Here is a 504,618-nt window from a genome sequence, read left to right as displayed (position 1 = left end):
AAAAGGGATCTCAGGTTGCAAGGGATGGGATATACTTCTGCCTGAGACTCTGGATGGCTGCTGCCAGTCAGAGGCAAAGAGAGGTCATAGTCAAGAGACCGAGCACCACACACCCTACCAGCCACTTCTCTGATGAGCAGAGAAAAGTGACATAAATATGTATCAACAGTTATAGATAGAGCATTTCCATATTAAAGTTCTGATCAGCTGAGGACACATGGAGTTCCACACTCATGCATCTGTGTATGTACACTCACCCACACCAAATATACAGGGGTGCAGGCATGTGTACCATGTGTGCTGGCCCACTGTCTCAGTCATGCTTTTAACTTATGAGGAGGTTCGGGTGAGTAACCAGAAGAAAAGGGACCCAGATGGAGGGGGTGGGGAAGCTGGCAACATGCAATATAGCAAGTGTTAAACTCACATATACAAACCAGTTCCTATCTACCCTTCTGCATCCTCAGCCTCAACCTACATGCTGCACAGATGATGCCCTGCCCCTCAACCTCCTCTTCCCCAATTTCTAATATTTAACCTACAATTTTTCGCTAGTATCATGAACTACAAAGAACACACAGGAGGAAACATCCTGGGATCGTTGTTATTTAATTATTTTTTTAAAAAAAGAAAACATAGAAAGTTCTCTCACTACCGTAACTTGGGGTTTTTACTTTGTTCCTCAAAGAATTCCACCACATTCCTCTTCCCCTGCTCCAAACTATATAGCCTTGCAGTTGTATTTATTTATTTATTAAATTTATACCCTGCCCTTCCTCCAGAAGTTGCTTCCCCTATTTTCTTTTGAAATGTTCATTTACTTTACTTGCTGAAAATCCCCTGTACAGGATTCTCAGTGTTAATGATCTGTTTCCTTGCTTCCTATGATGTCAAGGATGTTGCTCTCCTTCCAAAAAAAGAAATGTATCAGGAAGATCTTCTATTGTTTCCACTTTTATCTTTAGATTATTGCAATGTGGTGGTCTGGGGGTTTAAAATATTTTTTTAATTGAAACAACTGCAGACATCTGTGGGATGCCCAAATATTGTATTGTATGCATCCAACCTTGTGTCTCTATAGATTAGGCATCATCATTCTGCTTTCATTATAAGCCAGAGGAATATTTCCTCATATTTCCTGTTCTCATTCAGATTCCTGCAGAAAAAGAAAAGTAGCCCCTTTCAAAGCTATGTGTGTTGATTTGAGGGTCTAAATATAGAGCAGGGTTGGCTAGCCTGATGCTACTGACTGACAGCTCTCATCATGCCTGTCAGCTGGGGCTGATGAGAGTTGGAGGACCACAGATTAGCCACCTCTGATACTGAGCTGATGAACATGGTGCCATAGGAGGATAGAAGGAGCCCCGATGGATCAGACTGAATGCCTATCTAGTGCAGTATTCTGTTTCCTGCAGTGACCAATCAGAGGCCCTTAGGAAGCCCACAAGCGAGAGAAGATATCTCTGATCCTACAGCATGGGGAGGCAACATGGGGCTTGTTAATTATTGTCAAAATGCAATTCCCATAAGCTCCATCCAGCATGGCAAAATGTAAACAACTGCCCTGTGATTTTCGGTTGAAGGGTGGTATAGAAATTTTCATAAATAATAATATTATCCACAGATGGATTTCAAGGATGTGTGTGTGTGTACGTACTCAGGCTGGACCTACAACAAAATATTGCAGTGTTCTCTTCACCACCTGAGTGGTACTAGCCCCAGCCAGCCAGCCAGCCAGCCATGCTTACCTAAAACAATATTAGCAATATGGAACCAAAAGCAATATAAAATGCTCATTTTAAAAATACTGATAAAAATTGAGCATTAAGAACACATTGAAGTAAAATTTGTGAGAATATAAATAAAAACCAGCAGGTTGGGTTTTTTTTATGAAAAAGATACACAATAAAATTACATGCCTGAGAAGTTTTGCCTAAACAAGCACAGTTTTTAGCAGGTGTCAAAAACAATACAGTGTTAAGCTGGGGTGCTGCATGGTGACAGGACTGTCAGAATATAGTTCTTCCCCAAAGGTGTTATGTCACTATCATACAAATGGCTACTTTAGTCTCAACTCCTATTCTGCATTGTATATTGTACTTTTGGGAAGGGCTGTAGCTCAGTGGAAGGGAGTCTGCCTTGCTTGCAGAAAGTGCCATTTTCAACCTCCATCTTATTCAGGTAGGGCTGGGAAACCCTAAAATCTCTGAAACCCTGAAGATCTGCTGATCAATATAGGCAATGCTGAGCTAAATAGACCAATGGTATGTTAAGGCAGTTTCCTGTGTTCAATCACACTGCTGTATTAGCTGCTTCTAGACCACTTACTGCCTCTCATATTCCTACCCTTTGACTCTACACACTGATTCAAACTGCAACAGCAAGATGGTCAAATACCTTGTGCAGCTGACACGTCTTTGTTGTTTTAGAGCACCTAGAGCCGGTTGCAGTATCTAAATGCCGGTAATAAAACCCTTGAATTTATAAGTTAGTGGAGGAATATTGGTATTTGAAACTAGAGAGCGAGTGAGAGCGCCAAGCCACAAATAACCACGTGATGCAGATTCTTTTCTGCAAACAGTTCACAAATCAAAGGAATTTATCTAGCCAGCATTGAGAACCTCAGAAGGCAGAGGCAATCCCCACCCCCACCCCCACCCCCCACTCCCACAAACTGAAGATGAAATTCCAGTCTTGCCGCAGAATCTGTGAGGTTTGTGAAATTTAGGCGTCTGTGGAAGGATGGGTTCTAGCTTGAGAGAAGCAGTTTGTGACTCACAGGCTTTAATGCTGAGGCATCAGCTTTGGCATTTTCAAGCAAACTCAGTTGCTAACATGATCCTCTGTTTTAATGTCACTTTGCATATGTAAATATGCTTGTTTTGGTTTTCAGAAAAAGTTTAGCCAGTAGGTTAAAAGATGGTAAAGAGAAGCAAGTCTCCCTCACTATTTATGTACAATCAGCTACATTATGTGTTTGCTTCTCGTGCTGTGAGATGTCTCTCAGCACTTCATTTCAGGAGCTCTGATCCAACTCAGTGACCAACTTTATTCTCCTTTACGGGTCTACTCAGCCCCCACTGAGTTCAAGGGGGCTTACTTCCAGGGAAGAGTATAAAGGATTGCAGACTATGTCCCACTGAAACCAATGGAATTTTAGCTAGTTCCTGTTAATCTCTTCCACTAACTCCAGTGGGATTTAGTAATGATCAAATGGATTAAGGACATCGGAAACTGCCTTCCTGTATACTGAGTCAGGCTATTGGACCATCTAGCTCAGTATTGTTTGTAATGAATGACAGAGGCTCTCAGGGGGAGGGGTCACATCCCATCCTACCAGAGACCTTCTGCATGTAAAGCCGATGCTCTATCACTGACCTACAGACTGGACTCCATCTATAAATGTAGTTTGGGAAAGGTTTATGCAGGATATATATTGACCTCAGTCCAGGGAATGCTGGTTGCATTTAAACCCCCTGGAGATAAGTGGGATTTAAATATAGAGTTAAACTCTTAGGCAGGGATCCAAATATCTATATTAGGTACAACAAAATGAATGGGGCTACCCTTCTGTGTTTTGCCTTTTGACAGCTCACCCCGGTGCGATGCTACAAACAATCTGCCTTTGAAAGTTCTTTTTAAAAGAGATTTGCCTACTAGGATTGGTTACACTCAGAAGTTACTGACTGGATCGCCCACATGGAACTGATCCCTGCCAATATGGGGTTTGCAGCCCGCCCCAATTAACTGAGCAGTGGGGGCTACAAACACCACATCCCTCAGGGCTCTTCCTTTGCAGTCTAGCTTGAGTTTGCCATTGCAGCCTGGCTGCAAAGGCATAAAGGAAAGGCTCTCAATTCTTTCCTTTGAAATAGGGTTACCTCAGGTAAATAATCAGGTGGTTGGCAGGTGGGCTTTCTCACCTACCTATCAAAGTGGCCCACAGGGTGTGGGGGGCGGAGCTTACAGCTCCAGGGTGGAGTGAGATCTTGTTCACCAAGCCTGGCCTGAACTGACCAGAAGTGGGTCTCCAGGGTTTCAGACAGGAGGCATGACCAGCCCTAGCTGGAGATACTGGGGATTGAACCTGGTGCCATCTGTGTGCAAGGCAGATGTGCTGCCATTGAGCTACAGCTCTTCTCCCTGCTAACAAGCAGCTCCACTGATGAGGAACATCTATTTTTATTTTTTTTACTCAGACTTGCATTTGTTCTCTATTCCAGAAAGCTGGCAGAAATGAAATTCTATACAACAGAGATGGCCAAGGAGCACCTGCACAAAATTTACTCTCCTCCCCCACAATCAGTGCCCTTAGCAAATTTTAATCTATGTGTGGGGGTTTTTTTATGCTTCTGTTTTCTTTATTTCATTTTTGTTTTGTTTTTGTTTTTGTTAGCTATTAGCTTGGGTGGTTTGCATCTGGAAGTTTACAAAATATTGCAGAGGAGACCACATTTAAGCTGAACTTGACCCCATAAGATCTACTAACATCATACTTAATTATGCCCAAGACATCTAAATAAGTGGTTAAAAAAAATCTCAGGGGGATTCATTCAGTGCTCTCATGTGCACTGCATTTCATGGTATGTTACAAGTTTAAACAAAACCATATTCCATAACATACTGTGCTGACATCTTTCTTCAGACTGGGTACTTTGGCCTGGGAGCCATTAGTTCCAGTTTCCCTACTGAACGGTGTTTGTGTTCTTGCGCATTTCCCCTACTCACCATGATTTCACATTCTTCCTTTGATTCCTTCAGGATTCAAAGTGTTGTGCCGGACAGACATTTTTATTTTACTTGGGGGGGGGGCAGCAAGGAGGGTGTTGGGGAAATGTGAGTAAAAATAGCAGTTGTGGGGAACCTTTGGCTAACTACAGCTCCCATCAGCACTTGCCATTGACCATATTTGCTACTGTTGATGGGACTTGTAGTTCAGCAGTATCCAGCAAGCCAAAAGTTCCTCGCACCTGGTGTAGGATGTTATTGATACCTTTCCACATCAGCTCCCTAGTGGTAGCATTTTGCCGCAGTTGACATTTCTGAATTTCATAGGGAGCACATTTTTACTTTTCTCGGTTGAAACTGTGTTTGCTACCACAATACCCAATTTCTCTCACATGCACTGACAGCTTACTGTTGACACTTCACCCCAAACCTCCCAATGACCTTACTCAGGAGCTTCAGTAGTTCTTGAAGAGCAAGTAAAAAGTAGATCTCTGTACAACACCAGATTATAAATACTATGGAGCAAAGCAGCAGTTTCTCAAATGACTTGTCAAGTAGCACTTGAACCCCCAGAGCATGGTTCCTGTTTCCATTCTAAGGTGTGGGTCCAGAAAGATACCCAAATGATGCTGGGAGAATTAAATTTAAAAGCAGTGTACACATTGAATGGCTAACTTTGAAAATGTGGACCTGTGACCATAGTACATCTGCGTGGGCTGAGCCTTGCAGTTTCTAAACAAAACCTTGTCCATCCATGCTTAAAATGAATTTGCCAGGAAAATACTAATAATTGCTTTCTTTTCTTTCTTTTCTTTTAAAAAGAGAATACTTTGGGCAAATTTAAAAATAAACCACCCAGAGTGAGGAGGAAAAACAACACAGTTTTCCAAATCTGCATGAACAGTCATTTGGAGAAAGACCACTCCATCTTATAAATGACACCACTCAGCCAGGAATCAGCCAAGCTGCTTTGTCCCCCTCAGCCATATGGCAGCAGAAACTAATATTTGAGTCTGGCATCCGGATCAGAAAAGCAATTTGAACCTGCTCGCTAGGCATGGCTGGGATAATTCTGCATTTATGACCTTTAATGATGCATACCAAATAACGGCAACATAGATTGCTATACAGACACACACACACACACCACTTTGTTGATGTACATGATGTACACATATCTCCTAGCACTTGACTTGTATGGAAGACACATATATCTAGGTTGGGAACATTCTAGGTTGGGAATATATTCTAGTGAAAGGGGGTTCTTGATGTAGAAAAAAAAGGGAAGAATGTAGTATCTCCAACTTGTCAACTCTGCACCCTGTGGGCTTGGAGGAAAACGTCCTGAGCAAAAATATTATAAGAATCCAGAGAGAATCATAGTTTTGGTCATTTTAGTTGGATTGGAATATAGTTATAGTACCAAGCACTTTAATGATTTTTGTGATCCAGTCTTGGCCAATTTTTTTTTTAATGCATAGTAGGGAAAATGAATACACAAATGTATATTTTAAGGGAAATTCATACCAAGTACATCCTTTAGGAGGAATGAATACAATTCAAATGCTATTTTTGTGCAGCATGGCCAATGGTCAGGGCTGATGAAAGCTGTAACCCCAAGAACATAGGTTACCCCATCCTTGCCCTAGTAGTGAGCTGTCAATCTGACCACTTGTGTGCCTGGACAGAGAGATTTTTCCAGACTTGTCCTGCTCAGGCTGTGCTTTTGCCTTTTACAATGATAAAATTGGCTCCAGCTCATTCTCTTGCTTGTTCCTGGTCTCTGCTTAGCAGCTGCCTACAGCTTAACCCTGACACTCTGCATGGCTCATTCTACAACATCTCCTGCAATGCCTTTACACGTTCTTTTCCCTTGTCCATCCCATCCTGTGCACAATTGCATTAACTCAATCTCTGCATCTTCTTGTGATGAGTTACATAAATTAATGATGCCTCGTGTGAAGAAATACTTTTTTGGGGATGCCCTGAATCTCCTACCATTCAGTTTTGCTGGACAGCCCAATGTGTACAGCTTTGAGAGAATATTTCTCTCTATCCTTATCTTCAGAACGTTCAAACTTTGCAGAATTTTATAAAAGGATGTCCTTCCTACTTAGTCATCACTGGAACACTGCAAAGATTACGCCCAGGACTACTCTCAAGGATTTGGCCAGGACTACTTTCAAGGATTTACACACTCTCTCTCTTTGTAAATTAATGATCTATTCTGCACATATTGGAAGCATTGTGCCAACAAAAGAAAGTCTTAGGGAGACAAAACATTGCAAGAATAAGCTAATAGAATCCTATTCTTTCCATGATTGGGATGCAGGTGGCACTGTGGTCTAAACCACTGAGCCTAGGGCTTGCCGATCAGAAGGTCAGAGGTTCAAATCCCCGCGACGGGGTAAGTTCCCGTTGTTCGGTCCCAGCTCCTGCCCACCTAGTAGTTCAAAAGCATGTCAAAATGCAAGTAGATAAATAGGTACCACTCTGGCAGGAAGGTAAACGGCATTTCCATGCGCTGCTCTTGTTTCACCAGAAGCAGCTTAGTCATGCTGGCCACATAACCCGGAAGCTGTTTGCAGACAAACGCCGGCTCCCTCGGCCTATAGAACGAGATGAGTGCCGCAACCCCAGAGTCGTCCGCAACTGGACCTAACAGTCTTTTATTCTTTCCATAATTCTGTTAGCTTTTCAGTGTGTCAGGACAACAGAGCCTTGGCAGCCCAGTTCCCCAAAATAAGCTTCTGCAGCGCAATGTGGCTTGCATATAATAATGTGGTAAGCGAATGGTAAAATCTGGAGTGAGTTAAGAGTGACTGTGGATCTTGCAGAAATTCCCTTGGCTTGAACAGGCTGCTTCTGCCGTTTCTTCAGTGAGTCAGCTAAGAAGATGCCAAGCTAAAAGCTTGCTATCACCCAATGAGCAGCAGCTGGCCAGTGTCTCCAATTATCTCCTCTTCTTTGGCAGCTGGGTTAGGTTGCAGACACAGAGCCAATGGGAAGCAATGAGACCTGAGAGTTTTTAAAGCCACAGTCCCAGGACATACATTCAACCATAAACAAAGTAAATTGACAATTCTGCCTGGCCTTCTACCCCCACTAAGCCTCCCAGATGGATCACCTTTTATGCACTGCATTGAAAATATACCAGATTCTTCACAAATAATTATGCAAACAGCTTTGAGTGCAACAGTGTTTGTGCAGCAACTTTTAGAGGCGCAATGTAACTTCCCTGCCCTCTCTCCTCCCTGCATGTTTTCACGGGTCTCCTGAATCTGCTCCCTAAACGTGTGTGAGAAGAGACTGAATCTGGAACCACAGATAGGAAATAAACTTGAGGGTTACCCTACGAATGCCACTTTGAGTTCCATCATTGAAGAAAGGCAGGAGGCATACCCAATCCAACAAACTTGGAGATGTCTTAAGCCTCGGTGAGCAGATCAGTGCTCAATGAGCTCGCCTAACTTTCTCTATATAGCGTACCCATTCTCATTTGCAGGCCACTTTCTCATTCATGAAAACAACTTTTTAATCCTAGCACTGTATTTTAAAGTGCAGTAGAAAGGTGGGGGAAGATTAAAAAAATAAATTATGGGCAGTTTCCAAGTAGCTCTTTCCATCAATGCAAGGATTTCCAGTTGGGCAATAGAAATCCCTCCACTTCTGCTCCCCTTGTCTACTCCCATAAATATATTCTGAGGTTTTTTCCCTAACCCTCTGGAGCAGATTTGGGGAGGGTGCACACAGGGAGAGGAGGGAAGTTCCTTTGTATGAACAGAAACCCCTGTACTGATGCAACAGCCTAGAGCCAGTGTGGTGGAATGGTTAGAGAGTTGGACTAGGACCTGGGAGAACAGGGTAAGTAATCCCCACTTGGTAACAAAGTTCACCGTCCTTGGGCCAGTCACCAGCTCTTAGCACAACCTACCTCACAGGGTTGTTGTGAGGATGAAATGGGCAGGAGGAGAACCATGCACACTACCTTGAGATCCTTGGAAGACAAAGATGGTATATAAATGTAATAAATAAATGAATTGCGGGATACTGCCCTATGACACCCAGAGAACCTTTTTGCGATTGGATAGCTCCTCAGTTGGATAAACAATAAATAACTCATCTTTTGCTAAACCATTCTATCCCACATCTTTCTGTCTCCCTCTTAATAGAACACTTTTCAATTAAAGGAATGAGACTTTGGTATGACAAAGTGGCCTCTAATGGTGAATAAAATGAGTATCATTAACAATAGTTCCTGGGCACAATTTGTATGATAAAATGCATTTTTGTGAAATATGCAGCATGGAAGTGTTTGATGCTTCTTCTTCTTTTATTATTATTTCACCTAAATGAAGTAGACGTAAATATTTTTTTTGTGTGTGCATGTGTATTTTAATTTAAAAGACACTGGATTTCAAGACGTGATCTCAAAATCAATCTAGGAATAGCATCTTGGTCATATTCACCCTAGAGATGTGTTCTGCCCTGTCAGACAGTTAATTAATATACTTCAGTTCTGCTGTAAAGTTAATCTCTTTTCCGTATTTATCTAGGCTGATGCTGAGGAAGCATTTGACAGTGAATGGTGCTTTTCTATTTATAACTTTTTAGGCCATTTAATTTCAGAGAAATGTTTTGTTACATGGAGGGCAGGCCCATCAATAGCTGCTGCAGACAGCTGGCCCTGAGTCCCCATCTGTTATTCAGAATTTACGTTCTTGGTGTCCGAATGCCAAAAATACCTGGGCATATAATATTCCTTAACTTTTTGGGTTTTCCCTCTGAAACAGCCAATGCTGAGATGTTTGATGAATATATAAGAAAAGCCCTACTGGATCAAACCAAAGACTCATCCAGCCCAGTACTCTGTTTCTAGCAGTTGCTAGTGAAATGCCTCTCAAATGCGTAGAAAATAGGCCATGAAGGCACTAACTTTCCGCTTCTTCTTCTTTCATTTGTATACTTCTCCTGAACGTGAAAGTTCAACATAGCTTTGATAAGTGATAACTACTGAGAGGACTGTCATCCATAAATTTCTCCAATGCCTTTCCCCCAAAAATATATCCAAGTTAATTACACATTGTGTAAGGAATTACTCTCTTGTCCTAAATGTTGCCTATTTCATTGGGTAATCATGAGTTCTAGGATTCTGAGCCATTCATTATTCTATAAACCTCTATCGTGTGTCTACTCCCTCCGCCTTAACTACCTTTTATCCTAAACTTAAATACCCTCAATCTGTTCATCTTTCCTGAAGGAACCCTTTAATCACAACAGTTGCCCTTCTCAACCTCTAGAATATGGAGATGGGATACTGAACAAGACTAAACTTGGATGAACAACATCACAGGGTCCCCCACCCCCCTTTCTTGACTTGCTATTTAAAATAAATGATTACCGGTAATCTATCTTTGAATTATATCTTGAGCATCATCAGTTGATCCAGATATCACAATGAAAGAAATGTTCAGAACGATAAAACTTGTTTTATAGCAGATCTTCTGACTGGGGTGCACACAGAAAGGCCATAGGTCAGTGGTAGAGAGAGCATTAGCCTCACATTTAGATGGTTCCTGTTTCCTCAACATCTCCAAGTAGAGTTGGGAAAACTCCTTACTGAGACCCTGGACAGCCTCTGCCACTCAATGTGGGTAATAATGAGGTAGGTAGACCAATAAAAACAGCCTCCTCTGTTCCAAACCTAACTGATAAGATGAGGAATCATGAACAACTAGAAAGCTAGGAGTGCCATATGCTTAAAAAAATTAGAGCTGAGTCAGGATAGTTAGATGTGTTTGAATAACCCTGACTTCTTCTGTTCATTGAGTAACTAACTTTATTTTGTTTATTTCCTGAAGCTGGTCCCTGTAGAACCTTTCATGGTCTGATTCACTATCTAAACCTACATTTATGTATGTAGCATAATTGACTATACCCATGTCAAGCAATCTGCTGTGTAATGCTTAAGAGTTTGGCTGAGGTTTTTAAAATAGGTGCAGCAGGGGAAATCCACAACTGTTCTTTATGCTGCAAAATATGTGGCTAGGAGCAGTTATAAGAATGTTGATTAGCTCTCAGGACTATTCCATTTTTCTTCATCAAAGGGGGATATTCACTATACGGATCCTACCTACATTAGCTTGAAGCAAATATTGGCAGCAGCATGAGCAGGTGATTTTAAGGAAGGTTGATTGACTGATTAGGAAACACATGAACACAGGTTGAAGAGGCAGCTGGATGGATGCATGAATGAATGATTAGTGGGATGGAAGAAACTGATTTGGGAAGTGGCTCTTCAGAGAAACACCACAGAAAGTTTTACTTGTTTTTATTCAGTGAAAATTTGTAGGCAATCCCAGGCTGATCTGTGAAAACAAGAAATAGAAAAAGCGGAAGTAAGAGGATGTAGATATCTCTATGGCAGGTGTGTGTGGAAATTGCAGTCTATAAATATTTCAACTTCTTTTTTATTTTAACTTCTGTTGTTTAACTTCTTTTGCTAACTTCTTTTTGTGAAATGTGGATTGCATCCCAATAGATACTTACCCGAGAATAAATCTCACAGAACTTATCATTTGAAAGCCACCACCTTGGGAGGGCTTTGTCCTGAAAGGTAGTATAAGAGCAGGGCTGGTCCTACCATAAGGTAGAGGAAGGCAACTGCCTAGGTGACAGATCAATCATTTTATTCCAAAGCTACAACCATGCTCAAGGTGGCTTACAACGTATTTGAAAAATGCATTAATACAAACATATCAAAAGTAGTAATAAACAATAAGCAAAACTTCAAAAAGCCCACAATGAAATGGAACAATTTTCATATAGATCTTAAAATCCAAACTAAAGAAACTAAAAATTAACAGCTACAACAGCAGCAACTCGGTTCTTCAAAACCCTCTCTAAACAATACCCCAAGCAAATAGTCTGCTCAGCAGCCTCAGGTTTTGCAGCTGGAGTCAATCAGGGCCCTGCCCTCCTAGGCCAGGTGGAAAAGGCAAGGAGCAGGCCTTGCTGTTCTCACAGCCAAGATGGTCTCAGATGCTCAGGAGCAACTCCCACAAATTGCCCTCTGCTGCCCCATCGCCTGCCAGGAGTACTCTGGTCTGGCCTGCTACCTCTGATGTGGTGGAGAATATCATCCCATCACCAGCATTGAAGTAAGATTTAAATGTAATGCTTTGTGTTGAGCTTATTATGTATGGGGATGTTTTTACTGTTTTAATTGTGTTTTTATATGCTTTAAACACATGTGACCTTCAGGTGCAGGTCAGGTAAAAAAATACAAAATAATAATTATTAACTCCAGTCTGGCTGGCTTTTGTACATGAAACTAGAAGGCAGAGCCACTTTGTCCTTTGCGTCAGGCAGCAAAATGCCTTGGGCCAGCCCTTTATTTTTTTATTTATATAGCAATGAAACCTCTAAAGTGGTGTCTTAAACCAATAATATAAACTCAGTGGGGCGTATTTCTGAGTAGACATGTATAGCATTGGTAGAAAATTAAAGGATTCCATTTTGGAAGAACAAAACCCCAAAGCTTTAAAGATCAATAAGAGCAAGGTAACTTCCAAGCATTGTGAATAAGAGAATTGATGGTCTCCTTCAGATAGCTCAGCAGGCAATTAGAAATCAGTGGAAGAGTACACTCCAATAGTACATAAGTTGAATTTATTTCCTGCATCTATGTTCATTGCAGAGGTTTCTAGAGAGTCTTGTTCCAAGGGCACACACTATGAGAAATCAGTGTCTGGCCTTGAGAGAGAGAGAGAGACTGAGAGAGAGACTGAAGTCTCTGTGGAGGAATTAACTTGAGAAAGTAAAGAGCAGTAAATTGCCAGGAGCATATGGTATTCATCTGAGGACCCCGAAGGAAATAAAGTGTGAAAGAGCCCTGGGATTCTGATGAGCCTGTACAGTGTATGTCAGCCATGCTAAAGTGATGTCTATCTTCCAGAAATCAAAGGAGATACCTGGAGAGGCTCTGCTCCAGCTTGGCATTTTCAATCATTTGAAAGCCTGAACGAAAATTATCTATGAACGTAGGGCACTTTCCCCCACCCCCACCCCACACCCTGGGAAACCTGGAAAAAGCCAAGTGAAATTTATGAGAGCCTGAGAGGGCTTGAACCATCTCAACCCAGAAATAAGTTTCACAGTTATCAGTGTGGCTTACTTGCAGGTACGTGAGCAAAGGGTTGCAGGCTAAGGGAATCAATACCAATAAAAGTTTGTAATGTAGTTCACTTCCAGCAAATTTCATGTAAACTTTTTGAGGGGAAACTAACATAGCAGCACAAGTCGCTCTTCACTCTCCACTATGCTTGCAGTATTCATGAGAACTAGCCCCCATGAGAACTGCCATCAACCTCCCTTGCGATCACTACAATAAGACTCTCTTGGGATTGCGGGTTCAACCCCTTGAAACTCTGTAAAAAAAAAATAGCATACCTCAGTGGCTTGTCTGGAGTGAGGGAACTTGGAAAAGAAAAAATGCACAACAATGACCCTTCCCTTCATCCGTCTGTCATTTCCTGTTATATTAATGTAACCTTGGCATTCTCACAGATCATTTTTGCATAGTTGCTAATGTCGCAACACCCTGGCAGGGAACATCACCAATGCCTGCCCTGTGCTCCTTTAAATATGATGCTGCGTTCAATGGCATTGTGGGAAATTCAACTGGCAGGTGCCTGGTGCTGCCAATCAGAAGAGCACTAGTGCCATTGCTCTATAAGCCACCAGGAAATGTACTGGCATAGGAGCTAGTCCACCAGGGCACTTAGACAAAGGTCCCTGCCAACCTGAGACTACTACCTGTTCCATCTTTGCCTGAATCATTACTTTAGGCACACCTGCTTGGAAGCAGGACAATGCAAAAACTAAACTGGCAGGTTCATTTGCATGTGGACAGTTTTAATATTTCACGCTATGAAAACCAACTTTTTCAGGTGCAGGAGTGATGAGTGCTTTCAGTTATAATTCAGAAAAAGTATCATAAATGTTATGTACTGAAGTTCTCACCCTGGGCCAGCAGGCTTTTTTGTGCCTAATTGAACCATTACGTGTAGTGTTGTATATAAGGAAACCATTACGATTGTAACTGACGTCTTATTTCGGTGGGGAGGGGTGTTATGTACTGAAGTTCTCACCCTGGGCCAGCAGGGGGATACTGTAGATAGTTATGCAAATGAAGGATCGAAAGTGACGTTCAGTGATTGGATAGTTTTAGAAAGTTGCTACAGTAACGTTGTACTGGAACTCTATATAAGCAAGCTGACTGAGCCCTTCAGTTCAGTTCTGTTCTGGCCTTTGAATAACCAAGAGCTGTTTGAAGAATCGCTGTGTCGTCTGATATGTTCACCCACTACTTAACAATAAGATTACCCTGTTCCATAAGAATTCCACAAACACCCAAAGAACTTCATCAGAGCCAAGGCAAATATTTTTCTGGCTCTAGTCTGGACATAACTAACAAACAAAAGTGAAGTTAAACTAAAGCAACATGTTCAAATTCCCAACTGCCAAGAACAAATATCACCCACACTATAACACATTACTTGTCTCCTGGTACTACCTTAAAAAATAACTTGACTGCCTGCCCCACATTGTACTTGATAATGCATTTTTGCAGAACCATATTGTCAGAAAAGCAGTGTTTAATGTCTGGACAAAATATAAAGACCTACTGGAAAATAAAACTCCAAGGTGGCTTTCACCGCTGGAAGCTAAGGCCCGAAAAAGACCCAATATGGAGGCCAAATGGCCAAAATATTGGGAAATATTAGAAAAAGATGGAGACAATTGGAAATTGCAGAGTTTGGAGAAAATTAAGGACAAAGTGCGAGACTGGTTACATTACGCTCAGATTAATGAAGTTTTTAAAAATGACAAAAAGTTAGGGTTCCAGGTGGAGAAATCAAAATTGGAAACAGAACTGTTAGAACCTAAGACTAAGATACTTTCAAGAATGTACAACTTGCTGTTAAAATGGAATACACAAGACGAAATGGTTAAATCGGCCATGATAAAGTGGGCACAGGATATTGGGTATAATATTATGTTTGAGGACTGGGAAAGGTTGTGGACCAACGGGCTGAACTTCACTGCATGTAATGCTTTGAAGGAAAATGTAATGAAAATGATATATAGATGGTACATGACCCCAGTTAAACTTGCCAAAATATACCATTTGTCTGATAACAAATGTTGGAAATGTAAAGAAAATGATGGAACATTCTTTCACCTCTGGTGGACCTGCCCGAGAGTGAAGGCCTTTTGGGAAATGATATATAATGAGTTGAAAAAGGTATTTAAGTATACCTTTACTAAGAAACCAGAGGCCTTCCTTTTGGGTATTGTCGACCAGAAGGTGTTAAAGAAGGACCGAACACTTTTTATGTATGCAACAACGGCAGCAAGGATACTCATCGCCAAGCACTGGAAAACTCAAGATCTACCCACACTGGAAGAGTGGCAGATGCAACTGATAGACTATATGGAACTAGCCGAGATGACCGGCAGAATCCGAGACCTGGGAGAAGAGAAGGTTGAAGAAGACTGGAAGAAATTTAAGATTTATTTAAAAAAGTATTGTAATTTGGTTGAATGTTAAGAAGGATGCTAGATCATAAATAATTGACCACCACTAAATTAGATGGAATTAGGATGACAAGTAGATCGAGGAAAATATAATTCATTTGGAGAATGATTAGATTATGTTTAAAAGAATGGGACAAAAGAATTTAAATAAGATGATAATTTGCTGGTTAAAATTTAAGACGATGTAAGTGGGAGCGGGAGATGTGAGGGAATCCAAAGAGGTTTTGAAAATATGTTATGATATTTGCTATATTGTTGATTATGTTTGCATTTGTTTTTTAAAAATCTTAATAAATACTTATATATATAAAAAAAAGATAATGCATTTTTGCTTTAGAGAGCTGGTGGGGGAAAATGGCAGAAAGGATGTGCTAATTCTACCCCAGGAATGTTATTTAAATGATACAGTTCTTAAGGACTGGCAATTTTTCCAACCCTTCTATCCAATCTTAGTGTTTGCTTTTTTAAAGAAAAAATATATCTAGCATCAAAAAATAAATAAATGCTTGAATATGTCAAGAAAGTGGCTTTATTGTTGCTACAGATGATATAAAGCATCAAGGATGTGAGTAAAGCTGAATTAAGGATCCTGCAAGCGACGCTGCACAGCACAAACCAGCAATGTAGATTCGTAAGCCTGTACCTTGAACTCTAAGTGGCTGCCTTGTAAACCTCTGGAGTAAGAGCTGACCTGAGGCTGGATGCTGTCACTGCCACAGATCTGGTTGAATGAGTTCCAATTTGACCCTCAAGTGACAATTCTACAGGGAACGGCAGTGAGAAATGCAGGAAGACAACCATTTTAATATAGTTCTCTTGGACACAGGCAGATCTAATGTGCTGGTGTCACAAGAAATAAAAGATGGATGGACTTTCTTAAAAGGCTTTATGTTCTCTGGATCAAAGCTAAAGACCTGTTTAGATGCCATTGGAGACGGAAGGAGCCATGTGAGCTACACAAAGATTGTTTGGGAAGGGCTGGGATAATTGTCGGAATTGGAAGTCCATTTCTGTGCATTGTGCCAGCACGCCAGGTTCAGTTACAGCCCCCTTGTTAACACTGTATTATTGCTAATCTCGCAGTCCCTCCATGGCCTCCAACCTTCCCACTAATCTCTTTTTGGTAGCCACAAGTGTTAACTTGCTGTGCGAATGTTGACAGAAGCATCACTGCCATCATATTGAAGGACCACTCACTGGGAGTGCAAAAAAGAAAAGAGAAGAAGTAATAATATCACAATTCCCCTGGAGTCGACTGTATTGTTAATATCTTAGCAATTTTATCAGTTACCGCCTCGGGAAGCATTTGGCCTGAGATCAGCATCAAATCCATATATTCCTCCTTGCACTGAATAGTATATAGGTGCAATGAAATCTGGACAGCCATTCCCGCTGCACCTGTTGTCAAAGAAATGTCTGGTTAATGGCTCGAAATGCCGGTAAATGTTTCCAGTGGGAGTTAATGGTAAGGAGAAGGTCACACAATTGCCCACCCCTGTGCATGAAGAAAATGCACACAATTTTAATTTATTTACATACTTAAAATATTTACAAGGTAGCTGATTCTTTTTTGGTAACTACCCTCACAAGGCTGCTTCCAGACATTAAAACGCAATTATAAATCCAGTATCAAAAAGCGCTTTGCAAAAATGATAATACCACATCAACATACAAACCAGTCTTGGCAATAAAAGTATAGTATCAAGCTTCTAAAGAGACCCCTGACCATTAAGTCCAGTCACGGATGACGGCGCTCATGTCGCTTTACTGGACGAGAGAGCCGGCATACAGCTTCCGGGTCATGTGGCCAGAATGACTAAGCCGGTTCTGGCACGGAAATGCCGTTTACCTTCCCGCTGTTTATCTACTTGCACTTTGACGTGCTTTCAAACTGCTAGGTTGGCAGGCTTCTACAATCCCATTAAAAACCAGCTAAGCCTTAACAAATTTTCATTAAAACAAAACAAAAGAAGCTGCCAGCCAGTTAAAGCCCCAATAGATGCACAGCTTCTTTTTACAAAGAAGCCATTGGAAATAGGTGAGTCTTAAATGCCATAGGAGAGTCTTAAGGCATGGGGCCAGCACTGAAAAAGCCCTCCCTGCTGTACTCCGTGGGCTAATTTATCTCATTGTTGAGTGTACAAGGAGGGCCTCCTAGGCCAATCTAAAGACATGGGCAGATCAGTCTTTTGAGGCAGAGAAACAAAATAAAAAAATTCCTTCCAGTAGCACCTTGGAGACCAACTAAGTTTGTTGTTGGTATGAGCTTTTGTGTGCATGTACACTTCTTCAGACATTGAGGCAGAGAGTTAAGTGAAGACTCAATGCATCTTTGATTAGAGGATGTGTCTCCCTTTCACGCTCAATGATGCAGGGCAATGGATCATTTGCCAGGCAGGAGTGTAGTGCTATCAGGCTTGCCTCCACTTATGCTCTATTCTGCATATTTGAAAATGAGACAAACATTGTAAAAATAAAAGCTAGAACAGGGGTCAGCAAACTTTTTCAGCAGGGGGCCGGTCCACTGTCCCTCAGACCTTGTGGGGGCGGACTATATTTTTTTGGGGAAAATGAACGAATTCTTATGTCCCACAAATAACCAAATGCATTTTAAATAAAGGACACATTCTACTCATGTAAAACCACACTGATTCCCGGACCATCCGCGGGCTGGATTTAGAAGGTGATTGGGCCGGATCCACCCCCTGGGCCTTAGTTTGCCGACCCATGAGCTAGAACATCTTCAGTGTTCAGTCTCCAAAAGAAGCCAAACCTTAGTAGTGTTTCCCCACGGCATGGATAGCCAATGTGCCACCCTCCAGATGTTTTGGATTATAATGCCCATTGGTGTGGCCAATGGTTAGGGATGAGGAGAGATGTTGTCCACAACATCTTGGTGGCACCACATTAGCTTCCTCGGCCCTGGAACTTCTCACTGCTCAGGGAAGTGAGGCAAGGTTAGCATAGGCCACTTTGTGGCACTGAGGAATTCAATACTTTGGCCACCTCCTGAGAAGAGAAGACTCCCTGGAAAAGACCCTGATGTTGGGAAAGATTGAGGACACAAGGAGAAGGGGACGACAGAGGACGAGATGGTTGGACAGTGTTCTTGAAGCTACGAACATGAGTTTGATCAAACTGCGGGAGGCAGTGGAAGACAGGAGTGCCTGGCGTGCTCTGGTCCATGGGGTCACGAAGAGTTGGACACAACTAAACAAAACAAAATAACATAATGAGAGAAACTAAATACAACATGAGGCAAGTAACAAGGAGAGACAGTTGGTTCCTCTTAACGGAAACGTAACGGAACACACACTGAAGGAAGGGGCTGATTCCAGAGCAGACACAAGCCACACCCACCAGATACCAAGCACTCTACTATTCAAATTAGGGCCCAGTGTTTTTCTTATAATCACAGCCTTCCCTATTACGGTGGAGTAAATCTTATTTCTATTTAAAATATAGCAGTTATTTCTAAATTTCCACCTATATATAAAAATTTACATATGCAACAAAAGTATTTCCTCATTTTGTCCTCTGTATAGTGATCAGCTTCTCCTAAAACAGAGAAAAATGTAAGTTGTCAGCTAATGTTGGATGAAAATATTGCTTCTTATTAGACACTAGGCACTAAAACATCAACCCTGTAGCATTTCAATTATGTAATTGTATTTTATTGTAATTTCTTACTGTAAAGCTTCTGGGATATATTTGTATGACAAGTGGGATGTAAATATCTGAAATAATTAAAATTAAATAAAAATTGCAGTACCTTGGTCAGATGAAGTGGGAATACTGAGCTGAAGTTAATTAGCATGTTGACAATAGATATTTCATTGTCTACTTTTGTTGTTGTTGTTGTTTAATACCCTGAGGAGAATTCATAGAATCATAGAATCATAGAGTTGGAAGAGACCACAAGGGCCATCGAGTCCAACCCCCTGCCAAGCAGGAAACACCATCAGAGCACTCCTGACATATGGTTGTCAAGCCTCTGCTTAAAGACCTCCAAAGAAGGAGACTCCACCACACTCCTTGGCAGCAAATTCCACTGTCGAACAGCTCTTACTGTCAGGAAGTTCTTCCTAATGTTTAGGTGGAATCTTTTTTCTTGTAGTTTGGAACCATTGCTCCATGTCCGCTTCTCTGGAGCAGCAGAAAACAACCTTTCTCCCTCCTCTATGTGACATCCTTTTATATATTTGAACATGGCTATCATATCACCCCTTAACCTCCTCTTCTCCAGGATAAACATGCCCAGCTCCCTTAGCTGTTCTTCATAAGGCATCGCTTCCAGGCCTTTGACCATTTTGGTTGCCCTTCTCTGGACACGTTCTAGTTTGTCAGTGTCCTTCTTGAACTGTGGTGCCCAGAACTGGACACAGTACTACAGGTGAGGTCTGACCAGAGCAGAATACAGTGGCACTATTACTTCCCTTGATCTAGATGCAATACTCCTATTGATGCAGCCCAGAATTGCATTGGCTTTTTTAGCTGCCGCATCACACTGTTGGCTCATGTCAAGTTTGTGGTCAACCAAGACTCCTAGATCCTTTTCACATGTACTGCTCTCAAGCCAGGTGTCACCCATCTTGTATTTGTGCCTCTCATTTTTTTTGCCCAAGTGCAATACTTTACATTTCTCCCTATTAAAATCATCTTGTTTGTTTTGGCCCAGTTCTCTAATCTGTCAAGGTCGTTTTGAAGTGTGATCCTGTCCTCTGGGGTGTTAGCCACCCCTCCCAGTTTGGTGTCATCTGCAAATTTGATTCAGCAGCCCCCTTCCTGCTGGTTGGGAAGTCAGGGCATTGTACAATTTTCTTATGTTGATAATGACTGGCATTTGTATGGTTTGTATGTGCTGTGTGGTAAGTTGCCACTGGGTAAATTTACTTTGTAAGTGGCCATCAATAGTCATCATATATCTTATTAATCTTAGTGGAATTCATTAGTGTGGATGAATCCAACAGTGTCTGCTGTACAATGCAACAGACATTTTTCAGGGCTGCTCCCTCTATAGCTCTCTATTTTTGGATAAAAGCAAATGCATGTCCTTCTTTTGAGTTTGTTGTTAATATATGTCTTACTTTAAACCACACAAGGGCACTGTTTGTGTAGCAATCTAGCCAGCACATGCTTGTAAGCCTCTTTGTCTATATTAACTCCGCCCCTAAAAGCAGAACAATTTTGTTTGTTCTTCTCTACAGACAATATTTATGCAACTTTCTCTCATCTCTACTCATCTATAAATAGTTACTGCATGAAAAAAGCCTTTGAACTCCAGCAACTGTAAGTGATTACCTTAATCAAATTCATCCAAGGTGCAAGGTCTGCTAACACCTACCACACCCGAAATCTGCTCCAGTGGATTGAAGGAACCTCTGAAATAAAGTTGGGAAGTGGAATTCCTGTTGTGTGCGCAGAAGTTTGCTTGTGTGCTGTTGCACTTCACCTTCTGTAATTTGTTTAGAGTCAGGGTATGCATCTAAAGTAAGCCTTAACTTACATTATTTCTTCTTATTCTGCAGTAACAAATACAGTGGTACCTCTGGATGTGAACGGGATCCATTCCGGAGCCCCGTTTGCATCCTGAAGTGAACGCAACTAGTGTCTGCGCGTCTGCCCATGCGTGGGTCGCCATTTGCCACTTTCGCGCATATGCATGACGTCATTTTGAGCGTCTGTGCATGCGCGAGCGGCAAAACCTAGAAGTAATGTGCTCTGTTACTTCTGGGTTGTCGCAGAATGTAACCTGAAAACGCTCAACCTGAAGCACATTTAACCCGACTGTAATGGATCATTGTTGCTAATCTCCCAGCAGCTGGGAGAGAAAAAGTACAGTAAAATTAAGATATTCTTTTCTACATTGGCTTTTATTCTCTTCCCCCTTTACTTCAAAATAGCAAAATCTTAAGCTGATACTGTGTATAATATTTAGGCTTTGTTTTTCTGTGTATGCCTTTTGGAATTTTGTTTTAGCAATTTTGTTTTATACACTAACTTAATTACCTCATGCACACAAAGGAATTTGTGGTTGGCTAGCTACATGCTTGCAACAGGGATCCAGCATAATTAAACAGAATTCCCTTGCTTGAAGAGTTGCAGATGCTTTGTGCACGTGGGGCTGGAGGTATTTTTTGAAACAGAAACTGAATCGTCACAAGAGCCCTTCGTTAAACAAAATTATGTGGCTGCACCGTGCTCACTCTCTGCCCACACCCGTTTTTGCTAACGGTCTGCTTTTGCAATTGCAAATTCATAAACTGCATTAAAGTAGTAATGTTTAAAGTATTTCTCTGGGACATAGAAGTTAACACTCTGGAGACGCTGAAAGGAGGCATTCCTCACTGGCCACGCGATGGGCAACATTGGAGCGGAAAGCGAGTTTTGTGCCTTTATAAATGGCTGCCTCTTTCCCAGTATCTCTGCTCTGCTTCCTCCATGTCCTCCTTTGTGTAATTTTAAAGTGAAAACATATGAGTGCCGGCCAGCCCCCTCTGCATTTATTCAGCTGCACCTACTTATTCAATTTAAATTGGAAGGAGGGTTTACCAACTTTCAAAAATAAATCCTGGACCAGGCAAAAGACTGTATAAACATAGGTCTAATTTCATTTCTACTTGTTTTTAAAGAATCCATGTAAGCTGGGGAAATGGGTGGAGTGGAACAGGGAGAAAGTTACAAGTGACCTTTTTCTACTTGGGGGTGGGTGGGCAGAGGAGGACGCTTCCCCTTCCTTCTAAGGGCACAGCCAAATTAACAGGCCCTGAAACAAAACTGAGAGATTAAATTAATGGCTTCTGGCAAACTGTCATGTGGCATTAAGTCTATCATTCAACACAATGTCAGTTTGAAAAAGCTTCAGATAGGGCATTTGAATGTTAGAATCCTGATTAACTGATTAAATGAATTCCACTTTTATCGTTGAACATGCCCCCCTAAGACCAGGATAGCTGGCTGGCAAATCCTTTGTTAGCCACACCTGGCTTTACTTTCAAGTAGGAGGAGATAATCATAATGAAAACCAAAGGATTAATGCAGATTATATTTTGGGTGCAGCAATTTAGAACTTAAATTTTTATAGGCTAATTTAAATCTCATGATGTTGTAAATGTCTCAGTTCGGAGTGACCTGGATCTGGACTTTTCCCACCTGATGTACATATTTTATTTTATTTTATTTTATTTTTTAAATGTAGGGTGATTTCTTCGGCTGCTAACTTTTTCCTGAAAGAGCTTCTGTTCCTTTAAGAGCTGAATAAGAGGCCAGAGCTTTGCCTATCAATCACCATGCTCAAAATAGTCAGCTGCTAACTTTTTCAAGTTGCTTGTGAGACTTTCTGTGGATGCTCTTCTCCCCCCAAAAACTAATTTATTTTGTGTTGAGGTTGTTATAGGAGTGCTCTTTCATATCCTTTCATACGTTCTCCTTGGCACCATGTTGAAAACAAGAAAGACATCTTAGCTCCCTCTGCACAAACATTCAGGCATGGCCACAAGGAGCCATGGATTTTGCATTCTTAAAAGATGCATAATCATGTAATCATTCTCATACATGTATATTTTTCTTGAGGTCACACCATGGCAAACAGCTTGTAAGAATTCTTCTGACTAGGGGCTCAGAACTGAACGAGGGGATAAATGTGCACAATTTGAAGCAGAGCTAGTCTCATGAAAGTGACATTTATTGCTGCAGATTCAAAAGAAGCAATGCAAAATTAATTATGGCTGTCCATAGTTTCAGAACAAAATTCTGCTTTAAAGCATAACATTAATTCATTGTTAATGAAATTTCCTAGAATCGAGCTGTGTACTAATTGCTGGTCCTCCAGTATTTGGCTTAAATGCTCCTCAACAACCTGGAAGTGTATGAAATATCAAGTGATGACAACTGTATTAAGCAGCTATCAGGGGTCAAACAGCAATAGGAAGAGCTCACGGATTGCCTTAAACAGAATATGGAATGGAGGCATGCAACAGAGGCTTCAAGACTTCAGATGATCAAATTATGAAATGCTGCACATCTATATGCTAATCAGCCCATAATCCTCTTGTTCCTCTGATAAAGGATGTTAGATAAATTTAGGAAATATTGAAACAATTTTGGAAGCTCAAAATCACTGTGTGTTCAGGGACAACCCCCAACTTCCCCACCACCATAATCAGGGCTTTGTGGAGTTGTGGGGCTACAACAGTAACTGCAACCCTGTTGCTCAAGAGTAGCCATGGCAGATGGTGGGAGGCAGGACAACTGGGCCCAGTTTGGGCTCCTTGCTGTTGTGTGATGACAGTGAGACTAGGGCAGGATCCAGTGAATCCCAGGCTGGCTCCATCCTTCCAACGCTCCATTTCAGGGCTTCCTGACCAGCAGGCCTATCACCCTCCTGCACATTTGTTGGGCACAAGGGGTTGCGGTGCTAATGGAGGAACATCTCTGCAACAGAAGGGAGGGTTTTAGTGCTCTTTTATGTACTGGAAGTACTTGGTGGATAGCATGGTAAGTAACTGCAAACTGCAAAACGAAGAGACAATTTCAGAGATGCTTTGCATTTCTCCTGCATACATCCTGAAGTTGTCAATAGGGAAACAAGAGGCAAGTTTTAAAATATTGGCATGTCGGAGATGACATGCAGCTGTTGGTGAATCAGTTTCAGGGAGCTTTGCCAGTTGCATGGATCTGGCTGTTCCAATACATGAATACCGGTTCTTCAGATTGGTTTCCTGCCAATTCCCTGTAAGTGAGTAGGAAACACTAACACTGAACTCTGTTCCAAAACAATCATCCTCCCTGTAGTAAATCTGGGGCTGTGCAAACTGTACTAGGCTGTGTTGTGCTTTCCTTTCTGATGGACAGCTACTTTATATTTTTATATGCATTGTTATCCCTTATATTAATATATGCTATTTGAACACATTTTTGGTCAGAGAAATGTGTCCAAAAACGTGTATGTTAGGGATAAATATGCATATATTAAAATGATATCTAAAAATGTATTATATCAGGAAATATAATCGATTCACAGAATCATAGAGTTCTAAGGGAACCCAAGGGTCATCTAGTGCAGTGTTTCCCAACCGGTGTTCTGCGGCACACTAGTGTGCCGCGAGACGTTGCCTGGTGTGCCGTGGGAGGGAGGCGGGCGAGTCGGGCGGCGAGAGGCCTTAGGCGCCCTGCAGAAAGGCGTCCTCTTTGTGGGTGGGTTCTCCCCCCTCCCTTAGCGCATCGTATTTAGTTGGGGATTCTGGAGAGGGGGGCGGGGGCGCGCTGGCCCTGAGCGGAACAGACGCGCCATCGTCCCCACCTCCCTCTCCTCAGTAGCTCCGAGCCGACTGACTGAGGGTGGGACGCGGCCAGCGGCGTCCTCTCTCTCTCTCTCTCCGCCTCCCAGCACCGCTTTTCCCGAGGCGGGCGCGCGCCTAAGGCTCAATGGGAGCAGCCTGGAGGCTTGGCGGCCTCTCAGCGGCTCATGACGGGCGTCCCCGAGGCGGGAGGTGCTGAGCAGGGGCTCTGCGAGAGGGCGCGAGGGATGCGTGGTGGTGCCTGCGCGCGCGTGACTTAAGAGGGCGACCTGCTGCCTCTCCTCTCTCTCCCCTCCCTCCCCTCATGGGCACGGAGTCCCCGGCACAGCTTGGCGCTACTACAGCTACAGCTGCTGCTGCTGCTCCTGCTTGGATGAAGGCGGCTGCTTCTTCCTAACGCCCAGCCTCTGAGGGACCGCGGTCTCCCGCCCTCTTTTTTTTTTTTTGGGCGGGATGCTGAGGTAAAGGATCCCCTCGCGCGCGGGCGGACATCTCTTTGGGCAGGGCGCGTGTGGAGGCTTAAGGTGGGGAGTGTGGAGGGGTTGCCGCTTGCGAGGGGAGGGTTCATATTGTATTGGGCTGCGGTGTGGGCGACACGGCTCTCCAATGGCCAGCCCGCGGAGGAACATTGAGTTGGAGCATTTCGAGGAGAGGGACAAAAGGCGCACTGAATAAAGTATTTTATAATTTTTCATATTTCTGTTTACTTACTATTTCATAATAAAGTAATTATAAAATACTTTCTTTGTGTTTATTTGATTCCTATTAAAGAGAGTTACTTTATATATAGTCAATATAGGCACAGAGTTAATTTTTTAAACATTTTCTAATGGTGGTGTGCCTCGAGATTTTTTTCATGAAACAAGTGTGCCTTTGCCCAAAAAAGGTTGGGAAACACTGATCTAGTGCAATACAGGAATCTCAACACATGGTCCCCCATCCGATTTAAAACTTTACCAGACCTTGCTTTGTTTTGCAAATGTGCCAGCAATTGCTGTTTTTATTGCTGCACCACTTCCGAGCAAAATGTGTATATTAGGCAAAAATGCATACACAACTGCTGGTGAATTTTTGTGAGGGCTGGGGTGGGGGAAGAAACTGATTTGGAAGTGCGTTGAATTGAATTTAAGATTGGAAAAGCAAGAAACCGAGTGAAACCCATTTTGACTGATCTGTCCATCTCTACTTCAGAGATTCATCCATCCCTAGTTCAGTAACACAGAAAGATAATTTACTACCATCCGAAGATGGATAATTCTACATAACAGATAAGACAACACAATTTGGCTTCAATATATTCTTTCAGCTAGCGCACCATCCAAAATAATAATATAATATAAAAACGGCTATGTCTCCCTAACCAGGAATCTGCATGTTTCACATAAGGCATGGGACAGATCTAGGTAACACAGATAATGAATGTTTTCAAGAACTGAGTCCACTTATTGCTTCTTTATTCCAGAACCATAGGTGTGTACCTGAAATCTCAAATATCAGCAGTACCTTAGACTCAGTCTGCAATCTCCTTCATAGAACATAGTCTGAAATATTTTATTGTTAATTTTTTAGTGATAATGTTATTGTTTTATCTTTTTTGTAAATTGCTTTGAGTTTTTTTCAACAATCAAATGGTTAACAACAACAATTTTATTATTTATACCCCATCCATCTGACTGGGTTTCCTATGTAAATTTAATGGAATAAATAAAATGAAATAAGCTACACTGTAGTTACAACATCCGGACTAATATTTGTACGCCCCACCCCACTCACCCCCCCTTCCAGAATTTTGGAGAATTAGCACCTGGAACAGCTCAGTTGTTAGAGCATGAGACTCTTGGATGTTGGAGTTCCTGAGTGATGCCACGGGGCCTATTGAGTACTGTAATGGTTCTAGGGGTTGCTCGTGCATAAGCAGGTGCCTATCTCCCCGGCTGGGTGCAAACACCTGGCTGGGTTGCCAAAGTGAACCTTTTCTGTCCGGACAGCCACTCACCCGTGGCTGACTCAATCGCTGGCAGAATCCGTGAGTGGGTGTTTCTTAAACTTCTTCCAGCAAAGACGTTCTTTGACGCCTAGTCTCCGCCTACCCTCTCTGCGCGGAAGCCTTCTGTGCAGGGAGGGTGTGGGCAACGGAGGACCCCTACTCTCCCCACTGGTCCCAGGCAAGGAGTCATGAGACCGCCTCGCCACTTCGCCCAGCTGCCCCCCTTCTCCCCTGGTGCTACGCTGATTCTCTTCCCCAGAAGATGGGCTGCTCCTCCCGATCCCTGGACGCTCTCTGGAATCCCTCTGGCTTTCGCTCTCCCCCTCCAGTACTGATGGCAGTTCCCTGACAAGTACAATACAAGATTCTTATCTTGCCTCCTTGGCAATTTCCCCATAGGCTTGGCAGAACATCCCATTGTTTAAGAAAACAGAACCCATATTTTCACCAAAGTGTCAACAGTAAACAGATAGCCGTTGGTTATGTCACCTGAAAACCTCTGCTTCTCAGATCTCCATATTGTGAGGAGAAAAGTGTATTTAAGAACATGAGTGAGGTACAAAGACAGAAATCTGAGCTCCAAAATGTCTGTATGCTCTCACACAATGCAGTGCAGGAGAGCAGGACATTGGGAAGGTGCAAACCTTGGGGCAAAGAGATTCCTTTCTGGTTTTCACTTAAAGGTCCTGCAGACCAGAGCTGTATTCCTGTCCACACCCTTGCACCTAGAATATGTAATTTCTGCTACTTGTTATTCCCTATAGCAGTAGGGACCTCTTATCTCTTTAGTTTAGAGTTATGAATGGGCCAGGATGCTAATAATTGATGCTACCTTGCACCATTCCCTTTTCTTGTAGTAAAAATGTTGCTTTAGTCTGGTCTGGATCTAAATTTGTGAGCTTTACACACTTTCTTCAGGTACATTCAGGGCAGCACCTGGTTTATTTCCTCCAGAAAAAGATATCTCTCTTATCTAGGAGGCATTTTTCAAGTGATACGTGAGTGGCAGGTTCACACAATTGAGGGTAGCCAGTAGCCATGTGTGTGGCACTGTTCTATAAAGCAGTTTGCCACTCAGAAGCATCTTGTGCTTCTTTCAGGACCTTTCCATTTGTAGATAAAATGCTCCATACTCTAAAGATGACTTTTGTGTGTGCAATTGTCTTAGTACCTAGGTCCCAAAAGCTTCGTGAACAAGGCAGATGAATAACTTGGGAATTGTTGTGGTTAAAGACATCCCTGCACTTTTGCTAAGGCAAATACTTTGATCTTGACTAGATAATCAAAGTTTCTTCTATATGTCTGAATAACTTCCACCAGCTCATAAATCTGAATGAGCCTTGGCTTCTTCCACCTCTTTTACAATCCCTTAATAGTTTTTCTCTTTAGCTCCAAGTATTAATCCAAATTTTTCTCTTTGATGGCCAAAACTTTGGTATAGGAAACCTGAAATCTGTATCTAGTGTCATATATATATATATATATATATATATATATATATATATATATGAATGACATATATGACTATATACAAATTTCAGGTTTCCTGTATAAAGTCCAGGTTTTAGAGCATCCCCTGAAACTTCTCACTGCTTGAAAGTGGGGTGTTTGTGCATAACAATATAAAACGCCTTTCATTGTTAGGCTTTAGTATTTTAAACCTCTCATTACTCCAGTTCTTTATTGTTTCAGTTCTCTAATTATGGAGAGGAGGGCTCCAAAATTCTATAAATATAAGAAGGATCGGGTCTACAATTCTATGATTCTGGGCGAAAGGGGAAAGCTGAGGGGAGATTTACCTTTTAGTCGAAAATGCTGAATGAAAGTCTTTTTATTACGTTATATATCAACGAAGTAAAATTGCCTCTGAAATCTGACCCCAGTATCTATTGCCACTCTCTTTTCAGAAGAATCTAAAGAGGCTGGCATGGGGTTACCTAAAGCCAGAGGGAATGTGACTTCAGCTGAGGCATTCATGGCTGGGCAAATATTGATGGTTTGTTATGCTAGGAAAGAAGCTTTATGAGCCCCTCTGGTGACTGGTGTTGTGACCTGTGCTCATATAAACTTGGAGTTAGATGTCGACTGCATTATGTGGCTTTGCTATAGAATTTCCTTTAGTGAGTGCCTGAGGTAATTCTCAGATGGAAGAGCCAAATTGTTCCTCCTGAGCGATAGCTAATAAAAGGACCTCATCCTGGCTTCTTGTCTACCAAGCATTTACCAGCTGGGTTCATTTAATCAATTGTAAGTTGTTGTGTGTGACTGTGACCATATTCGGTAATGTTGATGAATTATCCTTTGTTGATGACATATTAAGACCACAATCCTACCCTGGATTAGATTCAGTGAATTTAGTTGCATTAGCAGAGGGTAAGTGGCCTCAGGAGTGGAAGACAAGTATGTGAGATTGATGAGAGTGTTGCTGTTGTAATATTTCCATGAAATTATAATCTGTCAGAGCTAACTATGTGACAGCCATTATTACAATGATGATACAGACATTTCTGATCTGTTTATGTGGTTGCCTGTTTTGAGGTAACAACCCATTGACTCATTGCTGCCTTGAATTTGTGTTCACAGAGTGAGAAAAAGAACTTTAAAATAGCTAGCAGCTCTCTTCTCACCTGTTTTTTACTTCAAAATCAATGAACAGAAAAGCCCAGGGCCTCCCTCCAATATTTTTTGCCATTTTCTCTCATACATTTAGGCACTGCTACAATATGAAATCGCTCTTCAGTCCCTTCTGTTGTCATTGCCTCTGTGTTGGCTCCCATGCAACCTTTGACATAAGGTATGGGTGGGAAACCCATGACCCTCCAAATGTGGTTGAATTAGTTATGTTGTTGTTGTATATTTATTTATGCCCCACTTTTTCCTCTGATGGGACTCAAGGTGGCTTGCAAATAAAAACAAGAACTGCCAAAAACTTAGGAAAATGAACCCCAAAATACAATTAAGCATTGATATAAATAAAACTAGGCACATATATAAAATCTGTTTAAACATATCGGTAATAACAACAGAAGCAGCACAGCACCAGTCCTTTCATTGAAATCAGTCAGTTCCCAAAAGTCTGTTGGAGCAAGAAGATCTTCATTTGCCACGGGAAGAATAACAAGGAGGGAGTCTATGTAGCTTCTCTTGGGAGAGAGAGTCGAAGTCTGGGAGTAGCCACCAAGAAGGCTTTCTCCCATGTCACCAGCCTGTGAGGGTGGCGGCAGGACCAAGAGAAGGGCCACCTGAAAACTCAAACCACATTACATCCCATTTAGATTAGCGGGGTGCCCAAACTTTTTTCAAAGAGGGCCAGATTTGATGAAGTGAAAAGGCATAAGGGCCCACCAAAGGTGTTGAACTTTTTTATGATTTTACCCCAGTAAATAAACTGCCACAGGGACAGAGAAAAACAGGCGGACTTTGGACATGCCTGGATTACTGTAACACATTGAATGTAGGACTGCCTTTGAAAAGAGTATGGAAACTTCAGTTGATCCAAGATGCTGCTGCCAGATTGCTGACCTTCCTTGTTGCAACAGTTCCATTGGAAAATGCTCCATTTCCAGGTACAGCTCAAAGTTCTGATTATGACCTACGAATCCCCATACAGTTTGGGTCCATGCCATCTGAAGGGCTATATCTCTATAGATGAGCCTGCCAAGGCTTTGGGATCTTCTGATTTAGGCTCCAGTCTTAAGATGAGGAGAAGTGGGTAGTCCAATGGCAGGTCTACTGCCTTAAGTCAGCAGGGTAGGAGGGAGAACAGGGGGACAAACTTTGTTTTTTTAAAAAATTAATATTTATTAAATTTTTAACAAAAAAGAGTTACAAAATCATAACACACAGAAAAAGTAGACATACAAAACCAAAAATTTAACATAAAAAGGAAAAAATAAAAATAAAAACCTAAAAAAAGACCTCTTTTATGATATCTTATCTTCATTTACTTATTTTCGTGACTTCCTCGCACCTCCCTTTTTTGTGTTCCAATTAAAAATTTATTCAGCAAATTCAAAACCTCATGTTTTATCCTTAATTATTTATCCACACAAATTCTAACTTCACATTTCCATTCAAAATCCGTCCCTTCTTACATATTCTTATTTTACCTTATTACTAGAACCACTTCATTTCATTCCAACGTCATTAACATTCAAAAATTTTACAATGTTTCTGTAGATAGATTTTAAATTTCTTCCAATCTTCTTCCACCAACTCTTCTCCCTGGTCTCGGATTCTGCCAGTCATTTCAGCCAATTCCATATAGTCCATTACTTGCATCTGCCATTCTTCCAAGGTGGGCAGGTCTTGTGTCTTCCAATGCTTTGCGATGAGTATTCTTGCTGCTGCTGTAGCATACATAAAAAAAGTTCTATCCTTCTTTGGCATCACTTGGCCGACCATACCCAGGAGAAAGGCCTCTGGTTTCTTCAAGAAGGTATATTTAAATACCTTTTTCAGTTCATTATAGATCATTTCCCAGAAAGCCTTAATCCTTGGGCACGTCCACCAGAGGTGAAAGAATGTACCTTCAGCCTCTTTACATTTCCAACATTTATTATCAGGCAAATGATAGATTTTTGCTAGCTTGACTGGGGTCATGTACCACCTGTATAACATTTTCATAATATTCTCTCTTAAGGCATTACATGCCGTAAATTTCATACCTGTGGTCCACAACTGTTCCCAGTCAGCAAACATAATGTTATGACCGATGTCTTGTGCCCATTTTATCATAGCAGATTTTACCATTTCATCCTCAGTGTTCCATTTCAGCAGCAGGGTGTACATTTTTGATAATGTCTTAGCTTTGGATTCTAGCAATTCTGTTTCTAGTTTTGATTTTTCCACCTGGAAGCCGATTTTTTTATCTAAATTATAAGCCTCCCTTATTTGAAAATAATGTAGCCAGTCTCGCACTTTATCCTTTAATTTCTCGAAACTCTGTAATTTCAATTTGTCACCTTCCTGTTCCAAAATCTCCCAATATTTTGGCCAATTGGCCTCCATATTGAGTTTTTTCAGAGCCTTCGCTTCCATAGGCGATAACCACCTTGGGGTTTTGTTTTCAAGTAAGTCTTTATATCTTATCCAGACCAGGGGGATAAACTTTGACTCCTCTATCTGTTTCTTATTAATTGAATAAGAATTATTATTATTATTATTTATTATCCTTCCCATGATCTGATGTTGGATCTTTCCTCTGCAGTGTTGGAATTCTGAGGAGGGAGTTTCAGTCAGTCCTATGTCCCCTAGGACACTTACTCCATATATGCATATCCAACTGCTTCAATTTGTGGAGAAAGAAAGCAATATTTTAGTGCAGCAGCACCTTACACTTTGGAACTCCCTGCCTTTTGATTTCAAGCAGGCACCTTCACTGTACTCTGTCTGGCACCTGCTAAAATCATTTTTGCTTAGCAGGCGTATCCAGCTATCTAGAATGTTGACGTGTTTTGATCTGTTTTTGTTTATCACTAGTTTTATTTTCTAAAAGGTTTTTAATAGTTTCACACTGTTTTTACCATGAATGTTCTTGTTTTGTTCTTTAGTAAACCACCTTGAGAATTTTTACAAATCATGCAGTATATAATTTTATGGAAATAAAAGACCAGGGACCATAAGATTGCAACTTTGGGAAGATTTTTATTAAGCCCAAAAGTAGCAATTGTAGTATATATCTCTGGTTCACATTGATAAGACCGTTTGATACTTTCAGTGTTTTATCCCAAGCTATCTACTTTCAGACCAATCCTTTAAATAGATTTCTTATGCAGAATTTTGTTTTAAGTTTCTGAGCAGCCTGCCTACCCATGAAAGAGATGAATTCCATATTTGCCAAGCAGTTTGTGAGAGACTATGGTTCTTCTGCTTCCCCTTCCCTAAGTTCTTTATTGAAAGATTGCACATTAAGCCCATTTATAATCATAACCAACCCTACAATTAGCAAGCAAAATGCTTGCTTGTCAAAGCCTTTATGAATGCGCTCAATTAAATCAATGAATAGTGTTAATGAACGTATTTTCCCACACACTGAATGCTAAAACCTGAAGAGTGTATCTGGTTTTTAATGTAAATATTTTAACAGAATGTTTTTATAAGTTGAGGGGATTTGGGGAGGTCCGTCTAATTTACAGCCCAAGAACTTAGTGTGAGAATTTGAAGAGTGTTGTGCCTTGTCATCCCAGGCAAGATGATCAAGTGTTATGGTGCAGTGTGACATGTTGAAGGTCAATGCCAACAGCCAGCCTCCTCAGGCACTGGCTGGGGCTCTTGTGCTCTGGGAGAGACCACAGCACTGACACCTTCCCTGGACTGGGCTTTCCTGCCATGTCCACTGGCTCAGACTTGCAGAGCAGAAAGGGTGGGTGGGAAGCCGCCATTTTTATATTCCTACAGTGCTCTGGATCAGCATCATGTGAGTCCACTTGGGGATTATGAAAATGGTGGGTGGCTCACAGGCAGAAGAGCAGTGTCTCCTGGAAATAATTTTACACTTCTAAAAATGCCATTATACTTAAGGGAAGGGCTGATAGTATACAGAAAGCCCCAGGTTCATCTTCAGTTAAAACAATCAGTACACATTTTGCAAGGCTTGTGCCTTCATCTGAGGAGAGGTACTGCCAGCCTGAGTTGCATAAATAGACTGAACAGCTGCCTAAATAAGCTCATAATGAGCTTCAATTTATCCCACCCCCTGATGTTGCTTTGTGCTCATTGGTTTCTGTTGACTAATAATAGTAGTAGTAGTAGTAGTAGTAGTAGTAGTAGTTTACACTGCCCATCTGACTGGGGTACCCCAGCCACTCTGGGCAACTTCCAACAAAATTCAGAGGGGGGAAAGACAAAAACAGATATAACATTAAAAGCTTTGTGAAGCAGAACTGCCTTCAGATGGCTACCTATAGATACCCAGGTCAGTTTATATATGGTTGCCTTAACAAATCAAAACAAAATAAAAAAATTCCTTCCAGTAGCACCTTAAAGACCAACTAAGTTAGTTCTTGGTATGAGCTTTCGTGTGCATGCACACTTCTTCAGATACACTGAAACAGAAGTCACCAGACCCTTCTATATAGTGAGAAGGTGGGGAGGGGTATTACTCAGAAGGGTGGTGGGATTGGGTGATTGGCAGATAGCTGTGATGAGCCTGTTGACGACTCTTAACGACTGCAATAGGTCTTACAGGAAAAAGCAAGGGGTGAGAAGGTGAAAAATGGCTTTGTCATTGTCAGAGCTGCCTCTAGGTCCCAGCTCACAGAGGACCAACGCTAGGCTGTAGTTATGTACAAAAGTCTTTATTGAGGTTCAGTTTCCATTTCAAAGCCGCAGCGCGCAGCTCTACGTCTTAACCCTAGACCGGCGAAGTCCCGTCTGAGTCTCCGCCCCTTCCACACCAGTTTAAGACTCTCGCTTTGCTCCACCTCTTCCTAAGTTCCTTTCTCCTCTGGGCCCTCCTGCCCGCTAGGGTTTCCTCCTTTCTGGACTCCTCTGACGCTGACCCTGATGATTCTTCCCCCTCCTTCCGGTGGGCTTTAGGACCTGGTTCCCTATCCGGGCTACCTTCTGTGCCGCTCACCTGCACATTTGAACTTGGCGCGTGCGCCCAGCCTGCAACTTTCCTCTTGACCGTTCCCTCGCTCTCCGTTGGAGGCGTGGCCAACCCTGACTCATCTTCTCTCGCTGGTGGTGAATATGTGGGCTCTGATACCTGGTACTCCTCCCCCCCACTACGCTCTGGTGGGGAAGCTGGTCCTGATTTCCAACTGCTGCTCTGGGAATCCCCGCTGGCCCCTTGCTTCTGGGGTGTCCCCCTTGGGTCCCCCCTTGCTCTGCCCATCGGCGCCCCCTTCTGTGAATCTTCCGATTCGCTGGAGAGGCTCATGGAATCTCTCGGGCTGCTGTCATCTTCTCCTACGCTGCCCTCGGATTGCTCCCCCTCGCTCTCCATCTCCTCTCCTCCCTGCGCTCCCGCTGAGTCCCTGACAGTCATGTATAATGAGATAAGAATCCAATGTCTTTGTTCAGTCCAGGTCTCTCCATGGTTTTAAGTGTGGTGATAAGTTGCAATTCAGCAGTTTCTCTTTCCAGTCTATTTCTGAAATTCCTTTGTAATAGAACAGCTACTTTGAGATCTTGTAAGGTGCTACTGGAAGGAATTTTTTTATTTTGTTTTGACTATGGCAGACCAACACGGCTACCTATCTGTAATCATTAACAAATCAACTCTCTCTTTGTGACTCTCCACTTCCTTCCTTCCTTCCTTCCTTCCTTCCTTCCTTCCTTCCTTCCTTCCTCCCCCCCCCCTCTCTCTCTCTCTCTCTCACACACACACACACACACACTCACACACACACACAGAGAGAGAGGGAGAGAGGGAGAGAGAGAGAGAGAGAGAGAGAGAGAGAGAATTATTGAGATTTGAGGAAGGAGAATGGTGACCTCTGGTATCTACCGCCTCACACATGCTGCGTTATGAAAGGATGAATGTCTCCTAGACTATAGGGAATTTATCATCTAACACTCAGTGGAAAAAGCAACAGCTACAAACTAACTACCTCTGCATTTTGGAAGCATTAAAATAGAAAAATAAGTCATATGGTGGTTGCCACACGCTAATTATGTTTTTTGGCCGAGAATGGTTTCTTCTATTAAGCTGAAAGTGAGACATGCCATGTGATACGCAGTGGTCTATCAATCATCCAGATATTTATTATCCACCATCCACAACTGCATGGCTGTTGTGGTCAATATAAAAGAGCATTCCTTTTTGTCTAAACATAATAAATGGTGTATAGCACAGGTTTTTGCATTTCCAGTGTGTATTTTTCCACAGAATGAGGAATTCTATGGGCCCGTTGTTAAGGATTAATGGTCAGATCACTTCATAAATATAATGCACACTCTTCAGGAAAACAACAGCTAGCACTGAGACTATGATGAGTGTTGATTAGAAAATTTGTGTAGTTGGTTCATTGCTCCAAGCACTAATTAGGCCCGCGTCACTGAACATTCCTATTCAGTTTCTCTATTTTTATTTATTTATTTTGCACAAAAGCCATGTTTTATTTGCAGTGAGTTCTGACAGCGTAAATTGCTACCATGCTGAATTGGCCTATATGGGATAGAGGAATGATGGTAAATCACATTTTAATTCACTGTTCTTGGGGATGTGAAAAAATAGGAACATAATTTCCTGCTTTTGGGGATATGAGAAAGTAGGAACACAAGAGCTACCTTACTGATTTAGAACAAAGTGCTATCTACTGCTGCATTATTTGGCCAAATGAGGCCAGGCAGTTGCTTCTGGGCAGCTCATGAGAAGGGCATGCCAGCAACAGCCATCTACCCCCACCTCACCCCACTAGCAGTTGATATTCAGAATCATGCACTCTAAATAAGTACTTTTGTCTGTCCCGAATCTATTACAAATCAGCCTCTATCAAGTTCCACCCACCCCCCTGTCACCTTTTTTTAAAATCAGAAATGGCTTTCCTTTATATTACAGGCAGCAACCATTTTAGGTGCATCAGATATGTGTGCAGCCATATATGTGTGCATTGCGCCAAACCTGGAAGGGACCAGAAAACATCAGAAAAGTGGCACAAAAAGTTCTCAGCTAAAGAAGTCTGTTTTAGTGGTGATTTGTCTTAATTTTGTTTCTAAGATCAACAATTTTACATTTGAATTTTTGCAAGGTCCTGGTCTGAACTTTGTGATTCATTAATTTTGAATTTGTCATTGAACCCTTGAACCCACCTCTTAACACTTCTGTAGTTTGGTTGTGTGCTCCTGTGGGGAAGAGACATGCAAAGAATTCATTCAGGGTTTATCTTTAGTTACTTATGTTTCTATGAAAGCCATGGCACCATGCGTGTTGCTTCCCAGGAAGTCATGCATCCAGCACTGACCAGAACCAGACATGCTCAGCTTCAGCCAGGTGATGCCCTCAAGTGCCAGACATGCTCAGCTTCAGCCAGGTGATGCCCTCAAGTGCCTTCAAAGCACATCTTGCTTCTCTGCGGTCTCCCTGTTCTGCTTCAGTAACTCACCTTTGAACATGTGTATTGTCCAAAGGACCTACCACCTTGTTGTATTGAAAAACATGTTTGTTTTCCATTGCAAACATTGTAGCACTCTTGCCTATCTCTTGCCTTATTGCCAGCAATACATGGGTTTTGCTGGACTCTTTGCTCCTATATATTTTTCTGATATTCCAAACATGTCCACTTTTTCAGGGAGAGCATCTCAGTTCCATGCTAGACCTGGACTTTGTATCTTTCTGGTGTTTTCTCTTATGAAATTAAATATTACCGTATTGGACTTTCCAGGTAACTTTCCAATTACTTGCAGTTTAAATTGCTTAGATAATTTAAAAGCAGAGATTGCAAAATCAGGTGATAAGAGATGGAAAGACAACTTAAGCTTTCACAAATGGGGGGGGGGGAATATCGTATTTGATAGACTGGTAGATGTTGGGAGGAGGGTAAACCAAGCCCTGTGCGAACCACTAATACCCCACCCTGCCAGTTATTTTGCTATTCCTTGCATGACTTTTTGCATCACTCTGTGTCCAATGTTGCAGCTTTGGTATGTGTGGAAGCATAGACACAAGTGGGCCAAAATAAATCACATTTAGTAACTCTCATTTATTGCACTGGAAGAGACTTACACACCTCCTGAAAAACAGGAGTTAAAATACTTGGGCTAAATCACAATTCCAGACACATAAAAGCGGTATCTATCAGCTTCTGCTTCACAACAAAACGCATTGAAAAATGTAGCTATATGCTGCATACCAAGCTCTACATTTAAAAGATGTTTTTTTTATATATGTAAGGGCGGGAGTAAGTTATGTATTTATATGCAACCATAGTGCGTTGGTGGGTTTGTGTGTGTGTGTGTGTGTGTGTGTGTGTGTGTGTGTGTGTTTGCAGGGGGAAGAATGTCTCTTGAAGTTATCAAAACTCCCCTTTATCTCAGGAAGTCTGTTACAGATGCTGTTATCCCTGCCGCATAAGGGCTTGCTTCAAACACTCTGCTTCCCTGTCAGCAAGGCTGATACACTGTATTATAACAAGCCTCCTCCATAACAACTGTTCACAGGCAGCACTTGTAGCTTTACATGTGCAGCCTGCAAGATTCCTTGCCAGCATTAGGATGCTTCCGCTTCTGGGTCTCTAATTAGACCTTCTCCCCTACACTAAGAGTCTCTCTCTCCCCCCCTTTTCTTCTGGGTGGGGGGTGCCTTAGGGAGGAAGGAACAGGGGAAGGGCTGTGCAAAGGGGGTGAACAGTAGAAAGGACTAGGTCACCTGCATTTCAAAATTAGAAATTAGCTATACATAGTTAGTTAGATAGATATAGAATAAAGGTTCATGCATCTTCCCCTTTGGTGTTGGTGGAAAAGCAGTGAGTATATTCAGAATATGTTTCATTACTGTTTCAGGCACCTTTTAGCTGCATAATACAAAGTAATATAACCTTCATTGTTATAGCAATGTTTTTCAGGCTAACTTGTCAAAGGGATGAAGTATAGTTTGCTTGTACCCAATGAAACAGAAAGACTTGTGTAGTGTTAATGAGTTTCTATAGGAATCTTAGCAGTGGAAAGACAGGGTTTTCTTTCTTGCTAAATTAGCATTGTGCCTCTGAAGTTAGGAGCACAGCGATTTGCCTTTATCTCATCTGTTGTTTTTTCCCCAATTTAGTTATAAGGAAATTCAGATTGTTTGCATTGCAGTTTAGTTTGCTTTATAATTAAGCATTGTTAATCTGTTAATTATTTATTGGACTTGCTTTCATGAATTCTGCAATGTTTTAGTTACTTTTTTCCTATATATTTTTATTATTTTATTTCATTGTTTCTGCTTGGGGGGTTGAAATGTTCCATGAAAACACTTGTGTGGGGGTGTGGGTCTGGAGTCTGGCAGTCGCTCTGGGAGTTCTTAGCCAGGGTCCTTCTCCATGGACCAACCACTCCTGAGCTTATGGATGGATTGCATCTTTCTGATTTAATTTTGCAGGCAATGCATCTGACTAAAAATTAGAATTTCCTTTTCCACCAGCAACATGACATTTGGGTCAAATGTTCAATAAAAAGAGAAGCAATCCATGAATTCTTTGCATATTTTATTTTTCATTTTGATTTCCAACTCACACACATCTGGCATATTTTACATCTTTGCAATAAAACATGGTTACAATAGCTTAAGGAATTTATATATCCAAAATATTTCACCATGATCTTGAGATGAAATGAACTTATCTTCCAGATGTTCAATATTCTCCCAATTCTAAGCTACAAACTCAAGATATTGCTTACAGACCAATGATGAATAACTTAATCATTACATTGATTCCCCATGATTTCAGAATTTTATAAATACAAACAACAATGAAGAAGGTATTTAGTGCTAAAACTTACTAATACAAGGTGGAGAACAAATAAGAATCACATCAATAAATAATGATATGTTTCTGGTGCCAGTACAAATAATCCGTTACCTTGTTTTTATCTTTTTTAAATAAATGACTGCAAGTGAGTGTAAAGTCTGAGAAAATTACATTCCTGTTACATGCCTCATAGCCCTACCGACACAATATGTACATCTATGACAATACAGTCACCAAATATACAAAGAAGAAACATGAAGTAAAGTGTATATACCCCTGGGTGTGTTACTTGATCCGTAGAATGTGCGGCAAATTATCCTGATAGTCATCGTTACAGTATTGTCAGACATGAAGTGCCGTCAACAGAGAATGTGGCTTAATGCGTGACTTTCAGAAGAATGTAAAAGAACAACCCCGGTGAAGCTAAGGTCCTTTTTAACCAAGCTTTATTTCCAAGGAAATGAAGAGAAAATCTTAATTGCTCTCTCCCTGCAATGTACAGTATGCCAAATGTGATGAATCTAGAAGTCTAGCACTCTTGCTTTGGTGGGAGTCATTAAGCACGCGAGCATCCTCTCATCTCTCTTCCGTGCTCCTGCCTTTCTATCGCGGTACTAAATTAATAAAGGAAGGGTTTTCTCTTCCTCTTACAACGCATAAATATGGCAAACAATGGCTTCATATCCAAACGCTTTATGTCATAAGCAAAAACTCCACTTAGAAGGGGGGTGGCGGCTTGAGATTGAAAAGAGCAAACCATATTTCAGTGGCAATGACAAAACTGCAGCTTGTGCCCCATTTCAACCCTTAAATGCAAGCTGGGCCCTTAGGCAGTTCGCTTCAACCTGTGAATGTCGCCGTTTCATCAAGACATTCAGGTTTAAAGTACATGCAAGTTGTAACTCCACAATAAAGTTAAGAAACATTTTTTTGTTCTTTATACAAGGTTTTACTTTTACAAAAGTATCCCTTTAAAGTTAAGATGTGCATCTGATGTACAAAGTATCAAACGTAGTTTATTTTAATCCTTTTAATTATTATTTTCAGCTTGAAAAGGGGCTGGAAATGGGAAATGTATGCTAGGTTCATGGCCCCAAACAATGTAACAACCGGACACAAGTTTCCTCAGAATATTCAAAAGTCTCTTGTGACGTGTTCTCCACTAGCTTTTCTCAGTAAACAAAGGTATATGAAATAATTACCAAAACATCTCCTAAGTCATTATAATTTACATGATACAAGCTCATTTCTGCAGCAGCTGGTGTTCGGTTGTGAAAAAACACACAAAGTAAAATGGTTGCTGACTACAATGGACAGCTATTGCTGGGTGTAATGGAATGTACAACGGAGGTCGATGCAGACTTGTTTTTCCACCAGAGATTATGCCTTTCAGTAGCACTTGTGCTCTCAATTTCGCCTTTGCTTTCAGTTCTTCACTCCGGTTCAGTATCTATTCTGATGCTCATAATGCCACCGATTAAAATCTATATTAAAAGCTACAATGCTACCAGAAGCCATGCCAGTAATTAGAGTCCTGAAAGAGAGACAGAGACACAAACTGTACATACTGAGTTATTTCTTTAAAAAATGTTCACAGCAATCAGGTTTTTCCACCCTCAAACTATACTTATGCTGATTCCAAAGATCATAGAATCATATTAGACATACAAGAACAATGATGGAAATGTGATATTCTGCTACTGCATCTAACCTGAAATACAACACAGATATATTTCTGGGTAGGCAAGTGACTGAAATTAGGGATTTTCATTGAGCCATGGCTGCCTCCATCTCCCCTCCAGTGTGCTGCTAATGAGAAACCTGGGTCAATGGAAGCTGAAACCATGCCAACAATGGAACATGGTGAATGCTAGCCAGATTTTCCCTTTTTTAAAATTAAAATTACACATGTATATCCTGCCCTTCTCCAAAGGATGTATAGTGGGATAGTCCCATGACCATCTTCTCAACAACACTGGGAACAAGGCTGGCTCAAGACATTTAGGCATCTGAGGTGAACCACAAAATCTCCCCCTCCCAGAGAAGAAGGGGTGAGTGAAGATCTACATCAGGAACAAGGGGGCTTGGAATCAAATCAACCTTACCCAGTGGTTGAACTAGGAATAAAAAGCTGCTGCAGGGGGAAAGGGGCCTACTCAGAATCATGCTGGGCAGGTGCAGAGCTCAGGAGACCCCAGAGTGCAACACTCATCATTTCTCCTCTAGGGTGGGAGGAGACCAGCAGATCCTCTCATTTGCCAAGAGACTGCTATAGAGGCAGCATTGTGGGGGCTACTGAGGAGGCAGCAAATCCGGCCTCCAAGGAGCATGCCGCAGCCATAAGTGCTACCGCAGAAGTGGCAGGCGCTGCATTCCTTGGAGGCCGGATCTGCCCCTGTGGATCCTGCCACCTGAGGTGGTTGCCTCACCTTGCCTAATGGGTGGGCTGGCCCTGCTGGGGAAGGAAGGTAGAAATAACGAGTTGCTGACACACACAAAAACCTGGTACTGCTGCTGCTTATCGAAAAGGTGTGGAGGTGGAGCAGGGCAGATGTGAGGTCAAAGCTGTGCAGGTTCACTAGCAGAAATGCTGGATTAGCTCAGTCAGTGTTTGCCTGCACATCCATGATCTCACCACCATCCTGCTGCCGTGCCATCCAGGTAAGCAGCAGCGATACCGAGTGGCTCCATGGCATCAGTTGCTCATGAAATTAATGCTTGGCTCTTCTAACGTGCATCATAGCTGAGGAGGGGTTTGAACTTGTAACATCCCAAGGGAGTCCAAGCATGAGATTCTATCTGGCACACCACGTTACTATCCACAATCCTGACCGTGGGGGTCACAGCATTATAGCATTAAACCGATGTTTCACAAGCGGGTAAGCTGGCTCTTCACACTCCATTTTGTGTTTGGGTGTAGGGAAAGAAACAAATGCATACAGATTCAGTAGTGGAGAGTATGCATATGTAGAACTACCCCAGGGAGGTTCGCCTGGTGCCTTCATTATAGGCAAAAACATCCCTCTTCAACCAGGCCTTTGACTGATTACTATTCTACAGCCTTTTAAATGTGTCTGTGGGAAGGGTGGGGTATTGGTTTTAATTATTTACATGTGTTTTTATCTTCTATTTTATTCTGTGGACCGCCCTGAGAACTTATGATGAAGGGCAGTATATAAATTTAATAAATAATAACAATAATCTCTGCCTTTAAAATGTAAGGAAGTAGGAGCCCAGTCGAAAATGCAGCATGAGGAGTCTCCCATAATGCAGCAGAATTAAATAAGAAAATTAGAAGCTGTACTGCTTAATCCAGAAATCATGGAGAGGTGAATTGTATTGTGTGTTTCAAAGAGAGGCTGAATTACTGGGGGGACAAATAACATGTACAAGTTTGAAGAGGCTCACTGCTTCTCTTGGGTTGCAACTTACCTCTGATCATGAGACAGGTCCATTGCCCTAATGCCAGCATCACAGCCAGGGTAAATGTAGAGCTGCTTGAAGTCACAAGCCTGCCATACTTCCACGACTCCATTATCGCCACCCGTAACGAGGTTCTGCCCATCGCTGCTCAGGAGGATAGCCTACAGGTGAGCCAAAATGAGTAGTGACATTAAATGCTGTGTAGACTAACACAAACAGCTTCTGTGAGAGGATATTTCCTTGTCCAACCTAGGACAGGAGCAAATAAGGCTTTGCTGGAAGTCACCATGGATCATTTCTGACTTTGCCCTGCAACAAAGGTGCCATCAGTAACACCTCAAGAACTCCCTTTACTCTCTCCGAGGTGTCAGTGATGGATTGGACTCCTCAGGGCCCTGTATTCATGTCTTGGCTCCTAGTCAAGGGAGGACAGATGTCAAGCCATGTAAACTTTTAAAGCACAGACACTTTAAAATCTGTATGTCTAAAACAGATATACAGGAATCATCAAGTGCTCAGTTTTAAAAACAGAGAGTTCACTTCTAGATTGAATTAGAGCCGAGACGTTTTTCCAGTAAATGTGATCCCTGATTTTCCAAGTGATCACTAATTTCTCATGAGACTTCTTCAAGCATTACTGTTGTTGTACATCATAATAAGTTCTGAGAGGAAATACTTACCCTGGTTGAGTCGTTGATCTCCATCTGTGCCAAGAGTTTTCCATTAATGCTAAAATTGCTGAACCTCCCTCGTTCATAGTAGATGATACAGTGGCCTTCACTAGATACTGAAATTAAGCGAGGATACAAGCAGTTTTCTGTTCCTTCAAGTGCTCTCAGCAAATCTCCAGTAATTGTGTGCACCAGGCAAGGTCCTTCTGTATATTGACAAATAATACAGTATATATATAACAGAGAGGCACATAATTTAGTTAAATTATGCCAAATGCATACAGAGATGGCACATAGTGGTATATAAACAGTGAAAGAATGTGCAGGGGAAACAATGTCTCTGATCTAAAGTGGTGCTTCAGCAAAGTGAAATATACATTTAAACAGTGAATCGCTTTCAAGTAGTGTGCACATGTGTGTGTGTGTATTTTCACATTTCCATTGCTGAGCAGAACAATCCCAGCCCATAAATCTGCTGGCTGGAAGAGGTTAGGAATCAGGTGGCGGTTCCTTCCAGCCAACAAACAGGAGAAATGCTGCTGGGGAGGTTATATCTAGCACAGAGGCTTCCAATACACCCACAGAAACATCCACCAGTGGTGTTTCTGCAGGCAATAGATGCTACTATAGCTGCCTCCCAATGCTCTAAGGATGAAGTAGATGTGGTTTGGGATATATTTCATTTCCCCAAGAGGCTCCAGGACTTGGCTCATTAGCCATGCAAGTCTGGAGCTGGTCTAGGCAGTTTTCCCACTGGTTACAAATTAATTGATTAAAAAAAAATGGGGGTGGAGAGACACATTGTTTCCCTTACCCTGGTGCCTAATGCAAGCCAGGAGGTCTTTGAAAGTGGTGGATCACCCACCACTTCATTTCCCTACCTCACTTACAATTGTGGTATGAATGTTTAAAATATTTTCCTGAAGCAAGTCAGTGGTCTAAGTCATTGAACCCTGTCCATATTTATCAAACATTTCGCATCTGTACAGCAGGGACAATTTTTAGCTGAAGTTTGGTGCTATCTTAAATAGTTGTGTTTGTGACTCTGAATGAAAGAGGATGACATACTCCTTTTCGTACCCTACTGTGGCAAGAGATTTGTCATTCTGATACAAAACCCAAGATATTCAATGAACAATACATCCTTTCAGCCACATCTTGGATATCATTGTATGAAAATTATCGAGGAAGTAAACTATAACAAAGTTTTGTCTTGCTTTTAAGTATACTGTGCAGCAGACTAGCTTTTTTGAGACAAATGGTCATGTGGTGATAAATTAGTTGGATTTTAAGGTGCCACAGGACTTTTTTGTCCCTTTGGCATCAACAGAAAAGCACAGCAGCTCTTCTGGAATCATGCATACAAATTCAATACACAGAATGACTGAGGCATTTTCTTAGATGCATCACTTAAATTTGTACACACAGTTTGCAGCACGTGGGCAAACCCATTTACTGCCTTCCTGCCTCTGGTCCTTCCTTCACTCATAAGCATCACTGATACTCGATTCTCCACACCTCAAAAACTATTCCCATCCCTAGGAGTTTTTAAGAATAAAACTTTCCACTTTCACCAGACCAGCTGAAACTATTCACAGACAATTAGTTATTGAATTTTCAATTCAGCAGCTAGGATGCTCATAGCAGCCCATGGCAGCTGAGGGCAGTGGTGGAAGTTTACAAGCAGGCCGGCTGGTGGCAGAGGATACAGAAATTAAAATATATAGCATGTAGGATAATGAGCGGAGGATGGATTTATACTTATCCTGAGGCAAATCTTACTGATGAGGAAGTTTCAAATTTGTAAGACTAAAATTGACAACTGACCTTTAGCACCACTTATGACAAGTCCCAGTTCGGCACACACTGATACGCAGACAACTTCGTGGTCGTGACCAGTCAGAACGGCTCTGGGAGCAGGATAATCACCTAAAACAGATGCCACACAAAAAAGTAAGACATCTCACGTAAAATATAATCCATCAGCAACAAATCAGATTCAAACTGGCTTTGTAACTTTTTATCTTTTGTTGAACCCCTGTTTCTCCACCGATTGGCTCACTCCTTGTTGGGCTTGAGCTAAGAGTTCATAATGTCCTTTTCTATATTCTCAGAAGCAACATAAAAACAGTAGGCTTTGTAATACCTTCTGGGGGAAGGATCTCTCTGGTATTAACCTTCTGTATAGTCAAGAATAATAAAATCTTTGGGGCAAAACTAGAGAATGCCAGATTTGTCCATTTCAGTTTCTTTTCCCGGTCCTGAGTTCAGTTCCTCACATTTCCACATCAATTTGCTAAACATTTTTTTATAGAATTTCATAGACTCACACAATCATAGAATTGTAGAGTTGGAAGGGACCACAAGGGTTATCTAGTCCAGGAATCTTTTGTCCTGCATGGAGCTAGAACCTATGACCCTGAGATTATGAATCTTGTGTTCTACCAACTGAGCCATTTTATGCATCTTTGCATATAATTTTGCCTAACATACACACTTTTGCAAAGCAATTCCTTCATCTACATTCCCCCAATCTATGCTTTTTAATGCACACTTTACATGCATTTTCATAGACATTCCTTGGCTGGAGAACTGAATCGCAAAATTCAGACAAATGTGAAATTTGAAGTATAGCTGTGTTTCAGTTTCTGTATTGTTTCAGGAAGTGGTAGATTCACCTTCAAGTGCAAACTGAACTGAATTTCTCCTACATCTCTGGGCAAGACTAACATTTCCTTCTTGTTTTCCTTCCTAAGATTGGATTAGACATTACGATCCCTGCCAAGGTGAGTTGTTATGGTCTTCTCCATGAGAACTCACTTGCAGCGAGGAAACAATGAGAGAGTTCCTTGGGTAATGGCCAGCAGTGGCCAGCTGCGATATTCTTAGAAGATGGAAGAGGGGTTTTGAATTTTGATACTGGTTAGTAACTATATTTCTTTTGTTCTTATACTATGCTTCTTCATGAAGCACAAAACTAACTAACTAACTTACTTACTTACTATAATCACTTATAAGACAGGTGGTGTGTTCTAATATTTTAAAGTCCAGCTATGAGATTTAGAAATGTAAGCATGGTTTGAAAATAAATATTGTATTGCAATGTACATTCATATGACACTAGGACCAGAGGTTTTAGGGAAACACCTTTTTTAAATAACAAAAAAAAACCACAAAAAAAACCACAATAAAATGCTAGGTACTATAATTTGCACCAAAAAGAAAAAGAATAGATTGAAAAGAATTATTTTAAGCGGCACAGTCAACACACTTATATTTATGATGCAGGCAGGATTAGTCTGCAAGACTTTGCCACTCCAAGCAACTGCAATTTTCCAGAGGATGTGGGTGCAAATCTAAGATCACTTGCAACAGGGCACACCTGTTACTTTGCCCAATATATTGGTGTGACCACTTGTGTCCAATGTGCTGTCTAACCAGGCTGCCTAATTATGGATGGTGCCTACCCTGGTTTCACAGCACCTTGGTTGGTGCTTATTTAGTGCTATTTAGTCACTTATAGACTGCGTTTCATTGCAAAAGCAAGGCAATTTGCAAAATAAAACCAGTTTTATAAATAACAATAAAACATAAACCAGAATATTCAGAGTTCAGTAATGCAACTAGAAAGGAAATTCTGTTCACATTTTTGTGTGTGTCACATTCTTTCTTACTTAAGCTCTACAGGAATATGTTGGCAGTAATATTATGAAGGGTCAAATTACTATGAAAACCATGAAAGTTTCTGGCCAAGATGTGGGTCAGGCTCTGTCAAATGTTCCCAAGCTGGAATAACTGTGCTGGGTTTTCCTGCTTTCTATTAAACTTTGTCATGTGTGGGTTTCTTGGCTCAGTCTGGTCCCATAGGGTGTGGAATGATCTTTCAAGGCTTTGGAATATGGAAGATCTTGCTTCAATGAAGTGAGTTAGAAAAGCCAAAAGGCAGGATCCTTTCAGAATGGGTCAGTTTTGACATTAGGTCAATAGGTGACTTGGGAGGGACTCCTCATGTTAGTACTCCACCTGCATGACCAGTATAAGATTAAAGTTATGCACTCAGGTGAAAGGTCAGCTCTTCAGTGAACCCACCACATCCACATGCTACAGTTTGATCAGGTCTCCCACTGTCCTCCCATTTCTCTTGATACCGGAGAACTTCAGCTTTGTACATTTTGAATATGTTATTTGGGTCATGATTGCAATTAGCATGCTCTATTTGGTTATGTAAATAGCAGACTCAAGGAAGCTTGAACAGCCCAGGGCCATGGGGATAGAAGGGAGAAACTATCTCTCTCTCTCTCTCTCTCTCTCTCTCTCTCTCCCCCCCCCCTTGACAAGTCTCCCATTTTTGAAGCTGCTATTTGCATTTCAGTGGAAGCTTCCACTGAGATCAAAAGAGCCTTCTCTTGAAATGTAAATAGGAACTTCAGAGAAGCCCTTTTTTTGTAAAACCATGCAGGAGAGAAAGAGTTAAAACTTCTCTGCCCACCTCTTCATAATCCTAAGGTTGTTCAGACATCCCCACAGTTGTTACTTAAACAACAACAACAACAACAGCAACAGTTATAGTTACAGGTAGGTAGCCATGTTGGTCTGCCATAGTCGAAACAAAATAAAAAAATTCCTTCCTTAGCACAAAAAAGCTCATACCAATAACAAACTTAGTTGGTCTCTAAGGCGCTACTAGAAGGAATTTTTTTATTTTGTTTCAACAACAACTGTGCATGTTAATTGCACATGCACAATGTCATGTGGTATCTAGTTTGCTGTTTGATCCATGCTTGAGTTGATTTAAATGTACATTAATTGATGTGCAGAAAGAAATTATGATTTTTGAAGTACTGTACACTAAAGACATAGGAGAGAGTATAAAGGAATGATACTATGCCGCTCCCACACTGCCCCCTGACAGCTTTTCAGTCATATATTAATTGTAAGCGTAATTCTGAAAATGGCCACTTTCAATGTGTTCCTATGTGCACTTTGGGAAACATTCTGGGTGGTATTCAACTAAGTTTTACGCAGAATAAATCCATTAAAATTAATGAACATGGCTAAGTTACAGTCATTAATAAAAATAGGTCTACTCTGAGTAAAACTTAGTTCAATACCACCCCCCAGGTTGAAAAAAACCCAAAAACCTAAGATTTCTCCACATGTGTAATAAATGCACCCATAGCTGACTTCACTTGCACAACAGGATTAAGTTTGCAAGGGGAAGCATACATTTGGAATTTCTTAAGTCTTAATGTATCACTTTTCAAGCAAAAAAAGAGTTGTTTAGAAACAGGTTTTGTTGTATGTCTCAGATTATCCACCACTTGCAATAAATTAAACTCAGTCCAAACCTCCATTTCAAAATAAACAGATACATGTTTGCCATGGAGAACAAAGACCCATATGCGCTTAGAAAAGAGCCAGAGAAGAACAAGGTTATTACAGAATTTGGGGTGTACAGGGAGACGATAAGGAAAAGTGAGAGTAGTTTCCCTGTTGTGAAATAGTATACAGGACTGGCACCAGCATTGTCTGAAAGGATTGTGTGTGTGCGTGACAGTGAAAACGAGAAGGAAGCTAGGAAAGACTCTGCAATACATATGTTCTGTGTCTCTGGGCAGGATGTGCAAGGTTTTGATAGGAAGGGGCCGTTTCTGTGGTTTACTGCATGTTTTGTTGACTCTGTATTGCTAGCATAAGGGAGATGGAGGTGGAAAATAGAAATTATGTAAAGGAATGATGCAATCCTCTGAAAGATGTTTGCATCCTTTCACCTTTCCTGACACAACAGCCCGTTACAGGGAACGACTACAATGAATGACTGCAATTTTTAAAAGTCTAGTGGCATTTGTGCATATGCTACGTGAAGCATTTGATTAGAGATGGGCAACTTGTTCAGCACAAAGAGTCATATAGGAAACACATCAGGAGACAAAGAGTCTCGGCTCAATTGCATATTTCAGAAAGATGCTAAACTACAGCTGGCAGAGGGCTTGAACTTATTCTACAATATTCTTATTTTGAAATTGCTATTCTCAAATGTGAATTACTTGAGTTGGCCCTTGAAAAACCTTGAGAGTTTTTTTGACAGTTGAAAGGAAAGCAAAGAAAGGCAAACCAGCCTATTATCTCTATTATGCATGATTCTGGAATACCAAACACACAGTTCTCATTGAAGCTGCAGGTTATCTATAATTAAATTGAATCTGTACTGTGATCCACTTCATTTGCCAAGGCAAGAGCCCACGAGGACCAATATGGTCCTTGAAAACAAATTTTTAAAGAAATCCTAGCTATACTATGCTTTCCAAAGCCTTTAGAATCAATCATAGCTTTGCAATAACAGTGAGTATCATTTCACCCTTTAGGGACAAATGAAAGAAAATACAGTTTTAATCAGAGATATAGTCTTCCAACAAAGCCACTGTGTGGGGGAGGAAATCTCACCCCACATTACATTTCACTGCAAAAGGCAGAATGTCATGGACCTTAGCAATCATTCACAATCCAGTAAAATATTCTGTCACCAGCACATCACCACTGATAGATGCAGCGAGAGGTTAAAGGCTGTGGCACCAGGGGAGCTGCAGGTGAAACTTGACCACTGTGAATTGAAACAGCATCACTTTGAACTCACAGTAATTTCCCCAACGTGGCACCTCTGTATTTGCAGTAGAATCACTTCAGGGCAAAATGATAAAATATACGAGACCAAGCTACCAAAACAGTTCCCTCAATGTAGTTTAAAATAAGATGCTCGCTTTTGTTCTCCGCAATTGACATAATATGTGATTTGATTTCTGTGGAAGACCGAACGTCTTCCAATTCTAAACAGATAAATATTATTAATCTTTTTTTTTATTCTGAGATGTGCTTGTTTCCTTGCAACCTAATATTTCAGGTGCAATGGAAACCTCTCTCTCCTGCCGCATCCCAGTTTTAGTAAGCACAGTAGCACACTGCCAAAAGTACTATGGGAACCGTTGTTTTAAAAAGCAGGAGTCATCAAAGCATCTCATCCTTGGCAGAACAGTTTTCTTGTCTGAAGGAAACCAAGAGCACTGAAAACTAAGCATTTATACAGTCACCTATAGACCAGGTAGAGGTAACAAAAGATCCCGAGGATCAAATCCCAGGGAAGAAGCACTGTTCCTTACTTTTCTCTACAACAACCTACCTGTGGGTAAGCAGCCTAGATAACCAGCAGGCCTGACATTGCTATTCCTATTCTAGTCCAGGAAAGTGAAGGCTCTGACACATGAAAGCACTTTAAAAATGCAGCATATAGCAAACAGGTGTGTGTTCCTGGCTCCCTCCATTCCCCATGTTTCTTCTGCTCCCTTACTTCCCACACCTGCAGAATGGGCAGATACCCATTCCAATTCCCTGTGCTGTTTTTTTGGGAGGAGAGGGAGGTCACAGCAGGATTTGCTGCCGCCGCCACCACCTCTCCTCTAGGAATCTCTTTCCTATTTTCATTGTGAGTGATGGGCTGGAAGAGAAGCTATTCTGACAAGAAATCCAACAATGAACGCTGGGAATGCCATCTTGTGCCTTGTTACAAGCCATGGCCTGAAGTGGGTTTGCACCTGCCCTATGACTATTTCTTGGGCTCTGATAGGAAGCTCCCTTAGGCCCTGGGGAGTTAATTTCTGTGTCCCTGCTCTTGATAAGCAGCTGAAAGGTCACACCAAACCTGGGATTGCATCTGTCCCTCAATGGACAGGAAATAAGGCATACAAAATTCACATGGCTATATTTTTGTGGGAAGAAACAGTGAAATACAAGGGGCATAAGCATGTGTGCAAGTCTGACTGCAAACACAGATATGTGAGTCTATAACTGTGTGACCCTTTTCATTAAGCAATCAAAAGTCATTTTACCCCTGAGTTGGCCTAACACAGTTTCAATGTGATTTTGAAGAAACTACACTGCAAACAACAGATCTGAGTGTGCAAACAAAGCCTGCTGTACTAGCCACCTCTCAAATAACATAAAGTCAGAAGAAATAAAATGTACAGATGCAGGGGATGTTTTAAGTCTAATGATCCTCTCCTTCCAATTTATTTAGAGAGTCTTTTAGATTTGAAATATTTACTTACAAGTGACTTAAAATACCTTGAAAAGTGTTATTCAAAAAAATCAATGTTGCTCTCTCCCTGGAATTCTTTATAGACACATTTAGTATTTCCAATGCATGGAGCTGTTTACTACAGTCATTTATTGAAGTACTGAACTTTCCCTTTAAGCATATGTAAAATGTGTCAAGTGATACAAAATGCACTTCAGTGTCTTTAAGGGATATTTCCTATAATTGGTCCACAAACTGAGCTTTGGACTGGTTGACACAACACGCTCATGGTGCTCAATGCAAACACGGCCAGGGAAAGCAACGTTAACTAACACCTCTGGTGACTATCTGGTATGTAATGAGAAATGTCAAGTCCCAAGATCAATGAAGTTTCAGACTCTGGGGACACAACAGGAATAGCATTGATCCTTTTAAAGAAACCAGTCAAAGGCTGAACGCAATATATTGCACAGATAGGCTCAAGAGGATAAGCGGCCAAGTCCAGCATACCTACATGACAAAAAATTCAATCAGCTCTTAGCACAAGCTGCTGGCTCCATTCTCCTTCTTTTCATGCAAGGAGAAGGTTCCAATTAAAGTGTGCAAATTAATTTTTATCACTTCCAAATTAGTTTCTGAATTTGTGTCGGTTTCAGAAGAAAACATCTGTCCTTCACTTTCGTTGTTGCAATTTCAGCTATTTGGGTATTTGCTCAAAGATTCAGATTTTTTCCTCAACCTTTGTTTTTTGTTTTAAATGTTTGTGTGTGTGTATGATACAGCAAGTCATCTATTTAGTGCAGTCTAGAGAGGCAAATGAAATGATGCACATTCATAGTCAGAATTAGATTCACCAAGTTATGGAAATGGTTTAGGTGGAACAGTTTAGTAAATTGTATAATAAACACCTGTTTTCTCTAACTATTACTTTGCATAGCCTGATCCAAAACAGTATTTGGCACAGTGATCCAGGATATCAGCACTTCACATGCCCCAACTTTTACAGGCAGTGGTAAAGGTAAAGGGACCCCTGACATTAGGTCCTGTCGTGACCGACTCTGGGGTTGCGGCGCTCATCTTTATTGGGTGAGGGAGCAGACATACAGCTTCCAGGTCATGTGGCCAGCATGACTAAGCCGCTTCTGGCGAACCAGAGCAGTGCACAGAAACGCCGTTTACGTTCCTTCCGGAGCGGTACCTATTTATCTACTTGCACTTGACGTGCTTTCAAACTGCTAGGTTGGTAGGAGCAGGTACCGAGCAACTGGAGGTCACCCCGCCGACCTTCTGATTGGCAAGTCCTAGGCTCTGTGGTTTAACCCACAGCGCCACCCAGGTCCCTTACAGGCAGTGGACCCTACTCCAAATACTGTACCCTCCTATCATGAAACCTCAAACTGCAATCTGCACACAAGGGCAAAAATGAATGGGGCTGGGGCATGGAAGATGCTGATAATCTATACAGAGCAGCATATTACAATAGTTCAATGCTGTAACAGATTTGCCCGTCCTGTTGTGGCAAAAGCCAATACAGATTGCTAGTCCTAAATAGCTTGCAGCCGAACTCCCTCCATGTGCTACACAGTCCAGAGCATCAAATTTGTTACTTTAAAAAATGTGAACTCTTTTCTGCTGGAAATTTTCAAATGTAAGAAGCTTTCAGGGGTTCCAGCTCCAGGAAGCCAAGCCCTCCCCCCCCCATATTTTTGGGTAGGAGCCAGCCCCACAATGTCCACAAACTGTGGAGGTGAAGCATGGAGCTGATTGCAACACAACTCCAGTGGGCTGCTCCTTCCCCTCCTCCTTCTGCTGTGGCCCACCACAGGTTTGAAACAGCCTTCTGCTGGTGGTGGTGCCAAGAGGAGGAGGAGGAGGAGGAGAAGCTGCCAGCCATGAAGCCGCTGGCTTGTTGTTGTTGCTGGTTGTTGTGCACATTAACTGGCACGTGCTAATACCCCTCATAGTGCAATTCCATATATGTCTCTTTGGAAGGGTTCAGTGGGACTTGTTCCCAGTCCCAGGTAAGTATTGTGCATAGGATTGCATCCACAGTCTCATGAATAGCAGAAGAACTAGCAATGGGGCATCTTAACAATGTACCGTATTTTTCGTCCCATAGGACGCTCCGTCCCATAGGACGCACCTAGTTTTTTTGGGGGGAAATAAAGGAAATTTCCCCCCCTTTATTTCCCCCCCAAAAGCAGGTCGGGGAAACCGAACCAGGTCGAGGAACAGCGGGATGGCGGCGCTGCACCTCCCTGCTGTCCCCCGAGCTTGTGGGGCTGGCTGATGCCTGCCCGGCGTGCGGGGCGCTCTGCTTCAGTGCGCCCTGCCCGCCGGGCGGCAGGCTGCTATCCACAGTGTGGGGAGCCCTGCGGGGAACTCCTACAGGGCTCCCCACGCTGCGGATGTCTGCCCGGCGCGAGGGGCGCTCTGCTTCAGGGCGCCTCTCGCACCGGGTGGCAGGCTGCTATCCGCAGCGAGGGGAGCCCTGTGGGGAACTCCTACAGGGCTCCCCATGCTGCGGATGTCTGCCCGGCACGAGGGGCGCTCTGCTTCAGGGCGCCCTTCGCGCCGGGCGGCAGGCTGCTATCCGCAGTGAGGGGAACCCTGCGGGGAACTCCCGCAGGGCTGCCTAGGCTGCGGATGTGTTCCCAAAGCGCCGGGCGCTCTGCTTTCAGCGCGCCCGGCGCTCCGGGAAACAAGCTGCTATTCGCAGCCTAGAAAGCCCTGCGGGAACTCCCGCAGGGCTGCCTAGGCTGCGGATGTCTTCCTGAAGCCTGGAGAGCGAGAGGGGTCGGTGCGCACCGACCCCTCTTGCTCTCCAAGCTTCAGCGAAAGACTGCATTCGCCCCATAGGACGCACCCAGATTTCCCCTTCATTTTTGGAGGGGAAAAAGTGCGTCCTATAGGGCGAAAAATACGGTATATGCAACTAATTTAGTTTCTCTTTTAGAAATGATCATAACCAAAAATGTGGAGGTGAAGCATGTGTCATGTGTACATGCACATGTATGTGAAATTTCAAAATACAGGTTTACAAGTGCTGATTTACCAAAATAAGGAAAGGAGAGACCCTCCTTTATATGATTTTCTGAAACAACTGAAGTTCCTTTTAGTAATTGGATGCACTGAAGCTGAAATTGATAATTAACTGTCTTTCAGCTTAAAGGATCATTAAAAAGTCAAGCACCTAGCCCACATAATTACTGTAACCTGACATTTTTCTTTTGAATTCCTTACCTCCTTATGCTCTGTGATATAAAATATCTTATCTGTGTCTCCAGATGACAGCTTTTGAGAAACTAATCCTTTTCTGAAAATATCATCTGCATCTTCCTAGAGATTCATTTTAAAGATGTTAACTAATTGGATTTAACCTACACTGTACATCTCACTTTCATTTTTCTTACAAGATAAGCCCTAATCTCCTGGCAGTAAATGTACAGGAACTGTAAATGTTACAAAGAAATATTTCTTAATATAACTGCTCTGTTGACTTAACACTGTGTTGCCCAGTTTAAATATAAGATCTGGGGCTGACCATACTGCCATCACAAGTGGTGGATACAGCCACTAGTAAAATAAGTGGGGAAACCCAGTCATACGTCAACAATGACAGTATCAAGGAAGTATGATGGAATTAGTTGGGTAGCACTACAACCTTCATGAAATATCAACAGATCACCTTGCTGGTTCTGTGGCATGGCAAATGAAGAGGGCCATATATATTGTTCCTGCACTCGTGGCCAGATGTTTTGGACTACAACTCCCATCCAGTACAGCCAGCATGGCCACTGATCAGGGATCATGGGAGGTGTAGTCCAACAATATCTGGAGAGCACCAGTTGGCTATGCCAGCTCTAGAGAAAAGTGCTGGGTTACCAAATATGCAGAGTAGCACCGGACTATGGGCTGCACACCTTTTAGGGGCCCTGCGACGAAGGTTAAAATATATTGATTTGATCTTGAAAGAAAATTACAATCAATGTGATCCCACTAGAGTGTGTGCATGAGGGGGACCCCAAGATTTTGACTGCCACAGGGTTTAATTTGGCACTGCTGGAGAGATCATGATGGCTGAGGTAGTGGGGGGGGGGGTGGGAATAGAACAAAGCCACAACAGGAAGATGAACAGTCCATGTATTTTCAACAAACCTCTGCAAATAAGTAACATTCATTGTTGGATTTTGCCTGTAAAGTCAATTGGATGACTCAAATATTTAATTTTACATATATGTGTGTGAATTATATATATATATTTTTAAAAAAGGTTATAAGAAATTCTGCAAAATACAAAGCTATATGACTTATACTTGGGGACAATTTGAAAAAGCTACTTAAAATGTTATTTAGGCTCTATAACTGCTTGCTCTGTTCTTCCCAAAGTGGCAAGCTATCTGGTATTATGCATATTATTTTTCCTATTTGATTTTTAACTTTTTAACAAACATGTAGCCCACAATTTATGATTACTATAAAACAGTGCTTACAGAATGCGTACAAAGTTTTACTGTCATTCTAAATGTAAAAATTGATGATTAAAGGCAAACACTACATACATGCATACATAAACTACAGAAATTTATGAACTTACTGCTATTTGGATTGTCACCAATGATATGATGTCGGCCACTCCAGTACCACAGCAGTAATGTAGCATCCCGAGAGCCAGAGACTATGTAGCAGTCTCCGCCGATATAAGATTCTGATCTTGCAAGGCAAGTGACTACATCCCAGTGGCCAAACACAATCTGAGTTAGCTTGCCTACAACAAAGAAATTCTGTGTTACTGATGTTTTTGTTTTAGAGCATTACAAATAGAAATGCAAATAACTGTAATGCAAGGCCTACCTGTTTCTGTGGAATAAACTCGAAAGCTCTTGTCCCAGAAACCACAGATAAGAATGTAGCGATTATCAGCTGTGACCACAAAACAATGAGCATTGATCTGAATGCTTTGATCCACAAGATCTGTGATTTGCCGTTTGTTCACACCAGAATTATTAGCTGCCGAAAAAGAAAAAGCATTTTCACCATTTTATTTTGGGAAGATGGACTTAATGGTAACATGGTTGTCCCAAGGTTTTAGATATCTGAAACTAATAGAAGTAGAAAGAAACATCATAAAACTGGGAAGACAAAATGGCCATAGACTCACAACCAACCTCACAACCCAGAAAAGATTAACATGCCTTCAGACCAAATAGTTCCTGATGATGCATGTCTCAGGCTCCGAGGAAGGCAAAAAGACTTCTAGGGCTACTGATCAATCTGTCTCAGAGGAAATTGCTTCCTTATCTCAAAACCCACCCTTAGTTTATTTCAAAAATTCCCCTCTGAGCTACCCAAACCTCTTGTCTCCAGGGCTGGAATCATATGACAGCTAAGTTTATAGTGGCTAATTTAAAGCATTCTGCAGGCAATTCTAACCATATGAAGGTTTGTCCATTTGTAGTCCTTGGCCAAGTGGTAAACATGGAAGCTAAGGGCATCATAATGACTGGCTCACTGCATGGCCTTAGGGGAGAAAAAAGTATTGTCTTTCCTTCAGGTTAGAACCAGAATATGAGCACTTTTTATGTATCCACTATGGGGTAAACAGTTGTGTGATTCCACCCCAAATGTGGTAGGTTTTGATTTCCAGATGAAGGGGGATGTGGAGAAGAAGCCTTAATTTGCCCCATGTAGAAGGCATCCAACAGGCTTTATGGAATGCAAACTTTTTTCCCCATTTCCAGCTCATACTACAATACAGTTTCCCCACCCCACCCCATCAACCCCTCTAGTGAATTATCCTAAAGTAAAAGAAAATACACCAAGGAAACATGTAAGTCTTTATTATTGGGTCAGATCTGTGCAACTTGGTTCATAAGCTGAGGGAGCAGGCTGATGATTGAGAAAGATTGCTTCATTGATCTGTTGCACATTGTATCTTGCTGACTGGAAAGGTTTCTTCACTGACACCTGCCTTTGTTTTCTTACACCTACATACCTATACGATGGGGAACCAACTCAAGCAGTTTACATTTAGGCACCAAATTATTCAGGATGATAAAATCCCAGCAAACTGTACTGTTTTCTCAAACAGGGTGCATAACCAACAAATGAGATTTGATGCATACCGGAACAAACAAACAAGAAATAAATTCTAACTTCAAGCGCACATAGTTGAGATATAAAATGGCTTTGCCAACCAGAAAAGAGTTCTTGGGCTTATGGCAGCTCAATGAAAATGTCATTTCAGTATGCAGCAAAACAGATGGGCCACAGATTTAGGGCAGACTTCTTCACACAATGCATAATTAATTTGCAGAGCACATAATGCAGTGATGGCTACTACATTTGATAGATTTAAACAGGGAATTTAACAGATTTATGTATGATAGGACTATCACTGACCACTAAAGGGACAGGTATATGGAACTTGAATATACACTTCTGACACCAGTTGCTAGAGGCAAAGAAGCAGGGATAGCTGTTATTTCTTTGATATTAAAAACGGGAGTGTTTTTTCATTCTTTAAAGCCAGGGGTGGACAGTAATTGCTGTCAGAAACAAAGGACGCTTCCTTATACTGAGGCAAACCACTGGTCCATCTAGCATAGAATTGCCTGCTCTGACTGGCAGCAGATCTCCAGGGTTTCAAGCAGTAGCTTTTCCTAGAAAAAGGAAGAATTGAACTAGGGACCTTCTTCATGCAAGGCGGATGCTATATGGTCCTTCCCTCCTCCCTGAAGTCTTCTAATTCATTATGAAGCACATTCAATATGTTTTGAAAACATCACATTCTAATAAACAGATACTTTATATTCCCTGGCATACCAATCAATGGGTCCATTTCAATGGGAAGATGATGAGCTTGATCCAAAGAGTATCCTGGGGCTCCCCTGAGGCCTACATAGTAAAGGAGAGAAAAAAGCCAGTGAGAACTGTACAAGTATTATTTCACTTCGCTTTAATGGGTCTGCACTGCAGGCTGATCATGTTCCTATTTTTTACCTCTTCAGGTTAAAAAGATGTTGTCCTACTTTGAACAACAAGAAATCAAGGGAAGATGCACAAATATTTCAAAGTAGAAAAATGGACACCATTTTGCACTACCTTCTGGCCTTGAGCCCACTATGGCCTCCTGGTTTCTTACTTGTTCCTGGAATGTTCCACTTTTCCTTAGGACATCCCTATTTTCATTGGAGAAATGTTGGAAGGTATGGAGTTATCCGACCCTCAAGCCGTCTAAAGGCAATCCTACATAGGGAAGGTTTTTTAATGTTTAATGCTTTAATATTATTATTTTATATATATAGGAAGCTGCCCAGAGTGTCTGGGGCAACCCAGTAAGAAGTGTGGGGTATAAATATTAAAATTATCATTATGAAATGGGACATCCCCATTTTCATCGGAAAAATGCTGGAGGGTATGGGAATGCTGATCTAAACTGAAGTTGAGACAGCAGACTATTATAGCAAATTGGTAGGATGCCACTCTGTAAACATTATCCCCTAGGCTTTGAGAGAAGAGGGAGGCCATATGCCACCAGGCCACTGAAAAACAGTGTTCTGGGCTCCCTTTCCCAGGGAAGTGCTGCTTAAAGCAGAGGCAGGAAATCCTTTTCAGCCTAAGGGCCACATTCCCCAGTGGACAATCCCCCAGAGACAAAAGTGACTCCTAGTAGACTACATTGCAGCTGGGCAAAAGTCAGAGGTTGCCTCACTCACATACCACGGATCTCTCCATCCTCATTCTAGGTAGGTAAGAAGGACCATCATTGTTTGAAGAGACATTTAGTCAGGCAAAAGTACTCAGAAGGATTGGCCTGTGGGAGAATAGGCAGCCTGGAAGTGTTCTCAAGGAGGGTCTCCCAAGCCTGAGGGTCTCTACCCTTGGGCCTACAGCAAAGGTGTTCTGGACAAAATGGCTTAGAAAATCAGGCAAGAAGGGGATGATTGGGCCAATGATACAATAATATTTTGTTACAGGATGGAGTGGTTCCAGTCAACCTGAGAGAGTGGCAAGACCATTCCTGAAGAAAACTACGCTGTATCCAAATAGCTATTTTTAGACCAGTGGAGTGCATTGCTATCAGTGCTGCTGGTGATATGTACTTCTGATGAGGCAGTGAATGTGCTGAAACTGTCTGATTGTGATAGTGGACTGGACAACAGCCAACAAACTCAGGCTTAATCCACAGAAGACTGAGATGGTGCTAGAGGGGTGTGCAGCCTGCTCTAAAGGGGCACACAATCACTCAAAAAGCTTGTCTGTAGTTTGGGGGTCCTTCTGAAGCAACTGCTGTTGCTTGAGGCACAGGTGGCCTTGGTGGTGAGGAGTGTCTTAAACTAGCCTAGGCTGGGGGCTCAACCACAACCCTGTCTGGACAGGCATAACCCGGCTGCAGTAATCAATGCTCTGGTAACCTTAAGATTGGATTACTGCATGTGATTTATGCGGGAGTGGCTTTGAAGAAGTAACAGCTAGCGCAGACAGACTATACTGCCTACAAGCTCAGGGTTAATTGATCATGTAACATTGCTTTTGGCGCAGCTGCACTGGTTGCCTGTACATTTCCAAGCCTCATTCAATGCGCCTCTCCAAATATGAACCTTTGGTTGTGATGTGTGGCCCTCCTCTGGGTGCATTCTCAGAGGGTGGAGACCACTGGAAGGTCTTTTCAGTTGTAGCTCCTTGCTTGTGGAATGCTCTCCCAAGTAAGGTCTGCTTGGTGCCAACATTAACATCCTTTCAGTGCCTTTTCTCCTAAGCATTTGACGCATCACAATAAATGTTCTGATGTTTATTGATGAAATGTTTTCTGCTGCTGACGTTTCTGCTGTTTTGGTGTGTCTGTGTATGGGTTGCTGTTGTGGTTTTATTCAATAAATAATAATAATAATAAAGAATTTACTTGAATGTATTGTTTCTGATTTTATGCTAGGTTTTTGGCTCTAAACTGTGGACTAGAGATAGATACCGTATTTTTTGCTCTATAAGACGCACCAGACCACAAGACACACCTAGTTTTTGGAGGAGGAAAACAAGAAAAAAAATATTCTGAATCTCAGAAGCCAGAACAGCAAGAGGGATCGCTGCGCAGTGAAAGCAGCAATCCCTCTTGCTGCTCTGGCTTCTGAGATAGCTGCGTAGCCTGCATTCGCTCCATAAGAGGCACACACATTTCCCCTTACTTTTTAGGAGGGAAAAAGTGAGTCTTATAGAGCAAAAAATACGGTAATCCTCAGGGTCCCTTCCAACTCTACAATTCTATGTTGCTTAGAGAGGTTTTGTAGTAAGTAAACAACAACAACAACAACAACAACAACAACAACAACAACAAGTATAGCAATAGTCCAAATAACATCTATTTGCAACTAAAAGAATTCTTTGTGGAAAGTTCAAGACAAACTCTCTTTAGGGAGACATACCTACTGTGTTGTGCCATCTATTCACTGCAAAAAGTCGGCTGCAAGTCACAGTTACCACGGCAGGAATAGTAAGATGCGGAAGCGTGTTGGCCGCCACATGTGTGACAGGAGAATTTGATGGAAATTTGAGAACCATTATAACATCCTGCTGCATCTGATCTTTAAACATAAGTGGACTCTGTGGAAGGAAACACTGTTGAGTAGAAAGGAGAAGAGAGCAGAAGAAAACAGAAGGGATAACACAATTAGTGAAGAGGTCTGAGGGGAAAATAAGGTTAAGCGAATCAGGAAGCATTTGCACATACAGGGGGAACAATGTTATATGCACATCTAAGCTACAAGAACAGGACACCAAAACTAGCAAAGCTATTGGTGGAGCATTACACAGGGGGAAATAGAGAAGAGGTATGGTTAAGGTCCATTGGGTTATCATTACAGGGTGTGAAATGATAAAGTCAGCATTAACAGAAAGAATATCTCAATAGTTACAGCACTTCATATAGTGACAGTGTCAATCAAACAGAAGCACCACTTACATCTTTCATAAGGTTTACATTACATATAATGCAGCGGCTGAAAAACAACCAGTTAACAGTTTCATAGAAGCCAATGGCAACACTGATTTTAATGGCACCCACAGCACAAAAAAACCTACACATTTTAAGAAGAAATATTGGACTCTGTTGAAAATGGCAGCCCCATGTGCATTATGTGGTAAGTATGCATGCATGCATGTGTGACTACTGTTTCAAAAATATTTTTTTTAAAAAAAATTCTAGTGTGGCTCCCCAAGCCCATGGAAACCCACGGACATCCCTTAGGTTCTTTAGGTTGGAGGCACATGTGTGGATAAGTATATAAACAGCTATTTTTGTCTTTGAATAACAAATAAATAAAATGTTTGAAAACTAAGAGTGATGAGAACACTGCTAATGAAATTTGTTTTCAGAAGCATTATGCATTCTAAGTTGACATATAGGATTTTTAACAATCTTGTCCTTAATCTAACAATGTAAACTGCTTTTTATATTAAATAAAAGATTTCAGAGAGCCTTGATGACTGTTTTTAACCGCCTTCAATTTCAACCTGAAGATTGCCACTTGTCCAGTTTTAATTTTAATTTGTTTGAATTAATTGTGGGATATATCTTAATTTATTGATCGCTTGTTTTATGCATTGTCTTACTTGTATGATGTTAGCCGCTCTGAGGCCAGCTTTGGCCGGGGAGGACGGGATATAAATAAATTTATTATTATTATTATTATTATTATTATTATTATTATTATTATTATTTAAAATGGGGAAAGTTCAGTGCTGCCAAAATTATTACTTATACTATGTTTCCTCTAAGTTTTTTTTTTTAAAAACTGTCAAAAACACTATACTTTAGAATTTACTGAAACTTTATTTAAAAAATCCTGATAGTTATGATGTTCCAAACAAAGAGCAAAAATAAAAACAGATCTCATTGTTTCCAGTTTTAGGTGAATAATGGATTTCTTCTTCTTCTGGAATAAATACACAAAAGAATGGATAGGAATGATTTGGGAGTTCAAACTGAAGTTAAAAGTGCACACTGTGTCCTCTCCAGAGAGTGGGCTGGAGGTTTCCCACATGATTTGAACTACAATTCCTCACTTCTGACAAGTAGCCAGTGTTCATAAATCACATAAATCATTTCCTAATGCTGCATTCTCTTCTTGCAATATGATCCCCACCATAAGAAAATCTGGGCTTTTTTATTTTGCACAATAGTATTCATCAAATACATATTCATGATGATAGGGACTTGTTAAAAGAAAACCAAGGAATTGGGGAAAACAAAATCTGTGACTGTCAAGCCACAAATTTACCATTATAATCATGCAATTTATCTGCACAGAGTAAAACATACAGTGTTTGTGGGGAACTCAGGGCACATAAAGAGGAAGTGTTACTTAAATTGGTATTTTATGACCTATAAAGGATCCTCTGATTCAGAGGAAATAAATTCCCAACAAGCAGTTATATCTCACCAGGTGCATGGCAGAGCTCCGAGGCGGATGTGGCTCAATAAGCAACTGAGATGGCGTCTGTCCAAAGTTCTGTATCTGTGCCTCCATGGCCTGCAGGGAAAGGAGAGTGATTGTCATAATCAATATGCATCAAAGAGATAGGTCAACACACTCCTTGACAATGCAAGCATATCCCAAGTCAGCCATGAAAAAAGTCCAGAAAATTCACCGGGTGCTCTTCTCCCAGGCTGCAGACTCATCCAAGTGTTAGTATTTTGTAGACAAGCTTTGCTTCTCCTTTCAAGCATGCTTCAGTTAACCAACTAACCATTCCTATTTCAAGTAGCTGGAAATGCATGTGAAAATGTTAACCTGTGAGGACATGCAGTTAAGGTCTTGTGAGATTTCTCTGCACTAAATACAGCATGTATACCTTAATAAAGTCCTTTGTAAGGAGGAAAGTATGAGGATCCCTAATAAAATAAGCTTCTGGAATCTTAAATGAAAAAAAGAAAAAGAAAATGTGAAATAATTTTTTGGGGAAAACACAAATCTAAAAATAAAAATACAACGATTTACAACAAAACTAACAATTACAAATGATTCATATATCAACAACAAGGCATAAGTGTGGAAGATCAAGTATGCTACGAAAACTATTTAACGTGACATGCTTATGTGAGTAATTTTGGTGTGCTTTGTTCTCACTAAGTGCATGCTTTTCTAACTAAGAATATTTAGCTCTGCCCATGATTTGGTCCACATTGTTATAAAATTTATTTTAGAAATTAAAAGGAGCAATTTAAAGCAGAAGTAGAACTTTCAAAAAATTTCAAAAAAAATATATTTATTCTAGAACAAAACCCAGAAAACTGATCTTAAATCATTTTTTATAGTGGCCATTCCCATTTGGCTTCAGACTTGGATTTAGTACCAAAACACCCAGGGATTTGAAGTGTGATGCCATCAATATGCTGATGACACTCAGCTTTCTCTCTCTCTCTCTCTCCATTTCACATGAATTGGAAGAGGCTGTGCAGGTGCCTAGAGGCTGTTATGGACTGGATGAAGGCCAATAAATTGAGCCTGAAAATACAGAGGTGCTGTGGGTGAGTGGTTCCTTTATGTGGATTAGGGAAATGACGTGTTTTGGGTGGGGTTGCATTTGCCCCGAAGGATCAAATCAGGCTTAGGGGTACTACTTCCTTGATTCTAAGCTGGTATTTGAGGCTCAGGTAGCTTCAGTGGCAAGCTACACCTGGTTCTCCACCTACAGCAGGACCTGGCTTCAGAGACTTATGCTCTAATAACCTCCCTAATGGACTCCAATAAGTGCTCTATGTGGGGCTAGCCTTGGAAATGGTCCAGGAGATGCAGCTGGTGCAAAATGCAGGACAGTGCCACCACTTCTTAAAGCATTGTAGTGGCTGCTGGTCAGCTATTGGGCTAAATTCAAGGCTTTGGTACTGAAGCACAAAGCCCTGAATGGCTAGGGGCTAGAGCTGCCCCTCTTGCAAGACTTACTATGAGATCAGTGGGGGGGGGGGGCTTGCTGGTGGCACTGTCAATGGGCAAGGAAAAGTCTTCTCCATGGCTGTTGCCACGTCAAGTGCAGGGCCAAGAAACACTAGGGAGGGGGAACTCTTAAAATAATGTTAAATTCAGGATCAGTGGGACCCCACATTTGCCTAAATGCCAGTTGCTGATGCTGGGCTCTCCTTCTCCTCCAAGTCATTGGTTGTTTTTTAACACCAATGGTTCCAATTAACAACCTGCATATATTGAACATAGAAAACTAGATGTGCTCTTTGTGTAGTAGGATCCATTCCTTCTGCACTGTGTGTGTTGTGTGAGCATTGGATTTGGCCTTTTACCATCCCGCATGACATCTATTGGAGAAGTCAAACACTGAAACAACAATATATTCTCCAGAACTTAAATAACTTAAATTATTTAAAAAATATATTTTTCAGAAACTTCTTTTTTAGACATCAGCATTTTATCATGCACATTCCTGTGGAACCAGACTGCTCCCCCCTCTCTGTGTTAAATATTTAATCATAAGAGTGTGTGAGGAATAATACAAATGTTTAATGCCAAACAATGTCTGTTGAGGATGCAAAGGTTTCCAGAAAAAGCTCTTTTGATAAACAATTCAAGCAAATAACCCTTATTTTCAGTAGTCTGACAACATTAAGGCAATTTTCTTGTGCTTTTAAAGCATCATTTTGAAATAAAAATGTTATATTGAGTATCTATATTAATCATGGACATTCATCTGCCACTTTATATAGTAATGGCTTAAATAATGTTTCTTTTCTTTTGCAGATGCAGCAGAGAAATGAATTAAATCTTGCAAAGTGCTGCCGGGCTTTAATTTACACATTTGCTTTCAAGTTGACCAGTCTTTGGCAAATTCTGATTATACAGCTACAACTTCAGTTTACACCAATGCTATTGATTTTGCCTCCTTCTTCAAACAGATTTATGTTAACAAAGAGGGAGGTTGAAAACAGCAGTAACTTCTAAATAAGATAGGTTGTTTAGATTATAAGAGATGGGCACTTAAATTTATTCTGTCAAAGACAACCATTATTTTACAGCTAAATACATCTTATTTAGTATGTACTCAGTGGCTTTTTACCACCTGATTTTCTATACAGAGGAGTCAATGATAACCCTCTTAATTTTCAATACCCATATAGGCTGCAAATCAGGCATAGCTATCAGCTTCTACTTGCCAAGCTATTATATGCTAATATAAAGATAGCACCAGATATTACTGTTTATGTTGGTCTAACTATTGTTATCTATCACAAGTATCAAAATATTTTTGAATTAACATTCTCAAGGAAGGGAAAATGCCAGAGAGAGGTGATCTCATGTTTACATATACCTGTCAAACTAGACAAATACAAATTTCTTCCAATTCCTACATGGACTGGATACAGAGAAGGTATTTGTAATTCAAAAGGAAATTGTCTCCTAAAGTTACACTAATTAATTAAAGACCAGATATTACCATAGCTTTGTGATCTTAAAAGTAAACTGACCTACATCTTTAGTACAGTTATCGTTGACATTTCAAGTCACAATCAAGAGTTTTTTCACATGCTTAAACTGGTTTTGTTACATGTCTGATTGCTGTTAACACTGTTAGACCACGTCTTTGACACCTAAAATACAGCAATTGTAATCATCTTGACACATGATAACTGATAATGATTCCAGAGCCTTTTTATTGTCCATTATTTCATAGAATTGGCTAAAGGAAACATCATAGATGCAATCAGTTTTGAACCCACATGATACATGAAATGAAAAACATATGCTATGCTAACACATTTTGGGTTGGGTCCTGACTAAGTTAATTGCTCCTTTACGTTTCACGGAAATCAATGACCAAGTTAGGTGCTACTTAAGTCCCATTGCCTTAAATGGAAATGAAGGCTGCATACACGCCACACATTTAAAGCACATGGCTTCCTCCAAAGAATCATGGGAACAGTAGTTTACCTTCTGCAGAGATATAATTCCCAGCAGTTCCCAGGGTTCTTTGGGGGAAGTCATGTGCTCTAAATGTGTGGCGTGTACAAGCATTTTAGCCTAGCTCATTTAGACATACTTTAGCATGTCTTTTGGTATACATATAAATTAATCTACAATAAGAATGAACTGCAACTGCCATAATTCTTGACCATCAGCCATGCTGGTTGAGGCTGATGGGATTCCACTCTGCTCCACTGGTATGTCTTACAAATATGGGCGTTTGTCACTTATACATGTCATTTGGGGGCGGGTTTCTTTCTCCTTTCTTTTTCCACTTGTATTCCACTTGTATACACTTTCCAAGTGTATTATCAGGGCAAAGTCCCACTTAACAAACCCTAATTATAAAAAACAACAACAGAAGTTGGCAGTCATATGGGTGTCCATTCAGCACTGACATTATATCAAAACCCCATACAGTGGTACCTTGGGTTAAATACTTAATTCGTACCGGAGTTCTGTTCTTAACCTGAAACTGTTCTTAACCTGAAGCACCACTTTAGCTAATGGGGCCTCCTCCTGCTGCTGTGCCACTGGAGCACAATTTCTGTTCTCATCCTGAAGCAAAGTTCTTAACCCGAGGTAATATTTCTGGGTTAGTGGAGTCTGTAACCTGAAGCATATGTAACCCGAGGTACCACTGAATATAAAATGCAGCTTTGGTGTTATTCAATAAGGAATAGCAGGAAATCTATCTGGCAAACAGAGCTCCAGATGCTTTGTGGTTATACCACACCTAAGACAACATCTGCACTTCAAGCACTTCAGGGAACATTCTGGTTTACCTCAAGAAAAAAAGGGGGGAAGGAAGGTTCATCTATCTTTCTTATCCTCTGCATTTGTCAGTCCTCCCCTCTTAACGGCCTGCTGTCCTTCCCTCATCCTGCTTTTCATTTTTCTCCCTACGCTATCTGATGGCTCATTCTGACAATGATATTTCCGAAATGGATACAATACCTCTGTAGCCTCTTAAAAATTATGGAACACCTTCCCTATGTCATATTCACAGCCAGGTAGCAATAGAAAGATAATGCCAGGCTCACAAAATCCCCATAGCACTAGTGAGAACCATAGCAACATCTTTTTTATTTCTCCCACGGCATTTCATGTGATCTCCATCTGGCCCTTTTGAAAAGTCTGATCACAATGTAAAAAAAAACTCATTTTATTCACCCTGTAGCTACAAAAAGAAACTGTTTTCAAGAATTAAGTGTGAGTTGCACCTCAAGAAAAACAAAACCAGCTGACTACAATCAGTAGTGGATTTATAGGTATGAACAGCAGTAGGAACCCGTATGGCTGGGGGCACTCAAGATCTCAGTATACATCATTAACTGAGGGGATACCCTTGAAATGTCACTACAAACGGAAGTGATGAGTGTGAAAAAGATAAACATGAGGGGGAGGTGGATAACTTATGGAGAATTGATAGTAAGAGGGGGGGGAATGGAAAATGAAGACTTATGAAGAGGTGAAAAAATTTGTTTATGATTGGTTGCACTACTACCAGATTAGTGAAATGTCTAAAAGAGACTGTAAAATGTGTGGATATGAAGGAAAAGAATCAAAATTTCAAATAGAGGTATTGAATAATGAGTATAAAAATTTGTCTAAAATGTATAGAATGTTGTTGGAATGGCATACAAAAGATGAAGAGGTGAAATCAGTAATGATACATTGGGCCAGAGACTTTGGCTATAATATACAATATGATGATTGGATGAAATTATGGAATGAAAGGTTAAAATTTACGGCGTGTACCGCGTTGAAGGAAAATGTAATGAAAATGGTATATAGATGGTACATAACGCCAGTTAAATTAGGTAAAATGTATAAAACATGTAACAAGTGTTGGAAATGTAAAGAAAAAGAAGGAACTTTCTATCATATGTGGTGGGAATGCAAAAAGGTGAAAGGCTTCTGGGAAACGATATATAAGGAATTGAAAAAGATGTTGAGATATACATTTGTTAGAAAACCAGAAGCCTTCTTACTAGGATTGGTAGGTAATGAAATTAATAGAAAAGATTGTAAACTTTTCCAATACGCTGTAACAGCTGCAAGAATACTTCTGGCACAAAGATGGAAGCAAGAAGAAATTCCAACTGTGGAAGAATGGAGAATAAAACTGACTGAATATGCGGAATTGGATAAACTGACTGGGAAGATTCGATATCAGAAAGACCAAAAGTTTATCGAGGACTGGGGGGAATTTACAGATTATCTGAAAAGCATATGTGATGCACAGACAACGCTTGTTGGTTTTGAAGAGTCTCTGTGAAAAATTAAGAAATATTGTAAAAAAGAAAGTAGGAGAAAAGAAGAGGAATGGTTAAAGGCAATAATAAGTTCAGAAATGCGTTAACAATAGAAATTTTAACGAAAGATTGGCAGAGAAACTGAGGGAAGTAAAAAATTGATGAATGTGAGAGTTAATATGAGTTGATTGTATAAAAATGTTTGGAAAATGAATAAAAAATTATTATAAAAAAAAATGAAATGTCACTACAAACAATTGCCATGTCATTGCTGGATTCTAATTTGCTGTGGTTTCCACTCTTCATTTTTCCTACTTCCTGATTAAAATATAGTTGCTGTAGAACACAGACATGTTCTTTACTAGAACTTGCCAGAACTTTCTCCTGTTCATGGTTATCTTAAGAAGTGTCTAGAAAATCCAGTAGTAACTAGGGGTATTAAAGCAAGTGAGAAATCTGGCTGTGGTTTATTTCACCTGTTATTTATGTGTTATGAAAAAAATACTGTTTGATAATATAAGAGTAAAAAGGCAGCCCATGTTATTAATTAACTGGTTCTTATGCATTTAGCTCTGTCATACTTTTAGTCATACATAGGTGAACCAAAAGAGCTCCTCAAAAGGACTGCATAAACCATAAATCCAACACTGACTACAATCCACTGAAGAGTATGTGTGTCATCTAATCTGTATGGGGGCTTACATAGAAGAAGTGCTTAATGGCTTGTTCCTGCTGCTTTGTGACCATGAATGCTGGAAACATTTGTAGATGAATGCTGACACTCCTTGCAATGCTTCAGGTTAAGAACAGTTTCAGGTTAAGAACGGACCTCCAGAATGAATTAAGTTCTTAACCCGAGGTACCACTGTCCAGGATTGCTTTCAGACGGCTTGGGGGTTGGATAACTCCATACCCTCCAACATTTCTCCAATGAAAATAGGGACATCCTAAGGAAAAGTGAGACATTCTGGGGTCAAATCAGAAACTGGGACAGCTTCTTTAAATCAGGAAAATAGGGACACTTGGAGGGTCTGTAGCTATTAAAAGTGCATAGTGCAGGAGTCTTTCTCACTTAGCCATCCTAGTAGAAAACCAAAACATAATCTTGCATTAAAGCAGCAAAATAAAAAATATTGTAGGAGATGGAAGAGCTATTTCCTTAAGCACATATGATAATGAATTGAAATTATTTTCATGTTTTGTCTCTTGTGCTCAATAAGTAACACTATTAATTTTAATGCTATTTCTCCTTTTAATGCTATTTCTACAAAGCCAGCATGATTAATAGCCCATAAGCACTCTGTTCTTTAGACAGGCAAGACTGACAGCCCTCTGGGTAGAAATCATATGCAGTTTGAAGATGCTATTGTTTCATACTAATGATATGAGATCCTGCTTCTTTATTTGTGCTTACAGCTGTTAAAACAGCATCAAAATATTCAGTACTTGTGACAAGCTAGGTGAAGAATATTGATTTCAGTTTGGCTTTGGCATCTTTAAAAGCATGGAAGAGTTTCACTGAAAAGCAAAAATGAGTCTTCAGCTGGCACTGCTGGGAGATGAAGACCAAAATGAAAATGGTGTAGAAGCTAAAAATCCTGCTTCATAAGTCCTAACAAAATCAAATACTTAAAATGTATTTTCAGTGTAATGTATATAATGGCAGTGATTTAAGTGGTACATCTGTATGGAAGAATATATATACTATGTATATAGGAGGTATAAAGGAGATATAATAACCACATAAGCCTAGTTATTCCATAGTTCTGGGGCACTACTGAAATTCTATTGTCTTTAAATGACAATCTATGATTATATTAGTACTTTTCAAGAGTCACAACCTAAAAGCAACATTAGTCAAGCACCCTCAGTTCCTACAGTTCACCTTCAACTTCTCATCTTTAACTTCTGTAGCACTGACTCTTCTGAAGGGGCTGGTGGCTTTCTGCAATCCAGAATGGTGACTGTTGGCACCTGCAAGTTTAGGAAGCAGTGTGTATCCAGCCTAATGCTCCATCTAACAAAGTGATTTCAACCTTAACTGGCGATGGATTTCCTTCCTAGCTATGGTCTCAGCCTCCAGCTGCCTGTGACCCATTACTGGATAGGCTGAATATGATAGCACACATACTAATCATATACTTCACCACTTCATTAAAAAGTAACTGGCCAGCCCACCCAGCAAAGATCATGTAACCTTCTAACGGAAGTGCTCTTAAAAAGAGATCAGGAATGGTAAAATAATTTAGGAGAGCACAAGGTATTAGAAAATATTTTTGGGGAATCCAAGATTGCATGGTCTCAAACTACTAGGTACAGATAGGTAGCCGTGTTGGTCTGCCATAGTCAAAACAAAATAAAAAAAATCCTTCCAGTAGCACCTTAAAGACCAACTAAGTTAGTTCTTGTTTCGTGTGCATGCACACTTCTTCAGATATCTGAAGAAGTGTGCATGCACACGAAAGCTCATACCAAGAACTAACTTAGTTGGTCTTTAAGGTGCTACTGGAAGGAATTTTTTTATTTTGTTTCAAACTACTAGGGTACAACTGGAATGAAATGGCAAGGAGGAAGACATTAGGGATAAAATTGCCATTGGTGCACCTAGAAACAAATGAGCAGGTACCAACGCAGTACTGGTGAACTAAGAAAGGCATCCGTTTTGAAAAGGCAGAGGTGCTGCTAGTGGGAGCTTCAGACCATCATTTGGGCAAGTGCATTTGAGTACTTGCTGGCAGGGTTGGGAGCCCCCTGACACATGGAGGCTGGTGGAAGGATTTCCTCTTCATCCAAACCCTCTGCAGCACAGTGGATTGGGGGTTTGGATTGCTCTGTTAGTATTTCTTTATTTTTAATATTTATATACTGCTCACTAACCAATATTCTCTATGTGGTTTACAAGTAAATAATAAAAACCATAATAATGCAAATGTCTACAGGCAAGTCTCATGTATTTTCCATCATGCTTTTCAGGAGTTACTAATGGAACTGCTTCTCATGAATGGGTCTCATATAATTCCGCCTGACCACCCACCATGAGCTCAGAAAGCCTCACTTTTTTATTTGTATAAGAAAAAGCACTGGATTTAATTATATTTTTAAGGAGCCTAGAAGCCATTGGCTGAAAAGAATTTCATCCTCATCTAAATTAAATGCTAAGATTCTGAATAACTTGAAAGGAGAAAGCTTTACTGTGAATTTGAAACTGCCCCCTGTCTCCTGATAAAAATGCTTTTTGGTGCTCATGAAATTTAACAGCAATTGCTTACAGCTGCCTAGTTCAGTTTTTATTTAAAGAGCTCAACAGTGGGCTTTAAAAAATTATCAGCCTAAAACAGGCTTGATGCATGCCATGTTTACTTGGGAGGATTTCACTTTTCAGGCATACTTTCCATCAATGTTTGGGTGGATGTTCTGTTTGGTTTTCCTTACACTTGGGAAATCTTTATACCTCTTATCATCAATTCTGCTGCCCCTCACATTTTGTCAAGTAGTGGGCACAGCTTTGGATAACAACAACAACAACAACAATTTATTTATACCCCACGCATCTGGCTATGTTTCCCTAGTCACTCTGGGTGGCTTCCAACAAAATATTAAAAATATAATAAAACATCAGACATTAAAAACTTCCCTAAACATGGATTATGGCAAGGGGCTCTAATATAGTCCATAATGGCTTTTGTAAGAATATTTTTCCTGAAATATCTGATAAAATATAGCAGAGAAAAGCATGCAATATAGAATTTCAGTTAGAAAAAAGATTATATTACAATATCACATTTATATAGCCATGCATAACCCCACAGCTCCTGGTGATTGCTTACTCATGAAATACATGTATATTAATGGTAAACAATAAACCTACAAACTACCAGCCTTACCAGTCTACAGTCTTGTTTGTAATTTCAGTATAATGAGATTCAAGGTCTTTCAAATATTCTTTTATGGGATACTATTCAACAGAAACTGAAGCCCTTTGGTTTCAGCGGCACTTAACTACTTACAACTGTGAACTGGGCAACAGCAGCCATAGAGAATTTATAGTCTTTATTTGCAAACACCTAAAACTCATGCTCTTCCACAATTTTCTTTGAGAGATAATGATTTACTCTAATACAGTCCAACTGAAGTGTGTCTGAAACACTCAACCCAATATTTCTATCTAGAATATATAGATCCTGCCTTTCAATTTGAATAAAATTCCAAAATGTGTAACAGCGACATTACAATACAAACAATGATTTAAACAAAAATATATTGAAACAAATGATTAAAATAGCTAAGGCCTAGAGCAAACAAAGAAGAATGCTGGAAGGAACTGTGAAACAGGAAAAGCCTCCTTCTCATACTAGGTTTGCAAAAACGTGTTGTGGCTGTAAATTTTACTGGTACTAATCTAGATTGCTACATGCAATGCCATCCTACTGTTTTATTTTGTATTGTTTCCTGGGGGAACAATATTTGAATGGTTGATTATGATACTTATTTAACTATTCTTACTGGCAGTGCTATTTTTCTAGAAAAAGAGGTGCCGGAACTCACCATGAACACCTCCCTTCTCTTAGAATGGCAATGGCGCCCACCTGAGAGGTGTCAGAATTGGGGGGGGGGGGAGCCCTGCTTACTGAGGAATCCTTGGAGGGGTTGTGCTTTGGGGGGGGGGGTATCTTCTTTCTTGAAATATACATATTTTTAAATCGAAAGAAACAGGAAACTGTTCTAGTTTAATTTTTGCTTTGGATGGGTTCATAGAGCTATTGCTAGAGCTATTTATATTAACATACTGTTAAACTTGCCACTGAGAAGAACTCTTGGCTTGGAGAAATCTAAATCTCTACACTTCAGCAACCTGATCCCCAGGGAGGCTGCATGAAAGCCTCTCATCTAACTTCCTTATAAAACACAGAAGGGAGCCCTCGAGCAGAGCGGATGATAAAGGCTGTAGCCAGTTCAACTATAGAATATTTTCACAGTTCTGTGCTGGTTCCCACAACTATAAACTTACGACAGCAGTTCTTACCATTGTTGCTTCATAGAAACCAACTAGCCAGGTTCTTAAGCATTTGGAGAGTCTTTGGGAGTCATCCCAACTGTCAGATTATCAGGTAAGCCTCCTAACAACTGAACTGCAAGTAAATAAAACGTTCAGAAGTGGAGATTATAGTTCCCAGGCCTATATATATTTTTTTCTTGACTTCACTGCCTAATCCTAAAGAAAATGGAGAAAGAAAGAAAATCCATTCTTTGAAATGATCATACCCAAGAAGTAAACTAGACCAGAAAGGGCAGGTGTGTGAATGTTGTTGTTTTAAACAACCCTGAAATGCAGCGATAGAATTCACTATATCTTTTCCCCAACAGGTTGGAAAGCAACTGGGAGGCAACTGATTGTAAATGCATGCTGCTCTAGTCAGATTTTTAGGCCTGGCTCCTGAGATTGCCATGCCCTGTCTAGTTTGGCATGGGAGGATTTCTGGTCACATCCTTATCAGGAAACGTGTGGTAGCCATTTCCAACTTTACAACACATGGTCCTCTATTTGAAGGGCTATCCAGTCCAAATCTAGTTTGATGATAAAGAACTGTAAAAATTGCAGAGCAGGTTCCTTGAATCTGCCTGTCAACAAGACCTGAACAGCAGACTGCACAGGTACACATGTCATCTGGTTACAATCTGCTCGACTATGGTGAAATGTATTTCATTTATAGTCAAACTGTTTTATTTTTAATAGCGCCTTTTTGTTGTTTTGGCTTATTAAATACAACATGACCATGTAAAGCATTATTTCTACCTTTGCAACCCTATATAAATTAACATATGTGAATTTCATGCAAACCAATGACTTCTTTTGACTTCTTTTTTGGTGATGAGATGACTCCCTTACATAAATATCAGGGCATTGTGGTCTAAACCACTGAGCCTCTTGGGCTTGCTGAATGGAAGGTCGGCGGTTCGAATCCATGCGACAGGGTGAGCTCCCATTGCTCTGGCCCAGCTTCTGCCAACCTAGCAGTTCAAAAGCAAACCTTACATAAATAATATATTTCTCAGAATGCATTGAAAGTGCATTATACAGGGCTGTATCCAGCACAGCATTCTGTTAACGCTCCATCAGCAAAAGGACTTCTGCTTGCACAACACAACATTCTCGCCTTCTCCTCCTCCCTGCACCCCTCCCAAATTTGTTCTAGAGGTTCTTCCAAGCCTCTGTGGCAGATCTGGGGAGGGTGTGAGCCCGACACAGGAGGGGGGAGGCCCACTGTGGAAGTGGAAATATTTGTGCTAACCGAATGTGGCGGGTGAGTATGAGAATCACCCACAGTGATTATTTTGGAGGGGAAAGACACTACAGCCAATAGCCAGAGGTCTTGAGTAGATGCACTAGTTGCATATTTCACTGGATCCTGGCCTACAAGGATAAAATTAATTCAATTCAATTCATTTAGAAATTAATTGAAAATAAAAATGCTAGCCATTAGATGCAAAAGCCATGTTACATTCCTCCGACTTCCACCAGAAGTCGAAGAACCTGGGCAATCTTCTTATGTATCAATAACTACGAACAGGAGAAAAGCAGACAGTTGTCACTAACAAAAGAAATACCTCACAAAGCAGAAATAAATTAATAGCGTATGTTCTAATTTTCTTTTCCTGTACAAATTAATTCAACCTATATATTTATAAATGTTTTATATCAGAAACCAAATGCGATGTTTTGTTCCATTTGCTTAATAGCAAAGAATAGTTTTTGTGAGACATGACACAGAGGAAACCTGGGGAGGCAGACAGAAGAAAATAACCAAGCAAACTCTGGAGAAAACCTGGTGTTGAAGGAATGGCTTTTAATGGTATTGTTTGTTGTGGTGGTAGCTTATTGTAGAAATAAAACACGATCATCTAAAGCATTATTTTTAATGCCTAGGATATGGAAACAGACACACTCAGTAAATCCAAGTATGTAATAGCCATATTTTTCTTAGGTTATATACCCAAAGCTGTATTAAAAATTTAAATGTGATTTTATGTTCAGTTAGTTCACAAACCAAGCTAGAAAAACATTTGACCATCTAGGAGAAAGCATTTTATATAGTGGGAGGCAGTGGAAGACAGGAGTGCCTGGCGTGCTCTGATCCATGGGGTCACGAAGAGTTGGACACGACTAAACAACAACATAAAGGTAAAGGTAAAGGTACCCCTGCCCGTACGGGCCAGTCTTGACAGACTCTGGGGTTGTGCGCCCATCTCACTTAAGAGGCCAGGGGCCAGCGCTGTCCGGAGACACTTCCGGGTCACGTGGCCAGCGTGACATCGCTGCTCTGGCAGGTGCTGGGACCGAGCAGCGGGAGCGCACCCCGCCGCAGGGATTCGAACCGCCGACCTTTCGATCGGCAAGCCCTAGGCGCTGAGGCTTTAACCCACAGCGCCACCTGCGTCCCTAAACAACAACATAGTAAAATAAAATTTTGTATTCTTCAAATTCATTGCACATTTGCCTGCTAAATATCTTATCAGTTCTGATTACACAGAAATGAAGCCACCCTATATATTGCTATACAGAACTTAATTTGTTCTGGGGGTCCATTCTTAACCTGAAACTGTTCTTAACCTGAAGCACCACTTTAGCTAATGGGGCCTCCCGCAGCCGCTGCACCCCCGGAGCACGATTTCTGTTCTCATCCTGAAGCAAAGTTCTTAACCCGAGGTACTATTTCTGAGTTAGCGGAGTCTGTAACCTGAAGCGTCTGTAGCCCGAGGTACCACTCTACTTTACTAGCCTGGACGGTGCATTTTTTTAAAAAAATGCAGCTTTATTCCATTTTTTTATTAATTTGAAGGTATAAGTATTTGTATAGGTGAAGCAAACTATTGTTTATTAGATTGTTTAAAACTGTCCTTTCATGTGCGGTCCCAAGGCGACTTACAAATATATAAAATGAAAGGAATTAAGACTCATTAAAATTGCACACAAATACCCTCACAGCAATAACAGAACAGAGTGAAATATCCAATTCCAATTCATTAATTATATTTATTATTTGCTATATTGCTCTGGTATCTATGCTAAAAGAGGGGGGAAAGTGTCAGAAACCCCACTCATTGGAGCCTTGTACCTATTTCCCCAGCTGTGTGCATCACACAATCACAGGAACCCAGCGCTTCATAATCCAGCCACCACATAACTGCACTTTGGTAATTTGCCAATAACTTAATGGAAAAAACAAAAGCAGATGGCCACACCATCAGTTACTCTGAACAAGGCTCAGTAGCTAGTCAGCCTAGGAATACATGTTCTGTACAACCTCAATTCATATTTGTTGGCTGAGGTAAAAAACTACTTCTTGCTCCACCTTTCCTTGAAGGAGCCACCAACTTTGTGAAGCCTTGGATTCAGGTCTTGTGTTTGAGTCACTTGTGCTGATTATCTAGATTGTATCTAGATGCTGGCTCAAGACATTTTGCTACCTGAGGCGAAGGACAAAATAGTGCTCCCATTCCATGGACAGAAATCTGATTGGACTAGCAGCTGGATATTATTTAAACACTGGTGATAGGACAACATTCTACACCATACTGAGTGCAGTAGGCCTGTTTAGGAGGTACTTGGCTGACTAGCATAGAAGATTCAGGGGAAATAGTGGGTGACTGCAGCTGCCCTCTGGCACCTGCTGTCTGAGGCAGCTATCTCACTTTTCCTAATAGCAGGACTGGCCCTGCTTGTTTGCCTGTGTTGATCAGATCTTTAACTGCTGAGTTCTGGGTCTGATATAATACATACATTTGTCTAGAACAATTGTCACCTCTGGCTTGAACCTCAAAATCTCTTATTAATATCACAAGTATGATATGGCATGTTATGTAATCATCTATATATATACAGTGGTACCTCTGGTTGTGAATGGCATCCGTTCTGGAGGCCCATTCGCAAGCTGAAAAGAGCGCAACCTGAAGCGCCGTATCTGCGCAGGTGCGCGGCGTGATTGAGCACTTCTGTGCATGCGCAAGTGGCGAAACCCAGAAGTAACCCTTTCTGGTACTTCTGGGTCGCTGGGGAATGCAACCTGAAAAGACGTAACCTGAAGTGTCCGTAACATGAGGTATGACTGTATTGTAGGCGAAGAAGAGATAGAGGTTGTTGCCCACACAATTCTGAATCCTCTGTTACCTGTTAGAGTCATTGTTTCTCCCTTTCTCAGGATTCCTAAACCTTTGCTTCCATTTGCCCTTTTTTCTCCCTGCACTATTGTACAGTGCAGACAAATGCTGACTTCACACTAATTGTGATTAACAAATTGGAAGCCAGGCATAGAAGTGCAGTAAAAGAGTTTTATCAGCAGTTAGCTGCAGTTATGGGTGAGAAGGATTTCCCCTAAACTTGTCATGTGGGCATTTACTCCTGGCGAGAGTGGGAGTGCAGGTTCCTGGCTCCCAGTTTGCAAATTGAAATTTGGAGTGTTACAACTACACTGCACCACAGAGATTCTTCACGCCATTGTTGAAGTTCCAAGAACAAGAAGCAGCCAACCTTGCCAAGGTCATTTCAGTCAAAGGAGCTGTTGAATTCAGCTATTTTGTATCCTAAAAATAAATCCAGAATTATTTCAGGGAATTCAGATAATGGAACACTCCGCTGTATATTACAGCAAAAAACTTGAATCTATTGTTCGTGCTGTCTTTAAAAGACAATTAAAGAGGCACATTATCAATATGTCGAATATTGTTAAGATGATCAGCTCTGCTATTTTCTAAGAGAACTATCTAAATTGTTCAGCAGTCTTTACTGCAAAAAGTTGAAGAATGCAAAACATTGTAGAATAATAGGTAATTTATTCTAAGGTAATGACTGCAATATAGCTGAAATCTGTGCTAATAGAGTAAAAAGGCTCCCAGCGATTTCTGCTATAAACAGCAGTCAAGTAATTTTCATTCTTCTTCCCTACAGTAAAATACTACTTTAAAATCAATGCTAAAATGTTTGCTACTAATTTCTGAAGTGCAAAAATTACTACCTGTAAACAGAATGTACTGGCAAATAAAAGAAAGAAGCAGCTTTCACAAATGGCATTCCTCCTACTTTTCAAATTGCAGATGGGGAAAACACAACAGCACTGGAGTATGTACAGGCCTTATTGTCTACAAAAAAAAAACACCAAAAAAAACCCCAAACAATTTAAAACAATACTCTTTAGTGGTCCCAGGTGAATATATAAGAAATTAAAATACTTGAATAGATAAGGGACATGACAGGTGTTTATACAATATACTGGAGTGTAGGTACCTAACAAAATTGCTAGACAAGAGGATAAGGGCCCACAAAACAGAGGACTTTCCATTGCTCATAACTGACTTGTGGAATTTGTGGCCACAAGATGAAGTGATGGTCACGAAATAATGGGTCACAGAATCACAGAGCCTGAAGGGATCTCAACAGCTATCTAGTCCACCCCCCTTTTGATGCAGGAAACCACTGCCATAGCATCAGTGAGAGACGTGCTGAGCACAGAGCTTGCTAAATGTCATTTGGACAGTGCTTCCAATGCGCTTGACAATCAGGCATTTGGGAAGTGCTGCACAACTGGCAGCAGCTGCCAAGCGCCATTTCGCCAGACCTCACTTTTGCCTCACACTGAATGCCATGTCTGATGTCTGATGACAGGTGTAAGGTAGGTGGCCGTGATTTGGCCAGCATGGTTGTGCAGACCAAATGGGGAGTCTTGGCATTAGGCTTGTGGGTCAGAGGTTCACCACCTCAATCTAAGGTGTGCTAGTGACCATGAATACAATAAATTCTGCTGTGAGAGCAGCATGAGTGCTCAGTCAGCCACTGTGTTTCTGTGATGGTGCTTGTGTGGCAGTAGGGATAGGATGAACTGCCCACCAGTTGGTTGGGTGGGGAAAGGATGGTACCATGAGGAGCTATTTCTCTTCCCTGCCGGTTTCCAAACTTGTATGCTAAGACAAGTCTTTCTCTGCACAGTTCTAAAACCGGAAGAGTTGGCTCTCAGGGCTAATGCTGCTAGTTGCTTTATCTGTGTTGGGATCTTCTGATGTAGGATCTTTGCTGGGGTTTGCCTGCCTACTGAAAGTTGCGTGGGGTTTGAGGTGGGTGGGCCCACCTCCTCAGGTAATGAGGAGACTGCTTGCCTGGGCCTGGAAGAGGGGACTTTTCACCATTGTTAGCTGTCCTCCACTTAAGGAGAGAACTTCTGATCTTGTAAATTGTTAACAATTATCCATAAATTTTTCATAGAACCACTATTATGTGGGAGAAAGCTAGTCTCTGTATATTGAGACATGTGGAAACTAACATTTAAGATCAGTTCTGTAGATACAATTAGATCAAAGGAGATCTAGAGAGATGAATTTTGATATTCCTGTCAGATTAAGAAAAGTGATTGTAAGTTAGGAGGATCAAATATGTGAATTCAAAATGTGAATAGCTTTCTTAACAATTAATACAACAGAGATCTCCTGCCTGTTAAATATCACATTGTCTTTTTATGAATGAGTGTTGATATTTTCCACATATATGTTTCTAGGCCTTACTAGTCACTATGTAAGGCTAGCATTCCGTCTATTTTGTTAAAGATATATCTGTCTTGTTGGGTCTTGACAGCCCTATCATGTCAACCCCCTGTAGCAGCATAGAGTTTTTCAGCAAGGGGAAGAAAAAGTAAAAACTATGCTTCCAGTGGGCATATTTCACTATTGCCGATCCTGAGGGATGATTTGTTATTCCTGTCAGATCAAAGGAAGAGATAAGAGAAGAAAATAACATCTAAAAACTTGAACCCAGAAATGAGGGCGACGGCAAAAACGTCAAGACCAAAACATTATGATGCCACTTAAAATAATTTAAATATGCTGGATATCAAACACTTTCAAAAGAAAATAAATGTTGCATAGGCCATATGCTCTGCTAGCTGACAGGAGAACTAGTTTTTAAGGTTTAGGAATTGGTCATAGAAACCAACTGTCAAATGCTATTCATTTACTGATTTTTTTTTTTCAATTGGCCATGTGTGTTGTCAGTAAGATGAGGTCTTTTGACAGGCAACTGCTTGAAATATGACACATATGTCACTAGGAAGTTCTTCTGCACAGGCCCATTTAAAGATATGGAAGCTGTGCAAAGGCATGCTCATTTCATTGTGGGCTTGTGCAGGAGAACTGCCTGGTCAGTTGTGTCATGAACTTATCAGTGCCTGGTTTTGTGCAAACTTACACTTTTGGCTGAATCTGCACCATACCATGTTTTGAAATTGTACAGCACAGGCTTGTAATATGTAGAATTGAATATGAATAAGACGGCCCAGAGGTATAATACAAAGAGCAATTGTCCAATATAATCCTTCACTAGCTTTTAAAAACATTACTAAGGATAAACAGACTGCATCTAACAAACATAGATGAGGGGTTGGCAAATATTTGAAATAAGAATAAGTAAATAAAATAAACAGTGTACTTGAAATACTGACTTCTTGTAAGTGTACACAAAAAGTCTGTTTTCAATGTTGCGTCTGACAAATTTAATTACATTTGGGAGATCAAACCAACTAGTGCCATTTAGCCCCTCTAATTTTAACTTGTGCAGAAGTAATAAACCATTACTTATGTATTCACATCACTGTGTTAAATTAGTTTTGTGTAAACAAACGTCATGTCTGGTTTTTCTAGAAAAACACATACCACAATTTGTATGGAACAGGCATAACGTTTGCAAAAGTGACCCAATTTCTTAAAGCCCAGTTTGTAAAAATTGGGTTTTAAAGAACAGGTACACAGGAAAACAGCAAATATAAGCAAATATTCAGCGTGCCTCATGCTATTTTATATTCAACAGGACACCCGAAATCATCTGAACACAAATAAACAATCAACCTTTATAGCTGCAGAGGGTCACATTTCTATATGTGAGGGGGTGAAAAGCACATGACAAAAATTATCTTTTTTTAAGCTGTAAGGTATTGATAATCAAATGAAATAATAGGAAAAACATATAGAAATGGGTTTTGGAAGGATAATAAGTTTTAAATGCCTTTGTTCCGTGAATGAGTACCTTTAACACAAGTCTTGGAAGACAGTTAAAAAAAGTCTGGAATAATAGGTTTGGATTATGATGTACACCAACAGTAAAGACAATTCCAAATAACATCTAGAGTCCAATATAACTGCTGTTTACATATTAAAAAGAGATACAGGCTTTGTACCAGGGATGTTCTGTCATGTTTCTCCACAGGAGAAGGCTGTCATGGTAAAGTTCATTATCAATTACTGCTTTACAAGTGCAAGATGAGTTAAGCTGTCATAATTTTCTCAGCTAGAGATCCTGTGCTGTCAAAGAATGTCAATTTTTAATCTGACACAAGGAAGAAAATTATCTCTTATTCTGACCTCTAATTTCTTGACATTTTAATGCAATAATTGCTGTGGTTAGTGCTGCAACCATGATTTCACCTGTCAAGGAAGAATGAATCAATATCCTTGAGCTGTTCATTAAATTTCTAGATTTTGCTTTACTAAATTTCTCTGTTTTTGAGGGTGGAAAAAAAAGAAACCATCGATAGGCATGCCTGAAAATGTGATATACCGAAACTACACCTTGCAACATTTTCCATTTGTTTTCACACTGACAATTGTTCCCTGCCTACCCCCAAATAAAATAAAATCTCACTACTTTTTGAATAAAGGTTTGACACTAGCAGAAGTTACTTTGTTTGGACTGAGTTCTGCATTTGGAATATGGTGCAAGTCCTAATGAAAAGGACAAACGTTAATCTGGCCTATCAGAGATCTGTGCATGTATAATAGGGATGGGCATACTCATGAAAGCTTCTTTCCAGCTCTGTATGGGGAACAAAGTTGTGTCCCATCCCATTTCTGCGTGGATTTTAAAGGGGAAATTAAAAAAAAAAATCCATAGAGGAATGCACACTGTCTTGAAATCAAAGGGCAGCCATTCTAGGACTTGGACACAAGCACAAGGTTTTATAGTTATTACCTGTCCCAAAAGCAATGCAACACATGTACAGCTATTGCATCTTAATATGTTTTCACCAAACCTTAGTAAATTGCATAAACAGTCGTACCTCGGAAGTCAAGCAGAATCTGTTCTGGAAGTCTGTTCGACTTCTGAAACATTCGAAAACGAAAGCGCGGCTTCTGATTGGCTGCCGGAAGCTCCTGCAGTCAAGCGGAAGCTGCAGAAGTCCCATTGGACGTTTGGCATCCAAAAGAACATTAGAAAACCAGAACTCTCACTTCTGGTTTTTTATCGTTCCGGAGGTGGAACGTTTGACTCCCAAGGCGTTCGGGAGCTGAGGTACGACTGTAGCTGCAAATGGAATAACAAACGGCTTACAAGAATATATCTACAATTCCATGTTGGGTGTCCATTTTCAAAATGGCCCAGTATACTTGAAGGAGCGTCTTCACACTCATCATTCTGCCCGGAAACTGAGCCAAGGGCCTTCTGGTGGTTCCCTCACTGCAAGAAGCGAAGTTATAGGGAACCAGGCAGAGGGCCTTCTCGGTAGTGGCGCCTGCCCTGTGGAACGCCCTCCCATCAAATGTCAAGGAAATAAGCAGGTATCTTATTTTTAAAAGACATCTGAAGGCAGCCCTGTTTAGGGAAGTTTTTAATATGTGATGAATTATTGTATTTTAATATTCTGCTGGAAGCCACCCAGAGTGGCTGGGAAACCCAGCCAGATGGTCAGGGTGTAAATTATTATTATTATTATTATTATTATTATTATTATTATTATTATTAAATCAAGGAATCCTTAAAGATCAAACAGACCTATGCACTTTCACTTGCACATGCAAAGGTGTGTTTGTGATAATAGTGGCCAACATCACAGTGCTGTTGTGGGTATTATTAAATGTTGTGAACTACATGCATTTTTTAAAAAAGGGATTTCCTATTATTCTTATAATTACTATTGTATTTATTTATTTCTTAAAATTTTATCCTTCATCCAAGAATCAGAGGGCGGTATACATTATAAAAGCACAAAAATAAATAACAAATGAAATAATAACCCTCCAGTTTAAAAGGCCATAGATTGTATAAATAGTCAAAGGCCTGGGAGAAGAGGAATGTTTTTGCCTGGTGCCTATGTAACAAAGGGGCCAGGCGAGTCTCCCTAGGAGAGCATTCCGCAAGCGAGGAGCCACTGCTGAAAATGCCCGTTCCTGTGTTGCCGCCCTCCCAACCTCTCACAGAGGAGGCAGACAAAGAAGAGATGATGATCTCAGGCTCAGGGTCTGGGTCTGTTCATATGGGGAGAGGGCGGCCCTTGAGATATTGCAGTCCTGAGCCATTTAAGGCTTGATAGGTCAAAACCAGTGCTTTGAATTGGGCCCAGAAATTAATTGGCAGCCTGTGCACTTCAGCCAGGGTTCGTGTTATATGCTCAAACTGTCTTGCCCCAGAGAGCAACTTGGCCACTGAATTCTCTCCACATGCTTTAAACTACAACTCCTATCAGCCAGAGTAAGTATGGTCAAGTGTACATATGCAGGGCTCCAGTTCCCGTGCAACCGTTTACTATTATTACAATTTCTTGGATTATATTAGTACCCAGATTATTAATGATGTTATATTGTGAATGGAACAAAAGCTTTAAATACAAATGAAAGAGAAACAGAAATAAGTCTTCCTACATTTCTCTAAATGGAATAAAACCAGCTCATATTACTATGAAGGGGGTTTCTAATATCAAATGATGTATCAAACCACATATAAACTTTACAGATATCCTAAAAGCATTTATAATGTAAGGAATATATTTGCAAAGGTTGCAATTAAGTAAGATATAAGTTTTCAGTTTTTAAAATTCAATTAAAAAATGCCACAAGTATTCTATTGCTTGGCAATGTATAAATTATTACTTGTTTTGCATACAACAGATGGCAGATATCATGGGGCAAGGAAGCTTGTGTATGCAGCTTCACCACAGCAACACTCATCTTGCAGCTGTTGCATCTTCACACTTTTCAACCAAATTGAATCTTTCAGAGAACGCTTTAATACTCATAGCTGTAATCTTTTAATAATTATTTTATTGTGATAGGCTGACAAGACTGGAAACAAAACATGGAAGAATAAGGTGTGCCCTGTATAAACCAAATACCTTTTTAAAAAATCCCGTATGAGGCAAACACGCAAGTAACTAACACAAAAGAAAGAAAATGAAATCCTTTTGCTACTTTGGGGGTATTGTTTTATTCTTTAAACATTTCATTGGTTAACCAATAAAATAATCTCATTTGATATTATGAATATTATAGGCATATTTATGAATGGATAGGGAGTTTAGCTCTTTTACTCGGTAATTCATTAGATACCCATATGTTCATATAGTCAGTAAATATACATCATATGTAATTTTAGTGAATTGTTCTGTATGGTTTAGGTTGCAATCCTATACACAATTATCTAGATTTAAGACACTGTAAGCTTACTGCATAGGATGGTGCTGTCAGTTTAACTTGTTCATTAATTAAATGCACTGACCAAAATCCAAAGAAGTACTTAGACTGCCTGCAGAGTTCATTCAGAGCTGGCTTTAAAATGATTTGGGGGAGATTTTTTAAAAGACTGCCTCAAAGCGGACACAAGTTTCTAAGCTATTCCCACACCTACCTAATTCAAGATGGAGACAGATTCCCAGTTTCCCCTGTTCATCTCAAAGTCAACTCCCCTTAACTAACACATCACCCAGCTTAGCTACTAGAAGTCAGTTTAGGCATATTCAAAGGCCCTAAGGTACATACAATGCAAGCCTCTATTCCATTATCATAAACATTTTGGAAATGTATGCTATGAAACAAGGGATTTTGTAAGATAGATACAGTCCAAGGAACATCCAAAATTGTTTCCATGATTCTTTGTACCTTGATCATTAATCTATTCCATTTATTTCTTATTAGTGTTTACAGAATTTGATATAGTTGGCCTGTTCTTTGGAAGAATAAAAAATATCCCATGCTCCAAATGAAGAATACAATATATGGAGGCATTTTGCAATGAAACTTAGTAGCACGTAACAGGGAGCCAGAATTACCTACCTCCCTGAGCACAGGATCAGTGATACTGTCAAGGTTTACAGAACCTTCATATGTCAGGTAGTGGAAAACATTAAGTGCTCGTACTGCTTCTGGTCCTCGTTGCTTGTAGCCAAATATCAGATCAATCCACTGATGAAGCTGGCAGGATACAAATTCACTTTCCAAAGCCTGGTAATGAAATTGAGAGGATGAAAGAAATTTTGTTTCTCAGCCTTTATATTCATTCATTCGGCATTTCATCATTTTATTCAAAAAAAGGAAACGGAATATTATGATGGTCTTCTCCATGGTGGCCCCCAAATCATGCAACTTTCTCCCAAGAAATGTTCACCTGGTGCTGTTGTTATTATTATTTATACTACAGGGAAAGACCGCCCTGTTCTCTTGAGCTTTTAAAGTTATTTACTTACATTTGGGCTATTTGCATATTTATTTGTTTTTATGGATTACTGTTATTGCTTTTCTGGTATCTTTTGTATTGCTGCTGTTGAGATCTTGGTGAGAAGCCATGACAACAAGGAAATAAATAAAAAAAGTAAAAAAAATAAGTAATGTTGGAACATACTTTTGTTTTCTTTTAAGATTTATATACCCCTTTTCTGAGAGTGTTTTAAGGCAACAAAGAGTAAAACCAAACTATAGAAGCAGCATAATAAAACATACACACAAAACAGAATATTATTGGTATGATACATTCCGTTGGTACTGTTACGGGGTTTCTACAGGAAGTTTATTTTATGCATTTATTAAATACCTCTGTATATACAAAAAATAAACTATTTTCCATGCCTATTTGTTATTTAATGGATTTCTAACCTGTCTATTTTTAAAATTAAAAAGGCAGCAATTGCATGTTTATCATATCATTTAGGGATGTGGTTTCTTAATTTTCCATAAAATCCCACAAAAGAAGCAAACACCATGTCCTAGTCATCCATTTAATTTGCATTAACGTATTAGAATATTTGTCAAAACCAGCCAGCTGAATCAATGGATCTAAATCAGCTTAAAACCTACTATGTCAGATTAACTAGGTTGTAGATCAAGCTGTAAGATTGTGGCTCTTTTGTTCCAGTAGCAGATTAAAATTTTCCATTTGTGTTGCTCCAAACTGGCAACATGCAGTCTTTCTGCTCTTAAAGACAGGGATTGTGTATGTAAACCAAGCACTGCTTTATTATACGGTCAATCTTTAAACTTTTATATAGAATTTTAAACAGTACCAATATTATCCAGTTATGAATATCACAACAGAGAACTTAGGTGCGCAGTGGACAGCAAGATTTTGAATTGTTATGTTTTATTCCTGCCTCAGCCATTTTTTTCCAATATTTGAAACATTTTATTAACTATTCTATACATAGAACATGAACTTACTGAGGCTTCAAATGGAAATTATTTAGAACACTTCAATAAAATTGCCTTAGGTCCAGCTTATCAGTGGAAATATAACTTCCAGTGTTCTATTTAAATTCAAAGTGGGTGAATTTATCTTTCAATACCTTTTGAAAATAATGGTACCAACTAAGGAGAAAACCAGTTAAAAGAATTGTATTCTTAAAGTAGCTGCCACAGGCCAAAAACTTACAGAAAGCTCTTAAAACATCAACAGTGCTATCCTCCACGTCTTCGCAAAAGTAAGTTTCAGTGAGTTCAAGTAAATTTACTGCCAGGTAAGTGTGTGGGAAACATTAAGCCCTCCAGATGTTGCTTAACTATAATTCCCATCATCCCTGACTTTTGGCCATGCTTGACTGGGGCTGATAGGATTTGTAGCAACAATTGGAGGGTTCCCCATTCCTGGTATACATCAGTGAAGTCCAAGGCATAGTGGGATGCACATTAAATGAACATGTATAGACTTCTGAAAGGCTCCAGTCCTATACTAGGGATGGCTAGCCATACTACAGCCAGAGAAACACAGATTGCTCCCTCTCATGTCCTTGCTGTACAGTGAGCCAACACTCTGCCTTTCCCAAGGTGGAATGATATAAGCCTTGTGGCAATTTATCAACTAAGCAGAAAATGAGCTAAACATCCTGGATTTGAGTGAGCAGTGGAGGCACCCATAGGCTGCCAAGAAAAGAAAAGGAAAGGAAAGGAAAGGAAAGAAAATGGACTTTTGTAGGAGATGTCTGTGATGTTGCAGTCACATCATAAGGTCAAGCAAGGTGTTATAGTCAACTATGATGCCTCTACTGATGAACACTTGGTCAAGGAGCTGGGCACTCTAAATGGGACATTTGTGAATGATGTATCAACTAAGGTTGGGGTATTATATCCATATTGCAAGAATGTGTTAGTGTTACACTTGGGATCCTGGCGATATCCACAGATTTGCATATTAATATTTTTATGCCTACTTATTGTAAAAGAGCCTCATTAGCTGCACTGTGGATATTTACCATTCTATAGCAAAGGAAACTCAAGACAGAGAACTTTGAAGTTGGAGAACTACTCTTTTTACCACCTTTTTGAATTGTGAATTGTTCATCTGCAAGATGCTTTAGTATTTATGTACACCACCACATTTACCTGATAATACAATGCCATCTAATTACAGTGGTACCTCGGGTTACAGACGCTTCAGGTTACAGACTCCGCTAACCCAGAAATAGTACCTTGGGTTAAGAACTTTGCTTCAGGATGAGAACAGAAATCATGCTCTGGCGGTGTGGCAGCAGCAGGGGCCCCATTGGTGCTTCAGGTTAAGAACAGCTTCAGGTTAAGAACGGACCTCCAGAATGAATTAAGTTCTTAACCCGAGGTACCACTGTACATTTATTCTGGATGCCTTTGGATGGGAATTTTATGCTGTGCAATCCTTTCAATTTGTGGCAATTTTAGTTAAACCATGCAATACTGGGAAAGGGACCGTCTAACTTGCATAGACCCAGCTGTGCAGCCAAAATTAAATTAACATAGGATTAAGGAAGGGACATGGTTCCCATTGCCTCCTCCAAGTACACCCATGGATTTCATGGTCTATGGGGAGCCAGTGTGGTATCATGGTTACAGTGTCATACTAAGATCACAGAGACAGGGTTCAAACCTCCACTCAGCCACAAAGCTTACTGGCTTACCATCTCTCAGTCTGACTTACAGCTTTGTGAAGACAAAGTAGTGGGGGCTGAATGCTGCCCTGAGGAAAGGCGGGATAAGAATATAATACATAAATAAACAAATAGCTGTTTGGGGCAAATTGGGGGGGAAGGTAATTTGCTGAAATGTGGACACCAGCTTTTGTGCTGGTGTAATATATCTGCAAATGTGTGAAAGCTGTATCCCTGTTCCCCCAAGCAACATAGAAACCAAGTAAACAGGGGTTTTTTTTTAATCTAAAAGTATAATTTGTGTTATATGTTTCACTCAGCGTTATAATTTGTAATGCACTACAATGTTTTGTGCTTAATAATCAAAATATTATTATAGTTAATCTTGGATTGTGGCAGATCGCCTCTTCAAATTACAGAATGCTTATTATACAGGCTGTGCTCTATTTTTCTATGCTACAGTTTTCTGCCTCAATTTAACATGCTTGGCTTGTTGGCTGAATGCATTCTATTTTTGGCTCTCAGGACCACCACAAGTCTGCTGGGATCAAAAAGCTCAGCAAGACTACGAAGTCACATCTGTGGAAAGCTTTCCCCCCTGTTTTTGTAAACTGGTAGATTATGATTGATGAACCTAGCATTAGGGTAATGTTAGCAGGGACACTTACGGCTTCTGTCCTCTGTGACATCACTGAGGTCAGACCATAATCATGTTAGCATTGAACACAATGCTTTATTAATGTTTCATGGGTATGTCAGTAGTAATCAGTCTAGCTTGCTATGGATAAATTAAACTGGGCCAACAATCACTGATGTATAAATTGAATGCTCTTAAAATCTACTGAAACATCTCCTAAAAGTTACCAGACTTAATCACTTCCCCAGTCTTTCTAATGAGACCAATTTTCACAGGAATTTCTTTCAATGAAAGGCTATTTCTCTCTCAGAGCATATATTTATAAAACACAGAATATCCTCCCACTTCCTTGCCAGTAAAATGCCAGATACCTGTTTAAGCCTGAATTAGATGGGTGTAATTTATCATCTAGTGACTACAGTGCTTCTATTATATAAAACTTCTATGAATGTATAAACAGGTTGAAGATAAAGATTTACAGACTGATTAATTTATGAATGGGGTACTGAGTCAATAATCATCAACATGTGCTATATTTTACATGCAATAGTCTGCAAAATCACAAAGGTCCCAAATGAATATTTCAAATGGCTTGGGAAACATTGGATTGTGTGCACTATACCTGTTTATGTTCTGTATTTAGTAATGGTACTTAAATTATACCTATTTTTCCCTAGGTCTGTTATCAACATTTCAGCTCATAACAGAAAAGTAATGAAATTTATAATAAGTAACTCTACAGTTAAATTCATTCCATTTGTACCTTCCCCCTCTTTAAAATGGATTTAATGTGACTTTTATTGCATTATTGTTAGGTCAAGCATACAAAGCAGCACGGATAGATTGTATCTGACAACAACAGTTGCTATTATTATTTGCAACAACCATTGTTGTTATCAGGGGGATGCGAATGCTTTTTTGCATTTAGAGCATTTCAAGTCAGTTGAAATATGAACTTCTCTAGTGTGAAAACCCAGGACATCCAAGGGAAAGAAAAGAACAAGAATATGTTTTTACATGTGATTTTTTTTTATCCCTGTCTGTACCTGTACTGGAAATGAAACTGCTTTTCTTTCTTTCGTTTTTATGTTATGGGATGTTTAATGGGTAGCAATTCATAGATGCTAATCATTACACTGTGAAACTAGGCTTGCCTCAATAATGCAATTATTTTATATTGGGAGGGGGGAAGATAGGTATTAACAAAATGAACAGCATCCAAGGGAATATTAGGTATGTCTTGCAGTGCAACCCAGTGCAGAACAGAGGGTGGCTGATGTTTTTAAGGCCAATGGCTGTATTAATGCTCAGATGCCCAGCTCCGAAGGATCACCTGCCAGTGGTGGTCATATCCCAAGCACAGCCATGTGTGCATGAGCATACACACTACACAAACAGCTCCTACACTCACTGCACTTGTACATTCACGTCTGTGCAAAGTAGACTGATGGATAAATTGTGAAGAGCCTCTCATATGTGTTGATTTTTGCAGAGCGAGGGCAGCTCTGGGTTGGGGAAATGCATCTTAATGAGTATCTCTAAATATTCTTATTAAAACACTAATGCCCACAAATTCATTTTTTAAAAAAAATAATGAATATATAAATAAAATGCTACTAATCAGACAAGTTTTCAATCTAAGGAGGGTGATACTGAGCTGATTTTAAATGCATCAGTTACTTTTTTATTGCTGCAGTGTCTATTCTATTGTACTTTCTATTCAGCATTTAGATATTTGAGTTAAAAATACAGTCATTAACCTGAAACAGATAAAATTCAACAAACATGTATCGTTTCAGATGGTGTAAGATAGCAGCTAGGAAAGTATGCTTGATCCCAGTGTAATCAGTTACCCGTATTTTTCGCTCTATAACACGCACCCGACCATAACACGCACATAGTTTTTAGAGGAGGAAAACAAGAAAAAAAATATTCTAAACGAAACAGTGGATGTATGATTTTTGTGGTTCATGCTGTGGCCACAGGCATGTGATCTGACAGTGAGTTTGGAGTAGCCCAATGCAAAAATCCTGAGGATCCATGTGGATCCATGCTTTGTAACCACGTTTTTGCACCACTGCGGCCCCAGGCAACAGTGGGTGCGTGATTTTTTTGGTGCAAGATGTAGCCATGGACATGCTATGTGATCTGATGATGAATTTGGGGTGACCCAGTGCAAAAATCCTGAGGATCCATGTGGATCCGTGCTTTGTAACCACGTTTTAAGTGGGGAGGGAAGGAAAAGCACTCAAGGGACAAGGAGCATGCGTGGGGTGTGTGGAGGATGCTGCTAATAATGCAGAAGAGGGGTTTAAGGGGAGAAGAAGCACGTGTGGGGTGGGTGGAGAAGGATGCTGCTAATAATGAAGAAGAGGGGTATAAGGGGAGAAGGCTCCTCTCCTCTCCCACTTTGCTCCTTTAAAGCAAGCAGGCTCTGCTTTTCTCCCTCCTCCCCGCTCAACCCTGGCTTAGCGAGCTGAAAAACTTTGCTGCTATGTAGCGAGCTGAGTGGGGAGGAGAGACGGACAGAGAGCCTGGTTGCTTTAAAGGGACCAACCGGACAGGAGCCGCTTACACTCGTGTAAGAGGCTCCTCTCCTCTCCCGCTTTGCTCCTTTAAAAAAGCAGGCTCTCTGTCCCTCTCTCCTCCCCACTCAGCGGCTCTTCTCCCGCTTTGCTGTTTCAAAGCGAGCCACGGAGGAGGGAAGGAAGGGGAACCATGGATCCTCTGCTCACGACTGCAGCAGATCCGCTCCCCCCCCCCGCCACCTGTAGGCATTCCCTCCATAACACGCACAGACATTTCCCCTTACTTTCTGGGAGAAAAAAAGTGAGTGTTATGGTGCAAACAATATGGTAATTCCTTTCAAAGGAACCAGTTTTGCAAGGCACTAACTTCTCTCTTCCAGTGCTCCTATATACCGTATTTTTCACCCTATAGGACGCACTTTTTCCACTCCAAAAATGAAGGGGAAATGTGTGTGCGTCCTATGGGGCGAATGCAGGCTTTCGCTGAAGCCTGGAGAGTGAGAGGCGTCAGTGCGCACTGACCCCTCTCGGTCTCAAGGCTTCAGGAAGCTGAACGCAAGCCTTGCACGCCCTGTGCTTCGGGCAGATGTCCGCAAGCCTTGCGTGCCCGGCAGGAGTTCCCGCGGGCTCGCAAGGCTTGCGGGCAGCAGCCTGCAGCCCGAAGCACGGGGCGTGCTCCGGAGTATAGGGCGAAAAATACGGTACCTTTGGCTTTTTAGAAAATTTAGCATTTTGGTGGTTCTTAAAAGCCTTCCGCTAGGGAGCAAAGAATAGATTTTATTTTATTTATTACATTAATCTCCTGTTCTTTATTTAGAAAGTTCAGAGTGGAATACAAGGGGCATCCAGGCAGTGATCACATTATGAATCCCTGTTGAAGGGAAAGTACCGTATTTTTTGCTCTATAAGACTCACTTTATCCTTCCTAAAAAGTAAGGGGAAATGTCTGTGCATCTTATGGAGCGAATGTAGGCTGCGCAGCTATCCCAGAAGCCAGAACAGCAAGAGGGATCACTGCTTTCGCTGCGCAGCGATCCCTTTTGTTGTTCTGGCTTCTGAGATTCAGAATATTTTTTTTCCTTGTTTTCTTCCTCCAAAAACTAGGTGCGTCTTATGGTCTGGTGTGTCTTATAGAGCGAAAAATACGGGTATATAAAATCTACTGCATAAAATGTATATGCTGTCAAATATAGGGTGGATGCACCACTTCTTCCATTTGCTTTTTTCTTCCTCCCATTTTCAACTTCTGCCCTGCGAAGGTGAAAAGCTAGTGATGTGCCAGCTTGTTAAATCATGGAACTTGTTACTCAAGCTTAACTAAAAGCCTTCTTACCATCCTATTGATGCGCACAAAGTCTTCGGGCTTCTTTGCCCAAGGGGGAAGCTCAACATCATTCACAACAACTTCATCTTCTCTCACTCCAAGGTTATATCCGTTACTGTTGACAAACATTTCTGGTAGGTAGTAGAACTCTGGAATTAACTCCTGTAGTAGAAGAAACAAACACACTGTTTCTGTAGACAGAATTTATTTATTTTTGCAACCTTGTCCTTATGCTTAATTTTCAATGCTATTATACCTTTAAGTTAATTTTTAATACAAATCATTTAATTACTCAGTAATAGATGCAGCAACCGTCTCAGTTCCATTCTGCTACAGAGGCCATTGCTTAAAATAAACTAATATAATTAGAAATATTGCTGTGTGCAGAGGCATATCACAATATGATGCTGCCTTACCCTGACCCAGGCTGCTGCTTGATCTAACTTTCCTTTTATTGTGTACAACAACAGATTTCCACAGCTAATAGCATGATTGCCTATGGACTCCCAGACCTCAAAGTGTGAAGGAATGGCCTGTTGGGCTCTAGCTCCCATGGGAACTAGCCAATGGCCAATGGCCAGAAATAATTGGATCTGTTGTCCACCAACATCTGGCTAGCACAGATTCCCCATCCCTAATGTACAATAATAAGGGTGTATAAAGAATTAGCCAACAATAAAACTTTTCAATAAAGATATCACATTCTACAACCTTACACGGTTCCTAAAATATGTAAGACAAGGGCTATGCAGTGTGTATACTATTAAACGTGGGTTTATTTGAATGTGAGAGATGTAAGCACATGAGAGATTTTAGCTCAAGTTTTCTAGAAAAACAGCTGGGACTTTAAAGTGCCTAAATTTCAATGGATCTTGCCAAACTATAATTTCAGTGTCCATGTGATATGTCCTACTTATTGTTAAAGTACATATTCCAGAAGCTGAAATGTTTACAGAACACTAAAAGTTCCTGGACAACAACCTGATAATTCTATGTGACTTTTCACAAGATGGAACCTTTCCTGTCCCCCTTGAATTCTCCTATCCGCTCAAATAACTTAAGATTTCTGTTACTTAATAAGCAGCTACTTTTCCTGTGGTCTTAGTAGCTTAGCCTTCTTTATTTCTTCTGAAATAAAGAACAATGCAATAAAGCTACCAGGAACTTTTAAAAGGACAAAAATGAATATTATACCAGACATTTTATGTCTTTAAATATGATCTCTAGTTTATTTTAATAGCTCTGCTAAAACCCAAAGGTATTGTTAATAGTATTACATGTGTTATGTCTTTGTATGAGGTAAAAAAATGCCAAACTACATTTTCTAATTTACAAGCTTTGGATAAATTCAAGCTGCTGAAAAATTAAACTTTAAAACTTGGTGTTATAGAAGGCCACTATTAACACTAACATAATAGGATACTATAAGCCTCAAAGATGACATTTCAGTTTAATATGTTTTGCCAGGAGTACACCATTTTATGGCCTCCCTCTGAAATAAAATCCAATACAGACGTTTTCAGTTTTCTAATATAATTCACTGCAGGGTTTTAAAGCTGTTTCCCTCACCACCCCCACCTCTACCAGTTTCCTTCTTTTCCCCAAAAAGCTGATCCCTGGGTATCCATTAATTCAACAATCACCTTATATTGGGGGAGGAGGGGTGGTCATTCAGTTATAAGAACCTCCATTAACTATATTAATTTACAATCTGTCACCTTAATGACATTTTGTCATAGCTACCTTTTCTGACATCGACATACTCTTGTCCAAGTGCAATGTAACATGTTTGAGAAGCATTAGAGAAGATTAGTTCTTGAGCACTCTATTCTTTGGATGCCAAAATTATACAAATTGAAAGGAGTGGGGGGGGGGAGAGAGGTGCTAGCAAATGTGAAAAATGAAATGGTCAAGTTAGGGTCATTTTCAAGTGGAGTGTTTGCTAAAGGATCATTCCACTAGTATTCATTTTTTGCTTTGTACTGATTACTACAGGGAAAGGTCAATGTTTCAAGAAAGGCAAAAATAAACCCTTTTTGGCAGCATTTTCCTTTCTGTGCTGTTACACAAATTTGTCATACATGGCATCTTTTAATACCTGTATTTGAAAATTAAGCAGTGCAAAGACACTGACCCAATTCAGATGTAACGGTTTGTTTTTATAAGAACAACCATGTGTTTGCCTCGGGATCCTTTCTCCCCTCCCACACAAAGGGACTAGATTAGAAGTGGTTTGCAACAAACAGTAGTGTGCCATTTTGTTCACATGTGGCAGAACAGTAGTTTCAGTGCATTATAGTTCTTAAGTGAGCTTTCTGTTTTGAGAACTAACCATGGCTTTTGACAAAACTGCAACTGATATTTGTTGTAAAACATAATCAAAGGCTTCTTATTTTCTCCCCCTGGTATGGAAAGGGAGGAGAGAAGGTATAAGACTGAGGTGTAGGCGTACTTCTTCTCATGACAGCAAACCATTACTTTTTTTTTAATATCTAGATTCGGATAGTAAGCTTTCCCTGTTTAATTTTAAACATGGAAATTCACCTCTCATGAATAAAAGGGGGTGGGATGGAGGAATAAGATCTTTTCCTACCTGAAGACCTAACCACAGGGTCAACATGCCTTCCAAACACTAGGCAAAACTACAACATTTGGCATCTATTGTCACTTTACATTCTGTACCAATGGAACAAGATGTCTGGTGCTTCCAACAGTCACAACTATTATCATCATATATCTACAAGCATCCAGTCTAGCCTTACAGTCTGGATGCCTTTCAGGGTAGATATTCAACAGGCTTTTGTGTCCTTGGAATGTAGATACGATGAAAGTTGACAACAACTTTGGAAATTAAGAAAGCCTATATAGCCTGCCTATCTATCTATCTATGAAAAACAAAAATAATAATCTAGTCTTTAATTATCTTATTTATTTGATTTTTTGCAATCTTGTCCAGTATGCCAATCACATATTGGGTCAGTATCCCAATATACTAAAGATCTATAATGCATAGATCACAAAGTTGCCGTTGAGTACTTCAAACATATATTTATACATTTCAAAACCAAATAGCACAATGTAAGTGCCTGGCGTGCTCTGGTCCATGGGGTCATGAAGAGTCGGACATGACTAAACGACTAAACAACAAGTGCATCAAAATGGCCTGGCAAACTGGTCTGGCAGATACTATGGATGTTTATAGATTCAGAGACATTTCAACTAAAACAATAGAAAGGGAAACAAAAAGTTCTGATGAAAGAACAATGCATTTCAGTCTCAGCAAAACTGCACATTTTGAGAGCAAACAAAACTTAGGGCTTTTAGCCAAAAGAAATATGCATAAGTGAATTATTTAATGTGTCAGCTGATCCTGATCAAAAAGCATTGTTTTCTTTACAATGCTGATGACATACCAAATGACATTGGTTTCCAATGGAATCAAAATCATGGCAAGTAGCTGGTAAGAGTTTATGAGTTTACCAGTGGTTTTTTGTTCAACCAATTATTTCTCTCTCCTAAGTCAAAGCAGAAATTCAATACATAAATAATGTAACTCTTAGTAACATCAGTATAAATGGATTTTGAGATCGTAAGTGCCTTTAAAAAGACTCCAGTAATGTGCTTTTTAAAAAAGAAAGAAATAGTGTAGTAACCAAGTTTCTATTCTTGTTTCAAATAAGAGTGAGTGCCTTATGATAATATAAATTTGATTTCTTTTGTAAATATTTAATAGCAAGACGCAATCAGAAAAGATCTAAAATCAAACAATGGGCTACTAGCACTTTTCATGTAGTTTGGAATCTATCATATTAACAGGTAATCAGGAGAGGACACTTCTTAAAATAAAGCAAGAATGTAGGATTCAGTATTCAAACATAAAAAACCTTTCTCTAGAACAATGGAGGTATAATCACAATTGAGAAATTACCCTGCTCGCTTGCTGTTTCTACGTATTGTGTAGATATTGGTTTAATCTAATGTGTACTGTTGCATAATATCCCCAGGCATAGTGAAGTAAAAGCTAAGGCTTACAGAAAAGCATACATTTTAAATGTGTCTTGTCATTAATGCTTTATTAATTGCCCCAGGCAATGCAAAGCCAGAGCTCAGCAAGCTATAACAATATGACACTTTAAGGTCAAATGCAATCTTGCTCTGTTTATGGAATGGGCCAAATATTGAGTTAACAGCAGGAAAGAAAATTTATTGGGCTTTTCTCTATCTTGTGATTATTTGATTTAAATTAGAATGGTTGTGGGGTTTTTTGCAAGAACAAAAGATCTTTTGAGCACTCAAATATCGGAAGAGTCTTTATTTCTCATTGTATATAAAAATGGCATTTTAGAGCAGTGAAGTCTAAAGCAGCCATTCTTTTTGCTCTTATGTGAAACAGAATTTCAGGAATGCACAAGTCGGTTGTTTATTTGTAGCATGTAATAATAATAACAGTTACTCAATTATTTTGCATGCATATGTAGCAAAACAATAATCCTACCTTCACATCTGAAGTGTCTCTTTGGCTAGTTCTCCAAGATCTTGCCACTGAAGAAAAGGTGCGATCTGGGTGATCAAATTTTCCATCATTTGCATTGAGGAAGAATGTTGTAAAGGGTTCCTACCACAAAATTAAAATGAAAAAATGAATACAAATGTAATAAGCAAAGGAATCCAAAACAACTTCATAATTTGAGTGCCTTCTAGGCTTAATATTTAAAATTAATTAAGGGAAGAATTAATAAAGAATTAATCAGCACTTCACACTAATACATTGCTTATGCTTAATCTCTTGATGCAACTATTGCTACTAATAACCCAAAAGCATCTGAATCCTAGAATGGAAGGATTACAACAAATGATGTGCTAGCTCTGTATTAGAATAATGTCATCAAGAGACTGGAGTATTACAGTCTGTTTCACACATACCAGTCTTCCAAAATACTCCAGTAATATCTCTATCTATTTCATTGACTAAACTCCACTGCTCTTTGGAGAACTTCCCATATATTTTATTTTGTGTGTGATATTATATATATATATATATATATATATATATATATATATATATGAGAATAAATATGATGAAGAGTAAATTATACCAAGCCTTCAACAAAGAAATGATGCATAAAAATGAAACATGTTAAAGTTCGATTGTTTTCAGGATGAGAGATCTAAGCCTCCACTCAACTCCCTAATGAAGGAAAAATGGGAAGTGCTTAATTTTGGCAGGATGCTACTCAAACTACATATGTTCAAACAAAATATGTAATTAAATGCATTTTTAAAGATCAGCATAGAACTGTATCATCAAAACCTTTTTGCTTAGATGTTCAATAAGAAATTAAAGCTAAACCCCCATACCATTTCATATGTGGTACCAGGCTGCCCTCCACCATTAAAAGTAAAATAAAATAAAAAAGACTCTTTCTAGCTAGCTCTCACAAGTGTTGACTTTTGCCTACAAGGGCTACATATGGAAAGAGGAGTTAGCCAGCAAAAAACTCCTACACAATGAGTAACACACACAAAAATGGGCGGGGAAGATGCAAAGCATTACTAGATTATGATGCCCTTAGCTCATTGTGTAGAATCAGATGATAAAGACTAGAACTTATATTTAAGCCACATACAACCATTTGGCCATCAGAAATTAAAGCAGCAATGTTTTTGCTCACACTCTAAAGGAAGTAGATATCTCACTTCTGATCTGAAATGCAGCAATAATGCTGAATGGAATTTGTTCCCAGTAAGAATAAGAACTGTTGATATGTTAGTTTCAGACTTGAAATCAGGGAACGACAACATTGTGGTGCTCACCTGACCTCCTGGCAACCAAGTCACTGTTGCTTACCTGGAAGGAGGGCAAAGGGGGGGGGTCAATGTGGTGCAAACACACTGGCAGAAGCATGGGATTGGTTCCAACAGCGTGTTAGCACCACATCAATCTTCCTTCTTCTCTGTAAGCAGCAGCTGTCAAGAGAACAGGTGAGTTCTGCCACCCCACTCCACCGTGCACTACTGACTTCAATGATGGCATGTATCCATGTCTACAATATAAACAATTTTACCCATATGCTATCAATTCTGATGGTCCCAGTAGACCAGGGATATGGAGTGTATGGTTCTGCTGATGTTGAACCCAAACTCCCATCAGACCTTGCCAGCCTGGTTAATAATCAGGGATGCTGGAAGTTGTAGTCCCCACCACTGCAGCAGACTATGTTTTCACTGCTTGCATAAGCCATAGAATTCACCTTAAATCCAAGGATGCAATCCTAAGCACACCCACTAAGGAATGAACACCACTGAACACACTGGGACTTAATAAACATACATAGGATTATCCTTAATCTCAGAATGAAATGTTTTAGAATGAATTAGCAGAGCCCTAATAGCATTTCTTTTATATAGTTATGTGAATTAATTCACAGTGATATACTCCAAAGCATTTCTTATATGAAAAATTCCTCATTGAGAAGAATTGAATAATTACAATTTTAATATCACTGCATTAATTACCATGGCAACTATTAAGTTCTGTTAATAACAGCTATGCTCATTAACTAATGAAAAGTATCCCCTAAACATTAGGCAGCTCCAGTCAAAAAAATGTATAGCCTGGAAGGTTGGATTTATAACGAACATGAAATACAACGCCAAGCAGGAAGTAACATGGAGAACATGACTGTGTCTGAGCAGTGTGAGTCTAGGCAGAGGACTTCATTCCAAGCGCAAGTAATTTAGGCACACACTACCCACACTAATTTGTTCAAATGTAAGAATTTATTGTCAGGCATTTTCAACTATTGGTTGTAAATAACTGTCGGTCATGTGCAGTTAATGGCTAAGGTTATGAGAGTGTTTCAGAAATTTTTACTGAATATTTTAAGGAGCACCATTTGCTCACAGACTTATTTAGCATATAAGCAATGCCTTGTGAAACTTACGTAATTCAGAGGAGAAAAATCCTCACTTTCCTATTTTGTGGCAACAAAAGACATGAAGCAGCCATGCTGTAGGTGCCGGGGCCTGATAGGGCCATCTTATGTGACTGCAACATGGGATGTGGGCCTAGCACCAGCACTGGGCATAGTGGGGCAAGCACCAGGCCCCATCTTCCCCAGACTATAGCTTGCACAAGTCACCAACATTTATTTTTTATTTTATTTTCTCTTTTTCTCATTGATGTATTTATATAAAAGATTTCTCATTCGCTCTTCATTATAAGATCCCTGGGTTAGTACAACCATTTAATCACATAACACTTAAATCCAATAAAACAATTTTAAAGAAACCAAAGGATGTACATGAAACAATAGAGGTGGGCCCACAAAATTCACACAATCTTAACTGCGAAAGGACAGGGTAATGAGGTGCATCATCAGCAAATGATGGGAATTATAATGAGGGTTTTGATGCACTTCTATGGCGAGGGAGTTCCACATTTTGGGAGCTGTCACTAGGCACTAATTGTTATTCTGAGCCATGGAGATCTTTTTGAATGATAACATTATTATCCTTTTTCCGTAATGTGATAAAATAGCAGCTACAAAAAATACAAATTGTAATTCTAAGCTCTTACCACCCACAGAGGACAGTAGCTCCTCCCAGCTCTCACCCTGGAAGACCATCATTTCCCTGCCTCTCACCCAAGGTCCTGGCCAGGGAGATATTCTTCAAGAGGGGATGAACCACTGCCTCCTTTAAGCATTTTTAGAAGGTGCTGTTCAGTCCAGCAATGTGAAGTGAAGGGCAGGTTATTTCCTCCAAATTCCCCTGGGCCCTATGTTGGAAGCAACGTCTGCTCTGAGCATGATTAGCATGGATCGGGTAGAAAGGGAGCACTGGATGGGAATATGGGAGGTGTGTCCACATCTCCCATCTACTTAATACCCTATCACATATTTAATCTTAGTTGGTTGGAATATATTTTGATTGGAGGGGGGAAACTCACACTACCTTCTTTTACCCTGCATCTGCTCCAAAAGTTTGTTTGACCAAGCAAAGCAGACATTAGGGTCTGCCTTACATGGCCAGGCGATTAAAGAAGCTGATAGTGGGAACAACAGCCTTTACTGATTGTCTCCTGAGTTTGCAAAAAGCAATCCAATTTACTGCGTCTATTGCTACACTAGAATAACTGTTCTTGAATAAAGAGCTTCCAAGCTCTCTGAGAACTCTAGCTCTTGAAATCACAGCATGTTCAGCAGGGTTCATTGAGCTTGATTCATATGTCAACAGGGGTAGGAATAAGAAGTCACCCCAAATATTATTGACACCTCATCTGTTTTAATGTTGGACCTATTCATGTAAAACCACGCACATGGAAAGGTGGGGTAGAAATATTTGAATAAACAATAGCTACTGGGACCTGTTGTATAATGGAGAGTTCTTGTTCATGGTTCTAGCCAGGCATTAACGGGTATATGCTGAATAGGATTCATGTTGAATACTGCCGGCTTTGGCTAGTGATGGACTAGTTTCTGTTTAAACCTCACAGTGGAATATATCAGATGCTTAATCCTACATCCCTTAATGAAGGTTAGATTATGGAGGAGATATGGTGATGGAGAGGAATCACCTACTCCAATATGAGAAAGACTGTCATTGCCTGGCAAGTGGCCAAACAAAGCCATAGCTAAGTCTGCACTACCAAATATGCAACTTGGTGATGGTTCATGTTTTTAATTATATCTCCTTTGACTAAATAAGAAAATATTTTGTATATGCCACAAATGGCAAGCTTTAAAAGAACAATGGGTTCAATAAGAGTAAAATTTATATCCCATTAGTGTTAAAAAAAACCCATTAATCTGAATACTTGAAATTTATGTTGTACTTTTAAAAACCCAATAAAACTCTGTGCATCTTTACTTTGATTTGAAGATTGTTTTGAAGGTGCTTATTGGGGGAAGCTGAGATTCTAAAATCAGAAGCAACTGGGGATTAGGAAAAAGCAGTAGGAAAAAGGTAATTATAGTCAATTATGTTACAGTATACGGTAATCCTAAATTCCATGACAACATTATTTAAGAGTCTGAGACAAACACAAAAGCAAGAAAATTCATAGTCAAGGATTAAGCCTTTCATAGTTGAACACTACAGGGTGCCCCATTAGACCAACATATGGTGTCTATCTTTTGGATTTTTAATCCTTAGCCTCAACGCATAGGCTCTTCTACATTTATCATATAACCTCGGCATTACGTCTTACCTTCAAAAATAATTTCATATCAAAACACACTATATTTTCTCTTAATTTTTCTCATTTAATTATAATTACGTTCAGGTAAAGATGGCTACGTTTGAAAGAGATTAAAAGAAAACCACGGCTTTAAGAGAAAATCACGCCTGCCTTGCTCTTCCCCCAATCCTGTTGTTGCGCTTCCAGGAGCTAAGTCATGGCTTGGCTTAGCATTACATGTGAACCCAGGCTTGTGATTTGTCTCCCCTAAATAGAGCATGAGTGGTACGTCAAGAACCTTGTCCTCCAGGCTATTTAACATCCACATAAAGCTGCTGGGAGCTGTCATCAGGTGTGTGTGACCAATATGCAGATGACACCCAGCTCTAGCTCTCTCTTCCACCCTGCTTGATTACAAAATGGGGTGCTTCAAAGTTGGAATCAGACTTCATAATTATGATTGGACTACATTTTATTGCATTTTCAAGGTGGCATCCTCATGAATAAATTGTGCCAATAGTGGTTTCCCACCTTCAAATATAGTGGACATTGTGGTTTAAATGCCTATATTTTTAGGAAGCTGGACAACTCAGGATGGCGTGAACGTCCCAAAAGACAATGGCTACACTGGATAGTTATGCTACCACAAGCACTTTTGGCTCAGCAACAGAACTTCCCTTCCCTCTCCTTTCCCCCCGAGCCCCCAGTTTGTCCCCCAAATCTGCTTTAGAGTGTTTGGGGAAACCCCTGAACATATTTAAGGGGTGCATGGGGGTACAAAGGGAGAGGTAAGTTCCAATCCACAGCAAAAAGTGCTCGCAATAGGGGAACTGGTGATTTGGAAACTGCCTATTACTTCCTATTAGACCTAGCTCTAGAGTTGATGAAACCCTGGCTTAAGTCTAGGGGTCTAAGGGGTCTAACCATCTTGCCTGGAATATGAGAACATAAGAAGAGCCTGCTGTATCAGGCCAATGGCCCACCCATCAAGAAAGGCAGCCTAGGAACTGGTAGGGCCTGCTACCACTACCAAGAGAACAAGCAGATACAAGGGCCTGCTACCCTGCTACCAAGAGAACAAGCAACAGGAAATCATTTTTGTGGGTGACACAATGACAGAAAATCACAGTTGCAATATGCTTCATATTAACCGTTTTGTCTGTCTAACTCAAATGTGGTAATCGTGCATAGTCGGATGAAGTAGTGCGTGATTGATTTCCTCCCTATCAATGGAGGTGCATTTTTGTTGCTTTCCCCCCTTCCTTGTCTGTTCATAGTGGATACATCCACCATGCAGTAGAGCACTGGGATTCACCTGGCTGTTCTTCAGAATGGCTTGTTTATTGATTTCCATTTCTAAGCCACTTAATATTTTTAAAATCCCTAAGCTGTGTACATTATCCATTAAAACAGAAAGGTAAAGGTAAAGGTAAAGGACCCTGGATGGTTAAGTCCAGTCAAAGGCGACTATGGGGTGTGGCGCTCATCTGATTTGAGGCCAAGGGTGCCGGCATTTGTCCACAGACAGCTTTCTAGGTTCTTGTGGCCATAAACCGCTACTAGCGCATGGAGGACTGTGATGAGTGCCAGAGCCCACGGAAATGCTGTTTAACTTCCCGCTGCAGCGGTACCTATTTATCTACTTGCACTGGTATGCTTCTGAACTGATAGGTTGTGGCAGAAGCCTGGCCAGAGCAATGGGAGCTCACCCCATCGTGCAGATTCGAACTGCCAACCTTCCAATTGGCCACCCCAAAAGGCTCAGTGGTTTAGACCACAGCGCCACCCTAAATACACCCTAAAGCCAATAAAAAGATATCAGAGTTAATAAACCAGGTATTCACACACATAAATCAGGGTCCAATCTTATGGATCAGAGAAAGCCTTGTTGATTTGGTTACTTTATCTACTTGCTCCACTGTAATTTCACTTCTATCATGGTTACCCAGAAGCAGGGAGCCATCTAAGTGGTTACAGCAGAAAAAAATTACATGGATGAGGATTCTGTAATTCCACGTTTTATAAAAGTAAAAAATGAATTTGGCTTTACAGGTGAAAATACTGAATGAACAGGAGGCGACAAAAATACTTACAATTCGAACGAGCCAGCATAAGGTACAAGTAGATGTTGAATAATGAGTGTTATAATGATAAGGTGGAGTCTGGTCATCTTCCCATGTCTCATAGCGCTCTGCATAAAAGACTGCTCTCTTTGGATTCAAAGCACCGATGGGCTGCAAAGAGAATACATATACATCACTATATGAACAGCTGGAGAATGCTTTGGAAATCTATATCACACTTTTAGTTTGCATTCTTTAACAAGGATTCACCATATATGACATTCAGCAGCCCAAATGTTGATAATTCATACTACAATTTGTTCAGACTGCTTGAGAAGGAGTGGGAATTTTATTTCAGAGGCTTGAGTTACTAAACACGTGACTGCTTTAAAAACCAAAAAAAATGTATATGGCATAAGTCTGCAAAAGTTCAAGACCATTTCAAACAGGGTGGGGGCGGGGGGGTAGTTTCCCAGTGAATTTAACAATATATTCTGGAAATATACATCTAAACCTACATTTCAGATGCTTTCAAACCAAAGTAATGTTACTCTTGTCATTCACCGTAATGACACAGCTAATGAAATGTGACTTCTGTTCAGGCAGGGTACTTTGTAATGCGCATTTCATGATGAAAAGATTTTACACAGAAGGCCTTGTGGTGTTTGGTGATCTTAAGCAGAAATTCTTGAATATGTACACAGTATGAAAAGACAGCAGCCACTTCCAAAGACGGCCAGTTTTCACATAAAGAAACGTTCTCAAGAGGGAAAGGGGGCAGTAGACCCCCCCCCTTTACTTGCCTATTTGTGCTAAACAGGAAAGGCCCAATTCTAATTCTTCCTATAGCTATTGCTGCAGTGATATACTATATAAGGCAAAGAGTGGAAGATTCCCTCCATCACAAGAAGCTCAATTCAAGTCACCAAACTTTTATTTTCTTTTTGCTTCTCTCGCAATTCCTCCATGTTTTCTCCCAAAGGGAACAACCAAATACGCAACTCTACTCACGTGCTTTTCCTTTTCCTTTGCTAGAGTCATCTTACCACTTTAGCAATCTGAGTGTCATAGGAGGAGGCTCTTAATAAAAAGCTAAGAAATTAAGTGGGAAGTGATGGATCTAACCTGCCCCGGGCACACTCAGAGTCCCACCAGCTGCTCATCTCCTTTTCTGCACATGGACCTGTCTCTTTGCTCTCAGACAAGGAGATCCTAGGAGATCCTAGGATCCAGTGGTCCCTCAGTTGGCTTTCCCCGGAACTTAGGATTCCTCCCTAACTTACAAGTCAAATGAATACGAATAAAAAATATATTTCAAAGGGCCCATAATACATCTCAGGTACACTACAAGTGGGGACGCGGGTGGCGCTGTGGGTTAAACCACTGAGCCTAGGGTTTGCCGATCAGAAGGTCGGCGGTTCGAATCCCCGCGACGGGGTGAGCTCCCGTTGCTCGGTCCCTGCTCCTGCCAACCTAGCAGTTCGAAAGCACGTCAAAGTGCAAGTAGATAAATAGGTACCGCTCCGGCGGGAAGGTAAACGGTGTTTCTGTGCGCTGCTCTGGTTCACCAGAAGCGGCTTGGTCATGCTGGCCACATGACCCGGAAGCTGTACGCCGGCTCCCTCGGCCAATAAAGTGAGATGAGCACCGCAACCCCAAAGTTGGCCACAACTGGACCTAATGGTCAGGGGTCCCTTTTCCTTTACCTTACACTACAAGTGGACACCTCCAGAGCGTTACAAATTGCAGACCCAGGCGTCATGCGCCTCTATGAAGTGCCAGAGCTACTGATGCAGATGCACCCTGGCCAATCACTGCCATAGCCACTGGACTTGGATCAGGCCTGATGCCAGCTGGCTGGGAGAGCAGCTTGGGATCCAGCAGATCCTAGGCCAGATCCATCCCATCCTGTACTCGTGAGGTCCCATTTGGAGGATCTGCTGCTCTGCTCTGCCGGAAGGGATACTACAAGAGCACTGAAGGAGAAGGTCTGAGTCACTTGCAAGGCTGAACTGATAGAAGAAACAAGCTGAGGGGTTCCTCCACTCAGTCCAAACCCGATTCCCAGCCCAGCAGTAGTGTTTCATAATCAAATATAAAATAGCCATTATACTTTGGTATAGATATTTTTTTCCTTTTATCATTTTTACACAATAATTGCTTTCTCATATTTTAAATATGTGTGCCTCTTCTTACTATGTTTAGCTCAGAACCATAAATGTGTTTTATAGTGCAAACTCCATGTTGGGCTGCATGGTGACTTATTCATGCCTTAAGTTCATAGTAGCAATGTGTGTATATCCCCCAACCTAAATCAAGGTGAATACTACAAAAATAGAGAAATAAAACATATTGACAATAGAGAATGAATCAAATGTTTATTCCTTAATTCCAGATTCTTTTGAGGTAGCTATCTGTTAAATAAATAATTTTTTTTAAAAAGAATAGAATTGCCTACCATTTTATAGGGGTTCTACCTTGTGGATAATTATAGCTTAAGTCAATGTTGTACCAAGATTTTGGCGTCGCTAAACATTTTGATTGTTTAATACTTTGCTTTGTCAAGGGTATGCTAACAGCTTTCTCATGTGTGTAAAATATTTTAGTAATCCCTCAGGATCTAGCTTATCTGATGCAGATTGCACTGCAAGACCTCACAAAACATTCATGAAAGGAAAGCATGACCCATTTCTTAATCTTTTCCAGGCATCTTCCCAACTACTGGAACAACAATAAAATAAATATTTACATTTTTTATTTTACTCAGGTTTCATAGGCTACTCAACCTTTTCGGTCTTTTATAGTTCAGTATGGGGTACGGTAAAGGCAGGCCAGAATTATTTGGGTTGTTTGCACAAGGTATCTTCAGTAAAAATATTTGCTTAAATAATTATTTAGTGTAGAAATAATAAATTGGCCTTCCTACTGATATGACAAGGCGCAAGATAGGTATGAAATGGTGTGATAAGATTTTGCAGTTTTCGATATAGCTGCCAGAACAGCTGCTGAATTTGGAATAATATCGTTTGAAAGAACAAACTAACATTTTATTTAAATATGTTTGTGATTAGTCTTAACAGGAAAGGAATGCTGTCTAGTGATCACAGCAGGGATCGGAATCATGAGAGTAGAGGTTCACTCCTGGCTTTGATGGCACGTAGCCTTGCACACAAAAAAATACTAGCATGTTTCCCTCTGTTTCATGACCTCTACAAAAAAAGATACAAGTTCTGGGTATGAACTTGTTTTCACTGCTGTTTTTAACTGCTGCCTTTTATTGTGATAGGCCTTAGTCCAGTGTTTCCCAAAGTACTTCCCCCATGGACCACTTGAAAATTGCCAAGGATCTTGGCAGACCACCTCTTCTGCATACTGTAGCAATTGTAATGTGCTATGCTAGATGCTGTATAATTTTATTCTATTTTATTTGGCTTCTTGTATTTATTTTATATTGTGTTTTGTTGCATTCCATAGAATTCACACTGCAATACAATGAACTATAATGTGAGAATTAAAGGAAGCAATAAAAATACAATTAAAAAAAATCATTATGACTATTCAATGCGATGGATGTGCCGCTCCCTAACTTCAACCTCTAATCTACAGACCACCTAAATGAAGCTTGTGGACCACTGGTGGTCCACAGACCACAGTCTGGGAACCCTGCTTTGGTTGGTTTTATTGTACTGGGAAATTGCCCTGGGATACATTTTGACTAGAAAGCAGAAGAGACATGTCCTAAATAAATAAAATTAAAATGAACACATAAAGTACTTATAGACAAGTATTGTGAAATCTAATGTCACGTCAGAAATGTCGGGAACGAGGCCGAATACCCTCACTGAAGTACTGAAACTGCCTTGGTCGCGCTGGTTGATGATCTCCGGCGGGCTAGGGACAAAGGTGAGAGCTTTTTCCTAGTTCTGCTGGATCTCTCAGCGGCCTTTGACACCATCGACCATAACATCCTTCTGGACCGTCTAGAGGGGCTGGGAGCTGGGGGCACTGTTATACAGTGGTTTCGCTCCTTCCTCCTGGGCCGTGTTCAGAAAGTGGTGGTGGGGGATGAGTGTTCAGACCCTTGGGCCCTCACTTGTGGGGTACCTCAGGGTTCCGTCCTCTTCCCCATGCTTTTTAACATCTATATGAAGCCGCTGGGAGAGATCATCAGGGGGTTTGGACTGGGTGTTCATCAGTATGCAGATGACACCCAGCTCTACCTCTCCTTTAAATCAGAACCAGTGAAGGCGGTGAAGGTCCTGTGTGAGTGCCTGGAGGCGGTTGGAGGTTGGATGGCGGCTAACAGATTGAGGTTGAATCCTGACAAGACAGAAGTACTGTTTTTGGGGGACAGGAGGCAGGCAGGTGTGGAGGATTCCCTGGTCCTGAATGGGGTAACTGTGCCCCTGAAGGATCAGGTGCGCAGCCTGGGAGTCATTTTGGACTCACAGCTGTCCATGGAGGCACAGGTTAACTCTGTGTCCAGGGCAGCTGTCTACCAGCTCCACCTGGTACGCAGGCTAAGACCCTACCTCCCCGCGGACTGTCTCGCCAGAGTGGTGCATGCTCTGGTTATCTCACGCTTGGACTACTGCAACGCGCTCTACGTGGGGCTACCTTTGAAGGTGACCTGGAAATTGCAATTAATCCAGAATGCGGCAGCTAGACTGGTGACTGGGAGTGGCCGCTGGGACCACATAACACCGGTTCTGAGAGATCTGCACTGGCTCCCAGTACGTTTCCGAGCACGATTCAAAGTGTTGGTGCTGACCTTTAAAGCCCTAAACGGCCTCGGTCCTGTATACCTGAAGGAGCATCTCCACCCCCATCGTTCAGCCCGGACACTGAGATCCAGCGCCGAGGGCCTTCTGGCAGTTCCCTCATTGCGAGAAGTGAGGCTACAGGGAACCAGACAGAGGGCCTTCTCGGTAGTGGCACCCGCCCTGTGGAACGCCCTCCCATCAGATGTCAAAGAGATAAAGAATTACCTGGAATTCAAAAGACATCTTAAGGCAGCCCTGTTCAGGGAAGTTTTTAATATGTAATGCTGTACTGTTTTTAACACTGATTGGGAGCCGCCCAGAGTGGCTGGGGAAACTCAGCCAGATGGGCGGGGTATAAATAATAAATTATTATTATTATTATTCAAAGATGAATGTTAGATTTAGAACTACTGTGGATTGCTATTTATTATTAATTGTTTTCATTATTAAATTTATTACCTGCCCTTCGCCAGCAGGTGCCAGGACACATTACAACAATAACTAACTAACTAACTAACTAACTAACTAACTAACTGGAATAGGAATAGGAATAGGAATAGGAATAGGAATAGGAATAGGAATAGGAATAGGAATAGGAATAGAGTGCTTGTCCCTTGTCCTCACTGTTGTTTATTATGACATTGGAAATATTGCTTCAGAATATGAGAAACAGGGAAATCAGAGGTATTGGGGTGGGATGTAGCGTCTATAAATTAAGGGCATTTGCTGCTGATGTGCTGTTGATATTAGAACAACCTTTGGAGAGTGTTCCCAAAGCCTTAGAAGAAATTAAAAGGTTTGGAGAAGTGGCGGGTTTCAAAATACATCCAGATTAAACCAAAATGTTGGTTAAAAACATGGATGAGCAGCAGAAATATTTTTCAGAAAGGATTTCTGGTTTAAAAATAGGCAAAAAAGTTAAGTATTTGGGAATTTGACTGACAGTAAGAAATCTTAACCTTTTTGAAAATAATTATATTAAATTGTGGAAAGAGGTTAAGAAAGAGTTGGAGATATGGGGGAGAATGAAACTCTCCGTTAGGTAGAATCTTGGCCATTAAAATGAATTTACTGCCTACAATGCTGTTTTTATTCCAATCAATTCCAATTGTAAACAATTTAAGCTGCTTCAAAGAATGGAAAAATATATTTCTAAATTTATCTGGCAGGGAAGAAAGCCAAGAAATAAATATAAAATTATGATAGATGCAAAAGAAAGAGGAGCTTTGCTCTGCCAGATTTGCAAATGTATTGTGAGGCAGCCTGTTTGTGTCAGTTAAAAGACAGGATTGCATTGGACAATATAGAAATCTTAGAGGGTCATGGCTTAAAATTTGGTTGGCATGCATGTCTCTGCTATGGGAAGGCTAAAATTCCATTGAAGCAATTACAATTAAGAGAGATAATATGGACAGACAATGGGTGACTTACAGGGAATTGCTGAATTTTACCGGGATGGGGGGGGACGGGACCCAAACGGAAATCAATGGAAAGCTTAAGAAGTCAAGTTACTGACTGTTTGCAATATCACCAGTTACACAACATATTAGATAGAAAGAATGGATTTCTGGACGAAAGCTCACAATTTGAAAAAGAACTCTTACAAAATAAGGATAAACTTTTGCCTAAAATGTATTATTTCCTACTAGAATGGGAAACAAAGTTCGAGCTTGTTAAGTAATCTTATGGGGTCATTCAAATGTATTCAAGTAAGCGTAGGGTCTCCCAGTTTAGTTGCTCACATTTCCCCTTAGTGACAGGCACAGTAGAGAATGCACAGAGGCTTACCCCTGAGCAATGTCTAAACAGGAACACAGTATGATTTCTTTTTTCTATAGAAGCAATTCTTATGACTCTTCTTCATTAAGGAGAGGTTCAATTTTTATTATTATTATCTAGAACTGTGATTTGCCATTACTTATTGTGATAACAATATAATGGTGAGACCGTTCAGATGTTCTCCATGTGTAGAAGCTATGCATGGATAACGGGACAGTGTGACTGTCTTGCTAGCCCCACCTGGTACTGGCCCTGCCCTCTGGACATCCATGAATAGGCATCCTAAGAATCAGGAAACTGCATACGCTCGGCCAATTAAAAATGGCTGCTAACACTGGAGAAGTTGATGTTTCCTGTAATGGTTGTAAGGGGTTACTTGTGCGTAAATTGCCTTCAGTTCAATTAGATCGTTTGCTCGACTTGGTTTAGGGTTAGAGCTCACCCTCCGTGACCTGTTAGTCACTTGCAGAATCCGTCAATGGGCGTTTCTTGAATCTCTTCCAGCATAAAAGCTGTTTGACCCCAAGTCTCCTCCTATGTTCTCTGCGCGGAACACGTCTGCGCAAGTAAGGGGAAGGCAGGGGCGTGCCAGCACTCTCTCCGCTAGTTTCGTTTGAAGGGTCTTGGAGCCCTGACACCGCCTCCTCCATCTCCCTATCCTCTCTATTGGTGTCACGCTGAAATCCTTCCCCTCTGCTGGTTCCTTCCCCGGCATCGCTCTGGTGCCCTGCCTCCGTTTCTCCCTTTGATGTCAGTTCCCTGACACTTCCCCTCCCCACAATGTTTCCAGAAGAATGTAGCACCATGACATAATATGCTTCTGCAGTGGCACTGTGGGTTTGCCTCCAGAGAGCCCAGGAAGTGCCAAATCTGTTTTAAAATATGCTTTATAAGCTGAGGGAACGAGAAGGGGAGAGGGGAACCTCTGCCGCTGGCTTTGTAAGTCTCCTCCACAAGGTTTAAAGACACTGTCGCTGAAAATGTAGTGTTTCTTCCCGCCCCCTAAAATATTCATTCAGGACCTGATTATTCACCGTAGGCAAAGTGTTTCTAAAACATAATGCTATTAGACTAAGAGAGTGTTACTTCTTACAAATTATAGGTTCCAGGCATTGTGGAGTCATTTTGTAATTTATCTACCATACTGCAATTAACAATGATTGCTGAAACTAGAGCTGTCAGCTGCTCCCCCCCCAAAAAAATCTTCCTACTGATATGACACCAGACGATTACTGTTATTTACTTCCTGAAATTCCATTTGCCCAGACTCTTTAGTCTTCTGCAGAGAAATACAGAAAACACTGCATAGATGTACTTGTTTACCATTTCGCTGGCCAATTTATTGTAGGATCAGTTGATCCCACTACGTGGTTCCTCAAAGTCAGCATTCTGCTACCAACAGGGGCAAGTAGATGCCTAAAGGCACTCATTGGGAAGGGAAGAAGACTGCCTTCATAGAATCTTAGAGAGTTGGAAGGAACCCAAGGGTCATCTAGTCCAATCCCCTGCAACATTCTGCTGTTGAATGTTCCCAGCATCTTGTATTTTGAGAAATACTGCTTCTGTACACCTATAATTTCCTTTTGTAGAGGTCAGTTAGCATCTCTGTTTGGGGACTGCCACTTGCTTGATTCCTTTCAGAATGGAATCTCATGCAAAAAGGGTAGCAGGAGATTTCCTCACTTTAGAATCAGCAACTTAACATTTTCAAATCTAGCTCATATCTTTTGTCACTGAAATACTGTCCAAAGCAATCACCATTAGATAGATAGATAGATAGATAGATAGATAGATAGATAGATAGATACAGTGGTACCTCGGGTTACATATGCTTCAGGTTACATACGCTTCAGGTTACAGACTCCGCTAATCCAGAAATAGTACCTCGGGTTAAGAACTTTGCTTCAGGGTGAGAACAGAAATTGTGCTCCGGTGGTGCGGCAGCAGCAGGAGGCCCCATTAGCTAAAGTGGTGCTTCAGGTTAAGAACAGTTTCAGGTTAAGAACGGACCTCCAGAACAAATTAAGTATTTAACCTAAGCTCAACATCAAAAAAACGAAGATCATGGCTACTGGTCCCATCACCTCCTGGCAAATAGAAGGGGAAGAAATGGAGGCAGTGAGAGATTTTACTTTCTTGGGCTCCATGATCACTGCAGATGGTGACAGCAGCCACGAAATTAAAAGACGCCTGCTTCTTGGGAGAAGGGCAATGACAGGCCTAGACAGCATCTTGAGAAGTAGAGACATCACCTTGCCAACAAAGGTCCGTATAGTTAAAGCTATGGTTTTCCCAGTAGTGATGTATGGAAGTGAGAGCTGGACCATAAAGAAGGCTGATCGCCGAAGAATTGATGCTTTTGAATTATGGTGCTGGAGGAGACTCTTGAGAGTCCCATGGACTGCAAGAAGATCAAACCTCTCCATTCTGAAGGAAATCAGCCCTGAGTGCTCACTGGAAGGACAGATTGTGAAGCTGAGGCTCCAGTACTTTGGCCACCTCATGAGAAGAGAAGACTCCCTGGAGAAGACCCTGATGCTGGGAAAGATGGAGGGCACAAGGAGAAGGGGACGACAGAGGACGAGATGGTTGGACAGTGTTTTCGAGGTTACCAGCATGAGTCTGACCAAGCTGCGGGGGGCAGTGGAGGACAGGAGTGCCTGGCGTTCTCTTGTCCATGGGGTCACGAAGAGTCGGACACGACTAAACGACTAAACAACAACAACAACCACTGTATGTGTGTGTGTGTGTGTGTGTGTGTGTGTGTATGGTACTTAGACAGAATTTCTGCTTAGTTCCCAATTAAGAACAAAAGCTCATTTAAAATAAAACGCTTCAGCATCGCTGCAGCCAGTCTGTTGCCTGATCAAAAACATTTGCTTATATTAAGAACTGCTTGCTTGGAAAAACTCACACTTCCATGCATTCAGCTGTGTTATTACATTTATAAACCTTAAGGCGGTATCACTTCCTTCTCTTTAAAGCAGCACAGTAATTTAAGAAAGTGGTTATGCTTATCTTCTGCCAGTCAAGCACTTTGTGCATTAACAAAATATAATTTTTCCCTTCGGCAGATGGGTGTGTGTGATGTACTTCACATATGTCAATATTAGTAGTCCTCCCCAGTAGGTGATGGAGTTACTTTATTTAGCAGAGTGCATGACTGGAAGTAAAAGGGGAAAAAAACCCATTTACACTTTAATGAGTAGCGACAATGCAGCATGTCAAAGTCATGTACTCATTGCACTTTAGGAATCGGCATTATACAATTTTGCACAGGAAAACCACATTAAAGTACCACTCTTAAAGGAAATCTAGCATACCATAAAGGTTGCAAAAATACTCCTTGTATGAATGCCTAGTGGCATTTTGTACAGGAAGGTCCAATCAAGGTGAAAAGAAGCAGATCACCTGATGGTTTGTTAGTGCAGAGATAATATATGTATCTATGACAGTCTCTTTCATTAGCTTTTCAACTTGTCAAACAATAAATGCAACCTTTGACCTCGTGTATGTCTTGAATAAAGCTTGAGAAGCCTGAAATATCTCACTGGTAGAACACCTTGATCGATATTTTGGCTAACTTTTTAAACTTTCAATTAAAATACATAATTAAATATGAAGGAAGGAACTATGACAAATGCTGCATTGTAAAGAAAATACAGTACAGTAATTGTTCGCTAAAACACTGTTGGTTAAAGTGGGCAATTGGATATATTGAACAAAAAACAGAAGCCACATTTTATAGCTGTCAATTTTGGGCTTTTCTTTACAGAAACAGTGAAATGCCTTGTATATTGTCCTGATTTCTAGGTCCTTAATGTTCCAAAGCACTATTCCCGGGGCTGTTTTGACTAATTATAGAAATAATTACCTACTTTGAAAGTACATTTATAGGTCACTTCCTAGGAAAAAAAGAGGGAAGGAAATTCCTTATTTTAGGGCAAAAGTGCACAAAAAAGAATACGTATGCGCATGTCTGTGTATTCTAAATGTTTTCTTTTAAGCATTTCTAAACCACTTAATAGAAAAAAATCCTAGCATCGTACAGAAATACAATATATAAAACCCAGTAAAACAGTGTTATAAAAACAGATAAAAAGAGGAATTCAGTAATAACAAGTCCAATCTTAAATTGACAAGGCAGATGACTGGATATTTGTTGGGTTTTAACGAATTACTCCTTTAAACTAAACTTCAAAAATTGCCAAGAACTGTGAAAGCATTTAGCAGTCGCCTTATTCACAGCTGTGCTTTTTAGCCCAAACAGAGAGATGAAATTGACAACTAGTAGGCAAAATGCACATTCCTCTTTATACAAAACTAGAATGCACTTAAGAGTACATAACTAAACATCTCTGTTCAGTTCAATGGAGCTTTACTCCCAGATAAGTGTATATAGGATTGCAGCCTGTTTTGAAGTGTCTGTTTTAAAACATGATTTAAATTAAGCTGCAGCCATTTAACAAATAATTGCCAATTAATTCAGTACTAGCAATAGTCTATTGAAGTGTATTAGTCTAGATCCAAAGAACTGGATCCCAAGGGTACTTTAAACTTCAATTTTTTGTCTCTTGAATTGCAGTCCTTCATGCTACATTGTCACCAACTGGGATGTTCCAAGGTGGGGGGGGGGGCGGTCTGCCCCAGATGCCATTTCAAAGGAGGGGTGACAAAATGCCGACCCCCCAATCGGCAGCACCTCCCGGGGTGCGTGCCACACCCCCTGTGGACGGCACACCACGCTCCCTGGCATGCGCGCCATGCCCCCTCGGACGCATGCCAGTTGCTCCACCTCTGTCACCAACAGGGATCCCCTCCCCCCGCGCCCAAGGCTCCTGGCCCTGTAGGAGTAGAAGGGATTTCCATTCCAATTTTGGTGGGGGACTGAAGCCTTTTCCCTTCTTGCAGTGAGCATCTGGCTCCCTAAACACTGCTACACATACATCTATTTTGGATCCAACTTGACTTTGAGATTGGGTGTGGTGTGGTAAGTAAAATTCCAATGGTGCACCCAGCCACAAGTAATTTTCTGGAAGATGACCAATAATATGATAATAACTTCTGCTTTCGTATAGTATTGTTTAATTCCCAAAGTACAACACATAGCATCGCATCGTAAACTAGGCCAGAATCATTATACCCATACAGGGATTAAGGACTAAAGCAAATGAGTGGCTAAAATGAGGTTTGAATTGGGGATTTTCTGGTGCACAACTCATATTTGTAGCTATACACTTTCACCAGCTCCTTTTTAAACGCAACGTAAGAGTTGCAATGCATTTAGGCATGCTTTAAGCCTATTGAAATTCATGAGCATAAATGGACTTTGATTATGTTTGCAGTATTTTAAGAATGGTTATCACTAGAACAGAAACATTCATAGCTCTATATAGCAATGACAACTACATCTCTTGGCACTTTTACACGTGCTTCTCCTTGCATGTGCTCTGTGCCATGTAATGGCATTTACACATCTCTGATAGGTGCACATTTGCGACAGTTTCTTCTAGCCAGCAGTTTGCTAGATATTGGACAGGACTTTAGCAGCAGCACAAATCATTCTGGGTACCTTTAAAATTGGCTGAAGCTGATGTCATCAGTACTAGTATCATGACATAGTATCACACTTGAGATATTTTAATAGAATCAGCCTGTTCTATTGCAGTGAGAGTTTATCTTCACAGAGATATACGTATGTATGTAAATTAAGGTTACCAGATGTCCCCGTTTCCTGGGGACAGTTCCCAGATTTACAAATCAGTCCCCTGACAAAATCCATCCCCATCAACTGAAGTTGAAAAGTTGAAAAGTGAAAAGTATTCATTGGAAAAAAAAACTGGTAATCTTAATGTAAATGTATATGGGCGTGGGGTTTTGTTTTGTTTTGTGTGATACACACAAACACACATATACACACTGTCACTTTCTCTCTCTTTCTGCCATAAGCTAACAAGATGGGAAATTACGGTAAATTCTAACTTAAGGTCACAGTGCAAATGAAACAATACAAATCATGAGGATAATACAATGAATAGTACAATCCTACTGTACTACTGTAATTTATTTCACTGATAATTACTCCCTAGTTAAATGTACACAGGAGAGAAGCCTAAACAGAGCAACAACACACCAACATAAACAAAATCAAAAGCTGCAGAGGAAGGGAAATAAATATTTTCTGAAACTTTTTAAAAACATAAATTGAGCAGGCTTGTTGGATCTTGCTGGTGAGAGAATACCGTAGCACAGAGTGATCCTCAAAAAGCCCTGTTCCTGGTAGACTACAATCCCATAGCAGATAGTGATGGCATAATGAAATTAAGTCTCAGATGGGGAAAATATATTAAACTTCATTCAAAAATTATTAAAACAATAGGAAACTTTATCTGCCTTCTATATGATAGACTATTTGGTACAGTAGATGTGCTGCAGATGTAGCAACCATAACTTCATTTACAACATATCTTAGGTTATTTTTTCATAAAGGATATTAATTTAAGCAAAAGTTTTACATGTACAAGAAGCAACTACCAAAATGCAGAACTGTTTGGGACCTTTCAGTGAACTCAGGTTCTTATAAACAGCAACAACTATTTAGGAAATATAGGGAGTTAAATGTTCTGGTGGACCACATTCCTCCAAAGGAACAGCACATTACACGAAGTATTCTTGGACACCTGCAAACATGCCAATTCAGTGAGTCAAAGCTGACTCACACATTACCAAACTTTCTATTTCCTCTTACACCTATCCACTTTTACTTGGTTGCCATCCAATTTTCAGGTTTGGCAAGTCTCATTAGCTTATGAAAACTTATGAAACCATAATCAGAAATACAGTTAGGGAACCAAATTAATTTATCTGTTTTTATAAGAAGGATTCTATTTCCCTCTATCCCTAACAGGTTATGAATTAATTTCTATTTGTTTTTGTGTGGTCTAGGAAAGCACATGAAAAGTGTGCTTCTCTACGCAGTTGGGTCTAATGAAAAAATTCCTTATGGATCCTTTATAACTTTTTCACATTGAACTTAATGCAACTGTGATAGTTGACTTGATAGAAATCTCAGGGTCATAGCTTGAAGCCCTACATTGGGAGAAAGATTCCTGTGTTGTAGGGATTGGCCTAGATGACTTCATGATCCCATCCAACTCTTCAAGTCTATGATTCTTTGAATATTCACACTAAGTGATTACTGCTATGAGCAATTTTGCTTAATGATAGTGTGTCTTGTGTTGATGACACTGTTGTCGTCATTTAAAAGGTACAAAAAGAATATGCATTCTCAAAATCTATTGTTTGGTTCACCTCAGCCCAATGTTTTAAAATAATTGATTAAACTCAAGTGCAGGCCATTAAAACTTGCTGAAAATCTTGCTCCAAAGACTGAAATCCACCACTTAACACCAATATCCTTTCCTTGTCTTTGGGAATCTTACATAGGCCTCCCTAAGCAATTACAAACAGGTGTAATGGGTTTTGGGGCACCATCTTCTTTAAAAACATACATGCTGCTTGAAACATACATGCTTGCTTTCATTGTGGACCTAAATAATAGAGATCCTGCCACAGATCCTCTCATGTTACCATCCATTTGTCTTGGGAGACCCTGGAGGAGTGTGCCTTGGGGAGCAAAGTCGAACCGTTGGAAAATTACAGTGTATGCTGTGGTTGTGGAGACCGATACAGGAGAGGCACATCCCCTTACATAGTAACAAGTAATGCTACTTTTTCTCCAAGAAGGGTGCTTTTTCCTTTCATAAAAATAATTCCGACAAACAAGTAGCTGGAACATACCTTTGAAAGATCTCTGAAGTTTCCTGGCAAGGTTAGATCCAACTCCTCCGATTCATAATTTGTTAATACCCATGGAAATACAGGGTATTGGTTTAGATCATTATATGTACGTCCTGAAAATGGTGGAGGGAAACGTGGAAGATATGGAATGGTTATTAAACAGGACAACTGAACAACTGATAAAAAACAGAATACACCAATCAAAGATTTTTCTTCACATCCATGTAATATCACATTCTGAATTTCACCTATTTTGAGAAAAATAGCTACACAAAACAATGGGTCAGTGTGTCTGGCTGCTAACCAGAAGGTTGGTGGTTCAAGTCCACCCAGGGACAGCTGTGGGAAAGATTCCTGCATTGCAGGGGGATGGACTAGATGACCCTCAGAATCCCTTCCAACTAAACAAATCCATGATTCTATGAAAATTATAGCATAAGCAGGCTACCATTTACATGTATTTTATTTGCACCCAAGTTCTTTTCATGTAGAATAAACATGCATTGGGGGATGTAGCATCACAGCGGTACACACAGTATACATGTGTAAACTTTCTCTCCTCAAGCAGGAATCCTGACCCTGGGGTACCTGGTTGTGCAAAGAAAGAACCTACACACAACAAATTACAGTCATACCTCGGGTTACAGCCGCTTCAGGTTGTGTTTTTTCAGGTTGCAGACCGCCAAAACCTGGAAGTACTGGAACGGGTTACTTCCGGGTGTCGGCAGTCTCGCATGCGCAGAAGCGCTAAATCACACTTTGCGCATGTGCAGAAGCGCCGAATCGCAACCCGCGCGTGCACAGATGCGGGTTGCGAATGCTGCGGGTTGGGAACGTGCATCCCGCATGGATCACATTCGCGACCCAAGCGTCCACTGTATATACATGTAAGCTCTGTGCAAAAGATCCAATGGATACGTGGAGATCAGGATGAGGCCACTCCCTCCTCCCTCAACAGCCATTCGCTCTACCCTGTTTGGTCACTTGCAAAGGACTTGAATACAAATCTCAGAAACAACACCCTAAAACTTGTGAGCATCTCCAAGCTTAAGGCAGCTCACAACCCCTGTTTTGTAGCCTGTGATGTATATTAGACGCTGGCACACCCTTTTCTCAATCCTAAAGGTAAAGGTACCCCTGCCCGTACGGGCCAGTCGTGACCAACTCTAGGGTTGCGCGCTCATCTCGCTCAAGAGGGCGGGAGCCAGCGCTGTCCGCAGACACTTCCGGGTCACGTGGCCAGCGTGACGAAGCTGCAACTGGTGAGCCAGCACCAGTGCCGCACACGGAAACGGTACCTATTTATCTACTTGCACTTAGGGCTGCTTTCGAACTGCTAGGTGGGCAGGAGCTGGGACCGAACAACGGGAGCTCACCCCGCCGCGGGGATTTGAACCGCCGACCTTACGATCAGCAAGTCCTAGGCACTGAGGTTTTACCCACAGCGCCACCCGCGTCCCTTTTTCTCAACCCTAGGGAGGCATAAAATCAGACCTTTTCTTTGCAAGGTAAGCTTAACGAATTGCAGGTTCTACAACCTTGCATTCTTCAGCAGCACCTCACACATTTAGGCAATGCAAACGTTTTAGCACTCTTGATATGATGTAGCTCAAATGTGCTGGCTGGATCAATCTGCAATAAACTCTGCCAGCAGAAGAAACCGTTGGAGAGCCCATGTTCAGTACCAGCACACAGACAACGGAATCTGTACAGCTTACTTTGTGTGTGCATCTGTTGGGGGAAAGGAACTTGCTTACTCTGTGAGACATCAGGCATTGCAGTTGCCTGCTCCACAGCACTAAGCCAACCAGGAGAGGCTTTAAAAGGAATTTGTTTTTTCCCATGCAGTTCTTAGTTGTTTGTACATAAGACTTTTCATAGATTTATTCCTTATCCAAATAATGAATTGCAGAAATGCAAGCCTCTATTGGTGTATGTTTTACCTTTACTGAAGGAGCAGATTTTCCTTCAACTAGGCTTATAGAGATTAATGTTAAAGGCTGAATATTAAATATTGCAAGCCTATGACACTAATCTACTTGAACAATAAAAACTGAGGCACAGAAAATGAGATCTCAGAAATACTGGAATATGTTTCTTCATTAAAAATAACTTTTTAATTAAACCATCCAATTTAATGTTTTTATATGGCACTTCAGTCTTGGAGGTAAAGTGATGTAGAGACAGCTGACAAAGAAATTATAACTGCAATTCCTTGGTGAAAATGTTAATGACAGCAAAATATTGTTTAATTAGATGATTGCAGCATCTGGATTAACACTCTTTAAAAGCGATGTTCCTGTGCTTGTCTACTTCTTCACACTTTACAGACATTTTGTCATCTCTAGGTCATTAGGAAAGAATTTTTAATGGTTTTTCTAGATGCAAGCAGTTCAAGTTACATCTAATTAGATGACAATAATAAGCCCAACACATGCAGTAGCTAAATATATACATAATTAACCAGTAAGGGCTTGTACATCACAGAGTAAAAAAGTGGAAAATGCTAAATGGAGAGGGAAGAAGTAGGGCTGAATTTGTTACCTGAATATGTCAATTTTCTACTAACATGTTAAAAATACTTTCCATCTGAAATAAAGAGAATATTGCTCACCCTTTTTAGTGTATGATTTTCAGCTAACTATATGTGTGAATATTAATTTTTACTAATTAGAGCCTTAACATTTTATATGTTTTAGTTAAGAAATACTTTCCACTTCTTATAGAATATCATTTACAACCAAGTCTGCATGCTCTTCTTCCTCATTCATTATTTTCTGTTGTGACATATGAGGTATATTATTTTTTATTTTATCTATATCTATATCTATATCTATATCTATATCTATATCTATATCTATATCTATATCTATATCTATATCTATATCTATATCTATATCTGAAGCATGATTAATCTGCTACCTAAAAACAGATGCAAGCATTGCAGTGAAACATAATTCTGGCTGCTAGACTGAACCATCTGACTCTTCCATCTTTTCCAGTGGAAGGATGTTTTATTAATATTATAATAATTAAAGTGAGAGTGTACTGCTTGCAGTTCTGTTATTTTTAATTGCTTATTACATATAGCATCTTTCATTTTCTAGTGAGAAAAGTGGTGCTGAATCAGTAAAAGTAGTGATTTCTCCTTCTCCTCTCTATAAATCAGGGGATTCCTGAGAATTGTGCAGAGTCAGAATTTTATAAATAATTCTGACTCTGCTCAATCCTCCAAGAATTCCCAGTCAGGAAGTCCTACGTCTACAAAATGAAGACAAAAGCCAGGGGCAGGCAGAGTATAAAACTTAGACTGACTGATAAGCAGCAGAGTGCCATGTTTACCTTTGGAAAAAGAAAAAGAAACCACACAGTGCTGTAAACATGATGAAATATGTCCAGTGACAAGAGGGGCAGAGAAGAGGTGAAGACCTTGGGAGCAGAACGAAGTAGAGAGAAAGCAACTGGGTATGCTTGTCAAAAGAAGAGCTCAGACTCCAGACAACCATTTTGACTGCAAACTACAGATACAGTTATGGAAGCGATGAGACGTTCGCCTTACTTTTAGCAACTTCCTTGCTGGTTTGTTATTATTATTATTTTATTAGTGAATAGATTTTGCAGTTCTTTGATTGATTTAGAGCATTATTTTAAAATGGATGAGATTAGTATATGAGGAACGTCTGCAAATCCATTAAGATTAACTAGAGTGCAATCCTATTCTTATTTAGGCAGAAGCAAGCCCACAATGGGGCTTACTCCCACTTAAATATGTATAGGATTGCAGCCTAAGTCCCCCTAAACTCAGTGGCACTTACTTCTGAGTAGACATATACAGGATTACACTGTAAATCTCCTAAAGCTCTAATCTGTAAATGTATTATTATATTCCTATTCTGCTTTGTGAACAGATTAAGAAAGACTCATGTAGTGAATCTCATTTATGCATCAATAACTTCTATTGAGCTCACTGAATACAGATTTGGATCTAGTCCCTAACCATTATTACCATCCATGACAGCTATGTTACTTACTCCTTTATCATCAAAACTTTATTTGATGAGGACTGTAACTGCATCAAGCAAGGTGCTTATCTCCCTCAAACAAATGGATAGGCAAAAGGAAGGAAGAAGGACTAGCTATCAGTAAATGTAACACATTTTTGTTTTTAAAGGTATCCACAGAAAATCCAAAATCCATGTCAAGCTAGTTAGCTTAATGTGTATGGGTAAACTGGTGGAAAGCATGAATGAAGGAAAATATAAATCATACAGAAAATAAGTCTTGCATAAGATGAAACAACATGGTTTCTGCATATACAAGTCCCATCTCTCTCTGTTCTTTGAGAATGTTAAGCATGTGGATAGGAGTGTATATTAGAGATGGATGGTTTAGCCTATTTCATGTGTTTATTCATAAATTTGTTCAGTCCAATTTCTGCATTAATCAGTGGATTTTTAAAATTTAAATACCTGTATGAAAATTCATATATACATACATATTTTGTCTCAATGCACTCATTTCCAAATGCATTTGATCCTAAAATACATACTTTTAAATTGATGTCAGTGTGTGTCTTCATTCAAAAACTGTATCATTAAATTTAGAGGTGTAATATCTGAAGAATTACATTCTGATCCGTATATAATTCTAACAGGTGCAAATTAGGTTAGTTCACTTAAATATACAAACCAAGCAAAATTATCCTCCATCCCTAATGTTTACTTGGATTTTCAAAAAGCTTTCAACAAAGTCCCTCTCCAAGGCACTTAAGTAAACGTAGCAGTCATGGGATAAAAGGGCAGGTCTTCTTAGACATCAGTAATTGGTTAAAGAACAGTAAGCAAAGATTTAAGATGCAATGGACAATTCTCACAGTGAAGGGATGTAGGAAGAAGTGTGGTCCCCAAGGACCAGCGTTTTTAACTTGTTTGTAAGTGGCATAGAGGAGGCGGTGTCAACCTTTTTGGGCCCATGGGCCCATTTGCAAACCAGATAAACTATTGTGGCCACCACAACCTATTATATTGCCTACAATATAATGCATCTTTCAAGTTTATTTTCAGCAGGGGGAGGGGACTGTTGGGCACCAGGAAACAACCCGTCCTAGAGCTAGGATGAGCAAGAGGGCAATTCAGTGTAAGTGTAAATTGATGCACAATGGTGCAAAAATCCTAATTTCACATATATATTGACAGATTCTGAGCTGATGGTGACTGGTCAGGAAAAGATCTCAATGAAAACACTGTGCATGACAACTTGTGTATGACAAAAGGGATTTAAAACTTGCTAATATCACAATATCTGTATAAAAATATTTAACGCAACATATTTGGAATACTGTGAACAATTTTGTTTGCCAGATCTCAGAAAGGATATTACAGAACTGAAAATGGTAACCAATTCTGATGAGAGGAATAAAGCAACTCCTTTATGCAGAAACTGTTGGGGCTTTTTAGTTTGGGGGGGGGCAGACAAGAAAGGAGTTAAAATTATGCATGATGTGCAGAAAGCGAATAGAGAGACCATTGATAGGGTCATCCAATGAGCGATTCTGGACAGAAAAAGTAAGTACTTCTTCACACAGAACTTAATAAATGTATTAAATTTGCTATGGCAATGGCCATCAACTTAGATGGTTTTAAAGGGGTACTGGACAAATTCATGGAGGATAAAGTCTTCAATGGCTACTAGCAACAATAGCCATATACTGCCTCCAGGGCTGGAGTCGCTATGCCTCTGAATGCCAGTTGCTGGGAAGCAACTATCGGAGAGGGCTATTGTCTTAAGCTCTTCAGCTTATGTGCTTCCAACAGAAACATGGTTGGTCACTCTGGGAACAGAATGCTGGACGAGATGGGCCTCTGGTCTACTCCAACATGGTTCTTACGCCTGTACGGCTAAGGCAACGCAGTGGGTTCAATAAAAGACGACCCAAGATGTCTCTGTTCATTTATTTAGGCAAGGGAAAACTCGAAAATGAAATGGTTGCTGCTAAGTGAGTTCTTACATCTCAAAGCAGGTGGAAAAGAGACAAAAAACTAATAATAGAAAAATCTTGATAAAGGGAAATCTACAATAATACTAGGCTACCAAATGGGATTGCTATCAGGATTCTTGAACTAATTTATGTGAATTTTTTTGAGCACTCTAAGTGCTATATAAATGCTAAATATTATCATTAAAGTATTTATAGCATACTAGCTTAAGAAAGTTAATGTCATTGCATAATGATCCACTATTATGGTAGGTTATTCTAACATCTAAAATTCATTAAATGGGATTTATGGCTCTACATAGTATTGAATTATTACTGTAATAAATCCCATGCTACAGACTAACAAATTAATCATACTGAGTCATTTTCAAAGTGAAATGTATCTGGTCTGCATGGTTTTGCCTGGCCCAGGCCTAAGCATGACTTACTAACCATATATTTATAGAATATGATACAAAATAAATACCAACATGTTTGCACATTTTTCGTGTGTGTGTATTCCTTCGGCTCCTACCTAAGGCTCAATGGACATTCAGCTGAATTTCATTCCGCCTGAGAAAATTTACCTGTGGCAAGATTTGTATTATTTTTGGATGCTGTGATGTTGATATATTAATGGTACAACAACCATGCTGTTGTATGTTAACAGTAAATCCTTGTATATCATTTTATATTTCAAGCCAGCATGCATTAATTAGTTTCAAGTGCTAGTGAAATCCACCTCTCATTAAGTGATGTAGAAAGGTTTTGAATCGTGGGCCTAAATGTTAAAGATCAGTTCTCATGCATTCCAGTTCAAGGTGCTAAAAAAGGGAAGATGCCGCAATTTAATCATAACACCACCTAGGTGACATCTGTACTAGGCAGGATACTACTGTTATTTTGCTGTCTAGTTGCTGTTGCTAAGAATGACGAAGTAGCGAAATTATATTTTCCCATTATTATTTCCAGACACACACTGGCAATGGTTTGTTGACTCTAATAAAGCTTCAGACAAAGCTGTCAGCAGAGGAAATGGCAGAAGGAGAGCAAAGAACAACCACCACCACAATAAATAAATTTGAAGTCTGGGTGATAGGTTGTGCATTTTTCGATAAAATTTAATGTGAGTTTTTCAGAATCTATCATACAGCCACAGCTAAATTCCAGATAGATAAGTGTATTCTATCAAGTCACGGTGCTCAAGAAGTTGACAAATATAAACATATTATGAAGGATTAAAGAGACAAAAGACTTACCTGCTATAGTATTGAGAAACATCAAATACTCAAAGTTTGAAATCTCCCTTCGTTGCCAACGCTGAGTCATATTGGAAGATTTATACAGTTGACGGGGAGTGGCCAGAGAAATTCGTCTAGGAATTAAATTTAAAGAACACATTCTAATAGTTGTTTCTATATTGCAAACTTACTAGCATTTTATAACTCAGAATTATGTATTCTTTTTCACACCATTGTTGAAAAAGACTTAGTTGTTATTAGAACATATAGAATACATGTTAACAGGAACACTAGATGTAAAGACTGGATTCACAATCCAATCCAATATAATTATAGTAGTACTTTCACGACTCTTTTAAAATTTAATTGAACTTGTATGAGAGTAGCTGTGCAGAACTGCAATCAGACAATGGACTGGATGAGAGCCAACAAACTGAAGCTCAATCCAGGTAAAGCTGAGGCACTGCTAGTGGGTGGTTCCCTACACTAGTTTACCTGCTTTTGATGGGGTTATACTTCATTTGAAGAGGTGAGTATGTGGTCTGGGGGATACTTCTGGATCCATTGCTGTCACTTGGGGCTCAGGTGGCCTCAGTGGTATAGAATGCCTTCCATCAGCTGCACCCCTTGTCTGGACAAGGATAGCCTGTGCCGTCTGTGCTCTGGTAATTCTAGGCTAGATTATTGCAACATGCTATATGTTGGGTTGCCTGTCAGGATGGTTCAGAACCTTGAGTTGTTGCAGAATTTGGCAGCCAGGTAGCTCACGGGGGCAAGATGGTTTGAGCATATTTCACCGATCCTGGCCCAACTACATTGGCTGCCAATTAGTTACTGCACACAGTTCAAAGGGCTGGTATTAAATGCCTCAGGATCACAACACTTAAAAAACCACCTTTCTCCATATGAACCTACTTGGATCATCATCTGAGGCCTTTCTTGGTGTGCCTCCTTTAAGAGAGGTCTGGATTGTGACAACACGAGAATGGGTCTTTTCTGTGATAACTTCCTCCTTGTGGAATGCTCTCTGCAGGGAAGCTTGCCTGGCACATTCATATATTTAGGCGCCAGGAGAAAACATTTCTCTTTTACCAGGCCTTTGGCTGTGTGGCCTTTAAATGGGTTTTTTTTTGGGGGGGGGAGGTTACTGGTTTTTATTGTTCTTGTTCTTGTTTTTCTTGTGTATTTTGTGTTCTCATTTTCTATTTTTATGTTGTGATCTTCGGATGAAGGGTGGTATACAAACTTAAATAAATAGTCGTAGTAGTTCCTGATTAAAATCTCACTTGTACCATGAATTCACTCAGTGGTCTTAAACAAGCCCCTCTCTTTCAGCTTTATTGGTCTCATCTGCTGGATGGGGATCATATTAACTAACCTTATAGACTTATTATAAGGACTGTTATATATTTGGTGTAAAAGAACTATACCCGCAGAAATCATATATGCAGTATAATTAACTTTGTATGATACAGAATGGTGGAGTAGAAAAATTTGTTCCACTTGCATTTTGGAAATGTTGGAATATTTTATTTCACTCACAGTATTAGTACAATCTACTTATTTTTGGCATTACTTGGATGCTTTAAGGGCTTTTATTTTTGGATGCTACCTTCTGATTTGACAGAATAAGATGCAAAACAAATCTCTTCTGATAGCTTCCTACTGGTAAGATAGCTGAAGAAATTCATGGAGTGTGAATTACTGTGGCAGAGTTAAATAAATTATGCACAGTAAATTGGTTCCATGCCCTTATGTTTCAAATAACATAGGAAGGACACACTACTGTGGTGTTTTCTAAATCTGCCCAGCTTTGATCAAGTCACATTACCTTTTGGATATACTACCGCAAATGTGTATATGGAAATGTTACTTTTGTTTATTGGAAAACAGCAACATCTCCACAGACCAAGGAAGCAATATTCCCTAAGCACTTGTGTGTCAGCATGACTAGTAAGCATTTCAGTAGGAGATGGGAGAGCGTTGGTTGGTGAACTGTGTCCTATGAGGCTGGGGGTTAACAAAATCTTCTAAATAACCAGTATTCCTACCATTGTGAGCATCTTTATCATGTTTATGACATTTTAAACATAAGTAAAATCCTTACATACATTTTCTGTGCTGTTAGCATTAAACGCCAGTGAACAGGCACCCCTACATAAAAATCTAATTTCTACACAAAGGGATAGTCTCTGACTTGTAGAGTAGGCAACATTTTTTTAAAAATCAAAACAGTGAAAGATCCACACACTATTTAAACAATAATTTTCCTGTAAGTGGAACAGACTAAAATACAATGATGGTGAAGGTGGAATTTTCTAATTATACTTAAAAAAGAATGTATATTATAAGTAATTTAGGCTGCAGTTGTAAGCATACTTTCCTGTGAGTCGCCAATGAAGTCAGTGGGACGGAATAAACATTTATAGAATTGCACTGTTAAAAACTAATCTGTTAATTCCATCTTGATGACGATTCCAGAACACCTGGCAGTAACCTGTTTAACAATTATGATTCCTGTCTGAACAGGAAGCGATCTGAGAGTGAATGGACATGACACCCACAAATGATTTTACTTGAAAGTAATGCAATGTTTCCGTGACTATGATCACTGACGCATGATAGATGCTCCACATAATCGAGCTTTCATGCATTATCATCACATGACAATCTTGTGTGAATCTACTCTGAAGTTACCACAAAAGAAAACAGGAAATAAGATATATCATGATACCTAGCTTGTGGCAAGCCATAGCTGGTTCCTACTCCAACACGAGGTAAGCTGTACACAACCTTTTTGACTGTTGCTTGGTCAGGAAAATTGAACATTACGGAAGCTGTTGGACAACCAGAATTGATATGTTAGGAACTGACTTATGTGCAAACAGATGTTTCTATGTACAACACCTCATGATATATCACAAAAAATTACATTTATTTATAAGTAAAAGTATTACTATACAGCCCACTCACATACAATATCAAGGTACCGCAATAAATAAAATATAATAACATGATGCAAAATAGTCACAGGAATGACTTGCTCATAATCATAAGCAACTGAATAGGTCTGTTGGCATACAGAGTCTTCAAGAGACGTCTAAAAATTAACAGTGATGCCTGGTGTTATTCAAACAAACAAACAAACAAGCATATTTTAATAAATCTATATGATAATGCATATTTATTTATTTAACTATTTTTAGCCCAGCTAAAAATCTCAGGGTCCAAGTAATATTTTACACATAGTATAAAATAACAGTTTCACTGCTATATATAAGATCACAACCAATCAGCAAATCTCATCAAACTGGGAGGTCCAATATCAACTACAGTTTGCATGACCCAAAGGCCTGCATAAACAGGCAGCTCTTAACTTGGTGACAAAAGAAGACCACTGATGGTGTGGTCTCTGAGGGGAGAATGTTATGCAGCTGGGACTCCACAGCCATGAAGCCATCTCTTTCATCTTCATATATATATATATATTGATATACCAAAGAAGGGAGGTAAGAAAAGGTCATTGGCTGTAACTTTATTCTTCTATGAAACCAAGGCACATTAAAGGAGCCTTCTCAGATTCCTACATAGAAAGGTAGGCAGATCTACACTATGGATCAAGGTCCTATCTTGCAGAAAACCATACTCGGGAAGAAAGGTGCACATTCACCTGTTCAGTCCTGTAGCACATTGAACAGAATGCTCATTGGTTACTTTAAAAATTCACCAGAACTACTGTTTGTTCATACCAGTTACACTGCTTTAATATTGTGGTGATTAACACTGCTTTTTACATCTAAAATACATACTTGGATCCTTTGAAAAGTGACACTTGTTTTACATAATTGCTTATTTGGGCGTAAAAGTTAATTCCTGAAGTGTTATTTCCTATTCTATAACACAATGGACAGACAATTTTCTCCTTCGATTTATAACTAATAGTCTCCATATTTTGGACTCAGTTGTGGGGGAACACAATATCAGCTTTGTATTACACAAGAACATTCCAGTAATTTCAATGATGTTTGCAGATCATTTCCAGGGGAATTCACTGTGCTCAAATGAATGGTTAATTGTTATGTTTCCTTTTTTTTTGCAATACACAGATTTTATGCTACCAACAAATTCATCAGATGGCAAAGTTACACTCTCAGCTGCTTAAGATTCATTGTATTTTGAAGTCTAATAATTTTAAAGCATTATGTTGTTGTTTAAATAATATAGTGTGAGGACATAAGAAGGGCCTGCTGGATCAGGCCAAAGGACCATCTAGTCTAGCACCCTGTTCTCACAGTGGTCAATTATACACCTATGGGAAACCCAAAAGCCATTACCTGAGAGGAACAGCACTCTACCCACTTGCAGGCCTCAGTATCTGGTATTCAGGGGCATACTGCCTCTGACAGCAGAGTAGAACATAGCCATTGTTCTACTCACAGCTCTTGATAAAGCATATTATGTGGCATATCAGAGATATATCAGGTAGGATCCAAATTTCACCTTCTATGGATGGAAAAGCTCCTTCCCATACCCAACATTTGCTAACAAATAAAAACAAAATTACTTTGATAACCTGAAGTCAATCACATTTGTGGTTAATATTTTGTTCATGAACTGCACCAAATATATGATCTAAAAACTGAGTGAAATTCAGAATATGAGCCATCCCGCTACAGCAGCTGGGGCTCAGTGAAGCCTCCTTTTTCCCACTGTCCAATGCATTGGCTGTCTACTCATAGACATGTATGGATCATTACCTCTGCCCGGAAACAAAAAGCGAGAAACTAAATATCACTTCTGGATGCACATTTTCAGATCTGGTAGGTTTTGTTAGTTTTTAAACAGATGTGCAAATACTTTATTCAAAACATGCAGTGAACATACTTCTGTTTGCCATGAACACCTCCAAGGCTGTATTCTGAAGAAGGTAACGTCTTGAGAAAACAGCTCGAATTTCGCTGAACATCCATTTTCCATGAAGGCCTTCTGTATAAGCAAGAACCTACAAAAGAAAAAGAACACTTTTTGACTTGTGATTTTGGTGCTACTAATAAAAACCGACTTATGCTTAAGTATTATTTTTTTCCTGTATCTTGAAGAATTCTTTTTATATGATATGATGCCATTCCCCCGTTTGCTGGGCAATGTCACACCTTAAAAAGATCACCTCCTGCCAAATCTGGCGACCCTATGAATCATCAGCCGCCTATTCTAAGGGAACTGAGATGAAAGAAAACCCCTGAGAAAATCCTGTTACTGAAGGAAATGTTGGTCAAATGAAAGCAAAGGGAAGTTCAGAGAAAGCAAAATTGTCTCAAGTTATTTGTCAGTGAAGAAACCAACCAGAATTTTTTTATTGGGTTACAGTCCTCCAACAGGTATCATGCCTCTATTAATGACAAATCTGGGTTTGAGAAACCACACAAGAGGAAAATACAAAAATGCAACATGTGGATAAATATTTCAGTTCCACACTTTGACAATGACAATGGCAAGCAATAGCAGGAAATTTTTATCATAGCAACATGCTGGTTTTTAAGGTGACCACAAGCTAGAAGCAGATACCTGAAAGCAAAATTTTTTGTTACTACCAAAAGACTTGACAATAGTATTATCATCACCTTTTGAGCTTCTTTTTTAGCCTTCCACTTTTGAGAACTGATTAATGATCTGATTTGATTTCTAAGGCTGCAATTCTAAGTATAGTATATCGCCTGGGAAATGAATGTCAGTGACCTCTGTGGAACTTACTTCGGAGTAAATATACTGCACATTTGGGTTAAATGTATGGCTGTCCACATCTAATGAATATTTGGATAGAGTAACATTCTTATTTACAGTCTAAAGTCTGTTTTAGAAAGCAAACTTCCATAAATGATTTATTTATTTATTTTTGGTTCTCTGTCATGGAATGAATTACAGTAATAATTCTAGTTGGCTAAAAAGCAAAGAAAAAAAGTGCACAGCTTAGATGCACAGGTTTAAAGAACAGTGCGACTACAAGGACACCTTATTTGAGTCGGTGCATATGTACGATCCCATTAGTTATTGCTCAGATACTATAGCTATCCATGAATCATGTTGTAGAACATACCTTGTACTAAAGACTCCAAGTAATTAAGAATTTGCTAGGTGTATTCTAATGATTAATTATATTCACTATTTGATCAACGCAGCTTACTCCAGAACGAACTTTACCAGCTAAACATCGAATCAGTAGATCATGTAAGGCCTTTGTCTATCAGATTAAGGAGATTTTTAGCATCAAATGTCTTCTTCTGTGTACATAATTACACACGTATCAAGTCACCTTACAATATACCTTGATAGACATTTAGTTTTCTTTGATATATGATACTAAATACCATAAACCTTTATGCAAAATGTGAGGTAATCTAAAACAATAACTCCTCGATTTATACCAGTTTCTGTATAGGGTATTTTTTTGTTAATGCTAAGCATTCAATGTCCTAGAAGAAATTAGAGACATCAGTGGATTTAAGATGCTAAAAATGTATATCTAGGATCATATGATGTTCTGTATGTCACAGAAGCTGCAGCCAGATACCCTTAAATGGTTGCTATACATAAGCATCAAAATTTGGAGTTATGCTAGAATTGGACCTTTCTTAACATCTAATGTTGTCCACACAAGTTAATGAAACATATTTAAAATCTGTGGATAAATAAACTAGAAATAAAGAAACCTTAGAATACAAACAATGAAAAATCCCGAGAATGCAAACAGGGACATATATTCTCTCTCTCTCTATGAAACTGTGTGAAATACCTATTTTTCTGTCATAAAGGGAAACATTCACATGAAAGGAAAACAAGTAGGTAGAATGTGACAGTATGCATAAATATACATGGGCAAACCATATTCATTTGTTTAAGTCAGGGAAACAATATATATTTATGTTTCTTTATGCAAGGGAAAAGGTTTAGCTTGGAGGTAAAATCATACATTACATAGCAGCTCAGGATCTGATTGTCTTACTTTGGGTCTGGATGAAATTCCTCATAGGTCAGATTTATAGGGACTCTTGCTTTGTTTTCTGCTCTCTCCAGCATGCTATGGCAGTATTCAGCCCATGGACTGTTTTCTTCATATAGTCATATTTGGAGAAGATATTGTAGGTCACCAATTCTGCTTCATGCAAGAAATCCAGCCTTTGGTTGAATGACAAAGGAGAGCCTATTTCTCCCCATGCTAATTAATTGCATAGTTAAACTCATCTTACTACTCTGAAATTTTCTCTAATGCTGAATCAAAATCTACTCTCCTGTAACTTAAGTTCATTACATCTACTCCTCTGGGGCAGCATAGGACAAGACTTCTTCCACGTGAGAACCCTTCACATCTTTGAAGACTGCTATTATATTCCTCCAGTCCTTGGTCTTCTCCAGGCTAAACATACCCAGTTCCTTTAGCCTTTCCTCTTTGGGCTCCCCCCGTTAAGCCTACCCTGAAATGGATAGTCTCATGCAGTCTCTGCAGAAGACTCCCAAGAAGACACTCCTACTGGTGTAATGATGAAGAATGTAATCTGGGAGTATTCCTTGATTCAACCATGTCACTGGATGCCCAACTAGCCTCAGTGTCAAGAAGTGTTTTTTTCCAGCCAAGGCTTTACAAGTCATGCCCAGGCTGAAACCCATGGGGAAGGCTGCTGCTTAATTTGAGCACAAATAGCACCTTCATTTTAGTGGTAATTTTTATAGTACCGCTGTTGCTGTTGGAATATACCGTATTTTTTGCTCTATAAGACTCACTTTTTCCCTCCTAAAAAGTAAGGGGAAATGTGTGTGCGTCTTATGGAACGAATGCAGGCTGTGCAGCTATCCCAGAAGCCAGAACAGCAAGAGGGATTGCTGCTTTCACTGCGCAGCGATCCCTCTTGCTGTTCTCGCTTCTGAGATTCAGAATATTTTTTTTCTTGTTTTCCTCCTCCAAAAACTAGGTGTGTCTTGTGGTCTGGTGCGTCTTATAGAGCGAAAAATTTTATTCTCCAGAATGCTGCCACAAGAGGGCAGAGCAAACTTCAAAACTCAGTAACTGAAGGAGGAGCCAGAAACACCCCCCAATGAATTATACTAATTTACACAGTTTATGTGCATGCACTTGTCTTCATGCACACAGACATCCCAACCCAGGTGCTAAGCTATAACAGTTCTGTAGCCAAAAGAAGGTGACAGAAAACATGATGGAGGTATCAGCATGCTTGGGGGAGCTCCAAGGTTTGCAGAAGGAGGGGGGAAATCTAATGAACTATCAGCTCCTCCCAAGAAGTGGCACAGGTGGATTGAGAATGCTGAAAGGTTGGGTGGGAGAAAACTGAAAATCGCGGGGTAGGGGAAATACAATGGAAAGTCTTCGGCAGTTCGAATCCCCGTGACGGGGTGACCTCCCATTGTTCCGTCCCAGCTCCTGCCCACCTAGCAGTTTGAAAGCATGTCAAAGTGAAAGTAGATAAATAGGTACTGCTCTGGCGGGAAGGTAAACGGCGTTTCCATGCACTGGTTCACCAGAAGTGGCTTAGTCATGCTGGCCACATGAACCAGAAGCTGTCTGCAGACAAACGCCACCTCCCTTGGCCAAAGAGCGAGATGAGCATGCAACCCCAGAACTGTCCGCCACTGGACCTAACGGTCAGGGGTACCTTTACCTTTACCTTTACCTTTTAAACAACACAACACCGTTCTTAAATAACGTATTGCCCTTGTTTGCCATTCTAAATCTTTCGAGGGGCTAAGGTGATCTACCAATGTGAATAAGTGGTATGGTAGGTCTTTTTTCATTTGTACTTGCGTTTGAGTATCCCACCACACAGAAAAAAAAGAGTGCCATCCTAGCCAGAGTGCCTTGTTTCCCATTTTCCTCTACTGTGGCTTCTGACACACTTGTGTGCTCTCCATAACTTCAGCTTACAACAGAGCATGCTAGAAGTGGTTTGAAAGTTAAGATCCAAGAATTGAAGCAGCCACATTCAGAGTCCTTTGGGTCTTCTCTCGCGGCCATAATTAATACTAGTAATGGAATCATTTCGCCCAAGGCAATGAAATAAAAACTGTTTCTAGAACTATAAGTGAATCCTTCCAATGTTTGTGATCTGTTAAAGAGCTTGCATTCCCTCCTCTCCGCCTATTATTAGCCAGCATCCGTCTCATTGCTGATTGCCATTCCCCTGTGGCTATTTTCTGGCCATACCCTGTTGGCAAACATAAGGGTATTGTGTGCATATGGCTAAAGATGGCTCTCTTATCTGACACACATATCCTCAAATAAGCTAGTATCCACATACCCACAGGGTGGGGGAGGGGAATGTGCAAGTCCCAAGCTAAAAATAATTGTAATGTCTAATCTTTAACTTTTTAGCATCAGGCTAGGTTGCTTTCACAGCAGCCTTCTAGAGGAAATCCAACACACGCCAGATGACAATTGCAAACTAATCCCTTTCCTGCTTTCGATTTCTTTTTATGAACTGCAAAAGCAAGGTCCAAGAGACAGCCTCTGATGCATCTCAAGTCCAGTACATGCCTTTCAAACCTAATCAAGAGGGTGTAAAAATGTATATGGAAAGATGAAAGTGTCTTTGCCTTTGTAACATATGGCAAAAAAGCAGGAAAAGGCTGAAAGAGATGTTCCATAGGGGAAGGTTAAGTCTGATGCTAATGCTTATTTAAAATGGTGACAGTCTGGAGTAGTGAAGCCTTGCTGGGCTGCTTTAATTTCTCTCTGGAATAGCTTTCTCCCAACCTTCTGCAGCACATCAAAGTCTCTGGAGCTCAATTAAAATTGGATTATATTGAAATGCTCTGTCTATGGGACTGTGTGCTCACTAACACTTTTCTTTCGGTAATACTGCAGATGACACTTGCCCATCCCAATTTAAACAGTTGTCATAGAGACCACAAACTAAAGCAGCAGTAACTAACAATACAAAGGAAAGGTAAGTGCTCGGATTTCTATGAATGAAGGGGTTGGCTTTCAGCTGCACTGGATATACCACAAGCCGTTAAATGCAGCTAACATAAAAGGCTGTAATATGCCAAGCAGCTTGGCAGAGAGAAGCAAAGTAAACGATTCAAGTAAAGAATTTCATTTGTGCCTAGATAGCAACCCTGTAATTAGACAAGCATTTTGTATGTGGCTATTCTTCCACTACTTAAAATATCCAAAATTAATAGACTCTCTCTAAGGATCAGTACTGAAGGTGGGATATAGACAATAGCCAGCAGTCAGTAAATTGAAGAAGTTAATAATTACTTTCTAATTACCAGTTTAACATAATTGGAGTAATTACTAGGCACAGTAAGGGATTATTCTGTTACTTAATAAAAACAGAAAACTTTGTTTCCATGTGAATATCTAAAATGGGGAGCACCTTCATGCAATTCCATGAAAATTGAAATATAAACAGAGATTAGACTTCTTTGTACCATTTTATTAGTAAGATGTCCACTGAGAAAACAGAGGCTTATTTTATATGAGATTATATCCTGAGCTATTCCACAGACTCAAGTCAGATAATCATGTTATTCAACACAATATTCATGATGTACAATGTAAATATAAAACATTTTAAAATAACCCATCTAAATGGGTATGTGATCAGACCTAAATAGCTTTTAATTTAAAATCTTGTTTAATGTTATTATATTGCTTCAAAGATTGTCGACTTTTTATATATAAAAAAAATCCCTGTTCTGGCACTTTTCAAAAAAGCAAAATACTGTTATGAAGACAGCTTATATTTCTGGCAGCCATGCAGAGCAATACATTTGACAGCATAGATTGCAAGTAATGATATCATGTTCTCATGTAAATGGCATGTTTCTGGCACCATAAAAACTCACGACTTTTCTTGTAATTGGCTTACTCAGAGTCCCAAGGTTTTCTTCCCCTTGTCATTGTGCTGATCACCATGGAAATGAACAATTACTGTTAGTTTACTGTATGGCTCTATTTTTCTTTAAAGCCCTGGGTAAGCATGCTCCGTGCTCTCTTGGGGGAGACTGTGTTAGGATTTTGAAGCAGCAACAAGGCAGAGAGCACAAAGTGCAGGCCAAAGGGGAGGGAAGCAAAAATGTGTCAGAAAATCTAAAAAGTGCACAGATCAAAATTTGTCAAAACAAGGACTAGGTTTAAACCAACAAGAAAGGCCCCTACAGCTTGAGCCTTGACAAAGCATGGCCTATTTTATTTATTTTATTTTATTTTTAAGCCCAGCTGTAGAAAACACCATCTAATGAACCTGTCTGGGGCTGCTGTCCCCATCCTGTCAGGCATGTCAGGAAATGACAAGCACTGGGGACAGGCCGCCGCCAGTCATAGACAGGCCTGCCAGCTGGAGAGTTCAGCCCCAATCTAATCACACCACCAGAAAATAACTTTTCATGCTTTCAGTCTGAAAAGATGGGCTCAAGAAAAGGGTGGGTGGGGGAAGACTGAAACAATGCCATTTGCTTCAATTGCATATTGTTCTCCAGACAGAAATTTTAAAAGAACTTATCAGCAAATGCATTCATGCTAATTAATATTAACAGAGCCTTGAGTTGGCCACAGAGGCTGACCAATAACAGACCATATTTATCATACTGCTATATCTTGTCTATGGATTCTAAGCTAATGAAAATGGAAGCCCAACATTTTCCATTGTATTTTAAAATTAGCTCTCTTGAAGAAAAAAAAAAAGTACTGTTATAATTTATTGTGATGTCCACATTGTTTTTTACATGGTTGCTTTTTGAGTGCTTGGCATCTACAGATCCATTCATTACACTGAAGCAGAACACCTCCACCCTACCTTAGGGAAGCTTCCCTAGGGCAAGTGAAAATGTTGGCTTGGGAAGAAAGAAAAACAATCTGTTTCTCGGAGGTCATTAACAATCCTATAATCTGCAAGGCTACGTATGCAAAAATCAGTAACCTTCTTATTTTGAAGTAGTGCAACGCTATAGAAGGACACTAAAATATGCTCTGGTTTTGTTCTGGTTTTTAAAAAAGCTTCCTAGGACAAAAGTCATAATGGCGTATAATTGTTCTGCGCCAGAAAAAGCTGCTATCAAGTAGTGGCTTTACAAACACTTCTAATGTAGTTAAGAAAGTACGTTTCAGGAATTTGGGGCCTATCCTAGCCAATAGTCAAATACTAAATGTTACAAGAATAACAATCACCGTGCTAAAGATATATAAGCTTCAACTGATTTTATCACAGCCCAAAGAGATGCATTGTGTGATCAGCTCTCCTAACTTTTTTCTCCTTTAAAGCAGCTATGGAAAGAGGGGGTTCAGATTCTGAGTGCAGCAGAGGTGCTTGAGGAGAGAATGTTTAACCCTTCCCTTTATACCATTTCCCCAACTGAAATAGCTCTTCTCTCTGCAGGGCTAGGTGGAAAAAATCTGTTGGTATCCGTCTGTCTTGAGAGCCAATGGAGTGCACTTCCAGCGGTAAAGTCAAACCGCTGCGTTAGCAACACCTAAGTGACTTCCCCAGGAAGGAGGCTGGGGCACTGTGTATGGAGATCCTGGGCTGCCCAGACAATGACCCCCATCTCGGCCTCACAGATGTGTTCCAAAGGAAAGCACAGCCTTCATTTGGCAGTAGCTTGGCTACAGGGCAGTTGTCTTAGGGACTTCACTGCAGATTTGTGTTGGGTTTTCTTCTGAAGAAGAGCAGGAGGTTTAGGGTCAGAGTTTTCCGTCTCCTAGATGGGCTGCCTTCCCAGGTTGATAAGCTCCATCTGTCCCCTCATGCAGAAACCACTTTCTTGACCGTTGGACCCACTATTGGTCTCATCCATTCAATATGCCAGCCTGCCTCTGTATGCAGGGGAAGTCCCTAACTCACTAAGGATTTAAGACCCATCAGCTGCCCTCACCTGGTTTAGCCAGCCAGACAAAACCATTCCTGAGGTGTGGCTGCTGTCACATGCTGACAGCTTCTAGGAACCACCGGTGAGAGCTGAGTGCAGGGTGGGGATCTAAGGAGGATGAATTACCCCACAAGGCGCATGATGTGACCCCCATCAGAGGTACCACCCCACCCCTAATACCCTATATACCCCTGGTGTGGAGAAATACAGGTAAGATATTGGTACCTGCCTTCCCCCCCCCCCAGTGGAAATGAAAAATAAAGATTTAGAAATGGCTATTCCTTTCCACAGTAAGTGATAACTTCCAATTCAATGAACAAAAGCTATTTTGTTAAATATCTCACATAGTTTCACACCCTAAAATATCAGCATGAATAAATTATACATGTCGCATTCAATCAAAACCAATTTTCTCACAGGAACTTTACATCATTCATTGTATGCAATTATCCTCCAAGATCCAGTTACTAAAAGGGGGTGGCAACTGTGATATGTGCTTTATCAGTGGCTTTCAGAACTATTGGCGGTCAGCAAAGGGATACACAGATTAAAGAATCCTAAATTCCTTTTTGGATTCACAAGGAAAACATGCTATACTGGTCATTGTCTGATACACACACACACACACACACACACACACACACACACTTTCACTTGCCAGCCCGTTCCCTCTCTATTTTCTAATACCCTGCCCACATCACCCTGAACTGTCTTGTATGTCTGGAAGTAAACCTAACTTCTTTTTCTACTGCCAAGTCACACTGAGAATACAGTATAGTTTTATTATTGTGTAGGCCTGTGTGCCTAATGATAGATGAAGGTATTCTGCTAGGAATAGAAACTTTTCAAAACAAGTGTAAACAAACTGTAAGGTATGCACATTCTGATATTTTAGAAGTTTGTAATTCTGCCAGATTTTCCTCATGGGAAGAACAGCTTGCATCTAATTATTGCCCTGCCAACCTTCAGTACTTGGTGCAAAGCTTGGACCTCGCTCAACAAGCAGTTCAAATAAAATAAAAAATAACTAAAATAAAGTGAAGTCCCACCTCACCAACCTTTAACAGCTATTTGAGAATGTCAACAAGCATGTGTATAGGGTTGATCTGATAGACATTACAGTGGTACCTCAGGTTACATAAGCTTCAGGTTACATACGCTTCAGGTTACAGACTCCGCTAACCCAGAAATAGTGCTTCAGGTTAAGAACTTTGCTTCAGGATGAGAACAGAAATCGTGCTCTGGCGGCGCAGCGGCAGCAGGAGGCCCCATTAGTTAAAGTGGTGCTTCAGGTTAAGAACAGTTTCAGGTTAAGTACGGACCTCCGGAATGAATTAAGTACTTAACCTGAGGTACCACTGTATATAGTTGGATTTTCAAAAACCTTCAGACAAAGTATTCACTGAAGGCTGTTGAGTAAACTTAGCACTCATGCAATGAGAAAATTACAAGTCCTCCATTACTTTAGGAACACGTATCAGAAAGTAGTGGATGATCAAAAGTAGGAGGAGCGAGTGCTATTGTGCTCAGGTCCTGCTTGGGGGATGGGAGAGGAGGAATGCAGGGGACTGTTGTGACAGGATGGAGGAGAGGGCATTTGGGTGAAGGCCTCTGCTGAGGCTTCCTGGAGAAAGGAAAAGGATGGTGGAAACTTCCAGTTTCTGGTAGAAGCATCTTACGATCATGCACAAGAGCCAAAAGTTTTTCCAGGTTGGCTGATGGAGGTTGGAGAACCTCTGACAGATAAGGAGGCTGCTTCATTGGCTCTGTGAATGGCAAAGTCCAAGTGGCGTTCTTTAGCATCTGCCAGCTGGGAGTCCCCAACCTGGGGAATGTAAGTTCCTAGAGACTAAGGTGAAAACTGAAGAGTCCACATTTGGGATCTTTAATAAGATCATTAACTCAGTATCGAGAGAGTAGAATTGGTTAGAAATAGATGCTAGCTTCTTAACTTGGAGTGGCAAATCCCATTCAGATTTGGATACATTCCTTAGCAGAGCTAGAACTGAAACAGCAGAGTTAGAAGTTTTAGGTTCAACTGGCACCACTTCTGCCCCATCATGGATTTGCAGAAAATGTATCAAACAAGCTTTATTTCTCTTTGACTGTAACATAAGCTTCTTGATAATAAATAAACAGTGAATACTTTCTATAGGAAGGCTTTCTACACTTTCTCATATGACTTGTTGTGAAGACTCCGATAGTCAGTCGTCTCCAGATTTGGTTACAAAGCAATGAGTTCATTTTATCATGCTAGCAGATTGTTGGATAAGGCTGACTAAGAGCTGTTTGAAACAGATGCCCTCAGAAGGTGGTGGACGCCCCTTCATGGGAGGTTTTGAAGCAGATGTTCAATGGCCATCTGCAATGGATGCTTTGAGATTCCTGCATTGTAGGGGTTAGACTAGATGACTCCCAACTATGATTCTATTTTTTTTTTAATAATTTTTTTTATTGACAGGCCAATCACATCATATTATTCAAATCACATTGGTTCCAAATTATACAGCCATATTTTTTAATTTTTTGGGAGTACCCATATATCAAGCTCCGCACGAGTCCAAAATTCCGGCTATTTCCAGACTTCACTTATTTTACTGCATTCATTAATCAGTTCTATCCAGTTCAGACCAGATAGTTCTTTGTATATTTTCTTCATCTTGTTGTTATCGTATTCCTTTCTTTGCGATCTCTGATGATTCTCATAAGCCGACTGAAAGCTGGTTTCTCTCTCTGTGTGGGTTTAGTCCAGGACCGCCCTGTTCAGCACCTCCACTCCCAACTATGATTCTAAGGCCTTTTTGAACCTGTTTTGGAAGTCTAGCTGCACTTGTTGATCTGCCAAAATACGTCTAATTTCACCAAACTCACAGTGGGTTAAGATAGTTGAATTTAGGTTTCATTGAATTCATTGAGACATTAGTAATCACTTCTCATTGATTTCAATGAAAACTAAGTTCAGCTAAGTCTGATACAAGTGAAGTATCTGTTTAACTCTCCACCCCCAATAACCTATAGTAACAAGTGTGGAAAACAACCCAGTGATACAGTTGATAATAAACTGAGCATGAGTAAGCAATGCACTCCCACTGCAAATAAGGCACCATAATAATGACTTACATTACTAGTTGTTCAATCTTATGCATGTTTACTTAAAATTAAGGCCCTTTGTATTCAATAGGGCTTACTCCCAGGTGTACGGGATTGCAATCTAAGGGTATTACAATTATTCCCACTCTGCATTGATAAAGCTGTTGCGGCACTAATGTGTTCCATTCTGGTTACTGAAGTCCAAGACAGACATAGATAAACTGGAAGAAAGCAGACTAACAAAAATTATCAGAAGTCTGTCTTACTTAGCTTGAATAAGAAGAAAAACTGAGTGAGAACTAGATATGGACTTCAAAGGGGGTCTTTTAAAACTTTTCTGATTGCTTTCTGGAAGGGTAGAGCTGAATTAAATTACAAAAAATACAGGTGGTACATGACACCAGCCAAGCTTGCAAAAATATACCATTTTCCCGATAATAAATGTTGGAAATGTAAAGAGACTGAAGGTACATTCTTTCACCTTTGGTGGACATGCCCAAGGATTAAGACTTTCTGGGAGATGATCTATAATGAAATGAAAAAGGTATTTAAATATACCTTTCTGAAGAAACCAGAGGCCTTTCTCCTGGGCATGGTCGGCCAATTGGTGCCAAAGAAGGACAGAACATTTTTCATGTATGCAACAACAGCAGCAAGATTACTCATCACGAAGTATTGGAAGACACAAGATTTACCCACCCGGGAAGAATGGCAGATGAAGTTGATGGACTATATGGAACTGGTGGAAATGACTGGCAGAATCCGTGATCAGGGAGAAGAGTCGGTGGAAGAAGACTGGAAAAAGTTTAAAGATTATCTACGGAAATATTGTAAAATTAATGAATGTTAGAAAAAAGGTGGAATGAAGCTATATGGCTTTGGCAGAAATGTTAGAAGGAACTAGGTATAGATAGATTGTTAATGCATTAAAAGGGAAAAAACTAGGTTACAATATGTTAAAATTAACTTTAAGATAGAAAATAGATGAAGATGGAAAGGACTTGCTGAAATAGTTAATTGAAGTGGAATACAAAAAGGGAGGCGTTGAGGAAGTCAATGAAATAAGTGTATGAAAGTTAAGATTTGAAAATATTGGAAGTGTTTTTAGTTGTTTTTGTTTTGTTGGTTTGATGTTTTATGTAGTGTTTTTGTTTTTGTTTCTGTCTTTGTATGTTCAATTTTTCTTTTTTCTTTTTGTAATTTTCAAAATCTTAATAAATATTATATATATATATTAAAAAAATGCAAAAAATACAGGCTACTATTTTGATGCCATTGACATTATGTGGACACTGCAAAAACCTTTCATGCATGAGCAGCACAGATCCCAAAGTAAATACCCAGTAGTCTTAAAGAACGTACTTTATTCCTACTTTGGATACCCTAAAAAATTGTCTGTAAAAATAGACAGGACATTTGGAGAACTTTTGAACTCTTAGAATGGCAAAGAATATGGTACAAAACCTTCCATGATACTTATTGATGACTGAAATAAAATCAGGTTTTATGATTATGACTGATGACAGATTGGCAGTTTACAAAAGATGATCACTCTGGTCACTATAATTATTACTATCTGGTATTATGTTGAATGTAACATTTTTCCAGCAGCAACAAAAATAATGGGTGATGATATTCAGTTGTGGTGTCGAGCTCGTGCAATAAACTTCTACTTGTGGAAATGGAACTTTCCCTTCTCATCCTCCCCCTTGCAGTCTGCCATCTTTGCAGAATTGGGAAACCCTCCAGAACAGATGGAGGATAAAGGGGTATGCAGGGGAGAGTGTAGAAGTAATTCCACCACTGTTCAAACATTGGATCATGCCCACTATCTCTGTAGAGAAAGTATGCATGTATCTGTACATACAGTATGTGACTGTACTTCACTAAGGGTACATGGACTAGGAAGGTTATGCATGCCCCAATCCCTGCTCGGCCAATCTTGGAAGATAATAGCAGTATGTAATCAAGAGCAGGTAATAACAGCAAAATGAATTTTGCATGAGTTTGTATTGTACAGTCTGACACATGATGTAGCAACCTTGCTGAGACTAAGAAGGTCTCACGTGTGGTCAGTACTCAGCTGGGAAACTTCCTTAGAACCTTGTGCATACTGTCCAGAGTGGAAGCAAGGCTAGATAAGGGAAGAAAATGCACATTTTTAGTTTTGTTCAAACATTTCTGAAAGGGATTCCACACATGAGAGTATTTCTATCGCAGGCCATTAACATATTTAGAAAGTTGCTCCATGGTATTTCAGAGCCTGTCTGTTGATATGACTGTGTTGATTGAAAATGACCATGGTTCCCTCGTTGGCCATAACCTAAACAGTTAAGCATGTTTAAATCGACTAAAACCAATTATCTTACGCATGCTTAGCTCACTGTTGGATTGTGACCTTTATTTGTTAGCTTGATGCCTATCTTGCTTTTGGATCGCAGGGATTGCATGATTCTCACTTTATCTGAGTTGTGATGGATTTGACCATTGGAAGTGGCCTCAATGGGGTTCTTTTCACCAAATGGATAATAAAATCCATTAGGAGAAAAAAAAATAGAAACAAAGGAATATTAGTAACCACAAATGAATGGAAAAATTCTTTTATCTTTTCTTTGTGAGATGAATCACATATATGGAATAACCAGTTAAAATATTGTTTATATGTAAGCATATAATTTTGTTGCGCACAGTATCTGTATTCAAACTTCTAATGTATTGTTTGTCATTAGCTTACATATTGCTGCCTTACAATGGCATTATTCAATTCATTTCATTCATCCAGAAGCAAAGAAAGCTCTGACCTCCTGACCCCAATTTTCACTTAAAGAAACAAATTTCTTTTTGCAAACAAATTCAATTTTTCTCCTGTCAACCTTTAGCCTTGCTTTAAAATATTAAGCTTTTCCCCATTATAGTAAGCAATCAGGTTTCCACTATACAAATTTAACATTAATCTCTACATTATAATCTGGTGAGAATGTTACCTTCATTTTATTCAGTACTGCCAAAAATAATACAAGTAGGTATACCCTTGCAATCTTCAAGCACACAATGACACTCTAAGTAAAAAAGCTATACTTTTAAATTTAATTGCTTTTTAACATTTTGCAAGGTAAAACAATCAGCTGGGTAGAGGATACAGCTCTGCTTAAAAGGGAGGAAACATGACACATGGAGAACAAAATCTGTTGATGAAATATAAATGTATTCCAAAACAAATGGTTCCACAAGGCCACAAAGCAGTTGTTTTGAGGCAGGAATACAGAGGCCATTTCCCCACCTTCAGTCGCTACCACTTTTTATCATGAAAATGAGGTCCAGGTTGGAGGTTACGGGTGGGAGGCAACATAATGTCTTTTTTATTTCCCCCCCAGAGCAAAACTCTCCCAAGATAGTAATGGGATTGAAATCACTCTGTAGCAAAAGGGCAGAAATGGCAACATAACTGTGTCTGTATTACTATGCCAAATTATATTGTATTCCTAACTCAATCTTGTTCTTCAAACATTGACTTCTTTTTTTAAAAAAAAAAAGTACGTAACTACTTCTGATGTCAAAATCTTCTGCTTGCAGTATAAAATAAAAATGTGGCTAACTTGAAAAAGATAATTTATTTTTAAAAATATGCTTGCTGCAATCCAAGTTCCATGAACAACACTGTAGGTGCTCCAACTCCCTGAATTCCTTCAAGGTAAGGTAAAGGACCCCTGGACTTTTCTGAGCTGTTCCTAAAAGCCAGGGGACTCATCAGAGTAGCATAGGATGTGTCACGAGGAACTGCAGTTGTAAGAAGAAATCACAGAAGCCCTGATATTTCAAGGAATTTCTTAGGTGTTCACATAAGGGTCTGTTATTATCAGTCATAATTAAGCACTGAGATGACACAGAGATTTGGTTTAAACATAGTGTCAAACCAAGGTTTAATGCTGCAGTGACAAGTCTAGAAGAAGCCTCTCTGACTCATGAACTCAAGTGTAGTTAGTGACTTCCTTGTTTGCAGCAAACCATATCTGAATTGGCAGGATTACAAACATTGGTAGGATTGACAGAAAACTTGTAGTTAAAATTTGAGCTATGTATTGGCGAAGGATTCATAAGAATAGAGTTATGAAAGAGATGCAGAGGGGGAAATCATTATATTAAGATCCACAATGGGGGTGGGGAGGGAAGTCAAAAGGGATTATATGTTTATGTATTTAATTCATTTGTTTATGTAAAATAGAAAATGCAAAAATAAAATTTATTTTAAAAAAATCTGAATTGGCAAAGGTTTTGGGGAAAACACCCTGATAAACCAGGATTGCAACCTAGGATTAAACCATAATTTAAATAGTTCAGATCTCATCCCAGCCCCCTCCCCGGCCTGATCACAGTTACGTCCCCCCCGCCCCCCCCCCCACACTTTTATTGAGATGAGGCTCATTAATTAAAGGATCCATGAAGGGATTAATGTTTTGTGGCTTTAGCTATGAAGAAGGGTTTCTTTGAATTCCCATCACTAGGACTAATTGTATTGACTGTTTTTTCTGACAGAAATTCAATCAGTACAATTCTTCATTGAATATAACGTGTCAGAAATTTCAGATTGGCCCACAAATTTTTGTTTATTAGAATTGTAGACAACTTCATAATTGACTAGATTAATTTTTGGTTTTTCTCATCTGTGAATAACAATAATGTATCTGGGTCAAGGTACATGCAGGAGGCAGGAGAACTACAAGTCCCAGAGCTCTTTCTTGCGCCTCCATGTTTTCTTGTCTGCAGGCTTCCTAGGAAGTACAGTGCCTCTGCCTCACAGGCTAGAAATAGAAAGGCTTTTGCCAATCACCCCCCAAATAAGTACTTGAATACTTGATTAATGAGTCAGTTGCCTTGAAATGGCATGCATATGTGTGTGTGTGTAATTCAGTTCCAGTTAAGGTTTAAGGCAATAGAGAGCTCAATTGGTAGAGCATAAGACTCTTAACCTCAGAGTCGTGGGTTTGAGCAAAGTAAAGTTGAGTAAAGATTCTTGCATTGCAGGAGACCGGACTAGGTAGCCCTCATGGTCCTTTCCAAGTCTATGAGAGATTTTACATTCAACTAACTCTAGGGGCACTCAGAAGCAGGTGGCACTGTGGGTTAAACCACAGAACCTAGGACTTGCCGATCAGAAGGTCGGCAGTTCGAATCCCCATGATGGGGTGAGCTCCCGTTGCTCGGTCCCTGCTCCTGCCAACCTAGCAGTTCGAAAGCACGTCTAAGTGCAACTAGGTACCGCTCCGGCGGGAAGGTAAACAGCGTTTCTGTGTGCTGCTCTGGTTCACCAGAAGCGGCTTGGTCATGCTGGCCACATGACCCAAAAGCTGTACGCCGGCTCCCTCGGCCAATAAAGCGAGATGACTGCTGCAACCCCAGAGTCGTCCGTGACTGGACCTAATGGTCAGGGGTCCCTTTATCTTTCTAACTCTAGGGATGAACCCTGTAAACTGATTCACCATCAGGTTTAGTCAGATTCGTAGACTTAGATAGTAACTTCCAAGCTTTGAGCTTTTGGATGAATTGCACTATGTCTAACTAGTGATACTGATTTTGAGAGTAACTATACTCCTTATAATTTTTCAATGGCTGCATCATATTACTGAATCATTCTTAAGAGTGGAAATCATTCTTATTGTGCTTCGATTCTTGCCTTTCAACTGTTATTAGCATTAATATTACGGAGCTTAGGCTACCCTTTAAGTCAGAAGTGGCTCATTCAAGAGTAACTGGCACAGACCTTGGAGCTACATTTACAAAGGTAAGGAAAAGCACAATTCCCAAACCCCTTCAACATACCACATAGAGAAGTGCTTCATATGAAAGCCTATTTAAGAGAAGAGATTGCAACAAAGAAAAGACCTACAAATAGCTTTATGATGGAGCTGCAGGAGTACTTTATGGAAACTGAGTAGTGTCTAAAAAGTGCCCTGTCAGTTTTCGGTTCCCTCTTGCCAGCTGCATTAAAATGCGGCTCTGGGCAATTTTTTTTTTGTCTGGAATTTCAGGAGCACAGAGTACAAAAGAGCTGATGAGCAATGAATGCTTCACCCTTCCTCAATTAATCTTGTCTTTCTACCTTTGCTTTTGCTTTCCCTCTACATGAAGGTAATAATGACACCCTCATCCATTATCCTTTTATCCCTGTTATTCTCGTGAAATTGCTTAATAATATGTTACAGATTCGTCTTCACTCACATAATTCTTCCTGTCATTTGCAGTATATCATCCTGCAAACATACAGCCCACTTTCACTGGCCGTTCTTTGAAGATTATTGTCACTGACATCTTGAGGATGCGTTTGGAATCTGGAGCATCATTTCCGTTGCGATGGGGAATTACACTGACTTATCTGTCATTGCCAAAAGCACAACAAGCAATTCAGTGTTAATGCAAAGGTAACACAGGTTTTTATCATGCCGCCAGAACAAGAGCTCTTGTGAATTTATGCTAATATGGCCCTTTTATACTTTAATAACCTCCTCCCTTTACTGGAAAAAAAGTATTAATGCATGCATGCACTTTCTCTTTCTCTCTTACTCACACACATACACACACATACACACTGTTAGTTTGATAATCTATGTCATAGTGTGGTAAGTAATTTGTAGATGATCCTCTTGTAATTATTTATTGCAAATCTTTTTATGAATGCTAATCTCATAGAGTTACAGCAGATTGCTAGTTCTATTCAATATGGAGAAGTAGTGAGAACAACCATGTCTTATTTCTTGCAGCTAAAACAATCACTGAAATGATTCTTGCTGTTTTCCTCTTTCTGGTTTTTTCCACCAAAGTAAGTGCGGGATTTTTTATTTTTTTTAAAACGGCTTCCAAACCTCTCTCTGATTGCTGATTCAGTTTGCTTTCCTCATCAAGAGAATCAGGAATACTACAAGCGAGCAGTTCGCCTTGATCCAGGGTGGCATTCCAGAGGGACCAAGGCTATCCAGCATGCATGCCAAATCTGACAACACATGACAAGCCGGTCGGCGTGCAGTAATTTGACTAATTATACTGGATTAGAGCATATTAATGCAAGCTGTTTTCTCCAGAGTTAATGACCTGCTGACTGGGTTCTGTAAGGCCCCACTAGGTCTACAGACAGCTAAAAAACAAAACCTTGCCTTCTAAGCCCTCGTCATTTCACATCAGCAAATGAGTATATCAAACTACTGAGCAGCAAAATGTAAGCGACATTTTGTCTGCTACAAACTCATGTATCCTCCCTTAGCTTTCCACCTCAAGGGTTTCTTTGATATAAAATTAAAATCTGCTTTTTGCGGGTCTGAAAAATATTACCCAAAAGCAGAGGGAGAAATTGCTTTCTAGATGTTTATTTGTCAAGTTAAAGGAATAGTGGAGGGTGTTAAATATATAGAGAGACAAATTACTAGATGACATATCTGTGAGACATAGTTTATAAATCTTTCCTTTACATAATTCTTTTTTTATTACACAAAATGGATCTATTACCTATAGATATATATATTAATAACAAGGAAATGGCTTTTCCATCTATGTCACTCTGTTTAGTTGCTTATACAGTTTTGGAAATTATTATTTATGGCTGCAATTTTCTTTTTTTCTTTCTTTCCTAGAGGTGAACTCTTTGTAAATAGTTGGCAGTTCATAATAATCTGGACAGCATTATGCAATAAATGGCAGCATCCAATGTATTTATTGATTTATTTAGATATTTAACCAAACCCTTCTCTAAAAGGTCCAGAAAGGTAACAATAAATGATAAAATAACATTTTAAAAGATAAATGCAATTTAATATCACCACAGTGCTAACCATCTTCCAGTCACAAAATAATAGTACAGTACTAGTTTTCAAACTTACTTCCTTGACACACACACAGAGCGAGCGAGCAATGTATTTTGTCACATTTTATATGTTTGGTTATAAGGTCATAGAATCATAGAGTTGGATTCTCTATGGTTATCTATTACATCCCTTGCTCAGTGCATGATCTGCAGTTTAGGTGCAGCTACAGAATCCCTGGCATATGGTTGTTTAGCATCTGCATAACTACCTCTAGCAAAGAAGAGCCCACTACCTTCTGAGGCCGTCCGCTACATTGTCAAATTCTTACCATTACAATATGTTCCCTGATGTTTAGCCAATATTGGTTTCCCTGCAATTTCCATCTACTGGTTCTACTCCTGCCCTCTGAAGGAACACAGAACAAGTCTGCTTCATTTTTGGATATTTGAAGGAAGTGTCCCATCCCTCTCTCACTAAAAAAAAAAAGTCTATTCTCACCCAGATGCTTTCAAGAAGACTTCCACTTTCATGGATTTCCATGCAGGTGTATATATCCTTTACATAGACTGTTACTTACTCTTCTTTTCCGCTGGGTCTATTCACTAATATATTACATTCACAAGTCTTATCCTACCAAGTCTCAATAATACTTCTGAGATTGTATTTACCTCCCTGTGCTGTTTTCCTGTGTTTATTTCTCATACACCATGTATAGCTATCAGAGACATAGGATGTTGCACCTTGCCGGTTTCCCTGCTGTGCTTAACTGTAAATTACTGGGTGCCACCTCCACTGTCCTGCTTCTTGCTTCGTTTGAAAAAGACACGGTGCGTGCCTAATTAGTGATCTGATGAAAGGATACTCTGCATGAATATGCACATGTGTACACCCCCAAAACAGATGGGTGGCACAGAGAGATCTGGCAGTGTGTATCACCTGTATGGGAGGTGAAATCATTGACTACATTTTGCCCCAAGCAAGTGGTCAGAAGTGGCAAAGCTGTCCATGTTAGGAAACGTGTGCTGAAACATACAGACTCATGTTGTGATTGCTGGACGTCAGAGCAGACTTGCACAACTGGAGAGCCGCAAACTGAATGCAACTCACCAGCCATGAGTATCAGCCACAAGATGTCCTGGTTTTGCTACCTGCCTGGGTGGCTGTCCTGGGAAATTGAGAGGCACCTGAAAATCCACCTTATATGGCTAGTGAGCTGCACTTAGCTTTTTACCTCACAAGTTCATGACAGAAAATGAGATAATATTATATTTAGGAGGGCAACACAATCATCAGCTTAATATGAGCAAAACACAACCTGCTTGTTTCTTCCTCATAAGTTTTGTTTTGTTTTTTTGCTGTCAAAGGCATATGAAATTTAATGCTCTTTTGTGATTTCCCCCCCTGCTCACTTAACCAACACTCTATAGACAAATACAAAAAGTGTGTCAGGAATATTAGAATAAAAACCTTTTAAAAATAATAGTAAGATGTTTAACTTTTAAACCAAATCTGTAACCTGAGTAAAAATTATACAGTGTACGTGTGTAAGCATTGGTGGAAATCATTAATTGCATTGATAATCCAGGATATGTGCCATCTAGCTTCACAATTGTGTAATAAACAAATGCTACACTTCAGAATTGGTTGTTCCACTTTTTTTGCATTCACCTTATTTATTCTCTGCCTTAGTAAGTCCTGCATAAAAGCATGCAAGCAAGCGTTTATTCTAATGGGGACCCATTAATCATTGTGGTAGGAGAGGGGAAGGACACAGAATGGAAAGATTATCTTTACCTCCCATATTTCTCAAGGGATAGGAGAGAGGACAAACGTGTCTCTTCCTCCTTCTATCTTACCCCCCCCCCCCCCGAGAAATATGTGGGAAGGTGCAGGGCTAAAAGAAAGGAAGATCATAATAACAGGTAATGAAACCTAATAAAATAGTGGAGAAACGGCGCTCTTTCCTTCTGAAAAAGAAAAGTGCAACTTGATTAGATGGCTTCTAACCTCAAGTCTCAACTACTTGCCCACAGCATACAGGGTCATTATGTGAGCTACTGAATCCTATACCAACAACATCTGAATTGAGGGCCACAAGCCAGCAAGAATTGCTCTATGAGTTGAGCAGAACTGGGAGAAATCACACCGGCAATGGCTAACCTGTGAAACTCCAGATAAAAACAATCAGATACCTGGTGATGTAAAATGTCTCTCCCTTTGAGCCTGGAGATCTGATGCCAGTCAGAGTAGACGGTACTAAGCTAGATAAACAAATATATGCACCAGGTAGAAGGCCACTTCCTATGGTGCACACATCACTTACAATAATGGGATTTATGTGGTGTAGTGGTTAAGAGCGGTAGTCTTGTAATCTGGGGAACCGGGTTCGAGTCTCCGCTCCTTCACATGCAGCTGCTGGGTGACCTTGGGCTAGTCACACTTCTTTGAAGTCTCTCAGCCCCACTTATCTCACAGAGTGTTTGTTGTGGGGGAGGAAGGGAAAGGAGAATATTAGCCGCTTTGAGACTCCTGAAGGGGAGTGAAAGGCGGGATATCAAATCCAAACTCCTCTTCTTCTTCTTATGTGCAGCCAGCTGCACAATATGACAGTTATTGATCCAAGTCTAATGATGGAAAATGCTGCCAAATGGGATAGAACAAACAAAATGGTACAGGGCATTCTTGTTTTCTAAAGAAAATTTCATGGCAAGGTAGAACAGTAGTACTCTAACACATTGATTCTACTGAACATATTGAGCCATTGTTTCCCATATATACTGTTACAACATCTGTTGCCTCAATGCATTCTCAGGGAGCAGCCAAGCAGAGCTCTTTCAGGTAGTAAAAAAAAAAGTTCCTATCACCTGCCTCAGTTAATAGGTGCTGGAACTTCACACTGATCTTGATGCTGATGTTAATAAATATGATCTCTGGTGAGGTGGGCAGGACAGTTTATTTGAACTCTGTGTGGTCAGGGAAATGAGAACATGCAGGAGGTGCTTCTCACTTGCCCTCTTGGCCCTTGCCCTTACTGGCTTGTGTGTGTGTGTGTGTGTGTGTGTGTGTGTGTGTTGTTTGTGTGACTGGATTGATCCCAGTGGTAGTTAATGCATCCTTGCATGAGGTGATGTTTCTTATCGCTTTGAAGAAAGCAGTGGTGCATCCACTCATGGAAAAAAGCTCCCTGCACCCCGCGATTCTTGACAACTTCTGCCCAGTCACTAATACAGTGGTACCTTGGTTCTCAAATGTAATCTGTTCCAGAAGTCCGTTCGACTTCCGAAACGTTCAGAAACCAAGGCGCGGCTTCTGACTGGTGTCGGCGCCCAAGAAACAACTGCATTGGACATTTGGCTTCCGAAAAACGTTCAGAAACTGGAACACTTACTTCTGGGTTTTCACCGCTTGGGAGCCGATTTGTTCGTCAACTAAGCCGTTCAAGAACCAAGGCCTCACTGTACTCCCTTTTCCAGGGCAAGGTGCTTGAGAGGGTGGTGGTTGTTCAGCTGCAAGCACTAAAATGTACCCTATCTCAAAACTATCTCACCCTTCCCTTTCGGTCAACTGTATCAAATTTGTCAGGGTAACTATGGATACAATTGGACAAAGTGAGCATACATGTGTGTGTGGAGATTAAAATTCTGGGTTCACAATTCAAGGTGAAGGAAGCACACACACATATACATATAGGAAAGCAGACATATTTAAGAGAGTGAGAAGGCAATAGTAAAAGTTAAATGAAGTAGGATAAGACTTGTATGGTATGGACTTGCTGGTATGGACGCACCCTTAAATGCTGCAAACTACAGTGGGACGTAAAGCTTGTATACCGTATTTTTCCGTGTATAAGATGCCCCCATGTATAAGATGCCCCCAATTTTTAGGGACTCCAATTTAAGAAAATAGGGGGGAGATTGTCCAGTGTATAAGACGACCCCCAGTTTTTCACATAATTTTAAAGGGGAAAAAAAACCTAGTCGTATACACGGAAAAATATGTAATTGTGTTCAGGATTGCAGCTTAAATGTGCATGATCGTCTACTAGGCTTTCATCCCTGGAGTAGACTATGGGGACCTCCAGGTCAATGAAGGGTGAGGCATATCAACAGGACAGGGGTGAGAAAGCCTGCCTTGCTAGTACTCATGCATAAATAAAAGCCCCTTTAGTTTTCAGGGCTGTCAATCCAGATCTAAATTCTTTTCTCACACATACGCACACACACAAAAATGCAGATAGCCTGGGGGAAGCTATCATATATAACCAGGTAATCAATTTTTTAAATAAACATCTTTCTACAATGAAAGTACTTATAGGCCACTTTCCTCAAACTAATGGCATAGTCCTGTCACTGTAATAAAAGTAAATAATACATACTCCTATAGTATGTGACTACAGGATCAATTTTTAAATATCTTTTTTCTTCTTCTTTATATGAGAATATTGAAGAGAAAAGTACAGAATGAGTAAAAATGAATTAACTGCAATACATTCATAGCTTAAAAAAAACCTTAGTTTTCACTAGCAAGATTATAGACAATGTTTGCTACAAATATGGTAATGACAGTATTGAAATATGTATTGTTTATTGTTTTCAGTGTATTGCTACCTTCCCTGTTATGACTCTAACAGGTTTTGCATATCTACTGGAATCATAGATCAGCAGCAGTGTAGAACTATCCACAGCCATACTGAGCATTTCAATAGGAAAATTATGAAATTAAAATAACATATTGAAATAGTAACATTGGATGATTTCCCACCTTATGGATTGTCTTCTGAAGCTGACAACTAAATACCATATTTTCTAAGCTCGCTAACTAGCTGGACTAGAAGAAAGAGATAGCTTAGCTGGTAGAGCGTAAGACTCTTAATCTCAGGGTCATGGGTTTGAGCCCCATGTTAGGCAAAAGTTCCCGGTATTCCAAGGGGTTTGACTAGATGACCCCTGTGATCCCTTCCAACCTTATGATTCTAAGAATTCTAAGTGTTGAGACACATTTAATCAGGAAATGCTTATTCTCTTGTAGATGCCATAATGAAGTGCCAATGGCAACCTTTTTGAAATCAACTCTCAAGAAAACATTTTTTAAACAACAACAACAACCAAGTGATGGTGGGGAGGAACTACTTTGGGGGAGATTAAAAGGCAAAGTTTAAAATTCCATATATTATTTCAGATCATAAGGCAGCCAAATGAATAAACTGATCTTACTTAAACATATTCTCAGCTAGCATCACCTTACAGATCCTCATGCCCTCAATGATTGTTCATTTATTTCTTTTTTAAACACATGTTTGCTAAACTCATATCAAACCTTAAAGGAGAAGTCCAAGTATCAGTGTATAAGTCTCGAGTTTAGTGAACAGCACATATTTGTAATTAACTCACAAGTAAATTATATAAAAATGAACAGCTGTGAATAAAAGTTTGCAGCAGAGCCTCAACGAAGCATTTAGCTGGTGTTGTCTACACTCAACTCTAGTGGAAAAGAGTAAGCTGCCAAAAAAAAAAAAAAGTGCTGCTGAGAATTTCAAACCATATTGTACAGAAGTCACATCAAATTAATACTGAGGACCATTTAGAGCTTTTATTCTGAAAAGCTTTTTGAAAAGGGATTAAACTATGAAAACTCGCATGATACTAAAGTACCTATTAATGGGTTTAGAAGGGGGGAGGAGGAACAATGAAAGTGTTATTTTTAGATAAATCGTTACTTTGTATGTAGCAGCACAAAGCATTTGCTAAGGAGATACGGCAACAGTTCTCTGGCAATATCCCACACATCTGAACACTGATTAGCAGGAGTCTTTTTGTTGTCGTTAAGAATAATCTTCTGTGAAAACGGGGTCCTACCCATTCCCCCCTTTCCCCCTCCCGCCATGACAATTTTAGGAGTTTCACTTACACTCTTGGGCAAAACATGAGAAAGCCAAGGCAATGGAACTGCTTAATGGGAGACAAAAATGCAACCCGATGAAAGTATAAGGTGGCTGTTCTGTCTTCCTCATCCTACCAACACAGTTGGTCCAATTATATGTATAATCTGAACTAGTCTGTATATCCTACATCTCCCCAAGATCTCATACCACTGTTATTTTAAAAGTTTCAATTGTATGATACCCCTAATGTGCAGGAAAATGGTGTGTTATTTATATATATATAGCCAGAAAACAGCATGAGCAGTGAGAAGAAGGAAGCTGGGTAGCTGTCATCTCGTCAAAAATAATGAATTCTCAAGAGACTTCTAACTTTATGTCTTCCCAGTCATTTGTCCAAGAACAATAGGCTACCAGGAGAGAAATGAGTAGGCGTAGAGCACACACTACTTCGGCTCTGGCTCGCACCTGTAACCCCCAAACAACTATGTACCAGCTGAAACCTACAAGACAACAGGCCCAAAAGACAACTGGAAATGTTGTTCCTAGCCTGCTGTGCCTCCATTCAGTTAAAGGATGCACCACATGGTGGATGACAGCTTTGTGTCTATCCCGTCTTGCAGCCTTCCCTTCCCCCAGCCCCTTGACAGTCATGCACACAGAAAACAGTCTTATGGCTAATGATGCAAACATGAAGTGCAAAGTCTCCTTAATTTGACCCTTGTTAAACTCCTAATTGGATTGAGGCAGGCTCCGAGTGGAAAGCAACCCTGGATTATTTAAGAATGCTTTTGCCCAAGGAAGACCAATTTACAAAAGGCGTCCACTTTGGCTGTGGGACACCAAAGAACAAGCAATGAACTGCAGCTGTCACTTAAGTTAAAAATCTAATTGACTGCTTTTTTAAAAAGAAGAAGAAGAAGAAAGGTAACTTTTTGAACAGCTTCTTCTTTGTGCAACCCTTTGGAGTGTGTTTGACCCAAATTTAATAAGCCGTTCTTAAAGCAGAAGAGCAGCTGTACAGCAAACCTTGTGGAATGATACTAGTGTGTTCGGCGTCTTAATTATTTTAAAATGATTACAACCACTGCTTCATTCAAGAGGCAAAAAGCTTAGAGCTCTTTGCCCAACAATGTCTTAACACAAACTGTCTGAACAGGCAGCATTCATTCGTCCTTCATGAACCCCAAAGGTCAGCTGCATTGCTGAAAACAACTCAGCAGTTTAATTGTGTTTCTTCTGAAGGAAGAGAAAGGGAGGGGGGCAAAAACTTGAGGATTCATCCTCTGTGTGAAAACTAGCCCCCTTTTTTTTATTTGCAAGGAAATATACAGCTTAAGTACAGAGACAAGGAGTGCATGATATGCAGACAGGTGTAAAACATGAAGTAATTATAGAAGCTCAAATTAGTTCCTGGGCCTGAGGCAAAAAAGAGAACAGTGCCTTGACAAAAGGGAATAGCAAATAAGGATAGCAAACAAAAAATGGCTTGAATGTGTAAATTAGCAAGAAAAATGAGACAGAAAAGCAGCTTTACTCTACTATTATTCCCCACATGAGAACAGAGCAGCTGAACATGATCAAGAGGGCTTTGGAAGAGAGAGGCAGGCATCAACACCGAAACGAAGCCAAAGAGTGGCAGCTCCGCACTTTCTAGTCAGTCACTCATTATGTGGTGAAGTGCTCTTGAGAAGTGCCTCTTATACTTGACCTATCATATTACTTCTTCTGTAAACATATAATCCCTGCTTGTTAGGTGGTGTCAACACTTGCATTCATTCCTTGTGGTACTCCTTTTGTGTATAGGCACTTTAGAAGTGCTGCCAAAACCAAAGAATTGACACCATAATAAAACAATTTGAATTTCAACCAGGTAAATAGTAGGCCTTCCAAGGGAGGAGGGAGCAGAGTGTAAGCACTACATCCATTTCATCTTATTTGAAATAAAGCTACAGGACTCTGACTTGAGACTACAGCAAGCCTATTTTTCTCAGTGCAGGTCTCTTAAATGCCATACTGAATGGCTTCTAATTAATATAATTTAATGGACAAGATCTAAGATCAAGAATAGTAAGTCAACTGTTCAATATATCTGTACTGAGCAATTTTATACATTCAATGGGTGGGGGAAAGCCTATGTATGTTACGTATAGCTGGTATATCCATGATCAGACAATAAATGAGGATGTGTTTAATTGTTGCTTTATCAGATCCAGTATCTAACCCATCATTTCCTTCCGGCTGATGTGGTAACAATATTGTAAATATGACTACAGCTTTATAAAACACATAATGGCCAGCATCCAGAGAACTCCCTGCACAAATGGGAGGCAATTTATCTTTGTGCAAGGGAGTGTGTCCTAATTCTGTGGATTGTTTGTTTCCCCCAGTACAGTCACTTGCACCATATTTCAATGCTGTTCTGGAGGTTTTTTTGGAAAGGGAACAAGAAGCTATAGTGGAAAGGAGGACACAAGACATCCCTGTTATACAGGGTGAGTCTTTTAAAAGAGGCCCCGTGAAACATGTGTACTCTGTATCTACAGGGCCTCTTTTAAAGGACTCACCCTGTATGAGCAGCAGCAGCCGGCAAGTTTGGGGTGTTGGCACTAAAATGTCCTCTGGGCAGTTGCATCACTGTTGCCTACCAGAAGGTGGAGGAAGTGGCTGCAAGGTGATAGGTCAGGTGCAAATGCACCAACAAAAGCCATCTGGTGCTCCCACCTGTGCGTCTGCACTGCACCAAGCTTGTTGCTACCATCCCCCACCTCTTCTACCACCTAGTAAACAGCAGTGAGGCAACCTATTGGAAGCTGTGAGTGCCACTGTCCCACCACACTCTGCTACAAATGTACAGAATGGTTCTGATGGCTTTCTGGATTTCATCCCAAAATCAGGGAATCATAGAATTGGAATGAACCCCAACGGCTATCAAGTCTAACACTCAACTAAAGCATCTGTGACAGGTGGCCATCCAACCTCTGCTTAAAAGCCTACGAGGAGAGTCTACTACCTTCTAAGGGAGTCCATTCCACTATCGAACAGCTCTTACCACCAGAAAGTTTTTTCCGCCTGATGTTTAGTTGGAATCTCCTTTCTTGTAACATTGGTTTGAGTCCTACTCTCCAGAGCTTGCTTTGTCTTCCATGTGACAGCCCTTGAGATATTTGAAGATGACTATCATATCTCCTCTCAGTCTCCTCTTTTCCAGGACAAACATATCCTGTCTGGCCCAAATTTTTCCAACTTCTCCACAAGAATATCATGGGGGACTTTGTCAAAAGCCTTACTGAAATAAAGATGCACTTTGTCCATAACAGTTCCCTGATCCACCAAACTTGTAACTCTAATGAAAAAAGAAAGAAATGAGATTTGTCTGGCATGACTCGTTTTTGAAAAAAAACCCATTCTAAGTGCTCACAGACCAATGGTTTAATTATCTGTTCCAGGACCTTTCCTGGTATCAATGTCAAGCTCACTGGTCTGTAGTTACCTGGGTCTTCTTTTTCCCCCATTTTGAAGATGGGACAACTTGCCTGTTCTCCAATAATTTTTGAACATTATAGAGGCTCTGAGATTACATCTGCTAGCTCCTTTAGTACGCTTGGGCTCATCAGGCTCTGAATATTTGAATTCATTTAAAGTAACTAGGTGTTCCCTTACTACCTCTTTTCCTATCTTGGGCTGCTGCTACCTCCTTACATCATTTATGTTATCACCAGGTTAGGCACTGCTTTCCTTTTGGGTGAAGACAGAGGCAAAAGTAGGTGTTGAGCAGTTCCACCTTCTCTCTGTCACCCAACAGCATTTCTCCGTGTTCCCCACACAAAGGACCTACCACTTGCTTCTTGTTCTTCTTACTTCGGACATTGCCGAAGAAACCTTTTTATATTATTTTTAACCTCTCTTGTAAGCCTGAGCTCATTCTGAGCTTTAGCCAGACTGACTTTCCCCCTGCAACTGTTTGGGGTTATTATTAAGATAAGACATGCTTGTCCGAATTGGCCCACTCTTAAAGAAGGCAATCACTGTACTTTAATATATTTTTATTTGCTGTTGTTCTTATGTAATTCTGTTTAACATGGGGGGGGGGGTTTAATGCTTAAAATATGATAAAAGTAAAGATTCCATCAGAGTTAAATTATTGTATAATCCTTCTCATGGGACTATAAAATAATCTACTTTTAAATAGAGAATAACACAAATGTTAAATATCTCTTTAGTTGCACAAAATATTATAAACTATTATTTAACCTGTAGAATGCAATGGTTAAATATTTAGTGCTTAATGTAATGAATATTCAGTGACTTCATATAATACAGATTTAGGCAATCACATTGCAATACAACCTAGTTCATCTTTTTAAGATTTTCCTGTCCAAGGCACCTGTTTAAGAAAGTAACTTGTCCGCCATATTGCTTGGGAAATGTGAACCAAAATTATTTCTGAGTTCAAACGAAGCACAAGAAGAATTCTAATTCTGAGTACGATATCAGAAAGCAAAGCTTTATAACAGTGTGAATAAAGGATAATGACATAAAATATTTCATTCATTTTAATTACTATTATTCTGTGTACTGATTCACCATCTTATGATATTCAAGCCTCAAGTATGAAATTTTTTAAAGCCCAGGAACCCTTTAAAACATAACATTTCAAAAAGTAATTCATGGAAAACGCCACTGATTCCCTGCTTAACATGATAATTTGCTTTCAGTCCCCTCTCAGATGACCTGATTTATTGTGCCATAAGCTTCTGTAGGTAATACACTAACTTTTGTCAGTCACCAATGCTACCACACTCAAATTATTTATGCTGCTATAGACTGTTGCTTGTCTCAAATTATAGTTTATGTGGGATTTCAGCCTCCTGATTCAGAGGTTACAATACCTCACCTCTATTATTTATTTACCTTTCTCATTTATAGTTTAATAACATGCACAAGAACTTCCCTCTAAATTAAGCTCTCTCACACACTTATTATTTTATCCTAAATCAGAAGATTCTATGTTGCATAGTAAAGTTGATATTCCACCTCATCTTCTCTGTATTCTTTTACAAAATTGCCTCCCCAGCAAATTTGAGTCTCGTAATTAATTACCCGGGTTCTAAAATTTAAGCTGACTTCTTGAGCCTATGGAAATGGAATGGTGCCAGACACCCTTAGGCATGTCCAAAATATTGTGCATCATGTAAGAGGCTTGCAGCAACTTTCAAGAATCAGACAAGAGACGAATAAATTACTCAGTGAACAAGCTGTGTTCCAGGCTCCATTAGTTGTAATTACACCCCAAATATGCTCAGCACAATGCACACATGTCAGCTGGAAGTGACACACAATAGAGCAGCCAACTTATAAACTCCTTCACGCACAGAAAGGAGTCCATAAAGCAACTGACTTTATGCATTTGGATTCATGTGATAACACCTCCTCCTGCATAAACCACCAGATCACACAGATGGGGCAAATCCAAACATGAAAATGCTTCTTTTGTTTCGGCATTGATATCTATTCAAGCAACAAACTGCGGAAAGCTGTGGACAAAGCACCACAATCTTTGCTCTTTTTACACCCCAGACAGTGTAACTGTTGCATAAAGTAATATATCATAACACACCTGCGGCTTGCAAGAGCTTTAAACAACAACAAAAATAATTGCTGAAGTTCTGTTCTAAAAATGGGCTACAAAAAGGGAGCAGATTAGAACACATGAAGCTTGTAAAAACCGTAACATTCGTACATATGCACGTAAGCTTGCTGCTGATTTGACCTTTCCAGTTTTTAAAAATAAAAATCTCTCCTGCCAACAGATCTTCAGAGTCTACTGCAGTTCCATATTTGTTAAGGATGAAGATCGCAGGTCAATAAAACGTATGCCTGAATAAAATAGTAAGATTCAAACTGAACTCTGCTCTGTGGATGAGGCCACATTACAAGTGTTTCCACAGAGTTACTCTGGTCAAACTATGGAATTGCAATGTTTTAATCACAAGGCTGACATGTTCTGTTCTAAGCAGCTATTGCTGTTTTCTCCCTTATTGGCTAGGAATTCCTATATTCCTCCAGGGTCAACCTGGCAAACTAAACAAAATGGGAGGATACCTCTTATAATTTAGTTTCCTCTTTGCTACATGATGCAGCCTAGTCATTAAACTACCCACTTCATAGTGTATTCCTAGCTATGCTCTGGCAACTAATAACATTAAAGGTAAAAGGTAAAGGTACCCCTGCCCGTACGGGCCAGTCTTGACAGACTCTGGGGTTGTGCGCCCATCTCACTCAAGAGGCCGGGGGCCAGCGCTGTCCGGAGACACTTCCGGGTCACGTGGCCAGCGTGACAAAGCTGCATCTGGCGAGCCAGCGCAGCACACGGAAACGCCGTTTACCTTCCCACCAGTAAGTGGTCCCTATTTATCTACTTGCACCCAGGGGTGCTTTCGAACTGCTAGGTTGGCAGGCGCTGGGACCGAGCAGCGGGAGCGCACCCCGCCGCGGGGATTCGAACCGCCGACCTTTCGATCGGCAAGCCCTAGGCGCTGAGGCTTTTACCCACAGCGCCACCCGCGTCCCGAACTAATAACATTACTATTGTTTATTTATAAAATGTATACAGTGGTACCTCGGGTTAAGTACTTAATTTGTTCTGGAGGTCCATTCTTAACCTGAAACTGTTCTTAACCTGAAGCACCACTTTAGCTAATGGGGCCTCCTGCTGCCGCCGCACCGCCCGATTTCTGTTCTTATCCTGAAGCAAAGTTCTTAACCTGAAGCACTATTTCTGGGTTAGCAGAGTCTGTAACCTGAAGCGTATGTAACCTGAAGCATATGTAACCCGAGGTACCACTGTATACTGTTTAATATTTTAAAATCTCTTTTTTATTTTAAAATCTCTTTTTTATTTAAAAATCTCTTTTTTAAAAAGCAGTTTATGTACAATATAATCGGAGGGGTCGCTATAAATTCCAATATATACAAATAATAAAAGCTAAATAAGAGCAGAATAAAACTATGTCAAAGAAAGAGCTGAGAATTTCACAAAAAATGGAAATAATCATAATAATTTTGTAGCAAATTTCAAGATACTTCCATTCTCTAATTCACTGGTATATTTTGTGGCATTAATATACCTTTGGCCTATGACTACACTCTTGTTTCTCTCACTGCACACATCCAACACATGGGTTTCCCAGCACATAATTATGGCTTTTTGTTTCCTCACCATTTACATACTGAGCCTAATTCCACCAAGTCTAGACATGGTTCAGAGCTCTTAAAACCAAGCACATATCACAAATCTATTATGGCTTCCATTTAAGGATTATTTGGTCCACCAGTTTGCCACCCCTAAGCAAGATCAACCAAGGCCCAAACACAGTAATTCCTGTGAAGTAGGAGGAATTTATTATTTCCTCTTTCTCAGTTTTACAGTGATCTGTCACCAATAGTGAAGGTGTAGCCAACTGCAAGGTTTTTGCAAAGTGTGGAGAAAGCCTGCAAGACAAGCTCTTGCAATTCCATCCTTCTGGCATTGGCCATAGCTGATAGAAAGACCTCTCTGTCTGTTGCTCCCTGGCTGTGATCCCTCTAGGGCCAAGTGCACTCCTAGAATGCTCAGCCTGGCAGAACCACTTCTAGGCAGACCATCAGTCTGCAAAGTATTTACTGGAAGGATGTCAAAATCTTTGGAGGCTCCACTGTGGTTTGAGGCAATTATGGGCTTCCTAGGAAAAGGCAGGGGGAGGGTGGTAAACCAGGTAAGACATATAAGACACTTTCTCTACAAAAAACATAGGTAAAGGTCTAGTCATGCTGACTCTGGGGTTGCGGCGCTCATCCTGCTTTATTGGCTGAGGGAGCCGGTGTACAGCTTCCGGGTCATGTGGCCAGCATGACTAAGCCGCTTCTGGGGAACCAGAGCAGTGCACGGAAACGCCATTTACCTTCCTGCCAGAGTGGTACCTATTTATCTACTTGCACTTTGCCGTGCTTTCAAACTGCTAGGTGGGCAGGAGCAGGGACCGAGCAACGGGAGCTCACCCCATCGCGGGGATTCGAACCACCAACCTTCTGATCAACAAGTCCCATACCCTTCCATTATTGCTTGAAAAGCACTTTGACTCTCCAGCTATGCTCCAGCCTCACATAACTTAGTTTCAATAAGAATCATTTTCCTTTAACTCTTTTTATGCAAACACTTATGTGTTTATATACTTATAATAGCAGTTGAAGCTACGACAAATTGTTGCCATATGAGATGCTCCTGTTCAGGGTTTCAGTCATCTCAACATGCCCCTTTGCAGTATACTTCATCCCATGTTCCTTGCCTAGGAGAGCATTTTACCACCTTTGCCTGATTTACCAACTGTGGCCATTCCTAGACAGAGACGGCTTAGCAACAACGATTCATACACTGGTAATCTCAAGATTGGATTATTGAAATGAGATCAATGTGGAGCTGCCCTCAGGTTTGCTTGAACACTGCAGTTAGCACAAAATGTCGCAGCTAAGTGGGACACCACACCACATGCACATATTACCAATGCTTAATGAATTGTACTGGCTTCCAAGCCAAGTTTAGGTGACAAAGTTTGAGATAAGGGTATCTGAAAGAATGGCTCTCTCTGTGTAGAACTACCTATCCTCTACACTTATCAGAAGAAGTCTTCTGGGTCAGGCCATATCCTATGGAAATACAGCTTATGACTACTCAGAGACAGGCTGCCTTTGTAACAGCATCCATCTCAGGGAATGATTTCCACCTGGATTTCAAACAGGTACAACAGTATAGATACTTCATTGGCTAGTAAAATATGCCTGTTCACTCTGGTATTGAGGGCCTTTGATACATTTTTATTGTTCCTTAGATATGCCACATGTAACATTTTATTCTCTAATGGTGTTTAATGTGTTTAGTGGATTGACTTAAGTTATTTTATTGTACACTGCCTTGGTAACTTGTGAACAAAAGATAACATAGACACAGTTGTCATGCTTGTAACAAACTGTCAGGGAACTGCCATCGGAGCCAGAGGCAGAGGGAAGGCTCCAGAGGGATGCCGGAGAGGGTCCCAGTAGGGAGAGAGGCAGCCCATCTGCTGGGGAAGGAAATCAGCGTAGCACCAGTGGAGGAGGGGGGCAGATGGGGGAATCGGAGAGAAGGCTCCAGCACTCCTCGACTGAGACCAGTGGGGAGAGCACGGGTCCTCGGCTGCCCACACCCTCCCTGCGCAGAAGACTTCCGCGCAGGGAGAGTAGGAGGAGACTGGGCGTCAAAGAACTTCTTTGCTGGAAGAAGTTCAAGAAACGCCCACTGACGGATTCTGCCAGCGATTGAGACAGCCACGGATGGGTGGCTGTCCGGACAGAAAGGGTTCACCCAGGTAACTCAGCCAGGTGTGGCACCAACTTACGCACAAGCAACCCCCCAGAACCATTACACAAACAAATTGCCTTTCTGCCTCCTGCTCAACTATCAGTCAGCACATTCTGTGGACCATTTTTCAGTTTTTATTAGGTGCCCCCACCCTGCCCTAAAGATCTTTCAAACTTCTCTATAAAACCCTGGTATTTCCCTGACTTCTGTGCAGGGATGCCCTTTTGAATACGTGAAGATCCATAGTCAAGAGAATGAATTCACTCTAAGATTATGGGATCTTGTCGCAAAATATGCCCATTATTTAAAAATTCACTTCAAAATATGCAAAACAAGTTTGACAAACTTTTCTCATTTGAAAGCTTCTATGATGAACATTGACAAAATGATTACACCAGAAAATATAATCCTAACCTTTTTACTCATACAAGCCCCCTGAGTAAAATGCAGACATATAACACTAGGGGAAAAATCAAAGACCTTGTTAAACTGAGGCATAGAACTTGGAATAAATGGAATCTGGATGAGACTACTGGAAGCTCCCACACAGAATCACAGTATGAACATCCAAGAAAACAAAAATATAATTTTAAAAACATTGCCCTAGTTATATCTGTGAATACAAGTGGTGACAGTGGGACTGGGGGTATGACGCTGCCTGCTACCGGTGGAAGCATAAATATAGCCTTCCAGGTTTCTTCCAGATAGTACAGATAGTCTCTATCCAAGGTCAGTTTAAGAATTCATGCTGGCAAAGTGCCTTAACTGCTTATAGGTACTATCATGTTGATTTCCTGTTCTTGTAGCACAACAGGTACAAGAACTATTTGTGAATTTATTACTGTATTAGCTTAAAAAGGGGGGAAAGCAATAGTTATTGAAAATAACCCGGCTAATAATTTCCTTCTGACACTTGAGTTTAAAAGGTTAAATTACTATCTGAGGAAAGGTAATCTGGCTGCCTCTCACAGCAGCCTGCAAACTCGGCAATCTGCATAGAGAGGAGTATTTGTCATCATTAGCTGAACTGTGACAGCTGGTACCCAGGGTGTCCCAGATTCAAGAAGTGGCAAAGGCACTCTCTTCTTTTAACTTGCCATTAGGTGTAGCATGTTTCATAAGCAACAAGATATTTTGCAATACAGCATCAGACAACAGCCCTGAATACATCTGCATTTTATATGGCATAAAAACACCCTGATGCTGCATAAATAGTGTTATTTGCCTTAAGGCTACTAGCTCCAAGCTGAACAACCAATACTTTCCCCAGGAAAAAAAATGGCTTGTATGAAGAACACTTTGGTCATGATTTTTCTTTAAACTATTAAATTCCGGTTTTTAAATGCAGTTTGAACCCAATAATGATCACATGTTAGAGGACATGTAATAAGCTGTGAAGCAAGAAACTCAAATTTATTTTCATGATCCTACTAAATGATAATGCAGCAACTGAAAGCTTTTAAAGAAAAGCTACAGATAACATCACATCAGTGGTGTTATTAGAAACTTAAAATGTGTTCTTAATGTGTACTTTGCAAACAATGAACTGACTTGCAGTCTTCTATTCAAACTTGGAAATAAACTTCAAAACAGATCAAATTTAGCATACATTTTTTCCAAATGGGTTTAAATGTGTTGGGGGGGGGGAGAATGCCCAAGAGATTCCAAAAAAGGCTTTCCCTAGGAAAATCTGAAGTCAGTTGACTAAAAATATTTCAAAGACTTTTTCTAAAGAGGCATAAAAATAAAGGTTTGTGGGGCTTGAATTTTGTGTGTGTGTGTGTGTGTGTGTGTGTGTGTGTGTGTGTGTGTGTCTCAAACCCTTGACAAGATTTTATTATGCACAGGCTTCTACAGTTTCTTCCCCTAGGTTAATAAACATAATTCATACTACACTTTGCATTATTATGTAAACTACTTTTCACAAATAAACTAATTTTTCTGTTAATGTAAAATCTATGCAAATACATGCAGTCATTTATCAGGAAAGCTGACAAGCATTCCATATTGGAAAAGGAAAATGAAACTGCCTAAAGAATAGAGGCAATTAATTATTTCTGTATTTTCTCTCCGTCTGACTTAAGGCACAAAAGTTATCCATCCAGTTAAAACAGCAAATGAAATAAAGAGTTTCTTTTTTATTATTTAAACACATATGGCTTTTGCCTGCAATACTGATCACCGCAAGGTCTGCAGATGCCCATGGCTAAATTGTACACTGGCAGATGGACACAGGGGAAAACTGTGCTAATGCGGCATGGTGAGCAAAACAAATGAAGAACTGAATTTGTTGGTGGGAGGGAGTCTTTCCCCCCATTGAGATATGCCATTTGCTTATAAAGTGCAAATTAGGTCAATAATAATTTTTGTACAATAAATATTCTACTGCTTATTCCATCAGGAGAAATTTAAGAAATCTTGTGCAACAAAAATTCAAAAGGCTGAGACAGAGATACCAGCGGCAGTGGAGATGGAAGTGTGTTGGCAAAGTAAATTTCCTACACAGTTTTATTCTGACTGCTAAATGCTAATAGCACAAATAATGAACATGTTTAATGAGTACAATGAGGCAACTGTGTCCTACGCGTGTGCTGTTATTTTACCTTGGTAAGAGGCAATCTCTCAAGGTGCAGATGAAAATTGCAAACATTAAGGCACAACCTAGCAAATGTGATATTACTTACATATACTTCCTACTGCCAATGAAAAGTCTTTATTTATTAACTGTTTCGTTTTACAGGGTTATTAAAAAAACATGTAGGGTCTAAGTTAGCCTTTGATATACTTGAGAAATGATTTATAGGAGGGAGAGAGAGAATGTGAGTATGGCAGAATATTTACTGGAAATTGTTCAGTATTATTTTTCTAGCAATAACTTTTCTGCTAATAGGCCTGTAAACATGCACAAAGTTGACTTGAAATTACTCTTTCAATTATAACCGAACGTCTAAAATAAATCACATATCCAGTTTACTGTTTTGTACTGTGCTGAATTTTTAAATGAATTTCTAGAGCACATTACACAAGCAAAATTGCTTCAAAATAATTTAGTGACGCCATGCAATATTCTTAAAATACCAGATTATTTCTACTCTAACTTTATAAACTACATCTGGAAAAGAAATATACAACCATTCCAACCAACGGCAAAAAGCATTACTCAGAACATAATGATTCTGTTAAAAAAATGTTTGCCATTGGTTGAAACGGGTATACATTTCTTTATAGAGGTGACCATGAATAAGCTGTTTCCAGAGTTAAATTAGAAGCACTATCATACATTTTACAGGGAAGAACAAACAAAGGGGATGAAAAATGGTTAGGAAATGAGCAAAGATATCCATTCGGAAGAAGGACTTTTTAATGGAATCTATCACTTGATTGTATCACATTGTCTGAATCAGATTTCACTTTTATAGCTACAGAGTTTGTAACACTGTTCAAACACATTCATGTTACTCATAAAAATGTAAATGGCTTGTTTTATATTTCAAACATCAAACCCTTTTGGAAATCGCATTCCTTTCTTCAATGTACTGAATGCAACCATGAGCCCCATGCACACAGGGCTTTCTAACTGGGGATGTGGAAAAGTGCCCTCTGAAAATTTGATGGTTTTATCAGAACACGTATGGCTTCCCTTGAGATTCATCTGATGTTCTGCCATAGAAATAACTCCTAAACTCACTTCAAATTTTGCTTTAGGACTCCTTTTCTTTTCAGTGGAAGGAATATTATCTACACTCTACACAAGCTTTTCGTCTTGCATGTGCTGAGAATTTCTCTCTTGTTGAAAACAAGAGATTGCTACTAGGCAGACTGGAAATGCATTCAAGAGGAGTGTATTGATATAATACTTAAAATGAAGTTTGATTCCTGAATTTGAAACATATTTATCTTTTTTCTTGTTTTAATATGCAGTATGAATTTACTTCCAGATGAGATACAACATCAAAGATTCCTGTCTTTGTAGATCTGGTTCTCCTTTTTCTACTTCCTCTTTGTTCACAAATAAATCTTCTGTGTATGTAAATAATAATACAACTCTCCAAACGTTACAGTATATGTGGACAATAAAACAATTTCCCAAACAATATAGGATGAAATCTCCATTTTGTACTTTTTCAAACACCAATGGGAGATTATGCATGGATGGCAGGTTATTGTCTCATTTTCCCCCTTCCTTTCAGAGAAATGTCATTGCTCTAAATCCTGTTTAAATTTTGTTACATGTTCCTGTGCCTCTCAATACAACTGAGAAGGTTGTAACTCTAAAGAATGTGGTCCAAAACTGAGTAATTCCATGCAAAGAGGAGTGGAGTTGTGAGCTGGAGAAAGACACTCCCTGTCATCAAGGCTACTTCGGTCCCAAATGATAGCATTAACTCAGGAAGCACCTTCAGACTATAAACTTACTCTTTTCAGGAGGAGTGCAGTTCCATTCAAGACAGGTCACCTATTCAATTAATGGACTTTAGAACTACCCACAATCCATGCCCAAATCTTGTCAGGAGTCTTTCGAAGAAGAAGAAGAAGAAGAAGAAGAGTAGTAGTTTGGATTTGATATCCCGCCTTTCACTCCCTTTAAGGAGTCTCAAAGCGGCTAACATTCTCCTTTCCCTTCCTCCCCCACAACTAACACTCTGTGAGGTGAGTGGGGCTGAGAGACTTCAGAGAAGTGTGACTAGCCCAAGGTCACCCAGCAGCTGCATGTGGAGGAGCGGGGAAGCGAACCCAGTTCCCCAGATTACGAGACTACCGCTCTTAACCACTACACCACACGTGTTCAACCACCAGTCCAGCACGTGAACAGTCTCTCCTGATTCAGATAGAACGGAGACACAGAGTGGTGTCATCCACACACTGATGATAACACACTACAAATTCCCAGATAACCTTCATCAGGGACTGAATGGAACCTTGTGGGGCCCACAACATAACTGTCAAATAGCCAAGCAGAAATCACCCAATGCTACTTTGTGGTATTGATCCTGCATTTAGGAACAAAACCACTGTAACAGAGTGGCCTCAAATGTCAATCCCTAGCACTGATACAGAAGACTGCTGCAGCCAATGGCATCAAAATCTGCTGTGAGAGCAATAAAAGTAATCTATGCGGGTGACCAAGGCTCTGTCAATGCCAAAACAAGGCCTGAAACCATATGGAAATAAGCCTCAAAACAATTTCCTCCAGGGAAGTGGAGGAAGTGGACCTGAAGTGGACTGGAAACGACCTATCCAAAAAAGAGGGCCTTTCTGACCAGGTGGTAGTTGTCTAATACTTCAGTGATGTCCTCTTAAAGATACACACACACATGTACAAATATTCCTCAGTCACATTCCCTTCAGTTGCATTTTTATATAAAACCTAAAAAAGGTAAAATTTTAGCATTTTTCTTGGATGAGGAAGATTCCTCATCCTCTCTGATGATTTCAAGTGGTTTCGTCAGCATCTCAGCTTTATACTTTTAAAACTAGAGGGTAAAAAAGCACTATATCAATCAGGGGGGCTTTGGCAAAAGCCTATTTGACAACCCAAGAAGATCATGTCTACTGGATGTGTTCTGTGTAAATGAGCAGCTACTCTTACCCCTAAAAGAAAAAGAAAAAAAATCCCTTTTAAGGTTATGTGTCTGCACCAAATTGTTTATTTCTGGGACAAGTAGGGTCTCTCACATTTGTCTCTCTTTGCCCTGATAAAGTCCTGTGCTATTAGTTTTCATGGCACAGCATAAAGAAACGAACTGCATATCTTTCCTACCAACAGATGAGGCATGGAGATGCATGTGAAGATGGACTTCACCCTATAGAGAAGAACAGTGGGGGAGAACTGCATTAAGTAGAAAAGCTGGAAAAACCTTTCGCTGCTGCTGGTGTGTGTGCGTGGTTGTGTGTACATGTACTCCAGCCTGCTGTTTGACAGGCATCATGAGACAACATACAGATAAAATGAGTGCTTCCTTTAAAAAGTACCCACTAACCCCCTCCCTCCAAAATCAATCCTAATTAAGGCTAGTACAGTGATGAGGTACAGACTGCACAAGCTGTTTTCAGTACATCTCTCAAGAAAAGCAGCTGGTGTAGAAGAACTTAAAACGTTAGTGAGACAAACCTCCCTTTGTAACAAGCACATTGACTGTTCCTCAACAAGATTGGTTATATGTACCATTCTAGCTTTCATAATGCATTCTGTGCTTGCCTGGAAAAGGGGTTAGGCGGATAAGTCTGTAGTTTTCTTGTTTTTAAAATAAAATAAAATAAAAATAATATCTTGACCACTTTCAAGTCTTTTAACGAGAAGCCAGATTTGCATACACATGTAAGTTCAGGTATTTCACATCCAAGTTTTTTCGAGAATGTATGGGTAAATGTTATTCAGCTTTTAATTTTGTTAGTTAGCTTTAAGTGCAACCTCTATTTGACGTGGTTCTTCTGATGTACTACTAGAATAAAAGATGCAGCAAGGGGTTTCCCTTTGACATCTTCCGTAGTAAATTTTTAAGATTTATCTACACTTAAATATTTGGAGAGAAAGAAAAAGGCACAAAGAAGAACTACAAGGAAGATCATGAAATAAGCTGTATGTGATTGAAAATGAAAAGTGAAAGCGGGCGGTGAGGCCTATGAAAATGTATCCCACAATAAACCTGTTAGTCTTCAAGGTGCCTGGGGACACTCTGTTGTTTTGCTGCAATAGGGCAACACAGCTACTGCTGAAAGTTACAGACCACAGAGACACTGAGAGTGAGTTTTACCAGCACAAAGCAAGCAGCAGAAAGCAGCAAAGAAAGAACTGCAAATGGAGACAGGATGCATGGCTGTCCACCAGTTATATAGCAATGACATTTAGGAATGGATACCATATTTTATAGACCGTTGAAGAGCACGGCTCAAAAAGGAAAAAGCAGCAAATCCTAGGTGCTAGCTTCAGCTTTTTGCAAGCCAACAGCAGTTATTTACCTTCTACCCTAAGCCAATATTTCAGATTTTTATTTTATGATGCCCAGGTAAGCAGTTGCCTCCAGTCCTCTTGACACACTGAAGTACAATGTGGACAGTTGCTTCATCCAGTCAGTAAAAGAAGAAAGGCAGGAAAATGACATTCCATCAGGACTAACCCTACCACTAGGCAGAAAAATGTGGATGCCATGGAGGGGGTTGGGGACAGATGTAGCAAGGTGTTGGCTGAAAGAGCTTTGCCTGTCCTGCAACCTCTAAGCATTTTCCTCAAATTTCATGTTGTTTTGATTTTATTAGTTGTTGGTCTTAATACTGCGTTGCTTTTATGTTCACCGCCCGATAGACTTCTGAATAAAGGTGTGGTTCAGACATTTTCTGAACTGCCTTGGGATGCAGTGGAAGACATTGGCAGATGGACAATGTTGAGGTTAAGATTCAGTTGTCAGTGCAGCTGCAAATTGTGGAACACAGGTTGGGGGAGCACCATCTTGTGCTTTGTCTCAGGCAGCTCAGTGACTTGGGCCACCCTGAATTCCACATTTTTAATCACAGCTTAATCTGCTTTAAAGTGTAGTTTGGGGAAAAACTTGCATGAGTGTTGACTTTTTGGATAATCTGTCATGGCTTCATCCGGAATTAGAATATTTAAAGAATGTGTTCCAGAGGAGATGCATTTCATATCACTCATCAAAATAATTTCTCCAGCAGTCATTAATGGGGACATTTAGAGACATTCCTCACACTGGCAAAGGAAGCATTACTGAAAGCACTGCTGCCTTGTATATTTTAAAACAGTCATTAGGGTTGCTATTGAATACTCACTTATCTGGGAGTATGTCTCACTGAACTCATGGGGATTACTTCTGAGTAAATGCATGTAAAATTATACAGTGGTACCTCGAGTTAAGTACTTAATTCGTTCCGGAGGTCCGTACTTAACCTAAAACTGTTCTTAACCTGAAGCACCATGTTAGCTAATGGGGTCTCCTGCAGCTGCCACGCCGCCGGAGCACGATTTCTGTTCTCATCCTGAAGCAAAGTTCTTAACCTGAAGCACTATTTCTGGGTTAGCGGAGTCTGTAACCCGAAGCGTATGTAACCCGAGGTACCACTGTATCACAGTTAGAGAGTTATAACCATTGAAGCTCAGCAAGACTCATTTCCAAGTAAAGATGTACAAGATCATTTATTTTGGAGAATCATAGGACAGTGGAAATTCTGCTTTAAGTGCTCCCGCCTCCCACAAAGAGTAGATAGTCCACTACTGAGACTTTGCATATTAGAGAGAGAGAGGTTTACTATGGGGCTGCAGTTTATATTGTTGCTGTGTCTCGAGAGTCAACGGAGTGCACCTCCAGGAGTGAAGTCAAACCGCTGTGTTAGCAGCACCGAAGTGACCTTCCTGGGGAGCAAACCTGGGCAGTGTGCACGGAGGTCCTGGGCTGCCCAGACAACAAAACACCCCTCTAGGCCTTGCTGATGTGGTCCAAAGGAAAGCAGAGCAATACCTTTTGCACCAGCTTAGCTGCAGGAGTTGCTGGAAGGAGGCACACAAAGCACCATTCAACTATCTTAGGTACAAGTACCCCACTATAGATTTGTGTAGGGTTTACTCCTTAGCCCTTTCTTCTCCTGAATATATCCCCCAAAGCAGTACAGGTTTAGAACTAGAGTTTTCCTTCTCTTAGATGGGCTATCTTCCAAGGTGGACAAGCCCTATCTGGACCTCACTTCCCTCAACAGAATGTGCATAAACTGTCTTATTGAACCCACTACTGGTCTCATCTGTTCAGTCTGCTGGAGCCTGTCTTCACATGCAGGGAAAGTCCCTAACTCACTGAGGGGTTGGAAGCCAGTTGGAAGTCACTCCTGGGGTGTGGCTGCTATCACATGCTGAGAGCTTCTAGGAGCCATAGGTGAGAGTTGAGTGCAGCATGGGGACCAAAGATGGACAAACTATGCTAGAAGGATCACCAAGGGTACTGCCCCTCCCCTAGCACCCCACAAACCCCAGTTAAGACTGGTGCTTGCTACTTATTTTAACTGGGCTTTTTTGTTCAGGTCTGCCATTGTTGTTTCTATATTGTGTTGCTTTAATATTATTCTAAGCTACTTCAAGTGGACTATAACTTAAAATACATTTGTTAGTCTACCATTAGGCTTCAAATATGAAAAATTGATTTGCAAAATAGTTTCCAAATTTCAACTAAAGAATTATTAGATCATGGTATATAGAAGTCACTAAAATAAAGCTGCTGTGTTACTATTGTTATTGGCCTTTTTTTGGCATAAGAGTGTGTTACTATTCATTCCTGCCAACTCTATGGTTCCACCATGCAGTGTGGTCCATACACAGCTGTGTTGCCATGACATTTCCCCTTTCTAATGCCAGTTCAACCAAAACCTCTCCATCTAAAAACATATCAAATACCATAATGTCCATAAGTCATACAATGGCCTGTGCTGTTGCAACTACTGAGAAAAGATGCAACAATGCCAAATTTGGAAAAAAAACTAGTGCCACAGGCTAACAATGGCTGAGCATATATGGTTGATACATCTTCATCAGTTGCAGCAGTAACAAGGATTTTCTACCAGCCTCTGGACCTTGGCTTAATTGAATCCAGATATTTCTTTGGTTTCTCAGGATAAGTGGCTTCTTGTTAATGGCTATAAGGAGTAGGAGTATAGTATGGAGGTGACTGGTGGTGGAGTGCTTTTGAATTTGCCTTGAACTATCCACTAAATTCCGGGACGCAGGTGGCGCTGTGGGTTAAAGCCTCAGCGCCTAGGACTTGCCAATCAAAAGGTCGGCGGTTCGAATCCCTGCGGCGGGGTGCGCTCCCGCTGCTCGGTCCCAGCGCCTGCCAACCTAGCAGTTCGAAAGCACCTCCGGGTGCAAGTAGATAAATAGGGACCGCTTACCAGTGGGAAGGTAAACAGCGTTTCCGTGTGCGGCTCTGGCTCGCCAGATGCAGCTTTGTCACGCTGGCCACGTGACCCGGAAGTGTCTCCGGACAGCGCTGGCCCCTGGCCTCTTGAGTGAGATGGGCGCACAACCCCAGAGTCTGTCAAGACTGGCCCGTACGGGCAGGGGTACCTTTACCTTTACCTATCCACTAAATTCACGACACTTCTAAAAATCAGGTGTACAGCAATTTGTTGCCTTGCAGATTCTCAGTACCTAGGAATTTCACAGCTTAAATCAATGTATTTTTTAAAGTTCAAAATCACAGCATAAAAGTTTGAAAATACTGTGTTGCAAAATCCGGTTCTAACTGCAGACTTTTAACTCCAGAAACACAGATGCTGTGTGACTCTAGGCACTACTTCCAGAAACACTGGTTTCAGCCCAGTGTAATGCATGCCTAACAGTGGCCTATTAAAACTCATGCTCAGCTTCATACCTACAATGATTCATTTACAACTTCTGCCTCCGAATACTTGTGGCAGATTCCATGTGACTAAAAGAAAAGCTATGTATTTTTCTCACACTGGTTTCTACCTAGTATCATGCATAATAGTGGCCTTAGATATGAAAAATAGATCTCAAAACAGCCCTTACTTGGGAGGCGAATTAAACTAAAATCAGTAGGACGCTTCCAAGTAAATGTCCTTAAGGTGAGGTAAAAATCCATTTAAGCACGAGTACTTCACAATAATTAAGGCAGCTTGTGTGCATCGTGCTAACCATCCGAATAACATCTGATAGTATATGAATGTGTTTTAATCTTTTGTACATTTTTACTTATGTCTGCTTCTAGAAATTCAGTTCCCTCTTACAAACGATGCCTTTCTGGTCATCCTGTTCACTCTGTTAAACAATACATTTTAGAAATCTTGTTTATAGGAAAGATTACTTTAAGCTTTCAAAGCTGTTTATCCAACACATGCTGCTTCATTTTCAAGGTCAGTATTGAATATTTTAGTCACTTAATCACATACAACATGAAACAGTAATGAAAGTTCTGTTGGTTGACCCACTGCAGATGCAGTAGATTAAAGGGAGCTAATCCCCTCTGATTCCATGGACCATTCTGGGTTCAGGAAAAAAAGAGCATTCCCAAAGTAGGATTCTTAAAACGTCACTGTTGGACTGCTTTAACTGAAATCAGGCATGCTGAGAATGTCTGCTTTTGATGCAGTTGATAAATAAATAAACCAAACACGGCAGTGCATTTCCCCATATTATCCTGCCTGCTATTTACTTGCCAGCACTATACAACCTGTTGTTGCAAAGAAGAAAGTGTGCTTGTCTTAAACATTCTTCTAACAACACTGAATGGTTTATTTAAAACATAAAAGAGAGATCTTAGTGGTTGTTCTCAAGTCTCCAGAAGAACAGAATGTAGTATAAATACCATTTTGGAAATTTACGGAGATACTTTGGCTTATTTTTGGCACAGCGCCATAACTAATCTGTGAGAAACATTATTTGGATATTACCCACTATGCCTGAGCTCTGTAAGTGACATAAGACTCTGTGTGATACACAGTACTCATATGCGATTTTTGCTTGTACTGTTTTAATTCTTTCTTCCCAAGAATCATAGCACTAAATTATATATATGGGGAAAGCAGTTAGGATAGTGCTTTGGCAGAGGAGAGGGAATGAAAAAACTGCATTTCAAAGAGACAGGAGAAGAGGCTTGAGCAGCCCATGGCAGCTATCAAACACAGATTATAAAATTCCTACATGCTGTGATGGATTATCTGGGACATGGGAAACAGGAAAACAGACAACAACCATCCCTAAACTTCATTACAATACTGGGTTTGGGGTCCAATTTGTGGGGGCACTTCTCAGTCAGAATGCAAAGGAGGCAGGCAGAGAATTAGAAACCTGTATCAACTTAACCGCAAACAGAGTCACTGTGGAAATAACCCTGTTCACCTTTTTCTCCAAAAGCCGAATGACACTGCTGAAATATTTGTAATACATTCGCAATGTTTTGGAGAAAGGAAGTAATGGGGGGAGGGAAAAGAGCAGAGAACATAATTCTTTCTAGACCAGCCGTGGAACACTCCCATCACCCTCAGCCAACATGGCCAATGGAATGATGGGAGCTGTAGTTCAGCAAAATCAGGAATAGAGAATATATGTGTAAAAAAAGCTCTGGGACTGTAACTGTGTCAAGTACTAATGGTATGGCCACAGTCGTAATTTTTGCATGAGTCGTACCCTGTGAAATTTCTCTCTAAGCAACTGTAAATAAATAAACTTATGCACAAGTCCTTTGTAATATAATAATGCATTCTATCTGCAGATAAAGTATTTAATAATTATAAACATGAAAAAGCATTATGGACATTACTCTGATTACCCTTTTAATAGTATGTTTCCCCACTCTTAGTTTGAAAGAGTCATAACAAAAGAAATACAAAAACTCAAAGTCACCATAAATTAAACTGGAAGAAAATACACCTTTATTTTTTTCCCAATGACAATAAAAGTGAATCTGCTACAAAGATGTATGCTTCATTTCTCTAGTGGAAAAAAGAAATTTATTTTGGCTTGCAGGATGATGTGTAATGAAATGGGTGGGGGTGGAGAACTGTTAGAATATCAGATACATTAAATGAGCCTTCAAACCCACTCCAACAACAGGGATAAATAATTCAATAAAACCCACTTCATATTCTGTTTCCCTAGTGCAATACACAGATATTAAAAAACAAGACTTTAAACTTATGAACAGTGGTGTGAAGAATCACAACTACACAAAGAGAATTCAATGTGGCATAAATAGAAGAGCTTGTGCATTCAAAGCAACCAACATGTTTTCTCTAGCTGGAAAGCCAATATTCGTAAAATTAAAAATGAAGTTGCTAATTAACAAATTATGTTTGCTGAACACAAAATCAGTCTAGGCACACTTCTTTTCCAACTGAGATAAGACTTTTTGAATAATACTGCAACAATATTGCACAAAATATTTTATGTGAAAGTATGGGAGCGGGAGTTCCCAGCAGAGTCTTTAAAAGTGAGCAAGACTGTGCAACAGGAACAACAACAGCAGAATTTGAAGAAAGTCACTCCTCAGACTTTCCTACACCTTTAATTCCTTACACAATTATCAATCCTAATTTCCACTTGGTTATTTTCATCTTGCTCTGCTGATAGAAGTCCTTATCGCTAAGACCAAACTTGATTCAGTTGATAGGTGGATGTAATGAAAACAGAAAACTGACTATTTTAAATATAGGAGCATATGTAAAGTGTGCTAACCACCTTCAAACAAGCATCTTAATTTATATTTGTTCATCTAATGTGAGACTTCTGTATGACTATGAAGTGTAAAAGTCTTTGTTAACATTCAGTCCAATTCATCACAAAGAGAAGCACAGGGATTCATTCAGTTTAGTTGCATTTGGATTCAGTGCAATTAAAATTGGCATAAATCCTGGAAGGACTAAATTTTTAAAATAAAATTAAAGTTCACATTGAATTTTGTATCTAGGCTAGTTTTAAACACCCTTACTACAAGTGGATGTGAAAAACTTCCAAACACCTTTAAAAAAAATGCCTTACAAAATGTTTGAAAATTGGAATTAATTTTAATCTAGTATGCTAAATTCTATAACATCATTGTTATGTTACACAACTTTTCTCAGTGCCTACGTGTTTTTTGTATGCAACAACAAATTCAATATTTTTAATATAATAATAATATAATCCCTAAATGTTATCCTTCTATATTTATTAGATTAAGTTTACAGTTCAAATAAATCAAAATATCTGGACCAACTGCATCAGTTACTGAATTAATTTTAAAGAATCAAAACTTTTAACACTATGTGAAAAGCAGCTTGATCTATAAATTTATAAAGGAATATTTATTCTAGTGAAACTGGAGTTCAATCATTGCCTACAACAGAACCTACTCTGCCAAGTACACAAGCTTGCAGTTTTAGTCTCCAATTCCATACATAGTTACCAAGTAGTAAGTTCCACTGAATTAATTATATTTTACATACAAAGTAGACATGCACCGATCACAATATGAGGTGTAGCAACATTTTGCTAATGCAGGCTTATAAATTGCTGTAATTATTTTATATTTAATGACAATATTCTGCAAGAAACATTAACAACTTTGTGGTGTAACAGATAATTCAACCCATTTATAGCTCAATCCTAACCAATGTAAGGAATTTGAAAGGGAGTTGATTCTAACCTTCACCTTATCATTATGGAAACAAGCTAAATATAAGTCTAAAGACTTCACTGTGTGTGTCATCTCAGCAGCTAGAAGAGCATAGAGGAACCACTTCAGGAGAGTGCTTTGTTGTGAAGATTTTCAGTTATCACAGAGGAGTTTTGTTGCACCTCCACTGAGAACCGAATTTCAATTTATTACTATGTGTTTTCCCCTGTACTAAGCGGTTCAGTAGATCACTGCACAGTTCCAGCTAAATTTCTGTATTTGGACAACACAGCCTGTTCGCTACTAATACAGTACTGTTAAAAAGAAATGCAGGGACTGTGCTCCGGGGCCGGGCTCCCGGTTCAGAGGAGCAAAGTCGAGATGCTTGCCAGACTCTCCTTGCGCAGGACTCTGGTCCCTTCTCCCACCGACCCCAAACACCCTCGGGATGAAGGAGATAAAATGTGAGAGCGCCACGCTAGTGCCTTTCCCCTTCGCAAGCTCAAGCCTTAGCCTCTTAGAGGCGAGAGGGCGAAGGGAAATAGCAGGACGGGGTGCAGACGGGTCTCTTCTCTGCGGGAAAGAGATTTGCTTGCGCAGCGTCTCTCCTGGCGCCCCTCCACCTGTTGTTGGGCTGCTCGGCCCCAACCTATCCGCTCGCCCACGATCCTTCCTTGCCCCACGCACATTTCTGAAGCTAAGCTCAGGCAAGGCCACGCTGGTGAGCTGCTGTCTGGAAGCGTCTCGACGCCGTTTGCAATCCCTGCCCAGACAGAAAACGGCCGCGCAGAAAATGCGCGGCCCGCCAGATCCTCATCCTTGTCCACAGGAGGGTGCGCTACCGCTGCCTCCCCGCGCCCTGGGCGGCGGCTCCAGTTTCTCCTCCTTTCGCCTCTATCTAATTCAACGACCTAACACGCCCGGAGAAGTGCAAAGTGAAGGCAACCCAAACAGATCGCTAGACGCAAAGGTGATCTGAAGGGCCAAGCAGCCACAATAGGATCCTAAAGGGACCAGGTTGCTGCAATGCCCAACACGCGACTTGTCGATGGACTTGCTTGGAAGCAAATGCCTTTAGGGCCGGGCGATAAGGAAGTTCACCATTATCTGGAAGTAGGTCTAATCAATGCAGCGAAATAATAATAATAATAATAATAATAATAATAATAATAATAATAATAATAGACACCCGAGGAACGAATTCTGCAAGAGTGCAGGAGGATAAGGTTGCAATCCTATTCCGTTCCTTGGCAGTAAACCCGACTGAACTCAGTTGGCCTTACTTAAGTAGACATGCATTAGATTTAAGGGAGCAACTGATAAACAAAGGGGCTTAAATTCAGGGCAAATCAAGCGCGCCTGATTTCTACTGAAATCCATGGGGTTTAGGCACCAGCCTAAGGCTCTAAAATTCTATATTCATTTACTTGAGAGTATGTCCCATTGAACTCAGTGGGACTTAATTACGAGTAGACGTATATAGGCTTGAGCAGCAAATATTTTTTTAAACACCCATCAGTCTAGTTTTACGCTTATTAATTGATTTTAATGGATATTTCTGAGCAACATCTTTAGGATGCAGGCTTAAATCCCATTGATTTCGAATTAACTAAAGCGCGCTTAACTTTCCCTAGACAGCACCCAATTAATTTTAACATTAAGATGCTCCTAGATGCTTTTGGAAGCCGTTCAAGGGAGAGGGGAAGGTGGAGCTGCTCCAGGGCTCCCCTCCCAGTTCCGAACTGTGTTGCTTCTTGGAACAAGAGAGCAGGCGGCAAACCAGAAGGTTTGGCCGGCTATGCGCAACCAACAGCATTGCTTGGAGGCGCTGGATGGGATAGTGGCTCATAACTAGAGCTACCCTAAACCTGGACTGTCCAAATGGGACAGAAAAGCTGCCTGCCAGCTTGACCGCGATTTCTCCCGCTCCTCCTCTGTCCCGCGTTCCCATTACAATCCACCCAGACTGCAAATACAGTCCACACGGGGGTGAGGTGGGGTGCAGAAACCTGCCCACTTCAGACCATTAAGAGTTGCCATTTACTTTGCCACAATGTTGCTGCTAATGACAGCGGAGGCGGCTGGGCACCTTTGCGACACGTGCGGTACACAAAGGCGGCAACAAGGCAACTAACTCATTGCTCGCCAGGGCTGCGCGTCTTCGGAAACTCAATCCGGAAAACTGTCAAGCCCGCCAGCGACTGGTCGCTTCCTTCAGCTGCTACCAATCTAAAGAGCCAGGTAAAAAACGCGTCTCCATTTGCATCCAATCGATTGAGACCCGTCAGCTCGCCTTTTGTGCTATTTAATTGGGGAGGAAGAAGAAAGAGGAGGCGGGTGCTGCTCCTGGTACATATTTCCCCTCTATCGTACAACCGGTGACTTTCTAACACTAGGCTAGCCCGGTTGACAAGCGGAGAACTTCCCAGCTGTTTCCAACGTCTATCAGGCAGCGCCAGTTGAAGCCAAGTTTTCGCATGTGATGTCTCCGCTTCCTTTTCCCCGGAGCGAAGCGCCTCTCCAGTTCGCCGGGAGAAGGGTGCCGGGTTCCTGGCACCTGCGGTCCCCTTTGCGCCACGAGCAGGCTCCGGAGGACGCCTGGCGAGAAGAGTGGCAAGCAGTCCTTTCCCCAACCGCCGTAGCCGCCTTCCGCCTCCTCGCCTGCCCAATGGGTCGCTGGCCTGGCTGGTCCCTTTCTGCCACCAGCCCCCTACCTTGAGTTTGTGCGTTTCTCTGTCTCCCCGAGAGGGATTAATTAACCAGGCTGGAGCTGGAAGAGGCTGCCGTGACGAGCCCAGTGGCGATTGGCCGCCCGCCTGCCTGGCCCTGCCTTTATAATTTCCACGCGAGTGCATCTGGGCTCTTATACAAACCAACAGCCAGCTTCTCCTGACATATACACACACTCAGAGACAGGGAGACACACACACACAGAGAGGGGGCGAGAGAGAAAGAGAAACACCCAGAAATCCGCCCCCCCCATCTGACTACCAACATTGCGCGCAGACACACACACACACACACTCACACCCCGTGGTGACTCCAGGAGAAAAATAAATGCCTGCTCCGATGTGTTATTATTTTGACTGGTGGGAGCCTGGCTGCAACTGGGCGCAAACTTTGCTTCCCTTTTTTTAACTGCAGCTCTTCCATGCTTTCCTCTGCTCCCTGAAGGATCGTTTCCAACAAAAAACCCAGGGGTTTGTGTGCCTGTGCGTGTTTGGGAAAGACTCGGAGATCTGTCCGGGGCAGAAGGGTCCACCTTCAGCCTGCAAGGAGAGAGAAAGAGAGCCTGCGAGCGAGCCTCGGAGCTGAGGAGGAGCCGAGCAGCAAAAAGAGCAGCGGCGGCGGCGGCGGCGGCGGCGAGAGCAGCGCCTTTGGGCGGCCTGGGGCTCCGCTTCCCCGCGCCGGGCGTCCGGATTCCCGTCTGAAGTTGGCTCCCGCCTTAGCAGCCGCATTGGATCCCAGCGCCTACTGCGAGACTCCGGTCTACAACCCGGATCTCTGTCCCAACATGATCGCGGCGCAGGCCAAGCTGGTGTACCACCTCAACAAATACTACAACGAGAAGTGCCAGGCGCGCAAGGCGGCCATCGCCAAGACCATCCGCGAGGTGTGCAAGGTGGTGTCGGACGTGCTGAAGGAGGTGGAGGTGCAGGAGCCGCGCTTCATCAGCTCCCTCAACGAGATGGACAACCGCTACGAGGGCCTGGAGGTCATCTCGCCCACCGAGTTCGAGGTGGTGCTCTACCTCAACCAGATGGGCGTCTTCAACTTCGTCGACGACGGCTCGCTGCCCGGCTGCGCCGTGCTCAAGCTGAGCGACGGGCGCAAGCGGAGCATGTCGCTCTGGGTGGAGTTCATCACGGCCTCGGGCTACCTGTCGGCGCGCAAGATCCGCTCGCGCTTCCAGACGCTGGTGGCGCAGGCCGTGGACAAGTGCAGCTACCGCGACGTGGTGAAGATGGTGGCGGACACCAGCGAGGTCAAGCTGCGCATCCGCGACCGCTACGTGGTGCAGATCACGCCCGCCTTCAAGTGCACGGGCATCTGGCCGCGCAGCGCGGCGCACTGGCCGCTGCCGCACATCCCCTGGCCGGGGCCCAACCGCGTGGCCGAGGTGAAGGCCGAGGGCTTCAACCTGCTCTCCAAGGAGTGCCACTCGCTGGCCGGCAAGCAGAGCTCGGCCGAGAGCGACGCCTGGGTGCTGCAGTTCGCCGAGGCCGAGAACCGGCTGCAGATGGGCGGCTGCCGCAAGAAATGCCTCTCCATCCTCAAGACGCTGCGCGATCGCCACCTCGAGCTGCCCGGCCAGCCGCTCAACAACTACCACATGAAGACTCTGGTGTCGTACGAGTGCGAGAAGCATCCCCGCGAGTCGGACTGGGACGAGTCGTGCCTGGGCGACCGGCTCAACGGCATCTTGCTGCAGCTCATCTCGTGCCTGCAGTGCAGGCGCTGCCCGCACTACTTCTTGCCCAACTTAGACCTCTTCCAGGGCAAGCCGCACTCGGCCCTCGAAAACGCGGCCAAACAAACGTGGCGGCTGGCCAGGGAGATCCTCACCAACCCCAAAAGTTTGGAGAAACTTTAGAGGGCCAGCCAGCGGCGGCCCGACGCTATTCTTCTCTCCCCCGCGAAAAGAAAAGAAAAAACTGCCTTTCTCTTCGGAGGATTCTGCTGGGTTTTACGGGGCAAACGTCGCCCTGCCTTCGGGGAAGAGGCTGCCCGCCTGCGCGCACACGCACACCAAGGCAACTGCAAGTATTATGACTCTTGCCGGTATCCCGGTTTTAAAAGCCTGCCCGGAAAACAAAACAAAACGAAACCGTGTATGATTATCACCAGGGGAAATGCAATATTGGCTGCCGTTTTTAGCCTGATTGTGACCACTCCGCCTAGAAACCAGACCAATGGATTATAACGAGGCCGGGATTTTTGTGCGAGTAAGAGAGAATCTGAAGATGCCACCCAAATAACCACAACCGTTAGATAGGAAAAGAAACAAAACAAACCACAACTGTTCCAACTCTTCCCCTGTACATTTTTTAAAAAAATTTGTATGGAATATTGTGATCTCACATTGTCTTTGAAATTGTGGGTGTTAGTGTTTTGTGATTTGGTGAAAAGAAGTTAAATTGCCATTTTGGATACTTCAGGACATTTTCTGCTCAAGAAGATACCGCTTAAAAAAAGGTAGATTTTATCATGGTACTTTTGTTACTTGTCTTTTGAAGTGTCTAAGCTAAAAAAAAAAGTTTACATTTTTTTTGTTTCAAATATATTGCTTGTTCTATTTCTACCATTCCATAAATATACTTGAAATGTTATTTAAATATATTCAGAAGAAATTTGGATTTTGCTTATATAATTGTGAATATTGGAATTATATATTGGAAAAATGCACTTGAAATACACTGGATAATTACTTTTTGTGATTTAAATTTCTGTTGCTGATTTTATTTAATTACAAGCTAATAAATAAAAGTAAAATAAATATGCTTAAGAGTTTCAGTGCTGGATTCCATCTGGGTTTGTGCAAGCCCTCAGTCTGCTACATTCTCTCTTTTTGGGGGGCCGGGAGGGGCGGTGTAAAGCGGGTCTGAAGCCCTTGACGGCCTGTTAAAAGTAGCATAATTTAAAATGAAGATAAAAATCGGTGTAGCCTACCCTAAAAAAATGGGGTCCTGAAGGCCATCGACATCGGTCACACTCTGGTGTGTGGCAATTAAGCGAGTAACATTTTTACAACCCTCAGGAAATAAATCTACTTCTCAAAAGATTTAGTGGGCCAGGCTAACGCGGCTGTCCGGTTTTGAACCAAGCTGAAGGCACGCATTACCCAAGTGAGCCTAGTTTGTAACAAAATTAACAGCACTTGGAGAGAAGGGAGGGGGAAACTGCAACGTTCAGAGATTTGCGGGGGTCAAGCCAACAATCGGCAGGTAAAGCATGTTGCTACCTTTGCCCTAAACATCACCAGCCTGGCCATAAAGCCGCCGCCAGTTGTGTTTGGGGAAATCGAGCGCCGGCCTCTCCGGAGGCCCCGCCGGAGCAAAGGAGCCGCCTCCGCCAGAAGCCCCGTCCTGCCCTTGCCGAGAGCGCAGCAGGCAGTTCCTTCCTGATGCAAACCGTGATTCAGCCAAAGGGCAAATATGCCGGCAAGCATTGAGGGGGTGCAACAATGTGCTCAAGATCTGCCCAGGTGATACTGTTTCAAACTTCAGCTGCGCTCTGCCCGCGCTTGGATGCGCTGCAGCAAAACCGTTAGACTCGCCATGTTACCCAACTCCATGTTTTGTTTTGTTTTGCTTTGCTTTGCTTGCGTGTGTGTTTTAAAACCCGGAAGACACTTTTAATTCTTCCTGTCAAGGTTGGCAGGCGGGCAACAGACGGATGGCCTCGACATTGAGGCCACAATAGTGTGTATTTACACAAGGCTACGAAAGTGAAATTAAAATAACAATATCACTATAGATCCGGAGAGAAGGAAAACGACATGGACGTGAACTTTTGAATTCTGTAACAAGGCAAATCTCCGCTCTATCTCCTTGCTCCAGGGGTCTTCGGGAGAGATTCTGTCTTTGCGCACCCCAACCTTGCTAGTTCCTACAGGCCCGGGCTGTGCAATTGCTGCTCCGCGCGCCCCTGCAACGCGCACCCGCGCAGAGGCGGAAGCTCCAGTCCCTGGGGACTGCGTCGAAGGCAGACGGAGAGGGAGCGCGCCTCCTTCTCTGCCGCGGGTGCCCGAGGAAAGAGGCTGGAGTGCGGGCCCGCCATTACCTCGAGGGATTTCCGAGCAATTGGCTTAACTGCTAAATCTGCCCACGTTCATACAAAGGCCTTCGGGGGGAAGTGCGGGGGGGGGGGATTTGTTAAAAAGCGAGCGCGGGAGTAAGAGCGGATTTTACATCATTAACGCGCTGCGCTCTTAAATAAAACAGCCACGGAGTCAGACGAAGGGGGGCGCTTCCAGGCACTTGGGAGCATTCCTCAATTCATGGTTATGGGAAACCTCCCCCTCCTCCCCCCAACCCCAACCCCCCAACTTGGGTCCTGTACTCACTTTAGGGTCGATCTTCTTGAAGGCCGGGTCTTCCTCGTCTACCTCGAAGTAGATCTCGGTGGTGGTGATGGAGAGGGTGCCCTTGGCCACTACCACCGGCGCGATGAGCTGGGCCGGCGTGCTGAGGACCACGGGGCCTGCAAGACAAGACGGAGCGGCGTGAGGAGGCTGCGAAAGAGAGGCCGGCTGCTTTGCCCGACGACAGCAGAGCCGAGCGAGGAAGCCGTCGGACTCAGGCGAAGGATGCCTACGGAGCGCTGCCGGGACACCTAGGCTTCAGGAAGCGGGACGCTGTGTATGCCTGAACCTCAAAGCATGGTCAAGGGAACAGCAGGCCACTTTATAGGTCTTTCAAACTAAACAACACCCAAGAACTAGGTTGTGTTTAGGAAGATTGATTTGAGAATACTAGCGGGGTTCGGGTGGGGGGATCACAGCCCGCTGATGAAAATAGCCCCTCTCTTCCTATCTCGAAGCCCGATCCCATAAAGGTCGAGTGCAGGTCCCACTCAGTTCAGTAAATTCACCGGTTTGCACGTGTGTATGAAGAGCAGCCTAAGACGGGCAGCGAATATTTAGAAAAGCAGTGTCACGGAATAAAAATCAGAGGGGCTTCCAATAAAATACATTTAGAGTTACGCTTCCTGTATCTAGTCATAAAATTACAATACAAATTATGCACCACACATATCGAATATGTTTTACTTCTTTTTTATTATTCTGGACGTTAGGCAATGCAGTGTTTTCTACATCATAAAACTATCTGCGAGACATCAGATGCCAGACGAGGGCTCTCTGTGTGAAGAAAATGTGTATGTGTGTGTAAAATAAAGTGCAGCCTTTATTGTGAAACAAACAGTTGTTATAAAGAAAACGATTTGTCTCCGCAAAGACGCCAGAAACAATCTCTCTCCCTCTGAAATTTATTGAAATGTTAATGCTGAGAGCATAATTACTTCAAAACAAAAATATTCAGAGTTATTCTAACTTGCTTACACGCATGTATATTCTACAGAATTCATCGGGATTTAGTCCCAAGTAAATGTGCACAGAATCGTAGCTCAAACCTGCAAGAAAACCCCGAAATTATTTGGGCATTTCTAGTACTGTGCAACGCAATCCTCTGGAGGTTTCCTCGGGAGGCGGATCCGGCTGTATTCGGCGAGTCAGGCTGCCTAGTTAGGGTCCTGGCGACGGCAACCTTAGAGCCAAGCGCCATGGGGCTCCTCAGAGCAGGAGGACCAGTAATAGGAACCAGGCATCTGATGGTCTGACAAGCTTATGCCATAATAAATGTGTTAACATTTAAGGTGCCATAAGGCTCTTTGCTGTTTGCGGACCTTTATTACATTGACTCTAAGGAGACTTCCCATCCGGATCCTTACTGGAAATTCCATCTCGAGATCTATGCAGATCGCATAAAAATAAATGCATGGAATAATGGGATATTGAGCCAATATGGATAAATAAACCGAGACATCTATTCAAATAACATGAAATGCAATACACTGATGCCACATTTTAGAAACTGGGAAATAATAAGGCATAGTATTATCTGGCTGCTGGTGTTGTTGTTGTTTTTTTCCTTTAGGTGCTGAGACTGTTGATTCCGTGTGTGTGTGAAATGTTGTGCTCGGTCGGATTTGGTTTCTGGTGTCTCTCCAGCAGCCTTTCCCCGGATTCTTTTCTGTGGGGAAGGCAGCTGAGGTAGGGGCTGGCTGGCTGGCTGGCTGGCTGGCGCTCGGTCCGACCACCATTTGAGCTGCCAAGCTCTGCCCTCCTCCAGGGCCCAGTCTCCTGCCTCTACGGATCCCCTTCCTACCCGCCACTTAGCCCGGCCTCAGCCCGTCTCTCGGCCTGACGGAGAGCGGGGCAGGCCTCATTTCAGCGCTAACTTCCCTCCCTTCCAAGCATCGCCTCCTTCCCTCCTCTCCACCCAGCCCTAGGCAACGCTCGGCTTCCCGCCTCTGACAGCTCTCAAGCCAGCCCACCAGGGGCTGGATAATATGGAGACAAACTCTATTTTCGTTCATTTTCTTGTTTTCCCCGCGCCTAATAGGCCAGCCTGGCCTCTTCACCCCGGTCAGCTGATGCGGACCATACGCGCGGGGCTTGGGCATCGCCCTTGCTCCGTCCTCCCTGCCGCCTCCCCCTCCGGCCGGACAGCGCCAGTGGCGCTCGGCGAGCGAGCGAGCGAGCAAGCGGGCCGGCAAGCGGGCCGCCCTCCGGGCCGGCGGGGCTCCTGCTTAGGGCAGCGGATCGATCCGAAACGGCGCTTTAAAGGCTCATCAATCTTAATCTCGGTCGCTCGAGTAATTACGCGCGATTCTCTCGTGCGATTACAAGTGGATTTGGGTTTCGATTCCCCAGGCCCCTCGCCTTTGTGCGTAATGGCAGGCCGAGCTCTCCAGACGGCAGCAGCAGCAGCAGCAGCTCCCGGGCCCTGCTGCTGCTGCTGCTGCTGCTTCTCTCCGCCCCTCTGCGATCGCCACCCCGGCCCCTCTCCTCTCCCCGCCCCCGTCTGCCTTTAACCCTTCCTCGCCACCCGAGCGCCGGGGCTTTACAGGCCTCGGCGAGAAAAATAAAAAAAAAGTCCCTTAAAGATGATGCAGTTGGGGAGCCGCGTGATAGTCGATCATGATAAGGCGGCGTTTAGTGGGCCTTGCGCGCTCCCAGAAGGAAGATCAGGTAGTTAACCCAATTACCTCCCGGCTCCCCGCTTGTTATATGGGCAAAATAAAAAGGAAGTGGCTGGTAGTTCGCGGTCAGGAGGCCAGAGACTATAACAAGAAATCTTTTTCTTCATCGAGAGAGAGAGAGAGAGAATGCCTAAATCTTTTGTGTGCGGGGCGTGGGTGCGCAAGGGAGAATGACAGGGGCGAGCCGGGTTTAATTTTCAGAATGGCTGCTGGAAATAAGTGCATCGCGGAGATTTCCGAGCAAAAGGCCTGCGAGGAACCCCTCACACTTCCAAGCGCTCTGAACAAACGACCTTGTGAAATCCTATACGAGCCTGAACTAGGCAAAAACAGCTACCACTCAAACCAGCGGCGTTTCGAAGGATCACAAGATGTTTCCATTAACTTTTTTTCTCCCGCGAAATGGAAGAAAGCGGTGGGGGGGGGTGTTACTTAGCAGCATGAATATTCCTGATTAGTTCGTTATCAAAACCCATGTAAGTAAGCAAGCCTTGATATTATCCCAGCGAGGAGGTATCAGAGATGGAAAGCAGAGTCAGCACTCAGGGCCCTTGTGTCTGGGGGTGGTGTGTTAAGTACTGGTCCTTTTACCCAGCCACCACCCCTTGCTTTGGGCTTCGCCAGCCCATTGCTTCTGCCATCCCCCCCCCCCCGAACCAGAAGGCAGCTGCTTCCTGCTCCCCAACAAAAAGTGGGTGACTGAGCGGTGGCTGCAAGGAGCTACTTCCTTGCTTTGATCACTGACCATCTCTTATCTGGCTCATGCAGGGGAAAGACATTTGGCCCAGTGGTGGCACCTGAAGAAAGTGCAATAAAAGATGGTGGCTGCCCTTTGCAAGAACGTCTGTACCTCTCTCATTTACCCCCCCCCCCCGCCCCGGTCTGCTGGAGAGTGGGGACTGGGCCCTGGAGGGCCACCCAGGGAGAGGTGGCAAGAGCAACCACCACTCCACTTGTTTGCTTGGCCCTCTCTTGCTGGGTGGGGTGGTAGGGAAGAGTCCAGTAAGGGAAATCCACATAGAATCATGGAATTGTAAAGTTGGAAGGGACCACGGAGTCATCTAGGCTAATCCCCTGGGATGCAGGAATACTTTGCCCAACATGGGACTCAAACCCACAACCCTGACATTAAGAGTCTCATGCTCTACCAAGTGATACTTTCCTTACTGTTGGTTTATGGTCCCTTTCCTATGGAACATGGTGGAATGCCCAAACCGGGAAGTTGCGTTAGACATAATATTTTAGAATGGAAACCCTTCAAATATTATGTATTAACCCCTTCGCAACCAGAACCCATCTGTAAGAGAGGAATGGCCAGGGCACAACAACTTCAGAGCTAACTAGATCTATCACTAGTGATGTATGGAAGTGAGAGCTGGACCATCAAGAAGGCTGATCGCCGAAGAATTGATGCTTTTGAATTATGGTGCTGGAGGAGACTCTTGAGAGTCCCATGGACCGCAAAAAGATCAAACGTATCCATTCTTAAGGAAATCAGCCCTGAGTGCTCACTGGAAGGACAGATCGTGAAGCTGAGGCTCCAATACTTTGGCCACCTCATGAGAAGAGAAGACTCCCTGGAAAAGACCTTGATGTTGGGAAAGATGGAGGGCACAAGGGGAAGGGGACGACAGAGGACGAGATGGTTGGACAGTGTTCTCGAAGCTACAAACATGAGCCTGACCAAACTGCGGGAGGCAGTGGAAGACAGGAGTGCCTGGCGTGCTCTGGACCATGGGGTCATGAAGAGTCGGACACGACTAAACGACTAAACAACAACAGATCTATCACATTCACAAGTCACATATATAATATAAACCACAAAAATATTCCACAGAACTACCTGCTCTGGGTCATAAACAGAGTAAATGCTCTGGAATGTTAACTTCTGAGCTCGCCTAATTATCCATATCCACCAGTCACACATAGCTAGATGGGTTTCATGCATTAAGCCACAAAACCTGCTCAGAAAACAAGTTCCAATACCTCTTCAGGGCTGTAAATGATATTCTGGAAAAATGACATGGAACACCAACTTCTCAGTTAGTCATACTATCCCAGTTTACAGATGGGATTCATTCCACAATACACAAAACGACTAGGGAAACCATGCTCTGAACTACTGTAATTTGTGCCTAGCTAGGAATTCTTACCAGCCCCCTGGCCGCTGCATTTTGCAACTGCTGTAGCTTTGGAACAGTCTTCAAGGGTTCATGTATAATGCAGGCTTCATGTATAATGCAGTACTGTAGTCCAGCCCTGAGGTTACCAGAGCATGCAGCACTAGAGCCAGACCATCTCTGTCCAAAAATAAGTATTCCTAGTTACTAAAGCCAGCTTCCAGTGGCAGCGTTTGGTCTAAGAGCATTTTTAAGCTTCAAACCTGTTATTTCTATGGCAGTGCCACTCCAAACTGAACAGGTTGTTTACTCACTTCCCACAGGTGAGAGCCTGCAACACACAACATCTCCATTTTGTCTGGAATCAAATTTCAATTTATTGGTCCACATCAAGCACCTGAACTGCATTTTCTGATTCAGGTGGTAAAGCGACATAGAGTTCAAGGTCATCAGCTGATACCTCACTCCAACTCCCCTGATGACATCCTCCAACAGCTTCGCATATGTTGAATAACATGAGAACCAAGAGTGATCCCTGCGGGTCACCAAACTTCTATGATGTCAAGTTATAGTTCAACATTGATAAGTCTCTGGAAGCATGAAGGTAGGCGTGAAACAACAGCAGTCTGGTGCAGAGGGGACTCCATTTCCAACCCATGAAACTGCTCCAAGCTATGGTGTGCAGTATCAAATGCCTACAAGGTAGCACTAGGACGACCATGGCAGCTTTGGTGCCATAACTGGGCCTGAACCCAGACTGTAATCCACTTCTTCCAAGCACACCTGTAAGTTGAACTGACACAAAAAACTTGAGCATCGTGCCTAAAAGGGATTGTTAGCAATTGGACAATAGTTATTCAACAGTTCTAAGTCCAGGAAGGTTCTCTGAAGGAGAGGACACAACACTATATCTTTAAAAGCCAATGGTACCCCATCCTGCAACATGGCATTCACGACTCCCTGGACCTATGCTGTTAAAACCCCTCAGGTTCATTCTCGTACATCACAATGGGCAAAAGTTGAAAGGACAAGTGATCAGTCAGACCCACTTCCAAGCAGTTTGTCAACATCAGGCTGCAACAATTTAAACTCATCCAAGTAAACTGGAGCAGATGGTGCTCTAGACACCTCTGGATTAGTCCAGATAGTGGCATCTAATAGTGAGCCCACAAAACAATACAATTAAACAATTTTTTTAAAATCAGGCTTTTAATTCAGTGCTTGAAAAAAGTACAACGATGAACAATATACTCAGCAATAAGAGCAAATGAACATTTGCTTATCACTTAGAGGTAAATTCAAGATATGGTTAGATTACAGCTCCCATGATTCCTGGCCACTGGACTTGTGGCTGGGGCTGATGAGAGTTGAAGTGCAGCAACATCTGAAGGGTACCAGGTTGACTATCTTAGATTTATAACCAATGTTTTCTACAGACCTGCACACTTTGAAGAACCCCGTATCTATTTGGCTGGAATAACTATAAGGCATATCAAGAGATTTATCAGATTATGTCCTTCCAAGATTTCTTAAATCCACAATCTGCATCCTTCTTAATTTTCACCTTTCTAGGGTATTCCCAGTGCTGATAGCCTATCCCCTCAAACAATACATCAAAACAGAGTCTTATCTCTGGAGTTAAAACTGTGAAAATTGCAACCTTTTCCTTATGTGCAGAGGTGCACTGGTCTCAGTGGCTATTCCTATAGAACTCAACCCCCTCTACTGAAACGAAAGGGTTAATGGCATAGTCAATAGATATCCAAGAAGACTTCACTTTTCTCAGGGTGAGCAAGGAGAGACGATGCAAAAGACATGGCTAAACTAGACTGCACTAGACTGCTTAGCCAGAAACTGTTTTGTTGTCTGATGACCTCCCTCTTAATTTGCTTTTATAACTGTCTTGAATAAACTTTACGTAATTGGACTGCTTCATTGGAGTGTATTTTAAAAAGCACTCCCTGGTCGAAATCCGCCTCGCTGCCACCACTTGAGGTACCCTGCTAGCTTTAGCACACAGGAAGAGGAGAGGTCAGGCTTAGGCTTGGCTAGGAGTTTCCGCTATTGCTTCGCAAATATGCCCTACCCGCGGCGTAGCGCACTTTCTCCCAATTTAGGCAGAAAAAAAGTAAAGTAGAGGGCGTGTTGCCAGGGTCCAGCTTGTAGGATTGGCGTTGGAACGGTGGCTGCTCCTCCAGCCCCTTCGAAAAGGGCCTGCAGGAGGAGATCATAGGATCCGGGAACGCGTCCAGCGCACAAGCTGCCAGGCAAAGGCAGGGGCGACTGCTCAAAGGTCAAGCAGCTTCTACCTGCGCGCTCTCCGAGCAAGGGAGGACGATCTGCGCTGGACACGCGGAGGGACAGCGCAAGTGAGGAGGTGGCAGATGCCCCCTTCCCAGTTGTCCCTTGGCATTACAGCGGGATGGATTGGGCCTTCTGGGTGAGGTTAGCAAAAGGACAGGGATCCAAAGGCACTTGGCGCCCCTCCCCCACATCATAACCTGAGTGTAACATTTCACATATTTCACTCGGAGCCTCTGAAGCGCCCCCCTCCCGCCCGCCCGCTGAAAAGGCACCGAATGAAACGCTCCTTCTTAATAGTGTGTCATTTTTACACTTGTCCTTTGGAAATCTCCAATTACAAGTCCCAATACCACGGCACATTTAAGGAGCGCGGAGTCTTTTTGTTCGAGCCTTCAGGGAGCAAACCCGCCACTGAGAGAATACGAAATTAATCCACTCCAGCTATAGAGCGAGAGGATTATGTTCTAATCCCCTTTGGGAGAGGCTCTGGATTTTAAGGATCCGACATTAAAATGTTTACACCAGGCGTAATCAAAATAGTGCAGCTTCTCCATATGGCCCCGAGATAGCAGCGCGGCATTGGCTCCGCTTCCCAAACGGCTCCCCAAAACAATAATGCGGCGCACCGGGCATGGACGGGATGGAGAGCGCGGAGAGCGCGCCAGGCGCTGCCGATCCAAGCAATTCCACCCCTTTGGGGAGGGGGGAAGCGCCACACTCCCAAGTCCAAAACAGCAGGGGAAAGAAGTGAGACCCCGCCACCCCCACCCACTTATCGGCACAAGCTTGAGCGCTGCCCCTGCGGAGCCAGGAGCCGCTTTCCACGTCCACCGGGACCGTGCCAAATCGCGCCACGGAGCTGCAGATGCTCCCACCTGCGCCCGCCCGGCCCCGGCGGCCGTGACTGGTCCAGGGAGGCCCGTCCGCTTTGTTGTCCCTCGGCGGACGGAAGAACAAAGGGCGGCAGGCCGAGGCGAGCCGCCGCGCCGGGGCTTGGACGGAGGATCCCCGCTTGGGCGTCCCCAGCAGCCCAGCCGAAGAAGCGGCAGGCCGAGCGGCGGAGAGGCGCCAGGGCGCACAGAGCTCGCAGCGCGCAGCCCAAGGGCCCCGGGGCGAGTGACGCCTGGGGAACACGCGCGCCGCGTCTCCAGAAAGAAACGGCGAGATTGACCTTTAGACATCTTTTAGACAAAACACACACAAGAGTAACAGGGAAGAAAGAGTCGGGTATAGATTCAGGAGGCAACACCTTCTGAATTTCGTTTGGCTTGTTGGAAGACTTCTAATGAAGGTCGGTCGATGCAAACTAAATTGTACAAGCTCACACAGCTTAAAGAGCAGAAGCCACGAGGGAGTTGTTCGACCTGAGCCCCACTGAATTCCTGGTGTGCATTGCCAGGTATGGATTATAGCCTAAGGCAGCAGTTCGGGGCACAAGACCCACCGAACTCATTGGGAATTACTTCCGGGAAAACAAAGACAGGATTAGTTCTGCTAAAGACGGGAGCACTTTCTCTACAGTGCTCAACAGGATGTGCATTGGAAGTGCTACTGCTCAAGCCCTGCTGCGAATAAATGGAAACGCGGGTTGCACAGAAGTAGCGCTTATTGGATCACTCCCTTTTCCTGTTAATCATTAGCTCCAATTTTATGTACCTGCCAGAACAGTGTTTCTAATTTCAGTGAAGGCATTTAAAGCATAAAATAGCTAATAAAGCAACTAAATAGTACCGGACCTCTTGGTGCTATTGCAATTAAATTCTGCAGATGGCTTTACACATATTAATCCACCAGTATGGTTTTGCAGGGTTTGTTTAAAAAAGAAAGTTTTAACAAGCTGCTATGTTCCAGGGCAGTATCAAATCATTTAATAAATAGGTAATAAGGATTTTTTATAAAGTTAAAATAATTTAGGCACTTTAGAATCAAATGCTTCTTTTAACTAAAACAAAAAACAAAAATAAGCTGACCCTGAAAAGACATGTTTCAGAAGAACAATAAATTTCCAAAGTATTAATGAACTTGGGATGTAAGATCGACTTTTGTCTCTAAAAAAAAAGTCAACCTGAAATAGTCAATTTCCCCAGATTACTATATTAAAATTGGCATTTAATAATTGTTCAAGACTAAAAAGAAGACAGCTGAAGAACAAAATAATTTTCAGAAACAACCCAGATGTGAAGACGTTTTCCCCAAAATGACAAGGTATAGAACTTATGGTCCATTTTCACATGGGATACCTACTGGTGGACTGCCAAACCACATCAAGCACTGTTAACTAGAAGCAACAGGATTTGCTTCTAAATAAGTAACTTTAAGATCAAGGTGCTATTTAGTTTAGAACAAACTTTTTAGGGCTTCAGTTGTAACCACACTTAACTGGGAGTAAGCCCCACTGAATAAGATTTCACTCCTGTGCAGGGCATGGTTTAGGATTACGCTGTAAGGCATTTTGAAAATCTATATATACAACCAGCAAGATTCTAGGCTTACTATATTGTAAAGTGGCAAGAATTAGAAGGGTGGGAGAATGTAAAGGCAGTGTCAATGAACTTGTATAAAAGCCTAACAGCATATTCTTCTACAAGATGTAGACACACAGGGAACAATCTATCCACTGCACATGTAGTGTTCACATAGAGAAGACTGCCATAGGCTCAGAACCGTATTTCTCCCCTCGTCTACAGAAATACAGGTGTGAACACAAATGCACAAATGGGATAGTAAGGGGAATCAAAGGAGCATGTCTGCCGCCAATATCCCCATCTGGCACTTTGTTTTCTGTCAATGTTACTCAGCATGAGAAACATGTATCGGGGCAAAAAGAATGGTTGGATGGGATAAGGGAGGTGTGCACAGACCATTAATTCCATATTTGCATTGTCCCAGTATGTGAGGGAGAGTGAGAATGGAGACAGGGCTCTACTTAGCCTTTGAGAATACTCTGTGAAGACGCTATGTCCATGGTCTGGATCCTGCACTTTATTTTTATTTTTGCTACTATTATGTACTTACTTGGGAGAATTTCTTGGAAATATGTTTTATTTGTATCAAATGAAATTAATTGTTCCTCAGGTATAGTTTGTAAAGCTATGGATAGTTTACAAAACAAAGTAAAAATGCAAAACATAAACTAGTTAGATGCTGGAGAATTCCCTTGCTGTGTGAACAGTATTTTTAAAGAAAAATAGTCAACAAATAAAATAAGTAATATTCACTAACATGTAGTCTGTAAAGTAACGGTTATAGAAAACAATGAACTCTAAGTTCATGCAGAAACAATGAACTCTAAGTTCATGCAGAAATTCTAAGAATATGTAACACACCACAATTTCACTATTTTTGTTCTTTAATATTAAGATCAAGTGGAATTTGACTTTTGGCTGCATAACTGGTGAAGTTTAAGTTTTCAAGAACTTATTTCCACCCATCTGTATCAAAAGCAAAAACTAAAGATTTCCAGCAACTCTGTTCCTGACAAACTGGCGAATAAACAGCTTCAAAAATGAATTTATCAGTGATGTACACAATAAAATTAACTGTGCAAAAGTGCAAAAAAAGACTATTCAGCATTAAAGAGGAAAATCTACCACATGGTGTATGCATAGTCTAGATTTCAAGGGTAACTTGCATATAAATTCAGGAGCCTGTTATTTCTTCACACTTACACATATTGTAAGCATTTCCTCTCAATATATTTATATTGCTGCAGACATTGGGACATACCTTTGCTATATATACTTGAAGGCATCTACTGCCTTCAAGTATATATACTGCTTATTTTAGTAAACTCTGGCTATTTTTCTCCCCTGCAGCAGGCTCATATAGTTATTTGCTCATTAAAACAACTTAAATCGTACTGCAGAGCCAACATACACTATAGTTTTGCCCCATGACACTGTGAAAAATGTTGGTTCTTCCTTTCTAGAGCAGATAAAGTTGAAACAATGCTTTTGAACTGTGCTAAAAACTAACAGTTCACATGGATTTAACATGGTTGTGGACAAAGTTAAAAGCCCCTCTCATCTGATGCCAGGTGATCATGTATCAGCAATGGCCAAGAACTACTTTTAATCATCTGCATCTGGCACAGAAACTGTGACCATTTTGGATGAAGAGTTTCCTATAAGATTCTAGATTTGTTCTTTTGTCTTCTCAACGTTTTACAGGAACATGAGTGAAAAATATCCTTATAACGTTTTTTGTAAGTGATGATAGATGAGCTAAGGCTAGGCCAGAAAAAATGCAGCTTGCCTGCCAATCAAATTTCTGTATTCTGCTTTAGAACTTACACTCATGGCTGCCTACGGGGTTGCAGATGATAAAGGTACTACTGTCACTTGAAGCAGCCCTAAATGAAGTGGTGCATTGGAAAGGTCATTTCACATCTGCTGTATGGTACTAAGGCTGTGATCTTGTGGGGATAAACCCCAGTGAACTCTGTGAGACTTACTTCTGTGTAGAAATGCATAGGATTGTACTCTTAAGTAAAGACCCCTTACCTCCAATCAGAATATCATATCTGAAAGGGACAGAAATTTTAGCTTTTACCATTAAAGTGATGGTGGTGAATTAGTTAGCCACCATCTTCTAAATCATGAACACTTCTAAATTTTAAAACGAATATACCAATTCATACATGGCCATGAACTATTGTTAGTTCAGTCTTAGTCACATAAAATAGTGACTGAATAAACATGATGAAAACATAGTATCTGTGTGTGTGTGTGTGTGTGTGTGTGTGTGTGTGTGTGTGTGTGTATTCTCATTATAAAACATCCTGAAATAGAACATGGGGAAAAAATCAAACTGCTGGACAAAAGCACCTGTCTTTCTATTCTTTATACTATATTTTCACAGAACCTCTTGGTAAGTTTGCCTTTATTATTTAATTTCTGCCATTTTTGCCTCTAAGGAACATTTCAATATATTTTAATGTGGATGTTAGTATCAGAGTACGAAATAGATGCATCATCTCACATAAGAAGGGCTCATGGATGTACAAGTTGTAGGGATGTCCATTGGCTCTGTGTGTACCCCAAATAATGAGACAAATTGAAGTGATTCTGCACTAGCCTCCACCTGATTCAGTCACTGTCCATAAGCAGCCAAGCCTTCACTCTTGCATCCTATGCTATGCTTCCACCCAGTCAACACAAAGTCACGTATAAAAGTATTTTCAGTGGTTGCCGCAACTGAACAGTTCTGCCAGCACAAAGACTTTTAGTGACCCGACCAAATTTCCTAAACCTCTCTCCTCCCCGTGCACACCCTAAATCTGCTCTGGAGGTGAGTGATCCCTCAGAACAGGGAACTAAATGTCAATGAGCTAGTGAAACTGTTTAGTTGAATATTGCCATCGGTTTGGGGAAAATGGTGAACTTCCAGATGTTTTTCATTTGGGCTCATTTTCAACGAATGGAGTTGTGTTGGTAGGGGGAAGGAGAGGCTGGAATGATAGCTTAGTTGATGTTTTCTGAGTTGTTTCAAACAGCACATTTTCAAATAGCCCTACACCAGGGGTCAGCAAACTAAGGCCCATAGGCCGGAAGTGGCCCGCGGAGGTCGTTTGACCAGCCCACATCCCGAACCAAGCTGCCTGCTCGTGCGCTGCACTAAACCAGTGCAGTGTGGAGTGGGGACTTGCTTCCGCGGTGCCGAAAATATCATCTGCGCATGCGCATGTGCTGAAAATTGTGGGTGCTCACACATGCGCACGATCCAGCCCACGGAGGGATCTCCATGGGACCGATCCAGCCTAGGCAAGATAAACCTTGCTGTTCCCTGCCCTACACTGAACTAGAGGGCTCTCCAGTCTTCAGGATCGACTTTTAAGAAGTGCAAGGGCTGAACAGGAAAGTGCCAGGAAAGCCCTAGTGGGCACATGGGCCACATCTCTACATCTAAATCTGTGTTGCTAAAAATTGCTGAAGCTTGTCCAGAGGGAAATTTAAAAATTCACAAATCTTCAAACAAAAAAACCAAACAAATATTTCAATCATGTAAATATGCGTAGCCATTTAAGTAATTATCCAAGGAGGAACCACCTATTTCTTGCTCTGCTTGCCTCCCCCAATTCCTCCATCTGCCTTCAGGATGGACAGTCCCCACAGCAGTGTGCTAAGCCAGCTGTTCCTGCAGTTCTGTCCTGCCTCCAAGCTGGAAGCCAGAAAGACAGGAGGGAGCTGGAATCAGATAGAGATGGATAACATCCATCCCTCACTCCTCTCTCTCTGCTAAGAAACAAGACAGAAACCTCAGATATAACCTGGCACACCACACTACTGTCCCACTTTCTCTTTGGCTGCACAGCAGTGAGCTATAGTTTCCCTAAAACAGGAGCTCTGTTGAGGCTAGAGGTAAGAGCTAGACACGGATGCAGAAGACACAGAGCTCTGCTTTACTTGCCACCTCTCAAAACTGTCAGCCACCTGGATAGCAGGCAACAGAGTGGGAAAGATGAGCCCTCTGAAAAAATGCCACCCAGCACCCAAAGAGGAGGATAGGAGAAGCTAAGTGAATGACTAATGAGACACTTACCTTTTGTGGTGGCAATACCTATGTGCACACAAAGGGCAAGGGAGCTGGTAGGTGGCAGACACCTGTGATGAGCCTGGGGTGGAATAGACAAAGGCAGGGACGCAATGCCACTGCAAGATGGGAGGTGTTTGTGCCACATCTTAATGAGTGCTACAAACAAGCTTGGAAAAGGGCCAACATGCCAAGGTACCAGAGAACCAAGAAAGCAATTTGCATAGGATAATTACAATGTTGCAGCTTTCTACAGCAAGTATCATACACCTGACTAGTTACTAAATGTTTTTCTTTCTTTATTTCGGTATTTCCCAGTAAATCAACCATTAGACTTTTCCCTAGCCGAAGAACAGTTCACAGTCAATTTATGGATTTAAAAAAACAAAAGAATGTTACAGAACCCAGAATCACTTGGGAGGTGCATCTTAGTGCAGGTGCAGAGTTTCTTATTCGGTCTGCATAGCACACTGTCACCTACCATTTTGGAAAAGAGGGGGGAATCCTTAAAAGATCTATGTACATGTGTGCAACTGACACAATTTTAAACTTAGGGTTTTGCTTTTAAAGCTCAGAGTGGGTGTACCCGCTGGCACTAGTATGCCAACACAGCTGTACAAAATGAATTGGCTCCTATAAATTAGTCCAAAATATTGCATGGGCACTTGTGCTGTGGCACTGGGAAGGGGGATGAGTGAAAAGGGCAGGTTTGCTACCTGGGCAGTGGTGCAGACTTGCTTATTGGACAGCAGCTGACCATTCTAAAATTTCACACCTTCATTCTCCCATCTGGAGGAGAAAACAGAATTGTTAGGACAGGAGAAGACTGATGGGAAGAGATCCTCCTGCCAACTTATTCTGAACAGAACAAGAGAAAATGGACACCGGGCAGAAAAGACTTGGGAAGACAGAGCTTATGGTTTGGAAAAATGGGAAGTTTTCTTTTGGGGGACGGGCAGCAGAGGGAAGCGTTAACTGGGGGCATGAATTATTGGAGACACTTGGGCCAGCCAGATTTCCCTGGAAACTCAAAGATGACAGCTTTCCCCTATTTTCCTCTAGCACCTGATATTCAGAGGTACACTGCCCCTGAACACGAACTTTCCATTTAGCTGTCACAGACAATAGTTGTTCATAACTAATCTTCCACAAATTGATCTTATCATTTTTAAAAGCCTTCTAAGCTAGCAGCCATAACATCTGCAGCAGCATATTCTAAAATGGAAAAAAAAATCTTTCAAGGGTGAAGAAATAATGTGTGCAATACTGCTGTGTGAGGCTGCCTGAATTTGTTTTTCCCTCTGGCCTTTTTTAAACATGAGAAGTTGGATGAGGAGGAGCAATTCAGAGCATGGCATTCAATGGCATTGCAGCAAATCAGTCAAGAGGAGTCATTTTTAGAAGGGGAAATAATTTGGGGAGGGGGTGTTTGGGGCTCAGACCTCACCGCGGATTTGTATTCAATGTGTGGTCTTGATAACTGCTTGTTTCAATCTTTTGTCCAGCACTCTCTTTCCAACAGTGGCAAGTCAGATGTCCCCCGAGAATCTTACAAAGAAGGCACAAGCCAACAGCATTCCCCTGTGGCTTGTCTCCAGAATCCAGTATTCCTAGGAATACTGCCTCAGAACATGTAGGCTTGCTTACATATCATGGTTGATAGGAGATACTTTCACGAGAGAGCAGGGTTGGGAGCCATAGATGGAACCAAGAGGAAAAGTAGTAGGCCTGGCTCAACAGAGTGGGACTTGTAACACTCCCGCTTTTTAAGAGATACCAGGAACTCCTGTGCAGAGCCTATGCTCTGCATGCGGAAGGTCCCAGCTTCAATCCCTACTGCCTCCAATGAAAAGGATTTCAGGTGGCAGAATAACTGCCTCTGCCTGCGACTTGGGAGAAGCAGAACCCATTTGCATAGACAGGGGGTAAGCTAAAAAGGCCAGTGGTCTAATACAGTGTAACACAGCTTCATATACCCCTGTAAATTTAGTGGATGGCCCTGTTTACTATTTCTGAATCTCCATCAAGGGTTGGAGTCCAGATCTCTGGTGTTCAGAAATAAAGCAGTGCTTTACAGATCACACTTGTTATAGAAGTTACTGATTATTCAATATTCAGCCCCACGTTCAAACCAACTCTTATTATCTTTACACTATCTGTCAGTAAATGACCACAGAATGCTAGGAGCATACTTCTAAACTACAAGTTAGTAGATTTGTTATTCAGGAAATTAATCAAAATCATGTTTTAAACATTTATGACATAGAAAATAAATGGACAAGTTAATAATAATCAATTCGCTACAATTGTGCAAACTGAGATGCTGCTGATTCATAGTTTTAGACACCAAAAAGTACTACTAGTTATTGATTTTTCTCAAGTGATTTATCAATAAGCAACTTGCCTCTTGAAATGAACAGTCTGGGAAGAAATTTAGGAGCTAAAATTGAAACAGAAAATTATGAAATATTTATTATTATGAAATAAGGTGATGAAATACAAAGTTTTTTTTTATAAAGTTGACTGCAGTTCATTAGGTGGCTACATTATTGTTGTTCTTAAAACCTTAATAACATTTATCAGATTTTAAACACTATTTAACTGTAATAAGATTTCAGCCACACATGATTCTAACACTAAAGAAAATGAAAGCAGTCCTATGTACTTTAGTTTTACACAAAAAGTAGTCAAGCTGTGAAACTTGAAAATGACCAGAAAGCTCAGTGTACATGTGCTCTAGAGGTATGGCCCTTCTCTTTTCCTGTGCCAAATGCAGAGTAGCATCATGGGAGCCTCTGAGTTAGGCAACAACAGCACAAACTGTAAGGCTTCACCACAGGTATGGGTAAAAGGTATCTGCACGTTATCAGTACAGTGGTGCCTCGCAAGACGAAATAAATTCGTTCCGCAAGTTTTTTCTTCTTGCGAGTTTTTCGTCTTGCGAAGCACGGTTAACCATAGGAATGCATTGAAAACCAATCAATGCGTTCCTATGGAAACCACCTTCAGACCAGGTCCGGGGACAGTCTGTCCCCCGACCTCTTCTGAAGGCTGGGGGGGGGGGGAACAAGGGCTTTTCTTCCCACCGCCAGCCTTCAGAAGGCTGTTCTGAAGGCTGGCGGTGGGAAGAAAAGCCCTTCTCCCCACCTCCCGCCCCGCAAGCTCCGGGGACAGGAGGGCTTCGCTGCTGCCCGCCAGCATTTTAAGATCGCCCCGGGACAGCGGAGGTCTTCTGAAGGCAGGCGGTGGGCGAAAGTCTTTCCTCCCCCCCGCCTGCCTTTAAAAGCCGTCCGGGATAGCGGAGAAACGTGCTGCGCTTCTCCGCTATCCCGGGAAGGCAGGTGGGGGGGGGAGCAAAGACTTTTGCCCCCCGCCGGCCTTCAGAAGAGGTCCAGGACCTCTTCTGAAGGCCGGCGGTGGGCGAAAGTCTTTGCTCCCGACGGCCAGCATTTTAAAAGAGGTCCCGGAGATTTCCCTATGGGCTTTCTTCTTGCGAAGCAAGCCCATAGGGAAATTTGTCTTGCGGAACGACTCAAAAATGGAAAACTCTTTCGTCTTGCGAGTTTTTCGTTTTGCGAGGCGTTCGTCTTGCGAGGCACCACTGTAATTGTTGGGCAGGAAGGAAAAAGAGGTAGCTGCAATGGCTGTGCAGGGAGAAAGGACAGTAGCAAGGGCTGCGAAAATAGTAGGTAGGAATGAGAACCCCAGTAGCACAGATGTGGAGGAAACGCTGGTAAGATAAGCAGGAGAGACAGATGAGAAATTGATTAGAAATACTGGCTGGGTGTTTTGTGGCATTTACCCAAATGAAGGTTTTTGGAAACTTTGGCTCTCTGTTTTACATAACGTCATGAATTATGGTATGCTACTGCTGTATTCATTGAAATAGGACCGAGACTTCAGTTAAATTAAATGTAACTAATGTATGTAGATTTTGCATTAGTTAGGAATGCTATTTTGTGTAGTCTTCTATCACATTCGGTTTTCTTCAGGACAACAAGAAGTGGGCATTTCTTAACAAAAGTATATAATGAAATAACCCCAGTCCCTCACTACAATTTCAAAAGTGACAAAACATAATTTTACATAGTATTTTCTGGAATAATGAAATTTTGCACTAACAATAGTGCATCATTTGTTTGTTTTTGGTCAGATTTTGAAAGTGTATCTTCATAAAGTGGTAAATCTAGTAGTCTAAGGTATTATGCTTATATTTATACAAATTAATTATGGAATACTTAGCAGTTCAGTTATCTAATATTGTTCCATCTGTGCTACAATAAGCTACTTTGTTATTCCATATCATATTAAACTGTCAGAACAACCCTGAAAATGTGAAGTCATTTTTCACACTTACTTCACAGAATGTGCATAGTTCCCTCATCGCCCCTGCAGCACACCCACCAGAATTCACAAGACTAAAACCTGTCTGCTGTAAAACATAGGTACAAAGGTTTTCCCTTTGAATCTGAAGCCTAGCTGAAAGTTTCCTTTTGATCTCTAACAACTGCCAAGCACCTTCTGCTTCCTTCAGCCTTTTGAACTTTAGGAGAAAATGTGAGTTAACCTAAAACTTGTCTAGATTAACTGGTATGGGGAAATGGGAAGGAGTAATTACACTGAATGCAAGACAGATGGCAGAGAAGTATGGGGTATCTGTTAAACCATACTTTTCTCCAGGAAGAGATTCCCCACCACTTCTCATTTCAAGTGTTGAAGCTACCATTAACGCCCCAGAATTAACTGCTTTTATGTTAAGAGGATCTTAATGACATTTATTGTTTCAGCAATCATTTTATTTATGTTAGGACCAATTGCTGTGCTGGAGCTGGACTCTGATTACAACCGCATTTGTGAACAAATGATACTTATTATTTACCAAAACATGCTTAGTCTGAAGCCCTGGAAAATGTTGTCTGATCTATATATACAGCAGATTGCTATGAGCTTGTAACTCCCTTCACTGGCAGTGACCTGGTCTGCATCCAACATTAAACCATAGTTAAAATAAAGTATGATTTAAGGCAAACAAGCAGTGTGAAGGTGCACGCCAGTGAAATCATAGGTGTTATATGCTTGTCCTGGTCCTGCTATGCTGTCAGGAAACAAGCCATGATCTGGCTTGTCCTGTCATTCAAACCCAGGCATGGGGTTTGTTTTCTAATCTTGTAATCCAAATGGGGAAAGTTTTGAAAATCACCCTCCACTGCCTGAATAAAATGTTCACATGGGTGGGAATACTTCTAAACATAACTGGTCAGGCTGATACATCTTATTTTCCCTTTTGTTACATTTTCACAATAAAAATCCTTTAATACGTCTAATTTACTGCACTCAAAATATACTTTCTAAAACATAGATCAATCTTTTTTTATCAGTGCATTATGACAGATGGCGTGATTGATTTGGACATGAGTCACCCAGGTTCATCAGATCTTTGACTAACCAGTATTTTATAAAGTTGTGAGGATAAATTAGATGAAAACAGTGGGGAACCTCTGCAATCTGTACCAAGCATTTCCAAAACAAGAAGGCTCACTATCTCACACAAATGCCAATACCAGACACAGTTGGCAAAGTTTAGAAAACCAGTTAAATTTTATATCATTTATTTACATCAAACTTTTTTAAAAAAAGATTTTTACCTGCAAGATTGTCAATCTCCTTCTCTTGGAGCAAGCTGACAGCATCATCATCTCCTTCCAGCATGAGCTCAGTTTCAGCATTCTGATTGACAACAGCTTGGCTTCGGAAGGTTTTCTTTGACTTCACGACATCTTCCTCAGTGCCTATAAAAAAAGGTTACAAACATTTTAGAATTCTGTTAGGTCTTTAGATCAGTCTCAACAACCTGTTTTCCAATACAAAGCAAATTAGGCTTGCCATATGTCAGGAAAATTCCTGACATGCCCTGGTTTTTGGATGTATGGCAATGTGATGGAAAAAGCAGTGAAAACAGCTCCAAAAGGTTCCCCCAAAAAAGCTCAACAATTTTGGGGTCTTCCTAAAAAAAGCTAAACAACAACTTTGAGTGTCAGGGATTTTACTTTTTGAAATATGGCAACCCTGAACAGATGGAATCTATCCACTGATACAAATATCAATTATCGAAAATACACTTCAAAACAGCCTTTTAAGAACTTTTAATGCATGGGGATGTGTGCTCTTAGAGAACAAAGGCATGGTAGTAAACTTCAAAACAGAAGGCTGGGCTCCAACTTGTTTTTAACTAGCTTGTCATTGCTGGCAGTAATCCTCTCACATCAATTTGACAATGCATTGTAGCAGAAAGGTACTGTACTAGACACGCAGGTGAATATGGCAAATGTGCTGATTAATGATGTAGACAAATCTTTCTGAAATCAGTTTTGTTTTACAATATTAAACATACATTTATCTGAAAGACATATAAAACTACCCTGCTTTGGTTTGATAGAAGCTTGTTGGCTTGGCTTTTCTTTAAATTTATCACTCAGTTGAGTATACCTCAATTTGCCACAATATACCAGGCATTTATCTAAATGAAAGTGTAGGAGACCGAAAGTTGCCCTTCAATCACTGTATCCTTTATGAATTAGAGTTCCATTTATCAAAATTACAGAAAGAAGAGGTAATGTCTCAGAAGGCTGTCTCATTACAAGGCTTATAAACACTGCCCTTACAAAGAAGTGGTTTAACACCTAACAAATCAAAAATTGATTGGGAATAGAATTTATTTGAGATAATCTATCTTTGGAAGACATGCCGTACTGAGTGCACTTCTTGGCCTCAGTGCCCATTCATCAAGAAATTAACAAGCAAGTTCCACAGACCACCAGACTTCCTTGGATTCTGAAGTACGAAATATGTTAAAAACAGATCTGTCACAGATGTTCTAATTGCATACTCCTGAAGGTTTTTTGTTTCCTTGAAGGATCTCAAAAGAAAAGATACAAGCTGATTATTTCTAATTTCTCTATAGAAGTACACTGGCAAGATTGTAAATCTGCATTTGGAATCAAACTGTACTTCGTATTGTTAGCATTTCTAAAATATAATAAAAATAATTTTATTTATTCTAAAATAATACAAATACCAGGGAAACATCTAGACAGTGCAATCTATCAAGGACCGGGGAGCTGCAGAGTGGCAGATTCCAAAGCCCAGTCAGCTGCAGCCAGCCAAGGCAGAAGAGGTGTGTGAGTGAGAGAGGGAATCTTTCCTTTTTTGCTGCACCATCTGGGGTCCTCAGGAGATTTGTGGAGCTTTGGATCTCATACACACAAAGGCTCTGCTATTCCGCCCTGACATGCCACATTTGAGGTCTTCAGCAGTGGGGTCTTTTATCAGCAGTGGGAGAAGAAGTGTCAGTAGCTTTCTGTCTGCTAGGGCATTGCTTGGTTCTTCTGCCATGGCAGAGTCCTGCCCTGCTAGTGAAGAGGGGCCTACGTACCATCCTAAACTCATTCTAAAGACATTACCATCGTGGGGTCAGGACAGCAACTTAAGTATGCTTATTTAACATGTTTCATTAGAGGTAAAAATATGAAAGCAATTTAAAAAACTCTTTCTTGTAGCTTTTACAAGCTACCAGCTTCTACAAAGATAGTATCTGAAGATTAGGAAGCTACGAGAAAAGATCCAGGAAAATGGCTAAGAATGTTTTTCTTGATTATCCTGGATTTTTTTGTCCTTTCACTATGATTCGTAAGACAAGGTGACAATCCAGGATGCAACCCTGTTGATAGTATGAGAATCCAGTCTCTAGGTTATATCACAAAGTGCTTTTGCGAGTATCCTTTGTTTCAAAAGCTGCTATGAGAAACAGGAGTTATTGTTTGAGGGACACAAGCACTGAAGTCCCTTAGACCTGTAGACCGAGTTGTGTGGGTCTTTGGATCCAGACCATGGGCTACAAGCTAACGAGGTATCTTTTGGACACATAAGTGACAATGCACAAACTGGGGTCCCCCCCCCCCGTTTCCTTACTTAAGGGTATGCCCCACTGCATTGAACAGGACTTACTCCTGAATTGGCATGGTTATATTTGCACTGCAAGGAATATGCAAAAGAGGAGAAAAGCAGGTCCCTCATACTGATTTTTACTCTCTGTTTGGTTCACCTAAATGATTACAGATGCCAGGTTCCTTGCAGTTTATTCTAGCCTTAAAACTTTGACCTGTGTACCTGTATTTAGGACCTTACGTAAGGACACTGGTTTCCTGTTTGAAACCTGAACTGGATAAAAATCTACAAATCACTTTCTCTAGTATATTGACAAGTAAGTATGTGGGCCTAGTGCAGAATAAAGCAGCTCTGGCTTTGTTTTTTTGGTTGTAAGTGCATAATTTAAATGGCTGAAATAATAAATGTTTTCCTAAGATGCTTACATCTGACAGAGCACTTGTGATGCTACCAAAACCACAATTAAAAATGAAGGATGGTATTCAGTTAAGTTTTACTCAAACTAGACGTATTGAAATGAATGAACATCACTAAGCTAGGTCTACTCTGAGTAGAATCTAGCTAAAAGTTCTATGGCATGATAAAGGAATTAGAATTTACTAGTCTCTTGTTTTACTAACATTTTATTTGCGGAAAACCACTAAGTAAATAACCACAGAAGAAACAAATGTTGAAATCTTGAATAAAAGAAATAGAAATAAAGGATGGGAAATATCATTCTAGACTATAACTCAGAATATAATGTCTGAGGAAATGAGAAAAATAAAGGACAAATATACGAGGAGTGCTGCAAACCATGTTAGACTTAAACATACCATTTTTTCTAGGATATATTAAACAGGGTTCAGTATCATTAGTCTTCTGCAAAACATGACTGAGATAATATTCCCCCCCAAAGGTTTTTATTAACTAGGTCAGCCACACTCTTGATCTGAGACTAAATTTTACCTATGACAAGTAGATCCCACAGTTCTTCATACCAGTTTCTAATTTTGGAGGTATTGATACATTTCTATGCCTTTGCTGTCTGAAATTTAGCTGCAGTAAGTAATTGGGTAACTGAGTCAATGAATTATCTCTGAAACAAAGACACTGAAGAGCCCTATCCATGGATCAAAAAGAATGGTATATCACTTTTGATATGAGCCAGAATCTCCCTTCAGAATTTTAATAGTTTTGGGCATTTTTGGACTATACTATGTATAGAGATACATTCAAACCTGACCACAACCCTATCAAGGCAAATTTGAACAACTCTAATGTAAATGGCTCAGTCTGCTCGGTGGGAGATGCCATCTAGTAAATAACATATAGGTGGCCTCCTTTGTGTTTAGCAAGGGAAATGTGAGCACCACTCTTTCCTTTTTAAAGGGTGTATGAAATTGCAGCTAAGAGTTTAAAAGTTTAATCCTTCTCACTGAAACACAAATTCTACTCAAGGAATCACCTGAGACCAGTATATATTATGAGCGGATAGACCAAGGTACAGACCTGCATTAATCCAGATTCCATCAAATCAAAGGGAATGGGGCCTCTGATTCAGTGGAATAAGGAGTGCACTCATTATAAAGAATATTTTCTCTCTTTAAAGTACAATGAAACAGCAAGAAGCATGAAATATAATGACAGAGAGCCTTTTGAAAACGGTATTTGGCATGTCAACATTTATTTTGATAACATCCATATTTTCCTCTCAAATTTCATTTAAACTTGTAAATTCTCATTTGGATTCTTCAGGTCACAGCTGGTACTAGGTATGCAAGCTAAGCTTCAAAGATAACCTGCTGTGTCCATGCTTACAAAAAGTCAGTTCAAGGCTACTTGAATAAATGTAGACTCATAACGTGGCTGATTTCAGACATGGGCAGACTTTCTGAGAGGCAGAAGCAAAAAAAATACAAATACAAATACAAAATTCAAACCAAGCACATAACTCAGTTCAAACAAACCACTCAACATCATCACTCATTAACATCCATTCAACTTTTAAGGTCACTAATTTCATTTTAAAAAGAGAGTGGAAATAAAAGTAAAGTTTGCTTAGAGGCCATGATACAAGCCAAGGGAGAGTTCTGCGTCTTTCAGAGTTCATTCCACAGCTTACTTCAGTGAATTATAGATAAGGCAATTTATGCAGAGAGTTCTCTTTCATCTTTGAAGAGGGCTGGCAGAATGGAAAGTTAACTCATTTTAGTGTTACCTAAATGTACTGACAGGAAATTCTAATGTTTCCAAACATCTGGAAATCAGCTTCATGGGATGGTGATTTCTTTTCTTTAAGAATGCCTTTTCATATACCGTCTTTTACAGCTTTATGTGGCTCCTAAAAGAGTGTTTTGACATAACTAAAGTTCTGTCTGCTTCACAATAAAATGCTGCATTTAATTTAAAAAATCTTTTACAGAATAAAGATGTTTTTGTGAAGTTCTACTCTCTTGGACACTTATACGACGTTTCTTATTTCTTATTAAAGCATCTTAGCCTGTGTTGCTTTTTAGCATAATGTCCCTGTTTCAGTTTATAGTCAAGGGTACTAATGAATTAACTCTTAAGAGATAACACATTTCATTACCTGAGGTATTTGCGGCTCTGTGGCGCAATGGGTAGCGCATTGGACTTCATTACCTGAGGTATGAAACGAGAGCAAGAAAACGTACACATTTGGCATGTCTTCCTTCTTTAATATTGTAAAAGTAAAACTGCGTCAGGCGGTAAACAATTTAAAAGATGCAATCATGAGACTGCAAAGTCCCAGCAGGCACCAACTTGCAGATCTAGCAGCAGGGCTCAGGGCAACGTTTTGGAAGAATCAGGGCAGGTCACACACCAAGAAACTGCTGGACTGGTTATTGCTGTATAGCACCTCCCTAATAATGGCCAGAAGGTGTACTGCAGTGTGTAAGCCCAGTTGAGAATCCTGGTTTGGTTTGGCTTCCAGTCTGAGCAACGAAGAAGAAGAAGAAGAAGAAGAAGAAGAAGAAGAAGAAGAAGAGGAGGAAGAGGAAGAAGAATAGTAGTAGTAGTAGTAGTAGTAGTAGTAGTAGTAGTTTGGATTTGATATCCCGCTTTATCACTACCCTAAAGAGTCTCAAAGTGGCTAACAATCTCCTTTTCCCTTCCTCACCCACAACAAACACTCTGTGAGGTGAGTGAGGCTGAGAAACTTCAGAGAAGTGTGACTAGCCCAAGGTCACCCAGCAATTGCATGTGGAGGAGAAGGGAAGCAAACCCGGTTCACCAGATTATGAGTCCACCACTCTTAACCACTACACCACACTGGCTCTCAGCTAGTGTAGTAGCTGTACAGACTCCCCAAAACTAATGTTTTGTTGCTTGAATATCAGCTTTGCCTCACCTCACCAGAGGCCTACTTGAATCTTGCCTACCATTTTGTCTTGCTGAAAGTCTTACCTGAATGTTTACTGAACTACTAGAACAGGTTCATAGTCTCCTAGATCAATCACTAACACTAGAGACTTCAGTGGCTAGGAGTGCCTTTTACCACCTTTGGCTGGTAGGACAGCTACAGCCATTTCTGGGCTAGGATAGCCTAACGAATGCCATCCATTTGCTGGTAACCTCCAAATTAGATTACCATAATGTGCTCTGAGTGAGACAGCCCTTGCAGTTGGTGCAAAACGTAGTGGTTCGACTATTCACTGCAGTGGGATATTGCCACCATTATCAGTTGCTAACTGCATTGGATTTGAAATTCAAATTATATATATATAATTAATTGTTTTTATACAGGTTTTTTTTAATTGTTTGCATACATGTAACTGTTTTAAATATACTTTTAATTTATTGTGAAATTATGTCAAAATAGGAAGCAATAACAAAAGATAGGAAGCAATAACAAAAGAAAGTATAATAGTAGTAGTAATAATTCATACAGGAATTATGCCCATAAGCACAAGATCCCTCAACAGAATCTCATCTCTTAATGAATTGTTAAGAGTTCCATAATTTTCCAGAGTTGAAAAAGAATTCTAAAAAAAACCCAAAAAACTAGGGAGAAAAGGATTAAGAGGAGAAATAGCAGGTAACCTATATTTGAAATAAAAAGAATACAATTACTGGGCACTTAGATTTTCTAAGCTCTGTATAAAAAATAAACTACAGAGAGGATATAGGTACAATCTAAAGTTAAAAACAGATAGATTTAGAGCACAATCAACAATTCTAATAGGAAATATTTGATTCTACTAATTATGAGGAGAATTCATTTTTTGCCCTGCTTTCCAATAAACATGCCAAACACTGGTGGTTATTTTCATTTTGAGAGGTGTTGTACTTAAGAAAATTCAGTACTGTAATGCTGGAACAGAGCAATGACATCTGACCTTGTAAGCAGCATTTGTCAATGAAAATCTCATAAGGGACATGTCCAGATAATTTAACCCATATTGTACATACCTTTCATTAGTTAACATAATGTCTTAAGTTGCAGACATTCATTATATAGCAAAGGCTAGCAAATAAGGAGGTGATTACTTGTGATTTAATGATCTTATATTACAAAATATTGAAAAGGAGAAAATAATGACAAGTAGCAAAAACTACATTAATAATAATTATGCTTGAATACAGTTTACAAAGAATAGTCATAACTGAGTTATTTTCCCAAATATAATAAATAGCTACTGCTCAGTAGCAAAGGACATCAAGGACACTTGCAAGAAAGAATTGGATCAATATTAACGTGATTTTCATTTCATGCTTCCCCAACTCCAGTAAGCTGACAATACACTCTGATTATGTGAACTGCCTGTGAGTAACATAGAAAAGGTTATTAGAGCAAGAGGTGGAAATGGAATGCACTTTTTATATTGACAGATTTGCTAATAGAGTGTACTGACTTTCAAAAGCCATGCAATGCGTTTTCACAATTTCCTTTTCCAAATACACCCTACCTACCTTCTAATACTAGTTCAAAAATATATTTTTAAAAGAAGACATATTTTATATTTATATAAAAGATAGCTTTTATTGATAGGAAAGTTATTTATAAAATAGACCAAGAGAAAAAATGCAATTAAAAAAGCTAAAATGTGTTCTTGAATTTGCAATATGACTTGAACACTTGTAATGTGATTGTATACTATGGAAGTGCAAGATAATGTAGGAATACTCTTAAGAGAAGGTAGATAATTATTTTGAAATAGACTATAATAAAACTTGCCTTAGAGGTTACACATAAATGATAAGTATTGAATCTTCTAGTAGGGTTAAAATGTAACAAGCAAAAGCTAAACAAAACTAACTAACTAAGGTTCCAAACCTGATAATTAAAATGCCCCCCATCAATGCTTCTTGCCACTTGAGAATTAAATACAACTTGGGTTTCCTTCATTGAAAAAAAATGAAATTATAGAATGAATCTGAAGGGTTGCTGCTAAGTCCAGGGAAGTAAAGGAATTCATTCACAGGACTGGAGATGAAACCTCTGAAAAGCTCCACATGTAAATTTTGATTCTGTATTTAAATTGGTAGTCACAAGAGTATAAATGAGTATAAATCATTTTATCTTTAGAGGGGAAATTCTAAGAGTAGACAAAATATTCTATACCTGACTCACGAGGTCATTCACCACATAACAAAGCAAAAGTCTCCAAAGCAATTTAAAAAAAAAATCCTCACAAAATGGTGGCAGAATGGGACACTGTGGCGCACATAGCTATCTTGTCAAAAGAAAAACCCAACACACCTGAACAGCAGCAGTCCTCATAAAAATCATAGCAGTCAATTAATGAACATTTTGGGGCATTTCCCCACATTCACAGGACTGTGCTTGGAAAGCGCAATATTCTCACAAGAGAACAGCAACCTCAAAACAAGACACACTGTGCATGGGAAATTATTAACAAATCTGTACTGTACTAAAAAAGATGAACATGCATCAATGCAATGAAATAAATTTTGGATAGCAAAGATGCAGGGTGAAAATGGAAAAGTTGATTGATAAATGAACCAAAAGCAGCAAAAAAAGAAAGAAAGAAAGAAAGAAAGAAAAAGGAAGAAAATCTGGGGAAGACAATGCTCTTTAAGTAAAACGGAATGGTTTACATGCCTGTCTTACATTGCTTCCTCTGAGATCATCACATTTAGACTGAAGAACAGAGAAGAGTTATTTGATGACATCTGGAAGCCCTTTACCACTGAATACACATTTTAAAAGAGCTCGTCACTGTAATATCTAGATTAGTATCTACATAATCTCTGTCCATGAAGTGGATGCCACTCCATAAAAGTTCCAGAAATATATTCTCATCTTGTACTTATATTGAAGTAAAAGCTCAGCATAAAAATGAACAAAGAATGTTGTGCTACGTGCTATGCTTTGTGCACCGTTACATTTGAAAATATTATTTTCAAAAGACACTGAAAATGAAAGTAGCTTTTCCCCCTGGTAGGGGGAAAAATGCATGATTCACTAGTAAGAAACTGTAGTACACATGCACAGATGGGAATGCTTAGTCATTTTAGAAGGAATGATTATCAAAGCAGTTATTTCCCCGCACTTTATCTTGTAGCATTCTTTTATGAACATTCCTAATTCAAATTGTAAGTCACAAAACTAAAAAGGCATGAGCAAATGATAAGTTGAAATCAAAGAGAGATTGCGACATTCTGTTTGCAATGGAAATCCATGTGTGCACAACCAATTCCTCTTCACAAATAGGAACACATGCATAGGATGCTGGGTGGTATAGATTTATGCTCCTTTAAACTAGGCACTAAATTCTATAGCTAAACGGCATAGATTCAGCTTGAAGCTGGTCATTGTTATCCCCCCACCCCAAACAGATCCATACAACAGATCAAGACAGTGCCATGCCCTATTCTTTGCTTCAAGGCTGCATATCAACCATTTCTATTTCCCAGTGACTATCTGCTCCCCTACATACGATTTTCCCCACCCTTCTAGATCTTTGGGGAAAGCCCTGGTCTGCCACCAGCTTTGGAAATTATGAGGAGTAGGACTTTTTCTGCTGTGACATCATAGCATAAATGGCTTCAGTCATACATATGTTAGGGGCCACCTTTATTTTCATCACCACTGTTGAGACAACTCAATAGTGCTTTCTTGATTATACACCATCCACATACCAAGTAAAGATATGTTATTGGAACCTGATCCAGAGTTTATGAAACTCCTATGCCAAAGTACATACATGAGACCTTCATGTGTTTTTTGCTCTGCTTGGCAGGGGGTTGGACTCGATGGCCCTTGTGGTCTCTTCCAACTCTATGATTCTATGATTCTATGATTCTATATATCCACAATTTACAACACAACCATCTGACAGAATACACAGAATCACGAGCACTTATATCCACGTGGCAAGTAGAAATTAGTGAGCTTTCAGAAGGTCTTCTTGTATGAACATGAAATTTTGCTGCCCCAAATGATACATGCTCAAGTAATTGTATTGAGCCAATCTGAGGGCCATTGTCAGGAACCTCCTTACTTACCAAAGGGGTATTTGTATTTAGTTCCTAAGGGGATTGGTGTGTGTGTGTGTGTGTGTGTGTGTGTTGTGGAGCAAATCTGGGGCTGGAGACCAAAAGCCAGATGTCTGTAGATAGCCCCACTGAGGATCAAAGGAGTCAGGTCTCTCTCCCTGCAGTATTTCTCCTCTCACACACAATCCCAGTGCTAGTGGATGGAGCTGCTTCACACTGAATTAATTGCATTGGAACAGAAGAAATTAACACGGCGGGTTCCTTTGCTAAGTGCTAGTATCTGGAAGGCTCAGAAAAGGAAGCTTACAGATTGGAAGGCTCAAATCCAGTTTGGACTCGGGTCCAAGCCAAGCTCAGCAGAACTCTCACATAATCCCTATTGGCAAGGAAATTATACAAGCAGCTCTCTGCACAGTTAACGGTCATTTTGACCTTGCTAGATTGCATAAACTGCTTAGAACACTAACAGTTGTACTGTTAACAAACCACTGTACTCTGGGGACTGTGTCGTAATTTGCAACATTCTCTCTCTCTCTCTCTCTCTCTCTCTCTCACACACACACACACACACACACACAAAATGAAAGGAAACAAAAGAAAATAAAATTTGATTTGAAAAAAAAAATTAAAATATAATTTTACAGAAAAAAGAAAGTTCTCAATGATGAGCTACTATCTTTGCATATAATTCTAAGAATTGTCATAAGAACTGCAGTTGACTGCTTCAGGTAGGCAGACAGTTCAGTGAATGGGTGCCCGAGGAAAGCAGCACAGGTGGTGGGCAAGCCACAAAGGAACAGTCAGAAATCTGGGGAAGTTCCCCAGCAACCACGCTGCCACTGCGTGCCTCACAACAAGGCCATTTTGGTTGCAGCAGCATTGGAGACCAAGGACGGGGAAAACAGAAGCAGAGCAGGATGGTTGCTGGGGAGCTGCCCTGTCCAGTGGTGTGTCAGAGGCGTGGTTGGGCTGAGCTTTAAGGGGAGAGAGTGTGATCTGGCCTGGTGAGTGGGCAGGTCTTTGGGGCTGGCAGGTGGGTAGAGAGGAAGGAACTGGAAGCAGGTGGGGTGGAAAGGGGAAGGTCTAAGCTGCCCAATGCCAATCCTTTCAACCTCTGGCTTCCTTCTGTGGCGGTGCCTGCAGCAGTGGGAAGGGGCTACATATGACCCCCCCTCAAACTGAATATCAAGTTTTCTACCAACAAAAGATTAATTGGATGCGTTTTACAAAGAATCAAAGATTATTATGTTTTTTTATGGAATATATAGAATATATAGACACTCGAATCATCTAAGTAATCTTCACCACATTTTTGTGTGTTTCCGCTCACTAGTTAACAGCTGACGTTCTCCCCCCTGAACAGGTGCAAAAAGTCACAGACAATTTTTGCCATTCTCAAGATTTTCCTGTTCTTTGGTGACTGTGACTATCATATTGTTACTGTATCCAAGCATTCACTATCAATACTGATTTAAGTCGAGATTAGTTAGAGTGTGCTCTTTTATTCATCAAGGTCATATCTTGATGGCTGTGCAAGCTTAGATAAATCGGGTATTAAGCAGGCACATCTCCAAGGAACCTAGAAATTCTCTCATCTGCAGACCTCAGCATATCTTGTTATTTATTGCCAGAGAAATGACTGATTAATTTTGTCATCTTTGCTCTGTGTTTTTTGCTCGGCTGAAGCTGCCTGCCCTCGTCTGCAATGCCTGATCAGACCTATTTAAGCTGATGCCTTTGATCGTAGACACAGAGGAGCTTGCTGACTTAGGCTTTGACTAAACATTCCTTTGCTGCAATATTTATGCACAACCCCCCTAAATGATAACTGACAGTCAATGTAGATAACGAAAAACTACTAAGATGTTTCCCACTATTATATGGATACTCAAAGCAGCATTCATGGTACTACATTTAGAGGCAAGATTTAACAAACAACAACCCCCACAAAAATGCGTTATGCGACTCATTACTCTCTCTGTCATTTTCCACTAAGAAGATATGCGAGGCGAGTAAACTACCTCCCTTTAAAACAAAAAAAAACCATTTTATTTGTCTAATGTGATTTTCATTCTTAAAACTAAGAGTAATTTTGCTACTATACCAGACAGCTATAAAAATTATCAAAATAACACTGATGAAAAATCCCTAATGAAAGTTAAGCCCCATGGAAAAAAAATTCTGTGCTTCTAGCGCTTTATTAATCACATTCCAGCACCAGAGGCTGAAAATACATCAAACTGCACCAAATCCTTTTCACATGACAACCTCATAAATTATTCAACTCATTAGTATCACCAAGAGGCATAAAAATAACATCAGTGTTAAGGATGTTTTCTTATAGAGTAAGGTCAACTAAAAGTTTTAATATTAAAATCCATAAGCACAAGCCTCAAAAAGTCCATCAAGGTAAAATCTATGGGATTTAATCTCACAGCAAGCTGTTTTAAATTCCTCTAGAAGGCTGTTGTTAATTTTGATACTGAAAGCTTCAGAAACATTTATGTTAGTACCGCGTAAGTGGCGACTTCCTTCTGTTGTGATCTGAAATATAACCAATAGTGACACAGCCAACATTTCTCCACATATGTGCCAGTTTTATTCCTTCTTTATCTGAATACAGTATTGGGAAAACAATATGAGGTTCACTTAATTTTACTCGGCAAGGGCCTATTTTTTTTGGGGGGGGGGGTAGTTTGCTATACCTCTTAATCCCATTTCCTTGTATACTCGTTTGCTGGGTGCTTGGCCCTAAACATGCTTGGCTGAAAATCTTGCTGCCCCTGCTTCACACGCATCCCTCAGTTTTAGACTGCTTGCTTCTAGGTACAGGATTCAATCTGACACTACAGCTATGTCAATGTATATCTTATACAGTTCCACAGTTGTGATCAATAGTCTACACCCTGTACAGATCAGGACCTAATTTTAGCCCAAATACATTACTGCTTCTTTTCATTCCTCCCTGCTTCTTTCACCCTCTTATTTGGTTTTGTCTCATTATGCCCACTATCTTTCCGCTTTACTGTCTTTCCTCTTCTCTATAAAACACAAATAAAAAAAAGCCCAGTGTGATACAAGCCAGCTTTGAGGTAGGTCTATATAGCTCAGTGGCAAAACAAAAAGCTGTACACACAGATGTTGCATTTAAGCACTACAGTACCGTGGTACCTCTGGTTATGAACTTAATTCATTCTGGAGGTCCGTTCTTAACCTGAAACTGTTCTTAACCTGAGGTACCACTTTAGCTAATGGGGCCTCCTGCTGCCGCCATGCCGCTGTCACACGATTTCTGTTCTCATCCTGAGGTAAATTCTTAACCCGAGGTACTACTTCCAGGTTAGCGGAGTCTGGAACCCGAGGCATTTGTAACCCGAGGTGTTTGTAACCTGAGGTACCACTGTATTTGACAGTCACTGAGAATCCTTGGAATGGTAGTTTGTCAAACTGTAGCTCTGTGAGGTCAGCACCCTTTAACAAGGAACAGTGCCCAGGATTCTGTGACGATTCAAGCAGAATAGTGCTATGTTATGAATGTAACTTCCAATTGCAATCCCTGATACCTCAAGGTAGTACTGGAAGGACTGTCTGAAACCTCTGGAGAGTCACTGCAAGTCTGTGCAGACTGGTGCCCTCCAGATGTTGAGGACTACAACTCCCATCAGCTCTCATCAGCATGGACAATGGTTAGGGATAATGGGAGCTATACTTTGCATCTTCTGAAGGGTGGTAACATTGTGGTAACAATGTGGTAACACTGGCTGTCTCTGGTGTAGCCAATACTGACTCAGATGACCCCTGGTCTAAAGAAGTAGAAGGAAGCTTCCTATATTCCAATAAGTAACTATATAATACTTAAGAGCTGGGCTTTTTGTTTTCCAGCTGGAGCTCAGTTCCGGCACCTTTCAGATAGAAGCCATTGTCATTCTAAGAGAACAAGGGAGAAGTTCATGGTGAGCTCTGACACCTATTTTTCTAGAAAAATAGCACTGCTTAAGAGTGTAGTATACAAAGCCCCCAAGATAGCATTATTTTACTAATTCAAACCAGGATTAAAAATAGTGATTCACAGGTTCTGTGTATACTTCATTAACGTGAACGAACACACACACACACACACACACACACACACACACACACACTTGTATCAACGGGCTCTGAAATATCTACACAGAACCAATAATAGCATGGAGTGTGAAGTATAATTTTGAAATGGAATACAGCAGCTTCAACAAAACCTTTAGAATCTTAAAGGTAAAGGTAAAGGTACCCCTGCCCGTACGGGCCAGTCTTGACAGACTCTGGGGTTGTGCGCCCATCTCACTCAAGAGGCCGGGGGCCAGCGCTGTCCGGAGACACTTCCGGGTCACGTGGCCAGCGTGACAAAGCTGCATCTGGCGAGCCAGCGCAGCACACGGAAACGCTGTTTACCTTTCCACCAGTAAGTGGTCCCTATTTATCTACTTGCACCCGGGGGTGCTTTCGAACTGCTAGGTTGGCAGGCGCTGGGACCGAGCAGCGGGAGCGCATCCCGCCGCGGGGATTCGAACCGCCGACCTTTCGATCGGCAAGCCCTAGGCGCTGAGGCTTTTACCCACAGCGCCACCCGCGTCCCGCTTTAGAATCTTAGTACATCTTAAAAACAAAATAAACTCCCGAAGCAAATTTCTAATGTTTGTGGTTATAGAGAAGGGCAACCTAATGGATTGGGAGATATTTCTGTGGTCATGAGGCACATGTATAAAATGTTTCCTAAGGTCCTACTTCATACCACTGTTTGGTTGCTCACCTTGTGAGTTTTAAATATTTGTATATTATGGGGGCAAGCCCCTGGAAATTTTACTCAGAACTAATTACAGTGTGGAATCGCAAAACGTTTCTGAAAATGAACACTTTGCAAACTTGGAAATATTAAACCGTAGCAAAGATTGATTAGAGTTCATGAAGAACATTCATTTATTTATTTGAGGTAGATAACTGATCCCCACAGACCAAATTTGGCCTATAGATAGCGCCTTCTTGGCTGACATAGCAACTAACTGGCTAGCTTACCTCTCTCTGCTACATTGTTCTTTCTAGACAATGGTCTTATTATTATTCAATTCATTTCTATACTGCTTTATATTTTTCAGAAAAAAACTCAAAGCGGTTTAGAGCACACTGAAGCATCAAATAAAACAAGCCAGAATAAAAGGATCAAACTGAGAAACAAAGACACACAACTTACAAAATTATTATTTTTTACATCATCTTGCATCCTCATATCTGCTGCCCACTACTAGCCTGTGACACTGCTGTAGCTCCGAGCAACTCCTTCACCAATGAGACATGCTAATAAATATCCTGCATTGGAAAATACTGTTGACAATTCCCCCCCCCCCCTTTCCCACTCTACAATGTGATGTCGTTCCACTTTCTCATATATTTTCCCTTACTACTCCTGTCCAACAGGACACTCCTCTTTATAGTAACCTCAGATTGCTGTATCTAGTAAAGTGCTAGCAACCTTAACCATAACTGAGTAAAATTACTGCACCCAGAACCTCTCCTTTACCTGAACACAATAGGGGTCATGTTTACAGCCATGTTCCTATTTGAATAACATGTCAGCTCCTTCAGAGGGATAAGAAGGGCCTCGGAAAGTAGGAGCTTTAAACACTGAGTACCCTACAAAGCTTGTAGCTATGTGCATCTTTCATGCAAGGCCAAAAAGGTACTAAAAGGAAAAAGGGAGTAAAGTGGATGGTTCTCAGAAACATCTTACAAATAAAAATAAAGCTTTTTAAGAGAGTGGGTATGTTACAATGAGTACTGACCATATTCCACAGCAGCTTTGAGCAATGCATCAGAATGGGTGGAGCCAAAGGCGTTGCGAACAAACCGCCTCCGTCGACGCAGATCATCTTCCCAATAATCTAAGCGCCAGAAATCATGCAGTTGGCTAAGAAAATAATAACAACAATAATAAAAGATTAGTGTCTACTACACTGGGATACAGAGAAGGAGCAGCAGCTCAATAAAACATTTCCTTACTTTTTTCAGTCAGTACAAGGAAAATGTTACAGCATATATTATTAAAGTGCAGCATTTGAGTACTTCATTACTTTCATTGAAGCATTTAAGGATTCAACTTTCTCAAACCGCTCTTACTGCAAAAAGAAAACATTAATCAGAGCAAGCCCATTAACAAATGCAGCATCAAATTACAAGTATTAATGACACAGCTTGCTTTCTTCTACAGTGTTTCTTTTAAAAAAAGATTGTAAATCATAGAATGGACCTAAGAGCAAATATTTTGCAACTTAATGATTATGGTCTCTTAGCAGACTAAACTTAAAAGTACAAAATATTGCCCACTTGAATTTTTGTGGAACTATGATTAAAATAATGTGCTGAAATATTCATTGAAATAATTCCCCATTGCCCCCAGCAACCTGAGAAAATTGCAATTTTATTCATTATTAATAACTCTGAATTAGAGCTGCAAAAAATTCCACCATGTGGTAATTGTCTAGGTAAATTATTATTCCAACACCAACAGAGTCCTTGGATGATTTTATAGCTCCCAGCTAAAACAAGTCATTAACAACCATGGCCATCATCATTTCACACTGCCTGTTTTGCATTCAGAACCAATATTAAAGTTTCACAGAATGATTCAGAAACCATTGTTAACCCATATCCTACCAAACGTGCAAATACATGCATTCATTTATATTAAATTTAGTTACTAAATATGGAAACAGTCAAGAATCTCAAAATTTGCAATATGGCACTGACAAAATGCTAACTATTATTATTTTATCTACAGGTTCCATGTCAATATGATGGGTGAACAGAAAAGATAGTGCTTAAACCTCTGTTTTACTACATCAGCAAACCAGGGTTGGGGGGTTGGGATGGAAACAAAACTAGTATTTGGCATGTACATTACATATTTACTGATATAGTAGGGTATGAATGGCACTAGAGTGTACCTTAATCTTGGCTGTTTTATGCCTTCACAAATGCAAGTCTTTACACAAAATAAATACAAAAATGTAAAAAAGAGGGGCAGGAAGACTGGAGAGCCACCACCATCATGATGGTTCATGCAGAATAAGTTTCAGTAGTTATCCATCTTTAAATCACACCTGCTTCTCTCAGAATTAGACTTGGGAAAGTGGGAATGGGGGGTGGGGAGGCAGTTGCAAGGGATCGTTAGCATGGGAGTGGATGGGTGCTTAAACCCTCCTGTGCCCATAGATTTGAGGGGGGGGGCAGACAGATACCCTAGAAGTAGGTTATACACTCAGTGGGCATAGAAGACAGCCTCACATTCTCACACACCTCGCTCTCCCCACATATATAAAATTGAAAGTGAACTGGCACCCATGAACGCCACTGTAGGCTATGGTTAGGCTGGTCTATCAACATCTATTTTTCCTACTGGACAGATTGCACAGGCAACTAGAAGTGGGGACATAAGTCCATATTAAATGTGATATGTACAATGGAAGACAGCAAATTATTGCTATGGCTATTCCTGTGGGCCCCCTATACAGGCAGCAAAAGTCTTACATGTGTCCAACTGATGTGCAACATGCACGAGCACATTGCGGTGAGCTGGAAGTGGCCAGAAAAGGCGACACAACAGGGGAGGGGGTAACAGGGTAGAGTGGGCTTATGTGCACTCCGCTGTCGTGGGTGGTGACCTGGAACACAACCCCCATGCAAATTGGCGGTTGCCTGTATAGACAAGATCCAGATCCAGCTTAACAGCTTTGTTATTAACACAGAGCATACTGGAGACACAACTGTTACTAAATTTTTAACTTTATACATATGCAATAAATTCCAAAACCTCTCCATCACTCCTCTGTTCACCTTCTTTCGTGCACTGGTACGCACACTTTCAGAACTGCATTTTTAAAAAGTGATAACTAGTATAATTTGACCCCCAGTAGGGATGAAAATATTACTGCCATTGGCTGGTGCAAGTAAAGAGTTAGCCAATGAAAGCTACAGTATCTATTTGCAAGAAGGTCACTTCAATATGAAAGACACTAAGAAATTGTTAATGAAACGCAAAGAGCAAGTCAAAATCTTTTCACAATTATGTATGATTTTTTTAAAAAAACCTGAAAATAAAGATCTAACAAGCCTAATAGTTTCCTTTTAAAGAGAACCAAAGTAGTAATTTGAAACATGCCTTGGTCCTTCATTGCTTATTACATTAAGTGTATATAGTTACCTGTAAGCAATCAGATCAAGAAACCTGTTGTTGGCAGAAACTTTACTGGTGTTGACATGCAAGTGGGAAAATGGGAAGTCCCACTAAGAAAACGCCTATTCCGATCATTTGCCTTGAGAAAATGAATTATGGCATCTCATTTTTCAGAAACTAACATTGGAAAAAGCTAAATCTGTTGCAGACAAAGATGTATTTAGATAGATATATAGAACTGGTATCTCACAAAGGAACTATACCCGAAAGCAAGTAAGACATTTAACTGGACAACTGGTTCAACTAAGTCAGTCTGAAAAACAGGCAAAACACAGATGTTTTCAAGGAAGGTGCAAGAAACTTTGTAGTTGACATTTATGGAATAAATGTCACGCCAGAGATAGGCTGCACTTAACCTCCATCAGTTAGCAGTTGTCTTATGCACTGAAGCATGAGGGTTTAATATTTTTTCAGAAAAAATATCCAGTCTTATCAAGGCAAATCTCATTGATACAAAACTTTAATTCTTACCATTCTCTTTGTTTCAATGATATGCTGAGATAGATTCAACGGGTTAATTACATGTATTGAAAATCTTTAAATGTGATGTCTTCCTTTTATATTTATTTTCTTCATTCACACAAATCATTACATATGAGGACAGTTATTTTATATTTGACAGTAGCTGGATAATCTCAGTGTGCAGATTCTATGGGTCTGTAATAATGTTTAGTCCACACTTAGAAATTCAGTTTGTGTGTACTTATTGTGTAGAACATGACACAGTACTGCTGAAAGAATACCAGTGAAGTCCACTCTTCAAACACTTTGCCCAATGCTGTTTGCTTTCTTGTTACTGTTGCAGAACAAGCAGGAATGTCTATTTAGCGGCCTATATTACTATATAGCTGGGAGCATACTAATCCTATAGATATATTGTTTACATGGACATTTTCTATCATTTTTGTGCTTACAGTCGCCTATTGCTCAAGTGTCTACATCCAAAACGGTTGAAATGCTGTATCATATTTTGTAATACTTGTCAGAAAAGAGAACCAGCTACTTATTCTGTCACTTGATCAGATCCTTCTGAAGTCCTTTATATTAGTATGATACACGAACTGCAATCCTCTGCACAGGTATATTGAGCCCAATGGGAATGACATTCAGTTATACATGTATAGGATCACAGCATATAATCACTCCAAAGTGGTACTTATGTGTATCCAAGCACCATTGCTTATTTGCAAAAATCTATTGTTAGACCACATTTGGCTAGCTATTCACCTGTAGTTGTTGGAGGAGAAGACCTTTATATTAGTTCTAGCTTCCTATAATGTAGTTTACCTCTACAGTTTAAAGAAGAGAATGAAAAACATCTGTACTTTAAAACATATTTCTTCTCTGATGCTATTACAACTAAAATTAATATCCATATACCTTTGGTAAAAATCTGATATCATGATGGATGATTGAGCAACCTTTACTTCAGTTAACACTTGTAAGTATGATCACATGGATTAAGGCACAGCACTTTTAAGAAACTATCAAAATCACACTGAAGTCAACAAAACACAGAGGTTAATTAGTTTCAGTAGAACTTGGATCAGGAAGCCATCAATTTTCTCCCATTCTGTTTGAACGTATTCCAGCAATTTCAATCACTTTTCACACAAATCCGTATTCCATAACACATGTGCACGCTTCTGTTACATTGTTCTGACTAAATAAAGGCACACTTTCAAGAAATAACTAAGGATTAGTCTCTCACACACATACAAAAGCATACAGGATAAAATATACTCTAAGATGAAGTGTTTGTTTAGGTTAGCTGGTTTAATTTTTTAGGAATACTGTTGCTTTATAACATGCTATGAGGAAAAGTGATGAGAAAAAGCCACAGACTAATGATACGGGGGAGGAGAGATGGGGGGTTTTGGGAATTTGAGGACTAAGTTTTTTTCTAAAACACAGGAGTTAATGAATTATAAAACATTAAAATAGTGTAGTGAACTTAGCATTCATTAAGTTAAATACACACTCCTAGTGAAACAGAAAAGTATTTACTTTTCAGCAACTAAAGTATTGGTAAAAATAGCAAATGCCTTTGTGAGGTAATCTTTTTTAACAGTTTATCTTCAAAAGTAAAGTAACTACTGAAAGCTGTTAAAGTTACCTGGAGTGTAAACATTACGGAAATTTAAAGAGATGTACACTGAACTTTGCCACCAAAAAGATACCTGAACACAGATAAATCTTCTCTTAAATTATGGGTGGGACATATTGGAAAGAAGAATATTACTAACAGATGTACAGAGAATTCATGGTGTTAAAGATCTTTTGGTTGGTTGAGGATAACCTTTTATAAGTACTGGAGATGGATGTAGGTTTTGATGGCCTGTACCTAAATACAATTCCACTGAAACTTTACACATTTTTCCATCTCCAGAAACATCACAAGAAGAATCCTCTTCAGAATTGTAATTCTACAGCCCTCACTATGAAATTTATCAGCTTCACATACTCCAGTGCAGATAGCAAAAGAGATGGCAGTGGAAGGAAACAAATGTTTTCTTTAATAGTTTCAAAATGTTAAAATGCATTTGGGTTATATCCAACTGTGCTCCTTCACTGATGGAGGGCACTCTGACCCAGTAAAGGATTCTGCCAACAGAAGGCAAGATGTGATCTTTGCCAATTCCCTATGTCCTTCTCCCAATTTACTCCAGAAAGTTGAGGTACCCTTTGGAGCAGAGTAGAAAGTGGTGTGGGGAAAACTGAATGGGTGGATTAAATAATCTTCTGTCAGATATCTGACAACATTGGATGCAACTATTTGTTCATTCTTTTTTCTAAATAGATGATACACTTAAAAGCTAATTATGCTGCAAATGGAACTTCTTTAAAATTACAAAGTCAAAATATGGGTGGGTAACTTTTGCACGTTACTGGACAACAGACTAAAGTTGTAAAGTGTAAAAATATGACACCAAAATCGTAAGAAGTGTATTAGCAGCATGCATATATTGACCATACAGGCCAATTCAAAAAGCAAATACATAAAATTAAGATCAAGGTATACAATTTGACACCACTTAACTTTTCATGTATTGGTTTTCAACCTAGGAATTCAACTTGTTGATCAAGTTCCTTAAACTCAGTGTGCTATTTAAGGTACATTGTACTTATATAAAAATATTTGCCACTAAGTATGCAACTTTTAATGCTCATTATTTATATGAAGATTTAAGAGAAACTCTACTCAGGGTCAAATGGCTGCATTCTGAATCAAGAAACTTTGAACCTTTGATTTTTCTATCCATTTCCCTATGTCATCGGTAGAGATATAGAGAGCTCATTCTTTCGCATAGAGAGCAATGAAATTGATTAAGCTACTGCACACAGTACAAAATCCATTGCTTTGCTGCACTGTCCTATAATAAAGAGATTCTCTATAATTTAGTTTGTACAAAACAACCCAATGTGACACAGCCAATTTATAATTGCCACCCAATAGATTTTTTTAAAGGAAGCTTTCACCTACATTGAGCTCAAGATCCATTGTATTTGTAAACCTCCACAATATTATTTGGGTTTTGTTTTTTTAAATTTAAGAATAGATATTTGTTCCACATTGAGCTTCACCACTTGCTAAGACAATTTGTCCAGATTTGATACAGGATATTTCTTACTAATGGCCCGGAAGAATTGCTGGCTTCTAAGCCAACTGATTAAGATTTCAAAAAGAAGTTTAACAACAGAAAAATAGAAGTAGAGTCTCACAATAAAATGTTGCAGTTTATCCCTGGCCCCTAACTAAAGAGTGCAGCCTTAAGCTTGTAGTGCTGTTTGAGGTGCACAGAGGAGCCCTTCCTTCTTCTCTACCATTCAACTGCTAGGCTATACAATGCAAATGTCTTAGGGTTATACTGATCCTTTCAACCTTTAATGGTCCAACTGGCTTCATAGACTTAATTGTTAGATCCACACAGTCTGCCCAACTTCTTGTTCCTTTTTTGACCCTTTCCCCCAGACTAGAAATGAGAGCTGCTTATACTAAAATGAATAAATCCAGGATCCGAGGACTGTACTGTTATGTTTTGGCAACAACATTTCCCCCACCCCACCCCGCAAAAAGGTGGAAGGCAGCAAAAGGAAATTTTGAATTTATTTCAATTGATAAGTTTGTGTGTACAGGCACGCACGCACACACACACACACACATTTCCAGATAAAAAGGCTCACTACTATGGGGAAATAATGCCTTGTTTTTTCTTAGCACTGTTCACTTGATAATTAGGGACTAAGTTTACTATTAGAGGGAATGATGCAAATTAAGTGATTTTCTTTCTTACAATTCTTACAAGAGATCCTGACTTTTAGGATACAGGTCCTTCAGAGGCAGCTTAAAAGAAATACATTTCAAAACAACAGCAAAGAAACAATATCAACATACAAAAGTAATCCGGGCAGCTGATGGTAGCAGAGCCCTGCAGGGATTGTCTAGCCCAGGCATAGGCAAACTCGGCCTTCCAGATGTTTTGGGACTACAACTCCCATCATCCCTAACCAATGGCTTTGTTAGCTAGGGTTGATGGGAGTTGTAGTCCCAAAACATCTGGAGGGCTGAGTTTGCCTATGCCTGGGCTAGCCAGTGCAGACTCTGAAGTGCTGCTTCCTTCTCTTGGGATCCATCCCACAGGACAGTGGATGGCCAATCAACTGCTGTTATGTGCTTTCGTCTGGTTACCCTTGAAGATGATATGGAAATGGCAGGCAGTGGACCTGAATGCTACAGCTTGCCTTCTTATTACGTCCGGAAGGCAGTAACACAGCCAACCTGTACTAAATGAGACAATTTCACTGGCTGGTTTGGGGTTTCCTAGGCCCATTTCAAGGTGTTGTTTTTGATAGTCTGGGATGTAAGCATCTGGGAAAGCAACTCCTCCTGTACGAACAACTTTCCCTTCCTGCCTCTTGTCAAATTCAAATTTACAGGTAGAGATTGTGACTTAATATTTGTATGGCTATTGTTCCATTCATTGCATTTTAAGTGTCTTTGATCATTTTAAGCTATCAGAAAGCATAGGAGAAAAAGGGATGGTGTTTTAAATGAAAATAAATGTTAAAACACTCATATTTGCATGTGGAAATACATATAATAATAAATATGCTGCCAGAAATTATTGGTACTCTACACACCAGGTTGTTATTTGTGTCTCTTTAAAGCTATACTTAGTGTACTATCAGTATTTCAGTAGACATTTTGTATTACGCCATTCACAATGGACTGGAAGTATGTTAATATGCTCTTTGAGTAATGGCTGTTTGTTAAGTAACACTAGCTATTTAAAAATATACCTGACAATAGTTTTATAACATTTTAGGACAGCTGTGAAGGGTTTGAAGAAAGGTTAGTTTCACTGAATCTAAAACGCTTTTAAATGGGAATTTGTTTTTCAAAATACTTTCGTAAATTTCCCTTCAACACATCTGGGAATACTAAGTTAAATGTAGTTTCTGCCTTGAAGTTGTATTTGACCCACTTTGTTTGTTTTTGCCTTATAATTATGTTTACTTATTTAACTACAGTTCAAAGGTTTAATTCCTCAGAACTTAAACCCACTATTTTTGACAAGTCTGCGGATCCAGTGGATACATAATTTTCAAACGGTTGTAAGATGAAGATTTTTTGCTACGCTGTAATCGTTAAAAGTGTTGCATTTTCTCTGTTGTGACCCTAGTTCACTGCTTGCTCGCTCCTTTGGCCACAGCTGGCCTCTTGCTGTTCACAGCTGAAAAGTGAAATCAATGCTTGGTCTAACAAAATGCAGATGAAAGCCATTCTGATCACATATAGTCATTTCCCGTAATCTTATCAGCCTTCAGTTACTTAAATGATCTCTGGAAATGATTGTTTGTTCATCTGAATACAATACCAGTTTTTGTGTTAAGGAAAACAATACTTTCATAAAGCGCAACAGTGGTATGTGCAGCTCACTTTGACTGAGCTTTCTAATATCTCTCTTCTTTTCAAAGGAATCTTTACATTCTAACTAAATTACAAAGGTTGCAATCTAAATTCCATAGATTTTATACCCAGTTAGATGCTAGTGTCATTATCCATTTAATTCTTCCTACTTTGTAGAAAGGTTGAAAAGGAAAAAAAAACTATTAATATGTCAATCCACATTTTCATTGATCTCAACCACTTATTTTTATCTGAGCAAGCTAAGTTGAAAAAGCTATGTTGTATCTATAGGTAGTGTTATATTGTAGCTTAATGCTCCAAAGGTCAGAGAACAACAAAGTGTTTGATGGAAAACAGTCTTTCTTCCTATTTTAAATGGTTCCTGCTTTGATTATAGGCATTTATTATAATTATGAAGAGATTAGTCTGTTATAGAATCCTAGTAATGGAACCATTTAAAAGGAATATAATAGCAGTTTATTGGATTTTGTAAAGGAAAAGAGAACAGATAAAGTGGTTCTCTTTACAAATTGATCAGCTGCTTCTAAATATGCGCTTCTTATTTTGTTTTCTTTCAACTAATTTTGTTTTGTTCTATAACTTAACAATTAAATTGAAATGAAGTTATATGGGTTTGTGGTTTCAAATCAGCACAAGTTTATTGTAACTTCAAATACCTACAGCACAATACCTTCTGAAGAAAAAGCAATTTTGCCTTATATGGGCTTTAAAGTAAGGCAGAAACTAATAGATAAAATATTAATAGATAAAATAACAGTGAAAAGAAGAGGAAGCACACTTGAGAAATAAACTTTCATTTTATGCAGGCATTTCATTCACATGAGCAGAATCTTTATTTTCCACACTTTCCTTAGGTTGTTTCAATCCATATTGTATGCAATGCTTTGATAATGTCCATAATGTTTGTTGCACCAAAAATAACAAATATTACTTGTGAAATGAGTCCACACACAGAGCAGGACAATGCTGGTCCCATCCCAATGCCTATACACTTCCCGTGTGTTAAGTGTAGACATCTGAGTAGCAGAACTAACAACACTGCACTACCACTTGAACAAATGCTGCTGCCACCAGTCCTTGCAAAACCTTTGTTAGCTCTAGCAGAAATTAGTTTAGTTTAGTTTGGTGAGGGGAGAGACTCCATCAGGCAAGGCCTCCTTCCACCTGCCTTGCCCCACCCTCCGGCCCTGGGTCTCCTCATAAGGAAGCTGTGCCTGGAGGAAGAACTGTGAGGGGAGAGACTCCATCAGGCAAGGCCTTCTTCCACCTGCCTTGCCCCACCCTCCAGTCTCTGCTTCTTATTTTGTATTGTATTATGTTGTGCACTGTGGTTTGCTGTTGTTTTATTGATCGGAGTTTAGAAATTACTTATTGTAATTGTTGAGTGGATTTCTGTTTAATTTTGAAATGCTGATATTTAATATTATTCTATATTATTTTAATGAATGTTGAATGTTATTTTATTTGCATATTGTATATTGTATTATGCATATTGTCTTATTTATATGATGTTAGCCGCTCTGAGCCTGGCTTTGGCTGGGGAGAGCGGGATACAAATAAAATTTATTATTATTATTATTATTAGTTGTTTTATGTAAGAGCGAAACTGATTTTTTTGGTGTGAGGTAGCACAGTTGAAATGTAGCATGAGCTCCTTGCTCCAAACCACAAAATTCCACATAGTTTAATGTGTACATGAAATTACATTTTAAAATTCAAGCTATGAACTTGATGGGCTCCTTACAACACTGTGTCAAACAGCCTAACATCAAGAATATGGAGAATTTGCCAATGGCAACCAACGGCCTACATAAAATGGTGATTTATGAAAATGACTAAATCTGCTAAATTTAGACAGACTATAAGCAGCAAGACATAGGGTCACAGTATAGTCTATAAATATCTTAGCAACAATATAAATGAACTGAATTATTCAGTCAGCTAATCACTGGGGAAAGAACTATATAGCCTCAAGCTAAGTTAAAGTTAGACATTAGGAAGAATTAACTGTGGGGCCAATTGGCAGTAGAATAGATCCTGCCCCTGGTATGTAATCTGGACTTGTATGTGAACAGAGTCATTGACCTAGAATTAGACACTAAAATTGGCTTTTGGAAACAAATCCAAGGCAATAATAAGCCTATTCTTCAGTATGCTTAATGAGACAGTAGTAGTTGTAACACAGTAAGTAGTCCTGTAAAATATACGGCATGAAACCAGAGTCATTAGTTTTCAAAATGCAACATGTATTATAGCATTGTTTGCATCAAAATACTGTGGCTGTAAATTGACATTGTGGTTTACATTTTTATATTTATTTAGATTTTAGTCCATCCTATCCTCATTGACTCTGGAACTACTGAATAAAATGACTGTTTCAGTATTATTTCTGCACTGATGAAATCGTGATACAATACTGTACATTTAAATTGTTCTCTGAATCCAATCACTGAAGTCAAAGACGGCCTTAAGGGAAAGGTCCTTTTCTGGTCAAGATAAACTGACAAGAGCTAGGGGAGAAACACAGTTACAGACTCAAAATAAAGCAATTTGCTTCAAATAATAATAATATTTACTCCAAAACGTACTGGAGAAGACTTTGTTCTATTAAAAAAATGATTAGTTCAGTAAATCATGGCCTGCAACGTAAGATTGTGGTAGCCCCTTGATAAGGGGAAAGGGGGTTAGGAGAAGAGTTTGAGTGGTTCATTTCACCACAAAGTAATTATACTGAGCCACAAAGTTACCATTTATTATGGCTGAAAGATGACACTCACTGTTAACCAAGGGAAACTGCAACTGAAATGCTTCCATCCAGATCAATACACACCACATTTTTCTCCAGCAAGAAGTAATTATCCAGCAGAAAACTTCACAATCAATACCCTTTCCTAAGTTAACTTATGGTCTCGACTAGAGGCATAAAGGTATAGTACTGTCAAATGTCATCAAGGACTATACCATTACACTGAGAAGAAGTCCGTATTCCTTATAGTCAAAGGGTTTATAGCCTACTTTAGACCATATAACATACTGAGGTACATTCTAAGACGACGCTTGCCATCTGCTCTGTTATAAAAATGGGAAAGGAGAAAAAACGTGCATGCAATCTTACAAACTAACACCTTATTGCACAGTTGTAATTGGCAGTTAGAACAGTTGTTAAAAATCTTAACACCAGAGCAAGAAATCAATCATTTAATGCAAAGTATCAACCCTCCCCCTTTAGGAAGGAAATGATTCCTGAAATCTTAAGATTGATCCCCACTGCTTGAAACAGAGTCAAAGACAGATCCATCTGAAATATCACAGTTGATTTTTTTAAAATCTCAAAATATTTCTTCTCCAAGCTCATGAGCAAACACAAAGGAGGAAATAAAATTAGGTTTTAAGAACTCTGAAAAAATACAAACAATACCATCTAAATGTCTCCTCTTCTTTTTACAACTGGCTATGGAAGGTAAGCTTAGCCTTATAAACCTATCTAATATATAAGGGGAGGTTAAAGGGCATAAAAAAATCACTACTTCACTGAAAAAAATTTGACATCCAATTTTCAAGCTGATTTATCAGTAGAAAGCTAAAATTGATAGTTTGCCACTAGTAGGTAGCTGGCTGTCTAAGAAAGCTGTTACAAAGCCTTTAGTTTTGATTTAGCCACATAGATCAATACAAACCTATACTGTTTCAATTTTACAAATATTGATTTTCTGATATAACCTCAGTAAAAGAACATATATCATCAGCTTTACTGAAAATAATCTTGAAATTTATTTCATAAACTTTGTTTCATCAACAAAAGGTACTGAAAGGTCTAGTGAAATACAGTTTAGATGACAGTGAAAATAATCGCTGCCAAAAGAGTTCTCAACAGATAGATCTGGTTTATTTTAAATTTTGAATACAGATACTGATGTTTTCCTCAGGATTCATAAAGATCTAATAGACTTGTTTCATTACAAAATAAAGGCTTCTCGGCTTTAGCATAGTGCCAAAAGACTGAAGATGTAAACTAAATTCTTATTAACTACCATAAAAATGTAACATTTTGTCTATTCACATTTCCCTGTCAATATGAAGATGAAAAGTGAGAATCTCCATAACACTGCAGTTGCAAGAGAGCTATCATAAGGCAAAGGGAGATCTTTCTCTCTATTCCCCCTAACCACATCCATATTGTTTCCCACCACTCCAACTTGGGAGATTTGTACACAGAAGATAGAATATGAGCAATATAATGCACCACAACTGCAATGCCCATCACTGAAGTTAGCAACTTAGTACTGAAGATAGCTATATTTTGGAAAGTTGTTTGTTTGCCTGTCCGCTATGCATTTGGAAATCTCTTAAGATACTGTAATCAAATTTGCATGGCAGTTCCTGAGCTCAAGGAGCAGGTTTTTGTCTATGTTGTATACAACTGGATGCCATTCTGAATCAAGATGGCAGACAGAACCTTTCAAAACTGCAGTGGTTTTAACCACTGAATTCAAAAATCCCCGAGCAACACCAGGTGCAAGGCAGCCAGTATTTAACACATTACAGAATTCTAAATCATTCTGATTAGAAATACATTATAAGTGTTCTTCAAAATGATATGGTTCACTCTCTGAAAAAGAAGTCATGCTCAGGACAAAAAGCAGACAGCTGCATCATCCTACTTCCCAACACAGACAGCGATTTCTTTCCAAAGAAGAAACACACAGCCAGGTCCTATGCACCCAGCAAAATAATATTCATCTCCCTTCATCCACAACACTGCATCCTGGGGTTTCTGCCTTTTCAGCTATTGTTATGCTTTCATAGCCATGCCTACCATATCCCACCAATTAGGAACCCCAGCTCACCACTGTCTTTCTTCAGAATCTCAGGGTCAATAAAATAAACTGGCAATTGCATTTCGTGTGCCTTTAAATAAAATAAAAGAAATAGCAGGTGCACAATCATAATCATGACTGAGGCAGATAGGAAGGCAGTTGATCCCCGTGATTCCTATGCCTCAATCCCAATTATACCCCCAAATTCAGTTTTGTTTTTTCTCTTGGAGGAAAAGCTGCAATTAAAACTGGCTGCCTCTTTCTAGGAGTGTGAGAAGCGTGATCTTCACTGGGACCATTGTGCAGGTGGAGGGAGGATTAACTCCTATTCCTATGTGTCACTGTCTCAGTTGTGAGCAGATTCTGCACCATACCTGTTAGTGTCTTATAAAAAGCAAGAAATTAGTGTTAAATTAGTGTGCCATGCTCTGTGTTTGGCTGCCCGTGCACTTGGTTCAGAAGCCATGGCTAGCACAGAATGCTGCAGCTAGAATATTGAGTGGTACATCCAATGCTCTTTTCTGGGGGGACGCAGGGGTACACATACCCCTAAACATTTTGTGAATCTTTGTACTTTTGTCAATTTACTGTGTTTATTTTTCCTGATTGGAACTATAAAAGGGTGATTTTCTTGAGTCAAAATGAGAGTACAGTGGTACCTCGGGTTAAGTACTTAATTCGTTCCGGAGGCCTGTTCTTAACAAAACTGTTCTTAACCTGAAGCACCACTTTAGCTAATGGGGCCTCCTGCTGCCGCCGCACCTCCGGAACACAATTTCTGTTCTTATCCTGAAGCAAAGTTCTTAACCTGAAGCACTATTTCTGGGTTAGCGGAGTCTGTAACCTGAAGTGTATGTAACCTGAAGCGTATGTTACCTGAGGTAGCACTGTACCCCTAAACATTTTTTTTAAGAAAAAAATCACTGGATATATCTAGACACACACATATTACACTGGTGATGAAGGATGTGCATTAGCTGTCTATTGGTTACTGAGCCAAGCTCACAGTTTCATTATTGACATATAATGTGCTGAACAATATGGGTACAGTATAACTAGCAGACCACCTCTACTACTATAGGCCAAATCAACCTTTAGAATAATCAGAGGAGACTGCAGCCAACAAATTGCCATTGGAAGCCTCTCAAAACTGGCCCTTTCTGTTATAGCACCAACTCTTGGGAGGTTCAGGCAACTTCATCTGTTGGGGGTGTAAAATATCTCTTAAAACTCAGTTATTTACCCAGGCTTCTCTAGATGTCAAAATGTGCTAACCTAATCAGCTGCTGACTTGCTGTTTTAAATGCATTTTTTAATATTTTAGTCTGGTTCCATGTGAACTATGGATGTCTGGGAAATGTTACCTTAAAGCAGCGGTTCTCAACCTGTGGGTCCCCAGATGTTGTTGCACTACAACTCCCATCATCCCTGAGCTCTGGCTTTGCTAGCTAGGGGTGATGGGAGTTGTAGTTCAACAACATCTGGGGACCCACAGGTTCAGAAAGGCTGCCCTAGAGCATCATCTATAGCTACGTAACTTCAACTCATGGCCAAATGGCATAAAATGTACAGAGACACAGCACATATAGAAATCAAATTTTCATGTACAAATCACATTTCCACAAATCAATAGTTATAAAGGTATAAATATCTATAAATAAGCTGTGATTTCTGCATCTGAGGGGGTTGGACTAGATATCCCTTGGGTTCACCTTCTAACTCTACAATTCTATGACAGAGTGGAAGAAAATAGTTTATTAGCCAGCAGGCTCTTCTTATGTTTCGATGTCAAAGAAAGAGCATGGTGCTTCTTCTCCACTCCCTGCCAGAAAAGGTGCTCAGCTCTAACTGACAAGTTTCCCTGAGGCTGCAGAAACAAGGAGAAAGGACACTTTGGCCCCATCCATCGGCCCAAGGAACAAAAGCCACCAACTGTGACTGAAGCAAGAACATCAACAAGAAAAGGTCACCCTGGCCCAAACTGGCAATTCTTTGCAGTTCAACATTCTACCTTTGCCCTCCATCCCCTTCAATTGTGTGTACTGTAATTTTCATTTGTAAGCTTGCTGGCAGGGCCTGTGTCTCTTCTTGTGTTAACCGCTTTGGGAGACAATAATGGTCTGAAAAGCAGGATAAAAATGTTGTGGGTCTCCACCTGTCCCAAGAGACAATGAAGTGCGCCTCCAGGGGTGAAGTCAAAAAATGTAGTTGATAATTATTATATAAAAGGCTGTTGGCCATCCTTCGTTGGGAAATACAATAAAATGTGTCATCACTATGTGTTTCAGTGATAATGGTTTCGTGTGGCTGCATATTTCCAGAGCCCATGATGTGCACTGTAATGGAAGATTAGCATGAGAAGACACTTGACTTTCCAAATAAGAATAATTTAGCAGTGGCCACTGTATGTGCTTATGGGGCATGTTCCTTTGATTATATGATCCTTAATCAACTGATACGGAATTTATTCTGGAGATGTTAATAAGACTCCTTTGCTCCAGGTACCAGTCAACCTAACATCACAACAAAAAGGAAAGCCACCTCCTCATAGAAAGCAAAATGGTGATGATTTTAAGAAACAACTATAGCAAATGTATCAAGCAACAAAAATCAGACAGCAGATTTATATTGCTTAAGGGCTTAATATTTTACAGCAGCAGCATTAATGGAAAAGTTAATGTAGCATTAAAAACAGTGTACTGCTCAGCTGCTGCCACATAGCACTTAGGTCATGGAAATAATGCATCATTGGGGGGGGGATTCTTTTTTGCCTATCGCTTTTCTTAAAGAGTCTAAAAACTTTTCTACATTATGTAGTTTCCAAAAAAGATTACCCAAAAGCACACATTAGTGACAGGAAGCTCTTCTATTAAATATCCAGAAATAAAATTCCACATGCAAAACATGCAAACTATTGCAAAATTGTAAACTGCTCTGTGATCCTCAGATGAAGGGCTGTATAGAAATTTAATAAAGAATACTCCTAATAAAATATTATTTAATTCACGTAAATGCTAAATGAATTTCTACAGCTGCAATGAATGAGGGTTCCAGTGACTTTTAATGCTTAATTAACTAAGGGAGAAGGGGAATTTCTGTTCCTACCTAATTCCTAGTGAAAATCAGTTTTGTGTATACTCAGTCAGCTTCGTGTAAGTACACCAGTATTCTCACTAATCAGTCAGTCACCAAAGGAATGGAGGGAAGTCCAAGGCTCGATAGAGCCTAACTTAAATATGTGATTTATATGTGTAATGTACGAATGTATGTATGCTTGTTAAAAATCAATAAAAATTCATTAACAAAAAAATAAATAAATCAGTCAGTCACCAACTGTGCACTTCAGTGATTAGGCCAAGACCCAGAACCCAACAAACCACTCCATGAAAGTCTACTGAACAATAAACCCTTTCTTACAATAGTTGCCAGCCTAAGCGGGAAGGAATTTAAGAAACTTGGCTGCTACATTTAAGAAGATACTTCTGCATGATCATTTACAATTCAACAGAATCCAGAACAGGGCTTCAGCTGGAGATTCTAATGTGTGAATAGGTTATATCTCAACCAAGCTCATGGACGACACCAAAAATGTGCAAGTTGGCAATGAATTAGACGCTTGTGAGTTTCAAAAGCTATGGTGTGTGGGGGGGCCAATAGGGGTGCATCGGAAGATGGCTGACAATAACATCTCTCCGACCCACACGAGGTAATTAAGAGGCTGTGATGGGAGTAAACAGCCTCCCAGGCCCCCCCCCCGAGCGTGGGGGGGGACTGCCCTTGCCTGCTGTGCCCTATACCACCCCCGAATTTGAGGGGGTGGGGGCACTAGGCAGAAAGCCCTTGTGCGGACTTTGGCGCTCCTGGACACTGTCTCTGATTCGCGCCTCTAGCTGCAGCAACTTCAAAAGAAACAATTAGGAGGAAGCTAATGCACATATTTCAAGGAAGAATGGGGAGTAAAGACTGCTAACCGAAGAGATCTCTGAGAAACAAGACAGGTCGGAGGAACAGGAATAAATCATGAGAAGACACACCAAGGCTCGGTACGTTCGGCAACGGGACTGGATGGGGGGGGAACTTTCCTTTCTTTTCTCTATGTGATTAACCAAGAATCCCCCCCCCCAGTCACAAGTCAGAAATGCCGTTTAAATGACTTAAGCTGAGGATTTAAGACTGTGTGGAGATAATTTTCTAACCAAAGCATGTTTTAAGGAGACCGTGGAAAGTATAAGAGCTTTGGAATGACACAGCAAAAAATAGCATCGCCATTTTGGCAAGTTCTGTCGAAAGACTTACGTCTGGGAGGAGGAATAGATTTGTTTTCATATTGTGAGTGAGCCTCCTCAGAGGGACTAAAGAAGACGACAGATTTGTGAGACTGATGATGGAAAGAGTGCTTTTATTTATGAAAGTGATGATATATGGAACCCATCTCAACATGATGATTGGACGAACGGAAAATTCACACAGGATTATAACTGGTGTTTACCTGCTTAAGGAGATTATCAGAAGAGATCATAAAGAAAAAAAAAGAAAAATATACGAACAAGAGGAGATGTGAGAACAGCAAGATAGGACTGGATAGAATTATGAACATTATTTGGACAGATTTGTGGATATTAACGCAGCAGCAAGAAGATGATTGGAATCCCATTCGGAACTTGAAATATGGGTCCCCCCAACAAAAAAATTAAAATTTGGCTTTGTAATTCGGAATTTATGTGTTGTGATTTTATTTTATTTGATTGGTCGGTTAATAAAAATTATTTTTTAAAAAAACACAAAAGCTATGGTGTGAGAAATAATTTTTTCACCTAGATATAACCGCACTCCCTCTGAAAGGGTAGGTGTATTATTTTGGGGTGATCCTGGATCCATCTCTGTAGCTGTATCTCAATTGCGAGGAGCAGCAGTTGGCAGCTTAAGCTCCTATGCTGCTATGACCATTGCTGAACAGAGATAGCTTATCTCCTGTTGCCATGCAATGATTACCTCATAAATTCCTGAGCCCCTTGGAATTAGACTATCTATGAGCCCACTTATTTCCACATAATCTACCCAGGTCACTGTGGACTACGGATGACTGCACTGCAGCCTACTGAGGAATGGTTGGTCAGGATGCAGAGGTTGGCTTTCTCTATCATGGCACCTCCTATGTGGAATGAGTTCTCCATGGAAATCAGGAGATTACCAATGGTGAGGTACTTCAACAAAGGGCTGAAGACTTACCTATTTTCTCTAGTATTTCCTGACTGCTATCTCTCTGACAACCTGGAGAGACATCCCAAGTGGAGTGCCACAGAGCTTTGTCTAGGCCATGTGCTGTTCAACATTTCTATAAATGACCTGGATGAGGGTGCATAGGGAGTGCTTATCAAAATCTGCAGATAACATGGAGCTGGGAGAGATAGTTTATGTCATCAGCTCTGTGGAGATGTCATGGAGCAGATGGAAGGATCCTGCATAGGAAGGGGAGGATATCAAGGAGCTGGAGCTAGACAACCAAGGGGAGGGTCCAAGCAATATGAGGGAGGTGAAATTGGGCCCTCAATAATGTCTCAGCTGGAGGAGGGGGCTGGTGATTGAGAGAATCAGGAGATAGATCCTAGGGAAGGTTCAAGTGGGTTGCCAGACAGGTGTCCCACAGGCATCCCTAAAGGGATAGCTGCTGCCCATGCTGCCAGCTCCTCCTGTCACTCAGTAAGGAACTTTCTCCTGAGGAGATGCCTGAGAGTAATTTGGATACATGGAGATGCCAGCACTGGCACGAACAAGTCTCACAGGTCCAGCACACTCTGGGAAGCATCTGTTTGCTTGCCCAGACCAGAGAAACCTATTGTTCACTGTGTGAAAGCTTATGCCCACCCTGTTCTTCAAAGGAAGAGACAAAGGGTTTGTCACTCATTGGATCCACATCTCAGCTTGTGCTTAACCATGCAATTCACCTACTGGCACTTTAACCATCGTAACGCTTAGATTTACATATTTAAATTTCTGGCAGAAACAGAAACCTGAGTTTGAGTGAGGGCCAGGAAAGCTTACAGCATTAGATCCAAATGATATTGAGAAGCTGAAAGACTGGGCAAAATAAACACACTGAACATCAACCAAGATAAATGCAAAGCCCTGCATTTAAGGAAAATGAAAATAAATCAAAAGCATGAGTACAGAATAATGAAGACCTGACTTCAAAGCAATAGGTGTGAAAGGGGTCTAGAAGTTTTAGTGACTCGGAACATGAGCAAGCAGTGTGTTGCAGCCACTGATAAAGCTAATGCAATCTTAGGCTACATAAGAGAAGCCTAGGGCTATGACATCATGAGGTGTCATAGTTTCACTCTGTTCTGTGTGATTCAGGTTGCATCTGGAATGCTGCATCCAGTTCTGGGTGCCATATTTTAAGAAGGACAATGGAAAAGTGGAGTATGTCCAGAGGAGGATGGCCAGGAGGGTGATGAACCAGGAAACTAAGCTTAGTTTCGAGAAAGGAAGACATGGGCAATGGTATATACATAAATACATGTTTGTCGGGCAGAAAATGGAGATCTGTACTCTGATGCAGCAGAGGGTGGGATAAGAACCAATAGGCAGAAACTGCAGGAAGCAGCATTCAACTAAATGTTTGAGGAAACTTCCTAGCTCTGAACTATTAGAGAGTGGGACAAACTGTCTCAGGAAGAGGTGGGTCCCCCCCTCACTGAAGGAATTTAATATCAGGGATAGTGTACAGTAGTTGCATTTTGCATGGAAGTGGAAGAACTAGATGACTTTCAAACTCCCTTTCAACTCAACGATGTTATGCATTTTCTTCCTCAATATTACCTGAAATCACTTTTTGTTTTAGGAGGTGGAGTTGTACCTGTGTTTCGTTTGTCTTAAATAAAATACCCGTTTTGGCAGTGAGAAAGGGAGTCAAAACTCCTGAAATCAATAATGTTGAGTTTCAGTATAATCTTTGAACTATGTGCTTTTCAGTTGAAATAACTTGCTAGGATCATTGTTTTAATGTCTAGCAGATGCATTCTGCCAATCATTTAAAATGTACTACAAGGAGTTAAATTGATGTGTTAGCAGATAACAACAAACCTTTTGAAAGAAGTACACTTGTAGATTGTTCAAATCATTTCATGTGCTTTCTTCCTTCATTATTCTAAATATCCCCATACCATACTTAATTACCATGACTTGATAATCACTTTTCATGTCCTTGATGTTGAAATATGTATTTTCTAAGAATACTTTCTCCTCTGGTTTGAATTGCTGCAAGTCCTGTCTCAATCTCTTTGTTTCAAAGGTTTGTTCATTTCATTATGGTATGGCTCTTTTATCACTCCCCACCCCTATTTCCCCACTCCCTTCTAAAGTCTTTCCTTTCTATATTATTATTTCTCATGTCTACCATTCAATATCCAGTTTCACTTTTAGTTGGTGTTTACTTAACCTTATCATTTGAGCTAGCATCACTCCTGTTGCTTCAGTTTTTATTTTTTATTTTTATCTGGCACCATGCATTTCAGCTGACATTTTATTTGACAGCTTTTTCTCCATTCAACATCATGTCCTGCTTAGGATAGCTTTGCCTACTGTATTATTTATTTGTGTCATTCTGATGGCTGTTTGTTTAGGCTTTTCATGATCTATACTTCCTTTCTTTACAGCTGTGTTGTCTCTAATCACTTCCTTTTAATCATTGTTTAAACATTATCTTTTCACTCCACAAATACAGATTCATATTACCAGCCCATATCAATAAAGGGCTACCATCCTAACTGGAGAATTTGAGCTTCCATAAAACTTCGGATTTTGGCAGAGATAGAGGTTTCACTGTTATCAGGAAATGACTCCTCCTACTGGTACTATTTTTCTTTATTTTTTTAAAAAAGGATACAATTTATAGTCTTCAAATTCTTCCTTCACTTTTCTCCAGCTTACATTTCTTTTGCCAGAGTTTTACCTTTTTGTTATTGTTTGGGCAATACTTTCATTTTCAGAGGAAACTGTTCTCCCTTAATCTCCAAGCATTTTGAAGATATTTAGCCCTCTTTCCCTCTTTCAATTTAACAAGACTCTTTGTTACCCTTTTTAAAGTATGTCCCCATTAAGTTTCTTATGCTCTTTTTTTATACAATCCCTAATACATGTAGTCTGTCCATTTTATAAAGTTTATATTCAGAGATAACCATAACCCACTGATTCTCTTCACTGCACCAGTATTCTATTAAGTCCATTGCATCTATAGAAAGGAATGTTGTGGCATCTTAAAGGATTAAAAAAAATACATTATTGCGTAAGCATTTGTAAACTACAGTTCACCAGATGAACGAAGAGTTATCTTGAGTTCCAAGGTTGTTCATCCATACATCTATCTATAGACAGACAGACAGACAGACAGACAACTAGACAGACAAAAGTCGGAAGTAAATAAAATGCAGAAAAGGAAATAGAAAACAGGAAAGAAATGAAATCATTACCCCATGTAAATTTGTACTGCCAACTCAGGATAACACTTCATTCATCTAGTGAAGTCAAGTGAGGTTTATAAAAGCTTATGCCACGAGTGCTGGACAAAAAATTAAAACCAAATAATCTCATTCTCAAAGTATTACTATGACCCAATAAGAAAAGAGAGGAGAACAAAGGTGAAACTGGTGCCAGAAAAAATTATAAAAACACTTAATTCACAAAGGGAAAAATAAAATGGTAAAACTATGCTATAAGGCCAACTATATACCAACGCACCACAGGTTTTTTCTTCTTCTTGGCTCTTAAATCATGTGATTATAATAAACAATAAACTGTTTATGTGTTTGCATGCACACATACTATTTTTCATAATTCATTCTGCTTCCACGATTCATGTTTCAAAAAATGAATTATTTGGGGTGACCTGGGGTGACCCGACAAAGGAACTACCAGGAGATATTTGCCATGGAAGCAGGGACAATGAATTTTGCAAGACACTGAAAGGCCACTTTTGGTTCTGAGACACTGCCATGATGACTGGACCATTCACTTTATAAAAATAAATAAAAATAAATGATGGCAGCAGAGTTTCTGAGTGCAAAACCCAGCAACTGACAACAGACTCCTCATCTGATAGCAGACAACCTAAATATAAGATTCCGTTCAGTACCAGAATACGCCTATAACACAGGATGAGCTGTATGATCAGGAACGGATTCTGGTGAATTACATTACAGTCTCGACTGCTCACTACAAAGACATGACACATCCATTTAAAATACCAGTTCAGAAGCATATAATTATGTTACGATGATTAACAACATACCTATGTGAGACAGCTCCCCAAGCACCATGCTTATTTGTTAGGATATTCAGTATTTTCTGTTTCAGTTGATTCGCAGTAACATGATCTCGATGCTTGGCAGCACTGATAAGATGGTCACACATCTTCTCCTCTTCCCTTCTGTCAGCAGCATATTGGGCACACTGTGACTAGAAAGGGAAAACATGTTTATTTTTTCAGTAGGCAGTTTTGGAAAGTGGTTGAAGAAGACCTCCCCCCCCCCAATGTTCCACAATTGCTACTTTTTAAAGCATTCACTATAATATATACATAATATATACATAATATGAGACGGCTATGAAAGCTGCTAAGAAATCTTACTTTGCAGCTTCCATTGCATCCGCTAGCTCTCGCCCGGCACAACTTTTTAGAATAATTAGGTCAATAACGTCCTTAGGAGGACAACCAAATTTAAGCACAAATTCGACCCACAGCTGTGAGGCATTCGCGAGTTTTTTTGCGGAGAAAGTCCTGTTGCTCCGCCGTGACCTCCCTGCCAATTTAGATACAGTGACTGAACTGGAGGCCCCTCGACTGACTTCAGGTCCAGTGTTGGACCATTTCGATCGGATACTCCCTACTGATGTGGATAGATTCCTCCAAGTTGGTAGGCCCACCACCTGCCTCCTCGATCCGTGCCCGTCTTGGCTGATTAGGGAGTGTCCAGATGTTGTGCGGACCCCCCTGGTTGAAATTATCAATTTGTCCCTTGACACGGGGACATTCCCAGGGGAACTGAAGGAAGCAGTGGTGTGTCCACTCTTAAAAAAAAACTTCATTAGATCCCTTAGACCTTTCCAATTACCGCCCAGTTTCAAATCTTCCATACCTGGGTAAGGTAATTGAGAGAGCGGTTGCTGAACAGCTTGGTAGGTTTCTGGAGGAAACATCGGCATTAGATCCATTTCAGTCCAGTTTCCGTCCTGGTTTTGGGACGGAGACGGCTCTGGTTGCCCTAACAGATGATCTCCGTAGACACCTGGATCGAGGTGGGTCAGGACTGCTGATCCTTTTAGATTTGTCAGCAGCCTTTGACATGGTCGATCATGATCTTCTGGACCACCGCCTCGCAGACGTGGGGATACAGGGCATAGCCCGTAACTGGTTGTGCTCTTTTATCTCTGGTCGGGGACAGAGGGTGGCACTAGGGAGGGAAATGTCATCGCGCCACTCCTTGGTGTGTGGAGTGCCGCAGGGCGCAATTCTCTCCCCAATGCTTTTTAACATCTTTATGCGCCCCCTTGCCCAGATTATCCGGAGCTTTGGGCTGGGCTGTCACCAATATGCTGATGACACTCAGCTCTATCTGCTGATGGATGGCCACACCGACTCGACCCCAAACACACTGACCAGATGCTTGGAAGCTGTGGCTGGATGGTTTCGTGGGAGCCGATTGAAACTAAATCCTTCGAAGACAGAGGTCCTATGGCTAGGTCGGGATGGCATGGGGATGAGGGACCAACTCCCTTCTCTTGCGGGGGCCCAATTAGTGCCATTACCTTCCGTTAAGAGTTTGGGTGTAATCCTTGACGCCTCCCTTTCCATGGAGGCGCAGGTTACAGCAACAGCCAAGGCGACATTTTTCCACCTTCGCCGCATCAAGCAGTTGGTCCCTTACCTTTGCCGTCCCGACTTGGCCACAGTGATCCATGCGACGGTCATCTCCAGGCTTGACTACTGTAATTCGCTCTATGCGGGGCTGCCCTTGAAGCTGTCCCAGAAACTCCAGCGGGTGCAGAATGCTGCAGCGAGGCTCCTCACGGGGTCTCTGCCATGGGAGCATATTCACCCAGTGCTTTTCAAGCTGCACTGGATCCCGGTGGAGTACAGGGTCAGATTTAAGGTGCTGCTTTTGACCTTTAAAGCCCTTCATGGCCTAGGACCCTCGTACCTACAGGACCGCCTCTCCCGGTATGCCCCACGGAGAGCCTCAAGGTCCATAAATAGCAACACCCTAGTAGTCCCAGGCCCTAAGGAAGTTAGATTGGCTTCAACCAGAGCCAGGGCCTTTTCAACTCTGGCTCCGGCCTGGTGGAACGCTCTGCCTCATGAGACCAGGGCCCTGCAGGATCTGATTTCTTTCCGCAGGGCCTGTAAGACAGAGTTGTTCCGCCTGGCCTTTGGCTTGGAGCCAATTTGATTCCCTCTCTCTCTCTCTCTTTTTCTTTCTTTTCCTTCTCCTCCTGCGATGAGGCTACATTTTAATATTTTAATGTTCCATTATTTTAATGTTGTATTTTATTTTTGTTTTTAAGTTGTAATCATTCTTCTTGTTTTTATTATTGTTTGTAAGCCGCTCTGAGCCCGGCCTTGGCTGGGGAGGGCGGGGTATAAATAAAAAATATTATTATTATTATTATTATTATTATAAATGAAGTACAGTGGCATTTGCTTAATAAACCTGCTTTGTGCTAAATGTGATCCATAGAACGGATCCAAAAAGAGTGCAAGCAGTGAGACACCTCTTCTAACCCAAGAGGGGTCTGTGATATATGTTCATTTGACCATCCAGCTACAGCCAGTTGCATATCACATGCAGTCCCTCTTGGTCCCTGGCCATCAGAAGCTGCTTTGGGGTGGGTACAGAGGACTACATTCATTGGAGGCCAGATCTGCTGCCACCTAAGGTGATCGCCTCACCTTGTTTCATGGGGGTGGGGCAGTCCTGGCACAAACCTGAGGTTTGCTCCAGTGCATTCACATAGTGGGAACCCATGGTGTCTTGTATATCAACATTTGGTGACTGTTGAGTAAATCAGAATTTATTCTTGTTCAAACTTCAAAGCTGATGTCTCCCGAGAAGAGCAAGGTGCACAGAACCCTTCAGCAGATCACCACCCTGCTAGTGATCCCTCAAAGCCAGTGAATCTGGATACACTTGTCCCAGGATAGATCCCCACAGCAGCTGCCTGGTCTCCTGGCTGGCTCTTGGTCCCACCACATACCTCCCCCAACAGGAGCAGAGGAGATGATAAGGTTACTCGAGAGGATGGACATGTGCAAGTAAGCTAGCTGAGAGCCATGAAGAGGCTCCAGCTTGTATATGAAAGCCCAATCTGAGCTGAGCACCAGTTTAACAACCACACGAGATTACAATTTAATAAAAGTAAAGTTAAGCACTCATTGTAGACCCAAGTGCAGTATGCACATGACAAGTATGAGGAGAGAGCCAGGAAATAAAGAGACAGGACATTGGTGTTGGCTGAAAATAGGCCAAAACTTTATTGATTATGTCAGTAGGCTGTGGCAAAGGCACTGTGTAAGTAGGATCAACCAGCCCACCTGCTGATAATTTGGCTGGGTCAACCCTGAGTTAAGGGTCATCCTATAACGTATATCAAACCAAGGCAATCCCACTAGGACTGCCAATTTGGGAGGCTCCTATGTCCCATCGGGTCCTGTATCCAGTGACTCCTGAACAGAGACACCCCCTCCTGGACCCCTTTAGCAGGGTACCTAATGGGCTAAGGATCCAAATCAGTGCCTTATCAGCCAAAAATATGTGACCAGACTAGATGTGAAAACCACCAGACTAGATGATCCTCAGGGTTCCTTCCCGGGTGTTGAATATGGCGAACAAGTATTCCATTCCTGCTCACCTTTAGGCAGGACCAAACAATGCAGGGTGGAAGAGTGAGAATTCCCATAATGAACTGAGCTGGGAGACTCCAGCGCAATTTCTTTATATGAAATATAGGTGGACTTGACTGAGAATTGCATCCACCAGGTCTGGCATTGCAGCCAAGCTACCCAGCCCATCTCTCATTGGCCATATTAAACAGCCAGTTCTCAGTGTTTCATGAGGCCATGGAGGAAGGCATGCGCATTCCCCAATGGCTGTGCAAGGCAGGAAAGACGGTCCCTGCCAGGCTGTGCCGACACCGCAAACTACCTCTCCCCAGCATTGCACCAGTAAACAGCCATTGGCAGAACACTGGAGAATAGAACTAAATTTACTTCCTACTGATCAGTCAGTAAACTATATACTAAGCAGTGTGTGTGTTTTTGTATGTGTGTGCATGCATGCAAATATATTTGTGCATCCTGCATATTCTACCCATTATGTAATGCTAAAAGTTTAGCTAAATTTATTTTGAGAGCACAGACATTATGGGGTTAATTATTTTTTCAATTTATCTTCTTGTACCAAGAAGCACCAATTAGTACAATGATCTTCTTCTGTAATGAGGTTAATATTTCATCAGCTCATTGGACAGTTAAATCAAATGTTCATTTTTCATTCTGAGCAATTACAGAAGCTAACAGAATGAATGAATGTTAACTGTGGAAATTGTGGTTCTAGAATACAGTAATTGGACTTTCTCAATAACATTTACGAAATGAGAGTTTCTACAGCTAGAGTTATGTCAAACCATACAGATTTTGTACCTTTACAACATCAAAAAGGAAGGTTAGTGAAAAGGAGACATTTAACTGTATTACTTGGTTAAAAAAATTTTCACGCAGTGAATAATTGTTAACAAAAACAGAAGCAAAATAAGTAATAAATATGAAATTGAGTCTTATGTATCTAGCAGATTTTTCATTTTAAAAAATGCATGCACGAATGTAGAAACAGAAACAAATATAAAGATCAAAAGCATCTGAAATGTGGCTGTACTGTACTTTAGAAATGTCACAATCACATGCCTTGCCCTTTTAGGCAGGGACTCAAAGAATTATATGCATGTGCATCCATGGGCTACTAAGAGTGCATCAAGATGATTCCAGATTTCTCCTTCTCTGTGCAGCTACTCTGAATTTTCTGGAACAGGTTTTCTGGGGACACAAGTCTGTAACTCAAAAGTATGTCTAAAAGTCCATCTCTAACTATGGTTATTTAAATACTTCTCTTAATATTAATTCAAGTAACAGGTTTTATACTGCCAGTCCAAAGTATCGTATTTTTGAAATAGCAAGATAACAGAAAAATTTGAAGAATCTCACATTTGAGAAAGATCTTGGTTTGCTTACTAGAAAATTGACTTAGGTTTTTCCCTTAAGGGAATTTGGTTAATATTCTAAATTGTATTTGCTAACTGAAGCTGGAAGCTAATTGAATATTCTCATTTTGTCTACGGTTCTGACAGATCTTATACCGCAACAAATTCTTCAAAGGGCAGATAACTCAATCTTCTACTGTCATCTTGGTTTACTGCATGATGCTCTGATAAATATCAAATGTTATTTACTGTTGAAGCAATATGAAACCTCACTCTGACATACACTTAATTGTAAATGTGATTTTTTTTTAATACCTAAATTCAAAATATCCAGAATATGCTTCGTAATAAATTTGTTGCAATCCCATATGACAGGTGACTGCTGTCTCAGATGACAGAATAAAGTAAAGGTTATATATACTGAGAAAGAAAATATCAGGGAAAGCTCTGTTTTCAATCTATGCTGAAAAGAACAAAACCGTATAAGAAAGATGCAGTGAAGAGAGCTGGCCAAATGTTGCCAATAAACGTCATCTCACACACAACCCCCCCCCCCCCATCCTTGATCTTATGTGACATTTCATGATAGATTATTGCTATTCCTCCAGTGGTTGAAAGTTAGTGTGACTCAACAGTGCATCAATAGTGACAGTACATCAGCTTAGGTCAGGCTTCCTCAGCCTCTGCCCTCCAGATGTTTTAAAACTACAATTCCCATCATCCTTGACCACTGGTCCTGCTAGCTAGGGATCATGGGAGTTGTAGGCCAAAAAACATCTGGAGGGCTGAGGTTGAGGAAGCCTGGCTTAGGAATAAATTATACTGTATTTAACAGGTCCTACTCCCTAGTAAGTGTGCTTATAATTGCAGCCTAAGGTTGCAAACCTACAACCAAGAAGCTCCAACATTCTTGGGACAATGAGCTGGGCAAAAGATTCCTGCATTGCAGGAGTCTAATTGTGGCACAGCTGGGGACAGGTAAGTTAAGCCTTCCTTTGTTGGTTGTAACCCCTTCCAACACCCACACCGCATAGGACTGAGAATGTATTTTGTTGGCTACAATACAAGGCTTCTTTCAAGGCCTAACTGCAATGTAGAAAAGGGTGGGGTGAGGAAGGGCTGCTGTGTGCACAAGGAAAGGCACTGGTGGGCACACGTGCACCAACGACCACTGCATTGATAATCCCAGTTAAAACTACTTGCCCGAGAGGAAGCCTCATTGAATTCAGTGGGACCGCCTTTGGAGTATCAGAGTGCACCAAAAGTCTAAATAAATGACTTTTCACAGCATTTTTCAAAATAAAAAACTAGTGTTTTTTGAAAAGAGGAAGGTGCTAATGCAATCACTGGAATTATATGACTAAATTATCAGTTATTCAAGTAGAGTGTAATGTCACAGGGTGGTATCCTACAACATGTGAGTGGACTTCCCCTTCCTCTGTTCTCTCCAGCAACCCCATGTGCCCCCAAAATCTGCTCTGAAGAGTTTGGAAACTGTTTGGATTGGATTTGAGGAGTGTGTAGGGAGTTACAGGGGGCAAGAAAGGATGAAGAAGTCTCATTCTGCAAGCATGTAGGGTGGTCCTTTGGATCAGATTTGGGGAGCTACGAGGACCTCACAGTGGGAAGTGAGGAAAGGAAAGGCTACAGTGTAAATGCTAGCTGAATGAAAACAGAAAAATCAGAGTTTTATCAGCTGCCGGACTTACCTCAAATTCCGCATGTTTGTGTACATCTTCAGCTCTCTGCCTGTTCAAGATAAACTCCGCCTCATTTGCAACACGTACAATATGGTCCTTCATTGCATGACACAATAGTCTGGAGAGAAAAAGTTAACTGAAATCAGTCTTAATGTATCTTCATTAAAAACATTTCATACATAAAATGTAAAGATACATGAAACTGTATTTGTTTACATTAGCATGAAAAAAACAATAATTTGGTAATAAACTGATCTATAAAATGAGACAAAATCCACCAACATAAATTGCCATAATTACCATAATTAATTAGTAGTTGTTATAAACAACTGTTTTATTTGGATTATGTATGTCCGGAGAAAGCAACCAAATACTTTTTTCCATACCATTCAGTCAGCTGTAATGATCCTTACCTCATTTCAACATGTTACTTTACTTTATTTTAATGATGATTTTCACAGTTCTATGCATATTTGATTTTGGTTTTGATTCTTTTGTACAGTATTTTAGCTATGTTACGTATTTCCATCCTGGAAGCATTTGGTAAATGATAGATCATAATTTTAATAAATAAATAAATGCCATATCACACCTTTTGTAATTGCATAGGTTTTTGTTCATTGCCAAGGACAATTTGAACAAAACAAACTTTTAAAAATTCCACTATAGAAAATCATGGATGATTGAAATCATCTCTTCTTCTCCCTTTTCAGTTTCCCTTAAACAAAACAGAAACCAACTCTATTCTCTGGATGAAATGCAAGTGCTTAATACTGGCTTAAAAGTCTGATCCAACAGAACACAATAAATGTGTTATCACAGACTTCAGCAGAAGCAGATTTAAGCCAGTGATGAGTGCTTTGAAAATCCTGCCTTTGTGTATCTGTTCTTCAAAGGAAGACGTTTCAGGAAAAAATCTAAGCTGCAGAAAAAGTAATGTTCTCTACTAGAAGCTTCCTTCTTTATAATGTGCACTTTGGTGCCATAATGAGACATGATGGCCTAAAATGGGCTGTCACAAAAAATGCAAATTTAAACTACTGCCCATTCAATATTCTGCCCTATCTTCAAGTATGGCCTCAGATACTGCGCCATTCAAAGTCACTGCCCTGCACTGTTTGCAAGGTTTATGCCACAATCTTTTAACATGTTGCAAAGAATGCAGGCATTCAACTCCGGGATCTTGCAGCAGGGCTGGGCAAGCTGTGGCCAATTAGATGTTGTTGGATGCCAACTTCCAGTGCCCCCTTCTAGAAAAAAAGGTGTCAGCACAGCATATTGCTAGAAAAAAACACGGCCAACTTCCAACATTTCCAGTCCACATAGACATGAACAGGGCCAGATTTAGGTTTGATGAGGCCCTAAGCTACTGAAGGTAATGGGGCCCTTCATATGTCCAGCTGTCCTTTGTCAACAACAAATTCTCACTGTTTTTTGTGTTGAATATATGCTATATGGTAATTTATAGACCTAATAGGTATCTAAAGCCATTTGCACATGTTGCCATGTAACCAGTCCATGAAGAATGTAGGCACCCTATATATAGAAATGAGCAAACCAGTGATATTTTTGGGAGCAGGCTAGCAGGCAGAGCCCATTACTTACATCATAGGCGCCTATACAACACAAAACAACTGTTGCTGTATATAGGTTTTATTTTATTTGTTTTTTATCTTATATTTTGGAAAAGTACATCCAGTTTTTTCTTTCCTTTAAAAAAATTTTGGGCCCCCAAGAGAGTGGGGCCCTAAGCTATAGCTTGTTTAGCTTATACATAAATCCAGCACTGGTCATGAACAGCAATGGCAGGAGTCGTAGTTCTAACAACACCTGTAAGGCCACCCATTGCCTAGCCCTGTTCTACAGTGTTTGGCAGGTGCTCTTAGGAATATTGCCGATCAAAGGAAACATACTGGTTGCCTGTGGAAAACTAGCTCCTTCTTCTTTTTACATGTTACCTGCCTATGCTTCTCTAAAATGTGACATTGGAGCAAGCTACACCATTGCACATGCCTCTACTGGACCACGCTACCTGCAATACACACATACAACCTAATCCGGAAACTCTGGTGCATGGGTGGGTATCAATGCACACAAAGGTTCTGGATGGTCAAAGATGTTTCCATTCAATTTTACGGGCAGCTCTATGCATGGCGCATGCCCCCAAGAACTTCACACTGGCCAAATTGCCAACATTAAATAGAATGTGCATCCAAACAATGCTTAGCACATTGGTTTTTTTTAGGCTAGTGGTAAACATATTCACTTCTAACTTCAAAGTAACTCCTATACCCACCTATCAGGGAATAAGCCCACTGAACTCAATAGGACTTGCCTCTTAGTATAGGATTGTACCATAAAGATCTAAATAAATGTACTTTTTACAGCGCTTGTCAAAATGACAAAGAATGCTCTTAAAGAAGAAAAGTTAGAAATGTTGACACAAGATTTATGCATTTGGATCTGAGTAAGTGACACAGACTTGGCTACAGGTTGGTACCATTTGTGCAGGTGAAGATACATCATATTCCATTTTTGCATCATCTTCTATCATTCAGACTTGGAGCTCGCTTCATGCATAACACTGCCTTGTGAATAAGTAGTTCTTTGGATCCTGGCCCATATCCTAAAGTAAGAGTATCGCCTATAACTTTATCTAGGTCTTGATCCATAGAATCATGGAAACTCTGTGGGGTTTCCCAGGCAGTTTTAAAAATGACTTGCTTATAGAAGTAATGAAACAAAACACAAATCCACTGGGCATGCTGAAAGCTGTGGGAATACTCTCTGATCATTGTACTGATTTTATGCTTGACACTGTTGGGGTTTTTTTTGGTTTTTTAAACCAACCCTAATTTTCTACGTTTAGCCTAATTTGCAATCAAAAATGTTTAATTCTGTAAAGCAAGATGCCAGGTTTTTCTAAGATTTGCTTGATTATATAACCTTACTGAAATTAAAATAACAACTGGAAAGGGATTCCAAATCCAATTCACAAATTCTTTTGCAGTGTTCTTCAATTCATAATTTAAAATTCAGTCATAAATGCATAGTAATTATATGCAATTTTACATTCCATTAACCTTGCTTTGTTTTAATTATAAAGCTCTTTTGTTGGATTCCTTTAAATGATCCAGTTTATAATTTCAGGCTGTTCAAGGGAGCACTTTAATTCTACTGCACATTCATCAACTGTTTATGTCCTGTTAATTGTTGACAACTGCACAATTGCATTCTCTAGCTATGATTGATGAATTGCATTCAAACTTTAGCTATTAAGAAGAATAAATATTTATAACAATTTCCTCTTTGCCACCAGGAGGGCAATATCAAAAGCTCAGGACAGAAAAAGTAGTCTTTTAGCAATAATTATATGCATATGATCTGATAGGTATTTTGGTTAAAACTATGGGTTAGAAAAATATGACTACAGAGATTTTGTTTTCATTCATTTGTGCTCACATCAGCAAAAGCAGCAACTTTCCCCCTAAAAAGCTAATGATCAGAAACTAAGAAAATGAAAATATTTTATTTACTGAATTTATGTAGCCATACATTAAAAAAATCACACAATAAATAAATTTTGATTCGTTTAGTGCTTATAGTATAGAATCAAATATACCAACAGATCTGATTGTCTCATGTGACAAAACCATGCAAAGGAATCATGCCACTAACAAATGTTAGAAGCCCCATGTATATTCCAGGGCATAAAGGGCAGATAGTTTTCTTCGTTTGTTTGCTTAGCTAATGTATGTTCTGATCTTGCATCCAAAGACTTCTAATGGCGATAAAGCTCTAGTGCAGTCTTTGACCTCTGGCACAAAGATTACAGTAAATCCATGTGGATATAAGTGATTTATCAGTGCAGGTTATTCTGTTTCTACACACAAAATAGTGTGAGGAATTTTCTTTGCTCAGAAAGCTTATAAACATTTACAAAAAGTGGCATATTTCATTCTGACTACACTTACTGTATTATTCAAACGTATCACACAAGTGATTGTAAATTAAGTTTTATAAATTTGAGATCTTACATTTCACCCTTGTTAATCTTATACCCTCAGAAAAAAATAGACTTTAAAAACATTTTTTTAGAAGAGATACTTTCTTCATTTCCGTATATAGCCATATGATTAGATTACACATACTACTCCAATAGGTCAACAAAAATATACGTAGATATGGCAAACTCAAATTTAAATAGTCCTCTTGGCAGCTTAACTAAAAAGGTGCCTCAAAAGGAGGGGGGGGAGTTAAAACAGAGTATTCAGTAGCATCAACTTTAAAATCACTTAGTTGAGAGTGCAAGTCACATTCCACATAATTCAAATTAAAACATAATTAATCTGGATTGCACCCAAAGTTCTAACTGTCATCACAACGAACTGGCATGCATAAAGTATCTATTTTATAATCTAGTACCTCAAACTAACATAGGGAATTATGATAAAAAATAGTGCTCTGTCATTAACTGCACAAATACACTTTACTATATGATGTGCAGGGTACTCCAAAGCAGATGGAGCGGCAGATGGATTTGCAGATTGGGTTTCTTAGATTCTATCTGGAGTGGGGTGGACTTTGCTGCTTAAAGATGGTGGTTCAAATCTCAAAGCAACTTTAAACTATTGCATAGGTGTTCTTAGATAAATAAACATTTGAGTTCAGTATTTTATGTATTAACTAGAGAAGTATTTTCTAAGCAAAGCTTCCCTGCTGTTAAACTGTTTAATTAAAATAGTTTGTCCTCTGGTCTTCCTGGAGCAGATGGTGAAAGTATTATCACCCAAAGGAATTAGATACAAAATGACTACTTGTCCAAAAGCTTTAAAATTAATTACCTTCCTTCATTGATGAGCTCAATAAAAGCAAGTCCTGCATTCTTCTGTATAGAATTCTGCCATTCCTAAAGGGGAAGAATAAACCACCTTTTAAAAAAAGCAGCAATTAATTTTGAAAGTATTTAATTTTGATGTATAAAGATTATTTCATCCGTGTTTTACAAGGATTTCTCTGGTTACCATATGCTCACTCTTCACAAGGTCTCCATTCTTCCACTGCATTGTAACAGTACATACTGGAAATTTATATTTATTGTAAAATTGCATCAGATGTTTAAGCAAAATATGAAAGCAATCTACTAATTTAAGATGCATCATGTAAATGTTGTGACTAACTATTGTTAAAAGAAAGAGGCATTTAACTGACGAGCAGTTCAGAATTCCAAAGTCATAAAAGAGAATATAAAATATATTTTGGAACATTTTGCAAGAGTAAGGGTACCATCCTCCAGATCCTAGAAGAACCATCAAGGGAATCCCCCTTCACCATACTGCCACCTTTGAGTACTCATCAATGTTCAGCACTGGCTTTTCTAGTGCCTCACACAGCCCTACCATTGCAACCAGGATTGTCCTATTTTAAAAACGTGCTCCATTGATGGAGGAAAAGTGCTGAAACAGCCAGACAAAGAGGAGGTTAGGGGTGGAACAAGCATAAATGGACTGCTCCCCCATGTAGCCCATCTCTGGAGAGGTGGTTCTGCTGCTCTTGCCCAAACCAGACCAGGCTGAATGGGCATGTAATGGTTCTAGGGGGTTGCTCATGCGTAAATTGCCTCCACTCTTGGCTTGGTTGCCTGGTTGAACCCTTTCTGTCTGGACAGCCCTTCACTGCGTGGCTGTCTCAGTCGCTGGCAGAATCCGTCAGTGGGAGTTTCTTAAACTTCTTCCAGCACAAAAGTTCTTTGATGCCAAGTCTCCTCCTACTCTCCCTGCGCGGAAGTCTTCTGCGCAGGGAGGATGTGGGCAGCAGAGCACCTGTGCTCTCCCCACTAGTCTCCGTTGAAGAGTCCTGGAGCCTTTTCTCTGATTCCCCCATCTGCCCCCCTTCTCTCCTGGTGTTACGTTGATTTCCTTCCCCAGCAGCTGGGCTGCCTCTCTCCCTGCTGGGACCCTCTCCGGCATCGCTCTGGAGCCTTCCCTCCACCTCTGTCTCTGATGGCAGTTCCCTGACAGGGCAGGACAGTATTCTATTTTGAAGAGCTATTCTATCCTATTAGTCCAAAATTGCTACAATTTTCTTCTCATTTAATATAAACAAGTAACTCTCTGGAAATTAATACATTTTGACATCAATACACTTAGGCAGCGTTCCATGGTAAAAATTACTTAAAATAAACAGTGGTACCTCTGGTTGCGGACGGGATCCATTCCGGAGTTGGATCCCGAGGTTTCCGCAACCAGAGGGACCGCTTCTGCACATGCGCGTGGGAAGAAACCCGGAAAAATACTTAGTGTTTGCCACGTACGTATCCCAAAGGACACGTAACCGGAGGTGAACGTAAGCAGAGGTACCACTGTACTGCAATTCAACTTATTTAAACAACTGATATATTGTTGAACCCCAAAGTTTCTAAGGGGTGTAAAATGAAGTCGCCAAAGAGATACAAATGATAAAATCAGTTAAAATTAAGAATAAAATAATAAAATAAAAATATACGATTTCATATAACCATGAAAGCAATGGAGCTACATGTGATGAGTTAGCGCTAATCTCTGGGCCAGCATTGTTGCTGTTTACCTAGGAAGGACTGGGACAGGGCAAGGCAACAGTCTCCCTGGTACACCTGTGCAGCTCTGGTGTTGCTCCCATTCTATCCCAGCCCTTTCCAGGAAAGCACTAGCAATGGGAAGGGCAGCTCCATCTGATCATATGCTGAACATAAAGGGTTTTTAACTGTTTGGCCAAATCATGAAAGAATATCTACTTTGTTCCCAAAGTCCTTCCTATCACTAAGTCATGTGTCCATGCAGTAGCTGTGATGACTGCTCATCTCTGTATGCCAACACTATACAATCTCCCCCTTTATCCAAGATTTTCAAACCCAGGTATTCAGACCTATTTACACCTCTCTAACCTTCCACTACACTGCCGAGCAATCTTCTGCAAACACTACCATTTTGTGATACCCCACCCACATTTTAGTGGTGTAACATGTGTTTTCATAAACATGCAGAACTATCCAGTAACCACAGCGCACGAGATAAACTTTCTCCAAGCAGTGTGAATCAGGTGCTAGTAAAGTTGTAATAAAGTGACAATTTCCTGATCCATCAGGAACAAAGCAAAAATAATAATACTAATATAATAATAATAATAATAATAATAATAATAATAATAAATCAATCTGTATTTGCGTGAAATACCAGAATTTGTTATTTCAACACCTAATTCCCATTTGACAGCCTCTGACATCTCGCCCTAATGAGCATTGTCCAATTGTTGCAAAGTTCAAGCCTCTAGGCAGAGACTGCGCCGCCTCAATATTATGTACAGCGACTTATCCATAGTTTGCATTAAACAGATATTATATATAACAACACTGAAGTAAAAATGATTTCATTTGTAAGTAACTTGGGTTTCCTAATCATTTGAATGCCTCCAATGCACAGAGGAGAAGAGCTTTCCAAACTTTTTATATTGGTGACACTTTTTCATTTCGTGACTCGGTAATTCAACTTTAACTAGCAAGAGAGGATAAAAGAGTGGAGAAAGGAGCTGGCGGGAGAAGGAACTATTTTATATCTTATTTTTATGATTTTGTTAACTGCCCTGAATGTCTTTTGAAAATTAGATGGGATATAAATTTAAATAAATGAATACACACACACAATGTGAAAGGTAGCACAAGTATCCATATTGCCATGAAATTATAAAAATCAGGAAGTCATTAAGGCCAAGGGAGCCAATAGCAGCTTCCAGGTCATGTGGCCAGCATGACTAAGCCACTTCTGGTGAACCAGAGCAGCGCATGGAAACGCCGTCTACCTTCCTGCCACAGCGGTACCAATTTATCTACTTGCATTTTGGCGTGCTTTCAAACTGCTAGGTTGGCAGGAGCAGGGACCAAGCAACGGGAGCTCACCCCGTCGTGGGGCCACCCGTGTCCCCAGGAAGTCGTTACATGTCCCAATTTTGGACTCTTAGATATCAGGATAGAGAGACATTTTGGGGAAATACCATACCAGCACTAAGAATTTTCTAGAAAATTTTCTAGAAAGAAATTATTGACTTGCTGAACCATGTCTAAAAGGGATTTCTCTCACTGCTTCATTAAAAAAAAAAAAAATCTGAATCCAATTTATAACAGTTACCATTTCCCTTTCATTCTCTTTCCCCTGTGAAGTCATACTGAAAAATTACTCAGTAGCTATCTTCTCACCCAATAATGCCTGGGATGCAGCATCATTCAAGAGCATTTGGGGGGAACTGTGGCAACTGACGGGGGGAGATCATATTTTGGTGGCATCAGTCCTCCCCCCACTGTGAGAGCTGAATCTCAGGCATTCTGGTTGGCAGGATTTTTACAGCTAATTAGGTTGAGACTTACCCAGTCAGTAAATATATGGATATCATAATATCATGACCTGCTGACTAGAGATGGAAGGATTTATCAATTTTTGGTTGAATAATTGCATCACAAAATTCAGATAAGTGTGAATTTTGAAAGATGGCAGCTTCAGTTCTCATAATTGTTTTGAAAAGTGAAAATTTGATAGATTTGCTTTAAAATTCAAACCAAACCAAATCCAAATTTCTCCCCCATCCCTACTGCTGGCTTGATAAATCATAACTACTAGGAGCAAATACACCCCCTGACTAATGGAACACTTTCACCTCTTGAAGCAACATCACCTTTTGATTTGACAATATCACAAATCTTGTTATTTGGAGGGTGTAAATTTTATATGTTCTTTGTTTCTCCACGAATAAAGGCTTAATAAAATACTTGAGATTTGCCTTTGGGTTTCAGAAGCACTTGTCTAAACCATATAAATCTCCTGCCACTTAGCTCTACCAAGCTTAAGATTATATGCATTGGGATGATTAATTGTGCATGACCTTTACATCATTCCAAAGTACTCCTGCTTGCATTATCCAAGTGTCTTTAACTAGCTGGAGCTAAATATGTGGCAAAACCTTATTTTAATTTTATTTGTTAAACAATTTCTAACTCATTCAATCTGCTTTCAGACCTAGTGCCAGTACTGAAACTGCCTTACTTGATGAATGATCTGTGCCATGGGAAGGACACAGGACTGCAGTCCTGCTAATCCCATGGACATATTTCAATACCATCAACCACAGCATCCTTCTAGATAGGTGTCAAATCAGTGTCTGAGATCAGTAATGGAATAGTTGAGGTTTGATCACTGGGAGCTTAATCCCAATACAGAGGCACTCTTGATGGATACTTCACTGTTCAGGGAGTTTTTGTGTGTGGGTGTGTAGCATCTGTGCTAAGGAGTATCTCTCACTAGCCAAGACTGCTATGGCTATTCACGTTCTGATCACCCTAGAGTATTGTGGGAAAATGGTTGTTTGCACATAAGAGCATGGGCGAAAGTTTATTATTGCAAGGTGATTTCATAGCAGAAGGCATTGCTTGGAGCATGATCAACACGTGGACAGCTCATGCTGCCCCATGATTGGTCCACGCAGCATGGCCTGATCGACTACGTGGGCCTGGTGCGATGGCATGAGACCCATGTATTGTATTGTCTTTTATCTGCCAGCTGAGGGAAAAGTTGCTTCTTGGTATTTGTATCTTTTTGGCTACACACAATAAATGTTTGGCTGCAGCAGCTCCTGAAGCAGTCAGATTTCTTCAACCCATCTTTGCGTGAGACTGATTATTACGGATGTCGAGCAGGTTCTCGACATTGTAATGTGTTGTCAAAATACAGCCACTAGGCTACAGACTGGAACCATTCATGGGGATATCTCACTATTTAAACAAGTCCACTGGCCCCCTGTCAATTATGTGCCACTTTGAAAGTCTAGTTTGGGACCTGGATACATGAAAGAATGCCTTCTCTCATAATCACACAAATATGCCCAGTTTTCATTCTGTATGTTATTGGGCTTCCAACTCTCTGTATCGCCAGTCAACATAGCCAGTGGTCAGCAATTGTGGGGGTGTAGTCCAGCAATATCTGGGGGACCACAGGTTCCCCATTCCTTTTAAAAACATCAAATCAGAGAGTCCCAAAGTCTCATTATGGGGGGGGGGACTACTTTAACCTAACATCTAATAAGAATGAAGGGAAGGAACTTAGGGAGTGAGTTAGACACTTGTGGTGCTACTGCCACAAGGAATAACCATTCACTACATTCCAGTCAGCAGAGATACCTGGAACAGGGCCTATGAAGAAGATCTTAAAGTACAGCTAAGTTTATATGAGAAAATGAGGTATCTGAAGTATCTTGAAACTAGACAATTTATGTCTTTAAAGGTAAAAAAATTGCAGCTAGTTAGTTGCCTCTTCACGATATGGTTGCACTCCCTCCAAAGGAGCAGGTGTACAGTCTACATTGCTATTGTTGGAGGCCCAAATGCCTTAGCAGTTAAAAAAAAAATCAGGAGTAAAAATACAAGATTATTGTTACCACAAATAAACAGTAACTGAATAGTTGAGGTCCTCACATTCAGTTCTTGGGTGATGTCAACAGACATGGGCATCTAAACTCATTTGTGTGTGATTTTGTTCCCAGTGCTGCTTCTGAACACATCAGTAGCCACCTTCCGACCCAACGGAAGTTTCAATTGACTCCCCATAGGCTGCCTCACAGAAATCTTAAAGTACTCTACTCTGGATGCCTCTCATTATGATGGCTGGCAATCCAGGAAAGACTGCAGCTGGCATATCAATCTAAGCAGGTAAAATGTGCTCTTAAGCACGATCACTACCTGAGCATCCAGATATAGCACTGGATCCAAAACCACTGTATACAAGATAAGACAAGCTGCATTGAGTTTAGATGCTTTAGATCAATTACTGTTTATTTTTGGTAACAATGATCTTTTGTGTTTTTTCCATTAAATATCAGGTCCATTTCTAAATATATTTTCCACAATGCAATTTTTCCTTTTCATTTGTCATAGTTAATGGAGATAAAGGTGATACTATTTAAACATCAACATTTTAAAGCCACTGTTCTAAACACTTCTTTACTTATGCACTTATTTTAAGTACCTATTGACCACAGCTTCTTGTAAAGACATAATTTCAAAACAGTAACTTAGCTCTTGGGCTGAAGTTCTGCTATGTTCTCCTCCCTATGAGGGTCTCATAGGGACTCTCATCTGTTAACTATAAAGAAATCATTTTTGCTTGTTACAAGTGAAATCCCTCTTCATCAATCCTCAAGTAGTGCCTCTAGGGTGATCATGTATTCAGTGTATAATATCTGAAAGTAAACATGTTCCTAAGGAAAACGATAACAGTATCTCCCCCACCCCGCCCCCTGTGCTGGTCCTTCATTTAAAAGCCTTCAGTCAAGATCTCAAGATTATGGGCTTTGTGAAAGTTACATCACCAGAACACAAAAGTCCCTTTTGGTTAATCAGAAAAGTCAAATGTTCTTGGGAAAACATTATGCATATTTAAGCTAAATGTGTTTTAGAGTTTTAGGTCCCAAAACAGTTTCACTCTGTTCCCTGATTAGTTACTATATTGAAAAATATAAATGAACAATCTGTATTAAAGAATGAGACCTTTATTTTCTAGTTAAGAAAACAAAAACTACTGGCAGATACAGTACAGTTTTGTAGAAAGATGAAGACTCACAAGATTTGCCTAATGTACATCAGTATTCTGAAGAGGGGACTTATATAACAATCTGGAAATAGTTAGATGCTATTGTCGTTCTTAAAGAGAAAAGGAACCATTACTGAAAACCAAATCTGCTCTGTATCAAAGAAGGAGCTATACTTAAAAAGAGAAGAAAAGAAATTTAAGAAAAACTTCATGGTTTATTTGAGAAATCTGCCACAAAACAGTATCACAGATGTGATAAATAAAACTAGGCTATAGGGAACAAAGACCAGCTAATAAAGGGCAGATCTTGTCAAAAACAACATCTTAATCCCACCCACCCCTGAAAATTAACTTAATTCAAATGCATTGAACATGTCATTACATATTACGAATTTTCCAGAGGACCACTGTAGCTGCAATAACCAAAATCAATCTAATTTTAACCTCACGTTCATATGTGTGAAATGCGGTGTGTTAACATAAATGAAGGGAAGTTATTAAAAAGGGACAATAGCAACCAAAATGTAAAGAAACAACAGCCATTTCTCAGTGCCAAATAACGCAGTATCCCTTTAGGAGTTTCCATAAACCTTAAAGCGAATTTTTCACAAAGACTAAATTCCTCTGGGGAAACAGACTTGATTGCATATCCTTCGGAGTCTAAAAACCTGCCCATATGAACTGAATTATCCATGACATGTACCTTCAGACGTTTGTAATGTGATATTTCATGTAAATTTAGACCATACCTTGGACATGAGCCGCTGGCAATGTTAAGTTTATTCAGGAGCTCAGATAAGAAAAAAATTCTGACATCCTTGCTAATCTGTAGTCGTTAACATGGAATTTCCAACATAAAGAGCATAAAAGCACCTAATTTGCTGTAGCAAATGAAAGGAAAACAAACTTTGCATTTCCCTTTCCTTTTTCAGAGTCTACTGTTACCCTAGTTTATGCAAACAAAATATTTTCAAAAGCCTTCTCGGTCATCTATCTTTTTGAAGATAGATACTTCAAACTCTTACATCAGACTGCAAAATGTAATTAATTTAGAACATAAAATCAAAACTACTCTTGCTCTCAAGCACTGTCTAATGGTACCTGTATCACAAAATGGGGAACTTAACACAGGGAGACTACAAATATCAATTGGAAATGAAGGTTTTAATGCAGTAGGGAAGGTAGTAAACAGTATTTCCATTTTAGAGAAATATCAGCTAAGTTTCCAAGAAAATACCCATCTTCATTTGATTCATCATTTTGTATGACTAAAATGTTGGACAATGAGCTGTGAGACCAAGCTTTGAATCCCCACTCAGCCTAACCATCCTTACAGGGTTCTTGTGAGGAAAAAAGGAGGAAGGAAGAACTATGATGTCCTTGGAGGAAAGGTGAAATACAAATGTTAACAATAAAGTAATGCACTTTGCAACTAGTTTTCTCTCCACGTCTCAACTAAGTTTGCAGCCTGACTGATTATCACAATATTTTAATTAATTAGCAGTGCAATCCAGCACCGGTCTACTCTGAAAGAAACCACACTGAGCTCAGTGGGATTTGTTGCCAGGCAAGTGCATATAGGAAGGTCCCCAGATTTTTTAGAACTGTTTACTTAGAACAATGATGAGTGGCCCTCCAGATGTTGTTGGAATGCATAGAAGTTGATTAAGCATCTATGTTGTAGTAGATTAGTAAATTAGACTCTAATATGGAAGTGTCCCAACCCTTTCTTTCATATGGGCAGTTGCTCCTCCAATAGCTGGAATTCAGTACCAACCCACCTTCCAAATTCCAGTTGTTCTTCGGACAGTATGGACTAGGTTGCTGTTTCCAGAACACCCTAATCACAACCCGAAGAACCTGAATCATGAGTTATGCTTAATCATAATCATAATAAAAAATAGCTGCTCTATGGGCCATCACTTTTTTAGAAGCTGGTAAAGCTATTGGTTTTGAGGGATGGGAACTTTAGGCTGTTATTGTGAACTCTCTCTGTTGAGTTTTTATTTTATTTTACTTTCATCATTATAGTATTTTATCACTGTTGCACAGCTGTATAATACTTGGATTTTGACTTTGTTGTGGAACTTTGGTTCAGGATAGGGTGAAATTCAAATAAAATAACAGTGGTAATAAAAACAAGTATCAGGAAGGCTATTTTTCAGATTGCAAGCTCCTTGGAGCAGGAACCTCTTATAATCTGTTGATTTCCATGATCATTAATGATGCCAAATAAATAAAATAAAAAAACCACGGCACTGTTGAAAGTGATTAGTATGATCTTCCACTAGCCATAAAATATAGCACCCTACCTTACACATGTTTCCCTCCCAAAGGACGTTGGGATGGTGAAGGATCTTCTAAGACATTTTGCTCCCTGAGGTGCAGGAAAAGATGGTGCCTCGTCGTATTTCACATACAGAAACTGATTAGACTGACAGATGAACCTTAATTTAACACTGCTAATGGAGCAGTGTTCTCCTCCACATCTGAAGCATGTTTAGGGGGGCGATGTTAAGTCCTCCAGTAGAGGATAATGGCCAGGGAACTTCAAAGCAACATCAAGGTGGCTCCTGCACCAGCATCTCTTGCTGAGGCAGCTGCCTCACTTTACCTAATACTAAGGTCAGCCCTGCTCTTCAGAAAATTATGGAGTATAGGGTACCAACTACCAACTCCACAATCAAAACAGTTTTCTTAAATTCTGTGTACCTGTATTTCATTCCTATTTTTGTGAAATTTTGAATAAAATATATGCTTTGATACTTGGGGCTGAGGACTGGGAGAAGTGAAAAGGGAGTTAGGTACCCATCCACCTAACATTGCCTTTCAAACCATAAAATTAAAAACACAGTGTAGCTTTGTTTGTTGCATAGCTCCACTACAATGCTTAAAAGACAAAAATAACAAAGGAGCTTAAATTTCTCACTCTTCCCCTCAATCAATATTTGAGGCAAGTTACATCTCTAGAGTCCTTAATGGCAGGAATTCCTGGAGCCAGCAAATGAGTAATGTTAAACCTATGATTAGATGATGAGGCCATTAAAACACACTAGACCCTAATGCTGCATTCCACTTTATCCTTGTGAAATGCAGTTAAAACAAAGAGCACGTAAGAAGGTACTGGGAGTTATTCTCTCGCTCAAGAATCTGCCTATGAACTGCTTGTTAGAGAACTCGGGGGACTAAAAGAATATTTTGCTATTTCCCATGAATTAAGGACTTAAACTTTAGGTAACAAATTTTCCAAGTTCTCTGCAGGAGACGTTTTGAAGCTCAACCACTGGTGAGAAGCCCTGCTACTGATGTCTTTTCTTTACCACAAATCCACTCTGCTCACAACAACAACAACAACAAAAGGCTCAGTTGTTTCCTCATAGAATCCAAAGGAAAGTGCTACCAATCAACAAGCAAAGAGCAGGTAAGAGGGTAAAATACCTAAAACTAGGCATAATTGGCATTAACTTTCAACTCTGAATATTGCTAAAACATTTGAATCACTCATAGGCACAGAACTGATGGAAAAGGAGACAGAGCTAAGACTATCTAGAAAATCAGAAGGAAGTATACAATTAATGTCAATTCATTATATTCACAAAAATAACTTTATACGTGAATTTTGTACTTTGGAATACAGGTACTGTTTAAAACTGATCATAGAAAGAGAGAGATTGAAGTAATATATGGAGGAGAAATGAGTATACTTATTGAATTAGTAGGAGATAAAAGGACAGTTTATCTTCTAGTACTTTAATGTTAAAATCCGTATTTATTGTCCAATTAAAACTAAAAACAAAATCTCACATCCCGATGTCTTTTTTGGATTTCCTCCTTTCCCCGGCCTCAGAAATATGCCTTGAAGTGTGCTAACCCCCACCCCACCCTGTGGTTCCCGTGTTTCCTAGATTCTAGTCCAGTTACAAGATACCTGGTTATATTTCCCTGCATCCAGGATTCAGTAGCATACTGTATCTCATATTATTTTATCAATGGCATTTCAAATATAGCACCAAACTCTAAATGGCTTGCAAAGTAGACTGCACAAGCAATACTTCCATAGAGAAATATACTAGAACAAGCAAAATAAGCTGTCCATTTGCAAGATTTTTTTTAATGCTGAACCATCCATTAGTATTTAAGATTGGAGTTACTGGCCAATCCATTTATCCAGTTACTAATGCAATTTTAATTAAGCTTTATAATGAAATATTAGAATGTATTTTTAAAGTCATAGGTTTTATATCTGTGTACTTCAGCGGGAGTGTGAATGCTTGTATGGGTACTGATGTAAGAAAAATAAGGGTCTTCCTCTTCAAAAATGTTACGATGATAAACATTACACTGCATTTTGGTATGATGGAGCTGTCAACAGAACAAGTATTATATTGCTAAAGCCATGAATAAACTTACCTGTGAACAAAGAAGCATAACAAGCTCGACCACTGAGGTGCTAGACTTCATGCAAACAAGGCCTGTAACAAAGGTGAAAACATAGGTTCAGTCTATAAATATAAATAGTAAAACTTGTTTCCCCACCCCCTTCAATATGGAGCAATCTAGTAAATAATTCTTAGCAACAATCTAAATCAGTATTCATTTGTGACCCAATCATATTAATGCTTACTCAGAAGTAAGTGCTATTAATTTCAAATGTGCTTACTCCCAAGGAAGTATGCATAGGATTACAGATCTCTATTATTATCTCCCACATATCCAGAGGATTAAAAACAGTTTATTGTTATGAGTATGTACCCTGTTTTGCAGTGCAATACATTTTAATTACATTTTTGTTGTCTAGATAAAAACACACTAGAAATAGTCTTATGTGGCATGAGAAAGAGAGAGAATGAATATTCCTGAGTGCTGCAGGAGCCTCCCACCCCATGCTGACCCAGAGTGCACAAGGAAGCAACTGAACTCCCACAGACCAACATTCTCATCCCACTCTCATTTTGCTTATAGTGTCACACTTCAAGTTATTTCTAACGATCAGTCGTCTTGGTCTATCTACAAAGCTCCCAAATGGCAGCTTCTTTGGTTGCAAGATATTGGGCCCATGCCCCCTTGCAGTAGAGATAAATATCTCATTTGAATTCTTACTGAGTAATCAGAGTATCTTGACACATGTATAGCAAGTTTCAGCTTTCTAACTCACATGGGATTGATGTATGTGGATTGGTATATAACAGGCATGGGGCTCTTCTGACCCATAAGTTGAAAGAGGATATCCAGGCCATGCCTATGCCATGCCCTTCACAGTCCTCCTTGAATGCTTTTGCCCAGCTGATCTATTCTCGAACTGTGATAGTGCCTCTCACTTGCCTGGATGCAGAGGTAGGAGTGTGGGATGCAGAAACCTCTGCTTTGGTGTGACTAAAATGTAGCATACTATACTATCAGTTGCTCCACCCATTTTTGCTAGCACTTACTATTTCACCCCAATGCATGGCTGACTTTGTGCTGAAGTGTTGGCCTCTATTAAGAGATAAATTATGCAGTCCAACTTTTGACTGTTAATGTGTTTTTAAAATGTACAATTTTTAGACTGTTTTTGTAAGCGGAGGCTCCAAATATCAGCATTATAGCTAATGAGTCCGGCTTTGTAGGAAAAACGTACAGTGCCATAGAATTTCCTGGATTAGACATCTTAAACATTTCAAGTTCTTAGCCATGCATGTGCAGTATCTCCAAAATTTCATTATGTTAACAACAAAAATATGAGTTTGTTAATTGTAACATGTCAAGCCCTTTTAATAGATGACAGAAATTAACATACACTGGTTAGGATATCTTCCCATCATTACATTCTACATTCTCCATCCATAAATAAATAAAAAAAATCCGTATTTATAGTAAACAGAAGGCTGCACAATATATTTCAAGTAGTCAGAGAGAATGAAGATCTATTTCTTAATGTAACTAGCCTGCATCAGATTGGCTTGGAAATAAGCTGAGCCATGCCCCGAAAAAGAAAATCAGGAAATGGCTCGGTTCATTTATGAGTCAATACAAATTTGACCTTCCCTCTTATTTGAAAGTCAGGGATCGCTTGAAAGCCTCCCAGAGTCCTGGCTATCTTATGACAGCCACACAAAGCATTTGACATAAATAGTCTGCACAGATGAAAACTGCTGGTGATGGGGGAAAGCATCCACCCTGCTAGAGGACTCTTGGGGAAAGATGGTCCTTGCTGGGGGGCAAGCTCCTACCCACAAGCACTTTTAACAGCTGTAGCTGTCAAAATTAGCCAAGGATTTTGGAGGCCTTTCCAGTCCTTGACTAATCCCAATGTTTTTGGTTTAGGTTCCCTATGGGGTTTCTCCTAACTGTGCAAAGATGTAATTCTAGGGCTTGAAGGCTGGTTGAGTAGGATGGGGCAATTATGCCAGAAGAAGAACTGTGGGGTGCTTGCACTGATTGCTTCTTTTCTGATGAGAATGTTACAAGTCCCTAAAGCTCGTGTCTAAACATGTGGCAAGGCAGCTTCGCAAAAGCTCTAAATTCATCTTTTTTATTTAAATGTATTTATAAAATGCTTAATATTTTTAAATTTTCAAAATAGTGTACAATAGTATCTGTGTGTGTGTGTGTGTGTGTGTGTGTGTGTGTGTGAATATCTAATAAAGTAGAGCTTACAAAAACCTTTCAAATACAAGTGCTATAAGTCTCCTTATAGGAAAAGGCTAGGTGGAAAGTAATGTTCAGTTTGCTTCATACAAGCCCTATATGAATGAGCTTAAAAGCTAAACTAACAATGATAGGATGACAAACGTGCATTTTTTTGAAAATGAATTATGTTCCTTTAGTAAAAAATCATTGCTTGTAGCTCTAGGTTCAATAGGTATGGTGAAGAAGCAAATTGATTTAAAAAGGCGTGGATGAAGAGCCACTGGAGATAAAACTGTTTCTACAAAATAATACTTATATTTATTGTAGGTAATGGATAAATGTGCTTTTGTGCCCATTTTGCTAACAACCCCATCTTATTGTACAGCAAGACAGGACAAGCTGTAGGAAGCTGCTAGCATTCTACTCTATCAGATTTACAAGCAGACAGTTAATTAATAAAATAAGAAGTAGATGTAAAAATCTCATTTAAAGAGACAATTGCTGTAATTGATCAGCTTTTCTCATGCTCAAGAGCTGGAGGATCAAAAAGATTAATGGGACACTTATCACCTGCAAACCACATCAACTATTAGACATCTGACAAAAAGAGCTAAGCAGAAGGCATTACAGTCAAAGCACCCACAATTAGCATGGTCTACCATACTGCAAGGCCCAGATTCAGGTAGGTAGCCGTGTTGGTCTGACGCAGATGAAATAAATTAAAAAATTGTCCAGTAGCACCTTAGAGACCAACTACGTTTGTTCTGGGTAGAAGCTTTCGTGTGTATGGTGCTTCCTATTCCAGTCTGAACTCTTCTCACTTCTGCCCATGTTTCTGCCAAAGCAAGGAAGAGAAAAGCCCAAACTCTCCCCACCATCAACTGCCCAGTGGGAAGGACCTTGCCTTGATTACTAATAAATATTTTAATATAATTTTTTATTTAAAAATAGGTAATTTAAATGTTCATTATAGATCACTTGGGAAGGATCTGTATCCTCAAAAATGAGATACAAACTAACAGTACAGTGGTACCTCGGGTTGCAGACGCTTCAGGTTACATACGCTTCAAATTGCCTGCTAATGGCAGAATGACCTGTATTAACTCTGAACTGGGGGGGGGGGTGCTCCTCTCCAATGCTGCTTTTTTATGCAATGTGGCATCTGAAGAGCTTTCTGTTACCAAAGTGCTCAGCCCCTTGACTCCAGAAGTTTTGCCCTACCGGCTCTGGCCTTTGCAAAAGCACGAAGGAAGCAAACCTTGACACAGATTGGCTACCCTCCCTAACGTGAGATAAATTCACTATTGACTCAGAGGAGCCCAGAGTGCTGGATATTGTTGAAAAACGCCCTGGGTTGCCCCTGCAGCCCCCGAACTCTGAGTGTCCACCGGTATGCTTAGTTCTAGAAAAGGCATTTCCCTTCTTCTCCAGTGAGCTTCAGCGACATATATCTAATGATATATGCACACTAATCTTTTAGCATAATACAGCAAGAAGCATGAGACATCGTAGAGCTAATCTACGTATTGATTTACACACTATGTACAAACAAAGGATTCATGGCATCCTTTCCAGTTCCGAGAGAAGAACAGACAGAAGTAAAAGCAAAAGTACAGTACAATAGCTGATAAAGCAGAAGAGATAACTGTCTTCCGTTCCCACACTCAGGCATGTGATTTACACCATCTCTTCTGCAGCATTGGAGGCGTGAAATGCTAACAGATATATGGTAATGCCTAACTATACCTGATCTATTTGCCAACTGCCAACATGAGCATACACGTCTATCTGGTCATTAATTACCCTGGCAAGATACATGTGTCCTTTCCAGTTGGGAGTGTCCCAAAGGTAACCTTATCAACAGCTATTTGCAGCACAAGAAACTCCACAGGTATCCAACCACAGGAGTCAACTCCTAGGGGCTGAGGTCCCTTGCCCCCTCAATAAAGTATGTGAGAGGGCTAGCCCTCCCCCCAGTTGATGGACACTGCCATTCAAATGGTATGTGTATACCATGACTGGTAGTCAGTTTTTGGGCGGGACTTACCTGGGCCTCCCCAATATTTTATTCAAGTTGGCACCCCTGTACCCACCCATGTTGTGCTTGGCATTCAAGTCCAAATGTGGAATAGATTTAAGGAACCTTGCCCTTATTAGCTCCTGAATCTCATATTGCCTGATCATTCTCTTACCTCTAAGTGCTTAACATACTACCGTTTTTCTTTAAAATACTGTTTCCTTTCCCTAGCCCCAGCCACAGTCTATTTGTCTCAGGTAACAATCTTATTTGCTTGTTCTCAATATACCATGTAGTACAGCCCACTATACTGAGTCACCTAGAAATTCAGGTCACTGCTTGACCTCCTTGGCACTTTCAGGGCCAGCTGCTCCAATCCCAGCTAGTTTACATCATTGCCTCTTATGCTCCACTCTCCTGCCTCCCCTCCATGTTAGTCAAGAACCCTGAGGAGATACAAGCGTTATATTTTTCCTTGAGGTAATCTGGTTTTAGAAATATATCAGCCGTTTGTTTATGGGATGTGACCTTTTAAATCATAATGGCTTGGAGTCAGGTTTATTTGAAAGATCGCCTACTTCGATATGTAGCTATCCAAACCTTGAGATCTTCCAAGAGAGTCCATTCCACTGTTGAACAGCTCTTATAGTCAGAAAGTTCTTCCTGATATTTAGTCAGAATCTCCTTTCTTGTAACTTGAAGTCATTGGCTCAGGTCCTACCCTCAGGAGCTGGAGAAAACAAGCTTGCTCTATCTTCCATGTGACAGTTCCTTAGATATTTGAAGATGGCTATCATAGCTCCTCTCTGTCTCCTCTTTTCCATGCTAAACCCCTCAACCATTCCTCATAAGACTTGCTTTCCAGACCTTTCATCATCTTGGTTACCCTCCTCTGCATACATTCAAGCTTGGGTGATATACACATATAGTTTCATAATGAATCTTTATCTAGGATAATTTCACCCCATGAAATACCCAGAGTTTGTCTCAGCAATGTCTCCTTCATGACCTACATCTAACCCTGTTCAGATCGCATTGAATAATTGATACCTCATAATAAGAAGGATAACATGACATGTACTTCAGAGACAGCTGGGCACAGACTGCAACTATCCAAAAGGCAGAACATTTAGAAGTATTTAGGTCAGGATTTCTTTTAAAAGGCATTTCAAGAGCTTAGAGCTTTCTTTGAACATCAAGGCATAATAACTGTATTTTGGTTTTCTCTGTCACACAGATATAATCTACTCCAATACAAGTTCCTTAGCTGTGTCCTGTTAGATGAATCAATGAAGCTAAAAATTAGGGATGAATGAATATACGCCATTCATGTAAGACCCATTTGAGTTCAATGCAGTTTGGGTTCAATTGGAGTTTACAATTGCAGACCAAGTCCACCCCTCAGCCAATCCCACTTGCCTGCCTCCTTACTTACAACTAGTCTTAATATATGGTATTCGCTGGCATCTTCCTCCTCCTTAGTCTCAATGTTGCTTCTGTAGAACTTGAAAGCATAGAAGAAGATAGGGACTAAACTAGAATAAGTGGCTCTGCCTGTTACTGAACCCAGCTCCACATACTGTTGGGCTCTATGCCTTCTGCCCTACCTGCCCCAATGGGTACCAGCCACCCTACTGAAGAGAGAACAGAATGTGTTCCAATTAATCATCAGTAAGGGGGTTATTCTGGTGATTCCACACCGCCCCCCCCCAAGAATGTCTGACCTTATACATTTCCTGGTACAGTGGTACCTCTGGTTAAGAACTGAATTCGTTCCAGAGGTCTGTTCTTAACCTGAAACCGTTCTTAACTTGACGTACCACTTTAACAAATGGGGTCTCACACTGCTGCCGCACCACCACCACACGATTTCTGTTCTCATCCTGAAGTAAAGTTCTTAATCCAAGGTACTACTTCCAGGTTAGCGGAGTCTGTAACCTGAAGCATTTGTAACCTGAAGTGTTTGTAACCCTGTATTAGTTTGAGACCACAATTTCTTGCTATGATGGACACTACCTTACAAACAAGATATTGAATTTCAAAGTAACCTGCTGATTTAAAATACACAGATACAAATTATAAGACATAAATAAAAAGACACATTATCTTTCAGATTTTAGATATGTCTGTTTATTCAAGTATCAGATGCAACTGCACTACAATGGATTGTTAAGATCTGCTACTATGCATTGCAGGTAAAGATTTTTCTGTCTCTAACTGGACATGGGACAATGCTTGAAGCAGATTGTGCTGCGACCAAAATGACCCCCCAAATCCTGTGGTAACAGCTGCTGCTTAGTTCCTCCTGTGTAGCGCTTCTTCCTCCCGCCCCAATCTCTCTTGTCAAACAATATCTTCTGCCAAATAGCATGGAAATTGTCAAGACCCTGAGCACTGCCTCTACTGGAAGGCAAGCATGTTAATGTCTATTGTGAGCATCTCTTTAACCTTTCATCATTCACATTCAATCATTCCCTGAACCTGACTGCAGGCATACTTATGTAATACAGCACCTCTTCAGGTATATTTAACTAAACAAGATTTTTTGTATAGGAAGCATTCAGTATTCTAGAGAGTACAGAGGCTGGAAAGCCACATTCAGGTATGCCATTTCAGCACACATCTCTTATGTCAGCATCAAGTAACACAATGAAAAGCCCTGCTGAGCATATGCATCAAATTCCATTGAGCTATAGAGAATACACACAGTAAGCAGAATCCACGTTGTTTCTGCTTATGACAGAACTAGTACTGTATGCAATTGAAAAAATATATCCCTGCTGTGAAATTTATAATAAAATTTAATTTATGGATTTCTTTTACATTATCAGCTACTGCGGCAGGTGCTCGAGAAGGCCTATTTCAATATATCTCTATATAAAAGTTAACTGAGATAATTAGCAAAGATAAGCAGATACTCAGTTACTTCATTAACTGCCTGGTGTCAATGAATTCTCAAGTGTAACTGGCTATTTTTTTTTCAGTCCCTGTGAAAAATGAGAGAATGGGTGGTAAAATGTGTAAAGTGATGGATGGGGGAGGAATCAAAATTTCACATATACAAGCATAGGCTCTGAACTGGTGGTGATTGACTGTCATGGACCGTTTGGGTGCAAAGGAATGGTGGCTACAGGTAGTGGTTAGTGAGAGGAGAGTTTAACCACGATTCTAGTTGGAACAACACACAAAGCTGAACCTTTGCCTAGCTTCCAAGGACAGGGTAGAACAAAGCAGCTGCAATCTCCTCTTTGGGAGCCAACAAGTTTGCACTAAGCCACAGTTTGGCTCAGTGTTACATGTGAAGATGGCCAATGCATTGACACCAGATAGCATATATGAATTATGTTGGAACTGAAAAATTGGTCGAGATGTCATAATTGCAAGCTCTACTTCTTTAAAAGAATGAACAATAATGATAAAGTATTACCTTCTATTAGAAGCTCTTGTCCGTGACTGCCCAGCAGAGTACGAGACAGGAAAGGGGCAAAATCCACAAAGATTTCCCGAAGGAGTGGGGCCACTTTTTCCAAAGCTCTCTCAAGCTTTGCAGTGATGCTGTTGAAAACAAAGTACATTGTGTCTAGAAATACAAGCAACGCAAGATATCACACAACTTATTGATGCTTCCCAGAATTTGAGGGATGTACATATCCACAGTTAAAATCAATGGGTCTACACTAAGTATTACTTAGCTAGATATCACCCACAGTAATTAAAATAATTTAAGCTAATACAGCAACACAGGTATCACCAAAGTGACAAAACCTCCTGCATCATAATATGTTATATATACTAAATAAATCAGAATTTATCATTTTCTGTTTTCCTCAAAAGAGATAATATATGGATATGTCTGCCCTTCATACTGATGCATTTATACCATATAAGCAATTTAAAGTTTAATCCATTTTGTGTGTGAGTGCTAAACTTTATTCGGAAAAACCTTAGTCATGATTTCTTTGAAATTAGTCCTCCCAAGTTCAGTTGCACCCATTTCATGTTAAGTTATACTCAGGATTGCAGCCTTGATTTTCTTAGGCCACTTGACTAAATGCTGGGCTTTTCTTTAGCATGTGCTCAGGAGTGTGCAGTTAAGTTGGTTATTTATGCTAAAGTAAAGCAGTACCAGATTGGGAAAGTGCATGTAGACCATCCCCATCAGAGGTATTTTTGTTTTACGTCAAAAGACCCAAAAACCTAGCTATGGCCAGCATTTTGCATCTTGTGCCAGACACAAACATATCAGACATTGACCATTTCAACTTGTCAACCAGGTTTCTTTTTAAACATCAACAACACCACCTCAGTCAGTGCTATTTTTAAAGAAGAGTTTGCGATGGTTTATTAACTTGTTCAAATGTTAAAATCCCACAGTTTCTAATGTACAAATTAACTTAATTTTGCATTCTTTACAAGTGACATGACAAAGCTATTACAACTGTCCCATTCAAATAACCTTTCAAACATTGGGTCATCAATTATTGCTTTATTTATGCAGTGTATACATTGTATGTCCAGTTCCTAGTCTCATTTTCTAGTCTGATGTCCTTGCAAATCACAGCCAAAAAGTACTTTATTTTTGTAAGACATATGAACTTAGAAGAAGAAGAGTTTGGATTTGATATCCCGCTTTATCACTACCCTAAGGAGTCTCAAAGCAGCTAACATTCTCCTTTCCCTTCCTCCCCCACAACAAACACTCTGTGAGGTGAGTGAGAAGTGTGACTAGCCCAAGGTCACCCAGCAGCTGCGTGTGGAAGAGCGGGGAATCGAACCCGGTTCCCCAGATTACGAGTCCACCGCTCTTAACCACTACACCACACTGGCTACATTCCTTAGGAAGGAATGTAGAAAGTGCCTTATACCAAATCAGACCATTGGTCCATCTAGCTCAGTTTTGTCTACACTGAAAGGCAGTAGCTCTCTGGGATTTCAGGCAGGGGTCATTTCCAGCCTTATATGGATATACCAGGGTTTGACCCTGGGAACACCTGCATACAAAGGACATGCTCTTCTTCTGAGCTACAGGCCTTCCCCATACTGTATTGTCTCTACCCACTCGATTGCTATGAATTGTACAAATATTACCAAACACTAAAGAGGGAGAAGCAAAGAGTAGTTAAGGAAAACACCATTTCATTAATTTTAAAGTTTATTTCCTCTTTTCCATGTGTTCTAGGTAGATTACAAATATATATAGTATAACAAAATGAATACAATCATTCATAAGGTTAATAAAACATGGCATGAACTGCTTCTTTAAATAGATAATGTTAACCAACTTGGAGACGGATATATTTGGGCTTCTTTTCATTATGTTGTTTGTTTAAATAACTATTAAATGGAAATAATTTATTAATAATGGCAAAATAGCCACTGCTAGGTACATCCTGTATGCTTTTAACCCAATAAAAAGGAAAGCAACTTGAAATTACCACTACCTATTAACAGTGGTGCAGAGAGGGCTGAATTTTGTGGCTGAAGGTGAGGCTCCAAATGCCTGGCTAGAGAGCAACAGATGAGGAGACAATGATGGCAAACAGACCAAGTGTCAACATGAGCATCTAAAGGGGTCCCAATAACACTGTTGAGAGTCTAAAGTTAACTAGTTGCACCACTTCCCATAAGCTATCTACTATAAATGCAAAGCCATTTGACTTGTTTTTATGATGTAGCAGGTCACAGAAACTATGTATGCTTAGGACAGCTAAAGCAGAACTACAGATGATGCACATTTGTAGTTGGAGCTGACAGGCTCTCTGGTCATCTTTGCAGAACCACAAGTTTGCAAAACCACCCAGGACTGGCCTAGACAGTTCAAAAACTATATAATGTTGTTCTGTTAATATCTGAACTGTCCTGGATCCCCAGTGGCCAAGATTTCACATGCTTTTTTTGGGACTGGAAATTTATTTTTACCTTGAATATAGGAGCTCATCAAAACTGGATAGTTTTTGGTGCATTTGTGAAACCCTAACATAAAAACAAAATAAAACAACTATTGCATATTTAAGAATCAGAAATAGATGTGAGAGCATTGTATCTACCAAAGGCCAGACTGCATTCCACCCGAGGGGGGGGGTAATCCATGTGGCAACCACAGTAGATGGTTCAGGAAAACTGGTTTGGGACACAAAGCTATCAAGATGTGACCACTACCCCATGTGGTGAGCCATGTAACTGCAGTCTCTCCAGGTTTGAGGCCTTGTAAAAATAAGCCCAGAACTTGTATATCCCATAGTTACTTAGTCTCTGTTAGTAGGCAGTTCTATTAGTAGAACATAGGACTAAACTCAGTACTGAGCCAGGTCCCAGTGCAGTTGAGAATTCAAACGAGAAGACCAATCCACACCATAGGCTATCTATATTATTATTATTATTATTATTATTATTATTATTATTATTATGCCCTATACCCATAGATCTCAAGGCAGTTCTACATATAGCAGGAGACAGGCTCAAGCCATCTCTCTTCCACTACAGTCATACCTCGGGATACCTCGGGATGAATACGCTTCAGGTTGAGCATTTTTGGGTTGCACTCAGCGGTGACCTGGAAGTAACGGAACGTGTTACTTCTGGGTTTCGCCACTCGCACATGTGCAGACACTCAAAATGACGTCGCGCGCATGCGCAGAAGCAGCAAAACGCGACCTGCGCAGGCACGTGTTACATTCGCTTCAGGATGCGAACAGGGCTCTGGAACGGATTCCGTTCTCATCCAGAGGTACCACTGTACTGCAATGCCATATCAGAAAGAGCATATAAATATGAGAACAGTCTCTTAAATATAAGCATTATCTATCTTTTTATCATCCTACAGGACTCAGCTATTCCACTGCTTAGCAATAGTCATCCTTACAAGAACAATCTTTAAAATGGTTAAGGCATTGCTGGATTATAATGGTGAAATGCCTGCATGCTCATGCTTGCAACTCTGTTTTATAGCCCTCCTAGAAAAGAGCATTATGAAGCAAATTGTGCAAAAACAATTCTCAGAAATTATCTGAGAGATAAGCCAGCCCTACTGCTTCTGCCTTTCAGACTTTTTAGTAAATCAGTGAAGTCAGGGCTGTGATTAACATGGGAGTTGTTTTATTGGAATCCATGGGATCCTAAGACCTGCTGTTTTTCCCTCCCCTTTCCTGTACTTTTCTTTCCTGTTTCTGCCTCATTTTCAAGGCCTTGGGATCTCCACAGTTACATTTTGTAACTTCATAATGTGAAAACTTTGCAAAGACGCTATGCAGGCGCTTACGTCCAGGCTCTCACGAAGAATTCAGTGTATAGTAAACTTACAATAAAATGGCATACACGTCTATTGAGAAGCAAATCTCTTTGTATTCAATGGTGCTTACTCCAAGCGAGGTGGGTACAAGATTTCAGCCTTGGCTTTTTTGTGAGGTTAGGGTCAAAAGGTTCATAGTGAAGGGGTCAGTACTGCTGCAAATAAAACATAACTTATAAGCAGCTTACTATGTTCAAAGTCAATTTATAAAGGAGGGGTTTAAAATCAAATCATACTTTTAACACAATTAAATTATTATTTAACAGAATTAAATTTATTCTATTACATTTTTAAATCCTGTTAGCTATTCGCAATGGTTTTGCCATTTGGAAAATGGAAGCAGGTTTTATTTATTTTTTACTGTGCAATTAGGGAAAACACAGAATGTATGTTTTTCCTAAACGTTTTGCCTGTAAAGATAAACCTGTAAAACTAAAAAAAAATTAAACGGAGGCCCAGCTCCAGTGGCTACAGGCCTAAACTAACTCCTCTTAGGAATCAATCCAACCTGGGAATAAGCTCAACTGAACACAAGTGGGGCTTACACACATTATTTAAGCCAGATTGAAGCCTTGGAGTTATACTAATCTGAAGGGGTGAGGTCCCAGAGAAAAATATTTTGCTTTCTAGTACAAAGACATATTACTCTGGTTAAAGAAACAAACATTTGATGTGAGTTCCCTTTCACATCCATTTTAGACCTCCTTCTGTCTCAACAACAATCAGGTGGAGAAGAGTAGGCTGAGAGTTGGTGACTGGGTCAAGGCAGGAAATGAGTAAAACAAGGATGAAAAAAGTGAATTTAAAATGTAGAACTGCACGTGCTCAGAGTATTTTATTTTTGTTTATCAAGGTTGATAAATGTTTTGCAGGAGTTTTGCTGAGTTGCGAAACTACACACACATGGAGTATTTTTGGTAGTCACAAGACTTATTTTGTGGTACTTTATTTCAAGCATTCGTTTTGGGGGGAACAGGGGCCCTATTTTGGGAAGTAAAATAGCCCCCTAGCCACCTTGGACCAAGAGTATATTTTCTCCAACATAGTTCCACTGAGCACTGATTCTGATACAGCTTTCAAAACCTATCCTAAAGTTACCCCCCACCCACCCAATAATGCTCACTCAGTTGTTATAAAAACACATGGAAAGATATACATGGAATCAGGGCCACCCCACCAATTAGCCTCGGAGAGGCAGTTGCCTCATGGCGTAGGCTGGAGACAGATCTGTCCCCAGGAGCAGACTGCTCGCTGCCTCAGCAGCAGGGGAGGCAGAGGGGATGGTGGTGGAGGATGAGGTAGGGGCAGCCCCATTTTCTGTTTTGCTTCAAGTGGCAAAATGTCCTAAGCCGGCCCTTCATGGGATATCCAACTGAGTAAAGAGATATAAAGCTTGTATTCTTTGTGATTATTGGAATTTTCCCTTGGGAACAAATTAAAAGTATGTATATAAAACTGGCCATTACTGGAATTTTATCTTCCCGAAGAAGCATTTTGTTTTCATTGTAACGTGCTCACAAAAGCAATGTCATTTTTACCAGAAGTGTCACAAAACAATGCAGAAGGGGAAAGATAAAGAATTATGCTGATTGCTGATTGGTTTTTTTCTTGGTTTGTATGTGGTGTTCTCAATCTAAAAATGGCATTAACAAAAATAAAAAAATATGAGAATTACATACAACTTATCACGTAGGGAAGAAGGTTTTTAGCCCATACAACATATATCTCTGGAGACATAGAAAAGGGGTTTAGCAATTGAGAATTAGAAATTGATTATTTTGCTATTTAAACTAAATGCAACTGTGCAGTTTAGAGGCCATAGGAAGAGGGAAATCTTTAAAAAAATAAGGTTGTCTTAATATATACTTATGGAAAACCATGTTTTATGTAAAATCCAATGATATTTTGAATGGTGAAATAGAAGAAAATGTAAAGAAACATAGGGGAAACTTCTACTTATTAGCATTTTTAATCACAGAGGAAACACACTTCTGAAATTAATGCTTAAATAAATACAGTTCAACAATCACAAAGTGGGAATCAATAGACTATTCCCTAAGCAATATAGCTATTTTAATATCCAAGAGAGCCAGCCAGAAGACGACATTCCAAATGGACTATCAAAAAGCCTGTAACACAATTTTTGACTTGCTAATAACGGGCTTTTTTCTAGATTGATCAGTGAGCAAGGAGAAAATTAGGCACATAATCCGTTCATATTTTTTTTACAGTTATTTGACTAAGATGGATAGGCTTTATAAAATTTGATTGGCTATCAAGACACAGGAGAGCAGCTTGTAACAAACATAGTTTTACACACTATTATATTTCAATGGAAGCTGGCCATCTGCCCTGCAGTAACCCTTTTCTCACATTCAGTAAACCTAAAAAAGGTGCAAAATATATAAATCCCTTTGTAATATTTGCACTAAAATCCCCTCTGAAATCAGCCAGTTAGGATTTATTGGGAAAGGGGAAAAATACATTATTTTCTGTGATACAGTGCAATCTATGATACAGTTACAGAGCTCCTAAGAAAGGGTCATGTAGTCCAGCCCTCTGTACACCAAGGCAGGATTCTCTATATTGAGAAATGTACAATTGAGAAATTGTAATCTCTAATTACCCATCTATATTTTTTCTAGGCAACACGATCCATTTTAAATTGTCAGGAAGATCATCATAAATATTTAACCCTCCTGTGACCTAAGTCCATTGCCTCTTGTCCTGTTCTCAATAACAATTGATATTTATGACAACCAGCTTACATTTGAAGATAATATTAACCTACTTTATTTCCACCTATTTTTTGTCTCCAAGACATTATGGAGCAGATTTGGCCAAACTGGAATCTGCTAGTCACTTCCTTTGCACTGATAAGCACAAACATAAACTCCCAATTTCCACAGAATATTTTATACGTTTCATTTTTACCTTATTTATTTCTAAATTTATATATCAGTTTTCCATGAAAATATATGAAGGCAAATCTAGTTGTCTGAGAAAAAGGAGCAGGCTGGTTTCTGTTATGCATGGCCTAACTTTTTATTTTATAATGTTAAGAGTTCAATACCCTTTAAAATGCCAAATTAAAAAAATGCAAATCAAAGGTTTTCAACTGGTAAATGTATAGCTATTCTATCTTAATTGTGAGTCTATATTTCTGCTTAAGGGCATATAGGACATTTACCTGGATGAAACAAAGATCTACCTAGCCCAGAACTCTGTTCAAGAATCCTTGTAACGAGCAGGTTCTAGGTGGTCCACTAGAAACTGCCAACCGGTCCACCTCCTAGAATAATTTATAAACTATACCTCATGTTTTCAGCTGAATCCTCTGGCATTGGTGCAACTGTCTGAACAGCTGGTAGGTTCTTACTGGTAGCACCATTCACAAAACTAGAGGACGACGATGACGATGACGATCCAGAATCCACTGCACCTATCCCCAAAATAGAGTACATTCAGTCTGAAAAACAATGCATCAACTTCACAGTAAACAAACATATTTTCAGAACATCGTAACTCAGGAACGAATGACTTATTTTTTTTTTTTTACAAATAGCTCATGAGACAAAAATTAAGCAGAAAAGCTTCCCCCAATGTAAGGTGCTGAGAACTAACCTACATTAATCGTGCTTTAGTCACACTGAAATCAATGGCTCTTAAACTAGTCAAAATTTCAGTGGGATTAAAGTCTGGATCTATCTGAATGTACTCAGCCAGAAAGTACTCAAAAAAGTTTCATAAGATTAAATGTATTCCCTTTCACACCCTGAGGTTAACACCCTGCTATATATATTTAGACTATTTCAAATTCCTCCCATAACAATGTAATGACTGCCATGGGGAAAGGGGGACTCAATATCAAATTATTGTACTGGGGAGGGGCTAGTAAAGATAACTTAATCTACAAGAGTCTACAATCCAAATGACGGGAAAGGGTTACATACATGGCTCAAAAATATTCACCTTCAAATACTATTTTCCAAACCGTTTCCTGTTGTTTAAACATCCATCATGATTTAAATACTAAAATTAAAAATCCAGGTCTAAACTATTGTCATCCCCATATGACAATTCACTACTCTAACTCAGCAATACAATCTGATTTCTCATTAAAAATTAACAACCTACGAAACATTTTCAGTATCATACAAAACTACTTTAAGCAGAAAAGGGGAATTGGGGGACAGAAAATGTCTCAAACAGTACAATCCTTTGCATGTTAACGCAATTTAAATTCTGCTGTAATCAACAGCAACACGACTTGCTACCAGGAAAGTGTGACTTGAACTGCATCCTAAATGACTAAAGTGAAATCTTCACTCTGCAGTAAATTGTTCAGTGCTATGTGCTGGTTGAAAGAAACCCCCCTAGGAAATATTATAAGCTGGGCAGCATCTGGATGTACTGAGAAAAGCTGCCTAGAACAGGCTAAAATTACTATGGACATTATTGTTGGCATATGTTTGCAACTGACATATAATACATACAGGGTAAATGAAAAGACATGAAGGAAAAGGATATAATTTACCCAAATGCAGCTAGCATAGAGCAAGCAATCATCCACAGTTATATTGAAATACTTGTACAGGGCCCTTGATTAACAATTATGTTATTAAACATCTGAAAACCCCATACAACAACATTTTCAGAATAGTTATTCCAGTAAATATTTCAAATGGGAAATGAGAGAAATGGTAGCAATTAACTCCCCCATATTTTTTTTTAATGAATGCCTACTCAGGTAGATTCAAGCATAAGACAACTGACACTAAAGCAATAAAAAGTCAAGGACTCTGAGACTTCTTAGAGAAATTTGCAGGCAACCGGCACACTATAATACAATTAAATGTTTCCAGTGAGCCACAATATTTTTGTCCTTTTTCTACAATTGACTAAATTGCGTAGACAATTTTGGAAGATCAGATGGATCCAATGTAAAATGCAGTATGTTTGCTTATCAAAATGGTTCAGCTGGAGATAATCTTGTGCCTGAGCAGGGTTAGAGAGTGAGAATGCTTAGAGGCACTTATTACAGAAGTACTTCAAACACAAAAAGATACCAAAATTATACCAACGAAAATGAGCAGAAAGAAAAATACAAGATTCACAAAAATATCTAAGGGCAATACCTGTTGTATTAATCATACTTTTTGGTGTAGCTCCTGTAGCAGCAAATATATTAGGTGTGCTACTGGGTGGGAGTCCACCTCCAGCTGTGGCAGTTCCAACTGTGGTCACAGCTAGGCTTCCAGGAGGAGGTTTTTTCACTGGCACTACAACACTCCTGCAGAGGAAGAAGTAAACACAAAATCAGAAAAGGTTACTGTGACAACTGTATCCCCCCTCAATCCCCTTTGTGGAAAAGGGCCAATTAATGTTTATGTTCTAGAACAGAGTAGTCGAACACACGGCCCAAGGGTCACATGTCTCCCCAAGGCCTTTTTTGACAGCCCTCAACAATATTTGGTGCCCCCTCCGGTCCTCACACCGCTTTTACAAAGCTTGGTAAACAAGGTATTGGGCTTTTGAGGTTCCCTGATAGAGTCCTAGACTTCTCCAGCCTCCTTCCCAAAGTCAAGTTAGAGCTTCCCCAGCCTTGGGAAAGCAGTGTGAAGGCTGGAGGCGTTTTCCAAATTTTGGCCGTGCTCCTCGCCCCACAATTCAGTGTGTGGCCAGGAGGTTCTGTGTCAAAGTACTCTCGCAGGCCACTTGGTATGGAAAGTTGGACTGCCCTGTTATAGAGCAAGGGTGGGGAATGCTTTTCAGCCTAAGGTATATATTCTCTTGTGGCAACTTTCTGGGAGCAAAAGTAGCCAGAGCAATGGATGTGTACAGCAGGTTACATTCCAGTCACACACATGCCAGAGGTCTCTACCCAACCACCCAAATCCATAGCTATCTATCCACCAACTAGGCAAATAAGAGACATTATCAAAGTTCAAAGCATTTGAGGTGGCCATGGAGCATGAGGCATGTGGCCCATGAAGAGGATGTAATCTAGGGAAAGTCCAAGGACTAGATAGAGGACTCTGGAGGGCTGCATTCAGACCCTGGGCCAGAGGGCACCCATTCCTGGTATAGTCACTACAATTTCTGACTCCAGGTTCAACCCCTTTTCCTTTAAGGACACATCATCAATCTTAATATATTCAATATCACACAACACACACGCACAAGTGATGATTAATTTTCACTAGCTAATAAGAGAACTAGATTGTCTGTATTAGAGTAAACATTTGTTGGAAATATAAATCAGTGACAAAATAAAAGGTGCGCACACACAACTGTGCAGTATAACATAAAGCTAAAAAAAATAATACATGAATTTGTGCAACAGGCAGAACATCCTACTGCACATGTTTCAGTTTCAAAGTATAAAATAACAAAATACAGCAAAGAGAAATTTAAGATTAGAAGTAGTATTTAAACTGAGCTGTTTAATTTTTTTAGATACAACAAAAAGCACACTTTTAGAGCAAATGATACTTTCAAGGGCCTGAACACACAAAGGCCACAATCCAAAGACCCTATTTAGATGTTCAGGCAGGCTAGTGAATTCTTTAGAGTTTAAAATGCTATTGCTAAATGGCCAAGGGAAACAGTTCATATGCTTACTCATTACATATGTGGTCACGAATATATGTAGAACAAAAGATTTAATACTTTGAGCAATAAAAAACCTTGAATAAAACACAAATATTTTCAGAATTAGTGTATTTTTAAAGTACTCTGAATGCAGTTGGCTTTTACATTAGATGTGTGAAAGTTATATGAAGTTCCCAGTTAAATTGTGAATGAACATCTCCCCCCAAAAAGGCAGTTGTAGAATCTAGAGGCTAAAATGCACACCATGAACAGTTTCTCCACCTGCTTCTCCTGTTAATAAATCGCTGTAGTTTAAACAACATTTTGGAGGTTTAGTGAAAAAATGGGTGGAAACTGCTTCCAAATAACATGTGCTCCATGTTGCTATGTTCTTTTTTAGGGAGCCTGCTTCTTAAATTCACTGAAGTTTAAAAAGCAGTTTGTAAATTGTTGGTGCTGGGTTTATGGAAGAAACAACAACACACTAGTTTACATACTTTTAGATCATGATCTACAAGTATATTTTTACATCTGCAACCTCTGTAGTTTTTTTTAAAAAAGGTTACTTTAACAACAGAATGCTTTCAAGCAAGACATAGCCAACGCAGAGTAATATACCAGACCTCTTCTCTGTGGAAGAAAAAAAAAAAGAAGATTTTTTAAATGTATTTTTTTATTAAAGATTTCTTGGTTTACAAAGTATGTAAACTCACTAAGTTTTTTTTAAAAAAAATAAGTAACTGTGACAATATGTAGTATATGCATATTTGTTAATAATGTAGAGAAAAATATAAAAAGAGAATTCGTTATGTTTACTCTAGAACAGTTGTAAGTCTAGAGCAACTTGTGCTTCTACAAATATGGTCCACACATTATTTTGATGTGATTTTAAGATGAGTCCAGACTCCAAGGCCAGAGAAATCTGTTTATATAGCTCATAATGTAATTACAGCTACCTTAAGACAGATGAGGCAGAAGGCAACAATATATTGAAACTGATTGAAAAATGCAGTTGTCCAGAAGCACTTGTGGGGAAGAGGTCTCTGAAAAGCTGCTCAAAGCTTCAGAGTTTGAAGTGAAATTTTTGATGTTGTCACTCTCAATCTATTGAATGGCTGACGGACAATCAAACCCGTCTGGCTAGCTGGCAGCTCATTTTGCTGGCAGGTGGCAAACAATTAGACACACCAATTTGTGCCTCCTGATGACATTAAAGCATGAAACTAAGTTGTATGCAGGGCCTAGTGATTTGTGTGAAAGCATTTCAAAAATAATACTCTTTGCCGTGGCAACTCATTTCAGACTGCCACCTTCCATTATGGCTTTGAGTAGTGAAGACGACAGACTTGAGTTACGTGCAGTGCAAGGGCGCTTCTGTTCAATCCGTCATCAGCGCCCCCCGAGACCTCAATCCCTCCTTTCATCAATATCACCTCATCATTTACATTCGATAGTACTTGAACTGCTGAATACATTAACTACACAGAAGACCTATTCCGTAAGATACGCTGAAACATGTTTCTCTGCTTCTACATTTCCAATTCTGTGTACTTTAAAATGAATTATAATGTTCATAATGTTTCATAGGACAGCACTGTTAAGATTCTACCACTTCTGTTTCTTCAACATATTCCTTTCGTCATAACTTCTGTATGATTATGAGCACTTAATTTCTGTGTGATTTGGACATTTAAACATTATTATTTTTTACACTTTATTATTAAACTAAGCAACCGGAGGGAAAAACACCTGGCATTTAGATACTTTAATGCTCTAAAAAATAAATAAATCCCTGCGGTGATTTGAAAATTTGCAAGAACCACCACAATCCTGCAGAGATAGAGGTTTAGAATACTAATAATAAGATTGTTAAGACTCTCTAGTGATATCAAAGGGGCTTGAATAAGCCCATGGCCAGTAGCTGCATGCATAGTTTTGGAAAAATAAGTTTAGCATATTTCTTGTTAAACCAACACAGATGGTCATGTCAAACCCCCTTTTTTTAGCATTGTAGGAACTATAGTGAGCAAACCTCATTTCCTCTATCACACATGTGGAGATTGAAGGCTTCCACTTTCAGTTTTGAGGAAACTGCAGTTTACCATTATGACCAAATTAGGGACACTCTAGTTTATTCTGTTTCTAGTTAACTGAGTCAAACAAGTTTATGAAACCATGTGCTCAGTCCTGGTTTGTTGAACAGGGGATGGTGGAACACATTAGAGGTTACCCACTATGGTTTAGCATGATGTGTGAACTGGGCAATACCATACACAGTAGGAACTACAGCAATGAACTTTAAAAAGAAAACACTTGATTTGCAAATACAGATCAACACGCATAATGAATTCTCTCCAAGTTCATTAAGACTATTTTAACAAGTGTTTGAAGTTTCCTGTATACTTCCTTAAGTTTATAAATGATAATAATATTACTAATTTTATTATTTGTACCCCACCCAAATGACTGTGTTTCCCCAGCCACTCTGGGAGATGCATGTTTTAATTACACCTTTTTTCCTTCTCGTTACAATAACAGTTAACAACAGACGCATGGCAAGTGGTAAGGTTCCAGTGAATAAGGTTCTGATTGAAAGACTGCCTGATGCAAATGGTCTCAAAGCTAACTATGAAAAAATTAAGTGGCTGACACTGTGAAGACTTTGCCTTAATCTTTTTTGGCTCTTTTCTTTCACTTTTGTATTTCAGGATGAAAAGCTTTGCTTTATGTTGAGGAAAGTTATAGCTTTATAAAGTAGATATGTTCATTGACTACTAATTAGACTTAGCTGTTATAAGACACAATTCAGTCCAGATACCTTTCCTATAAACAATAGGGACTGTTTATAGTAAGGCAGTGCACATAGATGTAAACCAGCTGTATTTTCACTGCACAGTCTTTATCAGCATATTACAGACAATATATACGTTCAAGTGCCAATATGAATATATCATAGTAAGTGAATCAATCATGCCATATACCTGTCAAAGGAGTGATACTGCATTGGGAGAATAGGCTGAGCTTCTCTCTTTAGTGCAGGATCAGGATACGGAATAGGATCAGGCCCACATTCTGCAATTTCAACAGGGGCTGCCACCAGACTTTTTAATATTTCCTTGACATTGATGCCCTTGCTTTGGCTGATACTTGATATTGAGGATGCAGGTTTCAGAATTTCACTGGGGCTTTCTGTTAAACTTTCCTGAGATTTCTTCACCTCAGAAGACAAAGTAGACAATAGTTCACTCATGGCATCAGGACCTGTGCTTGTTTCTAAGTCTGTCCCGTTCAAGATACTGGGCATTTGCTCCTCTCCAATTCCAGAATCAGTATGAGGAATGGAGCTTTCCAGCTGAATATCTTCAACTGGCGTCGGAGTTTCTTTTTCTTTTATATTATCTGGAAATACAGCAGGAGTCTCTGCAAAACAAAATTATTTTTAAAAAACTAAGCTTGAAAATTAGCATTCCTGTATCAATAATCTTTTATCAATAGAGGACAAAACTCTAGGTGTGCTGGTAGAGGCACACCTAAGAGGCACACCGTGATGAACATGTTATGAAACTGAACTCCAGAGCCAGCCTAAGACATTTTGGTACCTCAGGTAAAAGACAGGATGGTGTGCCACATTCCTACATAGAGAAGCTGACTGGAATGAGAGTTAAATCTTCGTTTTACACTAGTAACAGGTCTTCCACCACACTTGAGAGCAACAAGGTAGTTATGGGGTTTTAAGATAGGCCACCTACCTGGCACACACAGTTCTGACCTCTAAATAAATGAGTCCAGGTAGCTACAACCCGCATACTTGCTTCCTCTTTCAAAAAGAAGCCACTGAACAATTTCCCAATTCAAATGATCTATAGCATTCCAGAAACAGGAATTCCAGATCTTAGGGATAATATTATTCTCTACTGTTATATTTTCATTTTTTGAGCATATGGTAAAAGACAAACTATTTTTTTACATAATTATGTGAAAAATATAGATTCTCTCCTGATTCAAGAATACCAAACATTCCAAATGGCTTCCTACCATCCTACCCACAGCTGCACAAGGAAATCAAAGATATGAAGATGCTCCATAACTGAGGACAGCCTAAATTATGAGCCAAATAGTTTGCTAAGTAGATTATATGTAAACTAAGAGCTAAATATCACAAATGTAAGTATTACTTATTTGATTTCAGTCACATTTAGTTTTAAGAATGCTTAAAATCAAACATAATCAAAGTGCCCTATTTCCTGAAACTGACAAACATATTCAGTAGCTAACATTTCAGCTTAATTCACTGCATTTCTATCCTCCCTTCCTCCAAAAAGCTCAGTGTGGCATACATGGTGTTTCTCCTCATCCGCACAGCAACCCTGTGAGGCTAAGATAATTTACGTTTACGTTTGTGGCTGAATGAGTAGTTGAACCTAGGTTTTTCTACTCTTCAGTGCAATACTTACACCCCATTATTGTAATATGTAAACAACTTCAATGTACATTTTTTTATCAATAATAACTATTACCATAATTTACTTTCTAAACTGCTGGCCATTTTATTTATGACAATTTTGTGAAAGGCTCTCTCTAGACATATTTATTAACAGGAGCAGCATTTATATAGTACTTTCCCTGTGAGTTTAAAGAGCTGCACATATATTATTTTAGTAATCCTTGCAACAGGCCTGTTGTTGTTTAGTCATGTCCAGGTAGGCCAATATTATCATCTTCATGCTGTAGACAGGAGACTGAGCTCAAGAGAAAAGCAGCTTGCTGATGGCCAACTGGAAGGTGCATTGCTGAAGTGAAATTTACATTAAGGGTTTCACATCACACTCTTTAACCACTGTACTACATCTCATTTGATCCTACTAAGAACAATTGTTTTATGTCGACAATTTTTCAAAATATCAGAAATCCCCAGTCAAGCTTAGGAAAAAGTTATGGAAAGTTGCTCTATCATAACACTACATTGTTGCAAAGGCCTATAAATATTTACATTAAAAAGTCTGAAGAAGAAAGGGAGAGGGAGAGAGAACTCAAATTAAGCAAATTGGAGCAAACAAAGTGCAACCAATTAAACAACTAACCTTTATAACTCCAATGGAGTACTCTCAAAATGATTTTAAGGGGAGATCTCTGGCAACAGAGTATAGGTAAGGTAATTGCATGATATATTTCACCTGTGTGGTTTTCAAGCACCTAAAACAGCTGTGGAAAGGGAGAAAGGGAATTGCTACTATGCTTTGACCCTTTTAAATTCACCCATCCCCCATTCCCCTGGCCAATTCTGATCTTCTTCAGAAGTCAAAGGATACGGAACATAGCAACTCCATCTTCCCAAGCCTTTATCCCATTGTAGTGAAAGAATGGTGTACGCTGCCACAGAGACTGGAACCTCTGCATGAGTGCTAACAGGCAACACCTGAGCAGACTAAACAATCACATAACGGAAGAGGTGCTCATGCCACACGCAGGCACTCCTCTCACCTTTCTCAGGATGCCAGAGCAACCATATTTTTTATTTCAGAAATAACCTTTTTTTCCTTTCTGTTAAGATTTCGGCATTAAACACCAATTTTCTCTATTTCATAAAACTGTGTGCCTCTGATCTTTGAGTTTTATCACAAAGTTGACTTTTTACACCTACTTAGGTACAAGGAAAACTAAAGAGGGGCAGCAGCAAAAATGATAACCAGTTACATGTGTTTAGGTTATAATTTATAAACCTGCTGTCAAAGCTTTCAACGATCGATCCTCATCAGTTTACTGTAGCATTAAGACATAGCAGTAGACAAAGGAAGGAGAAATGCTAAACCTGGTAATTTTAACATTGTCTGGAAGAAAACAGTTGGGTGCCAGATGCCTCTTTCCTACCATTTTTCACTGTAATTGCAGAGTTCATTTATTACACCAAAGCAAAAAAATAATGACGTTAGTTATGTAAATTGGTTTCTGAGATAACCTCATTCTTTTGGGGAAGGGCTGTGGCTCAGTGCTAGAGCATCTGCTTTGCATGCAGAGGACACCAGTTTCAATACCTGGCATCTGCAGGTAGGGCTGGGGATGCCTGATTGAAACCCTGGAGACACCCTGCCAGTCATTGTGGGCATTATTGAGATCGATGGACTAAGATTCTGATTCAGTATGAGATAGCTTCTTATGTGCTTTTCTCAGCATGCCTTGATTTGCTGAGATTTTTGAAGCATGCTTATCTATTTTTGCCTACACAAATAAATTCAAAAGAGTTGATACGAAGCTATCATTTCAATGATTTATCCAACACATAGGTATTTTATCCCAAGTTGGAAGCTAACCTTCTCTCTTTATGAAAGAAAATAAAAACAGGCTCCAATCCTTTGTCTGGCTCAGCAGTAGACTTGGATGAGGTAGAGTTATCATCTGGAAAGCCATTTCCTCTAGTCCCAGATTGCACAGGCCAAAGAATGTGGCCTTATTGCACCCCATGGACCAGAGCACGCCAGGCACTCCTGTCTTCCACTGCCTCCCGCAGTTTGGTCAAACTCATGCTGGTAGCTTCGAGAATACTGTCCAACCATCTCGTCCTCTGTCGTCCCCTTCTCCTTGTGCCCTCCATCTTTCCCAGCATCAGGGTCTTTTCCAGGGAGTCTTCTCTTCTCATAAGGTGGCCAAAGTATTGGAGCCTCAGCTTCACAATCTGTCCTTCCAGTGAGCACTCGGGGCTGATTTCCTTAAGAATGGAGAGGTTTGATCTTCTTGCAGTCCATAGGACTCTCAAGAGTCTCCTCCAGCATCATAATTCAAAAGCATCAATTCTTCAGCGATCAGCCTTCTTTATGGTCCAGCTCTCACTTCCATACATCACTACTGGGAAAACCATGGCTTTAACTATATGGACCTTTGTTGGCAAGGTGGTGCCTCTACTTTTTAAGATGCTGTCTAGGTTTGTCATTGCTTTCCTCCCAAGAAGCAGGCGTTTCGTGACTGCTGTCACCATCTGCGGTGATAATGGAGCCCAAGAAAGTAAAATCTCTCACTGCCTCCATTTCTTCCCCTTCTATTTACCAGGAGGTGATGGGACCAGTGGCCATGATCTTCGTTTTTTTGATGTTGAGCTTCAGACCATATTTTGCACTCTCCTCTTTCACCCTCATTAAAAGGTTCTTTAATTCCTCCTCACTTTCTGCCATCAAGGCTGTGTCATCTGCATATCTGAGGTTGTTGATATTTCTTCCGGCGATCTTAATTTCGGCTAGGGATTCATCCAGCCCAGCCTTTCGCAGGAGGAATTCTGCATATAAGTTAAATAAGCAGGGAGACAATATACAGCCTTACCGTACTCCTTTCCCAATTTTGAACCAATCAGTTGTTCCATATCCAGTTCTAACTGTAGCTTCTTGTCCCACATAGAGATTTCTCAGGAGACAGATGAGGTGATCAGGCACTCCCATTTCTTTAAGAACTTGCCATAGTTTGCTGTGGTCGACACAGTCAAAGGCTTTTGCATAGTCAATGAAGCAGAAGTAGATGTCTTTCTGGAACTCTCTAGCTTTCTCCATAATCCAGCGCATGTTTGCAATTTTGTCTCTGGTTCCTCTGCCCCTTTGAAATCCAGCTTGCACTTCTGGGAGTTCTCGGTCCACATACTGCTTAAGCCTGCCTTGTAGAATTTTAAGCATAACCTTGCTAGCGTGTGAAATGAGTGCAATTGTGCGGTAGTTGGAGCATTCTTTGGCACTTCCCTTCTTTGGGATTGGGATGTAGACTGATCTTCTCCAATCCTCTGGCCACTGCTGAGTTTTACAAATTTGCTGGCATATTGAGTGTAGCACCTTAACGGCATCATCTTTTGAAATTTTAAATAATTCAGCTGGAATACCATCACTTCCACTGGCCTTTTTATTAGCAGTGCTTTCTAAGGCCCATTTGACTTCACTCTGCAGGATGTCTGGCTCAAGGTCAGCAACCACACTACCTGGGGTGTACGAGACATCCATATCTTTCTGGTATAATTCCTCTGTGTATTCTTGCCACCTCTTCTTGATGTCTTCTGCTTCTGTTAGGTCCTTTCCACTTTTGTCCTTTATTATGGAAATCTTTGTACGAAATGTTCCTTTCATATCTCCAATGTTCTTGAACAGATCTCTGGTTTTTCCCATTCTATTGTTTTCCTCTATTTCTTTGCATTGCATTGCTCGTTTAAGAAGGCCTTCTTGTCTCTTCTTGTTATTTTTTTGGAAATCTGCATTCAATTTCCTGTATCTTTCACTATCTCCCTCGCATTTTGCTTGCCTTCTCTCCCCCACTATTTGTAAGGCCTCGTTGGACAGCCACTTTGCTTTCTTGCATTTCCTTTTCATTGGGATGGTTTTCGTTGCTGCCTCCTGTATAATGTTACGAGCCTCCATCCACCATCACTATAGGAGCCAGCAATTACAGAATAGGGCAATGGCCCCTCAAAAGACAGCTCTTCTCAAGTCCTAGAAAGCACTGGCTTCTGTGAGCTTTCTATGACAAGCTGTCATCCACCCTGCCACTCTAGTTGGGATCTGGCAGCGTTGACCACTGGATTCAACTGGATTATTAGACTATTGGGTAGGACTGCAACAGAAGACTTGACTAAACTACCGCCTTGTCTTGTTCCTGCTCTTCAGGATGTGACCCCTGTCATATCAACAAGTGCCCCAGCATCAATCTGGCCTCCCCAGAAAATCTATGCCAGCAGAAGACAGGATCATATCCCAGCTTGAATGCTTGCAACCCGAATTAAGATAAGCACAGCCCTACTCCCAGACTGCTTCAAGCAGGGCCATGTTCACCTTGATCCTATGAGCTGTCTCCCATTTTCTCTATCCCAATGACCAGAAATTATCTTAATCATTGGCAGGAGGTGGTAAGCATCCTCTAGGTCCCAACAAGAGTGTCTTTTCCTGCTGGAATTACTGTTAAGGAGAGGATCCTGGAAGGGTTTTTCTCAAGCCTACTGAATAAAAAGTCCATCCAAGAGTTTTATCCCTGGTGGAAATGATATTTGTAGCATGTTTCTAGTAGAGCTAGTTCAGTCTGGTAGGAGAATATGCAGTTGTAGGACACAGTAGTGCCTTCCTCCTTCCTCTGCTCCAAAGCAAGTATTTAGGCCTTGGGCAGGAAAAGGCAGAGGCAACAGTGAATGTTCCTTTGTGAGCTCACTCCAAAATTGCTCTGAGAACTCAAATCAAATAAATAAAGTTTAAGGCTTTCCAAGCCTCAACTGGAATGCATGCAAGGCATCACTGTTTTGGGGGTGAGTAGTAAGAAATGCATCCCTATTCCTTAGCACGCAAAAATAGTAAAGTAGGTTGCAATAGCAACTGCATAGCAATTTCAAACTTTTATAGTTTAGTCACTTAAAATACATTTTCAATTAAAGCTTTCCTTAGAATCTTCTATAAAAATTATACGTCTTATTAAGGAGTTATGAGCATTGACCAAAAGATGGGGGTGCAAGATTACAAGGATGAGTTTATTTCAATCATCACACACAAAAACAAGTTCTAAGTGAAATCAACGTCAAATTCACCAGAACATTCACAATGACAATACAACAATAGAAGAATGATAATGGCAAACATTTAATGAGGGTTTTGATAGTATATTACTATTAGTCTTATAACTAGAACAGGGAATTAGCCTGACTCACACTTCTGCTGTTAAGGTCATACCATCACAGAAGGACCACCATTGGCACTCCGGCAGGCCAATCCTAAACATATTTTTTTCTGGAAGAAAGTTCCAGTGTGTCCAATTGGACTAACTTTCAGGTAAATAAAATTAAAGTTGTAGTAGCAGGTGCAGCATTGGCTATTAAAGTTACAGTCAACTAGGTTAAAATGAAATTAAATAGCACAGAGACTCATTCTGGAACCAGTGCAAATTCCTAATTTAGCAACAATAAACCTTATTGACTGATTGCTTAGCCCATGCAAGAATAATGGTTAATCCAGTGGTAGGCAATGACTGATAATTAGGAAATCCAGACCCAAAGCATTTTTCTGCCAATGAAACTAACAACTCTTGTAAGGGTCTATCAAAAAAGATTTTAACAAGTGCTGTCCTTCATATTCCTACCAAGTTCTGCAGCAGAAGTAGCAGAAGTTGGCAGGCTACTGTGTGGAAAGCCACTAAGAAGTCGATGAAGATCAGTGGGGTCAAATCTTCTAAATTAATTCCTAGGCATACAATGTCCAGCAAGGCTGCTAAAGAAATTTCTGTCCCCAAAGCAGCAAAGAAGTCAGATTGGCACTGCTGAAAAATGACGAGTCATCCAAGAATAGCTGCACTTATACAGTAACCACATCATAAAATCACAGCATGGGAGATAAAACAATGCCAATATGTGCAGCTGGATATGTAGCAAATCTGCTGCAAATCAATGGTATAAATTATTTTGCTGCTGTTTATGTACTTTTTAATGCCTGAGATTATCCTTAATTTTGCAATATATTTGGTGGTTTGACATGTTTTATTCTTGGGTTTTTGTTCACTACCTGGGATATTTATTGATACAAATGATTTTAAAAGGGATCTAACTGCTGTCTCCATTAAGGGTAATGGAAAGCTGCCCTCATTTAAGAAAGAACAATTCCCAAAAGCAGCAAGACCAGCCTTTACTGACTTTGATTATCCATGATCAGCCATCTAATCTAAGATTCTACACACTACTTAATTCATTATCTAATGTAGCTGCTTACACTTAGTAGTAATCCACTAGGTCAGATGTCCTCAAACTGATCTACATGGACCGCTAGCTGTCTGTATGCTCTATTCATAAGGTACATGGATAGAATGTGGAGCTGTCAAGATTATCTCAACTTGGCCCTCAGTCTAGGGCCTGTGATTTTGATAATATGACACTGGTTTTGATGAGGATGCAGGCACATGTTATTTTATTTTTCTTTATATTTAATCCAAAAGTTAACCAAGTATTTGTTATACAACAGAGAACAAAGCAAAGCAAAAAGTGGTCTACCAAGTCCCACAATTTTTAATAATGGGGGCACCCAACTTTGCGAAACACTGCATTAGCTACCGGTAATTTAGATCCAAAACTTTATTGTTTCATATGGATGAAGTACTGCAACCCTGGTCTCCAAATAACCTCTTAACCATATTTGGGATATTGTAAATAGATGGTGTCATTTTGGAAACATTCCTTCTGTTAATCTTCTTGTTTTTGTATCCTAGGAAGGTAAGTGAATCCATCAGATTGTTATTTGACCTCTGGTCCCAGGGCAAATCTGGACCTCCATTTGGCCCATAGACCTGTTTCAGGCAAGTCACACTCACTTGGCCAAATTTCACATTACATATGGGGCAGTGCTTTGCCGACTAATAGTGGTTGCAAAGTCCTTTGTGCAGTGTTTCTGAAACACTCAACAACCAGGCGATTGTGATTTGCTTGGGAAGTGCTGTACAGAGCTTTTTGCAAGCCTTATGTTTTTTTTTATTTCTTCAATAATTATTGAAGTGTATTCAGGAATAGAGAAAGAATCTCCAGTGTCGTGGCTGTTTAACTAAGTATAGTTAATTTCCAACAACTGCTATGGTCTTCTTGGTCAGAATGATCATACCTTCACTTCTGAAGTTTTCATTTAGTGGGGCCATTCTTACCTGCAGGGGTAGGAGGAAAGCATTACAGAGGCACTTCAGACTATTGTCAGGTACGCCACCCTTTGGGCAGAGATGATTTGGCCACAGTACTCCATGCTCTGGTAACTTCCAGACTGGATTATTGCAATGTGCTCTATGTGGGGCTATTCTTGAAAATGACTCAGAAACTGGTTCAAAGGCAACTGGCTGGAGTTGCCTTTAGAACTCATATATATATAACTCCTGTTCTAAAACAGTTGCATGCATGTTTCTGAACCCAATTCAAGGTGCTCACTTCAGTGCTTACAGCCCCAAATATTTGAAAGACCAGCAGACACTCTTGGATGGCCTCTTGGAACAGTTATTTTTCCTAACCACACACATGAAATTTTATGCACACACACTGCTATGGAAAAAGGAAAATACTTTCTATCTAGGTCTCTAAATCATATACAAGATGGTGATTTGCAAATGTTTTAATTGTGATCCCACCAGATTAGGGTACTTCACACACTCCACTTGTAGACTTTTTGCTGGAAAACCTTATTTGTCAATATCCAAAACTGATTATAGGGAAGGGAAACAAATTTATTAAAATAAGGAACTGCTTTACAGCAGATCAAACTACTGGTCTGCCAATATCTTCGTATTCTGTCCATCAACCACTCTCTAATGTCTCTGACTTATGTCTTTCCCAGCTACCTGAGCCCTTTTTATCTGAAAGGATAAAGGGATTAAGGGATTGAAGCTATGTCCTTCTGCATGTAAAATATTTGATTCAGCACTGAACTACACCATTACTCAGGCACTGCAATTTCACATAGCTATCAGAGTAGCATGCTCACAATCTAGAGTGCCTCACATATCTATGGCAATATCTGCCTGTTGGGATCTAATTGAAACACTATCATCTTAATAATTGTAGACTATCCATAAGCTTGTCTACCAAAATGAATTAATGACCTGAAATGTAACCTACTGGCCAATTCTTTTTAATATAAAAACACAAGGTTCTAGAAGTTCCTGAAATGGTATCCAATTTTTAAAAACAGTACTTCCTGTGACAGGACTTGGTCTACTTGCAGGACCTCCAGAACCTTCTAGATAGAATGCTGAACCTTGAAGACAGGAATACTTTCCCTTGAACAACATTATCTCTGATTTTAAGAGAGACTGGGTCTTTAGTTGGTTGAAGGATATCTTAAACAGACTGATCAGAGCTACTAGCAGTCTAGATAGTCGGCAATAACTAATTGTGTTGAAGCATTCCTATGCTAAACACCTTTCTCAGTAAAGCTTCTGTCTAGAAGACTCTATCACACAAAACTTCATACCCAAACACCTCCCCTTTCCTTTCCCCCTTACTACTAGATATGTATTGCAGCCTGATTTCCCTCTAATGAATGAGAATTTCTATCGCTTGCATAGGTGCAGAGAGCTGCTACTGCTTCCTAGCTTGTGGGTTAACTTCATTTCATCTTAGTCTTTGACCTTTTCTGTTATCATGTCAGATACAGAGTCAATATAAGCCTTTGCAGGAGTAATAATTTCTTGTATTAATTTGTCATCTCTTTCTCGCTGTTTATTTTTTGAGTTTAGCTTCTTGAAAGGTTTAAACTGGGGCTTTTCAGTTGACTGCAGAGAGTCTCTTAAATTAAAAAAAGTAAACCATCTTTGCTGTGAGTCTTGGAGTACCTGCTCTCTGCTTGCAGGCCTTTTCTCTTGTCATGGTCAGATCACTTCCTGTTGAGATTTAGGCTTTCAGCACATTTCCCCCCTCTGCAGCGGCATGGAACCTATTAAAATGCTCCACCCTCAGAGGCTAATGGATCCAGTGAGTTCCCAGACAGCTCTGGGCGATTTTCCGGCTGATAGAACTGGTTCTCCTGTCAAAGGCCTGGCCAAACTCTGGAATATCAGAATGGCTCAGGCTGTTGAAACAATTGCCCCTGGGTGCTCTCTCCCACCTCCTGGAGTCCTTTTGGCTCCCTGGTATATTGCAGAGCTTAAGGTTTGTTTTTGGTTTAGAATTATTTTGTGTTCTCATTTTTTGTTGTGAACCGCCCCGTGATCTTTGGGTGAAGGGTGATATACACATTTAATAATAATAATAATAATAATAATAATAATAATAATAAACAACTAAAATGCACTAAGCATTGTACATGTTCAAAGGGGAGAACTGTGCTGTTACATAGGTGCACCATGCTGCCTGATCAGGTGGTGGAAGCTAAATATACTGTGATATAAAGAAGAAGAAAGCTGTGAATACTGTCCTTTCCTGCTGTAAGAGAGCAAGATGGTGTGTGTGTGTGTGTGTGTGTGTGTGTGTGTGTGTGTTTGACTGTTCCCCCTGGTGATATCAGAAGTTTAGCTCTTATTGCTATCTCCGGTCGCATAGTCCTCCTCATTGGCATTAAAACAACTGGATGCTATAATCCAAAATAAAAATGTCTATATTAAAGACTGAAATAAATGCACAACTAAACAATATTAAAACACACTGCTTCAAGAATATGGTATTAGATATCTTCCTTATCTTTTTTAGTATTATTTTTCAAAGGTTTAAAACATATTGCTAAATAAGAAGAAAAGGAATTTAATGAAAATGCCTTGTGCCTTGTATATACCATTGTGCAAAATTATACTTTTATCATCTACAGCAACTCTCTCCATTAACAAGGTACCTCAAAATCTAGACATAGCTGGGCAGAGGATTTTCATTCTATCCTTGCAGTAAATTTTATCTGTGTGTAACCCAAAGCGTATTCTTATTTATGAAACAGCTATGTTATAGTTAGATTTTGAATTACATGAAATGAAACAAGTACACCCAAACAAGTTAGGAGGTTGTGTTAATATTACCTTTGTAAAATGAGTGGGTAAAGCTCTGCTCAGGAATTAACTTGGCAAGGAATCCATGGTTCAAACTTGGGTGTGGGATAGATGGTATGACCACAACTGTGGAGAAAATCATGGAGTCAATTGTGAGCCAGCTGCTTATCGCCTGTGGCTTGGTCCACTGTGGATCCATGACACAAGTCCTATCTCACTGAAACATGCAAACATGGCACTAACAACGTGTTTCTCAGAGAGAAATCAAGAGATAGGAAAAGAACATACCTTTAAATAACGCATCATAAAAACAACATTTATAGAAAAGACAGGTATACATAGACAAGACAGGCATGGCCAGAATAGTGAAACCAGCAGTTTCCTACTCCAGCATCACGGCATAATACACAAATGGGGAAACACACAAAATATAAACACAAAATCAGCATGGCTACATTATTTAGTTGATTAATTGGTCAGATCAATCAATTAAAGTATCATAATAAATTAAAGTGTTTGGATTTTTCAAAATACAAGTTTCAAATACAAATACTGTAGATGGTATGGCACCATTTTAGGCATTCTTTCTTCTTCTTCACACGAGGGAATATATTTTCTAGAATGGTGTCTCCTACAACATGTGTGTGTCATCTATCACAAGTGAACCATGCCCCCCCAATAATATTTTATTAAGAAATAAATTTGTGTAGATTTAATCGAAATTTACTCAAACTATTAGAATATTTCTAGAAACAGGGAAGAACTCTAAAAATTAGGGTGTACACTTAAGAACATGTTTATAGCAAAATGCTTTAATGCAGGAATATTTTAGAGTACCCAGTAAACTATCCTACAACAGTTAATAACATGGGTTTGCTTTGAATAAAGGTAACAGCATCAAATTTGGTTTTATATGAATATTTTACTAATTTTACTGTAAGGTGCAAGGTCTTCATGATGTAAACAGTATCAAAGATTAGTAAGCCAAAAAATACACCTGAAAATAAATATATAGGAACAGGTTTACATATGTGTGTGCGTGTGTGCATGTGTGTAATACTGAGTTCTCAGCAACTTTCATCTGGAAGAAGAAAGCATATGGATACAGATGGCACAACCATGAACCAATGCAGTGGAACTTAAAAAACATGGGGTGGGATTCAATGTGGTGCTAAGGAGATCACTCCATCAGCACAAGCATTTCTGCTTGCCCTATGGAACAATTTCCCTGTGTGTTCTGCTGGGGGTTCTCCCAACACTGCAAAGCAAATCTGGGGGAGGCACAGGGGGCATGGGGGGAATAGGAAAGGGTAGAAGGCTCTGCTGAACTAGTGGAAGGTCTTGCTCTGGGTTCTGCTTATGGAACTGAGTAACTGAATATGGCCCATGGTTCTCAGATTAATATGGTATGTGATGCAAAAACAATCTCAATGACAGCTTCTTCAACTGAGAAATGAAAACTCTTGACAGCTTCTTCAACTGATAAAAATCCAGCTGAAGTATTAGTTCAACTTGGCAAATTGATAACCATGTTAACTACTAATTTTGTCTGTGCAAAATAAATGTGTTAAAATGAGGAACTGAAAATACCTAAGGAGGTAAACAAGAATAAAAGCTAACTATCTAACAGTTAGCTAATATCTAATATAAGATTTCATAGGCTTGTCTACTCAATCATAAAGAGCAGGATTCCCCGGAGTGGCCGAAGCAATAAATAACTTTTAAGAAGCATTTTAGACCACAGAGAAACTAAGTATACACCTCTATTGACCTTACTTTAAAAAGATTAATTTTAAAAAACCATTTTATGACATATAGAAGCTGTTTTCAGTATATTGAATATTTTACAAGACATGTACTCTGAAGAAGATTCTCTTTTGAAGTTATGCAAAACTGAAAAAATGAATGCATAAAAGTAAACAAATAAAAGTTAAAGTAAACATATGTAGTTAATAGATGATTGATAGATAGATAGATGGTAGAAACTGTAGATAGCTATGTAGATTAGATACATACACACTGTATCTCCTCCAAAAAACTGAAAGTCACTCCTAGGATAGTTTGACCCAATCTCATCTTATAGGGCACAGACTACCAAAGAAAGACAGAGGACCATGAAGATAATTCACTTCTTTAAAAGCTTTTTTGAGCTGGTACTGAATTAAAACTACGGACTTTGCTATGCAAAGTTGGACACCACTGCCATCAAATGTTGGTCTTCCTTTCAAAATCCATTCAACATAAATGCACTGACGCACTCCAATTTTCCATCACTGGTAAAAAGGGATGGGTAAGTCTCACATTCATCATCAGTGCACATAAAATGCCTTCTATCAGGTGGGATTATCTGTCCACCCAGTCCAGTTTTGTCTAGCCGAACAGACAGAAACTCTCCTGGTTTTAGGCAGGGGTGCTTCCCATAGCCTGCTACGCTATCCTTTTTTTCTTTGTTTTAAGTGGTGAGCCGGGAATTGATCTTCTGCCTGCTGAGCTATGGTGCCTTTCATGCAAAAATACCCAGCCACTAGTGTGGCACAAAGTGAGGAGGGAACTGAGAAAAATCACATCACTTGTGAGCTTAATTAAAACCACATGACAAGTTAAATATAAATTAAATTAACATTTTTAAAAAAATATTTGTCTCTAGCTCCACTGCAGAGGAGCAATTGATGAAATGTATACTACAGAGAAGTACCATATCGGAAGATACCAGAACTTTTGACAGCCTGTCTCCTATAGTCCAAGACACTGGCCAACCAATGCTAGGAATGACAAACCAGACCGAGAAAGCAGAAATACTCCCAAAACAACTTAAAGAAAACAAGACAAGTCAGAAACTGAATAAGGTTAATAGGTATCATTTGAATTCTTTTTTTCTATAGTCAAGTACCCATTGTCTAAAAAATTATGCAACATAAACAGAAAAACAGTGGTACCTGTACTTGTTGGTGAATTTATTTCCTGCCTGATATTTCTACCTGCCTGGATTCCAGACCTTGCAGTTTCTCGTTGAGGTTCGAGTATGTCCCGATACTTGGAGACCATCAACACAGAAATGAAGTAAACAACAGCCAAAGCTAAAAACTGAGCCTGCTTGCTATCATCCTGTAAGAAAATACAATTAAAATACATGATAAAAGTACTCAACATGTCCTGTCACACTTAACCAATGTTTCTAGACTGAAAACTGTACTGCAAAAGAACCAGAGGCACTAGCTTGCAAGGGAAATTGGGGGTCTGACGCGATGTCAGGAAGTTGGGAGGAGCCAGGGGCAGAATTCAGTGGCAATGTGACTTCAGTGGTCGGCGGCTCTTACTTCTCCTGCCACTGCCATGAGGCTGCTTCGAATCTCCTTCCCCTCCGTGGCAGGAGGAGGAGGAGGAGGAGGAGGAGGAGTCCATTGTAGCAGCACCGCGCTTGGTTCCGCACTCGCTCTACTCCACCCCGATTTTGGGGGACATGGGGGGGTGACCCTCTCTCAAAAAAATAGTGGGGGGGACAAAAGTGCTCAGCCCCCATGAGCTGTTGCCCCTACAAAGAACTATAATTGCCTAAAGACGATTTCACATTTTCATCTCACTGGGAATTTGTGACTGGATATACAGAGATATAAAGATATATACCAACAGGCATTCATAATAAAGAAATAAAGAGACATACACATCTCAGCAGGAAGCGTGTATACATAAATGTGGTTTCTACAGTAGTTTCTAACGGAGGTTTTGTTTTAGGCCTGATTAAAAATGACCCCAATTCACAAGCTGCGAATTTGGAAGAGCTGTTTTGGAAACCGGGAGTGGGCAATTCACTGGCTTATCAAGTTACCAGTGAAGGTTTAGGCAAGTGGCAGCTGAGCCCATCTTGGAAGCTGCTTGCCACCCTTTTTTTCCTTCAACAATATCCCCTCAGAACAACACTACATCATGGTGGCCACCAAGAGGAGCTCCACCAGTGCTTGGAGCAGCAAATTAAAGAGAGAGTGGAACTTCTTCAAAGCAACTATTCCCAACTATTTTCCCCTGAACCTTTCCCCATCCTCAATATGTAATTTTAAGCCCAAAATTTTCAAAGTACAACTTTTAGCTCAGCTTAAGTTTTAAACTTTAAATCAGCTCCATGGTATAGTTTAATAATTCAAGGGAACACCTTTTACTGAATAAAGTACTTTTTTAAGATAAAAGAGTCTCTTACAATTCCAAAAATAACCTGTCCATGCAAGGTTCTTGATCTTGCTAAATCTGATCAAGTCACCAAGGATGTTAAATTTCAAAAAGTGGATGAAGTCATCTTTACTTAGGGGATTAGATAACAGCTCCCAGTATAAAAATAATTTATTAAAGAAAGATGTTCCACATATACATGCATAATTACTATTTTAAGAAAAAAGGGTGCATAGCGTAGATTTACAAATACAGTGGTGCCTCGCAAGACGAAATTAATTCGTTCCGCAAGTTTTTTCTTCTTGCGAGTTTTTCGTCTTGCGAAGCACGGTTTCCCATAGGAATGCATTGAAAATCAATCAATGCGTTCCTATGGAGACCGTTCGGGTACAGAGGGGAAGGCGCGTGCCTTCCCCTCTGTCCCCGGACCTGTTTAAAGCAAGAGGCAGTGGGGAGAAGATTGCTTGTCCCCGTTGCCTGCCCCGCAATCTCCGGGGACAGAGGGGAAGGCACGCGCCTTCCCCTCTGTCCCCGGTTATTGCGGGGCTGGCAACGGGGAGAAGCGATCTTCTCCCCGCCGCCCCTTGCTTCAAAAGAGGTCCGGGGACAGCGGGGAAGACGCGCTGCGCTTCTCCGCTATCCCCGGAGCTTGCGGGGCAAGCTTCGTTTTGCGAAGCAAGCCCATAGGGAGATGCGTCTTGCGAAGCGGCTAAGAAAACGAAAAACTCCTTCGTCTAGCAAGTTTTTCGTCTTCCGAGGCGTTCGTCTTGCGGGGCACCACTGTACCCTTGTTTCTCTCCCATGGACATTACACAGGCAAGAAATCCTTTAAGAAAAGCTGCCAATGATAGTACTCACCACATCACGAAACACAACTGCTCGCAGACGATTAATATCTACATCCTGAAGAAGTCTATCGGGATCTTTAATAGGCGATAGGTTACCAGGAACATTTTCCAGTGGAGTCTAAACATACAATAGTTATATAGTTTCAGAAAGGTTCAAGCTCAAAATACTCAGCTGTTCCTACGTGTGTGTATGTCTTTGTATGTATCATCTTGTTTCATAGATAAAATATGGTATTGTAAGCTTTATGAAGTTCTCTAAAACACAGAAAGGGACCTTTAATGTCAAAAAACCTTTAAAGTGTCTCACTTACATTCCAGGTACACTTCTCAAAGCTCCACTATATAAGTGATTCACCTGCTTTGTATAAGGTTACTCAAATGAAATCTGCTTAAACAAACACAAATTTCTCACCAATACAAGTAGAGACTACAAAGAACAGTGAAGATTTTAACTTAAAAAGAAAACTTCATATATGATCTTTAACTTTCTCTACCACTTTATCATCTCCACTAATACCCTGCTTACAGACTCCAAGGGGGAAAAACTAGGCCCATATAATAGTTCAGAACAGCCATGGTAATAAGGCTAAGCAGAACTTTCCCCTGGGAAAATCACAAGACTATTCTTGTCTCCTGACCAAGAAGAAGTGCTTTTCTGTTGTAAAGACTGCCCCCTCTGGATTTATAGAAGGGAGTAACTTCTGTTTTACCAAAGTGACAAATCATCATAACCAATTTAAAATATTATATGACACATTGTAATTATTTCCAATTCATTCATTTTATGCAATGGTATATATTATTTAATAGTTTACCTTAGCTGTAGTAGTTGCACTTATACCCTGAAGAGTCTCTTGAGTTTTACTGCTGATTAGTGAAGATTTATTTACCCTTTCTCTCTGTCTCTGTCGACATTCCAAACAGTTTCGCACAGCAACACAGCAAACTAAAAAGGTTTAAGAAATAGCATTGGAATACCAATCTTAATGAAATTCTTAAAGCAACAATGAAAAAAATATTGTATCCTAGTGCCTGAGATCTGCCATAATATGTTAACCTTTCATGACATAAACGCTGGATTTTACAACAGCATCTCTATGCACTAATGCTAAAACTGAGGCAGAGTTAAATATACTAATCTCTTAATCATGTGTATTTAATATTATTCAGATAAGATACTACTGTTGAACACTAAATGAGCAGCAACAATATACACAGCATAGTAGAGAACACATTTAAATGAACCCTCCTTATGCTTTTGCAATTTGTAACTGATGGAGATGGGAAAGTGGTTGAGCACTAGTATCTGAATTGATTGAGGAGGGTCAGATGAAAGAGGAGCAGCATACAAAGTGAAGCTAGGGTAGTCCTGATAAGGCGATCCTGAAGAAGGAGGATGCCCGGCTGGCAAATAGAGAACTATGACATTTGAGGCATAAGGAATGCATGACAGAAAGCACAGAGGTAAAATGATAGAAGACCATCAAGTGATTGGCTATAGATGAGAGGACACGGTTTAGTGCTGGAGCATATACAATGCATGCAGAAGGTCTGAAGTTGCCGCAATTATTAGTGGAAATGAGAGAAGTTACAGGGCTTGAAATCATCTCTGATTTGGAGAGGCCCACAGCTAGAGTACACAATGTTGCCTAGGGTTACTGATGACCTAACAATATTAGGCAGTTTCATATAAGCATGCATGAAACTGACAGAAGAGATAGTCAGAAGAGGATTGTAATTTTAATCTTGATTGTGTATATGGGAAGGAGTCCAAATAAAACATTTTAAGGAGAATGGTGAGCTAAATATAGTCATCAACAGAGGAATAGAATGAGGAATCCATTAGCATGCCAGTATGCTTGTCATGCACCATAACCAAGGCTCCTTCAAACTAACAAGTTCCGCTTTTTATGTCTCACAGCATGTAACACATTATCTTCCTTTTGCAGCAATCATGTTAGCTTTTTTAGTATATGTGGAAAATGTACAACTTTTAAGAATACTATGTATAATAACATAAAGCGCTCTTGCTATAGTTTGAACAGTTCTGCTACGTAGAGAAATACTTGTTATCTTAACCTTGGCTGGATGCAATTTTCTTCAAACACAACAAAATACAGAAATTTTTAAAAGGTAGAAGCTACGAACAGTTCTACAGAGCAAATGAACATATGTTCAAAAAATTTGCTAATTGGCATAATAAAAATTAATGGTGGTGTTGAAGAGAATAAGCAGATATTCTCAACTGCACAGACTTCTAGATTTTTGGAACCCAAAGTATCAAAAGCAGGTCAGCTTTGGCTTTTTTCTTTTTTTTTCTTTTTTACTGCAGCCTCATTTCGTTGATCTGTAAGTAATTATTTAATGCACTGAGCTGTTCCATGCAAACTTACCAAGCCTTAGGCACTGTCGCATTAAGCCTCCAGAAGACATGTTTTTTTCAGCTTCAATTTCACTAAAATTTAGCGAGCTGGCAAATACTAGTACATCAACCATAGCCATCAGGCGGCTGAGGAAAGTCACTGCTGTCTCTGCTGACATACCCTGAGTTACTTCAATGTTCTCCAATTCAGTCTTTAAAAGAAAATCATTACATTAGACTCCTAAATCTATCACACATTTGAACGCATGAAATATACCAAAACAATCTCCGATTAAACTGAACACAAACAGTATAGAAATGGGCATGAGAAGAGATGGATTCACATTTGCATGCCATATTAGGTAATATGCTACTCATATGAGCCAAAGCACTATGAGTGTGTGAGACAATGCAGAAAGAGTTATCAATTTTGTCTATCTGTAAATTGTCCATATTAAGAAACAGAAGCACAGGACAAGGAGGACTCGTAGAGCTGCTATATCTTTCCTGCATCGTTGGGGAATTAAGAGAAGATGCATAGCTCACGCAAAATATAATCTTGTTCTATCTTTGAGGTACACTTGGGAAAGCATTCTTCGAAAAGTGGACATAAAGCATAATTTAATTTATTCTTGGAGTACGAGGAGAAACAAATATGATTGCCAAGACACTGTCATGAGGTGAGTAAAGTCACAACTGATTATACAATCTAATATTTTGTTTGTTTATTAAATTTATATCCCTTCCTTCCAAATGAACACACGGCAGTAAACAAGTGATAAAAAAATAAAAACTATTCCAATACATATTGGAATTTTACACTAGGGTGATTATTATTTTTTACTAAGTGGGATTTACTGCAGGGTGTCCTATTTGTTAGCCCTACAAAATTAAATATATGTTGTTGTTGGCATCCGTCTGTCTCGAGAGAAAACGGAGTGCGCCTCTGGGGGTGAAATCAATCCCCGCACACACACATAAAGTCACACACACACACATACACACACATTTATTTCATGCAATGACTTGTCAGATTGTTCCTATGAGTGCATGTATACGCAAAAGTTACAATTAAATTATTTAGCAATCCAAGGGCAATCTTGCGACTAAATCCTGTTTGCAAGACCATAACTGGAAAATCCATCCTTTTCCATGTCCACAAAGTCACAGGATCACTTCCAAAAGTGGTATAAGTGCCAACTGTTATGTTGCAACTATCCCAGAAAAACATTATTAATAGTGCCACTCTACACCCAAAACAGTTATTTTGAAGATTATACCCAGTCATATGTGGAGGACTATAGAAGACCAAGGCTATTATAAACAAGTCCAAAGAAATTTGCTCTGATTTATATTTAAACTCATTGTGTTCCACAATTACAAATTACAGTTAGTTTTTAAGAATGTAAACTCAATAGGAAGGTCCATTTTCACAGAGAATCTGACAAATATGTTGGAATATGATTTTAGGACGTGCTCCCCTTATTGTCTGGTTAAGTAATTATTTCACCAAACAGATTTCACATGCAAACTAGAATTATTTTTCTCTTTAAAATTTAGGAATGTGAAATCCCTTCAAACACCTGCCTAACTGTACCTTTTTCATTCCTTTTCACAGCTCTTGTTTTCACCCCTCCCCTAAACTGCATGAGTGCATCCCAGCCAATCAAGGGTCACAAAGAGAACATGACAATGTTGTGGCACAACACAAACTATCATAATTAACGATGTGGCACCACTACTGAGCGAAAAATAAAGCAAATGCTTTATATTTAGTGTAAATTGGTGGGGAAACACTTCAGTTCTTGTGATGACTGCATTGTCTTACAAGAAGGCCATACCGCATTCTATTGTAAAGAAGGGACAGTAAATACAGAGAATCCTAAATGCACATCTGGATGCAGATATTGTTCACTTACATTACAAAACTTCCAACAGGATGCACTTTTGTTAGTGCACCAGTGGGGCAACAAAATGTTGTAATGGTGAGCCTGTTCAGGTTTGTAGCCACTTCCTCCTGAGATTTCCACTTTTCCACCCCTATCAATCAGTCAACATTTAATGTTCACTGGGCATTCTCAGCTCTGAATAGATTGTTTTAGGCTTCCCCCTCCACTTATGGGTTTCTTCTATTTTTTGGTAGTCCTGCAAGGCTTAGGATTTGTGGTATCCTTCTGCACCGCCTGTGAGATGAGACCTCGGGCCACTGCTTTACAGTGGCTCTGATCGTTCTTGGAGGGACAAGTTCAGAAAGTGATGCTGTGTTCAACCTCATAGTCACTGACATGCAGGGTCCCTCAGATCTCCATCTTGTCCCTCATGATATTTAACATATAAACTTGATCCAGGTGCCAGATCAAGCACCCAGCCAAAGTTTCTATTCTTCGTCTGCTTGCACCACAGCCTCCGTTGCTTTTAATAAGCTTATTTTTATTGCAGTGGAACCTCGGTTTTTGAACGTAATCCATTCCGGATGATCCTTCAACTTCCGAAATGTTCGAAAACCGAAAATCAAAGGGCTGTCAGCAATTTCAATGAGGAAAAAAGAGAAACGCACATCGGAAGTCATTTGAGTTCTGAAAAATATTCGAAAACCAGAACGCTTACTTCCAGGTTTTGGCATTCGAGAGCCGAAATGTTCAGCAATGGAGCTGTTCGAGAATCAAGGTTTGACTGTACTTTGTATTTTATAAAGTTGTTTTAAAATGTTGTAATCCAACAACATGGGAGATCCAACTTGGGAGAAAGCCGGAATATAAATACCGTAGATTCCGGTGTATTAGGCGACTGGGCATATTAGACGACCCCCCAAGTTGGCAGCTGCAATTTGGGGGTTCGTCTTATAAGCCCAGTCGCCTAATACACTGGACAGCTCCACGCCGGGAGAAAGCCACCCAGCGAAGAGCGGAGCCTGCCACCGGCTGCTGCTGCTTCTGAAGAAGCAGTGGGCAGGTTCCACGCCAGGCAGCTTTCTCCCGGCGCAGAGCCCGCCGCCCATACACGGCGTATAAGACGACCCCCAACTTTTAAACCTCTTTTCCAGGGTTAAAAAGTCATCTTATACACCGGAATCTACGGTACACTAAACAACCACCACAATACATAAAGATATGGCCTGTGCAAATGAATTCTATTTATTTATATGATCCCAAATCCACAAATTGAGCTGGACTGTGGATACAGAGCTTTGGGCTGGCCATGTTTGTGATGATAATATCTTCCTTCTACCCAGCACAAAATTTTGTACCCTCCAAACGCTTTCCTGCAAAAATAGATAATTTGGGGAGGAGATAACACTTTGTCCTCCCCTCTTTTAAGGTCTACTCTATGCTAACGTTGCCTATTTCATAAAACAATGTAAATACTCAAAACAGATCTTTTACTATGCAAGTGCTAGCAATTCAAGCATAAATAACAGTTAAAAAATAACCAATTTGTTTAGGTTTTTCATTGATATTTATCCAATAAAAATTAGGCCTGCAGTAAAAATAATCTTGAATGAGTATTTTCCTGAAACAACAGCATGTTTATTACCGGTAAGTCCCTTGATCCACTACACACCCACAAAACACAGATCATGTAGGTGAAAGCACAATAATACAAAGTGGATGGTATGTCCTCCCACATTTTGATGCATCTGAATCCAAGTATTGCATGTGGTGCCCTGTGATATGTTGTGAAGATGGCATTTCCGACTGAAGATCAATATATTTACAGCGTTATGAACAATTTCATAATGCAGATATTATTTACTTCATTCTATCAAAGGCTGGATAACTGAAAAATGCATAAGAAATAAAATAAATTGTAAAAGCTATGAACTGAAACTTGTAGCAGTAATACTAACCTTAGAACCCTGGACATGCAACAGACAAAGCAGACAACAGATCACAACAAAAAGAAAAAGAAATGTTACAGTCAAATTAAAAAATACAATGCAAAATAGAAACTAATACTCTAAAATCATGTATTTTACTTTACAATTTGAATGTTTTAATTTTTAAAAGCAACCTCTTGAAAACAAACTCTGAAGTTCAAACTTAAAATTAGATATCATTTGACCTATGCAGTTCAATATACACAAATAGATGAAAAACAATAAATATACAAAGAATAAATACGTTTTTCTTAGTAAAAGCTAGAAGTCAGAATTACCAAAATTGGGGGGGGGGGAGCCTGGCTTGCTATTTGTAAACTTTTAATTCTTTAAATACAGGTAAAGGCGAAGGTAAAGACAAAGACCCCATGACAGTTAAGTCCAGTCAAAGGCAACTATGGGGTTGTGGCATTCATCTTGCTTTCAGGCTGAGGAAGCTGGTGTTTGTCCACAGACAGCCTTCTGGGTCATGTGGCCAGCATGACTAAACCGCTTCTGGCACAACAGAACACTGTGACAGAAGCCAGAGCACACAGAAACGCAGTGTACCTTCCTGCCGCACCGGTACCTATTTATCTACTTGTACTGGCATGCTTTCGTACTGCTAGGTTGGCAACAGCTGGGACAGAACAATGGGAGCTCACTCCATCGTGGGGATTCGAACCGCCAATGTTCTGATAAGTAAGCCAAAGATGCTCAGTAGTTTAGACCACAGCACCACCCACTCCCTACCTTCAAAGGCAACCCCTCCATCAAAGTAAAATGAAGCGCTTGGTGCCTCTAAGACATTTTGAAACCCAAAAATTTGCCAGATGCAAGGATCTTGTGATCTGCTGGTATTTTTTATGGTTTTATATTTACATTCACCATTCTCAGCTGCAAAATAGTTCTAAGCAACTGCTGAATGGCTCCATGCCATCAATCATTTTCCAAAGAGTATTCACAGATCAGCTGCAGTACTGTGAAGTGTGCCTTGTCAGTCATTTGGCTGAGAAAGCAACATGGTTATCTAACATGCATTACCAAAATAGCGGCTGTGTGCATACTAGAACATTTCTACATTTTAAATTAAATTTCAAGAGCCCCGATCCAAATAGCAGTTTTGCGTGCTAAATGGAGCTCTAGACTTATATTTGGAAAACCACTTTTGAAACTCAGAAAAGTTTTTCAAAAGCAGCTTACAGCTTGGACTAGGTAAAAGACATATGCTGTTCAAACAAAGTCTCAGATCCCACTGGGGGTGCCCAAAGTAGCACTTTGAATCTAAGTTGCTGTTTCCAAAGAGAAACCTGTTCTATTCTCACATTCCTATCAAAACCTAAAGGCAATACACTGTATTTGTGCTGTAAATGTTTCATGTATGACCTCAAACAAACTCCTCCTGTTTGCCAATTTGTACAGTCTATTCATGACTGTTGTGGTCTCATTGTTTTTTAACTAGGAAATCTATCTTACACCAAACTTTGCATTCTTACTGGAAAAAAAAAAGCCAGGGCAGCTTAAAGATCCAGAGGATTTCTCTCTTCTACTGACCAGGAAAGAATCTGTGCTTTATTGGAAACACCAGATTCTTTTTATGAAGTGTTCCAAGAACTGAGCGCATCCATAAGTGATACCCGTGCACATGAAATGCCAAGAGGCTAGTAAGACATGTGGAAGAGTGGACTACATCACCCCAGGCTGCTAGTGAGGTATCTTTTCTCTCTCTTTTTAATATTCATTCATTTAAGCAATTTCCTGCAGGTTAATTATCATCATCATATGCATCAAGGAGAAAGGTTCTAATCCAGCCTGCTCCTCATTCCACTCCTGGAAATTTTTCAAGTAGGAGGTTAATACAGAAAATATGAGCGCCACCTCCCATTCTATAACCCCAGAACTCTACAGTCCCATTCCCTACACTCTACTTCCCTGTTCTTCAACCTTGGGTGCTCAGATGTTGCTGGACTACAGCACCCATCAAACACGGCCAGCTTAGTCATCTGTCAGGGCTGATGGGAGTTGTAGTCCAACAACATCTGGGGACCCGATGTTGAACACTGGGCTAAGTGAGAAGTTAGGGGAAGATCAAGAGAAAAAAACACTGATCAAAACTTAATTCTGTATCACCATGTGTTGCTTATAGAAGGGTGACCTGTTTTATTTATTCATATTTATATTTAATAACTGTTGTAAACAGCTTAGAGGTTTCATTACAATTCAGTGGTGTGTACATTTTATTAAATAAGTAAGCATTTTATGCATAATATAAGTAAAGCTGTGACTGAGATCCAGAGTTATGTGCTTGGCTCCATGTGTGCAGTGGGCCTCCTTCAGAAGTCTCTCCTTTGAGTTCTCTGTCCTGCTCTCAAAAGTATCCTTGAAACATGGGGCAGTTTCAGACACTCTTTAAAATATATTGTGATGTTTTGGGGGTAAAATGAAGGGAAGACGAGAAGTACCATTGGATGTGTGCAAGCCATTGTACACATCTAATAGGCCTCTTTGGAACTTATCTTTGTAAAACTGATGTAAGATTCCAGCAATAATTCTAAAGAAGGTATTTTACAGTGTTAGTGCCACAAGGAAGAAGTGGTCAAGGAATTTGAACTGTGCTTGTTTGTACTGTATCCAACAAAAGAATTCCACATATACCACCTGCAACAAAAGGGTGTACATACTTTGTCTCTCCTAAATGGAATATGCTCCCAAATTAAAGAAATATTTCTCTTGAAATGTTTAGTACCTCCATTGAGATATTTTAGAAAATCATTCTATAAAGATTCTAAATGGGATAAGCTAGGTGAAAAGTGGTTTAGCTATTGGTATAACTTTCTAGCAATTGTGGCTATTAGTTTTCCCAGAGCATTTGAAAACTGTACTGTTTCAAAAATAAATCATTGCTTTAATACAGCATCACCTATATACATTGGTCAAGAACATGTTTGATTAGAATTCACTTTCTAAACTTTTTTTTTAATGCACATTTTCTTCTTTTAAGGGAAACTTCCAAAAACAAAGCATCTGACACATTGTTCTTGGCATGCAATTTTCAACATACCCACTAGATGGAAATATTGTACTTACAGTTGGGGATGTTGCTGCAGACAACAATGGTAGAATTCCTCCACAAGCAATGATAATATTGTCTACCATTTGGGAAATGAGGTGGATAGTGTTATGTACAAAAATAATATTTTCATTGCTATTGACAAAATCCATGACAGACTTTGTGGAATGGCTACAAAAAATAATTGAGGAAAAATGTGTTAGGAAAATTTTAGAATAGATTTCTAATACAAAGATCAAAACCAACATAACAGCAAGAAATCACAATGAAAACTATTTTTAAAAGGTAGCCTTGCAAATAAGTTCTGAAATGCTACCATCCAACTTTCTTTTTAATAAGCTGTCTGCCAACACATATGATACATTAATGACACACCTACCAATGGAAACAAAATGAACCAAACTTTTTTCCAGCTTATGGAAGCCCCACAAAGTTCCATACAGCTTATTCCCTGACCCCGATATAAAGAGTGTATGTAGCTTAAATTGGCTATTCTATAAGCTGCTACACAGGACTATTAACAAGAAACCTAATATGCTTCAAGGCCTAAGGGAAAAGAGTATTTCTCTCCTCTGTATCCCAGTTAGTTATTTTCTACATCTTCTTTTCAAGAATGTGGAGTAAGGTGGAAGGATATTAAGTGGATTAAGACCTGGGAGACAATGGCTCAAATCTCCACTTGACCTTACAATGCACTTGGGCTAATCGCTCTCTTTCTCTCAGCCAACCTTCCTCTCAGGAGCAGGAGAACCAGGGATGTCACCTTGAGCCCCAACATTCTTGAAGCTATATTACTAACCATGCTGAATGTGTGTAGTAAATGTCAAACAGAAAATTTACTTTATGAAGAGCAGGAAGCATGCTACTCATTCAAGTAGCTAGGTAAAGGAATACATTAACAGCTTCCACAGCAGTAAGCTTAACTGCCTAGTGTAATTAACAGGCAACGATAGTTTTATTATTATACTAGTGAAATAATGATACAAAATAATCCGTGGCCCCTTACCTTCTCCAAACATGCACATCAGTTTCTAAAGCAAAAAGCAAATCAGTAAGTAGCCTCTGGTGCATTGGGGACCATTTAAATTCTGGAATACGAAACATTGTTGTTCGTGGACCGGGACTGAACTGTCGCCTCTGTTCTTCTGTCATGGGCATTCCCCGAAATCCCAAATCAACACGCAAGTCTCTATCCTGCTGTGTAATAGATCGACCTTGCACAGCCTAAATAAGCAGTAAATATATTTAAAATATTCAATGCAAATTCTGGCACTGGTCACACATGGGAACTAAAACACACGTATTTAATGCGATCTTTCTTCATAATTAAATAAAACAATGAAAGCAGTATAAATTAGTCTCTAGCCATCCTTACTTAAACAGTTTTGTCCTGTTTTAATACCGCCTATGAAGTCCTTTGTAGGTAAAAGCATGCATTTTGTCTCTAAGAACTAGTGCCAGTTTGCTTACTCCCTCCTTCCTGCCACATTCTTTGTATTTTGTGAGGCCTGACCTTCTTATCCCTGAAATTTCTAAGCTGCTCTAGGAGCCTTTTTTAGTTGAAGAGCAGCATTAAAATGCTTTAAGTAAGTAGGTAAGTAAATATCAGCACTAAGTTTGACTTTATTAAATATTATAATTACATTTTGCAGTAAACAAAACATTAGTTAAGTTTTCTCACTCTTTAAGTGGAAGACCATTATCCTGACAGGAAGTGATACAAAACACACAGGTTGTATCATGTGAGCTTGCTAGAAAGCTATTCAAAAGCTGATTATGTGCCGGTTGGTTGGTTGGTTGGTTTAAAAGCAGCCAGGAGGATCCTCTAGTAGTGCTAGAGAAAATGTGTTTGACTCTTCCCTGCTATGATCTTTTTCTTGATCTAAATCCAACCCAGTAGCTATTTTCATCCTGTCTGTGTTGGGAAAATATGTATGTGAATTCCACCCAGCCCCACAGCACTGCTTTGGAATCAAAGAATGCTAGAGTTGGAAGGCATCTAGTCCAAGCCCTGCTCAACGCAGGAATCTTGTAGCTAAAGTGCTCCTAGCAGATGTTTGCACCATCTTCTACATGACAGCCCTTCAGCTACTTGAAAACATGTATCATGTGTCCTCTTCATTTTCTATTATCCGGACTTAACATCTTTCAACCACTTCTGTGCCCAGTGCCCTCATTATCCTGTTGCCCTCTAGTTTGTCAACAGCTTCCTTAAAATGGGACATCCATAACTTGACAAAGTCATCCAGATATGCACCCATCAGCAATGTTACTTCTAAAGATATTTGATACTTCTGCAAACTTGGGGGTTTACCCTGAATTTACTGAACCTCCCCTCTTGTGGATGCATGTTGCACTTTTGACTATGTAAACAATGGTACTTACTACTTGAACACCACAAATGTTCAACTGCCTTGTCTACTGTAATGCAAGGTCACCCTTGAGGACGGCCCAGAGGCGGCAGATAGTGCAGAATGTGGCCACTAGGTTGGGAAGTGGGGTAGCCTGATGTGACTATGTGTCACCGCTCCTGAAAGTGCTGCACTGGCTATGAGCTGATGTGCCCAACTCAAACTGTTAGTAGTAGCATACAAAGTCTTATATGACTTGGGTAGTACTTAAAAAAGCACCTTCCCTAATAACCACCATCTTGGGCCCTACAATCAGCAGGGGAGACCACGTTGGTGGTGCCATTGCTAGGTAGTTTCCAGCTGGTGTTGAATAGTGACTGTTTTACACGGTTTTTAGATGCTGTAAGTATATTTTTATTTTATTTTTATTTTATTACCACTTTGGGGACTGACTGCCATGCTGAGCTTTTTGGGGATTAAGGGAGGGTTGGAAATTTAATAAATAAAAGAGAATGGTACACAAAGTATAGCTGCTTGAATGCAGGAAAAGAAAGACATACACCTGACATAAGAGAAAACCAAGCCTATGCCCTACATAGTTTCTTTCCTAATGTAGAATTTTACTTGGGATTACAACATACTGAATTTTATTCTATTCATGAGCAGTCCCAATTGTCTCTAAGTGTGCATTGATGTAGACAAATATGAACAGGGCAATCACAAATATGTTTTTTTTAATAGGAGTGGTTGCAAGTTGTAGTATTGCAAAGAAGGTCAAGACAGCTTGCATGTAAAACAAATCTATTGTGTGATCTAGGGTTGTTTCCAGGTCTCAAGGCAATGGCCTAGGTTTCATTCACTGACAAGGAATCGTGCTGCTGTAGAGATAGATGTCAACATTCTGTTTCTGAAATAACTCCTTGAACTGCAAGCAGATAAACACAGGATTGGCAGAACTCTGTAAAGCTCTGAGTGCCATTTACTATGAGATGACTTCCATTTTTAAAGTCTTTATTTTATAACAAACAATACCCTATTAAAACAATTAAAATGGAACACATGAAGCCGCATACTTTAAATTGTTTTTGATGGATTAGACCTAATTTGGGAGACAGCCAAAAAGCTGCCACAGCATTTTGCTTGATCATTAACAAACAGGAATCACTTTTGTTCCTTGACAAATCAGTGTTTTGTAGTCAATAAGCATAGTTCCAACTATGTGGTTTTGAACCACATTCTGTAGGTATTCAAATAGCTATTTTGTTGATGTTGATTGATTCAATATTGCTAACGTAGATTTCTGGATTATATATCAGCCTTCACTATATAATGTTTTATTCTCAAGGTCATAATTCAGTTTGCTTGGTAAAGAAAGGAAGAAAATGAAGTATCAAGGATAATTACTAGGCAAATATTCAACGGCCAGCAAAAACTAATTAGCAGAATTACTTTCTAGTGCTAGACTACTGAAAACACTTCTGATCACGACCTCCAAAGTGACTAAATAAGATACTGGATCAGCATAAGGATATATGAAGTTTTACATGTAAACAGTCTAAATGCAACAAATAAAATAATTAGTTTGCATTTAAGAACATTCATTTATAATTAACCAAAGTCCAGCCCCTCAGTACTGTTTTAAAAGGGGATTAACTAAGTATTTGCCTTTGTAATGTAAGGACAGTTGTTTCTTCTACAAGAAGAAATGATTTTGATGTGCAAAATAAATGGAAACCATTGCTCACAATATTACTCCTAGTATAACTGCTTTAACTTCTCATAAGAATATAAGAGCCTGCCATGATCGGACCAAATGCCTCTCTAGTCCAGCATCCTATGACCAAACAGATGCCAATGGGAAGCCTGTACGCAGAACCTGAGTGCAAGAGCATTCTCCTCAAATTGCAGCTGCCAGCAACTGATATACAGAGGAATGCTCTCTCGGGCAGTGGAGGTAGAATACAGCCATTGTGGCTGGTAGTAGTATCCTCCATGAATTTGTTTACTCCCCTTTTAAAGTCATCTAAGTTGGCAGCCATCACTACATCCAGTTGGAGTGAACTCCGTAGCTTAACAATGTGCTGCGTGAAGAAGCAATTTCATTTGACTGCCCTGAATCTTCCAACTTTGAGCTTCACTGGATGGCCCCAAGTTCTCTTATTATGAGAGACAGTGGGGGGGGGTCCTTATTCACTTTCTCCACGCCATGCAAATATCCATACAAATCTCTCTAAGCCATACACACCTCTGTAATAAAACTGTAATAAGATCTACTGACTATTCCTTGCAATATACATGTAATTCAGGGGTAGAGAATCTGTGGCCCGACCGATGTGGCTAGCCTACAACTCCCACCATCTCTGACCATTAGCCATGTTGGGGATGCTGGGAGTTGAAGTCCAAAAACGTCTGGAGGGCTAAAATCTCCCCACATTTGCTGGAAGAAAGACTATCAAGGAAAAATGAAAGAGGGCAATTACAAAAGAGCAGCCTTTTATCCTCTATAACACAGCTGGCAGGGTCAAAGTTTCTACACACCTTTGCACTGAAAAGAAACACAGGCTTAACCTGTGAAAGGTATTTTTCTTTGAATGAAAATCTGCTCTCAGTCAGATTTGAACAAAACTTTACATGATGGACACATACGCCTTTGCTGAGGTGGCCTTGAGGAGTCATGTGCTCCAGAATGTGTTTAGAACATTTTATTCCCAACCAGCACAACTGTCTAAGCTGCAAACACTCACACTCAACACAAGAAAGATAAAAAACACACACCAGCAACAGATAGCACCAACAGGACTTCTTTGGATGCTGAAGGCAACTTGGAAACAGAGCCACTTAGACTAGGCATTCAAAGAGAGAAGTGAGGCCTGAGACCACCTTTCTACTCAAAGAAATATACTTTTTACAGGTAAGCCCAACAGCTGTAAATAAGCTCTCAGGTGGGACATACAAATGCTGGGCCCTGAAAGGGTATATCATGGCTATCTGCAACCCAGGAAGCACATTCTGGAGCACCTGCCTCCAAAAGGCTGCCTTAGCAGAGGTGTATGCATCCATTCTGTAAAGTTTTATTCAAGTCCATCTCAAAGCATCTCGAATCTCAAATAGGAGAAAGAATTGTAATGAAGAGACTCTTATTTATTCTCCATGTGTGAGGTTCTCACTTGTCAGACAGAAGGGAAAAAATCCTGGGAGTCATGGGTAAAAGCACTGCATGTGGAGAGTGCACTTGAACTATTTTCAGTTGGAAAGGAGTGGTGTTGTTCTTCCTAACAGCATCCCATTGCAAGCGATGGTGCAATGTATTTGTGCCCAGGTGGCATATCTTGAATTTCGGACTGGCTATCATCAAAATTGGTGTCATTTAGAGAATCATTAGGCAGGGTGAGAAGAACCAGCATACCATTCTCTAGTCTGCAAAAAGGCATTGTAGTGCCTAAGAGACCCAGCTACTACAATGTTTTGTTTTTAATAGGTGGACCCAATGTGACTTTCTATCATGAAATCACCAAGAGGTCTGCAGCAAACTAGTTTCCCTCAGCCCCACATCTGCAGTACATCGATCATTATACTGACCTAGCCTGCCTTACATGCCAGAACAACATCTTCTGGAATTGTGCATAGTGTCTTTTTTATGACTGGGTAACTATCCTAAAGGACGCGGGTGGCGCTGTGGGTAAAACCTCAGTGCCTAGGACTTGCCGATCGCATGGTCGGCGGTTCGAATCCCCGCGGCGGGGTGAGCTCCCGTCTTTCGGTCCCAGCTCCTGCCCACCTAGCAGTTCGAAAGCACCCCTAAGTGCAAGTAGATAAACAGGTACCGCTTTATAGCGGGAAGGTAAACGGCGTTTCCGTGTGCTGCGCTGGTGCTGGCTCGCCAGAGCAGCTTCGTCACGCTGGCCACGTGACCCGGAAGTGTCTCCGGACAGCGCTGGCCCCTGGCCTCTTAAGTGAGATGGGCGCACAACCCCAGAGTCTGTCAAGACTGGCCCGTACGGGCAGGGGTACCTTTACCTTTACCTTTACCTTTAACTATCCTAAACCCCCATGTTCCTCCTTCCTTTCAGTCTAATTCCCAAAGGGATTCAGAATGAATTTCTGTGATTATCTGCACAGTGCTCACTTTATGGTTTATTCCTGGCTACTGTTTACTGTTATTCTGATCTAGACTTAGATCCTTCACAGTTAGAAAATTTGCTATTCTCTGTGGAAGCATGCTTGGCATATTTCTTACTGAAACAGTACTGAGTAATGTCTAGATAAAAATGTTTCTCGAATGCTACATGGCGACAGCTTTATTTATTATTTTAAATAAATGCCAAAGAGTGAGAGTGAAACAAAGTCAATAAAGTCTTCTTCAGTTGTAAAATTCTGGGAATATAACGTTTAAGAGAAAGCACACTCTAGTTGATTGCTTGGGAGTCATGGCAGAGTGTTACAGTAGTTTCACTGCCATTTGCAATGCCAGTTCCAGAAGGTTTGCTCCTCTCCATGGCATTTGCACTATGGAGGCCTGCATGTTTCCATCTCATTTCATTCTAGTAGCCTCTGTCCTTGACTCGTTTATTTCCTAGAATTGTAGTTAGAAAGAACCATGAGGGTCATTTATTCCAACCCCCTGCAAGGCAGGAAACTTTCGCCCAATATAGGACTCAAACCCAAGACTCGGACATAACAGTCTCATGCTCTACACCCATTCGTATCAACAGGAAACTGCTGAGTGAGGTTATCTAGGTATTTACTTCTCTTTTATAATTGATATACCTAAAATATAGAGACACACTTGATTAATAAATTTAATAATATAGTAACATTGTCATTGTACCAAAAAACTTACTTGGGTTGTAGTGGTGGTTTGGATTTTTCTTATTTCCTTCCCCACTTCTTTCCCATCATCAGATCTTTCCGTATCTGATATAATACTCCCTGCATCTACATTTGGTACAGTTTTACCACTAGAAGACTCAGTCTCAAGAGTTGTAGCAACCATTTCTGCATATTCTAATCCTTTGGATGATGAAGCCAGGTCTCTCTCAGAAATTGTGCCCATTGCATCCACAGAGGTATGAATCTTGAATTCTTTATCTTCTATTATGCTCGAGCTACATGCTATGTCAGCACTACCAGTCATGTGAGCGAGGAGTCCAAGGTCATCATTCACACCAAGGTGCATCTGAGTCTCTTGCATATTTGCAATAGTAATGTGATTGCTGGACAGTTCGGGGAGCAATTTCTCCTCTTGGCTGGGTATTTTATCAAAAAGAAATGAGGTATTGTTAGAAGGTTCATCTTTCTCATCAGCGAGTGTTATCAAGGGACCATTGTCCTTCTCTTCACTTTTCTTAATTATGCCTACACTTCCGTGAACATTGTTCTGAAGTTTTTCAACTGCAGCACTATATACATTGTCCAATAAGGATTCTACTTCCACAAGGGCACCATTCTCTCTGGTTACCAAAGTCTCTGGTGATAAATCCATATCGTCCAGCTTTACTTCTGTGGCTTCTACCTTTTCTGCTTTTATATCAACTAATAGATCGTGAACTTCTACATGCACACCACCCCCTGGTCTATCTGCGCTTCCAAGCACATCATCAGATACTTTTGTTGCAATAAGTAAATCCCTAGTATCTGTACCAACAGGGTAGTCCGTTTCACTTTCTGGGCTTTGGCTTTGTGAAAGATCTTCAATTTCACGAATTTCTATTCCACCTTTTGCTCCTGTTGTCTGAGCTGAAAGGCCTGAGATAGTGCTAACACTCCCCTTTTTCCCCTTCTTTATATTCTCCTCTTCTTGTCTTTGATATTCCTCGTACATTTTTGCTAGGTACTCTTTGTGAGCTTCATAGGTGACCTTAATACAAACAAATTACAATTTTAGGAGAAAAGTCAATACTTACATGTTTAACTAACATTAAAACTGTTGGAACACTATCAAGCCACTGTGTTCCTTGAGTGAAACAGAACAGAGTATGGGCCCTTAGCAGGTTATTAACAAAGGGGGGAAATGGAACTATTAGGGGCAAATGTCACCAAGAACTCAGAAAAACAGATAAAGTAAAAATTTAAATGTAATTGGAGGAAAAAAGTGATAAGATACTTAGCATTTAAATAAAATTGGCATATAATATGAAGAATCTTAGAATCATAGAATCATAGAATCATAGAGTTGGAAGAGACCACAAGGGCCATCGAGTCCAACCCCCTGCCAAGCAGGAAACACCATCAGAGCACTCCTGACATATGGTTGTCAAGCCTCTGCTTAAAGACCTCCAAAGAAGGAGACTCCACCACACTCCTTGGCAGCAAATTCCACTGTCGAACAGCTCTTACTGTCAGGAAGTTCTTCCTAATGTTTAGGTGGAATCTTCTTTCTTGTAGTTTGGAACCATTGCTCCGTGTCCGCTTCTCTGGAGCAGCAGAAAACAACCTTTCTCCCTCCTCTATGTGACATCCTTTTATATATTTGAACATGGCTATCATATCACCCCTTAACCTCCTCTTCTCCAGGCTAAACATGCCCAGCTCCCTTAGCCGTTCCTCATAAGGCTTCGTTTCCAGGCCTTTGACCATTTTGGTTGCCCTCCTCTGGACACGTTCCAGTTTGTCAGTGTCCTTCTTGAACTGTGGTGCCCAGAACTGGACACAGTACTCCAGGTGAGGTCTGACCAGAGCAGAATACAGTGGCACTATTACTTCCCTTGATCTAGATGCAATACTCCTATTGATGCAGCCCAGAATTGCATTGGCTTTTTTAGCTGCCGCGTCAACACTGTTGGCTCATGTCAAGTTTGTGGTCAACCAAGACTCCTAGATCCTTTTCACATGTACTGCTCTCAAGCCAGGTGTCACCCATCTTGTATTTGTGCCTCTCATTTTTTTTGCCCAAGTGCAATACTTTACATTTCTCCCTGTTAAAATTCATCTTGTTTGTTTTGGCCCAGTTCTCTTTATGAAAACAATTATAGGTAGACTACATTACTTACATAGGTTTTATATCTCAGTGGGAAAAACTTTTCCTATCTGTAAAAGTAATGGCCTGTATCCAACATTATGCTCTGAGCTCTACTTGAACAATGGGACTTCCCCTTCCTATCACCATCCCCTGAACTCCCCAAATCTCCTCCTGGGGGTCTCTCAACCATCTGGACAGATTTTGAGGGTGCATGGGGAGCTACAGGGGAAGAAAGAGGAAGGGGGAGTTATACTGAACAACTGATCCACAAGCCTGATCCACGAGTGGAATGACAGCACTGGATGCAGCCATGATGCACTGATTATACCAACTATAAATGAAAAGATTGATAAAATCTAGGAATCTACATTAATTGCGAAATTGGTTCACTACATAAGAACTAAGGAAGGGAAATAACAGCAAGGTATCTTAAAAATATATTTTTATTGAATATTTTATTGAATAATGCAAATTTAAAATTTCCACAATTTAGAGGATTTTTGTATTATACTCAATTATCAGTATTTCTCCTTTATTTAACTAGTAATATAATAATATTATTTAACAACATTTCTGTGAGTGTTCATACACGCTGTGTTAAGATGTCGAATTTTGAGTTAAGATACCAAATTATGGCAAGCAGATCTATGTGATATGTTAAAGACTATAATTGTATATTGCTATTTTTAATTGCACAGATGCAACTGATGGAAGAGCTATAGTGAAAATAATCCAAGGCAGTGGTAACTGGTCATATTTCATACTATCCACAAGATGGCACTAAATTCTATCTATGACATGTTGACTACTATAACAGCAGCTAAACTGAACTTCCAAAACTGACTCTTACCTTGGAATGGGCTATGGAAAGAGTATCAACCCAGACCCTCCATCCTCCCCACTCATACTTTATTGCATGGTACAAAAGAATGCGGAAGATGTTGTACACCATCTCAGTAATTTTCTGTTCTTCAGAGTTCTTTGGGTTGATATATCCCAGAGAAAACATCCAGTCCTGCCACACCGAACACTGAAGTAAACATCTAAAATAAAACAGTTACAATATGATCACATGGCATTTGAACTTTTCCATTTGTTACAGACGTAAGGAAAGCCTGAATATTTCATTCGAAATATTCATTCAAAGCATTCCATTCTAAAATATTACAACTTGTATTTCTTTTAATTAAGTTTTGTTTGCCTCTCAGCATCACATTACACATCCATGGAAAATATGCTGAGATTTGTAATTATTCTTTCTGGATTTTTTCAGAAGGTTACATAAAGCTGAATTTACACAACTATAGCTGAACACCCCTCCACCCAGATGAAAATAACCTTGATGAGCTTCACAAACAAAAGAGAATAAAGATTACTGGCATACCTCCTATTTTCACGGCTGTTACTGAAAAGTTTTATCATATCTGATAAAAACAAACGACGAACTTCCATTAGTTCTGCACTTGGAGTTGAATTCTTTAATAAAGTTGCCACAACCTTGAGAATCACTTTAAAAGAGAAAATGAATGAATTATATTTTTGAATAATTAAGAAACAAAGTCAATGAATTAGACCCAATTGTTTTAGCTTCTATAAAACTGTGCAAATATGGTTGTTTCCTAAAATATAAAGGTAAATGGACCCCTGACCGTTAGGTCCAGTTGCGGACGACTCTGGGGTTGCGGCACTCATCTCGCTTTATTGGCCAAGGGAGCCGGTGTACAGCTTCCGGGTCATGTAGCCAGCATGACTAAGCCACTTCTGGCAAACCAGAACAGCACACGGAAATGCTGTTTACCTTCCCGCCGGAGTGGTACCTATTTATCTACTTGCACTTTGGTGTGCTTTCAAACTGCTAGGTTGGCAGTAGCAGGGACCGAGCAACGGGAACTCGCCCCGTCGCAGGGATTCTAACATCTGAACTTCTGATCGGCAAGTTCTAGACCATAGCGCCACCCGCATCCTAAAATATATAACCTTATAAATAGACTGATATATTGAAATAGACAGAAAGAGAGCATCTACCATTTTAGCTACCTGTTCCAAAATAAATTCTAACTAGCATACTATACTTAATAATAATAAATAAATAAATAATAATTTTTTTTATTTATATCCCGCCCTCCCCAGCCGAAACCGGGCTTAATTCAAAAATACTAAAAATCTGAGCTTCTTTAAAGTCATAACCAGCAGTCACTTCTGCCAAAAGCCCAATATATTATGAACACCATCCCCTTTTCAAAAGGAGGGGATGGAAAAGATGGATCACATCAGGAAACCTCTTTCCCCAAGCTTATCACAGTTTTCTTTCCTATCAACTTTCGGTTTGTAATGGTGGACGACAAGAAATTGGACGGAGTTCAAAATATAGTAACATGAAAATTAAAGGAGTAAGGAAAGAGTAGAACACAACAGAGGAGTAATCCGTACATTATTCATACACTCTGTAATCTATCTAACTTTCCATTTGGACAGAGGAAACTCTGAAACAGCATTCCTCAAGTAGTTTGACCTGTAGGCTGTCAATTGCCTATAATCAAGCATTCATCCAAAGGACTTAATGAAAATGTTCCTATATTAAGATATGATTGACTTAAAAAAAAATACAACAATGTCTCAATATCAAAATATTCTTACTTGGATTCTGAATTTTCACTGTAGAATCAGGCTCCAGGTGTGGTTTATGAACGACTTGTGTACATACTTGTTCTGTCAAAATCTACAATACAAGATTGTTACATTTCCTTCTCTGACCAGCAGTTTTACACCAAAACATTTACAAATGAATTTGATAGCACTAGAGTAATGTGTACCTCATAAAGTGTGTTGTAAGTTGTAATGGTCACAGTATTCGTATGCAACATCAATCTCTCTCCAAGAAGTGTGAACAGACTGTGAGTATGCATGATTTCAACTTTTCGCCTAGAGAAAAACATAAATATGGAATTTACCAAGAGAAAAATCGGTTGTTGATCTGTTTAATAGAGATAATAAATTATTGTATTTAAATTTTTTAAAAAATGTTGGGAAAAAAGATTTGTGCCCATCAAAATTTGTTCAAAAACGAACAAGAAGTTTTCATTTGAGATTGGTTTAAAGAAATTTCCATTGCATCTAGTGTAATATAAAATATACTTTTGTTCCAAAACTAAAACAAATTCAGAAAGTCTCAATTTTACAAACTAGTAAATTCACTGAATTTAAAATTCTCATATTTTTTGGCTTTACATAGCTTTTGACAGGATAAAATAGATTGCTATCAAAGTATTCCACATCTTCTGCACTTTGGAATAGTGAGAAAGATGAATAAAATAATAAATTAAATAAAAAGAGCTAAAAAATAAATAAATGACAAAACTATACTTTTTAAGGTTAAAAAAAAATGTCGATTTTGAATGGAAAATTTTGTATCTCAGACACTTTTGTTTAGTTGTCTGAAGAACATATTAGTAATTCTATCAGTGCACTTACTTATGACCCAGGTGTTTGAGAAAATATCCTAGCACCTTCAGTGCCTGCACCCAGATGCTCTCACTTTTTGAAGCCAATAATTTATAAATCACTCTGCAAGATAAAATCAGACAAAAGCAGTCACTCAGAAAAATAATTCCTTTTTTGGGGAGGTACAAATAAATCAAGACTATGAAGGCAATCTAAGCCCCTGCCCAGCACTGGTAGAGCTTAATGAAGTCACCAAACCCTGCTGCTTGTGTTGACCTTGGTGGCTAGAGCAAAAAGAAAATATTTATTTGCCACCCAAGATCCCAAGCTGGTACAGGAAAGAGGTATGAACCAGACTCATTGCTTGCACAGCCCTACCTTACCCCCTTGATAGCCCAACTGACAAATTTTCCACTGGCTATTGCCAACAGGGATACTGTAGCCAGCAGCTTTCATCCAGCTGCAGTGTGAATGGGTACATTGGGGCATTCCTCAATTATGGAGTTTCCTGCTGGTACTGGGTCAGCCCTGGCAAGCAGGACACCTCAGCCTTATCCAAATCAATCACAGTGGTTCAGTTTACTATGAAAACCTTTGGCATGCCATACATTTTTACAGAAGCATCTTTTATTTGCACACGTTTCTACAATAAAAGCATATCATGCACACTTCTTTCACTTGGACTATGCAGGATATTATGTATCATTTGGTGTTTGTTAAGTTTGTGGTGATTTTAGCATATTCACTTTGACAAAGCTCTGTGGAATATTCAGAGATGATTCTCTGATTGTATGTAGTTGTTTTAACTTTGTTTTAAATAAAATTTTGAAGGAAAATGTCACCCACACTTATGGATGTGTTTGTTACATGTTTTTTACTGCAGGGATATCACTGACTACTGTAATTTCTACCTGTAAAAACTGAATGAACCACCTGTACAGCGTATCAGACATAAACTTTTAAACAGAATTTTTTAATTATTATTATTTTGAATTATCATACATTGGTAAATTCTGAATTATATGTCATGCATACTAATCAATTGCTATGATGCATTAAATCTATTTGAAGACACAGAATATTACATTTCTAAGGAAAATGAGAGAATATTATTATTGTTAATTTTACCGTATCCCATTTCGTTGATCAAAGGCAGGTATCATGGATGCCGGATGTTCAGACATTAATGCCACTAGCAACTGAAGTACATCATGTATGTTTTCATCCTAAATAACACATAAGATATTAGAGAAATACTATTTCTGTGAAGTTAACACAAAATACAAGTTGAGAAATATATATTTTTAACTATTACAAGCTTACCTCGTGCATTGTTAGCAAATAATTTAATATACTTTGTAGTTCATCTTCTTTGACACCTCGATCCTACAGAAATGATTTAATTGATCTTTGTTACAATTTGACCAATTTGAGATTTCATCATCAATGAAGTTTTAACACCAGATGTTTATTGTCATTTGCTATGCCCAATAATATTTTAAAATGTTACCTTCAAAATCAGCTGTTTCAAAAATAAAAGCATGAATGCACGCAGTGATATGATTTCCTTCTGTGATGGCCGAGGACCTTCTGAAAAACATGAAAAGAGCAGCTCAAATGTAACATACACAACAATTTTAAGTGACTTCAGCAATTTTTTATGTACTGCCATTGATTTGCACTTTTTAAAACTTCATGCATTAGGACACATCACAGCCCTAAAGGGATTACAATCTACAATTTGGCCTAAAGGAGACAACAGAGAGAGGAGAGTGATGTGAGTGTGGGTAAACTGGAAAATCCACTTCAGAAATGCATACACTTAGTTTCTCTCTCTTAGTTTCTCTCTGTTGCTCTAAATGGCAGGATTGAAACCAATGGCTGGAAATTGTAGGACATCAAATTTTAGCTAAACATTAGAAGAAATGCCCTAGTGGCAAGAACTGCTCAAAAGTGGAAACAGATCACTTCGAGAGCTGGTTGTCCCTCCTTTGCCGGAAAGGTTGGCATTTACTCTGCCAGGAATGCTGTGGTTAAAAGATTCCCGAATTGACTGAGGGCTTGGAGGTTCCTTCAAACTATGATTCTATAATGCATCAGGATATAAAAGCAAATAATTAATAGGGGTGTCCCCACCAAGGCTCTGAAGCTAAGGATAAGAAGACAAAACCCAAGTGTATAAGGATTTAAGGAAAGTCACCACATAATCAAAACTATAGGATAGTGTGGAAAGATTTCTGAGGGATACAACTGGAGAGAAGAAAAACTTTCCTCCAATGGAAATAATGGAAGAGTAATTAGAGAACCAGCCAAGGACAGCAGAACAGAGACCTATGGTCATAGGGGGAGACAAGCAAGAGAGAATAATAAGCTATACTGAAGGGGATAACAGTTAAAGAAAGATAAGAACTGAGTAGAGACCACAGGAGAACTATTTAGGAATCTTCAACAAATTTAACATTGTACTGTGCATGAAATTAACATTTCAAAATAATACTACAGCATATCTAAAATTTGTGGTGTTAATATTCCTTAAACAAGGGGAATTCCTTTAAATGTTTTAACTTGCTAGCAACCAATTCACCATAATACTGTACTGGTATTTAAAATCTGCATCTTAAATCTGTTCCTGCTGTTTTAGTTTCTTCTCATAATTTAATGCGCTCTAAATTAGCTTTAGAAACCATATGTCACAAAACAATACTTCACATATTACAAATGTCCAAACTTCCCTTTATTCAAATTGTACTTGTGCTGCTAATTAAAAGCTTCCTACGCAATCAATCAAAAGGAGAACATCAGTTTAAAATAGGCTTCTTACTACGAAGTTTCAGAGTTCAACTCATAAGAAAACTATTTTTAGCAGTGTAAATGAACATATTGTCACAATTATTTACAGACCCCTACTGTTTCTAAGTTTATTATGCTTACCCAAACCTTTAGGAGTAATGCCACTGCTATCCGCAGGATTAACCACCCAGTAGTAGTATTTCAGTGTGTGCATTAACTGTAATACTGTTCCTACTCTACGTATCGTAGTGTAGATTGTAGCAGTGCCAATGAATTCAGCAGACAAGTATGTATACAGCGAGAGCTGAACCTGAAGAATATTATAAAAAGAAGACATGGAATAAATTTAATTTCTAATTTTAATTACACTGTAAATAAATCATGTATCAATTCATTTCATTTTTCTATTTATATGGCCATAAGTCATTAGGGGAATTCAGAAGTGTAATATATAAAATAATTGATTATAAAAGTTACCTTTTGCAGATTGTAGCTCAACCTAAAGTAATCATTACACAAGCATGGTAGCAATTCGCAAGATAAAACAAATACAGAATGGGAAGGGAAAGAGGTTGGTTGTTTTTGTATATATATTGTCTTCCTAGCAAGTATCACAGATCTTGCTTTCATTAAAAAAAACTAAATTGCTAATAAATCCAGCCAAAATTCTGCTAACTTAGATATAGTCATACTGACAATTAAAAAAAACCCTCAGAACCCTCATCTGTATTTATTTATTTTACATGCTACTTCTCACATTTTTAAACTTAAGAAATCTGGCTCGAACAGCAGCTCTTTCCTTCCTTATTTTGAGAATTTCTAAGTGAGAAATGTGAAAAGTCTGACACACTGCACTGCATCAGAGGTGTACTTTGGCTTGTTGTCCAATGAGAGAGCTGCACAGAGTGGAAAGGCTTGATGGGGGGGGGGTGTTTTTTGCAAGCCTGGCTGAGTATGTTTATAATCCTCCAAGCAAATGAGAGTCCTGTGTCAGGGTTCCTAATTGTGAAGAGGAATTTAAGGGTTCTCAGCCAAACACATGAAGAATCTTGCTTCAGATGTTACCTTCAATGTGGAAAAATTAGTGGTGGAGTTGACACACATGGGGATACGAGGGGTAGGGTTGTCATGTGCAGCCCTGCCCCTTTCTAAACAAGCTCAGACAATAAAAGGATTTTAGTCTTCAGGGTACCTTGGGCAATGAATTTATAGATTTTCACTTTTCTAGACTATTCAGAAGTAGTCTTGAAATTTTGAAATTTCTATATGAGAAAAAAACAAGCCCAAGTCACTAATATGCTACTGATTTTATACTACATATAATAGAATAATCGCTCTCATATAGGGAGTGTGTGTTTGTTAATAAATTTATATTTCACATTTTGATAAAATTATCAGGGTGGATTACACTTTTTAACATACGTTTTGTTGTTGTTTTGCTACTTAGATTGAGCCACAGTGGAAGCCCATTTGATTATTTTAACACTGGTGATGCTTATACTGATGAATCAACAGTGTAAATAAGGACTTTATACAACACACTATTCACTGACCTTTGCAGGAGTATGTATCCAAATAGCAGGGTTGAAAAGGATATGATCACATAATTGCTTTAATAAAGGTGCTCCATGTGAGAGGCCATCCAAATATTTTGCAAAAGATAAAAACTGTTCCAGTACAGCTCTTGTTATATGAACTCTGGATGACTGAAGAAATTACAATAATTAAATAATGTAATTAATATAATTCATAGCTGTCAACGTTGCCCTTTTTTTAAGGGAAATTCCCTTATTCCGAATAGGATTCCTCGCAAGAAAAGGGAAAAGTTGATATAATTCAGGTTTTCAGTTCATATTCACTTCTATATCTGTGCTGAAAGATATCGAGGGCTTCATATGTTATCTACACTGAAACACATCAGCTAGACAAATATATGCAAACTACTGAAATTAAAACCAGTAACTCATCATTCAACAATATTTAAGCACAAAACATATCAAAATAAAACCAACCAATTACCAACTAAACCACTCAGAATGCTGGCACCAAGTAGCCCCCAAAGTATTTATCTGAATATGCAGTGCCTCTAGACCAGCAATTCATAAGAAATGGATGAAATAGCAAACCCTGGCACCTGAGGACAGATGAGAGGCCATTGGATGATGCCTTCCTTCTCCGCTCATAGACCTCCTCTCAAAGGTGGAGAAGGAGGTCTGCCGCTAAGGGTTTCCTCAATGCAGAAATGTAAAATTTCACCACTATCAATGCTCCACTGTCACTGCCCCAGAGGCAGCTGATGTAAAACAGATATGTAGGAATGGATCAGGGGAGGTCTTGTATCGGCAGTTCCCTTGCTCCCCTGAAACATCCTCAGAAGAGGCAAAAATGTATGCCAGCCCTAGAGCTGCCCTTATTTTGAGACCAATGGGACAGAATTTTTTAAAAGAAGCATGTACCTAGCAACAACAGAAACAAAAAGTCTGGTAGCTCTTGGCACAACCAGCACATCATTTCAGGTTTACTAAAGAGAGTAAAATAAAGAGAGTCTTCCCTAAAAGCAGATTTTTAAAAATGAGAATTATCTGAGTTCGTGCAACTGAGGATGTGTTTACACTGAGATTTTAAACAAAACCATGTTAGTTCATTACAGATGAATTTAAGGGTTTTTTATAGCAGCAATATTCTCACAAGACACAAAATACCATCAGCATAAAGAGACCATATGTATCAAGGCGCCAACTTGGAGTTCAAGTCTTCAGTAAGCTGATGGCCAAGTGACTAAATGTGCTCAATATATACCAGCCCAATATGAAATCTTTTGCATACAACAATTATGGTGGAGTTTGTGGCACATTTATTTAATTTCAATCTGTTCTGGGTAAAATATTGTTAAAATAATATTAATACAACTTACCTTTTCAAGGAGATAGCCAATAACTAGGAATCCTTTTCCACCCAGCATTTGTTCTTGCATGGCAACTGAACTCTTAAGAAGTTCCACCAAGAAAGCCAAGAGGGTAGCACTGCATATAAAGTACAGGCACAAATTAGACTGGAAGTGTTCCAGATTTAGTTTTTAGTGCTGTTAAGTCCTATAAGCAGAAAAAACCACTTGCAAATTACCGTACCGTACATTCTTCTGAATATTTTTAAATACTGACACATCTTGCTCAAAACACAGTGCTCATCTGGGTCAATCCCTTATTTGTCAAGGACCGTCTGAGGTTTACATGATTAACAAATTATGGATAATCAGAAGGAAGCCTTGATAGGACTTGAGTTGACAGGACTCTGCCCGAGTGCATCATCTTGCAGGACATCCAAACAAACAAAATGTGATTGTCTAAATGCTTTTCTTTTGGCTTTGGAAGAGTCCTACTTATGAGTGTAAGACAACACTGTGTAATATCACGAGTAGTACTGACACATTCTAATGATAATCAAGGCTTGACAACTCAAATGATGTCAAATAAAAATCAGTACCATCCTTATAGGTAGGAAGGGAGAAACTGAAGGCCTGTCATAAAGATGAAGGAAAATCTGTCAGCTTCCAAGTACTTTCTGGCTAAGTTTACATGTAATGACCATGGTTTGCATTCTCCTCCCCCATCTGCTCCAATTTCTGGTTGAGGTAGACCATAGTTTACGGTCATATCCAAATTTGCCAAAGCTCAAATGGAAACCACACTTTGAAGTGAGATTTCAATTCTGGTTTGAAGGCAAAATACAATTTGGACAAATCACGTTCTAGATAGTTCAAATGTAATGACAAAGTCAACTGTCATTTAAAAATAAATGTGACATTTCATTGTTTTAATTAATGTGGTAAGCTACACTGAGGCGGTTTTTTAACAGAAAGACCAGATATAAATATTTGAATAAAATTAAGGCTCCCTTTAAATGAGCATGTATTTGGCAAATTTCTTAATAAATGAATAAATACTAATATGAAAAAATGATCAGTTTGCTACAGGAAACAACAGGTATATCCAATGTTAGTCATACTCAGAAAACACTTGTCTACTGATTCAAATAGGTCTACTGCAAGTTTGATTTAGTTTGATATTACCCAATAATACTTCTTTAATTATCTAAATCGAGCATGCTATGTGAGCTGGATAGCTCAGTTGGTTACAGCAAGGGGCTAATAAAACCAAGGTTGCAGGTTTGATCCCTGTAAGGGACAGCTGAATATTCCTGCATTGTGGGGGGTTGGACTAGATGATCCTAAGGGTCCCTTCCAACTCTATAATTCTATGTTTAAGATACTTTCCTCTATTCTCAAAACCAAATAGAGTAGTTGCAACAGCAGACAATTAAAACACAACCCAATTATACTGACCTACACCTCATTTATAATGATACAAAAGCTACTGACAGAAGTAATGCCACATAGTTGTTACACAAGAGTCACACCAGCATAAATATACTCAGTGATTCAAAGGCTAACTAGGTAAAGCAAAAAAATCAAGCATGAGTCAACAGTGCACCAGATCTCATCTCATTCATGTGTTTGCTAAAACAACAATGAGATACAAACTCTTTACTGACCAATGCAAATCCCAATCACCATACAGCAAACAAATAAATAAAATTGATGGAAAGTTTCAATTCCTATTTTCCCATTCTTTGTGCCATGCTAGTACATTTGGACTAAAGACAGGGTTACTTTTATGAATATTCTGAAGAAATGCCGTGTTTTAAAGGTTAACCATGTTATTATAACAAATTATCTTTCCCTTGCACAGGCAGAAGCAGACTTTTGTCACAGAGCGGTGTGTATGGAATTTCTGTCAACTCTCCATCAACAGCCCACTGCACCACATGCTCCACTATTGCAAATGGGCTCCACTGACCATAAACATCAGCTTTTGAGAGAGCACTGTGGGCTACAAAGCCCTGCTCCATGAGTAAAAATGGAAACGTTTGAGGAAATTAAACAAATCCAATGGTTTCTGGTTGAAAAATGAATGGCAGTGTGTGTAGAGTGAGCAGGGGGAGTGGCAGTTTAAAACAACACCTGAGTGCAGAGAGAAGGGAGTTGGGAAAGAGGATATACATTAGCACCTGCACTGTCCCATTCTCTGCTATTTCACATTGCTAAAACTGGTTTTCTTTTTCTTTCTTTTTTAAATCAACCCCTCACTGTCCCACAGCCCTGCTTTGCTCAAACCTCTGCCATTTTAAAAACCACCATTTTCAGTCCAATGTCAATCCACCCCCACTTTACTCAAACTGAGGGGCACTGAAAGGAAAAAAAAATACATTCTTTCTTCCATTCTTCAGCTGCTTCATGTGAGAGAGATAAAGCATGTGGAGCTCTCAGATGTTCCATTGTACCTTGCCCCAATGTATTTCATTCTTGGTACCATGTGTTTTCTTCAACATGAAGTCCCAGATTCAACAGTAATTTAGAAGAAATACTTTATTAACAAATAAATGCCCATATATGTACCATATCCATAAACTGAACTGAACTTTCTCTAACTGAAGAAGTTAATTGACAGCCTTCCTCATAAGATTCTTCTAACATATATCAGCATGGGGTTGTGCTGCAGAACAGGAGAAAAGGGGGGAGCATGGAAATGCGGGGGGGGGGTGATCCGTGTGCAAAGAAGAATTGAGAAAACTATGGAAGAGAGTGGAAGGGGGAAAGGAAGTGAGGGTGAAAAGGGTGATTTGTCATTATGATTCATGGGAGTAGGGAGATGAAGGTCACCATGGACAAGGAGTAAAAGTGAAAATAGGAGTGCAAAGTGGCGCTGCAGATTAGAAGAGAAAAGAGGCTTCAGAAATGGGGTGGGGTGAAAAACAGGCTTAGTAGTTTATGTGGTGGGAAGAGTAAGCTCCAAGGGCTTAATATGAGGAAATGGCAGAAGGCCTGGTGAGCGGGGCAAGGAGAGGGGGAGCCCCTAATATTTTACTCAATTGTTATACTTTTATACCACTTATCCAGCCGTGGTCTCCAGGCAGTTTACAACACATTTAATTGTGCAAACTAATAATACATTCCCAACTATGTCAATCCTTTATATCATAATCATATTTGTTGCTATGACATTCTCAAAATCACCTTAATCAATACATCTCTGCTACACATAAAACTGCATCAACCTATTTCATTATCTACACAAGATTTAAAAACAAGACACGAATTGGCTATGTAAATTTTTGTCAAGTCATAAGAGCATTAATTTGTGTACTGCATTCTCTACCATAAATGTGGAATCCCAAACTGTGTACAGAAACATAATCCATAAGAACAAGTATTAGTAGCTAATAAGACTGCAATGCTAATTGATCAATCTGATTGACTGAATTCTGTACTCAATTAATCGGGAATTACACTTTTATCAACGCATGAGTCAGTGTTAAATACATATGCACATGTAGGCACATTTGTGGCACCTGACTTTTTGCAATGTGAAAAGCCTGAAACAGCCACCAGAAGCAAAGTGGTCAGAGGTGTTTCATACCAGTATCACTTCTAGACACAGCAGAAGTGTCTAACTAGCAATCTCATCAGCAGACTTATTTACAGTCAGGTCACTGGCACCATATGCCAGCTCAGTCTGCATTGCCGATAGCTAAAGGAGATGTGCCAGGCAGCAAAAGCAGGATGGGCACCCAGCATTGAACGAACTCTTTGCAGATGCTGGTGAAGAAGGGAACCCTCAGTTTCATGGAATAGAAGGAGAGAAACACGACAAGGGCATGCAACTCTTTGAACATGGTGCCTTGAGGATGCACAGAGAAGGAATAATCTCGGATGTATCTGGCTTTCTATTGTTGGGACGCTAAATCAAATGTAACTCTGTTATGAGCCAGTTTATATGTTCTTTAAAAGCTACAACGGTCAACAATAAAACCTCTATGTACAGGTGCAGCACCTCTTAATAACATTCACATATACAAGTTCATGAAAACTTGTAAATCAAACTAATGGACTAACTCAACAGAATCAATTCAAATTTCCTTAATCAATAAGCAGTCCTGTAAAACAAACATTTAAGGCTGAGAAACACAAATTAAAGTGAAGGCAGAGAATTGTCTTGATGGATCTGAATAAGGTGCATTCTAGTCCTGTCCATTCTGGTACAGAGCATACCCTATTCATCTCCTACATAGGGTACTCCAAATATACTGTTTCAGAACATTAATTCAATTTTTTTTTGTCAGAACTAATAGTAGCTGATTGAAGAATCTACCATCAATGACTCATCTTTTAAAAAAACAAGTCAGAGTGAATTTCATAAGTTATTTATGCACTGCACAAAATATCAAAAGCTGTGTTATAAAACAGAGGAAATATTTATGTACATATGTATTAATAATTTTATAGCTTTACATCACATAAAGATTTTCTCCTACACCGTCAACATCGGAAACAACTTTGCTGGAGATTGGGAGACGGCATATGCAGTCTACCTCCATATTCTATCGAAATGTCATAATATTCAAATATTGAGATACAGCAAACAAATAACAGGTTACCGTATTTTTCGTCCCATAGGACGCACCTAGTTCCCCCCCCCCAAACCAGGTCGGGGAACAGCGGGATGGTGGCGCTGCGCCTCCCCGCTCTCCCCCAAGCTTGTGGGACTGGCCAATGTCTGCCCGAAGCGCGGGGCGCTTTGATTCAGCGCGCCCTGCGCTCCGTGCAGCAGACTGCTATCCGCAGCCTAGGGATGTCTGCCCAGTGGGAGGGGTGCCCTGCGCGCAGGGTGGCAGGCTGCTATCCACAGCCTAGGGAGCCCTGCGGGAACTCCCGCAGGGCTCCCCAGGCTTGCTGATAGCTTCCTGAAGCCTGGAGAGCGAGAGGGGTCAGTGCGCACCGACCCCTCTCGCTCTCCAAGCTTCAGCGAAAGCCTGTATTCGCCCCATAGGACGCACACAGATTTCCCCTTCATTTTTGGAGGGGGAAAAGTGTGTTCTATAGGGCGAAAAATACCGTATGTGTTATCAATGGATCCAGTAAATATACTTTTATATTACTTGAAGGGAGGTGATGAAAATGTGGACGTTGAAGTGGTTTCTATTCTTTTGATCCCAGCAAAAATGTCAAAAGCCAAGTATTGGGGAGAAATGGTTCTTCTTCCTTACTGATTTTTTTTAGAGTTTGGAATACTACTGTTATAAATAAAATTATACCCACACTGGAGAAAATATAATGTTTGAGAATGTTTGTAAAGAATTGGCATATATATCTATATCTATCTATCTATCTATCTACCATCTATCTATCTATCTATCTATCTATCTATCTATCTAGGGAATGACATGTTCACTTTTTTCTCTGGTTTAAAGCTAAAAATTGCTTCTCTTCTCTTTTATTTATTTTTCTTTTAGTAATTGTTATCAAATTAATTTTGTTTCTTCGTATTTCTCTCCTTATATTTGTACAGTTTATATTAAAATGTCATTTTTAAAAAACCTGGAAAACCTTAACATCTTGATATACCAAAATAAAAGTGAAGTGCCCTTCAGACCTAATCGATTTATCTGAAATATGTCAAAATGAAGCATATAGTATTATTTTTCCATCTCCAAGGACCCCTAATAAAATAATATCAATTCATATTCAACTTTAGTTCAGGTTCATTACCATTTAGCACTGAACAGAGTAAAGATCTGTTTATAAAAAATAATAGATGAAAACTGGGGGAAAGGGGAGGAGTTCTACAAAGAAATGAAAAGCAAAAGCAAGTAACATAACACCTGAAACCATCTAAGGATGATAATCCAACAATGAGGCCACAACTCTTCAGAAACACCAGTGGAAGCACAGCCCTGACCTTGCCTCCACTTTAACCCTACCAAAAAGCAGAAGCAGGACTGGGAGGCTGCTCTCATGCCTCCATTCTGTTGGGTAAACTGCTCCTATAATCTGCCTTATAATCATTGGTTCCATTCAGACAACTGCCTTTTTTTTGTGGAAAAGTTTTTGAGGTGTGTTTTTTTAAGCAAAGCATTTATTATGAATCCTAATTGCCTATTACAGCTTTTTACAAAAAACAACAACACCCCAAAGGCTTCATCATAAATCCTAAGTGGCTATTAATAATTGTCCAATATGTCTTCAAGTTACATGGCCTCCGCCCCCCCTGAAAACAGGTGTCTTTATGTTTATTTACACTATATTTATTTATTTGTTGCACTGATAGCCTACCTTCTCCTCTAAAGAGCTCAAGGTGGTGTATATGGCTCTTCCCTTCCTCAAGTAATCCCTACAGCAACCCTGTGAGGTAGGTTAGGCTGAGTGGAAGTGAATGGCGCACTTGTCCATCTAGCTCAATAATGACTACTCTAGGCTGCCAACAGCTTTCCGGGATTTCAGAAATAAGTGTTTCCAAGCCCTGCCTGGAAATACTGGGGTTGGACCCAAGCTCCTTCACATAGCAGGTGCTTTACAACTGAGGTTGGCCCTCTGTCTAGGACTTATTCCTGGATATATGTACTTTATAATGCTTGAAGAAAATGGTTTCTCCTGAGTGACACTAATGCTATCCTAGTACTTACTAGCAAGTGAAACTTTCTGCAAAACCCTAGTAAAGTAGGATCTGACTATTGTTCTAGAAGAGCCATACATCAAAATGCTGGTCCTGCACTATATAAAATCCTACTAATTTTCTTACAAGTATTTATATCCCACTCTTCAATCCTAAAATGGCTCCCAGCACAACTTAATACCATGTCAAGCAAAATAGCTTTCATGATTGCAATACCTAATTTATTCCATGAATAGCTTTTGAAATATTGAACAGAGGAACATTTGTTAAGAAAGTCATCTTCCAAGATGAACGTTTTTTTCCAAACAGAATTTAACTTACCAGAAACTAAACTGCATCGGACTGCTGCAGGGTTCACATTAAACTTGCAAAATTCTGTGCATTGCCATACAAAATTTCTCTCCATTGTTTCCTATTTCCAACTCCCCTAGATACAAAGGCAAATATAAAGGAAACTTCAGCCCAATCCTATATCTCCTCTATACCATGTCCTATCTAGAACACAATAGTATATCTGTATATGAGCAAAACAATGGTCGATATACAAATTTATCAATAATTGTGATAGGCAACCATCTCCACAGCCCACCCCACAGTTTGTCAAGTAATTAGTTGGATTGTCCAAGTACTTGCACAATTTGAAGAAAAATTGAAATTCTCCCTTTCAGTCCCCTACAAAGCAAACTTGACCTTCTGCCGTGGCAAAGACAGGCAACAGGAAGAACTACTGATAACTAGGGAATGGGAAGAAATTCCATTCAGTTCACATTTCAAGGAGAACCTACCTAATTTGCACTTTCCAAAACAGTAAGTACAGGAACCAAAACACAGCCATCCTTCAAAATTCGCCTGCGTCTCAATTCTGTGATACAGTTCTTCAGTCAAGTAATGTGTACAAAAAGGTATTTGCAAAGGTGAAGAGTGCATAAAAATAGATATATTAAGTGAAAATATTAGGATAAATTTGTTTGGAAAAATTGGAGTATTTGCAAAATTGCACAGAAAAATGTGTATATTAGGAGAGATTTGCACTGTAAAGCTGGTTATTTTTCATGAGGGTTTTTCTTCTTTTTAAAATCGCAAACTGATGTGGGAATGAGAAGAACTGAACTTAAGCTTGGAAAAATGAGAAACTGAGATAAACCAAAATGGATAGATTCACCCATCCCTACTGACAACAGGAGAGGTCTTGGAGGACTCACTTAAACATTGATGCTCCTGAGTTTGTCTAGGACTATCTATGCCTGAAAGGAGGAGACCTCTATCACTTGTTAGTCTCTGCCGTAAGTTCTTATGTTCTCTGTAAAGGTAATTTTGCTTGGAAAGCAAGGGACTAGCAAAGAAGGCTCTCTTGTCAACAGTGACATAGTGTGGCAGTGTTTCAAGTATCATATTTACCTTGTACTTAGTTAAGTCACTGGGCAAGTCCCTAGTCTCCATCAGTTCAACATTCTCCTTTCAATGTTGCCCAGCAAATGCCTCCTGAAAGTTTACAAGCAGTGCATGCTGACAAGAGTGATCAAGTGCTGCTTCTTCCCAGCAGCTGTTATTCAGATGTATACTGTCTCTATAATTGCTGGTAGGGGAGTAGAGATGAAATGGAGAACGTAGGAGGAGCTTTGAGTGGGTAGGGATGTTGCAAGAATGACAGAAGAGGGGCTGGAATGGAATACTCAATTTTAGAGGCACATTCCATCAATGATTTTATCTAGGCAACTAACACACAACTGCTGATTCCAAAATGGACTGCCATTGCAAGATTGGAGTTTTACTAAAATCACTATCAGTCTGCTAAGTCAGTATGAAATATAGGACAGAATGTCTACAAGCATATCGATTTGCAAAATCCTCCATATTTTCAAAGAGGTATGTGTTTCAAAGAGGTATGTTCACACCCACTTACTGGATCATCACCTTCTCATGGTGAGTGGGCCCTTGTGAGCGAAGCCATAAATGTAGTATAAACACTGACAACTGGGAAACACTGGCCTGCGAGCGCTCCAGTTGGATAACTGCCTTTACCAAAGGTGTCACGGACTTTGAAGACACTAGAACTCAGGGTGCAAGGGAGAAATGTGCTAAGAGGAAGGCACGCTTGGCAAATCCACACCGTGATCAACTCCCACACAGAAACCAATGTCCCCACTGTGGAAGGACGTGTGGATCCAGAATTGGTCTCCACAGTCACTTATGGACTCATTGTTAAAACCGTGTTTATGGAAGACAATCTTACTCGGCTACGAGTGATTGCCAAAAAAGAGAAGAAGAAGAGTATGTTCACATTTTTCCTTGGGCGAGAAAGCCTCTCCTCTTCCCAGAGGGGAGGCGTTGTGAGTGGGAACCATTCCCGCGTTGGCAGGGGGGCATGTTCGGCCCCCTGCATCATCTCCCCGGCTGCCACCCCGCCCTGCAGCGGGCCAGCCAATAGGTTTGGCCTGGGGGCAGGGTTTAGCCACATTCAAGCAACCACGGCAGCCTCCACGCCTCATTCTGCTTCCTGGAAGAGTCCTTGACTCACAACAAATGTTGTTACAAATTATACTGTTTAGTTGTCAACAAAAAGTATATTTAACCTTCTTTGGCAGGAATAGTTATTGGGGAAAATAACAATTTGGACACAGTTCAAGATGAATTCTTACAGCACTCACCAATGTTATATTGTTTTTTAAAAAAGCAGCATAAAGTGGTCCTTACTAATTTGTTAGCTCATTGCAAAAACAAAAATTCAGAACTAGGAACAGTTCTGCCCAGGGCTTAACAATGATCTTTTGGTACCTACGGCAGAATTTCCAAATGTCACAGTAACCATAACAACTAACTAACTACTTACACTTTAATGAAGTCCTAAATCTACTGCCATGTTCTACCTATGGAGCTGTCCCTGATTGTAATAGACTCCTAGTTAATTAGGACAACAAAATAATAATAGTTTAGGGAGACAACCTTTGACTTTACATTTCTGTTACATAAATCCAACTCTATAGTAAGAAAATGATTTTGAAATCTGATCGCAATGTAAACATCATACTGGAAAATACGCAAAATAGTATGAATAAAATATCTAGTTGAAGAAATTCTTGATTTTAATCAGCAGTTCTTCTGATGCACTTTAAGACCAATAGACTGATAGTTATGATTCTAGTATACAGCAATGATTCCGTTACAAAACATTAGTGATAAACATTGAGTTCCAGTGCAGCACAAACTGGCATCTATCTGCTTTTGCAATGTGGTGCTCCTTGCAACTTGACCATCATAATAATACATTGAGGGCATCTTTTGTTCATATTATTTCCCTACAAATTTGGGGTGATATACAACATTACTCATAGTCAGTATAAACCCATTGAAATCAGCATGACTGATTTCAGCATGACTAACAATGCAATGCAGTCAGAAGTGAACCTTATTTAATATGATGGCCTTACTCTGAAGTAAATGGGATTAGGATTATAACCTTAGCTGGAACTCTTTTTTGGCATTAAGTGGTATATAAATTAGTAAATCATCGCCCCTCCAACACTCAGAGAAGTAAAATAACAATTATTCAAGACCTGAAAAACTACAGCAACATTCCAAATAAATTAATACTATGTTGGTATTTGGTATATTTGATATCTCTGACTCATACATAAATAGCAAATGTCAAAACACTGTATGTCGCCTAGTAAAGATTCCAACACTGGTCATCTATTATTAATCAAAAGTGGATCATTTGGAAAAGAAATTTAATGACCCCCACCATTCCTCTCAGAATTTGAATTTTAAAATGTTCCAAGTCCCACCCCACCCCTTAGCTGCCTTCTCTGAACTGATACATATTTGAAGGCTAGGTTATTTTAGTTATGATTGTTTACCTGTACTTGGAAAACAACCTATTCATCAGCTAATTTGCTAATCCTCTCTTATAAACAGCAAATGCTGCTTAACCTAGCTCTGAGATTAATCAAACAATTAGAAACCCCTAGGCCAGTGGCCTAGTGGATCTCCTTGAACAAATAATTCTAAAGACTAAAAGCAGCAAATGAGAGGCCCCTATCATTTGCGGCTGCCAGCGAAGCGGCAGGTGATCTCTAAATGATCAATGAGAGTACACAGGCTTATGTGATAGGAAGTGGCCAGTATATCAACAGTTTCAAACACCAGTTCATAACTTTCATGGCTTCTTTAGTCTGAGATGGAAAAGAGAGAAACAGTTGGGTAATATCAGCATACTGATCACATCAGACTCCAAATGTCCAGATAATCTACTTGAGAAGTTTCATGCAGATATTTTAAAAATATCTATCTCCCAATGAAACCCTGTGTCATGCCATAAAGCCAGAGATCTTGGTGTCAAGCAGCAGTTTTTGGAACCTATATTTGAAGTATGTTTAGGCCACCATAACAGTGCCCCCAAAATCCCAGACACACAGTGGAGAATGATACTACTAGTGATTGAATCAAAAACCACTGATAGATTCAGAAGAATCAATAGGTAAAAGTAAAAAGGTAAAGGACCCCTGGATGGTTAAGTCCAGTCAAAGTTGACTATGGGGTTGCGGCACTCATCTCGCTTCAGGTCGAGGGAGCTGGCATTTGTCCACAGGCAGCTTTCCGGGTTATGCGGCCAGCATGACTAAACCACTTCTGGCGCAACGGAACACTGTGACAGAAACCAAATGCACGGAAACGCCATTTACCTTCCTGCCACAGTGGTACCTATTTAGCTACTTGCATTCGTGTACTTTCCAACTGCTAAGTTGGCAGGAGCTGGGACAGAGCAACGGAAGCTCACCCTGTCGTGGGGACTCGAACCACTGACCTTCTGATCGGCAAGCCCAAGAGGCACGGTGGTTTAGACCACAGTGCCACCTGCATCCCTTAGAACCAATAGGAAAATAGTGCCATTCAAAGCGTAAATATTTCAAATCTAGCATATTTAAAACCCGGCCACCAAACAGACTGAAATGAACCTAGAAAATCAGTATTAACCTAAAACCTTGAGATACTACCTTTATCAAAATCTAATGTTTTTCTATTCACTCCAAATTATTGAGCAATTGGTCTATGAATAGCTTCAAAAATAATATGGAATTTTCACATGACATCAAACCAACCATATATTTTAAAAATAGAATTTCTAGATCATGGGAACACCGCAGATATAATATATCACTATATCAGCAAAGAATTTGACAAATGTTCCTATGTCCCTTGCTGACAAGCTGGTAAACACAAGCGAGATACTACTACTGCTAGGTGAACAGTCAACTAATTGAAAAGCTGTACACAACAATTGTGTATTAATAGTTCAGCATCATCCTAGATGGAAATATCAAGTGGAGTGCCACAAGAATCTGCCTTAGGCCCTGTGCTGTTCAACATCTTTATAAATTATTTCTACAAAGAAACCAATGGGATCCTTATCAAATCTGCAAATGATACAAAGCTACAAATGATACAAACACCATAAAAGAAAGAATCAAGAGGGTATGGACATGTAAGGTGGACACATAAGGTGAAATTCAACAAAGAAAAATGTAAAGTCCTGCATTTAGATATCAAGAATCAAAGGCACAAATGTATGATGGGGAGGTAAAGGTAAAATGTAATGGCGTAGATCAAAACAAAATAAAAAAATTCCTTCCAGTAGCACCTTAAAGACCAACTAAGTTAGTTCTTGGTATGAGCTTTCGTGTGCATGCACACTTCTTCAGATACACTGAAACAGAAGTCACCAGACCCTTCTATATAGTGAGAAGGTGGGGAGGGGTATTACTCAGAAGGGTGGTGGGATTGGGTGATTGGCAGATAGCTGTGATGAGCCTGTTGACGACTCTTAACGACTGCAATAGGTCTTACAGGAAAAAGCAAGGGGTGAGAAGGTGAAAAATGGCTTTGTCATGTATAATGAGATAAGAATCCAATGTCTTTGTTCAGACCAGGTCTCTCCATGGTTTTAAGTTTGGTGATAAGTTACAATTCAGCAGCTTCTCTTTCCAGTCTATTTCTGAAATTCCTTTGTAATAGAACAGCTACTTTGAGATCTTGTATAGAATGTCCTGGGAGACTGAAGTGTTCTCCTACTGGTTTCTCTGTCTTGTGGTTCCTGATGTCGGATTTATGTCCGTTTATTAGTGTATCTGAAGAAGTGTGCATGCACATGAAAGCTCATACCAAGAACTAACTTAGTTGGTCTTTAAGGTGCTACTGGAAGGAATTTTTTTATTTTGTTTTGACTATGGCAGACCAACACGGCTACCTATCTGTAACTGGGCGTAGATCAAGTTTGGCATCAGTGAATGTGGAAGTATCTAGGTGTCCTAGTTAATCATAATTGTCACAAGTCAGTAATATGAAGCAGGTGCTTAAAAATGAATGCAAACTAAGGCTGCATTGACAGGAGCACAGTGTCCTAATCACAATTAAAAACACCTCAGTGATTTGGAATCTAAGTAAAGTAATCATGCTAAGAAAGGCTGTGAAAATAAAAATGAGCTTTGGACTGTTTCTAACCACCAAGTGCCGCTTTCTCTAAACAGAAGCCAGACGTAAGAGATGGGCTCCTCAAGACATGGCCAGAGCACTTAGTCCAATTTCACCCATTTTTCTAAATTACACCAACAGTGAGAGGTCTAGAAACCAATGGTTTAAGGAGTTAGGTATGTTTCACCAGGACAGCAGAATATTAAAGGTACAGAAGTCTTCAAATATCTGAAGAGCTGTCACACAAAAGATGGAACAGAGTTCTCTTGTTCCAGAACCTATGGATGGAAATTACAGGGAAGAAGATTTCAACTGTGTTAACAGATCTGCCGAAGTTATCAAGAAATGCCTCAAATGGGAAAAAGTGAGCACAATCAAAAATTCAGAGAACCATAAAGAGATTGAAAAAAATAGGGGATGCAGGATCATGAGATAGCACACCATGAGATAGTCAGGGTCCACTGAACTAATTTTTTTGCAGTTGCTAAAGATCTTGTCCATATGAAAGTCTGAATGTTTTCATACTTACTAATGAGTACACCCCACTGAACATGGTAGAACTTTTGAATAAATGTTCACAGGATTGTACTATTTATAATATAAATACTCTAGTCTATTAGTTTCCTTAGCAGTTCTGCACCATTCTGTCTTATTCATATATTTTCAATAATTTTGGAAGGAAAAATTCACATCTCTAACTTCTTTTACTATTTCAAAGGATAATCTATTTCTTCAGTTCTATGGCTATAGCACACAATCTCCTAAAAGCACTTTTGTTAGGGAGAAAATATTGTAGCATTTCAAAAGCACTCCTAATTAAAGGAATGTATTTGGTGTAGAAATCTCTCAAACAGGTATCCATATCATCCATTTACCCCCATCCCTTCTGGAGAGCGTAATTTGCCCCAGGGTGCTATAAAATCATCCCAACACAGGAAAGCATGTGACAACAACTGTTCCTTTTAAGAACTTTTATTTCTGTGAATATATGCCTTTGTACTGTACTGCTTGGGTGGTTCCACCCACCTTTGGCTATAACCTGCACTTGGTTGCCTAATAAATTTGATTGATGTGTCCCAGCTTCTCTCTCAACCCTGGAGCTTTGAGCACCCAATAACTGCAGAGGCAAAGTATGTTTCTTCCTTCCTGCTCCAGCTCAGAACTGGATGTATGTCAGTTTGTATCCACAGTACAAACACCCAAAGAAATACAGAGTTAAAGCCCTCAGTGCACTTCCTCTACCTCCCAGCTGGAGACAGGGCTTGTTTTTGTGCTGCTCAGAATATCATCCTACCCAGTTCTCACACAATGAGATTGCACTATGTTTCAGACATGCATCATAATGGACATGGCTTTAGATGACCAGCCCAAATGTGTAAACTCCTGGTAAATCTCACTAAATCAATGGGACAGAATTAAGTTGATATTTAACTTAGGCTGACTCACACCCAAAACAGGTACAAAATCTTCTCTTCAGTAGATTTACAGTCAAAAACGTTGGTGCCCTGAGTGCAGGTAACACAAGGTTAAGTTGATCTCAAAAGATCCATACATTTTGTGAATACTTTCAAATGCCTGATTGTTGTAAAGCAAACTTTTTAAAGCCAATAACCCTGAAGAAAGGAAAACAGACTCAATTGCTCCATATATTTAGTTTTTTCGCCTAAAGATTCAGGTTTCTATGCTTTTTGCTTCACACCTTGGTAGTGCTTTTACTCAACTCACTGAAGCAGTAGCAGCAGACTGAATAAGATACCTTCTCTTTTCACACTGTCCTCTTCAGCCTTGAGGGAAGAGAGATACCAACTTTGAAGGTGGCTAACACACCCATTCTGTGAAAGTATCAGCATTAGGTACTTGGTAACTGAATGGAGAGACTCAAGAGATTTGCCAGTGTTGGTTCTCTCTCTCCAAGGTCAATAAATATGAAGAGATGAAAGGAACAGTTGTAATGATCTGTCAGGCATGGATGTGGGTGGCTTAGCAGCCACCTTCCTTCAAGCCGATCCATGTTCAACTAATGGGAGGCAAGACAGAATCAACTAGAATCTCTTCTTCCCAATAAATCAAAGCTATAATGAAATGGAAGAAAGAGCTGGAGGCTTCAGACTTTAAACCAGATCTCCGCCCTTTCATTTTCTGGGAAAGATGATTGGTAGTAGATGCTCAAGTGAACTACTGGACTAGAGCGGCATTTTCCTCTATCCTTTTGTACTTCTTTATCATCATCCGAGTGCATGTGAGTATTTACTTCCTGCAAGTTCAAACTAGACAACAGAAATGGAACATTTAGCAAACCTCGCTAGCAGCTAAAGGCTAAACATCCTTTGTCTTTTAAAAATGATGGACACCATTTTTATAATCCAAAATACTACAAAGGGAGACAATTCTACTACTATCAATACCCATTTGTTTGACTTTGAGAATCTTTATACACACCAAGGCTCAGCTAGTATTCTGAGGAGTACTGAGCAATACACTTGCTGGTGTTAATACTGTGGTAAAATATCAAACTTAACAAATGTTGGTGTTACTACATTAAACACTAATTAACAAGTCAGCTGAGTGCTACTTAGTGAGATCAACAAATTTTATTCACAATTCTTAAGAAAATATTTAGCAGTCAATATGACAAATGCACAAAACAAGTACTCCATTTTTGCATTCACCAGTAGTTCTTAAAAACCACGCTATGCCCTGGCAAGAACAAATCTTCTATCTACCACTTAGTGACAGATGTTGGCATTTACAGAGCAAAATAGGCAATGTCTAAAGATTAAATTATTCACAATTCTGGAGATATCAGAAGGATTTATGCAGATTTTTAAAAAATATAGCCCATAAACATATAGCTTGATAAAAATTTCTTTAAACTTCACGCTCTTCCCCTCACCCCTACCCTTTCCTTAGATTTTATGGTGACAAACTGCTCCTCACAGATCACAGTATAAATTATATGGGGAAACGGAGTTGGAAGAAACATAGTAGAGTGGGAAGAGAGACTCCAGCACATTCATTAGATATAATACAAAAATTACCTCAGTCTCAGACTATAGGCTTTTCTGATAACAAATTAAACTTACCAGACTGTTGTTTCCACTTGACTATCATGTAACTGCCGATTGTCTAACTGAGCAAAGAGAGGGAAAAGAACTTGGATTCCTCCTATTGAATGAATTGCACTGTGGATCGAATGCGTCACAATTGCTTTCACATCCTACATTAAAAAAAGGAAAGAAAACTCAGTTACATTTGAAAGTAATCTTCATGTCACTATAGCACTAATACCACTATTTTTATATATGATAATATGTTGATTCACACATTACCTCCTCCCCACAAATAACATTTGTATGATTGGTATCTAACCTATCCACAAACAAATCAGGATGAATACTCAGTAAAGAGGTTGCCTAAAAGAAACTTCTGTTCAATTTACAGTCATAACTCGGGATGCAAACGTGATCCGTGCAGGAGGCACGTTCGCAACCCGCAGCATTCACAACCCGCAGCGCTGCGTCTGCGCACGCACGTGACGTGATTCAGCGCATGTGCGTGATGTCATTTTGTGCTTCTGCGCATACACGAGCACCAAAACCCGGAAGTAACCTGTTCAGGTACTTCCGGGTTCGGTGCGGTCTGCAACCCGAAAACGTGCAACCTGCAGCATTCGCAACCCGAGGTATGACTGTATTTAAAGGGGACAGATTTAATCATAATGTTTGCTGTGTCCTTTGATATATATATACACACACTTTTTTCATTCAAAATACATAATTAAGATTATCATTTTATGAACAACATTAGTTAATAGCAAAAATATATTCAATTAATAATTATTCAGATTTAATAAAACTTATGTAATCCAATCATAGTAATATTTACTAATTTAAAAACAAGAAATTTTCTAACAGCAAATGCTTAATAGAAACCAGGATCAGCACCACATGAAGGCTACACTGAAAGCCTTTTATTTCATAAAATTTTATTTCTTTATTTTATAAAAGTTATATACCTCATACCTCTTCATACAAACTTGAAATGACACAAAGGAGGTTGGTGGTGATCTGATCCTTACTATTTGAGAACCTAACACATGGTCACTAAAGTATTTGAGATACATGGTTTTGTATGGTTATATACTGTATTTACTTGAATCCAATGCTCACCTTTTTTTGGCCAAATCACATTGTGAAAATTAAGGTGTGCATTAGATTTGATGGCACATTTACATTCACCAGTAAATACTTTTTTTTGTTTCAAGGTTCTGAAAATTGAGGTTTACATTAGATTTGATGGCGCATTAGACTCGAGTAAATACGGTAATGCAAGACTACATGGTTTCACACCGATGAAGTATCACATTGTGTGTTACTTCACTAGAATATAACAGCAAAAGCTTTATACTGAAACATATATACAGAGCTGACACTTTTTATATAAAATATTATTTCAATCATGCTCTGCCACTAAAATATGGCCCCCTCGCCTTTACCATACTGTGTTCGGGATATGACTGCAAAATCTATTACAATCTATTCAGAGGTTATGAGAGTTAAACAGAAAGAGAAACCAAACTGTACAAACAGTTCACAGAAAATGTTCACTTAAAACTTGGCAGTCTTTACCTCTTAATGGGGTATTAATTAAACATGGAAACAATCGATTTACACAAACCTGAAGCATAAGAGCATGTGGGGAGTGTACAAAAATGGAAGGATTTTCCTTTGGTGAGGATTCAAGGCATAACTGAGCATCAGTAGCCTTAGCGTTGTAAGTGAAGGCAATACTGCTTGCAAGTTTCCCATCATATAGAACCTGCTTGTGGTGCTCAGCAAGATGGATATCACTCTCAGACTTAAATTTGAAAGTACTCTGGGGATGAAAGTAATAATTTTTAAATAGAAAATTATTGTCATAATTACAGTTCTTACATAATGTGGGAGAAAAAGCATTAATGATATTCTCAATCATCATGTTTCAATCACTAAATCAGAATAAATCATACATGTTCCAGTTCAATATTTATTACATAGAATCATAGAATCTTAGAGTTGGAAGGAACACCAAGGGTCATCTAGTCCAACTCTCTGCAATGCAGGAAACTCAGCTAAAGCATCCATGACAGACGAGCATCCAACCTCTGTTTAAAAACCTCCAAGGAAGGAGAGTCCACCACCTCTAGCTGGAATCTGTTCCACTGCTGAACAGCTCTTACTTTTCCAAAAGTTCAGTCAGAATCTCTTTTCTTGCAACCTGAAGCCTTTGGTTTGAGTCCTACCCTCCAGAGCAGGAGAAAACAAGCATGCTTCCTCCTCCATGTGACAGCCCTTGAGATATTTGAATATGACTATCATATCTCCTTTCAGTCTCCTCTTTTCCAGGCTAAACATACCCAGCTCCTTCAAGCGCTCCTCATAAGTCTTAGTGTCCAGACCCTTGATGGTCTTGGTTGCCCTCCTCTACACCGTTCAAGCTTGTCAACATCTTTCTTAAATTGTGGTGGCCAGAATTGGACACAGTAATCCAAGTATGGTCTTACTAAGGCAGATCAGGGCGATACTATTACTTCCCTTGCTCTGGACACTATACTTCTGTTGATACAGCCTAGAATAGCATTAACTTTTTTTTGCTGCTGCATCACACTGTTGACTCATGTTAAGCTTGCGGTCCACCAAGACCTCTAGATCCTTTTCACATGTACTGCTACTAAGCCAGGTGTTCCCCATCCTATATTTGTGCATCTGGTTCTCCAATCTGTTAAGGTCATTTTGAATTCTGCTTCTGTCTTCAGCATTAGCTACCCCTCCCAGTTTGGTGTCATCTGCAAATTTGATGGGCATCCTCTCAATTCCTTCATCCAAGTCATTTATAAAGATGTTGAACAATAACAGGCCCAGGACAGAACCCTGAGGCACCCCACTTGTCACTTTTCCACAATGACGAGGAACCATTAATGAGAACTCTTTGGGTCAATCAACCAGCTACAAATCCACTTAAAAGTTACCTTGTTCAACCCACATTTTACCAGCTTTCTCATGAGAATATCATGAGATAGAAAAAGCCTTACTGAAATCAAGATACACTATGTCCACAGCATTTTCCTAATCCACCAAGTTTGTAATTTTACTTTATAAAGAACTAAATTATTCTCTTTGTAGCACAGTCAAAATATTTTAAATTTACTTGTGGATTTGGTTGGTTTTTTTTTTAAAAAGCTAGGCTTTTATTCAATGCAGTGTTAAGTAACCATACAGTCAACACAAGGATTTCAACCTGTGCCTCTCCTTTCCTCTTGCCTGCACACCCCAAGTCAATTTTAAACTTGTCCACTCCAATGTAAATTCCACTGGCTTACTCCCAGGAACATGGGCAGCTGATTTCAGAATTTTGCCTTTAAGTTTTGTTAATATCTTACTTCGTGTTTTTTTTAAAAAAAGGAAAGCCAAACAGACACAGCTTCTGGCTCTCAGAATCACATCACCAGCCATTGAATTAATTGCTTCCTGAACTTGTTTCCTCCTTAAACAATATTTAACCACAGTACTGAAAGAACCCATTTAAATGCACGATTTAACTTTGCAGTTTACTCAATGTTGTTGTTTTAAATGTAATTGTTATTAAGCCCATTATAATTTAGAAGAATTAGAAGTACTGTAATAAAATGTTTGCAGATGCATAATACTCCAAGGAACATGTATGCAGAGGTTCTCTGGAATTTCCTTCTCTCTTTCTGGACTGAATGTGTACAATCAGGGATAGGGAACTATGGCCCACAGAAGTTGCTGGAGCACAACTTCCATAAAACCTAACCATTAGCCATGCTGGCTGGGGCTGATAGGAACTGGGAGCCAACAACTTTTGGAGGACTCGGGTTTCCCACCCCTCGTCTTTAGGCTATGATGTCAATTATATATTTTACACACCTCCACAGCATAACTGGATTGCTTAGCCCAAGAAATATAGCACACACTTAAAAGAAAAACAACAACCATGCACATAAAGTATTAGAAAGTTAAATTAAAATACATGAACTTAGGGAATTTAATACCATCCTAAATTGAAGATTCTGCCAGTATCTTTTGATTGATACATTTATTTTCTTTTTAAGCAAAATGGAACACACAGCAAGCTCTATTTGCTAAAAACTGTGCAAAGTTCTGAAAGAGCTGGAGGCGCTATACTTTAAATATATATGTATTTGGCTGGGATCTAGAGATTATTTTAAGCTGACCAATGCCTTGCAGGTGCCCAGTGTGATTTATTACTTTTTAATCTCTGAATAGCTAACACTCCATGCCATTTGACAAACTATTTTTGAAACCCCTTTCAGGTTCCAAAACAGTTTGCCAGGAAGCAAGGAGGATTGCTAGAAAAGAACAAATCCAAAGCTCATCTGGGTGTGTAAAACATGTTGAACTATTCAATGGATTCGAGACTTTTAAGATAAAAAGTTATTACAGTAAGACGTATGCTGATTCAGAACTTCATTTTCTGGTCAATTGACAGTGCAATATACAAAATATTTCTCTCCTGCAGTCAACTACCAACTTTGTTAGTATCACATGCTGCAGTTATTATTTTTTGCAATCATTTGACAGCCAAAGACAAAACATTTGGCAAAAGTATTCAAGATACATTTCAAAGCCTGATACAATGTTACCTAAAGCCATTAGTAATCTTACCCATTTCAGAATAGCCAATTACTACATTATTAGTGCCAATGTCCATTTGCTGATTCTTGTGTTTGGTGTGTATTGATGTGCTTATAATTGTTTTGTTCATTCATGATTTTTTTACCCACCCTGAGCAGGCAAATGGAGAGGCAGGATTACAACCATAATAAACCAATACAGATGTATATATAATTTCACTTAACCTCCCAATATTTTTTATCAATATTCTGCTGCTCTGCTTTATATCTATTTGATTTATCTTGGTGCATTGGTTGGATATCAATGTGCGCACACACACACACACACACACACATTTACATAAAGCCATAGTTATAATTTAGGAGAATTAAAAGGATTTCAAACAACATTAAGGCAGCTATACAATTGCATTGTACATTTACTTTAGCAGTTGTTTTCTAAATTGAAATTATGACAACTACTACCTTATATCCTGGTCCTAACTGATGTATTGCAAATATCTGTGCTGGGTTGAGAGCTTCGGTGAATACATAGACTGCTCCAAGTTGGCCACAAAACACTCTATTTGCATCAGCAGTTTCAGATGATCCCAGAAAACATTTATCATAGCTCTGTATTAAAAATGTAGATATTTAGAAAAATGAACAATAAAATGCGGTTTAAGACAGGCAAAGCCAAAATGATACGTTTTAAGAATCAGCCATGTAAAAGCTTTTCATTTCCCCACATATATGCATTGTATTATTCTTTTCAACAAACAATGAATCAATCCTCACTGCATATTGATAACATATCCCAGACTCCAGATAACCTCACTCAGCATTTCCATGAGCATGGGGGATAAGAACAAAGAGCCCCACATTAGAGGCTCTATGGGGCAAAACCTCATTTCCCAAGCACCACTTGATGGAGATGGCCATCCAAGAGGAGCAAAAGCACTGCAAACAGTGCATCCAATTTGAATCCTCTGCTTAGAATATTATGTTCAGTGGTATTAAAAGCTACCAAGAGATCAAGAACAACACAATCCCACTATGCTTCTCCAGACATCAGTCATCATACATGGAAACCAAAGTGGTATCACGTGTCAATACTGGGTGTGACCCCTCACTGAAATGGATCTAGACAATTAGTCTTATCCCAGAGTGCCTGGAGTTGGTCATTGCCCACCCATTCAAGTACTTTACACAGGAAGGGGGCAATTTCAACCAGCCAATAGCCGTTCAAGTATTCTGAGTTCAAGAAGAGTTTCTTAAGGAGTGGCCTCACTGATACTTTTCAGACAGTCTGGGACCACTGCACCTCTCTCAGAAAAGTATTAATTATCTTCAGGGCTCAGCCAACATTCCTGTCCCAGCTAGACATTATCAGCCATGAGCGGCAAAGGTCAATAATGCAAGTGTTCACCAACACCCATTCAAGCACCTTGTCCATGTCCTCTAGTTTTATCAACTGGAACTTGTCCATTAACACCTGACCTGACAGTGCTCTGAAAATCAGCATCACCTGTTACAATAGCAGAGTCTAAGATCCTGTGGATAATAAGCAGGATTGTCCTCAAAATGTCTTGCAAATAAATTACAGTAGGGTAGTGAGGGTTTCACCACCTTCTTAGGGCAAGAAAATAAAAGGACTCATAAGCTTTGCTGGACAAGACACTAAGGTTCCAATGGTGGCAGAGAGTAACTGTTCTTCACTGCCACGAAGTAAGTTTAGCAATGTGCACACACACTTGTGTTCGACTGTATGTGTCTGGCGTCTTCCTCCATTTGCATTTCAGCTATCTTCCAACTTGTTTCGTTGCATCTCCGGTGTATGGCCACATTAAGGCTTGGGCAAGGCACAGTCGGAGAAGGTGTTCAGAGGTCATCTGTGCCAACTTCCCAAGTCATCTTCATGTTTCACAGATTGATTAGGGCTTTGACAAAGTATCCAGACTTGCTAGCTGGAAAAGTCTCCAGAGTTATCTGCAAACCAATTGGATCCATCAGCCTGTGATAACAGGCTATTCTAACAGGTCTTTCACCTCTACAGAGGGGCATCTAAATCTCAGCAGCAGCAGCAACTGCAGCCCCTACCCATAATTGTGGGGAAAGGGTATTTAATCCTTCTGTCCCTGTGACATTTTCCACCAAGCGAACAATCAAATATTTTCCTTTGCACTGTTGAAAAAAGATGCAGATCCTTGTACATTTACACAAGGGTGGCAAATAGCAATTAGGCTGCAAAAACGGTACCAGACAAAGCATTTAATGTTCTCTCTCCAGTGTTGCTATTCTATTGAAATCTGAGCCTCCAAAAGGCTTTACTCAATTGAAGTAAGTTGTTTGAAGAATGAGAGAACCCTGGACTGAGGAATAATCATTGTCTCTTATTCCTCTCATAGCAGTTTCTGGAAAGAAATATATTTATGCATTGTGCATATATTCAGGTATAGTATAAAGGGAAGAAACATACATCATTTGTGTTCACATGCCAAGCCATGTCACCATAGGATACAAGCTGACCATTAACATAACAGCGAATTTCACTGTTTCTCCAGCGATTGTAGATGTGTACAATGCTAATCATGTACCACTAGAAAGAAATGGAAAACACGCCATTAACATGAATCAACAATCTTGCAATTTTTAAAATATCACACTTTTAATTCTAATACATTAGATTAGTGCTTTCTTTAAAAAAAACAAGAGAGCTGCAATTGTCCTGTAATAAACAAGTTTCCAGTTACACTGAAATCTTTAGCTATAGTTATAGTTATCATAGAAATTAAAAATTAAGAAATCTATAAACACAAACGACCTACAAACACAATCTAAACTGAGAATTCACAGACTTCAGGTTCTAGACTACACGTTTAGCTAGAGGTTCCCCATGAGAAAAGGCAAACAGTTCAGCAGTTCCAAAAATTGTTTTTTATATGAACCACCTGACTGCTAATTTATGACTACTACTACTAAATCACCTAAAGAGAAACTTGAACCCTAGCTACTGTAACAATTGGCCCCAATTACCTATATATGAAAAACTTTCCTCATGTGTATGTATTTTTGCATTATAAGCTTTATATATGCTCCTAACCACTGGTGATTTTCTTTTCCAATTTCCCAATACTTGGGAGTAAGGCATCCCCAATCTACTTAAATCAGTAGGACTCATAACAATATATGTAAAAATACTGGTTGTGCTTGGAGCCTTATAAGCATATACTTTGCATGCAGATCTTATTTATTTTAAGTCAAAACAGTAAGAAAAGGGGCTGGACCCCAACAACCCATAATTTACAATATGGCTATAAAGATCAGTCAAATATTGTGGGGCCTGGCAATGCACATTCCATGTTCACAAAAACTCTTTAGCTCTTAGTTTATTTAAGAACATGTTTTGTAATCAATAAGTTGCTATTTTAAGTTAAGCATTGCCATACTGTTTTCTTCCATAAGAGGCAGTTCTATAAGAGGCAGCACACTGAATGGTGGCTGAATTACTGGGTTTGTAAAGGGAAGCTAATTTATTTGGAATTTAGATCTTTTTATTGGGGGAAAATAAATACTGCATTTCATTTAAACCTCATGATATGCTTTATATTCTATTTATTTTTGGCATTTTAAAGTAGATTAGAATATAATCCTAATAGCGATGGAACTCCGGTAATCCTGTTACATGTCACCTTTAAATACTTTTTACCTGCATTCTTTTGAAGACTGGAAATGTCACTGAACAGCAAATATAGGCATACAGCAGACACCCTGACCACTACTATGCATTCAAGTTGGAAGGAAGGAATACTAGTATCTATATTTTCCTATTTGTAGAACAGCTAGAATTAAGGTTAAATGTCTTCCCAGCTGTGCTGAAGGTCAAGGTGAAAAACACCTTGAAATGAAGGCCTTCCAGAAATTAAAGCAGCAGCTTTTGTTGAAGGATGTTATGGCAAGTCCTTATGCTTGCAAACAATGGTAACCAGGTAACCTGACTATCAATTCACTCTACATTTGTGATTGTAGCAAGCTCTCTTAAACCGAATGAGATAGGATTTACAGACTTTGCTTTTTTATTTTATTGAAAATAGTCTGTTCCAATCCATTTTCTTTTTACATTGAAAGCAGAGGAAACTCTTATAAAAAGGACAAAAATAAATGCATAGAAATTTTATTATGTGGAATGTCTGTTTTGACAACCTGTTACATACATTGTGCAACTGATTTGCTGAAGTGCCTCATTTCCAGATTAGTTCAAAATAAAATTAATAATTAGAACAAATTAGCTGTTCTTGAGATTACCTTTATGAGTTTAACCACAATTATATGAAATTAAACTGATTGCAGGGGTATCTGACTATTCCTTGCCATTCATTATATAAGCATTTTGTGCTTACCTTTCGTGGCTGAAAATCATACTTCACACAGTGTTGAAAACCTTTGCCTTTTGACTTCAATGATGTGACTATTAAGCAGTTGCCAACAAAATGAGCAGAATACCCAACGCCTTTGCTAGTGCGAAAACTGAAATAAGAGCATGTTTTTTAAAAAAATATGAGAAAATTACCTTGATCTAGCAAAACCACGACATGCTTAATTTAGATAAAAGGTTAAGAGTTATAACTGTCCATTCATGCATTATAATAAGTACGCACTCCACTCCACAGAAACACAGAAAAGTCTTTCAAATGGTCGATTGTTGCTTTAGTTATTTACAATAATGATCAAATCCTGGAATCTAGAATAATGGAAAATAGTTGACTGGCCTTCTGCTACTATCTGCACAATGCGGTATGACATCTTTTCAAATGCTTCGGGCATCTTCTAACTTAATAAACATTTTAAACACTTTGCTATGCTTGTCTTTGCACCAGCTCTGACATACATCACTGACATCCCCTTTTACAGATCAGGAAGTGAAGCTAAGTTTTAAGGACTTTTTTGCTACTATCTCATCAGTTCATGGCAGAGGAGGGATTTGAATGTGCATGACCTTGTTCCAACAATTTGATAATTTGGCAAAACAAGAAGTAGTCAGGTCCTTCACAAAAGAGGGTAGATTTGTTACTCTGTGTGTTCTGAATCCATTACATTTGCTTTGTTACAAATATTTTTTTTCAAGTCTTTGTTTGTTTAAAGCCTTTTCAATCTCACTTTGTTGTGTCTGTTACCATTACTATTCAGTTAAAATTATAAACAGCTGTTCTACTGAATGGTGTTAATTCAGATTATCAAATTTAACATTGGCTATTATTTCTACCTTTCCATAATCAAAGGCACCAGAAGTAGAAAAGCAAGAGCTCATCTGCCTACTTTTCTTGTTTATAATCACTAAAAGATAATCCTCTTGCTTCTATGTGGTGCTTTTTGTTGCTCTTGTCATTTACGTTAAACATTTAGTGCAGTATAATAAAGAAATATATACAAGAGAGCTTTACTAAACAGTTACCACGGGTGCTTTAGTTGAGATTCATGGATTACATGAGGTTAAACTGGATGAGCTTTGGGGTGCCTTCCAGTTCTAGAATTCTATGATTCTATGACCACAGGGTCATATCTGACAGCATGTATCAGCCGTGACGGAATGGCTCTTACTTCCCACCAGCAGCACCCTATGCACCACCAAAATCTGTTCAGGGGAACTGACAGATCCTCTGACGATTTCCAAACATCTTCAAAACTTCACGGTCTTCATAAGCTTAAACTGTTAATTTGTAGCAAATTGCGAAAGAGTTGCACTTTACCGCTTGTATACAGGCATCCCCTCACTTGTGTTTGACCATATGCAACCACGTATACGTGCAGCGCTGGGAAATAGATTGGCCACTCCTACCTGTGGCTCAGATCCCCACTCCGGGCACTTTGGGGCACGTGTCGGTGCACACCCAACTGTGGCACCAAACAATAGGTGAAAGCAGGCAGTCAGAGCCGCCACCACCCATGTGTGATCGCCCATGCACTGTGCAAGTCCTGACCCACCACTACCACTGCCAGGCCACTCAACCTCAGACAAAAGAGATAGGCAGGCAGGGGGAGGGGACCAGAGCACATGGGATCAGCACCTGCCCACTGTGCCCCCAAGCACCCCTCAGGGGCACCCTAGAGAATGAGTGAATGAGTGACTGACTGCCCAAGTAGCCATGCCAGCCCAAGTCAGTGGGAGAGGAACAAATCTGTCTCTAAACCAGGCAGGGCCAGAGCATGGAGGAGAAAGGGGGTGGTGGTGGGAAAGTGTGAGTAGCTGAGCCGATAGGGGAGGCCGAGGGCAACAAGAGCAGCTGGGTCAAAATGGGAAGGGGAGAAGGAAAGCAAAGAAAGTGAACTACTGCTACTCAGAAGTTACTCAGGGCCACTACCTGGAAGTGACTGAAGGGAAGGCTAGAGGCAGCAGCCCCAAGTGGAGGGGCAACAGTCCTGGTGATGGACGTCTCTCTCCTCCTTCTCCTCCCTGCGCGCCCTCACTATTAAAGTGGCATGCTCCCCAATTTATGTGATTTCAATCCCAGAACACAACCCCACGTATGTGGTGGGACACCTGTATAAATTGGGAATCCATATTTTTTCGTGCTTATTTAGGGTGTATAGAGTTAACTTGGAGTTCCAATGTATGCCCTATTGCTCATAAAGCATCTCTCTCTGGGGTCAGGAAACTTAAAAGCCCTAAACTTGCTTGCAGGGAGAAGCATGTGACTGAAAAGGGAGGTCTAAAAAAGACAAACAGACAGAAGGCAAGTAGATAAATGCAGGAGTCAGCATGATGAGGAAGAAGGGTTGTTTAGGGACTGTTGTTGTTGTTTATTGAATTTATATACCTATATGAGATTTAATCCAAGGAAAGTGAATGTGTTTTAATCTACCTTGTTTTGACAATTTTTCTCCAAACCCCAAAATACCAGTTTTCTATAACTGATTCCTCTCTTTTAAAACTCTGTATTTCTTCATCTTAGTAAACTCATTGTTTAAACCTCCACAGCTGGAGACAGCAATGCTTCCAAACACCATTTGCTTATGGGAGTGCTCATGTGCTTAGATCCTGCTTGACAGATTCCCAGAGGCATCTGGTTGGCCGGTGTGAGAATAGGATGCTGTACTAACTGGGTCACTGGCCTGATTCTGCAGGGCAAATCTTATGTTCCTATAGTCTCAGGTTCTAAACCCTCTAGCATTTGGAGCTTTAATTTCCTACCTAAGGAGCCTTCAGAGACCCCTTGGAGGCTTTTTGATAAGGGACTACCTGTAAATAATTTGGTTGTAGCAAGTACTTCAATGAGGGAAGGGGAAAATACAAGAGAGGGGTAAACTGTTGTGGCCAGGTCTCCTCCTCCAGGTGGCCAGGAACTAAAGGTGGCTGGGTCATAGTCATCACATTAAGTAATTAATGATAAAAGAATGTAACATTTTTAAAAATCACTAAGTTTATATCAGTTGCAGCTCCAACTAACCATTTAAATATCAAGTTCTGCCACCTCTGATTACATACGAATTGAGGTTTGGAAGAATATTCCTTCATGTTAGATTTTGCTCATTTGAATGGGAACAGAAACATGTCCTCCGTTCACCTCGAAATATGCTGCAGAAAACTTGACATTCTGCTTTGATTTATTTCCAGACATTTGAACAATCTCACTCCAGGATATGCAGCAAAATCTCTAATTAAATCAATTGTCAACTTGTGAAGAATTCCTGCATGTCAAAATAAGCAGCACCAAAAATGAAGCAAAATGCACCAAGCTTATCCCAAGGATTTCTTCATATACAACATTTTCCATGTATAAAGCCACTTGAAAATTATGTGTCTTTTATACTGGAAAGCTAGAGTAATTTTTGAAAATGTGTGCATGGGTTTATGCCCCCCCCCCCAAATACACCCATGTAGGAAAAATGCCATGTACTAACTAACCCAGATTTCTGGATTGAACTCTCTTGCCTTAAAATTGGTAAATCTCCTCAGCATCAATAGTGCTCCCGAGGACCAGCCTGACACTATGCTCCACTTCAGGACACAGATTTTGAGAATGGTTAGGGATGCTGTCACTCTTTAGAGCAAGGTGTGTAAGTACTGTAGGATTTGCTGCCTGCTTAAATAGTAATTTTGCTATCTGAAGCAGCATTTATATATTCTATCACTCACATTTCATGTAATAAACCAATTTTTAAAATTGCTTTTCTGTGAATATTATTGTGGGCATCAGGTAAACACATACTCATAACACAGGCACTTCGTAACTCTAGCAAAACATCCAAAACTTCTTGGTAGTGTGTGTATGAATTCACATAAGTGCTGGACACACGAGTGCGTTCAGACACATACACTGTAACAGAGCCACCATCCTCCAAAACTTCAAACTCAGTATATTGGGCTTCATCCGGTCCACCACTGCATTAAGGCACCAGTCCAGGAATTTCACAGCCACACCTGATTCAAATGTTATGGAGAAACAGAACTGTGTTTCATCAGTATACCTATGGCACCATGCTGCAAAACTCCTAATGATCACTCCAAATGGCTTCATATAGATGTTAAATAACTCTTGGGACATAAAGGTGCCCACAGAATAAGCGCCAGGAGCTCAAAGAATGCTCCTCCAATGTTACTGTGTGGACTTGAGCATGCAGATAGGAAAGGAAGCACTATAGTACAATGATCTTCACACTCAGTCAATTATGAAGAATACTGTGGTCAATGGTAAGAGTAGCAAGGTCACTGTAGCAATTCCCCCTATCTCCTGATACAAGTCATCCATCAGGGCAACCAATGCCAATCTTAAAACTAGGCCTAAACCTAGACTGAAGGGGATCCAGCTAATCATTATCTATCAGGAACACCTGCAGTTTTTTCTGCTACCACTCTTTCTACAACCTCCTCCCGCAAACACAATATTGGAAAATGCTTGGTAGTTATTTCATACCAATGGGTCCAATGTGGGCTTTTTAAGTAGCAGCCACACCACTGCCTCTTTATGGGTGGCTGCTAGCCCCACATCACACAATAATGTATTCACAACACCCTGGACTTACTCAACCACACCACTCCAGCTAGCTTAAATCAGTCAGGAAGGGAAGTAGTCCAGAGGGCATGTGGTTGGATCAAGTATCCTAGTATCCTATCCACATGATCAGACAGGATAGTTTAAATGAAATGATCTCATAACATTGGACCAAATGCAGCAATGGACACCTCTACTAGATTTGCTGTGCTAGTGGCATATAAGACACTATGAAGTCCAACAACTTTGTCCTCAGAGTCTTGCAAGGCACTTGACTGAATCACAGTTTGGAAATCCTATAGGTGACAACAGCCACATATTTTTTTAGAAAAAGAAGACTTCTGATCCTTAAAATAACTGGCACCAAATTGCTCTTTGCCAGGGCTACTTCACATATTACACTGTAAAAACTATGAGTTGCATGCACATTTCTCAGGGAGCCAGAGGCTACTTCTAAGATCCAATTCCTGGCATGCAAATCTATGCAGCATATACACATATTCAATAAAGTGTTTTTCAACAACACATTTACTTTTTCATAATCTAAGATTGTTATTTTATAAAATCTTGCAAAATGGGCCTTTAAAAAGTTCAGGTAGAAATTCAGATGGACAAAATTTTAGTCTCATTAATCATTCAGGTTTTTCTTTCAAGTACATGACACTCTTAAAACCTATACTTCACCATACAAATAGATGCTAATGAACTGAATGCTAATTCAAGACAGAAATCTAGAAGCCATAAATGTATTTTGATACAGAATTTGATTCCTGCAGAGGTGAAAAGTATGAAGGGTATCACAGGCCTGGAACAGGAATGAAGTATCGAAATATCTACATTTCTCAACTTTTGATAACATGTTTATTTTCATTATGAATGCAACACGGGACAACAATTTATATTAGCTTAATGAAAATGCTGCAAATTCAATAAAAATCATATAAAATTATGTGCAACCAAGGTCCAGCCTCCATTCTGCCTATTGGCTATTGCTGATCTAAGTAACAAATTACTTCAATAAATATTAAAAATGAACTCAATAATTTTTTCATTTCAAAAATAGGATCAGAATACATAGATTTTACTTACCAATAGAGATACGGTTTATCCTTATCTACATTAATATTGTTCAATGGATCCATGCGAAACCAAGTGTTAAGCGTAAACCCATTTTGATAAGGCCACTTGGCAATAGGAGGCAATGCAATTGCCTATAAAAAAAGTAAAACAATAACATGTATTGTGCCAGAATGCTAAATTACATTTTTAGGCAATAAAACTATTTCTAATCTCACTACGAGCAAATCTGCATATCACACCATCACATACCTTAATACTAGAATAATGAGTTAGAGGCGACAACAGGACTTTAAAACAAATTGGTCAACAATTTTAGTCAGGGTTTACTCTTTTTCACCTCTTTTTTAAAAAAATATATGCTAAGAACATACCAAACAATGGCATGGCGTAATAGAGGAGTGGAACCCACAGTAGTTCCTAATGCAAACTATTTTACTGGGTAAAGTATATTAAAAGGAATCTTTATCCCAAGTGTTATAGTACAGAAAAATAGCACTATTATATGTAGAATATTTACCAACTATATTTCCTCAAAAATTGCAAAATACATTTACCCAATAGATAAGGATTTCATTTATTATTTCTTATGAATTTTAAACTTTTAATTTTCATTTTCATTTCATAGATATTGTTTAAAACTTACTGCAGCACTGCAGCCTGGGAAGTTGAAAAAAGTGTCAGGACCATGTCTTTGTGGCATCTGATTAAGGACTGACAAGAGCTTGACTGCATGTCTAGGCTGTCAAAAAAACACAATTGTGGAACTGTAAAATACAACCACCTGATAATGATTATCTTTGCAATGCATTCACTATTTGCAAGTTTCCTAACAAGACTAGAAAATAATTCTGCGAGCAGTTAGCAAAAACAATATTTAAAACAGAGACAAACTTTTAATTTCACACAAATCTATGGACAAATAAAATAAATCATAAACATCATTGCACCAGATACAGCTTACCCATATTCCATTTTCACCACGAAGCATGCTGAACAAAAGTTTCAACTCCTTGACAGTGATGCTGTAGCTGGCAAGTACCCCCAACATGTCTACGAGAAGATCTTCAAAGAAAAATAAAAGTACACTAGAATTTGTTCAAATGTTGTTCAAGCTGGATTTTAAAATTAAACTTTCTGAATGCTAGCTTCCCCAACCCTTAATACTGCCTCCAGCTATAAAACTCCTACTACCATTACATGCTATTAATAAAATGATCCTGCTTTTAAATGACAAAAAGTAACAAACCAACACATTTGTTAGAATGTTCTCTTATCTGGTTTCTATTTTAATATGTTGTTCACCATTTGGGGCATCTCAGGTCAAAAAGCTATTTGTTTATAAAACTTTATTCCTATTGCCCCCTAAGAAACAGAAGATACAGTGGAACCTCGGGTTGCGAATGTGATCTGTGCAGGAGGCACGTTCGCAACCTGCAGTGTTCGCAACATGCAGCGCCACGTCTGCGCACACGCGGGTCGCGATTCAGTGCTTTTGTGCATGCGCGAGAGCCGAAACCTGGAAGTAACCCGCTCCAGTACTTCCTGGTTCAGCGCAGTGCGCAGCCCGAAAACACATAACCTGAAGCGTCTGTAACCCGAGGTTCCACTGTATATCAAGCTGGAAGATTATTTATCCTTCCTTTCCTGTGACTACTAATATAGACCCTCCAATACAGATCCTCCAAGTCTATATTTCAAGGGATGTGGGTTGCGCTGTGGTCTAAACCACTGAGCCTTTTGGGCTTGCCAATCAGAAGGTCAGCTGTTTGGATCCCCGCAACAGGGTGAGCTCCCATTGCTCTGTCCCAGCTCCTGCCAACCTAGCAGTTCAAAAGCATGCCAGTGCAAGTACATAAATAGGTACCGCTGCCGCGGGAAAGCAAACGGCATTTCCGGGCACTCTGGTTTCCTTCACGGTGTTCCATTGCGCCAGAAGCGGTTTAGTCATGCTGGCCACATGACCCAGGGTTTGTAGGGAACATGAACCATCATACCACAATTTAGTCTACTTCACATAATTGTGTGGGAAAGGGAAAATTCAACATGTAGTTGCTATTTTTTATTAGCCACAAAAGATACCACAGTGGTACCTCGGTTTACGAACTTAATCCGTTCCAGAAGCCTGTTCTTAAACCAAAGCTGTGCTTAAGCCAAGGCGCACTTTCCCTAATCAGGCCTCCCGCCGCCGGTGCCCTGTCACCGTTCGGCTTCCAATCGTAGACGGAGGTAAAGTTTGCTAATGGGAACACTACTTCCGGTTTTGCGGAGTTCATATACTGAATAGTTCATAAACAGGGCTGCTCTTGAACCAAGGTACCACCGTACTGGCCATTCAACTGCACACTGCAGGAACAAACCTTGGTTATTGCTCATGGTTTGTTTGCAGACACAAAGAACTATCCCAGGTTCAGATGACATGATAAGTCAGACTTCATCTTATTGTGTCCCGAGTGTGGTACCAGCACAGGTGAGGGAGGGGAAATAGGTACAGGAACTTTAGAGCAGTGTACTCCAGCATTACAGTGTGTTTTAAACTGTGGTTTAATGTGATTTGTAAACCAGGTCACTTTTTCATTGCCTCCATTAACCAGAGGAAGTGCAGATAGAGAAATAATGGTTTATTAGGATTTTGTTATATTCATTAGTGACAGACACAAGTCCCAATTCAATATCCCAGCCCCGGTCAAATCTGCATTACTTCAATTAAGAAATATGAATTCTTCACTAATTTCCTGGTAAAACGTACAAAAAGCTGCAATTGAGTTGAGTAGGGTGCCACTTTCATGGTAGTTTGCTCACTGACTAACTAGGGTAATATGTGCCTTTGTTACAAAATTACTATACCCCGCCCCCACGAATTCAGATGATAGCTGAGATTCAGCACTACATCCACAGTGTTCAGAAATATTTCGATTCTACTCATCAATTTGGTGGTTTATACCTGCGATCATGTCATCCACAGTACTCATCTTCAGTAGCACTTGCTCAATTAAACCAACTTCTGTGCTGGTCTGTAAATTGCGGACACTTTTACGGAGGATGGCGGTGAACATACTCCAAATTTCTGCTTGACATGTTACATCACAGTGTTCTAAAAGTTCTGACATGCATGTTATACTTTCTGCATCTTGGATTATAAAGTTCATCTCTAGATCGAATTCTCCACCAACCAGCTGAAAACAAACACACAGAAAAAGAGAAAATGTTTATTTACTTACTAAGCAGTTTTCAAGAAGATTCAGGCACACTACCAAAATCACTCTTAATGCTTACTAAACACTTTGTGACCTATACAAATTGGTCTACTTTGCTAGGGCTATCTGTGTTTCCTTTTTCTGCTGGCATTCTGGAAAGGCAAGCGGAGAAGCAGCCAGAACATGATGACAGTTTTCACTTTGTTGTGTTAGTCTTCTTCTTTGGCGATCACTCGTAGCCAAGTAAGATTGTCTTCCATAAACGTTTAGTATTCTGATGAGAATCAGACATACTTAGGGCCATCCCTATCAGGAAACTGAGCTGTGGCAGCTCTGTCAGATGGCAGAATTTTTTATGCTATTAAATGGCAAAAAACTGTCATTCACATCCAGTATTTCCATTTCTTTTACAGAAGGAGTTTCCTTCATCACAGGAAAGGTTCATTCAATGGAGGAAGACTCCTTCTCCTGAAGGAAGAGAATTATTGCATCCAATTAATGCATCACTTGGATCATCCTTGGACAAGGCCCTCACAGTAATTGGAAACATTCAAAGAAGCATTCTAAAATACAGTGTGAATAACAGTAAAGAATTTTGGTCAATGGGAGTCAACAAACATACAATCTTACACAGTTATTAATCCAGAAATATGCAAACCAAACTTAAGGAAATAAGTGGCATATCAGGCACCATCCAGCAAAACATTATATTGGTGTTAAAAAAATTAATGCCACACATAATTTTTCCAGAATTATAGAAAAAATAGTCCAAGGCACTCATAAAATCTACCACACCAAACAAAATAATTCAGTTTTACTAAGCATTAAATCTGTCACATCAGAAAAAAAGGAATTGTTTCCTTATATATGTCACTCTAATAAAGCTATTATAAACAGCGAGGGAGGGAAGACAACAAAATTATCTGTAAACATTGAGCTTAGATAACTGTAGTAATTCAAATATCTATTAGCAGACAGTAAATTATAAGCATTAGCAGTTTCTATAACAGCTCAAACACAATAAAAAAATTGTTCTTCTCTATCTAGTGTAATAAATTCATCTTCTGCTTTAAATCTTAGAATTTTATTTTTATTGTTGATGAAACATGAAGTGTCTGATTTATAAACATTTCTGGTAACTATTAAGTCTTCTGAATCAGTAACCTGTGCTTGAATAAAGTCATATAATTTTGTTCAACAGTTCTTTAATTAGAGAATATAATGATCAAACAATTTCTAGTTTGAAATCAGACCCAACTTGATCTATGGAAACTCCAACTTGCTTTACATCATAAGTAAAAAATAATTACTAAGTACAATTAATTATTCTGCAACTTGCTAGTCCTTCAGGATGGCTCACACATATGTATTCATAAATACAAACACTGAGAATCCCTTAGGTAGGTATACATGCCTATAGTTGAAAGGGTAAACCCATTGAAATTCATGGACCTAAGTTAGTCATGTTCGTTAACATCCATGATTCTACTCTGAGTAGGACTAGCTTTGGATACAAGATTGGATACAATCTTGCAAGTGAACATATACCCCAACCTCCATGAAATGCTAAATATACTAAATTTATGTAAAGCCTGTAGGAATGTTTGAGTCAACCTGTAGAGCAGTGTTTCCCAACCTTGGGCCTCCAGCTGTTTTTGAACTACAATTCCCATCATCCCTGACCACTGGTCTTGCTAGCTTGGGATGATGGGAGTTGTAGGCCCAAGGTTGGGAAACACTGCTGTAGAGGTAGAGGTTCCCAAGCCAACAGCTTTAGGGTTCAAAATTCATGGGAAAACACACAATAACACAAACACGTAGAGCAGAGTTTTACAAACTGCGTGTCATGACACATTAATGTGTCAGCTGAAGTATGTAGGTGTGTCTTATGAACGCTCCCCGCACTCCTCCCAGGGCTGGAAAGGGGTTAGTTTAACCTTCAGTTTCCCGGTAAAACTGAATTACTGTATTGCGAAATGATGCATGTCTAAAAAGTGTGTCACCAACATGAAAAATTTGGAAAGCTCTGATGTAGAGATTCCAGGCAAGGAACCAATAAGCAAAAGTGTGCTGTTCAAAAGAACAAGGGTTCACTGAAACTGCATTCTCATGGAAAAATAAATATGCAAAATATAGTTTTCATTAACATACCCAATGGTTGTATGAAATAAATTTTAAAAGTATGTCTAATAATGTATACAACATATTTTGATAAGGTAAATCTCTGGCCGACACATTGCTAACATAAAAACAAACCCATGTGTACATTTTAGTTCATTAAAGGCTATTTTCAACTGTATAACACAAATTTAAAAATATAGTTTTTTACTGCTTTAGATTGGTAATCCATCAAACCCAGCATTCTACCTCTGACAGAACAATGTCAGAAAGCATAATCAATTTACAAATTGTTTATTTCTCAGCAGGCATTAAACTCCTTTAGAGGTGTCCTTCAAAACTGCTCTGGGATAAATGAATTGTGGATTCTGAGTTGAGAAATTTACATCTGAGGTAATTCATGGCACAATCTCAGTAAGTGGTTGATTCTTGGAGAAAGCTTCCTGCTCCAAAATAAAGGCATCACACCATGTTACTGACCTTTAAAAGAATCAAAACTTTAAGTGAAAGGCATCACTTGCTAATCTTGTTTTGACTTCTCATTGCATGTATGCTCTGCTCTTAAGCAGAATTAACTCCATCTTATTTTATTATTTACAGTACTATTCAAACATCTGGGGTGTACAGGGTGCTGGGGGAGTGGTAATACCTCTGGTGGAGGACAAGTCATCCTGGGGTAATTTGTACATCTTTGGTACCCCACCCTGCACTCAACTCTCTGTGGCTCCTAGAAGTGGTCAGCATGTGATGGCAACCACACCCCAAGAACAACTTTGACTGCCCAGGCATGACCAAACTTGGCCCTCCAGTTGTTTTGGGACTACAACTGCCACCATCCTTAGCTAACAGGACCAGTGGTCAGGCATGATGAGAATTGTAGTCCCAAAACAGCTGGAGGGCCAAGTTTGGCCATGCCTGCCGTACACAAATCTAGAGTGGAATTGCTAAGACGGTTCTATGACACCTTGTACGCCTCCTTCTGAAAACTCCTGCAGCCAAGCTGATGCCAAAAGTATTGCTTTTCTTTTCCTTTTTTTGGACCACATCGGTAAGGCCAAGAGGGGGGTCATGTCATAGGGGCAGTCCAGAACCTCCATACACTGCCCAGGCTTGCCCTCCAGGTAGGTCACTTAAGTGCTGCAAATGTTGTGGTCTGACTTCACCCCTGTGGGCACACTTCACTGTCTCTCAAGACAGACGGATGCCAAATATTTACTAAAATATGGTGACATGGTTTGTGTTAGTATATAAAAGCTCTCAAATTTGTTCACTACCTGTAACTAGGATTGTCAACAGAAGCTTTAATATTACACATATGAAGCCCAAACTAAAGGATCTCTAGCACCCTCATAAGCAGTCATGTTTCAATATTCAACAACAGCCTTCTCTTTCTTAAACTATAGAGGAACAAAATGTATTTTTCATATTACCCAGACAATTTATTTTTGACTGTATACACCACATATTTGATATACTGAAACCACTGCACATGGAAATTTGACAGACCTTCATAATTTAGCAAGACCATTCATGTTAAATGCCAAAACTTACAAGAGTAATAATTAGTACGAACAAGATCTTTACTTAATTAGCTGCGTGCCTTTAACATATTTGACTTAGCCATTATCTCAGTCTGACTTTACCTCATAGGGGTGTTGTGAGGGTACTACTGCAACTGTTTTAAACCATGGGTTATATGAGTTCTAAACTGAATCCGAACCAGTAACCTGGCCACTGCATTTTGGACCAGATGAGGCTTTCAGGGCACATCCATTTGGAGCAGGTTTCAACAGTCTAATATAGAGAATGCAGCACTCCTGACCACCATGGCTGCCTAAGCCTCCAGTGATAATCCTGGATCTATGAGCACACCCAACTATGAAACTGTTCCTTCTAGAGAAGATCAACCCATTCAAAACAGGTAATCTCTCTACCTCCCAGAGTGGAGTACTCGGTGTTGGTTTCTGCTCTCTTCACTGTGCAGCGCAATGCTTGTCACAAGACGGTGTTTACATTCCACAGAGTTGCTGTTGGGTTTTCCCACGGGAAAGGGAGACTGGATGTGACGTACACTGGTTTCCTGTTTTTCACAGTGATTCTCTCCGTGCTTCAGAGGAGAGAGGATGCTTTTTCTGCTCTGGCAGAGGCAAGATGTTTTTCTGTAATCTACCAGCTTTGAAATGTAAATAAAGCAATTTAGAGTATGTACACGTATTCCTCGTCATTCCGCTGTGCACGGGACTCTGCAAATTCAACATTTTTGGTTATGGGCCCAGAAAGACGCAGTCATCTGAATGCCGGCAAAGAATGCAAAGGAATGCAAAGGGACGGATCGGACGCTATCTCTGCGCGTCAAGATGATTGATGAGGTATGTGCTACTGCTCCGGGCAGCCTGCCAGCTTCTATTTAATGGCTTTATGGCTGGACTTTGAACTTTTATGGCCATTTTGCCGGGCACAGGCAAAGGCTATGCTGGGGAAATCGAAAGTAACTTTTAAAAGTGCTTTTGGGCTAAAGCAGCTGCATCAGTGACGCAGCATGATTTAAGGCAGCATAGAGAAAGCACTTTTGAACTTGCCTTTGGAATGAGGCTTGAAGCAGCAGAGACTCAGCTTGTATAAAGCAGCATGATTTAGAGCAGCAGAGATGACACAGAAGGCTAATGCCAGAGTCATGATGGCCCTTCAGGATGCTTGTGGGATTCCCAAGCTCAATAAGAAAATTTATGCGGACTGGGTTCTCTATGCAGAGGCTATTCTGCGGAAAGAGGGTCTGTTTGAAGTTATTACAGACACCCCCCCAGCTCCAATTACAGATGCATGGGAAGCTAAAGATTCCAAAGCAAGGGGAACTCTTACATTGATAGTATCCCCAGAAGAGCTCTGTCTATTGCGTGATAAGACCTCAGCCAGAGAAATTTGGGACGCTTTGAGAGAGGCTCACTTGAGGACAGAAGCTGGATCTACCATGTTTTACTTTAACAAGCTGCATAAGATGGCTAGCTGCAGAAGGCTGGCTGATGCAAATGGGGAATCTGATGCCAATCAGCCACATGCTCAGCTCAGAGTAGCCTGTGATACTGCCATGATTCAGAATGAAGCAAACCGCCAGGGTGATAGCTGCATGGGAAAGGGGGAGTCTTCACAGACGTCATCCCAGAGTGCAGTGGAACCACCAGATGGCGCCAAAGCTTTGAAGGCAGTGAAATGCTATTCGTGTGGACGTCTAGGCCATATGAAGAGGGAATGCAAATATCCCAGGGCCAAGACAGAGCAGCGCAGCGGAAGCTCATCGCGTGGAAAAGGCCAGAGCAAAGGCAAAGGTCCAGTGTCCAGGACAACGCAGCCCAAAGCAATGGTCTCACGCTTCACTCCAAAAGTTGCAGAGGTCCAGAAGACGTCTAGATCTTTCTTCGTTGTTGATTCGGCTGCAACCCACCACATGTGCAACGATAAGCGACTGTTCGTGTCTTTTACACCGCAGGAAGGTGCGATTCACCAGGCGGATGACCACACAATTCCCAGTAAAGGCTACGGAACTGTTGTTCTTCACAGTTTGGACTTATCGATACAGAATGTACTTTATGTGCCAGATGCCAAACATAATCTGCTCAGCGTTGGACAGCTGAATGAGCGGAAAATTGACGTTTCCTTTAAGAACAAAAGGTGCATCATCACAAAGAAAAATGATTATGTATTGTATGCTGAATATGTTGATCGTTTATATGTTTTGTATTATGATGATGTTGTGCAGGATGACACTTGTTGCATTGCAGGTTCTAACAAAAGTTTGCATGCAGAATGTATTCATGATTTTCATCGAAAATTTGGTCATTTGCATTTTGAGGCAGTATCTAAAATGCCTGCCTTGGTTGAAGGTATGACTATTAAACCCTGCAGGTACCACATGAAGTGCAAGGCATGCGCAGCAAACAAGGTGAAAATGGCTGCGAAAGGTAAGGTGTCTAGTAGGCAAGCTACAGAACCATACCAAATTGTTCATGCTGATTTGGTTGGACCCCTAGCGCCCTCTTTGGGTGGAAATAGGTACTTCATGGTTCTCATTGATGCATTTTCCAGATATATTTATGTGTACAATCTCAAGCAGAAATCAGAGGCTTTTCCTAGGTTCAAGGAATTCTGTGCTTGGTTGAAAAATGTGCATGGTAAGAAGATAAAAATTCTTTTCAGTGATCGCGGAGGGGAATTCACTTCTCAGCAGTTTGAAGCTTTTCTGTCTGAGAAAGGAATTCAACACGATTTGTCTAGTCCTCGCTCGCCATGGCAGAATGGACTTGCGGAACGAGCAAATCAAACATTGCTTCAAGGGTTAAAAACTTTGCTACATGATGCAAATCTTCCAGAGAGTTATTGGGCCGAAGCTCTCTCATGTTCCACTTACAGTTATAATCGCAGGTTATCTTCAGCGATTGGTTGTACCCCCTATGAGAAGATGTTTGGAAAAAAGCCATACATCAAACACATGAAAATTTTTGGTTCTGACATGTGGGTTCACTCACCACAAAACTCCAAGTTAGACAAGCGTGGTTTGCATGGTATCTTTCTAGGTTATGAGAAAGGTTCTTACAGAATAAGGATGACTGACTCTAAGACTATTAAGCTCACAAGAAGTGTTGAGTACAATGCCAAGTGGGGGGAGAATGTGGGAATTTTCCAATGTTACCCTGATGACAGTGATGAGACTGAGGATAGTCAAAAGCAACCACAGCAACCCACACCCACTGATGAAGGTTCTGATTCTGAGCCTGAAACTGAATCGGGCGATTCAGAGGATTTCAAGAGTGTGAAAGCCTCTATGCGACCCTCTGAAAGCTCTGATCAAGAATTGGAAGAACCATTGTTCACAATAGGTCACTTTTCTCCTAAGAAGGAAGAGGAGAGTGTTGAAGACTTAAGGCTAATTCGCAGGTCACAAAGAGCCACAAAAGGTAGACCTCCAAAGAGATTTGCTGATGAGTTTGCCAAGATAGCAGTAACAGCTGTTAAAAGCTCCAAGAAGGTATTTGAACCTTCAAGTTTCCAAGAAATCCAGGATTTGGATTCAAAGGAAGCTGAGCCATGGTTAAATGCCATGAAGGCTGAGCTTGATTCCTTGGAAAGGAACAAAACATGGGAACTAGTTCCAGTAGTTCCAGGAATGAAACTGCTTGGAAGCAAATGGGTCTTCAAAGCGAAGACTGACCAAAATGGCAAGGTAGTCAGACACAAAGCCAGATTGGTAGCCAGAGGTTTTGCACAGGTACCAGGTGAAGACTATCACGAGACCTACTCACCCACAGTGAGGTATGAGAGCATTAGGCTTATGCTCAAGCTAGCTGCAGAGGAGAATCTACACATTAGTCACCACGATGTAAATACAGCTTTTCTGTACGGATCTCTAGGTGAATCACTTTATATGCTTCCACCTGATGGCGTACAGGTAAAACAGGGATTTGTTTGTGCTCTGAAAAAGTCCCTTTATGGTCTCAAACAAAGTGCACGGTGTTGGCACACAAAACTCACTGAAGTACTGTTTTCTCTAGGTTTTAAGCAAGGGAAAGCTGATCCATGTGTATTTGTCAAAGAGGAGGGGCAAAAGAAACTGTATTGTTTGTTTTATGTTGATGATTTATTATTCTTTTGGAAAGATGTCACAATGTACAATAACGCCCTAGCTCAACTGAAGGAACACTTTGACATGAAAGATCTTGGTGAGGTAAACAACTACCTATCTCTTGAAATAGAGAGAGATCAAGATGGTAACATTCTAGTACACCAGTCACGGAAAATTGCTGATGTGTTAAGCAAACTAAACCTGATGGATGCTAACCCTGTAGACACACCGATGACAACAGGTTATTAGGTAGATGACACTGAAGAAGCATTTTCTGACACTACACTGTACAGAAGAGTGCTAGGCAAGCTAAACTTCATTGCCAAATGTTCAAGACCAGACATTGCTGTTAGCTGTAATTTGCTAAGCAGACAAGTCAACAATCCTACTGTTAAGGATTGGAAAGCTCTGAAACGTATAGCGCGCTATTTGAAAGGCACTATGCATTACAGACTGAGATTTAACAATCAGAAGTCTGGTGGTCTTGAGATATTTGCAGATGCAAGTTTTGGAAGTGATACTACAGACAGGAAAAGTACGTCTGGAGTTTGCTATATGTACAATCAGGGTCTATTTGATTGGTCATGCAAGAAGCAAACAACAGTTAGCTTAAGTACTTGTGAAGCTGAACTGAATGCACTGTCTTATTCACTCAAAGATTGTGAATGGTTGTTACAATTGTGCAAAGACATGAAAATTCCTGTCAAATGTCCAATCCAGGTTTACCAGGACAACAAAGCATGTTTGGCTTTGCTGAATTCTGAAGGTTATAAGCAAAGCACGAAGCACTTGCAATTGAAGTTGCAACATGCTAAGGAACGTAATCAGAAGGGACTCGTAACGGTGTCCTATATGCCAGGTAATAAAATTCCTGCTGATGTATTGTCCAAGATTGTATCAAGGGATCAACACTGTACCTATGTGCAGAAGTTGGGTTTGTACTGATATTGTACGAACACGCTGCCCAGTGATGTTCACAGAAAGGGGGAGGATGTTGGTTTCTGCTCTCTTCACTGTGCAGCGCAATGCTTGTCACAAGACGGTGTTTACATTCCACAGAGTTGCTGTTGGGTTTTGCCACGGGAAAGGGAGACTGGATGTGACGTACACTGGTTTCCTGTTTTTCACAGTGATTCTCTCCGTGCTTCAGAGGAGAGAGGATGCTTTTTCTGCTCCGGCAGAGGCAAGATGTTTTTCTGTAATCTACCAGCTTTGAAATGTAAATAAAGCAATTTAGAGTATGTACACGTATTCCTCGTCATTCCGCTGTGCACAGGACTCTGCAAATTCAACAGTGATAATCCTGGATCTATGAGCATGCCCAACTATGAAACTGTTCCTTCTAGAGAAGATCAACCCATTCAAAACAGGTAATCTCTCTACCTCCCAGAGTGGAGTACTCGGAACACATAATATTTATGGGTTTCATATCTGCAACCTGAGCTTAACTGGAGAAAGGGGATGATTGATAAAGGTAAGTACTGAATGGAGAAGGGGCAGGTGTGAAAATAAATAGAGCGGTCAGGCTAATTGGACCTCTGCATAATTTGGAAAATACTTCTCTTTTTACCAGTCATGGACTTTCTACAAAATGCATAACTCTAATGAACACCCAGCATAGTAAACTCCCTTCTAGCCAGAAATGTATCAGCTTTGTCTCTTGGGATACTTTGCTGGAACAGGACTGGAAAATGCCAAGCTTTGAGGGCTCTGGTCATTCTTGGAAAGTAAGGCCCAGAAGGTCCTGCTGGGAGACAGCTACCCTACTCCACCACATTTAGCCTATGAAATTCCACTATTTTCCTTCCTGTTTTGAATGCCATCAACATCTACATAAAGCCATTGGAGGTGATTTGGGCTGAATAGTCACATGAATGCTAAAGACAGTCTGTGCTGCATCCCACTTTCTCATTTTTATTTGCTCCTAGGGAGACTACAAATGCTCAGAAGCAGTATTTGTAGGCCGTGATGGACTAGATGGGAGTGAACAAACTGAATCCAGTTTAATCTACCAGGCAGCATATATATGACTCTTAGCAAAGGGAAGGTCAGTTTTGAATGTGCTTATGTAGTTAGTTATCTTTGCAGTTCCTGAGAAGTGTTTGCTGAGCTATACTGTATTGTGTTGTTTTTGTTCAACTGTGTTTTAATTGTTTAATGGGTTGTTAGCTGCACAAGGGTCACATAACATCATTTATATAGCAGGGAACAGATCTGCCACGTCTCAGGCGACTCACTTTTTGAACTGCAAGAATACAAGAGCATATGTGACAACATAGGGGCATAAAACTTGTGAAAAGGGCCTAACACAAAGGGAAGACTTTGCACAATTTTAACCAAGGAAAGGTTGAATGAAGGAAAGGCAACAGCACAATCCCATATAAAGTCACGTGTGTGTTATATGCAGGTCTGCCTCTCAAAAATGTACGCTAGATCAGAACACAGAAGCTATGCGGCAAACAGGAGCCAACCCTGTAGAATGCTATCTCTGAAGCACCGTCACCAGCTGCTGCTTGAAACATAACTTAAGTGCTTACTAATAAAAACTTAGTGCTTACCAATTAAAACTCTTCAAAATCCTATGCATCAAGGTCTTCATCAGAGACCCTAGTGCTGCTGCACTCCAACGTTAGATACCTACTACCTGGTCACAGGTGAAAGGGCCTTCGGAGTTGTGGCACACCATCAGAATGCTCTACCTCAGAAACCTCACTTGGAGCCTCTTCTTATGCCACCACAGTCTCAGACAATCACTACTTAATTTTCTGGACCTTTATAAAATCTGTTTGGTTTCAGTCCTCTGCTGTTTTAACTATGTTGCTGGTGTTTGATACATTGCTTAAACTCTTGATATTGATCAATTGTTCACTAACCTAGATGTCAGAGAATATAAATCTTTTTAAATAAAGTAGAATTTGGGTTTTAAAAAGAACCTGTTACACAATTTCTTTAGTATAGTTGCCTTCTGGACAGATAAAGAATTAACTTTGGAGTCTGTACAGTCTAAGTAAATGTTACTTATGAACACTACTAAATTCCTGGCTATTAATATTTCAACTGTCTATAGAAGAACAGAAAATTCATTTTAAAAAATAAACTCTTAAAACGGACGTAAGATGGATGATTTAATTTTTAAAGTTCAGTGTATATTATTTGACCTATAAACACCAAGCAGATTTAAGTCAGAACTCAAGAATACACAGCACTACGAATATGGAAGTCTTACTTATGGCATTGCATGCAGTACCTACACAGGGGAATTTCTGCTTTTGTAATGTTGGTATCAATTATCAAAATTACCACAGAATAGTGGATAAACATTACCCAGTGCACATCAAGCCTATTTTTGTAGCAGCACGGTTGAACAGACAAAGCTTAAGACTTTTTTCCTCTGTAGTCCCTTGCAGAATAAGGCAAGCAAAAGTTCAGTGTAAATGATATTCAACTATATAAATAGAAATATGAAAACATGAAAACCTGTCTGGGTTTACTCTTTTGTTTAAACAAATAATGTTTGAAATCCCTCGGCATGCTGATGCAACTCTCCTGAGATGTCTGAGATCAGATGATATTAAGGAACTAACAGGAACTATTACTACAAGTAATAGGAGGATTTTAGGATTGCGTATTATATGTAAGGCAAATCCAGTTATCAATAAACCAATAATTATACATTTACACAAATTCATTTATATTAGCTTTCTAGTCTAAGGCAATCCTTTGCTGCACTGGAATAAAAGTATAAAGTTCATACATTTAGAATTTCAAACATGTGGCATGTTTCTGAAATAAAAAGAAAAATGGAATAGAAAAATTCCAAACAGTAATTCTTTCATTACGATGCAATATCTATTATAAGAGAATGGAGGGCCCAATACACAGCTAGAGTTGGGAAGGATTCTTGCTTGCTCTACATTTTGGAGCAAATCTTCTCATTTTGCTCCTCTAGAACCATACATAGCAGACTGATTTGCAGATTAAGCATAATCAATGGACTGAAGTGACCATGTGGCTACACTGTACAAGGACATGATACGGAAAAGAAAATATAAGATGGGTAGCCAACTTTTTTCTGTATAATTCTCAAGAAAGGGACTGAATGTTATGACATGCATTCAATTCCTGGAAGCATTTTAAAAGGTAAAATGTCTTTTTTCCTCATGGCAGGTGAGGTAACCGCTCTAAGCAGCTTACACCATTTTAAAAGTGGAAGGAAGGAACTACCCTCATAAGTACTTTGTTTTTAAGGCAGATTTTGAATTATTTTTATTTCATAGTTTATTTCATAAAATTTCTATACCACTTGATGGTAGAAGAAGCTCAAAGTAGTTTTGTGTCCCAAACCAATTTGTTTGATGAAACAAAACCAGCTTGGGGCAGATATATGATCTCTCTATCTCTGTGTGCAGCTGATCAAGTTTTAATGAAACCACCAATCCATGACAAATTTTCAAACAGAAACTCAGCAATCTTTCATGACAATGAACTCCACATTAGCCACCATTTCTTCATTTTGCGCAGCTATGGGCCTTCCACTTTTTGGATCATCTCCATGGCTATCTCTGTACCCTGTGTAATGTTCAGCTGCCCAATTTTCAATTGTGGGGAATGACAGAGAAGATCTATGATAAACATTCCAGCTAAGGACAAACATCCATTGTCAATATCTATTTACACCTTCTTTTATAAAAATATAGAGGTGTATTCAATTACTGCCCCTCAACTGATGGAACACTCTTTGATCCAATGGGGCCTTCCATTAATGAACAAATTCCCCTTTTTCCTACAGACCTTCATGCTGTTCTAAAGTGTTTGCCAATGCTTTGGATAAGATGGGGAGGGGTGGAAGGGTGGAAGAATAACAAATCACCCTCAAATCATCATTATTGACTTTCATCAAGAATTAAAAACATTCCTGTTTACTCCAGCATTTACTGTCTGAAAGATAATGTTCCTGCAAACTGCAAAATCATTGTCTGAGATAATGATATTGTTTTGAGAGGGGTGCAATCTTTATGTTGTGTTTGTCATCCCGGGCTCCTTTGGGAAGGGTGGGATATTAAGTGGATTACAAATAAATAAATGAATTTCATACAACCCATCATATTTTATTATCCTCTTCACTCTGTTGAATTCAGATTAATGGCTGAAAGTAGTATTTCTTACATTGGGTTCATGAGTAACAGATTAACAAAAGTTAGTTTAGAAAGTTGAATTATGAAGAGTTGAGATTCAAGTTTTTAACCCTGCTGTTCATTAAAACAGTGGTTTCCCCAATTACCATAGTCTCCAGATTAACTAACTCACCATAAGTGGTTGAGTTTAAAATGATCAGTCACCCTGTGGTTTCTTTGGCTGCTCTTTACTGTAACCTTAGCCATAAAGGCACTAATGTTCCAGGGGTCTGAATACTGGAAATAATTTGGTCTGCAAAGTGCAGCTAGAAATGTTTGCAGTATAAGAGCTGTGAATAATCCAATGACAAGGCAAATTACCATAGAAGAAAATCATAGAATCATAGAGTTGGAAGAGACCACAAGGGCCAACCCCCTGCCAAGCAGGAAACACCATCAGAGCACTCCTGACATATGGTTGTCAAGCCTCTGCTTAAAGACCTCCAAAGAAGGAGACTCCACCACACTCCTTAAGGGTTACTAGGAATCATGCACTAGGAGTGTACATTTCCATCAAACCAGCAGTCCTAAAGCCTTGATGATGGTGGTGGTGGTGGTGGTGAGCGTGAAAGAAAGTAGGGTTACTTCTCCACATCTCCTTCAGAACTGGCTGACTGGGGTGAGGTATTTATGTTTAGTCTTACTTTTAGAATCAAACCCTCAGAACCAGGCTATCAACAGTGCTACAATGTTAAACAGTATGTTACAATATATAGGACGAACACCTGACTAACTGAGATTATTATTTTAAACAACTCTAAAGAATTTAATTAGAAAAAAAGAAGAATTTAATTAGAGCTGGTGTGCTGCAGTGACCAAAATGCCCTACTGGGGAGACCCAGGTTCACATTCCTAAGCCACTGTGAGAACACAGTGGGTGACAAGAAAACTATGTACTGTAATGCCACCCCAAGGTCTTTGGAAGACGGGAGAAGACATAAACATAATGATTTTTAATAATTTATTATTTTAATTTATTTAGTTTTATTGAAAGATTACCTTTCTGTTTGAGTTATATCCAATGGTATTGCTCAGCAGATGGCAAGGCTTCTGACAGCAAAAGAAGGGAAACCATTTCCATGATTCTTACCCACTCTGCATCCACCCACTAGGGCAGCCTTTCTCAACCTGTGGGTCCCCAGATCTTGTTGAACTACAACTCCCATCACCCCAAGTGAGCAAGGCCAGAGCTCAGGGATGATGGGAGTTGTAGTCCAACATCTGGGGACCCACAGGTTGAGAACTTCTGCACTAGAGGGTTGGAGGACCCTCTAAAGCAGATTTAGGGGCACAGGGGAAATGCTGGAAGCATACTGCCTATATTCTGCAATAGTAAAATCCTTTGTCTGTACATTTCCAAGATCACTTACTTAAAAACTAAGGCTGCAGAATCCTCTGCGCACTTATTTGGAAAAGTCCTCTTGAACAAAGTGAGACATATTATATGTATATGGACACCCACAATAATGCATACATCACTGCAGGCATGTGCAGAGCATGTCTAAGGCTCGGTGCAGGAGTCTTGTTAGAATAAAGTTATAAACTCAAACAGTTTATAACTGTCATAAACTCAAACCAGCTGGTCCCTGGCAGGGCCCCCCAGCCAGCTTAGCCCTCTGAGGCCTGGGGCAAGTGCACCTAGCTGCCCCCACCCTGCACTGGCCTGCATGACTGTCACTGAAACTGTTATAAGTCCTTTAAAGAAATCTACACTCATCATATAACCACATATAGACAGTTGCATGTTTACATTCAATTCATGTTTTATTTTAAATCAGATTTTTAAAAGGAAACACACAATTGTTTTTTTAAATGATAAAAATCTGTTTAATTTTTTTATATCAATTTTATATCAATACCTTCCTTGGAACTCAGGTCAAACTGAAGAAATATAATAGAAATCTAACAGTGATTTACTGCTTAATACTACTCTTATTTCTGATTAAATCAGGAAATCTTGATACAAATGCTCATCAACTTCTGCTGCTCAGGTAACTTTAGCTATGGTTTACAAGAGAGTCTGAAAAGCACCAGAGGCTGCTAATCAGATGTAGTCCTTACTAAATAGTATTAACATGACATTATCACATGGATTTCTTCTGTTTTAACATTAAGTTAATGCATGCTTAGGAATGTGGTCTCAAAAACTTTCATATGTAACAAACTGAAGCTCATGAACAGAAGCTGTTTTGTCAGTTCACTGTATTATGAATTGTAAATGCTTCAAAAATACACTAACCATATTAAAGACCAAATGCATGTTTCCAGACCTCAAAAATAAAATGAAAATACTAATATAATATATAATATTAACAAAATACTTCAAGTTTTTAAACATCACAATCAGGATTTTATGTGGCTAGACTATCTCTGATCCTAATTATGTGCTTAAATCACATGATCAAGCTCAGAATGCAAAGGTTAACAATAATACCTTGTGTTGCTTAAGTTTTTGTTCACTGTGGACTGACAAAGTTAATAGCCCAAATCTAATCTAGACTGACTAAATACACTCCACAATTGCAACAGGAATTGAACAACTACTTTAAACAATATGCAGTCCACGCTTCATTAAAGAGAATAAAGGAAGATTCCTACATCAGCTAAAAACTAGAGGAGGAGTTTATGTAGACAATATAATTATCCAAATGGGAATTTATCAAGGACACCCATGCAACCATTAATGATGCTCAAAATACCCTGAGGTTTAATTAGCACAATCGCTTTTAAAAAGTAAAAGACAATACATATTACACATATGTAATATAAATCATAAATTACCACCAAAATTTGGCAAACTAGAGATTTGAATTATTCTTCATTTAATATAAACTAGAGGTAATTTTTTTCAATATTCTGCCATTTTGTTTTTGCTCTCTTTTCACCAAGTTGCATGTAATATGTAAATAAAGTCTCTCAACAAAGTAAAAAAAAAATTAAAACTACATCATGGTACTCATTAGTTTTGCATATTTATAGTTTAAAACAGTTTAGGGAATTTTCTAATATGCAGATTTGAAAATAGCACCACAAAATATTTATATTTTTAACTTTTAGTATAAATGTACTAACTTATCAGTCACCTCAGTAAAGGAATACACTGGCATGCTTCTCATGTATCACTGACTAAATTACAGTCTCTTAGTGCAGACACAAGCAGGAAGAAGCCAAAGTAAAGACCCCTGCCCCATGCAGTCAATAATAGGGACTTTCACAGCTTTTGTTTTGCTTTCACAGAATCCTGATTTATAAATAAGTAAGAAACAGTGAGGGACGCGGGTGGCGCTGTGGGTAAAACCTCAGCGCCTAGGACTTGCCGATCGCATGGTCGGTGGTTCGAATCCCCACGGCGGGGTGCGCTCCCGTCGCTCGGTCCCAGTGCCTGCCAACCTAGTAGTTCGAAAGCACCCCCGGGTGCAAGTAGATAAATAGGGACCGCTTACCAGCGGGAAGGTAAACGGCGTTCCGTGTGCTGTGCTGGCTCGCCAGATGCAGCTTGTCACGCTGGCCACGTGACCCAGAAGTGTCTGCGAACAGCGCTGGCTCCCGGCCTATAGAGTGAGATGAGCGCACAACCCTAGAGTCTGGCAAGACTGGCCCGTATGGGCAGGGGTACCTTTACCTTTACCTTTAAGAAACAGTGAATGTAGTTTAAAACAATCTCTGGCCTGTTTCAAAACCAGTCCACCTCAAACCACAAGTTATGAAGCTGACTAATTTATCTAACCAAAGTTTGTTGTAAACCACCTCTGGTTTGTGTAGAGCAAGCTAGGATTCTCTGAAAGTGGTACTAAATGTCACAGACATCTTTCTTCTAGCTATGTGGGAGTAGCAGCAGAGGAAGAAAGCATGTGGAACAAATAAGACTTGTGTATCCAAGTGCCTCTCGAAGCTACTAACATGAGTCTGACCAAACTGCAGGAGGCAGTGGAAGACAGGAGTGCCTGGCGTGCTCTGGTCCATGGGGTCATGAAGAGTTGGACACGACTAAACGACAACAAATCCAAGTGCCAGTGGAGTAGGGAAGCAGGCAGTAAATAAAGACTAACACAAACTGGTGTTGGATTAAATTAGGTCACACAACTTTACTGATTACAAGGCAACAGGTTTAGCATAGAAATTTGGTATGTATCCACACGATCAAACCAAACCACCTGATGGTAGATGAGCTATCATTTAACAGTTGGGGGTGACCACTGTTGAAGTCCCCCATGGCACCAACTGCTTCCAGAAGACCTCATCCAGTCACTGGTAGAGGGCATCATGGGCCCATCAGGCCCCCAACTGGGCTTCTGGGGAGAAAGCACTGCTCTCCAAGATCCCTTATGGGTATCTCTGCTTGAATAAAGCAGCGTACCCTTACCCTGCTCCTCTATACTAAAGATTAATCCCAATATCTTAGATGTCATAGAAAAATTGTGACACTTGCTATGAGGTAGGCAATCATCCTCTTATGGGTGAAATATATCCCCAGCCCTAATTCTAGTGACTGGCTGCTGTCAATAGCTATGCACTCAATTTAGGCATTCAAATAGTATGAAAACACAACAATATTGAATAAGAACTAGACTGACATTGGGAGGCTGGATGAGCCTGCCTTTTATGCTCCAGGGTGGACCAGACGTCAGGAGTCTTCACTCCAGTCCACCTCCAGAGCCCCAATGTCTGGGAGCCCCACGATGAAACTGCTCCCCAGGCAGTCTCTGTCGTCGTCACACAAAATGCTCCAAGCTATACCAAAGGATCTTGAACCCAACTACTTCTGCCCTGTCAGCCATGTCATGCTGCAAAAACCACCTCTGGTAAGCTGGGAACGGGGTATTATTCTAGCTCATGCAGGTAGAGCTAAACCATAATTTAGTATTACATGTGAACAAAGAGTTGCAAGTGATGATTACTGCTTCTTCAAACATCCTATAATGGTAAATCGTTTCTCCACTTTTTTACAGTTTATTCCTTTCTGCAGTCAATGAAGGTTAAGTGCAAGTTCTCTGGAAGCTTGCAACACATAAGTAAGCATGTTATTCAGATTACAGTAGAATGTCTAGTACACAAAAAATCATAACTAGCAACGCTGCAAGAAAGTTTGAAAAAACTGAACCATATTATTTCTAGTTGGGATCACTGCTACTCTATTGCAAAACTACGAAAAAACTTTATAGTGGGAGAGGGAGATTATTAAAAACTGAAAAATTGTAATTGATTGAAAAATCATATCTGTACTGGCATAGGTGTCATTTGCATTACACACTCACTTGTTGGTTTCTAATAAGGATATTGAGGAGCTAGAAAAAGTGTCCAAAAGTGCTGGAAGGAAATTTGCCAACATTTAGAGCTTTTTAGTTTACAATAAAAAGTGGGTGAGGGGAGATATGATAAAGCTGTGTTATATTATGCATACTGTAAAGGAGCTGGAGACTGAGGGAAGTTTTTCTCTCCTTGTACTGTTAGAACCAATGGTCATCTAATGAAACATCCAAGGAAACTGAACGTTGCAAGATTCAGGAAAGACAAATGAAAAAAAAAATTACACAGCATACTTGCTATCAAAAGATTTGGATGGCTTCAAAAGGAGATTAGACAAATTCATGAAGGATAAATTCATAGAGGATATTAACGGCTACTAGTCATAATGGCTCCATTACCTCCAGCATTCTGAGATTCATTATTATGAGTAGGTTAGAAATATTATTAAATAAATTAAATCACAGGCAGTATGCCTCTGAATACCACCTACTGTAGATTATGAACAGCAGAATGCTATTGCATGCACATCCTGTTTGTGGGCTAGTTACTCATAAGCATTTGACCTCTCATAATTTTGTTTTTATTGCATTTTTATTGCTTCTTATGTTGTATTTTATTGTATTACAGTTGGAATATGGAATTCAAACAGTAATACAAAAAATACAATGTATATGAATTAAATGCAGAAAAATATAATTAATATTCATACAGCATCTAGCACAGCACATTGCCATTGCTACAATAGGCAGGGAAATCATTAAGTGTTCCACTGAGATCCCCCGCAATTTTCAAATGGTCCATGGCAGAAAAGGTTTGAGAACCACTACTCTAGAGTTCTAAACATAAAAATGGACTCAAGAGTTCCAGTTTAGAGTTCTCAATGGGGCCTTCAGCAACACAATCCAACCTACAGATGTAAGGTTTGCCTGAATTTTGAAGCAAGAATGAGAACAGTTTTTCCCCAGGAAGAAAATGCTTTTGAGAATAACTGAAATATGTAAAAAATATTTTTGCACCTAGCCTAAATTTGTTTTGCTACTTTAAGAATATGAAGCATATTGTGTATGAAATTTACTCAGAACAAAATTGCATAGAGTTCAATGGAACTTATAGCCAAGTATGTACAGGACTACAGACTGAGCACATATAAAAATGCAATTTTATTCAGGAAAAATATTTTATCCTTCTCATTTATTTGTATGAAATATCCAATTAATTCATTAAGCTTTTAAATGCAGTGATACTGTTATCTCCAGTTAAAAGTAGTAGGTATCAAGTGATGGGAAAAACCTTTACCTAAGAACATGGAGAGCTGTTACTAGCCTGAACAGACAGTACTAGGCTAGACAGACAAATAGCCTGACCTAATATATGAGACAAGCAGATTTATATGTGAAAATGCAAGTACTCTTATCCCAAACCATTTGTACTGAGGAGCACTGTGAAACTGAAAAGTATTAATGCCTCAGCTGTATTCAAACAGTTTTTACCAAACTATATTATCCTGCTGTAAGACTAACTTTTTTTAAAGACTGGAATCAAGCAGATAAATTCATATAGCAGAAAAATATGACTTTAAGGGAAACTTCTCAGATCTAGTATGGTTTAAACTATGGAGCACACTAGATATAAATTTATTGAGAAATTTCTGCAATAACAGATTTCATGTCAATGTACAACTGCATGTCTCTTTTTTTCTATCTTTGAAGACCTTGCCTCTTACTTATTCACTTCTATGTCCCATATTTCTATATCCCAAAATCAGTCAGGTAATAGCAATCTAACAATCTCTGCACCCAATCCAGTCATTAATATTTTTTCTTTACTGTTTTGTATCATAATAATTATTACTAATCTCTTTAAGTTCTATATTTATGAATGTATTTTGCTTCTTATGGTCACATTCTGAAATCCTGTAATTTTTCTCTATCTATGAAATAATGAAAATACATTTAAAGTTACAAAACCTATCCAGTGTTAGATATGTAGCTGCAAGTTGTGGCACTCCAAGAAAAAGGATAAAACAGAAGTTCCAACTTGAATCCATAAATGTTGTAGTAAGCAAAGGAAAGGTTTTTATTTTCTTAACCTAAGATACACTTGACAAAGCGGTAAGTTTCAGCAGGGTTCTGGTCAAATTTTTTACAATTTAAAGTAACAACTACCACATTTTTGTTAATGCTTAAAATCAATGGTAGCCAGCATGCCAAAGAACATATTATAAATTACCCTTCCCCTTCTCTATTATTTTGCTAAAATTTCTAACTATTTTCATTTTGCACACTTAAAAACAAACAAAAGCAGTTTTTATTTTCTGTTCTTGCTTCCTTGAAGTGTTTCTCTCAACTTCTCCCTCCAGCACTCCTTTCCTCTACTGCCTTACAGCTCTACCCAAAATATGCCACAGATAAAATCTTCTCCAGCTGGTTCACTTTATTTCCCTCTCCTGCAACAACAGGATACAGTAGTTATATGACCACAGTGGGAAAGACTAAAGAAATGGGGTCTCAACTGGAGCCCTTAAAATCAATGAAACCTTTCCCACTGGCTTTTACAGGAAATGTACTAAGTGCATTGTTAAAAATCACAAATATTCTTGTAGATTTATTTATTTATTTCAGAATTTAATCCAGCTTAAAGATGGATTAACCATGGCACAATTCTTTAACTATATAAACAGAAGGTTTGGTCAGACAGCTGTTTTAGTTTTTAGTTGGAGATCATGCCCTCACTCTATCTGATGGCATGGTTTCTGGATGAAACATTCATGCCCATCTGTCAGAATATTAAGAGTGCCAACTGATATAGCAAAACTATATTCATTCAAGAATTTATCTGCGTACAAGTCTGGATTTTAAAAAACATGCTAGAAACAATACAATGTTTTGTAAGGTCTGCCCTTGCCAGTGGAGCTTTAAGGTTTTTGTTTGAACAGCAACCCTGTTCTGCAATGCTTCACAAACATCTTACATTTTTATTTACTGTATTTAAAACATTTATACATTTTAAGAGAAATGCTGTAGATTAGGATTAGAGCATCTGATTTGAATGCAGAAGGTCCTAGGTTCCAGCTTCTCAACAATGGGCAAGAACTCTGAAATCCTGGAGAGCTGCTGTCACTCAGTATGAACAATACTGACTTAGAGCAATTGTCTTATGTATAAGGCAGCCCCCATGTTCCTATGAACCCAGCCTTTCAGTCCTAAAAACATCCTCAAGGTTTTAAAATTAAAACACGTGCAATAAAAACTGAGTATAAAAAAGACCATTAAAACAAAACTCAGCACATTAAACCAGAAACACAACAGGAACAAAATTCAGCACAGATTGAACACCTGGAGATGTGAAACCATATTAACAACCTCTAGTGCCCAACAAGCTATTTCTCTCCCTCCCCTCAAAAAAAAAAAAAAGGATTTAAATTGTCTGCCTGCACTGCTCCTCCATGTACTCATGTTCCTTGCTAGGCCAATACTGCATGCACACCCCCACACCCACCTCCCTTCCAACTGGATGGCAGGTCTTTGGATTGCTTGGAAGCAAGAGAGATAGGTGAGGGAGCTCTGCCTCTGTGTATATGTTTCTATATAGATAGAGGAGATTGGAAGGAAGGTAGGGTGTCCCTGAAGAACTGGTAGCATCATGAGAGGGATGTGTGCACTGGCTTGTGAATGGATGGATAAAATGTAGAGTACATGTATGTTAAAGGTTGGGGAGTTATCCTGAAAAGGGAAAGAGACAAATTTGAGGAATGACTTTTAGCATTTCTAGGAAGCCAAGGGTAAAATGCCTTTATAAAAACTACTCAATGCTGTTAACAATGTAGAAACATTTGAGACAATATTTAAACTTAAATCAAAACAATACAACTACAATGAAGAAGTTAAAATCAGAGGAGAAACCAGCAGCAAAGATACAATTAAATGAATAAGGTTACAGCCTAACAGAAAATATAAATGATCTTCACATATATTAAAACAACCATAAATATATCATTTAATCAAGGATATCTGATTCTAACATAATTATATAATATCTGACTATGTATTTTGTTCAAGTGTCAAGGCCAAGAGAGTCCACTTAACTCTTCATTAGGACACTGTAAATAAGGGAAAACGGTTATTCCCCTGTATAAGTTTAACAAAGACAGGCAGATGTGAAACATGCTCTAGACACCTTTCTTTCTTCTGATTTTCCAGCTGTGGGCTTTTGTCAAAGTACTAACAGGCTCCAAAATTCTCTCAACTAAACTCAGTTATCTACCAATCTATTTTTATGTGTTATTTTTGTAACAAACACCAGTAATTATAAAGCAAATAGCACTAATCTAAGCGCCTATGGGAAAATGTTTCAATAAAAGCCTTTGATGATATTCCTGCTGAAAGAAATTATATTCCAACTTGGCATTTGCAACCTTTTATTTAAAAACATTGTTTTGAACTTTAACTTACTGTTCTATACTTTTGTAGTGGAAGACATTACAAAACTTTGTGTTGAAGAATGGAGTAATAAATGCCTGCATAGTATATATATATAAAAAATAACTCAGGATCCCAAACCAATAGATTCAAATTACAAGAAAAATGGGTGCAATTTACAAGAAAGGAGATTCCGACTAAACATTAGGAAGAACTTTCTGATGGTAAGAGCTGTTCCAACAGTAGAATGGACTACTACAGGTGATTGATTCACCTTCTTTGGAGGTTTTTAAATAGAGGTTGGATGGTTGTCTGTTAGGGTTTCTTTAGCTGTGCTTCCTGCATTGCAGAAGTTTTAGACTAGATGACCCTTGGGTTTCCTCTTCCAACTTTACAGTTCTATGATTCTAACTTCAAGAGATAAGGAGTGTTTATCTGCTTCCAGGTTAATGCACACTTCATCAAAGATAAGAGAATTAACTTTTTTTTATTCATGAACTCTTAGACAGGTATCCATTTCTATCACATAAGGCTCCCTGGCATTAAAATGCATCACACTTAAAACAACACACACACAGTACAATTTCTGGCTGCTTAAAAATTAATGCTGCAATTCAATGCACACTTACTTGGAAGTAAGATGTGTTGCACTCATTACCAGAGGAGCAAGCTCCAAATGCATTGTTTACAAGCCAGCTGTTGACAATATAGTTTTCCAGCATAACCCTTAAACCATCTGTTCACTATCTGGCATAATTATTATATAGGGCTGCCCGCTTGTAAATCACCTGTCATTTCTATTTTAAAACCCTGGCTCATCAGCTGATGAGTAAGGGGTTAAATCATGTTGCTTTGGCTGCATGCGCCAGTTCCATACTGGGAATAGGCATACAAAGCAAATGCAGCATTTAACGCCAATCATTTGGTTGCACCACGGGTGATATCAGTTGATGGTTTGGGGGAAATGGCCTCACAGGCCAAATTGGACCTACTAGCAGGTCAAGACTGACCTATAGACAAGAGGTTCCACTTCCCTGTCCTAAGAGCTCAAGGTGGTATACTTTGTTCCTCAATGTGCTTCATGGCTACGTGAAGATTTTAACTAGATTTTCCCAGTTCTAGCCCAACATTCTAATTATACTACACAAGCTCCCCTACTAAATATTACTAAAATAATAATAATAATTAGACAATTTAAGCAGTTCTTAACTTTTTTGGAAGGGAGACTATACAGATGATTTATACAGATTATACAGGAGATCTATACAGATATCCAAATTTATAAACTCCATCATATCCAAGAAAATCCATGAAAAACCTAATTTGAAATTTCAAACACTCTCTGTCCTAATGCTGCTTGTTTCACCACTCTCCTATTTAAATAAAGCCGTAGCCTGTTACTTAACAGGATATGTTACTTCATAACTGTGAAGTATAAACATGTGAAATGCTATCCAGTATAAACTAATCCGTTACACAGAAGTAATTTACTACCAATGGATCACAAACCATCCCAAAATCATTTTTTATTTTTTAAATAGGACATTTAATTGCACATGCTGATGTGTACAAGGGTTCTTGCTCCTACAAGTGCATTAACAAGCTTTCTCCATTGTGAACATATTTTCTATACTGCCTCAAATATGTTTTGCTGACTTTTAAACACATCTTAATCTATGTTTACTATGAATTGTCAGTTTTGAAAACTACTTTGGTTTCATTTTTAGAAGAAACTGAACATTTCAAGCTACTTTTGAAGAGACTGTCAAATGGAATTCATGTCTTGTTCATACATCCTCAGTAAGTTATACAGGCTTTGTCACTTCTTATTCATGCTCTATAGTTCAGTTCTCGGTCAAAAACCGCATAGAAAGCGGCTGTTTGTGGAAGAGGTACTTAAAAATTGAAATCTTAATATATAGTACAAAACTGAAGTCACTGAATACTCATTAAATACTCATGAAATACTTATTAAATAAAAAGGTCATATTTTTAAAACATACTACTAAGAATACATGTAAGTTTTGATTGTTTAGAAGTTTATATGATGTGAAATATTCTGAATCTTTTGGGGCACAGAGCAGCAACTTTCTTTGATCAAACTAGAAAAAAGTTGCAAATAATATGAAGAGAAATCATATGTTACTCTGAAAAAAAAAAGAGTCCTATCCATGCTGGAAAAAACCTGACAGCCCCTCACTAACAATAAATTATCTATTGACAAAAATGATTTTCTGGGTGTGCTACAGTATTTGTAGTCATAGTCCGTGTGGATTCTTCAGGAGACCCCTGTGGTTGCCAAGGCCTTATCTCTAGGTTCTAAGAGGCAGAGAGGCCATCCTGCAACCAAACAGGAAGTGACCTGCACAAGACACCATCAAGCATTGCATCCCCATGGCAATAATGACCAACATAAAGGGAAATTAAGGAGAAACTAAGCTGGGCACCCTACAATAAGCTTTGAGACACCCCTTATTAGACACACACACCTCCAAGTAGTCTCCTCTATGAGACAACATGGAACTGCTTCCAGCCCATATTCATTCTGGATGCAGGACCCTGTATCACTGGGGAGCGAACCCAGCTTATTATGGGATGCACACTTTCAGTTCTATCCTAAATAGGGTCCACGGAGAGGTTCACAATCAACTATTTAAAAACGAAATAGCAGCAACAAAAACATCAACAGCCAGACACAGTACCAGAAAAGGTATATTCAAATAAAGCTGTTACATGATTGTATACAGGGAAGTTGTTTGCTGGGTCTCATGGGAACAGTGCATTCTATAACCTATTCACTGGTACTTCATCACCCTCTGCAACTCAGGGTGGTGGGACATGTGGCAGGACTTTCTTGCTGAATTGTGTGATCAGTTTCATGAAGAGCTGGTCTTTCAGATATCTAGGTTCCAAACATGTTGACATATGCACTGCACAGAGAACTTAAGGGAGGAAGTCTCTCACCATGCTGAGCACTTGGAAGAAGGGATAAATAACATTTATCAAAGTTCCCCTCCCAAAATAATTATCTGCTATGTAGGTGTCCCTTCTGCTACTACTTCACTTATCTGTAATCCTCTCTCACGCTTGCTGTTTACCCTTCTCACATGAATCTTCTTCCAGGAAGTGATGGAAAGGTTTTGAGATCTGGAAGATACACGTGGACATGTTTTTCTAGTAGCTATTCTAGCTTCTTGCAGGAAGGGTGGAGGGTGCTGCTTTCACCGAATATTAGTGTAACAGCATGGAGAGTGTAAGAAAGAGGAACTTGGTCATTTGGTGCAACTCTAGTTAGTTGCAACTAAACATAAACCACTGTTCTAGGATTCTAACTATGATGTAACCTTTTTCTAGATTTAGTGGATCTCTGTTTTTCACATGAGACTGGATTCATGTGAGTAGGTAAAATGCCACACCACTCTCTCACTATCAGTCCTACTTAGACAGCTGTTTATCATTTTGGTTGTTAGTTCTGAAGGTCAATGGTTTAACTAACTTATCTATTTTCCTCACACTCAGACTGGAATTTTACCTTAACATTCTTAGGCCCATAGAAATCTGATCCCTCCCCTTTACCTTTAATTGATATAACCATAAGCCCAGGCAATAATATTCACTTCAACCTGGAGACCACTGAGTGTTCTGATTTCGAAGCCAGTTGTTGGGTTCACGATAAACCTTTGCTTTAAAGCCAAACATCACCGAAAGTTTACAGTAACAATTAGAAGTTTCTGTCCCATTTCCTTCAAACCTGGGCATGACATGGGCAAAGAAAAAGGATAAGCCGTGTTGTTATTTAAACACCTCCCTTGAAAGAAACTTTTCCAGAAAAGCATTACAATAGAACAGAAACCACCTGTTTTAGATGACTGCTACAACTTTTGTTTCAGCAAGCCTATCCTGACAAGTAAACAAATTATGTATATCTGCATTAAAATTTTCTGATTTTATTTGAAAATCAATGCAGTAATTGTTTTATATTGTTCTCTGTACACCACTTAGGGATTTTCCACTAAAACCCTTTATAAATTCTTTTAAATAAATCAATGCAATATAATACAATACGATTAAAAACGTAAACAATAAATCAATAATGCCAAATCAGTATTTTGGCAAACAAGTATAAACCTCATGAAATAAAAATAATAAAGTTCAATATTTGATCAAAAATTAAGATTTTACTTTTCCTAAGTGATTTCCACAGATAACATGGGTCTGATGCTGCTGTGGCTGTGGACAGCATTATTTAAATCAGCTATGCATGCACAAACATTAACACTGGAAGTTTCTTGGTAATGGGAAGATGAAGCTTGATCTGTGATGTTCTGCAGTTGACCAAAATCTAACCAAATTCTACAAACATTACCCAATCCTGTAGAAACCTATGAGCACAGCACTTCTTTAGCGCAAGAACCTCAATTACATAATTCTACACAAATATCTAATTGCTTATTCACACTTTTAAATGTGAGTACTAATTTCATTAGTAACAGGAAGAAACGCCTACTTTCAGTGGCCCAATACACATATAGCACCATCAAGTACACACACATTTAAATGGTTTTCCTACATTAAAGGAAGCAGTGAGTGGGACAGGATCAAACCCTTTGCAAAAAAAACCCACTAATTTACAATACAAGTACAGTATAGTGATACCTCGAGTTACAAACGCCTCAGGTTACAAACGCTTCAGGTTACCAACTCCGCTAACCTAGAAGAGTTACCAGTACCTTGAGTTGAGAACTTTGTCCCAGGATGAGAACGGAAATCGTGTGCTGGCGGCGCAGCGGGAGCAAGAGGCCCCATTAGCGAAAGCACACCTCTAGTTAAGAACAGTTTCAGGTTAAGAACAGACCTCCAAAACGAATTAAGTTGGTAACTAGAGGTACCACTGTATTCATAATTTAGTAACTTAAAGTATAACTGAACAGAAAATAACAAATATATATATATATATATATATATATATATATATGCCTAGGTTTAATGTTAAACAATGCAGGACACATTTTCATATTTAAATATTAATCTCTACTATTGCACTCTTTTCAGATCTTCACCATCACACACAAGAAGCATTTTTTACATAAATCCTCAAATATAGTTCAGGTACTTAGCAGAAAAATGCAATGCAATACAAATCTAAAGCTTTGGGGGCAGCTTTAAACACATATGGCTGCTACAGTTTAGGTTATTACTGTAAGCACACTTGTACTGACTTCAGTGAAACTTGGAAGTGTTTGGTATGCAGGTGTTAATTTGAGTCTTTTAACTTTCAGATCCTCTGTCATTACAATCAGACAGTTCATAAACATTGCTCTCAAATTCCATTACATTGTTTCCAGGACATAATTAGGTAGTCATTTTTTCACACAAAATGAATCGTGAGAACTAGTTATCAGGTATTAATGTGATATAATTTTTTTGGGAAGTCCATTATCAATTCCAACAATAACACTTCAGACAAAGTACTTCAGAATTACCACTATGCAACCAATAAAATAACTGAATATGCAGTTATCAGATAAATAAACACACAGGAGTATCTTTTAATCACCCAGAAAGCAGTCACATAAGATAATGATTCTGTCATTCACATTACTACAGAAAACCCACTTAGCCTGACCACCAGTCTTTCCCATTCTCAAGCTTCTGCCTATCTTGCCTGCTTCCTCTAAGTAAATATAAAAGAAATTAATTTTATGTTAACTGCATGAAAACTGAATTAATAACACACCAGCAATAACCTTTTACTCCTGCTGGAAATAGACCATTATAATTTTGTTCTCTAGTTTTCAAACCAGAATGTATTTCCTTGCAAAGAATTTATGATTCTCTATATCTCACCTGAAGCTGTGTTCTTCACAGGTATTGACTGTACCAAAAGAGAAACTACACAATGTTGTCTCAATTTTCTTTCCTGTCCCATCTTGACATTTGCAGGAAGTAATTCTAATATAAAATGCACTGCTATCAAAACAACTTCTGAACTTTCCCCTTTACTCGAAATGCATTCTCTGATTTCTACATATTTATAAGCAGTGACAGAAGACACTCTCCCAAAAAAACTAATAACTGGGTTATGAACATATAAAGCATTTCTTGACACATCAACAGGTTCTCAGAGGTTTAATTGCCAAAACAAAGGATGAAAACAACAAAAGAAAAGGATTAAGCACCTTGCCTTCAGGGCAAGATCTCCTTGAAACTGCTCAATGAACTATTTTTCTGTATCTCTATTTTTCCATTGCTACGTGGAAATAAATTAACAATTACTTTAAAAATACCAAGTTACAGCAACTTAAAAAAACAGGTGTTTTATTAAAAAGGATAGCTTTGAAAGCTGAGAAATGGATATGAATTCTGAGGAACCATTCATGTTTATCATTATTTACTTAGCCCCCTCATATCTCAAACAGAGCTGTAACTCTTGTGCATTTATTGCTCAAATGTTGTAACAGCCAATCTCTAAACATTTGCAGAGGTTCTACTATTCTGTTAGGCTGAGCCAGTGGTAAATATTTATTAGAACAAAAAATGACATAATACTTCAAAGTGACCAATGTAACTATATCACAGCTCCTGCTTTTGCCTACAGGTTAGCATAGGATGGTTAAAACTTTGTTACAAAAGCATTTTAAGGTATCTGCCATGTAGCAGCTCTCCTCCTCATTTTATATCCAGAACAGGATGTTTCCATTCAACTGTTCCATGAGCTTTGCTGCAGCAAATCTTGCATTCAGGAGAGGCGTCAAATCTCTCATAATTAAAGTGATTCATTTCTATACCCAGTTTCCTCGCTCTCTCTTGTGTAGATTTCTAAACCTCTAACATAGGTAGAGCTAAAACTTTGCCATACAACTCTGCAATTAATGCTTGCACTACAAAGTGACTATGAGCTAATTTAACTAACATGAAATGTTTTTTCCATGTATTGGGAGCAGCACAGGGGTGGTGTGTGTGTTTGTGTGTGGAGATCAGCACCATTTAGACAGACAGCAGGCAAGAAAGCTATTTCAAACAATAAAGGTGACAATGAAGCTACCTGGTGTAACAAAGTAGTAGAGGCTCACCCAATCAACAGATTGTAAGAGACAAAACCTCTCTTCAACATGTCAAACCCAATGGGCTGCAAGGTAATAGGGTTAAATCATTCACACATTTCAGCAACAGAGGAAAGACGCCATCTGGGGCTATTCTTTAATCTTATACAATTAAAAATAGATGTACTATCAAATCCCTCTGCTTGGCAACAGACTGAAGTCACAAGACCATCTGAGAGCACCTAAAGTTGAGAATAATTAATACAATTAAATCCACTTTTTCAGATCAAGCATTTGAAGAAGCACGGGTTAGAACTGTATGGGCCTATGTGACAGAGCAGTATTCCATACACTCTCCTACTCAACAACAAAACAAGAAAGTGAACTAAAAAGGGCCAGGAGTTGGACAGAGAGTGAGTACAGGTCATAAGCACAAGGTGGAAATGTAATTTGAAGGGAGCCTGGTACGAAAACTGGCAGGAGGAAGGAAGTCTCTGTTGCTACCCCCCAAAAAAGATCTGTGTTGGAAGAGAAGTCATCACTAATTAACAGTAAAGAAAAGGTATTACTTCCGGAGGTGTGGGATTTATCTGCCTCAGGCCTTGGGAAGTGTCACTAGGTGGATATGAGAAACCTGTCAGGAGGAGGCACCAGGGATGCCATGAGTAGGAAAGTGGGCAGGAGCTTGTTAAGGAGGGCAGAGTAGAAGCATATGGCTAAAGGGAGCTAGCTCTCCAAGGACCAGCGAAAGATAAAGGGAACCCTCCCAGATTAAATGACAAAGTAGCTCATGAAGAAAGCCCCTCCCTTCAGTTTCCATGTTGGGGAAGAGGATGGAGAGGGAAGGCAGATCAGGAAGAGAACAGGCACCTGGACCAAAAAAAAAGGAGGGGGAGGGAGTGGGACAGAGCACGAAGGTGCACTTAGAGGACACCAGAGTAGTTAGGATCCTGCATGTTGTGGGGGGAGGGGGCGCCTGAGGGATCCGCTTTCTCTGTTTTTTTTTTGGGGGGGGGCGGAGGGAGACAAGAGAGGCAGCCCCGTCCCCAGAGCTCTTCCTACACAGGAGCTGCGGCAGGGACCCCCGCACCCCTTACCAGGTTCAGCACGGTCTCCACGATGTCCCGGTTGCTGACCTCGCCGACTTGGATGAGTCCGATCAAGACGGCGAATTTCATGCGGATGTTGCGGATGGGCACGGACGGGTTGATCATGCCGGCGGGAAGCACCACGGACCCGGAGCCCGACGCCCGCAGCTCCCCCATCACGGCCGCAGCCGCCGAGCCACCTCCACCACCTCCTCCTCCCGTCGTCGTCGTCGTCGTCGTCGGTGCTGGTGGCGGTGCTGCTACTGCTCCCGCGGCGCCTCCAACACCTCCGCCGCTGCTGCTGGCCCCGACAGGGATGAGCCCCGCCGGCTGCGGCTCCGGCCCCGACCCCGGCTTCTCGCTCGCCATCTAGCCCCTGGCCGCTGCCAACACTACCTGCCGCCGCCGCCGCCGCCGCCCTGGCCGAGAATCCACCGCAGCGGCACAAGCGCAGCAACAGCAGCAGCAGCAGCAGCAGCGCCCGGCGGGGCCGCAGGGAGCGGACCGGAGCCGCCGCCGCCGCCGCCGCCGAAGGGCCGTCCCAGGAGCCGCTCCCGCGCCCGCCTCTATAATGAGGGATTATTATGGGCGCCGCTGCCCCGTTAGCCGAAGCCGCTCCTCCGCCGCTTCTCCCCTCACGGCGCCACAAAAGCGGCCGAGACCGGGGGCTTGCGCGCTGTGGGCCGCCGGGAGAGGCTTCGGGGCGGCGGCGGTGGGCTGGAGGAGGGGGGACAGCGCGGAGGAGAGCAGGAAGCTCGCCCCGCAGCCCCCGCTGTTGTTGTGGAGCCGGAAAACGCCGCCGCCGCCGCCGCCGCCACTCACTCCGCCATGTTGCCGCCCCCTGCCTGCGGTAGCCGCCAGGGCGCCTGCGCTGCGGAGCCCGTGGGGGGAGTGGCCGAGCTCCCTCAGCAGCAGCAGCAGCAGCGGCCCCTGCTCGCTCGCCCCGCTCCTCCTTCGCTCACTCTCGCCCGGGAGACGCCGGGAGAGGAGGCGCGGAGCTTGGCCCAGGCTTCTCTTAGTCGCGGCCGTCCACCTTCTGGGTCTTGGGAGGAGAAGGAGAGGGCGGCGGCAGCGGCAAGACCGGGGCTGTTTTTGCGACTGTGAGGGGATTTGTTTACACAGCGCGCGGGGTTTTGTTTTGTTTTTTTGCCTCCTCCGCCCGCCACAGACACCCCGTCCTAGTCTTCGTCTCCCCGCAATGGACACAGCAAAAGGCGACGAGACCCGCGGGCACAAGGATGCCCACAGGAGTCCGCGGCGGGTCCCTCGCAAGGACCGCGGGCCGGGTGGATGGGCAGGTGTCGTTCGCGCCTCTCCGCACACCGCGCGCGCCGGCGCCTGCTGCCTCTGGGAATCCAGCCGCCTGCCAAAAAGCGCGGGCTTCTGCTGCAGCCGCGAAAAAAAGCGTTTGTGGAGAAGGATGCGTTTGGTTTTACGTAGAGGCTCCCCAAACCTACCATCGAATGACGGCTCGCATCCCTGTCTGTGAGGACTGTACTGTAAAACATCGTCGTGGGTTTTGGCTGGCACGGCTTCCCTCCAAAACCACGATCCTCCCAATCCATGGTGCCGCCAAGGTCCGAGCCATTATTCTACATTTTTTAAGCATAGGATTCCCCACAAATCAATTGACTCTTGTGGGCAGCCGCGTAAAAGTCACGTATCCATTGTGGCACTGCCATATGCAACTGAGGCATGGATCCTGGTGGATTCTCAATACTGTATGGTAGTGTTGTCATCCGTCTCTCTTGGCTCCAGCATTAAAAAAAAAACCCACACAAAACAAACTAGTGTTTGCTCGTGCTGCAGGTGTGGGGAACATTGGGAACTCTGGATGTTGCTGAACTACAAACAACTCCCATCAGCCCTGGCCATTGGTCATGCTTGCTGAGGCTAATGAGAGTTATGGTTCAGTAACATCCAGAGGGCCAAATGTTCCCCACATCTTCATTTCTGGGTCATAAAAACACAGATATTTGTAGTTACAGATAGGTAGCCGTGTTGGTCTGCCATAGTCAAAACAAAATAAAAAAATTCCTTCCAGTAGCACCTTAAAGACCAACTAAGTCTTTAGTTGGTCTTTAAGGTGCTACTGGAAGGAATTTAGATATTTGTAGGTTATAGTCTAAAGTCCACCCCAAATCCACTATCAAAACACAATTTGCATCTATTTCCAAGTGTTACATTGTACAGGGACAGCATAGGCATGTGCAACACATTTCAATAGTGTGTGCAATGAGGGGTGGTTTTTTAGGTGCACATTTATTGCATACAAACTCATACTCAAATCATAAGGGTATTATTTTTATGTCTGCAACAAATCCTGTAGAGGTAAAGAAAAAAGATGCAACTACTACACGACTGGGTCACCTTACCTTCAATGAAAGGTTAATGGGGGGGGGGGCTTTAGCTTTGCAGATTAATTATTATTATAATTATACCCTGCTCATCTGATTGGGTTGCCTCAGTTATTCTGGGTGGCTTCCAACACATATAAAAGCATAATAGAACATCAGACATTAAATAAATGAATAAAGAATGGCTAGTGGATGACAAAAGGCATCGGAACAACACTGAATAGCCTTGAAATAAATTAGCCTTGGTGGTAATGTACCCCCACCCCCTCCACTATAGCCATATAAATGTAGTCAATTCATTTAACCTAAAGGGCTTTAGGAAAGCTCTTGGATAATTGCATACTTTGGAGTTACCTACTTTTGAGGCATATAAGCAAAGGAGAAGCAGGACTGTGAATGAAATGAGAAGGTTGTAAATATAAAAAAAAAAAATCAGAAATGTGCCCAGACATTCTAGGCTAGTGGCCAGACCATCAGCAGCTTTTACTTACCATCTTAGGGGCCCCTTCAACGCAGCAATGTGTCAAATTCATAACATGTCAAGAATAACCACACCTCCATTTTCTGTATAAGTTCCTATTAGTTCTTCCTTCAAGAATGAACATTCTGCTGCTCAGCCTGCAAATGAGCTGCCCAGAGCTTCATTGACATTGATTCTGCCAAGCCTGCAAATAAGTCCAAAGAGGCAGGGTAAAGGCAGATTTCCAGACACATACAACAAACCTGAATAATGACTTGTTCACTTTTTTTCAATCTCTTTTCTCCACGATAAGTCATGCTAACTGGCATGTACACTATTCTATACCTGTTAACTCAGAAACTATGCTAAATTGGTTAACACTGAGTTTATTGTAACTTGCCTCCTACTAAATGTGCTTCCAGTACAGAACTCATTTCCAAATTGACAGCCTATATATTGTAAACATTCAGTCATTTGGATTCATATGGCTCCAACTTACCTGTAGGACAGAGACTGAGAGGCCATCCTTTTCCAATATTGGAAATCCTTGCCTGCATAAAAAAGGTTGGGGAAAGTTTCTCTTTGATGTATCTGTGAGCACAAAATGTTGTCATTGTACTTCATAGTGAAGATGTTCCAGAATTCTGATTATTTTCCAGCTCTATACTACCCTTCTGAGATGTAGCAACCAGAGCAATGGAAAAGTGTAAGCTAGTAATGTTTGTGCAGGTTTGCTTTGCTAATCTTACTACTACTATGCAATACGGTAAATAACAGAATTAAACCAGTAAAAGAACACCAGAAGGGCCTGCTAAAGGCCCATCTGGTCTAGAATAAGGTTACCAGACGTTTCCAGGGACAGTCCCCGGATTTACAAATTAGTCCCCTGACAAAATCCTATCATTCCTACTGTAGTTGAAAAATGTCCCCAAATTCATTGAAAAAAGTCTGGTAACCTTAGTCTAGACTCCCTTTCTCACGTTGGCCAACCAGATGCTCAGGGGAAGCCTGCAAGCCAAACCTGAGCGCAACAGCGCACTCCCCAACTGCAGTTTCCAGCAACTGGTATTCAGAGGTGTCCTCCAACAGTGGAGATAGAACTTAGCCATCATGGGCAGTACCCATTGACAGCCTTATCCTCCATGAATTTATTTAATCTTCTTTTAACACCCATCCAACTTGGGTGGTTACTGACTTAAAGCCACCTTAGTTTATTGCCTCTTGTGGGAGCACATGCCATAGCGTAACATATCTTCTCTGTTTTATGCTTAAGAATATAATCTCTTGTGTCTTTTAAAATCAAATCAAAGACCTTGCTATTTATGCAGAACTAGCTCCAGTTTACGTTTAAACAATTTAGATCCAATTTGTGACAATATTCACCGAAAACTATGATTTTTTTGGATTAATCATTGCCTAGGATGGCAGTGGAGGGCGCTGTACTCTGATAATTCCAGACCCATCTGGTAGGGTTACTACAGAATGTGGTTCTAAGGGTACATCTTCTCTGCTTGTGCCATTTCTCTTACCTCCCATGCTATTTCACACCTATCTGGAGCGTATGGGCTAGTAAACTCCAAAGATGCAGATGGTAAGCAGTGCAGCTGACCATGGACTTGGTGTTCTACCTGTTCTGAATAGGGCTTCACTTCTCCTTAAGGGTTTGTAGCTTGGAAATGCTTTTATAGTTATCCTTGCTTGTGGATGCCCATGGACACGTGAAGCTTGGAGCACCTTATACTTTGTACACCCCTCCTAAATAAATACAATCTTGTCACAGTTGTCCATGTACTGGACAAATCAAGGTTAGATGCATTATATGTGGGAATGCCTATAAAAAGTGATTAGAAAAGTTCAACTGCATCAGGAGACAGCAGCCAGATTATTAACAGGGACCTTCCTTCCTAAATGAATTTCTTGGATATTGAAACTGGCTTCCTGTATGTTTCCTGGAACAGTTCAAAGTGGTGTGTTTAATGTGTTGTTGTTGTTTCATTGTTTAGTCGTGTCTGACTCTTTGTGACCCCATGGACCAGAGCACACCAGGCACTCCTATCTTCCACTGCCTCCCGCAGTTTGGTCAAACTCATGTTGGTAGCTTCGAGAACACTGTCCAATCATCTGGTCCTCTGTCATCCCCTTCTCCTTGTGCCCTCCATCTTTCCCAACATCAGGGTCTTTTCCAGGGAGTCTTCTTTTCTCATGATGTGGCCATGATCTGTCCTTCCAATGAGCACTCAGGGCTGATTTCCTTAAGAATGGATAGGTTTGATCTTCTTGCAGTCCATGGGACTCTCAAGAGTCTCCTCCAGCACCATAATTCAAAAGCATCAATTCTTCAGTGATCAGCCATCTTTATGGTCCAGCTCTCACTTCCATGCATCACTACTGGGAAAACTATAGCTTTAACTATATGGGCCTTTGTCGGCAAGGTGATATCTCTGCTTTTTAAGATGCTGTCAATGTTTGTCATTGCTTTTCTCCGAAGAAGCAGGTGTCTTTTAATTTCATGACTGCTGTCACCATCTGCAGTGATCATGGAGCCCAAGAAAGTAAAATCTCTCACTGCCTCCATTTCTTCCCCTTCTATTTGCCAGGAGGTGATGGGACCAGTGGCCATGATCTTAGTTTATTTTTTTGATGTTGAGCTTCAGACCATATTTTGCGCTCTCCTCTTTCACCTTCATTAAAAGGTTCTTTAACTCCTCCTCACTTTCTGCCATCAAGGTTGTGTTATCTGCATATCTGAAGTTGTTGATATTTCTTCCGGCAATCTTAATTTCGGTTTGGGATTCATCCAGTTCAGCCTTTCGCATGATGAATTCTGCATATAAGTTAAATAACCTATAAAACACCAAATAATTAATCAAAAAGAGCAGAAAGCTAAAGGAATAACAGCAATCAAAAACCTCTCAAAACAGATGTGTTGTATCCCTTCCAATGAAGCTGAATGTTGCAAGATTCAGGATAGACTAGGGTCACATCCACACCATACATTTAAAGTACCCTTGTTGTTGTTTAGTCATTTAGTCGTGTCCGACTCTTCGTGACCCCATGGACCAGAGCACGCCAGGCACTTCTGTCTTCCACTGCCTTCCGCAGTTTGGTCAAACTCATGCTGGTAGCTTCAAGAAAAAGTACCCTTATTCCAATTTAATAGTCATGCCCACCCCCAAGAGTCCTGGGGACTGTAGTTTGTTAAGGGTCTCCTAACAACTCTCTTTACACATTTCATAATTAAGCTGTGGAATTCACTGTCGTGAGATATAGTAAGGTTCCCCCAACTTTAAAAGTGGTTTGGACAAATCCATAGAGTATAAGGCTATGAATGGTTATGATGGTCATGTTCCGCTTCCACAGAGGCCATAAGCCTCTGAATACCACTTGCTAGGACTCCCAAATGGGAAGAGTACTATTGTCCTTGTGTGCTGCTTGCAGGATTCCCAAAGTCATCTGGTTGGCTACTGTGAGAACAGGATGGGCCTTTGATCTGATCCAGTTCTTGTTATGCTCTCCACAAGTTCCAAACCTCTCTAAGGAAGCAATTTTTCAGCTTTGAAACATTTGCAGTGACGGCCCTGCTTTGTGTTAACCAACTGAAGTGAACATATCTATACATAGCCCACAACTTGGTCTTCAGTAAACTTTGCCTAGGCATTCATTGAAAAAAGCAGTGTGCTTCCTTTTATCCCACATTTTTTGGAGAGGCATACATTTGCTTTTACCTTCTGATTTCTAAAAAAAAGAGAAAAAAAAGTGATCCTCATAGGAGCTGAGTCTGTGTGGAGCTTCTGGGTTAATTGCTAGCATTCTTTCTGTTGCTGACACAAAAACCAGACAACAGCTTTGGTTTTTTTTAAGGTGGGTTTTTTTTAGTGGTCTCTTTGATTCAATGGTTTTCCTAGTCCTGAGGGGAAAGCAATTCTCAGTTAGTCCCAAGACTACCACTTCCTCATTGGAGCTTGTTGTGCTCATCAAATATTTTCTGCATAGCTGAGGTAATTTCAAAGACTTCAGACTTTTAAGTGAGATTATAGGCTTTTTCAGCCTTGGTAGAAATCCACTATCATTTCTGAGATATGCAATGTTATATCACCAACATAATGCACTGCAGCAAAAGCGTTTAAGGCAAGTAAGAACATAACTACTAGAGTAGTTATTATCTGTCTCACAATGTGCAGAAATTCTTTTTTTAAGACTCCAACTTGGCGACACCATTATTAGACAGAATCCAAAAGAACAAATTATGTTGCTTCCCTTACTTTTACCATTTTCTTTTGTCCCCTGTCTGTGTAGTAAAAAAATATATCTGTAGGTGATGGTGAAATGTTTTGAATGAATAATTTCCTATGCTTTTATTTTATTATATCAGTAATTTAGTGAAAGTGATGACAAAAACTGAATTATAAGGACTGCCTGAACCAAAATGATATCCTGCTGTTGTGAACACTTATACAGTGTCTTTAATATCCTGAGTATTGCTGTGGTGGTGAAGAATAAATTGCAGCAACCACAAATTATTTTTCATTAATAAAATAAAACATTATTCTTGTTTAGTCGGGTTTTTGCTAGGTTCTGTTCATAAAAGGTTGTTACAACTGATGGATGCATATATTTGAAAGTAAACAACAATACTTTGCAGTCTCAATGAGGCAAAATGGACATTCTGTTCCTCTTTGAATGTTCAGCACAAAGAACCGGGGGAGAGAGACAAGCTACAGTAATAACAACAATATTACGCTATTTTGGCCCCTCTTGTTCCATCTTCACTCACAGTATGTAATAGCCTTCCACAGTCAGATTTATAGCCGATTGTGTCACATTTTGGCCTCTAGCATATCACCCAGACTAGTGTTTGATTTGGTAGTTCATCCTACAGCTACTGGTCCTAAATCAAGAACAGATAAAAGCATGGGCACGGATGATCAACTGATACCAACCAGTAGTTCTACTGGTAAAATAGTTTTTAGTTGGTAGGCAGCAAGGCAGCAAGGCAACAGGATAAAGGCAGCTCTATGGCAACAGGATAAAGGCAAGTGCAAACTGTGCATATCCCACATAAATGTTCAAGTTAGTGCTGTGCTGAAAATTTCCCCCTCGTTTTTTTCTACCGTTCTCTATCAATCGATGAGAAATGGAATTGCATTTTAAAAGTATATAAGGGAGAGAACATTTTGGGAGAAAAAAAAAAGCATGGGTGGGATGCCGGGTTTTGTTGCATTAACCTTATATCAAGCTGACCAATGTTTGAATTCTGCAAATCCACTCTTGCAGCCTTCCTGGGAGCTCACATTTCCTGGAAAAGTGGGTTGGGGTATTATTTAGGAGTTTGTTGGTATTGTTATTGATAGTAATTTTTGTATATTTATATCTAGATCTTACTGTGATTTATATGGAAATTGTTTCAATTTGGTTGTGTACCTATTGATGTGTTTTATTTATTGTTTATGACTACTTTTGTTATACAGTTTATGCACAGTTTATGCCCACAGTTTATGCAGGGGTTATGTTGTGAGGATTGCTCCTAGAGCCAAAACTGCAAACACATGGGGTTCAACGATGGGTGGGATTGGCAAAGTATTTTTTTCAATGGATGCCCGCCCCCTTTCTGTCCCCTTTTTATTTTTTTGCCAAGCACGTGAAGCTCCATGTGCACAAGCATGTAACCTGTGGGCTGACTGTATTTGTAATTATGTATTTTTTCATGTTGTAAACTACCTTGAGCATAACAACAACAATTTTATTATTGATATGCCACCAATCTGACTGGGTTGCCCCAGCATGGTTTTAACTATGTAAAGGAGGCGTACAAATAAAGTAAGTGTGTGTGTGTGTGTGTGTGTGTGTAAAATTCCTCAGGTAACATCATAAGCATAGGAAACTAAGAAACATACTGTGCACCTGACAGCTGTTCCTTTTTTTAAAAAAAATAGAAGTCTTTTCCTTTTTAAAGAAAGCAGTGCAAAAAGTTAAAAGGAACAACTTCCTTTACAAACAATAACAGTGAGTACATCAATCTCAGGTGCTCAGTAGCCAGCATCCCCAGCTTTCTGAGCTTCAATTAAAGCTCCAGGAAGGATGTCTTGAGGTAACACCTCATGGGGCTTTTTCAGATGAAGCACAGGGCAGCCAGGGAGGCTGCAGTGTGCTACACACACCACCCACTGCTATTTCACAAAGATAAAGCAAAACTCAACCCTACATCCACCAAAACTGTGTAGAAATGTGAAAGTTCCCTGGGAATGAAGGAGAAAAATGAAGCCAATTTAATGGAGAAGAAGTCTTTTGTGAAACTGGAGGAGAGGTTTTTACACAGCATTAGTTTAAGTTCATGGGGACAAGTCAAGAACTGGGCATATATACAAATACAGTTTTCTTAGCAAAGGAAAACATGGTCAAACAATCAGGAAATGTGCTTATGCTTAGAGAAGCTTGCTTGCATTCCAGGAAGGGTCCAATTTATTTATTTACATTTACTAAGACAAACTGTAGCTCAATGGGGCTTGAAATAGCACACACACTGCAACCCACAATTTATTGCGGTTACCATTTGAAAATAAGCTGAAAAGCCACAATTCAGAATCAAAGCTACCCACCGTTCAAACAGAACCACAGGGCAACAGATACATAAAATGGTTTTCTGTTGAGAAAAAAATCTGCCTTCCTTCTAAATATTCAGTGTTGGTTGCACATGGGTCTCTTGGGTGAAGTTCCACAGGACACGTATTCCATTGTTCCTTGTGTAATGATGTATGAATCAGTAGCGTGCCTGTGCAATTAGGATTGGAAGCAAATGCTGAAGGCACCGGTGTTAGCAACCACGCTACTAACTCTGGTGGGTTCCAGCAATCACCCTGACAAATGCTAACAACAACAGCTGGTTTAATGGGAGCAGCACGGAAGCTTGTAGCCCCCGAGGGGGTTACGCATAAGAAGTGGGTTTAAATTACAAGTCAGGATACAGCAGGCTTCTGTGGCTGCCAGTTCAACAGTAGGCCTAGACATGTTCTCCCATATATCAGGCCCTTCTCTTCTAGGGATTTTACAACACCACCAGTTTGCTGCCAAACTGCTAATAAGGATCTTCTGCTTAGAGTTGAAGCAGAATCTGCAGTGGTGCCTCAGCAGCCTTCACAGACCTTTTCCTAGGCTATAGTCCTCGCTAGTCACAGTCACATCATACATTTAAAGCACCATTTTTATAGTCACAGAGTATCCTGGAAACTGAATTCATTAAGGGTGCTGACCTCACAGAGCTACAATTCCCAGCACCCTTAAGAAACGCCCGTTCCCAGGATTCTTCATGACTGCTAAAGTGGTATAAATGTGTGTCAAATGTGTGGTGTGGATGTGACCTCTCTCAGCAACATCTGGAGAGCCACAGGTTCCTTATTCAGGTCTTAGATGAAGCAGCCTCATCCCACTCAACGTGGTGGTAAGTTTCATACAACTTAATTAAAAGCGTACAATGATTCACCTCCAACTGTCATAAGGCAATTAGTCTTCAACTGCAACTACTATTGTCACACATTTGTTTAGTCAAAATGTCTGCTAAGCACTGTGAGCTAAAAAAAAACTAATACAGAGGCCTGTATTGATGTTATCTGTCTTGGATTATTCAAATGAGATATGCATAAAGCTTATGCCCCTGTTCACTACTCCATCCCTCCTCATTTCTCAGTGCTTCACTGCTGAATACTTCCTGGGTTAATTAACCATAGTTTCGCATTTTGTGTGAACTGAGGAACAATGGTTAGTGAATTTAAAACAATTGAAATCATGGTTGTTTTTTAATTTTAAAAAATCCTGGTTTGTTCTGAACCTGATAGCCACAGTTTCCTGGTTAACAGGAAACAATGGTTAATGAATCCCAGAAGTCTTCAGTCATGGCACACCAATAAGGGAGAGGAAAGGAGTAGGCATGGAGCTCATAAGTATCTTTCCTTAATAAACTGAGGTACGTCTGGACTGAATCAATCTCTGCTCAAAAGTAAATTGAGTCATGATTATAGTAACATTCATATCAGTAAGACAGTATAGAAATAATGTAAAGGTAAAGGTACCCCTGCCCGTACGGGCCAGTCTTGACAGACTCTGGGGTTGTGCGCCCATCTCACTCAAGAGGCCGGGGGCCAGCGCTGTCCGGAGACACTTCCGGGTCACGTGGCCAGCGTGACATCGCTGCTCTGGCGAGCCAGAGCCGCACACGGAAACGCCGTTTACCTTCCCGCTGGTAAGCGGTCCCTATTTATCTACTTGCACCCGGAGGTGCTTTCGAACTGCTAGGTTGGCAGGCGCTGGGACCGAGCAGCGGGAGCGCACCCCGCCGCAGGGATTCGAACCGCCGACCTTTTGATCGGCAAGTCCTAGGCGCTGAGGCTTTAACCCACAGCGCCACCTGCGCCCCTATAGTATAGAAATAATGGGTTGCAAATGTAATACATATTATACTGAATAATATAACATACAGAATTCTGAAACATTCTCTCCAACATTATCCCAGTAATTAGTGTTTTTGAAAATAAAGTTACATTTGCTATGGAAAAGCTTCAGCTTCTTAAAATAATCAAACTAGCCTTCTTTATAAGCCAGTGCATTGTTTACATTTAGCTGAAGAAACAGGAAGGAATTCTTTAGAAACAATTTTTTTTAAAAAATTGCATATGTGTTGCATGAAACAGGAGACAATGCAAAATAAAGTCGTGTGCTTGCTTTAGCCATCCCTCTCCCCCAATAATTACTAGGAAATTATAACCACATTGAAACATCATATAGTGTGTAGTTTGTATTAACAGAAACTTGGCCACCAACAACTATTGGCCACTAACCTAGATGGCTTTAAAAGAGGATTAGACCAATTCATGGAGGATCGAGCTATCAGTGGCTACCAACCCTGATGGATAGGTTCATCCTCCACTGTTGAAGTCTATATGCTTTTGACTACCGGTTGTTGGAAATGGGAGGATGCTGTTGTGCTCAGGTCCTACTTGCAGACTCCCCATAAGTATCCGGTAGGTCACATTGAGAACAGAGCAGTAGACTAGATGGGCCACCATTCTGTTCCAGCTGTGCTATTCTTACATTCTTTTTATGACTTCCTTGTTTTTGAGAAACTGCAGGACTATGATTATAAATTGCTTAGAAACATACTCTCATAGAATTGCAGAGTTGGAAGGACCCACAAGGATCATCTAGTCCAACCCTGTGCATTGTAGAACTCTTTTGCTCAACACATTTTATGTGCAAATGCAAGAGTTGCTAATTCAGATCATTATAATTCAGCCCCTGTAGCTGGCCCTATCTAGTCCATTAAGGAGAAACGTCATGGACCTAACTCTGTCCTTGGCAGCCATCTATCTCCAGTAGTGAACCACAGGATTGGATTCCATACCATATCAACATTGGCTAAATAACATGTCTGTTAAATCAAACATAATTAAACAGCATCTAATTTGAGCATGGATATATTAAACACACATAAAGTTTTCTTTAATATGGGTGCTTTAGTAAGAATAACAATGCATTTCAACCCACACTCTAATTTCCACATTGTATGTCCCTGGACTGCATGCCTGGCCTAACTGAACCTACTTTTGACAACAGCATTAGAAAAATTAAACCAAACCAGGTTTCCAAACTGCTATTCCTTCAGGACCTATCTTTCAGATTGTAAACAGCAAGACAGAGTTTCTAGGCACAAAACAGTTTTGAAATTAGCTGCGGTATCTTGATTTTGCTTTTCAGAGGCCATCAGATAGCAAGAAGCTGTGCTTGGATATGAGTACTGAAGATGGTGATCTGAATGAATTTGCACAAATTAAGGAGTCTCATCCTGAAAGGTACTCTGATAGTGCATGCATATTTACATTATAAAACTGTGGCCTGTGTGTGCACATCAGGAGATTTTTTATTTTTATTTTTTTGAGGTTTCTACTGCAGATGATCACCTGGGGAAATGAGAAAGAAGCCAGAGAAAAGTTAAAACCCTTCATGAAATCCATAGAATGCAGAAGTAGATGTGCATTTGGTGGGGCTTTAGCTGGTCTCTTTCCAATGTTACAATATAAGTGGCTTTTGGAAGTTCAGAAGAGTCACCATTGTGGCACCCATGGGCATCGGTGTGCCAATCATGACCTTCTATGGGGCTCATGAAAGGTCTCAGTAAATATCCACCCCCCTAAAAAAAATCCACAGTACATGAGAGACAGTTTGCTCTTCTTCTTTAATTTTTGTTTGCAATGGCTCAGTCTTTCCTACATTGAACATGCACCCTCAGAGAGCACAGTGGTGGCTGATGTGGTTGCCTGGTTTTTATTTTGCTTTTATTAAGGGAGGCAGTTGATAGGGTGTATATTATGGAACACTCAGGATGAAATGGTGAAATCAGCTATGATTAAATGGGCACAAGATGTTGGACATAATATTATGATGGCTGACTGGGAACAGTTATGGACCACAGGTATGAAATTTACGGCATGTAATGCCTTAAGAGAGAATATAATGAAAATGATTTACAGGTGGTACATGACACCAGTCAAGCTTGCAAAAATTTACCATTTACCCGATAATAAATGTTGGAAATGTAAAGAGACTGAAGGCACATTCTTTCACCTTTGGTGGACATGCCCAAGGATTAAGACTTTCTGGGAAATGATCTACAATGAAATGAAAAAGGTATTTAAATATACTTTTCTGAAGAAACCAGAGGCCTTTCTCCTGGGCATGGTCGGCCAATTGGTGCCAAAGAAGGATAGAACTTTCTTTATGTATGCTACAACAGCAGCAAGAATACTTATTGCAAAGTACTGGAAGACACAAGATCTACCCACCCGAGAAGAATGGCAGATGAAGGTGATGGACTTCATGGAACTGGCGGAAATGACTGGCAGAATCCAAGACCAGGGAGAAGAGTCGGTGGAAGAAGATTGGAAGAAATTTAAAGTTTATTTACAGAAACATTGTAAAATTAAGGAATGTAAGAAGGAGGCTGGAATGAAGTTATGTGGCTTTGGCAGAAATATTATAAAGGATTAAGTAAAAATAGATTGTTAATGGATGAAAGGAGGAAAGGTAAAGTTACATTATATTAAGATAAATTATAGGATAAAAATTGGGAAAGATGGAAAGGATTTGCTGAAATAGCTAACTGAACTAGAATACAAAAAAGGGAGGTGCGAGGAGGTCAAGGAAACAAGTAAATGACAGATAAGTTATGGGAAGGTTCGTTGTGTTTTTTAATTGTTTCTATTTTTCTGTTTTTCTGTTTTTTATATAAAAAAAATTTCCTATTCTCTTCTTTCTTTATTGTGTTGTGTTATTAAGTTTTTGTTTAACTTGGAATTATTTCTTTCTCTTTTTGTAACAATTGAAACTTTAATAAATATTATTTTAAAAAAAGATAGGGTGTATATTATACATTTGATGAACATAAAATGCTGTATTTAAGTGCATTATGAGGTTTTTTAAATATCGGGACAGAACTGGGTTTATTTTACTTGGTGTGGTAGGCGGTCTTGTGATTGCATCATAAGCTTTAGATCTTGTGACTCAACAGGAGAACGGAAATCTGAGTACCTGCACACCTCTCTCTCTCTCTCTGTGTGTGTGTGTGTGTAAATGAGACTGTGTGCAACACAGAGACACAAGCTGCCAGTGTGCAGAGGAAGGCGAGAGACACATTTTTGATTTTAGCAGTAAAAGCCGTTAAAGTTGCTTAGGTTCTCTCTGAGACCAGAGGGAGAAGTACTTTATGGAACTGAGCCACTGCAAGTTTTTTTTTTTTTTTTTTTGCATTGTACAGTATATATTTTTGTTATTTAGTAACATTTAAGTATTTAAGACTGTTTTCACCTGCAGTAAAGCTTGAAAACTCAGAGGGGCTTTTCAGTTGTGGCTCCCAAATGTGGAATGCACTCCCCAGCGAGGTTCATCTGGTGCCTTCATTGACATCTTTTAGGCTCCAGGTAAAGACTTCTCTTTTTTCTCAGGCTTTTGATAGACTTAGGTGGTTTTGTTTGTTATTAGTGTGCTTCCAAAGCTTCCTTTGGCTGTTATGTCTTCTTCTACATCATCTTCATCATTGTTTTATGGTATTGTCTTGAATATATCCAAGAGTAGGTCATCAAAACAAAGTGAATATCACATTCCCCCCGCCCAAATTCCTGCCAGTCAGTTCACCTCGCCTTGCCTAACTTTGTTCCTTCCTACTGGTTTTTTTTTTTTTTTATGAACCTTGACCCTAGGTTGAGTTCTGTCATTTTAAGAAGAAGCTGTGCAATAATTTCTTTCTGCTTTTGCCATGCCTATTGTTTTCTCTCTCTCTCTTTTTTTAAAAATGTACCTTTGATGATTATTTGGTGATATATATTTCAATAATAATTACACCAGATAACAATGGCTATAACATTTTATCTAATAATTTTACGGTATTTTTTCCAATAAGCACACGAAGGATTTGTAAGCTGCATTGAATAAATGCTGCGCAATTCTAAACGAAGTTGTTGCATTGTTGCTTTCATTTTTTTATTCTAATATTATTTTTGGCATGAAGACATAGAAAATTTATTTTCCCATTTGCATGCAGAATTAGTTCACAATATTTAACAGATACAGTTTTAGTATGAGATAAAATCAGGAGCTACTTTGGCTAGAACTAGAAACCTTAGGTTTTATATGTAGCTATCCTGCTTAGAGCATTTTGTTGGCAATGAAGAATGGTCAGGCTCTGGTGTGGCCCTGCCCACTCAGGTTGGTGATTGGACACTCCTAACAGGAAGGGTGATGAATGATTTCCTGTCTGGACTGGAACCTTGCCTGAGATGCAAGATCTTCCAGGGTCTGGTGTGTTCCTTGCTTTTCATGCCCAACTTCTGATATTGTTCTTTGGTTTTTATCTTTGCATTTGCCCATATCTCTTGCTGTATGGTGCTGGCTCTTGTTTTTCTCCATGTCTTCTTCCTCTGGCTTGTTCCTCAGCCCTAGCTCAATTCCTGGTTCTTGGCTCCCAGCTCATCTTGGACAGCTGTCTGTAGCTCAGCCCCGACAGATAGGATTATTAATGGACCTAGTAGAAGCCTTTTCTCGGTTATCTTTTCAATTACCACCTTAAACTTCTGCCAAAAATTATTTGCTTCTGGACAAGTGAACTATATGTGGAAACAACAACCTTCCTCCTTATGTCACCTGCAATCAGGGATGGAAAATTCTGTCAATTTTTGGATTCTCATTTCTCTTTTTTTTTATAATAATTTTTATTTGTTTTCCAACACAAATAAAAACAAGCAACACATTCACATACACAAACAAAAAAACATATAAACATGTATAATTTCATAATCCTGTTTTCATACCCCTTGTTTCTCCGACTTCCCCATACCTCCCTTTTGCTGCATCCTTATTTTTAACATTTTTTCTTAACAATCTCCAATAATTAATTATTTAATTCACTTTCATTAGATTCCTTTTTCTTTAACTTACTAGTTACAGCTGCAATTCTCTATTTCTTATTCCTTGACATCTAACACTCCTCAATTTTACAATAATTTTTAAGATATATCTTGAATTTCTTCCAATCTTCTTCCACTGTCTCTTTCCCTTGGTCCCGAATTCTGCCGGTCATCTCTGCCAGTCCCATATATTCAATCACCTTCGTCTGCCATTCTTCCAGAGTAGGTAGTTCTTGTGTCTTCCAATACTTTGCGAGGAGAATTCTTGCTGCTGTGGTAGCGTACATAAAAAACGTCCTATCCTTCCTTGACACCGATTGGCCAACCATGCCCAGAAAAGTCCTGGATTCTCATTTCTCCCTCCCCCCATTCTACAGTTTTCACACTTTGGCAATGATTTGCAATTTTTCAAATCCTCATGGAAATTTGTCAGCTTCTTAGAACAGATTTCTCTTAATATGCACATTTTTAAAATGTAATTTTGCCTGATATGCACATTTCCCCCCCAAGCAATTTCCCCTGATATAGTGCTTTTTATATGAGATTTTCACCATTGTGTGAATTTTATGCACAAACTTCCCCGTGATTTAGATATTTTGGTTTTTTAAATATTTTTTATTAATATTAATACGTACCACAAAACTTTGTCACTTATACAATCATTTTGGACTTCCATCAGCACCTCTGATGATCCACCGTTTTAACCACTTCTTATGCATTTCTTAAATTTATATTACTTTTAAATATCTTAATTAATCATCCTCCCCTTTATCCATTTTTGCAATAATTCCAATAATACTCCTCACAAAACTTCTTGCAAACCTACAAACGTCGTCTGATCTGATTTAGATATTTTTGTACACATTATTTGGTTGGAGAACTGCATTACAAAATTCAAAGAAACACATAATTTTTAAAGACAGCTGTGTTTTGGTTCATATGTTGTTTGAAAAAGTGCAAATAAGGTTGTTTCATTATAGGTTTTGCCTGTCACCTTCCCTCTCTCTCTCTCTCTGCTGTACTATACCACTTAATGCATATTTTTGTAACCACTTTGGCAAGATGGAAGAGCTCTCCTCCTTCCCCAGCAAGCTATTAAGTGATGCTGTCAGCTTTCCATTGGTATGGAATGTTACGTGTTTTTTAAAAACACTTATCCCAAGATGTATGCTTAACAATTTTGACTTCAGTGGAAACACCTCCAAAACAGAAGATTAAGAATGGTGAGGGAGAGCTTGCTTGAAACTGTGCATCTGAACATGAAGAAAAAAGCAATGTCACAAATTACCTGTTGTGCTTGCTAACTAGAGGATGTCTCTGTTTAATAATGCTTGGGAATTATTTTTGTTGGTAGGCTGCCAACGTTCTGTTTGTAAACTGAATTAGAACAGTTTGTTAAGGGGGTGGAAAGAAGTACAGACTGCAAAGGAAGATGGTGAAAGATTATGTTGTTCTCCGGCACAGAGATATTGACTGACAAAGGGCACAATCCATTGGGAGTATCTTACACACACACACACACACACACACACACACACACACACACCCCACATGGAGGAACAGTGAAAAAGACAGTGCATATGAAAGTGTGCAAAGTATGCTTTCTTCATCTTTAAGTATCTTAGACTTGGAAGAAGATAATAAATACATATTTTCACACTTTAATAAAGCAATTTAACATTTTGGCTAGGCAACTAGCCTTAACCATTTTGTTGACTGGCTGGCAGCTAAATCACATTCTTAAATTAAGATGTTAAGTTACTGGCTCACAATCTTGTCCAGGGTCACCAAGTCCCCCTCCCCAAGCTCTTCTCCTGTGCCATTAATGGCACTTGGGCATGTAGTCATTTAAAAGGCGATACTTTTCTTGGTGTGAAAATAAAGTGACTAAAAATATTTGCCCAATTTCCGGATGTCAAAGACACAGGTGCCAGGCCAGCAAAATGCTGGCAGTTCTAATATTGGTCACATGTCTATGTTCCAATATATGCCTGTATTTATTGCTAGGAAGCTAGAATAGAAAAGTGATTGTAGAAAACTGCTGTAGGCTTGCCACAAGGGTGATCAGATACAATGCCACAGCTCCAATGCCTAAGATTTGAGCTGAAGAGGAAATTCCAGCAGGTGCACTTACTGCGTCTTGCAAGCTTGTGACCTGGTCTCCACTAGCAACAAAATGGGTTGGCAGAATTCTGAGGTAATAGAGTGGGCTCCTTGACTTCGTGTGGCAGGTGGTGGATGCTATTTTTAATGCTCCTATGCATTTAAAAAACCCACTACTTGCAAGTAAGAAAACTTGTACATCAGGTGAAAGATGTCCCTTGCTGTGCTAGTTTCCTCCTTTGCAAGAGATTCGTCTTTTAAAGAAAAACCCCCTCAAGGGAGCATTAAAAAAACAAACACACTCAATATAATCTCCCCTTTACAATCTCTAGTGACCCAATTCTTCCAAGCTCCTCTTTTCTGCTGCTACATGTGTAACCATGCCATGCAACTATTACAACAAACAGGGACCTTGTCTTCCTTTGTGTCTAGTCCTTTGTGTCTAGTCACCAGAATGTAGCCTGTTTTGCAGAGGAATTTCCAGTCTAAAATTAGAACCAAAGATACAAGTTGGACCAAAAACAAATGCAAAGGCTTGAGCCACTTAGCCTTGTAGCACATGATGTGGGAAGATGTCACAGTAAATGGACCCTTTAAAGTAGGAGATATATAAACATGACTTGCCGAGCATTTTTCCCTTCATGGTAGCCTCTTCAACCAAGGGTAGAGTAATCAGAAAGGGGTTGTTTGCTTAGATGGACAAGCTTTTGACTACAGCTTAAAAAAAATCACTATACAGTGGTACCTTGGGTTACATACGCTTCAGGTTACATACACTTCAGGTTACAGATTCTGCTAACCCAGAAATATTACCTCGGGTTAAGAACTTTGCTTCAGGATGAGAACAGAAATCCTGCTCTGGTGGCGTGGCAGCAGCAGGAGGCCCCATTAGCTAAAGTGCTGCTTCAGGTTAAGAACAGTTTCAGGTTAAGTACAGACCTCTGGAACGAATTAAGTACTTAACCCGAGGTACCACTGTACATATTTAAAAAAGCAATCCCAGCCTAACTGGGACATTAATTTTCTTTTACAAGTACTGATATTTCATTTCGCATTGCAGAAATCTGTGAAATCCATTACGTTTGAACCATGATCTAAGTATTTGATGTGAGGATTGCAAAAGAAATCCAGAAAAAGTGGGTGTCCACTTCAAGAAAACAGTTGGGCAAGGGAAACCCTTTTGAATACCAGAACAAGTCACTTGTGCTTGATGGAATGGGCTATGGAAAAATCAAGGAATAGGATTTTTTATGTTTGATGTTTTATTGTGTTTTATATACAGTGGTACCTCAGGTTACAGACGCTTCAGGTTACAGACTCCATTAACCCAGAAATAGTACCTCAGGTTAAGAAATTTGCTTCAGGATGAGAACAGAAATCATGCTCCGGTGGCACGGTGGCAGCAGGAGGCCCCATTAGCTAAAGTGGTGCTTCAGGTTAAGAACGGACCTCTGGAATGAATTAAGTACTTAACCCGAGGTACCACTGTATGCTGTAAGCCACCCAGGGTAGCTGGGGAAACTCAGCCAGATGGGCATGTTATCAACGTTGTTGTTGTTGTTGTTGGCTTGACTCCCCCATCTCGCCAGAAGACATGATTGGAAGTGCAATACAAGCAGAAGTATTTACAATGGATTGTCTTGGTTAAGCTGAATGATGACAAGTTTGAAAACGACAGTGTGGCAGGAGTCAAGTATCCTAGGATTTTATCCAAAAGGCTGGATAAAACTTTCCACTGTGTGCAAGGAGTATAATGTGACTTCTCAGCTATGCATAATCAGTTTCCTGAAAACGATATGCTATATTCTATGGGTAGATTTATACCACTATTTAAGTCATGGCTGAGTCTGGACTAGGAATTTCCAAAGCAACTAACACCATTAATTTTTGTTTTAATGTTTTATTGGTTGTTTTTTTTATGCTTTATTGGGATTTTTTTAAAAAAAAACACAAAACCTCATGCAGTATTGGCCTTTTCATTTGTTTATTGGTTTGCTTGATAAACTACCATTTACTTCCAAGATAATATCTATATTTCTCTTGGGGGGAACCTCTGTAAAAATGCCAGCATTCTCATTAAATGTGTCACTTAGACAACTCAGAAAGACTGGAGTCAATCATTCTTTATGGCGTGAGCACAACTCAGACAATGCCTTATCCTGACAAGCATCCATCATCGAGGATTAATTGTGATTTTCAGCAAACAGTTTAGCATGTGAGCTACAGCTCTCTATCAACATCCAGTTGGACTTTACAGTTTATTTTTAAAGCATTATTCCAGATAAGAAAGCTGCCCTGTTTTGTACACAAATCTGCTAATTTCCCAGGGAAGCTGGTCTACAGTGAGGTACAGTCAGAAAGCTAGAAAGGTGGCGGCGAGGAAAGGAGTTAAAGCAGGCATAGGCAAACTCGGCCCTCCTGCTGTTTTGAGACTACAATTCCCATCATCCCTGACCACAGGGCCTGTTAGCTAGGGATGATGGGAGTTGTAGTCCCAAAACATCTGGAGGGCCGAGTTTTCCTATGCCTGAGTTAAAGCGAGGTAACATAAAACTGGCAAGAAACAAATGGAGAGCGAGAGACAGGGTGGCCAGAATTAATTAATTAATTAATTAATTAATTCTAAGGGTCCTTCACTGAGATTCCTAATGCATACCAAATTCATTTGGCACCAGCCTATAATCCGGGCTCACTGTATGAGAGACCATCAAAGAGGGTGAGAGGCAGGAGGGGATGATCAAATCTGTTTGAAGCAACAAGATTACTGTGTAAACTAATATATGGTGAAGCGATGGAGTACAGTTATTTCAAATGATATTGGAGGAGGTGCATCAAAGAGAGAGCAAGATAGAGAGATAGGGATTCACAATGAAGACAGTTCTTCGCAGTTGACTTCCTGAAAGGGGCAGACCATTGGTTGGAAAGTTCTCACTTCAGCATTCTCTCATTTTAGAATGTGTTAATTTATGGTTTGGGCGTCATAAAAGACAAATCTGTCAGTATTAATTTCTCTTAGTTTCTCATATATCCAACTTTGAGTTAAGTTCATTTCGCATCAGTTTGTGATATTTGTTTTAAAAACGACGTGTGAAAATTTATTATATATGCAGTTTATTACACAATTTCTCCTAATAAATCGTTTTGCAAACATTCCCCTAATTTGCATTTCTTAGTAGGTCATTTTCACTAAAACATACATGTGGGGTGCACTTTCCTCAATTTTTAAAAATTTTTATACACATTTTTGTTTGAAGACTTTTATCACAAAATGAGAAAAAGTGTGAGTTTTGAAATGTTAGTCTTTGGTTTCCTTCAGGAAGTGTAAATTAGGTAGGTAAGCACTGAAATGCAAAACAAATGCATCATCCATAACTGGAGTTGAAGCAAAATCTAAGTTTGATATTCAAGGAATTGAATATACCATACTTTTGCTTTCAAGCCAGGCTAACTCAAAGAGCCAAAGAGCCCACAGTTCCACAGTGGGAGCAATGACCTCTAATAATGAACTTTCAGCAACACCACAGAGCTATGTTTCTACACAATACTTTGGGAAAGTCATGACAGTTCAACTGGTTTGAAGCTACCTTAAACCTGTAGCATAATTATGTCCTGAGCTGCCTTCGTTTGATGTGGGATCACTACATTTTGTTAGCATTTTTAATGGGTCTGCTCTAATGCCTTAAACAGAAAGCTGACATAAAGAAATCAAACAGATACGCTTTCCCCAACAATGCAGCCCCATGGCAACAGAATATCTACCTGCTAAATTTCTACATTTCAACCGTCTCTTTAAGAAGCAAGTATTAGACCAGGGGTCAGCAACGTTTTTTCAGCCGTGGGCCGGTCTACCGTCCCTCAGACCATGTGGTGGGCTGGACTATATTTTGAAGGGGGGAAAAGAATGAATTCCTATGCCCCACAAATAACCCAGAGATGCATTTGAAAGAAAAGGACACATTCTACTCATGTAAAAACACGCTGATTCCTGGACTGTCCATGGGCCAGATTTAGAAGGCGATTGGGCCGCATCCAGCCCACGGGCCTTAGGTTACCTACCCCTGTGTTAGACAGTCATAAGGTCCACAAGAACCCTGGATCTCCATAGGAAATCCAAATAGCATATGTGAAAACAACCTTTTGTTCAGGGCTGCCAACTTGAATAAAATGTTGGGGGGGGGGGGCATGACATAGTGCGCACACACCATTTGAATGGCAGTACGACAAGGCTGTATATTGTCTCCCTGCTTATTTATCTTATGTGCAGAATTCATCATGCAAAAGGCTGGGCTGGATGAATCCCTAGCCAGAATTAAGATTGCCGGAAGAAATATCAACAACCTCAGATATGCAGATGACACAACCTTGATGGCAGAAAGTGAGGAGGAATTAAATAACCTTTATTGAGGGTGAAAGAGGGAAGCTCAAAATATGGCCTGAAGCTCAACATCAAAAAAACGAAGATCATGGCCACTGGTCCCATCACCTCCTGGCAAATAGAAGGGCAAGAAATGGAGGCAGTGAGAGATTTTACTTTCTTGGGCTCCATGATCACTGCAGATGGTGACAGCAGCCACGAAATTAAAAGACCCCTGCTTGTTGGGAGAAAAGCAATGACAAACGTAGACAGCATCTTAAAAAGTAGAGATATCAAATTGCCAACAAAGGTCTGTATGGTAAAAGCTATGGTTTTCCCAGTAGTGATGTATGGAAGTGAGAGCTGGACCATAAAGAAGGCTGATCGCCGAAGAATTGATGCTTTTGAATTATGGTGCTAGAGGAGACTCTTGAGAGTCCCACGGACTGCAAGAAGATCAAACCTATCCATTCATAAGGAAATCAGCCCTGAGTGCTCACTGGAAGGACAGATTGTGAAGCTGAGGCTCCAATACTTTGGCCACCTCATGAGAAGAGAAGACTCCCTGGAAAAGACCCTGATGTTGGGAAAGATGGAGGGCACAAGGAGAAGGGGACGACAGAGGACGAGATGGTTGGATAGTGTTCTCGAAGCTACCAGCATGAGTTTGAGCAAACTGCAGGAGGCAGTGGAAGACAGGAGTGCCTGGTGTGCTCTGGTCCATGGGGTCACGAAGAGTCGGACACGACTAAACGACTAAACATAACAACAACAACACCCATCAACTTTGGAGGAGCAGCCCCCTCCAATATTTTAGGGGGGCGAAGGGACCTCGGCCCCTACGAGTTGGCTCCTACGCTTTGGTTTAAGCAAAGTGCTAGATTTAGGAGATCTGTATTAATCTCTAATGGCCTTTTCCTCTCTCCTTTATTTTTCCTCATTAAAGGCTGTATTAGAGATACCACTCAGGAGCTATCACCACTAATTTGCTCCCTTCTCCTTTCTTAACAGAGACTGTTTGCAAGTTGCCCTTTACCCATGTTCAGAGAGACAACCTACTTTCTGAAAGGAGAGGTATGGGCTTTTTTAAAAACCTTGTTTGACAGCCACATCCTCCGAAGGCCTTCCTTCTAACCCCAAATTTCTAAAGGACAAGTGTAGTTGCTCAGTGATTAGGAAAACATATAGTGCAGCTGGTCCAAGGCACTCCCTTATTATTACCTCACAAGTTTCATGATATCCAGTGATGATAACAAGTTTTGGTGGAGAACGCCTTTGCTTCTGTCAAAACCTCAGCTTGACTTTGGTCTCTTTCCCTCTGATGTGATAATAGAGTTGCCAGATCAAGACCCCAAAGTGCTCCTTGTAGCTCAAAGGGGTCTGAGATGGCAAAATCAATATTCAGTGTCTCCCACTGAAAATCAGTCAATGAACAGCTCTCTCCAATCTTTGTCTATTACCAGCTGTAGAAAGCAAGACTAGTTTGTGGGAAAGCTGCTGAACTGTTGAATAAAACTATTGAGACAGGAAGTACCACTGTTGCCTCATTGCTGCAGAGCTTTTAAATCGGGCATAGGCAAACTTGGCCCTCCTGATGTTTGGGGACTACAACTCCCATCATCCCTAGCTAACAGGACCAGTGGTCAGGTATGATGGGAATTGTAGTCTCAAAACATCTGGAGGGCCGAGTTTGCCTATGCTTGTTTTAAATCTACCCCCAAGGCCTCTGGGTCCAAACCTGGCAACTCTATGTAAAGAATGGGTTACACTATTAAAATGATACCTCGTAAACTGTCTTTTTAAAGTACAAGGGAAAGGCTCTGTAGAGTTCCTGCTGTTGTTTGTTTAATATTCCAATGGTACATCCTTTACTTTAATATGGAGGAAAATAACTTGAAATTAGAAAAGAGAAGGTACGTTCTTTAGTGCGATAAACATATTCTTATTTTTGTGTGCAATAATCATATGCTGATTTTTGTGTGCCATGAACATTTGTAAAGTGAAGAATTCCTTAATTTTGCTCAAGTATCTGCAGTCAGTACTAGTGCACCAGCAGATTCCTATTTGTTTCATTTTGGTATGTTGTAATGGCAGAAGCTATGGTTTTCCCAGTAGTGATGTATGGAAGTGAAAGCTGGACCATAAAGAAGGCTGATGACCAAAGAATTGAAGCTTTTGAATTATGGTGCTGGAGGAGACTCTTGAGAGTCCCATGGACTGCAAGAAGATCAAATCTCTCCATTCTGAAGGCAATCAGCCCTGAGTGCTCACTGGAAGGACAGATTGTGAAGCTGAGGCTCCAATACTTTGGCCACCTCATGAGAAGAGAAGACTCCCTGGAAAAGACCCTGATGTTGGGAAAGATGGAGGGCACAAGGAGAAGGGGACGGCAGAGGACGAGATGGTTGGACAGTGTTCTCGAAGCTACCAGCATGAGTTTGACCAAACTGTGGGAGGCAGTGAAAGACAGAAGTGCCTGGCGTGCTCTGGTCCATGGGGTCACGAAGAGTCGGACACGACTAAACGACTAAACAACAACTACAATGGCAGAATATATATTTTGACTATAGACTGAAATAAGATAAATTACAGCACAAAGGCAAAATCATACATTTGGAGGGGGCTTATAGGCTAACTAGTCCAAATTTTTGTTTAAAAGAGGAAATCCAGAATTAGAGCCCCTATTTCAACATCTGAGTGCTCAAAAGTAAGTCTCAGGTAAGCTTGAATGTCTATAGACTGGCTTTAAAAAAGTGCATCTGTTTTACTTTAGATACAGTCCTGCCATCAGTTACATGTGAACAAATCCTGTTTTATTCAGTGGGGTTTATAAGCTCCTAAGTGGGTATGGAACCGAAGCCTTTGACTATACAGCAGACTGCTTAGTATCTCTCAGATCTTGAATATATGAATTACACTAATCTTCTAGATAGACCAGTTTTGCATGTATGTCATGCATAAAGCCTCACCTCAATGAAACCTGTTATTCCTTAATAACTGTTATTTCACAACAACAGATGGGAACTAATTGTGTGATACTTGTTTTAAACAATGCCAATCAATGAACAATAGGATTATATATGAGACTGGCTCTCACCATTTCCCATCACAAGCCCCAGAACATGAATGTGAATTACATTTTTCCAGTTGAGGTCAACGTTCTCAGTCAATAGAAGGGACCAGGAAACCAATCAGTTCATTTCCCCCCATTTAAAGGGAAAGACCATCCAGCCACCAGTATGTCTCTGAACCATTGCAGTTCAGAGCATATTGAAACACAGGCAAAGAGCAGAAACAGAAAAGAGGATGAGTGATGGGGCCTCAGAAGGTAAGCAGCAGTAGGAGGTGCGGCATATGTATCCTTCCTTGCTGTTTACTTATTGCTATAACTAACAGTGTGTGATCTCTAGGATGACACTCTTGAAAACATCACTGAAATCCCTGCCCAGATTTCAGACCCTGGTTTGAAAAATGTCTGTCACAAAATGGCAATATGAATTGGCCCCAGTGGGTTTGAAATCACGAGTCTTCACCTGTCTAGAAGAGCTTATGTTGTAAATGTCAGTGCAAGACACCTGACATGCGATGTGTAGCTCAAAACCTCAGGGAAAACAACTAACCTGCTGCCAAGTCCCTGCCACACTTTCATTAACAGTGATCCTTTCTTGTGGTTGAGATACAAGTGTGACATTTTTGTCTAATAAGCAGAGAAGAGAGCTCTTTTCAGGTCCATGCCGATAATAGTAGGTACTTGGCTTTCCACTCAGGTACCTGCATTTCAAAAAAAGAGCAGCAGGAAGCAAATATTAGGTTGTAATACTCATAGCAGCTCACTGCTTAATCCAAATCTAAATTTTCAGTATTTACCAAAAAGACATTGCCTTGATGTGTGTGTACACAATTGCTTAAGATTTACTGAACCAGATACTAGCTGAGAACATTTTCCCACATCAACAAGGTTCATTGCAGGGAGAAGGAAGGCCTGTTGCTTTGGCATGGAAGTCACTGAATAGGGAACTGTTTTGTTTTTTAGAGTAAGTCATTTGTCTTGTCTTTAAGGCATCCTTTAAATCAGGAATGGGGAAGCTGGATCTCTCCAGCTCCCATCAGCGCCAACTGGCACAGCCAATGCTCAGGGAGGATGATGAAACATTTGGAGGGCCACAGGTTTCGCACCCCTGCTTTGCTATTCTTTACATCTCAGATTATGTGTTTGTAGGAGTAAAGCACACTTTATATTATTTATACAGTAATTAATGAAATACCACCTTCTGACACATGTACACCCACCCATCCTGCCATAGCCTCCTCAAAGCAGCTAGGGGAGAAGTTAGAGGACCAGGATACCTCAGATCTTCCTGTATTTTGAGCATGGACACTTCCTATGGGACACCAGTACACTTCCATGGTCACAGTCCTACTGATTCATGCAAAGTAGGGTGTGGAGCTGCCCTTGCAGTGGCTGGGATGGGGTGGGAAGAGACAACTGCTAGACCCTCATTGCTAATAGGCAACACAGGAAGAGCAGGACAGATCCACTAATCCTACAAGATACTGCAGGTCAGTCCATGAAAGACCCAACAACCAATGCTCTCGGTTTCTGGCTGTGGTGGATACTGGAGATATCACACATTGGGCCACTTCCCTAACCCTTCCATCATTCATTGCATCCAGTACATATGAATTTATTAAATTTGGATACTGCCCTTCATCCAAATGTCTCAGGGTGGTCCACAGCATAAAAACACAAGATAGAAACGCAAAATACATAATAAAAACAATGTTTTGTCGGTTGCCAGCCATCAGTAAGGTAGTGCCTCTTCCCTTCTACACAGTAAACTTCTAGAAGGAGCAGTGCATGAGTGTACAAGGGCTTGGGTTGCTGGATGTCTGGCTGGGCACAGATTGGCACAATTGTTGGATGGTGGCAGTGAACACCTTGCATGTTCTGCAGATGTCCTTGGATGCCTATTTGGTTGCCCACAGGCTTTGGTCCTGTGTTCTCTGCACACATAGGGCAGGGCTGGGTTGTCCCTGGAGTTATTTATTTGCTATTTCCCCCAGGTAGTTTAAGTACTTGTATCTTAAGGAAGCTTAAGCCAAGCAAAAGGCTGCTTTTATAAGAGAAATGTGCACTGCAGAACTTTCCATATTCCAAATAATACAGTAATGGTTCCTTAGTAACAAAGATATTACATAGGACTGTAAATAAGGTAGAATTTAGTCAGGTCTAATCAGCAACTATTCAGCTCCTGAGTAAAGACAACATTAAAGCTTATTTAATCCTTAAATGTTCCTCTCCTGGTTCACCAGGGCAAAAAAGGTCCATTTAGGAACACACACACATACACACACATCCAGCTGCTTTATACATATATAGTATTGATCAAAACAAATAAGCACAACTGTTACCTGCACAAAGATAAATCTACTTGTATGTTAAATGAATTCAGCTTCTGCCACAGTTTGTCCACTGATTTTTTTCTATCATTCCTCATAAAGCACAGTAGATTAATGATATGTTCAATGGCCCCAGACCTTCATTTTTAATGTGGCAAGTTAAGGCATGAACAGTTTCAACATCAATAAGCAAAATGCAAAATGAAGCAACTCAGTTATCACAATGTTAACTTTAAAATTGCAGTGAAGCAGAAGTTCCTAGAATTCTTAGATTAAAACTGACATGTACTATGCAATACAAGAAAGTGGCCAAAATTGCAATCAGGTTGTTAACACAGTGTTTAGGGTGTAGGTTTATTATTATTATTATTATTATTATTATTATTAGCTAGAGTTGTATCCCACCTTGCTGTCAAATGCTACTCAGGACAGTCAACAATAATACCAATATAATAAAATACAGCGAAATAGCAATAAAACAAATTGCTTTGCATACAAGGCATTCCAGCTTCAGTCTCTGGTATCTCTAGGTAGGCGATTGAGAGCAGTTGCTGGTTAGAGTAGACAAGGCTGAGCTAGATGGACTAATATAAGGCAGCATCTTATGTACCTTTTCCCAACACTGCTAAAATATTGCAGAAGGCAGGGTGAGAGTGAGTGGCTTGCCTAAGGCCACCTGGCAGAAGAAACATTTGACCCAGGCATTTCTCGCTCTAAACTTTATGCTACAGCAGTTCTAAGCATCTGCCTCAAAGTATGACATCCATCTTGTTACATACATAAATAAAATAAAGCACTGGAGAGTTGGCTTTGATCACTCTGTTTTTGGTGTTTCCCAGCTAGAAAATACTCTTTGGTGTCCCATGCTGGCCCTTGCTTTAGACAAGATTTACTTGGAAGAAATCTCTTGTTTGGGGTTATTCCCGAGAGAAGGCGAAGCTATTTTGGTCTTGCATGCTTGATCTCCTTACGGAGGAACTTGCCATTGGTGTAATTACAGTGTATAGCCTAACTAGATATCACACAGGTGTCGAATTCTGAAACTGCGTGTTCCTCAACCTGCTGAGTCATTGTTCTGGCACCGGGAATCTTTCCCCCTTCATTGACTGCTAATTATTCATGTACAGCATCATAAAGCATTGTGCCACTATTACTATACATCTCAAGCTGGTTTATCCCATTTAACAACCAGCAAGGGATTCAGGAGCGAGAGAAGTCATTAGGATGGGATTTAAAAAAAACACACACACACACACACACAGGAAATATTTTCTTCCAAGCAAAATATGCTGAAATGTGTGTCTCTAAATTTATAACTGATATAAATCAAAGATGTGAGAAGCGTAAAGGTGTCATAACTTCATCGTCAGAGAAATTGCTTAGAAGCCTGCAGTTTGGAGCCAATGGGATGTTATGGAGAGTGCCAAACCTAAAATTTAGTAACTAATAATGATATGTGGGGAATTATTATTTGTTACTATTGTATATATTTTTGTGTTTTTATATGTAAACTTCCCTGTGATCCTTGGATGAAGGCCAGTATAGAATGGATGATGGCCAGTATAGAAATTCAATAAATAATGTAAATAACTAAGATGGTCTGGGTTCAACCAGGAATGAAGGCAAGCAGATGGCCTTGGATTGCCATTATCTCTTACCTAACTTACCTAAAATGGGATTGATAACACCATTATGGATTCCTGATACCCTTGGAGGAAGGATGGGATCCAAAATGTGGATGGATGCTTCTGCTGTGTGGAAGAAAAACTTCAAGCAGATTAGAAATAATTATGTAATGCTGGCATGTAAATTAAGTACTCAAACTGCAATCCCAAATGCACTTACCTAAGGGTAAGTGCCATTTAGAAAGTGAATAAGGATCCATAGGAGTAGACAACTGTGAATCACTTGTCTAATGCTGCCATGTCAATCACCATTTTAAAAAAATTCTTTTTTTTATGCATGATGCTCTCACACATATGTACCTTTCAAACATTTGTTTCTGACTGTTTCCAGTAACATGTTCAAGAGTGACACACCAGGCTGATTTGGGAACTAATTGACTGAAGTCCTAAGGGAAAATCATCATAATAAAATCCACCCTCACATCTGGAAACTAGGTCAGTTGATGCTCCTGTCAGTTACTGAGTGAGACCACTGTGTGTGTGTGTGTGTGTGTGTGTGTGTGTGTCTTGGAGTCAAGAATTCATAGCCTGTATTTCCCATGAGGCAGAACAGTGGGGTCTTTCATGTTGGGATGTGAATAGATGCTAGGAAAGGATCTATTTATTAGATGTTATTATGGCTCAACTGTGAAGGGGGGAGCTTGGGAATTGGGAGACTGGGTGGGAACGTGTTTGGATGGAAACTTATATTTAATCCATGCCAGAGATGAAAGTGGGGCTCCTATACTCCCCTCATTATAAGCCCCTAGATTTGTATCTGAACCTCAGAAGTATAGGTTTGCTAGTATCTCTAGTATTTAATAGAAGAGTGAGTTAGAGCATCCCCCCCTTATTAGTATCTCAGAAAAAGACATAAAATTGGTAGTTGTCTCTACCTTCAGAACAAATAGATGATCTTTCTGTAAAGGATACTTTTGTGGCCTGATCTTATATGAGTTTATTCAGAGGTTACGTCCCATTTTGTTCAATGGTCCCTCCCCCGCCATACACACAATGTCAGCGTGCACAGGATTACAGCACTAGTTCCCATGTCTAGATTGGTTTGAAGATAATGTGAGCTAAACGTTCCCAGGCTGAGTGGCACTGATGCTGGGGGTTATTACATAAGTGCTTGATTACAAGCACATTTTGCATCTCAGTCTACGTTACTGAGCCTCGGCAGGGCCAAGTCACATGATTGCCAGGCTCATGGTAATCACACCAAATTCCTGAATGTGTCAGCTCATTGTGTGCAGCTGAGCTGGCATATGCAAGGTTAAGCTTTTCATAACCCACTGCAAACTCTCCCCCCCCCTTTTTAAAAATGGTATTTGCTGTGTTGCAAAAGCTTAATCCTGTTCATGGCAGAGGCTGTGTTACATTGTGGGGCACCCATGCCATGACCTCAAACACTATTGATCTCTGGCCCTGCCCTGCTTTGAATGGGACCTGATCCGAAGCCTCCTTGCATTCTTCCCACCACTCGCAAATTCAGGACTTAGATGACCTTTACACAATAGCCATGTAGTTTACACTATCCATACTGGGATAACATGGATCAGGAAGGAAATACAATCATTTTACAGGGCGGAGCATGAGATTCTCTATAGGAATCCGACCCACAACAACACAAGACTTCCTGACAGTAGAGGTTTGGCAGGAATCATACCTGCCTTCTTTTAAACATGGCTTAAAAACATTGTCCTTTGAAATGTGAATTTACTTTTAACCAGCCAGTATTTATTTTGCTGATGTGTTACTGATGTCTTCATTGTCTTAACTTGTATGGCTTATACTGCCTATATATATATATATATATCACGAAAGTGTAGTTTATAAATCGTGCATATAATAAGAATACGAGAGCGTCATCAGTCTGTTTTCATTGGCCTCTTTCCAATGTTGCAAAGGCAGCGGCGGAGGGAGGTGGTTCTCAGAAAACAGGTGACTGACGGGAGGGAAAGAGGAGGATTTGGGGAGGAGGCAGATGGAACTGTCTGGGAGTAAAGGGGACATTTGGAGGACTGAGAGGGAATATTGGGGGAGGGGGGACAGAGGTAGGTGTGTGACAACTAGTCTGCCAGTTCTGGAGAAGGAAGAAATCTGGAGAGGTGGAGGAACTCAGGAGGAGACAGGTGGAAGTGGTTGGGTTAAAGGGGCATTTGCAGTGCTACAGAGGAGCAAGAAGGGGCATCAGAAGGAATGAAGGGGAATATGTGTCAGAGGCAGGTAGGTTCTGGAGAAGGTTGTGTCTTTGATAAATGGCTGAAGGAGGTTTAAAGGAAGACCTGTAGAAGAGGAGGTGTGTGTGTGTGTGTGTGTGTGTGAGAGAGAGAGAGAGAGAGAGAGAGAGAGAGAGAGAGAGCCCTGCAGTGAGATTTCATATTTAGGCTAACTGTGGCACCACCTCTGTGACCCTCGCTCCTCCATATGCTTCCCTGCTTCTATTTTGTAGTCACAGAGAGTGGAAAACTGAATGAGTCACTTCAATGCATGGAAGGGAAGGAGGATCACATTTGACGTAATGTCAAAACGTTGCATATTCATACAGATCCCTATAGGCACATGCTCAATAATTCGTCATTCCTATAATCTCTAAAATCAGGGGAGATGCAGTGGGGGAATATTGCACATACTGATGGATTCATATAGGGCTGTTTTTAAATTGGCTTTTGCTGTTGCAATTTCTTTGAGTCTGACTTGCACAGGAAAACCGTGTCCTATGTTTTTCAAAGACACAGAGATTTGTGCCTTAGTTTATCGGTTGAGTGCAATCACTCCCCTAATTCTCTATGAACACATTCAAGGAGCACAACTGTTTCACATCACATATCATTGCTGGAAGCCTACCATTTAGACCTCTATAAACCAAACACGATGAATATAATGGGCATTCCCGCAGAGCCAAGGTAAAGTAGTTTATATGTGTGTGTGTGTGTGACTGTTGAGAAATGCTCCAAAGAGATCATTGAAAAGGGCAGATGAATGCCTGGCATTCTCATTCAATACACCTTTTCCCTGCTTCCAGAGGGCCGCTACCATTTTTTTTCACCTAAAGAGCCTCCGATAATGGGAAAAAACATATCTATCAATAGAGAAGCGCGTGTTTGAGCATGCAACACAACTACCAAAGATACAACTGAACTCCTCTGCAAAGTAAAGAGGTCATGTAAGTTAATTATGTCATTTCCTTTCCCATTTAATAAGAAATAAAGTTGCCATGGAGACTGACTAGATATAGAATCCCACTTTCATGACTAAAACAACTATGAGGAGAGAAGTAGGTGGAAGCACAATACTTGTTTTGCACAATGCAACAAAAAGAGAGAGCAACCTCTAGGACCTTTTTCAGAAGGCACAAAGGAGAAGGAAGACATTGGGGGTGGGGAGACTTTTCAGCACATGCAAGAAGTCTATTATCTCTGGCTATACTCAGTCTTACTGTTTCCAGTCTGGAATGATAAATAGTGACATACTATCCATGTTTTAAGATGTGGGCAGATATCAGGGTTTCAGCTATTTCTCCATCAAAAAAACCCCTCATCCAGCTAACCAGTTTATGTATTCCCACCTCAGAAATATCTCTTGGCTAGTGTTATGCTGAGATCTGTCCTCCAATTTCACAAAGCTTTCTTCCCTTGCAAAAGATGCTTTCATATATTTTTTTTCCATTCCTAATTCTCATGGCACATAGAATTGTAGAGTTGGAGGGGAACCTGAGGATCATCTAGTCCAACCTCCTGCAAGGCAGGAATCTCAACTACATCATACATGACAGATGGCCATGCAGTCACTGTTTAAAAACCTCCAAGGAAGGAGAGTCCACGTGCCGAACGGCAATATCTTCAGTTGCAACATTTGTTGGTGTTTATTTGTGGACCATCTGCTTTGAGTGCTTCAGCATCTCCTATATTGTCAGAGGAAATTACTGTATCCTTACAGAAAGTCAAACCCATAACTGTTGTTTATAAATGCTTAATGGACCTTTGAGGAACTTAGAGAGTTGTTGAATAGAGAATTAGAAGTATTACACAGCCTAAACAAAATTTGCCTTAGAATCTTTATCTTTAGGATTGAAATTGGGACTGATCCAGCAAAAATTAATATCATGGGTATAGTGGACTCCACAAGATCTGTATAGAAAGGCACTGTCCATTGCAGATAGATTCTGGACATTAGGGCTGCCATGTCCGGGATGTGGGTGGTGCTGTGGTCTAAACCACTGAGCCTCTTGGGCCTGCCGATCAGAAGGTCAGTGGTTCAAATCCCCACTATGGGTTGAGCTCCCATTGCTCTGCCCCAGTTCCTGCCAATCTAGTAGTTCAAAAGCATATCAGTGCAAGCAGATAAATAGTGGGAAGGCAAATGTCGTTTAAGGGACGCAAGTGGCGCTGTGGGGTAAACCACAGAGCCTAGGGCTTGCTGATCAAAAGGTCGGTGGTTTGAATCCCCGTGACGGGGTGAGCTCCCGTAGCTCGGTCCCTGCTCCTGCCAACCTAGCAGTTCAAAAGCACGCAGTGCAAGTAGATAAATAGGTACTGCTCCGGCAGGAAGGTAAACAGCGTTTCTGTGCGCTGCTCTGGTTCGCCAGAAGTGGCTTAGTTATGCTGGCCACATGAACCAGAAGCTGTACACCGGCTCCTTCGGCCAATAAAGTGAGATGAGCGCCGCAACCCCAGGGTCGTCCGCTTCAATACGACCTTGACAGATTAGAGAACTGGGCCAAAACAAACAAGATGAATTTTAACAGGGAGAAATGTAAAGTATTGCACTTGAGCAAAAAAAATGAGAGGCACAAATACAAGATGGGTGACACCTGGCTTGAGAGCAGTACATGTGAAAAGGATCTAGGAGTCTTGGTTGACCACAAACTTGACATGAGCCAACAGTGTGACACGGCAGCTAAAAAAGCCAATGCAATTCTGGGCTGCATCAATAGGAGTATAGCATCTAGATCAAGGGAAGTAATAGTGCCACTGTATTCTGCTCTGGTCAGACCTCACCTGGCGTACTGTGTCCAGTTCTGGGCACCACAGTTCAAGAAGGACACTGACAAACTGGAACGTGTCCAGAGGAGGGCAACCAAAATGGTCAAAGGCCTGGAAACGATGCCTTATGAGGAACGGCTAAGGGAGCTGGGCATGTTTAGCCTGGAGAAGAGGAGGTTAAGGGGTGATATGATAGCCATGTTCAAATATATAAAAGGATGCCACATAGAGGAGGGAGAAAGGTTGTTTTCTGCTGCTCCAGAGAAGCGGACACGGAGCAATGGATCCAAACTGCAAGAAAGAAGATTCCACCTAAACATTAGGAAGAACTTCCTGACAGTAAGAGCTGTTCGACAGTGGAATTGGCTGCCAAGGAGTGTGGTGGAGTCTCCTTCTTTGGAGGTCTTTAAGCAGAGGCTTGACAACCATATGTCAGGAGTGCTCTGATGGTGTTTCCTGCTTGGCAGGGGGTTGGACTCGATGGCCCTTGTGGTCTCTTCCAACTCTATGATTCTATGATTATTATTCTTTCTTATTCTTCCATTCATTCTCTTTCCTGTTCATTTTTAATCCCTTTCCCCTTTTTCTTTCCCCTTTGTTAAATTTGCAAATAAAAAAATTAATAGAAATAAAAAAAAGAAAGAAAGAAAATGCAGAGGATTTGGGTGTATGTGCACACTAGAGTAGAGCTCATTTAACTGCGGACCTTTGACAATAAAGTAATTGAAATTATTTTAATTCTTATCATTTGTGTCATAGAGGGAGTCAAACATGCTTTTTTCATTAAAATACGTGAATGATTAAATGGACTAATCCATGCATTTTAAAATAAAATTAGTTATTGGTCTGCCAGCGATCTTTGCAAAAAGTTAATAAGAGTGCCAACATTCAATGAGATTAAGATGCAGATTATATTTCTGTTGGTGTAGGAAAAAGATCTAACACTCACTCAGAAGACCCACTGGTTAAATGGAGCTTATTCCCAAATAACTATGCATATGCATAGCAGGCATAGTCAATGTGGTGCCCTCCATATATTATGAAATTTGATTCCAATCATCCCTAGGTTTCATGGACTGGCTGGGTACAAAGGAGGCACCAGCTGGGGAACCCCCAAGGGAACCCTGAGGTGAAGAATGCTCAGACCCAGCGGATTGGTGGTGGGATGATGATGATGAGTGGTCAGTGGGAGGAGAGGGAGCAGCCTGGGAGGACGAGGTGTCAGAAGCTGAAGATGTAACAGGGTTTAGTGAGCAAGGAGAGGCTGTGGCAGAGAGCAGCCCAGAGGCAGAGGAAAAGTGGAGGCTGGAGAGGAGTGGGGCCAAGAGGCAGAGATCAGGCAGGTTGCTGAAGAAGCCAGGGAGTCTCACCCTCCTGCTGTGACCAGCTCTCCTCCCCTCTGGTCTCCCAGAACACAAAGAGGAATGAAAATGGCAGAGCAAAGAGAGACAAAACAAAGGAGCCTCAGGTTGCTTGGAAAGAACCTGACGGAGAAGGAATATAGTTGTGGGAAGGTGGGGACCTTCAGTCCTCGCAACTGCCTCATTGGGGCAAGATGTACTGGCAAGAGTTACTGAGCTCCTTAGGCCTGAGCTGTTTCGTTTCATGGAATAAAGAGTTAACTTCGCTGATGCCTTGTGAGTTTTATTACTGACCTGACCCTGGCACCCGACTCTAATGCTAGGGCTGATGGGAATCTTAGTTAGCAGCAGTGCTTTTTTCTGGGGGGACGCAGGAGTACGCATACCCCTAAACATTTTGTGAATCTAATGGGAGAAGAAACCTTTTAAAAAAAAAGTTTCTTCTTTAGTACGGTGAACCATCAGTTCCATTGCTACACCCGATTGCGGCCTCATTTCCTGTCACGTTATTTCTTGAGTCTCAGAAGGAAGCGAGCATTTAATGTGTGAAGTAGGAGTCGGAATCTAGTGCGGTGATTAGTCAATTTTGTTGTTACCACCTCCAATGGTGGTTTCATTCCCTTTCCCAGTGATTTTCTTGAGTCAGAATGAGAGTACCCCATAGCATTTGTTTAGAAAAAAGCACTAGTCAGCAGTATCTGGAGTATGTAACATTGACTGCCCCTGGTGTACAAGATTATATCCTAAATCTAGGGGCCAAATGCCTGAGAGAAAACTGTAAGCAGGTTTCAAGCACAAAATCACTCTCCCCTCCTGTGAACTGGTATTCAGAAGCACTGCTTCCTTCAGCTGTGGAAGTAAAGCATAGTCTAGTATCCATCAATAGCTCTCTCTTCCACTCATTCATTCATATATTGTATTGTATTGCATTGTAAAGCTAAAGCTAAAGGTAAAGGGACCCCTGACCATTAGGTCCAGTTGCAGACAACTCTGGGGTTGCGGCGCTCATCTCGCTTTATTGGCCGAGGGAGCTGGCGTACAGCTTCCGGGTCATGTGGCCAGCATGACTAAGCCGCTTCTGGCGAACCAGAGCAGCACACGGAAATGCCATTTACTTTCCCGCCAGAGCAGTACCTATTTATCTACCTGCACTTTGATGTGCTTTTGAACTGCTAGGTTGGCAGGAGCAGGGACCAAGCAACAGGAGCACACCCCATCACGGGGATTCGAACCACCGACCTTCTGATCGGCAAGTCCTAGGCTCTGTGGTTTACCCCACAGCACCACCTGCGTCCCTTATTGTATTGTATTGCAGTGTATTAATGCATATACATACACATATGTATAAATAGATAGATACATACATGCACACCAGTCTGCATCCTCCTAGGGGGAAACAATATTTGATAACAGGCTTTTAGGGGCATTGATTAAGCTGATTTAAATCCAGCTGGCTGAATCAGTTTCGAATGCATTATATTTGCTTTGAATTAGAAAAAAAAGACAATATATGCTTCCACTGTACACCCTCGTTTCCATTGACAGACAGAGACTTTTTATTTTCTGCGGCTTTTCCCTTTTCTGTTTCCGAAAGCACATGATCATCCAGCTTTGCCCTCCTATTGATAACATTCTGAAGTGGCTGCAATTCTAAGCAGCACACCTGCCGATGCTATGTTTGCTTTTAACTGAAGTCCTGTTAGTCTGCCAGAGATAACATGAACAATTACGGATGCACAAATGGATTCTTGGGAAAGCTGAAGCTGGGACCGGGCATCGGTTAAAACAACCAAATTAGGTGACCTTGAACAAAGCATTTAGAGTGGAAGTTTCAAAGAGATGCCTTTGAGTGTTTGGTGTGTCTCTCTGTGTGTAAATAATTTGGCAGGGCAGCTTAAAATGCTCAGAAAACAAGGTTACTCTTCAAAGCATATCTTGGCCATCTGTCTTTTCTTTTTTTCTTTTTTAAATTGGATCTGTTTTTGGGTTGCTAAATCCATCTGGATACTCAGGCTTTAGTGGACTTTGGAGGCACTGAAATTCAGAGCTGGCTCCTTTCCAAACCGTCTAGGTCTGTTTCTGCTTGTCTGTTTCTCCTGCTGCTACTCTCCTATGCTTTTCAAGGTCATTTCATCAGTTCTTCGTTCTAGCACCTGCAAACTGTGGACACAGTGCAAAAAACTCATCAGCAGGTGTAAAACAATGGAAATCTTCTTAGCATTAACTAGAAGGTGTAGCTGACTGGGACACTCATTCTTAGTTGTTCCACGAAAAACAACTTTGGACTCAGCTGTGATGATCTGAATGAGAGAATAGATGTTCTCACCCACCCTGAAACTTCCAAAATCCGACATTTGAACAATCAGCTTTCCAAAGAATCATTCAAAACCTGCCATTGAAATAGCAGATCTTCACTTTTATTCAGATTTCAGCTTTGAAAGTGTGCCAGGACCAGCAGCTTCCTCTATTGTGTAACGAAAAGAGCTAAATCCCTTTGAGTTAAATGAGACTTGGAAAGGGGTCAGTTCAGTGAACAGGATGCTGGGTGGTCCAGTTACAGAAACCATCATGTTCACAGCACGACACAAAACTTCACTGACTGCTGCAGGGAGCATATGTGAATAGCTGCCATAATGTAATGTGGGCTCATTTCGCAAGGGCAAGCTGGCGATTTTCACAAGCTGCTTTTTCTTAACCTCTCCGCTTCATTGTGAAGAAATGGAACGTTACTTAGCTACAGATCTCAAATGACAACCACATTATTTGGCTAATAGAGATATTTTCCCATGGACAAAACTTAACCGTGATCCTATACTTGCTGGGCAAGAAAGGATTTTTTCTAAAATCCCTTTATTATGGAAAAGTGTCATGTTAGAATAAAAAGAAACGCTGCTGTAGCTATATCCTTTTGTTGATACAATATCCTCAGTGTAAGATGCAAACATTAAGTTAACACACTTCCACACATAACAGCTGCAGGCAACTGGCCTCATGTCCTCTGTCTCTGTCCCACAGCCAGTGGCGTAGCATGGGGGGTGCAGGGGGGGCCGGCCGCACCGGGTGCAACATCTGGGGGTTAGGGTTAGGGAGCGCAAATCCACGGGTTAGGGGGCGCAAATCCATGGGTTAGGGGGCGCAAATTACTTGCCTTGCCCAGGGTGCTGACAACCCACGCTACGCCACTGCCCACAGCTGTAATGGAGAATGGGGTTCTTAATAGCTCTGCAGCCAATCATGGCACACAACCAGAAGCATCAGCCATGAAGCTCTGATCTTGCCCATCAAGGCATAGGCTATGGAGCTATGGCCCCATTGATGTCCCTATAACTTAAAACATACTAGCAGAAATTTAGTGACAGCCAACGCTCACAGCTAAATGGGAGTAGGATGATTGCTAGCACTTGAAGGCTACAGTGTTTCTAACCTTCCTCCATATATCTGCCTTTTGAAAAGCACCTTGATGAGATGAGCTATAAATAAATTAAACAAACAAACAAATGGAAATTGTACTGATGCAAATGCACCAGCAGGACCACAGATATAGCATGTTCTAAAGGCAAGATATTAGACAATATTAGGCAGTAGCACCAGAGAGACAGCCTCACATTTTATGGCACATTAGTGGCGACATTTATCCTGGAAGCTCTCCAGCCAGTTCCTCTTCTTCAGGAGCAGAGGAAAGGGGAGCTCCGTGCTTGTGAAATGAGTGCTCTACCTTATAACGCTAGCTTCTGTCTGTGTTCATCGCCATATTTCTCAAGGTAGACCTCTGGGTAAACTTACGTCCCAGGATTCCATAAGGAAGGAATGGGCTTTAGACATGGTGTTTATGTCCATCAACTGCCTCATCTTCCCGGGCAAAAATAAGTCCAGGCCTTTCTTGGACACTTTGAGTTTTGTGAGCCTGGTGTGCACACAGTAACATGCTTCCTGGGTGGGATGTGCGGCAGGTGGGATGAGGGGACACACACACACACACACACACACACACACACACACGAAGAACCTGTTGGATCAGGCCAATGTCCCATCTCGTCCAGCACCCTGTTCTCACAGTGGCCACTCAGATGCCTGTGGGAAACCAGCAAGCATAATTTGACCACAAGAAAACTCTGCTCTCCTCTGGCATTTCCAGCAGCTGGTATTCAGAAGTATTGTTGCCTCCAACTGGAGGCAGAGCATAGTCATCATGTCTAATTGCTCTCTCCTCGATGAAATTATCCAATCCTCTTTTAAAGCCATCTAGGTTGGTGGCCATTACTGCTTCCTGTGGGAGCAAGTGCCATAAATTTAACTATGTGCTGCATGAAGAAGTCTTTTGTTTTATCTGTCCTGAATCTTCAACTTCCAGCTTCGCGGGAGAGAGCAGCAGCAGCAGCAGCAGCAGCAATACCAGGGAGAGGAGGACTTTGGTCTACTAATCTCTTCCCACTGCTCTCAACAACAGCTCAGACACTTCTATTCAGCCAGGAGCTGCTGATACAATCTCCCTGATGAGGCCTACCAATCTCAAGGAAGTGAAACTTTTTAGACTGTTTTCGTTGTTGACTCATTTGCGTGTTCAAACCCAGAGACCTCCCCCCTAAATAAATTCACACTTGACTCAAATTTTAGTTTGGTTTTTGGCAGAATTTAGGCCACAACTTTATTGATTACAGAAAGTGAGTGGTTGCATAGGCTCTGGTTCAACTAGCTCCCTGCACTTGCAGGTAGCACTGACCCAGGGTTCCAGCATAGGCCAGCCAAGGGTGAACACCTGGATAAGTGGAAAGCCGGGAACAGACTATGTCCTCTACCCCCTGGACTCAGGCATGGGCACAAGCCCCTCTCAGGGGCTGACCAAACCATTTGAGTCCCTGGATTTCTTTAATGGAATACCCTTAACATAGGGATGGCGAGAGCATTCCCTCATCCCTATCACCTGAACCAGAGCCTATCTGCAACCTTACAAGTTGTGACGATTTGCTACGCGGCAGGCGAAACCCAAATGGCAACAGCCAATCAGCCAAGTGGGGAAAATTCCTGCCGTACCCCTGTCCCAACGACAGATGACACATGACGGCATAGCAAGGTCAAAGCACAATTCACTAAAAATAGGGAGAAGTGGGTGGGTGTTCCGAATGCACGAGCCGAAAGAGGAAGCTCTGGGTCACGTGCATGGGTATATATAGCTCCCTCGATCCGTTTGGACTGCGCCCCATTGGCCAGATTGAACCCAACATCGAGGGACCTACCAATTGAGTGTTGTGGCTGACCAATCTTACCCACCCACAACACAGGGGATTGGTCTCCAGGTCTCACCGCAACACGTGCCCTCTTTTAGGGAGGACACGATTTCAAGATGTAAACTGCTCAGAGAAACTTTGTGTTGTGCATAAATATTCCAAATAGATCAATGGCTCATTCAGTAAAAGAACTTTGAAAGTGACTGTCTCCAACCCATGCTTTCAAAAAAAGAATGTTTCACCTGAAATGGGGCATTGTTTTTATTAAACACACTGATTTCCTTTTGCCTTTTTCATGAACTGCCGAGGACCTCATTCATCTTTATATTCCAGGCAGAGTTTCTTGTGGGTGTAACATTATTATTTATTTATTTTTAAATTACTTTGCCTTCAAGGAGACTTGCCAATTCCATGGGACATCTATCAGCATGTGGGTGGAGTTTCAAACAGACAGATGCCTGTGGGAGGATTCTCTAGAATACATAGCGATAGAAAGAGACAAACAGGTCATTTTCTTGCTAATGTTGAATGATCTCCTCGCTCAGTCATTTTTGACTGGCAATTCCGCACTCCCTCATGCAAAATTGACAAGCAGACGGCACAGTGGGAGTTGCATTATCGTTTTCTGGATTCTATTTCCTTTGCTCTTATTTAATTCATAAATAACATATTCCCTTTTGCTCAAATGAAGTCTCCATATTTAAAAATTCCTGAATAGTTTAGGATCTCTATGCTGTGTCACAGTGAACATCATTCTGGCGAAGGCCGTCCTAATTTTTTAGAAAGGCCAGGTATCTTTATAGAAAAGGGAACTCTGGGAACTCTGGAAAGGTCTGTAGCTCAGTGGTAGAGCATCTGCTTTGCATGCAGAAGGTCCCAGGTTCAATCCCCAGCATCTCCAGGTAGGGCTGGGGATGATTCTCTGCCTGAAGCCCTGAAGAGATGTTTCCTTCAGTACTGAGCCAGATGGACCAATGGCCTGACTCATTATAAGGCAGCTTCCTATGTTCCTTATAAGCAGTTCAATATCTGTGTCCATCAGCAGGCACAGGATGTGGCCTTTGGCAGGGATTCTACCACAAACTACTCTACAGGTGGGTGAGTGGCAGGCTAGAAACTAAATCCTGCGCATGCCTATGGCTGGGTGTAGTAGAGCTGAAATTCAGCATGGGCTAAATTTTCACCACATCCTGTGGGGGACATTCCCCATACACATCTTGGTGTGCATGGTAACGTCTAAGAAGGGCTATTGGGAACACAATACTAGGCCAGTGTGGTGAAGTGGTTAGAGTGTCGAATTAGGACCTGAGAGACCAGGGTTCAAATCTCCACTTGGCCATGAAGCTCAGTGTGTAACCTTGGGCTGGTCACTGCCTCACTGCCTCACCTACCTCACCGGCTTGTTGTGGGGATTAAATGAGGATGGGGAGAAAGAACCATGTATACCTCCTGGAGCACCTTGGAGGAAACGTTGGGCTATAAATGCAATAAATGAATAGTTTGATCTTGTATAAGGCCGCTTCCTTTCTTCCACAGCCACCTGCCCATAAGAAGAGCTCTGCTGGATCTTATCTAGACCTTATCTAGACCTGCATCCTGTTTCCCATAGTGACCAACCTAGGGGAAGCCCACATGCAGGTCACTAGCAAAAAAGCCCTCTACTGCTGTTTCCTCCTGGCAAGTGGTATTCAGTGCCATGCTACATGTAGTGGAGGACTTTGACATTTCAGTGTGATGCCTAAATTCCGGGCCCCCTCACTTGTCACTTTCCGTTTTTAGTCATTGTTGCAGCACCCTTTGTGGCACCCTCTCGGCTCAGTGCCCAGTACAGGCAGGCCAGTCCCCTAAATCTGTTTCTGCTACGTATGATACTGGAGGAAATGTATAGTCATAAACCTAGTGACCTTTGATAGCCTTATCTTTTCAGGTTTTCCAGCCAGTACAATGATATTACAGTTCCTTCAAAGTTTGGCTTCCAGTTTTGCCATTTATTGAACTTGCTGCCTTTGCCTTGCATGCTGGTGCTCCAGATGTCTCCTTGCATGGGTGAATAAAGTCCCACTTCCATATCCTTCCCTATGAGAAAGTGTGCACATCAACATTTTCTCAAAATCATGAAACAGAAGCTCAAATGCTGGCCTATTGAGCAATCATATTTATTATTGCTTTCTGATTTCTAAAACCTTCAGCTGACTACAAGAACATGGATTGCAGCTGCTAAGGGAGATACTGAAATGCACTCCAAGAGCCAATTCACACATATTTTGATAACCTTATGAGTAATACGGTAAAACCTCTGGTGATGAAATCAGGAGGGTTAGGAATACAGGTATAAACCTGGCTTGCATGAAATGGAGATGATTGTGTAATGACTCACTAACCCGCTGCCAGCTGAGGGAATTATTTTGTGCCTCATTCTCATGTGTTGTGCTTTTTTTGCTTTTTAAGATCTGCAGTGAGTGAACCATTGCAATATAGTCTCAATAGCAGGTCTTAATTAAAGACCAGGATAAGCCCCAGGACCTAGAGACACAGCCAAGAAACCTACTTTTAGTGTTGAGACTTAGTCCTGAAATATGTGGAACACATATTATTATCCGTGGAGTTCCTCTGCTATATGCAGAGTGCATTTAGGAACATAGGAAGCTGCCTCATATCAAGTCAGATAATCAAGCCATCTCTCTCGGTACACCATCTGATAGTAGTTTTCCGAGTTTTCAGGCAGCTCTACCTGTAAATGTCATCTGGGATCTTCAACATGCAAAACAGCTGTTCTGCCGCTGAGCTGTGGACCTTGGGTTTTACACAGCACTGCTGTTCTGGTTGTGCAACAGACTTATTTATTAAATTTGTATACTGCCCTTCATTTGTAAATCTCAGGGCAGTTCACAACATAAAACTACAACACAACAAAACACGAAATACATAATAAAAATAAGAACTAAAAAAAGCAATAATTCCCCCTCCCACAACACATTTAAAGGTGCTTTGGATGTCAAAGGCCTGGATGAAGAGGAACATTTTTTGCCTGGTGCCTAATGGTGTATAATGAGCTGAACTTTCCTGGGGAGAGTGTTCCACAAACGGGGAGCCACTGCAGAAAAGGCCCTTCTTGTGCCATCCTCCAGACCTCTTGTGGAGGAGTCACACGAAGAAGGGAATCAGAGGATGATCTCAGGCTCCGGGTAGGTTCATATGAAGAGAGGTGGTTCTTGCAGTATTGCGGTCCTGAGCCATTTGAATTAGGCCCAGAAACGAAATAGCAGTCAGTGCAGTCGGGCCAGGATCCATGTAATATGCTCAAACTGTCTTGCCCCTAGCTGAAGTTTCTGAACCGTTTTCAGAGGCAGCCCTATGTATAATGTGTTGCAATAATCTAACCTATAGGTTACCAGAGTATAGACAACAGTAGTTAGGCTTGCCCTGTCCAGATAGGGGTGCAGCTTGGACACCAACTGAAGCTGATGGAAGGCACTGTGACCCACTGAGACCATCTGAGCATCAAGTGACAATGGAGGATCGAGGAGTACCCCAAGCTATGTACCTACTCCTTCACAGGGAGTGTAACCCCACCAAGAGCAGCAACCTCCCATCCATCCATGCCCACTAATAATGCCTCAGTATTATTGGGCTGAGTAAAATCCATTGCAGCAGACCAGATTCTTTCCATCCTCAATAAGCTTTGGGATCAGGCCAGTTATGAACATTCATAACATTCAGTATCATCATGGTCATAAATTCACTGAACATGTTCAGCATGAGATGCTGACAACTCAGTCATACCTAAACTAATTTTCCACATGAATATCCAAACTTCACAGGAGGGCTATTCTACAAGAGCTTGTGACATTTTATTTCCTGATATATCAAAGAAGTGCCTTTTTAATCATGGAAAAATGATTCCCCCCATTCTTCGGCATATTATTCTTTCCTTCTTGAAGATGGACTTTTGTTTTCAGTTGGGATAACAAGGTCAACAGTAAGTTGTAGATTGCATGCCGAAGACTACAGTATCCATCTTCCAACATCTTCCTTGTTCTCTTGGACTGATTCACACAAGACCATACATTGCTTGATTATGTATGAAAAATGAACCAATTCTACTTAGCGATCCCCCTCATCCAATTAAATTGCACAGGGAAGCATTGTTGGGTCACCCTTCTTGGCATCACCCTTTCTGTCATGTCCTTGTCACTCCATCTGCACACCTCTCACATGTTGCAAGGGTTACTTACGATCTTCTAAATCAAATTGGCCGTTATAGGTTTTACAATCATGAAAATGTTGTGAAATGTTTTCTTTTTTCATTGGTTATCGTCCCCTTGATCACTTTGCCTGACCTTACAGAGTCTACTGTCTGGAATACAAGCATGAGTCAAACAGTTGTCACTCACACACAGCCAATGAGGTGAAGTGGTTGGAATTGGGTGGGTGTGGGTGCGATCAGGACTTGTGGCCCTCCAGAAGTTGTTGGGGTCTCATCATTCCTGTCTGTCAGGCTTTGGGGAATCGGCTCCTCCCCGCCCCCGGTAGCAGTAGATAAGAAGATCAAATGAAAGGAACATCTTATCAGTTAGAACCTTTAATAATCACAGTGCGAGAACAAAGAACACATCTCTTAGAAATGGCAGTGCTCCCAATTAAGGGACACTTCCTCTTCCGTCCCTATTAATCTACATCATGTAATCTGAGCTTGTAGCCTCTGCGCTTTCTGTTCTGACACTTTCTGAGCTCTCTGTGACTTTTCCAAAGTCACAGTGGGGTTATTGCTATCTAGCGACTGAATCTGCTAACTCTCTCTCTTCTAGTGTTTCTTCTGCTAGCTGTTCCCCATCCAGTATTTCCCAGCTTCTGCCTTCTGAACTATGCCCCTCTGCAAACCACTGTTCCAAATCTATGCTGTCCTTCTCCTCCTGGGAAGATTCAGGATCAGGATCCGGGGGAGGGGGTGGCTCTCACCATTCTTCCTCAGTGCAGCCCTCCTCAGCACGGTCCCTGACACTGACCAATGGCCAAGCTGGCTGTTGGAAGTACAGGTTCCCCACCTGTAAATGAAGATAAATGATGAAGGCAGCTACCAAAAGACACAAAAAATGGGTGTCATTATTAGATAATTTGGATCAACCTGATAATAATATCCTGCAAATGTTTGAGGATTACAACCTTTTCAGACATAAATGGAGTAACTATGTACACACATAAAGACTTTTGAATACCTTATGCTGCCATTCTTCATACGAACTTGCCTATATTCTTAGGAAAATTGTCAAGAGGAGGAGGCAGATCTGGGGATTAATTTTCTCTCTCCCTTGCACATGTAACATTAAACAAATATGCAAACAAGAATTAAATGAAATCTTTTCCCTTCTGCTAACAAACTGGAACTGTTTAAGGCACTATAATCACAATTTGAAAACTCTGAAAGGCGTATGTTCTCAGGACCACAGCGATTAAAACTTTCACACTATTTATTGATTGTTGTTGGTATTGTTATTTTGCTGAAACAATGAAAACCTTCAGTTTTCACAATCTCCAATTCTTGTTACTTATTTCTACCTTAGACACCACTGAACCAAGTGAAGATTCCATTCAGAGCTCCCAAATAGGTGGCAATTATAGCCAGCAGATTTGAGAAGAATAAATATTACACTTGGCTTACAAAAGGGTAAGAGCTGAACTTCCTCATTCTTGAATAAAATGATCTGAAGGCAGCAAAAGAGCCACTGACATGGCTGACACCTGTTCACACCCAGGATTGTGTTGTGAGGTCCATCCCAATTCCAGGCATTCATGGGGGGCAGTGGAAAGAAAGAGAACTCCTGGTGGGGGGCAAAGAAATGTTATGAATGAAGGCTCCACCCCGAGCTTTCCATGCATGCAGATTTTTATGTGGCAGCTCCAAGTGAAGTCTATAATTTTTAAAACAAACACCTGAGCTATGACAAATGTTTATTTAAACTGTAATTTAATAGATGAAATGTTATAGTGTTTGTACAGTGTTTTTATATGTTGCCGTATAACAGATGTCAACAAGCATACAAATTCTGTTTGTGGGGAAGAGCTGTTAATGTCTCCCAGGTAATAGATATTGTAGGGCAGGTGAATCTTCAATAATGTGTTAGAGATCTTGGGCAGAAATAATATACTTGTTTGTTTGTTTAATGTAAAGGCTGCTTTTCTGGGCAAAGCTCTCTCAAGGATGGCTTATATGAACATAAAACTACAATATTCCTTCTCAACAAAGCTGAGGTCAAAAATAGGTCCCAGTCCAGCCCATTCACATGAAACTGAAAAGTATTTTGAAACAGGCAGTGATATAACCATACGATAGTGAGAAATTCAGCCCAGCATAGCTCAGTCAGTAAAGCAGGAGATGCTTTATCTCAGGGTTGTGGGTTTGAGCCCCAAGTTAGGCAAAATATTCCTACATTGCAGGGGGTTGGACTAGATGACCCTTGTGGCCCTTTCCAACTCTATAATTCTCTGTTTCTGTCTTTGCATCTTGGCTAAGAGCAACTTGACACAAATGGAGTTTCAAGACCCATTAAAAGCCATAATGGGTGGTGCCAGCTATAGATCCATTGGGAGGAGTTTCACAAATATGGGCCACTACTGAGAATGTCCTGTTCCTGCCAGTCTGAAACGTCTGAAGGCTGGAGCTACAAGCAGGGCCTCTGAAACTCATGTCAGAGTCTAGACCAGGGGTAGTCAACCTTTTTATACCTACCGCCCACTAATGCATCTTTCTTGATGGTAACATTTCCTTAGCGCTCACCAGTGCTCGATGGAAGGAGGATTCAGCATAGAACCCTCTACTGCCCACCTAGAATCCTAAAACGCCCACTAGTGGGCGGTAGGGACCAGGTTGACAACCCCTGGTCTAGACAGTTTCACACATGCATAACTTCTCATGTTCCCAGTGGTGTGCTGTTGCTCCACCTGACCTTCAGCTAGTTGTGTTGCTGTTTATGGGGAGGTAGATAAGAAGGGGAAAATTTGGCCTGGTGCAAATGCATCAGCAGGAGTGCTGGGTTGGCTCTGCTTGTGCATCAGTCCCCCCAAACTTGCTGCTACCTCCTCTCAACCTACCAGTAAGCAGCAATGACACAACTGACTGGAGGACTGAGTGGCAGCACCCCACCCCACTCAGTGTTGGATTTACTGATAAGCTAAAGAAGCTACAGCTTAGGGCCCCACTCTCTTGGGGTCCCCAAAAAAACTTAAAGGAAAAAACCTGGATGTACATTTCCAAAATATAAGATAAAAAAGAAATAAAATAAAACCTACATACAGCAACAGTGTTTTGTGTTGTAAGTAATGGGCCCCACTTGTTAGCCTGCTCCCTAAAATATCACTGGTTTGCTCATTTCTATATATAGGGTGCCTTCATTCTGCATGGACTGGTTGCATGGCCTATTAGGTCCATAAATTAGGTCGGCGGTTGAAATCCCCACGACAGGGGGAGCTCCCATTGCTCGGTCCCTGCTCCTGCCAACCTAGCAGTTTGAAAGCAAGCCAAAAAGTGCAAGTAGATAAATAGGTACTGCTCTGGCGGGAAGGTAAACGGCGTTTCCATGCGCTGCTCTGGTTTTGCCAGAAGTGGCTTAGTCATGCTGGCCACACGACCCGGAAAAACTGTCTGCGGACAAACGCCGGTTCCCTTGGCCAGTAAAGCGAGATGAGTGCCGCAACCCCAGAGTCGTTTGCGACTGGACTTAACTGTCAGGGGTCCTTTAACTTTACCTTTAGGTCCACAAATTACCAAATAGCATATATTCAACACAGAAAACAGCGACAATTTGTTGCTGACAAAGGACAGCTGGACATATAAAGGGCCCCATTACCTTCTGTAGCTTAGGGCCTCATCAAACCTACGTAAATCCGGCCCTGCACCACTGCCTGCTGCACAGTTTCTAACTTCCCAGGATCATCACACTGCAGTGCAAAAGACACAGAAGCAGCTGGTTCAAACAACACAGTAAGCCCACACGATACCTCACAAACATGCAGGCTGCCAGGCAGCAGCTTGCAGCAACCTTGATCCCCACCCCCCAGCCCTCTTTAATGCTTTGTTGTGCTGCACGAAGGTTTAACTTGGCGTGTTATCCAAACCAGGACATGTGGTTAAGCACTTCCGTCACTAAATATAAGCTGTAGCCAAGAACATACCCTGATCCTTATAATCCGGAATGGGGAAGTTCAACAGGCAAAATATGCTTCTACTATCTGAATAAGGTGAGGCTGTGAAGGTGCTGAATCAGTGCTTGGGGATAGTAATGGGCAGGATGGAGGTCAATAAACTGAAAGGGAATCCTAACAAGATAGAGATGCTGTTGGTGGGTGATTCTCAAGCCTGGGACTCGAGGGAATGGCCTGCTCTCAATGGAGTCATGCTCCTCCTGAAATTCAAGGGAGGTCTTAGATCCTGCTCTGTCACTTGATGCCAAGGTCTCATGAGGGGGTGTGGACTCTCTACTTCCAGGTGGTTCTGCAGCTACACCTGTTCCTGGTTCAATATAGCCTTGCCACAGAATCACACATTGCAATGGACACTACATAGGACTACCCTCGAAGATCTGGAGACCCCAACTAGTACAGAATGTGGCCCCTGGAGTTTTGACTGGTGCATCTTTGCAAAGTCATAAAACAATTCTGAAGGAGCTATGCTGCCTTTACATAAGTTGCCTGACCCAGTTCAAGGAGCTGCTGTCAAAATATGGGACCCAGATATTTTCAGGAGTGGCTCTCAGTCTGTCAGCAGGTCTGGGTCCTAAAATCAGCAGGACTGGGATTTGTTGCAACCCCACAGGCTAGTGTCATGGTACGGGGCCTTCTCTGCAGTGGCACCCTGCTTATGGAATTCTCTCTTCTTGGAGGTACAACTGGGCTCTTGAGGGAAATTGATTATTTTGTCAAGGTTCAAGATAATGAAGATCTCTGCTGTTGTCTTTAGTTGTCTTATGTAGCGTTTTGTATATATATATATATATTGTAACATTGTGGTTTTAATGTATAACAGGTAAACAAGCAAATCTTGATCTTAGCTGGTAAAGGATGATTTAAAAATGGAACCAATAAATAGTAAAATAAATTGCAACAAATAAAATATAGGAAGCTGGTACTAAAGCAGCCCTATATCCAAAACATGGCAAAATAGAATATGTTCCAGTGGGGTCTGTTATTTAAATGTCTGTCCCACATGAATCTATGGCTAGAAATGGAGCAAAGTCACATAGCTTTTAGGATGAATATAACCTATAAAACCCAAGATATTGAGTGAATAAATCCTGGATCTTTGGTGGCAGAAATTGTTTTCATACTTTCTGTTCTCAGTAGAACCATAAAAGAAAGAAATGTAAGACAAATTGCTTTGGGATTTCTCCTTTGTTAACGTCACTCCCTATAATAGCAAAGTGGATATTATGCATGCAGACTATATGTCTCCTAGGTGAGGGTAGGAGGAGGTGCCCCCCCCCAAATAATCCTAGGTGCACTAGAAGAATGGAGGAACTCATGCCTCTGAAAACCATAAACTGTCAGATATGCGGATGGTTTGCACACATTGCCTTGGAAGGTCTGCTATGCATTGTGAAAGCTTTTGGCTATAGACAATACAGTGGTACCTCGGGTTGCATACACTTCAGGTTACATACGCTTCAGGTTACAGACTCAGCTAACCCAGAAATAGTACCTCAGGTTAAGAACCTTGCTTCAGGATGAGAGCAGAAATCGTGCGGCAGCGGTGCAGTGGCAGCAGGAGGCCCCATTAGCTAAAGTGGTGCTTCAGGTTAAGAACAGTTTCAGGTTAAGAACAGACCTCCAGAATGAATTAAGTACTTAACCCGAGGTACCACTGTAAATTGAATTGATTGATTGAACAGAAATGCATCAGGACTTTGGTGGGGTGGGTGTGTCCGCCCCCAGTTCTCTTGCCATGCTTCCCCCCCCTCCCACCACGGCACACAGATGGATGAATCAGTCTATTTCTAGTCTGTGTCACCTTTGCGATTGTTCACCCATAAGTCACCTCATTTCATTTTTGCACCAGCCTGTGAATTATCTTTAAAAGAAAAACCCACACAAAACTCACATTTCAATACTTTAAGAAATATGGGTTTGAGTATTATTTTCAACATATTTTTTCCTCTCAAAACATGTATTTTTAAACATGTGTTGTTTCAAAATGAAAAGGCAAACACATCATTAGTTGTGATTAAACTGTTGGAAGTGTTGTGATAGTTGGGTAAGTGTGAAATCCAGTGGGTTGTTGTGCTTTCTGACCGTCTCACTAGTTCAAGAAGTAAGGAGTAGGTCAATTCATTTTGTCATTGCAAAGGACAGAATCCCCCCATCACCCCCAACATGACTTTTTGTTGCATGGCCCAAGTTGTGTATTATAGAAGTCCACATTTTATTTTGACACAGCCATCTCTGTTGCTTTCCTTAGACTCTGTTGCCTGTTAGAAACTTTTTGACTGAAAGCCAAATTAAGGTTTGTGGTTAACTCCAAAACACTTCAAATCACAAGTATTTCTTCAGCTTCTGAGGCAACTATGCTCCTTCCCTTTTACAAGTCACCTAACTAGGAAGAGAGATAAAATGTGTCAGAAATCCTGATGCCCTGCCAAGCTCACATCTTATTCTGATCTTCCCACAGTGAAGGCTTGCCCAGGCAGGCAAGTGTATATTGTGTTTGTGCACTGAGAAGTTAAGAATATAAATACAGTGGTATCTCGGGTTACAAACACTTCAGGTTACAGACACTTCGGGTTACAAATTCCGCTAACCTGGAAGTAGTACTTTGGGTTGTGAACTGTGCCCCAGGATGAGAACGGAAATTGTGCGCCGGCGGCGCGGTGGCAGCGGGAGGCCCCATTAGCGAAAGCATGCCTCGGGTTAAGAACAATTTCGGGTTAAGAACGGACCTCTGGAACAAATTAAGTTCGTAACCCGAGGTACCAATGTATAAAAATTGCTGTATCAGATAATGTTCTGTGCCAGCCAGCTAAAACCTCTGGAGTACCCTTTCATTGCTATCAGCTAATACTGAAACTGATGATTCAGTATGAGAATAAAGCTTTGTGCAGGATTGGCCCAAGCCATTGCAGCCCCTGAAGCGAAGCACCCTGCTGCCGCACTCACAGCGGGGGGTGGGCAGACTTCACAAGGGCTCCCCCCCTTCAGAAAAAGCTGGTGCTAAGCCCTAGCACACTACCAGGTGGGGGGGGGTGAGATCCTTTCCAAAACCTCTCCTCCTGCCCAGTGGCAAAGCAGGTCGAACTGCACCTCCCCACTGCTGCTTTTAATCTGTTCAGTTCCCAGACCTGGGTTTCTATTGGATATGGTGCTTCTGTGCATAGCTGCAGCAATAGCCTCACTTGCGTCAGCTCTCAGCTGAAGTCAAGTTCAGCTGCTCCATGTGCTAAATAAATCCAACATTTGGCACACAGAGGCAAACTGCCCTGGATGTAGGTTATACGGTGGCATGCCAAAAGTTGGATTCAGCATGTGGTAATGAGGGCCTACAGCTAGATTAGTGTCAGGTGGGAAGGGCTGAAAGGCAGCTCCCCACAGCTGGCGGGCAATAACATGGTTTCAAGAAAAGATCCTGGCAAAAGTTTAATATTACAATTATGAAGTGATGCTGTTCTTGGTAAAGGGCAAACAATATGATTGACAAATACACGAGTCTGCCAACAGTACATGAACTAGTCCAGCAATTTAAAATCACAACAGTGATTTTTTAAAAAGGATTTCTCTTCTTTCCAAAAGAAGGAGGAAGGTGCTATAAATAATATGGTGCCAGTTTATGTACTTTTACTAATTTTTGTATTGGTTTTTTCTTCCATTTTGCACCTCGTCAAGTTTAGTCTGAGAACGAGTTCAGTGCAATCAGTGCTGCTGCTGTTTCCCTCCCCCACCCCCTTCTTCTTTCTCTCTTACTTTGGAAAAAGAAAGAGGTGGCAATGTTCATATATTAATAGAAGTGTTGAGGGCACCTGCACAAAATGGCTGCCATGGGCTGCCAAGAAAAGAGGTGTTGCTACATCCAGACTGGCAAGTACTGTTGCAAAGACAAGAAAAAAAGAAAAGAAGCTCTGAGTGCAAATTCCCCTATTTGTGTTGGCCCCAGATCTTGAACCCGAGACCAGGAACCGAAGTATCCACAAAGGTTTTGAATGCCAATAATGACTTGTTTTATGGTAATATAACCCAATTGCAAAAGATGTTGATAAGCTGCCATGGATTTGTAGACGAGCATGACAGTGGCTTGTGGCATGTGTTTGAGAGTGATATGCTAGAGGCCAAATAGCTTTCCCACTTCTATTGTTCTAAAGCCAATGTTATTCCATTCCTGGCTCTCTAATGGGAAGGGGTGGGGGGAACCTAAGGCCAACAAAAACCATTCATAACCTTAAGCTCTTCCATCGCAAATTACTGATAGTGACTTCAGCAAAATCAGGCTGAATAGACCTTGAGCGTCCTAATGCCTTACAGACTTGCTAATGACATAGTAAGGGAAGAAATGCACCCTCTGCATATGTTATGGAAAACAGCAGCCTTCTTCACCCTCTTGGAGTTAAACCTGGCAGCACAGACCTAATTTTCCAGCTATATTTTTCCTTTGTGCTTTTGGGTTCTTCCTGCCCCGACATGGGAGGTAAGTGAGGAAGAAAATCTCCCCTGCGAATTGTGAGAGGCTACTATTAAACACACAGGAGCAGGAATGTTAAAAGCCAGCAACTCAAAGAAAATAGCTGTTTTATAAATCTCTCTTATCCCTCCGGTCTCCATCCAGCACATTCCCTTTCCCCAAAATAAATTGTGTGAGAGAGACAGAGATTAACCCAGACCATATAGAAACAACAAAAGAATCTGCTGCCTAGTAAAAGAGCCAGGGTGGGGTGGGGAGAAGCCTTGTAAATCCATCCCTTTGCACACAGGGCTATAATCTGTGCATCATGTTGCCATCACCTTTGCTGCCCTGTTCAGGAGAAAGTGGCTCCAAAATATCAAGCTTGAAATCCTTCTTTATGAAAACCGTGCTACTGGTGTGTCTAGTTAGGAGGTTCACGTGCTGTTGTTGGCTGCTGTCCATCATGCTGCCTTCTCATCTCTTTTGCAGAATGCCAGTGCCACCTTTAATCACATTGGAGAAGCTCCCTCCCAGCTCAGCTTTTAGGTCTTGGAAGAATGGCAAGCTACATTTTCCATCTCTGTTCTTTTTCATGAGAAACACACACACCTTTCACTATCTTTGCTGCCATCAGTGTCTTTGAGTTATCAGTTCAGCATGAATTACTTCCTTTTGGGGGAAAGAAATTCATTGAAATAATAGCCCAAAGAGAGTAGTTCCTAGTCTAACCAAGCTCCAATTATACACCCGCTTTAATAGGGACATTAGGTAGACAAATCAGAAATGACTCACAGGAGTACCAAAGCTTTGGAAGAATTCCAGAGTCATCAGCAGATCTGCTAGCAACTGGAACATTTCCTTTGTGTACATATAATCTGTTACATTCCTGTCTTTCCACCTCCTCCTTTCTGGTGTTTATCGCACAGTCTTCTCAGCCTCCTAAAATCTGTTAAAATCAAGTTATTTTCAGGTTTTTAAAGAAATAGGGATGATAACATGATAGCTCAGTCAATACAGCACGAGAGTCTTAATCTCAGGGTTGTGGGTTCGAGTCTCATGTTGGGCAAAAAGATTCCTGCATTGCAAGGCGTTGGACTAGATGACTCTGCTGGTCCTTCCCAGCTCTACAGTTCTATGAAAACATGGAATGTGATCCCAAGCCTGCTTTGTTCCCACTTTTCCAAGATGAAACACAAAGACTTACCCACCTTTCTACTTGGCAACAGCATGGTAAACTATTGTACAGCTCTGTAAAACTGAAAAGGGTCTGATATACAGCATTATTGCAAAAATGTACTTGGTGTTTAAAAAGACTCAAAAAACAGACTCTGGCAAATTTGTCAATGCTTGGTGTTAGTTTATTTAATATACAAAGGGTGCTGATGGTGTCGACACATGGACAGTTAATGGACTGACCTACTGAGACAATCTACAAAAGGGAAGTCAGAATAAATATTGTAATTCAGCACCTTTATAAAGTACAAGAGGTAAAGTATGGAATACGTTACTTTATACTTGGGGAAGTAGAGGGGTTATTCCCCTTTTATTTGAAGGAAATTCTACAGAGGATAAACTATGTAAACATTTTTCCTGCGAGTATTACACTGCGTATTTGTAACAGGAAAATCAATTTTTTAAATATTAAAAAATCAAGTTATTTTGCGGTGTGTGAAGACTGAGCACACAGTGTTCCCAAATATTTTGTTTAAAAGACTCACTGGAGTTGGTACTTTCCTGTGTTTGAACGGGCGTGTTTTTTCCCCACCTTCTGTTTTCTTCCCATGCTTTTTCTGGCACGGCTTCGCTTTGGTATTTGGCAATCCTTAGTCATCGCCAACATTTTTGTTTGGACAATTTATGTACCACTTATATTAACATGTACATATAGTTGGCAACCATTCATCTTCATGAAATAAAGTGGCAAGCCAAGTGCCTTTAGGTGACCTGGATTACATTTGCCTTGGCGACTGAAGAAATCGATCTTGGATCAACAGGACCTGCCACAAGGACCACCACTGCAACATTTAGTTGAAACAACCCAAGAGCCTTGAGCAGCTTTAGGCCCAGATGCAGCCAACACGGTGAGCTAGTGGAAGCCAGTGCTAGCGCAACAGCTTCCCCCTCTCTCCTAACCTGTGTGCCCCTGCCATGCTTCCCCCTTATCTCCTCTGAAGGATCAGGAGAAACCCCAGAAATGTGCAGGGTGGGGAGGAAGAGAGAGGGGATTGTTCCAACTGGCTGGCAGAAATGCTTGAGCTGATGGAAAGATTAGAAGAGTACAATGCTAAATCCCTTCCTCAAAGACTTCTAAGTGTATTATGGCATAAGCTTTTCTGAACTCTAGCCCATTTCATCAGAGGTGTGAAGTTAAACCTTAGCTGGCAGGTATGATAAGTCAAACAAACTGAGCACCATCAAAATGAACATAATAAAAAGAGGAGCCCAATCAAATCCCAGGGGACAGACCCTCCATGTGTCCCTATTTTCTAGGGACAGAACTGGACTTAAAAAAGCTGTTCTGGTATCTGATTTGATCCCAGAATGTCCTGTTTTTTACCTTAGGGCATGCCTATTTTCATCGGAAAAATGTTGGAAGGCATGAGGGGATGGGCCCAGCTAGCATGGGAAAATGGGGGTCAAATTGCTAACTCTTGTCTCATCAAAGCAGTTGATGGTAAGCATGTTCTTCTTGCGTGTGGGAAGCACCAGGTCAAATTCCTGCTCAGCCATGAAGCCTGCTCATTCGCACGGGGAGGACCATGCTCTCTTGGTTAAACTTTAATGTATGCCACGCCTTGCACGGCTCTAAGCTCCTTGGAAGGAGGATGGAATACAAATGTAATAAATAAAATAAATGAACCAGCAACTATCCTATTTAGTAAAAGCATAAACTGATGCCCACCATTATGGCAAATGGCTACCACAGAGTAAATGGCAATAAAAGTGTTTTTTCTATGAAGAGGCAATTAGATGCTTTAAAGCACATTAAAAATGAATGGAGCTAGAAATGGAAGTTGTGAATATTCAGATAACAATTCCCTTCATACCATTCACATACTATAAGTTTTTAAGCCACTTAGTGGTAATTGGATCATTTTAATATTGCACATGTGAGTCTTAGGAAGATGCCTGCATTTAATTGCCATGATGGAGCTTTGCATTTTGTAGCTTCAGCTTGGTGTCAATAACTGGGATAGCTCAGTTAGCAGAGCATGAAACTTCAAGCCCTACGTTGGGCAAAAGATTTCTGCATTTCAGGGGGTTGGACTAGATGACCCTCAGGATCCCTTCTGATTCTACAATTCTTTGATTTTATAGGAACCTCTTGGCTGGTGCTGAGCATGAACAAGAGCACTATATGACAAGTAACATTACCAGATCAGGTTTATGGGCCACCCTCTGCATCGGCCTGTCCATCTTCAATACTGAAATTCTTAGCTGGTTGCTAAGAACCAAACAACAGCACTGGAGGAATCTGAATTTCATTTTTCTTCCTTCTAAAGCTTCATTTCACATATTATGCAGCAAAAAATTTAATCCACATTTGCCATGGAGAGCACACTCAGGAGGAAGCCGATGTCAGTCCCAACTTTTTTTTTTATGAATGTACTTTCACGACAACATGTGTGTCCATGACATGTGTGTCCAACACTTCATTTGTCACATTCATGTGTTATGTTTCTTTTTTTAAAAGTCCCTTGAGATACATGCTCATAACGACATTTTTTTGTTTAGAATATTTATAACCCACTTTATAGTCTCACACTTCTCTCGAAGCAGCCTACAAAAGATTGCCACAATACAATCTCATATAGCACGGTGTCTAGATGGTGCCAAGGTAATTCAGCAGCACCTTCTGACTTCCCTTTTGTGCACCACCTTGGCAGGCTTGGCATCAGCACCCACCATGGTTGGGACCCACGAGGTCCAGAAGGACCCAGTGGGACTGAAGTCAGTTGCTGAGGTAAGTTTTTTTCTTTTCTTGATACATCAAGGCCCAGATGCGTTATTCTTTCTATCTATCAGATAGATAGATAGTTGATAATAGATAGATAGAAAGAATAAGAATATCTATCTATCTATCTATCTATCATCTATCTATCTATCTATCTATCTATCTATCTATCTATCTATCTATCTATCTATCATCAGCTATCTATCAGCTATACAATTTATATACCACTGGGTTGTTTTTAAAGTTTTCAGTAGGTACCAGAAGTTCAGCAGGGAACGGGGCCTGTTGGATAGCCCTGCCATATGTCAGGAAAATTCCTGACATGTCCTGGCTTTCTGGTGTAAAAATGACATCGGGGGGGATTTTGCCAACCTGGCAAAATGTCAGGGAAAACGTGGATGTATGCCAACACGATGGATAAAGCAGCAGAAACAGCTCCAAAAGTTTAAGATCACTCAAAAGTTTAAAAGCTCAACAATTTGGGTTTGCATCCCTATTGTTGGACCTCAACTGGAAGGGAGTTGCATAAACTTGGGTGTAAACACATAGCTCGTGGTGAGTATGAGCTCTGCATGCAAGCAATGGGGGACTATTAACTGTGATTCCCCAAAGATGGTGGGGATATAAGGGACAGTGCTTATCTCCAGGATATGAAAAGCTTCATCTGTTGATTTCTACACCTCACGCTAGTGTTAAAAGAAGAAAAGAGGACCATGCTATTTTCCTCTGGCCTGTTGGCAACCGTAAGTAAATTGGGGCTGAGTTAGACAAAACTGGGTCTTACAGCTACAGAGGCAATGCGTGAACAAGGCCTGTGAAGATTGCTGTTGAAAAGTATTCTCAAATTCACTGAAAGTCTCAGGGTTATTTAGTGGTGCCACCTTTTTGTAGCCTCCCATATGTCTTGGTTTTATTAGCCATGGCCAGATGGATGTCACAGATGGAAAATAAAAAGAGACAGCAGGAGATGGTGAGAACAGTAAATAAATTCCTGGGGAAAATTGGGGTTGATAATGCATACGATGCATATTAGGCCGGGGGGGGGGGGGGGGAGAGAAAAGACCAAATATAACCAGAACACTCCTATGTGATAGGACAGCAGTCTTCATGTTCAGCTTTGAAATTAGTGCATTCTAGATCTGGCACTATAAAAGGCAACCAGCAATAGTGGCCTTGGGTTATCACAAAATGAAAAAACACGAGTGATTTCACTTCCCCAGTCCCCTGCTACTTAGATCTTTCCAGCATACTTGAATATTCAAACTTGAATATTCATTTAGGAAAACATTGCGACTGCCCTAAACACCCTCATTGGAGAGAGTCTTACCTGACCATGAAAACTGTAGGTTCTCTGCAGATGGAAAAGTCAAGAGGCAAATGCTGTCAGTTTAGACTGAATTCTGTATCAGCCTTTCGTTCATTCACTGCAGATTAGAGAATATATGCTCTGCAAGGGGAACTGAGGTTTTAACTGTCATTAATGCTTGAAAGTTACATTATCCGTATACATTTTCTGATTCCCATATTACATTTTTGTATATGCAAGTGTGTCAGTTCTGTGTGCTTTTTATAATGTGAAAATGTTTATTCCAGGCTGTGCACACACCATTCATTTAAAACACATGGCTTCCCCCAAAGAATCCTGGGAACTGTAGTCTACTACTTAACAAACTACAGTTCCCAAGATTCTTGCAGGGGGAGGCCATGTGCTTTAAATATAAGGTGTGTAGTGGTTAAGAGCGGTAGTCTCGTAATCCTGGGGAACCGGGTTCGCGTCTCCGCTCCTCCACATGCAGCTGCTGGGTGACCTTGGGCCAGTCACACTTCTTTGAAGTCTCTCAGCCCCACTCACCTCACAGAGTGTTTGTTGTGGGGGAGGAAGGGAAAGGAGAATGTTAGCCGCTTTGAGACTCCTTAAAGGGAGTGAAAGGCGGGATATCAAATCCAAACTCTTCTCTTCTCTTCTTCACTCTGTATTTATTTTTTTACATATTGGGGAAAAAGCAAACAATTCCTCACAGCTTCCTGATGTGTATCAGAGTGGAAATAAACACTGGCACAGCCATCCACCAAGTTTCAAACAATGCATATTAGGAAAAAATTGAAACCCCTGAGAGACAGAGTTGACAGAAGTCAATGGATTTCCCCCCATGGCTGATTAAATTCTCTGGAACCCATTTTAGGCTGGAAGCTGGGAAGTGTTGTTTGTTTAAATGATGTACCTCAGGAACTGTGCTGAAATGAAATGCTGGTATATTTAACATTCATTCCCTGTGTAGCTCCACCTTGTCCCTGACAGGGCTTATTCATCTCAACCTTCTCCCTCTTCATCACCTGACAAAGTTGTAATGGCAATAAGAGAGGAAGAAGCCCCTTTGCTGGAAGCAGAGTGGCTGGGGCAACCCAGTCAGGTGGGGGGGCATATTATTATTATTATTATTATTATTATTATTATTATTATTTACTTCACATAGTGCACTCCTATATATTTACTCAGAAGTGAGTCCTACTGAGATCAGTGGCGGTTATCCTCTATAAAAGTATTTATGATTTCCTCACCTTCTGAAAGGATATAGTTAACATATGTAGAGAATAGGTAAACTGACAGCAGAATCCAGAGAATCTCCAAGTCACACATCCTTTCCCCAATTATCAGTGCTCAGGGCCAGCCCAACTATTAGGCAAAGGGAGGCATCTGCCTCAGGCAACTAATTTTGGGTGTCATAAAAGGACAGGAAATGGTTAGTTGTTTTGTTTATTGTTATTATATTGTGACTGTCAGGATAGAGGTAGGACTTGGCTAGCTTTGGGTACTAGCCTTGGCATGTGTACATGCCATTTGCTGCTTCATTTCAGGCAGTGAAATGTCTTGTGCTAGCGCTGTCCTTAGTCTTCCAGCTCAGATGAGGGGAAGCTAGAAATAGGAGGGATACAACATTATTACTGCCTTCCCCTTACTCCTGGTTATATTGGACTCCTTTCATAACCTGCTGTATGCAGAAAAGTTGGAGGCTTTTCATTTTAGAGCAAAGGCAAGTAAGTGGCAACTTGATAGAAGTGTATAGAATTATGCACGGCATGGAGAAAGTCAGAGCTTAAAATAAATCCGAGGCTCCTGCATCTTTTAGTTTTTGCTGTTCTCATCCACATGATAAGCTCCAGCCACTAAAATTCTGTCTTGCGTGGAGAAAGTAGATAGAGAAAAATATTTCTCCCTCTCTCGTGGCACGTGGGAACATCAACGAAGCTTGATGGTGGAGGATTCGGGACAGAAAAGAAGTAGTTCTTCACACAACACATACTTCAACTGTGGAGTTCACTCCCTCTGGAGGCACCAACTTGGATGGCTTTGAAAGAGGATGATTAGATATACCGTATTTTTTGCTCTATAAGACTCACTTTTTTCCTCCTAAAAAGTAAGGGGAAATGTGTGTGCGTCTTATGGAGCGAATGCAGGCTGCGCAGCTATCCCAGAAGCCAGAACAGCAAGAGGGATTGCTGCTTTCACTGCACAGTGATCCCTCTTGCTGTTCTGGGTTCTGAGATTCAAAATATTTTTTTTTCTTGTTTTCCTCCTCCAAAAACTAGGTGCGTCTTGTGGTCTGGTGCGTCTTATAGAGCGAAAAATACGGTATTCATGGAGGATAAAGTGATGAATGGCTACTAGCCGTAATGGCTGTCTCCAGGGCTGGAGGCAGTATATTTCAGAATACCGGTTGCTGGAAACAACAGGAGGGGAGAGTCACAGGTTCTGACAGGCCTCTGGTTAACCATTGTGACAACAGGGTGCTGGATTAGATGGGCCATTGGCCTTAACTGGTAGGTTCTTCTTTCTTCCTGTGTTCCCTTAATGTACTTAGCACATTACCCTTGTCCTAGAACTCTGCCATCTGAAAGCAAGTGAGCAGGCAGTACTGGTGCCAGCAAAGTACTTTGAGATTGTGAGTTAAAGCTTTACTCAGCATGCCCATAACTAGGAAATCCTGCTTGACTGGTGTGCTTTCTAGAGAAGGGATTTAAGTCGAATGCCCCAGCGATATTCTACAAGAGCTTAATTGAGTGGACAATCCTGACTAATTAGACCACCTGCAAGTGGCACTCACAAAACCCCTTCAAAGCCGCTGGTGCTTTTTTTTTTTTCCTCCTAGGAAGAAAATGGTTGCCTTTGCTACCTCTGAACAGAGATGCTGGCTTAATATGCCTATTAAGGTCTTTTCAAAGGCTCTTCAAGATTGCTCCTTTCCAATTGGTTGAATCAAGCAATTTCTTGGAAATCTAGTGCCATTATCCTTCTCTGGCACAATTGCATCTTGCTGAACACAGTCAGTTTTGGGCAGATTCAGGAGCCATAATCTAAGAACTGAACACAGTCCTCAGAAATTATAATACATAATCATGTCATTCTGAATTATTTATTTGTTCCTTTATTTTCAAAGTATTTGTATCCCCCTTGCCCATAAATCATACACAAGACAGGAAGAAACAATGATACATTTAAAAAAAAATCAGTAAAACCACCAAACAATTTAAAAGTACAGGAAAAATTACTAGATTCTTACACTCTGTAAAGTGCAAGGATGGCACTATATACACAATGAATAAATAAACAAAACTAAAGAAAAAACCTGAACAAAAAATGAACACGTGGCATAACATCACAAAGAGCAAATAAAAAATTATTGTGGCAATATAAAGTAACCTGTTTAAATTTATGGCTCCAGTTTTGAAAAACATCTGCCTCTTTTTATGAAGTTTTCTCTTTCTTTTGGTTGGATTCAGACTAAGTTAGCTGAAATCAATGGGACTTAGTCATGGCTAACTTTTCACAACAGGACTGCAGCCCAATTAACTTAGCCTGGATCCAACCCACTGAAAATTTGCATACTGTATTTCTAATTGTGTTGGCCAAGGCAATACAATTAATCAATAGCACCATGCATTCTAACTTGGAGAAGTAAATCTCATTGAGTTCAGTGAGCCATGCCCAGGTAAGTGTTTAGTCTAAGTGAATTAAACAGGTATACATGTATTTTAGTGTTGGGGACAAAATGTTTATTTATTTTCTGATTGTAACTTATATCCAGATATAAATTTGGACTGTTTCCTTTAATACTTTAAAATGTGCATTGCAGGTGTTCAGAACAAATGCCCAACATTCTCACAAATCCTATGTCTGCAACCCCTTGCAAGATAGCAAGGATTTGCCCCTAGGAAACTGCTTTGAAGGCAAACACACAGGCTGTCTGTGAGAGAAGTATAAAGCAAGTGAAGAGCCATTTTCTGTAGGAAAGGGCAACCTCTCTGAGAGACTAATCCAACACTCATTTCAATCAATGAAAAGTCTCCCATTGATTTCAGTAGGAGTCAGACTGAGCCCTTTAATCAAGGACGCATCTTAATCAGAACAAAAGTCCCAACTACTGGTGGTTTCCTGATTGCACGGATATTACTGTGCTTAAATAAAATACCTTCTGTTCGTTTACTCTGAAGCGGCTTCTCTGCCTTAAATTAAGCACAACAGAATGAAACAGAAATCAATCTTTAGCAAAGACGTCCACCACAGCAGGAATTTAATTCCACACTTTTCTGTGCAGAACTTGTAGCATCTCTTGGCTATCAAAAATGTAGCAGCACTTTTGAAGCGTCACAGTGCGCTCCTAAGTGTGTTTATTCAGAAGTATGCTCCATGGAGATCAACAGGAATCACTCGCTAGGAAATGTGCTTAGGACTGCAGTTGGACAGAGGAATTCTAGGGCCCTTTGATTCAGGTGGCTGTTACACAAAGGCTGTTGCCTGTGTAATGTATGTTATTGCCAATCCTATGCATTCCCCTCAACAAAAACTAAAACATAAGAATTCTGTAGCCCCATTTTATCTTTGTACAGCTAGTTTTCTACACACATGCAGATACACACCTCTGTATCTTTCACCCAGGCAAGCGAAAGGCATTATCTGAGCCAAAGAACTTATGCTAGCCAGGGAAAAACTCTTGCAATGGTGAAGAGAAGGGTCATTGAAGAGCATGGCCTGAGGAGACTGGGGTGGGGGAGGGGAAGATCCCTGAGAGTCCGATACAGATGTTTGGAGGGCCACATTGATGAGTGTCGTTCCAACTGTGGCTCTATTACATGAGCTGTGCTTTCTGCTGCCTGCCTCATTAGTATGACGATGGTGGTTTATTAGACTTGTTAGTCATTTGTTACACTGAGGCCTCCAAGCAACTTACAGCATATTTAAAACATAAGCACAAATGCATTATCATACTGACACATGTTGGGATACTGCCAGGGAGACAAAGGCCATCATGACCCCACGTCGATTCCGGACGATCCATCGATCTCCCGTAGACACGCAGTATCATTCAATTAGCGACACGAGCTCCAGAAATAGCTTGCCACATTCCAGAGCTGATGCACGCTCTATCAGCAGAATTCGCACAGCAAAAGATGCACGCAGGAGAGCATTATTTACAACTTTATTCAGCGTTGGTCAGAACAAAGAAAACATGACTGCCTGCGTTGATGTCTCAGGCACACAGAGAGAAACGAAAGCAATAGACAAACAGAAACTTCCTGTGAACAGGAAATACGTAGGCTGTGACTCACAACAGCCTGTCCCCTTTTTAAGGTGGAACGGAAATATCCTAACAACACATTCATACAGAAACACGTGCAATTCATAAAAATATATACACTCCACTTCTCATAACAACAGCAGGCAGCAGTGGCAGGACAGTAACAGAAAAAGCATTGCTGTCCTAATCCATGAAAACCATTGGCCCTTTCGTTTGTCATCATCCTCTGAGCCTCCCTCAAAACAAGGACCCAAAAAGAAGGACATCAGGTGGAGATCTGAGCTCTAGGTAGGTTCATTTCAGGAAGGGCATTCCTGGGGATACTGGGGTCCTGAACTATAAATAGATTTACAGTTCAAAACCAGCACTTTGAATTGGGCTTTGAAGTAGGCAGTCAGTCAGTGTAGCTGTAACAGAATTGGTGTGGTAAGGATCTATTCTCCTTGATCCTGTCAACACCATTCTACAGTAATGAAAGATTCCAAACAATTCCCAAAGGCATCTTCACATAACTCATGTTGCAGTAGTCCAGTCTTGAGGTTACCAAAGCATAAATTACTTCACCATAATGAGACTATAGATTACTCTGTCATTTTGTCCAGCCCCCTTTATTCCATGCAGCTACCTGCATAAAGAGTCTGTCCATTTGGTAGCTGTGTTCCTTGCATTAATTTACCACCTGCCAGCCCACTTCATCCAGGACCACTGCTTAATGTATCCTACCAGCAGTGTGTGTGTGCTCATGAGTGAGAGAGGGGGAGGGCAAGGAGAGATCAAGGAGGATATTGAGACGCTGCTCTGTCACACTTATTGGTGTCCAGCAGTACAGTTGTACCTTGGTTCTCGAACGGAATCCATTCTGGAAGTCCGTTCGACTTCCGAAAACGTTCAAAAACCAAGGTGCGGCTTCCGATTGACGGCTGGAGCTTCCTGCACTCAATCAGAAGCCGTGGAAGTCGTGTCAGATGTTCAGGTTCCAAAGATGGTTTGCAAACCAGAACACTCACTTCTGGATTTGTGGCATTTGGGAGCCAAAGTGTTTGAGTCGCAAGGCATTTGAGAACCAAGGTACGACTGTAGTGGAGAGTGTGGCAGGGTGGAAGCACTTAACCTGACCTCCTGGGAAGTGAGTTGCTGCTGCTTAGGAGGAGGGATGAGGTGGCAGCCAGGTTGGTGTGATGCAAATGCACCAGTGGAGCCAATCTTGCCCTCCTCTTGGCACACTTGCACTGTGATGTCCTCCCTGCCACCTCACCTCTCCCCCTCACAGTGTGCAGCAGCAGCAACTCACCTGCCAGGGGGTCAGATAAGCATTTCCACCCTACAACACCACCTGGTGTTCCAGTGACAAAGGCATAGGCAAACTGCAAGCTTTCAGCCCTGGTTGGATGGTTGATGGCAGAAGTGCCAGCTTCTCAGGATGATTGAGGGGGCGTAACACAATGTCCTGCCGCCACACAATGTCCCGATGACGCACACATGATGTTGCAAAGAGCCAGGGGGCAGAGCCAAACACACTCTGAATATTGAGGTGCCCCAGTCCCTCAAAAAAACACACTGTGGGAGTGAAAGTGCTTCAGCCTCTAGGAGCCAGTGCCTATGGGTGATGGAGAGTCCTGCTTGTCTTGCTCTCATTACATGACATGACCTATCTGTCTCCAGTTACTATTAGTTGTGCTTCATGTTTGAAAATAATAACCAGTAAGTGAGTTATGTGTTTGGATGGTAGTAACATAACAGTTTTGTTGTTACAGTTGTGCATGTGTGGACTCCTTCCTGCAACTTCCATACATATCCCATTATGGGAGACAAGGCTACCATACGAGGGGTAAAGCATGTTGTTGAGCCAAGATCTATTTCCCCATATTGAAGGGGAAGATAGAAACAGGGACACTTTATGGCTGTGAGTGCTTTGCATACCTTAAGATACCCAAGTTGCAAGATAGAGGGCTTTTGGAAAGCAGGCTCTCCCATTCCTGGTTTATCTGGAGCAGCTGGCTGTCAGAAGATTTATTCCCATTCCGCCAAGATTCCTAAAAAAAGAATAACTAGGCAAGACTAGTTAACAAAAGAAGATGGATTTTGGTCATCTTACAGAAACAGGCTGTTATCAGGGGATAGAAAGCAAAGCGGCAACAACAGCAGCTACAACAGTAATGGAAAAGGGGCATAAAATAATAGCTCCTCAAATGAAGCCATTTCTGTAAATGAGTGGGAAGCACCGCTGCCTTCCTTTGAAAATTAATGGCAATAAATTAGACTACATAAACATCAGGCGCTTATGGCGTGTTATAGGATTTACAACAAACATTTGGGAAATCTGATAATGTCTATCCCCAGGAATAGTATTTTTTTCCTAACCGTTCACAAAGAGTGTGGTGCAGCCAAAGATAAGCACTTTTAAATCCCATTTCAATGGATGAGTTAACCTTGTGCTTAAATCTAAATTGCTGCAAGGTTTTCATTGACTCGAGAATGAGAGGCTGTTTTTAAAGTATTATCTTTCTCTGGAGCTTGAAATGTGTCGCCAAATGATACTCTTGAAGAAAACCTGCATTGATTCTGCTAAATGCAAAATTGAATACATATATTCTTTATTTCTTGAGATTATATGCTTATGGATGTAATGGACTCGATTGTACCATCTAGTCCTACAACTCCCATACCTACTGGAGGGAGCGCAAAATTACAATCCGGCTTGTTTCAGTAGGTGGAAGGGATATATCTGAAAGGACCAAGGCAGGTGTGGGGCAGGAAAAGCAGGGGCTGCATCAATGTTTGGAGTCATATAAATGTTGAATCGACAGCCAGGATCTTCAAGTTCACCAGGATGCTGCCTGATAACTTTAATCAGTTTTTGCGCCCTGTTTTCCCACACAGCTAACAAAACTGAATGGATTCAGTGATGGATGATTATTTATTAAGGGAGGGGTGTATTGTTTGTTATGGAGGTGAGAAGGTGGCTTGGAACACAGGAAGCTGTTTTATTCTTCCGTGTTTCAGAGGGGACTTTTCTCCCCAACTCTAACTGGAGATGCCAGAGATTTTAGCCAATTTATGCCTGTAGCTTTCTAAAAAAAAATTAAAGAGCTAAACTCTGACCTGTGGTTCATCCACTGTCAGGTGTACAGCAAACTGCTGTAAGTCAGTACATCCAGTCTGGGGGCATGATGAGTCATATTTTGTTATGCTGTCTTGGTTACAGTGACTAGTATTAGGCTTAGTGTCAAGACTGTGTAAATACCTTATGAACCAGGTGATGGGGACCTTTGGCCCTTAAGATGTTGCTGGACTACAACACCCATCATCCCTGGCCACTGGCCATGCCTGCTAGGGGTGACGAGAGGAAGCTAGTCTGACCCCCCACTTCCTTTTGCCAGCAAGCAATGCCTTTTTTGTTCTACAGGCCTTTGGCTACTAACTAGCTGTTGCGGCTGGATCTCCTGAGGGTGGTTGCTGTACTTTTCTTTCAGTGCTTTCAATAGGGTTACTTTTTAATATTTATATTTATTGTGTGTTTTTAGTTGTTTCTGTTTTAATTCATTCTGCAAGCCTCATTGGGTCCTGCACTGGGGGGGGGGGGAGAGAAATATAAAATAAACAAATAAGTAAATAAATAACATCTGGAGGACCAAAGGTTTCCCACTTTTGCTTTCCATCTTTAAAGTAGTAATGTTACCTGTTTATTTTGCTTTCTCTTTTTTTTTAAAATGATATTTATTGAAGTTTCCATTAAAACACAAAAATACACAAACACAAACAGACAAAATACAAGTATAATTTCAATCCTTTTTTTCTCTTAAACCTTATTTCCTCGACCTCCTCACACCTCCCCCTTCTGTATTATAATTTCATTACTATCCACTCAACAAGTTCTTATCTTATTTCTCAACCTAAACTTAACAATTTGTTATGTCATACTATTTATTTTCCTTTTCTTCTTTCTTTCATTCCTCAATTTATTTTTAAAACCTTATATCTATTTAAATTTAAAAAAACCCAATTTTAACTTAATCTTAAACCTTTTTCCTAAAGTCGGCCCAAATTCCCCTTCCACGATTTTTCCGCATTCCCTAAAAGTTATAAATAAAGAAATAAACATATAAACAAGATCTAAACAGATTATATCACCCTTCGGATTTTCAATTCCCACCCTCCCTTTCCCGGTTTTGATCCCCAAACCAGTGTTCATAAATGCGTCCACTTCTCAGCCTGGATCCCAAACACCTGAGGCTTTTAAACCTCTCTCGGTTTCTCTCTGCCGGTCTTTTTGACAGTCCTTTGTTTCCAACACCAACTCTCGGAGAAGCTCTGTCCCAATAATGTCCATATTTCTTCCCAGCAGGCCTCTATATTCAAAAATGGAGCTCAAATTTTGTTTCTTAAGTCTTTTAAATCTATATGTCCCAAAAGCTCCAATTTCCATCTCAATCAAATTTATGCTACCAGGCCTCTGGTCCAGCTTTGTCTTCTGCAACATTGTGGCTTCGTCTTTAATTTCCAGCAAGTCCTCATATGTCTCTTGGGATTTTTCAAACTTCATTTCCCCAGCTGCAGCAGTTTCTGTTTCAACTTCAAGGGCTGTTGGTTCAGAGACGAAAACTTGTGTCAAGTCTCTTCCTGTTCCCACAAGATTGTTTAGTGTATCATTCAGTGCTGTTGCCCTTGTTGTTAAGATGTTGCTCTGCTCCTGGAACTTTCCCAGGAGATAAAAAGTCCTGTTCAGCTCAGCGAGTATTTTTCCACTTACAGCCATTTCTTGCAGTATTCCAAAACTCCCCTCTAGGGGGATTCTGTTTACTTAGTGTCTTTGAAATTCCAATCCAATAGACCAAAATGTAACTTATTTTCCTTTGCTTCCGACAATTAAATCCGAATCTGAGAAAATCTAGCCAGCAGAATCACCAAAAGTAACGTTTCCTTTTATTTCCCAACTTTGACAGCTAGTTTGACAGCTGTCAAAGTCCATATCTTTCCAGCAGGCTCTTTCACAGATCGCACCCGGGTCCCGGGGGGTTGCACTTTAAATTAAACCAATTCTTATCCTCCAGCAAAATCAAATATACTGTCCAATCGCGAAGATAGTAATTTTTCTTCCAAAAAGGCAACTTTTTCTCTCAACTTTAGTTGGCTGGTCCTTGCGTTAGATTATCTACAAGGCGGGGGGGGGGGGCGGACTTCCTTTTTACATTTCCCCCGATCGTGCCGAATTTTAAGAAAGAATTTCCCTTTTAGGTCCAATTTCCATATTACTCATGGGTTGTTGCTTTTAGTCCGAATATTGAAGGAAAAAGTCAGCACTCTCCATCCATGGCATGCGGCTTCGCTCAGCAGGGGAAGCAGAGGACTCTCAGCACCGCGCCGCTCCCCGCCTCCGTTCCACAGCCTTTAAAAAGGCTACTTTGCGGGTCGGGGGGGCGCTAATGGTGCCCGCCGAGTCACCACGTCCACAGGCATCCGCACCTGTGGTTTTTTAGGGTCCCCGTGTCGCCGTCGCGGCAGAACCCGATCCCTACTGAGCCGATTCCCTCCGGAGATCGGAGGGAATCCGCCATTAGATGTTGGCGCTAACCCGGAAGTGCTCATATTTTGCTTTCTCTCCACCTTATATGTTTTGCAAAGTTCGGTATCTTAACCCACAATAATTGAAGTCTTTTTGTGCAGCTTGAGATAATAAATTTAGAATCCTATAGATATCACCTTCTGTACAGGATCAAACCACTAATAAGAATGCTTGGAGATTCTACATGAATAAAGAGATCAGTCGAAATGGGTGTGTAGACAGAAATGCCAGGAGAAACTCAAGGTGGTTATATACTATTTGACTAGAAGTATTTGAAGAGCTTACAGTTCAACACATCCCCTAGGAGAGGTAGAAGTTATCATTACTACGCTAGATTTCAAATCAAGTGCTGGTGGGGTGGTATGCATTAGATTTTGGTGGGTGCATCAGATCTGGCCACCTAAAGCTGAGGAAACCTATGTCAGAGACTGCAGATTCGTAGCGTCTGATGGAGCCCCACTGGCTGCTTGTGTCCCCTGATCCCTTTGTAACTTCTTGGTTATCTGCAGAGCAAGCCTATAGTACAACATAGTAGTGTTCAGCAGCCTTCCCCAAACTGGAGCCCTCAAATATTTTATATGAAAGCTCACATCAACCCCAGACAGCATGGCCAATGGTCGGTAATGGTGGGAGTTGTGGTCTACAACATCTGGAGGGCACCAGGTTGAGGGAAACTGGTGTAGAGTGTAAGGCAGGGCTGCAGAACCTCCAGATGTTGTTGGATGCCAATCAACTTCAACTAGCATGGCCAAGGATGAAGGATGATGTGAGGTGTAATCAAACAATGACCAGAGGGCCATAGATTCCCCACCCTTGGCTTACAGCACCATGGTTCTGCTTCTCAAGTCCCTGCTTAAGAGATCTGTGGTGACTTATTGGATGTTGCACAGCTGTATGGCCACTGTGATAAGTGGTAAATGATGGCCTCTGCTCACCAATAGTTTCCACAGTGTGTAGAAGGCTGATCGCCGAAGAATTGATGCTTTTGAATTATGGTGCTGGAGGAGACTCTTGAGAGTCCCATGGACTGCAAGAAGATCAAACCTCTCCATTCTGAAGGAAATCAGCCCTGAGTGCTCACTGGAAGGACAGATTGTGAAGCTGAGGCTCCAGTACTTTGGCCACCTCATGAGAAGAGAAGACTCCCTGGAGAAGACCCTGATGTTGGGAAAGATGGAGGGCACAAGGAGAAGGGGGCGACAGAGGACGAGATGGTTGGATAGTGTTTTCGAGGTTACCAGCATGAGTCTGACCAAGCTGCGGGGGGCAGTGGAGGACAGGAGTGCCTGGCGTTCTCTGGTCCATGGGGTCACGAAGAGTCGGACACGACTAAACGACTAAACAACAACAAAAGATCCACTCTGTCCATATAACTGTGTATATAACATCCTAGAACAACTTCACAATGCATGTTATTTTGATGATAACGACAGATGATAACATGAACTCGTGAAGCTGCTGTTATGTGATGCATCCCCAAAGGTCACTGCTTTTTCTCGCATCAGGTCATTACACAACAAAGTAGGAAGTGCAGCAGAGGGGGCTGCAATGGCATGATGACTTCCATCCTTGCCCTGCTACAGAATCCGACAGGTTGTTATTGCGAGGGACATAACAGCAGCGAGCTTACAGACCCAGCAAGGCAGATAATTAATTTCATTTAATACTGATGTGTGAGATGACCTCTCTTCCAGCATGTGGCCATAAAGAAGTAATGGCCTCAATGAACAAGAGAAGGGAGAGAGGCCAGTAGTAGCTCTGCAAGGAGAGCCCCAGAAAGACAATGCCTGAGTAGAACTCAGCTGAATCGTCATTGGAGGCGGAAAGATCAGGCCTGCATGAATCCCACTTCCATCTCTCCCCAACTTTTAAGGACTGGAATAACACAAGGGGAGATCAAGAGGCCCCGGGAAAGAAGGGAAAATCCAGACCCTCATTATCAAGACTAGGGAAAGCCAGGCAAAGATGCAGTTTCTCCCTTGCTTCCGGGCCTCCAATACGTGTGAAGTATTAATGATAGCAAAATCAAATGTCTGCACATCAATGGTTTCTTTTCATCAGAACCAGGCCTAAGGACTCTTCCTGCCCTCAGCAAACCTTCTCACTCTCTGTGTTCTTAGTATTGATGTACAGCATCAGTAGTGGGGGGAAACCGAGCTAACCAAGAAGTCAATAAATTAAACAGACCAAATATAGTTTAGGTTCATTGACATGAGAACTGCCACACAACATTGTGAATGGAGTGCTTTTGTGGAGAGCTTCGGCCAATCAACTAGGTATGCCCTCTTACCCAGGGCCAGATTAAGACATTTAGAGGCCCAAAGCGCTGAAAAGACTACGGTGTCCCCCTACATATGTAGCTCAAAATAAAAATAATACTAAACCATAAAATAAAAATTCAAAATAATACTCTATATGCCAGTGTTTCCTCCCTTTACGAATGCTGGTGTGAAGGGGTTAACAACAGTAACAAATCCAGAAAGCCGTTTTATATCCTGTTAATGCTTGACAGATTCTTTGAGGGCTTTCACTTGCAAAGGAATTCCTTTTTATTCCCTAAATAAAAGCCTGATTTATTAAGGCTTTATACTGAGTTTGGCAATTAGAACTGTTGCTGGGCAACCCTAATTTTAGTTTTGAAGTATAATTTGTTTACACCTATTAAAATGGCTCTTCTTCTGGCTTGGAGCAGATTTGAATTGCACGAGTTTATCTAGAATGGTGGTTTAATAAAATATTTATAAAATAAAATAAAATAGAATGGTGGTTTCCATGCCGAGTTGTGGAGATCAGCCAATTGCAACTTACAGTGAACATCGTGTCAATTTCAGTTTTCTCCCTTTCACCTTTTTCCAACCTTCAATTCAGTTTTCCACATTTCTGTGACAATTAGCCAATTTTAGTGAAAACAATCTTCCCGAATATTCATAAACACATTAGTGAGAATTTCTCCCAAGGAACACATTTTGTATGCAGTTTTGAGCAATATGCACATTTTTGCAAGCCATTTCCCTGATATAATGCATGTATATGCACACGTTACACCAGTAAATGCATTTTGTACACGTTACTTGACTGGTGAATGGCACTGCAAAATTCAGAAAGGTGCAAATTTAAAAGGATGCCTGTGTTTTGCTTTGCACCTTTTTCTCCAAGGAGTTCAAAAAGGTATACATGATTCCTCCTTCCTCATTTAATCCCCACAGCAACCCTATGAGGCAGGTTTGGCTAAGAGTCAGTGACTGGCCCAAAATCACCCTTGGAACTTTAGGGCCAAATGGGGATTTGAACCCTGGTCTCCCAGTTCCTAGTCTGACATTCCAACCACTACACCACAGTAGTTTATCATTTTTCTCTCCAGCACAACTTAGATTTTCCCCTGTCTTCTTATCATAACCAGTGTACATTCAAATAGTCCTGTAAGTTGGGCGTATTACAAGTCACAGAGCTGTTTCACAGTCAGGAGCTTCTGATCCTGGAAATGCAAATCTCCGCTAGATTATTGAACTCACTGGCATATTTTGCTGCCTTTGTGCTGCCACAGTTTTCCCACCCATATCCAAAGACTTGACAGTTTCATTTGCAGAGCTATTTCCATTCCCCAAAGTGTATAATAAGATTTTTTTTTTATTGTGTACTTTCAGATCACTTTCTTATTATGTAGTTTCCTGACATCATTTCCCTGTTATGACATACTGAAGAGCAATAAGAATGTAAATATCGATTTTATAGGTGCCCTCCTGAATTATTATTTTTCTATAACTATTCCACTTTGATATAAATACTGAGCGGCAGGATTAATAAAAATATGACGTTCTGCAGTTTTTAGGGTCTTCCATGAATTATATATATTTTTAAGTGCTCTGCTTTTCGGGCTCAAAGTAATTCAGACTTACAGCCCTTTTGTTAGAAGGCAAACTCTCCAGAGCACCATAAGCTCAGATTGCTTTTCTGTCTTGAATTTAGCCTTCTCGCCAAGCCATTTCCCCCCATGGCTTACAGACGGAATCTCCTTTGGGTGAGGTCCAATCCTTCCTTTATAAACTGGACATTAGCTAACACTGGAAGCATGCTTATTTATATAGCCAGGATGAACTACCGATACCATTAAGTGCTTTCTTCTCTCCTTGCAGTATTGCAGCTCAGGGAGAGATTTATTAAGCTCCTGCTGAAACTGTTTTCAATATTGCTTAATGAAGTGGCTACTTGGAGCATAATGACTTGGCTTTAGTGGCTAGCAGTTGTGGCAGGAGGAAAAACACTGGATTTCTTGAAAGCTGAATAGAGGCAGGAAGGAAAAAAAAGCACCCACCTTTCTTAGAGCTGGCTCAGATGTGCAGCTATACATATGGTGCATAAGAGACTATTCCATTTTAGGCCACGATCTCAGTGTGCATTTACAGCGCTACACTCCCCCAAAGGATTCTGGGAGCTGTGGTTTGGTAAGGGTGCTGGGAATTGTTAGACAACCCCTATTCTCCTCCCAGAGTTGCAATTCCCAGAGTTCCCTGTGAAGAGGGATTGACTGGTAAACCACTCTGGAAATTGCAGCGCTGTGAGGGGAATAGGTAAAGGGACCCCTGACCATTAGGTCCTGTCGTGACCGACTCTGGGGTTGTGGCTCTCATCTTGCTTTATTGGCCGAGGGAGCCGGCGTACAGCTTCCGGGTGATGTAGCCAGCATGACTAAGCCGCTTCTGGCGAACCAGAGCAGCGCACGGAAACGCCATTTACCTTCCCGCCGGAGCGGTACCTATTTATCTACTTGCACTTGACGTGCTTTCAAACTGTTAGATGGGCATTAGCTGGGACAGAGCAACAGGAGTTCACCCCGTCGTGGGGATTCAAACCACCAACCTTCTGACTGGCAAGCCCTAGGCTCTGTGGTTTAGACCACAGGGCCACCCGCATCCCTTGTGAGGGGAATAAGGGCCTCCTAAAAACTCTCAGCATCCTTAACAAAGTGCAGGATTCTTTGGGGGAAGCCATGACTCTTCATAGTGCTTTAAATGTATGGAGTGAATGTGGCTTTAGAATGCACAGGTAAAGGGAAAGGCTGGATCTCATTTTTTGAAAATGCCCTCGTTTGTTTCCATTATCAGATACAGATCAAAGCCTTGCAGCTGTTCCCAACACATGGATGGAGTTTCAGTGGCATGGCAAGATTCTGCAACCATTGCATAGCACACAAGCTTCTCATTGAACATTGGCTTTGGGCTACTGATTCATAGACCTCCTGTTACATCCTTCCAGAGACCTGTGAAACAACACACATCTGGAAGCCTAGTAAGTCAGGAGACAATGGACTATATTGTCTTTTGTTTTGAGACTTTTAAAAGATGTTCAACCTCAGTTCTATGCAATGAGCAGTGCATTTGAAAGGAGTGTGCACTCGAAAGGACTGAAAGATGCAAGTAAGTCACAGAGTTGTTCCTCATTCATATTTTTATGGACTGTACATGTTTTGAGACTTGTGTTGATAAGTAGAATATGAAACATGAATGTGCCCACATTTCTTTTTCTGAAGGAAGTAGAATTGTGTGCTTGAACAAACCTCAAATCAACCCTACCTTTTCTTTAAAAAATATATGCCTACTGGGTAGAAAATGGCTTCTGGAAGCAGCAAAGAGTACTGAAAGGCACTTACTTGAGTTCTGAGAGATCACTTGATCTCTCATGGCAAGGAGTTCTATCACATTGGTGTCACTATAAAGAAGGTCCTGCCCATCTAGCACACCTCAGATGGTAGCAGGGCTCTCTCCAAAGAAGTGTGAGAGCAGGCTGATGGGGCAGAGGCAGTGCATTCAACTAACCAAATAATTAACAAACTAACACCAGTATCTGCTTCGATTTCCATTATTGCATTCAGAAGCTAGCCTCCCTCTTTCTATGCCTTTTTTCACCCTTTCCTCCTATCTATCCCAGGGCCTTCATGATTTCATTCTCAGTGTGAAGATCATTGTAGAAGTTAAGCACATGGTTCTTCCCCAGAGATATGGCTAAATTCACCCACAGGGTTCACAAAGTACATATGATTCTCCAGGTGAGCACCATATGGCCAGAATCCACAATCTTTAATTGAAGCTTCTTGTTCTGCCATCTACTCATCTCTGGCTGTTTCCTTTGAGGTTGAGAGAACATCCATCTGGTACATCTCCAGGTATATAACTCTGTTAACTCTGTATCAGCCAGTCGTTGTTTGTTTTCTATTTTATGCTGCTCCCCAGTGAAGGACTTCCACATAGCTTACATATGGTCCACAGCTGATCAGTGACTCAAGAGTTTCTGGGGTCTGGGCAGGACAGAGAGTGGGGCTTGGGACGTGCAAATGGGTGGGATCTTATGAACCTCAGCAGGAGAGGGCTAACAGCAGCAGGTTTCTATTTGCTTCTGTGTCTCATACTGACTACTATTAATTAATTAAACTGGCTTCTAAGCAGTTTGCAAAGCATAAAAACCAGTTGTAGAAACATTAAATATCCATAACTAAAATGCACATAAAAACAATCCTATTAAAATATAAAGACAGAAGTGGGCTAAGAGCAATTCCCAAAGGACATACGCAAAGCTGTCTTCTACGGAGTCAGGACACTGGCAGGTGTCACCTGGGTCTGTTGGCTGGAGATGCCAGAGACTGAATGTGGGACCTTCTGCATGCAGGGCATGTGCTCTACCAACTGAACTATAGCGAACCCCCAAGTCATCATCTTTCCCTACTAGCATTCAGTCTGCCTTCTTCTGCTCTACAGAACTCTGTGGGAAGTCGCAAGCGCTTGCATCGTCCTGTAGCAGCACACAAACTGGTGCACTGTGGCTAATTTCAGCAGCCTTGCTCTTTCCCACACATCTAGGGGATACATAACTCAAGCAGGCTGACCGAGGGAAGACATTTTGCTGCCTGCAGCCAAGGACATGATGGTACCTCCCTCCTTTCTCTAAACATAAGTTGACTGGACTGGCTGTTAAATTTTGCTCCAACAGTAGTCATGGGACATGGGTTTTCCACCAAACCCAAAGGCAGCCGGCTAGTTTAGAAGGTACAGGCCAGGCAACGTGGCACATAAGCCTCTGTCCTCAGCAGCTCACCACTGCTTGCTCTCAGCTCCACAGCCCACTCAGACAAATCCTGCAACACAATGGCTGCGCCAGAATGTGCCAGTTGAACAGAGCAATGCATGAACAAAAGCACAATGCCTGTGAGTGTGTGGCCAGGGATCCACCCGCTAGCTCAGTCAAGAGCCTTTCCAACTTCCCTGTGATGTATTGGGAGAAAGTGACTGGGTGTGGTGTTCAGCTAACCTATGTCAGCAGCAAGTGTTACATCACTGCTAAAGGGGGGTCAGCTCAGGATGATGACAATGGTCAGGAGGGTTAGGGTGAATAGGCCTGAGGCAGCCGTCTCAGTTTGCCTATTTGGCAGGGCTGGCCCTGAGTAAAAATTATGTCTATAATGTTAAACCAAACAGTTCTCAACAAAATTCAGAGAAAAGTCCACATTGCTGGCTTATACACACACAAAATCATGGCAACTTGCCTGACAAAGATGAAGAAAGCAGTCAGACCAGTTTATTTCCTGGCTAGTTAACAACTCTATCAATCTAGGATGCTTATACGGTGAAATCTGCTTATCCCCATTGTTTACCATGAGACCTTCACCTGAATGTTGGATAGAACATAGTGATTGAGTGAAACCAGTAACTTAGATCAACATTTCTGTGAGACAGGAATTTTCTTTTCTTTTGTTCTTCTATAAGCAAATGATGGTGCCAGCCCCTGGCCCTGGGACTCCTCAGAAGGAAGCTGTGCCTGGAGGAAGAACTGAGGGGAGAGACTCCATCAGGCAAGGCCTCCTTCCACCTGCCTTGCCCCACTCTCTGCTTCTCAATGTGTATTGTATTGTTTTATGTACTGTGGCTTGCCATTGTTTTATTGATTATAGTTTAGATATTATTGTAACTGTTGAGTGGATTTCTGTTTAACTTTTATATGTAGATATTATTATTTTATACTATTCTAATGATTGTTGAATGTTACTTTTTTGATGGAGGTTGCCTGTTTTAAAGTTACGTTTTATTATCACATTTTTGTATTGCATTAGATTGTTATAAGATGTACATTTTTTGTTTCTTCCGCTTGTAAACTGCCTTGAGTATTGTAAGATAGAAAGGCGGTATACAAATTAAAAATGCGGGGGGTGGGGAATGAAGACAGAGCAGAGGAAGTTGTCTTATACTACAACAGTTGATCCATCTATCTCCGTATCGCCAATACTAGCCTTCCTGATGCTGTTACCCTCCAGATACTTCAGACTACAACTCCCATCACCCCTGACTTTGCTGATGGGAACTCTTGTCCAACAACCTCTAGAGGACACCAGTTTGGGGAAGGCTGGGCTACACTGACTATGGACAACTTCCCAAGGTTTCAGATGGGAGAAACAAGGGATTGAACCATCCTCTGGACAAGAAAAGGCTCTTCCTCCTGAACAAGGGAATGTTTGGATGCAAACCTTGCATGAACCTAAGAAAATATGAAGAACCTGCTAGATCAGTCCAACGGCCCTTCTAGTCCAGCATTCTATTCTCCCAGTGGCCACCCAGATGCCTGTGGGAAACTCATAAACAGGAACCTAACACAAGAGCACTCTCCCCTCTTGTGGTTTCAAGCAACAGGTATTCACAAGCATTACTGCCCCTGACTATGGTGGCAGGGCATGGCCACCATGGCTACTAGCCATCAGTAGACCCTCTCTTCCATGAATTTCCCTAATCCTCTTTTGAAGCTGTTTGGGTTGGTGGCTCTCCTGAGGAAGTGAGTTCCATAGTTCAGTGATGCACTGCATGAAGAAGTACTTTCTTTTATCTGTTCTGAATCTCCAGAGCATTCTGAGTCAGAAGTACAGTGGGGGGGGTGGAGGGGGGGGAACAGTTTTCCAGAAGAACACCTAGATCTTGGCCTAATATACAACAAAATGTGAAAGCCATTCAAAGCAACAAAAGGGGATTTAAAATCTTAAAAGTTATGTAACCAACTTTTAAAAAACTCTACCCCCCGCCTGAACCTTGTAATTATCTCTATGTCAGAAACTGACTCAGAAGAGAAAGGCATTCAAAAGAAGAAAGCAAAGGAAACGAGTAAGGTTTCATAACTATTTTCCATTTAATAATGTCATAGCAAGGCAGTCTGTCAAGTAGATGGCATCTCATTTTCTTTCAACGCTTTTGGGGGGCTTCTTTGTAGCATTATTTAATATTTTCTCAGTAGTCTTTTTTAAATACAAAAAAAAAATCTATTCAACAATAGCCACAAGCAATTCAATAGACTAAAAATAAATAAGGCTTCAAGCTGGCATCAGATGTGCACTTCCCACATGAAAAACCCACAGATCTTGATGGCATAGAGGATTTGCAGCCCAGTAAGTGTTCGTCCAAACCCAACCTGTGGCTTGCTATTTATTAAGAGCACAGACAATATTGTTATGCATTGAGGGGCGTTAAGACTGAATGCTTGGGCCTGCTTCTAATTCTTGGATTAGCCAACCTAACTTCCTGGTGTGGTGATAGCCAGAGTGATGTGCCATTAAGGGGAACAAAGAAAAGGGTTCTGTGTGAGATGGCAAATGGGTTGGGGTCCCCTCCCTCAATATGTGGGTGGTTAGAAAGACAAAAGGCCACAGTGGAAAGTGAAGCAATGTGAGCTAGAGGCAAAGCAGCAAGCTGGGAACAGAGAGAGCTAGAGCAATGTTTGATTTCTGTTTGAAACCAAGTCTGCGGCTATGGTTAATGCTGTGAAGCCCTCCATCGTAGGCTCGGGCATTTGTGTAAATAAACCATATGTCATAAATACACTACAGTCTCTGGGTAACACGAACCCTGGGTAAAAACCTGGAATCTTGCACCAGCTGGAGATTGTGGTAGCATGAAACAATATCCTAGTTTGCTCATAGTGTGGTGTCTGTGTTGCCGTGCTGCTTTCCTGAAGGTACTATTTTTCCCCCAGTATTTTGAGCTTTCCTGAAATTCCTGTATCAAGCACAAAGGGAGGGGTGAAATGTTTAACATCAAAACAGCATAGTGTTGGCAATGGTAAGGAACAGTTTTGCCGTGGCTGTAAACTCCATTTGTAAAATTGAAAAGAAATGTAAAAACAATGCCTGGCAACTCTTGCCAGGGACTATGAGATGTTAATACATCTCTGTCCTCTCAAGGCCTGCTTATCATGCTAGCCGGCTGTAAGACGCAGCCTGCAGCTAGGAGCCAGCCGGCTTTCACTCTTCCTTCCTTACAAATGTGTGGGACTATCAACTGCCAACCCTTTGGAAGTGATAATTATTACAGTGTGACAAGATGGAAAGAAAAGAACTGTTTTGCACTTTATTTTATTCAGCTTGATATCTTCTGCTGTTTTAGAATACTGTCTGCAGTACTTCCTTTCCTTAAAAAAAAAATAACATTGAGAAACAATAAAGCTGGAACGCATATCTAGAGTTTGCACCCAAAACAGAAATGTTTATTGATTCAATTTCTTTCTTGGTTGCTGCGATATGTTTGTATAAAGGTCTAGAATGGGGAAAGCACATCCTTCCCGTAAAAAACCCAATCCTGTAGTTCTGATGAATTGCTACTGCCATATAATAAGCGTACCCATAACATAATGGCATTATTGATTTTTAAAGTCCTCAAAGTTTTCAGGCACTGACAAATGTCTTGATCTGTGCAAGCGAAAATTCATGGGTTGTTTTTTTTTTTTTTTGCACCAGTTAAAAATGGAAATTATTTTGACGTTTGACAAAATAAAGGATAGTGATTGATAAGCATCTTAAAAATGGTTGTGGCATGTGTTTGGGACATCTGTTTTATTAATTTCATACCCTTGGTTTCTTTTAATGAATTCTTTAAAAAGGTGTCAACAACCACTGAATTGCTCCCATCCCTTTCACAAGATAAAGCAACTGGAAGGAGGGTGGGTTACAAGCAGCCCAAGCAGGCCCCTATCTTGTTGCCCAGACCAACATTTTGCACAGGGATAATAGGAAGTAGGGGGGACACGGGTGGCACTGTGGATTAAACCACAGAGCCTAGGACTTGCCGATCGGAAGGTCAGTGGTTCGAATCCCCGCAATGGGGTGAGCTCCCATCACTTGGTCCCTGCTCCTGCCAACCTAGCAGTTTGAAAGCACGCCAAAGTGCAAGTAGATAAATAGGTACCGCTCCGGCAGGAAGGTAAACGGCGTTTCCATGCACTGCTCTGGTTCACCAGAAGCAGCTTTGTCATGCTGGCCACATGACCCGGAAGCTGTACGCCAGCTCACTCGGCCAGTAAAGTGAGATGAGCGCCGCAACCCCAGTCAGTCATGACTGGACCTAATGGTCAGGGGTCCCTTTACCTTTAATAGGAAGTAGAATTGATTCTAGCCCAAATGAACTACCTTTAACTTGAACTGCTGGGCTGGTGGGACAGCGGTGACCACTGTTTTTCCTCCCTTCACAATTATTTTTATATCATTGTTTGTGAAAGTTGGGGTGGGAAATGGGTACTGGCAGGTATGGGGTTTAGTTGAACTCAGTGGGGCTTATGCATGCACAAATTCCACTTAGATCTCTGAGTGGGGAAGCAGATGAAACTAGTAAATCACTTAAACTACTCATAAATTAGTTGAAAATATATTAAATTTAATTACAGAAGCTGTCCCGGTTTCTGATTTGATCCTGGAAAGTCTCACTTTTCCTTAGGTTTCCCTATTTTCAACAGAGAAATGTTGAAGGGTATGGAGCAGGCATACAACTCCCATCATCCCTGACCACTGGTCCTCTTAGCTAGGGATGATGGGAGTTGTAGTCCCAAAACATCTGGAGGGCCGAGTTTGCTTATGCCTAGTGGAGTTATCCAACCCCCAAGCCATCTGAAGGCAGCCCTGTATAGGGAAGGTTTTTTAAAAAATGTTTAATGTTTTATTGTGTTTTATATATTTCGGAAGCCGCCCAGAATGACTGGGGCAACCCTGTCAGATGGGCAGAGTATAGATAGTAAAATTATTATTATGGAATAGGATATCCCTATTTTCATCAGTGAAATGTTGGAGGGTATGCACTTGCCTTTCCAACTTCCTGTCCTTTTTGAGGGGTGTGGCATTTGCCCTCCTAGGTGTGTGACATCATACTGGGTTCATAGGGAAAGGGTTAACTAATTGTAAAAGGACTAACCAATGGGAACCCAGGGGGCGGAGTTAACCATGATAAGGTTTAAGCACAGAGGTTTTTTGGGGGGAGTTAGAGTTAGGGTGGAGAAGACAGTTTGGAGTTAGAAGAGACAGATAAGTCTGTGGGTTGGGCTAGTCTGGTGTGAGAAAGTGAGAGAATTTGTTAAGAGGAGTCAGTCAAACAGTTGAGATAATCATTCAGAAGGTATTAGGAAGGTATATGCTGGTAAAGAAACTAAAGTTAAGATACTGACAGGAATATTATTGGAGAAACCATAAACTTGTTAATGTCTGTAAAATAAATTTGTGGGTTTTTTTGTTCACTTTTAACAACTGTCTGGACTTTTACCAGAGAGTAACTGGTTGGTGGCAGCAGGGGAAGCGAGCACCGTGGTGGCACAGGGATCAATAGACCGTTAAACGTCCGGGGACCCTGTGTGATCGCCACAAGGGGTCTTTGGCCAGATCCCCTCTTTACATGAAGGTGGTTCTCTGTGTACAAATCATCAAACAGATCTTTGCTGGGGGAGCATGGTGATTGCACTGCCTGGGATTTGTTGGGGTACCTCTGTTCCCTTCCCAGAACTGCTGTTTCCAGAGTGGTTTAACAATCAATCCCTCTTCCCAAGGAACTCTTAAACTCTGTTTAAAGTGGCATCATAGTTCTTTCACTGCATGGTGTAAATGTGGCCTTTGGCGGGTACAACACAATGGCAGAATACAAGGAAACACTGGAGTTTTCTTTGTTCTAAATACTGTTATAAGGAAAATAGATTAAGATGCAATCAAGTTGCAACGTAATTATTTAAATGTTTGAGCTGATGAGCCATAGGTTGTTGGCAAATGTTTGTATAATTGGTTTCACACTGTTTAGCGTACCTTCCTTTTTGTGTATGTACACATGTACAATTATTTTCATTTTTAAAAGCACCGGGTCTATCTATATATAGAGAGAGGTGGGAGGGTGTGTATGAAATAGACAGACATGCTGTTCAATATTATATACAATTGATTGTTCCTTGCAAGGGAGCTGGCTGTGAGCATGTTTGTCCTTGGTAATCTTTGCCCTTTGAGATCTCAGGCACAGTAATCCTTTTCTTCCTACATCTCATGGATTAACTCTTCTCCTACAGCGTGACAGACTTTAAATAACCTAATGAGTAGGTGTCTGCAAAATCCTTTTTCTTATAAATATTACGTGACTGTTTTTGAATACTACGAATGTAAATGAGCTTTGCTCCTGCTCCTTAGAACATCAGGGGGAAACCCACTATTGAATTATAGCCTTATGTTCAACCAAGCACCATGAAATTAGAAGGTAATACCAATGTACACCTACTCGTCAGACCTTTATAGGATCGCAATTGGAAATGACTTGGGAGGGGGGAAATTTCCATTCCAAACTGCTGTTCGCATTCAGTTTGGAATGTTAGTAAATGACATGTCAAAGCAAACAGTAAAATATCTAATTGTTCTTCTATTATCAGCTGTTGATTAGCAGCTGCACGCCTTGGAGAGCTGATCTTGCATACACAGAGAAGGATCTGCCCTTTGAAATGTTTGTTTTTAGCAGGAAAAAATGACACCTTCCCTTTTCCCAAGAAAAGTTGGATTGCAAATATTCTGAAAACTCTTTTCCCTGAGCACTGTAAGGTTTGTGAACATACCATGACACTACATCAGCTCAGCCAATCAGTACTGGAGAATTCACTGCTGCAAGCACAATATAATCTGAGTGCTTGTGATGCAACCATCCAAGTCTAGGCAGGTAGCAGGACAGAACTGGAACTAACCCCTTGCTCCACAAACACCTGCAACCCACCTGCTCTCTGTGGCATGCTGTGCTCTGAATTATGTGGACAGATTGCAGGAGGGTGCTGGGTGAACAACTCACAGCACAATAGAAATCAAAGATCTGCCAGGATCAGAGAGTCTAGGTTTGGTAGATCTTACGCTGTTCCAGATCAGCCAGGGTTCAGTCACAACTAAATCAGGATAAGGCCCTTACCCTGCCTGAGCTGGAGATATGGCAACATAAAGCCCTCATCCAGCTCTGGTGGGGCTCAGGCAGTGTAACTTAAGCCAGTGTGGTTTACACCAGCCTAAGTACCTCAAAAACGGGTGGGTGGGATGGCAAGGAGAGATTTATGCCTATTCCAAACCTCTTTCAGCCTAGTCATGTGACCTCATAATCTATGGAACATGGCTGGCATAAGTAACATTCCTCCAGTTCCTCCTGAACAGAGTTTTGAACAAGAATAACTTACGCTGGAGTAATTTACACTGGATTTCTACATCTACAGTTAGGATTTTTATGTTAGCCCTGAGATATAGAAATGGACACGGTGGTCTGCTTTTAAGGAGACATTTGAATGAAGCAGCACCTTCCATATATGAAAGAAAGAAAGAGAGGCTACGCACAAATTATATAAAAATGTCTATGTTCATTTTCAGAATGCGTACTTGAGAATCCGTTGAGCACTTTCCTTTCATATTGTATTCATTTCTGATACTTGTGAGCACTGCAAGTATATATATCCCCACCACCACCTCCAGTATTCATTATAAAAAGCGTACTGCTTTTATGTACCAAATCAAATCTGCCAGCATATGACAACAGACTGCCTTGGTGACTTGTGATTTTTAAAAATCTATTAAAACACCCATGAGTCACCCCCACCCTGCTTTCAGCTAAACTGAATAACATATTGCTAGGGTGTGTGAGTTCTGCCTTTGTACTCACTCCTACCACTGCAAAAATCATCTCTAGCATTTAAAATAAGTATGAGAGAAGTAATTAGCAAAAGCTTTGCACCACTGAATTCTTCTCAACTTTCATCACAGCCATATAGCCTTTGCCCTCACTTGTATGCTTGCAAGCCTTATGATATCTTCAGGAGGAACTGGCTTTTGTTGTTGTCACAGGTTATCTATGCTTCTCAAACTTGGGTCTCCAGCTATTTTTTTCGACTACAACTCCCATCACCCCTAGCTAGCAGGACCAATGGTCAGGGATGATGGGAGTTGTAGTCCAACAACATCTGGGGACCCAAGTTTGAGAAACACTGAAACTACCAGGCTGGATGTCTTCATAACGCTGGGTATATGGGAAGCAATGAGACTTCTAAAGCAGTAAGAAACACCACTAATCCTTCATTAGATCCCCCCTAAAGCAACAATCAGAACCCAGACTGTATCCAAGTTTTCTCTAACTCCAGCTAGGGCTCCCAGTTCTTCGAGTCCTTCTGTGCCCGGATTCAAACAGCATCTGTGTACACACAAGAGTGTTAAAGCACACATGGGTGACACAGATCCAATTCTTCCATGTCTTCTTTTGTGCACATTGGTCTACACACAAGCACTTTCAGCTGATGCTACCCTCAGTGCCGCCCATTCATACTAGTGAGAGATGCTTGATGGGATGTACCTCTGTGGTGTGTTGCTGACCCCTCTCCTCAAATTAGCACCTCCCCACCCTGAGTTCTGGAAATCGGAGGTCCATTGTAGGCATGTGTGCAGCTGTTTGTCTGCCTGTGTACATAACCAATTTTAATTTATTTTTGAGATACAAGTTGGGATACCAGACTTGCACAAAATAGTGGGGAGTGGGTTGTTGTTGTTGTTGTTTTAATACATGCATGTGTGGTCCACCCTCCCTGAGTTCTGGAAACCTGAGATCCATTGCGTGGAATGCACACAGGTATTTGTTTACCTGTGCAAATGGCCAATTCCCACGCCATTTTTGAAATACAAGTTTTTCAGTATACCACACTGGCACAAAACAGCAGGTTAAAAAATAAAATCAGTGTGTGTGTGTTGTGCCAGGCCCCACCTGCCCCTCATGCACAGAAGTTGGAGTGGTGATAGATGGCATCCAGCTAAACATCACCACATGTGTAAAAACAAAACAAAACAAAACAAAACAAAACAAAACAAAACAAAACAAAACAAAACAAAACAAAACAAAACAAAACACATGTCCACACAACAATGCACTTCAGTATGCCCAAAGTTGGGCAACAATACTATTCAGATGGATTTTTCTCCCTGATTGCATTATCCAGAGATCAGGAAAATCCAAATTTCACACAGACTGCTTCTCTCCATCTGTCTCTTTATCTCGTACACAGAGAACGCAGACCCTGTGCCAGAGGTAGATTGATCACTAAGGAAACATCTCCTGCTACCAGCTTCCAGTAAGAAAATATCAAACAATAATCCTTGGCCATTAGCAAGTAATCAAGCAGACAAAAGGTAGTCATTCAATAGCCCTTTAGTACAGTCATTGCTAATGGCCTTAAACTGGAAGACAGGGAACCAAAGCTCAGGCAGACCAGAGTTTCTATTCAAAACATCTTAATTTATAGCATGCTGTAACACTGTATGTGCCTACGTGCCATTTTACAAATGAGAATATCTTCCTAACAGCACTCACGCATGGTATTAGCTTATATTTTTCATTATGGATTTCTTTGCGGTAAGCACTTCTTAAGAACTTGATGAACAATGCACATTTTTCCTTATTAGTACTTTTTCTTTGATTGTTACATGAATGCCTAGGTCTGTACTTTTCCCAGTCTACTCTACCCAGGATTCAGATCCAGCTGCATTGTGTTCTGGCAACGCTTTACACTATAGTATATTTTTAATCTTTGTTGGAAGCCACCCAGAGTGGCTGGAGAAGCCCAGCCAGATGGGCAGGGTACAAATTATTATTACTACTACTACTACTACTACTACTACTACTACTACTACAATAATATCTTGTAGAATTATGAAGCATAAAAAAGAGCTTGTGTGTCCAACATTGGGCTACCTATCTTTCCACGGGCAACATCAGTTGACTGGGCTCTCACTCTCAATTTTGTCTTTAATGCCTTCTTCTCCTTTGCTCCTCCCTGTATTCAATCAGTTGCTGTCATATTCTTCTTCTCTGCAGAGTGTTGCAAAAGTCTTCCCATTCTCCTCCATCTCCTTTGCTAAAACCCGGATTCATGTTTGCATGAACTGCTGCACTGCTGTCTCAGACTTCCCCATACCACATATCGGTCCTCTCATATTAGTTCTTCCTAAGATGCTTAGCAGAACGTCTTGCCGGCTTATGGCCAGTGCACATCAAGTTTGGAGTAGTAACACAGAGATACTAGAAAAGCAGGATAGAAATGTCTACATAAGTGAAATAAAAACATCTAAAAGCTTTGCCCAGAGTTCAAGACCTCTTCTTCCCAGTCCAAAAAGCATATGGTTTAAAGACCTAGAAGCCTTCCCCCAATGATGTAGTTTTCACCCCACAGATTAAAACTTTCACTTAGTATCGTCCCAAGTGCTACAGGAGCAGAGGAGATGGCAAGCCAGGAAGGAGCTGCAGGGAATCTGGATCAGGGTCTGGCCATGAGCCCGGAATAGCTCTCACAGAGACACCCACTTTGAGAGCTTCACTCCTGAAGCGACAGCTTTCTTAGAGCTTTAAGGGAAAGTCTGGCTGGACTGGGGGAATGGAGAAGAACATGCCAGTAAGGAAGCTAGAGCAGAATCTTATTGTCTCCCTTAGACAAAAACAAAACAGTAAGAGGAAACTTCAGGCTTCACCCAGACATAAGTTCAGTGCCACCTAGTGATAAGACACTACCCACACATATCAAAAGACAATTTATGACTTAAACATCCGGTTCACAAGCAGAAACTCCACATAAATGTGCCATCACATTCCCATCTCTGCCCTGAACTCACCGGGGGGAACTAATAAGACAATCTGCCCCTCCTTTCTTGCATGAGATTAATAAGCACATCTCCTGCCCTTGTTTGTTTTCACTAGGGCTCAGCCCATCACCTACCAAAAGAGGGGAGAGATATGAAAATAGGCCACAGGGGATAATGATATATCACTTATTCCCATATACCACACGGGAGAGAGCCAGTATCTCTCAAGCAGACATCGTCCCGCGCATACAAGCTACCTGACACCGTGCACTCACTCAAAGCCCTGTTTGGATAAGGGAGGCACTGCTGTTGTAGTGGTGAGAAAATAGATACAGATAAGCAAAATAATCCTGAAGAGCAGCTCCTGATATTCTGGCTGCTCAGGAACTGCTGCTTTCTGATAAAAAGTTTTGTTGGTTTTAATAGTATAGATATTGGGTTTTAAAGAGGACAATTCTGATATGGTAGAATAAAAGAAGAATTCCCTGAATGCTTGGATCCAGGTTTGGGGCAAGTACACTTTGGTGAGAGAACCTCAGCAGAGATTTAAAATCACAAAACATGCAGCAGTAAAGCATGGAAATATAGGCTGCCGACCTTTAAAACAGCCCCTTCTAAGTTGCATTCAAAGTCACCGCATAGACAGAGACCATATGTTTGGTAAGTTATAAATGGTTTACTTACAAACTATTCAGAGGTCAGATTTATGTGCTTTTTTTCATATAGCAGCAAGACAAGACAGGTAGTACAACTTAGTTTCAAAAATGATAAGAGTTTCTAAATTATTTCTATATAAACACAATATGGCTTGCTAAAGCCATGTGGTCTAAGCTTGGAGCATCCAGCTTTGACATCCTTACTGGTCAGGTTCACATGATGGGAGTGGGGTGGAAAGTGGGAGAACAAAGAGTGGTAGTCCTTCCAAGGTGAGGGAGAGTGGCTTAGCTTAAGCCTGGCACTGCAGCTTACCCTATGGTCCCATCCATGCATTAATTAGTATGAAACATGTCGGTTATCCCACAAGTTCTGGATTATCACAATCATAGGTGGAAACAGATGCACATTCCCTTCTCTGGTGAAGGCAAACACTTAATTTGGTTTACCTAGTGAGAATTAAGAAGACAATGTGCTCCTTTAAAAAACATAGTAAGAAAATAGCTCTATTGCATTTGCGAATGAAAATAAATTCCCCGTCCGGAATATTGGGTCCAGCAAGCTTCCCAGTTCAGCTCCGTATCCCTGGAAGCTCTGAGCTGGCCTAGCAGAATAATGCAGCGGTCCTGAGTCCATGTGAGAAAGGGATAAATCAAGTCCAAAAGACAGATCGGTTCTTATCTCTAGAAGCGTTTATTTACAAGCCATAAATCAGTCTCTCCATCGGAATTTTCCTGCATTCTCCGTGCTTCCCAAAAGCACACAGACACAGCCTGTCTGTTTAGCTGTGTCTCTCAGCGTCTCTCGGTAGAACTGAAAGTAACTCTCACAGACAAAGCCTGTGACGTAAAGCCCTGCTTCCGGCCCCTCCCAGATGCAGGGCACCACGGAGTTTTAACCCTGTCTGTTCCAAACTCCACATTGCATGCCTAAAAGTGATTAATCTCTCCCCCCCCCCCCAATTTTAAACAATATTAAAAATTGCTTAATGTGTAATTTTACATTTCATATACTTTGGTTTAAAAGAACATCTCTGATAGAGGATAGCGATTAAAAGCATATTAGCCACGATTAGGTATTCAACTGTGCACAATGAAGCTGGCAGACAAATATATCAGAGCCACAGAAAATTGAGGAAAAAAACAGAGAAAATAAGTCTGCATTATGCATTGACATTATTATTCAAAGAGTCCTGGAGCCAAATTCAGCCCTGGTAGAACTGAAAGCAATGATTTCATGTGACTTTGGTTAAGCTTCTGTATGTAATTACAACTGGAAAATATAAATTAAAACTGCTACTTAAATTTCAAAGTCAAGAGCTCAGAGTTGGGAAATAACAGATCTGAAAGAGCACATGTAGACTTCAAATGTGCTCTCTCTCTCTCTCTCGGAAATGGTGAAAGACCCACATTTTTGAAATATGATAGAACTGTCATTCTGACACACCTACCGTAGCTTAGAAACATGTCTCAGGAACTCTGTATGTCTAGGGTGGTGTCAGAGCTGCCTCTAGGTCCCAGCTCACAGAGGACCAACGCTAGGCTGTCGTAATGTACAAAAGTCTTTATTGAAGTTCAATTTCCATTTCAAAGCCGCAGCGCGCAGCCCTACGTCTTAAACCCTAGATCGGTGAAGTCCCGTCTGAGTCTCCTCCCCTCTGACACCAGTTTAAGATCCTAGCCCTGCTCCACCTTTTCCGCTGCTCTCTCCTCCTCTGGGTCCTCCTGCCCGCTGGGACATTGCCCTTTCTGGACTCTTCCGACGCTGAGTCGCTTAGCTCCTCCCCCTGCCTCCTGCGGGCTTTAGGACCCGGTTCCCAATCCTCATTCTCTGCTGTCCCGCGCTCCTGTACATTTGAACTTGCCTCTCGCGCCAACCCAGTGACCTTTCTCCTAACCGTTACACTACTTCGGTCACTGCTTCCCTCTTCCAGGATACTGGCCGGATCTGACCTCCCCTCCGTTGTCTGACTTTCTGATGGAGGCGTGGTCAGCCCTGCCTCGTCTTCTCTCCCTGGTGGGGAATGCACTGGCCCCGATCCTTGGGACTCTTCCCCCCCACTCTGCTCTGGTGGGGAAGCTGGTCCTGATTTCCAACTACTGCTCTGGGAGTCCCTGCTGCCCCCTTGCTCCTGGGGCGTTCCCCTTGGGAACCCCCTACCCCTGTCCACTGGCGCCTCCTTCTGTGAATCTTCCGATTCGCTGGAGAGGCTCATGGAATCCCTCGGTCCACTGTCCTCTTCTCTTACGCTCCCCTCGGATTCTTCCCCTTCGCTCTCCATCTCCTCTCTTCCCTGTGCCTCTGCTCCTGAGCCCCTGACAGGTGGCAAGAACACAGAGGACAGTTCCTCTGTTTGAAGGCTGTCCCGTTTCAAGTCAAGCAGACAAAGGAGTGACAACACCGGTTACTATCTCAAACCGAGAAGGCGCACAGGTCACAAGTCTTTCCCACTACAGTGTGATGTGTTGTATTTCTATTTAAATAACAGTAATTCTTTCTAAAAGTGCATCTACACATATACATCAGCATATGCAAATTTTTATGCAAAACTTTGACCTCTTTGGAGTAGTTCATTTCCTCCTTGGCCTGCTGGATCAGGCCAATGACCCATCTAGTCCAGCATCCTGTTCTCGCAGAGGCCAACCAGATGCATATGGGAAATCACCAAGCAGGATTCCAGCACAAGGCCACTCTCCTCTCCTGTGGTTTGCAGCAACTGGTATTCGGAAGCATTACTGCCTCTAAATGTGGAGGAAGAGCGCAACTATTGTGGCTAAAGCCACCAATAGCCCTCTCCTCCAGGAACTTATCTAACCATCTTTTAAAACCATGCGGGTGGTGATGTGGGTTAAACCACAGAGCCTAGGACTTGCCGATCAGAAGGTTGGCGGTTTGAATCCCCACGACGGGGTGAGCTCCCGTTGCTCAGTCCCTGCTCCTGCCCACCTAGCAGTTTGAAAGCATGTCAAGTGCAAGTAGATAAATAGGTGCCGCTCCGGCGGTAAGGTAAGTTTCCGTGCGCTGCTCTGGTTTGCCAGAAGCAGCTTAGTCATGCTGGCCACATGACCCGAAAGCTGTACGCTGGCTCCCTCAGCTGGTAAAGCGAGATGAGCGCCGCAACCCAAGAGTTGGCCACGACTGGACCTAATGGTCAGGGGTCCCTTTATCTTTACCTTAGGTTAGGGGTCATCGCTGCCCCCTGTGGGAGAGAGTTCCATGGTTTAACTATGAACTGTGTGAAGAAGTTCATTTCCTCTTTCCAAATATGAGTGGCTAGGTAAATAAACAAGAGGCTATCTCTAGCTAGAGGCTAGCTAGAGAACCTAGCTCTGCTGCTGGCCCAGAATGGCATGAGCAGGCATGAATGTGAGTCCCATTTAGCAGTGTCACTTGTACTTATTTGGTCCTCTCTGTACTCATTTTGGAACAAATGAAACTTGAGCAGAATGGGCCTTTTCATGTCAAATGCGTCATTTATTTTGAAATACATGGATACCCCTATTATACAGCATATAAGATACTTAAGCAGTAAGAGTTGTGTAAGAAAATGCATTACTGGCCCCTGGATCAGTAATTCAGGGATACATTTAGTGTCACGTCAGACAGGGGTGCCAACCTGAATAAAATATTGGGAGGACCCAAGTGAGCCCTACCCGGCATAATTGATCACATGATGTGGCGCACAGACACTATTTGAATGGCAATGCCCATCAACTTTGTCCCCCCCCCGGCCCCCTCCAATATTTTATTGGGGGAGGCAAATACTGACTTGCCCCCTAGGAGTTGGCTACTATGCTGGCAGAATACAGAAACTGACCATCCCTGGTCTAAATTACTCTCTGCAGAGTAGTAATATATCACTTCTTATGTTGTGTTACACTAGACATTAGTGGGCAGAGGAAGAAAGAGACACGGATCAAACAGCAGTTCCATGTCTTGCATAATTTCCAGTTCTGCTTTCAGAGAATATGCATTAAGAGCTCTGCAGTTCTGTGGCGGGGAATGTGTTGTCACAAGGTATTCATTTTCTGAGAATGGTGTGAAAATTGATGCAGCTGAAACACACTTTGAACCTCTTGCTCCTTGACTCTGGACACAGAGAGTACCAGCTGTACGAAGCGTCTGCCTCCCCCCCCCCCATTTTGGATTACCATTGTTTACATGGCATTCTCAGAAAGTCTCCTGGTCTTACGCATGGGAGTACTGATGTGGGATATTTATGGCGCTGGAGCTGACCTTGCAATTGCTCTGGAAAGACCCAGAAATGTGACTGTACATTATAAAAGCATTAGTAGGAAGAAACGTGCTGTGTGCGATAATGACGGAATTCCAATTAACATAGTCTCTGCAGCTGTTTGAATGTCACACACAAAGGGAATAATTCCTTGGCTGGTTATTTCTCTACCTGTATTTTTGATACCATTGAACCTGTGGCTGATTCTTTTAGCTGCTCCCCCCCCCAAAAAAAAATGAGGGTACCAAAGGCTTCCTAGCACGTGACAAAGCGTTGTAGAATTTAATAGGCCTTGTGTATACTGTATTTTATACTCAATGCATTTCATTGTGTTCTGCTTTCAGGTTCTCATATGGGGACAGCAAAGCAATTCAGATGGCTACTGAGGACAAATGATTGCTGCAGCAGACGTTTCAGCTTCTTTTTAAGAACAACGTCCTGGAAAAATATGGAGAACATTTGCAATTTACAGCAGTACGAGTTGAACTGCAAATTGCTTAGAAAGTAGGAATAATTTTTTATCTCCATGCAGCAAGATCTACTGGGCAAAACACACAGGCAGATATATTTCTTTGGTATGAAGAGCTCTGTGAAGATCAAAAGCTTTTGTCTTATCTGTTAACATAGAACAGCTCCATGAAATGTATAATGTATGCTATCCCTGCCATTCATATGGATAATATGTCAGTTGACAAGTTCCCAATTTAGACAGTCTTAGAAATGTAAAACATGCTAGGATTTTCCCACTGTGAATAACATAATCCCAGCTAATTAAAGGGTAATGCCTTTTATTCTTTTGTACAATGTCAAATCAATCAAAATAAGGCAGAACATTTTTTTTTTTAATGTGGCAGGCGTATAGCTGGGTTGGATTGGCCCAGGGTTGGCCTACTCACGCAATCATGAAGCAAGGTAAAGTGACCACCTCAGGAGGCAGGATCTCTTCCCCCTTGATCCTGATGTAGATCAACTCCGGTGGGGGGGGGGTGCCATTAGAAGACATCTGAAGGCAGCCTTGTTTAGGGAAGTTTTTAATGACTGATGTTTTAATGTATTTTTAATCTTTTGTTGCAAGCCACCCAAAGTGGCTGGGAAACCCAGCCAGATGGAAGGGGTATGTATGGATGGATGTATAAATACATAAATTATTATTATTAATATTTTGGGGTCCACCTCAGGTGCCAAAATGTCTTGGGCCTGCCCTGGAGTGGCCAGATGTGCAGAGAGGAAGGTGTATCTCCCAGTTGGTTTTGTACACCGCCCCATTGCACAATGGTGCCAGAATTCATTATTCCAAGAAATCAAACTCTCAGGATGGCACCAAAGTTCATAATTATTCATTCAGCCAAGTTTCCAAACCTTGGCTGATACCCAAATTGAGCATCCTTTGCACCAGCCCCATCTCCTGTGAGTTGGGATGGTCATACATTTGTGAGCATGTGTGGTGTTAAGCAAATCAGAGCACCGTGAGAGTTAACTAGTTATCCTTCTTAATACTATTTTTGTATCTACCCCTTTGCCCATAAGAAATGAATCCCATGAATTCTCTGAGCTTTATTCATAGCCCCCACTCACACATCAAAAGGTATAAACAAACAAAACAGATTATACTATAACAAAAAAATTAAAAACTATTGCAGACCCTCCAAGTGTCCCTATTTTCCAGGGATGTCCCTGATTTAGAGAAGCCATCCCGGTTTCTGATTTGATCCCAGAATGTCCCACTTTCCCTTAGGATGTCCCTATTTCCATTGGAGAAATGTTGGAGGGTATGGAGTTATCTGACCCCCGAGCCGTCTGAAGGCAATCCTTTATAGGGAAGGGGTTTTTTTAATGTTTAATGTTTCATTATGCTATTATATATGTTGGAAGCTGCCCAGAATGACCGGTACAACCCAGTAAGTTGCATGGGGTATAAATAGTAAAATTATCATTATGGAATGAGACGTTCTTATTTTCATCGGAGGAATGTTAGAGGGTATGCTAGTGTGGAGCTTGTTTTTCCCAAAAATTAAGTTTAGTCTTGTTCCTGGCCTTTAGATTTTCCTTCCTGATGGACAATCACGGGAAAACATTCTAACTGGTTGCTAACTAAATGATTGGAAACTAATTGTGGAAAGCACTTGGCTTTTCTTTTTTTACTGGTTGCTGGGTTGATTTTCCTTCCCAGAAACCCTGAATAGGCCTCACGCTGTGCTGTGCACATTGGGAAGATCAGAAATTAGGCCTGAGTTACAGCCTAGGGAGCAGCCAGCTAAGTGCAGTGTGCACAGCGGTGTTCTAGTCCCATGAGGCTGTTTGCATCTGTTGCCATCAAATACTCAAGAAAAAGGAGAAAAATAGGCGCTGTATTGTGGGCCTAGTCAGTGCTTTAAAAGAGTAAAGGGTAACTTGGGGGAGATCCCACCCCCGATCTCTTTATCTCTTTATTTCATCCTTTAACAACAAGCACTCAGTCTCGCTCTACACATCATCATCATAACTTTACAGAAAATAAACCTTACTGCAGGAAAACAAGCATGCTTACTTATTGCTGGGGTTTGTAGCGGAACAGCTGCTAAAACGAAGTGAGGGCAACTTGCCTTGCTGCCTGCTACACACTTTGAAATCCCAGTTTTGGGACTTCAAGGCACCACATCACCTGAGGTCATTTGTGATGTCAGGTGACTAGCAGATGGGTGGCTCTGTCCACCTGTTAAATTTGGGTCACCAAGCAGCTCCCGATAAGGATCTGGACCACAGAGCTAAAAAGGTTCCTTGGCTAGAGAGCTCCACCTTTTAATCAGGAAAAGCTTTGTTCTTGGGCGTTCCAAAGATGTCCACAGCCTTGATGACAGGGACCAAAGCTCAGAGCGTGTGAGGCTAGTTTTGTGGGGGGGAAAGCAGTCAGAGAAGCCATGCAGATGAAGGTGGTTGCGGATGCGATTGCAGTTGCACATGTCTGCAGGCTCTCCTGAAGAAAATGGAGAACCTCCTTAGAACAATTCTAGGAGGTTAAAGGTTATGGAAGTGTAAGACTAAAGGGCCTTAGAAAACCCTGCAACATTTAGAAATATATTTCTGCAAGAGTAAGTGATAGATGTATTTACAGGATGAAACTTTTTAAAATAACCCAGTTTACGAAAAGGTCACCATATCCCAAAGAGTAATCATTTTCATTCTCAAGAACATTTCCATCGCAAGCATTTGACATTTTTTTCCTAAAGGTCAATCATTAACCCTAATATTTTTTCCTAACTCGCCCTCATTACCTGCCTTCAGAAAAGAAGCAGAAGCCAGCTGGGCATTTGAGCAGAGATCCCACCACATATATATCTAATATGCATGAGGAAAATGTAAATCAATAGTCATGGTTCCTTCTAGTGCTTTAAAATGCAATGGCTATAAATATTGCTCCTGCTGCATCTCCAGGCCTATGTCCTTATGGCTTTTCTCATTTTCTTGGGCTAATGTGGCAACAGAACAGAGCTCTGTGCAGAAATTTAAGCAGGCGATGAAAACGTGGCAGTGAAATGTGAATAAAATGGGTAAAACAGTTAAGCAATAATAGGCGCTATATACAATGTGAACATACTGATCAATAGTTTTAATTATAAGGCACTGACTCTGCTCTTAGCTGTGGAAGGAGACAAGCAAACTGGCACAACGCCATTTTGCACAGTCAGATCATAGTCATATGCTTTGTTAAAGGCACTGACTCCTTCCCTCACTACATGAAGATGGTTCAGCTCAGGATAAACAACACAATGACCTCCAGATGTGGTAGACTACAACTCCTATCAGCTTCAGCTAGCATGATCAACAGCCAGGGATGGTGGGAGTCTGAAATTGGGCTGTGCACACTCCCTTATCCGAATCTTGGCCTGATCCGGTGCTTTGGAGAGGGCCCAATTTGACATGGGAATGATCTGGGGCTGACCCGATGTGATCCAGGCCGTAATTTGGATGCCCTGCATTAATTTAAACCTCAATTATATCTGTGGTCGGGGGGGTGGGGGGCGGGTTGCAGTGGCGTATCGTGGGTTGTCAGCACCCGGGGCAAGGCAAGTAATTTGCGCCCCCTAACCCGCACGCCTGGCACCCCCCCTCCACAGTGGGCGGCGACCCGGCGGCTTGGATCGGATTCGCACAGCAGTGAGAGAGAGTGAGTGAGCAAGGTAGGGGCAGAGAGCTGCGAGTGCGAGTGCGAGCGCGCCCCCCCCCAGATGTTGCGCCCGGTGCGGCCGGGCCCCCCCTGCACCCCCCACGCTACGCCACTGATGGGTTGAGAATGAGGTGCAGGCAGCTTACCTGCATCTCCTTCTTCCCATCTTCTGACCACATGTTTAATCAGGTTTGAAACCCTGAGTAAACATGAAGCGAGCTGGGACAGGGAAGAGAAGGAGGCCTGATTCTGTTTGGAGTTCATGATTCGACCAGGATGGTTGCGCTCCAAAACACCTGCAGGGCACCACATTTGTTAACTGTTTTTTAATATAACTAAGGCTTTTCAATTTGCTCTAGCTTGTTGCTTATATTTGCCATTTCAGTCCTTCGAGTATATTATACAGACACCCAAATGCACATACTAGTAACAGACCTGGCCTTTGCTTACCATATCAGTTACTGAAATGTTTTCTATGAAGAGAGGTTTTCTGAAGAGAGGTTGCAGGAGGCTCATGAAAGCTGCAATGTACTCCTGCATTAGCTGATGGTCAGGAGCATCTTTTTTGAGAAGAAGCGTCACTTGGGGAGACATTTTTGGTTTGTGCGAAAAACTGTGGGGCTTCAGTGAGATATTCTCAGCGATATCCACTAGGTATGGGTGGATCATTCTGTTTCTGGTCTGCATCAGTTTTGCATGTTTTTATTCTTAAGTCCTTTGTGTACCATTTTTTTGCATTCATCTGTGGATTGTTTTAGTAAATAAAAACATATGAAAATTCAGTTAATTTCATATTCAAAGGTATACTTTGATACACATTTCACCACAAAACACACATTTAAATGTTTATTTTATCTCATTGTACATATTTCTAAATATATTTTATCCCCAAACATGTACTTCTTTACACATTTGAAGAAGCATTTTAAACTCATATGTAAAATAGGTATAAAACACAGATTTAGATATGCATTTTATCTTGAAGCAGGTATTTCTAAAATTAAAATTATTTTATCACAAAAGATGTGCTTCTTTACACATTTTGATCCAAGAACTGTACACTGCAAAATTCACAGGAGTGTGCAATTTGTTCCAGTCCATGTACTAGTCTAGGAAATGTGTTGGTGTGCTTAATAATGAAAATCTCCTCCCTCCTTCACAGCCACATATCTGGAAATGGCTACCCAAGGAGGTCTGTCAAGCCACCTCATGAGTGGACCTTAGCTTCTGGGTGAAAACATTTAATACTTTCTAGATGCTGAATACATATATGATAATATCCTGTTGCTGTACATTTATTTATTATACCTTCCATGGTTTTCACAGTTCCGTTAAAAATGCCTTTATGGGTTTTCTCTCACACATTTGGACATTACTGCAGGTACCTTGTGGCAGAATTTGGTGATTACTAAATTTAACAATTTAGCCAACAAGCAAATAAATACTGTAGTGCAAATAGTAAAGTTTTCCCTCCATTTGCTTCACATCCCTGCCCACTGTGCCCTACTTTCTTTCTTTTTTATAATAATTTTTATTAATTTTCCAACACAGATAAACAATCATATCGAAATTTCCACAAATTTAGTTCTATTTGGACTTCCTTCAGCTTCTCTGACAATCACCCATATTTACCTCTCAGTTACGCATTCCTTCTGTTTATATTGCCATTAAACTTCCCTCCCACTTCTATTACTTTTTAACAATATATCTCAACTTTCACAGTGCTTCTTGAAACCCCACTAGCATTGTTTGCACATCATACATTCTTTTCAGATATTCGACAAATTTCCCCCAGCCCTCGATGAACTTTTGGTCTCGAAGATATCCAATTTTCCCAGTTAGTCTGTCCAGTTCTGCATAGTCTGTCAGCTTCAGTCTCCATTCTTCTACCGTCGGTATTTCCTCTTGTTTCCATTTCTGGGCCAGTAGGATTCTTGCTGCTGTAACTGCATATTGGAAAAGTTTACAGTCCTTTCTTCTTATTTCCTTTCCTGTAATCCCTAAAAGAAAAATCTCTGGTTTCTTTACAAATGTATATTTTAACATCTTTTTCATTTCATTGTATATAATCTCCCAAAATCCCTTCACTTTCTTACACTCCCACCACATGTGATAAAACATTCCTTCTTTTTCCTTACATTTCCAACATTTATTACACGTCTTATACATTTTTGCTAATTTTACCGGTGTGATATACCATCTGTAAAACATTTTCATAACATTTTCTTTTAGTGCCATACAAACAGTGAATCTTAAGTTCTCCTTCCACAGTTTTTCCCAATCCTCAAACTGTATATTGTAACCAAAATCTTTGGCCCATTGTACCATTACCAATTTAACTTCCTCATCTTTCGTATTCCATTCCAACAATATTTTGTACATTTTTGACAAAATTTTACAATCATTATTTATCACTTCTGTCTGGAACTTTGAATCTTTTTCTGCATAACCCCTTTCTTTAATGCCTTTTTTTAAACATTTCATTAACCTGAAAGTAATGCAACCAGTCATAAACATGTTCTCTAACTTGTTCATATGGCTTTAGTTTCCATTTTCCTCCTTCTCACTGTGCCCTACTTTCAGCAGCTCCTCATACTCGTTTCTGCTACTTATTCCTTGAGAGGTTTTAATATAAATAAGTGGGCATTCAAAATAATCAGCATCATGTAGCGAAGCATCGTGGGTGCAACTATATTCCTTTACGTCTTCTTGGAGCTAATCTCCACAAAAAGTGAGATGCTCAGCTGAAGATTATTATTTAAAAGAAACTGGCTCTATGTGTGAGCAATTAGGAAATTGCAAAAGAGCAACTTGCAATTTTCTTTTTTTAATCAAAAGTTAATAGCTCCATATTTCTAGCAGACAGGACAGACCCAGCTTTGCTTCTCAGATAGCTTTTAGCTGATCTTCCACAATTGAAAGTGGATTTGTTCTTTAAGGACCTGCAGGTCCTACTGCAAACACGGTAAGCCAGGCAAGACTTGTATGTGAAAGGAGAGCTGTGGCGTTGCTTCAGCAGCAGTCAACAGTAGCCTGAGCCCTATATAGTGTGGCAGGTCGGTCCCACTTGCAAGTCCCACCTTCACCAAAAGTGTCTCCTCAGGTTGAAGGGGCACCATAGCTTCAACTTGTGGAAGTGCTACTGGGTCTGGTCCTAAGGGCAATTTCCCTTCTGATTCTGAATCCCCTACCTCATCTATTGAATGCCATTATAAAATAATGCTGCTACACAATAATGTTCTTGTACATTATACCATTATACAAATCTGTGGTGTGACTGCATTTGGAACACTGCATAATTCTAGTTGCCTCACCTCCAAAGGCAGGGGTGCCAACTTGGGCCCCAGATCATGGGTGCCCAGCGGCACCGACATATTGTCACGCCATGATGTCACATTAGGTGGCCTCCAGAAGTGGTGTCAAAGGTCCTGCAAGGCCTAGGACGCCGATTCCAAGGCCCTGTGAGGCCTCAGACAGGGTCTCGAGGACTTTGTGAGGAACCTGTAACATCACTTCCGGTTCCTTGCAAGAAATCAGAAGTGGTATTGGAGACCCTGTGAGGCCTAGGACACCATGGCTTTCAAGGCCCTGCAAGGCCTAGGACTCTGTGTCCAAGACCTCATGGGGCCTAGGACGCTACTTCCAAGGCCCCATGGGGCGTCTCAGATGGGGTCTCACGAGGAACCAGAAGTGGCATTGGAAGCCCTGTGAGGCCTAGGACGCTACTTCCAAGGCACCCAGAAGTCGTGTCCAAGGCACCGCGGAGTGGGTCCCAGGGCTCCCAAAGTTGGCACCAGTATCCTAAGGGATATTGTAGAGTTTGGAAAGGTTCAGAAAAGGGCATCCAAAACAATCAAGGGGATGGAGGAACTCCTGTGAGGAAGGGTTATAGCATTTGGGGCAAATAAGAAGCAACACAAGAGAAGTGCATAAAAGTCTGCATGTTTTGGAGAAAGTGGGTAGAGAAAGGTGATTTCTCCCTCTCTAAAAACATTTGAAGTCATGGACATCCAATGAAACTGAATGTTTGCAGATTCAGGACAGATAAAAGAATGTGCTTCTTCATGCAGTACATAGTTATGTGTGTGACATCTATGTGACTCACTTCCACAGGAGGCAGGGATGATCTAGATGGCTTTTAAAGAGAATTAGACAATTTATGTAAAAGGGCAGGAAATAAATGCTGTAAATAAATAAAATAACTGCAGTTTGAGTTGCTTGAGAGACTTGTGGTACGTAATAAATATGTTTATGAGACAGGAAGTCAATGGACTAATACTGAAATGAAGCAGAATCTTGTCTGTTGTGTGACATTATTCTTATAGAAAAGTGAGGGGGGCGGATTTTGAGACCAGGGAAATGTTTAGAGCTCAGGGCACTTAGAGTGTGTCTTCCACAAACAAAAGGCATTTTTGGAGAACAAAAACACAAGTAACTGTGAGTGTTGAATTTCAAGTGGATCACTTGATGCTCACCTCATCTCTTGGCATTTATCTTGCAGACAGTAGTTTGCTTTTAGCTCTCAGAGCAGAATGCAGACCTGCCAACCTTCTGCTTTTTCCCACTAGCAATAAATTAGGTGATGCATTAACAGAAGAACAAGAATCCATTTTCACTATTTCTCGAAGATTGGAGGGGAAGCCACCCAAAGGAGTTGAATGTGCTTCATGGTATGTATGGATACTGTGAGAGGAAAGTATTTATGAAATGGACACACACTTCATTTGCTGTTTGGTAAGAGCTGAACAAATAAATGGAAAGGGAAAGGTTTCTTCTTTCCATTAAGGAGGTGCAATATTGAGCAGCATTTCCCACCACTGAATTCTACCTGTCATGAAACTACCTGTCCATAAAAGGCAGCCAACTTACTTGCTGGTAGTTCTGAGTTCCAGCACCTCCCATTCAGAAATCACTAGTGCCCCTTCTAATTTTTCTTTAGTGTGTTGAACTCTCCACATTTCTACATTCATATTTCCATCCCAGGTTCTAACAAAACATACAGGAGTGCTCTGGTTCACTGTTCCACTCACTTTGCCATGCTCTATTGCAGAATACTCCATTCCATTTACTTAGTTTTCTGTTTCCTCCCTGCACCCAGCAGTCATCAGTATTCCATGGCAGGCTTTAGTCATCGTCAGGTTGTTTTTGGGACCCCCTCTTAGGGTTTATTCTTCTAAAGATTTGTTTTACTTCTGAAAACTTGGAATTGCTCAAAGCCTGCTGTGCCTGGCTAGTGCCATTTGGGCTCCATATGCACCTCTGACAGTAATAGCTGTTCGACAGTGGAACAGAGGTGGGGGGATGTCCCTTTTTTGGGAGGTTTTTAAGCAGAGGTTGGATGGCCATTGGTCATGTGTGATCTAGCTGAGATCCCTGCATTACCGGGGGTTGGATTAGATGACCCTTGGGGATCCTTCCAGTTCTATGATTCTATCAAAAAGAGGAGCCCAGGCAGTTTGTGCAGAGTTGTTTAGCAGTGTTGACAAAGGTACAGACCTGCTGCTTAACAGGTTTTAAAAAGCGGCTCAATAATGTACAACGCAGCGAGTTAATAGGCAAAGGATAGTGACAGGTCAGAATATTGAGAATACATCTGGGATTACCCAGCCTGTACTTCACCATTAATTTCCCCTGACAAGGGTTGCTGTGAGATATTTTGCCTTCCAGTTACTGCCAACTATGTGAGCCCTAGCAGTTTGAGAGGGCAAAGTGATGGCTGCCAACTAACTGTGGCATGGCAAATTAGGGACTAATGAGGAAAGAGGAGTTGACTTTGTTAGTGGGCCTGGGATAGCTGTTTTTGTGTTGTCTGGCAAGCCATCCCTCTGTCATAGAGAAGGAAACTTTTGATTATAATTGGGACAAAATAAATTAAAGAGTCGAGGAGTAAATTGCAAAATAAAGAAAGCAGTGACAATGACCACAGGCAGTTCAACTGCCTGTCATGACCTACCACTGAACAGCAAGTGGAAGAAAGGAGCTTGGCCAGCAGTGATTAGATCAGCTTGGAAGGAAGCCCAAGCTAAGCTGAATTTCAATGCCAGGCAAACTTTGTTTTGCCATCGCCATCAGGCTTGAGGATAACGTTATCAAAGTGCCAAAATGTTGTCCTGTGCTTAATTCATTCTGAAAATTTAAAATTCTTCATCGGGGTAAAACTTCTCACCAGTATCCTGCAAATATAAACTTTTGTAGTTTTTTTACTTTACTCACACACCCAATCCCACCTGCCTTCTGGGGTGTTAGACTTTAGGATCACCTGTAATGGGCACAGGCAGGAGCTTATAATTCAGGAGACTAAAATAACAGCCCTGAGCACCCCCACAATTCCCGTTTCCAGCAACATGTCATATACAAACAAATTATATGACATCACAGTTCCGAGAGTTTTCCTAATGTAATAAATGGCCACTCATGTGAGGTCAGGGAAATTCAAATAAATGCAGGTAGATTAATTTGTTCCAAATAACAGCAGAATAGACACAGAGGATAAAAGTCCTATATATTTAGGAAAGCTGCTTGCGGGTTCGCTGTGCATTAGGACAGCTTTTAAGAAACCATGACCATCATGGTTCCTGAAATCAAGAAGCAGGTTGTTGTCTGTGTTTAGGTACAACTGGATGGTATTGAGAGTCAAGATGGTGGACTAGACCTTTCAAAAGTGCACTGGGGTTTTTTTTTGGGGGGGGAGGTGTCTTAGAATGCCAGGTTACAAGGCTGCTAGAAACAAATAGAAGCATGGGCTTGGATCCTGACTGAGGCCTAACCTCACTTACCTGGAAGTAAGCTCCACTGTATTCAATAGAACTTATATCTGAGTAGACATGGTTAGTTGAACCCATTGAAATTAATGGGACAAGTTAGTAATGAGCAAGTGAAATTCCAGTGATTTCAGCAGGAACAAAGTTCAACTAATAGTCTGGATTCAACCTTGAGTTTATCCACAACCATCCTTTGAATCACATGTTGTGCCCTTTTTGGTTAACTTTTTCATTTGCAAAATCTACAGGGCTCAGTACACCAAGCAGTGGTTAGAGATTTGGGACCCATGCAAGGCATGGCTGAGGAGTTGTAAAATGCTGTAAAAGCAGAGCTATAGAAAGGTGGGATAAGACCACCATCAGTACAAACTAAACCATATTGACCTTACTTCATGTACATTGTTGCTGTTCTCATTGGTTGAGGGAGATGGGTGTGTTTCACCTGGATAAGAGGAGGCTGAGAGGGAGATATGATAGCCATCTTCAATATCGAAAAGGCTGTCACATGGAAGATGGAGCAAGCTGGTTTTCTCCTGCTCTGGAGCGTAAGATCTGTACTGATAAATTCAAGTTACAAGAAAGGAGATTCTTGGCAGAATAACTTTCTGACAGCAAGAGCTGTTTGACAGTGGAATGGGCTCCTTTGGAAGGTGGTGGACTCTCCATCCTTGGAAGTTTTAAAGCAGAGGTTGGGTGGCCATCTGTTATGCATTATCTAGTTGAGATTCCTGCATTGCAAGAGGTTGGACTAGATTACTGTCGGGATCCCATCCGGGATACAATTCTATGATTATATGAAAGTCTCTCAGACTGAATCAGGATTCCATGGGGCATGTCCACACAAGAACTTTCTGTGCTGCATTACTGTAAGTGCTAATAGAATTGCTGCAAGTGTATGAAATAGTATCTCTTCCTCCCACCCCTGTCCTTAATACTATGCGGGTTTGTCTTTTACAATGTTCTTCCATGCAGGCTATTATTTCTCACTTGTCCTGGCTCTACAGTTCACCCAGACTTTCATTTGGGTGATTGGAGATCAGCACATCTGAGGCTCAATAGAAAACTTATACAGACACATCCATGCCTAAAGTTATCTCCTGGGTGTCTATAATATTTTCACAGTAACTAAATGGAAAGTAGATTAAGCTGAAAGTTTCCAAGGCTAAATCTTTGTGCAAAATATACAGAGCTAGGAAAGAAATTACCCATCATACCAGGAATTATTCTCCCCAGCGATACTAGAAAACTATTTTTTTCCAGTTCTTGGGGATTAAATTAGACTGCTATTATGGAATGTATAGCTTTTTTAGCTGCCGGAGTCCATTCTTTTGCTTTGTTTCTTTTTAACTGGTCTGTGTTTTTTCAGTAATTTCTTACTGCTGTAATTTAAATTGTCTAGTTGAATTGTGCTTCTGCAATATGTAAGCCACTTTGTATGGGATATGCCCTCCAAAGTGGACTAGAAATGTTTATAAATAAATAAAATGTTGGGATTTGTGCCCCATTTAAACATCAAACTGAAAGAAATAATGTTTAGGTTAGTCATGATGACCAACTTAAGTCCCCTTGATCTACTTGTGATCTAACTCTGTTGGTGACACATGAGAGTCTTAATCTCAGGGTTGTGGGTTCCAGCCCCACGTTGGGCAAAAGATTCCTGCATTTCAGGGGGTTGGACTAGATGACCCTCGTGGTCCCTTCTGACTCTACAATTCTATGATTCTATGAAATGTACCTAATAATATATACTTTGTTTACTCAGAACCAAGATAAATCCCACTTGGTTCACTGGAACTTAGAAAACATGCTTAAGACTTCAGCCCAACTGTTGTTTGAACTCTGAGGCAATCTTCGCAGGCAGATAATTCATCTTGCTGTGATGCCTTTACTTAATGCTGGGCATAACTGGATTGGTTACCTAGGCAGCTATATGAAATAATTTAACCCAGCTGCCTTGTGCATGCAAATAAAGCAACCAAGGGCTCTTTGATACACATTTTTAAGACAACTGTGAACAGCAACAGTTCCCAGCCAGTACTTTCCATGGGTCATGCAACATGTCAGAGCTGCACATGTTCTCAGTAATTAAGGGCTCTTTGAAGACTGCCCCCATTTCACTCTTGTTCTCTAGCATTGATTTTTTTTTTTTTTTTAATAGTCCTCCTAGTAGTGGTGTTGGTGAGAATGCAAAGCTCTGCTACTCTGAAAACTCCTACTCTGCTTTTAAAAGAGCCCTGCCTGGTACTTTGCTAAAGCAACCCATTTTTGCTATTATTATTGCTATGCATGGTTTTATTGAAATAGTGTTCTAACTCCACATGGTGATTTGGAAGGAGGAGGAGAAGTAATTGCGATTGCCATTATGACAAGGAAGGGGATATATGAAAGGGAGAGGCAATGACAACAACAGGTTAATTTGAAGCAATGCGGTCACAGATACCTAGGCAGGTTCAGCTCCAGGCAAGATAGCCACATCATCATTGCTGGAAAAGACACATCACCCAAAAAGAGAGCAAAATATACATATATGCATACTATTTGCATATGTTAATTATTAGGTATAAATGCAAATGTAGAAGTTATTGTCATTTCGGCATTCATTTATTTCTTTTAAAATATTTATAAACTGTTCCCATTATAAAATATCAGAGTGGTGTGCAGGATACCTCCCCTCCCCCAGTATAAAATAGACACCATTAATTAATTCACAAGATTTATATACCACTTCATCAAAAGTGATCTCTTAAGTGGTTCACATAATGCTCTACAATATTTATTACAAGATAACAACAAAAGCAGTATTTGGAAAAGGAGACAAGAAAATTATAATAAATATCAAATACAGTTAAAATAACAGTATACCAGCAGATGACCAATGAACCATACTTTTAAAATTCTATAGAAATACAACTCACCACAGCTCTTTGGGGATATGGAAATCTGTTAGAGATTTCTGTTGGAATAAAAAATGGAATGCAAGTTAAATAAATAAATAGCGAGGGAGACTAAGCCCGGTGAGGCTGTGTTCCTGCTCAGCCTACTGTCCAGTTGCCAATTGTTAATGCGCAGCTTCAGTGCCCTTCCTGCTGTCCTTTCTTGAGGTTCATTATCTTTAAAGCAGACATGGACTGGACAGCGCTTCAAATACAGGACAGTTGTCTTTGAAGTAGAACACATAACCACTTTAGCTGCAGCCTGAGGGGTGCCCAGCAAAGTGCCTCTTGTGGCACCCTTCTACTTCAGTAGGATATGACAGGTTTTCTTGACGGTGGTGCCAGCAGCAGCATTTGGATTCAGCTGAGGTGCCACTTAAATTTCCCACAATGCCCTGCAATGATTCTAAATTGTGGAGCTTGTGGGAAGTTATAATATTGGTTACCAGCTGTCTGGGGCACATTCAGAGGAGACGTGGGGGAAATTCTGGGACCTGAGAGGTCCAAGTGCTTGTGTTGGCCATATAAATAGGCGTTGGTTCAGATGACAATGAGGACTAAGCAGACCTCAAGAATCACCTTCTTCCATATAAACTTGGTGAGATAATTAGCTCAATAATTGAGGCTTGCTGACTTACTTACCACCTCAATCATCTCAGGTGTGACTGTGTGACAAGCCTAGTTGAATTCAACTCCTAGGTGGTTGCATGCAGACATCTGAAAATATGTTGATATCTACTTCACTGCCACATTAGAGAGCCATGAGTTCACAGACACCCGTTATGTGGGTGAAGGAAGCCTAGGTAGTGCCAATCAAGGTAGATAAGGGGTGGAGCTGGAAACTAGCTTTAAATGTCAGCTTCAAGGACAGTTGGTGCAGGGGTGGGGACAAAGGGTGAGGAGAGGAAGCAGCTGGAAGAATAGAAGGAAAGGAGCAAAAAGGAACACATTTGGAAAAAGCTACCTCTGCTGTCTTTATCACTTCTTCTTTTTCTTTTAAAATATATTTATTAAGGTTCTTTTAAAAAATAGTTTTATAATTGCACAAAACAGCACTTTCAGTTACGTATTGAAAAAAAAGAGACAAACTAAACACCCCCTTCCCCCTTGTCTCTGGCATTTCTGAGGGTATTTCCACCTCATCAAAAAGCGACACTGCATATTTGGAGCATTTATCACTGCATAGAGCGCCAAACTACACATTAACCTAAAGCTGATTACAATGAGAGTCCAAGAGACCATTTTCCATTGCAAAGCACTTTCAGAAGGGATGACCTTGCAGAGGAGAAGTGGAAGGTTTGAGTACTGTTCCTTTTAATCTCATACAACTCTAATGATAGAACCCTTCTTCATGACATCTATTTTGCTATGCTTTTTTGGGGGGGTATGGAGTATTCATTCATCCCCATCTGCAGTCTGAAGTGGTGCAGTCTAGACACGGGTTTACCCCCCAATCTGCTGTTAGTGAGCATGGGCTACCTGGAGTGTGTGCATTATGCAATCGCTAGTCAAGTGCTAGGGGCTACCTAATGGAGTCACTCCAAAATGGATCGCTGGGTCACTTTCCAACTTATGCATTTTCTAAAAACTAACCCACCTGTAACCTTTCCCAGCCAGAAAAAAAAAAATCAATAAGAACCCTAGAAGAAAAAAAAATCAATGGTGTTCACATTGTTATCTAGTTAGAGTACGAGGGAGAGAAAAGAGCTATCAAGGCTTTTCACTTTGGCAATTCCGAGCAGAAGGTGGGAGGTGATAGAGAAAGTATGTTATATATAACTCCCTGCCATGAGTTAGCAATGATGGATGAATAGAACATCCAGTATGTACATCTAAATAACAGTGCCGGCTCAGACATTTGTAATTTGCTGCCTGAGCGGCTTATAGTTTGGTGAGAGCAAAATGATTCC

General features: G+C 40.5%; 2 protein-coding genes and 3 long non-coding RNA genes across 8 annotated transcripts; 4 read left to right on the top strand and 1 right to left on the bottom strand.

Moving 5' to 3' along the window:
• Nucleotides 1–38,734: 38,734 nt before the first annotated feature.
• NBEA (neurobeachin) lies at nucleotides 38,735–396,503 on the bottom strand. Of its 3 annotated transcripts, XM_079973311.1 has the most exons (58): nucleotides 396,006–396,503; nucleotides 365,042–365,273; nucleotides 363,062–363,162; nucleotides 362,744–362,839; nucleotides 362,110–362,231; nucleotides 356,431–356,557; nucleotides 354,510–354,629; nucleotides 352,517–352,663; nucleotides 349,075–349,272; nucleotides 347,481–347,614; nucleotides 331,335–331,443; nucleotides 329,974–330,126; nucleotides 328,562–328,730; nucleotides 327,141–327,220; nucleotides 326,954–327,016; nucleotides 326,759–326,856; nucleotides 325,661–325,753; nucleotides 325,003–325,111; nucleotides 324,827–324,908; nucleotides 323,574–323,697; nucleotides 323,040–323,232; nucleotides 320,072–321,088; nucleotides 313,887–314,104; nucleotides 312,898–313,051; nucleotides 305,986–306,166; nucleotides 304,408–304,538; nucleotides 303,603–303,710; nucleotides 301,520–301,688; nucleotides 298,614–298,709; nucleotides 287,129–287,567; nucleotides 282,692–282,846; nucleotides 280,869–280,995; nucleotides 273,693–273,820; nucleotides 266,050–266,111; nucleotides 254,878–254,942; nucleotides 250,043–250,151; nucleotides 243,373–243,539; nucleotides 220,885–221,009; nucleotides 205,303–205,446; nucleotides 186,004–186,140; nucleotides 130,701–130,818; nucleotides 128,551–128,653; nucleotides 125,835–125,950; nucleotides 118,602–118,714; nucleotides 104,290–104,430; nucleotides 97,511–97,630; nucleotides 93,025–93,177; nucleotides 85,474–85,641; nucleotides 63,024–63,086; nucleotides 62,612–62,701; nucleotides 60,596–60,788; nucleotides 57,999–58,070; nucleotides 56,028–56,183; nucleotides 55,771–55,941; nucleotides 44,933–45,034; nucleotides 43,115–43,311; nucleotides 42,444–42,595; nucleotides 38,735–40,545 (listed from the first exon to the last, which is right to left on the bottom strand). In XM_079973311.1, exons 1-58 carry the CDS (start codon nucleotides 396,363–396,365, stop codon nucleotides 40,455–40,457), a joined length of 8,961 nt encoding a protein of 2,986 aa, XP_079829437.1. In that variant the 5' UTR covers nucleotides 396,366–396,503; the 3' UTR covers nucleotides 38,735–40,454. The 3 variants fall into 3 exon arrangements, with proteins under 3 accessions (XP_079829437.1, XP_079829438.1, XP_079829436.1); XM_079973312.1 differs by lacking the exon at nucleotides 63,024–63,086; XM_079973310.1 differs by lacking the exons at nucleotides 63,024–63,086; nucleotides 312,898–313,051; nucleotides 313,887–314,104; ... (20 more) ...; nucleotides 365,042–365,273; nucleotides 396,006–396,503 and adding an exon at nucleotides 276,185–276,238 and having other exon boundaries at nucleotides 305,986–306,186.
• On the top strand, nucleotides 56,196–59,923 carry LOC307215198. The gene is made up of 2 exons (XR_013838373.1): nucleotides 56,196–56,976; nucleotides 58,184–59,923. It is a non-coding gene; the product is annotated as an uncharacterized lncRNA (long non-coding RNA).
• Nucleotides 63,630–65,042, top strand: LOC307215188. The gene is made up of 2 exons (XR_013838362.1): nucleotides 63,630–63,699; nucleotides 64,919–65,042. It is a non-coding gene; the product is annotated as an uncharacterized lncRNA (long non-coding RNA).
• Nucleotides 180,138–185,545, top strand: MAB21L1 (mab-21 like 1). The gene has a single exon (XM_079972344.1). It carries the CDS (start codon nucleotides 182,452–182,454, stop codon nucleotides 183,529–183,531), a length of 1,080 nt encoding a protein of 359 aa, XP_079828470.1. The 5' UTR covers nucleotides 180,138–182,451; the 3' UTR covers nucleotides 183,532–185,545.
• A 31,355-nt stretch (nucleotides 396,504–427,858) lies between the features above and the next one.
• LOC307215186 lies at nucleotides 427,859–436,797 on the top strand. Of its 2 annotated transcripts, XR_013838359.1 has the most exons (4): nucleotides 427,859–428,008; nucleotides 428,808–428,948; nucleotides 429,474–429,709; nucleotides 436,480–436,797. It is a non-coding gene; the product is annotated as an uncharacterized lncRNA (long non-coding RNA). The 2 variants fall into 2 exon arrangements; XR_013838360.1 differs by lacking the exon at nucleotides 436,480–436,797 and having other exon boundaries at nucleotides 429,474–430,238.
• The last annotated feature ends 67,821 nt before the right edge of the window (nucleotides 436,798–504,618 follow it).

The sequence above is a fragment of the Podarcis cretensis genome, assembly GCF_951804945.1.
Source record: "Podarcis cretensis genome assembly, chromosome: 4".
NCBI classification, from domain to species: Eukaryota; Metazoa; Chordata; class Lepidosauria; order Squamata; family Lacertidae; genus Podarcis; species Podarcis cretensis.
Note: the sequence above shows the minus strand (reverse complement) of the source record. Positions and strands in the feature narration are given on the sequence as shown.

Bases quoted from the DNA above. Each gene is read 5' to 3' on its own strand.
- MAB21L1 (XM_079972344.1), top strand. From the start codon at position 182,452: ATGATCGCGGCGCAGGCCAAGCTGGTGTACCACCTCAACAAATACTAC.
- NBEA (XM_079973311.1), bottom strand. From the start codon at position 396,365: ATGGCGAGCGAGAAGCCGGGGTCGGGGCCGGAGCCGCAGCCGGCGGGG. The intron at 328,731-329,973 runs GTCAGTGAATAG...AATATTCTTCAG, and splicing joins GGATACATACTCCTGCAAAG to GTTCAGCTCTCGCTGTATAC. The intron at 250,152-254,877 runs GTAATTAATTTT...TTTTCTCTCCAG, and splicing joins GAGCTCATCAATGAAGGAAG to ACTATTGTGTCATGCAATGA.